This window comes from Grampus griseus, assembly GCF_964374135.1.
Source record: "Grampus griseus genome assembly, chromosome: 11".
In the NCBI taxonomy this organism is placed as follows: domain Eukaryota; kingdom Metazoa; phylum Chordata; class Mammalia; order Artiodactyla; family Delphinidae; genus Grampus; species Grampus griseus.
The window spans coordinates 25,190,993-25,767,708 of NC_139005.1; the positions used below are offsets into that span (position 1 = coordinate 25,190,993).

The 576,716-nt window shown below is 39.9% G+C and overlaps 6 protein-coding genes, 1 long non-coding RNA gene and 2 pseudogenes across 14 annotated transcripts; 3 read left to right on the forward strand and 6 right to left on the reverse strand.

Annotated features, from left to right (window-relative positions):
- Window positions 1-2,581: 2,581 nt before the first annotated feature.
- Window positions 2,582-3,016, forward strand: LOC309830297 (small ribosomal subunit protein eS26-like). The gene has a single exon (XM_082666763.1). The coding sequence runs from the start codon at window positions 2,585-2,587 to the stop codon at window positions 2,867-2,869; it is 285 nt and encodes a 94-aa protein (XP_082522889.1). The 5' UTR covers window positions 2,582-2,584; the 3' UTR covers window positions 2,870-3,016.
- An 84,793-nt stretch (window positions 3,017-87,809) lies between these two features.
- SINHCAF (SIN3-HDAC complex associated factor) lies at window positions 87,810-117,221 on the reverse strand. Its single transcript, XM_082666766.1, has 6 exons — window positions 117,103-117,221; window positions 102,784-102,931; window positions 101,385-101,484; window positions 99,645-99,771; window positions 93,342-93,492; window positions 87,810-89,904 (listed from the first exon to the last, which is right to left on the reverse strand). The coding sequence occupies exons 2-6, from the start codon at window positions 102,909-102,911 to the stop codon at window positions 89,745-89,747; spliced, it is 666 nt and encodes a 221-aa protein (XP_082522892.1). The 5' UTR covers window positions 102,912-102,931; window positions 117,103-117,221; the 3' UTR covers window positions 87,810-89,744.
- A 46,765-nt stretch (window positions 117,222-163,986) lies between these two features.
- Window positions 163,987-375,725, reverse strand: DENND5B (DENN domain containing 5B; the record flags this gene model as incomplete). 4 transcript variants are annotated; one of them, XM_082665158.1, is made up of 22 exons in its annotated part: window positions 163,987-168,979; window positions 170,547-170,721; window positions 172,728-172,854; window positions 173,068-173,150; window positions 176,861-177,048; window positions 177,888-178,006; window positions 179,867-180,012; window positions 182,700-182,821; window positions 184,607-184,735; window positions 200,097-200,178; window positions 206,983-207,061; window positions 207,934-208,086; window positions 209,368-209,499; window positions 214,300-214,393; window positions 224,607-224,757; window positions 229,319-229,550; window positions 232,223-232,759; window positions 238,802-238,989; window positions 265,646-266,312; window positions 273,837-273,946; window positions 276,805-276,870; window positions 375,599-375,725. In XM_082665158.1, the coding sequence occupies 22 exons, from the start codon at window positions 375,723-375,725 to the stop codon at window positions 168,796-168,798; spliced, it is 3,891 nt and encodes a 1,296-aa protein (XP_082521284.1). In that variant the 3' UTR covers window positions 163,987-168,795. The 4 variants fall into 4 exon arrangements, with proteins under 4 accessions (XP_082521284.1, XP_082521285.1, XP_082521286.1 ...); XM_082665160.1 differs by lacking the exon at window positions 163,987-168,979 and adding an exon at window positions 169,515-169,805; XM_082665159.1 differs by lacking the exon at window positions 276,805-276,870.
- On the reverse strand, window positions 186,096-187,640 carry LOC309829266 (glucose-6-phosphate 1-dehydrogenase-like; annotated as a pseudogene). Its single transcript has one exon. The product of its transcript is annotated as a glucose-6-phosphate 1-dehydrogenase-like (transcript).
- A 14,725-nt stretch (window positions 375,726-390,450) lies between the features above and the next one.
- On the reverse strand, window positions 390,451-418,120 carry LOC309829703. Its single transcript, XR_014297426.1, has 3 exons — window positions 418,090-418,120; window positions 415,069-415,169; window positions 390,451-390,469 (listed from the first exon to the last, which is right to left on the reverse strand). It is a non-coding gene; the product is annotated as an uncharacterized lncRNA (long non-coding RNA).
- Window positions 418,121-432,128: 14,008 nt separating this feature from the next.
- Window positions 432,129-437,937, forward strand: ETFBKMT (electron transfer flavoprotein subunit beta lysine methyltransferase; the record flags this gene model as incomplete). 3 transcript variants are annotated; one of them, XM_082665542.1, is made up of 4 exons in its annotated part: window positions 432,129-432,245; window positions 433,784-434,176; window positions 436,370-436,500; window positions 437,264-437,937. In XM_082665542.1, the coding sequence occupies 3 exons, from the start codon at window positions 433,851-433,853 to the stop codon at window positions 437,605-437,607; spliced, it is 801 nt and encodes a 266-aa protein (XP_082521668.1). In that variant the 3' UTR covers window positions 437,608-437,937. The 3 variants fall into 3 exon arrangements, with proteins under 3 accessions (XP_082521668.1, XP_082521669.1, XP_082521667.1); XM_082665543.1 differs by lacking the exons at window positions 432,129-432,245; window positions 433,784-434,176 and adding an exon at window positions 432,346-432,375; XM_082665541.1 differs by lacking the exon at window positions 432,129-432,245 and having other exon boundaries at window positions 433,716-434,176.
- Window positions 437,938-440,614: 2,677 nt separating this feature from the next.
- AMN1 (antagonist of mitotic exit network 1 homolog) lies at window positions 440,615-505,437 on the reverse strand. Its single transcript, XM_082666469.1, has 7 exons — window positions 505,301-505,437; window positions 466,622-466,754; window positions 462,947-463,091; window positions 460,553-460,770; window positions 459,808-459,864; window positions 454,606-454,717; window positions 440,615-442,258 (listed from the first exon to the last, which is right to left on the reverse strand). The coding sequence occupies exons 1-7, from the start codon at window positions 505,336-505,338 to the stop codon at window positions 442,185-442,187; spliced, it is 777 nt and encodes a 258-aa protein (XP_082522595.1). The 5' UTR covers window positions 505,339-505,437; the 3' UTR covers window positions 440,615-442,184.
- On the reverse strand, window positions 492,180-492,622 carry LOC309830044 (small ribosomal subunit protein uS8-like). Its single transcript, XM_082666334.1, has one exon. It carries the CDS (start codon window positions 492,599-492,601, stop codon window positions 492,209-492,211), a length of 393 nt encoding a protein of 130 aa, XP_082522460.1. The 5' UTR covers window positions 492,602-492,622; the 3' UTR covers window positions 492,180-492,208.
- Window positions 505,438-505,545: 108 nt separating the features above from the next.
- On the forward strand, window positions 505,546-515,192 carry LOC309829870 (ferritin light chain-like; annotated as a pseudogene). Its single transcript has 2 exons — window positions 505,546-505,658; window positions 514,703-515,192. The product of its transcript is annotated as a ferritin light chain-like (transcript).
- The last annotated feature ends 61,524 nt before the right edge of the window (window positions 515,193-576,716 follow it).

Sequence of the window (576,716 nt, forward strand, 5' to 3'; positions counted from 1 at the left end):
ATAAGCATGAAGATGTAAAATAGGACATCAAAATCACAAAATGTGCAGAAGGGGAATATAAAAATGTAGATCTTCTAGAATGTGTTTGAACTTGTATGGCTATTGATTTAAAGCAAGTAGATAGGGACTTCCCTGGTGGAGCAGTAGTTAGGAATCCACCTGCCAATGCAGGGGACATGGGTTCGAGCCCTGGTCCAGGAAGATCCCATATTCCGAGGAGCAACTAGGCCTGTGCATCACAACTACTGAGCCTGTGCTCTAGAGCCAGCAAGCCACAACTACTGAGCCCACATGCCTAGAGCCCATGCTCCACAACAAGAGAAGCCACCACAATGAGAAGCCTGTGCACCACAATGAAAAGTAGCCCCTGCTCGCTGCAACTAAGGAAAGCCCATGCACAACAATGAAGACCCAATGCAGCCAAAAATAAATAAATAAATTTTAAAAGGACTATTAAAAAAATAAAGCAAGTGGATATAGTTATGGATCAACATACTTGAAATCCAGAATAACCATAAATCAAAAACATACAATAGATTCAAAAAAACCAAAGAGAAAGGAAATCAAGAATACTATAAAAGAAAATCATCAAACCACAAAAGGAAGAACAAAAAGAAGAAGAAAGAAACTAAGAATAACTACAAAAACAACTGGAAAACAAGGCTTAAAATGGGAAAAAGTACATACCTATCAATAATTACTTAATGTTCTGATTAAAAGACATAGAGTGGCAGATTGGATTTAAAAAAAAAACAATAATATGCTGCTTATAGGAGACTCACTTTAGGGCAAAAGACACACATAGATTGAAGGTGAGGGGATGGAAAAAGATATTTCATGCAAATAGAAATGACAAGAAAGCAAAGGTAGCAATATTCATATCAAAAAAATAGACTCTAAAACAAAGTCCATAAAGAAAGAAAAGAAGGGCATTATATAAAGGGACAAATACAAGAAGGGGATATTATACTCATTAACATATATGCACCCAATGTAGAAGGACCTAAATAGAAAAAACTGATACTAACAGACATAAAGGGAGAAATTGACAGGAATACAATAATAGTAGGAGACTTTAATACCCCACTGACATCAATAGACAGATAATCCAGATAATCAATAAGGCAACAGAGGTCCTAAATGACACAGTAGACCAGTTGGACTAAATTAATATCTACAGGATACTATATTCAAAAATAAAAATAAAAACCAGAACACACATTCTTTTCAAGCACGCAGAGAACATTCTCTAGGATAGACCACATACTAGGTCACAAGACAAGCCTTAACAAATTTAAGAGGATAGAAATTATTTCACGCATATTTCTGACCTCAATGGTATGAAACTAGAAATCAACACAGAAAGAAAATGGGAAAAGAATGAACACAGGGAGACTAAACAACATGCTACTAAAAAACAATGGGTCAATAATGAAATCAAAGAAGAAATCAGAAAATACCTTGAGACAAATGAAAATGAAAGCACAGTCTCACAAAATCTATAGGATGCAGCAAAAGCAGTTCTACAAAGGAAGTTCATAATGATACAGGCCTCCCTCAAGAAACAAGAAAATCTCAAACAAACAACCTAACCTACCCTCCATAAGAAACAGAAAAAGAAGACAAAACAAAGCCCAAAGTCAGCAGAAGGAAGGAAATAATAAAAATCAGAGAGGAAATAAATAAAATAGAGATTTAAAAAAAACCAACAATAGAAAACATCAGAAAAACCAAGAGCTGGTTTTTCGAAAGGATAAACAAGATAGATAAACAACTAGACAGACTCACCAAGAAAAGAGAGAGGACCCAAATAAACAGAATAAGAAATGAAGGAGGAGAAATAACAACTGATACTGCAGAAATACAAAAACAACAACAACAAAAACTCATAAAAGAATACTATGAACAGTTAGTTATATGTCAGTGAATTGGACAACTTAGAAGAAATGGACAAGTTTCTAGAAACATACAGCCTGACAAAACTAAGTCAAGAAGAAACAGATAATTTGAAAAGACTTATCACTACAAGTGAAATAGAATCTGTAATAAAACTCCCTGCAAACAAAAGTCCAGGATCAGATGGTTTCACAGGGGAATTCTACCAAACATACAAAGAAAAACTTATACCCATACTTCTCAAACCATTCCAAAATATTGAAGAGGAGGGAACAGTCCCAAATTCATTCTATGAAGCCACCATCTACCCTAAACCAAAACCAAAGAAACTGCAAATAAAAGAAAATTACGGTCCAATATCTTTGATAAATATAGATGCAAAAATCCACAACAAAATATCAGCAAACTGAATCCAACAATATATTAAAAGGATTGTACACCATGATCAAGTTGGATTCATTCCAGTTTCACAAGGATGGTTCAAAATAAGCAAATCAATCAATGTGCTACACCACATTGACAAAAGGAAAGATAAGAAAAACATGATCATCTCAATAGATGCAGAAAAAGTCATTTGACAAAATTCGGCATCCATTAATGATTAAACAAAAAAAAACCTCTCACCAAAGTGGATATAGAGGGAACATATTAAAAGCCATTTATGCTCTTTCACCTCCTTGCTTCCAAGATGACCAAGAAAAGAAGGAACAATGGTCATGCCAAAAAGGGACGCGGCCACGTGCAGCCTATTCGCTGTACCAACAGTGCCCGTTGTGTGCCCAAGGATAAGGCCATTAAGAAGTTCATCATTCGGAACATCGTAGAGGCTGCAGCTGTCAGGGACATTTCCGAAGTGAGTGTTTTCGACACCTATGTGCTTCCTAAGCTGTATATGAAACTGCATTACTGCATGAGTTGTGCCATTCACAGCAAGGTAGTCAGGAATCGTTCTCGGGAAGCCCAGAAGGACTGAAAAACTCCACCCTGATTTAGACCTGCTGGTGCTGCCCCACGACCTCCACCAAAGCCCATGTAAGGAGCTAAGTCCTTAAAGACTAAAGAAATACTGTTCCCTGGAAAGACAATAAAGTGGAAATTATACTTTAAAAAAAAAAGAAAAGCCATTTACAACAAACCCACAGCCACATAATACTCAATGGTGAAAAGCTGAAAGCCTTCCTGCTAAATTCAGGAACATGGCAAGGATCCCACTTACACCACTTCTATTTCACATAGTATTGGAAGTCCTAGCCACAGCAATCAAACAAGAAAACGAAATAAATGGTATCCAAATTGGAAGGGAAAGGTAAAACTGCCCCTATTTGCAGATAACATAATACTTTATGTAGAGAACCCTAAAGTCTTCATACAAAAACTATTAGAATAAATGAATCTAGCAAGATACAAGATTAATATACAGAAATCTGTTGCATTTCTTTACACTAACAATGAAATATCAGAAAGAGAAAGTAAAAAAAAATACTGTTTAAAATCATATAAAAAAAAATACTTAGGAATAAACTTAACCAAGGAGATGAAATACATATATACTGAAAACTGTAAAACACTGATAAAAGAAATTGAAGATGATTTAAAGAAATGGAGAGATATACCATGCTCTTCAATTGGAAGAATAAATATCATTAAAATGACCACACTACCCAAAGCATAATGCAATCCCTATCAAAATACCCATGACATTTGTCACAGAACTAGAACAAATAATACTAAAATTTTTATGACATAGAAGACACAGGATTGAGCCCTGAACCAAGATGATGGAGTAGAAGGATGTGCTCTCACTCCCTCTTGTGAGAACACCAGAATCACAACTAACTGCTGAACAATCATCAACAGGAAGACACTGGAACTCACCAAAAAATGTACTCCACATCCAAAGACAAAGGAGAAGCCACAATGAGACGGGAGGAGGGGCACAATCACAATAAAATCAAATCCCATAACTGCTGGGTGGGTGACTCACAAACTGGAGAACACTCATACCACAGAAGTCCACCCACTGGAATGAAGAGTCTGAGCCCCACGTCAGGCTTCCAACCTGGGGGTCCGGCAACAGCAGGAGGAACTCCTAGAGAATCAGACTTTGAAGGCTAGCGGGATTTGATTGCAAGACACTGACAGAACTGGGGGAAACAGAGACTCCACTCTTGGAGGGCACACACAAAGTAGTGTGCGCATCGGGACCCAGGGGAAGGAACTAAACCAGATCAACCTGCTAGTGTCAGAGGGTCTCCTGCAGAGGCGGGGGGGGGGGGGGTGGCTGTGGCTTACCGTGAGGACAAGGACACTGGCAGCAGAGGTTCTGGGAAGTACTTCTTGGAGTGAGCCCTCCCAGAGTCTGCCATTAGCCTCACCAAAGAGCCCAGGTAGGCTCCAGTGTGGGGTCACCTCAGGCCAAACAACCAACAGGGAGGGAACCCAGCCCCACCCATCAGCCATCAAGTGGATTAAAGTTTTACTGAGCTCTGCCCAGCAGAGCAACAGCCAGCTCTACCCACCACCAGTCCCTCCCATCAGGAAGCTTGCACAAGCCTCTTAGATAGCCTCATCCACCAGAGGGCAGGCAGCAGAAGCAAGAATAATGACAATCCTGCAACCTGTGGAAGAAAAACCACTTTCACAGAAAGATAGACAAGATGAAAAGGCAGAGGGCTATGTATCAGATGAAGGAACAAGATAAAAGGCCAGAAAAACAACTAAATGAAGTGGAGATGGCAACCTTCCAGAAAAAGAATTCAGAATAATGATAGTGAAGATGATCCAGACCTCGGAAAAAGAATGAAGGCAAAGATCGAGAAGATGCAATAAATGTTTAACAAAGACCTAGAAGAATTAAAGAACAAACAAACAGAGATGAACAATACAATAACTGAAATGAAAACTCCACTACAAGGAACCAATAGCAGAATAACTGAGGTAGAAGAATGAATAAGTGACTGGAAGACAGAATGGTGGAATTCACTGCTGCATAACAGAATAAAGAAAAAAGAATGAAAAGAAATGAAGACAGCCTAAAAGACCTCTGGGACAACATTAAATGCAACAACATTCGCATTATAGGGGTCCCAGAAGGAGAAGAGAGAGAGAAAGGACCCAAGAAAATATTTGAAGAGATTATAGTCAAAAACTTCCCTAACATGGGAAAGGAAATAGCCACACAAGTGCAGGAAGCACAGAGAGTCCCATACAGGATAAACGCAAGGAGAAACATGCCGAGACACATAGTAATAAATTGGCAAAAATTAAAGACAAAGAAAAATGATTGAAAGCAGCAAGGGAAAAATGACAAATAACATACAAGGGAACTCCCATAAGGTTAACAGCTGATTTCTCAGCAGAAACTCTACAAGCCAGAAGAGAGTGGCATGATATCCTTAAAGTGATGAAAGGGAAGAACCTACAACCAAGATTACTCTACCTGGCAAGGATCTCATTCAGATTCGATGGAGAAGGAGGCAAGGATATACAATGGAGAAAAGACATTCTATTCAATAAGTGGTGCTGGGAAAACTGGACAGCTACATGTAAATGAATGAAATTAGAACACTCCCTAACACCATACACAAAAATAAACTCAAAATGGATTAGGGACCTAAATGTAAGACTGGACGCTATAAAACTCTCAGTGGAAAACATAGGAAGAACACTCATTGACATAAATCAGAGCAAGATCTTTTTTGATCCACCTCCTAGAGTAATGGAAATAAAAACAAAAATAAACAAATAGGACCTAATAAAACTTAAAAGCTTTTGCACAGCAAAGGAAACAATAAACAAGACAAAACGACAACCCTCAGAATGGGAGAAAATATTTGCAAATGAATCAACAGACAAAAGATTAATCTCCAAAATATATAAACAGCTCATGCAGCTCAATATTAAGAAAACAAACAACTCAATCCAAAAATGGGCAGAAGACCTAAATAGACATTTCTCCAAAGAGGACATACAAATGGCCAAGAAGCACATGAAAAGCTGCTCAACATCACTAATTATTAGAGAAATGCAAATCAAAACTACAATGAGATATCACCTCACATCAGTCAGAATAGGCATTATCAGAAAATCTACAAAGAACAAATGCTGGAGAGGGTATGGAGAAAAGGGAACCCTCTTGCACTGTTGGTGGGAATGTAAATTGATAGAGTCACTATGGAGAACAGTATGGAGGTTCCTTAGAAAACTAAAAATAAAATTACCATATGATACAGCAATCCCACTACTGGGCATATACCCAGAGAAAACCATAATTCAAAAAGACACATGCACCCCAATGTTAATTGCAGCACTATTTACAATATCCAGGTCATGGAAGCAACCTAAATGCCCATCGCCAGACAAATGGAAGAAGAAGAAGTGGTACATATATACAGTGGAATATTACTCAGACATAAAAAGGACCAAAATTGGGTCATTTGTTGAGACGTGGATGGATCTAGAGTCTGTCATACAGAGTGATTAAGTCAGAAAGCAAAAAACAAACATCATATACTAACGCATATATGTGGAACCTAGAAAATGGTACAGAAGAACGGGTTTGCAAGGCAGAAATTGAGAAACAGAAGTAGAGAAAAAAACGTATGGACACCAAGCAAGGAAAGTGGCGGGGAGGTGGGGGTGGGGGGTGATGAATTGGGTGATTGGGATTGACATGTATACACTGATGTGTATAAAATTGATGACTAATAAGAACCTGCTGTATTAAAAAAAAGAAAATAGGGCTTCCCGGGTGGCGCAGTGGTTGAGAATCTGCCTGCTAATGCAGGGGACACGGGTTCGAGCCCTGGTCTGGGAGGATCCCACATGCCGCGGCGCGACTAGGCCCGTGAGCCACAACTACTGAGCCTGCGCGTCTGGAGTCTGTGCTCCACAACAAGAGAGGCCGTGATAGTGAGAGGCCCGCGCACCGCGATGAAGAGTGGCTCCCGCTTGCTACAACTAGAGAAAGCCCTCGCACAGAAACGAAGACCCAATACAGAAAAAATAAATAAATAAACTCCTACCCCCAACATCTTCAAAAAAAAAAAAAAATAGAAAGTTTCGGAAAAAAAGAAAAAGAAAATAAACTGACATCTATGTTGATAAAAGAAAACAAATGTCAAAAAAAAAAAAAAAGGAGGGCAACCTGACTTTTCCATAAACCTATCACAAACTGTACCATGTGAGATGTACAAAACAAATTGCTCCTGATACCATGTTTCTTCTCCTTTTGGCTTCTTAGTGTTGTGACAATACCAGGGAGATAGACACTAGTGTGACTTTCAGAATCCTATGCAATTTTATTGGCCTCATGTTATCTATATAGATGTTGCTATCACAGAAATAGGTGATATTTAATTAAACCTTAAAGCAAAGTGGAAAAATAAATTAGTAGTATACTCATTTATTTAGATATATGGATCTAATCTGGATGTATATCTAAAAGAGTTGAGGCTATTGCCTCTAAAGAGTGGGTCAGAAATTGCTTTTTTCATTACAAGCCTTCTAGTATATGTATATATATTTTAAACTATGTATGCACATTATTTTAGTTCAATAAACAACGTTAAAACATTAGCATATAATTTTGGGGTGTCCGCAGTGTCTCAAAGCTTATCCATGGCAGGTAAATAAAGAAATCCATTTTGAAGCGCTCTCTGGGCCACGATGAAAAAAAAAAAAAAAAAGAAGAAGAAGACACAGGATTGCCAAAGCCATCCTGAGGAAAAAGAACAAAGCAGGAGTCATAACCCTCCCAAGCTTCAGACTATACTACAAAGCTACAGTAATCGAAACAGTGTAGTTTTGGCACAAAAACAGACATTTAGATCAATGAAAGAGAACAGAGAGCCCTGAAATAACCTTACACACCTACAGTCAGTTAATCTACAACAAAGGAGGTAAGAATATAATGGAAAAGAGACAGTCTCTTTAGCAAATCGTGTTGGGAAAGCTGGCCAGATACATGTAAATCAATGAAATTAGAACAGTCTCTCACACCATATACGAAAACAAACTCAAAATGGTTTAAAGACCTAAATATAAGACATGACACCATAAAACTCCTAGAAGAGAACATAGCCAAAACATTCTCGGACATAAATTGTAGCAACATGTTCTCAGATCAGTCTCCCAAGCAAAAGAAATAAAAGCAAAAATAAACAAATGGGTCCTAATCAAACTTAAAACCTTTTTCTACAAATAACAAATGCTGAAGGGGGTGTGGAGAAAAGGGAACCCTCCTTCACTGTTGGTGAGAATGTAAACCGGTGCAGCCACTATGGAAAAAAGCATGGAGCTTCCTCAAAAAACTAAGAATAGTGCACGCTTCCACAGCACATATACTAAAATTGCAACAATACAGAGAAGATTAGCATGGCCCCTGCACAAGGATGACATGCAAATTCGTGAAGCATTCCACATTTTTAAATGTAAAATAGATAGCTGGTGGAAAGCAGCCACATAGCACAGGGAGATCAGCTCGGTGCTTTGTGACCACCTAGAGGGGTGGGATAGGGAGGGTGGGAGGGAGACAGAAGAGGGAGGAGATATGGGGATATATGTATATGTATAGCTGATTCACTTTGTTATAAAGCAGAAATTAACACACCATTGTAAAGCAATTATACTCCAATAAAGATGTTAAAAGAAAAACAAACCTAAGAATAGAATTGCCATATGATCCAGCAATACCGTTCCTGAGCGTATACCCAGACAAAACTCTAATTGAAAAGGTACATGCACCCGTATGTTCATAGCAGTACTATTTACTACAGCCAAGACAGGGAAACAACCAAAATACCCGTGGACAGATTAAAAGAATAAAAATGTGGTACATATAAATGTGGGGGTATACACACACACACACACACACACACACACACACACACACACACACACATACATACACACACATGCACACATATATATATTAGCATGGAATATTACTCAGACATAAAGAAAGAATTAAATAATGCCATTTTCAGCAACATGGACTGACCAAGAGATCATCATACTAAGTGAAGTAAGTCAGAAAGAGAAAGACAAATACCATATGGTATCACTTATATGTGGAATCTAAAATGTGACACAAATGAACACATCTACTAAACATAAACAGACTCACAGATATAGAGAACAGGATTGTGATTGATAAGGGAGAGGGGAGGTAGGGAAGGGATGGATAGGAAGTTTGAGATTAGCAGATGCAAGCTATTATAAATAGGATGGAAAACAACAAGGTCCTACTGTATAGCACAGGGAACTATATTCAATATCCTGTGATAAACCATAATGGAAAAGAATATGAAAAAGAATATATATATATATATCACCTCACACTGGTCAGAATGGCTGTCATCAAAAAATCTACAATCGGGCTTCCCTGGTGGCACAGTGGTTGAGAGTCCGCCTGCCAATGCAGGGGACACCAGTTCGTGCCCCGGTCCGGGAAGATCCCACATGCCGTGGAGCAGCTGAGCCTGTGAGCCATGGCCACTGAGCCTGCGCATCCAGAGCCTGTGATCCACAACGGAAGAGGCCACAACAGTGAGAGGCCCACGTATCACAAAAAAAAAAAAAAAAATCTACAAACAATAAATGCTGGAGGTTCCTTTAAAAACTAAAAATAGAGCTACCATATGATCCAGCAATTCCACTCCTGGGCATATATGCAGAAAAGTTGATAACTGTAATTCAAAGAGATACATGCACCCCAACGTTCATAGCATAACTATTTACAATAGCCAAGACATGGAATCAACCCAAGTGCTTAAGAAGATGTGGTATAGGAGCTTCCCTGGTAGTGCAGTGGTTGAGAGTCTGCCTGCTGATACAGGGGACACGGGTTCGTGCCCCGGTCTGGGAAGATCCCACATGCCGCGGAGCGGCTGGACCCATGAGCCATGGCCACTGAGCCTGCACGTCCGGAGCCTGTGCTCCACAAAGGGAGAGGCCACAACAGTGAGAGGCCCGCATAACGCAAAAAAAAAAAAAAGAAGAAGAAGATGTGGTGTATATATATATATATATATATATATATATATATACACATACATATATACACATACACACATAATGTGGTATGTATATAGATATATATAATGGAATATTACTCAGCCACAAAAAAGAATCAAATATTGCCATTTGTAGCAATGTGGATGGATGTAGAGAATATTATACTTAGTGAAGTCAGACAGAGAAAGACAAATATCATATGCTATCATATGCTGTCACATATGCTATTCCACTATATGTAGAATCTTAAAAAATGATACAAGCGAACTTATTTACAAAACAGAAACAGACTCACAGAGATAGAAAACAAATTTGTGGTTGCCAAAGGGGAAGGGAGTGGGGAAGGGATAAATTAAGAAGTATAGGATTAAGAGATACAAACTACTGTACATAAAATAGATAAGCAACAAGGATTTACTGTAAAGCACAGGGGACTATATTCAATATCTTGTAATAACCTATAATGGAGAATAATCTGAAAAAGTATATAGATGTATATAACTGAAAAAAAGAAAGAATGTCATATGAGGACAGAGACATTGATTGAAACCATGGAGGTACAAATTAAAGAACAGCAAGGATTGCTGACAGCCACCAGAAACTAGGGAGAGACAAAGGAATCTTCCCCAGAGCCTTTGGAGCAACCATGGCCTTGCTGACACCTTGATTTTGATTTCACACTTCTGGTCTCCAGAACTGTGAGAGAATAAATTTCTTTTGTCCTAAGCCAACTAGTTTGTGGTACTGTAATTTGTTACAGCAGCCCTAGGAAACTAATACATATGGTATGTGAATTATATCCTAATAAAGGTGTTCTGTTCTGTTTTGTTTTGTCTTTTAAGGGCTCTGGGTTTAGTTTGCCATAAGTGGAAATTTATATACTCTTGTGGCAGAGAGCATTGGACGTCTAGAATACAAAAGATGGCCCTAACCATGTAGATTTCTCCCAGGGGGACATGAACTTTTGTTTTATTGCATATGGAACTGTCTTGGCTGCCGGGCAGTATAATTCAGTCATTCCTAGGTCTTTTATTCTTCCTTATCTGAGAAACCTTCTCCCACCTCCATTTAATTCTGTAACTGGGTCACAAACAAAGAAATCTTGTTCTCTCCATTTCGTTACTTCATTTATTTTCTCAGTTTATCATAGATTCTCAGATTTCCTAAGAACAGAATGGACTAGAAGACAGTCTAAGATACTCTGCATTCTCCTACACATGAAAATTTCCCCCAAGTAATGTTTATTATCCAAAATTGGACACTGTCTTATTTGTACCCTTGGGATTTTAATTTACAGAGATGACTGAGTGATAACATGGAGAGGTCAGTGCATTGAAAGAAGATTTGTGTTACCTGCATTTTCTGAGAGGAGGGGGGTCACCACATGGTAAGCACCAGGTTTGATAAGAAGGTAGAAGCAGGAGCAAGGGGAAGGCACAGGCTGGAGCCTTAAGTGGGGTTTCTGCAGGAAAGGCAAGGTAGAGCAGAGTAAACAGTTTAGGATTGGCTACTTTGATTAATTTCACTGGGCTTTTGGTTACACGGGTGGTCTCTAGTTGCTGTGGGAAAATTTAGGGCAGGGGAAATGTTGGCTTGGTACATGAGAGTTAGATAAGAATGTGTGTAAGTTCCAGACAAGCTGAAATTTGGGAGAAAGGTAAACACTTTGGCTGTGATTAATGGATATAGGATAAACATATAGAATCTAAGAAAACACAGTAAGAACAGATATCCAATTACTTTTTACCTTGGACTGAGTCCCTTATCTACTCAAGTACATTGCCTGAGAGGTTAATGACTAAATAATATTCCCTGATTGTTTGGAGCCTTAGCCCTGGGAACTAAACTTTTGTTCCAACTTTACCCAGTCATTAAATGTCCTAAATCCTGCATCCCTCCTAACTGCCAGTATGTCCTAACGTATCTGTTCATGTCACTCTATCATCAATGAAAGATCAAAACAAAATTTTAGTAGCTCCCTACTGCCCTCAAGATAAAATGTTCTGAACTTACAGTATATGAAAAAGAATAGATACATGTATATATATATATATATATATATATTCAGTTATATATATATATATAACTGAATCACTTTGTTGTACAACTGAAACTAACACAACATTGTGAATCAACTATACTCCAATATAAAATAAAAAGTTTGAAAATATAAAAATAAAAACGGTATGTAGGTATGTAGTTTAATAAAGTTATGTAGTTTAATAATAGTTTAATAACTTTATTAAACTACATACCTTTAATAAAGGTATGTAGTTTAATAAAGTTTCCTAAGTACTCTTGAGTTTCATAAAAAAGATAAAATGTTCTTTATAAATTATTTAAAATTTATTTTTCAATAGCTAATGCAATACAGCCACTCTACAGGAGGAAAAATCTCCCTTTACTCTTATCCTCTGTTCCCTTCCCCCAAGGCAACCAGTGTTAACTATTTCTTATGTATCTTTCCAAAGAATTTTACACACATACAACAAATACACATATATATTCTCCCCAAACCACCATTTTTTAGCCAAATATTTGCATACAAACACTGCTGCACCTTGCATTTTTCTCTATATTAATGGTCTTATTCATATATCATCTTGCACATTTGTGAGTGTATCTGGAGGGGAAGTCTCTTGAAGTAGAATTACTGAATTGTGCTTTTGATAGGTGTCTCCAAATTACCATCCATAGAAGCAGTAGCATTTGCATCCCCATCAGCAATGAACTCATCCTCATCAATATGTGCAGCATTTGCCACCTGAGCCCAGCTCACATTCCACAGACCTGTCAGTGAGTTCTGTGACTTCCAACTGTCAATATCTACATCCTTATGCCTGAGGGTTCACCCTCCCCCAACCACAACTGCAGATGGTTCCCTGTAGGATTGCAGAGTTGGGGAGATGAAGAAGGGTCAAAAGCATAGAAAATTACTCTCCCTCTCCCACCTCCTCGACTGAAAAACGTGCACAGCCTAAAAGTTGAGTTATGTTTTATTTGGCGGACAAAACTGAGGACTTCAAGCCTAGGACACAACATCTCCGATCACTCTGAGAGACTGCTCTGAAGAAGTGAGGGAGAAGCCAGGATATATAAGAGTTTTTGCAACAAAGACCAGGTAGACAAAACATCAAAAGATTACAGTTAATTAAAGTAAACCAGATATCTCAAGTTAAGGAATTTAGTGCTTTTCTATGTATGGGAAGATGCAAGAGTCTGGGCTCACTGAAATCATTCCTTTGATATGCACCTGAGCTATCTGGGACAAGTATCCTGTGTTTTCTCATCCTGAGTCTCCTCGGGGTGCAATGTCAAGGGTGGCTGCAGCACCTGAGTGCTAGACAGTGGACATCCTATTTCTCTGAGGGAACTCAGGGGCAGCTGTAATGTGATGACTTGCTTTATTTACTGATATGGCAGGCAATATTTTTCATTCACACACCCCTCCACACACACACACAAGGGTCAGCCTTCACCCATGACTTTTCAGCTCGTTCTTCCCTTGGGTGGGACAATTCTGAGGTTGGTATGTTGCACTATCTCTCAGAGATTTTCCACAAGATAGCTAGCTTAATAATGTACTTTTCGGGATTTCCCTCGTGGGTCAGTTGTTTAGAATCTGCCTGCCAACGCAGGGGACACGGGTTCAAGCCCTGGTCCAGGAAGATCTCACATGCTTCAGAGCAACTAAGCCCATGTGCCATGACTGCTGAGCCTGCGTGCGGCAACTACTGAAGCCTGTGCACCTAGAGCCCATGCTCTGCAACAAGAGAAGCCACTGCAATGAGAAGACCACACACAGCAACGAAGAGTAACCCCTGCTCGGTGCAACTAGAGAAAGCCCACATGCAGCAATAAAGACCCAATGCAGCCCAAATTAAATAAATAAATAATTTTTTAAAAATGTACCTTTCATTAGCTGCCTCACTTTTTCTATGTCACTTCCCTACTTCCCTTTCCAGTGTCCCCTCCCAGCTGCCCAACTGGAAGTGCTTTCCTTGTATTCTTTTTGTTTGGAATTAAAATCAAGCAAAAGTGGGGTGAGCAAGCTCTACCTCCACAAAGATAATTGAGCTACTTCTTGTTATGTGGTCCGAATGTCCCTACATCTGTTGCACACTCATCACAATGTTGATATTTTTCAGTCTCTTGGAAACTAACCTCTTTGAAACCATGCAGCTTTAATTAAAGCTTTATTTAAAACAGATGTCTGTGCCAGAATAAATTCACTAAATTACCTGTTTCAAAAATAATAATATTTACCTTAATCTCAGGAGGAATCCTGAGAGAATGTATGTTCTCTTCCTGTAGGTTGGCAGTGAAATTATTCTTAGGCCATGGAAAAGAAAGGGAAATAAACAACATGTTGATTTTAATAGGAAAGAGAAAAAAAAGATGCAGACTTTTAAAACCTTCCTAATAGTTTTTTCAAAACGCCTAACAGCTAACAAGTTAAACAACATGGTGGGGGGAGTGGGGAGCAGAGAATAAATAAACTTCACTTAAATGCTTCTTCCCTGATGTAATTTTCTTCTAAGAAAGAGATTTACGTTCAGACACAGGTAGATAAGAACAGTAGCTAAGTGTAAGTTATATTCTTAGAACTTTAGATTTACTACCTCTAAAAGGGAATAATAAGAAGATTAGCTCAAGATGGCAGAGTAGAAAGATGTGAGCTCACCCCTTCTTACAAAAACACCAAAATCACAACTAACTGCTGAACAACCATTGACAAAAAAATACTGGAACCTACCAAAAAAAGATAACCTACATCCAAAGACAAAGAAGAAGCCACAATGAGATGGTAGGAGGGGCACAACTGCAATAAAATCAAATCCCTTACCAGCCAGGTGGGCAACCCACAAACTGGAAAACAATTATACCACAGAAGTTATTCCACAGGAGTGAAAGCTCTGAGCACCACATCAGGCTTCCCAACCTGGGGGAGGAAAAGTCTCCAGAGAATCTGGCTTTGAAGGCCAGTGGGGTTTGATCACAGGACATCCACAAGACTGGGAGAAACAGAAACTCCACTCTTGGACGATGCACACAAAGTTTCATGTACACGAGGATCCACAGGACAAAAGAAGTGAACCCATAAGAAACTGGGCCAGAACTACCTGCTAGTATTGGAGGGTCTACTGCAGAGGCAGGGGATGGCCATGACACAGTGTAGGGACAAAGACACTGGCAGCAGCAGTTCTGGGAAGTACTCATTGGTGTGAGTCCTCCCAGAGGCCACCATCAACCCCACCCTACAGCCTGTAGGCTCCATTGCTGGGTCACCTCAGGCCAAAAAACAGACAGGGTGAGAATACAGTCCCACGCATCAGCAGACAAGTGGATTAAAGTTTTACTGAGCATGGTCCTGACCACCAGAGGGACAAGACCCAGCTCCACCCACCACCAGTCCCTCCCCTCAGGAAACTTGCACAAGCCTCTTAGAGAGCCTCATAGACCAGAGGCAGAGAGCAGAAACAAGAAGGACAATCCTGCAGCCTTCAGAAAGAAAACCACAATCACAGAAAGTTAGACAAAATGAAATGGCAGAGGAATATGTCCCAGATGAAGGAACAAGGTAAAACCCCAGAAAAACAACTAAGTGAAGTGGAAATAGGCAACCTTCAAGAAAAAGAATTCAGAATAATGATAGTGAAGATGATCCAGGATCTTGGGAAAAGAATGGAGGCAAGGATTGAGAAGATGCAAGAAATGTTTAACAAAGACGTAGAAGAACTAAAGAACAAACAGAGATGAACAATACAATAACTGAAATGAAAAATACACTAAAAGGAATCAAGAGCAGAATAACTGGGCTTCTCTGGTGGTGCAGTGGTTAAGAATCCACCTGCCAAGGCAGGGGACACGGGTTCGAGCCCTGGTCCGGGAAGATCTCACATGCCGCGGAGCAACTAAGCCTGTGCACCACAACTACTGAGCCTGCGCTCTAGAGCTCACGGGTCACAACTACTGAGCCCGTGTGCCACAACTACTGAGCCTGCGTGCCTAGAGCCCATGCTCTGCAACAAGAGAAGCCACCACCATGAGAAGCCCGCGCACTGCAACAAAGAGCAGCCCCTGCTCCCTGCAACTAGAGAAACCCACACACAGCAATGAAGACCCAATGCAGCCAAAAATAAAACAAAAAATAAATAAATTTTTTAAAAAACAAAAAAACAGCAAACGATTAAAAAAAAAAAGAGCAGAATAACTGAGACAGAAGAACAGATAACTGACCTGGAAGACAGAATGGTGGAAATCACTGCCATGGAACAGAATAAAGAAAAAAGAAAGAAAAAAAGTGAAGACAGTCTAAGAGACCTGTGGGACAACATTAAACACACCAACATTCATATTATAGGGGTTCCAGAAGGATAAGAGAGAAAAAGGACCTCAGAAAATATTTGAAGAGATAACAGCTGAAAACTTCCCTAACATGAGAAAGGCAACAGTCACCCAAGTCCAGGAAGCACAGACAGTCCCAGGCAGGATAAACCCAAGGAGGAATATGGCTGAGACACATAGTAATCAAGCTGACAAAAATTAAAGACAAAAAAAAAATATTAAAAGCAACAAGTGAAAAACAACAAATAACATAAAATGGAACTCCCACAAGGCTATCAGCTGATTTCTCAGCAGAAACTATTCAGGCCAAAAGGATATGGAACAATATATTTAAAGTGATGAAAGGGACTTCCCTGGTGCGTCAGTGGTTAAGAATCCGCCTGCCAGTGCAGGGAACATGGGTTTGAGCCCTGGTTTGGGAAGAAGTCACATGCTGCAGAGCAACTAAGCCTGTGCGCCACAACTACTGAGCCTGCGCTCCAGAGCCTGTAAGCCACAACTACTGGGCCCATGTGCTGCAACTACTGAAGCCCATGCTCTGCAACAAGAGAAGCCACTGAAATGAGAACACCACACACTGCAACAAAGAGTAACCCCTGCTCACCACAACTAGAGAAAGCACAGGTGCAGCAACAAAGACCCAATGCAGCCAATAAATAAATAGATAAATAAATAAAGTGATGAAAGGGAAGAAGCTACAACAAAGAGTACTCCACCCAGCAAGGCTCTCATTCAGATTTGATGGAGAAATCAAGAGCTTTACAGACAGACAAGCAAAAGCTAAGAGAATTCAGCATCACCAAATTCAGCTCTGCAACAAATACTAAAGGAACTTCTCTAGGCAGGAAATAGACCAGCAACGTAGAATGACCTTTTACATATATAGACTGCTATATCGAAAACTCATGGGAACAGCAAACCCAAAAACTACAATTGATACACACACACAAAATAAAAAGCAACCCAAACACAACACTAAAGATGACCATCAAACTGCAAGAGAAGAGAACAAAAGAGAAAGGGAATAAAAAAGACCTACAGAAACAAACCCAAAACAATTAAGAAAATGGCAATAGGAGCATACATATTGATAATTACTAAATGTAAATGGATTAAATGCTCCAGCCAAAAGACATAGACTGGCTGAATGGATACAAAAACAAGACTCATATATATGCTGTCTATAAGAGACTCACTTCAGACCTAGGGACACATACAGACTGAAAGTGAAGGAATGGAAAAAAGATATTCCATGCAAATGGAAATCAAAAGAAAGCTGAAGTAGCAATTCTCATATCAGACAAAATAAACTTTAAAATAAAGACTACTAAAAGAGAAAAAGAAGGACACTACAAAATGATCAAGGGATCAATCCAAGAAGAAGACATAACAATTGTAAATATTTATGCACCCAACATAGGAGCACCTCAGTAAATAAGGCAAATACTAACAGCCATAAAAGGGGAAATTGACAGTAACACATTCATAGTAGGGACTTTAACACCCCACTTTCACCAATGGACAGGTCATCCAAACTGGAAATAAATAAAGAAACACAAGCTTTAAATGATACATTAAACACGATGGACTTAATTGATACTTATAGGACATTCCATCCAAAAACAACAGAATACACTTTCTTCTCAAGTGCTCATGGAACATTCTTCAGGATAGATCATATCTTGGGTAACAAATCAAGCCTTGGTAAATTTAAGAAAATTGAAATTTTATCAAGTATCTTTTCCAACCACAATGCTATGAGACTAGATATCAATTACAGGAAAAAAAATCTGTAAAAAATACAAACACATGGAGGCTAAACAATACACTACTTAATAACCAAGAGATCGCAGAAGAAATCAAAGAGGAAATCAAAACATACCGAGAAACAAATGACAATGTAAACACAAAGACCCAAAATCTATGGGATGCAGCAAAAGCATTTCTAAGGAGAGATTTATAGCAATACAATCCTGCCTCAAGAAACTAGAAACATCTCAAATAAACAACCTAACCTTACACATAAAGCAATTAGAGAAAAAAGAACCAAAAAACCCGAAAGTTAGCAGAAGGAAAGAAGTCATAAAGATCAGAGCAGAAATAAACGAAAAAGAAATGAAGGAAACAATAACAAAGATCAATAAAACTAAAAGCTGGTTCTTTGACAAGATAAACAAAATTGATAAACCATTAGCCAGATTCATCAAGAAAAAAAGGGAGAAGACTCAAATCAATAGAATTAGAAATGAAAAAGGAGAAGTAACAACTGACACTGCAGAAATACAAAGGATCATGAGAGATTACTTCAAGCAACAATATGCCAATAAAATGAACAACCTGGAAGAAATGGACAAATTCTTAGAAAGGGACAAGCTTCCATGACTGAACCAGGAAGAAGCAGGAAATATAAACAGACCAATCACAAACACTGAAATTGAGACTGTGATTAAAAATCTTCCAACAAACAAAAACCCAGGACCAGATGTTTTCACAGTGAATTCTATCAAACATTTAGAGAAGAGCTAACACCTATCCTTTACAAACTCTTCGAAAATTTGGCAGAGGGAGGAGCAATCCCAAAATCATTCTATGAGGTCACCATCACCCTGACACCAAAACCAGACAAAGATGTCACAAAGAAAGAAAACTACAGGCCAATATCACTGATGAACATAGATGCAAAAATCTTCAACAAAATACTAGCAAGCAGAATCCAACAACACATTAAAAGGATCATACACCATGATCAAGTGGAGTTTATCCCAGGATGGAAGGATTCTTCAATATATGCAAATCAATGTGATAAACCATATTAACAAATTGAAGGAGTAAAACCATATGATCATCTCCATAGATGCAGAAAAATTTTTCAGCAAAATTCAGCACCCATTTATGATAAAAACCCTCAACAAAGTAGGCATAGAGGGAACTTACCTCAACATAATAAAGGCCATATATGACAAACCCACAGCCAACATCTTTCTCAATGGTGAAAAACTGAAACCATTTCCACTAAGATCAGGAACAAGACAAGGTTGTCCACTCTCACAACTATTATTCAACATAGTTTTGGAAGTTTTAGCCACATCAATCAGAGAAGAAAAAGAAATAAAAGCAATGTAAATTGGAAAAGAAGAAGTAAAGCTGTCACTATTTGCAGATGACATGATACTATACATAGAGAATCCTAAAGACGCTCCCAGAAAACTACTAGAGCTAATCAATGAATTTGGTAAAGTAACAGAATACAAAATTAATGCACAGATATCTCTTGCATTCCTATACAAGAAAAATCTGAAAGAGAAATTAAGGAAACACTCCCAATTACCATTGCAACAAAAAGAATAAAATTCCTAGGAATAAACCTACCTAGGGAGACAAAAGACCTGTATGCAGAAAACTATAAGACACTGATGAAAGAAATTAAAGATGATACAAGTATGTGGAGAGATATACCATGTTCTTGGATTGGAAGAATCAACATTGGGAAAATGACTAGTCTACCCAAAGCAATCTACAGATTCAATGCAATCCCTATCAAACTACCAAGGGCATTTCTCACAGAACTAGAACAAAACATTTCACAATTTGTATGGAAATACAAAAGACTCTGAATAGCCAAAGCAATCTTGAGAAAGAAAAACGGAGCTGGAGGAAGCAGGCTCCTGGACTTCAGACTATACTACAAAGCTACAGTAATCAAGAAAGTACAGTACTTGCACAAAAACAGAAACAGATCAATGGAACAGGATAGAAAGCCCAGAGATAAACCCACGCACATATGGTCACCTTATTTTTTATAAAGGATGCAAGAATATACAATGGAGGAAAGACAGCCTCTTCAATAAGTGGTGCTGGGAAAACTAGACAACTACAGGTAAAAGAATGAAATTAGAACACTCCCTAACACCATACACAAAAATAAACTCAAAATGGATTAAAGACCTAAATGTAAGGCCAGAAACTATCAAACTCTTAGAGGAAAATATAGGCAGAACACTCTATGACATAAATCACAGCAAGATCCTTTTGGACCCACCTCCTAGAGAAATGGAAATAAAAAGAAAAATAAACAAATGGGACCTAATGAAACTTATAAGCTTTTGCACAGCAAAGGAAACCATAAACAAGACCAAAAGACAACCCTCAGAATGGGAGAAAATATTTGCAAATGAAGCAACAGACAGAGAATTAACCTCCAAAATTTACAAGCAGCTCATGCAACTCAATATCAAAAAAACAAACAACCCAATCCAAAAATGGGCAGAAGACCTAAACAGACATTTCTTCTAAGAAGATATACAGATTGCCAACAAACACATGAAAGAATCCTCAACATCACTAGTCATTAGAGAAATGCAAATCAAAACTACAATGAGGTATCACTTCACACCAGTCAGAACTGCCATCATCAAAAAATCTACAAACAATAAATGCTGGAGAGGGAGAATGGCCATTATCAAAAAATCTACAAAGAATAAATGCTGGAGAAAAGGGAACCCTCTTGCACTGTTGTTGGGAATGTAAATTGATACCGCCACTATGGAGAACAGTATGGAGGTTCCTTAAAAAACTAAAAACAGAACTACCATACGACCCAGCAATCCCACTACTGTGCATATACCCTGAGAAAACCATAATTCAAAAAGAGTCAAGTACCACAATGTTCATTGCAGCTCTATTTAGAGTAGCCAGGTCATGGAAACAACCTAAGTGTCCATTGACAGATGAATGGATAGAGAAGATGTGGCACATATATACAATGGAATATTACTCAACCATAAAAAGAAACGAAATTGAGTTATTTGTAGGGAGGTGGATGGACTTAGAGTCTGTCATACAGAGTGAAGTAAGTCAGAAAGAGAAAAACAAATACTGTATGCTAACACATATATATGGAATCTAAGAAAAAAAAATGTCATGAAGAACCTAGGGGTAAGACGGGAATAAAGACACAGACCTACTAGAGAATGCACTTGAGGATATGGGGAGGGGGAAGGGTAAGCTGTGACAAAGTGAGAGAGAGGCATGGACATATATACACTGCCAAACGTAAAATAGATAGCTAGTGGGAAGCAGCCGCATAGCACAGGGAGATCAGCTCAGTGCTTTTTGGCCACCTAGAGGGGTGGGATAGGGAGGGTGTGAGGGAGGGAGACGCAAGAGGGAAGAGATATGGGAACATATGTATATGTATAACTGATTCACTATGTTATAAATTAGAAACTAACACACCATTGTAAAAAGAAATTATACTCCAATAAAGGTGTTTTTTTTAAAAAAAGTGAAAGTGAGGGAGGAGACTGAAAAAAAAAAGATGTGGCACATATATGCAATGGAATATTACTCAGCCATAGAAAGAAACGAAATTGAGTTATTTGTAGTGAGGTGGATGGACCTAGAGTCTGTCATACAGAGTGAAGTAAGTCAGAAAGAGAAAGACAAATACCATATGCTAACACATATATATGGAATCTAAAGAAAAAAACAGAAGGTTCTAAAGAACGTAGGGGCAGAACAGGAATAAAGACACAGACATAGATAATGGACTTGAGGACATGAGGAGGGGGAAGAGTAAGCTGGGAAGAAGTGAGAGAGTGGCATGGACATATGTGCACTACCAAATGCAAAATAGATAGCTAGTGGGAAGCAGCTGCATAGCACAGGGAGATCAGCTTGGTGCTTTTTGACCACCTAGAGGGGTGGGATGGGGAGTGTGGGAGGGAGACACAAGAGGGAGGAGATATGAGGATATATGTATATGTATAGCTGATTCACTTTGTTATAAAGCAGAAACTAACAGAGCATTGTAAAGCAATTATACTCCAATAAAGATGTTAAAAATAAATAAATAAAATAAAGACTGTTATATGAGACAAAGAAGAACACTACGTAATGATGGACGGATGAATCCAAGAAGAAGATATAACAATTTTTAATATATATGCACCCAACATAGGAGCACCTCAATATATAAGGCAAATACTAACAGCCATAAACAGAGAAATCAACAGTAACACAATAATAGTGGGGGACTTTAACACCTCACTTTCATCAATGCACAGATCATCCAGACAGGAAATCAATGAGGAACACAGGCCTTAAATGACACATTAGACCAAATATTTATAGAGCATTCCATCCAAAAGCAGCAAAATACACATTCTTCTCATGTGCACATGGAACATTTTCCAGGATTGACCACGTGCTGGGCCAGTAAGCGAGCCTCAGTAAATTTAAGAAAATTGAAATCATATCAAGTATCTTTTCTGACCCCAATGCAATGAAATTAGAAATCAACCATGAGGAAAAAAACTGTAAAAAACACAAACACATGGAGGCTACATAAATCAAAAAGGAAATAAAAAAATACTTAGAGACAAAAGAAAACAAATGCACAATAATCCAAAACCTATATGATGCAGCAAAAGCAGTTCTGGGGATTCCCTGGTTATGCAGTGGTTGAGAATCCGCCTGCCAATGCAGGGGACATGGGTTCGAGCCCTGGTCTGGGAAGATCCCACATGCCGTGGAGCAACTGGGCCCGTGAGCCACAATTACTGAGCCTGTGCGTCTGGAGCCTGTGCTCCGCAACAACAGAGGCCGCGATAGTGAGAGGCCCATGCACCGCGATGAAGAGTGGCCCCTGCTTGCCACAACTAGAGAAAGCCCTCGCACAGAAACGAAGACCCAACACAGCCATAAATAAATAAATAAATAAAAAGCAGTTCTAAGAGGGAAGTTTATAGCAATACACTCTTACCTCAGGAAACAAGAAAAATCTCAAATAAACAACCTAACCTTACACCTAAAGCAACTAGAGAAAGAAAAACAAACAAAACCTAAAGTTAGTAGAAGGAAAGAAATCATAAAGATCAGAGCAGAAATAAATGAAATAGAGACAAAGAAAACGATAGCAGAGGTCAATGAAACTAAAATCTGGTTTTTTGAAAAGATAAACAAAATTGATAAACCTTTAGCCAGACTCATCAAGAAAAAAGGGAAAGGACTCAAATCAATACAATTAGAAATGAAAAAGAAGTTACAATTGACACCACAGAAATACAAAGGATCATAAGAGACTACTACAAGCAACTGTATGCCAATAAAATGGACAACGTAAAAGAAATGGACAAATTCTTAGAAAGGTACAATCTCCCAAGACTAAGCCAGGAAGAAATAGAAAATATGAACGGACCAATCACAAGTACTGAAATTGACACTGTGATTTTAAAACTCTCAACAAAGTCCAGAGGGCTTCACAGGTGAATTTAATCAAACATTTTGAGAAGAGCTAACACCTATCCTTCTGAAACTCTTCCAAAAAATTGCAGAGGAAGGAAAACAAACTCATTTTACAAGGCCACCATCACCCTGATACCAAAACCAGACAAAGATGTCACAAAGAAAGAAAATTACAGGCCAATATCACTGATGAATATAGATGCAAAAATCCTCAACAAAATACTAGCAATCTGAATCCAACAATATATTAAAAGGATTAAGTGGGATTTAATCCAGGGATGCAAGGATTTTTCAATATCCAGAAATCAATCAGTGTGATACACCACATCAAAAAATTGAAGAATAAAAACCCTATGATCATCTCAATAGATGCAGAAAAAGCTTTTAACAAAATTCAACACCCATTTATGGTTAAAAAAAAAAACTCTTCAGAAAGTGGGCATAGAGGAAACATACCTCAACATAATAAAGGCCATATATGACAAACCTACAGCTAACATCATACTCAAGAGCGAAAAGCTGAAAGCATTTCCTCTAAGGCCAAGAACAAGACAAGGATGTCCACTCTCGCCACTTTTATTCGACATAGTTTTGGAAGTTCTAGCTATGGCAATCAAAGAAAAAGAAATAAAAGGAATCCAAATTGGAAAATAAAAAGTTAAACAGTCACTGTTTTCAGATGACATGATACTATACATAGAAAATCCTAAAGACACTACCAGAAAGCTACTAGAGCTCATCCATGAATTTGGTGAAGTTGCAGGTTACAAAATAAATACACAGATTTTTGTTGCATTTCTATACATGAACACAATGAAAGATCACAAAGAGAAATTAAAGAAACAATCCCATTTACCACTGCATTAAAAAGAATAAAATACCTAGGAATAAACCTACCTAAGGAGACAAAAGACCTGTACCCCCAAAACTATAAGATGCTGATGAAATAAATTGAAGATGACACAAACAGATGGAAAAATATACCATGTTCTTGGATTGGAAGAATAAATATTGTCAAAATGACTATATTACCCAAGGCAATCTACAGATTCAATGCAATCCCTATCAAATTACCAATGACATTTTTCACAGAACTAGAACAAAAAATCTTAAAATTTGTATGGAGATACAAAAGACCCCGAATAGCCAAAGCAATCTTGAGAAAGACAAAAGGAGCTGGAGGAATCAGGCTGCCTGACTTCACTCTACTACAAAGCTATAGTCATCCAAACAGTATGGTCCTGGCACAAAAACAGAAATATACATCAATGGAACAGTATAAAAAGCCCAGAAATAAACCCACACACCTATGGTCAATTTGTCTAAGACAAAGGAGGCAAGAGTATACAGTGGAGGAAAGACAGTCTCTTCAATAAATAATGCTGGGAATACTGGACATCTACATGTGAAAAAAAATGATATTAGAAAATTCTTTAACACCACACACAAAAATAAACTCAAAATGTATTAAAGACCTAAATGTGAGACTGGACACTACAAAACTCTTAGAGGAAAACATAGGCAGAACACTCTGACATAAATTGCAGCAATATCTTTTTTGATCCATCTCCCAGAGTAATGGAAATAAAAATTAACAAATGGGACCTAATTTAACTCAGAAGCTTTTGCACAGCAAAGGAAACTATAAACAAAACAAAAGACAACTCACACAATGGGAGAAAATATTTGCAAATTATGTGACCAACAAAGGATTAGTCTCCAAAATTTACAAACAGCTCATGTGGCTTAATATCATCAAAACAAACACCCAATCACAAAATGGGCAGAAGACCTAAATAGACATTTCTCCAAAGAAGAGGCACGTGAAAAGATGTTCAACATCGCTAATTATTAGAGAAATGCAAATCAAAACCACAATGACGTATCACCTCACACCAGTCAGAATGGCTATCATCAAAAAATCCACAAACAATAAATGCTGGAGAGCGTGTGGAGAGAAGGGAACCCTCCTACACTGTTGGTGGGAATGTAAATTGATACAGACACTATGGAAAACAGTATGGAGGTTCCTTGAAAAACTAAAAATAGAGCTACCATATGATCCTTCAATCCCACTCCTGGGCATATATCCAGAGAAAAACACCGTCCGAAGGGATACATGCACCCCAATATTCATTGCAGCACTATTTACAATAGCCAAGATATAGAAGCAACCTAAATGTCCATCGACAGAGGAGTGGATAAAGAAGATGTGGTACATATATACAATATAATATTATTCAGCCATTAAAAAGAATGAAATAACGCCATTTACAGCAACATGGATGGACCTAGAGATTGTAAGTCTCTAGGTGAAGTAAGACATACTGAGTGAAGTAAGTCAGAGAAAGAGAAATATCGTATGATGTTGCTTATATGTGGAATCTAAAAAAAAAAAAAAAAGATACAAATGAGCTTGTTTGCAGGACAGAAGCAGACTCACAGACTTGGAGAATGAACTTGTGGTTGCCAGGGGGGAAAGGTTGGGGGGGGATAGTTAGGGAGTTTGGGATTGACATGTACACACTGCTAAATTAAAAATGGATGACCAGGGCTTCCCTGGTGGTGCAGTGGTTAAGAATCCGCCTGCCAATGCAGGGGAGCCCTGATCCGGGAAGGTACCACATGCTGCAGAGCAACTAAGCCCGTGCGCCACAACTACTGAGCCTGTGAGACACAAATACTGAAGCCCGGGCACCTGGAGCCCGTTCATTCTCCACAACAAGAGAAGACACCGCAATGAGATGCCTGCGCACCATAACGAAGAGTAGCCACCGCTCACCGCAACTAGAGAAAGCCCGCGCACAGCAACAAAGAGCCAACACAGCCAAAAAAAAATTTTTTTAAGTTTTTTTTAATGGATGACCAGCGGGGGACCTGCTGTGTAGCACAGGGAACTCTGCTCAATATTATGTAACAACCTAAATGGGAAAAGAATTTGAAAAAGAATAGATACATGTAGATGTGAAACTGAATCACTTTGCTGTACACCTGAAACTAACACAACGTTGTTAATCAACAATACGCCGTTATAGGGCTTCCCTGGTGGCGCGGTGGTTGAGAGTCTGCCTGCCGATGCAGGGGACACGGGTTCGTGCCCCGGTCCGGGAAGATCCCACATGCCGCAGAGCGGCTAGGCCTGTGAGCTATGGCCGCTGAGCCTGTGCGTCCGGAGCCTGTGCTCCGCAACGGGAGAGGCCACAAACAGTGAGAGGCCCGCGTACCGCAAAAAAAAAAAAAAAAAAAAAAAAAAAATACGCCGTTATAAAATAAAAAGTTAAAAAAAAAAAAAGACATAACAACAAGCATTGGTGAGGATGTGAAGAAATTAGAAGCCTCATACATTGCTACTGGGAATGTAAAATGGTGCAGCTGCCTTGAAATAATTTCACAGTTCCTCTAAATTTAAACATAGAGTTATCATATGACCCAGAAATTCCATTCCTGAGTATATACCCAAGAGAGATGAAAACGTATGTCACACACACAAAAAAAGTATACACAAATGTTTATAGCAGCCTTATTTACAATAGAAAAAGTAAAATATTGTATACCTATGCAATGGAATACTATTTAGCAATAAAAAGAAATGAAGTATTGATATATGCTACAACATGGATGAGCCTTGAAAACATCATGTTAAGTGAAATAAACCAGTCACAAAAGACCACAATTCTATGTAATCATTTTTATGAAATGTCGAGAATAGGCAAATCTATAGACAAAAAGTAGATTTGTGGTTGCCAGTGGCTGAGGGAATTGGGGGTAATAGGGAGTGGCTACTTATAGGTACAGTGTTTCTTTTAGGGATGATGACAAAGTTCTAAAACTGATTGTTGTGATAGCTGTACAACTGAGTGAATATACTAAAAGCCATTGAATTGTTTAGTTTAAATGGGTTAATTGTATGCTATGTGAATTATAATCAAAATAAAGCTGTCATTTTAAAAAAGAAGAGTATATTCTATATCAGTGTAGAAAGTGGAGGGAACAAGCTTGACGTAAGAGAGGCCATGAGAATAATAGTATGTTTTTTTCTGATGAGAAAATAAATAAAAATAAATAAAATGGAATAATAATTCACATGCTTGTTTTGATGATTAAATGAACGAATAGATGTAAAGTATTAGCACCTTCCCTGGCACATAATAAAGGCTCCATAATTGGTAGTTATTCCTATGAAAACAGTTTTTGCTCGTATGGCATTGTGTGCTCTAGAAGACTAGAAGAACACATCCCATGAGAGTTCTTGACCCGGAGAACAGCCTAGGGAAGGGCACTACATAAAGTGTTCATTAGACAGAAACCCCACATCTCAGCAGAGTGCAAATCAAGAAGACAGCATAGTCTCCTTTCCCATACTTTGCATTGCTCAGGCAGTCCAGACTTCTATAAATGTATAGAAGGAGGCATCACAGGAGTTGCTACATATAAGAATAGACAGAACCTCTTGCAATACTGGAATAGGCATATTCTCCCCTCTGAGACCATTGCTTTTGCTACTCCTACCTACCACTTGCAATATTAATGTTACCAATTCCAAAAACAACTTTTAGAGATGCAGCAACACCGCCTCCTCTTCAAAGCAAACTGTGCTTTCTTTCTTTGTCTGTTTGTTTGTCAAAGCAAAATTTGGAGGTGAGAGGTAGAGGGTAGGAAATGGGAGTTAGTAGAGAGAGTATGTACTATATATATCATGGCATCTCTAATGATATAGCAGAAAGAGCTGGACTAAGAACCATGGAGGCACAGATCTAATTCTGGCTCTTTCAATGAGAGAGTTTGTGAACTTGGGCAGACTTACTTAGTTTGTCTGTGAACAGCCATATAATAAATTACATGCAAGTGCTGTCAACTCTACCTCCAAGGTATATCTCAATTCTATCCACTTCTTTCTATATATTCTATCACGTAAGCCAGGCCACTATCATCTCCTATCTAAGATATAGCAACAGCCTCCTCTGGATTTCTTGTTTCCCTGCTGACCCCACTACAGTTTATCCGAGACCCTGAAGCAGAGGAATATTTGAGAATTTTTAATCTTAGGAAAAAAATCCATACTTATAATAGCCCTCATGATATTAATCACCCCCTGCCAAAACCTCTCTTACCTTATTGTGCTGGCAGACTCTAAGGTGGCCCCCATGGTGTCTGCCTGGTATTCATGCCTTGTGTAATCTACTCCCCTTGAGTAGATGGGACCTGGACATGTTTTTACTCAACAGGATACAGCAAAGATGATGGAGTGTCACTTCACTAATAACGTTTCATAAGCTTGTAACCCATCTTTCTAGGAGACTCTCTCCTTTGCTGGATTTGAGGAAGCAAGCAACCATGTAGGGAAGGTCTTCAAGGCAAGGAACTGAGGGCAGCCTTCAGCTGACAGCTAGCAAGAAATGGAGGCCCTCAGTCCAACAGCCTAAAAGGAACTGAGTTATATCCACAACTTCATTAGCTTGGAAGTAAATCCTCAGACGAGCCTTGGATGAGAACCCAGCCCTTGCCAATACCTTGACTGCAGCTTTGCAGAAGATCCAGTAAAGCTGTGCCTGGATTCCTGATTCACAGAAATGGTGTCATTTTAAGCTGATAAACTTGTAATATTGTTAATGCAGCAATACCTAATTCTTTTTTTTTTTTTTTTTTTTTTTGCGTTACGCGGGCCTCTCACTGTTATGGCCTCTCCCGTTGCAGAGCACAGGCTCGGGACGCACAGGTCCAGCGGCCATGGCTCACGGGCCCAGCTGCTCCGCGGCATGTGGGATCTTCCCGGACCGGGGCACGAACCCGTGTCCCCTGCATCGGCCAACAGACTCTCAACCACTGCACCACCAGGGAAGCCCATCAACACCTAATTCTTATCTTCCACCACACTCTTCATCATCCTCTATAATCTACGTACACTGGGCCTTCTTGCTGCTGCCCCTGTATGTCAAGATTATTCCCTCCTAAGGGCCCTTACACTTGCCACGCTCTCTGCCTAGAAGGCTCCTAACCCAACTCTTCACTTAGTTGACTTTATCTTGTCATTCAGGTCTTAGCTCTAGTGTTCATTCTTATCTACCTAAGTAGCCACCCTGACATGAGCACATCATACAATTTTAGTTTTCTGCATAATGCTTTTTACTACCAGTAAAAATTTGCTTATTCAGTTTCTTTACCCTAGAATGTAAGCTATTTGAGATCAAGGACCTTGTCTATCTTGTATGCCTAGAACCTAAAACAGTGCCTGGCAACATTCCTTCAAAACTTGTTATCATTAAATGATCATTGGGCAATATTTAAGTTCCATCCAGCGCCAAAATGATCTCAGGTCCATAAAAGGGCATATGCAAAGATGTTCATTGTGACAGTATTTGTGGCACAGTGAGTGGGAGATAATCTGGGTGTCCATCACTGGGAGAGTTAATAAGTAAACTGTGCTAGATGCACACGTGGAGAGCTATGTAGCAATTAGAAGCAACAGATCAGATGTGCACCTTGAAACACGGCTGGACTGAAAGCATAGCCCTCAAGACTAAGATGTATAAGATGCACGTTTTTTATAAACAAAAACACAGGTGCGCACAAAAATACGTATTTGTAAGAACAATACAAATAGAACCACATTAAATGGATTATAATGCTTTCCTATAGGAGGGGAAGTAGATGCAAGTGGGAAATGAGGTTAAGAGGGAATAAATAAAACAAGAGAAGGACCTTACACAGACTAACGATGAGAATGTGCTGGAATTGGGCTGTATGATAATTTAGTCTTCTGCACCTGAGAACCTAAATTAAGGTCAAACAAAATTGTGTGGTTCAGAGATCATCGGAGACATCATAGGGTGTCACCAGCCTAAAGATAGGAAGTTTTGGGTTAAATACTATAAGGTGACCAACACTAGAAGGCTCACTCATGAACCCCACTATTCCCTCCTTCTCCTTATGGAATCAGGCATCTGGGTGCTTCCAAATTTTCTCTCACCTTTCTCTCAAATAGTCTCCACCTCTCTTGGGTCTCCATCATGATTAGACTTAGGTTCAATTGTCACAACACTGCTGCTTCACAGGTGATGCCATGCTCTTTCAACAGAAATTATATAACATCTGATTATCTCTTTTTGTGTGATACAGAGATGTTAATGATCAATGTGCAGTCTTTATGTCAAGGTCTCTTTAGTCTTTGATTATCTGAGGCTAATTTTCTAGTATATTCCTCAGGAAGAGTTCATGGGAACAATATTCACTGAGTTTTTAAATGTTTGTAATGGTTTGTCTATAACTTTCTGGAGTTGAAAGTCAGCTCAGAAGAATATAAATCCTTAGCTCACATTTTCTTAACACACAATGAATTTTCAAACCTCTGTTTTATAGCTTATAACTTTTCTCCACCTGGAATGTCCTTCCCACTTGTCACCTGTCAAACTCTATTCAGCCACCTGGGCCCAGTGGTGGCTTTCTACTACTAGGAAAGTGTTCCTATCTCCTCCAGACAGAATTAAGTTCTATTTTCAATAATGCAACTTTATGGGGACTTTGTGGTCCAGTGGTTAAGAATCTGCCTTCCAATGCAGGGGACACAGGTTCAATCCCTGGTCCGGGAACTAAGATCCCACATGCCATGGGGCAACTAAGCCCACGCACCACAACTAGAGAGCCCACGTGCACAACTACTGAGCCCACATGCTCTGGAGCCCACGTGCCACAACTAGAGAGAAGCCCATGTGCTACAACTAGAGAGAAGCCCATGCGCTGCAACTAGAGAAACCCATGCACTGCAGCAAAGTGCCCGAGCACCGCAACAAAAGATCCTGCATGCCGCAACTAAGACCCAACGCAGCCAAATAAGTAAATAAATAAAATTTTTTGAAAATAGTGCAACTTTGGGCTTCCCTGGTGGCGCAGTGGTTGCGAGTCCGCCTGCCGATGCAGGGGACACAGGTTCGTGCCCCAGTCCGGGAAGATCCCACATGCCGCGGAGCTGCTAGGCCCGTGAGCCATGGCCACTGAGCCTGCGCGTCTGGAGCCTGTGCTCCACAAAAAAAAATAATAATAAATTAAAAAATAAATAAATAAATAAAAATAGTGCAACTTTATACATTTCTCTAGTACATCACTTAACACATTATATATAGCTACAACTTATTAAGCACTGTGTGCTGGGCACAGTTGAGCCATATAGTGGATTAATTACATGTAGTGCACCATATGTGCACACGTGTGTGCTTGCTTTGGAATTTTAAATTGCCTGATGTTTTTGTTTGCCTAGTTTTCTAGGCAAACAAAAGAAACGTGTGTTTTACTTTTTCTTTGGTGATGTCATTTAATTTTCAATCACTATATCATCCCTAAACTTTCACCCAGCTGTCTCTATCTCAGTACATGTCAACACTTCAGGTACCTTAGGATTCATTTTCCTGGAGACACCTCCCTCAAAGCTTTCTAAGCTGCTCCCATCTGGGCTGCAGTCTCTCAGGTGCTGCTATCGAAGGTTTACCTTCACCGTCACCTGGGAATTCTCTTTGCCTCTTTTTTGGGGGTGGATTTCCTATTTCCTGGATCTTATATTATTCCTTTTCTTCAGTTACTTTCCTGTAACTCAGCTATTGGAGATTAAAACTTACTCTGTCCTCACATGTGATTGATAGAGTGCCAACTTTATAATTCCAAACTGATAGTTTTTTCTCTCAGAATATTAAAGACATTGTTCTACTGTCTTCCAGTTTTCAGTGTTGCTGTTGAGTAGCCAATGCCATTATGATTTTGAATCCTTTATGGGTGACTTTTTTCAACCTGGAAGCTTTTCCCAACCTCTTTTTATCCCAAGGTTCTGAAATTTCAAGGTGAGGTGGCCTGGTGCACTCAGTGGGCCCCATCAATCAGAAACTCAACTTTGAGAAATTTTTAAAAATTATTTCTCCAATAACTTCCTCCTCTCTACTTGTTTGTTTCTCTCTCCATGGAACTCCTATCACTCAGATATTGTGTCTCTTGGGCTGATTTTCTAATTTTCATATATTTGCTTTCCTATTTTCCATCTCTGTCTTTTTGTTCTATTTTCTGAGATATTTCCTCACCTTTAATTTACAATCCTACTTTAAAAAAAAACTTTTCAGTCATTTTTACATTTTTTAAAGTGCAATTATGAAAAAATACTACCACCTAGTACAGTGCCTGACACATGATAATAGGTGCTGAGTACATAGTTTTCGAAAAATGAACGGATTTCAACTCCCAAACTGCCACTTGGAGTTAAGGGATCAAAACAGCTGACAATAGCTTTTTTCCATCTTCTTGCTTCCTCCCACTCTGGGGTTGGTTGGCCTGAGCACTCTCCTTTGTGCCCCAGAAAACTGAGGAAATCAAGGACTTTGTGCTCACAGACAGGTGAAAGGATGCCAGATCTGTCAAGATTAAGAAAAATAAGGATAATCTGAAGTTTAAAGTTTGATACAGCAAATACTTTTATACCTTGGTCACCACAGACAAAGGCAGAGAAACTGGAAATCTGTCCCTGCCCCAGGTTTGACAATGAAGGAGCTGAAATGAACAAGGCGTGCTGTTTTGAACTGTATTTAAATCTTTTGAATTTAAAAAAAAAAAAAAAGCAGCTGACAATAGGCTTCATGAATTTCCCATTGCCCTCTTTTTCTTAGAAATAATTACTACCAGTTTAGTTTTAAAAGTACTTTTGAGTTAATAACATGCTTTTCCATGTTGTTTATATAGGCTAATTTTTTCTAAGAAGCCAATAAATTTAAAAGAAGCAATTATTCAAATAAGTTTATTTGCACGGTAAAACTAATAAACAAACTGATAACTGCTCTGCTAAAATATGGTAAAAAGCAAGTGAAAAAATAAAGTAGCAGTAACTGTGTGCTCATTTCATGTACTAAATCATTTAATACTCATGACAACCCTATGAGTTAGTTACTGTTGTTATGCCCATTTTATAGAAAGGGAAAGTAAGACACAGAGAAGTTGAATAACATCTGCAAAGTCATACAACTATTTTGTGACATCTGATTCTTTAAATGTCTATCTATTGATTTTTTAATTTCTATCTGATTTTTATTTTCAAGATCTTTTTATTCACTAAATATAGCTTTTTCAAAACATCTCATTCTTTCTTCGTGAATGCTATAGCTTCTTTTATTAGAGTGGGACCATGATTTGTAAGACTTAATTTTTTTGATTCCTCTATTGTCTCAGTTTCCTCCAAATTCTTTTCTCTTTGCTTTTATCTCTACTTTTTCATGCTGAAGACTTTCCTCAAATGTCTGGCAATTCTTATTCATTTATGGGTAAGTGTGAGGCACTAAAACCCAATAAGAAGACCTGTGAGGGGAAATAGGAAGTATTGACTTGTCGACTCCATTGTAGAATGATGGGCAGGGGCCAAGGCATGTGCTAGGGGACACCTCCTCCCAAATGTGGCAGCATCTCTAGGTCTTTTTTCCTGGAGTGGTCATTTTCCCCAGGGAGAAATTCTCCCTCTAGTTCCTTATCTTGGTGAGTGTCAACCTGGCTGCTAGCATTCTGGGAGCCAAGTTAGCGAAAGAGGCTTTAGAATCTTACTTTGCAAGATATTGATTTCCACTTAATCCCCCTGCTTTCCTCAGAGCTCCCTGCCTTTCTGCTATACCTGAACCTGGTGTCCCTAATTCAATGCCCTTGCATTTTCTGTTGGGGCATTGGCAGGCGGATTCTTAACCACTGCGCCACCAGGGAAGTCCCATGTATCTTTTTTAATACCTAAGTATCATCTGGTTGGAGATTCAGGAAGGAGGAGAGGTAAATGTAAGTATCCAATCTTCTGGGTTGAGCAAGAAGCCTGTCCTTTGAACCTCTCTGTTATGCTGCCTCTGTATATAGCCTGCATATCTATCCTCCACATAGATTACGATTTTTCTTGAAGGCAGAGACCTGAAAATAAAAAAATTCTGGGCTTCCCTGGTGGCGCAGTAGTTGGGAATCCGCCTGCCAATGCAGGGGACACAGGTTTAAGCCCTGGTCTGGGAGGATCCCACATGCCGCGGAGCAACTAAGCCCGTGAGCCACAACTACAGAGCCTACACTCTAGAGCCTGCACGCCACAACTATTGAAGCCCATGCGCCACAACTACTGAAGCCCACATGCCTAGAGCTCGTGCTCTGCAACAAGAGAAGCCACTGTAATAAGAAGCCCGTGCACCACAACGAAGAGTAGCCCCCGCTCGCCACAACTAGAGAAAGCCCACGTGCAGCAATGAAGACCCAACACAGCCAAAAATAAAATAAATAAATTTTTAAAAATATATATATTTTTTAAAAAATTTCCTACAATCTTAGGAAAAGATTAAATATTCTGTAGCTATGGCAATAAGGAACCACCAGAACCAGTTCTAAACTGGTTTAATGAATCAATGGCAACTTGCCTAAGTGAACAAACTTCTGAAAGTTAGCCAGAAACAGCCCTGTGCTATTGAAAGCCAGCCAGTCCACACCATTCTCATCTAAACAAGCAGGTTTTCACAGCTAGCATCAGCCCACTCCTGCCCCTTGGAAGTCCACTAATCCCTCAACACCACACTTCCCAAACCCTGTATAAAATCAACTCCTTGCTTTGCTGGAAAAGACTGTGCTTCAGTAAGTATTACATTTGGCTTTTTGTTTAGATATTAAACGGTAGTCTTTTCCTTTGGCAGATCTCGACAACTACCACCATGCCTGGCTCATGAGAGTACTCTGTGGGCAGATAAGGGAACGTGCCAAGGCCAGCTATGTCCAGAATAAAAAGGTCTGAGCTGTTTGCCCTAGTGACCCCTGTGGCAAGGCTAGAGCAGGTACAAAATTCATTCAACATTCATGCGTCAGTGCCAATTTAAGGGTACCTGAGATGTAAGGGATATAAGTATCTGCATTCAGAAGCAAGTGTGTTTCCTGCCACCTTTGATACTGTGAAGTTCGCTGTGTACAGCCTGAACAATGGGTAGGACCAGCTAATGAAAGGGGTTTGTTTGTTTCATTTTGTTTTACTCTACATTTTCAACTGTTTTCTTCATCCTAGGGAGAATCTTCCCTCAACAGAGATCACATTTACAGTAGCAAAACTGCTTCTAAGAGATATACAAGAAAATATCCTATATGGAAGTTAATTTATTGTAGGGTTGAAGGTTTTCCAAATAACACTTACCACTGGAGAACATGTGCCCTTTGGAACTGAACTCTTCTAGGAATCAGAATTCACTGGCCACTAGGATCCCTGACAAGATGGAGCAGAAGTTTCTTCCAGGAATGAAAATCAGGGCTGCAAGCTTACAGTAGCAGAAAGGAGACATCAGTTACCAGCTCAAGAACCTGGGCTCCCCAGGGCCCCAGCACCAGGCTCCATTGCTGGGGAGGAGTGGGGAGGGTCAGAAGTCGCTCCTGCCATCGCTTCTGCCACCGTAGCCCTTTGGACGCCTTTTCCCAGACGTCCCTTCCTGCTCTGCCTTTGTTGGAGCCACAGGTCCTCTCTCTCTGGGGTGGTGGCTCTTCCCCGGGGAGGCAACCAGAGCCCTGGGTCCCCTGGACCCCATGCCTCCCGACCCTGACAGCCCCGTGCCTTCGCTCCAGGCTCCCAGCCTCTCCCGCCACGGCTCTGGCACAGGGATGGCACTTCTCCAGGGATGTAGCTTTGCACCTGGCTGTCTGATCTTCTACCAATTAACAGGTTTCGGAAGACTTGGTAGTTCTAGAAACTGCTGATCTGACCTCCAGTGGAGGAAGTCTGCATGGTTGTTGGGAGGCGCTCTGCCCCCTCTTGAGGTCCCTGAAGCCCCAGGCCTTGGGTGTTGGTTTGCCTGAGAAGGTGAACGCGCTTCTCAGAAGGCGCTCCTGCCACCTTAGGTATCAGTGAAGGAAGTTCAGTGGAGGAAGTACAGGTTCCTTTGAGGAAAATGGGATCCCCTCTTCCTCTGTCCTTTGACAGACTTTCAGACGTGGAAGGGAAGGACCCGTGGGGTCAATCACCATCTATGTGGGGATGATTCCCAAAGCTTTCTCAGCTCAAATCTCTCACCTGACTCCAGATTCATAAATCCAAATGCCTATTAAACAGCTGCCACAGGGGCCCTCAAACCCAATATGTCCGACCTTGACTTCGGCACACACTCAACACTGCTCTTCTGGGTAATTTTCTTTTGGGGGGATGGATAGGAAGCCTGCCAGTAATCCTCAACTTCTCTTGATTAGCTGTCCCCACCCCTAACACACACACACACACAGAGTAAATCTCCAAAACCTGTCTCTTTAATATCATTCATTCCATTCATTGTTTTTTACTTACCTACTCACATAACGAGAGCTTATATCATCAACACCTCTCATCTAGTTTATGGCAACACTCTCAAACTGGCCTTTTTACCTTCATTCTTACCCCATCCTCCATTGCAACTATTTAAATGGCTCACCGTTGTTCTTTTCAAAAGGCCCAAAGTTCATGAGAAAATTCACAGGACATTTTGGAGAGGGGCCCTCTGTACCCTTACTGCTTTTTTTTTTTTTTTTTTTTGCGGTACGCAGGCCTGTCACTGTTGTGGCCTCTCCTGTTGTGGAGCACAGGCCCCGGACGCGCAGGCTCAGCAGCCATGGCTCACGGGCCCAGCCGCTCCACGGCATGTGGCATCTTCCCGGACCGGGGCACGAACCCGCATCCCCTGCATCGGCAGGCGGACTCTCAACCACTGCGCCACCAGGGAAGCCCCTCTTACTGCTTCTTATTCTCCTGATAGAATGCTGTCCTCCAGCCATGCTGAACAGTGATTCCCTGGACTGGCTAAGATCTCCCTCATTTGGGAGACTTTGCACACATTGGACCCCTGGCCTGAAGACTTTCCCCTCCTCTTTTTTTGTCTGGCTCACTCATAATCAAGCTTAAGTCTCAGGTGAGGCATCCCTACCTCCACAATGTCTTCTTGGTTCTTCAAGAAGGGTTCCACTTCCTACACTGTTAGTGGGAATGTAAATTGGTGCAGCCACCATGAAAAACGGTATGACTGTTCCTCAAAAAATTAAAAATAGCATTTTCATATGATCCTACAATCCTACTCCTGGGCATAAATCTGGACAAAACTATAATTTGAAAAGACACATGTACCCTTATGTTCATGGCAGCACTATTTACAATATCCAAGATATGGAAACAATGTACAGATCCATCAACAGATGAATGGATAAAGAGGATATGGTACATAAATTATAATGGAATACTACTCAGCCATAAAAAAGAATAAAATAATGCCATTTGCAGCAACATGGATGGACCCAGAGATTATCATATTAAATGAAGTAAGTCAGAAAGAGAAAGACAAATACCATATGATACAACTTATATGTGGAATCTAAAATATGACACAAATGAACTTATCTAGGAAACAAAAACAGATTTGCAGACATAGAGTTCAGACTTGTGGTTGCCAAAAGGAGGGGGTGGAGAGGGATGGATTTGGAGTTTGAAATTAGCAGATGCAAATTATTACATATAAAATGGATAAACAACAAGGTCATACTATATATCACAGGAGCCTATATTATATATCCTGTGGTAAACCATAATGGAAAAGACTATGAAAATAGAACGTGTATATATAGTGATTTTTAGACATATAAAATATATAAACAGTTTAGTGATTTAGTTTTACATATTATATATGTATAATACTAAATATATATATGTAATATATAATATTTATATGTAATTATAATATATTATATTTACATATAATATTATACATATTTGTATAATGTATAATTATATATTATATACAATATTTTATGTAATATAATTTTATATATTATATAAATACATATTTATATATTAATATAATATATATTTATATGTATTATATATTTAGATGGTATTTTATATATTTTATTATATATAAATATATAAGATATAATATTAAATATATAAAATTTATAATATAAATATATAAATATTATTTTGTATATATAAATATATGTTTAATATACTATATTAATATATTATATTTACATATTACATATTACCTATAGATAATATGTATTATGTAAATATAATATATTAATATAATTAATAATATATGTAATATATATTATAATGTATAATATACTATGTAATAATATATATTACAATATAGTATATAATAATATATATTATAAATATAATGTATTATATAATGTATATATTATAATATGTAATAATATTATATATTATTATCTGATATATTATGTATTACATAATGATATATAAATTATATAATAATATTATATTATACTTTAATATAATATTAATATATTATATATAATATAAATTGTATATATTACATTGTATATATTATATATGTATGGTATGTAATTTATTGATATTAATATAATATAACATATAATATACATACAATATAATAATATATATTTCATTTATTACTATATATTATATATTATTATGTAATATTATAATATTATTATATTATAAAAATATTGTTATATTATAATTTTTTCCATCATGTTTTTTTTCATTTTTGAATATTATTTTATTTAGTTTTTTATACAGGCTGTGATAACATTCAGTTGTAATTCTAGCACGTGAGTTACATGGAGGAGCAGTCCTGATGAGCAGGCCTCTCTTCAGCAGCTGCATTAAATAATGAAAAAGAATAATTTCTGGATAAAGAAAGACTTCTCTTAGAAATTTGGCAAATCTTACTCCTGTCATATTTTGCAACATACATTATTTATCTTTTGAAAGAAGGGACCAAACACATCTTATTGGGTAAGATTTTTCATGGCTGATTTTTCTGGACTCAGTGATCTTCATTTTATCCCAGGTGACTTTAGACACACAAATCACTGCCCCTATCCCAAGTGTTGCTCCTGCGCAAAGAAACACTGCCTAGACCTCTGAAGAGTGGAAGCTGGAGATATTTGCAAGGGTTTCCTGGCCTATTAGTTAGCTTTTGCTGCATCCCAAAGCACTCCAAATGTCAGTGGCTTAAAATAACAACAAGTTATTCAGCTCACAATTCTGTGGGTCAGCAGTTTGGTCTCCGTGGACAGTCATTCTGTGCTCCTGTTCATGCATTTGTAGTCAGCTGCTGGATATGCCGTCAGTTGGATGGTCCTAAGTGGCCTCACTTTCATGTCTGACCGGTGGCTGGCTCTTGGCTGGGGCACCTTGGTCCTTCTCCATGTGATCTCTCATCTTCACCAGGCTAGCCCAGGCTTGTTCACATGGTAGCAGTGTTCAGAACTCACACAGTGTCACTTCTGTCACATCCTTTTTGTCAAAGAAAGTCATGAGGCTGGCCCAGATTCAACGAGGGGAGGAAATAGATACTGCTTCTTGGTGGGAGATGAATTGTGACCATTTTTGCAATCTGTTATAACTAAAGTCACTATTCCTGCCCTAGTAACCCACTACTCCCCATACCAGTTTCCCCTGGACCCCCTCCTGGCTTTGACAGGCTCCAGGCATGAGGCCCCCTTAGTCACTGATCCTTTGTGATCATATACTTCCTTGTATCAGTCATGTTCTGGGTCACTCTTCTGATTCCATATGTATTCAGTCTTGGAAAATCCTCACAGTTTCTGATCCTCTGAGCACTGTTGAGATGGCTGTGTTCACCTACAGCTAGTGTAACCATATGACCTATCATCTCAATTGGGACCTCTGAGGATGAAATGGGGCACCTTGGATAATTGTGCTAGTTCAGCAAGCATAAACTGAGATGTCCTTACTTAATGCTCCAGTGGTTAGAAGCACAGGCTCTTGGACCCACCTTGCTTGGGTTTGAATACCAGCTGTGACAATTATTTTCAACTTACTTAGACTCTTACTAACAGTTTCTTCACCTATTAAATGAAGTTTATAATAGTACTTACTTTACAGGGGTTTTTATGAGGTTTAAATGAGTTAATGTATATAAAATAATTAGCCATTATTATTATATTATTTCTAAGCTCTGCAGAGGATAAGGGGATTGCCTCTTTCATTTAATATTATGTGTGCATATACTAAACTTATTTCAAAATCTTTGTATCTATAAGTTTTATTGGATATTTATAATTTCATTGATTAAAGCTTCCATAATTTACTTAAACATTCTTCTACTATTAAATATTCAATTTATTTCCAGCTTTTTCCTATTATAAATGATAAAACAACAAATTCCATTGTGGATAAATATTTTTATGATAAATTATTTTCTTATATTAGTTCTAGAAGTAATAATGTTATATTAAAGAGTATGAATATTTTAAAGATCTTGGCATATATTTTCATACTGTTTTCCCAAAGGATTATGTTAATTAACACTTTCATGAGAAATATCAGGAAATACTAACTTTAATACAACCTCACTAGCACTGAGTATTATCATTGAAAAATAAAATTTCCCTATTTGTTGTACACTTTTTTTAAACATAAGTGTAACAAACTTGTTTTCTGACTTCCCAGTCGCCCTCCTCTCCAAATCAAAAGCAAAAAATTAGAAGCAAGGTGAAGAATATTGAAAAAGATAATTGGACATGTTTTCTGATAGCTTGAGGGTGAGAGGAAAGACAAAAATGTAGAAATACAAGAAAAAAATCCTAGACATCTGGGATTATTTAACAAACGTGTCTTCAACCTTCAATAGTCCATGATAACATTGTTTGTTGTAGGATATAACAATTAATGTTCATTATAATAACACTAGATGATCAAGAAAAATCCAGAATGTACTGGATAAAACTTGTTTTAGAGTGATTTCCATTAAAAGTAAAAAGAAAACTTTTATGCTGAAAGGGGACATCTATTGCTTGGCTTTATTTTATTTTTAGGCCTTGAGTTACTGTGAAGAGTCATATGGCTTTGCTAAAGGTGAAGTGAGAAAATAGGGAGTCTGTGAGCTCCATATTCAGGAATAAAAAAGGAGGATAAAAGGTCCTGGACCAGGACAGAAAGCTTTTTTAAAATCCCAGGACTTCTGCCATTTCCCCATATTGGTTATTATTTGTTATCCTCTTTCCGTTTTCCTTGAAAACAAAAGGGCCTCTCTCTGCATATCATCTTCCCAAGCAGCAAGGAAGTGGGATGAGGCAGCTTATTTTGCTCCACACTTCTTCAGACATGCTCAGAGTGAAGAGAAGGGTAGAATGGCTGGCTATGTACCCAAGGAGAGAAACTATGTCCTATTTCCTTAGCTCTGCAGCAAAGAAAGAAAGAACTCAAGCAAACATCTCAGTCTGGAGAAAAGGCCAAGATCCTCTAAATTTATCAAGCAGCAAAATCACCTGGTAGGCTTGTTAAAACACAGATGGCGATCACCAGCCTATGATTTATAGTAGGGCTGGATGGGGTTGAGAATTAATAGTCCTAACAAGTTCCCAGGTGATGCTGGTGATATTGACCCAGGGACCAGACTTTGACCATCTCTGCAGGCGGAGTTCCCAGTTCTGACGAATCATCAGAATCACCTGGGAGGTTAAAAATAAAAATAAAAACAGATTCCCAGGAGGCTCATGCCAGAACCTACCAATGAGACTCTTCAGGACTGGGACCATGTCTGTTTGTTTACTTGATAAAGCTCCCCATTAGATCTTGGTGGGCAGCAGGCGTGGTGTTCCACAGCTCCAGGATACCTAGCAGTATGCTAAGCTCTCAGTCAGGGTTTAATAAAGCCCTAACTGATGGACTGACTTTGACGCAGAGAGCACTTTCAGCAGTTAAGTGTGAATCCTTTAGTATGCTAATTTTATTTGATTCATGATGATGATATCTTTGGAGAATATCTGTATTGGCCTCTTAGCCACATAAAAATGAGCACTTCTGTAAAGGAAGTTCTCACAATTCTAATAGATAAATAAAAGTGCTGTGACACAGCCCTGTAAATCATCGGAATATTTCCATGACAACAGTTTTTTAAAGGCCCAAATGGAGCTGTTGTGACATTCTCTCAGGTTTATCCCTTAGGAATAGTTGTCTTTTATCAGAATATCCTAACACTGTAACCAAATTGGTAGCCCATACACTATTCAAAATTCAATAGGTTAGATTTTTCCCAGGCACCACTACTTTCTTTCCCAATATCCTCTATAGGCTGGTGTTTACAATATATTTTTCTTGGTAATCATCTAAATATTCAGCAGAAGTTGAAAGCAGAACAATGATTGCTCCCATTGTTTTAGTCTTTTATAAATAAGAAGCAGGGTTAGCACATCAATGATCTTCTCCAACCATAAACTAGGGATTGGATAATGTGGATGTAAACTGTAATTTCATCTTTTTTTTAATCCATTGTTTTTTTTAATTTTACTGAAGTATAGTTGATTTACAATGCTGTGTTAATTTCTGCTGTTCGGCAAAGTGATTCAGTTTTATATATATATATATATATATATATTCTTTTCCATTATGGTTTATCACAGGATATTGAATATAGTTCCCTGTTCTATACAATAGGACCTTGTTGTCTTCATCTTTTCTTCATTTATGTGATGCCTATCTTGGTTCTGGGTCAGATTTCTTGCTAATGAACTTCTAAATTTTGTCCAACCAATTTAGCTGAAGTAGACCATCAGGCTTTGGTTTGTTACAGATTGACACAAGTGTAGAAAAAGGTGGCTTGTGAGCTTAACTGAATTGTGGTTCATTGGGAGAAGTTGGTTACTGTATAATTTGTAGATTGAGTATTGAACTCATTTCTGAAATTAGATAATAGTGAGTTATTAGTGACACAAATGGAAAAACACGCCCCATATTCATTAATAATATGCAAAACAGAATTTTATCATTCTACATGTGATGACAAAGAACACAAAAGCAATGTGAAAATTAACTTAATTGGAAATATTGTAAAATTATTTTCAACATCATACGTTAAATTAAGGAATTGCTGAAATTAATAGGCAAAGCCAGGGTAGTAAGCCTGGGTTAGAATTTGTGCATATGCTTTACAAATTGCTTATTTTCTAGTACCGTCACAATACTTAATAGTGGTACATTTAATAGGAAGACAGTTCAAGTTGAAGTACGTGACAGTTAAGTAGATGATTTCAGGGAAGACTACAGGTAGTTTAAAAACTTCTCAAAATAATATATCTTTTGTATCCGGAAAGCTAAAAATACATTCCCCAGTATCTAGTACTTTCCCCAGCGCATAGTTGGCAGTGAATAAGTATTCACGGAAGGAAGGGAGGGAGAAAGGAAGGAAAAAATACAGGAGAAAAGCTTTAAATCTATTTTCTCTTATCTCCTTGGCACTGAAGGAGTCTGGGTACTATACTCAGCTGTGATTCTTATCCTCAAATTAGTTAATTTCACCTTCTAAATATCTTTTGCCAGGCAAATCCTCTTCCAAGAAGTCCAGATGCCAGCTGTTACTTGACACCTCCATCTCAGGCAGTGTAGCCAACAAGTTAAGAATACAGACACTGGTGTGATATATATATATATATATATATATATACGCACACACACACACACACACACAATGGAATCATTCAGCCATAAAAAAAAGGAAATCCTGCCATTTGTGACAACATAGATGGACTTTGGGTCCATCATAGATGGACTTATGCTAAGTGAAGTAAGTCAGACAGAGAAAATAAATATCACTTATATGTGGAATCTAAAAAACAAAATAAAAAAACAGAGGGTTGGGCTTCCCTGGTGGCGCAGTGGTTGAGAGTCCGCCTGCCGATGCAGGGGACACGGGTTCGTGCCCCGGTCCGGGAAGATCCCACATGCCGCGGAGCGGCTGGGCCCGTGAGCCATGGCCGCTGAGCCTGCGCATCTGGAGCCTGTGCTCCGCAATGGGCGAGGCCATAACAGTGAGAGGCCCGCGTACCAAAAAAACAAAAAAAAAAACCAGAGGGTTTTTTTGCCAGAGGTGGGGAATGGGGGGTGGTACGTGAAATGGGTGAAGGGGGTCAAAAGGTACAAACTTCCAGTTATAAAATAAATAAGTCCTGGGGATGTCATGTACAGCATGATGACTATAGTTAACAATATTGTATTGTATATTTGAATGTTACTAAGAGAGATCTTAAAATTCTCATCACAAGAAAAAAATTTGTAACTATGTATGGTGATGGAAGTTAACTAGATTTATTGTGGTGATCATTCCACAATACATACATATAACTTTACATGCCAATTTTTTAAAAAAGCAGCATTAAAAGAAAGAATACAGATGCTGAAGCCAGACAGCCTACGTTCAAATTTCTATACCCTACGACTTTATAGCTGTGTGACCCCGGGCAAGTTACTTGACTACTTGGCACTTCATCTGTGCAATGGAGACAGTAATAACATATTTATCTTAAGGTGTCTTGTAAGGACTAAACAAATTAAGATGTGTAGAGCATTTAGAATAGTGCCTACATGCCTGTGGTAGGCAGCTTCTGACATACCTCCCAATAATCCCCATCGCTTGGTATTCAACCCATGTGGTAATTCCTTCCTGTTGAGTGTGCTGGACCTAATGACTTGCTTCTAGAAGCAAACAGAATATGGCCACATGATGAACTTCTGTGATTAAGTTACAAAAGACTGCCTTCTGTCTTGCTAGACTCTCTCTTCTGGCACGCTCTCTGATGAAGTCAGCTCCCATCTTATGAGATGCTCTGTGGAGAGGCCCAGGCAGCAAGGAACTGAGGGAGGCCTCTAGCTAGGAGTTTGTGAGGAAATAAAGCCTCAGTCCAACAACCTGCAAGGTAATGAACACTGCCGGCAACCACCAGAGCCCTGGGAAGAGGATACTTCCCAGTTGAGTCCTGAGACACCTGTAGCTGTGTGAGAGTCCCAGAGCCAGAAGACCCAGCTAAGCCACACCAGATTCCTGACCCACAGATACTGCGAGAAGATAAATATTGTTTTAAGCCCTATATTTGGGGGTCATTTGTTATGCAGCAATAGATAACTAATACAATACTCAAGCACTCTATAAATGTAAGCTAACAATAGACGTTTCAAATTGTATATCTCCTCCCCCAGTATGCACTCGTCAGTAAATGGGACTACTATTCATCCACATCAGTCAAACCAAAAGCCTTCCCCCAAATTATCCTTGATTCTTCTTTTTCTCAACTCCTCCTCCCCTAAAACAAACTAGCTTCATAAATATCTGAGCAAGAGTATTTCAGGAGTAGAAAGTTAAACGGTCTTAAGACAAAAATCAGCTTGTGTTATTTTAAAACAAGGGAGTGGGGAGATGAGAAAACCTGTGTGGCTAGAGCTGCCAGCAAGGGAGAGAATGATATAAAACAATAAAACAGAATTAGAGAGGAAAGCAAGGGACCACCTCACCTAGGGCATTGAAGGCCATAAAGGAGCTTGGGTTTTTATTTCAAGTGTAATAGGAAGGAAACAGAGGACATTAAGCAGAGTTATGGCATAGTCTTACCATTTTAGTCCTAGTCTTAGTCCTAGTAAAACCCTTTGGCTGCTCTGTGGAATAATGATTCTAAGACAGGAGTAAAGCAGAAAGACAAATTAGGGAAATGCTCTTAGTGTTCTAGGTGAGGGATACAAAACTTTAGACTATGTTGTGAAAGCACTGATGATGAAAAGAAGTGGATGGACAAGAATGTATTTTGGAGGTAGGGCCAATAGAATTTACCGAACAGGTGGATGAAGAAAAGAGAGGCACTGAGGATGGCTCATAGGTGTTTAGCTTGAGCCACAGGGGAAGATGTGGCAGGAAAATGTCTAAAGTTAGAAATCAAGATTTCCCCTTTGAACATGTAAGCCTGAGATGTCACCCTGCAATGGAGGTCACTGGGTACTGGGGCTGAATTGCTCTTGGATCTGGTTGAGAAAGGCCTCTGGTAAAGAGAAGTATTTTAAAAAAAAAAAACATGAATAACAAAAAATAAGAATTGGAGGACTTCCCCGGTGGTGCAGTGGTTAAGAATCCTTCTGCCAATGCAGGGCACGTGGGTTTGATCCCTGGTCTGGGAAGATCCCACATGCCGTGGAGCAACTAAGCCCCTGCGTCACAACTACTGAGCCTGTGCTCTGGAGCCCGCGAGTCACAACTACCGAGCCCGTGTACCACAACTACTGAGCCTGTGCTCTAGAGCCCACATGCCACAACTACTGAAGCCCGCACGCCTAAAGCCTGTGCTCCGCAACAAGAGAAGCCACGGCAAAGAGAAGCCTGTGCACCACAACGAAGAGTAGCCCCCACTCGCCACAACTAGAGAAAGCCCACACGCAGCAATGAAGACCCAACGCAGCCTAAAGAGAGAGAGGGAGAGAGAGAGAGAGAGAGAGAGGGAGGGAGAGAGAGACGGAGGGAGGGAGAGAGGGAGAGAGGGAGGAAGGGAGAGAGGAAGGAAGGAAGGAAGGAAGGAAGGAAGGAAGGAAGGAAGGAAGGAAGGAAGAATTGGAGCCTAAACGTTTTAAACAAAAAGTGGAATTTCGAGCCCTACTCAGCTAATATGGTGTGATTCTGGGGTGGACGGTGGGGCTGGGGACTGGGAGGCAGTCCTGTCATTCTCTGTTTACAGCCAATGTACTCTCAGCTGTTTCCATCCTGCAGCTGTGCTCACCACCTGGCCTCTATTATTTCAGGACTCTATTGTCCCCATTACAATCAGTGAGCCCATTTCTGTAACAGCATCTCCTACCAGCAGCCCAGAGCTTCTCCCCAAGGACCTGCTTTATTTCTAAGGTAAACAAGAGTGTCCTCTAGGTTCCCACAGAACGTAATGGCTGGTGGGTTTTCTGGCCTATGTAGTATATTCAGTCTAGCATGCCCACGTCTCTGTACATTTTGATTTCTTCTTTCACTATTTGCCATAGCAGTGCTTCCAGTTCTACCTTATTTAATGTAAGCTAATACATGCTTTATCCTGAGCATCTAAGAGGCGAACTTGCAGTGTATTAGTGCCATCTCCTGGCGTCCTTGCCAAGGTGTAAGCCCTGTACCACGAGAGAACACTCACACAAAACAACCTCCCTTTTCCAATGTTATATTCTGTGCCCCTTGATTCAGCACCCTCAGAATCCAGCCCCACACATACACTCCCAATTTCTGAGGGTACACAATGACCAGGTCCTACAACCACTTCACTTCAGAGTATAGTCCATTTTTCCCTTTGTAGGCCCAGTACTTCTCTGGCCGAGTTATGTTGGCACTTGACCCCAGTTACGGGTCTGATGGCCGCAAGAGGAGACAGAGATACATCCTGAGCAGGGCACAAGATTTTTTGCATCATCTGCAAATAAACAAGGGGCACTAGCCTTTAAAAGGAAGGAGTGTATCACTTCTGCAGGTCTAGAGGGTCCAAAGTAATCATGGAATCTTTAGTGCACAACCCAGCTGTCCCCACCCAACACCTCAGACTCTCACTCCTTCCAAATCAGGGCCCTGACCTAGAAATAGCAGACCAGCTTGAGCTGAGAATTCAACATTCTCTGGAATCCTGTTACTCTTAAAGATGTCTTCAGTTTACTGCTCCCAGGCTGCAGGAGATGGGAATCAATTTATGTAAAGCCAAGGCAGTACTCTGGCTTCACATTTCACAGTATATTGGTGAGTAATCGTCCTCGGCCTTTCATTGCCTCTCTCCAAAGCAGCCATGACCATCTAATTGCAAACAACAGTTATCTAATTCCAAAATACTTATACTTACTTAATTCCCCCCGAAACTCTCAAACCCCTGAGACGTTGCACCTGCCGGCACATTTCTTCCCATCAGTATCCCATCTCAGTTTACCACTTGTAAAAGTTTTAGCAATAGCACTGGAACCGCATGCCTGGGACTATTAATGCTCCCCCTACTACCAGCAATAGGGTCTTTATCACAGCCAGCCAGGGCCAGCAACAAAATCCCATTTTAGGACCACAATGAGAACCAGCTGTCATTGGTTGGGTTTCCCAGGAAACAGACTGAGACACTGAGGTTTCTGTGCAGACGTTACTGGAGAGCCCTGGCAGACATAGCCCCTGTGAGTGGTGAGGGAAGAAAGACTGGGCAGAGAAGAAAGTTTGAACTGCAATGAGGTTGCAGCCGAGGTCTCAGCAGATTCCCATGGGGAGTTCTGAAGCTGGGATGGCCCTTCTGTGATATCCCAAATTGAGGCAAAGTCGACAAGTCTTTGTCTCCCACATGAAAAATTCATTAGGTGTGCCCTGTCCCCAGGGAGGGAGCATAACCTTGGGCAAAGTGTCTTTCTTTTGTTGAGAGCAGGTCCTAGCTGGGAAGCATCAGGCAACAACTCCTCCAGCAAGTGGAAGAATAAGAAGTTCTGCAGCCCTGCAGGGGAATCTGGGCGCACACCACAGCATCCACAATGCTCTGTGACCCTGGGCATAGCACTTCACTTGCTGAAACTGTTTTCTGATCTGCAAAATAGGGGAATGATACCTACTTCACAGGATATCCAAAAGATCAAGTGAAAAAACAAGTACAAGCAATTTGGGACTGTTAACAAGGTTATTCTTTTCAGTCTGAATTTTGTGGCAATCTCACCACGATCTATGTCCCACACTCACTTCTCATCTCAAGAGTAGTCAGTATTTTACTTTTCTAGCAAGATTTATCTTTAAAGTCAATCGTATTGTTTCTCCAAAAAGTCGCAGCTATGGGGTTAAGACATGGATAATTAATTATGTGCGTACTTGGATTATTTTTCATCATAAATTTCTAAACTAGATCCTATAATAATAATAAAAATCTATTAGTCTATAATCTGGGACTCGATAGAGAATAAAAATAAAAAATTTTAAAATTTGAAACTGCTCGCAAAAAATTTGACCAGTTCAAAGGAGATTCTGAAATGAATTATGCTATTTTAAATAATTTTCACTAGAGGGGGCTAGTTACAAATAAATACTTTTACACAGCTTCAATTGCTGAGTTTAAATATATTTCAGACATGTATACAAATCGTGCATCTAAAGCTGCCTGATCGATATGGGTATATTTTTAAAACTCAGATAATATCAGTTGAAGATAGAAGATTAGACCTTAAAATTCTAAAGGGAGCATAAAAATCTTCTCTTTCCAAACATTTTGGAACATTCAAAATATTTGTACAGTAATTCTAGAGCATTCACAGATATGATGTCACTTTTTGTGTTTAGGAAGAGAAAATCAACTCTGTGATCTGTAACTCCCGATCCAACTTACCTATAAAATGATTGTTTGGAATATGAAATGTAAGAGTGTAGTTTATACAGATAATAATTAGAAATACGTTAATTTAGAGTTACTTTTAAACGATTTTGTAATGAATGGAGCTGCAACATGATGAGCTATACGGAACTTAGAGTACCTTGATTTGATTTCACTTATTAAAACAAGGGAACAGGGCTTCCCTGGTGGCGCAGTGGTTGAGAGTCCGCCTGCCGATGCAGGGGGCGTGGGTTCGTGCCCCGGTCCGGGAAGATCCCACATGCCGCAGAGCGGCTGGGCCCGTGAGCCATGGCCGCTGAGCCTACGCGTCCGGAGCCTGTGCTCCGCAACGGGAGAGGCCACAACAGAAAGAGGCCCGCATACCGCAAAAAAAAAAAAAAAAAAAGGCAACAATTTGAGAATAGAAGACACTATCAATACCATGTTTAAACATGATTCATCCTATCGATTTAGTGACCTCTATAATGCATTAGCTACAGAAAACCCTTGTTTTCAAAATGGAACTGGGGGTGAGGGGTTGGAGAGGAACTAGTTTGCAAATTTTGCTGTATGGAACTTTGTATTATTGCTGTTTTTCTGGATTACCCTAAACAGAATTATATGTGGTGCCTCTTCTCCTCTCTTCCTCCTCCTTTTATTTATTTATTTATTAGTTAGTTAGTTGAGCTGGGTCTTAGCTGAGGCAGGTGGGCTCCTTAGTTGCAGTATGTATGTGGGATCTAGTTCCCTGTGAAGGGATCGAACCCAGGCCACTTGCATTGGGAGTGCAGAGTCTTTTCCCCTGTACCACCAGGGAAGTCCTCTCTCCTTCTTTTTTTAAAACTTCATTGACTTTTAAACTCTGAAACTTTTCTACTCTTTCTCAACTTTCATTTCTTGACTTGGTAAAGACTAAGACAAAATAATCTAGAAGCAAGCAGGAAATAAGAGTTCATTGCAACGTGGTGCAAAGCAGAGCCTTTGGCTCTAAACTCAGGTCGACCATGATCTGAACTCAATTACACCAGTTACGAGCTGCGTGATCTGGATAAATTCCATAACCTCTGGAAGCTTCCCCATTTTCAACTGTAAAATGGAGGCAATATAAGAAGATTCTTGCAAGGGAAGCATGTAAAGCACTCAACATAGTGCCTTTGGTACACTCTGGCTATTGTGATGGTGAGAGAGACTTTGTGATGGGCAGGAATGGCAGAATCCCAGGCTGTGTTCATGGACCAAACTCCTGAAAATCAAACCAAGAATTTTGGATCAGGAAGAGACCCCAGAGGTCATCAAACCAAACCCTCTTTTTTTTTTTTAATGATGAAAACCAGGACCAGAGAGGCTACGTGTCTTTCAAAAGTTCCCACGATAACATGCTCACAATATGAAAAGCCATAGTGATAGAGCTGAGGTCTCCTCACTTCTGGTTCCATCGTTGTATCAGGGGCTATGAGTCCACAGCCTAAACCTCCTCTAGGAATAGGGCGCTGGGCTAGGGCTCAGGACCTCGTAGAATGCCAGAGGAGGGTGGAACTTTCCTCAGGAAGTATAAAGACGTTAGCAGCTCTCTCTAGCTCCTGGATGAGGCCAGCCCATCACTTCTTTACATGGTGATTTCTTTGGGGCTCATCTCCTTATTCTCCACTTTGGGTTGTATGGTAGGAACTGATCAGGGGCTCGGTGGCAGGATGGGGCTCAGAAGCAAGGACACAGAAGCTGTGTACTTAAGGGTGGAGGTATTTTGTAGACTTTGCTAGCTGCTTCCTTAGTAGGGCAGTAATCTTTGCCAGTCCTAAAACTATGGTACAGCCATACAGAAAAGGAAGCAGCGCACATATTAATGCTCTAGGCTGTGCCTCAATCTAAAGGGGTGTAGAGTTTGTGTGATCCACCACAGGCCTGCACAGGTCACTGTGGTGACTGGCTACAGTGGATCTGGAGCAAAATTCCTGGCCAGCAATAAGCAACGTTCGTCCTCTGGCATGACCGCTGTGGAGGCTGAAGTGCTCAACAGCTGGGGTCATGGCTGCTCTTCTCCCAGACGACAATGACCACGTGGCCTCCTTCTTCTCATGGGTTTTTGTTCTTCACCTGTACCTTTCCCCTGACTTCGGATGTGCTGCTTATTTTCTGCTCTAGGCACATTAAACAGCTGTTTCCGTTACGTTTCTGCCTTTGAATCATGGATCCAAGATATTAGCTGTAGCACAAATTAGCTGATGCCAAAAATATCCCTTTTCCTGAGTCTTTCACTTCACACATTTCACTCAGTGGTAATGACTTAAAACTTTTATTCTCAAAACCAGTTGGTTTAATGTGAGATCTGAGGGAGAAGTATCAAATAAGTGAACTAAATGTCTCAAATTCAATGATTTCTATTGGCTTTTCTTAAATTCTTCTATGGCATAATTTTGAAAAATTATTTTTAGGGAGGAGGAGAACAAAAAAGAGTTATTCCACTTTTTAAAATGTAAATGAAGAGAGGCACTAGTGATTTGCTTAGTCAAGGCTTCATTTTTTTTTTTTTTTTTTTTTTTTTTGCGGTACACGGGCCTCTCACTGTTGTGGCCTCTCGCTTTGCGGAGCACAGGCTCCGGACGCGCAGGCTCAGCCGCCACGGCTCACGGGCCCAGCCACTCTGCGGCATGTGGGATCCTCCCGGACCAAGGCACGAACCCGCGTTCCCTGCATCGGCAGGCAGACCCTCAACCACTGCGTCACCAGGGAAGCCGAGGGCTTCATTTTTTAAGTAAAATAATATTGAGTCAAAGAAGAAAACAAATATAACATCAAACTATTTGCAAAATAATGAAAATGAAAGTAATACATATAAAACTTAGTTTAGGAGTTGTAACCAAATATACTCAATGGTAAATAACCTTAAACTTTAAATGCTTTCCTTCTTAAAAAATTTTTTTTCCAACTATTCAACTCATAAAATTAGAATACCTAAAATTAACCTAAGAAAAAGGAAAATAGAGATAAATTAAAAAATAAAACAGTAAAACTGATAAAGCCAATAGCATGTGTTTGGAGGGAAGAATACAAACAAAACTAAACATCTTCCTGTCAAATTCAATACACACACACACAAAGGAGAAAAAAACAAATAAAGAAATGAGCAATATACTGGAAATTTCTTGTTATAAAATAACAAACTTCAGTATATGCAGATAAATGAAAATCTCAATAAATTGGATGATTAATAGAAAACTTGTAATGGCCAGAGCTGACTTGAAAGAAAACCTGAAACTTATAACTGAAGAAAATATTCAGTTATCAAAGGAATGCCTACAGAAGCTTTCCAAGCTCAGTTAGTTTTGCAGTTGAATTATTTCAAACTTTGCAGAGTTTGACAAAGATACATAAACATATGAAAAGTAATTTATTTGCCAAACTTAGTCTGTGCAGCGGAACTCATTCATACCCTGGGTGTGAGTTCCTGCCCTCTTTCTTCATTGACTCCGGGAAGTCTACAACTTTCACCCAGGCTGCTAAAACACTTGATTGGACTTTTCATTTCTTTGGTTCTTAGAAAGTTAAAATGTTTTTTATGCCCAGCTCCACAGACTCCTGATTTTGATGAAATTTTGCCTTCTTTCATATTCTTATGTGAAGAGCCACCCAACTTTTTAAACAGTTTTGAATGGCATCTGATTGCATTCTAGAAAACTCTGTGCCTTTGAGAGACCATGAGGTCATACTACTAAGGTCATTTTCCTAACTAGCCCTTCCAGTTATTAAAACATTATAAACCACAATAATTAAAACAGAGTGATATCGACACAAGAAGAGTTTTTCAGTGAAACAGAGAACGCAGAAACAGGCACTAGATCTTAAAAAAACGGAAGTTATAATAATCAATGATCAACAGAAAAGAGGAAAATTGTTCTATTTATGCATAAATCCTTTTAAAATTAGCTAGCTCTTTGGTGATAACAAAAAAACAATTATAAATTCCAAATGAACAAAAGATCCAAATATAAAACAAAAGCAAAAACTATAACATAAATGTTTATGTTTTTTAATAGAATAGGACTTTCTAGGTTTAAACACTAAAGAAGATATCCATTTGACTGCATAAAAATTTTAAATATCTATATATCACTAAACATAAAACCAACAAGAATAACCAGTTGAAAATGTGACAAACATAAAATGGTTAATATACTTTATATATAGAGTTCATACAAATTGCTACGAAAAATAATAAGACCTCAACAGAAGATTGATCAAATTATATATAAAGAGGTTTCCCAGAAGAGGAAATATAAATAGAAAAGAAACATGAAAAAATTAACCTAGCACAACACCAAGAGTGAAACTTAATGTGGACAATCAACTTTGGGTGGTTATGAAGTATCAATATAAGTTCATCAGTTGTAAAAAAAAACACCACTCTGGTGGGATTTTTTGATAATTGTGGAGGTTATGCATGTGTGGGTGCAGGGAGTACACAAGAAATCTCTGTACCTTTCTCTCAATTTTGCTGTGAACCTAAAACTGCTCAAAAAAAACTGTCTTTGAAAAAAGACTATAAGAAAAAATACTAACCTCACTAGAGATCAAGTAAAAGCAAATTTTTTCCAATGGAAAAATACCTACTTTTTCTATGAAATTAACAAAGATTACAAAACTGAATATTCAGTGGTGATGAAGGTACCATAATATAAGTACTCTCATATACTTCTGATGGGAGTTGATCAATATAACATTTCTGGAAAGCCATTTAATACTATCAAACATGTTTAAATATTCTACCTCTTAATCCAGTTTTTCTGTATATTACTAATCTATTGCTGCATAACAAAGTACCCCCAAATTTAGCAGCTTATAGGACAATAACTTTTTTTTACTGAAATGTATTTGACACATTGTAAAATTTAAGCATGTTAATTTGATACATTTACATATTGTAATGTGATTGCCATTGCAGCAATAATGAACACATCCATCACATGACATAATTATCATTTCTTTTTAGTGCTTGGAGTAATTAAGTTCTAGCCTCTTAGCAAGGTTGATGATTATAATACAATATTGTCTGTATTCACTCTAGACAATACATTTATTATCTCACATAGTTTTTGCAGGTCAGGAATCTGGGAGTGGCTCGGGCTAGATGGTTCTGGGTCAGAGTTTTTCAAGCTGTTTTGTCGTATGAAGGCTTGCCTGGGGCTGGAAGATTGGCTTCCAGGACAACTCATTCACATAGCAGTTGGCAGGAGCCTCAGTTCCTCAACACGTGGACCTCTTCATAGAGATGCTGAAGCATCTTCACAATGTGTCAGCTGTCCTTTGCCAGAGCGAGTGCTCCAAACAGAGAGAACAAGGAAGAACCCATGATGACTTTTGTGACTTAGCCTCAAAAGTCACACTTCATCATTTGCAATATTCTATTGGTTAAACAAAAAAGCTCTATGTATTTAGTGTGGGGTTGGGAATGGGGAGGACTTAGACAAGGGCAAGAATACCAGAAGAGGGGTCTCACTGGGGGTCATGCTGGAGGCTGGTCACCAGAGTCTACTTGTTGGAATCTAGTTTAATCAAATAATTTGAAATGCAGACAAAATTTTATACATTAAGATATTCATTGAAATGATATTTATAATAGTAACAATTTGGAAACAATATTCAACAATTAAGCTGGTTAAGTAAACTATGGCATATCTATGCAATAGAATATGATATTCAATCATATGTTCATGAAATGTTTTAAATTATTTTGGAAAATGCTTATGCCCTGGTGTTATACGATAAAAATGGTGTATAATATTGAGCATTTAGGGAAATCCCTGGCAGTGGTTAGAACTCGGCGCTTTCATTGCCATGGGTCTGGGTTCGATCCCTGGTCAGGGAACTAAGATCCCACAAGCCATGCAGCATGGCCAAAAAAAAAAAAAAAAAATTGAACACTTATAATGTGCTAGGGACTGTTCTAAGTGCTTTGCATGTATTAATTCACTTAATTCTCACAATAACCCTATTGAGTAGATCACTAATATTATTCCATATTATAGTTAAGGAAACTGAGTTACAGTGAAAATAAGTACCAGATTACACAATTAGAAAGTGGAGGATCCAGAATTCAAACCTAAATATTCTGGCAATGTTAACCACTATACTATATTGCCTCTTATATAGTACCATAGTATTATATAAAATATATATAATTTTCATATTTCTCTGTATATTTATATGTATAGAAAAAAGATGAGAAGAAAACACACTAAAATATTAATGATTACTACCTCTAGATGATGGAATTGTGAATGATTATTCAGTTTATTTTTCATACTTTTCTCCATTTTCAAATTTTTCTAAAATGGGTACACATTATGCAGATCATCAGAAATAATCCTTTCAAGGAACGATACATACTGTTAGGGACTGTGTCTAGATTCCAGTGACAAGAAAGCAAAATTTAAAAATTCATTCATCTAGGGGCTTCCCTGGTAGCGCAGTGGTTGAGAGTCCGCCTGCCGATGCAGGGGACACGGGTTCATGCCCTGGTCCGGGAAGATCCCACATGCCGCGGAGCGGCTGGGCTCATGAGCCATGGCCGCTGAGCCTGCGCGTCCGGAGCCTGTGCTCCACAACAGGAGAGGCCGCAACAGTGAGAGGCCCGTGTATTGCAAAAAAAAAAAAAAAAAATTCATTCATCTAGGAAAAGCATTACCAAAGTTATTTCACTTTCAGTCCACCACACTGCAAAACCATTTTGTGGAAGGTGAAATATGTTAGACTTTGTGCATGTATTATGTACACAAGTATAAAAAGAATGACAACACATTTTTTAGAGTGTTTTGTAGAGTTTACAAAGCTCATTCACATAGTTATTCATTTGATAAACCAGCGTGATTCAGCAATTAACACCCTTTCCAGCTATTTATATCACTCTTGAGATGTTTGAAAAAGGCTCTTTGTTAATTGGTACTGAACACAGCCAAATTCTTCCAGGGTATGTGGTTTTGTACAACATTCACTGAGGAAAGCAACCAATTGTATGTGTGCACACCCCAGGCAGAATTTGTTTAAGAAAACTGAGATATGTTTTGGGTTTTTTTTTTTTTTTTTTTTTTGCGGTACGCGGGCCTCTCACTGTTGTGGCCTCTCCCGTTGCCGAGCACAGGTTCCGGACGCGCAGACTCAACGGCCATGGCTCACGGGTCCAGCCGCTCCGTGGCATGTGGGATATTCCCGGACCGGTGCGCGAACCCGTGTCCCCTGCATCGGCAGGCAGACTCTCAACCACTGCACCACCAGGGAAGCCCCGAGGTATGTTTGAGTTTGAATGTTTTCCTTCTCTGACTAGTGGTTATCATTTTAACTGTGTTCTTTTTAAAGCTTTATTACACAGCCATGAAAATACCAATTTTAAACCTGCTGATGGGAAGCAAGTAATCTGCTCATTCTTTAAAGGTACATGTATTCTTTCAGGTCAATAGGGTCACACTGCAATATCCTGAGCGTTTGCGCTCAGTTGAATTAGAAAGTTTATGGTTGAATTTGCCTCGCTAAGTAGCTTAGCTACTCAGTTGTCCTCAGTGGGACTTTGCTGAAGGGTATATTTTCATTATTTCCTGCTAATTTTAAAGCGTGGCGTGTTGTACTGCAAAAACTAAGTAATTCTTCCATGAGAGGAAAACAACTACCATAGCACCTGTTACATACCTTCCACTTTACTTATTTAAAAAAACATTAAAAGGTATTGCCAGGTGAGTAAACTGTTTTATTTTGAATCTAAATGACCAAACATCTTTTAAAGGGTATGTAATCAAGGAAAAGAAGGAAATTTGGATATTTTTCCAAGGGTTAAAAGGATGGTTACATGCATGGGGGTAAAGGAAAGAGGCAGTGATTTAGACTGCAGATCTAATGTCTTCAAAACAATGGGCACAGTTGACAAGGTGTCTGGTTGGTGTAATGGAAAAACCAATAATTCAGGTTTCAAATGAGATTTTGTTTTTATGCTTGAATTATCTTATTTTTAAGATAAGTTTGTCTTATTTAACTACATAATCACCAGCTTTACCCTTTGTGCTAAAAAGTGACCAGGCAGATATGTCACCTCAGGCAAGGGAAACAAAAGCAAAAATAAACAAATGGGACTACATCAAACTTTTGCACAGAGAAGGAAACTATCAACAAAATAAAAAAACAGCCTACTGGAGGGGAGAAATATTAGCAAATGATGTATCTGATAAGGGGTTAATAATCAAAATATAAAGAACTTCGGGGCTTCCCTGGTAGCACAGTGTTTGTTTAAGAATCTGCCTGCCAATGCAGGGGACATGGGTTCGAGCCCTGGTCCAGGAAGATCCCACATGCCACAGAACAACTAGGCCCGTGCGCCACAACTACTGAGCCTGTGCTCTAGAGGCCGCGAGCCACAACTGTTGAGCCAGCATGCCACAACTACTGAAGCCTGCGTGCCTAGAGCCTGTGCGCAGCAACAAGAGAAGCCACCGCAATGAGAAGCCTGCGCACTGCAATGAAGAGTAGCCCCCGCTCACTGCAACTAGAGAATGCCCAGGCACAGGAACGAAGACCCAGTGCAACCATAAGTTAATTAATTAGTTAATTTTAAAAAAGAAATAATGTTTGGCACATAGGTGACCATTTTATATATATATATATATATATATGTATATAAAGAACTTATATAATTCAGTAGCAAAAAAATAATCTGACTAAAAAATGGGCAGAGGATCTGAATAGACATTTTTCCAAAGAAGACATACAAGTGGCCAACAGGTACATGTAAAGGTACACAACATCACTAATTATCAGAGAAATGCAAATCAAAACCACAAAGGGATATCACCTCACACATGTTAGGACAGCTATTATCAAAAAGACGAGGAGGGCTTCCCTGGTGGCGCAGTGGTTGAGAGTCCACCTGCCGATGCTAGCGGACATGGGTTCGTGCCCTGGTCCGGGAAGATCCCACATGCCGCGGAGCGGCTGGGCCCGTGAGCCATGGCCACTGAGCCTGTGAGTCTGGAGCCTGTGCTCCGCAACAGGAGAGGCCACAACAGTGACAGGCCCGCGTACAGCAAAAAAAAAAAAAAAAAAAAAAAAAAAAGACGAGGAATAACAAATGTTGGTGAGGGTGTGGAGAAAAAGGAACCCTCGTGCACCGTTGGTAGGAATGTAAATTGGTCCACCACTATGAAAACTGTATGGAGATTCCTCAAAAAAATAAAAATAGAACTACCATATGATCCAGCAATTCCACTTCTGGGTATTTTTCTGAAGAAAACAAAAACACTAATTTGAAAAAATATATGCACACCTATGTTTATAGCAGCATTATTCATAATAACCAAGATATGGAAGCAACCTAAGTGTCCAACAGTAGATTAACAAATAAAGAAGTTGTGATATATATACAATGGAATATTACTCAGCCATAGAAAATGAATGAAATCTTACCATTTGCCAAAATATGGATGGACCTGGAGGGTATTATGCTAAGTTAAATAAGTCAAAGACAAATACCATATGATTTCATTTATATGTGGAATTCTTTAATGAACAAACATAACAAACAGAAACAGACTCATTGAGGGACTTCCCTGGTGGTCCAGTGGTTAAGAATCTGTCTTGCAATGCAGAGGATGCCGGTTCAATCCCTCGTAGGGAAACTAAGATCCCATATGCCACAGGGCAACTGAGAGCATGCACTGCACCTAGAGAGCCCGTGCACCTCAACTAGAGAGAAGCCCTTGTGCCGCAGCAAAAGATTCCGCATGTCACAACTAAGACCCGACTAAGCCAATAAATAAATAATAAAAAAAAAAAAAGGAAAGAGACGTTGATACAGGGAACAAACAGGTGGTTGCCAGAGGGGAGGAGGGTTGAGGTGTGCAAAATAGGTGAAAGAGATTAAGAGATACAAACTTCCAATTATAAAATAAATTAGTCATGGGTATATACTGTACAGCACAGTGAACATAGCCAGTAACATTGTAATAATTTTGTGTGGTGATACGTGGTAGCTAGACTTGCTGTGGTGATCATTTTCTAAAGTATAAAATTCACTATGTTGTATAGCTGAAACTAGTATAATACTGTAAGTCAACTATACTTCAATTTTAAAAGGTGACCAGGTATGATAGTATGGCAGGGAAAGCCTCATATACCCCAGAATACGTCCAGTTGGGCTCCATTGGTGTGATCCTCTGACTAGCTGCAAAAAAAAACTGTCATGTGCTTCATCTTACCTTCAAACCATTGTAGTATATGGGGGGGGGGGGGGAAATGTCTATGAATTCTTTGCAGCAACTTCCATCAAAATGTAGAATCTTTTTCCCCACATCCTGAACATGGACTGGCCTTGTGACTTGCTTTGGACCATGGGACGCAAAAAAATGAGGGGCAAGCAGAAGCTTGAAAAGCAATTATGCACTGGGGCTGGTCCTCTATTGTTGCCTTGGGAAATAAGCTACTAAATAGGGCTGAGGTTTCCCCTCCATTTCAATAACCACTGAGCTCAACCTTTCTGATAAAACTATTGGTTTAATTAAAATCCTGTTTTTGATAGGAGATATTTATATTTACTTGACAAGAAACTATGCAAGGAGATTTATGAAAGTCATGAAAATGAATACATTCCTGTCTACGTCCTGCAGGAAAATTAATAAGGCAATAGCCTTAAAAATACACAATAGGGTCCTCACTTAACATAATAGGTTTCAGTGTAGCAGTTATTGATAAGTCAGTTGTCTGGATATTAGAATATATATCCATGTATCTATCACAGTGTTTGGCACATTGCTGGTGCTCAAGAAATAGTTCTTGAATAAATGAATGAATGAAGGCATGAATGAACAAATGGGAAGCGTAAATGGCTGTTATATTCTCTGACTTGGAACAGCAAAGAAACTTGATGTGCCTTGTGATGATTCATTTTATGTGTCAAATTGGCTAAGCCATTGCACCTATTTATTCAATTAAACACTAATCTAAGTGAAGGTATTTTTTTAGATATGGTTAACATTTACAATTAGTTGACTTTAAGTAACGGAGATTATCCTTGATAATCTGGGTGGGCCTCATCCAATCAGTTAAAAGGCCTTAAGAGCAAAACTAAGAGAGAGAGGGACTTCCCTGGTGGTGCAATGGTTAAGAATCCGCCTACCAATGCAGGGGACACAGGTTCCATCCCTGGTCCAGAAAGAGCCCACATGCCACAGAGCAACTAAGCCCATGTGCCACAACTATGAGCCTGCACTCTATAGCCCACGAGCCACAACTACTGAAGCCCACGTGCCTAGAGCCTGTGCTCTGCAACAAAGAAAACCACCCCAATGAGAAGCCCGCGTACCGCAACAAAGAGTAACCCCTGCTCGCTGCAGCTAGAGAAAGCCCATGTGCAGAAACGAAGACCCAACACAGCCAAAAATAAATAAATAAATAAATTTATATTAAAAAAAAATACTAAGAGAGAGAGAGAGCAAGAGGTCAACAACTGTTGAATCTATATGAATATATATATATGTGTGTATATAGAATTGTGTTACACTATCATTGCAACTTTTTGAAAAATTTTCAACTTTTTGAAAATTTTTTTCAAAATCAAAACAATTTTTAAAGGCTAGAGGAAGGTAAATGGAGTAAAAATGTTCAAAGTCCCCATATTGTCTGGGAATAATAAAAGTACTTATTTATATAATTTTAATTAATCAAGGATTCATGTTTAATCTCTTGAGTAATCACTGAAAGAGTAGTAGTAACTAACAAGCTAATGCTAGAGGTGGGGGGAGTAGGGGCAGCAATGTCCCTTTCTTTTTCCAAAAGAAAGCAGAGAAAAGAGGGAATAAGCAACATAGCACACACAGGATAAAACAGAAAACAAATGGTAAGATGAAAGATTTAAATCCAAATATATAGTAATTACATTAAATGTAAACAGACTAAAAGAGAATGGTTGTCAGACTGGATTTTAAAATGATTCTGTTTTCATAATGAAAGTAAGACTTTTTCACTCTGTTGACATTTGCACTGATGGTGGAAAAAACAATGGTGGGGAAAACTGCTGGCACCTTAACCCAAGTCAAGGCAGTGACACTAACCTGTACTAATAGCCATTGTTCTCTTCTCTGCCAGGTACCGGCAAAAAAAAAAAAAGTCAGTTTTACTTAAGAATGACCTTGATGAAGCATTAAACATTACTAATTTTATGAATCTAATTCTCAAAGACAGTTCTTCATACAGAAGGAGTCTTAGCAGTCTTCTCCTCCTGTCCTGTTTTCATACAAATCACCTCTTCAGGATTCTAATAAGTGATCAATTAGTTTGGGCTTGAATGCTTCAAGGGATAGGGAATGTGTTCCTTATTACAGAGTTTATTGAAAGGCCATCAGTTCCTATTGTCTTGTCCCTGACCAGCCTCTAGTTCCCCCAGAGAACAGATGCTCACCTCTCTGCAAAGCAAACTGCATCTTTGACAGTGCTAGTAGCTAAAGGCAACATTTCACCAACATTCTAAATACCTTTGGTTAACAAAGCTGAAGATTCCCTAAGAGTTATAAACCAGATAATACTGAAAGAGCCAGGAGGGTACCGTGTTAAAAATAATCAAACCCACGGGCTTCCCTGGTGGCGCAGTGGTTGAGAGTCCGCCTGCCGATGCAGGGGACACGGGTTCATGCCCCAGTCCGGGAAGATCCCACATGCCGCGGAGCGGCTGGGCCCGTGAGCCATGGCTGCTGAGCCTGCGCGTCCGGAGTCTGTGCTCCGCAACGGGAGAAGCCACAGCAGTGAGAGGCCCGCGTTCCGCAAAAATAAAACAATAATCAAACCCAGTTTTGTGTGTGTGTATATTTCATTTAACCTTATAATAACCACATAAAAATTAATAAACTACTATGGCTCACTCCACAATTTATACATACACATATATTTTAACACACTCTCTAAATTTATTTTCAGAAACTATAATGTGCACAACAATAATGCTAGGAATTGTAGAAAATACAATGTGATATACAACAATAACTGCCCTTAAGAAGCTTAGAGTGCTGTGTCTTTTCTGTAGACTCATGGTAAATTTTACTCGCCCATCGCTCTTTTTTACTTTTGATAAATTTATTTATTTTTGGCTGAGTTGGGTCTTTGTTGCTGCGGGAGAGCTTTCTCTAGTTGCAGCGACCAGGGGCTACTCTTCCGTTCGGTGCACAGGCTTCTCATTGAGGTGGCTTCTCTTGTTGCGGAGCACCGGCTCAGGGGGGGTCTAGAGCGCAGGCTCAGTAGTTGTGGTGCACAGGCTTAGTTGCTCCCTGGCATGTGGGATCTTCCCGGACCAGGGCTGGAACCCGTGTCCCCTGCATTGGCAGGTGGATTCTTAACCACTGCGCCACCGGGGAAGTCCTCGCCCATCGCTCTTTGACTAAGAAATAAGCTGACTTTGCTTCTCTAATCAGTAACCACCATGGCAAGGAAGAACTAGCACCTTATAGAAAAAACATTCAAACAAAAAAGAGGCAAGAATAAAACAGATGACACTCCGTTTAGATTGACACGATGGGAAAATGCCAGCCATGATTAATATTAGTCACAAAGACTCAAGGAGCCAGAATGTACCTGACAGTATTCAGGGTTATATTTTTGGAAAGATATTTTTGACAAAGTTGCATTTTCTTACATTCCAACTAGTTACCAAGGATGTTCAGGGCAAAAACCTGCCTGACCAAGTTCTCTGGTGAATCTTACTTGTAAAGTGTGTTCCACCATCACAAAGGAACAGACTTTAATGCCTACATTCATGGCAGTCAAGCAGTGGACTTTGCATTGCTCCTTTTGTGTTGGATTTACCAAAAAGCACAAAAGATTTCTAAAATCTCTGGTAGCTGCTCCATCCATCAGTATCCAGTAGGTGCTTCCAGTCTGGATAATAATGGGAATCATGACACAGAAAATATTTTTTAAGTGACTTCAAATATATTGGTCTGTAATTTTTTTTTGGTAGTGTCTTTGTCTGGTTTTGGTATCATGGTGATGGTGGCTTCATAGAATGAATTTGTAAGTATTCCCTCCTCTTCAAAATTTTGGAATCATTTGAGAAGGATAGGTGTAAGTTCTTTGTATGTTTGGCAGTGAAGCCATCTGCTCCTGGACTTTGGTTTGCAAGGAGTTTTTTAAATTACAGTTTCTATTTCACTTCTAGTGATCGGTTTGTTCAAACTATCTGTTTCCAATAAATGCTGGAGAGGGTGTGGAGAAAAGGGAACCCTCTTGCACTGTTGGTGGGAATGTAAATTGATACAGCCACTATGGAGAACAGTATGGAGGTTCCTTAAAAAACTAAAAATAGAACTACCATACGACCCAGCAATCCCACTACTGGGCATATACCCTGAGAAAACCATAATTCAGAAAGAGTCATGTACCAAAATGTTCATTGCAACTCTATTCACAATAGCCAGGACATGAAAGCAACGTAAGTGTCCATCATCGGATGAATGGATAAATAAGATATGGCACGTATATACAATGGAATATTACTCAGCCATAAAAAGAAACGAAATTGAGATATTTGTAGTGAGGTGGATGGACCTAGAGTCTGTCATGCAGAGTGAAGTAAGTCAGAAAGAGAAAAACAAATACCGTATGCTAACACATATATATGGAATCTAAGAAAAAAAAAAAGGTCATGAAGAACCTAGGGGTAAGATGGGAATAAAGACACAGACCTACTAGAGAATGGATTTGAGGATATGGAGAGGGGGAAGGGTAAGCTGTGACAAAGTGAGAGAAAGGCATGGACATATATAACACTACCAAACATAAAATAGATTGCTAGTGGGAAGCAGCCACATAGCACAGGGAGATCAGCTCAGAGGTTTGTGACCACCTAGAGGGGTGGGATAGGGAGGGTGGGAGGGAGGGAGACGCAAGAGGGAAGAGATATGGGAACATATGTATATGTATAACTGATTCACTTTGTTATAAAGCAGAAACTAACACACCATTGTAAAGCAATTATACTGCAATAAAGATGTTAAAAAAATTATCTGTTTCAACTTGATTTAACTTTGGCAGGATGTATGCTTCTAGAAACTTGTTCATTTCTTCTACGTTGTCCAATTTGTTGGCATATGACTGTACTATTCTCCTATGGTTTTTTTGTATTTCTGTGGTATCTGTTGTTATTTCTCCTCTTTCAATTCTTATTTTGTTTATTTGGGTCCTCTCTCTTCTCCTCTTGGTGACACTGGCTAGAGGTTTGTCAATTTTGTTTATCCTTTCAAGAAACCACCTCTTGGTTTTACTGATCTTTTCTATTGTTTTTTTGATCTCTATTTTATTTATTTCCTCTCTGATCTTTATTATTTCCTCCCTTCTGCTGACTTTCAATTTTGTTTTTTCTTCTTTTTCTAATTCTTTCAAGTGGTAGATTAGGTTCTTTAGCTGAGTTTTTCTTTTTTCTTGAGGAAGGCCTATATCACTATTAACTTCCTTTTTAGAACTGCTTTTGCTGCATCTCATAGACTTTGTAAGATTGTGTTTTCATTTTGTTGTCTTGAGGTATTTTCTTTATTTTTTTAATCTATTTTCTTTGAGGTATTTTCTGACTTCTTCTTTGATTTCATTGTTGACCCACTGTTCTTTTAGTACAATGTTGTTTAGTCTCCATCTGTTTGTTATTTTCCCCTTTTTCTTCCTGTGGTTAATTTCTAGTTTCATACTGTTGTGGTCAGAAAAGATGCTTGAAATAATTTCTACCTTCTCATATTTATTGAGGCTTGTTTTGTGACTTAGAATGTGATCTATCCTAGAGAATGGTCCATGTGGGCTTAAAAGAATGTGTATTCTGTGTTTTTTTGGATGTAATGTCCTGTAGATATCAATTATGTTCAACTGCTCTATTGTGTCATTTAGGATCTCTCTTGCCTTATTGATTTTCTGTCTGAAAGATCTGTCCATTGATGTCAGTGGGGTGTCAAATTCTCCTACTATTATTGTATTCCTGTGAATTTCTCCCCTTATGTATGTTAGTATTTGTTTTACATATTTAGGTACTCCTATATTGGGTGAATATATGTTTTTCTTAATGGGATTTGTTTATTTATTTTTTTGGCTGCATTGGATGTTCATTGCTGTGCATGGGCTTTCTTTAGTTGTGGCAAGCAGGGGCTACTCTTCATTGTGGTGCACAGGCTTCTCATTGTGGTGGCTTCTATCGTTGCGGAGCATGGGCTCTAGGTGTGCGGGCTTCAGTAGTTGTGGCATGCAGGCTCAGTAGTTGTGGCTCACGGGCTCTAGAGCGCAGGCTCAACAGTTGTGGCACACAAGCTTTGTTGCTCCGCAGCATGTGGGATCTTTCTGGACCAGGGATTGAACCCATTTCCCCTGCATAGGCAGGCAGATTCTTAACCACTGAGCCACCAGGGAAGTCCCATGAATACATGTTAATGAGTGTAATATCCCCTTCTTGTATTGGTCCCCTTATTATTGTATAATTATATATAATTGGTCCCCTTCTTTGTCTTTCTTTATGGACTTTGTTGTAGAGTCTATTTTGTTTAGTATGAGTATTGCTACACCCCTTTTCTTGTCCTTTCCATTTGCATGAAATATCTATTTCCATCCCTCGTTTTCAATCTATGTGTGTCTTTTGCCCTAAAGTGAGTCTCCTGCAGGCAGCATGTTGTAGGTTCTCGGGTTTTTTTCCAATCTGCCACTCTGTGTCTTTTGATCTGAGCATTTAGTCCACTGACATTTAATGTAATTACTGATAAGTATGCACTTACTGCCATTTTAAATCTTGTTTTCCAGGTGATTTTGTAGTTCTTCTTTGTTCATTTCTTCTCTTTGTTTTTCCTTTCATGGTTTACTGGTTTTCTTTTGTATTATGTTTGAGTTACTTTCTTTTTGGTTTTTGTGAATCTACTGTATGTTTTTGATGTCATTACCCTGGTTTTCAAGTATGTTAACCTGTAACTACATGTACTTGCTTTAGACTAATAGTCATATAAGTTCACATTCTAAAGATCTACACTTTTTTACTCCTCTCCCCCACATTTTGTGATTTTGATGTCCTACTTTACATCTTCATTTTCATCCTTTTGCTGTTAATTGTAGTTATAATCCCTTTCACAAAATTTTTTATTGTCTTTTAATCTATGTGCTGCACACAAAAACCATAGAACTAATAAATGAATTCAGCAAGGTAGCAGGATACAAGATCAATACACAGAAATCTGTTGCATTTCTTTACACTAACAATGAAATATCAGAAAGAGAAAGTAAAAAAAATTTCATTTAAGATTGCATTTTAAAAAATGCCTAGGGGCTTCCCTGGTGGCGCAGTGGTTGAGAGTCCGCCTGCCGATGCAGGAGCACGGGTTCGTGCCCTGGTCCGGGAAGATCCCACATGCCGCGGAGTGGCTGGGCCCATGAGCTATGGCTGCTGAGCCTGCATGTCCGGAGCCTGTTCTCCGCAATGGGAGAGGCCACAGCAGTGAGAGGCCCACGTACCAAAAAAAAAAAAAAAAAAAACACCTAGGAATAAACTTAACCAAGAAAGTGAAAGACCTATTCACTGAAAATGATAAAACATTGATAAAGGAAATTGAAGATGATTCAAAGAAATGGAAAGATATACCATGCTCTTCAATTGGAAGAATTAGGATCATTAAAATAACCATACCACTAAAAGCAATCTACAGATTTAATCTAAGTTTTAAGATTTAATTTAATAGATTCCTATCAAATTACCCATGACATTTTTCACAAACTAGAACAAATAATCCTAAAATTTGTATGGAAACACAAAAGACCCAGAATTTCCAAAACAATCCTGAGGAAAAAGAACAAAGCTGGAGGTATAACTCTTCCAGACTTCTAACCATGCTACAAAGCTACAGTAATCAAAACAGCATGGTATTGGCACAAAAGCAGACATATAGATCAATGGAACAGAATAGAGACCCCAGAAATAAACCTACACACCCACAGTCAATCTACAACAAAGGAGGAAAGAATATACAATGCAGAAAAGACAGTTTCTTTAGCCAGTGGTGTTGGGAAAGCAGGACAGCTACATGTAAATCAGTGATATAAGAATACTCACTCACATCATATACAAAAACAAACTAAAAATGGTTTAAAGAACTAAATATAAGACATGACACCATAAAACTCCTAGAAGATAGCATAGCCAAAACATTCTCCAACATAAATTGTAGCAATATTTTCTTAGATCAGTCTCCCAAAGCAAAAGAAATAAAAGCAAAAATAAATAAATGGAACCTAATTAAGCTTAAAAGCTTGTGCAAGCAAAGGAAACCATAAACGAAACAAAAAGACAACCCTCAGTATGGGAGAAAATATTTGCAAATGATGTGACCAACAGGGGTTAATATCCAAAATATACAAACAGCTCATACAACTCAATATCAAAAAAACCCAATCAAAAAATGGGCAGAAGACCTAAGTAGACATTTCTTCAAAGAAGACACAGAGATGGCTAATAGGCATATGCAAAGAAGCTCAACATTGCTAATTATTAGAGAAATGCAAATCAAAACCACAATTACATATCACCTCACACTGGTCAGAATGGCTATCATCAAAATGTCTACAAATAATAAATGGAGGGGGTGTGGAGAAAATGGAACCCTCCTACACTGTTATGAGAATGTAAATTGCTGTCACTATGGAAAACAGTATGGAGGTTCCTTAAATAACTAAAACTAGAGCTACCATATGATCCAGCAATCCCATTTCTGGGCTTATATCTGGAAAAGATGAAAACTCTAATTTGAAAAGATACATGCACCCCAATGTTCATAACAGAACTATTTACAATAACCAAGGCACAGAAACAATTCAAGTGCCCATCAACAGAGAATTGGCTTTAGAAGATTATATATATATATATATAATATTGCCTTTTGCAATATCATGGATAAACCTAGGAATATCATACTACATGAAGTAAGTCAGACAGAGAAAGACAAATATTATATGATATCACTTATATGTGGAATTTTTAAAACAATACAAATGAATCTATATACAAAACAGAAACAGATGCACAGACATAGAAAACAAACTTATGGTTACCAAAGGGGAAGTGGGGGAGGGATAAATTAGGAGTTTGGGATTAATAGATACAAACTACTATACATAGGGAATTCCCTGGTGATCCAGTGGTTAGGACTTGGCACTTTCACTGCCATGGCCTGGGTTCAGTCCCTGGTCAGGGAACTAAGATCCCACAAGCCATACAACATGGCCAAAGGGGGGGAAAAAAAAACTACTCTATATAAAATAGGTATGCAACAAGGATTTACTGTATAGCACAGGGAACTCTATTCAATGTTTTTTAATAACCTATCATGAAAAATAATCTGAGATATATGTATATATATCTGAATCACATGAAACTAACACAATATTGTAAATTGACTATAATTCAATTTTTAAAAGTCTTCAAATAAATGGTCAATGAGTTTGGGAATGACATAGAAAAATCTAGCCAATCTAATCTCTTATAAAAATATAAAAGTTGAGGAAGCCCAAACTTTAATTGGGCAAACTAATGAAGATAGTAGTTCTGGAAAATCTTCTGGGGAATTGAAAAAAAAAATGCCTAGCCTAGCAAATATCGGATTTAAGCTACAGATTTAAGAATCTTCTTAAAACAATCCTCAACATAGTACTAGCAAACCAAATCCAACAATACTTTAAAAGGATCAATACACCATGATCAAGTGGGATTTATCCCAGAGATGCAAGGATTTTTCAATATCTGCAAATCAATCAGTATGATACACCACATCAACAAATTGAAGAATAAAATCCATATGGAGATAGATGCAGAAAAACTTTTAACAAAATTCAACACCCATTTATGATTTAAAAAAAAAACTCTCCAGAAAGTGGGCATAGAGGGAACATACCTCAACATAATAAAGGCCATATATGACAAACCTACAGCTAACATCAAACTCAATGATGAAAAGCTGAAAACATTTCCTCTAAGATCAAGAACAAGACAAGGATGTCCACTCTCGCCGCTTTTATTCAACATAGTTTTGGAAATCCTAGCTATGGCAATCAGAGAAGAAAGAGAAATAAAGGGAATCCAAATTGGAAAAGAAGAAGTAAAACTGTCATTGTTTGCAGATGACACGGTACTATACATAGAAAATACTAAAGATGCTACCAGAAAACTACTAGAGTTCATCAATGAATTTGGTAAAGTTGAAGATACAAAATTAATACACAGAAATCTGCTGCATTTCTATACACTAACAAAAAAAGTTCAGAAAGAGAAATTCAAGAAACAATCCCATTTACCATCATATGAAAAAGAATAGAATACCTAAGAATAAACCTACGTAAGGAGACAAAAGACCTGTACTCTGAAAACTATAAGATGCTGATGAAAGAAATCAAAGATGACACAAACAGATGGAAAGATATAACAGGTTCTTGGATTGGAACAATCAATATTGTCAAAATGACTATACTACCCAAGGCAATCTACAGATACAATGCAATCCCTATCAAATTACCAATGGCATTTTTCACAGAACTAGAACAAAAAATCTTAAAATTTGTATGGAGACACACAAAAGACCCCGAATAGCCAAAGCAATCTTGAGAAAGACAAAAGGAGCTGGAGGGATCAGGCTGCCTGATTTCACTCTACTACAAAGCTATAGTCATCCAAACAGTATGGTACTAGCACAAAAACAGAAATATAGATCAATGGAACAGGATAGAAAGCCCAGAAATAAACCCAAGCACCTATGGACAATTAATCTATGACAAAGGAGGCAAGGATATACAATGGAGAAAAGACAGTCTCTTTAATAAATGGTGCTGGGAAAATTGGACAGCTACATGTGAAAAAATGAAATTAGAACATTCTTTAACACTATACACAAAAATAAACTCAAAATGGATTAAAGACCTAAATGTAAGACTGCATACTCTGAAACTCTTAGAGGAAAATATAGGCAGAACATTCTCTGACATAAATTGCAGCAAAATCTTTTTTGATCCATCTCCTAGAGTAGTAGAAATAAAAACAAAAATAAACAAGTGAGAACTAATTAAACCCCAAAACTTTTAGCCAAGGAAACCATAAACAAAACAAAAAGACAACCCACAGAATGGGAGAAAATATTTACAAACAATGTTACCAACAAGGGATTAGTCTCCAAAATTTACAAACAGCTCATGCAGCTCAATATCAAAAAAACAAACAACCCAATCAAAAAATGGACAGAAGATCTAAATAGACATTTCTCCAAAGAAGACATACTGATGGCCAAGAGGCACATGAAAAGATGCTCAACATCACTAATTATTAGAGAAATGCGAATCAAGACTACAATGAAATATCACCTCACACCAGTCAGAATGGCCAACATCAAAAAGTCTACAAACAATACTGGAGAAAAGGGAACCTTCCTACACTGTTGGTGGGAATGTAAATTGGTACAGCCACTATGGAGAACGGTATGGAAGTTCCATAAGAAACTAAAAATAGAGCTACCATATGATTCAGCAATCCCACTCCGGGGCATATATCTGGAGAAAAACATGGTCTGAAAGGACACATGCACCCCAGTGTTCACTGCAGTGCTGTTTACAATAGCCAAGACATGGCAGCAACCTAAATCTCCATCAAACAGATGAATGGATAAAGAAGATGTGGTACATATATACAATAGAATATTACTCAGCCATTTAATAAATGAAATAATGCCATTGTGGCAACATGGTTGGACCTGGAGGTTATCATACTAAGTAAGTCAGACAGAGAAAGACAAATATCATATGATATCACTTATATGCAGAATCTAAAAGAATGATACAAATGAACTTATTTACAAAGCAGAAACAGACTCACAAACTTAGAGAATGAACTTATGGTTTCCGGGGGGAGGGGTGGGGGTGATGGATAGATAGATTGGGAATTTGGGATCGACATGTACACACTGCTATATTTAAAATAGATAACCAACGAGGACCTACTGTATAGTACAGGGAACCCTGCTCAATACTCTGTAATAATCTAAATGGGAAAAGAATTTGAAAAAGGATAGATACATATATATGTATAACTGAATCACTCCTGTACACTTGAAACTAACACAACATTGTTAATCAACTATACTCCAAATTAAATTTTTTAAAAAAGAATCTCCTTGGGCTTCCCTGGTGGCGCAGTGGTTGAGGGTCCGCCTGCCGATGCAGGGGACACGGGTTCGTGCAGCGGTCCGGGAAGATCCCACGTGCCGCGGAGCAGCTGGGCCCGTGGGCCATGACCGCTGAGCCTGCACGTCCAGAGCCTGTGCTCCGCAACGGGAGAGGCCACAACAGTGAGAGGCCCGTGTACCGAAAAAAAAAAAAAAAAAAAAAAAAAGAATTTTCTAAATGCTGACAGAGAATTCTTACGAGGCAGGGGTGGAACAGGTGAGTGGTTCAAAGAATATGCCATATAACATTATTTAAATATTAAATAAAAATATCTGTCCTCATAATCTATTATCTTCACGCCATGCACATCTTATCTTCTTCTCTTTAAGTTTTTGCCAAATACTAGTCAATATTTGTTTAAATTTTTCTCTTCACAGAACAGCAATGATAAAACTTTTATTTAAAAAAATTAGTGTATATGCAATCTTATATTTATATGCCAATAGAAAAGGATGGTGGAAACCAAATCAAGAATAAATGAGAAAATAGTGGTGACCAAAACTAAAAACTAATTTTAAAATCAGTTATGTAATGCTAGTAATATTAAACATTTATTGAGGGCTTGCTGTGTGCTAGGCATTGACTAGGATTTATCATGTACTATCACACTTAAGTGTTATAACAAATCTGAGCGTGTCAGTTGGGTTTTCTGGGAAGCAGATGGAGTTAGGAATGAAAAAGGTTTATTGGGGGACGACGCCTGTGGAAGATAAAAGCATGGAAAATCAGGATTGGCACAGGGTCTTCAGACCACACTGCAGATCTGACACGTTAAAGAGTCAGCAGGCTGGGACGGGTGAGCCTCAGACCGCGCTGCAGTCTGACAAAGTCTTAGCCATCAGAAACTCCGGAGCAATGTTTCCCTTTAGAGGAGTCTCATCTTGGGCTGCAATGACTACGCCCGTACCCCACTGAGCTCAACCACTGGCCGGGGGCTGCCCCAGATCATGATCTACCTCAGAAATCTGAGCTAGATCCTGAAGGTGCTAACACTCCTTAGAGCTCAAGAGCAAGTCTTTTTTTTTTCTTTGCGGTACGCGCGGGCCTCTCACTGTTGTGGCCTCTCCTGTTGCGGAGCACAGGCTCCGGACGCGCAGGCTCAGTGGTCATGGCCCACGGGCCCAGCTGCTCCGCGGCACGTGGGATCTTCCCGGACCGGGACAAGAACCCGTGTCCCCTGCATCGGCAGGCAGACTCTCAACCACTGCGCCACCAGGGAAGCCCACAAGTCCTTTCTTGAAGACAGATCTGATTGCTGTACCTCATGGCTGTCACAAAGAGGTGGGTTTTATTATGATTCTCGTTTTTTAGAAAGGAAAACGAAGCACAGAGGTTATATAAATTTCCCAAAGTTACACAACTAGTAAAGAGCTAGTAAATGTCCCCTATTTTCCTTGTGGCCGATAAGTAAACATTTCTTTATAATTTATTGGAGTTTTTAGAAATGTTCAACTTTCATCAGTGCATCTTAAAAGGCTTTTTTAAAATATTAAGTGTTTTACATTGTTTTTAAACCTGCTAAGTATACAAAAAGACTATAATGTAAAAGTTTTCGTTTTAAAAAGCAAAATCATGTGGAAGAATAAGTTCCAGAAATATTTAGTCTTATTTTTCTTTTCTCCCCAATCAAAAGGTGGTGTTGTTTTTAACAATTAAATCTCTGGGCAGCAGTAGTCAAAGGTGCTAAGTCTCATTGTGGATGAAGAGTTTACAACATAGTTTTAAACACCTGAAAACTGGAATTGCAGGAAAGTGCTCGGAGCCCCATAATTACAGTAGCACTCCCTGGTGCTGCCATAACAATTTTATTGCCAACACACTGGTCTTTTTTACCTCCTTCACCAGGGGGATATGAAGGCCCAGGGGAAACTATCAAGCAGCAGGCAGTCTAGCAGTTATAGGTACCATTTGCCTAATGACATTTTCTAAAACGATTTCTTTATTAACTGGAGCACTTTCTCCTTCCCCTTCAATTTTCATGTTTTTCTGACTCTGAGGAAAACCCAGCTTTTGGGCAAGCCAGAGAGTCAAGGTGGCCCAAGTCTTCAGAATTCCTACATCTTAGCCGATTCTTTGATCATAATCTATTATGGGAACGAAGGGAATTGTGGAAAAACCAGAGAATACTAGCAGGCAGAAAGAGGAAGAAAACTGCCACACAGAGCTCTCTAACATGGTAGTGTAAACCCTTCCAGTCTCTCACTCTCTAGTGTATTTTGGTTTTCTTTTTGTTGTTTTTTCAAAATATAGAATCATTCCTTAAATATTATTTTATAACTTTTTTCTTTACTCAAGATCATGAACATCTTTTCACATTAATAAATTAATTTCTACAAATTTATGGCTCTAGTCCAATTCACTCAAAGAACACCCCATAGTTGAACATTTAACATTTTTCTTTTCCTTCTTTTTCTTTATATAAAAGCTAGGAATTTAGTGAATACCCTTGCAGCCAAATTTTTTGCTAATTTTTTGAGATAAAATTCACAAAACAAAATTTACCATTTTAACTATTTTAAAGTGTACAATTCAGAAGTTTTTAGTATAGTCACAAGGTTGTGCAAGTATCTAATTCTAAAACATTTCCATCACCTCAAAAAGAAATCCCATGCTCTTAACAATCACTCCCAGTTGCCGCCCCCAACCCCCTGGCAACTACTGATCTACTTTCTGTTGCTATGTGTTTACCTATCCTGGACATTTTATATAAATGGAATTATACAACGTGTGACTTTTTGGGTCTGGCTTCTTTCACTTATCAAAATGTTTTCAAGATTCATCCATGTTGTAGCATGTATCAATACTTCATTCCTGTTTTTTAAAATTTATTTATTTATTTTTGGCTGTGTTGGGTCTTCATTGCTGCACGTGGGCTTTTCTCTAGTTGCAGTGAGCAGGGGCTACTCTTCACTGCGGTGCACGGGCTTCTCATTGCGGTGGCCTCTCCCGTTGTGGAGCACGGGCTCTAGGCATGCAGGCTTCAGTATTGCAATACGTGGGCTCAGTAGTAGTGGCTCGTGGGTTCTAGAGCGCAGGCTCAGTAGTTGTGGCGCACAGGCTTAGTTGCTCCGCGGCATGTAGGATCTTCCCAGATCAGGGCTTGAACCCATGTCCTCTGCATTGGCAGGTGGATTCTTAACCACCGTGCCACCAGGGAAGTCCCTTCATTCCTTTTTATGACTGAATAATGTTCAATCATATGAATACACCACATTTTATTTATCCATTTATCAGATGATGGACATTTAGGTTGTTTCTACCTTTTGACATATTACGAATAGTGATGCTATGAATATTTTTGTACAAGTTTTTGCATATGTTTTCAGTTCTCTCGGGTTTATACCTAGAAGTGGAATTGCTGGGTTAGGTGGTAACTCTATGTTTAACTTTTTGAGGAGCCACCCATCTGTTTTCCACAGTGGCTGTGCCATTTTACATCCCCGCCAGCAGTGTGTAAAGGTTCTAATTTCTCCATATCTTCCCCAATAGTTGTTATGTTCCTTTTTAAAAATTAGTAGTATCACTATCTTGGTAGGTATGAAATGGTATTTCATTGTGGTTTTGATTTACATTTCCCTAATGACTATTGAAGTTGAACATTTTTCATGTGCTTACTGGTTGTTTATATATCTTCTTTGAAGAAGGTCTATTCAAATCCTTTGCGCATTTTTTAATTGGGCTGTTTATCTTTTTATTGTTGGTTGTAAGGGTTCTTTATATATTCTGGATACTATGCCCTTATCAGATATGTTACTTGCAAATACTTTCTCCCATTCCATGAGTTGTCTTTTCACTTTCTTGACTGTGTCATTTAATGCACAAAAGTTTTTAATTTTGATGAAGTCCAATTTATCTATTATTTTCTTCAGTTGCTTGGGCTTTTGGTGTCATATTTAAGAAACTGTTACCAAGTCCAAGGCCATGAGGATTTATACCTATGTTTCCTTCTAAGAGTTTTATAGTTTTAGCTGTTACATTTAGGTCTTTGATCCATTTTGAATTAATTTTTTTATATGGTATGAGGTAAGGGTTGAAATTCATTCTTTCGTGTAGCTAAATCTTACATACAATCTTAGTCACTTACATTGGATAGATTCCTAGACATACAATGCTTTAGTTTTGAACACAGAATTTGGATTTCTAATTCCAGTGATCGTTCCATCATCAATGAAGATAAAAGAAGCAAGAGTGCACTCTCGAATAAAACATTATGTTAATTTTCTTTATGAGCAAAGGACTAAAATCAACAACAAGAAATTATTGGATCACTGCCTAACTCATTTTCTATTTCTATTTGTCTGCTACCTCTACTATCTTAATTACTTTTGTTTGGTGCTTGTCAGAACCATCACTGTGAGAATTCATTTGGGACCTTAACTTCTAGATCACTATGGGCAAGTTTCATCTCTTTTTAAAGACGGTACATGAGGAGATGGCATGGAGGAGTGAGTGGATACACAAGGCTCTTCACAAACATGAGAACCTGCAGAAACCATTTATGACTATCAACCCTTGTTCATCTAAGAAAATAGACTTTCTTTTATCCTCTAATCTTCCAAATGTGAATTACTCCTCTTTCCCTAAACTTTCTTTCCTTGGAGCTACAAAATAGAAAGAATGGAAGCTCCCATCTCTTCTCCCTGCCAGTATTTCATCAGTGCTGATAAAGCTGTAAAGAAAAAAACTCCTTAAGTCTTCCACCGTCTACAGACTTAGAAAACTGCTTGTGTAGCAGTGGAACATAAACCACAACTGGGAAAGAGCAGGACCTAGACACCAGGATCTGGAGTGGAAGACAAAAGACGAAGGCTATTATTGTACGGGGGCTGGGAATGGAGAGCTGGATTTATAAGTGATTTTTTTTTTTTTTTTAGTTTGTTTAAAAAAATGTTCCATTATCTTTACAACAAGAATACATGTTTTTAAAGCCAGAAATTTTGGCTTCTTAACTATGGTTATTTGTTCTCGGGTAAAGAAGGTCATGGTTAATGCGCCCATTGCATCCTACATAACGTGATTATAATAGCCACTGTCAAGGAAAATTGTGTGAACTTATTCATCTAATATGCATTAAATTTTAATCAATAAAAGAAGAGACCTGTATCTAACCAAGTAGTAACTGAGTTCTCCCACAATGTGAAAAAAATAAATAACTAAAATGTGGGGTTTGAAGATATTTGAGGTCTAAAATCTCTCTCCCTCAGATGAGTTAAAAATTAAGCAGCTTGGTTCTCCAAGCTGCCTGGCACAGCTAATACTGGGAGTATGCACTACAGTAAGAGTCAAGTGGGCAGTATTTTCTGTAGAGCATACTTTGCAGTTTCACTTTATATTCTATAAGTCCCAAGCAATGCTGCTTTTCTGAGCTCTTTGGTGGTGGACTACAAAATGGTAAAAGCACTTAAAAAATCATTTGCCAACATCTCCTAAAACTGAACATACACATCTCCTAGTATATAACCAACAGAAATGCATCTATATGTTCACCAGAAGACATGTACTAAAATGCTCATTGAAGCTACCCAAATATCTATGAAATGTATGGTACATTCACATGATGAAATATTATATAGTAAGGAGAATGAATGATCTAAAACTATGTGCAACAATATAGCTGAATCTCACAGAGCTAGCAAAAAAAAAAAAAAAAAGCCAGACAGAAAAGAGTACATGCTAAAGTGAGAGAGTGGCATGGACATATATACACTACCAAGTGTAAAGTAGATAGCTAGTGGGAAGCAGCCGCATAGCACAGGAAGATCAGCTAGGTGCTTTGTGACCACCTGGATGGGTGGGATAGGGAGGGTGGGAGGGAGGGAGACGCGAGAGGGAGGAGATATGGGAACATATGTATATGTATAACTGATTCACTTTGTTATAAAGCAGAAACTAACACACCACTGTAAAGCAATTATACTCCAATAAAGATGTAAAAAAAGAAAAGAGTACATGCTATATAATTACATTTATATAAAGTTAAAAAACAGGTAAAATTAATCTATATTGTTAGAAGTCAGGGGAAAGTAGTGACTAGGAAGGGACATGGGAGGTAGGAATAGGAGGGCCTTCTAGAAAACTGGCAATGTTGTGTTTCTTACATTGGATGCAAGTTACATAGGTGTGCTCAGTTACTGAAATTCATCCAGCTGTACATTTACCATAGTGCCCTAGCCTTTTGTGTTACACTTCAATGAAAAGTTTGAAAGTAAATGTACCCAGGGAAGCTTAAATTTTAGTGGCTGAATTGTTTCTTTTATCTTTAATACTTTTCAAATTATTTTTACTTTCTCATATTTCTACTTAAATCTACAAAAATTCTACAGAATTTTTGGTATTGGCATCAAAATTTTTTCTTACTATTGGTCTTTCTGAGCCTCTATTTTCTCATCTGTAAAATGAAGACAACACTAGAGTTTATTAAAAACTCTAGTTTTAAAAGTAGAGTAGCTGTTAAAAGCCAATGTGATTTTTAAAGTGTTTGTTAGCACAGTGCCTGGCACAAAATGCTCAATAAATGGTCACTTAATACCTTCCCCTAAACCAGTGGGGCTGTTCCGTGTGCTAACGTGGCACCAGGGCTTACCCCTGTCTAAGCATTTCTTACTATTTTCCAAGACTATGAGACACTTGAGAGCAGGGGTAGTGTGTAGTCCATTATAATTTTCTCAGTGCCTCGTTCAGCAGCTAGTGTGGAATAAGAACTCAAAATTAACTAAATAGGGCTTCCCTGGTGGCGCAGTGGTTGAGAGTCCGCCTGCCGATGCAGGGGACACGGCTTCGTGCCCCAGTCCGGGAAGATCCCACGTGCCGCGGAGCGGCTGGGCCCGTGAGCCATGGCCACTGAGCCTGTGCGTCCGGAGCCTGTGCTCCGCAACGGGAGAGGCCACAGCGGTGAGAGGCCCGCGTACCACAAAAATAAATAAATAAATGAATGAATTAACTAAATAGATGATTGAATAAATAAATTTCTGACACTTTGCAACATCTATTATTTTATTGCTAAATTATGGAATCACATTCGTTTTCCCCGAAACAAGTTTTCTTAGTTTCCACCATCCACTAATAATTTCTCTCAAAATGTTCTGACTTGATTCTCTTCCAAAAGAACCTCTTTCTACTACTTCCTCATATTCTTCATTACCTGTCATGTTGGGTAGCTGTGCAGCTTCATTTTACAACTGCTAAATCTAAATAACTGATTTTCTACCCTCCACTCTCAACCTCCCTTAAAAAGCCTTGCACAGGGCTTCCCTGGTGGCGCAGTGGTTGAGAGTCCGCCTGCCGATGCAGGGAACACGGGTTCGTGCCCCGGTCCGGGAAGATCCCACATGCCGCGGAGCGGCTGGGCCCGTGAGCCATGGCCGCTGAGCCTGCGCGTCCGGAGCCTGTGCTCTGCAACGGGGGAGGCCACAACAGTGAGAGGCCCGCGAACCGCAAAAAAAAAAAAAAAAAAAGGCTTGCACATAATTTTATCTCTCTTGGCCCATTTCAGTGCCTTCAGTTGTTTGGCAAATGTAGAGACTAATAAGGCAGTGCGGTCATTTCTATTTTCTATGGAGTTTCAATATGATTAAGAAAAAATAATTGGGGGCTAGGAATTGTGGGTATCCAGTTGAATGGGAGGCAAAGGAAGAAACTAGAAATCCCCAGGCTTTTTTTTTCTTTCCACCAATGACAAGGCACACTTAATAACTTTACTCCCGAGGGAGGATATGCCATTCTGAAAAACACTCCACTCTTGGTGATAAAGGCAGGGGAGAGGAAATATTACACCGCGGGAGAGGAAACCGTTTGATAAGCATGTAATATAAACCAGCTCTGGCAACTGTCATTCCTCCTTCCCCATCAAATTTAGGAAAGGTCCATAAACCATTTTCTCTAATATTTCACCAAAATAATCTCTTGGACTTGAAAATAAACAGTTCCTACCCCTAACCCTCCATCACTATGTGGCAACTAGAGCAATGAACTTCAAATATTTTAAAAGTAAACTTCTTATTGACATGTAATACACATACAGAGAAGTATGCAACTCTCTCCAAACCTTTCTGATCTCTCTCCAATTAGTGAAAAAATAAAATGAGTATATACTCCTAATACGTTTCTTCCATACATATATATATATGCACATGTAACACTGTGCTAATATTATGTACCTTAAAAAACATAAGAACATAGAAGGAAAATAGATCTTAAAAGTTATCACAAGAAAAAAAATCTGTAACAATATGTCAGTGATGGATGTTAACTATAGACTTACTGTGGTGATCATTTCACAATGTATACACATAACAAATCATTGTTGTACACCTGAAACTAATACAATGTTATATGTCAACTATACTTCAATAAAAAAGGAGGAGACAAAAAGAATGAGAAAAAATAGATAGAAATTATTTTGTATACCCCAAAGGACCAGCCTTGCACACTACTTGGAAACCACACCTGTACAGACAGTGGGAGCACGCTGCCTTAACAACCAGATCAATCAGAGGCTCTAGGGAGGGCTTGGTAACTTCTGGTCTCAGTTGTATGGCAACAGCTTAATCTCCAAATGTACACTGGACAGACATTCAGGCTGTCCTAATCCTTTAGGACTATGGCCACAGTATCTGCGATATTCAAGAATTGACTCCCCAGTAGCATGTGTTTATCACAATGGCAGTCTTCTGGGATAGGGAATTTGGAGAAGGAAAACACAAGTATACTTTCTTTCTCCTTTGTGATAATTTAAAATTAACTGCAGAAAGCAGTAAAGTTTGGCTTTTAGTTCTTAACAAAGATTAAACTTATCTTTGTCAAAAGGAAATAGAAATAGATTCTCCAGACATTTTAAATATGTTTCTAAGACTTACATTTAAGCTAAAATAACCATTTGGCTGACTGTGGATTCAACAAGGGATTAGCTCCAGTTTTAGCTCCGCAACTAATGAGCTAGGTGATCATTAGGTAAGTTTCTCCATCTGTAAATGAGCGCGCTAAACTGGATGAGCCTAAAACATTCTCAGAGTATTTTGTGTGACTAACACCACCTTGTGGACATTCATATAGTACCATATGATAAGGGAAGCTTCGTAGCCAAGATAAAAAAGCTGCAGGTTAAAACAGTAGCAAAGGGCTTAGTTTTTCCTGGTAGTTCTAGATGTCAGCCTCCTCAATAATGAAATGGTTTAAGTTCTTCAGAAGAAAATGAAAATTAGAATTTTTAATTATGACAGATTCCTTATTTTAACAATTGACAGACTGATATCACCAGGATGCTCTAGAAACGGCCAAAGATATCCCCACTGCATCCCTCATCACTGGTTTATTTGAGAAAGAAGGAAAACATTACAAAGGAGTTTAAGAAGCAGAATCTCAAGCTGCTAAAGCCAAAAGCATCCCTGAATTCGTGCACTCCACTACCGTTATCTTCAGTGCTAGCATAACGCGGGAGTGGGGGGAGGCCGGAGAGGGGGAGGGGTGGAAGGGACAGCATTTCTGTTGGATGTGAATGGTGCGCCGTTGGAGTTGTTCCAGGAGGCTAGGTTGGCCGAAGCAGGCAACTGGCCTGGCTTAAACTGGAGATTTAGGCCTTGAGGCTAAGAGGTATGTTGTACTATTTCAGCACGTTTTATGAATTGGTTCCACCGTACTGTTACAGCTCAGCCAAACTTTACCCTTCAAAAATCATCCTGAGGGGCTTCCCTGGTGGCGCAGTGGTTGAGAGTCCGCCTGCCGATGCAGGGCACACGGGTTCGTGCCCCGGTCCAGGAAGATCCCACATGCCGCGGAGCGGCTGGGCCCGTGAGCCATGGACACTGAGCCTGCGCATCCGGAGCCTGTGCTCTGCAACGGGAGAGGCCACAACAGTGAGAGGTCCGCGTACCGCAAAAAAAACAAAACAAACAAACAAACAAAAACAACTCATCCTGAGAGCCTATCTTGGCCACTCCCTGGATCTCAGCACACTTTTGTAGAGCGTAATTATATTTGGTATCGCTTCATGCCCTCTATACAATTTCCCAATCCTGGGATTCATGTGCTGCCATAAGCGTAATCATCTGGTAGTGAATACATTTTCTTCTTTAAGCACTGAAACTTAAGAAAGCTTTAGGGTTTTTGGTTTTTGTTTTTTGTTTTTGTTTTTGGAGGGGGTAGGTGTCGATGTGAACTGTTGACGACCTTTGCTGTGTTCACCATAACTACAGGTAATAAAAAAGTTTTCATTCCTCCTGTATCCCGTATTTAGACCCCAGTGCTAAAAAGAACAAATGATGGCACAAACCTTCACTGTGCACCTACTCATTTTATTATTACTACAACTCGGGTTGCTATTATTTCCTCCACTTTACAGAGAAGGAAAAGACCTCAGAGAAAATTTATCAGAGATCATAAAGCCATTAAATACCAAAACCAAGATTTGAATTCAAGTCTTCTAACTTTAATTCCATTGTTTATTCATCTATGCCACAGTGATATTAACTAATAAGCTCACATGCTAAACATAAACCCTACTCCCATCCGTCACACCTTTACTTCTGAATGGGAACCACAAGGAAATCAAGAAAATAAAAGTCAAATGCAAGTAAATGGCAAGAATAAGCAAAAGAACCTTAGTGAGCTAGGATTCTCAAAGGACTTAAGGATTACATGATTTCTCAAGCATCGAAGGACTATTTAGAACCCTTAGTAGGGTCTTGGACATAGGTGCTCCATGAACACTTGAATGAAAGGGTGTTTAAAAAGTTTCACAGTATCAGCCCACAGATTATTCATTTACAAAAGGAAAAACGTGCTTTAAAATGGAAAGATCTGGTAGTCACCATCTTAACCAAGTGATCATCTTAACATCGCCAACAGTGGGGCAACTTGACATCGTGCGCCTCTACTGATGCACTAAGAGATGCCCCACACAACCAGAAAGTGTAATCTAAATCTACTAAGAAAACAACCAGAAAAAATCCAAGATTTAGGACATTATACAACCGATTCTGATACTTGAGAAAGTTCAATGTCATGAAAAAATAAAGGCAGGGAGGACTATTACTGATTAAATTAAAAGGAGAGACATTAACCAAATGTGCATATAAATTGTGACTAGATCCTGGATGAGGAATGAAGTTTTAAAAGACACATTGGGACAACAGGGGCAATTATTCCATACAGATCTATCAAATTAGATATTACTGGGCTATTCGTCTCAGGTGCGGCAACGGCACACCTAAGGATGTAGAATATCCTTATTCCTAAGAGATGAATGCTTACGTATTCAGGGATGAAGTGTCATATTGCCATAACTTACTTTCAAATGATTCAGCAAAGCAGATAAAGTACTGGTGGTAAAATTTAACAGTTGGTGGATCTAGGGAGAGGTTATACTATTGTTCTATCCCTTCAACTTTTCTGCATATTTAAAAATGTTCAAAGTCAAAATATTTTTTAAATTCTTGAAATTCATCAAGACCATTAGCATAAATTCAACTCTTCTATGATCATGACTTGTGAAAATACAAAGTTGTAATCAGTCAGTTAATAAATATTTATTGTGCTCCTACTTTATACTAAAAACCACTGTACTAGACTCTGGGAACTATTGTAGTAAAAAGTAGACATGGTTCCTGCTTTCATGGAACCTACTTAGCATACAATTCTGTGTGTGTGTGTGTGTGTGTGTGTGTGTGTGTGTATGTGTGTGTGTTGGGGAGGGTAGTGGTTGCTCTGGAAGCCTTCCCCAAGTGGTGCCTAAGCTGAAACCTGATGGATAAGTAGGTGTTGCCTAGCTATAGGATAGTGGGGAAGTGGGTCAGAGGGAACAAACAGTATGTGTAAAGGTACTAATGATGGAGTTGGTCAATCTGGAGAGTGACAGGAATGTTTATTCCTATGGCTTCCCCCAGCCCCCCACCCTTTTTTACATAGCCTGTCTCCTGGTTCCATTGACCACTCCCGACCCCCAACCCTTCAGACCTAGGGGTAGTAACAGCACCCTAACATTACTAGCCCCAATGTTACCAGTCCTGAGAACTGCACTTTCCCTTAGAGTTTCCCTACACCATATGCATAGCTTTGTAAAGTTCCTTTATTAAACTTTCCTCAAATTATCCAATGCCAGTAAGCCATCTATTTCCTGCTGGCACCCTGATTAATAAAAAGTTCTGGAGAGAGACTTGGGAGATGTCTGCATATTTTAGATAGTATTTGGGACCGTGGGAAAGGAGATGCTCTGGGAAGAGGGTTGAAGGTGAACCCTGGGCCAATGAGCATCTGAAGTAGGAAACCTGGGAACAGCAGTGTTACCAGCCAAGAATGCTTCAAAAAAAGAAACTATCAATTGTATCAAGTGCTATTGAGAGGCTGGATGAGTAAAATGAGGGCTTTGGAATTCCCCATGAGAAAGCCATCAGTGACCCTTGGAGTGTTGGGGGCAAAATCAACACTGGAGTGGATTGTAAAGGTGATTGGAAGCAAAGAACAGACCTGTTAACTTCAAAAAAAAAATAACTGTTCAGGTTCCTATTTTAGCTCTACCCGTGACTTGCTGAAGAATCTTGAGACCTCTGTCTTAATTCCTGAGAGGTAAGTATAAACATAAAACAACCACTCTCCTTGCAGTTACAAAAAAACAATACCTGGACAATGATAAAGTTAATGTAAGCTACGGAAGTGTAGAGAATTGAAGTTCTCAAACAGAGTAAATTATTTCCCCCACTTTCAGACACTGAGACAAAGGGCAGGCTTTGCCAAAAATCTTTTTGGTCTCTCTAAACTGAAAGATTAAGCTCTTTTACACTGAAGCCTGCAACTAAGCATGTCTAAGAAGCCCGTACTCGACATACAATAACAAGCAGTTTCTAACCAGGGTGCAAGATATTTGAAACCTAAAGCATTCTCATGACCACAATAAGTAACCAAACTCCATAGCCCGAGAAATTGTTAGAACCCTCAGATCCCTTTCTGTGAGAACATGAGCCTGTGAAATTATCTAACTTTGATCCAATTGGGCTTTCTCCTCCCTTCCCAGTCCACTGAACATCACACAAAAATGACTGCCAGGGCAGCATAATGCTAAATCTGGGCGATTGGGAAACTGCTCTAGGGACGGTCAATCAAGAGGCTCCCTCGGTATCCTCCATTCTTTACTACAGAGCAAGCAGTTAGTTCTGGCTACCTTCATTTATTTTTAGAAGATTCCATTGTTTCAACTAAACCTCCTAGAGACTATTTTCTCCACAAAAAGACAGTATATAATATGTACTTTCAACATCAAAATTAACAACATTTGATTAACTGATTTAGACAAAGTTCAACCTCTTCACAAGGGTGAAACTTGCCCCTCGTTTTCATCCTTCGGAAGAGACCCAGGTGACCACTCAAAATGCAGGTTAAGAAGGCACCATTGCTATAGCAGGGACAGGGTCCAGTTTGAAGAGCACAGGCTTTGGAATCAGGAAAGCTGCTTTTATTTAAGTTATATGGCCCCCCTTGCACCCCTTCACTGACTACCTGTAAACAGGTTGTTTTGTTTTTTCACTTTGCAAGGTTGTTTGAACAGTGTTTACAGGTGCCAAGCCCACCACAGTAGGTATTTCATAACAGGAGAACTATTTTTCTTTTTACTTGCTACACCCAAATGCTTGTATTTTAGGACAAAGAGGCCCAATTTCAAGTGGTTCACGTAAGAAAAAGAAGAGGCGCTATGGCAGACAAAACTCTATGGTCCCCACACACCACCTCTTGTGTTCACTGTGTAACTTGAATGTGGACAAGACGACTGTCTTGTTAGGTGACTGGCTCTGGAGACCTGCTGGCTGGGTACAGTGAGTGCCATGTTGGGAGACCCCAAGTGGTAAGGAACTAAGGGGGCCCTCCAGCCAGTAGTTTGGGCTCTCCATCCTACAGCCACAGGGAATGAATTCTGCCAACAACCCAAGTGAATTTGGGGTGAATTATTCCCAAGTCACCTCATGAGAATGCAACCGAGTTGACACCTGTTGCAGCCTTGTGAGACCCTGAGCAAAGGACCCAGCCACACTGCACCTAGATGGAAACTGAGATCAATTTCTCTTAAGCCACTACATTTTTGGTAATTTTATTAAACAGCAATAGATCATGTAGGTGCTGTCATCTTTCCACTACTTAGGTTAACTTAGTAGCTTCACAGTAACTAGATTAGGTGCTGGCAACATCACCTAGACTATCCCAAAGCTAATTTAATTGTAGTATAAGAAGTTTGACCCACAGGATCTACCTTTCCCAGGTAATAAACTGTTTTTAAAACTTTGATATATGGGAGTTCCCTGGTGGCCTAGTGGTTAGGATTCCAGGCTTTCACTGCCGTGGCCCAGGTTCAATCCTTGGTTGGGGAACTGAGATCCCGAAAGCCGCACGGCACAGAAAAAAACCTTTGGTATGAATTATACCTCTTTGGATTCATCATAAATCTGCAAAGTAAACAATTCTGGTAAGTAACAGAAGTTTAGAGACTCACAAAAGTCAAGTGACTCAAATGGCTAATAAGGGGGTAGAGCCAGGAATCAGAGAACCCAGGTCTGACCCCAATCCCAAAAATCTACCTTTCTCTATAACCACCTTTTATAGTTTCTCTAAAGTCTCAATGATGCTTCCCACTATGTCCATAGACAATACTAATAAAACCATATTACAGACATTGAAACACTGGAGACCTTTTGTCCTTCACTGTTAAAATCATCTTATCCACTAGGTTAATTATTGTGCACATCAGTTAAAATGTCTTTTAGAAAACAAAAATGTCTTTTACATTTGCAGCCAGTTAAGCCGACTGTGCTCTTTTCCCCGTGGGGGCCCGGTGCGCAACGGCTGCAAACAGCAGCCTCCTCAGTAGTGTATGCAGCCTGTTGCCTGTATGGGTTGCCCTAAGGGACCTTGGAGACAGCCCTTTCCAGCAGACATTAATGACTGACATGCTGTCCCCAGTCTAGGCTCCAGACAGGTATGCGTGGTGCCTTTGGAAAGCCCCAGGGCACAGTGGCCAGGGTCCACATTGGCCAGGTCATAATGTCCATCCACACCAAGCTGCAGAACAAGGAGCATGTGATTGAGGCCCTCCGCAGGGCCAAGTTCAAGTTCCCTGGCCGCCAGAAGATCCACATCTCCAAGAAGTGGGGATTCACTAAGTTTAATGCAGATGAATTTGAAAACACGGTGGCAGAAAAGCAGCTCATCCCAGATGGCTGTGGGGTCGAGTACATCCCTAATCGTGGCCCCCTGGACAAATGGCACGCCCTGCACTCGTGAGAGCCTTGGCGCTGCCCCCTCCCTACCCATGCCCACCAATAAACCCTACTTTCTTGTCCCTGTCAACAACAACAACAAAAAATGTCTTTTACAGTCAGTCTCCGACTTAATGATGGTTCAACTTAGGATTTTTTGATTTAACAATCACGCAAAAGCGATATGCATTCAGTAGAAATCAGACTTCAACTGTGATCTTTTTCCCAGGCTAGCAATATGCGGTATATGACACTCTTGTGATGCAGCGGCAGGAGGGAGCCACAGTGAGCCACAGACCCCAGTCAGCCACGCGATCAGGAGGGTAAACTACCAGTACATTTAGCCATTCTTGCTTTCTCTTTCAGTACAGTATTCAATGAATTACATGAGATAGTCAACACTTTAATGAAAAATAGGTTTTGTGTTAGATGATCTTGCCAACTGTAAGCTAATGTAAATGTTCTGAGCATGTTTAAGGTAGACTAGGCTAAGCTATGATGTATTAAATGCATTTTTGACTTACAATATTTTCAACTTACTTTGGGTTTATTGGGACGTAACCCCATGGTAAGTGGAGGAAGATCTGTATTTTAAAGTCTGTATTTCTCAGTAAAGAGGACTTCTTTCCTTCATGGCTTGTTATAATACTAAGGGCTTACATTGAGTATCTGTGAGGGTCAAAAACATTAGTTACTCTTACTTAAGAACACCTTTCAGACAAAGCCACAAAACAGCTTCTTTTATTTTCTAGTAAGACTAAATTTATTCAATACCCTAGTAAAAGTTTTGATTATAAGTATCCAACAGTATAAAAAGTACAAAACAGATTTGTAGATTTCTAATATATTAATACAAAGTGCATGACTACATACAGTACATCCTACAGGCAAAGAGAGGTGGAAGGGGAAAAAGAAGACTGTGGTTGAGGTCTAGTAATAAATAAATAAATACAGAAGTAGAGATGATCCATATTATAGTATATTCTACCACCAATACTGCAGCCAAAATGTACAAAAAAAGAGAGAGAGAGAAAAAAACCATTTCAAAATAACTCAGGAGGAAGATGATAATGGCTGGGATTCTTGTAATACACCTCAAAGTCTGTGGGAGAGCTGACCCAACTCACTATGTAGTCTGTGCATATGGTGGCTTGTAGTTTTTTCCAGAGGAAGAAATATAAAACTTTAAGTTTAGATTAAGAACTATAAAACTATAGGGTACCCATAAAAATTGGCTCACTCCTTCTTGTTATTTATACTATCCAATCTTTAAAATCCAGTTTTAAAAATAAGCACTGAGTCATGTTATTACAAGGTAGGCAAAGGATCCTCCCGCATTATGAACAGTCTGAACTGGTGATATATTCTTCCTGAACTTTTAGAAAAGAGGCAATAGATAGTACTTTGGTTTGGGTTCAAGTAAAAGGCTTTTAATGAAGGTTTTACAATTGAAGAGCTCCACGTTTAGGATGTATCATCTAACACCTCAATGTTCAGAAAGCCTGACTAAAAGAAACCAAACCAAAACCAACCCACTCAGCATGAACACACACCTCTTTTCTTTTAGTAGAATTTTACTTTAATATAGAATGAAAAACAAAAAACAAAAACCCAAAACCCAAAACCCTAATAGGTTAAAACAAGTCAAACAACCATTCTACACAGATAAAACCTTCACAAAGGTCAACCGAAGTAATCCAGAGCTAAAACTGAATTGTGCAGATTTTCATTGAAGTCACCAGTCATGTAACATAAACAAATTATTTACACACTTGCAAGCCCTCTAAGAAATGTGCCCCAAGAAGCATTAACCTTTGTTTTTTTCATGTGCCATCCTGAAGACTTGCACATTTTATTTTTCAGATCATTTAACATTTTAATAGAGTGCATTCTCTACCAAGGGGTAATGCTTTGGTACTATTCATATAGGATTGCCTATCCTAAAGATTTGACATTTCCCCAAGAGGAACTTTGATTCTGCTTTAGAAGTTTCATATAAATTAAAAACTTTATCAAATATCAATATGGAGGGAGGTGACACAGGATGCAACATATACAGTCAAGTTACCTCTGTATATTTAGAAATTACTCCTTCAAGATATTCGCACTAGAGAGCTTAGTCCGTCCCGCTTAATATTCAGTAGTACAGGTTTGAATCATCAGAACCTTGGCAACACCGTAATATTTCAAAGTTATTAACAACTACCTCTAGGAGCAAGTCTGTGTTTACTGAGTTATGACAAATTTATTATAACGAAGGAAAACAAGTGTAGCCAGCCATCTTAAAAAATGCCCCAACCACTGCTTCTCAATATAGAAAGACTAAAACTACATACGTTTATCATACAACAAATCCCATCTCTGTCCCCTGAAATTCCCCTAATTTCATTCATTAGAAGGGGATTTTTTAAAAAAAGCCTTAAAGAGCACTTTACAGCAGCATTCAGCTTTCCTATGAAATACTCAGCATCTTAAATATTATGTACACTTCTTTTTTTCCTTTTAGTAAGCTAGATACTGGCTTCAGACTTTGTGGAACTGGAGGGAAAATAACCCACTCAAAACTATTCTAGAAATCATCTTTTGGCAGAATAACAGGTATCCAAGTTAAAAATAGGAGGGTCATTTTGTTGGTGTTTTCCAAAATTTAACTCATTTTTTGTTCCCCTTCTACATCAACCTCAGTCACCACTCCTGAGTGGAGATGGGCAGAGGCTCTGGCCCCTGAGCCTCCGGCTTCTCAGCAGCTGCCTTCTTATTGCTGCAGCAAGGCTTGAATAGATGTGTGTCGATGAGGACTTCCCCAAAACGGCCTTTATAGATAATGCCACAGCATATTTTCTGTCTAAAAGAAAAAAATGGAGGGACAACAAAATATATTAAATAAGGCAGAAAAATAGGAATACAAAAAAAGGAAACATCTACTCATCATTATAACTAGTACAGCATGATCAAAGGTTTTACTTCCACAATCTCATCACATTCCTAATGAATGGGCTCCTAGAGTGACCCCAATCTGCTAGGTAATGGGAATTACCCAGGCGCCTTAAATCCCGCACTGGAATCGTATCAAATATTAAGAGGGAAGAAGGCAATCTGAGAGACAGCAGTCAGTTTCAGAGGCTGCTCCTAAAGTTATAAACGGTTTCCTCCAAAAATCACCAAATCTTAAAGAAAACAGCCACCATAAACAGGCTGATACAGCTGGTGGTTTTATTTTAATACTGAGCAGACAAAAAATATATACACATATTATCAAATATACATAAAGGCATACAAAAATGACAACACAACAAATCATCCATGGATCACACACTCTAAAAAAACCTATTATTTCCTATGAAGTCCCCCGTAGGCCCCTCTCCAATCCCACTCCACCCAATCTCATTCTCTCCTCCTTAATTTCAGGTTTACCACTCTGTTTTTTCTTTATAGACAACGTTTGCATCTCTAAACATATTGCTTGTTATCTCATATATAAAATATATAAAATAAAAAATATATATAGAAATGCGCATATATGGACTCACACTGTACGCTACAATTTTTTTGCTCAACAGTGACTGAGGTTCATACATATTGTTAGAGCTTTATTTCATTTTAACTTATGTACCGTATTCCACCATGTGAATATACCACAATTTACCCACTCTCCTTCTGATGGGACAATTTTTGCTATTACAAACATGCTGTACATACTGGTGCACAGGTCTGAAGGTGTTTTCCTAGGTTACGTTGCTGGGCTATAGGAATGGGAACGTGTTCAACTTTACTCGAAAATGCAAATTATTTATCAATGTGGTTCCCTTCTATTCCTATTTTGCTAAAGGTTTTATTTTAAACCTTGAAGCAAAGTTCAAATTTATCAAACATCTTCAATATACCACTAATACAATAAGCATTTTCTCCCTCCTTTAGGAAACTGTCAAATTATATTAGTTGGCTTTCTAATGCTTCAAACAATCTCACATCCCTAGAATAAATCTAATCTAGTTATGATATATTGTTTATAACATATCAAAGTTATGTTAGCCTCATAGAATGCTTGGAGCCTATGCCCTCTTTTATCCATAATCTGGAAAAGCCAGTGCAAGATTAGAATCATTTGTTTCTGGAATGTTTGGTAGAATTTGTCTATCTAGGCCTGGGATTTTTTGAGGGAAGACTTCTGACCACTGAATCCATTCCTTTATTATGAGACAATTCAGGTTTTCTACTTTTTCCTGAGACAGTTTTGGTGAAGTGTCTTTTTCTACTAATGTATCCACTTCACCTATATGTTCAAATTTATTGTCATGAAGCCGTTTCTAATATCCTATTGTCTTCTAAACTTCTGCTTTTTCTATAGCTGAATCTCCCTTTTCTTATCCAAGATGCTTATGGGTACCATCTCTTTTTCTTGACCTGCTTTATCTCTAGTAACTTTTTTGGTTATGTTTTTCAAGAACCAACTCTTAGCTTTACTGATACTATCCATTCATATTGATTTTCTACTCCATTTATTTCTACTCCTATCTTTAGGATTTCCTTGCTTTTATTTTTTTTTTATATTGAGCTTCATTAATCTTTAAATTGGATACATGTAACTTCATTTATTTTAAATCTTTCTTTTGTAAGAAGCATTAAAGGCAACTTTTCTTCTACCTCTTTAACTTCATACCACATGTTTTGATTTGTGGTATTTTTCAGTTTTTTTTTTAGTTATAAGGATTTTCTAATTTATACTTTCTTCTTGAACCCATGGTTTCTTTTTTTTTTTTTCATGGTTTCTTAATTTACAAATATATGGAGGTTTTCATCATTTTATTTTGCTAGATTGATTGATTGATTTATGGATGCGTTGGGTCTTCATTGCTGCACGCAGGCTTTCTCTAGTTGCAGCGAACAGGGGCTGCTCTTCGTTGCGGCACGCAGGCTTCTCATTGCGGTGGCTTCTCTTGTTGCGGAGCACGGGCTCTAGGCACACAGGCTTCAGTAGTTGTGGCTTGCGGGCTCAGTAGTTGTGGTGCACGGGCTAACTTGCTCCACAGCACGTGGGATCTTCCTGGACCAGGGATCGAACCCATGTCCCCTGCATTGGCAGGTGGATTCTTAACCACTACGCCACCAGGGAAGTCCTGCTAGGTATATTTTAAAACTCTCCATCCTTCTCTTCTTCTCTGGAGGTTTTACATTCTTATTTTTATTCTTTTAGTGGTTATACAGTTAATTAATTGAACTCTAAAGTTATTCAATACATTTACTGTCAACAATACAAAGATATTAGGACATTTTAACTCCCATCACTTGTATTACTTTGACTTATATGTTACTGTTGTCATTTAATTCTTTTTTTAAAAATTCCCATCTATTATCATTTTAAGCCTTCAGTGTTTGTTTAAATTTACCTATAGGCAACAAATATTTATTTATCCTTCTCAGAATTTCAATCTTGGATCTCTTCTTTCTGCCTATAGAATTTTTGTTATTGAGTCAGTTTGGCAGCAAACTCAATTTTCTTTTTCTAGTCAAAAAGTCCTATGCCCTCATTTACGAAAGATATTTTTGCTACATATATATAATTTTAAGTTGAGAGCTATTATCTCTTGGGCCATTGAAGGTATTAATCTATTGTTTTATGGCTTCCGTTGTTCATGCTGCCAATTCAGCTTGTAGGTTTGCTGTTCCTTTGAAAATAATGTCTTTATTCTCTCACTACTTAAAATCTGTTTTGCCTCCCATGTTCCATAGTTTCCCTATGATGTACCTGTGGGTGAATCTTCTTCACCCATAAGATAATTGCTTATTACCTTGCTTTTAACTTGTTAGTCTCCCCAAATCTGTGAACTAGAAAATCCTTAACCACTTTCTCTTTAAATATTCTCTCTTTCTTAGTCTATTATCTCTTTTTTGACTTTGGGGTCCCTCATTCACTCAGCATTTGGCCTCTGATTATTCCTTATTAACTTGTCTACTTGTTGATGCCATTTTTAAAGACATAAAAAATATATATACTTCTAGCCCTTTTACTTTTTATCAGTGGGAGAGTTGGTCAGAATGAATACCTAGTATACTCCATCATAGGAAATTTAGATTTCTTAACATGATTTCTACTTTAAATCAATTTTAATAGAAAAAACACACAAAATCCACACTCTCAGCTCCATTCTTGCCTAATCCACCTCCAAACACATACGCTACCAGCTGTGTGCCAAATGCCACTTAATTGCTAAGGAAGTGGGAAACCGTTGCCTATAATTAAGAAGGTTTGCTGGTTAGAGAGTTATTTTCTGTTGCTTTTACCTTTTCCAGTATGTGAGATCTAAAAAGGAAAACACTGGCGTTCTGTTAGAGCCAGAAGCCATCTCTGTATCTGAGCCATCATCTGACTGGTTACTATAACAAGGAGATTGAGCTGGAGAGGCACTTGAGGTGGTACTGTGAGCATCAGAATCTGAAATAAAGTGAAAACAAATTATAATTTCACTATATGCAGCTGCAACTAAGCCTCAGCATAAAATACAGTGAATGAGATTAAAAAAAAAGAAAAAATTTATTTTCTATGCACTACTGACATTTGAAGATATTTGTACTAAAGTGTATCTAAAAGAAAATGAGCTTCCAATAAGATGAAGAGCTGACACACTTTTCTCTATTCTCCTGCTAATAAGTACAACTAAAAATAGATACGGACACAACACATAAAACAAAACTAAACACTCTGAAAGTTGGCAACAGCTAGTGAGCTCAAGACTTAAGGAAGGAAGCGGGGGTGAGCTCCCTAGCTTTTATGGGTTTTCTTTTTGTCTCCTAAATCCCAGTCTTGCAGCTGAAGAAGCCAACAACTCAGAAATGCCAATGGGTGCAGATATAGACACACACACACACACACACACACACACATACACACACACAGAGCCAACAGAAGCCTGCCCTCTCTAGCCAAAGGACCAGGAAAGGGGCAGCTTAGCGAGAGAGGAATCCTTTCGGAGACAATAACCGCCCCCCTTTTTTTTTTTTGCGGTACGCGGGCCTCTCACCGTTGTGGCCTCTCCTGTTGCGAAGCACAGGCTCCGGACATGCAGGCTCAGCGGCCATGGCTCACGGGCCCAGCCGCTCCGCGGCATGTGGGATCCTCCCGGACCGGAGCACAAACCCGTGTCCCCAGCATCGGCAGGCGGACTCTCAACCACTGCGCCACCAGGGAAGCCCAACAATAACCCCTTTACTCCAGCCAAACACCACAGAAAAAAAAAGGGTCCCCACCCCCACCCACTGGAGCAAAGGCCAAGTGGGGAGCCTAGGTTTCCATCCTCCCAAGACTGTTAGGAGGCCCCCCAACACCTGCACCAGGGTGATGTCAGTGGAAGCCCTCTGAAGAGTCGGGGCCTTCACTGTGGCCCACCGGGAACAGGAGCACCCTCACCACGTGGGAGCCTGAATTCCCAGCCCACTCCCACCCAGCCGCAGTCAGGAGCTCCTCCTCCCTCAGATACCAAAGGAGGCTGGAAAGGAGGTTAAAAGTCAGGGGGAACCTGACTTTCAACACCACTTGGCAGTAACAAGGTGGTGCCCCCCCCCATTTCCCCTTCTGGAAAAAAAAAAAGCCAGTTAAAACAGAAGTAATAAAACTCCAAGTCTCACAACACAATTTAAAAACGTCTAGGTTTCAATAAAAAATCGTTATCATATCCAGAACCAGGAAGATCTCAAATTGAATGAAAAGTCAAGCATCTATTAAACACCAAGATGACAGAGACGTTAGCATGATCTGACAAAGATTTTAAAGCAGCTATGACAAAAATGCTTCAATAAGCCATTATGAACAAGTCTGAAATAAATGAAAACATAGCCTCAGCAAGTAGGCCTCAGTTAAAAAAAGCAGCTATAAAGAACCAAGAAACTGAAATCCGAACTGAAAAAATACAATAAGTGAAATAAAAAGCTGAGTAGACAGGCTCAACAGCAGAATGGAGGGGAAAGAGGAAACAATCAGTGAACTGGAAGAAAGAACAACAGAAATCACCCAACCTGTACAATACAAAGAAAACAAATGAAAGAGCCTTAGAGACCTGTGGAACTACAACAGAAAACATACATTCATGTGACTGCAGTCCCGGAAGAAGAGGAGAAAGAGGGCGGAGGTGAAAAACTACTCAAATATAACAGCTGAAAACGTGCCAAACTTGGCAAGAGACATAAACCTATAGATACAAGAAGCTGAGCAAACCCCAAACAGGATATACCCAAAGAAATCAATGCCAAGACACATTATAATTAAACTTCTGAACACTAAAGAAAAAGAAAAAAATCTTGAAAGCATCCAAAGAAAAATGATACCTGACCCATAAAGGGAAAACAATAGATCCTGACTTAATAAGGAGTAAAGGCAATTCATCAGATACAAGCTAAACATGATTTAGTGTTTTTGCCCTCAGAAGACTTCATATAAATTTACAAGCCAGAAAATAAATCTTTTGGTTGACAGTCACTGAGCTATAAAGCTATCATACTGCTATTCTCAGCAACAGCAACATCAGACAGGGGTTGAGCCTACCACACCTCTTACCTTTGGCTAAAGACTCACCACACGCCCCCCAGGACAGGTGGATAGAATAATCCTCCAATTCATAGAACTAATCAAACATTTATTAAGTATCCACTAGACATCAAACCCTGTGTCATATCCTACATGGGAAGAAACAGACTAAAGAAAACTTTTTTGAATAGCGCTCACAAAGCATTTTCTATTAACAAAAGTTTATATACAATAGCAGAAAATTAAGTATCTAAAACAAAGAAGGCACCAATTGGTGTTTTTAATATGTTCATTTACTTCCAATATATGAATAGCTTAACTTCATGAAAAAACAACCAAACAGAATTCTCAAGAGTAGCAGGCTTTACATAAAAAAGAATGAAATAATGCCATGTGCAACAAGATGGATGCAACTAGAGATTATCATACTAAGTGAAGTAAGTCAGAAAGAGAAAGACAAATACCATGTGAAATCACTTATATGTGGAATCTAAAATATGACACAAATGAACCTATCTATGAAACAGAAACAGAATCACGGACATAGAGAATAGACTGGTTGTTGCCAAGGGGGATGGGGCTGAGGGAGAGAGGAAGTAGGAGGGTGGGGTTAGCATCTATAAGCTTTAACATATAGAATGGATAAACAACAAGGTTCTACTGTATAGCACAGAGGACTATATTCAATATCCTATGATAAACCATAATGGAAAAGAATATTAAAAAAAGAATGTAAAAAAATAAATTAAAAAAAAGGAGTAGCAGGCTTTAAAGGAATAAGTCTACAGGAATATTTAAAAGACTTCCCTGGGACTTCCCTTGTGGTCCAGTGAGTAAGACTCCGCGCTCCCAACGCAAGGGGCCCAGGTTCGATCCCTGGTTGGGGAACTAGATCCTGCGTGCGTGCCACAACTAAGAAGTCCACATACCACAAATGAGAAGCCTGCATGCCACAAATAAGAGTCCGCGTGCTGCAACTAAGAAGTCGTCCACATGCCGCAACTAAGAAGTCCGCATGCTGCAATTAAAGATCCCACACGTCGCAACTAAGACCCAGTGCAAACTAACTAACTAAATAAATAAACAGCACATACACTGCTAGGGTGTGTGTTTAGAAAAAAAAACAAAAGACTTCCCTAATAATTAACAGCAATAGCAGTCATCTCTATGCTGCTCTAGTGATAGTCATCACTATCCCAGGGAGTGTTTAATATCTATGAACCATTTGAAATTGCAGTTATTTGACCATGTCTACCTATAAAAATGGCAATTTTATATGGTTCAATCTAACACCTGGGACACTAGGATACAATTATATATAGAATCGCAGTTAGGGAAAAAAAAACTCTCTTCTAGAATGTAAATCAGGAAATTCTTCAAAGAACTGAAATTTTTGAAGTCTTAAACATTAGGGAGGTAGGATTTGGAAAGGCACAAAAGACTAGTTAGATAGCTTGGGGTAGGTGGGGATGATGAGTAAAATTGGAAGCAGAATACGCTATGCACACGAAGGGAACTGACCCTTTCCCTAAAATGGTACATCCAAAGACATGCTAGGGGTTTTCCATTTTATTCTACAGCAACCAGAATCATTGCAGGTTTTAGGAAGAAGAATGACAAAAAGAATGGCTAACATTTATATGGGAATTTATTTCGCTTTGTTTTGTTTTACAAAACCCCTTTTACTTGATTATCCTCACTTCTGATTAAGAAATTGTGGTTAAATGTTAAGCAACACCAGGGTCACATATTTGTTCAAGAACTGTAACTCAAATCCAGATCTTCAAGCCCTAAGTCCAATGCCTTTCCAGTACACCACAAAGGAAAGAATGTCCCAGGAAGAGGAATACAGGGCAGGTACATGCAAGATGCATGGAAGCAAATATATAACCAGAGACAGGGAAACCATTTAGTGGGTGATGTATAAAAATTCAAATATCTCAAAACTGTTATGGTGCACACAGCTGCTAGCAATTCACAATGCACCTGGGAAAATCATGTTTCACTCTGAGTTTCCAAAATCCAGTTATTTTCAGTTTCCAACCCCTCCACAGCACAGCTTTATCACAAAAATCTGAAATTACACTGGACATATTCCCTTAGGTAAGGCAAAAGTTAGTCAGATACTTTCCCTATAATTAAAGGGAGATGCTAAGAATATACAACGAATATCAATTTCTCTACCCCTCAAGTTATAGAAGAAAATTACTATTTTCTAAATGTTCACTAAAACATTTAAAGAGAATAAAGGGTAGAGTCAGTCTTTCTTACCCCCTTGGTGATAGCTGGTTAAGAAACAAACATGTATAATTAAAATATACACATATTTGATGTTGCCTAAATATTTTACTATAGATGTATTAAAATATTTTAGCCAAAGATTAAATATATTAACAGAATAACTATGGACTGGTAACACCAACTTACCTGAGAGCAGAGTTAGTAGCAGATCTGGAAAGACTCTGGAGTCCTGTGGCATGAGTTACACTATCCCAGAGAGCAGAATGATATTGTAGAAACAGCACAGGGCTTTGCAATTAGACAAACCCCAGGTCAAATTTATCTCTACCACTTACTAAGTGACCTCGGGTCAAGGTGAAATCACTACTTTGTACTTCCTATCCTAATCTCTAAAATAGAAATCATTGGGATAATTATGTATGTAAAGTGCTTGGTACATATACCAAAATGCTCGAGAGATGATAGTTCTCCTTCCTCTCATTCTATCTGATCAGTAACTTGTCTTTTTCCATTTTTCTAAAACAAGCACTGATTGATAAAACTTTGTCTAACAAGGTCCTACAGATTTTTTTTTTTAGCTGCACTGCACGGGATGCGGCATCTTAGTTCCCCAACCAGGGATGGAACTCGTGCCCCCTGCGGTGGAACCTCAGAGTCCTAACCACTGGACTGCCAGGGAATTCCCCAGTTTTGTTTTGTTTTTTAATCCTGAAAATTCCAATACAGGTCCACCTACAATTCTGAAAATGTTCTCAAAACAAAAGTTTATTCCTAACCCTTTTGGTCACAAAATCTGGCCTGACCTGGACTATAATTAGGTAAGCAAACCTGACTAGCTTATTTACAGTTAGTTTATTCCACCTATATGAATATGCCTACATTTTTCACACAGAAACACTAATGTGTTTGATTCAATAGTGCTGCCTCAGACCCCCCTGGGTGTAATAAATAACATAATAACATTATATGCAGTGGATTTCCTTTTCAAAATCTGAAATCTAGGGTTTCCTTAGTGGCGCAGTGGTTGAGTCCGCCTGCCGATGCAGGGGACACAGGCTCGTGCCCCGGTCCGGGAAGATCCCACATGCCGCGGAGCGGCTATGCCCGTGAGCCATGGCCGCTGAGCCTGCGCGTCCGGAGCCTGTGCTCCGCAACGGGAGAGGCCACAACAGTGAGAGGCCCGTGTACCACAAAAAAAAAAAAAAAAAAAAAAAAAAAAAATCTGAAATCTAAATTCCTAAATACAGAAGTACCACAAAAGGTCCCCTGCCCCCAATGACTTCCAATAAAAGTAGACGAGCTTAATATTAATTTATCATTCCCTTCCCATCCTCTCACCCCACACAACACACCAAGCCCCCTTAAACCTAAAGGTCTTGAGGCTGGCTTTTACTGCAATATCTGAGTTATGATTTCCAAAAGTACGCTCCAGAGAACCTGGGCTTTAGTCTCAGATTGTCCACTAATTATTTATATACCTTTCTACATATCTCCAGGCCTCAAACTCCTTAAGAATAAAAATCAAGTAAACAAACTTGAAAAGTTCATCCTCTAGAAAATTAAGATGTCAATAAAGAGATCAGAATGCTCTGTGTTCTTAGCACAATCTGAAGAAGTGGCTGGTGAAAGTACTTTTAAGACACCAAAATCAAAGATAAAGTTCTAAGATTTCATAGAAATAAAATATCTCTCCCAAGTCAACATTGCCTCCCACTCTTTTTTTAAAAAGCAATAAAAGAAAATATGGTCCATACATGCCATGTGCCACCCCAGACAAAAATAAAAACAATTATTCTTAAATCCTCATGTTTCAATATCAAACTTACTGTGACGTTTAAATTCCTTCTGCAGTTTACTGATCTGGTTGCTTTTTATCCTGTTTCCAGATAGAGTTTTCACTTTCTTTGGTTTCAGGGTAGTCTTTAGACTGGGTCCTGCCCTTGCATCTACCACCTGGAAGAAAATACTGAATATTTAATACCATTTTAAAAATGACACCTCTGTATTCCCTTGGTTCAGACGAATGCTTATTTGAAGGAGCCAAATTTGAATTTCCTACTCAGTGTTTGAGAGCTCATGTGCACTTTTAATCAACACATGGTATTAAAGAATAATTTATCTAGTGGTTTTTTTCCTTTGAAGTAAGTAATAGCAGGAGTCTGCTGGGCAAAAAATTTACATAGATTTTATATATGGTGAAAATGACCCAAGTAGGTTAAGAAAAACCAAACCTAACAACAATTAACATTTCTATAGGATGATGTTCCGCAGTTTACAAAAAGTTTTCATATACTTTTGATTTTAACTTCACCACAAAGCAGTAAGCAGTAATTTGTTACTCCAGTTTTAGGGTAAAGAAAAACAAGAGATATTCAACTATGTATTTTGCCTTATTTCACTAAGCTAGTAAATGGGCAAGGGTGGGTGGGGAAGGGGCCCAGATGCAAATCAGGGTTTTCAGACCTATGCTTTATGCTCTTTTTACTACACACCCTTAATCCCTGAGGTCAGCCACGTGAGGGCAATGGCATGTTCTTCCACAGCCTAGCGTGGCCACTGGTCTAGCCCCATATGGTCTCATTTCTCATGCCTTCACTCACATTGGCTATTTGCAGATTTCTACCCTTATGTAAAAGGTTGACATCACCTTCAAAATCACAATTTGGATCTTCTCCAGGTAAGCTATTAATTAAAGAAAAACTCACATTTTTATAGGTTAACAGACCCACAGAAACCTATTATAATAATGAAACATTGTCACCAAAGGACAGTGTAAGGCTAGTGTAAGAAAAAAGGTAAAGAACAAATATTTTTTGCCCGCTTAAAAACAAACATTTTGTATAAATGTCATAAATCTTCTGAAAGCTAGCATACAGAAAAATTAAATAAGACCTAACGGTGTCGTTCTGGTTATTGAAAATATTTTCTAAAGAATTCTAGTGACGTTATAAAGTGAAATGCAAATAGAAAACACATTTACATTCCAGTTTGATCTCAACTAGATTTAATATAGATTAACAATAGCTTCTACGTGAGTGATTACTATGCATTATACTTTATATACATCATCTCATTCAGTTCTTACAACAGTTCTGTGAGACAGCTATTATCTTTGCACTTTATAAATAAATGTCACTTGCCCAAAGTTCACAACTAGTAAGTGGTAAAGGCAGGCTTTAAATCCAGTTCTGATTATAAACCAATGTGCTCATTAGTACCAACATGAATTAGGACATACATAATCCTAGGAGATGAAAAAAAGGATCCATGTCTAATTAACTCTAGGAATTTCTGGGTTAAACCTAAAAATATGTGAAATGTACACTGTGGATCTCCAAAAATGGGTATATTTGATACAACCTTAGAGAAATGCCATACCAAGCTATTTTGCTCCCCAAAATGCCAAAATGTTAAGTGATCATATCTGAGCAGCAACTAGTGCTTTTCTTTATTCTTTTCAGACTTTTCTACCCTAGGAACATATTATTTCCTAAATTAGGGGGAAAAATTAATGTTACTTTAAATATAACAGCGGTATAATTGAGAAAGACGAAAGATGAACTCACATGATTCCAGTTTTTTTTTGATCCTGCTGGCAGTTTCTTCCATCTTTTCACAAGCAGGACACAGGCATTACAGATGTCTCCTGAACGAGTCTCATGTAACCTGATAAGAAAACAATCAAACCTTTATTAGTCTCCTTTACATTAAAGAACTCATGCAAGTACATTTCTTTTAGAAAAAACACTATTTATAGTTTATAGATGTCATTTCTAATTGTCTGGAGTGATCCAGTTCCATTGTTTCTGTAGAATATTTCAGAAATATAATTAACTTCTAGATCCAATGAATCAATTCCATGTGCTACAATTTGGTCATTTTAAAATAAAGACTGTTTTTTAAAACAATAGCAAAATTTAAGACCTAGAGAAGATCCTGGTCACCATGGTTTTAAACAATGCTGTCCAATTAATCTTTCTTGAAATGTGTAGATACTTCATAAGCAATAAAACACGACCCTTTAAGTAAAATAATGTGCCGTGATATTCTAGTTTCACAACAAACAAAACCAGAGAGGCACTGTAATTTTTTTTTTAATGAATATATCTGCATGGGGGAAAGAAATCTATAGTTACCAAGCTATTTTTTAATTGTCTCTCTGAGGAATTTTTCATTTACTATACTTTTCCTGTATTATAAATACACAGAAAAATACTAGTAACATTTATTATATATACAATTGGAAATAAAGACATTAGGAGAAAAATGTAATTTCAAAAGGCAAGGTTGGTTAGTGGAGACTCTTTGACAACCTTCAAAATTAAGTACAAAGTCTAGGATTAACAATAAATAATCCACAAAATGTTTTGATAAGAAAGAACAGTGGTGAAATTAATTTCTAACATGGGAAATGGCTCAACATTAAGTATTTTATTTCATCCAAGTATTTGTTGGAAAGTAATTTCCATTTTATTAAGCAGAGGTTTATTGTCAAAAGATAAATAAAGAACGAAATTATAAAATAAAAGCTAACATAGCCTGACAGGTTTCAGGGCAGTACATTAAGTCCTGCTAGTATCCTCAGCAGATTGGGTTAAAATATATTTCTATAATTTAGAAAAACAATACAAAGGACAGAAAACTAGTGGAGGACAATTACTGTAAGAGAGAATAAGGGTAATTTTTTAAAAAAAATCTCTTTGTACATCCTGAAGTTAACAAAAGGGTTTGTTTGATTATAACTTCTAAAGGGCTTCACAATTAATTTGGTAGTTCCTCATAATCTAGAAAAAGGAAGGCTGTCAGTATTGTTTGATTTAAGAGCAAGTGCCTTGAAATAACCTAGATTAGAATATGAGTGATTTTAATTATTAGCACACTGTTCCAATCCCTTTGCTTAGAAATACTTCTGTATACTGTGATCTTTTTCACTCCAAAAATGGTACAAACATCACATGATCTTACCCAAAACAGCTCTGGAAGTCCTTTTCATAGCGTTTACTGTCAGTGAATCGAGAACTGGAGGATTTAGCTCTGCAAATACAGCAGCCCTCTATACTTCGGTACATCTTTGGCTTGTGAAAACCAAACATCTTTTCTTCTGGGCAATAGTCTGTAAAGCCAAGGGAATTGATGACACAGCTTTGTTGAGGGCTATAACAAGAAACCATTAAAAGCGAACTCTCTGCTCCACCCTACCCCAGCAATGCGGTATTACATGACCAAGAGAGGAGGGCACTGGTGAAAACCTCTTGGACCCACCTCAATTCTAGGCACACGAGCATAGCAAGTGTCTAAAACACACAAAGTAGCTCAGGTATTTAACAAGGCTTCTACTACCTCCTTCTCCCCTCCTGGCAAACACTCATTCTAAAATTGCAGGAAGGGTACTTCCCTGGTGGTGCAGTGGTTAAGGGTCCACCTGCCAATGCGGGGGACACCGGTTCGATCCCTGGTAGGGGAGGATCCCACATGCTGCGGGGCAGCTGGGCCCGTGCGCCACAACTACTGAGGCTGCGCTCTAGAGCCCACAAGCCACAACTACCGAAGCCCACACGTCTGGAGCCCGTGCTCCACGGCGGGAGGGGTCACCGCAATGAGAAGCCCACACGCCACAACGAGGAGTAGCCCCTACTCGCCGCAACTGGAGAGAGCCCGCACGCAGCAGACAAGACCCAACGCAGCCAAAAAAGGATAAATTAATTAATTAATTAATTTTTAAAAATAAATAAAATAAAATTGCAGGAAGGAGGCATTTTCTAAAATTCAAGATTTTAAGTAGAGAATACAACAAACTCTCCCCACTATCCTGTGAAGTAATGGAATCATACACAATGGAGGACACATCCTAAAATTTAAGCTAAGGCACCCCTTTTTATTTTGCATCTCTGCATTAATGTGATTCCCCCCTCTTGGAAAGTTTTGAGCATTTACTACAGGACCACTATTTGATACTAAGCACAGAAGTAGCTCAATATGCATCAACCTACACTACTTTGCCCTATGGGAAATCAGAGGGGATTTCTTCTGTGATAAATGGGAAGTTCTAAGGCAAGTTGTTCCTGAATTGAAACTACTGAAAGGAGGACGTAAAATACACAAAACTCCAGGGTTATAATTTAAGAATAATAATTTTATAAATCATTAAGATAAATTAAGAATGAGCTCATGTTGCCTGCCCAGTGGTCTGCCCCTCACAGCTGTTACAGAGGTTTTTGAAGTTTTTCAATGAGGTGCTGTGCCTTAGAACAGTAATAGTGGGAGGCATACGTTCAAAAACGTAAACTGTGATTTCCATGATCAAAAAAATCTCAACATCAAGCAAGGAAGGCAGATGCAGCTCCAGGGCCGGATGCAACAAAAATGTAGCTGGCAGTAAACAAGTACCTTGTAAGTAATTTAGAATATCCAAACCAAGGACCAACTTCACCAGAACATCTGGACTAAGAGAGGTGATGAAACGGTAATGAACAGAAACTAAACCCCAAGGGACAAATCCAGAGCAGGGTGTATGTGTGTGTGTAAAGGTCCAAATACAAATTATCACAAAACCATCATATAAAGCATCAAGAAGAGAAAATTATTAATACCAGCTAGATTTGTGCCCACAGTTTTAGGAGTTATAACTACAGAACACCACCCTTTTAAAAGTTCTTTTAGAAATATACTCAAATATACAAGTAAAACAAAAATTTTGGTGTTTGTCTTTGGATGACCTCTTGCCTAACCTCATTCCATTCCATTTCTGGTTAGCCATACCAGAGCAAGTATATGAAAGTGATTCAGAAAAATAACCAAATATCCAGGATGTCATGTGTGTGTGTGTGTGTGTGTCTGTGTGTGTGTGTTTGAGATGCAGGGATTCTGAAATATAAACAAATGATTTATAACTTGTTTTTAAGAAAATATTTTATCAGTAAATAACTAAAGACTTAAGTTTTCCTTTTAAACAGGGGCCACTGTTCATTAAGTGTTCTTTGATGTTTTTGTTGGTGAGGGAGGCAAGCAAAAAGGGAGGTGCAATGGGGCAGAAGGACACTGATGCATTTCAATAATTAAGCCTAAACTAACAGTTACTTTAAGAATTGTTAAAACAAGAAAATAAAATACTCCTAGTTGATTAAGTTAATTATTTTCATTAAATGAGATTTTTTGAAAGGAAAAAAATGAGGAAGGTGCTCTGTATATAGTAGGAAAAGGCACAGACCTGTGAAATGAGGTAGATTTCTTTTTCCATCTAACAAACCCATATGATGAATGAAAAGAAAATTGCCTCCTGAGAAAATGGCCATGTGCTGCTTTGGGAAAAACCACGTCAAATGACACAGGTTTATAGAAACTTATTAAAATAAGTACTCAGAAAGTAGAAGCTATTGCTTTAATTTGTATATTTCTGTTTTGAGGCAAAAATGTAACATAACTTTCTAGTCCTTACACCAAACTGTGGGCTCTCCAAACTCCCCCAACACCTTCCATTACCATCAAGGTCAAAAGTCCAGAGTTCCTCTTGCAGTCACCAGCTTCATCAATAGCTCTAGGAAACTTCAACCTCTCTTCTCAGCAAGGATAAAGGAAGTATACAGCAAGGAAGGCCAGTTCATTCCATTAACACACAGACCAAATCCTATTACAACAGACAGACTCCTATCTCTACCCTCACAATCCCCTTCTCTCCACAAATAAACATGCCATCAAAACTATACAAAAATCAGATCATCTCCAATATATGAACTACCTTCCCTGAGGCTGGATTTGACCAAGAAGCCAGAGTTTGTGCCAGTTATCATGGGGGCAAGCTGCTAAGAAATACTAGGGCTACCGCTAGGTACTGAGGCTTTCCTTTTCATCAGCAGCTACTGTGAATCAACTGTTCATCTTCAGTATGATTTTTGTTGTTGTTGGGGATCTCCACAAAACTTACCCAATAGTACCAGTGAAACAATCCATTCTTCAGCTTGAGGATATTCTTCTTAGACATCAGAAAAAATACAATAGCCTGATGTCTTCTGATTGATAATCTTTTACGTAGCTCTGCAACCTTTTTTTCCTGACAAAATTCTTCTGCCTAAACATCTGAGTGGGGTCTAAATCCTAGGGTTCACCCTCTTCCAAGCAGTGCTAAATGCAGTAAGCAGGCAGGCACTTGTCCTAATGCAGCACACAAGTAGCGCATGAGCCTTTTAATGGATGATTACTTAATAAACCTATTAAACCTTTTCTGAGCTTATTCCTGCACTTGAGAGGTACCTGGGAATCTGCAGCAAATACGCAGGCGTTTCATTTTGGGCTCTGTTTACAGCAACCCAGTTAAGCAGTGGTTGGTGTTTAGCCATTTTGAGCTTTGGGGAGCAGAGATTAACTGAAAATATTTTCACAAAATCTACAGACCCACTAATGTTTTAAAAAACAAAAAACCTTACCTAATCTCTGAGAAAAAACTAACGACACAAACTGGCTCTGAAACCAAGTTACTTTGTATATTTGAGAGGGTAGTGGGTGAGCATGGCACATTTGATTTTAAACTTGGAATTTCTGTTATCTCAACAAACCGGGTGGTTCTTTAGAATACTTCTTTCCTATAAAAATACTGAATCACTATGTTGTATACCCGAAACTAACATAATATTGTGAATCAACTTCAATTTTAAAAAAAGAGTATTTCTTTCCTAATTCCACATTTGTGCAATATTAAATGATCCCTCCAGAACAATCTATTTTATCTGTTCAAATTATTTGTGATTTTTGCATCTATTCTTATAGGTGTCACATCATTCAGCAGTGTTTTAATAGAAGGAAGCTAATACCATCTGCTTCCTAATTGATGAATAGTTACAGATGAGAGTGTACCCCGTACAATCTCACCCTTAAGCATGTATTTGCAGAAGGCAGAAGAAAATGTACCTTTGAGATAAAGGCAAAAATCAGAAAGAAGTAAAATGCTGATTAAAAACCGTCATTTGCCTTCTAAAATTAGATAGTAGTGATAGCTGCAAAACTCTAAATACACTAAAAGCCATTGAATTGTACACTTTAAAGAGTGAATTTTATGGTACATAAATTATATCTCAATAAGCTTGTTTTTAAAAATAAAAATAGACTGGGTTGGGAATTCTCTTATTGTCTTTATTCATCTTTGTAACCTCAGCACCTAGAATAGTGCCAATCATGTGGTATGTACTCAATAAATGTGTTGATTAAACTTTTTTAAAAAGCTGTCATTTGTATAGCACTTCATGTTTTATAAAGCACTTTCATTGACATTAGTTCTTTATCTACTGTCAGCCAAAAAGCCACAAGTTTTTTTCAATACTGTAACAGTTACAGACAAATCAACCATGCTGAAATTACTGTTCTGTCCAATTTAATTCAATCGCCCCAAATTAAAAAGATTAAAGTTAATAGCTAAGTCAGCAAAAGCCATAAGAGAAATAACTATAATTACATGAACAAATAGCATACATAGACAACAATGTGAATTTTTTAAATGCAACAATCAATTCTAAACATTTGTTTTGATTGATTTACTGGGGTTTCTTCCACTTTAAAACTTCCAAAAAGTTGATCGTAAAAATTCAGTGATCGGGCTTCCCTGGCGTCACAGTGGTTAAGAAGCCACCTGCCAATGCAGGGGACACGTGTTCGAGCCCTGGTCCGGGAAGATCCCACATGCCGTGGAGCAACTAAGCCGGTGCACCACAGCTACTGAGCCTGCACTCTAGAACCCGTGAGCCACAACTATTGAGCCTGCGTGCTACAACTACTGAAGCCCATGTGCCACAACTACTGAAGCCCACACGCCTAGAGCCCGTGCTCCACAATAAGAGAAACCACCACAATGAGAAGCCCACGCTCCGCAACGAAGAGTAGACCCCACTCGCCGCAACTAGAGAAAGCCCACGCGCAGCAACAAAGACCCAACGCAGCCAAAAATAAAATAAATAAATTTATCTTTAAAAAGAATTCAATCATCAACTTAATGAAAGGATGGGAAATGCAACCTTAGTGTTGGACAAGGAAAGGCTGAAGTAACCACTGTTTATCAAGATACAAAAGAGCCAATTCTAATCTGATCTAATGAGATTATGAAGCCAAGGAGCAGGGATGATGTCTTACTACACTTAATTCGGCACACATAAGGTAAGTTTACTAAGTACAATACAATATAAATGGGAAAGAAATCTTCACAGCCAATAGTGAAGGGATGCTATTTAAGAAAAGTTTTCTGAAAAATAGCTTGAAGGCGATGTCTTACAATTTTTAATAATACCAAATACCTGATTTTAAGTTCCAACTAAGAAACAGTATGAAGAATCGTGAAATGCAAATTTTAGAGCTTCTAGTACCCTTTTTAATATGGAATTAGGAGACAGTGAGGTGAAGAACTTAATTCTGCAGAGTATTTTCTTGTCTTTCAAATCTTATAAGGGTGTGATTTTAACATTTAGGAAAATGGAGAGGGTCCTTATTATGATAAATGTAACATGTATTAGGCTCACCTTAGTTGTTATATATGCTTTGAAGGACACCAATAGTTTCTCCAATGTAATAACTTCCCCAATTTTACTTTCTAGACTCCTTCTGGGTAGTAAAGTCTTTCTTATATTCAAAAGTACCTTTCAAAACTCAAAATGCCACTGGATGGACTAGATAGATAGAAGAAAACAGAGAGAAGTAAGTATGCCAACGATGATAAATCAGCTTTACAGTTAACTTCACAACTTGTCCATGCCATCTTGAGAAGTGAAATTCTGATGCACAAATTAGGGGTGCAACCTCCCAAATTAAAACATTCCTCAATTAAAGTTATCTTAGTTTTCAACAGACCAAAACCCTATAGCTTCTAATCATCACTTTTTCTCTCTAAAATCCAAATGACCTAGACCTTTAAAAAAAAAATACATAAGAAATTGGAAGCAACCTAAATGTCCATGGATTCTCAGACTGGTTTACGTATGGTGTCTTCATAATACAGAATACCCTTTCAGCCCTTCAAAAGATGGCAGTAGTTCTACGACATGTGCAGGGAGGGAACTTTTATCCAAGGTATCTTGTTATACAGTATAATCCCATAGTATGTTTTTAATGAGAACCTAAATACACAAACTGGCTTTTTAAAATAGATTTTTAAAAACTAGTAAACAGCAGTTGCCTCTGAAGGGTGCAAGAATGAAGGAGGCTTACTTTCACTTTACTCCCTTCTATACTGATTTTTTTTTAATCAAGTGCACCACACCCCAAAACCTTAGTTATCATCACATATCTTAACTAAAGAGGAATCTGAAAACTCCCAGAGAGTTTAAATAAACTTCCTCAAAGACATACGGACAAAGAGACACACATTAGGAAATATATTCCACAGGAGAGAGTACAGAATAGACTAGTAAAATCAGAACAGACAGAACAGAATGGGAAGGAAACTGCAGAGAAGAGACAAGCAAAAGATTTGTAAAGTGGGAAGGAAGCAGTGGTGAACAAAGACAAAAGGAACCAAGCAACCAAAGACAACTTTGAAGTGAAGGAGATGTATTCTTTAGACCTGAACTTTAAACGGCAGGATGATGGGAAATGAAGAGAAATACGAAAAAACACTCATGATCAAAAGCTATGGGCAACCTTGAGTTTGTGGAACTAGTAATGCTACCCTCGACACCATTTTAGTCAACAGTACGCTATCTTTAATCACATATAAGTACAGGATCCAGTAAACACTAACAGTGTAACTGGAGCAACACTTCACAAAGGGTCAAACAGGACTGAGTGTTTTGTGTTCTACTACTGCTAGGCCACTTGGATGCAGTATTCCCCTACAAGGAGACATGTTTCGGCAGGGCTTAAGGAAAGCCATGGAGCAATTAAACACTACTATTTCCTCTCACCTGCTTCTAGTAGAGACCAACCTACATCCCAACACCAAAGGTTCTGAATTTACTGATTCACTTTTTTAAGTGAAATTTAACAATTTAAACCTGCCTGGAGGAAAACCGAAAAAGAGGTGATGGATCCCCACTTGTTCGCCAATAGCTTCTCCAAACATGTACCCAGCCTGAGAAATTACATGGTAAAATATTTATACAGTGGTGCCTATGGAATCCACGTTAGCAGAATCTAGAACTCCTCCTACGGGAAAGCGGTCAAACTCAGAAATAAGTGTTCAGCTGAAGTAGCACAGGTTAAAAATAAAAATCACAAATCCAGGTCTGAGTTTTAGATAGTATAAAAAAATCCCATTTTGACAGTGTTATAAAAAAATCTGGGTATCCCAATACCAGATTAAGAGAGATTCCAGTGGATGGGAAAGTTAAAGGTTGGGAACATAGTATTTATTTGCTTTTAAGAGATGATTATCAGTAAGACATGCAACTATTGTGACTGTGGTGAAGAAGGCGCCATGAGTCAAGTTGGAGTCTATTTCTGCTTTTGTCTCTACAAGTAAATACGAAGTCACTTAGAATTTTACTTCTCCCTTTGTAATATTAGGGTGAAATCACTTAGAATTTTAACTTCTCCCTTCGTAATATTAGGGTGAAACCTCACTTCTACTTTCCAGGGACGCTGTGAAGCAAGAGTAGAAGATAACAGTGTATGTACATCATTTATTTCCTTAAATTTATAAGACTTGCACATTATAGAAATATGAACTCTATCTGTCCCAAGGCACGCACAACAAATTAAAATGAAGGTAGAATCTTGATTTCTGAAGGTTTTCTTTTAAGACCAGGTTTGTGGGAAAAGAGACACTTAGCATTTTCAGAGAGACTTTTAAGTTCATGAAACTAGACCATATTCCTTTCAGTGAAGCTTGTTCTCCCATTTTCAAGTTTGACAAAAATGTGAAGAAAGCACACACCTGGTCTAACCCAAACCTCAGGAAAGTTCCTTAAGCTCTCTGAAGCACCAATACAAGAACTGGCAGTCCTAACCTTTAAATGCCCCAAATTGATTATATAGTCTTCTCTTCCAAACACGCTCTTCCTGTGTTTACCTATCTTGGTTATCATCCATACAGTCACATATAAAATCTGCAAGTCAACTAGGCTCTCTCTTCTCATCCTCTGCATGGTCCCCACCATGTCCACGATGAAATCCTTAGAAAAATCTGCTTCTTCCTTCACTTCTCTCGTTCATGTCCCTTCCATCCCTATTGCCTGTTTGTCCCTCATTATGGTGTTCGAACACCTGTCAGAGCCTCATAACCGACTTCCTTGCACCCTTCAAACAGGTGGTATCTTCCTAAAGTTCAAATGTTAATATCCCTTCCAAGGTACCAACACTGGCTTCAGGATACATCCAAACTCCTTGGCAAGAAATTCAAAGCTTTTCAGGATCTAGTCCTGGCTACCAGCTGCTCCCAGCTTAGAATTCTGATATTCCAGGAGTGTCAAACCAACTTTAATAACTAGCCGCATCTCTACTTAGGCTCCTATTTTTGTCCAAGATGGTTTCTCCTCCATCCCCTTAACCTGAGAAATTTTTTAAGGATTATATCTTTTTACAAAACCTTTCCATAGCTAACAAACACACCTGAACTTGTTTAGTATGTTATTTCCTCTACTCAATGATAAACCGTTACAGGGCAGAAACTAAATGTATTATTTCCTCTACTCAATGATAAACTGTTACAGGGCAGAAAGTCTTACATTACAACCAGGTGCTGAATGTACAAAGTATACAAAACTGGGTGGAACTTGCTAAGAAGAGTGGGGTGGCCAAAATAGTGTTGAACAGTGTTTTTAAGGGCATGAAATAGGAATGGTGTCCATAATAAAAACATGTATTAAAAAACTGATGCTTTGAATGGTGTCATTTTTCTTTAACATTTAGTCTGTTGACTTTTGTGGGAAAAAATTGTGAGCTTTAAAGATTTCCAGGAAATGTAAACCAAATGAATTACTTTAATTAGAAAAGATTAATAGTAAACAAGTCAATGCTTTCATAACAACTGGTAGAAGAAATATTTCTTGCTGATTTCAAGCAGGCACGTGGAGAGGAAGGGAAGATTAGGAGAATACTGTGCGGAGAAATGAATCGCAAAATGAGAGCTATTTAAACTCAGCATACATTAACACCAACCAAATTTAAAAAAACATTAATCCAAACAAACTTATAGTACGTGAAAACAACTAAATATGAAGCTAGAAATGAATTAGTTTTGTTCAACTGCAACTTTTGTACTTGAATATATAATAGCAAGTGTGCCTGTGACTTCCATATTTCTAGTACAAAAAGAAAACTTCGCTCCCTTGAAAATACACTCCCCCTTCTTATGCATTAGCTGCATTTCCAGATCATTTCCATAATACAGAAAACCTTAGTTGCAGATTCAATTAAAAGAGAAACTGACAAAAAAGAGAGAAAGAAACTGGAGAACCAAAAGACAATAAAATATTTTCACTTTATAACAGGACACTCTTGTGGACAAGAGAAATCAGGAAGAAAGAAAATAGCATATTCTAGATTTCCACAGGACTTTTTGATGTAAAGTGGTTGAATCAGAATTGGATTGGCAACCAGGAGTTGAAGGCAGTGTACTCCCAGAACCAGTTCCTGAAGGTGGGGGAGAGGCCAAAGACATTCATTCTTTCCACTCATCATTTACTGAATTACTTCCTCCAGCAAGGAAACTGATCCAGGCCTCAGTTTTGTCTTCTGTAAAATGTCTACTTCCCAAAGTTGTCAGGACAATAGTCAGTATTTACCAAGCACATGATTTGCTTATTTATATGCCCAAGAACCAGGTATTATTATTATTATTGCTATTCTGCAGGTGACAAAATTTGACTACAAAATGACTTACATCTTTAAGATGATCAAGTCTTTGGAACCTAGGCATTTCAACCCCAGAGGCTTTTGAACAACTAACCTAGTGCCTCAACAAATGTGTTCCCCTCATTCTTAGCCAATTATATTCCCAACACTGCTTAGGGAAAAAAAGAAAACATAATACTTTTAAAGCAACCTACTATGTGCCTGGCACAGTAAATTAATTTGTCCTTACAACAGCTTATGAAGTTGGTTTAGATTTCAAATAAGCTTAAGCTTTCCCCAGTGAAAAACTTATTTTACATGGAAAATCATTCTCAAATTGCTTTTTTGACATAAATCTGCCTGAATTTGAGCCTCATGAGCCAGGGTTTCCCAGGGCCTGATTACAACTCTGGGAAAAAATTGATCATCCAGGTTCCAGATATACAGAATTAACAGTACTGTGCAACAGCAGCGTTGAGGCCCACAAAGGTTCTAGAATATACTATGTATTGAACTTTTCAACTCCAATCTCTTGCAAAAGTAATGCAAAAAGGGAAGACAGCAGAGACCTTGTCTGTGTCTTTCCCACTCTCAACTCATTTACCTTTATAAACCAAATTTCTACTGCACATTTCATCTTATATTTAAAAAAAAAACCCTTAAGATATTTTATTTGAAATTTCCCAGAATATTGAAATTCTAGCTGTAACTCGGCTATAAAATACTAATTAAGAAAAACAAATCAAAGAATTTCACAGTGTATTTGCAAAGCTCTTCATACTCATTTTATTTATTTTTATGCTGCAAACATTTTAATGATTATTGTTGAACATACATATTGGAAACTTTTTTACTTCAAACTGCAACAAGTTAAATAAATGTTTATAATATACAAAGAAAATACAACCAAAAGTAAAACTTGCTTTAAGTGTGCCTTGCCTCATATGCATTTTAAATACCTGACCCAGAGAAACAACTGCCCAAAGCCAAAAAGTTATTAAATCCAAAGTTTCTCATTCTCTCGACAAGATCTTTCTATTCACTTAAAAAATGTACTGTTACTAATACTGGTAGCCTTTAAGTATTTGTAATTTAGTCAACCAAAACCTGGGGAAAACGTTTATTTAATAACAAAACAATGACAGCACAAAACTGATTTTAATTTGTATGGACGTTTTGGTTTGTGTGGGCATGGCATCTCAGGATATTATTATTTTTCGGTAATGACCACTTTTAGATTCTAGCCCTTAAACATGGTCAAAATGCAGGAGAAATCGGGAAAGAAGCAACAGACGTGGTGCTGCTTATCGGATGTCTAGACTGCAGGCAAACCCCAAATACCAAAGAAGCATCCATGTGTCAAACCAGCATAATTTCTGAGCTATGCCTGGGGCCACATACCAAAAAAAAAAAAAAAAGTTAGCTTGGAAAGAAAATCTAAGAGGGGTAACCAGAAGGTCAACCCCAGTTCACAGGAACTATGAAGCAGCTAGCGGGGATCGCTAGCCATCACCTTGTGTCAACCCCTGAGCAGCTTCCTCCCCAGCCCCCAGAGAAAATCTCCAAGAAAGGCCTAACTCCTACGTGCTAGCTTCTTCAAGGTCGTCCAAAGATAACGCCCGGAACATTGAGCCAAGCATACCTTTAGGGCCAAGGAAGATTCCCCCTTCCCCAAACCACTATATAAATACTTTAAATGCCATCGGGCTTTTCTCCAAGTCCACCAGAAATAAACTCCCAGAATTTAATTTAGATTCAGCAACTAATAAACGTGTTCGGTTTTGCAACGTAAGTTATTAAAGGGCTTTTCAAGTCCGGCAAACTCCAGTTCAAAAACAGGTGCTTTCAGAGTACTTTTAATGACAAGGTCAAATTCATTTTTTTAATTATTCGGAGGAAAGGAGGTGGTGTAGTTTTCTTAAGCTTCCTTAGGACAACGTGAGAGAGGAGTGAGGGGGGAAGGACGGCTGGGGAGAAACTGTCTCGCCCCGGGTTGATGTTTGACTGAACAGTAATTCCTGGTCTTCCGGGTGCCTGGAGTAATCGTAATCGAACGTTAGAGCGAGAAAACAAAAACAAAGAAACCTAGTAGGGTCAGAGTTACGAGAACAAACTCTGCACCGCCCTACCACCCCCAAGAAGTCACCCCCCCCAACCAAACCAGCCCTCGCCCCAGCCGGCCCCCCTCCCACACGTAAACACACAAAGACGAGAGCTGCACGCACGATTCACCCACAGTCCTCACTTCCCTTTGTAGGACAACCGGAGCCCCGAACTTCCCCGCGGTGGTTTTTCGGTGTCGTCGGGGCTGGGCCCCCTGCACTTGCGGGCCGCGGCTCGGCTGTGGGGGAGGGGTGCTCGCCGCGCTCGCCGGTTTCCCCGAAAGCAGCAAAATGCCTCCCCGTCCCGCCCCGGTTCTCCGCGGTCGCCCCAGGCTGCGCTTCCCCCCACCCCACCCCGGGCACGCGGCGACGGCCGAGACAGAAGCACCCAGGCAGCAAAGAGAACCGCTCCCCGGCGGATCGGTGGGTAAACACAGCAACTGGGGTCGGAAGGAAAAGTTCCCGCAGAGAGCTGCCCGCCGGGGCGGGGCGGGGGTTGCGGCGGCGGCGGCTGGAGGGAAGCGCGTCTCTCGCCGCCGCCTCCCTCACCTGCGCCGGAACAACGGGCCCCGCGCCCGCCCGCCCACCCGGCCGGCCCGGCGCCTCCCGCAGGCCGCGCCTCCCGCACGCCGCGCTGCCGGGGCTTGTTCCTCCTCATGGCTTTGCCCTGACGTAATTCAAACATGGCAACAGTTCGACTTCAAAGGCGGATCCACAGACCTCCCAGACGCAGGCTTCGGCCCCGGGGAGCGGGCCGAGCCCTCGCGGCCGCGCTCTCCCGGGCCCTCGGCCGTCGCGGCACCCGGCGCCGGGGCTCCAGCGCCGGGCCCCGACTGCCGCCCCTCGGCCGCCCGCCGCGCGTTAGCACGCCGCCTCCCCCGCGCACCGGCACCGCACCGCGCACAAGTAGCGCCGCCAAAGTTTCCCCGCGAGGGCCCGAAAGACAAAAAGCCCCTCCCGAAACTCGTCCGAACTTAGGGGGGGCCCAGCCCGCCCGGCGGCCGCCCTGAGTGCCGGCCGGGCCCGCACCGGCACATGCAGCTCTTTGTTTTCTGTCCAGCCGGGCGCTGCCTACGTGCAGCCTCAGGGACGTGGGATTGTATCTCAGGGGGAGACACTTCACGACCGCCCAGGAGAAGGGTCCGGACCCTGCGCCCTGGGACTCCGGGGCTAGTCCCAACGTCCTCCCCTAGCAGCAGGCCCATTTAATCGAAGTTTTGCAATGTCCTTGATAAGAAACGCCCGGATTCCCCGCCCCGCACCGGCCGAGAGTTGGCGACTTTCACTCTGCTTTTTAAACTGGCAAGACGCCATCATCAGCAAGTCACATTGTCCTGCCGGCCGGCCCCGACAGCGCCCGCATCTCCCGGCTGACCGCGAGCCGGACGCTCAGCCGGACCCCCGACCAAACCCGGGTCGCAGCCCCAGCACGTGGTCTGTCACGCTCGGCACAGAAAGCAGTGCCCTCCGCAGTTGCCGCACTCCTCCGGCTCAGTCAACGCCGCTGCCTCCATCCCGGAGTCAACTCGGCTCCGACTGGCCATCTTAAGCCGCGCACGGTCGCCCTAGAGAGCGCCGCGGCGCCCACATCTACGCTACAGGTGAATAAATTGCGAACCAAAGTTGAGGCTCCACAGACACCCCGGACGCCCGCGCTGACTGGGCGCGGCCCGGGGAGAGGCGTCTGCTAGCCGGGGCCGCTTCCGAGCAGCCGCGTGTTGCTCATTGTCGCATCCGCATCCCTCCAGAGTTGGGCGGACAATGCCACCCGCGTGCACTCGGGCCACGCCGGCACCGACCCGAAAGGCCGATTTAAACGCCCTCCGCCCGACAGCTCGCAAGTAGGCGGCAACTTAGTTTTCGAGCGAGGGGCGTTCATTGTCCACCCTCATCACAACACGCGCGGGGGCCGCAAGAAACTAAAGCACGAGGTCCAACAACGGCGGCCGGCCACTCCCGGGCGCGCGCCCACGCGGGTGCACCGACCCGGGGCCCCTCCGCAATCGCCAGCAACTCCTTTTCGCTCGGGCCTTTCAGCCACCGAACTCCTTGTCGCCTGCGAACACTGCGGCTGAGAAAAGTCATTGTCACCTTCAACGTGGATCCCTCACCTCAGGCGATTCCTCACTCCTTTCCAGGCTCCACTCACTTCCCCCACCTCAAGACTTTCGGTTTGCCTCAGATACCCTCCCCAACTGAAAAGCACTCACTAAACATGCAGATACAAAAGAATCTGAGGTCTGAAGATCACGAAAACAGCGCTCCCAGCAATGCCATCTCCAAGACAAAACTTCCTGTGTGTATATAAATGTGTGCGTGTGTGTCTGTGTAAGGAAGGGGGAGGTGGTGAGGTTAGGTGAAAAGAGAAAAAGAGCCACTCTCAAATCAATGCCTCGTGAGACAGTTTTGCACCACAGTAATGGTTCGAGTCACTCACCTGCCAAAAGCAGACGTTCCACGCGCAAAAACGTTCCCGAGGTGCGGAGTGCACGCCAAGCCAAGCCCACCTCCCAATCGCTCCCTCCTCCTCAACTGCCTTGTCTAGAAAGATTGTCTCCTGCAGTTCTGCAGTTGCTACCGCTGGCGCGGAAGGTGTAGATTCCGCTTTCCCTCTGCGCACGCGCGGCTCCTGGTACAAAATTCTCCTGAATCGAACTTATTTGCATACGGGCGCGCGCGCGTCGATGGCTGGGAGGGGAGAAGGCCCGGCGGGCGCGCGCGCTCCCGAGGCCTCTATTGTCCTTTTAAGGGGAGAAGCGCCGCGGCGCGGGAAACGCGGCGGCCAGAGAGAAATGGAGGCGGGGACTGCTTACTACAGTGACGTCACGTAAACAAACGCCCCCTGGCTGGAGGCGGCGGCCAACGGGGAGTGGCGGGATGGGAAAGGCGGAAAGGTTAGCAACCCAGGGAGAACGCTAGACTGCGTGAAGTGCTTTCCACTCTGAAGCTTTTCAGGCGCACCGTTTCGCGTTGAAAAATAGTTTTGAAAGCTGTTTTTGCAAAATGTTCACACCTGTGCCCGGTTTCTGGCCTGAAGTGACAGGGGAGGTGGTCTTGCAAGCATCCACACTGAGTTTATACGTTTCTCACATTTGCTAAATTTTGTTTGAAAATGGGTTTTTGAATCATTTTTCTTTTTTAATTTTCTGGGGCCAGAAGAGGTTTGTCTTTAATGAGTCTTTTAGTAAAGTCCCATTTTGACACTCTATCCATTCACTAACTCCTGTCTGCCCTCCTCAAACAGTAACCCAACCCATAACAATCCAATTTTCTTCTCCACTTTGGCCTTAAGATTTCAAGTCTGAGTTGAACGGTTGTTAATTTCCGTGGGAACAGTGTCGCTTTCCTAAAAGACTAGTTAGTGGAAAGCCAGTAATCTAGGGACGTGCATACCATCTCCAGCTGCTGGTAAAGTGTGTTCCACTCACCCAGAAATAATACTACCAAATGGTGGTCTTGGGAATTGAAAAAGTAGCCATGCTTCTTGCCTCAGGAGGGGAAAAAAACTGAAAAACTGAAATAAATCTTCTCAAATTGGTAAGTGAAAAATGAAAAATGACTGTGATACACCTTTATTCCCAGAACACTTCTAACACCAACAGGCTGAGACCCTGACTTAATGATAGAGGGACATGGGGAGAGAGGAAGGATGTTTTTCCCAGAAACTTGATATTGGTCCCAGGATACAAAAGTGTGGACATCAACCATAAAACTTAATCATCTGCTGACAAGTTTCACTGCTTTCACTGTAGTGTCAACAATATGGATTTAAATAGATACTTCTGAAATGCTAATTTAATAGGACAGCCAATTCCTAGTACATACAAGACAAATCCACTTCTGAATTCTTCAACTAATGCTTCTTTTTTCTTTAAGCTCTGTAGCATACTACTTCTGTAACTGTATATGAAAGCAATATATTAAATACCTGCAAAGGAGAAAAAAACTGACACCTCTCACTAAAATGTGAGCTCCCTAAGGGCAAGAATTTAATGTTGTAGTCATTTTTGTACTCTAGTGCCTAAAAACAGTGCACAGTACATAATAAACTCTGACTAATTGCTTGTAAGTAATAAATCAGTGGACATTTTCAAATTTATTATAGACTTATCTCACATAAAAACAGTTTTAGTTTAGAATTTTTGTGTTCAACTTAAAATGAGTTTGGAAGTTACAGTGATCACCTTGATTGATATAATGCCTGTCCTTTTCATAAGTAAAGCAGAATAGGCTTAATAACCATTTCTGGGGCTTGGTGGCAAAATGGACTCTAAGCATAAACTTCTACCTTCTTCTTTCTGAAGAGGATTTTTTAAGTTTGGCCCTGGTTGTCTCAAGTACTTATATGGTTTATGACAGATACTCCAAAAATAATTTCACATTAGTATATGCTTCTGAAAGTATGGAAATTGCAAGTATAGTAATATTTTTCAAACTTCAATTATTACTTATAGGATATATCTATATATTTTATTTAAATATAAAATATATATTTATATAAAATATAAATACACACCTTGAATGCCTTTCCTCTTGAAAGTTTATGTAAAGAATATATATTGTAAGCCATTGTTTTATAATAACTTTAAACAGAGTATAATATAAAAATATTGAATCACTATCTTATACACCTGACATTAATATATTGTAAATCAACTATATACTTCAATACAAAAAAAAAGAAAATATATTGTAATCCAGGGATGAAATAGGTCCAAATGTGCAAAGAATGCAGGAATTACAGTATTTTGGATATACTGTGCTACTGAGCTAATACCATACAGTAAGACTTCCTCTACTCTCAAAGTAGGGGTCAAGAAGCAATCTGGGTAATTTTTGTAGGAAAGGTAGCAACGAAATCCTTAAAGAGAAATTTGAGTTCCTTAGAATCTTAAAAAAAAAAAAAAAAAAAAAGCACCTGCTATTTTTGAACAACCAGGTGCATTCCACAGGTTCTTTTGTTCATTTCATTGCTTGAGCGTGTTGTTATATCTCGTTCTATCCACGGCCAATAGCTTCATTTATGAGCTACTTTAAAATACTATTTCCTGAATAGCCTAAGTGACTTTTTCATAAGGAAGTAAGGAAGGGAGGGAGGGAGGAAGGAATTTATAATATGTAAATTTGGATTATAGGAGATTGAATTACACCATGTTAGGAAAATATTCAGATTTTTTAATGACTATAGTGCTATTTTGAAGTCATACTGAGTTATCAAAAATATTGAAATTGAAAATGTAGTAAAAATTGAAATTGAAAATAAGTTACCAGATACTCTGGTTAAGCCCACTACCTTGCTTATAATTTGTTGTCCCTGCTGTAGAATTATGCCTGTTGCTCAAATGTTTTCGTTCACTTAGCAAACACTTAATGATCATAACTTCCAGATAGTAAAACCATTTCAGAAGTAGGGAGGCTCAAGCCCCTCTTACCTCATCTAATTTATTTCTATATAATTCTATTTTACTTGCTACTTTTTCTTCTGTAGCTTTTGTTGTCTTCTTTTGAGGATTAACTATTGTCAGCAATTTTACAATTTATTATAATCTTGGAATGGAGGAAAAATTATATATAAAGGACTGAAAAGGACAATTCATGCTTGGTAATGAAGGATATTATCAGCAATTTAGAAAGGTTTGTAATGACAACTCAAACTAATGATTGTTTTTTAAATGAAGGCTGATACCCTCATCAGAGACTGGTACAAACCACATCAAAACATTTTTGTTGAGCCCAGGAAAGAGCTGATTATTATTAGTAAACATTGGGTTTGGTTCCTTAGCAGGTAATAGCTATAAGACTAAACGTTTTCCTCACGCCTAAACAAGCACAGTATTTTGTTACTTATTTGTGTAAATCCTTTTGAAATTCAACTAGCAAGTGGTTCAGAGCAAGTCAGATAATTTTAAACTATAAGTATGGAATTGGTTATGTGATCTAAGCAATCCTCCAGCAACTGTTGACAGCTGCCAGAAAAAGGTATCTATTACTTAATCAAAATTAACTTTTCAAATTTCTGAACTTAAAGACTTAAAGAATTGTCACAAATTTACTCTTAGAAAGAGCAACCTCTGAATTTATAGAAATTTTAAGTCTTATGGCATTTGAATAGCATACTTTAAAAAATAAAATTATCGGTAACAAAAGTAATTTTATTTTAAGAAGGACATTGACAAACTAGAATGAGTTCACAGGAGAGGAAATCAGGATGATGAAAGAGTCTGGAAACCACAGCATAAATGCAATAATTGAAGGAAGGGTTATGTTTTGGTTGAGCAAGAGAGCAATCTTTGACTATCTGAAGGACCATCATTAGAAAAGCCAGGGACTTCCCTGGTGGCACAGTGGTTGAGAATCCGCCTGCCAATGCAGGGGACACGGATTCGAGCCCTGGTTAGGGAAGATCCCACATACCGCAGAGCAAGTAAGCCTGTGCGGCACAACTACTGAGTCTGCGCTCTAAAGCCCGAGAGCCACAACTACTGAGACGGTGTGCCACAACTACTGAAGCCCGCACATACTGAAGCCTGCACGCCTAGAGCCGGTGCTCCGCAACAAGACAAGCCACCGCAATGAGACGTATCGAAGAGTAGCCCCCACTCACCGAAATTAGAGAAAGCCCAAGAGCAGCAACGAAGACCCAGCGGAGCCAAAGAAAAAGGAAAAGAAAAGCCAATGGGCTTATTTTTTTACACTTAAGAACGAAAATTAGCCTTGAAAATCACAAGAATGTCTTGCTAAATATCAGAAATATTTCTAAACATATGAATAGTCCAAGGATGGTCCAGGATACTTCAGAAGGCAACTCCCCATCATTAATGATGGCATTCACAAAAATAAAACCAAGACTTTTATTTCAATGAGTTACATTATTTACAATGGAAACTTTGCTATCTGTAAACTCCTATTGAACTCTGTGAATCTATCAGTATGATTCCATGGGATAAATGAGTGGTATCAACAATAGGAGCCTTAAGGAAACTTCCCTGGTGGTCCAGTAGATAAGACTCCGAGCTCCCAATGCAGGGGGTCCAGGTTGAATCCCTGGCTGGGAAACTAGATCCCACATGCATGCCGCAACTAAGAATCCACATGCCGCGACTGAAGATCCTGCATGCTGCAACGAAGTTCCCACATGCCACAACTAAGACCCGGCACAGCCAAAATAAATAAATAAATATTAAAAACAATAGGAGCCTTAAGTTCAGGAAAGGGATTTTTCTATCACTGTGGCTGGAGAGGTTAGGAATGTTGTTTTGGAGAGTATGAGATTTGAGTTTAGACATGAATTTATTCATTCAGTCATTCAACAAATACTTATTGAGTATCTACTAATTGCCAGGCTCTAACAATAAAATGAGGAGCAATGCAGAAACAGTTCCTCATGGAATGCAGTAGGCAGGCATTCCAAATAACCAAACAAATATAATTACAAACTGTGAGAAATAAAAGGGAAAAGGAACTTGAGCCTAACCATGTATAGCAAGGGGATCTGATGTAATCTGGAGGTAAGAGAAAGCATCTTTGAAGAGGTGAAGCTGAATTATCAGCAGGATTAGATGAAGGATTGGAGGGTGAAAAGAATGTTGAACCAATGGCAACTTCAGGAACAAAGTTCTTAGAGACAGCCAGGTACTTGGGGTGGTGGGGAAAGACATGACTAGAAGCATCATGACTTTGAATAAAAGTCACACATGAATCTTGTTCGAGTGAAAAGATCATGTCAGGTATTGGAATCTAAGAGAAATCAGAATGTAAACCCTCCGGATTTGGTACCTACACTGAGTTGGAAGTAGTTGCACCACAAAAGTGCAGAGACTCTAGAGACAAACCCCTATGATTAGATTACAGTTGGTATAATCAATATATATTTCTTCTGCAAAAGTTTATTTTTCTAAATGTCAATAAGAAATTGATCCCCCAGCCATAGAATCCACTTCCTGGAACAACCCTTTTTCTAATTATTCAAATCATTACTGAAGGCAAGCATAGTACATCACCAACAGTTAAACAAGTGAAGAAGCAGACACAATACAGAAAAGTAAAAGAAACATGCTGGGTTGCCATTTCTAAGAACTTTGGGAATAAAATATCTAGGAATCTAGAAAAATTTAATATTTTGCTCACAGTTAATTTTTTTAACTTTTTAAATATATATTTTGAAGAATTTGAATTTTTGTACTTGAATTTTAAAAACTAGAATGCAATCTTATAACTTAGGTCAACAAATAAGAGATATTGGTTTCAAGGTTTCAGATGATATAAGCATTAATAGTTTATCTAGATATATTGTTAATTTGGCAGTGCTTTAGTGTTCCAGAAATGGAAATGCAAGGCAGAGCAGTTGAAACAGAGGTAATGAATGTACCATATTGCATCTGTGGCAATGGTTAGAGAAGATGGTATCAGAGGAGAGTAAAACATTGCATACTGTTTTGCTAGCAGGCAAGGTCTAGTATATGAATATAATTTAAATTTCTTTACAGGAATAGAATTAAAACATATCCTCAAGCTTGTTGAAAATAGGGAAGGGTGTTAGTACTCAGTTGTTGACAACTAAAACACTACTGTAATGCCAATAATGTAATCTATACTTAGATTAATAATTTACAAAATAAGACTTTGTGGAAGGGAATCCCAGATCTTTGAAACTACTTCTGAAAAAATGCATTCTTTTTTGAGGCCTCTCACTGTTGTGGCCTCTCCCGCCGCGAGCACAGGCTCCGGACACGCAGGCTCAGCGGCCATGGCTCACGGGCCCAGCCGCTCCGCGGCATGTGGGATCCTCCCGGACCGGGGCACGAACCCGCGTCTCCTGCATTGGCAAGTGGACTCTCAACCACTGCGCCACCAGGGAAGCCCCAAAATGCATTCTTTGAAATTTTACCTCTGACACTTCTTCAAAGCAGAACAGTTGCCAGTAGCACTAGAATAAATTTCATATTTTTAAAATAAACTTACTTATTTTTATTTATTTACTTTTGGCTGCGTTGGGTCTTCGTTGACGTACGCAGGCTTTCTCTAGTTGCGGTGAGCGGGGGCTACTTTCGTTGCATTGCAAGGGCTTCTCATTGCGGTGGCTTCTCTTGTTGCGGAGCACGGCTCTATGTGCGTGAGCTTCGGTAGTTGTGGCACGCACGCTCAGTAGTTGTGGCTCGTGGGCTCAGTAGTTGTGGCCCGTGGGCTCTAGAGCGCAGGCTCAGTAGTTGTGGCACACAGGCTTAGTTGCTCCATGGCATGTGGGATCTTCCCGGATCAGGGCTCGAACCCATGTCCCCTGCATTGGCAGGCGAATTCTTAACCACTGCACCACCAGGGTAGCCTCCATATTTTAAATAATTAGGTATTTTTGTCCAAATTCTTGATTTGGAAAACTGAATATAAACAAAACATATTCCTGTTAACTTTTACCATAATTGATGCAATATAATCAAAAGATAAAATTTATAAACTTTTCCCTATGTTTGTCATATCATGAATATTATTTTTTAAAAATGTTGCAATTAAATGTTGGAATTTAAAACGTATATCAAATAATTTTTTAATGCTGGAGTGAGGGAACTCAAAAGACTTGAAAGATTAATAAATTTAACTACATAAAAGTTAAAAATTTGTACATGGGTAAAAATATGATAATATCAATGAAAAAAGTCAAACTGAAAAAATGTTGCAAAATAAAGATAATTTCTTAATAGAGTAAGAATATAAAAAAGTTAATTCACCCAAAAATATATAAATGGAAATAAACATGTGGAAAGATGCCGAACTTTAGTCATACTTATAATAAGATTTTTATTTATAAATTTTATAACTTTATTAATAATTTTAATGTAAGGAAAATCAACCGCTTTTATCTAGATTTGATTATAAATAAATTTGTTTGATAATATCCAGGGTTGATGAACATGTAGGAAAACAGAAACTCTCATATTCTTTTATTGGGAGTATAAATTATTCATTCCATTAAGATACCAATTTAACATTATCTATTGAAATGTGAAAATTTTGTTTGCTTCCACTCTGGGAATTTCCCCTAAGATATATTTATACAAAGCACAAAGGTCCGTCCAAAGATACTCATTCCAGCATTATTCATAATGGAAATAATGCAAATGCTCATCAATAGGTAACTGATTGAAGAAATGATGAAATACATAAAATGGAATCTTATGCTGCTATTTCAAAGAATAGGGTTGCCTTATATATACTGACATAGGAAGATATTAGCACTCTAAAGTGGATAAAAAGCAGTTTCCTGAACAGTAGGTAAATTATGTTTTCATTTGAGGGGCCAAAAGGAATATATATATATAATGTGGTTGTACATACATAAAAAGTGATTTTTAAGTAGACATAGCACAGTCTTAATCACAGTTATCTCTGAGGAAGATAGAATTGAGAAAGAAAGTGGGAGGGGTATTTTTTTTTTTTTTTTTTTTGCGGAACGCGGGCCTCTCACTGTTGTGGCCTCTCCCGTTTGCGGAGCACAGGCTCCAGACGCGCAGGCTCAGCGGCCACGGCTCACGGGCCCAGCCACTCCGCGGCATGTGGGATCTTCCCGGACCGGGGCACGAACCCGTATCCCCTGCATCGGCAGGCGGACTCTCAACCACTGCGCCACCAGGGAAGCCCGGGAGGAGTAATTTTTATATTATATAATTTTTTCCTCTTCGAGCTTTTATGAACATCAATTACTTCTAAAATATTTTAAGGTAGAAAGACACCTATTAAAACGCATGTAGCCCATTAAGAATACAAGCAACATTACAAAAGAAAAAGTGTCTGTATTAGTTTAATGAATGAATTACTAAGGTAACTGTTAGCTTCTTGAACCAAAGATCCATATCTGGTTTGGCTTCAAAAGTTCCAAAAATGTTTTGTATGGTACGTGTATATAAATAGCCATAAAACCGTGCAGCCCATAAAAGCTCTTCTTTCTTTCTTCTACCGAGAATTACTTTCCCTCTCATCTCTGAATGTTTAAATCTTATCCATCCTTCAAGCCCTGACTCAAATGCCAGCTCAGGTTCAGACATAATTATCATTTTTTGATTGTCAGCTCTAGATCTAGCATTATTCTCTGTGCTTCCATGTGTTTTTATCTCTCTTCATTGTTTAAAGTCTTCACAATACTTCTGTGACAGATGTGAGTCTTTCTCACAGTTATGAAGCTTATTCGGTGCCTCATGTGTCATGGTAAGAGGTGGAGGTGAAAGAGGAAACCACGTCTCTCATGTCCAAATTCTGGATTCATTCCACTTTAGTCCTCCATGGACTTGGCCCCGATTCCTCAAACAGCAAGTACTATTTTCCTCCTCTGAACTCTTCTAGCACTTTGTCAGTATATCTTAAGGCACACATCAATTTCTGCTTTATATTTCAGTTACTCTGATGTCTCTATATGACGAGAGCTAAATCTAATAGTTTCAACCTGTGGAGGGCATGAAAATCACCAATGAACTTTTTTTTCAATTTTTTTTAATGTGCTAAAATACACATAACAAACTTTATTATCTTAACCATTTTAAATATACAGTTCAGTGGTATTAAATACATTCATAATGTGCAACCTTCACCACCATCCATCTCCATAACTCTTTTCATCTTGTAAAACTGAAAGTACAGTAAAACTATACCCCTTAAACAGTAACTCTCCATTCTTCCTTCCCCACAGCTCCTGGCAACCACCATTCTATATACTTCCTGTCTGTGATTTTGACTGCTGTAAGTATCTCATATAAGTGGAATCATTCAGTATTTGTCTTTTTGTGACTGGCTTATCTCACTTAGCATAATGTGCTTAAGGTTCATTCACGTTGTAGCATGTGTCAGAATATTCTTCTTTTTAAGGCTGAATGATATTCCGTTATACGTATATACCACATGTTGCTTATCCATTCATCCATCAGTGGACACTTGGGTTGCTTCCACGTTTTAGCAATTGTGAATCATGCTGCCATGAACATGTACATACAAATAGCTCTTCAAGACCCTCTTTTCAATTTTTTGGGGTATATATCCAGAAGTAGAATTGTTGAATCATATGTTAATTCTATTTTTAATTTCTTTTAGAAAACACCACACTGTTTTCCACAGGAGTTACACCATTTTGCATCCCCACCAACAGTGCACAAATGTTCTCCACATCCTCACCAACAATTGTTATTTTCTGCCTTTTTGATAGTAGCTATCCTAACATGTATGAGGTGGTATCTCATTGTAGGTTTTTTTTTTTTTTTTTTTTTTGGTACGTGGGCCTCTCACTGCTGTGGCCTCTCCCGTTGCGGAACACAGGCTCCGGACGTGCAAGCTCAGTGGCCATGGCTCACGGGCCCAGCCGCTCCGCGGCATGTGGGATCTTCCCGAACCGGGGCACGAATCTGTGTCCCCTGCATCGGCAGGCGGACTCTCAACCACTGCGCCACCAGGGAAGCCCCTCATTGTAGTTTTGATTTGCATTTCCCTGAAGATTGGTGATGCTGAGCATCTTTTCATATGCTTATTGGCCATTTGTATAGCTTTTTTTTTTAATAAATTTATTTATTTTATTTATTTATTTTTGGCTGCTTTGGGTCTTCATTGCTGCACGCGAGCTTTCTCTAGTTCTGGCGAGCGGGGGCTTCTCTTGTTGCAGAGCAAGGGCTCTAGATGTGTGGTCTTCAGTAGTTGTGGCACATGGGCTCCAGAGCGCAGGCTCAATAGTTGTGGTGCACGGGCTTACTTGCTCCGCAGCATGTGGGATCTTCCTGGACCAGGGCTCGAGCCCCTGTCCCCTGCATTGGCAGGCGGATTCTTTAACCACTGTGCCACCAGGGAAGCCCCATTTGTATATCTTCTTTGGAAAAATGTCTATTTAAGTTCTTTGCCCATTTTTGAATCAGGTTGTTTTGTTGTTGAGTTTTAGTAGTTCTCTTTATATACTGAATATTAATCCCTTATATATGGTATGCAAATATTTTCTCCCATTCTTTGGGTTGCTTTTTACTTTGTTGATATTTTCTTTTGATGCAGAAAATGCTTTAATTTTTATGAAGTGCAATTTAGCTATTTTTTCTTTTGTTGCCTGTGCTTTTGGTGTCCTAACCAAGAATTCACTGCTAAATCCAGTGTCATGAAGGTTTTGCCCTATGTTTCATCTAAGAGGTTTTTTTGGTGGCCATTTTTGTTTAGGGGGCTGCATGCAGCTTGCAGGATCTTAGTTCCCCAGCCAGGTATTGAACCCAGGCCACGGCAGTGAAAGTGCCGAGTCCTAACCACTGGACCAACAGGGAATTCTCTCATCTAAGAGTTTTATAGTTTTAGGTATTACGTTTTAGATATTACAGTCTTTGATCCCTTTTGAGTTAATTTTTGTATATGGTGTTAAGTAAGTTCCAGCTTCATTCTTTTGCTTGTGGAAAACTGTGGGTGCAGTTTTCCCAGCACCATTTGTTGCAAAGATTGTCCTTTCCCTATTGAATGGTCTTGGCACTCTTGTCAAAAGTCATTTAACCATATATGCATGGGTTTATTTCTGGGCTCTCAGTTCTATTTCATTGGTCTATATGTCTCTCTTTATGTCAGTACCACACTGTTTTGACTACTGTAGTTTTGTAGTAAGTTCTGAAATCAGGAAGTATGAGTCCTCCAGCTTTGTTTTTTTTCAAGATTATTTGGCTATTCAGGACCCCTTATGATTTCACATAAATTTGGGGATGGGATTTTCTACTTCAGAAAAAAACATCATTGGGATTTTTATAGGGATTGCATTGAATTTGTAGATCACTTTGGGTAGAATTGACATCTTAACAATATTAAGTCTTCCAATCCATAAACATGGGATACATTTCAATTTATTTATATCTTCTTTAATTTCTTTCAACAACGTTTTGCAGTTTTCATTGTACAAGTTTTCCTTCACTGGTTAATTCCTAAGTACTTTATTCTTTTTGATGCTATTGTAAATGGAATCATTTTCATAATTTCCTTTTCAGATTGTTTATTGTTAGTGTATAGAAATGCAGCTGATTTTTGTGGGTTAATTTTGTATCCTGCTATTTTGCTGAATTCATTTATTAGTACTAACAGTTCTTTTTGTGAAATCTTTAGGGTTTTCTTCATATAAGGTCATATCATCTGTGATGATATTCAAGACATGCTACCCCATAATACGGCATCTTGATATGTTGGATATTTTAAGCTAAAGAAGTTTGAGAAAATGGCAGAAACAGGAAAATCATTTTGACCTTCCCCCCAACCCTTTTCCCCTGAAGCAAGTCCTGTTGTTTCATCAACAAGTTTCATCTCATGTGAGAGATGCCCTGCCTTTACCCAGAGAAAAGGAGCATCCTTATCTCCAAAAATAAAGGGTCACCAAGGAAAGTCCAATCAAACAGGCCTTGATAAGTTTCCCTCAGTTTACTACCCTTCCCTCATATTCTGACCTATCATTTTTTTTCACAACTGTCTACACTTTATCAAATCTGGCATAAAAATATTTAGGTTTTAACTGTTTTTTCAGGTCTTTATTTCCTTATGAAAGCTCTCATGTCATGTAAAACAAATAAATCTGTATGCTTTTCTCCTGTTAATCTGTCTTTGTCCATTTACTGTTCAGACGCAGCCAGGGATAAGAGTGTTCAGGAAAATCTTTTCCTTCCTTACATCTGCAAACAGAGATAATTTTACTTCTTCCTTTCCAATTTGGATGTCTTTTATTTAGTTTTCTTGCCTATTTGATCTGGATAGAACCTCCAGTGCTATGTTGAATGGAAGTGGCATAAGTGCGCATTTTTGTGTTGTTCCTAATCTTAGAGAGAAAGCTTTCAATCTTTCATCATTGAGTATGATGTTCACTGTGGGTTTTTTCACACATGGATTTTATTATGTTGAGGCAGTTTCCTCCTACTCCTAGTTTGTTGAGTGTTTTTAATCATACAAGAGTGTTGAATTTTACCAAATGCTTTTTCTGCATCAATTGAGATAATCATATAAGTGGTTTTTTTTTTTTTGGTGTTTTTCTTTTGGGCGGGGGGGTTGGTATGTTGAACCATTCTTGCATTCCAGGAATAAATCCCACTTGGTCATGGTACTTTTAATATGCTACTGAATTTGTTTTGCTAGAATTTTGTTGAGAATTTTTGCATCAACATTCATAAGGAAAGTTGGTCTGTAGTTTACTTTTCTTTCAGTGTCTTTGTCTGATTTTGGTATCAACAGAAGTGTTAAATTTTAAAATGTATTAGGCACAAACCAATGGAATCAGCATTTCTGCAGTTGATGCCTGCATTTTTTTTTTTTTTTTTTTGCTGTACGCGGGCCTCTCACTGTTGTGGCCTCTCCCGCTGCAGAGCACAGGCTCCAGACGCACAGGCTCAGCGGCCATGGCTCATGTGCCCAGCCGCTCCGTGGCGTGTGGGATCTTCCCGGACCGGGGCACGAACCCGCGTCCCCTGCATCGGCAGGCGGACTCCCAACCACTGTGCCACCAGGGAAGCCCTTGATGCCTGCATATTTAAAAAAAAAAAAAAAAAAAAAGGCTTCCCTGGTGGCGTGGTTGAGAATCTGCCTGCCAATGCAGAGGACACGAGTTTGAGCCCTGGTCTGGGAAGATCCCACATGCTGCGGAGCAACTGGACCCGTGAGCCATAGCTACTGAGCCTGCGCTCCGCAACAAGAGAGGCCGCGACAGTGCGAGGCCCGTGCACCGTGATGAAGAGTGGCCCCCACTCGCCGCAACTAGAGAAAGCCCTTGCACAGAAATGAAGACCCAACACAGCCAAATAAATAAATAAATTTATAAAAAAAAAAACCCTGCACATCCACAGGATCATCCACACCTGATTTGTCTGTGAATTTCCATAGTGCCTTGTGAAAAGCAGTTGCCTAAGAATACTTGTTAAGCTACTCATAATCATTAATAATTTTTGTAAATTCAAATGTAGAATCAGAGATACCTCTATAGGAAGAAAAGCCCAAGTGATTGGGTGATACAAACACTGTGAGGATCAAGTGGCGTAAGCTCTAGGGAAGTAGTGGACAATGAGGTTAAGGGGTAAAACAATTGGTGCACAAAGGTGTGCTCAAACACACCTGAAGTATTAAGAAGGAAATAGCCATAAGGAATAAGGAGAACAGGCTTCTTAGGTCATTCCCTCAGCCTACATGCTGCCCTTTTATGATGGCTATGTTCTTTGAAAGGTATCCTTATTTTATCCAGATCACACTTGCATAAAAATGTTTATGCTATATTGGAAGAATAAAGAGTTTGCCTTCGTTGCTCTCCTGGTCCCACGGATCTGTCTCTTGCTTCAACAATATTTGGACAGAAAAGGCCCAGGGACACCCTTTCTTCTAGCCTCCTATCACCCTCCACCCTCTTTTCCAGTCACAACCTTCAGAATCAACCACTCAGCCATCCTCAACCTCTGGGACCAGCCAACAGTATGGAGCTTAGCTCCTTACTGCTGATCAACCATGAACTCCCAGATTCATCAGAAGTGTGAGTATCTCTTGAGAATGCAAAGCCTACACGGCGGCTGAGCCCTCTTCCAAGACAAGCAGAAGCACTCCCAAGATGAGTGGGGAAACCCAGGACACTAGGAAAGCCACCATCTCATGAACCAGCTTTTTGGATCTGTATGCCCTGGGTTCTGCCCATGCAGACCCCCATCTCTGTGACTTCCTGGACAGCCACTTCCTAGATGAAAAGGTGAAACTCATCAAGAAACGGCCACCACCTAACTAAGCTCCACAGGCTGCAGGCCCCCACACTGGGCTGGGCGAGAATCTCTTCAAAAGGGCTTACCCTCAAGCACGTCTAGGAACCTCCAGAACAGAGCCTGGTGGCCTGTGAGGAGCCCCTCTGGCATCCGCCTTGTGTCAGGCCTTTGGCCTGAAGATTCTCTCTGCAACCACTAGGCAACTTTTTAAAAAAATTTTATTTTATTGAAGTACAGTAGATTTACAATGTTGTGTTAATTTCTGATGTACAGCAAAGTGATTCAGTTATACATATATATACATTCTTTTTCATATTCTTTTCCATTATGATTTATCACAGGATACTGAATATAGTTCCCTATGCTATACAAGTAGGACCTTGTTGTTTACCCATTCTATATATAATAGTTTGCATCTGCTAACCCCAAACTTCTAATCCATCCCTCCCCCACCTCCCCTCCCCATTGACAACCACAAGTCTGTTCTCTATGTCTGTGAGTCTGTTTCTTTTTCACAGGTAAGTTCATTTGTGTCATATTTTAGATTTTACATATGTGATATCATATGGTATTTGTCTTTCTCTTTCTGACTTACTTCACTTAGTATGATAATCTCTAGGTCCATCCATGTTGCTGCAAATGGCATTATTTCATTCTTTTTAATGGCTGAGTAGTATTCCATTGTATATATGTACCACATCTTCTTTATCCACTTATCTGTTGATGGACATTTAGGTTCTCTCCATGTCTTGGCTATTATAAATAGTGCTGCTATGAATATTGGGGTGCATGTATTTCTTCGAGTTATAGTTTTGTCTGGATATATGCCCAGGAGTGGGATTGCTGGATCACATGGCAACTCTATTTTTAATTTTTTGAGGAACCTCCATACTGTTTTCCATAGTGGCTGCACCAATTTACATTCCTACCAACAGTGTGGGAGGGTCCCTTTTTCTCCACACCCTCTCAGCATTTGTTATTTGTAGATTTTTAAATGATGGCCACTCTGACCCGTGTGAGGTGGTACCTCACTGTAGTTTTGATTTGCATTTCTCTAATGATTAGCAATGTTGAGCGTCTTTTCATGTGCTCTAGGCAGCTTTTTAACCACCCTGGAGCCCTCTCCCAAGCAGTGGGCCAAGTGGAAATAATAAATATTTTTACAGAAAAAAATGTTTGCCTTGACTCTTCCAAATTCCCTTGAAATTGTAAGAAAGCAAAAGAGGACTAGATCATTCTGGCAGTGCTTTGAAAAAAGGTGAATTTATCTGGGGCGGGGAAGGGGACTTAAAGGTATCACAGCAAGAATGTGGTTGAACAGGACTGTCTACATATGCAGTGTAAAATATGGTGTTCCTTACCTAAGGAATTATCTATTAAGGTAGCCAAATTGTGTTGATATCTCTGCCTGTTAGCTGGATACTTTTACAATAACAAAAAAAAATTTGTGTGTATGTGTAATATTAACTGACACTTCACTCCTCTCAATGTTTTATATTAACTATCTGTATAAGAATTTAGAAATCTTGTTGGAATTTGTTGTAATTAGATTTTACCTCAAATGGACTTCTCTTATTATGTAGGAATGATAGAGCTAACCCACAAGTAGTAGAGTATAAACTTGAGTTGTTTTTCATAATATTCACAATAATAATCGTTAATTAATATCTTTATGGACATTTGCTATTTGGTAAGGATGCACAATGTTATAAAATATACTTCCTATCCTTAATGGGCTTCCAGCCTCACAAGGGAGACATAACAGTTGCATAAAAAGTAATTACCCAGGGCTTCCCTGGTGGCGCAGTGGTTGAGAGTCTGCCTGCCGAGGCAGGGGACATGGGTTCGTGCCCCGGTCCGGGAAGATCCCACATGCCGCGGAGCGGCTGGGCCCGTGAGCCATGGCCGCTGAGCCTGCGCGCCCGGAGCCTGTGCTCCGCAACGGGAGAGGCCGCAACAGTGAGAGGCCCGCATACCGCAAAAAAAAACAAAAACAAAAACAAAAAACAAAAGTAATTACCCAAATACTCAAAATAATACAAGCTCTGTATTAAATAAAACATACTCCCCATTACTGCTGTATGAGTTCACATGGTCTGTGCCCTTACGGAGCTTGTAAGGATCCCAGATAGGTAAATAGATAATTTCAGCATAACATGATAAAGTATGCACAAGGTACTAAGGAAACACAAAGTTGGAATATTTAGCACAGCCTGGTGTTCAGAGAAGGCTTGGAGAAAATGCTGCTTGAGTGGATCTGGAAGGATGAATGTGAGGTTGACAGGTGAACAAACATGGACAGTGCTTCCCAAGTTGCAGTAACAGCATAAACAGAAGCTTTTAAGTGGGAAAATGCATGCCATATTGAAGGAACATGGAGAATTATTACAGTGTCAAGTGCGTGATTGGGATTAATGGGGGATAAGTTTGGTCAGGTCATGAAGGGCCTGTGAGCCATGTTAATAAAGAGCTTGGACTTAAGCTGTAAGAAATGGGAGCCATTAAAAGCATTTAAACAGGGAAATGACATAATTAGATTCATGTTTTTATTTTTTTTATTTAATTTTATTTTTTTTAATTAATTTATTTTATTTTTGGCTGCGTTGGGTCTTCAGTTGCTGCATGCGGGCTTTCCCTAGTTGCGGCGAGCGGGGGCTACTCTTCATTGCAGTGCACTGGCTTCTCACTGCGGTGGCTTCTCTTGTGGCGGAGCACAGGCTCTAGGCACGCAGGCTTCAGTAGTTGTGGTGCACAGGCTCAGTAGTTGTGGCACATGGGCTTAGTTGCTCCGCTGCATGTGGGATCTTCCTGGACCAGGGCTCGAACCCGTGTCCTCTGCACTGGCAGGCGGATTCTTAACCACTGCACCACGAGGGAAGTCCCAGATTCATGTTTTTAACTATCTAATTCTAGGTTCAGTGCGGACAGATTAAAAGGGAATCAGATTGGAGGCAGGCTGATCACTTAAGATTATAGTGCTATAGTTTAGGCAATATATCATTAAGGGTGGGGCTCCCCTGGTGGCGCAGTGGTTAAGAATCTGCCTGCCAATGCAGGGAACACAGGCCCAAGCCCTGGTCAGGGAAGATCCCACATGTCACAGAGCAACTAAGCCTGTGCACCACAACTACTGAGCCTGCGCTCTAGAGCCCGTGATCCACAGCTACTGAGCCTGTGTGCCACCACTACTGCAGCTCATGTGCCTAGAGCCTGTGCTCTGCAATAAAGAGAAGCCACCGCAGTGAGAAGCCCGCACACTGCAACAAAGAGTAGCCCCCCTCACCGCAACTAGAGAAAGCCCGCGCACAGCAAAGAAGACCCAACACAGCCAAAAAAAAATTTTTTTAGCTTAAAAAATATATATCATTAAGGTCCATAATTGGATATAAATGAACTAACTGAAGAGGACAGATTGAGAGATTTCAAGGAGGGAAATAAGATGGACTTGGTTTTTACTAAATGTACATGAAGGAGAGGATGGAGTCTAGAATAAGTGTTTTTTTTCTAATTTGGATAATGGTCACATGAAGTGAGATTGAGAAAACTGGTAAATCAACATGTTTAGAGGAATAGATGAACAGATCTGATTTGAGGAAGGGAAGGAGAGAGCAGAAGCTATAGAGGAATGAAAGTTCAAGGGAAGTTTTTTGTTTATATGTTTTGTTATGTTTCAGTGTGTGAATAACTTGATCATGCTTGTAGGCTGAGACCCAGCATTGCATTTTATGCTGCATAGTAGGTACTCAATAAATATTTGTTGAAAGAAATGAAAAGAATGAGTTGAGAAGGAAGACATTGGAGATAAAGAGAGAGTATGTCTGATAAAGCAAGGTCCTGGGAAAAGAATACAGAGAAGACTCAAGGACAGAAGTAGATGAGTTGGTCTGGAGCAATAGAAGGATATCTCATCCTCTGAGACCCATGGGAAGGAGGTAGCCATGGTGGAAAATGAAGCCACATTTCTAGGAGTGGGAGAAGCTCAGATATCTGTTGCTTGATGACCTTGATTTTGTCAGTGAAATGGAAGTAAGTTTAGTCAGTTTAAAATGGAAAGTCCCGTCCTTGAGTGGATTGAGAAGAATCGTGAGGGAACCGTTGCTGAGTGGAATGGGAGAGAGTGCTTTCAAAGGATAAATGAAAGTGTTGTCAAGGGGGTGTAGGGGTTTAGCTGAGATTGGACATCATGAATTTGCAGTGGTGCTGATCTGTACTTGCCTAAGTCCTAGAAGGACTCAGGAGTTCTAGAGACAATGGCTTTCTGGATAGGTGGGAGAGAAGACATGAATACAAAGAAGTAGAGGGCGTTGCAGAGAGTGCTTTAAACAATTAACCATGCTGGTTGGAGTTAAGGAAGTAAGAAAGATGGGACAGTGTGGTAGGCTGAATAATGGACCCCATAGATATTCTAATCCACAGAACCTATGAATGTTACCTTGTATGGCAAAAGGGAGGTTGTAGATGAAATTAAATTAAGAATTTTGAGATGGGGAGATTATCCTGGATTATCTGGGTGGGGCCTAAATGTCATCACTAGTGTCCTTATGAGAGGGAAGCAGAAGGAAATTTTACTATAAGAGAGAGAGAAAGCCATTTGACAACGACAAGTGTAGAGATTGAAGTGATGTACTTTGAAGATGGATGAAGGGGCCACAAGCCAAGGAATACAGGTGCCTGCTAGAAACTGAAAAAGGCAAGTTAATAGATTCCCCCTCAGAAGAAACCAACTCTGCTGACATCTTGACCTTAGCCTACTGAAACTGATTGTTGACTTCTGAGTTCCAGAACTGTAAGAGAATAAATATGTGTTGTTTTCAGCTACTACGTTTGTGATAATTTGTTACAGTAGAAATAAGAAACTAATACAAGCAGCGAAAGACTTGTCAGAAAAGCTAGACCTTGGAGGAATGGTAGGACATGTATAAACAAAGACAAGGGAATGGGGAAATGGGTGATAAAAAATGCAGATAGCGAGAAGCTGACAATGCCCACAGCATACTCAGGAACTGGAGACTAGAAGGAAAAGAGTGCTGGAAAATGAGGCTGAATCAGTGGAGTCCGCCAAGTGCTGAGGGCATAGACTGCCTCCTTAATGAGCTGAACTAGTTGAGCCAGTTGCCTGCAGGCCTGGGGGAGCAACCAATGAAAGATAAACTTAAAGTTGATGTATAGGACTTTCCTGGTGGCGCAGTGGTTAAGAATCCACCTGCCAAGTCAGGGGACATGGGTTTCATCCCTGGTCCAGGAAGATCCCACATGACGCAGAGCAACTAAGCCCGTGTGCCACAACTACTGAGCCTGCGCTCTAGAGCCCGTGAGCCACAACTATGGAGCCCGCATGCCACAACTACTGAAGCCTACGTGCCTGGAGCCCGTGCTCCACAACAAGAGAAGCCACCGCAGTGAGAAGCCTGCGCACCGCAACAAAGAGTAGCCCCTGCTCGCCGCAACTAGAGAAAGCCCACGAGCAGCAACAAAGACCGAATGCAGCCAAAAAAAAAAAAAAAAAAGATGTATAAGATTTAAGATTTTGGAGCAAAGAAACACTTCAAATAGGAAGACTAGTTAAGTTTCCAATAGTACGATTATTAGATAAGGGCCTTCGTTAGGGATAGTGGCGCTGTATATCTCTCAGAGTTCTCCAGAGAAACAGAGCCTATATATTACATATGTATATATAAAGAGATTTATTTTAAGGAATTGGCTTAATCATTGTGGGGGCTGACAAGACTGAAATGTGTAGGGAAGACAGCGGGTTGGAGACTTAGAACTCAGGCAGGAGTTGAGACTGCCGTCTTAAGGCAAAATTACTTCCTCTCTGGGAAACTTCAATTTTTGCTCCTAAAGTCTTTTGTGGGAACCCACTCAGAATCCTATATTGGTATAAAGATTATTTTAAGGTGAAGATACTTGAAATTCAACAGATAGAGAAAAAAATCCTTCTCAGAGCTCCCCTTATCTGACTAAAAGCAGCAACTTCTGGGAAATTAGGCTGCCATAAATTCCTCTTCAAGGCAGATCTATTCCCAGAAGAGAAAATGTGAAAAAGAGCTACCCCTTCTACAGAGGAGGGTTTTTTTATGGCCCTGAAGGAGTCGGAAAGACTACTCATACCTGTACAGACAAACATTATCACCAACTTTCTTATCTCCTGTTTGTTCTGAAAACCCATTTATCTTTACAAAGATAAATGTTTTCCTGTAAGTGCCTTTCTCCATCTTCCGTTCACCTAGTATTAAGATGATATATAAGCCCCAAATTCTAACCATTCCTTTGAGTTCTCACAGAGTTCTGCTGCTATATGCATATTGCATAAATAAACTCCATTTTCTCTTCCTGTTAATCAGTCTTTTGTCACTTTAATTTGCAGCTCCCATTCGCTCAACCTAAGAGAGTAGAGAAAAAGCTTTTCCTCCCCTATGCTTTCAACTGGTTGTATGAGGTCGACCCACATTAACAAGATAATCTCCTTTACTTAAAGTCAATTGATTGAAGATATTAACCACATCTATAAAATACCTTCAAAGTAACCCACACTTAGATTAGTGTTTGATTAAATAATTGGGTAGTATAGCCTAGCCAAGTTGACATATAAAACAAACCACCACACAAAGGAAAGAAAGGATGGATAATGTCCCCCCCCACCCCGACCCAAAAACAAAAAATTGAGAAAACACTAGGAGGATTTGGTGATTGGCTGGAATGTGGGGGTAAAGAGAAAGGAGGTCCAAGGTTTTAGCCCTGGACACAATGGTTTGCAACTATCCTTCTCACATCTGTCCTACCCTTAACAGCGAGTACTCTGTTTTTACCCTTTAACTTCAATCTCACTCTTGTCCTACCCTGAACAATGGCATATACGTTTCTAACAACTGATTGGGGTTAGGGACACAGTGTGTGGCAAGGTAACAAAGTTCTGTATAGGGATCACGCATGACCTTGGCCCTTTAGGGGTAATGCTTTAGGTAAAAGTAATCCCAATGGAAGTATTACCATGGCTGTTATAGAAAGAGCATTCTGTTACCTAAGAATTGAAAAATCAGTCAGACAGGAGAAGAAAAAAAGAGCAAGAAATGATGTGAGAAATTTTTCTGAAATAATTCTCTCGAATTGCCACTTTCCTCTGGGCAGTGACATACTAACTGGTTAATGTACCTGCTTTCATCGAAATTTAAGCAATTAGTGTAACCTTGAGCACGGTTTACAAGCTTTCTGCATTTGACATAAGATTCATTTATCTGGGTTGGTGTTTTCCTGAGTTTCATTTCTATTTTCGGGTCTGGGTTTCTTTCTAAGTGACACACGGGTACTACTTGTAAATTATAAGCTTGGCGTTCTGGCAACTCTAATAACGAAATTCTGAAGCGTGGAGATTAAAAGCCCTGCCTGGCCAGGTTTTAAATTGAGTCTGGATGCACTTCACTTACTCTGTTAGACTGGTAACTTGTTGCCAACAGAAACCTAAAGAAGCACATTCTGCAATTAATATGTTAACTATCATTAATGGCTTTGTTTTCTCCAGACAAGCCAACAGCATAGGCATTAGTCTTTAGTCTTGATAAACTGGTTCTGAGAAATGAAAATCACATGAGTTCGGGAAAGAGAATACAACCAAGCAGTGAATCTAGCAGCAAAATGCTTTTTACCCTCCAGGGTGAATTATAAAACCTCCAATTTAGAAGTCAATATGGCAGACTTTATTTAATGTGTCAGAAATGACAAAGCTTTATAACCTCCAGTCCAAATCTGACTAAGCCAGCAGACCACTTTCTGCAGCCCCCAGGGCACCCAAACTCCTGCACACCCACCTCCCACTTCTCCAGACCAGCACTTCCTCCACTCTGGAGCAACTGTTCTCGAAACCTCACTTGATTCCTTGTACTTTCCTCAGGGCGTCTACAAGCCCACCTTCCTACATTTCAGCTACAGACCAATGGCTGTAACACAAAGCACCAGGAACTTTACCGACATTATCTGGTCTGTCACTTTATCTCTTTACTTCACACTGCTGCTGTGAACTAAGCATTATTATGAGACCCATTTTATCGCTGAGCAAAATGAGCTTGAGAGAAATGAAAATCTCACATCTTATAAGTTACAGAAATGGGATTGTACCCTGGTTCTTCCGAATCCAAATAGTGCACCTATCATTTTACCTTCTTAGTTTATATAGGATAATTTTCTGAAAAATGGATGGCTTTTCTCAGTTTGTCTATCGCTAAGTGTGTGTGGGGTGTCCTACAGCTTAACGACATGGTGGACATTTCCCAAAACCTTTGCTTACTTAGCATAACCAAGAAAGAATCGATCTGGGCTTCTGAACTGTCCTTACAGCTTCTAAAGGACACAGTCCATCTTCCATTTTTAATCTCTTTGGTGTGATGGAAGAGCAATGGGCCATTCAATAAATGGAGCACTACAGTTGGGGGATGCAGGGGAGGCACGGTAGCCTCCATCGCCTCCTGGTAGGAGGTAGGGTCATTGGTTCACAAGGCCCTGAGCTCTGGGATAATACCGTGAACTGCCAATTCCCTTCCACCACCACAAATAATGCATCACACAGCAATGTGGCAGTACCTTTTTCAAGAGATTTCATATCCCTTATCTCATCCCAACTTCAAACACCATTCTCAGAAAATTAAGTTGTGGGAAAACTTTATTCTACCCTCCACTTTTTGTGCTGAAACAAGAGTAACAATATAAGCCTCCTCCAGGTTAATTGCAGTTAATACATGCATGGTTCCAGTCTGATTGTCCACAGGAACCAGATTACTTCTCAGTCTCATTGTAACTTGTGAGGACATGAGCTGAATTCTGTGGAATGACGGTTAGCTGTGAAAGATACCCACATGATGTGTTCAGGCCAGTCACGAGGCATTTTCAGAGCTGAACGTCAAATCTGTGCTTTTCTGCTTCTACTCTGGCTCCCTGCCCCTTGTTCTTGGAGGCTGACAGCTGGGGAGTGTTGGCAGAATATCTGTGATTATTTCATCATCTATATGAACCTCAAGAGCAATGAAACTACATGTGTAAAGATCCAACTAGAGCTTTGCTTGAAATTTTGGGTTTAGACTACCCAGGATCTGCCATTTATTAGCTCTGTAACCTTGCAAATCTCTTAACTGCTCCTGGTCTCAGTTTCTTCTTTTCCAAATGGGGATACTGAAAACTACCTCACAGAATTCCTATAAAATAGATAACTAATAAGAACCTGCTATGTAGCACAGGGAACTCTACTCAGTACTCCGTAATGGCCTATGTAGGAAAAGAATCTAAAAAAAAAGAAAAAAGAGTGGATATATGTATATGTATAACTGATTCATTTTGCTATACACCTGAAACTAACACAACATTCTAAATCAACTATACTCTGATAAAAATTTAGAAAAAAAGGGCTTCCCTGGTGGCGCAGTGGTTGTGAGTCCACCTGCCCATGCAGGGGACACGGGTTCCTGCCCCGGTCCGGGAGGATCCCACATGCCGCAGAGCGGCTGGGCCTGTGAGCCATGGCCACTGGGCCTGCGCGTCCGGAGCCGGTGCTCTGCAACGGGAGAGGCCACAGCAGTGAGGGGCCCGCATACCGCAAAAAAAAAAAAAAATTTAGAAAAAAAGAAGAAAGGAGGGAAGTCCCTGACAGTCCAGTGGTTAGGGCTCCGCACTCTCACTGCTGAGGGCCAGAGTTCGATCCCTGGTTGGGGAACTAAGATCCCACAAGCCGTGTGGTGCAGCCAAAAAAACCCTCAAAAAACAAAACAAAACAAAAACCAAGATGAAAGGAGGTAACATCTGTGAAATCAGGATGCTCATTAAAGGTAACTCCTATACTTAAGTTAATTATTATTAGTTCTTACTAAAGGATACTTTGGGGCAAGGATAAATTTTACTAGGTGTTCCAATCACACCACATAGGCTACACTGGGACAAAAAATGTCTCATCAGTATAGTATCTAAGAAAGATGAAAATTCTTCCCAAAGAACTAAACTATAAAATCAAAACACAGCAGAATGAACACAAAGATGTACTGTCACCTTTAAAGACTCTGAAGAAAGTGAAAAATATTCATGGAAATGAAGCATTCTTAGGTCAACCAGAAGGAACGGAATGAGGAGGGAAGGTCATCAACAAAAGCAGAGCAAAGCTGGAGGCAGGCGTTACCCTGTCCGGAGGAGAGTGCATCCTCTCAAGCTACTTCCTCGTTTCCATCTAGTAACTCCTCTGGTCTTTATCCTCCTGGTTGGTTGGAATGATTTCCATTTGCATTCCAATATGCTCTAGTATCTTTCATATTTAAATCCTACCCCTCTTGACCCCCCATTTCCTCTTTGGTCACTGTACCATTTCTCTGCTCCAATGGTTAGGACTCCGAGATATTAGAGGATTTTGTTGTTGATATCATTGTTATTTGGCCATGCAGCTTGTGGGATCTTAGTTCCCTGATCAGGGATTGAACTTGGTAGTGGAAACGCAGAGTCCTAACCACTGGACTGCCAGGGAATTCCCTAAATAGAGGTTTTGAAAGCACTGTCTACACTTCTTCCTGACTCCACTGCCCACCTCCCATTGACCCTTCCACCCATTCCATCTAGCTTATGCCCCCACCACTCCATTGAGGAAGCTCTTGATGAGGCCACCAAATTCAGTCAACACCTTTCAGTCCTCATCCTACTGGACTTCTCAGCAGTTGATACATGTGACGAGTGGCTCCTCATAACACTCTCCTTTTGGAATCTGTGACACTGCCTTCTCTTGGTTCTTCTGCCACCTGCCGGGTTGTGCCTTCTCAGTCCCCTTTGTTAACACATTGGCTTGTACCCAACACCTCAGTGCAAGGAGTTCCTGTCCGTCCCCAGGCTCTCCTCTTCTCTTGTTCTATACTCTGTTCTTAGGCAGTCTCAACCATTCTGATTGCTTTTTTACAGTGATTCACAGATTTCTACCACCAGCCCAGATCTTTCCTATATCATGAGACTCACATATCCAACTAGTATTTACTATCTTCACCTGGAAGTCCTCCAGGAATCTTAGACGGAACATGTTAAAACTGAAATCCCTCTTTGATCTTGCTTGCCTGTTTCCTTGTGACATCCTTCTTCATTATTTCTCAGTTCAGTTAATGGCACTACCAACCACCAAAAGTTCAAGCCAGTAACCTGAAAGTCATTCTCAGTGCTTCCCTCTTGTCACCTACCATATCCACACCAGGCCCACGCCATCAATTCTACCGTCAGCAAGTGTCTCCAATGCAGACGTCTCTGTCATCACCCAGCCCAAGCCATCATCCTCTCTCATCTCAACTATTGCAAACAGCCTCCTAATTGGTCTCTCTTTCCTCTCTGTCCTTCTTCAATCACTTCTCTTTCTTAAAAGGTGCCTTGGAACATTAAATAAAATTCTTCAGTGGCTTTCCATTGCAGTTGGGATAGACTCTAGAATCCTTACATTGGGCCTCTGCCCATCTCTCTAGGCTCTTCTCAAGCCACTCTCTGCCCACCCTAGTTATTCTTCAGCCATGCCTCTCTTTCATTTCTCGTCAAGCTCTTTCTGGCCACAGGGCCTTTGCATACACTGTTTCCTTCACGTGGATTCTCCTGCCGTCTCCTGCCTTGCCTTACCACCCCCTCCCCCATACCGTTGTCTGGCTAACTTCTACTCACTTTCACATCTTAGTAGTCTCTCTTCAGAGAGGCCTTTCTTGACCTTCCGATCTAAAATAGGTTCCTCATAATTCTTATAACTTTTCCTTCACATTTACTACCATTTGTAATTATACGTTTAGTACTATATTTATTCATTAAATATCTTTTTTCTCCATAGACTGAAAGCTCCATGGGAGGGGAAATCACATGTCTTTTGTGTATCAGTATATACTCATTCTTACTGAAGTGCCTGGGACACCATATGCTCTTAATAAGTATTTGTTGAATAATGAATAAATTAATATACGTCTGACAGGCATGTTCTATTGTAAAAACAGATATTGGAGCTTGATGCTAGTAAACAGTTAAGTCATACAGCTCGGGTCAATGCCTCTTGCTAGGATTCTAGGCTTGTCAACCAATCTTTTGATAACTTACCTTTTCATTTCTAATTCAAATATCTTCAGGTCCCTCCCACAGGGTCATAACTGAGTCCAGCTGAGCTTTAACACCAACATTTCTGATTTGGTGGCTCCCCTGTAGAGCCACATACCTCAGCCCCCAAAGTGTCCCCGAGTATTTCTCAGGGTCCCCTTCTCTTCTCCAGCCAACCCCTCTGCTCCTCTGGGGGGACGTTATCCTTCCCAAGGGGCTCTCCCCAGGGCTTTCCCAAATGGCACAGCCCTCAAGGATCCACTTAATGCTCTGTCTTTTGTCTTCTCTATGCTACATGTTTCTCCTGGGACTCTTTTCCTTTCAAGTGATAGATCCCAACTCAAACTAGTTTGAGCACAGAGAAGGTCTGATTAGTTCTCATGACCCTGGAAGAGCCAGGGCTGAGCCTGGAGGAAGCTGGGAGAAGGAACCTCCAAGCTCTGGTTCTCTGCACTTCTTCTCATCTCCTCTCCTCTGGTGGTTTCATTTGCTCGTACTGCAGACAAGTTCTCTCCACTTATTTGGGGACACAGCACAGCAGGTCTAGGGTTTCATGCCCAAGTCCCGCATCCCAGGGGGAAGAGCTTTCCCCCACCAACTCTACTTAGAGAAATCTGAGGGAAGGGTTTTAGTTGACTGGCCACATGCTCTTCTTGGGTGACATCTCCGTCCTGTGTGGCCAGGGGTGTGGAATCCCAGGTTTGGGCTGGTGGAAAAGTCTCCCTGGAGACAGGAGGAGGGAGGTACCCTAGCAGGAGAAGGAATAAGAGTGTGGAAGGCAACATCAGAGTGTCCACTATGCTGTGTTTCAGGCAGAAATAGTGAGGCTGCCTGTTCCAGGCTGAACTGTATTCTCCAAAAGACATGTTGAAGCCCTAAATCCCGGCACCTCAGATGTGAGGTGGTCATTGTAGTTGTGATTACAGTTGACCCTTGAACAGAGGAGGTGGCGGGGGGAGGTAGGAGCACTGACTTTCCACTGAAAATCTGCGTATAACTTTTCAGTTTGCCTTCCGTATGCTTGGTTCCACATCTGTGGATTCAGTCAACTGCAGATCATATAGTACTGTGGTAGTGTAAGTGAATCCATGCAGTTCGAACCCGTGTTGTTTAAGGTGCAACTGTAGTTAAGATGGTATCACACTGCAGTAGTGTGAGTCATTAATCTAACTTGTGTCCTTATAAGAAAGGTTATTCACAACACATTAAAAAATGATGAGGGAGATTTTATTCAGGGTACCATCATGGTAGGTGTAGGGACCACTCCAATGGGGTTTTGCAGTTTGGAAGAGAGCTTGGGCTCGACTTTGAACACAACAAGGAAAAGTGAAAATTTATAGCCAGAGAGCAGGGTTGGGGGGGGGGGCGGTCATTGGATGGAAAATCACTAAGAGGAAACAGCAGGGTTAAGGGGGGATTTCTTGCTTAAGGAAACTAACAGGATTCTTGCTGAAGTCAGGCCAGGGTGATCAGACATTACCTGGGGGATGGAACAGGATGACAAACTAAACCACATATCGAGTGTGATCCGCTATCAACGGTGGGGCGTTCTGGCTAAAACTGGGTGATACAAAGAATGACACAGAACTCCAAAAGTCGAGGTCTCGTTGAGAAGAGAGTTCAGAGGAGCCTGACTAGAGTTTGGTCAAGGGGAAAATCTTTATCAAGGAGAACCCCTTGCAGAGATGGAGGCAGAGATTGGAGTGATGTGTCCACAAGCCAAGGAATGCCAAGGATTGCCAGCTGTCACCAGATGCTAGGAAAGAGGCAGGGAACAGATTCTCCCACAGTGCCTCAGAAGGAACCAACGCTGCTGATGCCTTGATTTCAAAATTCTAGCCTCCAGAGTTGTGAGAGAATACATTCCTGTTGTTTTAAGTTTGTGGTACTTTGTTACAGAAGCCCTAGAAAACTGATATACAGCCCCTTTCCCGACTCTGAATGGCTTTTTGTCTACTGGGCTCAGAATCACATACAGAGAAATTGATGCCATTCCCACTGTATCTGCTCCACTCTGCCCATTTCTCCCCATCCACCTTGCAACCATGGTCCCCCTATGCACTCACCCAGTGTGCCCTTTTTGGTTAACACAGGAACACACTGCTATGGGTCTCTCTTACTGACCAGGAGAGAGGTCTTTGATTAGGCTGACTCAGTAACTGTTAAGTTGTGCCATTGTATTTCTCATTGGAAATGAATAATTTGGCATTCTATTTTATACACTCCTGTCTTTGGGCTTTGTTAGTGAATTAGTTATCTACATCCTTTTAACTTGGGGCTGCTAATTAGCAAAAGTGAAAGACAAACCTCTTGGGCCTGTCTGGAGGAGCTATCAGAAGGCCAGGTGATACCTGTCTCCATGATACTACCTTGTTCCTTTCCATTGAAATGTCTTCATGGATAAAATGGACTCTGCTTCTAGCACCCTTTCCTGACCATGGACACCACCCTCAATCCTAATTGAGGATTAGAACTAAATGTGGTTGTTTTTCCACTTTATCTCCAAAAGCTGCTCTGATTTTATCTCTAATTTATTCTTGTCCTATAAAAAGTAAAATGCTCCCAACTGATTAACTCTACTGTAATTTAGTGGTTGCATCAAATTCCCAAGAGTATTTGTCCTCGGGCATAATTTTTACACGACTAAGTAGGTATGAGTGTCTGTGTGCGTGCGTCGTTGCTTGTCTTCCAATGAGATGCTTTTACAACGTGATAACCTTGTGCCATATGTTGGGCAAATATCTTGGCTGTAATTCACAGGCAACTGACACATTAATAGATCCTCTGCCATTCTCATTGTGGAGACTCTGTGCTAGTGGCCTTTGTCTACCATGGATATGACAGAGGGGCAGGATTAGCTCACTGATGCTCGGAACACAGTTGACAAGCGATTTCATGAAAACAAAGCCAAACAAACAAGGCAGCTTCCACAGGCACCTGGCTGAAAAAATTACAGTTGATTGAATCCTCTATTACAGTGATAGAAAAGGAGGTAAAATATGCCTTTCCTAATGAGTTTCTTTACAATCATTAACTGTTTAAGACTTGCTCTTCCAGGAAAGCAGCAACTTTGCAAGACACCTTCTACTGGACCTGGGCCCCAGAGGTATTGTTCACACTTCTGGCAAGCAGAGTCACTGGACAACATTGCTTCCAAGCCAGTGCTGGCAAAGAACCCAACACTCTCTTCCCCTTGGCCTGCCCTGGCTACTGAGTGGCCACAGGGAGATGGACTCAGTGCGGGAGAAATTAAATGTGCCCAGAAGGAAAAAAACTGAATTAAAGTAACAGTCTAAAAAGGACCATGAAAATAGACAAAATAAGTACAGATTCCATGTGAAAGAAGAAAAAAAAAATAGCACCAAGGTTTACTAATAAACTTGGCATAAATAAATACTGTACCATCGGCTTTAACATTATTTATGGATCTTTCATTGGCTATGAGTTGGCATTACCAGCAAGCATGAGGCACTCAAATGCAAAAGTACACAGGAAAAGCCATTTTCACTTTGTAAAAATGAGCACATACAAGATTACAACAGTGCCCGGTGAAATGGTGAAAAGTCTGCATAGTGGGATTTTAATGGTCACACCTGTCCAAACAGAAATCCCCATCAACCTGCCATTGTGCTCACCTCCACTGAGAATGTCCACCAACAGTGTCCCTCAACAAAGACAGCAATGTCAGTTCCAGACGAATAGGGTTAAAATACACTGGGATTTAAATATTACCTGGGCTGAGAGGAGTAACTAAGGTTAGCTTTTACCCATTAGTACACTGTGGTTGGCCAGAGAATTAGCTACTCCTCTTGGTAGTTATGGGATTGATGTTTGAGTTCTGTGTTGTATCAGGGTGCCCACCCCAAACAGGAAGTGACCAAGGGTCAGAGAGAATAGAATAAACAAAGCATGTGAAATAGCAAAAGAGGTTCAGAGAGGCAGCGTGCATGGTAAGAATACTCACTTGACAAAGCTCCAGAAAACTGTTATTACTGCCACTTCCTAAACTGTACAAATTTTCAGCAAACTACCTACATTTTTTGGGTCTCAGTTTCCTCATCTGTAAAACTGGGGTCATAATACCACTGTCATAGGACCATTGTCAAAATTAAACTAGATATATGTGTAAACACAAACGTATGAGACACAGTATGCCCTTGAAAATACAAACTTCCCAACTACTTCGCTACAGGATAAGCTGAAATTGTGAAGGGGAGCAGGGTAGGGCGACCAATGGAGCATGGAAGGAGCTTCTGAAGTGCGGCCAAAGTCGGAGGCCACTGCTTTAACTGATTAATACTAGACTTCTTTCATGTAACTATTATAATCAGTGCTAGACCTCAACAGGGGCTTTTGGCAAACTTTTTCTGTAAAGGGTCAGATAGTAAACATTTTAAGCTTTGCAGCTCATGCTCTGTCTCAACTACTCATCCCAGCAGAGCAGAAAGACTGTACTCCTACAAAAAAGAATGAGTTTAACAGTGTTCCAATGAAACTTTATTTTTGGACACTTATATTTGAATTTCATGTAATTTTCACCTGTCATGAAATACTATTCTCCTTTTTTAAAAATAAATTTATTTTATTTATTTTTGGCTGCGTTGGGTCTTCGTTGCTGCACGTGGGCTTTCTCTAGTTGCAGCGAGCGGGGGGGGCTACTCTCCATTGCGGTGCATGGGCTTCTCATTGTGGTGACTTGTCTTGTTGCAGAGCACGGGCTCTAGGCGTGCAGGCTTCAGTAGTTGTGGCACACGGGCTCTGTAGTTGTGGCACACAGACTTAGTTGCTCTGCGGCATGTGGGATCCTCCCAGACCAGGGATCGAACCTGTGTCCCTTGCATTGGCAGGCAGATTCTTAATCACTGTGCCACCCGAGAAGTCCCACTATTCTCCTTTCGATTTGATTTTTTCCAGCTATTTAAAACTATGAAAACAATTCTTAGCTCATGGGTCATACAAATCCAGGTGACAGGGCTGGATTTGGCCTGTGGGCTGAAGTTTGCTAACCCCCGTTCTGGACACTGGATTATTTTCTTTATATTCGTTATCTCCTTTAATTCACATACCAATCTGATGAGCTAATGTTAGGAAGGGCACTTATTTTATGGAAAAGAAAATTGACCTTGGGATCAGCTGGGTGACCTTGGCAATTTTCTTAACGTTTCTCTACCTCAGCTTCCTCATCTACCTTGTAAGCTTGGTACAGAATTAAATGAGTTCTGACACATAAAGCACTCAGAACAGTGCCTAACACATGGTAAGCGCCTCATAAATATTAACTGTTACTTCCTCAAGCACTAAAAACTCTTCTCCAACATGGTATTTAATGACGACATAACATTCCATGTAGATTTTCATGATTTACTTACCAAAGTCTCTAATGTTGGACTTTTAATTTGTCCTTTATTTTGTTTCCTCAAAAGGAACTCATAATTACTTTGTAGAAAAAATTTGAAGTGGAGATAAGGGGACTTCCCTGGCGGTCAAGTGGCTAAGACTCTGTGCTCCCAATGCAGGGGGCCCGCGCTCAATCCCTAGTTGGGGAACTAAGATCCCACAAACAGCAACTAAGCCTGCGCGCTGAAACTACTGAGCCCACATGTTCTAGAGTCCTCGCGCTGCAACTAGAGAAGCCGGTGTGCCGCAACAAAGACCCAGCACAGCCAAAATACATACATAAATAAAGTGGAAATAAGAAAAATAAAAAATGCTCGTAATTCCATTATGCAGAGATTATAACTGCTATTATAATGTTATGATGTATCTTTTTCCAGGTTTATTTTTATCTTCAAACAAAGCTGGAGGAATTCCCTGGTGGTCCAGTGGTTAGGACTCCGTGCTTTCACTGCCAAGGGCCCGGGTTAGATCCCTGGTTGGGGAACTAAGATCTCACAAGCCTCACAGCCAATAAATAAACAAACAAACAAACAAACAAAGCTGGGGTTACACTGTACATACTGTTTTATAACATGAATTTTCACTTATCATGATAGCAAAGGGCTTCATGACCTCTAAGATCCTGATCTTGAACTCCTGGACTCTGATTTCTATTATCCTAGTTTAACATGTGCCTTCCCACTTCTCACACCTATTCCCATAAGGGAGACTGGGCTGACCATCTGGTCTTCTTGGCGTTATACTTCTTACTGAGAAACTACAAATTGGCAGCTGGTTTTACACATCAGTCTCTTAGGAGTTTAGTTACTGTTAGCTCCCACTGTGAGCCTGAGTGATTACCTCCAAAATAGCAAAATAGGGAGTTTGGGGATCTTCAAAGCCGAGAACCTTGGGCATTATGACCTAAATAAAGTCACGCAGTCCTGTCTGAGCAGACAGTCAAACCCTGTCAGCCTCCTTCCCTGACATCTTTATTTTGTTTTCTTTAAGTGCCTTACCCATGATTATACATGATGACTAGTATTTATCATTTTAAATGGCAAACAACTCTAAGCGGCTCTGGTGGAGAGCAAGTTCAAACATAGTTGCTAGAGACTAGCTGAAAGTAGATGCCCCTTTGGAGTATTATTTGAAATGCTCATTTTATACAAAAATGCCAAATTACCTCTCCCACTGTTAAAGTATCTTGTTATACTTCTCCTTCCTGTTTATGTTATCAAGGAAGTAAGTATGTAGACTTCAGAACTCAAATTTTTATCTGTTTTTGACTAAACCTAGGTTTACCACACTATGGTAATTCTTCACATTGTTGAGAGAAAGTTGAATTGTTACCGTGAATTTTCTGTGGATATAGAAGCTCCTACAGTTGATTTAAATATCTAAAACTCTCAACACAATGTGTCTTCTGATCACGCATGAAGTCAGGCACTGGCACACACTAGACCATGAAGTGGACTGACTTGAAAAGACTACTGACTTGCTATCTTACCCCCTGTGTCTACTCTGGGCAACAAGAAGAAAGTTGGCTGCGTTTAATTTTTGAAGTCATGTGTTTATTGATCTGGGAAGTGAGTCTGTATGCCTGCTGCTGATGGCAGAGTGTAGGCAGCGTGCGAGCCACTGTGTCTTGTGTGCTCTGAGCGATGTGGGCTCTTCCCTTTCACCTGTGATGGGGCCAAAGCAGAGGCACAGAGGCCTGAATACAAACAAGAAAAACACCTTACCACCTGGGCGTCTGCGGCAGGTTCAGGCACATCCTTTCCTCAGGCATTTGAGCAGCTGTTTCTACAGCATTGCCCCTAACGGCAGATGGAAGAGTCAGATTAAAAACCAGTGAAACAGTGGTCCCCTAACCTCTTAACCTTCTCCGACTCCATCTCCTGACAAAAAAACAAACAAAAAACCTAAAGAGGCACTTTGTCGGCTAGACATCAACCGTCTTCTTTAGCTTTATATATTTCTAAGGAAAAATTACAAGGATTGTTAAAGTCATTTTAAAACACACAAGAAGCAACTATTGAACACTTACTACTACAATGCCATGCATTGTCATATTCGTGGTTTTTTTAAATTAATCTCAGAACAGGGGAAACAGCTTATTAGCCGACCACCCCCGCCAGAGGATGAGGCCTATAGGTGGCCGGTAACACGAGCAGGGTAAATATCATGAATGGCAGAACTCAGATTTGAAAGCAGATCTGCACCCTCAAACCCATGTCCTTCCCACTATCACACTACCACACACCTAGAGCAGAACCTTCTTAGCCACAGAGAGCAGCTAGCAGAAAGCCACTGCAGGAGGAAGGGCCCAGGGGAGAACTGCTGGGAGTGCCAGTGGGGCAGGGGACAGAAGCACATGCCATGCGTGCAGTGTTATTTAGAAGCTTTCGTTCTTCAGTAGACAGAGGTGTGTTCATACCCAGGCATGTCTCTCAAACATTCATTCATCCACCTTGGGCTCAGTAGGGATGCTGGCAGATTGGCAGCGGGGGTTCGTGGTACAGCCAGCACAGGGTAACAGGGGGTCCCCCCCGGGAAGACAATCTAGCCAAGGGCGGGAGCCCAAAGGACAGTGTGATACCTGCGCCGAGGCGGGTGCTGGGCTCCAGGAACCGTATTGAGAGCTCAGGGTTAGGTCTGAGATAGTGAGTGACCCGTGGGTTGGATCACCAGAAAATGAAAGCAGCAGGAGTACTTTGGGCTAGTGGGTTTTTTGTTTCGTTTTGTTTTGTTTCGCTTTTTGCAGGGACTCCCCACGACGTGCTGGAACAAACAGTGTGACAGTTGGGTTGGCTGGAGGAACTGGGCGGCTCTCCCCGCCCCCACCTGCCATTCAGAAACCCCGGAAAAGTGTAGCCTGAGGGTGTGTGTGAAGAAGCAAGGAGTGACTCCAGTCTCCCCGCGAGGAGAGGGCAGTGCACCCACAGCGGCCGGGTGTGTGCGCCCGGCTCAGCGCGGGGGGTGGCGGGGGCGGCAGGCTTGGCTCTGGCTGCCTGAGCTTCTTGGAGCTGCAGCTCTGCTTGGGGGCGATTGCTGCCATACTGTAGGTGTGCCAAGGTGTGGCCAGAGCAGGGCGGGATTCAGTCTTGAGAAGGTGAAAGGGACTTTTTCTTTTTTTGTTTTTAAATAAATTAATTTATTTTTGGCTGCGTTGGGTCTTCATTACTGCGCGCGGACTTTCTCTAGTTGCGGTGAGCGGGGGCTACTCTTCGTTGTGGTGCGCTGGCTTCTCATTGCAGTGGCTTCTCTTGTTGCGGAGCACGGGCTCCAGACCCACAGGCTCAGTAGTTGTGGCGCACGGGCTTAGTTGCTCTGCCGCATGTGGGATCTTCCTGGACCAGGGCTCGAACCCGGGTCCCCTGCGCTGGCAGGTGGATTCTTAACCACTGCGCCACCAGGGAAGTCCCTGGGCTTTTTCTTTATTTTCCCCAAAGAGCCTGCAGTCTGGGGGCAGAGATCTGGACAAATCCCTAATTCTACTACTAAGGGCTAAGCACTGAGCATGACTGGTGGAAATCGGAAGTCAGGAGGACCCTGAAGTTGGTGTGGAGGAGGGGCAGGGGTCCAGAGGTGGTACTGGTTATCTATTTATGCGTAACAAATTAACAAAAAGGTGGAGCTGCTTAAACCAACAGACGGTGATTATCTCACAGTTTCTTTGGGTCAGAAATCAAGGTGTGGCTTAGCTGGGCGCCTCCAGGCTGAAGGGCTTTTATGGGGTGGCAGTTTTGCCACTAGCCGAGGCTGCGCTCCCATCTGAACGCTCAACTCTGGTGGAGGACCTGGTTCCGAGCTCGCTCCTGCGGTTGCTGCCAGGAGTCAGTTCCTCACAGGCTGCTGGCTGGAGGCCTCCCCTCTGTTCCTGGTCACGTGGCCCCATCCCCGGGTGTTCACAACAGGGGAGCTGGCTTCCTGCAGAGCAGGTGAGTGGGGGGAGGGCCCCCAGAAAGGAGCCACAGTCTTTGCGGAGCTGATGTCACTCCTGCCATACTCTCTCTGTTCTCCAGAATCACATCAGGAAACACACTCAAGGGCGTGATCCCCAGGAGGCGGGGATCAGCGGGGCCATCTTAAAGGGGACGGGGCGGGAGGGAGTGTCTGGCGGGTTGGGCTGCGGCTCTGTGGCTGTGCAGAGAGCGGCTCCCGTGGGTGGAGACGTGTGCTAGAGAGACCAGTAGGGCCCAGAGGGCGTAAGACCTTTTTAACCCAGATTTGTGAAGGTGGACTTTACCCTGGAGGGATGGAGAGCTTCAAGCTGGAGGCTAAAAGTTAAGATCTGACCTTAGAAAGATGACTGTGCTGTGGGGAGAACGGATTGGAGGGAGTAAGAGAGAAAGAGGAAGGCCATTGGGGGATTTTGAACTAAGGTAGTGACTGAAGGAGTCTAGAGATACGAAGGAGTTGGACTGACGGTCGCCACCTTCTAGAACACAAGTTCAGCAGAGTCTCTGGTATCCCCAAACTTCTGGCTTGAATAACTTGGGAGAGCCTTTCTCTGAGATATGAAACACAGAGGACAAACATGGCTAGGAACTCAATATTTGAGAAATAGTGGGTCTGAGGTGCTTCGTGGGACATCCGAGAGTAGATGCTCTGTAGGCAGTTGAAATGAGGGCATCTGCAGAGGTTCCCACAGAAATAGTGAGAGATGCAGATTAGAGAACAGTAAGCACCCAGGCGCCGATCGTGAGAGTGGATGATAGGGCCACCAGAGCTTCCAGGACACCCTGAGCAGCAACAGTGCTTTGAAAGACAGTACAAGAGAGGCCAATTGTCATGCACGAAAGAAAGCCCAAAATATGCTGCCAGGGAGGAAAACCAGGAGTCACGGGAACCAGAGAGAACATGGGGTAGTAAGAGTGTCAAGTAAGGACTGCAGAGCCCAGTGAGCTGAAGCCTGGAGCAGGTGGGGAGAGAGGTGAAAAGGAATGTTTTCCAGAAATGCAAAGTATTGTTTAATATTTTAGAAGTTAAAGCTGCCATTTCCAAATTCCATTAAAAGACAAACAAAATAGATAAGCATTTAGACATCAGTTCCCCAAAGTTGCTCTTTGTAGCGGCAACTTGAAAAAAATCACCCAGGAGGCTTTTCAAAAATACCAGTTCCAGGGTATGTCCCAACCCTATAAAATTGGTCTCCCAAAAGGGAGGCAGGGGCAACTGAAATTTTTTTAAAAGCAGCTAAGTGATTTTTGAAGTGTGACAGCTTTGAAATCACTTACTTAAACCTCTAAGAACTACTGGTTCCTATTTGGCTTAAGCCCTTTCAGAAGAATTAGTGACAGAAAAACTCAGTTTGCTGAGCTGTGAGACTGGTTGTTAAATTTGAGGCTTTAATAGGAAATTTAAAGCAATCAAGAAAATAAACTCCCCCACGAAGTTAAAAAAACAACAACTAAAAAACACATCTTGTATGTTTATTATCAAGAAAATGCTAATGACGGCAATTAGGACTATAAATTTATTTGAGAGTAAATGAGAGCTAGGTTAGTAAATAAAATTGTAAACATTTCTAAAATAGTTATCCTCCTTGGTGTGCTTTGTAAAAGAACCCAGGGGATACCTGAAGAGTTGGGGACCAGTTCCTGGCTCTGACTGAGTGGGAAGTCCTCATTGTTTCATAAACCAAGAAAAGCCCCCCAGCTCACAGTTGCCTCTTCTCTGGGAAAAGCCCGAAGCTCTCTTCTCAGCACTCCTGGAGCAGCCTGGGCTGCACCGCGGCCTCCACTTCCTTACTGCCTGCCTTTGCCCCTTGGCAGTTTACCTGGGAGCCTCAAAAGTCCTTTAAAAGCCCTTTCCGGGTCCTCGGGGACCCCTGGCCTTGTAAGCTCCACAACCAAACAGCAGTCTGTCCCATACAAAGTCTCCAGAGTCCCCCTCGGGCCCCTCCAGGCTGGCAGCGGACCCCCAAGGACTTAACCTCCCTTCCTCTGGAAATATGTTTCAAAGTTCACCGCTCACCCCTCCCCTTTCTCCAGGACTTTAAGTTGAGATAGTTTTCCCATTTCTACTTTCTCTTGCTGTCCTTAATGAAAAACCTTATACTGGTTTTTCATTTGTTTTATACCATTAACTCCTCATCAGGAAATGAAAGTAACAAACAGAGGGAGGCTAGCCTCCCTGGTTCACGGGAAGCCTCTCTATAAAGGCTCAGATGTTTACATCTTCAGGACAAATTGCTCCAAACAATAGGTGCCCTTAGGTTTCCCCTCACTGGGCAGAATGTGCCTAATTTCACTGGTCTCCTACGCCACACAGGATTTCTCTGGGCTCCTTAGAATGTTTCTTTAAAATTAGTTGAATCTCAAACTTATCAGTCCACAAAGAAATGCAAATAAAATATTATTTTTGTTCTATCAAGATGGCAAAAAAATGAAGTTTGATAATACCCAGTTTGAGCCAGCGTGCTGGGAAGCTGACTCATTCTTGCACCGCTGGAGGGGTTCAGAATCGAGAGCCTTAAATGTGGGCGTACCCTTCACAGTAATCCCACTTTTAGGAAAATATCCTAAGGAAATAATCAAGAGATGCAGTCAAGGATTTAGGAACAAAGAATATGCATGGCAAAGCCATAATTGAGAAAAACCGGAAAGGACTTACGTGCCTCCCAGGTGGGGCTATTTCCACAAATCCTCCTGCATCTCTATGGTGGATGGGGCGCATCCAGCCATGCGGTCGTCCAGGTGGCAAATGTTTATTAGGTACCTACTTTGCATTAGGCACTTGCCTGGGTAAACAGAACAGGAAAGTTCCTAGCCGCCCCCGCCGGAAGATGCACTCATTAAATTCATACTCTCGTAAAACAAGTCTAAGATCGTTCACATTATGCTTTTTGAGGGGAAGCAGGTTACACACTCTGTCACCCCCGACTCTCTCACCCCCTGCCATAAGCAGTTACCAAATCCGAATATTTTTTCCTTCAGTGGCTCTCCCTAGACGACCTCTTCATTCCTTTTCAAAAGCAGATCCTAAGGCTCGGAGGTAACCTGATAATAGCGGAAAGAACACCCACATGGAAGTCTTCCGATTGGTTTCTAATTCCAGGAAGTTGCCGACTTTGGGCAAATCACATCACCTCGGGACTGTTTCTAATCAGAATAAAGAAAGAAAGGGCTGGACCCATCTTTCAGGTTCTCTGAGTCCAGTAATTTCTGACTCTGTGACAGAAACATCCGTAGATGAGGGAGTCTTACGCCGCGGCTAGAGGGAGGGGAAGGTGTTGAACCCCTTGAGGATCTGCGCATCTCTGTCTGGGGAGTTCCAGGACAGAGAAAAGGCAAGGGGCCGTGTAGCTAGAAGGAGGGCAACAGTACAGAAGCTGACGGGCCTGTGGCTGGTGGGGAGGCCGGGCTGTGGCACAGGCTCAGCCCCAGGCCAGCTCCCTGCACGCTGCCCTCCTTCCCCTGGGCCGACTCCAGGCCCACCGCGTTGGTAAGCAGGCAACACCCTTCTTTCGAGTTGCTATTTCATAGTAATAAATAACAGCGAATAATTACTGGGTGCTTCCAGGTGCAAAACAGTGTGTAGTCGATTTAGTTACCTCACAACAAAAGTATGAGGTTCATGCTGCTGTTCCTGTTCTTAGCGCAAAACACAGGCTTAGGAAGGTTACAGAACTTAACAGGAAGTCGCTCGGCTAGTCGCCAGGTCCAGGGCTCTTCACCTGCATACTGGCCAGTCTTCCTCTTTTCCTGAAAAGGCAGTGGGACAGTTTCCCATTTTACCCCCTCTTTCCTGCTGCAGAAGACAGGAACTCGGGTCATTATGGTGGTAAGGGTTTATTAATTACCAACTGGGAGACTGAAATAAATAAACGGGGTTGCCGAAGTTTATGGATGGTCTTAGAATCTACTGGGGCCTCGTGTTTCCATTTAGAGGCCCCTTCCTCCAGCCCTCGTCCTCCACAGCGCCCTTCCCTGTCAGATCAGGGTGAAGGGTCAGCTCTGAAGGGGCAGTCAGGAAGGAACAATCGTCGTCCTTTCCTCAAAGGGAGAGAGAAATTTGCCACTCGGAGCTCAGATCTTGACACCCAGTTTGGACTTTGATCCTTGCAGCTAAGATCTGCTCTGAGAAATTTCCTGGGACCTGTTGAGGTTTGCTGCTACAAAGCAATAAGGAGTTTCGACATTAAGGTCTACTTAATTCAGGAATCTAAAAAGGCGGTTTAGTGTCAGGGTCCAATGAGCTCCTTGAAATTGTACAGGTGTGTATGTGTACAGGTGCGTTTTTCTGGGGAGAGTGTTCATAGCTCTCATTGGATTCTCAGAGGGGCTTACAGCTGCCCATAGGTTAAGAATTCCAAGTGACAAGCGGGTGTTGCTAAGGTGGGGGGACAGTGGGCAAATCTGGTGGGAGTGGAAAAGGGAGAAGGGAAGGTGGGGGAGGGGTATTCAGGTAAGACTTCACAAAGAGGCAGGATTCTGGGATTGGGGGCTGGGGGAGCTAACATTTCTTGTGCTCTTACTGTGTGCCAGGCATTGTTCTAGACTAAAATTTACAAGGATTAGTTCATTCTTATAACAACCTTATGAGGTAAATAAGATTATTGTTCTGGCTTTGTAGATTCATTCATTTAATAAATATTTACTGAGCACTATGTATCAGGCACTGTTCCCAGAGCTGGGGCTACAGCAGTTAACAAAACCGTCAAAAATGCCTCCTTACATTCCTGTGGGGAGACAGATGAGGAAACCAGGTTCCCAGAGACTTAAGTGACAAAACAAGGGTCTTCAGATAGTTAAGCAGTAGAGATTTGAACCCAGGCAGTATGGCACCAGAAGCTGTTTTTTTTTTTTTAAGGAATGTATAATAACCTTAAACAATTGAAAACTTAAGTTTTCTGTGCAACAAAAAATACCAAAAATTAAAAGGAAAGAGAAAATATTGATATCGTATAGAGCGAAGAATAGCTCAAAATGATTTTTTTTTTTTGGTTTCTGCTTTATAACAAAGTGAATCAGTTATACATATACATATGTTCCCATATCTCTTCCCTCTTGCGTCTCCCTCCCTCCCACCCTCCCTATCCCACCCATCCAGGTGGTCACAAAGCACCGAGCTGATCTGGTTCCCACTATCAAAAATGTTTTTAAACTATAAATCAAAGCCAAAACAGACATTAAAAATGAATGGGCAAAGATTACTAAAATAACTCAGAAGAGGAAATATACACGATCAGTAATGTTAAATACTGGCTTCCTGAATTAACATGGAAACATTCTGTTTATTGCTTGCACAGTAAGGAAGAGCTTTCCCTTGACGGTCTTAGTAACCTGTCAGAGGGCAAAGGGCGGAGCCTGGATATTTACTAAGGTTTTGGAGACTGGTCTAAGGCAGACCCTTGCATGGGGAAAGGGGGCTTGGTTAGGTTTGGGTAGGACCATGATCTAATAGTTTGGGATTAACTGACACAGCCATGCAAGGGTTTTAAGGAAAGGAGTTTAAAGAATCACAACAGCATGCCAGGTAGAAACCTAGAAGCAAAAATGCAAGTTGGCTTTCTTTGAAGGAGTGTATAACTGTGACTGCAGTCGTGTGCCTGCAGTTCTTCATGCTAGGCACTTGTTGGGTTTATCTAGATTTACCTGACCTGCTTCCGATCTTTAGCATAGATGTCTTTAGTGCTTGTGGATAAACAGGTGATGGTACACCTGTTTAGAAGCCCATAGAATGAGGTAGAAGGGAATGATTGGTAAATCAAGTTATTGGGTTTTCCCTTTTTTTTAAACCCCATTTTAATTACAGTGTATGTATTCTCAACTTTTCAGTTAGATTTTAAAAAATCCTTGAGGTGTTATTGACAATCAACAAATTTCACTTACTTAAACTATGCAATTTTGTTAAGTTTTGACATGAGTATGTACTCGTGAAATTATCACCACAATTAAAATTATGAATATATCTGTTACTTCCAAAGTCTCCTTGGGCCTCTGTCAAACTCCCCTCGGCCCCCATTTCCAAGCAGCAACTGATTTGTCATCTGTCACTATAGATTATTTGCATTTTTGGTTTGATTTTATACAAACGGAATCCTATAGTATGCATTCATTTTTTGCCTGGCTTTCTTTACTCAGAATAATTGTTTTTAGATGCATTTATGTTGCTTCATATATTAATAGCTTACTCTTTTTTATTGCTGAATAGTATTCCATTGTATGGCTATATCACAAATTATTTATCCACTCATCTGTCTGTCGATGCCAATTGGGTTGATTCCAGTTTTTGGCTATTACAAATAAAACTGTGATTAACATTCATGTGTAAGTATTTGTGTAGACATATACATATGCTTTTATTTCCCTTCAGTATTTAATTACCTAAAGAATGGCTGGATCATGTGGTAGGTATATGTCAAAGTTATTATTATTATTATTTTTTGGCCACAGCTTGCAGGATCTTACTTCCACAACCAGGGATCGAACCTGTACCCCCTGCAGTGGAAGTGCGGACTCAACCACTGGACCGCCAGAGAAGTCCCACAAAGAGTGTACATTTGGGCAGAGACTACTTAATCTGGGGCCTGGTAGATTTGTTCTCGTCTCCTTTCAGGCCAAAGGCCTTTGCCACAAATATGTTCCACTAGATCCTTGGTTAGGCCAAGAAGCATACAAGCTTGATTTCTTTCTTCGTATTTATTGGAGCCGGAGGTACTGGAGCAGCACTGTATATCTTGTATCTGGCATTGCTCAGTCATTTGGAACAGAAAGAATATCCCAGAACCCAGAAGAAATTGAATCCCAGTGATCAATATATGTTCTACTCAGTGAATGTGGATTACAGCAAACTGAAGAAAGAAGGTCCAGACTTCTAAATGAAATGTTTGACTATAAAGCTGCTTAGAATGAAGGTGTTCCAGAAGTTATCTGTAAAATTTTCTAATTAACCAGGAAATATTTCCCCTCTACATACATGAAATCACGTTGGTGTATTGTGTTGGCATTTACACTGATTAATAAATGTCTGAAACTTGAAAAAACAAAAGCATACATACATTCTTTTTTTTTTTTTTTTTTTGCGGTACGCGGGCCTCTCACTGTTGTGGCCTCTCCCGTTGCAGAGCACAGGCTCCGGACACGCAGGCTCAGCGGCCATGGCTCACGGGCCCAGCCGCTCCGCAGCATGTGGGATATTCCTGGACCGGGACACGAACCTGTGTTCCCTGCATCGGCAGGCGGACTCTCAACCACTGCGCCACCAGGGAAGCCCCTTAATTTTTGTTAAGTCTAATTTATCAATTTTTAAAATATTTATTTATTATTTTTTTTAGTTTTTGGCTGCATTGGGTCTTATTTGCAGCACACGGGATCTTCATTGTGGCATGCTGGATCTTTCCTTGTGGCGCTTGGGCTTCTCTGTATTTGTGGTGCACAGACTTTTCTCTAGTTGTGGCCTATAGGTTTTCTCTCTCTAGTTGTGATGCGCGGGCTCCAGAGCGTGTGGGCTCTGTAGTTTGTGGCATGTGGGCTCTAGCTGAGGCACACGGGCTCAGTAGTTGTGGCGGCTGGGCTTAGTTGCCCTGCAGCATGTGGGATCTTAGTTCCCCGACCAGGGATTGAACCGGCGTCCCCTGCATTGAAAGGCAGATTGTTTACCACTGGACCGCCAGGGAAGTCTCGATCAATGTTTTTTAAGGACTGTATCTTTTTTCATATCTAAGAAATCTTTGCCTAACCCAAGGTCATTTACCATGTGTTTTCTTTCAAAGTTTTTTAATTTTAGGATTTTCATTTATATCTATGATCCATTTTGAGTTGATTTTTGTATATGGTGGGAGGTGTGGATCAAACTTCATTTCTTTTACATGTAGCTATTCAATTGTTCCAGGACCATTCACTGAAAAGACTATCCTCTTTGTCGCTTAATAACCCTTGAACTTTGTTGAGCAATTGACCATATATGTTTGGGTCTATTACCATACTTTTTGTTCTGTTCAATTGATCTATTTGTCTGACTTTACCTCAATTTCCCCACACTGTATTTATTAATCACTGTAGCTTTAATGTAAGTATTGAAATCAGGTAATATAAGTCCCCCGAGTTTGTTTATCTTTTTCCAAGTTATTTAGGCTCTTCTAGGGCTTTTGCATTTCTACATTAATTTTAGGATAAATTTGTTAAGTTCTACGAAAAAGACTGCTGGGAGTTTGAATGGGATTGCATTGACTCTATAGATCAATTTGGGGAGAACTGACATCTTAATAACATTGAATCTTCTGACCTAGGACCACACTATATTTCTCCATGTATTTAGGACTTCTTTAGTTTCCCTCAGTAGTTTTCAGTGAGCAAGTCTTACACATTTTTTGTCAAACTTATCCCCAAGTATTTCAGATTTGCACTGCAATGCTATTGCATATAGAAATACACCTGATTTTTGTAGATTGACTCTATATCCTGCAACCTTGATACGCTCACTTATTAGCATCAGTAACTTTTTAGTAAATTCCATAGGATTTTCTACATGGACCATCATGTCATCTGTGAATACAGTTTTACTTTCTTTTCAAACTTTACGCCTTTTTTTTCTTGTCTTATTGCACTGACTAGAAACTATACTACAATGTTGAACAGAAGTATTAAGAGTGGATATCCATGCCTTGTTCTTGATCTTATGGGGGAAGCACTCAGCATTTCCCCATAAAGGATGATGTTAGCTGTAGGTTTTTTGCAGATGACTTTCAGTATTTTCTGATCCATGAACACAGTATATCTGAGGTGAGGAAGTCCACTGAGTTTTTGGGTTTTTTTTTCTAAACCATGAATGAACATTAGAATTTGTCAAAAATTTTTTGTGTATATTGGGATGAGCATATAAATTTTTATTTTTTAATCTGTAACTGTGGTGAATTATATTCCTTGACTGAATGCTAAACCAACCTTGCTCTCCTTGATAGACCCCAATTAGTCATGACATATCATTTTTATCACTGGATTTGAATTACTAACACTTTGTTAAGAATTTTTACATCTACATTCATGAGAGTTCTTGGTCTGTATTTTTCTTTTCTTGTAATTTCTTTGTCTGATATAGGTATCAGGGTAATGCTGGCTCATGGGATGAGTTGGGAAGTATTACCTCGTTGTGGGCTGAATTGTGTCCTCTCAGAATTCATATGTTGAAGTCCTAACCCCCAGTACCTCAGAATGTGACTGTATTTGGAGGTAGGGTATTTAAAGAGCTAAGTTAAAAAGAAGTCATTAGGGTTGGCCCTCATCCAATATGACTGGTGTCCTTGTAAGAAGAAGAAATTAGGACCCAGACATGCACTGAGAGAAGACCATATAAAGACAGAGGTAAGACGACCATCTATAAGCCAAGGGAAAGGCCTCAGAAGAAACAAATCCAGCTGACACCTTCATCTCAGACTTCTAGCCTTCAGAATAGTGAGAAAATAGCTTTCTGTGGTTTAAGCCAACCAGTCTTTGTTACAGCAGCTCTAGCAAACTAACACATACCTCATCCATTTTCTGGAAGACTTTGATTAGAATTTTCATTATTTCTTCCTTAAATTTTTGATAGAATTCACCAGTGGACGGCTTCCCTGGCACCCTCTCCAGTGGTTTCCCAGCAAGTTCTGGGCTATGCCACCTCTCCATGGATGTTTCCCTGGTGCCTGACAGCAGATTCCAAACAAGTGGCACTGGTGCAGCATCTCAGTAAACTTCTTTACCATCCAGTGGGCCATGGCTGTGCCCTCTTAATATTAAAATTCTGACTCTCAGCCTAAGGGGGAGGGGGCTTTTTTAGGTTTGCCTTGCCTCAGCCCTACGGTTAGTGGCTGCTTCCTATGTATGCTATTCTTGTATCCTTTAGAGTTCTTTTCATTGCTTAATAGCAAATAGTCCATAATTCCAATTTCTTATTACAGTAGTCTGTGATGGTTAATTTTATGTGTCAACTTGGCTGGGCCATGGAGCCCAGATATTTATCAAACATTATTCTGGATGTTTCTGTGAAGGTGTTTTTTGGATAAGACTAACCATTTACATTGGTGGACTTTGAGTAAAGCAGATTACCCTCCATAATGTATCCTATCAGTTGAAGGCCTTAATAGAGCAAGAAGGCATTCTGCCAGTCAAACCCCTTTGAACTCGAACTACAACTCTTTCCCTGGGTCTCCAGCCCACCAGCCTACCCTGCAGATTTTGGATTCACCAAGGCTCTACAATTGTGTGAGCCAATTCCTTAAAATAAATCTCTCTATATATACATATACATATACATACACACACACATCCTGTTGGTTCTGTTTCTCTGGAGAATTCTAACATAGTTCTATACATTAAACTACCCCTTTTCAAATTGCTGTGTGATTTCTGTTTCTTGATTTGGACCCCGACAAACACACCATTACTTTCCCCTGAACTCCGAATCCATATGTGCAACTGTCTATCAGCATCTTTACTTGGATGTCTATCAGGCATGCCAAACTTACTGCCAAAAGTAAGCTCTTGATGTTCCTCCTGTAAACTTGTTTCTCTTACGCTTTTTCCAATTTCTGCTAAAGACAACTCCATTTTCAGTGAGGCTTTCCCTGGCTAACCCATTTACAATTGCAGTCCATCTCTAAGCAGTCCCAACTATACTTTCAATCCTTCTTCTTTGCTTGTTGTTATTATCTAACTACTATATGTATTACCTATTTGTCATGTTTATTGTGTAACTCCTCCATTAGAATATAAATTCCATGATAGCAGGAATCTGATGTATGTGTATGTTTAAACTGCTTTATGTCCTTAACCTAAAGTAATGCTTAACATATAGTGGGTAATCAATGAATCTCTGCCTTTCATTTTTGCTACGGACTAAAAATCTAGTTATTTTTGAGTGTTTTGTTTAAATACTACCCTTTCCCAAGTTCATAAATACATTCTACATTTTCTTCAAAAATGTTTGTTTTGCCTTTTACATTTAGGTTGTTAAGCCAAGAATTAATTGATCTTTCTGTATGGTGTGAGGTAGGGTTCTTTTTTTTTTTTTTAACCCCTTTTAGATAACCAGTTGCCCAGCAGGCTATATTTCTACTACATAATGGTTTTATGTAGTTTTTTCTCTCATAATGGTTTTATCCCTTTACTTTCTGGAGTCACTTGCCCTGTGAACTGCTCGGTATTAAGGTTCTATAAAAATGAAGCAAAACAAAGTATCAACCCCACAGTTTTATTTGTAAAGAATGAAGCATGAAAAGTCATATTTAAATGTACTCCAAAACCTGAAAAACCCACATCAGTTTCTCTGATACATATGTTAAAGTGCTTGATATCACAATACTCTTTAAATTTTAAGTATGCTCAGATGAGAAAAAAAATCCAGTTCTGATGCATTTTGTTAACAATACAAAGAAAACAATATAATTTAAATGCAGAAATGCTCATTTAAAAAAAAAGATACACAGGGTACATTTATACATGGTTCAAGTGTAACACAGAGAATTCTTTTTATAAGTTTAACACCCTCATTTGATTGACAACAGGAACTCTTACCATACCTCTCTACTTTTAATAAGATCTGTCTAGTGTTTGGAATAAAGGCTGGGCCACATGTAAATACATTTAGGTAATTGGGTCAAGCGTGATTCCCTCCCACATAACCCAAGGATACCCTGGATTCCTTCAAATGAGGAGACTGTTTTTGACGATTTTTTTTCACTCTGGTATTAACTGCTCAATGTGATAACTTTCTGGAGCCAATCTTTATTTTGTCCTTGAGAGGACAATCATGTCTAGTAAGATGTGATAGGATGAGGTTCTCCTTGGATTACTCTGATCTCACTCCATCGGTACCCTCTTCAAAAAGCTTGGAAATCAGTTTGATTCAAGAGATTTATAAATGTATTTTAACAGGAATAAGAGACCTAGTAGCTTATTATTTGTTTCTGCCTCCTTTTACACTAAAAGGTAATGTAACAAATACTTATATAAGAAACATGGACTTCAAATGACACGGATGACTTGGAAATAGGATTGATTCACTTTAAAAAAGTAGAGATGATCTCAAGACTCCATTCTCAATCAGTGAAGGTGTGTTAATACTGAAATGTAAATAGCTACGGTTCAGACTGTCCTTTTGAATGGTGAAAAAGATAGACTAGTTTCTGTAAACCTCACAGAGAAAATACTCACAGTTCTCAAAATGAAAATCTACTGAAAAAATCATAATTCTTAGCAGAAAGAAGCTATTTCATCATTAAGAGTTACACTTCCAATGCTGTCAAATAAATATTTCCCTGGGGAATCTGAGGTCCTTGTCTGTTGCCTCATGTTTCAAAATATCTCAGAGGTGTCACCATTTACTACACATGAACTGTTATGTATAGCCTCTATCCCTCTTTTACTTACATTTACATACTACAGTGCTTTATTGCCAAAAAAAGGAAATACGAGCAATTCAGTATTTCCCCTGTATCATTCATATAGTGTGACAGAAATTCATTAAAATGATTTCTTAAAAAACCATGTTAAAGTAAATACCATAGTGTTACAAAAGGTACAAAATGTGTGAAATATTTAAAATAAATTTTAGAGGGAAATCATAAACTTTTGCAAGCTTTAGGTTCTTCTATCAAATTCTTGCCCCCAGTGGGAAAGAGGATGGATAAGGTTGGGAGGCCTTCCTTTTGTTCTCAGCAGCCCATTTTTCTCCACTGAGAACCCTACTTTATACTACTCCACACTGAGCCTCAGTCATTATTAAGGCGCTGGTAAGCCCCCAGACAGGGCACAGCTTCAGGGTCTCACACATAATACCAATGTCGGTGTAATGCTACTATGTCACCAAGGTTGATATTAGGAGTTTCAGGACATTTGAAAAACACTTGGAAGATAAATGTTTCAAGAGATAATATTTTTGGCAAGTTAATTTTAAAACAATTTCTTCTTAACTATTATTATGTGAAAATACTAATTATGATTCCAGGCATTACTTTTAATTTATTTTGAGAAAAAAAAGGTCAATTACAAAATTGATTTTTATGTACTTTAACTTTGAAGTGTGATGATAAAGCAATATACTAATTTAAAGTATTAACAGGAAAAAAAAATAAAGTGTTAACAGAGCAGAAAGTATACTTCTGAATGACCTTCAGAAGTTAGCTTAGAAGGCTATGTACATTTATTCTAAGGATTCTGCTACTGTCCCGCTCAAAATATTTTGATATTGGCTCAAAGGTAGTTATAAGCCATGTAAGAACTAAGTCTTATTTCTTTAGAATTGTGTTTCTTATGTGACCCCAAACTTTACTTTTCATTCATCAACTTGTAACCTAAGGACTTTTTGTTGTTTCAAATTTTAAATTTCTTTTGAAAGGCCACCATTTCCCATCACTGGCAGTATTCAAAAGAATGGGCTGTAGGTCATTCAGGCAGCTCATAAGGAGGTCCCCCAGGTGTCTGGAGCACTGGCTTTATCACTGGCATACATATATGGACTCCCAAGGTGACCACTCTAAAGGGCCTAGCATTCTAGAGGATGTGTCAGTTCTGGTGTGATTCCTTCTTTTGAAATTGGTCATCTCACTACTATAGTCAGACAATAGAAAGTGGGATGAAACTTTAGGTATAACTCTTTTGGGAGGTATTAATTTTTAAAGTATTGGTATTATTCACAGGTCCAAAATCCAATTTTGCTCCTAGTTTTTTTTTTTTTTTTTGGCTGCGCTGTGAGGCTTGTGAGATCTTAGTTCCCTGACCAGGGATCAAACCCGGGCCCTTGGCAGTGAGAGTCCTAACCACTGGACCGCCAGAGAATTCCTGCTCCTACTTTTTAAAATAGGTGTAATTCTCTATAACTTAAGGACAATTTGTTACAATGAATATTAATCCCTGTGCTACCTGTATAGGTGGATGAATAAACCAAGGGTAGAAAGACTATTAATATGAATGCCTTGGAGGCCAGTCTCATGCAGCCTGGTGTAATAAAAAACATGAATTCTAGACTGTGTTGTCACAGGTGTGCGGGTAAGTATTTAATCTCTCTGACCCTTGAGTGTTCCCATCTGTAAAATGAGAAGGCTAGACTAGATGACTCAATTCTAGCCTGCTAACCTAAGCCATCTCTCTGTTTGCCCAGAATGTGTCAGAAGCATGGCCTTTGGAAAAGGTAACAATGACAAAATCCGGGATTGGATCACGCTATGGTTTCTCATCACTGAAACAGTAAGTGCCTAGTGTGCAACAGGTTCTGGATGTCTCCCATAACAGACTTTCCATGTCCCTGGAACAGCCACACCACTGTGGACAAACTTCAGCTGTAGGCAAACAAATTCCTGGTCTACCCAGGTCACCCAGAACCATCTTCTCAAACCCTTTCCATGGGTTTCTAAATGCTGCCTTCAACCCTCCCTACCCTCCTCAAGTACCCAGTCCCGTATTAAAAGGGCGTGTGCCTTGGCTGAACACAGTGTTTGATAAAGGGAGTGAGGCACTCGTTTCATTAGTTTCTTCTTCCAGGAAAAAAGGTAAACAACGCTATTGGCTAAAGCCTGGACCCTCAGATTTCACAAGGGTCCTGAGAGGCCATGGCTTTGCTTCTCAGCCACAACTGGGAACAAAATCTGGAGCTCTGCTGAGGCAATTTCCCTGCTAACAACATGCAAATGCCTAATTAGACTTAAAGGACTGACCGTAAGATGAAGACTTAAGGTAACGAGCTAATACCAAATTTATTTAACTTCCTTAAAAAATACCAAACTGGAAAGTGACAATGTTTGGTCTCCTAAAATTGTTGCCTCTTGTTTCGCTTCCATTTTGTCAGTACTGGCCCGTACCTTCTCTGGGCCAGTTGTTTTACATTTTCACCCCTGCTTACAAAAGAACATAAAGCTTGCCCTGAAACACCCAGAAAGGGTTCATTCTTTCTCTCTTCTTCTGTTATTTGCATTATCATGGTCAACAAATACTTTCACAAAAACATTCCAAGCCACACAGGGCCCTCCTCCTTCTTAAACATTCTTTCCATTTCCTGAGGGGGGATGTGCACCGGGAGAGGGGAGGCGGGTGATTGGAACCAAACAAAGACCGTGTTTGTGTTTATCTTTAAGAGGTAAGGGACCACTGCAGGGTTGAGATGGCCAAATTAAAAGTACAGAATCAAATTGCCGTTTGCAGTTCTTAAGACCATGAGGCCAACACTCTGAAATTCACATCTCCCCAAAGTACCTCAAATAACAAGAATAAAAATGCCAAGAATGAAGTTAGTCTAGGCTAATCTTTCCAAAGTGTAAAGAAGTTATAATCCCACAAGTTAACACACTTCTCAGGGCTTTGTGTGTTCTCTTTCCAGTTTAGCCAAGCTCCTGGGGTACAGTATTTAAAATATTTGAATCATATCTTGTGCTGACGGAAAAAATTTTTCCAAAAGACTGGAAAAGTGGCTCAATTCAAATGTATGAAACCATGTGAAACTTAAAAGCTGTAAGTGAGGGCTACTATCCCCTACAGTAGGTAAAGCTGTTTACATTCACAATACAAAGGATCAGACACCAGGATGGCTGGTTACGACATAACAATGCATTCTGAGTTCCTTTGTTATACCGGGAGGGAAAAAAAAGCCCCACTGGGTTGCACTGTATTTACATGTTTACTGGCTTCTTCCTGACTAGCACCACTCTTTCTCCTCCCCCCACCCCCCACCTCCCAATACTTTTAAGCTACTTATTTTAAGTCACAGGAATATTCAATCTAAGAAAAGTTATCTTATTAGAGTAATATAATTTCTCAAAGAAGAGAGCGTATTTACACACATCTAACACATGAAAATACTCTATTTTATACTAAATTCCAGGTTCAAATGAACTACAATACAGCACTTTACCTTGTCTGTAGTGTCAGCATTGTTCAAATTGGGGGATACGGTGTGTTGCCCCCTGCAGTGACTCACTACCTCATCAGACAAGTCCAAATCGGTCCCCGTCGTTGGGGAAGGCTCAGGAACAAGGGGTCTGGACTGCGAGTTTCTAGCTAATTGGGTTACACATCCACTCCTTTGATGAGTGAGCCTTCTAAGACTATAGTGAAGTCCTGGATGGTCTGCAGAATGCGGATGAGGGAGTTGACGGTCATGCGATCTCGCAGGAGGGCACTCTCCTCATACATTCGGGTGATGGCAGGACACTCAGCTAACAGCGGAATCCACTGTGGGAGCAGGCGATCCCTACAGACCCAAACAGAAACAAGTCCTGAGCACTGCTGCCCTCGCGGGAGAACAAGGCACACACTGGAGCTTTTGACGACGGGAAGGTGTGGGTGTGGGACTGGATGGGGAAAAATCTAGCCAAGCTCTGAGGTCACCAAAGACAAAACCAAAGTCAACTAGCTGGATAATGACCAGTTAAAAAGATAAGGTAACGAGACAGTGTAAGCTAACGAGGCAACCCATCAGGTTCTAAAAGTGGGTCTGCGCAAGTTGGCCATAAGGACTTAGATGTATTAAAGAAATTCTCTATTCTGATTCTACCACTTTAAAAAAAGGCAGAATGCCATTTTGTATTCTTTTTTTACAGGGATGTTAATCAGACATCTGTGGCAAGGCATGCCAAAGTATATTGACCTTTTGTGAAGAAAGTTTCCATTTAATTGTAGGGACTAGCGCTTTTTTTTTTTTTTAAATTTACACAACATTACAAGGTAAGGAACAAAATCAAAGCAGAAAAACATGAAGTAGATTTTATAAACCAAAAGAGGGGTTGCGCTGGTCTAATAAATCAGAACAGTAAAGAGATAAAAGGAGGTAAGGATCATACTCAAAAGGAACTTTAAAAAACACAGCTGAAATTGGGCAGCTTTTATTAAGAAGAAATACAGAACTTAGCTCAGTAAACCAGTTGTTTCAGGAGGACAGGATCTCAATCTTCAGTGTTTCCTGATTAAACTGACATGAGCTATCTGTCGCTAAGTAGCTAAGACATCCTCACTGAGCACCTCTCGCTAAGCTTTCATGACAAGGCAGCTGGGCCGTCCTGCACCTCTTGCTGGGGCTTCTAGGGGTTTAGAAGAAAACAAATGTTGCACAGATAAAACATCTTCTAAAGATCTATGTGGTTCATTTCTTAGAATTCTGAGAGCCGTTTTAAAATTAATGGAGTGTACAGCTCCTAAGCGTCATTTAAAAAAAAGAAAGGGGTAGGAAATTGTCTTAAGGAGAAGACTTTCCATAGTAAGAATTACTTAGATAGTAAGAATTCCACAATGTATTAAAATTAAAGCAACATGGTAGCATATACACACTATACAAGCTCTATACAGGAAATATATATGTGTGAATGTGCTGGCGTGTCTAATTATCTACCAATCTACCTATTACTTACCCACCCACCTCTGGTGCAGTACTGCGTAACGGTTCAGAGCTTTGGGCTCTGGAGGGCAACTAGGTGTAAATCTTGGCTCTGCCTCTTTCCAGCTGTGTGACCTTGGGAAAGGTTGTTAACTTACCCGTGCCTCTTCTACTTTCTTTTTCTCATCTATACAGTGGGGATATCGCTTGCTACTTCATGCAGTGGTGGTAGTGAAGTAACAGGAGGGTTAAATAAGATAATGTACGTGAAGTACTGAACATACTGCCCGACACATAGCAAGCACCCAATAAACAGCGAGTCTCATAAAATTTGGTACAAAAGAAACCCACGGGAGAGCTTTGGAAGGGGCGTGATCTGGTATAATCTTTTCTAAATTCTTGCTCAACATGTGACAAAGACAGGGAAAGTCAAGAACTGGCTTAATACCGTGTTCCAAGGCAAACTAAAATCTGGAATTTGCCGTCCTTCCCAATGTTCCTGGGTGCAGTATTAATAGCATTTACATAGTGGCAGAAGGTTTTGCAGGATGATTTCTGAATGAGGACATCATCTTCATTGTCTAGAATCTGGTCAGTTGTTTCAAAATAAGCAACTGCTCTCTCTGGAGAAGGAAGTCAGAGTCATATCACAATACACATAATACTTCAAATAAAAAAAGATGAATCACTTGGTTTATTCTGGAAATACTAATGACACTTTGCATTATAGCCAGTCCTAAAACCAAAACCATTACTTTATCCTGGTTTCACAATAAATTCTAGAGGCCCATGTTTCACGCTAGAACAATATGCTCCCAGGAGTTTATTTTCTAATCTAGACTGCATTCCAGATGGTTGGAAAGTTTACTCTCTTTAGAATACCTTCAAGAAATGGCAGTTGACAGCAAAGAAAAAAAACCCCATGAACTTGTCTGTTAAGACTGGAGCCTTCTAAGAGTAAGTAGCAAAGACATGGTAGCCATTGAGGTGGCGCCCTTTGTTCTAGTTATAGAATGGCTGGCTAACACTGCGCAACAAACTCCTTGAAATGGAACTGCTTCAGTAAATCTGAGGAAGAGGGACTTCCCTGGTGGTGCAGTGGTTAAGAATCTGCCTGCCAATGCAGGGGACACGGGTTCAAGCCCTGGTCCGGGAAGATCCCACATGCCATGGAGCAACTGAGCCCGTGCACCACAACTACTGGGCCTGCGCTCTAGAGCCCGTGAGCCACAACTACTGAGCCCGCGTGCTACAACTACTGAAGCCCGTGTGCCTAGAGCCCGTGCTCCGCAACAAAGAGAAGCCACGGCAATGAGAAGCCCGCGAACCGCAACGAAGAGTAGCCCCCGTGCGCCACAACTACAGAAAGCCTGTGTGCAGCAACAAAGACCCAACACAGCCAAAAGTAAATAAATTTATTTTTAAAAAAAATCTGAGGAAGAGTTATGTATATACATATCAGAAGCAGGAGCAGTAAGAGTCTATGCATCCCAAAAGAAAAAAAAACAACCCACTCTAGGGGGCCTAGCTCTGTCAACTTTCCTTTCTTTGTCTAAAAGTTATTGGATAAAATCAACTACTTCATCCAGGCCTTATTTATAAACATGAAATGATTAATCTCCCTGTTAAAGAAACTGGGAATTGTAGAAGAACCTGCATAGCAAAATAAAGAATACAAAGTTTAGCGAGCTAGAGCAGTACATTCCAGTAGAACTTTCCATGATGATGAAAATATTCTACATCTGCAAGGTCCAATTCTACAGCCACTAGTAGGGCTGGTGTGACTGAGGGAGTGAATGTTAAACTTAATTTAAATTAAGCCAATTTAAATAGCCACACGTGACTACTGGTTACCATACTGGACAGCAGGGAACTAGAGTGATCCTTTTAAAACATAGATTATATGATGTCACTCCTTAGCTCCAGGCCTTCCAGGGACTTCCCATACCATTCAGTACAAAGAACAATGTGCTTCCAGAGGCCTAGAAGGCCCTCCACAACCGGCTCTGGCAGTAAACACCCTCTCCTCCCAATCCCAGCCCCTCTCCCTCACTCCGCTCTGGTCCCACCAACATCCCTGCTGCTCCATGCAAGGCCAAGCACAGCCCCACCCTGCTCTGCCGGGGGCCCTTCTTTCAGCCTCCAGTGCCCTCTTCCCCGTATTCACAAGGCTCACTTCCTTGAAGTCTTTGCTTAATGTTACCTTGTCAACGAAGTCTATAAGGACCCCAATTAAAAGAGTGCCCCCACTCCATTTCCTTTCACCTTGCTCTATTTTTTTCCGGATCAGCGATGACCTTCCAATATATCAGATGAATTGCATATCTGTTATGTTTTTGTGTATGGTTTGCCCCTACCAGATTATAAATTTGTCAACCATAGGAATTTCTGTGTTTTGTCTACTTTTATCTTTATGTATATCTTGAGCATCTAGAATACTGCTTAGAATACTGTGGACATTTATATATATTTGTTGACTGAATGAAAAGCACAGATACTGCTTATTTGATATTTACTTTTAAAAACATACACCCTTATCACTAACTCTTATTCACTCCAATTCCTGAGTTTGAGTTTTCTAAGAAACATTTTGATGACCTTATAACAACACACACCAGCTTTAATTTACCTATGAAGTCCCAGATGAAGACGTTCTTGTGAAAGATGCGAGCAGATTTGAAGCCATGGTGGAAAACTTGCTCAAGTGCTGCAACTAAGCCACTCTCTCCACACAGCAACACAGTGAGGCTTCCTCTCTGTGGAGCGCAACACACAGTGCCGGAGAATAAGCTCTTGCTCGATGTTTAAGAAAAATACTAGAGGAACAAGTGCTGAGAGTAGCAATGAAGCATTTTTTGTGGCTATTAGAAAGCTTACAAATGAAAATTAAAGCACCTTTTATTGCCTTATGTATCATGTATAAAGCAGCTTTAAAATCCTACCATATTAAGTTTTATAGCCCATCATACCTCTTTTTCAGGTTTGTGAAAATGTTTCACGATATTGTTCACAGCTTCTCCAATTCCTTCTTGGATCTGTCCAGCACTGGGTTCTAAAAAATAATCAATAATGGCTGAATTCTCATGCAAGGGAAATAAACCAAAGTACTATAGGACATCAACTGTGCCTGCCTGTGGTGGAAACACTTCACCAGAGCAGGCTGGCTTGTCAGGGTTCCGTGAAACTTGCCTTGGCCAGTTTGGCCAAGGGAGAGGCATATTGGCACAATGGAGTAGAAACCAAGAGACCCCCAAGATTCAAATCCCAGCCTTACCACTTGCAATCCATAACCTTGGTCAAATTATCTAACTTCCTCTGAGTTTGAGTTTCTTCAATCTATAACAGGGAAAACACACACCTCTTGGGTCACAGGGAAAAGTGAATGAGATATTACATGTAAATCATCTGGCATGGTGCCTGTCACAAAGTGCTACTAGTCCTCAGATCTAAGGAGAGAGGTGGGAAAGACCCACAGCATCATTCCTCAGGTACCCCTTATCCCACCTACCTCCGAGTCCTTAGTAGGCACAGACTAAGGCTTCTGGAGCTCTGAATGTCTAATTTGGATCGTGTGCTTTGCTGTTGTCTTAAAAGTAAAGGGTATATGTTTAAAGATGCCAGGTACATGGGGACACCCTGCCTCGAAGCCCAGAACTGTTTCTTTCTGGCCACTTAGTCCATCTGGGCACTGCTTCATTCTCTCAGCCAGTACTTGCTGACCTAGGCCCCCTTCCTGAGGGAGAGCTTGGTGGGTTTCTTGAATGGAATCTAAAGCACCTTTGCCTCCCAAACCCCAAGAATGATTAAAAAAAAAAAAAAAGGAGAAAAAGACGGAAAAGAAAAAAAGGTGGTAAACAGGTTTCATCCATGGATAGAACTAAGTAACAAGAGAAAAATTAAATAATTGGTCTTTTCTTGTAGTGATTAACTCTTAAATCAAACTCACGTATCACACTATAAATGACATGCTATACAGTCTAGAATTTAAGACTCTTTAAATTCATACTGCTGGAGGATTTCTTGCATAAGACATTTTCCAGGTAAGACTCAAGTAAGTTTTCTCTATACCAATGCAAAAAAATTGTTAAAATGGAAACCTCTTATAATTGAAGGACTGATACTGTGTCATCTCCAGCTCCTAGTAATCTTTTTACTTGTACCTTTCTCTTTTAAACATGAAGATCTATGTTGCAAGCTTTTATTCATTTCGAATGAACCCTGTGCTGATCAGCATTACTTTGAAACCAATTTAAAATGTTTAGTTCTCTAAATATCACCTTGCACACACTGTGAAAAAAACACCACAGTACCCATCTCTGAGTTTCACATTATTTAAAATTTTCTGCTTACTGAGAAAGAAAATATGACTGGAAGTGGGGGATAAGGCCTCTCAAAACATTAATACCCCATAAAATTGGACTGATTCACAAGTTGTAATAATTTGGAAGGACTGAACTGAAATCCACTTTTTGATTTTAAATCAGCATAGCTGAGGTATTACATACAATAAATTCACCAATTTTAAGTGTGTAATTTGATGAGTTTTGACAGATGTATAGACATATAACCATCACCACAAACATAATATAGAAAATTTCCATCAACCCAAAAAGTTCCCCGTTCCCCTTTTCAGTCAATCCCCTTCCCCAGCTCATAACCCCTGTCAATTGCTGATCTGCTTTTCATCGTTATTATATTGGCTTTTCCAGAATTTAATACAAATGGAATCATATAGTGTGTGGTCCTTTGTGTCTGGTTTCTCTCACCTGGCATAATAGTTTTGATTCATCCGTGATGCTAGATATATCCACAGTATTGCTGAATAGTATCCCATTGACTAGATCTACCACTATCTGCTTCTCCACTCACCAGCTGGTGGATACTGGGGTTGTTTCCATTTTGGTTATTATGAATAAAGCTGCTAGCAGCATTTGAGTACAAGTCTTGGTGTAGATATATGTATTCATTTCTTTTGGGTATATATCTAGAGTGGGACTGCTGGGTCAAGTGTATGGTTAGTATGTGTATATCTTTAAAAGAAATTGCCAAATGGTTTTTCCTTTTGCATTCCCACTGGCAATATATGAGTATTCCACTGTTCTCTACCCTTATTTTAGCTATTCTAGTGTGTGTGTGTGTGTTAAGTTTACTTCTGAAGGTAGAGAAGAATTATGAATACAGGGAATCATTTGAGAAAGAATAATTTTACATTTTAGACTGTATCGTTCTAATAGCTAATATATTACTATGTACTAAGAAATGGATATGGAATAATAATAGCTAAGGAAGCTGCTTTGTTAGTTAACTAAGGACCTCTTATTCTACTCATGGTTACTGTCTATAAACTGAAATAAAACCACTTCACTGATAAACTTCTGTGATATTTCACTAAATCATACTGCCTCTTTATTAGTTTTCTGTGGTTCTGGTACTAGGTTACCACAAATTTGGTAACGTAAAAAAGCAGAAATTTATTCTCCCACAATTCCAAAGGCAGAAGTCAAGGTGTGGACAGGGCTGAACTTCCTCTGGAGGCTCAGTGGAAGAAGCTGCTCCTTGCCTCTTCAAGCTCTGGTGGCTCTGGCATTCCTTGGCTTGTGGCCGCATCACTTCTATTTCTGTCTCCATCTTTCTATTGTCTTCTCCTCTGTGTGTGTCTAATTTCCTTTTGCCTCCCTCTTAGAAGAATACATGTGATTGCATTTAGGGCCTACCTGGGTAATCCAGGATAATCTCCCCATCTCAAGTTCCTTAACTTAATTATATTTGCCAAGACGCTTTTTCTAAATAAAGTAACATTTACAGATCCCAGGGATTAAAATCTGATACCCCTGGGAGACATTATTCAGCCTATTAAAGACCACATTAATATAAATTAGAAGTTTATTGTACTATTCAAAATGGCATATGAACATAGTATCCTATCCACAGAATTCACTTTTTTATAGTATTTTGTTTTATCACTTCTACAGGAAGTTGGGGGTGGGGTAGGGAGAGGAATTTTTAGAATTCCTCTTAGAAAAAGGGGCTCTGGATAACTAGATGTGGGAGTACTGTAACATGTAACTGTCCTTATTCCTCCTTTAAGTTTCAGGCAAGATATTATTTATTCATACTTCCAAAGCTTAATTAAAACAGAAGCAGGCAGTTTTTGTTGGATTTTAGCATCTAAATTCTTCAGGGGCTTTTAATTATTTGTTAATGTCCTGCTTTATTTTTCCTCCTTTTTTCTCTCCCCATTCTTTTTTTTTTTTAAATTAATTTATTTTATTTTATTGGCCTCATTGGGTCTTTGTTGCTGCGCGTGGGCTTTCTCTACTTGTGGTGAGTGGGGGCTACTCTTTGTTGCAGTGCGCAGGCTTCTCATTGTGGTGGCTTCTCTTGTTGCAGAGCACGGGCTTCAGTAGTTGTGGTGCATGAGCTTCAGTAGTTGTGGCACGTGGGCTCAGTAGTTGTGGCTTGCAGGCTCTAGAGTGTAGGCTAGGTAGCTGTGGCGCACGGTCTTAGTTGCTCCGCGGCATGTGGGATCTTCCCTAGCCAGGGCTCAAACCCGTGTCCCCTGCATTGTCAGGTGGATTCTTAACCACTGCACCACCAGGGAAGCCCTCTCTCCCCACTCTTAAAGCCTTTCTCTCAAATTAATTTTCCTCAGCTTTTTTCTTTTCAATCTCCTTACCGTAATTCATTAATACAACAGTTTTCTATGAAATGGCTACATGATGCCTGCAACATGACGCACTGGAAAATAAAAAAACTACTTACTGGTAGTTTTTCCTGTCAGTGAAGTGATGCTTAGTCTCCTGGCCATGGTGGGTGATTTCTGCTGGGGTGGAGTCCGACACTGCTTCACTAGATCCTCATCTGCTGCTGATGTCATCAATTCTCCAATGAGAATTCTCTCCAGGCTTCCATCATCAATGCCTTTCCCCAGCCACCGCCCGCATGGGAACCTGGTAGGACAGAAACAAACTTCAGAATCACCAATATCTTACTAGCTTTAATTAGAATTTTTAAATGGCACCATGGGTGAAGCCCATCATTTTAGTGCCTGTGGGTTGCTTTTTTCATTATGAAAAATTTCAAACACATAAAAAAGTAGAAAAGATAAGAGACACCCTATTTCTCATGACTTAAACATAACATTTTGCCATATGCTTCATTTTTATTTTTTGTTAAAAGTATTTTAAAGTAAATTACAAACAACAGGACATTTTACTCCCAAGCACTTTAGTATGAGTCTCTGAAAACTAAAGATATTCTCTCTTATATAAAGAGAATAAATCGTTATCATCAAATTAAAATAATTCTTTAATATTTTCTCATACCTCGTCTGTATTAAAATTCTGGGGTTAGTTTCAACAACAATATCTTCAAACTAGATGCTAATGTGGGAGTTAAGTTACAGGAGAAAAGAGGGGAATGTTCTCAAAGAAGAGTGCTGGCTTTGCCCAGGAGCATCTGAAAGACCCTTTCCTCTTACTGACATTATTTTAAGCTTCTTTTTTGTTTCCTTTTTTTTTTTTTTAATCAGACTTCCACCAATCATTTTCAACACTTGTGGACTAAGCATTAGCAGCAAACACAATCAGTTTCTTAAAAGTATTTTGGGGACAATTTTGTATTTGGAACAAAATAACACAATTTTGTTATGACATAAACAAAACCACCCAAAAAACTAAACCAAAATTCAGAAGGCAGCGGGAAAGCTTTGGAATGAAAATAATTCTCAAACCTTTTCTTGTCTAAAGAGTCTTAAAAGAAGTCTGAGCTCCCAAGGACATTTACTTACCTGTATGTATGTCCTGTGATTTCGTTTCTGACCATGACACAATCCACTAGCCATTTGGCTAACAGTCCTGAGTTATCGTGACCAATCTGAACAGTAGTCAGCTTCCCCAGGTTCTGGCACTGCAGGGACAGGACCACAGGTTACTCAGTACCTGATCCCTTCCTGCTACCCCTCAGCTTTAGCAGTGGTGCCATGGTTCCATCCAATTTAACAACTGCGGAGGACCCACTCTGCATAATGTGTTCTGCTGTGCACTACAGAAAATATTCACACCTAATAGATCCCTTCTAATGAGACAGGAGACATAGGATCATTAACTATCAAATGAGAGGGACTGCACAATGCCCTAGAGTAGAGATGTAAACAGGTACTTGAAGAACACTGGGGAAAGAACGATGATTTCTAATTGGAGAACCCAGAAACACTGCAGTCAGTGATTTGTGCCTATGAAGGATGAGAAGAATCTCAAGAAGTGGGAAAAGGATGTTGTTTAGAGTTAGTTGCAGAGAGGTCAGAGAAACAATTATAGATACAAAAAAATCACCAACATGACTAGTTTTCTGCTTCTAATAAAATACTAAGGCAGAACTGACTTCAAACCTCACCTAGAAGTCTTTGAAGCTGCTGTTAAAAAGAAAAAAAAAAACAAAAACATAGTTATCAGTGTCCTTCCTGACCCTTTGTGGACAAGTACAAAAGAAAGCAATGATAATAGGAATGGTGAAAATAAATGTCAGCTAAATTCTGACTTTTAAATTCTGATAAAAGATCATAGACCCCAGACATAGACCCCAGATCTGGGGTCTACCCCTGACATAGATCCCAGATCATAGACATCAGAACTATGAGTTCTCAAAGTCCTTGACGTCTTTGAATCACAGCGATCTAGGTGAGGGAGGATGGCATCTTGAATTAGTTGTGGCAGCAGAGATGGAAAGAAGTAGGCAGATGTGGGAGTCTAGAAACAGCAATGATGGGACTTATAATGCAGTTTATGTTCGGTACTTGGTAGTCGAAGAAAAGCCAAGGATTTTAATCTTTTATATACAGATGGCTGTGACCCCACTAGATAGATAGTGTCAAAATAAGCTCTTGGGCAGTGTTATGACTCTGAGTGGAAACTGCTATTCCTAGACTCCAAGGAACATGAGAACAGGACATTTCAATTAGCACCATTTCCCTCCTGAAACAAGAACAGCTGTTTGTCTTCTTCCTGCATGCCAGGATCAACCAGCATGTGGGCTCAAAAGTATGAGAATACTTCACCAGGTAAGACCTGAAAACTACCATAGCGAAAGGTTTATTTTTGCAAAATCACTTTATAAACATCACCACGTGGTCTAAAAACCAAAAGCATGGATAGCAGCTCCCCTGTTCCTTTGTCTAGGTTCAGGCAGGGTGAATTTACAGTTTGGAAGAGAACCACTGTGGGGAAAGCATTTACTTGAATGTTCTCTACTTGCCAGGTTCCGTGCTAGGCACTGGGAATTATGGAATAGGACCTGGCAAAGCCCCAAAGCGCACCATTATAAGTGGAAAAATAGAACTTAACAATTAAAATAACAATAAAAATAGAAAAATTCACGTGTTCAAGACAACTTTAGGTATATAATCCCAAAAATGATCCTGTGTACTTAATTACTCCTTTATATTATTTGACTCGAGGAAAAATGAAAAAGTGAAACTGGCATCGTTGTGTAGAACTATGTATGACACTTTGTGCTAAGAAAGGTATTAGCTGGGCTTCCCTGGTGGCGTAGTGGTTGAGAGTCCGCCTGCTGATGCAGGGGACATGGGTTCGTGCAGCGGTCTGGGAAGATCCCACATGTCGCGGAGCGGCTGGGCCCGTGAGCCATGGCCGCTGAGCCTGCGCGTCTGGAGCCTGTGCTCCGCAGCGGGAGAGGCCACAACAGTGAGAGGGCCGCGTAATGGGAAAAAAAAAAAAAAAAAAAAGAAAGAAAGGTTTTAGCTGAACTTACTTCAAAAGTCATTTCGAGGAGATTTTTGGGAATCTGCATTACTCCCGTGTCTCCCAGTTCTCCTGATACACAGATCCAAGGGTTCGATGTGATGATCGCATTGCTCAGCTTTTTGATGGGAATGATCACTGACCTATACGGAATCACTGAAAGAAAAATGCTGAAATTAATACGAAATTACAATACAATTCTCCTGATAACAAAACAAATATACATTAAGAACTCGGCTGGCTTTCACAGATAATTTGCTTTTTAATGATCTATCAAGATGTACTTAAACAAAAAGATAGATCATAACCTCCTCCAGTCTAGAAAGATGAGGTCTGGTTTATAAGCCAAAAGTCCCAATATTTGTGGTTTCCACACATATACAACACCATGTGTACATGACATGCTTACCATTACCACTACATTTATAAACAATGTCAGGCATTAGCACCAGAATCTCTGAGGACATAAACAGTGACTGTGCTATATAATATTTTCATTGTTTTAATGTTTTTTATTAATTTTGTTCCAGAATCGAGTATAAATGAGCACAGTTACTAGTATGGTTTCATATAAAAAAAGGTGGTAGATGACTTCTTGGATAGCATCCTCTTGTTGCTGATTTTCTTGGCCAACCCTTAAAAGCACTGCACTTCAGAACTTTCCCATCCCAGTTTTACAGTCCAATATGCAAAGCCAAGAATAATAAACAACAGCACCTCCATTCTGGACATAATATGAAGTCTATAAACTACAACTTGGAAAGGTGACTCACGTACAAGAGGTGCCCCAGGGAAAGAATCAGGATATGGAAAGGGATCTGTAAGAAATCTTTCGCCTCTGAGGGCTCTTCAAAAGGCACACCACTAGATGTCACTGTCCTATCACCATCCTTTGCTCAAATGTGGAAACCACCCAGGCATTACACATACCTCCATTTCCTTTAAAAAATGGGGATGGCTCAAACACATTAGCATATTTTTATCCCTCAGAGCCATACTTTTTTTTTGTTTTTAAAGCAGGGTAGAATCAATATTTTGGTTGGTATTCTCAGGATTTCTGTTCATTCAGCCACAAGAGAGCTAACAGAAAGCCCTCCTTGAAAGAACTACATGTAGAATTAAAAACATTTATTGGATAAGAGGCTCAGATACAGCCTCACAATAGGAGCTCATGCTTCAATGTGCTCTTAGATGAGCGAAATGAATGGGATAAATGGTTCATTTCCCTAACTTTACATAGACGACCTTCTGTTGGGTGAATAACCTCCCTTTTTGCCCTTTTATTTTCGCTGAAGGAAAGGAAAATGTCAGAGGGAAGGCCATACTTTCATGGTTTAGTAATCATGAGACTCAAATGATTTTCGAAACTGAAAGCAGAAGAGGTTAGTGCAAGATGTTATTTTAGGCCCCAGAGGCTACTTTCATTTCTTTCACTGACAGGATTAGAAAAGCTACCGAAAAAGGCCTGTTTAAGGTCAGCAGTTCTGTGGCTGCAAAGGGCTCACAGATGCACAACAATGATTTCATAAAGTAGAAAAAGAGCAATATTATTAAACTCAGCATATTTATTTCATGAAGTATTTCGATTCCTCTAATTGAAAGAGCTCCTCAGATGAAGAGAAATCTGCATATATGGGGAGGAACTTAGGATCCTAACTCTTCTCTTTCAAAACTGTATATAACACCTTAGTTTCTAGTAAACTAATAGTAGCTTGAAAGATAATACAGGTTGGCCCAATAACCATTCCAACTCCATTTCCCCCTTGTCTGCCTCTACCAGAGACTTTGAAGGCCAAAACCTACACAACTGTGCCCAGTGAAATATTGGTGATATTTATTGAGATTTCTTAGAAAACTATGTTTTTCTAGCACAGATTCTAACCCCTCTTCCTTGGCACTCCTTCCCTCTTTGGGCTGGAGGGTGGACTGAGAACAGCCATCGCTGGAGGCGATCAGCATGCACTGATAACTGTCAAAGAGCCTGGGTCCGTGATAGCACTGTGGACTGCCTACCCCAAGACTTATCACTGTGTAAGAAAATTAAAACAACCGAGTTCTTTAAACCACTATTTTCCAAGCTTCTGATACTTGCAGCTGAATAAAACTGCTGATACAAGTAAAAATTCTCCAAAGTAGGGAAGGGGATGCACTGCAACAGAATAAATGCTGTAATTCAATTTATCAAAAACACATCTCCAATCATCATTTCCTTCCTCTATAGACCTACAACACCCAGCAAGATCCTGAAGTCTTTCTGAATCTTCAAAGTTTAATGATGTTCAGTTATATAAGTTTATTATCATATACTGATTCTTTGAATTTATGTGTTTCAGGTAAGATACTGGAATATTTGTTTAATAAAACATTTTTCTTTACATCCATCCCAATTCCTACTGCAGACTGGGTTTCCTGGGAAGCAGACTCTGAGTCAGAAATTAGCATGCAGAATGTGAGGAAGAAAGCAGGATGGGCTGAGGCAGAAGCTGAGCTCTGATGCTGTGAGTGCTCAGCTGGTCCCACAGTGAGTTCTGGGACAGCCCACATGGATCAGGCAGGGATGCTGGCCAGCTCTGGTAGGAGGGATAGCTTCAGGCAAGGTAGTTTTCTTTGGTGAGATACTCCCCACAGGAGCTGACAGCTGAGGGTGGTCTTCCAGCAGCATCTCCGGCTGCTGGGGCACAACCTTCATTCATAAATGGAGATGGGGTAGGGCGGGGGTGGTGGTGGATGTCACAGTGTGTGACTCAGTGTGCTGTGATATGTCTCGTTTTAAAAACTATAAACCCTTATTCCATTAGTCATCTGAGCAACTCTTCACTTAACAGTCAATTCTCCAGACTTACTGATAGTGGTGAACACACTGGTGAAGCAGAAATAGTCCACAGCATTGAGGGAAAGAAGATGGTAAAGAAACTGCTCTCTTTCTTCTTCACAACGTAGAAAAGCATAACGTTTATAAAGCTTCCTAGGAAAGGGTAAGACAAGCACAAAATAATAGTATAGTATATTTTTCATTATGTCTTCCACTAAAAATAAACATCTCCACTTAGACAAACTATGGGTAGAAACTTTAATCTAGAAAGAACAGACAATTCACAAAAATGAACACATATACAGTTAATAACAAATTTAAATCTATTTAGTAATTAAAGAAATAACCTGCCATGAATCCATTTTGTCTCTTAAAGTAATAAAGATTTAAAAGTGATGACCACTGCTGATGGGGGGTAGGGGGTGGCAGTGAATAATAGAAAGTGGAACTGAAAATTTCAGAAAAGCAATTTGTTGGTAATAATTATTTTGAACCAATCATATTCTTTGACTCATTAATTTTACTTTAAGGGCTCAGTCCTAGGGATATAATATGAAATGTGGGCAAAGATTTACTCACAAATGTCCACTTGAATATTATTTGTAAAAGTAAAAATATATCATTGTATACCCATTAAAAATAAAGTTTAGGAAGAGTTTTAACAAAAACAAAACTACTACTCCCCAAAATAATAACTTTTCATTAAGCACTTACACTTAAGCATTTTCCAAGTATTTTAAAATTATTAATATATTTAATTCTCGTGACCACGAGAGGTAAGTCTATTAGCATTCTCCCTTTATAGATGAGGAAAACAGAGATACAGTGAAGTTAAGTATTTTGTCTAAGGCTATTCAAATAGTGAATAGTAAAGGTAGTATTTGAACACAGGCATTCAGATTTCAGAGGCTAAATCCTTATGATATAGAAAATGTTATGGTATAATATTAAGCCAAAAAAGATGCTGAATTGCAAATATAGTATAATCTTAACTAAGAGAACATGTACAGAAGTACAGAAGAAAACATGTGAAATACTTAGTAGTCACCTTTATGTAGTAAGATTTTAAATGATTATCATTTTCTTCTTTGTACTTTGGCCACAAAGGGCAAGTGACTTATGGGTGGGGATAAGGTGTGGGGAGAGTAATCAGTTTTAAGAGAACAAGGTCAGGTTCACAGACTGTACTTCACATCACGCACTCTTTATCAAACCTATTCTTTGGACATTAAGACTCATCCTAAAATGCTCCAGAGAGTAACTTAACCCAACAGTGATATGTACAAATGCAAAATCACAAAAAGAATTGGGTTTTGGTGGCATTCCAACACTGTCACGTTTGAGGTCTCTGTTGAATTCTTTGCATACCTTTGGTCTAGAGAACTCAAAGTCCTCAAACTTCAAATTAGTTCTACTATACATATTAGCTGGATGACGCATTTCATCCAACGTTTCTTGATGGGGTAAAGGGAAACTATCAAAACAGTTAACTATTAACTAATATGCACTTGACTGGTTTTCTGGCTCTAAACTACTAAATGTAAGTATTAGCAAGACTCTCAGAGAAGCCCTTTCCTGTGGACCTTTTTATTTTTTTACCACTCCTGGTTTTGTTGTGATCTTTACAATATGATATACGGTTTACATAAATTCCACCCATCTTTTGGATGTTACTCTCAGCTGTGGGACTATCAGCTTTTGTTCTGAACAGAGTAGCACAATCTGCCCCTTGGCTCTGAAATCTGTACCCTCCCAGATATAATCAAATAGGAGGTCATGACACACAGTTTCTGAAGCATGTGCCTGTTAGAAAGGAAGAGTTCATGTGCAGAGGAGTCAGCAACTCAGGCTGAAGAAACCAGCGTGGCAGCCTATGCAATGTATTTTGTAAGCACACAGGTCACAGAAACAGAAATGCCTCAAGAGGCCATCTCTTACTTTGTGAGCAGTTGGTTAGAGAGCAACTGCTTGAGATGCTGAGACAAGAGCTTCTTTTCTAGAGACAATCTTATCCATGCTCGAGCTCGTCCGACATCAGTCTTGATCTCACTCATGTTTTGAATATGCCTAAAGAATAGTAAAACAGCAAAGATGTAAATCCTAAGGCTAACCTTGAACTGGAAAAGAACTGAAGAGTTACGGCACCTTGCACAGAAAAGTTATTTTGTACTTAGAGGAAGAAACAGGCAACACACAATTTATGTTGATTAAACTTCAAGTGTTCCACCTGAATCACGAAATTAGTCCAACATCAGAATTACCATTACAACACGAGCACACAGGCAGTATCCTAAGATAAAGCATTTAACACTCATTCACTCTTTCAGGTTTTATTTATTCTTGTTTCAGGCTCATAGATACCTATAAACTGGCACTTGGTTATTCCTGACACTCAGAAAAATAAAAGCAATAGAACAGGCTGAATATTCAAGTTCTTATTCAGAATAATTGTTCTACAGTTGAAGTATCTGCTACAACTTTAATCCACTGAATCATTTTTCAAATTGCCCTGACAACATATGGAAAATATGAAATCGCATTTTCTATGGCATTAGAATACAAGCTGTACTATACTAATAAATTCAAAATTCTTAAAAATTTGAGAGACTTAGGAAATTGTGTGGCCACAAACAAACTGTGTGGTCAACCCCCAAATGAATGTTACATATATGTATATATTAGTATTCTGTGTAGAAGTTGATGCCATACCCAGCAGGACTGAATTTATCTAATGATTCTCCTCCTAAGGAGAAAGAAGGATTGAGCAGGAAGGACAAGCCTAAGGGACAGGATAATTATAGAACCACTACAATGACTCACGGAAAAGTCTTTGTGATTGTGACCCACCATCCCTTCCTTTGATTTTTTTTTTTTTTAATGTACAGAATGACTCATCTCAGCTGTAATAAATATTGCAACAAACCCTTTTCTCTGATGATTCCAAGCATTCAGAGTAAGGAATATCCTCCCAGTAAAACACACACATTCTCTTTCCCCCCCCCAGTTTTATTGAGGTATAATTGACACACGGCACTGTATAAGTTTAAGGTGTACAACATAATGACTTGACTTATACAGATCATGAGGCCTATCACTGCCCCTCCCTGTGGCTCCTAACTCCAGGCCTCTGGAAGAAGCCAGGATAGATGAAGAGCCACTCTCCTTCCTTCCACTGGGGCTCAGTCTTGTGGACAGAAGCTGGCTCAGTGGTGGCTGGTGATGGTCACAGCACGACTCTCCGAGGCTTGGTGGTTGAGGAATGCAGCTGGGCCCAAGGCAGCAGTGGCACAGGGTGGCCTAGGCCCGGGGCTGGTAATGTGAGGCTGACGTTTATGGTCCCGAAGTCCTCCTGCAGTGGGGTCAGACAGTGGGAAGGACAGAGAGACAGGGCCAAGGTGGGTGGGAGTGGGGACCAGGTGCTCAGGGCTCAGAGCTTGTGGGAGTTCACCCCTTGTAGGTCCCCTTGTATGGGAAGCCCACTCTCTTCATCAGCTCATCTGCCGCTGTGGGGCCTCAGCTGCTGGAGATGTAGGGGATGGGCTGGGGCTACTCCCATTCGATCTGGGGCAGCAGTGGTGTGAAGATGCACCAGGCCTGCTGGAGCTCATCACTGCACATAAAGTGCGTCTGGCTCCCAAAGAAGATGTCCAGGATGAGGCGCTCATATGCATCTGGGAGCTTCATGTTCTTGTATCTGCTGCCATAGGTCAGGTTCAGCATCGACTCCTCATGGTTGAAGAACATGCTGGGCTTCTTGGTCATCATCTTGATGTACACAGCCTCGTTGGGCTGCAGGCGGATCACCAGCTCGCTGTGCTTGCACTGCTGCTGGAAGATGTCACCGGCCACGTCTCGGAACTGCAGAGGCACCTCAGCTTTGTGCTCATTCAGGGCTTTGCCGTAGCGCAAGATAAAGGGCACCTGTCCCACCTCTCATTCCCCACGTAGAGGATGACAGCTGCAAAGGTGGCGGTGGTGGAGCCGCGGGGCACCATGGGGTTGTCCAGGTATGCTTTGGTGGCCTTACCTTCTCCGTTGGGGTTCCCCATGTACTGGCCCAGGACCACACTGTTCGCCTGTACCTTTGAGATACATTTCAACATCCTGACCTTCTCATCACGGACGTCATCTGAGTCGGTGGAGACGGGCTTCTCCACGGCCACCAGACACACCATCTGCAGGATGTGATTTTCCATCACGTCTCAGATGATCCCAAAGTCATTGAAGTAGCCCCAGCAGCCCTCAGTGCCAAAGGACTCCTTGAAGGTGAGAATGACGTAGGACATGTTGTCACACTTCCAGATGGGGCTGAAGATCCTGTTGGCAAACCTCAGAACCGTGAGGTTCTGGGTCATCTCCTTGCCCATGCAGTGGTCGATGCGGCAGATTTGGTCCTCACGAAACAGGGAGGAAATGTGGTTGGAACTCTGCAGGTCCCTCCCAAAGGGCTTCTCCATGACGATACAGTTCCAGCCTATCTGGCTCATGCAGGTCTTGTGGATGTTCTTGGTGACAGCCTCATAGGCTTTGGGGGGCAAGGCCAGGCAGAAGAGGCGGTTGGCTTATGTTCCCTGGTGGAGGGTGTTCATGTGGCTGTTGAGGCGCTCATAGGAGGCCGCGTCATCATAATGGCCAGTCACATAGGAGTTGCGGGCAAAGAACTCCTCCAGCTTGGGCTTCTCCTCTGGGGTAGCTTTGATGAATAGCTCGCTCCACTTGCGTGTATTGGCCACTGTGAGGTGGGAGATACCATGATGAAGGTATCTTCTGGCAGAAGGCCACCCCAGAACAGCCACCAGATGGTGGCGTAGATCTTCCTCTTGGCCAGGTTGCTGGCTGCGCCCATGATGATGAAGATATGTGTATCAAACTGGTGGAAGGAATCACTTTGGTACAGCTCTTCCCGTAGTATCCCACACACCTGGGTCTGGTTCAGAGCCACCTGCTCTGCCATGATGCTCTCTGCGCTGGTTGCCGGGCCACGGGTCACCTGTGGTCCCCAGCGCAGCTGTTCCATGTCCTGGATGCCTCGTGAGTGCCCGTGCATCTCCATGCTGTTCGCGCAGGTCCACATCCCTGACCCACCCCGCCCCTGCAATTTGGCTTTCTCGCCAGTCCTGGGCGGAAGGGCTCCACTTCTGCAGTGTGGTCACGCCCCTCGACTCCATTTGTAGGCAGGCCTTCTGCAGCCCCACCCCCTCACCTCCTCGCCCCCTGGCCATTGGTCACCTGCTCAGGTCAAACCAGCCCCATTAGGCAGCCTCGTTGTGGCTCCTCCCCCAGCAGGGGCAGGGTGGCTCGGCTGGCTGCTCGGGCTTCCCGTCTGGGGCAGCCTGTCTTGCGTCTGATCAAACACTCTTGATAAAATGTAAAGCATTATCACATCACACAAGTGAGGCTTAAAGAGATGGCTTAAAAACAAGTCAGAATGAGGAAATAAAAGAAAATTCTGTTGCCGTTTCGTTAACCAACCTCACCTCTAAGAATTTTTTTCAGAAATTATGACAGACAATTTATCTTTAAAGGGCTAATACCATTACACACGGTCGTGAACGGAGAAAGCTGGTGTCAGGCAAGTCCCGCTTAGACCCTGGTTCTGGTGGTGGCGGCAGTGGTAGGATGACCCACACGGGCACCTCCAAAATGAGCCTAGGAAAGAGCACTGGCTGTTCCTCAACTACTGACATTGCCCAAATGATGACACAGTTGACTAAAAGCAACAAGGGGGAAATGCTCAGGTATTTACCACTTAAAGTTCCACAGTATGTACAAGGTCCCCCCATGAGCGCAGTGCCAGGTTAGAGCTCACATGATCCAGGAATACCAAGTTGATCAAAGTGTATCCACCAGAAATGAATCTATATGAGGTTTGGTAAGTACGTATGTTGTATAATCTTTCCCTAAGTGTTCTTCCTACTCTAAAACAGTAAAGTCTACTGAAATTAGTTTCATGCTGGTCTTAAGTATCTGGAGACATGACAGGTGAAGAATGTCAAAATGGGAAATAATTATCTGAAAAACAATGTTATGTTAAAGGAAAACGGGAAGGACTGGAATACATAAAGTGAAACCTCTTTTATTTAGGTGGCTATCAGCACTCCCATCATAAAAATGTTTGCACTAATTTTTGTTTATTTGTTTTTTTGTGTTCTTTTTGTCAGGAAGCATGGGAATCAGGAGATGAGGCCACCAGATTCTTCTCCTCAAGCCCCTTGTTCACTGGCACCAGGGAAATTACCTGCCTAAAAAATTGCCTCCTAATGTAATTCCTTTGTCCCAGAATATTCAAAAGCTCACGGGATATAGCCTGAACTGCTCAGGCCTGCATTCAAGGCCCATTACCCCTTGGCCTCAACATATTTTCCTATTAAAAAATTCTATTCCAAGCAGTTAACTTATAAGACTCTGTATTTTATTACCTGAAGTACTTACTCTCTTCTAGCTTCCTTATTTGATTCTATTCATGTTTGAAATCCCAGCTTCTTCTAGAAAGCTTTCCTTGACCATGACAGCCTTCAGTGACCTCTCTAATTTACGGAATTCTATAGTCTGATTTGCATTTATTGTGCATTACTACTTTTATCATTTTCTCTTGGTATATATTTTTCTCAGCTTGACAAAAGCTCCCTGAGAATGAGGAACCCAATACTTCTTACTAGCCTTGAATCCTTCTTTGCTCCCTCTAGGGCCTAGTGTATATAAAAAGCTAAAAAAATTCTGTTGCTCTGTAAATCTATATCTAATTTTATGCTTTAAAACAATTTATATGTGTTGTGTTATTCAACTTTAAATCTATTAAAATTTTTTCTGTGTAGTTATACCATTTGAATCTTTTTTTTTTTTTTGCAGTACGCGGGCCTCTCACTGTTGAGGCCTCTCCCATTGCAGAGCACAGGCTCCGGACGCACAGGCTCAGCGGCCATGCTCACGGGCCCAGCTGCTCCGCAGCATGTGGGATCCTCCTGGACCAGGGCACGAACCCATGTCCCCTGCATCGGCAGGCGGACTCTCAACCACTGCGCCACCAGGGAAGCCCCCATTTGAATCTTTTTAATTGGAATAATTTATTATAGGTAATTACAATGATACTCAGCATAATATTATACAAGTATTACTTATAAAATAGATCCTGGGGACTTCCCTGGTGGTGCAGTGGTTGGGAGTCCGCCTGCCGATGCAGGGGACACGGGTTTGATCCCTGGTCTGGGAGGATCCCACATGCCGTGGAGCAACTGGGCCCGTGTGCCACAACTACTGAGCCTGTACTCTACAGCCCACAAGCCACAACTACTGAGGCCACGTGCCACAACTACTGAGCCCATGCGCCTCAACTATTGAGGCGCACGTGCTCTAGGGCCCGCATGCTGCAACTACTGAGCCCACATGCTGCAACTACTGAAGCCCGTGTGCCTAGAGCCCATGCTCCGCAATAAGAGAAGCCACTGCAATGAGAAGCCCACGCACTGCAATGAAGAGTAGACCCCACTTGGCGCAACTAGAGAAAGCCCGTGCACAGCAACGAAGACCCAATGCAGCCAAAAATAAAAATTAAAATAAAACAGATCCTGTTAATTCACAGAAAAGCAAACATGGTGTGGTTTAAATAGCTTATTTATTTGATTTGTTTCCAACCCTGGTACAAAGCTTTCTAATTTTTATGTATTCTGTCTTATCTGATTGTCACAATAACTAGTGAGAGGGAGACCATCATTATTTCACTTCAAAAATGAGAAAACTGAGATTCATCGAGACTAAGTGACCCACCCAAGGTCACAGAAATAGTACATATTCTAGAGATGCCACCCATTTTTTTACCAATCATTTCTTCCTGGTACTCACATTCTTGGAGAAGCTCTCCTTCTACAGACCCAGAAGAACCAGAAGCAACAACTTCAGGTACCACCATGACGATGCTCCTTATCCTTCAGCTAGAACTGAATGGATAAGCAGCATCTATCTGCCTGATCTAAGCTGAGCCAATCAGATTTTCTCTCAGAAACTGGAAATTAGTACACTGAAAAACCAAGTTAGTTTTTGTTGAATGCTTAAATAAGGGACGTTAAGGCCAGGGCTTGGGAGAGCATGTTCACAGTAAAGCAGAAAAGGAGGGAAAGGGACAGAGGGGAGGAAAAGCAGCAGAAGTGGAGGGAAAAGCAGGGACAATTTGCTTCTTCTGAGATGGAGAGTAACCTTGGACAAAACTGTTTCCAATCCAGCCACAGTTCTTGTGCTTGGATTCTGGAAAATACCCTCATGTATCTCCCATAAATCCTCCTTTCTGCTGAAGCTAGTTTGAACGGGCTTCTGTTCCCTAAAACTGAATGATTCCTGAGAGTGGCAGCAACTAAATTTGAATCCACATTTCCTGAGTCCAAAACTGGTGCTTATTTCACTGTATCACCAATGAAACACAATAATATTTATTAGAGAGATTAAGGAATTAGCCAATTTTAGTGTGAGCCCACATTCTGTATAGTCATAAAAATTCCTCAAATATTCCTTCTGAGGGTAACAAAATCAATCGTGACTATTTAACTTTAGTGTAGAATAAAGCCAGATGCTCACAGCTCATATGCAGACATTAGTTATAAAAAGATAAAGTGAGTAGCCAATTTACCCCCAAGTAATTTATTCCCATCGTAAACCAGATATTTCTAGGGTTTACTCAGATATCCTGCTCATTTGTTTACATATTCAGAATATCTATACTTGGATTATAGTACTCACAATCTCCTCAATCATGTAATGTTCTACTATGCCCCTCATTATTAATTGCATTTTGTCATTAAGAATAAAAGTTGGGGAACTTCCCTGGTGGCGCAGTGGTTAGGAATCCGCCTGCCAATTCTGGGGACACGGGTTCGAGCCCTGGTCTGGGAAGATCCCACATGCCGCGGAGCAACTAAGCCTGTGTGCCACAACTACTGAGCCTGCACTCTAGAGCCCGAGAGCCACAACTACTGAGCCCGTGTGTCTAGAACCTGTGCTCCGCAACAAGAGAAACCACTGCAATGAGAAGCCCATGCACCACAATGAAGAGTAGCCCCTGCTCACGGCAACTAGAGAAAGCCCGTGCTAGTTTGAATGGCTAGATGATATATGCACAGCTACTCTGGAAAGAAATTGGTAATAATGGTAACGGCATGGTAATACTCCTCTTTTATAAGTAGACAACAACTTGTACAATTATTAATATTTACTGTCCCAAGCCTTTCTCTTTGGAAGAAAAGAATCATTCTATAACTGACAGTATGGTGATACTTGGCATCTATGAAGGTCCTGGGGAGTTGTCAGAGATAACAGGGGATAGCCTGTAGACATGTCTGGACTCATGCCAGCTGCTAAGCAATCTGGTACCAAGACACTTGACAACTATGAGGACTCAAAGTCTCTACACTGCCAGTGGCTTTGCTTCAAGAGAGAAATGTGGGAAACAGGAGGTACTGCCAGGGAATGTGCCCCACAGAATGCGTGAACTCAGATATCTTTGCTACCTAATCTTTAAAAAACAAGTTTTTAAGTGCCCATAGTGAAAGAAACCGAAGTTTAGAAATATTACTTGGGTGTTTCTCTTTAAGGAAAAGCATCTACATCAACTATCGCGCTAGCAACTAGGGATTACAATGAAGTACTTGCCAAGAACTTGGAAACAGAAATAAGCCCGTGCACTGAGAGTTAAAGTAAACGTATCAAGAATAAGAACAACAATACATATAAAGTTATCTTAAAGAGGCAGAATGAAGCAGAGAAAAGGGAGAGAGAACCATGGGCAGTGTTTCTGCAGGGCCTTTCTGAGATGACATCAGTCCCCTTAGTATGAGGATCAATGGCATGGAGCTGGGTGATCAGGCATCCATATCTCTGCTCCTGAGGACAGCAAGTAGACTTCTGATTTTGATCTAGCTTCCAGGCAGAGCCTATCTTTATCAATGAAAGAATATCCAGTCCTGGGGCTTCCCTGGTGGCGCAGTGGTTGAGAGTCCGCCTGCTGATGCCGCGGGGCGGCTGGGCCCGTGAGCCATGGCCGCTGAGCCTTGCGCGTCCGGAGACTGTGCTCAGCAACGACGGGAGAGGCCACAAGAGTGAGAGGCCCGCGTACCGCAAAAAAAAAAAAAAAAAAAAAAAAAGAATATCAAGTCCTCTGGTTAAGGAAATAATAAATTGGTTTAACTGGCTTCCTGTGACCATGCCCTTACCTGGTCATAGATGACTAGACAAGAGTGGACAGATGACCCAAGTTCAGCCTATTATTATTATTTTTTGTATGATCAAGCAATTCCATTTTTGGGTACACACCCAAAAGAACTAAAAGCAGGAACTCAAACACATATTTGTACACTCACATTCACAGCAGCACTATTCAAAACAGCCAAAAGGTGGAAACAACCCAAATGCCCGTCGATGAATGAGTGGAATAACAAAATGTGGTATATACATACACCGGAATACTATTCAGCCTTAAAATGTAAGGAAGTTCTGATACATGCTGTAACACGGATGAACCACAAAAATACTATGCTAAGTGAAACGAACTAGACACAAAAAGCATGATTCCACTTATATGAGGTACCTAGAATAGTCAAATTCACAGTGACAGGAAATAGAACAGTGGTTACCAGGGGCTTGAGGAGCTATTGTTTAATGGGTACAGAGTTTCAGTTTACAATGACAATAAGTTCTGGAGATGGATAGAGGTAACGGTTGTACTACTGCAAATGTACTTAATGCCACTGACTATACACATAAAAATGGTTAAAATGGTAAATTTTATGAGATATATATTTTACCCCATTTTTTAAAAAAGCCATAGAAAAATGTTAGTGGTAGAATCTAGGTTGTGGGTATATGGATGCATTCATTATAAAATCTTTTGACTTGGCTGTATGTTTAAAATTTTTAATAATAAAATCTTAGGCAAAAACCCTAGGAAGTCAGCTTGTCTTTTCTCGGCAATGCCTTTCTACTATACTAGACACCTTTTGAAAGCAATCAACCAGTTAAGTTTTATTAAAAGTATCTATCATTTGGCTAAAACATCACTTTAGGGTACCCAGGGGTCTCTTTCAGGCAAAGTCTGAAAATTAAAAGCCAAAGTAACCCTTAAGTGAGAAGTCATAGGAGATCAACTTTTTGTTGAGTATCCTGAACAAATATAGACTATTCAAGGTTATACTAAATTATATTTAGGGTGATGTGCACCCACACACTACTGCCAACTTGTTTGTGCCTAGTCACACCTGGCATTTTTTCTGATGACAAGGCGAAGGCTGAGAACTTGAATCTAGTTAGAAAGAGACATGAACTGTGTCAGGAAACCTTAGTTCTAGTTCCACTTCTGCTGTTAGTTGGCTATATATATGGTCTGAGACTTTATCTGCCTGCGCCTGAGTTTCCACATATATAAAAGGAAGAAGCTAAGCAATATGACTTCTCAAGTTTCTTCTATATTCTAAATTTTAAATTGATTAGTAAAAAGTACCTCAGCAATCACCACCTTTCTAAATCTTCAAAACTGTAACCAATATAATTCAGTAACACTTTGGCTATAAGGAGATATATATATATATATATACATATATATATATATATATATGTATATATATACACACGTATATATGTTAGATAAACACACACACACATACACATGAACACACACACACATTCTCTTACCCACACTCAAAGAGATTAAAATATGGCAAATCCTTCATTTAATAAATATTAATTGAGCACCAATTATGTGCCACTCTGTTAACACTAACTTGCAATTCAACAGTTTCACATGTCAGATAGATTCCCTTCTCTCATGAAGTTCATAAGTACCATTAGAAAAACAAACAAGCAAATAAGTGCTATTATGCAAAGAATTAAAATAAGGGAATTTGAGAGCCTGCATGCGGCAACTAAGGAGACTGTGAGCCACAACTAAGGAGCCTGACTGCCACAACTAAGGAGCCCAGCTGCTGCAACTAAGACCCAGAGCAACCAAATAAATAAATAGTTTTTTAAAAAATAGGGGAATTTGAAAGAGAGTGACTGGATTGCTGCTGTACACCAGGTGGTCAGGGATGGCTAGTGGAAGGAAGCGACATTTGAACCAAGATGCAAATGACAAGAAGGAGCCTTAGCTGTGGAGATTCTATGGGGGTAGGACTCAGGGAAAAGCTATCAGGTGAAGGGAATGGGTAAAGAAGGCCCCAGGGCAGGAAACAAGTTTGGCATGCTGGAGGAAACAAAAGAGAGAGAGTGATAGGAAATAATACTGCAGTCAGACAGGCGTCAGATCAAGTAGGGCCCTGCCAGTCAGGGTAAGTGATTTGCACTTTATTCTAGGATCACCATATTAGCAGTGAAGAGGATGAATTACAGTAGGGCAAGCACTGAAATATGCGGACCATGATGTAATCCAGGAGAGAAATTTTAGGGGCTTAGACTAGAGAGGTCACAGCTCACTGATCTAACATTCAAAGGAAGAGGTGAGCAGCAGCTGTACCAAGAATTATACCCCTGGATAATGAGCTATCTACTCTGGGACTTCCCTGGGGGTCCAGTGGCTAAGACTCTGTGCTCCCAATGCAGGGGGCCCGGGTTCAATCCTTGGTTAGGGAACTAGATCCCACATGCCAGAACAAAGACTTTGCATGTCACAACTAAAAATCCCACGTGCCGCAACTAAAGATCCCATATGACACAACGAAGATCACTGGTGCCTCAACTAAGACCTGACACAGCCAAAAAAATTTAAAAAAAACAACAACAGGGACTTCCCTGGTGGCGCAGTGGTTAAGAATCTGCCTGCCAATGGAGGGGACATGGGTTTGAGCCCTGGTCCAGAAAGATCCCATATGCCGCGGAGCAACTAAGCCCGTGCGGCACAACTACTGAGCCTGCGCTCTAGACCCTGCGAGCCACAACTACTGAGCCCGCATGCCACAACTACTGAAGCTCACATGCCTAGAGCCTGTGCTCCACAACAAGAGAAGCCATCGCAATGAGAAGCTCGCGCATTGCAACGAAGAGGAGCCCCTGCTCGCCGCAACTAGTGAAAGCCCGTGCGCAGCAATGAAGACCCAACGCAGCCCAAAACAAATAAATAAATTAAAGTAAATAAATTAAAAAATAAAACAAAAAAACAACCCCCAGAAAACAGTATTTTAAAAAAATAAGCTATCTACTCCATAGCTATAATAATAACAGCCCTTAGACATTTACTTTGTACCAGGCCTGGTTTAAAAAAAAAATACGCGGGCTTCCCTGGTGGCGCAGTGGTTGAGAATCTGCCTGCCAATGCAGGGGACATGGGTTCGAGCCTGGTTTGGGAAGATCCCACATGCCGCGGAGCAACTAGGCCCGTGAGCCACAACTACTGAGCCTGCGCGTCTGGAGCCTGTGCTCTGCAACAAGAGAGGCCGCAACAGTGAGAGGCCCATGCACCGTGATGAAGAGTGGCCCCCGCTCGCTGCAACTAGTGAAAGCTCTCGCACAGAAACGAAGACCCAACACACCCAAAAGTAAATAAATAAATAAATTTACTAAAAAACAAACAAACCAAAAAAACGCACACACACACATTTTTTGGAAATAATTTGATTTACAAAAATGTTCTATAAGTAGTACACCGTATGCTAACACATATATATGGAATCTAAGAAAAAAAAAAAGGTCATAAAGAACCTAGGGGTAAGACAGGAATAAAGACACAGACTTACTGAGAGAACAGACTTGAGGATATGGGGAGGGGGAAGGGTAAGCTGTGACAAAGTGAGAGAGTGGCATGGACATATATACACTACCAAATGTAAAACAGATAGCTAGTGGGAAGCAGCTGCATAGCACAAGGAGATCAGCTCGGTGCTTTGTGACCACCTAGAGGGGTGGGATAGGGAGGGTGGGAGGGAGGGAGATGCAAGAGGGAAGAGATATGGGAACATATGTGTATGTGTAACTGATTCACTTTGTTATAAAGCAGAAACTAACACACCACTGTAAAGCAATTATACTCCAATAAAGATGTTAAAAATAATAATTAAAAAAATTAAAATAAAAGTAGTACAGAGTTCCTGTATACACAGCTTCCCTTAATGTTAACATCTTACATAACCAAACTAAGACATTCACATTGGTACAACACTATTAACTGAACTACAGACTGATTTCACCAGTTTTTCCACTTATGTTCTTTTTCTGTTCTAGGATCTAATCCAGCAACCCTATTGCACTTGGTTGTCACCTCCTTAGTCTCCTCCAATCCATGATATTTCCTCAGCCTTTTCATGTCTTTATGACTTTGATACTTTTGAAAAGTACTAGTCAACTATTTTGTAGAATGACCCCCAATTTGGATTTTTCTCACGTTTTCTCATAGTTATATTGAGTTTATGCATTTATGGTAGGAACACTGCACAAGTGATGTTCTCTTCTTGGTGTATCATATCGGGGGTACATTACTAGTTTTGTCTTATTACTAGTGATGTTAACCTTGATCACTTGCTTAAAGAGATGTCTGCTGGGTTTCTCCACTGTAAACTTACTATTTTTTCCTCTGTAATTAATAAATTCCTGGGGGAGGATACTTTGAGACTATGCAGATATTCTGGTTTCACCTTAGACCCTTCAACCACTCATTTTTCTGTTTCATTCTTCTACGTTTATTAATTGGAATGCTTCTGTAAAAAAGAGCTGTCCCATTGCTTTCATCTATTTATTTAATTAGAATAGGCTCTTGGATATTTATTTTATGGGTTATGCTCTATTACTACTGTTATCTATTTTGTTGCTCAAATTGTTTCAGCTTTGGCCATTTGGAGCTCTTTCAGCCTGGCTCCTATGTCTTTTTTTTTTTTTTTTTTCCTATTTTTTGGCCATGCCATGTGGCATGTGGGATCTTAGTTTCCCGACCAGGCATCGAACCCACTCCCCCTGCAATGGAAGCTCAGTGTCTTAACCACTAGACCGCCAGGGATGTCCCTCCTATGTCTTTATTACCTGATCCTATACTTTCTGAGCACTTCCTTACTTTCTGGCCTTACCAAAGATGCACTAAGTTCATCCTATATTTTCCCTTCCTTAGTCCTGGAATCAACCACTTCTCTAGAGAGCCATGGTTCCTTTCATTGGAGAATGGTATTTGGAAACCAATATGTGGGCACTAGTTGTGCTCATTGTTACTGGGGTATTACTACTTTGAGGCCCTCTCAGTGGAAAGAGCTTGGAATTATACCAGTTGATTGCCAACGGTAGGAAACTGGGAGAGATGTTGATGCGAAAGGAGTGATGGAACTGTTCTGTATCATGATTGTGTGTTTATGAAAACATATAGAACTACACACCAAAAGAGGATGAATTTTACTGTATATAAATTTAACCAAAACCCAAAACAAAAACCACTAGGATGTGGAGGGAACCGCAAACGGAATACAAGCTAACAAATAACCCTAACACTATTAAAAATGAATAATACAACCACACTGAAGGGACTGGAGAAAAAAAGAACTAAACTAAGTTTTGGAAAACAGTATTTTGACTGGATACTGAAAGGCTATTGACAAAGAAAACTGGAGCTGTGCACAGCACTAAACTTAGCTAGTAACCTTGCTCCTTACAGGGGCTGGGGTAGCAATTCCGAAAATACAGGTTGCACAAATAAGTGAATATGTTGCAGATAACGAGAGTCAGGTGTCTCATAGTTGGAGAAAAAAATTACGAATAAGGGAGAAGGCTAGAATGGTCCCCGTGGTACTGAACTGGAAGCAGAGATATCATTATGAATTTATGGTCTTAAAAAAATTAACTGTGTGTAAAAATACATATACACACATATAAATAAATATAGAAACAGAAATAAATATAGATGTATGTGTATTCGTGAGTTCATAAACATAGATTTATTTCCAGGCCTATTTTGAGTGCTTTACACTTATTAACTCACTGAATATTTACACCAAAATTTTAAGAGAAACACTATTATTTTACAGGTGAGATAACTGGGACTATAAGGAACTACCCTTGGCTACGGAGCCTAATGAGTGGCAGAGCTAAAATAGCAACCTTTATAGGCTGGTTCCATAGCCTGAGGTCTTAACCAGCACGCTAGACTGCCTCTTATAAAGTGAAGGGAGTTTACTGAAGCCGGACATCCCTCCCCACAAAAAACCAACAACATGAAGCAGATGAAAGTAAATAAGCAGGAAACTGGAAGGAGCGGGGCAGCCTTATGTGACGCCACCATCTCCTAATTAGGTTTCAGAAGTTTGGCCCTGAGGTCACCACTGCAAAGCTTTTGACAATCATGCCCTTAAAGTGATGGCTACTGTGAAATCACTGCAGAACAGATGGTTTTATGCTTCCATTAAGAGAGCTGGAGTGCATTTTCCCCTCAAAGTTACAACTATTCATCTCATGCTGACCATCAAAAGGAATCATAAGCTACATGAGGACAACTACATTACATCTATCAAGGAATAAGGGCATTTAAGATACAAACATAGGAACTGATTCAGATAACAAAATCCAACATTTACTGAACTCTCAGGAGGACCCGAGTACTTCTTGAAACTTTTTAGTGTAATGGACTAACTAGTTTAATTCTTATGAGCTAGACAACTCTTCTTATCTCTATTTGAGAGAAGGAAAAACTGAGGCAAAGAGAAGTTACAAAAAGTGCCTAGGATCACACAGCTAGTGTGAAGCCAGGATATGTCACCACTGTACTATGATGCCACTCATAAAAGTTATGCTTTTCACTTGTAAGCCTCTGACAAATCAAATAAACATCAATAGTTAATATTAAAGCATACCACAAAGGAAAAATTTCAAGCGTTATAAATGTTATAACATTCACTTTAGACCCACATATTTTAAAAGCTGACTAAAATGTACCCAAAGTGTTTAAAAGAAAAAAGCCTCTGCCTTCCTCATTCAATAAATCTATTTTAGGTATGTTGATGCCTTCTAATGATTTCTAAAGCCAGTAACTGCATGTGATAATTCTCAGATTTGCATTTGCTTCAAAGAAAATCTACCTGTCAGCGATTTTTCTGCTAAGTAACCTGTCATTATTTGCAGATTTTTTGATTTATATTTGGGGGCAGAAGGAATTCAAGGAGATTAAAAAAAAAAAGAACCAAAGAAATTGTAAAATAATTTACAATTTAAAATAGGGCTATTTTAAAATTTTTAAATTAAATTTACAATTTAAATTTACAATTTAAAATAGGGCTATTTTAAAATTCTTCTCACTTGCATTTTGCCTTTGGATTTAATGTCAGGAAAACACATAATAGTATAAAAGTAAAATAAATAAGATTATAAAAAAGGTTTTCTTCAGAATACATAAGCAAAAAATACCATAGCCACAGTTATTTGAGCAATTTAAATGAAAGCCATAAATATTTCAAAGTTATCACCATATGCTAGCACATATATCAAATACCTCATGTCTTGGATAAGAGAGACCCTGAGTGTTGGCAACATAACTCCTGAGTCAGATTTTCTTCTTTCTGGTCCAAGGGCAACTATGTAGAAAAATATCAGCAAAGTATTAGAAAAATAACAGTTAAGACTTAAAAAAACTACATGGTTCACATTCCATAAATAAATACTTTGAAATTATTTTGATGTGAACAAATTTTAAAGACAACAGAAAAGCTCAAATTTGTTTACCTGAATGTTCCTACTTTATTAATACAGTAAACTAGTTATTTTCTTTCTAGTTAATATGGGGCTGTATTTGAAAATTTTAAATGAATCATAAAAGCCCACTTAGCAAATAAGACAATGTGTGCACATTTTGGCCAGAAGGGTCAGTCACTTTCTAAAGTTATCATTCTAATAGGTCCAAATAATTACAGGAAAGTAATGTCTGTAAATTAACCTACTAAGTAGGTGAACTATCTCTGGGCTTGTGAACTACAATCATACAAGTCCCCTTTTGAAAGAGGGTTTAAAAAGAAAAACCTAAGAGTTTGGATTCTTTAGTCTGATATAAGTTTCTACTTCAAAGTTCAGAATCCAAACTACAGTATGTTTATCATGCAAAGTGAGTAATCTTAACGGACAGTTAGAAGTATAATGTCTATGAGCCATTCTCCTATGAAGTCTGAAGAGCTAACATTTATAAAAGGAAAGATTATTCTCTTATATAGCAATGGCTAAACAATCAATTATTGGTTAATATGTTGTAGTTGGAGTGCTCAATCTCACTTTAAATGAGATGCTGTGGAGTTTTGTCCCCTTTCTTTATTTCCATTTTCCCACCTGTAAATGAAAAGTAAATTGCAACATCACACTTGGCAAATGCATTGATAAAATCAGAATTTAGAATGTGAGTTTTCGTTGTATATTAAACTTGCATTTTCTCAGTTTTTAGATCCATTCTACTTCGGGGGGCTAGAATACAATATCAGAACACATAAATATACATGAAGCTGGCACTGAAGGAAGATAGGGGACATTTTGGTGGATTAGGATCTGCAAGTTTTTGGCACTTGGTGAAAGAAGCTGGGCTGATACTTGGCAGGTATGAGTACTGATGGCGTTGCCAAGACAAAGAGAATGCGGCCAGACCAACCCAAAGGCAGTCCTTTTGAGGGCCTTCCCTACCAAGCAGGTAACAAATAGGGCATTTGTCTTGGCAGTTTGGGGAGGGAGTTTTCAATGGGTCACTGAAAACACTGGTTCATCTTGATACCCAAGAGGTAACAGACACCGAAGACATTGTTCCACAGACTTGCAGGGAATGTGCTGGTTGTCTTCCTGTCTGAGACTATCATCACTTAAGTGTGCTAATTAATGAAAGCACATCCCTCTTTTGGGGGAGAAAGTGAAATACCTCAGAGAATGCCTCTACACTCCAGATGATTAGACAGCATGAAAGATGGCCACACACGTAATAAGAAATGGGTCGAGGGACTTCCCTGGTGGGGCAGTGGTTAAGAATCCGCCTGCCAATGCAGGGGACACGGGTATGATCCCTGGTCCGGGAAGATCTCATACGCTGCAGAGCAACTAAGCCTGTGCGCCACAACTAGTGAGCTTGCGCTCTAGGGCCCGTGAGCCACAACGGCTGAGCCCATGTGCCCACAACAACTGAAGCCCGCACACATAGAGCCTGTGCTCCGCAACAAGAGAAGCCATAGCAATGAGAAGCGCACACACAGCAATGAAGAGTAGAGAAAGCCCGCGCATAGCAATGATGACCCAACAGACCAAAAACAGATAAATAAATGAATTAATTTTAAAAAAATGAAATAGGTTGAGAAGAGAAAAAGAAAAGATCATGAGGCAGGAGAAAGGAGCTGAGACCATAATCTGACAACTTGGCCAGAAGAAGACATAAAATACAAGGAATCATGCCTCAGGGAGCAGAGAACAGGTGAGAGACTTAATAAAAGAGGAGTCTGACATTTAAAGAAGTGGTAGCAACCACAATGAGAGCACTCACAGGCCTAACCATGTTCTGGGAATCCTGTTTTGGAATCCTGTATTCTAGCCACCCTTCACTGATCAATATTCCTTAAACATGTGATATACTTTTTCATGTCTCCATGCAATTCGTTAAAGTCTCTGGTTCATCCTTTAGTGATTCTGTATCTTTCTCCTTGTTTATAGCCTATTTATCACTTCAGATTGAGAGGAGTATAGCTTCATGGTTAAGAACATGGCTTTCTCAAGCCCTACAGAGAACTTAATAGCTCGCTGACCTTGTGTTGGTCGTTTAACCCCTCTATGGTCTGTTTCTTCATCTGCAAATTGGGGACAGTCACAATACCTACCATATTCAAATAGATGTAAAGCACTTATAATAGTGCCTGGCATAAAGTAAGTTCTCAAAAAAAAAAAAAGGAAAGAAATTTAGCTTTAATTTTGCCTCTGTGTGAAATCTTTCCTGAATATTCTCTTTCCCCTAGGAACACTGTTGGATAAGTCATTCCCTCTCTCTCATGGGACTTGTAAAACTGAACCTCTATCACAAACTTACCACAATTTAACACTTCTGTTACTCCTATTAAATTATACACCTCTTGAGGCTTGGTCATATCCTGTTCTGAGAATATCCAGAGGGCCCCTCAAAATGCACAGCAAATACTCACTAGGAAGATGAGATTATTTAGGGCCAGATAGCAGAACCTTAAATGACAAGTTAGAAATTTACAGAAATCCTAGGGAGGGGAAAGAAATTTTGAAAAGAAGTGATATGCTTCTCAGTGCTTTTTAGTTAGTTAACTAGAGTGATAGTGTGATGGTATAAGGGCTATAAGGGAGATGAGCTAGAAGTTGTTCCAAAGGCCAGCCTGTGGATGAACTAAGACAGTGTCAGCCAATGAGAATGAAGAGGAGAAATATGCAGTGGACTTAAATGACTGGATTAAGGGTAAGCAGGACTCAAGAGTCACAAACAATATTAAGTATGAATATAAACTGTATTAATATATACTATCCCATAGTTAAAACTTTCCTTAACATTTTTTAACCGTAATTTTGCAAATGAAGAAACTGAGGCTCAAAGAGGTTAAGAAACCTGCCCAATCATATCCATTAATTAAAAGGGGCAGAGTGTTCTGATGTCACGTCCAGTGGGCTGTTACATTAAGGATGACTTTCTGGCTTATAGTTTGACCGACAAGAGGGTACTGATGTCATTAAGTGAAATGGAGAGAAGAAGGGAGAAAGCCTGACTGGGACAGGAGGGAGAGGTGCTAAGATAATGAGTTTGTTTCAGGATGTGTTGAGTTTGAGGTCCCAGTGGGCTATGGACGTCTAGGAACTAGGGATGGAGATAGAGATTTATGAAAAATCTGCTAATGGGATAGTTGGATGATAACATCGGATTAACTGTCAACAAAAAAATGCTGAAGTCCTAATGCCCAGTACCTCTATCATAAATGCCTGTTGTTTAAGCCACCCAGTTTATGGTCCTGTATAATGGTAGCCCCAGGAAATTAATACAGTATTTTATTAGTAACTTTGGAGGAAAGTTTAGAAGCCTGTGAACAAAAATCCAGATTAGGAATAAAGGAGTAAGGCCATACTTTTTATCTAGAGATCTAAAATCTAAGAAGTTTCCATGAAGTCTACTCTAGCCAGAAGAGAAATTTATGAACTATTTAAAAATGTGTATTTCTATTAGTGTGTGTATATATATGTGTGTATATATATATATATATATATATTTTTTTTTTTTTGCCACACTGCATGACTTGCAGGATCTCAGTTCCCCAACCAGGGATTGAACCTGGGCCACAGCAGGGAAAGCCCTGAATCCTAACCATTAGGCCACCAGGGACTCTCTCTATTAGTATTTCTTAATTCACTATACTCAAATGCAATAGGCTACTTTCTCCTTCAATATAAACACTCATGGATTTAATACTTAGCCATAGGAATTCCTTTGTATTCTGCCTGAATCAATGTTACTGCATAGACAGCAAGTTTGTAGAGCGCAGATTGCATATATTATTTTTATAGAGCCATTTATAGTCTACAGGCAGGTAAGTAACTAAAGAAAACTTTGATGAAGATAAAGACGTTTAAAGAGTGACTCCAAATTCTTGGCTAGATCCAGAATAACTGTTTAAAATGGTATTTCCACTCCCTTCTGCACCCTACCCCACCCCCTATGTCTAAGCTGGTCAACATTCTTAAGGGTAGAAACTTTGGGGTGATATGTCAACAACAGTCCTCTTTCTAGAATCAATTGCATTCTGAGATCTTTTCTCTAAAATGGGACTTTTAACTACTAGGTACAGTGACTTGGTCAAAATTTGACTAGGTCAAAATTAAGACAGTTTTAAAAGACATGGAGGAAACTTAAATGTACGTTACTAAGTGAAAGAAGCCAATCTGAAAAGGCCTCATACTATATGACTTCAACTATATGACATTCTGGATAAGGCAAGACTATGGAGACAGTTAAAAAGATCAGTGGTTGACAGGGGTTAGAGGAGAGGGAGGGATAAATAGGAGGAACACACCATTATTAGGACAGTGAAGGTACTCTATATGATACCACAATGGTAGGTCCATGTCATTAACATGTATTTGTCTAAACCCACAGTCTGCACAACACACCAAGAGTGAATCCTAATGTAAATAAACTATGGGCTTAGGGTGACTATATGTCAATGTATGTTCATCAACTGTAAGCAACGTACTACTCTGGTGGAGGATGATGATAACGAGGGAGGCTATGCATGTGTAGGGGCAGAGGCTACAGGGGAAATCTCTGAACCATCTCTTGAATATTGCCATGAATCTAAACCTGCTATAAAAATAAAATCTATTAAAAAAATTTCAAGACAGTCTACCCTGCTATGGTCCTCTTACTAAGAGATCTTTTCCATTCTTCTGCAACCCTTAAAATGTCTGATTCCTGTTTAGTGCTGCTTCTGAAAGAACAGTAATGACCATCACCTAATCTCATCCTGGCTCGATGCTAATAAGAGCTGTCTTCAAACCCACTGTGAATCTCTAAGGACTTGGAGGATCTTTCCTTAATATGAAGATGCAGACTGTTTACTGCCATTAATTAGGAAGCTAAGTAGTTGGCAAACAAAAAGTATTTTTTTGGGAAAAAAACAAATACCCAGATTTAAAATCATTAAAGTCAGTAACTGCTAATTTCTAAATAATTAGAACACACTGTTTCTCAACAATGAATGATTTTACTTTTAAACTGATTTTTTCGAATACATTTCACACTGTCATCTTTTTAAGTCCTAACTTTGTGGGCTGAATTATCAGAAGTGTTAGAGCAATATTTATCAAACCCACCCCTTCAAACAGACAATAAATTTGATTTCAAAAGCTACACAGCTTACATTAATCCTACTTAGGATCAGTACAATATTTAGCTTATGTTCGTTCTTAGATCTCCAGCCCTTCATTGACACCTGGCAGTGCAGCACAGGGACTGCATGAGGCTTTGACACATTCCATATTTCTGAGCCTTGACTTCAGAGTTTTACTGGTGTCATTACTGACTGACTGAAAGGCCCTGCAAACAGCTGAGTCTCTGGTCTCTAGCTCAACCACCCACAATTTGACCATTCAAAGCCATGAACTTGCTGGTGTTGCCTGGTAGCTGCTCACTTTAACAGCTGGACATTCTCACATGCCTGTTCAGCACAAGAGTCAAATGCTTCCACCTCCCTGCTTAACTGAGCTTGGCTTTGCAACATTTCATCCTACAAATGGTTATTTCTTCCTAGGAATTTATTTATTCTAATTAGGGTAAACTACCTTGGTTATGGCCTTACATCTGAACAGCTAAATCTTCTATGAACGTGGGTGAACGTTAGAGATAGTTTCAGGGAATATGCCAATGCACTTTTACTTTGTCAATAGAAAAATGGACAACGGAGATAGATGGACACTAGAGAACGCTTTTAAACTCGATCTAAATCTTTATAAATACAGTTACATCCTGGGACATCAGAATCTTGACATTCTGTTTAGAGGGGCTCCAGGGCAATGTTGTATCAAATTCACATTCCTAGCTGTTTTATTGGATACATTGAAAAACTAGGTTTCCAACGATAAACACCACATTTAGGGTAGTATTGCCCTCTAGGGGCAGTGAGGGGAATGGAAATAGGGTGGTTCAATCATATTTGCAATGCTTTATTTCTTACGCTGGTGGTTGGCTTATGAGTTATTAAAAAAATAAAACTTTTTTTCCCACATTTTTCTATGTCTAAAGTAATCAATAATTTTAGAAAATGTTCCCAAATAGCTGACTCAGTATAAAACATTTTACTTCTACTGGCTTTCCACTGTTACTTCTACTTTTTGTGAAATAGATGGTTATTTTACCATTATTAGCTAATGACTCACGATACTGTAACATGAGGTGTCTTGTTATAAACTGAAGAAGAAATCTGATTTCTGAATACTTTTGAAACATATATACATGTTTTCTCCTCTGAAAGATTATTAACGATGTGAATAAACTTTTATTTAAGGAAAAAACCAGTATACACCGTACCCTAATACTGCTGAGAGTAAGGTATACTACTTGTATGATCTTTGAGTACAACTCATTAGACGTTTTCAAATGTTTTCTGATTGGATCAACACTACAGCCTTGGCATGCCTAATATTAGTTTCCCTATCTTGTGGATGAGGAAGCTGAAGATCAGAAAGGTCAAGGGACTTTTCCCAGGTCTCATAGCTAGTACGTAATATTGCTCCTTCTACTTTACCCCAAGATGGGATGAGCGTCAGCTTGAGAGAGGTGGAGACAAAGCCACAGGTGCTGATTTTTCACATGGTTCACTGCTGCCAGTGCTGTAGAAACAATCAAGCCAATGAATTCTCACCTGGTGATTCTGCAAGGTGCTCTTGTTTCTCTTCTCTGTCCTGAAACTGAATTAAATGTGACCACAAAGCTGACTTCCCCTGAAAGTACAAGGCATATAAAGTTTTTCATTTTATAAGAAATGATTCATCAAAAAATAACTTATCAAAACTATTCACACTGAAATGCCTATTTTTTGAAGCTGGGAGACCCAAGCTCATCCATTCCTAGCTGTGTGACATTCTGAGCACCCCACTCCATGTGTAGTGAGGGTCGTCCTTTGCCTCACTGACAAGACTGGCAACAGCCTGGGGAAGGGCAGCTAAGCAAAGGGCGGAAGGGCAGGCAAGGAAATTCCTGACTTCAGCTCAGTTGTTACTTAGTTGTATGTAACTAGGGCTGTCTACATTGGCCACACAAGCAAGCACAGAATTAAAGGCTCCAGCAGCACAGAATGTACTTCTGTATGCAAAATATGTTTGGACGTATGCAGTAGCAATGAGGGAAGAAAACTGGGGCAAGAGGAGAAAGAGAAGAGGGGACAAAGAGAGGAAGATGAACAGAAAAAAAAAAACAGAAAGGGAAATGAGGGACAAAAGCAAAGAAATCATCTGTGTTTCTGCCTTGAATAACCAGATAACTTAAAATGGCAAAGAACTGTTAATTCTGGCGAATAGATTTTTTTCTTGGACAGCGATGAAAGCAGATACTTAATGGAATCTACAGGGGATACAGCCTCCACAGTGAATGTGTTGTTTTATCTTTTCCTGTTTACCAGAAAAGAGCCCCAAACTGCCTGCTAATCATGGGTTATATTTTCTTTTTCTGGAATTAAAATGCCTGTGGCGTATTTCTAGTCATCCTGTGACAAAGGGACATAACCTTGAATTTTTATAATATCTTTTTCTTTTTGTTACTTTTCTTAACAGAGCTCCTAACTCGCCCTGTCACCAGGGCCTCCTGAGACTGTTACCTGCTTGACCTGCAAGCCATGGCTCCATATCCTTTCCAGCAGGTCACAGAGGCTGGCGATCAGGGTGTTCTCCTCCAAGCCGGTTATGTTTGCTTCCCCATGGCCCAGTTCCACTGCTTCGTGTCCCATCTTTTCCACCAACATGCGTTTTGTCTGAAAACATCACATGTGGTCACAAGTGTTAACCCCAGCAGTGAGCCCAAAAGCCATCAAGTCAATTCCTGGATCAGGAGATCTGGGTTCCCCTTCATTATACTTCTAACTGCAGATTTTGAATCACCTTGGGAAAAGTGTCTTAATCTCTGTGGTCAACTAACAAGTAATATTATGTATACTTTTACTATTTTGTCAGAGAAAGAGTCACTAAAGAGAGACTCTGATGCTATTTTAAAGTATCCTCATGTAAATGCTTATGTACAACAATTTTCAGATTACTTGCTTGAATAACATTGGGGGATTACACCAGGCCTAGAAAATACACTGTAGAATCTGAAACCCCAACCTGCCACAACTCACACTTCATCTTAGCATACTAAAGGTATTCACACTTAGTTTTGATTGCATTTAGGCAAAACCCACGATACAAACAGGCAGCTCTAAATTTTTTCAGAGCTGTCTAATTTGTGAGTGAAGCAGACCTCTTTTTTTCCTTCCTCTTTTTCTCTTTCATCTCTTCTCTGCTATGAGTATGTACCAGAAAATGGAAAGGAAATGGAAGTCAGTTTCAAGTAAGTTAAGTTACAGCAGACTTAGCTGCCCTCATAAAATGTAAAGTGAGAGAGAATCTAGTTCCTCTAGGCAAGGACCTTGTCTGTGTGATTCAGCATTGTAAGCTGATGCTAAAATAGTGCATTTACTGAATACAGAGAAGGTACTCAAGAAATGACTGTCAAATAAATGAATGAAGTTATTGGCTAAAATGATGTTCTGAGTTTTGTCAATTTGTATTGCTACCTCTGATAAACACAGATGTCTGAGAGGAGACTCATGTGTAATATACACAAACCTACAACACAGCTAAGGTCTTCTTCTTTATGGATATACGCACACACATATGAGCACAGATAAGGTTCTACACAGGTGCACACAGAGACACGTATAAACACATACAAAAAAATGTGTTGCCTTTCACATAAGATGACGACATCCCTGACACAACTTCTGACTGGTTTAATATCTGTCATGTTGGAGAGGAAGATAGCAATGGCTGAAAGGTGAGAAAAACCATGCAGGGCTCCCATGTCACTGATTCTGTGGGTAACAGAACCCATCGAGGTTCATGCCCTCAGTAAAGAGCACATGAGGTTTATGCCCCAGTAAAAGTGTCCTTCTAGGGAATATACAGGCTCAAGTGGGGGTTGGCTCAGCTCATCTTAGCTTCATACATGGATTGAACATGAATGTACACTGTCCTGCACAGTGAGTAATACATACCTTCATTCTACATTCTTTTAATAAGCCTTCTACAAATTTCCAGTTGGTTTGTGCAATCACTGCAGGAGAGAGGTCTGACAATTTGGGTTGCCTCAGGTTTTTTCCTAAACTTCGTGCCTCTTGCATGTATTTCTAAAAATTAAAGAGTATTTTTAATGCATAAACATCAGATATTCTTCTGACCTACTTAACCTTACAAACAAGTGCGGGAACAACAAGATGCAAAAAAAGGCCATAAGTGTATACGTGCAACAGCAGTTCAAGGTTTAGCACACTGAAAGGCAGAAGGTATTCCCACCCCCTCTACTGTTACCCCGTGAAAAGGAGAGTGACAGAAGCCACACCAAGTAAAAGCTCATTCAAAATGAGATGGAGTTTCATCTAGTTCAGTCTTTTTATTGGGAATACCCAGGGGTGTGATTAGTCAGGATCATGGCTGGGATGGAAACATTTGCATGTCTGAATAACAAATCCAAGGCTCTCCAGGAACCCAGTGATTCTCAGATCACTGGTTTCCTCCACTCATCTCCCCAGAAAACAAGAGCCTTGACATGCTTCTAACCTCTTGGGCAGTGCTGTCCAACCCAACCCTTTGCTCTAATCAAGTCACAACAGTAAAATCAGGAGCTCTGGAAAATGGCTGCAACCAATTTTATGACCTCAGGCATATCTGCTTATTCATAAAATGGGCATAAAACAAGCCCACCTGCCTCACAGAAAGCTATGAGATCACTCTGAAAAGTATGTGCTCCAAATGCAGGAGGAGGCCTCTTGTTTCCAAGACATTTTGCTACATCCCTCCTTTGCCTTGTTCCACAGTCAAAAGAAAGTAGAAATATCATTTTAGGAGACATCGATGGCTCAGAGAGGACCACAGAAACTCAGACCACTGCTCTTGAGCTTTGATTAATGAACTTCCAGGGGAAAAAAAAAAAAAAAATCACTACACATAATTAGCACAGGACAGCTGTTGTCTCTCTTCTTTCTGTGGTACCTGCAAAAGCTCATCAGATACCTTATGTTTGTCAGGACCACAGGGCAGAATCTCCAAAAAGTCTAAGTATCTTCTTAGGTCCATATTTAGAGAATAATTGCTCTAAATTATACAGTAAAACCAGCAGTTTATTGGAGAGAGAGAGATTGCAAGCCAGCACATCCTCCCACAGATACATATGTGAAGTCTATCTTTTCTATCTTAAGGGGAAATTTGATATTATAAGAAAAAGATGTGTAAAATCCTTTGCATTCTTTAAATAAAAGAGAGTTTGCACATTTAATACATTCCCCCTTGGAAGAAAAATAACCTGCTAAATCTAGTACAATTCGTTAAAAATCTCATCAACTAGGGATTCAACGAATCCATTTACCTTCTACTTCTACCAGCCCTCCTGACGAAAGGCAGCATTAACAAAATAATCTCTTTTCCAGTGTAATTATTTTAAGAACAGATTAAAAACTGAAATGAACTCTGCAAGAATTTAGTTTCTATAACAGCTGTGTATACTTCTTTCTGCTTCAAATCTTTTTTAGAGGGTCAAAGAAAGAGGAAAAATTGACAATGAAAGTCAATTATCACCACTAGGGAAATTAACTGTAACAAGGTCTAGCAAAACATCCTGAAGGTTAATGTTCACATAAATAAAATCAAGAAATGAAAAGTTTCAGAAAAACAAACCTGAGATATAAGACAGGGATCATATATGAGATTATAATACCTGCATTTCCTATCATTTCAGGTTGTACTAATGTTAACTGGAATATTACAAATTAGAGATAAATAGTTGGTAAAAACAAATGTTAACTGTTAAATGTTAAAAGAGTTCTGTTTCTCTCCCAGCCTCAATTCCTCCGTCTTTAGGACTTGTGCAAATGCAGAGAGACCCACTACAACACTCAATTCTCAAGAAGGGTTAAATCTTAAACTTGGCTTAGGAAGAAATACACTGGCTACAAGGAAAGAAGTGAGGTACATGGTCAGGCAAGAGGCTAGGAAGAAGCCACAGGCATTTTTCTTTTCTCTGAAAAATATGCATAATTAGATTTTTTAAAGTCAGTAATTGGATTAAAAATTAAGCACTGTTTAAAGTTTATGTTCTATTTTATAAATGACAGCAAGCTAGAATGGGGCTGTCCTTTAGTGGCCATATTCACCAATCACCCTGCACATGCAGGGCAGATGTAGTATTAGCCAACAGTGAATTCCACAGGGCCACGTGCAAACTCTCCTTCTGAGCACCTTTGCTGAAGCCACAAAATAAGCAACGTTCCACAGACATGCACAGAATGGATACAGGGGTGGCTCAAGGCCCTTCCTCACAGCAAGCAGTGAGGCTGCCCCTGTATACTACAAAAATAGAGCAGTGCCTTTACAGTAAACAAGTGATGATAAGAATGTAATTTTCTTTGGGGTCGCTGGAAGAAAAGGTGTACTTTAAGATAAAAAACTGAGAAGAAAGAGAAATCTTTCACAAGGACTGGTTTTATAATAAAGTCGATTTCCCGACAGAGGGAAGTCACCCCAGGTTTCTGCTGAGATTTTTACGATGCTCTTCGTCGTTGTTGCCTAAGCCAAAAGCAAACCAGTAGGAGCTACCTAGGAAAATATATCCTATTATTCAGTAAACACTGAAATAACTGCTCTTTAGTACAGGCTTTCCCTGAATTTTCTAATAACCACACTGTGCCTCTAACCAGCATGGAGCTTGTGAAGAGCAGACCACTGTAAAGTTAAGTAAATTTATATTAATATGTCGTTACGGGAAAAAATACAACCAGGAGTCCTAAGTAACTCTGGCCCTCAGGTGAGTAGCTGTTCAGTGCAACTCAGTGTGCAGGGTTACTGGGAAGAGCACTGGCTTGGAGTAAGGAGGCCTGGCCTGTGGGCCTAGGCCTGACTTTGTGTGTCCATTTGACTTTAGGCAAGCCTCTCAGACTTCAGTTAAATCATGTCAAGTTGGACAAAGTTACCTCAAATGTTCCTCTTAGCACTAAGATTCTATATTGATGATCTGATTTTCTGACCATATAAAATACAGACCAGGAATAAGGAAGGTAAATTAAAACACTGTGGAGGGGCTTCCCTGGTGGCTCAGTGGTTAAGAGACCGCCTGCCGATGCAGGGGACATGGGTTTGAGCCCCGGTCCGGGAAGATTCCACATGCCGCGGAGTGGCTGGGCCCGTGAGCCATGGCCGCTGAACCTGTGCTCCGCAATGGGAGAGGCCACAACGGTGAGAGGCCCGTGTACCACAAAAGAAAAAAACAAAAAACACTGTGGAGATAAAACTCGGCAAAAGAAAAGCTGTTTGAAAATGAATCACTTCTGCACTTTTGCAAAATGCTTAAATAAAATTTGAATATTTAATGTATTTCCCCTTTGGAAGAAAAACAATTGTGTTAAATCTAGTCCCCCCTTTCCCCCTCAAAAACACCACTGATAGGGAATTTAAATAATCAGTTTTATCTGCCAATGGTATAGAATTACTCTTGTTAGCGCACACCACCATGAAAAGGTACCAATCACAAAAGGAAGTGGAGAGCTAACAGTTCACGTCACAAGGTGATGTGAGGCATTCTAGAGCTATGTGCACTCATACACGTGGATGATTCGAGGAACACCAAAGACAAGGTTCAGGAACATCTGCAAAGCACTTTCAGGCATAGAACATACCAGGCAGCACTCAGAGAAGGATTTTTTAGGAAGCCGTGCAGGAGGAGGTGGACCCTGATCCCACTCCCAGAATGCCATGGAGTTCTGACAGACCACAAGTTCCCCGGAAGGCTAAGAGGATGGAGAAGTGCCAATGACAGAAAAGCAAAAAAAGAAAAGGACAGGGAGAAAGAGACAGCAAAACAAGCATGCATATGATAAAGTCACAGCAGAAGGGAAGGGAGAGAAGAAATACAGCAGCACAAAAGAAAAGCAGTAGACAGGCTATGCGTCAGTTCTTAAGAAAATGTTTAAAATCATATATATATACATGAACACATCAACAAAGAGCAATATATATATTTGGAATGCTGTTTTCTGCTTTATTTCTTTTTTTTTTTTTAAATTTATTTATTTATTTATTTTTGGCTGTGTTGGGTCTTCATTTCTGTGCGAGGGCTTTCTCTAGTTGCGGCGAGCGGGGGCCACTCTTCATCGCGGTGCGCGGGCCTCTGGCTGTCGCGGCCTCTTTTGTTGCGGAGCACAGGCTCCAGACGCGCAGGCTCAGTAGCTGTGGCGCACGGGCTTAGTTGCTCCGCGGCATGTGGGATCTTCCCAGACCAGGGCTCGAACCCGTGTCCCCTGCATTGGCAGGCGGACTCTCAACCACTGCGCCACCAGGGAAGCCCTTTCTGCTTTATTTCTACCCATCTGAGTTTAGAAAATAGTTAACGGATCTTCTGACTGTATTTTCTTTTGATCACAAGAAAAAATAAAAACTTACTTATCATTATCATTATTCAAATGTGTAATTACCGTTTTGTTTTCAAGTAGTACAAATAAAGCATAAAGATCTCAATTTAAAATAATTTAAAAACACTCCTAAAAATGGTGTCAGCAAGCCAAGGACAAAGCACAGGCAAATGTATCTTTACTTACTAAGTTTAAATTATGCTTGAAACTTAGAAAGTCTACGCTTCTTATAGCTTTTTTTCCCTGTGGGAGACACACTGACCAAAAATGTATCCTAAGCTTAGCCTTTACTTGATGTGGTACACAGGGCGACTTGTTTTACAGCCTTATTTTAGATGTATTAAAATTACAAAAAATGGAAAAAAAGGTGCTTTCAGCTATGTCAGTATAAAAGGATTACTATTTTAAAATAAAATTGAACCGATTCTTTTAGAAGAACACAAAAGAACCTACACAATGACACCTGCTGGGCTAAGTAAGCCTAGTTCACAGTTCTTGCATCAAGGCATCCCGGGAGGGCAGCCCACATACCTCCCTCAAGTCGTTGTCCAGCCCAACGTGCTCGGAATGTTGGCGAAGGCGGTCTTTCCGGCGCTGTGCAGTGGCACTCCGACTTACCCAGCGACTGAAAGAACAGAAGGGGTAGGTTAAAAGAAACAACGCAACAAAAAAAAATGTGATCACTTGTCTTTAAAATAGAAAGAATGTACTGTTGAAAACCAAAGACCAACAATACTTATTTTTCAATCAATTCTTTTTAAAAATATATAGCAGCTTTATTGAGATGTCATTTAGATACATACAATTCACCCATTTAAAGTAACCAATTCAATGGTTTTTAGTATATTCATAGAGATATGCAATCATCACCACAATCAATGCTTTGTTGAAACCAAGGTTAAAAAATGCACAGTAGCTGTAATGATCTTCTCTTTTCCACCTTATCTGCCCAACAGAACCCCAAACCTGGATAGGCACTACCCTCTCACTTCCTTTTAAAATATCCATGCAAATTAGTTATTGATCTCCCTCATGACTACCATGAACCACTTTACCTGCCCTTTATCAACTTTCCCTCACTCGCCATTCCCAAACCTCTCACTTTATCCTCAAGAGCCTCCACTCAACTGATGACCCAGCCTTGCCTCCCTCTTCCTACTCTCTACTTCAATGACGCACACACGCAAACCCCTCATCTTTCTTCTAATCCCAAAGTATAATGTATATTGGCCACAACTATTGCTTCCACCAGGATCCCTGACCAGTTCTCTCTTGCCTCCTCCAATCTGCTCCATTAGAAACCTCCTGTGCCATATCTCCAATTTTTCTCTCTCAACTGAGTATTGCCCTTCAGCTTACAAGTATGCTGACATGCGATAGTTACATTTAAAACTGTTTCCTCACTCTTCTCATGTAAACATTCTTAAGAAAAGTTTAGATGTAAGGCCTCTACTTATTTATCTTTGGATATTTTGTTCATCTCAAATCAGCTTCTTCCCCTGAAAATGCTCTTGAAGCCATTTATAGCCCTCACTGCCAATCCAATGGCTATTCTTCAATTCTTAGCTTACTTAAACTCTCTGCTGATCATCCTTTCTACCTTAAAACTCCAGTTGTCTTCAACTACCTCAGTGCTTCCAATAGGATAAGCTCTCTCACCTTTGAGCCTCTGAAGATGAAGTTTTCTCCCAACTTCTATTCATCTCTCAGACAGCTTTAGATGCTACACAGGAAGTCTTCTATGGTTCTTCCAAATCTAAATTAGCTACCCCTCTTATACTCTCCAATTGTAGCATTTATCACAGTGTGTTATAATTACTTATCTCTATTTTCTATACAATCCTCTCTACTATAAACGCTTGAAGGGTTGGTATCATGTCTTTCAGCCATTTTATTTGCAGAGTCAACTACATCACCTGCCCCTTCTATAAATATACCCTAAATAAATGTAATCAGAGACACAGTCTAATATTTAGGTTTATAGACGTTCATCACAGCATATATGCAATAACCAATTCTGTGTTTCCATTATTCTAAGACTCACATTTTGGTTTTTAAATGTTCCTGAAACTAGGATGAATCTACTATTTCATATACATGTTTAAAGTATAATTTTTCCAAAAAGCTTTTGAATTAATAGCAGATCTTACAACCAACAGTTACTTAGAATCAAGTAAATGTGCTCAAAGCAACCCAAATGTTCAACAGTAGGAGGTGCTATATAATGAAACATCATATAGTCATTTAAAAAAATTAAGTTACTAGGAATATCAATAATATGGGAGAGTACTCATGATACAATAATGAATGAAAAAGCAGGATACAACACTGTGTAAGCATTTTCTACTTTTGTAAAAAACAAAACAAGTATGGACATGCACACATATCAGGATCCATGCAATGGAAGGGCATAAAACCAAATGTTAACATCTCATGGTGATGGCATTATAGGTGGTTTTATTTTTATTTACAATTAATTTTTTATTGAGGTATAGTTGATATACAATATTATACAAGTTTCAGGTATACAACAAAGTGATTCACAATTTTTATTATTTTTTTTAGTTAAAAAATTTTATTTATTTAGTTTAGCTTGCATCGGGTCTTAGTTGTGGCATGCGGGATCTTTCGTCGTGGTGTGCGTGCTTCTCTCTAGTTGTGGCGCGCGGGCTTAGTTCCCCTGCGGCACGTGGGATCTTAGTTCCCGGACCAGGAATCGAACCAATGTCCCCTGAATTGGAAGGCAGATTCTTAGCCACTGGACCACCAGGGAAGTCCCAAAGTGAGTCACAATTTTTAAAGGTCATATCATATTCCATTTACAGTTATTATAAAATATTGGGTACATTTCCTGTGTTGTACAGTATTATCCTTGTAGCACATTTATTTTGTGCATAGTAGTTTGTACTTCTTAATTCCCTCCTCCTATCTTGTCCCTCCCTGCTTTGCTCTCCCCACTGGTAACCACTAGTTTGTTCTCTGTATCTGTGAATCTGTTTCTGTTTTGTTATGTTCACTAATTTGTTTTATTTTTTAGATTCCACATATAAGTGATATCATTATTTGTCTTTCTCTGACTTATTTCACTTAGCATAATACCCTCCATGTCCATCCATGTTGTTGCAAATTGCCATTCTTTTTTTTTTTTGTGTGGTATGCGGGCCTCTCACTGTTGTGGCCTCTCCCGCCATGGAGCACAGGCTCCAGACACGCAGGCTCAGTGGCCATGGCTCACGGGTCCAGCTGCTCCGTGGCATGTGGGATCTTCCCAGACCGGGGCACGACCCCGTGTCCCCTGCATAGGCAGGTGGACTCTCAACCACTGCACCACCAGGGAAGCCCTTTCATTCTTTTTTATGGCTGAGTAATATTCCATTGTATGTGTGTGTGTGTGTGTGTGTGTGTGTGTGTGTGTGTGTGTGTGTGTACACACACACATCACATCTTCTGTATCCTCATCTGTTGATGGACACTTAGGTTGCTTTCATATCTTGGCAATTATAAATAATGCTGCTATGAACATTTATTTATTTTTATAGTTGTGCGCCACAACTAGAGAGAAGCATGCACGCCACAACAAAAGATCCCGCATGCCACAACTAAGACCCGATGCAAACAAAAATAAATAAATTGGGGTGCATGTATCTTTTCGAATTCGTGTTTTCTGTTTTTTCAGGTAAATACCCAGAAGTGGAAATGCTATAAAATATAGCAGTAGAACGATAAAATAGTTCTATTTTTAGTTTTTTAAGAAACCTCCATACTGTTTTCCTTAGTGACCTCACTGATTACGTTCCCACCAATAGTGCATGAGGGTTCCATTTTCTCCACATCCTCACCAACGTTTGTTATTTGTGGTCCTCTTGATAACAGCCATTTTGACAGGTGTGAACTGATACCTCTCTGGTTTTAATTTGCACTTCTTTGATGATTAATGATGTTGAGCATCTTTCCTGTGCCTGTTGGCCATCTGTGTATGTCTTCTTTGGAAAAATGTCTATTCAGGTCTTCTGCCCATTTTTTTTTTTTTTTGCGGTACGCGGGCCTCTCACCGCTGTGGCCTCTCCCGCTGTGGAGCACAGGCTCCGGACACGCAGGCCCAGCGGCCACGGCCCACGGGCCCAGCCGCTCCGCAGCACGTGGGATCCCCCCGTACCGGGGCACGAACCCGCGTTCCCTGCATCAGCAGGCGGACTCTCAACCACTGCGCCACCAGGGAAGCCCTGCCCATTTTTTAATTGCGTTGTTTGTTTTTTTGATGTTGAGTTGTATGAGCTGTTTATTTGTGTTGGATATTAATTCCTTATTGGTCATATCATTTGCAAATATTTTCTCCCATTCAGTAGCTTGTCTTTTGGTTTTGTTGATGGTTTCCTTTGCTATGCAAAAGTTTTTAAGTTTAATTAGGTCTTATTTATTTATTTTCGCTTTTATTTCCTTTGCTCTAGGAGACAGATCTAAAAAATATTGCTATTTATGTCAAAGAGTGTTCTGCCTATGTTTCCTTCATATATCAAACTATTTAAAAAGATTTCTCAGGTCTTGGCTTATCATCCCCATGACTGTATTCATTGTACTATTCTAGAAATATTTACTGTTGAGTATATCCCTGACAGCACAGAGCTATACACGAGTTAAGAAATGAATTTATACTTTTGCCATTCAGCGAAAGTCATATTGCATTACTGACAATCCACAATTTAAAATTTTCTTATTAATGAAGTATCCAATTTACAAAAAGCTTAAAATGAGAATGCTGCTTCTTTTGTTGCTTTTTAAATAACTTATGCATGGCTTTGGTTTCAAACTGACGAATCATCTCGTTTCAGTCTGCTATTTAGAGGAACACTGAATAATTATTATAAAAATGGTAGCAAAGGAAGGTAACCCCTCTTAAAATAGTGTTTGTTTGTTTTTTTCTAAAGAATAGGTTTATAGCAGGAAAAAAAGGTACAAAGATCTAGTGACAGATCTTTGAAGTAGAATCCTTGGAAATGTCCCTAAAGCAAAAGATCAATAAAAGACTGTAAAAAGGATACAAAGAGAATTGGGTGACTGAAAAGGAAGATCCAGAAAAAAAGCGTATCAAGACACTGACAAAGATTCTCTGCTTGACCAAACTTTAGTCAGACTCCTAACCCTTCCTAAGCCCATTTGTGCACTTCTTTGTAAAATTCACTTTTAGCAAGAACCTAGCTAAGTCAGTTTAGCAGAAACCATCTCCCCTCTCATTATATGATCATTCTGGATATCTGATCAGGTCCTGAATTCTCCACCATCCCCCAGGTGATGTCTAATCACCTAGGCCTGCCTTCCACAAGAATCCTGGTAGGTCAGTTTAGTCAGAATCCCCCATACCCATGATGTTTCCTCTTAGTAATTTTCTATCCGCTGACCTCCACTCTGCTCCTTGGTGATAAATTCCCACTTGTCCATGCAGTATTCAGAGAAGCCTCTAATCTCCCTCTCCACTGCAAGACCCCATTGCGGTGGTCCCTACACCTTGAATAAAGGTGCCCCTCCGCCTTGAATAAAGTCTGTCTTACCATCTTCAACAAGTGTCATGAATATTTTTTTAACAGCTCTGAAGCAAAATATAAATACCAGCTGATGAACTTATATAATAAATAAAGAGGAAGGGTAAAATATAAGTAACACAATGTACAAAGACCTGGAGGCCTTGGAAACAGCCTTGTAGCAAAAAACAGTCAGTGTAAGATAGTAAAATTTGTTCAGGGATTTAAAAAATTAGGGTTACTGGGCAAGGTGGTTCAAATAAATAGCAAAAATATGAAATAGATTATAAACACCAGCTGATAAACTTATATAATGAATAAAGGAAGGAGCAGAATACACATGGATGAACATTTCTCCTGGCAGGCAAAGTGGAAAAGCACAGAAGATAAGGATAAATATTAATTTACAGGATATAACTAGCATCTCACTCTGTGAGACAAAACGCCCAGTTTAATTTTATTTTCAAAACAGGGAAATGAGCATCTACTTAAGAAAATTACTATGAAGTCCACATATTCCTGGTCTTGTTAAGTAATTAATTTATTCTTTGCATAATTAAACCTCATTTCTAAGCATAATTTTACCAAAGATGACCACATTTGCTGAAATGCTAAAGACTGCTTATTTGCTTTTGCTTTGTAAGTAGTGTATGAAATTCTTACAGTTGATCAACCATTTGTACAGGCACGGTTATAAATCCCTTTACCCTGTAATTAGTTCTGACATCTATTCTCTTTCAGACTACAATCTAGCTGAAAATGTAATGCTTGGGGCTCTGTGTGGAAATGGGGAGATTATATATAAGATTAAAAGCAATAAAATATGGCATGTGAAAATTGAAATCTTCCCTTCTAAGCACTCCTTACTTCCTTTCCCTTCCTTTATTTTTCTTCACAAACCTTATCGCTTTCTGACAGGTTACTTATTTTACATATTAAGTTTTTTTGTTTGCGTCCTCATGTTGAAAGCAGGGATTTTTGTTATTTTGTTCACTGCTAAACTCCCAATGAACAGGACAGTGTCTCATATATAGTAGGGGGGTCCCATAAATATTTGCCAAATGAATGAATGAGCACTCTAATGCTATCAAAAGGAAATAAAAACCATTTAAATTAATAGTCTACTCATATCAAATTGATTCAAAAAATTAGGATAATTTATAAACATAAGAAAAAAATGAATAAACTGATGACTAGTCATTCACTTCTGAAAAATAGAACACTGTATCCAGTACAATCATCTGTAAAGTCTGAATCCCCATAATGGTCAACATCTCTTAGCACATTTTAAGTTCAGTGTTTATAAAAGCAGGGATAGCTCTTCACTAGAAGGTGAAACCCTGTAAATTAACTAAGGTAAGTAAGGTAAAATTTTCAGTCATTAGCTATTTACCTCCATCTTGTAAGCAGCATATTAAATTCTCTCTACAGCCTTCCTACCCAAGACTTTAGCATAAACGCTTGCATTTCTACAGGAGGGGCCGCCTTTCTAGTGAATCATCCTCCTTTACTGTCTTCATTAAAGTTCAAACAACCTATTTAAATAAAAGAGTTCAATCAAATAAAGCTTTTAAAAAATCCACAATTCTTTCACTTTACTGCATAGTGATCCTTTTCCAAATATGTAAAAGAATGCTGGTACTGAAGATTTTCCAGACCTTTCCACAGTTTTTATGAATGAGACACCATGAACGTGGTGCCAGGAATAAGGAGACCTGGGTTCTAATCCTAACCCTGCCATTAACCCAAAAGTGTACTCTTACCAACATATAACGATGACACTACTTCGGGGTTAGGCTATTTGATCTCAATCTTTTCTTCATGAAGCAAGATGGCGCCTGAGAATGTATCTTGCTTCCCAAATTATTATCCTATCTTCTTTTGGGTCCATCCCTCTTTTTTTTTTTTTTTTTTTTCCGGTATGTGGGCCTCTCACTGTTGTGGCCTCTCCTGTTGCGGAGCACAGGCTCCGGACGCTCAGGCTCAGCGGCCATGGCTCACGGGCCCAGCCGCTCTGTGGCATGTGGGACCCTCCCGGACCAGGGCACGAGCCCGTGTCCCCTTCATCGGCAGGCGGACTCTCAACCACTGCGCCACCAGGGAAGCCCCGGGTCCACCCCTCTTAACAGAGCCCAGTGTGAGGTAGAAGTGAGGCATCTGAGGGCTCTTTCATTCTGAAAGATCATTAGGCTGGTATGACAGGCTGTTGCTAAACTCCCTTACGTTCCATATTTTAGGCTATTCAAAATTTCTTGGGGGCTACCAAAGCAAAACATCCAATTCCAGAAGTAACAAAAGGCACACGTCACCTTTATATTAGAGTAACAGAGCCAGGCAGTATATGTAGTATAATGGTTAAGTGCTTGGGCCCCTGAATCAGCAGACCTAGGTTTGAATCCTAGTTTCACCACTTCCTACTATGTGACCTTGAAGCAAGCTGTTGACTGTCTCTGAGACTCAATCATAAAATGGGTAAAGCAATATAGGCTTTATATGTAGGGATATGCTTGTAATAAGGATCAATGAGCAATGTACTTAATGCAGTCAGAAGAGACGCCAGTGCAGACTGGCTTAATAATATTAGCTATTATCAGCAGCATCTCCACAACCAACACTCTCTTGGAATGGAGAAGGCTCCACTGGCAGGGAAGATAATGCTTTCTGAAAGCAGAAAAAATGGGTTACAAGGAAGGATAATTACTTTAAGTGAAGCAGTGATGAAAATTTCCAAATTTTTTGACTGAGATCTCAAAAGGGGCAGATATTTATAATGATACACACAAGCACACCTCATTTTATTGCACTTCAAAGATACTGCATTTTTTACAGATTGAAAGTTTGTGGCAACCCTGTGTTGTCAGATGACAGCTAGCGTTTTTTAGCAATAAAGTATTTTAAGATATGTATATGTAAAAAAAAATAGACATAATGTTATTCTACACTTAATAGACAACAGCATAGCGTAAACATAACTTTTATATGCACTGGGAAACCAAAAACTTCTTGCTTTATTGCTATATTCACTTTACGGTGGTGGTCTGGAAACAAAACCATAATATCTCTGAGGTATGCCAGTACTAGACTCTGAAAGCAAAGGAAATAGCAATGTATATAGTACTGTAACTGTTTTCCTTAATTCATATACACCATCTTTTTTCCTTTGATGTGTTTGCTATCACTGTAGTTTTCTCACGTGTAGACCTAAATGAATCAGTAATTTTGACACATTTCAGAAACACATTTAAAGGAACATCTTTAGCTGGGAAAATGGTAAGGGTTTCATTCCTTTAGGTTATTAAAAATAGGACAGTAACTATACAAACACAAGATATACAAATATTACCACATATATATGCAGCCCAAGAAACTCCAAGTAGCACAATACTTAGCTTAGTATGTGTTTAATAAATTAAACCAAGCATTACCATCACATATGATAAAGATAATTTACTAAGTTTTCTTTTTTCCTGACCAATAAAATCATGACAATCATTACGGGAAATAAAGAGGTTAAGTACCAAAACTTCCCCAACATGTAGCTCAGCAGATCATATGTTAGACAGAAACAGCATACTTTAAAGCCATCTTTCAAGAACTTGCATATTATTATTTAGATTGGGCCATTTAGGTTAAAAGGCATAATTCCACCTGTCTTATTCCCCTCACTGATTCTCTACTTGCCTTCTGGCTCAACGCCACTTCCATTTTATACACCCAATCTCTACCACAGTCTTCTATCTCATTTGTTGGCCACTGCCTGGCTCCTCCCTTTCCTTCTCTGAGCCTCTTTAATAAAATCACAGATGTTATAGAATGTTATTAAATGAGAAAAGGGGCAAGTGATTCCAAGCTGTCCAAGGATCCTAAGCTGGTTAGTGGTCAGGAATGAACTAAATTCCAGAACTGCTGATTTCCAATTCAAAGGCTTCTTTCCAACTTACCATATTCCCCATTAATACTCTCCTTTGAGTTCTTTTCTTGTAAAATCCTTCTTTATTACATTCCTGTGTTCAGCTAAAATCAAGAATTCCCCTAAATCCAAATAACTTCTCAATTCTAACCATATTCAGATATTTTCTGAGTGGAATCATCTACCATAAAAAATGATATGGTTTACCTTTATTTTTGGTTGTTTTGTAATTTCTGCACTTGATACTTAAAAGTACAGAATGGTGTCATGGGTTGAATTGTGTCTCGCTAAAAGATAAGTTGAAGTCTTTTTTTAAAAATTAATTAATTAATTAATTAATTAATTTTGGCTGCATTGGATCTTCATTCCTGCATGCGGGCTTTCTCTAGTTGCGGCGAGAGGGAGCTACTCTTCATCGAGGTGTGCGGGCTTCTCATTGTGGTGGTTTCTCTTGTTGCGGAGCACGGGCTCTAGGCACACGGGCTTCAGCAGCTGTGGCACGTGGGCTCAGTAGTTGTGGCTCATGAGCTCTAGAGCACAGGCTCAGTAGTTGTGGTGCATGGGCTCTGTACTTGTGGCACACGGGGGCTTAGTTGCCCTGCGGCATGTGGGATCTTCCCGGACCAGGGCTTGAACCAGTGTCCACTGCATTGGCAGGCGGATTCTTAAGCACTGAGCCACCAGGGAAGCCCCAAGATATGCTGAAGTCTTAATTCCAACACCTGTGGATATCACCTTATTTGGAAAGAGGATCTTTGCACATGTAATCAAGTTAAGATGAGGGCATTTAGGGTGGGCCCTAATCCAACATAACTGTTGTCCTTATAAGAGGAGAGTGGACACAGAGGGATGGCAGCCTTGTGAAGAGGAGGCAGAGACTGAGTTATGCTCCTGTAAGACAAACAATGCCTGGGGCTACCAGAAGTGGGAAGGGGCAAGGAAGGGTCCTTTCCTACAGGCTTTGGAGGCAGCATGGTGCTGCCAATACCTTGATTTTGGACTTCTAGCTTCCAGAACTATGAAAGAATAAATTTCTCTTGTTTTAAGCCACCAAGTTTATAGTACTTTGTTACAGCAGTCCTAGGAAACTAATACAGACAGTGAAGGCATAACTTTTCTAATTCCATTAGACAGTATTAGCATTATATTTAAAACACAGTCATTTAAAATGAAACTATTCCCAAGTGCACATTACTTCAACAAGAGAAAAATATCTAGGCTTTGGATTTTCTTACATGATGGAATTAAAAGTCAAATACTCATTGAGTGTCAATTCATATTTCAAGCAGATTAATTTGGTCTTTGAAAAAGTAATGACTGATAAAATGTTTAACAGTTAAGCATTCCCCATTAGAGCACTGCGCCCTTCATTCACTCCTTCAACCAACTACTCAAGTGAAGAACATGCTTACTTGTTATTAGCTGGTCCTGTTGCCAAGACATCAGACTGTAACTTTGGAAAGAACCCTTGCTCATATTTGCCTTGACCAATTTTCATGTCAAGTAGATGTGGGTGGATTGCAGTGTGATCCATTTTCATCAGTCGCTGCTCAATTGACTGGGCTATAAATTAAATTCATAACATATTAGAGACATTTCACTGGCTAAACCTTAAAAAATAATGCTTCCTCCATTCATGCAGTGACAAGAAACTCGACCTTTCTGATAGTCTGAAATAGATTTTTACAAAAGCTCTTCAGAAATCACGTACAATGTTAAGTATAAAAAGGTTAGTTTTAAGTAAATACTAGATAATTCATTTTCATACTATTTTCTGCATTTGTCAAAAGCAGGGCAGCGGGGTTAAAAAAAAATCTATAATTTAGTATTGAAACAGTTTCCCTTAAGTGGGAAATTCAATATTCTTAATGAAAATATGGTTCTAAGTACAACATTAAAGAAAATGATGACAAATAAAATATTTTCCTTGAGCTGAAAGATAAAGGGAAGAAAAAAGCAAGCACTGTAGCCTTATGTTACTTTATTTCTTTGTGCAAAGATCCATTAAATATTCATGCTTCTCCATTTGTAAAAACAAGGAACTGTGTAAAGTTTATCACCTCACTTTTAGCAACACATTCTCATTAGTAGGAGTCATTTAGGAGTGTTTATTAGATCAAAAGGCATAATGCAGAGAAAAATAAAATAAGCAGGCATTTAGAAAATGTCCAGGGGATAAGAAGCTGCCTTTTGAAGAATAAAATAGGCCAGAGTTAAAAAATAGGAATTACTCAACATTTCTATTTTAAAACCACATAAAGTTGAGAGATGTTTCAAAGGCCCAGGAAACAGTGAACTATTTCTCTGGTAAAAAATCTGATCTTAAATGCCTTTATCAACTGAATTTTCAAGAAAAAATATAATACTTGTGAAGCAAGATTAGGTCTCCCATCCCTTGACTAGAGATTACTGCAAGGAGAACAAGCAGTAAGTGTGGTTGTGTGATAAACAGAACACACCATGGGAACTGCCAATCTTGGGATTTGAGAGAAGTAAACAGGTATTTTTACAAATATTTCATAGAATCAGTTTATTTTGCCCCACTCAATACCAGCTGATTGAGTATTGCTGGTTCTTCCCCATATATACTCTAGAAAAATTTCTGTTTTGGATGGGGAGGGGTCTGTCCATGACACAATTCACTCTTGTCAAATGGAGCTGCTTAAGACCATCTTATGTGAGATGGATGCCTCCCAGCCAGTTGTTTGCATTTGCAACATTAAGGCATGTGTGCAGAAGGCATTATTACCCTAAACTTCAAAATGTTAGATATCTGTTTTAAGCTTCCCTAATTTTTCTTTATAACTCATATGAATTTATCCACAACTTTTTGAATTTCATTTTATTTTTAATGTGTAACTTGTAACTTCTCGTGAAACATAGTCCATATGTTCTAGGCTGGGCAAAAGGATGTCATGTTTTAATGTGAAATGATATTTAATTTTCAATGATGCCCCCTGACTCTCCACAACCGTATCTATACTCTTAATGCTTCCTAATATTTATAAAACACAATTAACAGATGGTTAGAGAAATAATGCTTAGATTCATGGCATGGAATTCTCTGAAGTCCCTGACGATTTTATGTTCCATGAAATAGTACAGAATTCCATCTCTGCCAAAAAGTGCTTCTGTTCTCACAAAAGGAAAAAAGGAAAAGTAGCTTCAGTTTTTCCATTGGATTTAAAATGACAGAAAAAAATCCATCTGATATTGAGTTATTCTCCTTTAGTTCGGAAGCTCTGTAAAAACAAAAATCATGATTCACAATGAATTACTCTAGGGTTTATAAGATTGCCATAGGGAGCATAACACAATGCTACTTTTCAGTGATTGTATCATCAGTGAATACTGAACATTCAGAAATTATTAAATGCCTGCTTCGAGAGATCATGGGGCTGTTGTTAGACTTTCAAGGGTTTGTGCCAAAACTCATTTCCTGTGATCAGTAAGGAATAAGAAAACTCTGCGTTACTAGCAACTTGGTGTCTTTCTGCACAGAAATCATGAGGTTCTGGTGCCACAATATCAGCAGCAGATAGCCTCTGCCTAAAGAGTTCACCTGCAAATCAAAATTCTTTTTAGTTAGAGGCAAAACAGAAACAAAAGCAACACAACAAAGGACAGAAAAAAGAAAACAAGATACACAATAAAATCCAATGTCAACCAAAAAATCCTAGTTTCTGTTGTGGGTGAGGGTGGGGAGGAGACAATTTTACCTGATAAAAGAAATAACTGCACCATCTGTGAGACATAGTTACAGCTGACTGCCTCCTTTTACTTTTTTAAAAAATAAATTTATTTATTCATTTTTATTTTTATCTTTGGCTGCGTTGGGTCTTCGTTGCTGCGCCCGGGCTTTCTCTAGTTGCAGCGAGTGGGGGCTACTCTTCATTATGGTGCATGGGCTTCTCATTGCAGTGGCTTCTCTTGTTGTGGAGCATGGGCTCTAGGCATGTGGGCTTCAGTAGTTGTGGCACGTGGGCTTCAGTAGTTGTGGCACACGGGCTCAGTAGTTGTGGCTCACGGCCTCTAGAGCGCAGGCTCAGTAGTTGTGGTGCACAGGCTTAGTTGCTCCGCGGCATGTGGGATCTTCCTGGACCAGGGTTCAAACCCGTGTCCCCTGCATTGGCAGGTGGATTCTTAACTACTGCGCCACAAGGGAAGCCCTCCTTTTACTTTTTAAGAAAGTCTTTGATAAATTATGTTCCTGGGAGACTATTCCTAAATTAGCCTAATCTCTTTTTCATATATATTAAACCTGTAATGGTACGTTTTTGTTGTGTTGTTCTTAAAGCTTTTTTAATATAAAAGCAGTAAAGAAGTGTTTTGGGTACATATTGTCTGTTTGTCAATGCTTTTTTCATAGCATCATAAAATAAAAGGACTTCATGTGGGAGGGAGGGAGACGCAAGAGGGAAGAGATATGGGAACATATGTATATGTATAACTGATTCACTTTGTTATAAAGCAGAAACTAACACACCATTGTAAAGCAATTATACCCCAATAAAGATGTTAAAAAATAAATAAATAAAATAAAAGGACTTCATATATAAGCTATAATGGTACATTTTCAACAGTTTATATAATTTCTGCAATGACAGTAGGAGTATAAAACTCTGAGAGGCTGACAGAAAATCTATTTTAATTGAAAAGATTTTCTAGAAGCACACAAATATAGCAATCAGCACTTAACTTCATTTAAAAAATTCTGTCAGGAAGGGAAGAATAAAATTTGCTCAACAAGGCATTACACTATTTACATGGCTATTAAAGCACTGAAAGTCATACTATTCTCTGAATAGGCACAGACAATTTCATTCACTCTACTCCCTCAGCTTCTAGAAACACAGAAACAATTGTCACTTCCTAAAGGGGCTCCAAGGATCTATCCTCATAGGTGGGATACAACAGAAGGATGTTTCAGCGAGTCATCAGAAACCTCTAAGGCTACACAAGAGACATCATTTATATACTTCTTTCCTTAAAATATGCTACAACTACAGCATCACCACTCCTGTAACTTTGATCTATTTAAAATAAAGTGAGAAAGGCAAGCAACAGAGGCAGAGCAAAGAAAATCCACATTTGCTGCCCCTTTTTGCTCCGGAAAAAAAAATTGCTCTCAAATAACTTCTACACGAAGGGGAAGAAATAAAAGGAAGGGGCACTCAAGTGATAGATATCACTTTATTTGGCAAAGAAAGAGTTAGGAACCAGGTATAAATGTATAAAGTTGTGTGGACTGGTACATTTTACATGTTCATTTATTGAATGAACAGCTAATGTGGTAGTGAGGCTCCAGGGGCTAGAATCAGTCAAACTCTGGTCCAAATCAGGGCTCTACCAACCACAAGCTATGCAATCACAGCAAGTTACTTAACCTCTCAGTTTTCTCAACTGTAAGATGACGACAGCAATAAAACAGACAATAAAATGTGTCTATACCCCCTCATTATTAAGATCAAATGTCAAAATGCATGTAAAACAGCTGGCATTATGTCCCTCACATAGTATGTACTCAGTAAACACTGACTATTAATATGATTATTTATTTAACGGACTATATCACACTGCCAGACAAGATTGGCCAAGACTCATAATTCTCTGAGAGAAAAAACTAATGTCAGGGTTGGGAACCTCTAATTTGAATACAAGAATCTAGAGTTTAATTTCAGTAAATGAAGCAATTTTAATTAATGGCACCACTGAAGTAAATATACTGTTTTAGTTATGTAAATTAGGCAGCAACTCAAATTTACTATTTCAAATTAATACTTATCTTTCCTTGGATGAAGAGAGAATAGGTAAAAAGCAAAAAGGCAAAATAAGCAGCAAGACAGAAATTAACAGTTTCACAGCAACCTTATAGTTGTATTCCATTCAATTTGTTATTGTTTTTCATCTTCTGAGGGAAGAGGAATGTCAAGCAGGAACAGGACAGACATTAGCTCACAAAACAGAAGGAAACAAAACGATAGAAAGCATCTCTTGATACAGTACAAGGGTTAACCAAGAAGTCTAACATTGAAAATTAATTCTGTGGTTTATAAGGCCAACGATGTGTAAAAAGATATGATCGTGGATTTTAAGTTAATTTTAAAAGGCATAACAAATGTACCTGCTTCTTTTAAAGTGCTGCATTTCTGATATATAGATGTCCTCAAGGTGGGTGCCCTTACATTATACAGTCTTATCTTCTCAATCCGAGAGTCAAAGACTCGAAGCAAAGGATCTTTCTCTTCCCACTGAGACATAATTTTGTTATCAATAAAGGTGGCAAACATCTGTGTTTCAATGAAGCGTGAAAGAAATGGCAGGTAAGGTTCAGGCTGGTCAGACAGAAAGGAAGCCTGTAATGAGATAATTAGGCAATTATTAGTGCAAAGAGACCATCTCAATACTACATGATAAATCCAAAAATTATCTGTTGCTAAGATCATTCCTTTTCACAACCTTATAACACAAAACTGATGCTTGAAATTTAAAAATCCTTAAAACTCCACTTTTTCTTCCTATCTTCTAAAGTCATAGAATTTAGGTCACTTAGTTCTTCAGCACTGATCCCACCTTTCAAAATTGATTTACGTTCTGGTCCTCATGACCATTATGCAGAAAAAAGGGCATCATTAATGAAAGATGGTGGATCAGTTGCTACATGATCATCAATCATTCTCTTCACTTACCATTAAATTTGACCCCTTTCCCCAGTGAGCTGTAATTTCTTCTGCTCTCTATTCCTAGCCTGTGCCAAATACCTCCAAGTCATAAGGCATCGAGGTGACTAACTGATACAATAAGATATACATAAGCAATAACCTTAAAAAATCCAACAACGTGGAATTTGTCATTATGGGTAAAATCTTTGGTTCAGGGGGATGTTTTCCTAGGACCCCCAGTTAAAAACTGATGGATGAGTATTAGTTAAAGATCAAACTCCATCCAGACCTGTGCTGAAAGAATAGTTTGGGCCTTAACAACTAAAAAAAGCACTGCCTGAAAAACCATCCAAAGCAAGCCAAGCCTTTGGAAAACATGTACAACCAGCCACATGGTCCTGTTACCAGCCTTTCTGCTTGCATGGAACGGTTCAGTAAATTGTAATCAGTTTCTAATTCAAAGGGTTCATTTTTTTCCTTTGGCTCTTCAGGTCCATGTGTGTAGAGGAATTCTAGCCACAATGTGACACTAGCTAAAATTTGGAAGTGGATTACTATTTCAGCTGTGGGGTTACTTTTGCTTTTCATTCTTTTGATTAGGTGCAATGTGGCAAAAGCCAGAAGGGGAAAGGTGGAAGGATAAGTTCTGACCTAAGGTTACTCTCCTTAATACTCACTAGCTTCCTCCTAGCATATTTATTTAGGAAATAAATTCTGAAATTTAGGATAGCTTTGAAAAACTTCCTTACAGAAATCCACTTATTCAATTTAAGTGCCTCCATAGTTCAGATGGAGTTACACAAATCCGAATCACCAAAGAAAGGTTCACAGTCATCTCCAGAAACAGTTCACCTCTTCAAAAGATATTTTACAGATAAATAGCAATTTTACTTTTCACAGAGCAAACAGCCTTTTTTTCCTAAATGGACCAAATGTCTGGCTTTTGATATTTAGATCCTTGTGGGCTACATCACTTAAGGCAGGAAAGACTTGGCTTGCAGGACTACTATGTGATAGTCCTGTAAATTTTCCTAGTGAAAATGAGATGATTACAAGCCTTCTGGAATCCAACATGAAACTTTCATTTCTCTAGGGGTTATATAAAAAGAATTCCATTTATAGTTTGAAGCTACATAAAGATGAAGAAGGAAGAAAGCACCAGTGCTCGATTTAGATAAGAATTTGAATTGCTCCAAGGATAAATCATGAGTATACACAGATTAGTTCCAAGCTGGCTAGGAAAAAATGTGGAAAAATGGTTAAGCTTAATGAGAATGGAAACTAAGAGCAAGAACATATTTGGAGAGGTGAAAGCTTCTTAATTTATTAAAGAAGTTTTCTCAAACATAAAGTGCATCAGAAATTAACTGTTAAATGTAACTGTTAAAAATAACTCATCTAAAAAAATCTGATGAAATCAGAAAATAATCTTTTATACCACCCACCTTTACAAAATTTTTTATTAATTCTTATTTGTCAGATGCTCCAAGATTGTAGATTAGCCTCTTAGAACATATTAGCCCCTTTGAGAGGTCTTTCATGATACAAAGGTACTATTTAGCAAAAAGCCATAATTCATTCTAATAGCAATATCATGCCTTGGCAATCACAGAGGAAAGGGACTGAACTATACCCTAGTGACCTGAAAGAGTTAATGCACACCCCTAAGTGCTTTTGTCTGGAAGAAAAAAAAAATTGGTGGATATGTCCAGAAAAACCGGCAGAAGAATACTCTATAGTAAACCTTAGAAAGAAGCTTCAATTTCAGCAGGACAATCAAAAGTTAGTGTCGTTTTCTGTCTTCCCTTTCCAAAATCTTAGGAACAGAGGGTTAAAGTCATAAAAACTCATTTTTCTCATAAAACCTCCCTTTTTCTCTCTTTTGATCCTAAGATGAGATAAAAATTTACCTTCTGAAAGTAAACTGTTACCTTTACATGGGGAAGTTGTGACTTCATTGCAGGATGAAGACAAAATATAAGAATAAGGATTTATTAGAAAAGGAATAGGCCTCATTTAACTAGACTTGATCCTAAAATATGAGTAAATAAAATGCGTACAAGGTGAGACAGTATTAACAGATTTGAAAAACATGGAATTTAAGTTTCATTTCAAACATCTTCAAAGTATAGAAAAGTTAAAAATAAGGTTAAAGGCAATTAAATACATAATTCAATGAGCAGCTTAATGAGCTAGTTGATTTATACTTTCCAGTGAAATTATTTTATATAGTATAAAATACTGGTAAAAAAGAGTTCTTAAATGGAAAGGAGAGGCGGAAAAATCTGTATTTTAAAAAAGTTAACAAAATCAGTAATGTATAGCCCACTAAAAACCATGAAAAGGGAAACTCTGCTTCTTTTTACTTTGTCAAAGTTCTGCATCTGTTCCCGGTTGGTCAGCCAAGATTCCATGTCCTGAGCAGTCTGAATCACAAACGCTTCATAATCTGCAAACATCTGCGTAAAGCGGTTAGCAAAGACCTCTCGGAGCTGTACGTTGAGCTGGTAGTCCCTTAGTTCTGCCTCTTCACACTGCAGTTTTAAATCTTTTTCTTTTTCACTCAAAGAGGCAGAGAGGTCCATTTTTTCCATGGTCACACCAGTCCGCTCGGCTAGAGCCTGGAGGCGGGCTATGGTTTCGTTGCCCTTCAGTAACTCATACATGCTAATGTTATTAGCAGAGACGTTGCCATTCTTCTTGTCATTGACCAAGTCTTTCAGAACCAGATTCTTTAGCTTGGTGGCACTCTCACTACAATGTAGGCTGCCCTCAGGAGGGATCCCAAATTGAAGAAGAATTTCAGAGAGTTCCTGGATAAAATCTATTTTATTGGGGAACTGTGGAAATTCTTCAGGCAACTCAATAAAATGGTTGTCAATATCCACAAAACACAAATTAGCCTGAAAGAGGAAAAAGAAATACAAAGGTTTTTAAATTGGAGATTGGGATTGACATATACACACTATTATACATAAAAGATAACTAATAACAACCTGCTGTATAGCACAGGGAACTCTATTTGGTGCTCTGTAATGACCTATATGGAAATGGAGTCTAGAAGAGAGTGGATATATGTATATGTATGGTTGATTCACTTTGCTGTACAGCAGAAACTAACACAACATTGTAAGTCCACTATACTTCAATTAAAAAATTAATTTAAAAAACTTTTACTTAATAAAATGCTAAAAGTATCAATTAAAAAATACAAAGGTTTTATAGTAATTTTATGTTCTAAAATATTCTTGCCAACTATTATAAACAAAATCAACTATTATAAAGAAAAGGTTGCACTGCCTTTTATGTTAACCTTCTCAGGGTTAAGAATATTTTACTCTTTAAAAATAAATCTCTGTTGCCAGCATTTTTCCCTATGTGAGGGAATATATAAGTATATATTTAATACATATGAATCATTTCCCCTGGGTCTCATCAGTTTATTATAATCCGGATATAACTCTGTAATACATGGCATCGAACAGACTTTCCTTAGACAGGTAAAAGCACACAGACTCATAGTACCTTACAAATTAGGCACTGGGGAAAATAAAATGCTTACTGAGCTTGAACTTTCTATGCCATTCCACTGCTCTAACACCGTTTATAATGTAGAATTCGCAATAACTGCTAAAATTTAGCAGCTGTAGTATCCCAAAATGGAATGAAACTGGCAAAGGGCAATCCAGTCCACAGAAACCCCACAAGTTTTCACTTTATCTAAACTTAGCTTCAACCTCTTATATGGCAAAACCATTCCAGAAGCCACTGGACGAAGAGCAGGAGGCAGAGAGCAGTGGAGGCAAGTGCCTAGAGAAAGGTAAGTGACCAACCCTTGGGTAACTCAGACTTGACTTGAACATTTTTGAGTTGAGGAAAAGAGGAGACAGAAATAAGAGGAAATGTTTTTGAGTTTGTTTACACTTTGGATTTTGAATTAAAAGACTTCTAAATATCTTTCAGATATAGAAAATTCAAGGGGCTAAGTACCTGCCTAAAATTTGCATTGTCCCTCAGGTACTTGATGACAGTATATACAAAAACAGTATTTTACCTTTACTGTCCATACCCTCTTGATCAGAACAAGGTTGTCAGAGTAAAGGAAAACTAAGCTCCTAAACTAGGGAGGAGGAGGGGGGCAAGGTAGTCCATCACATAAAACTGATCCTGACTGGATTAGCAGCTGGACACAAGGCATGGGGTGAAGTCAATAAACAGAATAGGAAGCCTCACCTCATGCTTCCCCATCTCCCCGCCCCTCAACAATGCCCCCAGGTCAGCAAGGAGAGAATTCATACTGTCTTCTGATCCTGAATGCCAAGGTAAGATGAAAAGAGGAGAGCAAACAATTAGGCTTCTGTTATTCTCTCCTTTTTTTTTTTTTAGTGTCAAATTTAAAAAAAATAATTAATTAATTTTTGGCCGCATTGGGTCTTCATTGCGGTGCCCGGGCTTTCTCTAGTTGCGGTGAGTGGGGAGGCTACTCTTCATTGCAGTGTGCGGGCTTCTCACTGTGGTGGCTTCTCTTGTTGTGGAGCACGGGCTCTAGGCGTGCGGGCCTCAGTAGTTGTGGCTTACGGGCTCTAGAGCACAGGCTCAGTAGTTGTGGTGCATGGGCTCTGTAGTTGTGGCACACGGGGGCTTTGTTGCCCTGCGGCATGTGGGATCTTCCTGGACTAGGGCTTGAACCTGTGTCCCCTGCAATGTCAGGCAGATTCCTAACCACTGCGCCACCAGGGAAGTCTCTGTTATTTCTGTTTGATCCCTGTTCTTCATATTAGATACTGATGAGCAAGAAGTATAGCAAAATTCCAAATTAAGATTGATAAAAACTCAAGATTTTCCACCATCCAAAAACAGAATCAACAGTGATTCTTCAAGCCTAAAATAACCTTTGAATCCAACCCTTTAATTCTGCAGATGAAGAAACTGAGGCCCAAGAAGGTAGGTGACTTCCTGACACCTGTTCCAGGTACACACCCTCAAACAGCCTGGTAGCTTAAGGGATTTTTTTCTTCTCCATTATGCCTCATCTCCAATGTCAATAGTTTTCTCTATATAGAGTAAGAGCTGAAGTCACATCTTACTGAAGACAGTAGTGCTATTACAGCTTTATTTAAATCCACATCTTTATATATGTTTCTACAGTCTGTAGAAAGTAGGATATACTGTAAGCCTTAAAGGGAGAAACTAGGTCACCATAATTCAAATGGATGATTCAATGTCTTTAAAAACGGAAGAAAAAATTCACTAACTTGCTAATCTAAATGTTAACCAGCAACCTCTCACCACTTACATTTTGTACTGTATCCTTCATTAATGCCTTCCTGCTATCCTTTTCTATACCTCTCCTGCCCCTGTGAAAAGAGAAAAATGATACATTTGGGGAAATTTTAAAGCTTGTTATGCTCATGTAATCACTGCTGAGCCAAAAATGTGCGGCAAGGTGGATGTTCCAGCACCACAGCTACGGGCCTGTCTTCATGTTCCCGCAAGTCCCTCTCACCCTCCTATGCTGACTTACAGGAGCCTGAATTGGGGCTTTGATTATTACAAAGTAGAAATAGGGAATGTAAACTTGTGTTATAAAAATTTATTGAAGAAAAACCAAAAAGCCCTTTTTCTAAAACAGATAAGAACTCCATACAATAGAGTATTCTAAGTCAGTTTCTCACTTTTAATACCATTAAATTAAAAAAAAATTTTAAGAACTCAAGAATAAAAAATATACTCAACATCTCAATCTTATGATGTTTTAGAACTATTTCTTTTTTAAAAAATATTTAATTATTTATTTGGCTGCACCGGGTCTTAGTTGCGGCCCGCGGAATCCTCGCTGCCTCGTGCGAGAACTTCGTTGTGACATGCAGGCGCTTTTAGCTGTGGCATGCATGTGGGATCTAGTTCCCCCACCAGGGATTGAACCCAGGCTCCCTGCATTGGGAGTGCGGAGTCTTAACCACTGGACCAACAGGGAAGTCCCTAGAACTAAATATTTCTATATTTTTACTGATTAACACTGCCCAGAAGCCTTCATCTGTAATTACTTCCAATTAAAAACAACAAACATTCCCTCAAAAGTAGGCAACAAAGACTTGAAGCTTAATGATCTCTTCTGCCATGAAGGCTTCCCATGTTCCTATCCTAAAGGCATCTTGATTTCCTCTGTATATATTCTTAGTTCTTTCATTCCTCTTATTCGTTTTTTTTTAGCCTGTGTTATTGATATTTGTAAATGTCTTACTTTGGAAATCAGAAATCACCTCTTAAAGGTGACATTTTTCTCTAGATGTCTCCCCGTATATTGTACACTAGTAGTGTATGATACAACTGTTTGATGAATGAATGAATAAGGCTTAAGGACATTGTCATTTTGTGGAACCTTAAAAATATAGGCAAGAGGAAGAAGTATCCAGGGATGTGAGTCCAGGACAGCCCTCTTCATGTTTGGTAAGAGTCCTGGTTTCTCAATAGCTGAAGTTAAGCTGGTATAAGGGTAAGCCAGAGGGGCACATTTAACATTTTCATAAAATTTTAGGGCAAGATATGACAAAAAGAAAGTAGAAAAGCAATGCTGTTTCAGTTTTTCCCTAGATTTTTTTGTCTACCGTTCAGTGTAAAGATGAGCAAGAATGGTAGAAAATGAGGTACAGTCTATGCAACTAATCCCCAGTGCCACATCCTTCCACCATCACTCTCCCCCGCTCCCCCGACCAAAACTATATAACAAATCGCTACCTGTGCCTGTCATTTTGGAATCATGGGGCAAGTGAGTGGGTAGTTAATTATAACTCTATGTAGTTACATTAGTTAGCTAACAACTAAAATCATGTCTTCTTAAAATAATCATTCTGTAAACTTATTTTCACAACTATTCTAAGAAGCCCTCTCACTATTTTTAGCTATTAGTATATTTTACAGTTTTCAAAGCAAGGGAGGGTATTACCAGTCACTTTTTTAAAATGACTATTTTTATACCCACTTCCTCCTCCAAATTCTGTGGAGTAGATTCTTTCATCTCATTGTAAAATGAAACCAGAGCAAAGTGATATGCTATTAGCCTTTTATTATAAAACAGTAATGCTCTAATGAATACTTTCTATACAGAAGCAGTGTTATTTTCACAGCTGATTCAGGTTATTTCTTATTATTCTACTCTATGAATACATGAGTATGTATATTTATTAAATAGTGTTGGTTTAGTGAATGAAAAATTAGAAAATCACGGACATTACTGTAACAGCTTTCAGAATTTTTAAGTTTGTTTATTTTTAGAGTCAGAGTATACACACAGGCATAGAGACAGAAAGATTTCCTGACAAATACATCAAGGTGGCATTTAAAATTGCTCAACAATTATTACTCATGCAAAAATGGAAAGATAATATTTATGTGTCTAAAAATATATCATTTAATTAACATGCAAAGAGACCAGTTACTCAACAAGAAGCTAAAACATGTCACTGTTTAAGTCTTTAAAACAAAATGCATGGGCTTCCCTGGTGGCGCAGTGGTTGAGAGACCGCCTGCCGATGCAGGGGACGCGGGTTCGTGCCCCGGTCCGGGAGGATCCCACGTGCCGCGGAGTGGCTGGGCCCGTGGGCCATGGCCGCTGAGCCTGCGCGTCCGGAGCCTGTGCTCCGCAGCGGGAGAGGCCACAGCAGTGAGAGGCCCGCGTACCGCCAAAAAAAAGAGAAAGAAAACAAAATGCATTTGGCTAGTCTATTTCTTTTTCCTTAAAAATTTAAAGGACTTACTTCTTTGAACTAACAAGATACTTAGATTAATTTAATAAAAGAGAAAATGAGAGTTCAGATATTAGAAAAAAGAGGTATAAGAGAGAGGGAGAAGCAGAGAACGTGCACAAGCTCAAAAAAGAGCAAAACAGTTTGCATGTGTATTTTATATGATCTGAATCAAGCTATTTGCCCCTGAACAAAAATGTTAATTTTCGTAGGGAAACATTCATTAGAATAAAGTAAGCAGTGGATGATTACAAGAATCATTACTGGGTATAACGTCCGTGGCTTAGTGTGTTATTTTAAATTCATTTATTAAAATGAGAATCTCTATGGGTAATAAGAACAAAAAGGAGTGAAGCACAGCATGAAAGATTTTATTAAGAAAGGTGCTAATTAAATAGCGAATAATATAATGTAATTAACCATTTTATGTTTTTTAATAGGCCATGGCACTCTCATCAATATTTCAATTCAAAGGCTTTACATTTCAATTCTGAGTACCATTAACAACAGCTAAAAATTAGATTCAAAATGCTTTCAAGAATTCCTGTTTATTTTCTTCTGAAACAACATTTGAAAATATAGCACACAGAAAGCACAGTAATCTTAAGGTAGCACAGTAATCTTAAGGTAGACTAAAAGCTAAGGGTTAGAATTTTTATCTCAACCAGAGAGCTAAGCTAACATTCAGAAAAAGCTGATAACTGGCCTTACGTCTGAAAACAGACTGCTAAAGTATTTAATATTTCCATGATCCCTAGCTTGCTGAAAGATGTTACTTTTCATTTGGTAGAGGTCAAGAATCAAATTCACCTCAATTAATACAATAATTTGAAGGATGTTAAAATTGGGCTGTACCACTTAAAAACAAAATTTATAACAGGAATAGGGAAAAAGAAATAAAATGTTATTAAAATAATAAAGCTCCTAGATAATACTACTACTGCTCCATCTTCACAAATTTACAGCTGTGAAAATTTGCCACTGTCCTGTTTTGATCCATGTTTAATTAATGACTATGTCATATAATAATCATCAGGAATCAGGATCTGCATTCTATGGCTGAGCCTCTGCCCTAGACCTACTTGGAAGATGCAGAATAGCCAGAGACTCAGTTCAGACAAAGACAATGCTATCTAACAAAAGTGGGCTTGACCTAAATCAACAACAGCAAGTGCTTCATCGTTCACTGTAAGTTTTTACCTCTTGAGGAAGTTCTAGCTTAGAACGGTCAGTTCCTTCTTTTGACTGAAGGCCCATCAGATAAGGGACAGGAGCATCAAGAAAATGTAGCAGAGAAGCAGGGAGGATGGGCACATAAACATGCTGCCACTGAAATGGGAACAGAAGTGTGGTGATGCCTTCCGCCACAGTCATCAGGCGTTGATAATCTGTACAGAACAGCAACAACAAAAATGGTAGGGAAGATTACAAGTCAAAACATAATCACTGCATTAAGCTTGAAAATATGAATTTCCAGAAAAAATTCGTGTGCTAATAAATAAGTAAAATGTTTCTTCATGACCATGCAGAAAAGAGGTCAGCTCTATTCCACCATAATTAAAGAGTTAAATGGTTTCATTGAATGGTTTTAAGGGGGTATGAGTGGGTGGGAAACATCATTAAGCTTTTTGCTTCTGAAAACACTGGTATGTGTATTGACGTTCCCTCAAAATGCAAAGCAAATAAGAACTAATAAAATTGCTCTTGGCACTTCTCCCATTGAAAATGTGTAAGAATATTGCTACTGATCACTTTTTATATACATGTATATCTATGCAATCCTCAATTCAGAGGCTCTGTTTTTCTTGTATAAATGATCATGGCTATAGCCTATAGGTATCCTTATTATATTTATTTTAGCCTTCATTTTGTGGGTACAAGAAGTCAACAGATATATGCATTCATAGTCACACTTCCTACATTAACCTCCAACTCAAATCTAGGGACAAAGTGAAAGCTACCAGAAAATTAGAGGTTGGTTTTTTTGTTGTGTTTTGTTTACATGAACTAATTTATCAAAACTAAAAACTGTCCACAGTATTAAAGTGCCTTCTCACCCCACCCCCAGTTTTATTGAAATATAATTGACATATAACATTTGGTGTACAACATGATGATTTGATATATATATAAACAGCAAAATAAATTACCACAATAAGTTTAGTTAACATTCATCAACTCACATAGCTACAAATAAAGTGCCCTCTAAAACCACTCTGCCATGGATGCTATACATACATATGTCTATATCCCTATTTAAACCTTCAGAGGCAGGGCTTCCCTGGTGGCGCAGTGGTTGAGAGTCCGCCTGCCGATGCTACGCATACCGCAAAAAAAAAAAAAAAAAAAACCTTCAGAGGCAGACGTGTTTCAGAATTCAGATTTTCTCTTTTTTAATTTAGAAAGGTAATATTGTGCATACCACACATACTTGAAATATCCAGGGCAGCACCCTATAATCAAATACATTAATGTTTCTGCAGCAAACTATATGAGTGTCCCAATATACTCAAAGAACTTAAATAGGGTCACTTTGGTTCAGATCTGATTTTGCCGATAAATGAGTTTCCAAAAAAAGTTTGGTTTTCAGAATGGATACTGTGGAATTGTAATAATTCTCTCACAGGATTTATTGTGCACAAATACAGTAAAATCTGGGGGAGTAAGACTCTGGGGAAGTCTTTTTAAAAAGGTTAAGGGAAATGATCCGATGCTACTTGGTTCATATCAAACTCAAAGAACACCCAACCACGCAAAAGCAGGATGTTTTCCATTAAAATTTTTTCTTGTGTTGTTTTATAATCTGTAAATGACTATCTTTAATAGTCTACAATGGGATTTTGGTCATGAATCATCAGCTATCCATAGCCTACATGTATTTATAATTTTCCTTATTTGATTCATTATAAAATTTTAGGTGAAAACCTGTTTACAGGAATACTTCTAAAAAACAAATAGCAGGGCTTCCCTGGTGGCGCAGTGGTTGGGAGTCTGCCTGCCGATGCAGGGGACACAGGTTTGTGCCCTGGTTCGGGAGGATCCCACATGCCGCGGAGCGGCTGGGCCCGTGAGCCATGGCCGCTGAGCCTGCGCGTCCAGAGCCTGTGCTCCGCAGCGGGGGAGGCCACAACAGTGAGAGGCCCGCGTACCGCAAAAAAAAAAAAAACCAAATACCAGGCAGCTTGAGGGAAGAGGGTGTTTGGTATTTTGTGGGTTGCACAGTGACCTTGCTTGGAGTGGATGGTCCCGTGAGACCGTTTATGCTCTACAGAGCAACATGGCTCAGCTATGAGCATCCAATCAGTCTACAGTGACAGGGAGGCTGAGCTGAGAGCTAGATCAGCTCCTGGGTGTCAGGGGCTTTTTAATTTCTTTCTCATTTAAAAGCCAGACACAGGTGAAAGGTTCAGGGTTTTAAACAGTCAGATCCTGTGCCAGTTATCTATTGATCTATTTACTGAGCTCCAAATCACTCCATAGGTGGTCTATGAAAATGGACTGGACCGTAAGCATGTTCTCTTTTATAGTGAACACACCAGAAAACTTTGCCAGAGAGGACAGCAGAGAGACACTGCAGGAGGAAGCGCTTCTCCTCCCTGGTTTTGGAGTGTAGTGGGCAAGGTGCAGTGTTTTGTGTGTTCTTGCTCCTTCTGCATGGCTGATCACTGGTGTGGATATGTGAGGACATCTGGTGTCCCACTTCCCCGGCCACACGCCCAGAGTGGGCAGCCTCAGTGACTGGGCCCTCCTAATGCGGACACGGCACACTCATATCTCACACAGCCACCTGGCGCCCTGACAACTTCTGTGTGCCTGCCCACCAGCCACAGCTCACTTGGACCTGGGAGGTTTGTCTTGTCTTCTGCTTGCCTGGTGACTGAGGATCAGCTCTGGCCCAGGCAACCCACTGACCTCCACCATCCAATGAGCTGCCACCACACTTTCTTCAGTGAGATATGAACCTCAGCCTTGGGAAGTGGGTCCCCTTCCAAGTTTGTCCTTCCTAGGGTACCCTTTAGAGTTTTCTTCATGTCTTTATAGTTTCCTATTATAGTTTAACAATTCTTCTTATTACATTCCTCTATTTAAATTACTGTGTGGTTTAATCTGTCTCGTGATTGGACCTATCCTGAAAGGCAGAGGGTTTTAAGCCGTCATATCAAATCCTTAGCAGCTTGGCTACTTTATTTGCTGTTGATGGAAAATGTTCAATCTCAAAGGAAACACAGATTCTTTAAGGAATGGAAACCAGCATCTTGGGCTATTTTCTTGCTTTGATTATGGTAAACTTTCACTTGGGAAGTAAAAATAAATTATATGTTTTCCCCTCTTCTAGTAGACATGAAAGACTGATACACATGGTTTATTTTTCCTTCACCACAATTCCACCAACTTGTGGGTGTTCTATGTCTATTCTTTTTTCCAGTTCTGCTTTCTCAAGATTGGTTTAAATGCCATACACATTTTAATAATGCAGTTACTTAGCAGAAACAAGACAATTCTTTTTAACTGAATCAAGAAATAAAAGGTAGTTTTCTTCTTTAAGCATGTTTTTAAAAATTTAAATAATTTGGAAAATTATTTTTTCTTTGATACTCAAAGTGAGGAATGTGTAATAAGTTTCCACATTTAAGACATGCCTCAGCACGGCATATGAGGCTCTTCATAACTTGGCCCTTTCCTGCCTCATTTCTTACCACCACATATACAGTCACATTATCTGCTTAAAATTCATTTACTGAACATGAAATATTTTCACAGGTCCCTGTGCCTCTGTACACCCCTTCCCTCTACCCAGAATATCTCTTCCCCTTGCAGTACCTGGCTAAGTTCCACTTTTTCCTTAGGCAATGGCTCCTTTGGAAAGCATTCTCTGAATATTTATCGTCAAGAGAGTCCCTTCCACATGCTTCCACAGTACCCCACCTCTATTTCCATCACACTAATTATTCCTCTCACTAAAACTATTAAAATTCAATTATAATTATCTGTTCATATATCTCTCCACTATTCCCTGCTAACCTTCACCTGCTGGAGAGCAATGACTATATTTTTAATCTCAGAATTTCTAGCACTTGGTACGGGACCTACTACATAGTGAGTGATCAATGAATGTGTACTAAGAAATTAATATGTTAACATCTAGGACATGTAAAATGAAATAAAACTATTGGACATTATGCTTGCCTATGTTATACAATAAAACATACTGCCAAAAATTTGCCTAGCAGTGGCACAGGCAAAGACTCTGAGATGGCCTGGCCTCCACTGTCTCATCCCCGGGTCTCGGCCCCTGTCCACCAGCATCACTGTGGAGAATAAGGTCAGCCCCCTAGGGACAGTCCAGCGGCCTGGGGCTGGAGCTGAGGTTGGGGGCACAGGACCCATGTTGCAGGCTGAGGAGATGGCTGAGTGACACAGAGCAGGTCCAGCGCTGCCTGGTGGTGCAATGCCCCATGAAAAGGCCATGATTATTGGGGTTTACATACTGCGAAGCACTGCCAGTGGAGGTGTGAGGATGGTGGTGTACAGAACACCTCTGGTGAACATCCTCATGCAGCTGAAAGATTATACATTTACTGACTCGAGGCAGTGACTGGTTACTAACTGAGCCAGGCTGGCTTTGAGGGCTTGGACCCATGCATAATTCAGCTTATCTTCCTCGTTCACAAAGATATCACAAAAGGCAGAATACAAATTCAAATGAACATTAAAAAAAAAATCACCCTCGATGATGGCTGAAAAGTGAGCTACATTTTGCTTTAATCAGATTGACAAAGATTAAAAAGAAAATCACAGCAAAGGTGTGGAGAAAAGGGTATTCTCATACATTGCCTTATAAAGGCAGCATAAATTGCTAGAGCTTTGTACTTGGCAGTATCTATCAAAAGCTTAAAAAATATACAGATCATCTGACCCAGCAATTCTAGTAATTTATCACACAAATATACAAAAACATATGTACATGGACGCGATGTATAAAGTGTCATTTATAACAATAAACTATTTATAACACCCTAAGTAACTAACAAAAGGGTTAGATTTATGGCCAGTTATATAATGAAATATACTGAAGCTATTAAAAGTATATCTATATTATCAACATGGAAAACCAAAGTGTGTTTGGCAGCAGCAGGAAGCAGCTAAGTACTAAAAACCTGCTGAAACTCCACTGCTGGGTATATGCCCAAAAGAACTGAAAGCAGAGTGCTGAAGATATATTTGTACATCTGTGTTTATAGTACCATTATTCGCAGTAGCCAAAAGGTGGAAACTATCCAGGCATCCATCGATGGATGAATGGATAAACAAAATGTGGTATATACATACAATGGAAAGTTATTCAGCCTTAAAAAGGGAGGAAATCCTGACACATGCTACAACATGGATGAACCTTAAGGACATTATGTTAAGTGAAATAAGCCAGTCAAAGAAAGACAAATATTGTATAATTCCACTTACATGAGGTATCTAAAGTAGTCAATTCATACAAACAAACGAAGAATGGTGGTTGTCAGGAAGGGGCTAAGAGGAGTGCAAAATGCAGAGTTATTGTTTAATGCGTATAGAGTTTCAGCTTTGCAAGATGAAAAAAGCTCTGGAGATTGGTTGCACAACAATGGGAATATACTTAATGCTACTGAACTTTTCACTAAGCAATAGTTAAGATGGTAAATTTATGGGGTTTTTTTCTTATCACAATTTTTTTTTAAAGGAGCTTTTATTTTATTATTTTTTAATTAATTAATTAATTTATTTTTGGCTGTGTTGGGTCTTCGTTTCTGTGCGAGGGCTTTCTCTAGTTGTGGCAAGCGGGGACCACTCTTCATCGCGGTGTGCAGGCCTCTCAGTATCGCGGCCTCTCTTGTTGCGGAGCACAGGCTCCAGACGCGCAGGCTCAGTAATTGTGGCTCACGGGCTTAGTTGCTCCGCGGCATGTGGGATCTTCCCAGACCAGGGCTCGAACCCGTGTCCCCTGCATTGGCAGGCGGATCCTTAACCACAGCGCCACCAGGGAAGCCCCTCTTATCACAATTTTTAAAACTTGCTGAATATAATCTATATGGAAATAATCTGTGGGAAGTAGAATCCCCCCAAAATGGATCTATGAGAATAAATAATTTGAATCTGACTTGAAAAGGATTTATTTGATATGAGATGACTTTTTAAAAAAGTATACATATGTTTCAAAGTCAAATAGGCTTGCAAAATAGGCAATGAACTATATATTCATTGAGAATTGTTTTCTAAATTAAAAGGTCTTGTTTAATTCATAATTTTAAATAAAATATAGCTTCCTATAAATATATATATCTATACATTCATAAAAATATAATTTCCTAACACTCATGAGGATATGTGAAAAGTAGTATCTTATTGCTTCAATGAAGGTTAAAACAAAGTATTTATGCACATACTATGTACTTAGATCATTTAACGTAGGTTAGATATAATTGGTAATTGTTGGTAAAAGAGAAAAAAGATCTGGATTATTTTCCTATTTTACATTACTAGTAGTTACATTAATATGCCTAGCAGTTGTTACATTCTGTAATAACTGTCACACCCAATCTGTTCATTTTAATTTTAGTTCAGTGATCTTTTTTAAACATTTCTATTTACGGCAGTGTTGTAGACTAGGACTCCAAAACTAGTCTACAAATGGTAAATAAAATAGCTATATAACATCCAATACATGACTATGAATTTGCCAAAAAAATAAGGGAAGTTGGGGCTTCCCTGGTGGCGCAGTGGTTAAGAATCTGCCTGCCAATGCAGGGGACACGGGTTCGAGCCCTGGTCTGGGAAGATCCCACATGCCGCGTAGCAACTAAGCCTGTGCACCACTACTGAGCCTGCATTCTAGAGCCTGCAAGCCACAACTACTGAATCCCGCATGCCTAGAGCCTGTGCTCCGCAGCAAGAGAAGCTACCACAATGAGAAGCCCGTGCACCGCAACGAAGAGTAGCCCCCGCTTGCCTCAACTACAGAAAGCCCGTGTGCAGCAATGAAGACCCAATGCAGTTAAAAATAAATAAATAAAATAAATAAATTTAAAAAAAAATAAAAATAAGGGAAGTCATTGGAGGCTGGGAACAAAATGTGAGCAAGAGTCCAGTGTGGTAAAACTCAAACATCTGGCTGTCTTTGGAGTGTTTACTGATCTAAGGTGGCCTAGAGCTTTGGTTTTACCTCTGTGCATGTTGAGGGACAAAGTCCAAGAAGGGCTGGAATTAAGATGGTAGATCCTCTTGCAAAAAGCTAGACCTAAAAGGGCAAAAACCTGTAGAAAGGAAAAAAACAAAACCAAAATCTGTATTGCCAAGGAAAGTAGTCTGTCCTGGCCCTGGCCGAGGCCCAGGGAGGAAGGGGGAAAAAAGCCTCCCTGTGAATTCCTACCTACTGGCTGGTTTTCAAGGATGTTTGGGGGCTCTCATGTTATCTGTATGGCCCAAAGAAAGATTAAGAGTGAGAATTTTAACTTAAAGTAAACCTGTGTTGCCAGTGAATTCAAGTGCCTGGTGAAAGAAAATACAAACCCTTCCTGGAGGAATAAACCCTCAATCCTCAACTCATGAGATATTGAATTTATCTGAGAAGGAATATAAAATGTGTATGTTTAATACGTTTAAGGAAATTAAAGGAAGAATTAGGAGTAAGACTATTTATAGGACCACTGAAATTAAAATGTCAAAGGAAGGGTTAACTATGGATTAAACATGGATAAAAAGAGAATTTATAAGGTGGGAGATAAATCAACCAGAATACAGCACAGAGACAAAGAGATAGAAAAAGAGGTTGAGAGATATGGAAGACTGAGCAAGACAGAGTAACACGTTTAATTAAAGTTCAGGAGGATAAAAAAGAAAAAAGACAGATGCAAGTAAAATTTAGAAAGATGGTTAAGAATTTTCCAACACGTGAAAAATATTAACCCTAGAATTCAGGAAACACAATGAATCACAAGCAGGACAAATAAAGAAACCCTCATTTAGATAAATCACGGTCAAAATACAGGACACCAAAGACAAACAGAAAATCATATATATAGCCAGAATGAAAATAGATTTCTGGCCAAGGAATGACAATTAGAGTGATTGTGATAAATGACTTCTCAATGGCTACAATGGAAACCAAAAGACAGTAGAATATAATGTGCAAAGAGGGAGAGGAAAAACAAACTTTCAACATAGAATTTAATATCCAATGAAACCATCTTTCAAAAACAAGGACAAATTTAAAACACTGTCAGATGAACGAAATCTAATAGACAATGCCACCTCATTTAAGGAACTTGTAAGGATACACTTTAGGAATAAGGAGACTAATCCCAGAAGAAATACCTAAGATACAAAATCGAATGTGAATCTTTTTTAAAATGGCAATTATGAGTAATTTTAAGCAAAATCAAGTACATAAAATATACCTAATTTGAGGGATTATCAAAATTTTGAACAACTATAACAAGTAAGCCATGATGGGGGTGATAGGAGTCAAAGCATTTTTAGAGTACCTGTATTTTAAAGATTTCGATTAACATAACACTGAGTGTTCATGTTAAAATCTCAAAGTTTGCCATTAATAAAGAGAAACAGAGCATATAACACCTACAATAATTAAATTAAAAAAAAACTGCAATGAGAAAAAACGTTTCAATTATTTCAAAAGAAGGCAAAAAAGAAAAAAAAAGAGGGAGAAAGGCAAATGGTCAAAATAAATGAAAATTTAAAAATTCTTAGAATTGAATAATGAAAATACCAGATACTAAGACTTGTGGGATGCAACTAACTTAACACTCAAATACTTAAGATGCTAATACTGGGGGTGGGATGGGTCCAAAGGAAGTAAAAAACAAAACCAGAAATTAATAAAACAGAAAACAAAGATAAAAAAGAGAGTACAAACAAAGGTAAAAGTTTAAAAAGAATAACATAGTGGGGGACCTTCAAGACGGAGGAGGAGTAAGACGCGGAGATCACCTTCCTCTCCACAAATACATCAGAAATACATCTACATGTGGAACAACTCCTACAGAACACCTACTGAACGCTGGCAGAAGACCTCAGACCTCCCAAAAGGCAAGAAACTCCCCACATACCTGGGTAGGGCAAAAGAAAAAAGAAAAAACAGAGACAAAACAATAGGGACGGAATCTGCACCAGTGGGAGGGAGCTGTGAAGGAGGAAAGGTTTCCACACACTAGGAAGCCCCTTCGTGAGATGGGGGTGGGATGGGCAGTTGGGGGGAAGCTTCGGAACCACAGAAGAGAGCGCAGCAACAGGGTGCAGAGGGCAAAGCAGAGAAATTGCCGCACAGAGGATCGGTGCCGACCAGCACTCACCAGCCTGAGACACTTGTCTGCTCACCCACCAGGACAGGTGGGCATTGGGGGCTGAGGCTCGGGCTTTGGTGGTCAGATCGCAGGGAGAGGACTGGGGTTGGCTGCATGAACAAAGCCTGAAGGGGGGCTAGTGCACCACAGCTAGCCAGGAGGGAATCCAGGAAAAAGTCTGGACCTGCCGAAGAGGCAAGAGACCATTGTTTCGGGGTGCGCTAGGAAAGGGGATTCCTTCCCTGTGTGCCCATAGAAGGCAGAGAACTGCCTAAGCAAGCTCCAGAGAAGGGCGCAAGCTGCACCTATCAGTTCAGACCCAAAGACGGGCATGAAATGCTAATGCTGCTGCCGCTGCCACCAAGAATCCTGTGTGCAAGCACAGGTCACTACCCACAACCCCTCCCAACCCCCCCAGAGCCTGTGCAGCACGCCACTGTCAGGGTCCCGAGATTTAGGGACAACTTGCCCAGGAGAATACACAGAGTGCCTCAGGCTGTTGCAATGTCATGCCGGCCTCTGCCACCATAGGCCACCCCGCATTCCAATTATGACTACTATACCTCTCCCTCTCCCCAGCCTGAGATGGCAAGAGAGCCCTAATCAGCCGCTGCTTTAACCCCCTCCAGTCTGGGTGGGGAACAGATGCCTGAGGGCGACCTACATGCAGAGGCGGGGCCAAAACCAAAGCTGAACCTCAGGAGCCATGCAAATAAAGAAGAGAAAGGGAAATTTCTACGTGCAGCCTCAGAAGCAGCGGATGAAATCCCCACAATCAACTTGATGAATCCTGCATCTGTGGAATACCTGAATAGACAACAAATGTTCCCAAAATTGAGGTGGTAGATTTGGGGAGCAACTGTAGACTTGGGGTTTGCTGTCTGTGACTGATTTGTTTCTGATTTTTATGTTTATCTTAGTTTAGTTATTAGTGCTTGTTATCATTGGTGGATTTCTTTATCGGTTTGGTTGCTCTCTTCTTCTTTTATTTAAAAATTTTTTTTATTTTATTATTTTTTCTTCTTTTAATTTTTCTTTTTATTTTTTTTAATTTTTTTTTTTTCTTTTCTTCCTTTTCTTCTGAGCCGTGTGCTGACACGGTCTTGGTGCTCCAGCTGGGTGTCGGACATGAGCCTCCGAGGTGGGAGAGCCAAGTTCAGGACATTGGACCACCACAGACCTCGTGGCCCCACGTATTATCAATCAGCGAGAGCTCTCCCAGAGATCTCTGGCTCAACACTAAGACCCAGCTCAACCCAATGACCAGTGCTGGACGCCCCATGCCAAACAACTAGCAAGACAGGAACACAACCCCACCCATTAGCAGAGAGGCTGCCTAAAATCATACTAAGTTCACAGACACCCCAAAACATAACAATGGATGCAGCCCTGCCCGTCAGAAAGATAAGATCCAGTCCCACCCAGCAGAACACAGGCACCAGTCTCCTCCACCAGGAAGCCTACACAACCCACTGAACCAACCTCACCCACTGGGGGCAGACAAGAAAAACAATGGGAACTAAGAACACGCAGCCTGCAAAAAGGAGACCCCAAACACAGTAAGTTAAACAAAATGAGAAGACAGAGAAATATGCAGAGATGAAGGAGAAAGGTAAAAAACCACCAGACCAAACAAATGAAGAGGAAATAGGCAGTCTACCTGAAAAAGAATTCAGAGTAATGATAGTAAAGATGATCCAAAATCTTGGAAATAGAATGGAGAAAATACAAGAAACATTTAACAAGGACCTAGAAGAACTAAAGAGCAAACAAACAATGATGACAACACAATAAATGAAATTAAAAGTTCTCTAGAAGGAACCAATAGCAGAATAACTGAGGCAGAAGAACAGATAAGTGACCTGGAAGATAAAATAGTGGAAATAACTGTCACAGAGCAGAATAAAGAAAAAAGAATGAAAAGGCTTGAGGACAGTCTCAGAGACTTCTGGGACAACATTAAACGCACCAACATTCGAATTATAGGGGTCCCAGAAGAAGAAGAGAAAAAAAAAGGGTCTGAAAAAATATGTGAAGAGACTATAGTTGAAAACTTGCCTAACATGGGAAGGAAATAGTAAGTCAAATCTAGGAAGTGCAGAGAGTCCCATACAGGATAAATCCAAGGAGAAACACGTCAAGACACATATTAATGAAACTATCAAAAATTAAATACAAAGAAAAAATATTAAAAGCAGCAAGGGAAAAGCAACAAATAACATACAAGGAAACCCTCATAAGATTAACAGCTGATCTTTCAGCAGAAACTCTGCAAGCCAGAAGGCAGTGGTAGGATACTTTTAAAGTGATGAAAGGGAAAAACCTACAGCCAAGATTACTCTACCCAGCAAGGATCTCATTCAGATTCAATGGAAAATTAAAACCTTTACAGACAAGCAAGAGTTAAGAGAATTCAGCACCACCAAACCAGCTTTACAACAAATGCTAAAGGAACTTCTCTAGGCAGGAAACACAAGAGAAGGAAAAGACATACAAAAACAAACCCAAAACAATTAAGAAAATGGTAATAGGAACATACATCTCGACAATTACCTTAAATGTAAATGGATTAAATGCTCCAACCAAAAGACAAAGACTGGCTGAACGGATACAAAAACAAGACCCATATATATGCTGTCTACAAGAGACCCACTTCAGACATAGGGACACATACAGACTGAAAGTGAGGGGATGGAAAAAGATATTCCATGCAAATGGAAATCAAAAGAAAGCTGGAGTAGCAATTCTCATATCAGACAAAATAGACTTTATTTTTTATTTTCTTATTTTTAAAATTTATTTATAATTTATTTACTTTTGGCTTCTTTGGGTCTTTGTTGCTGCTGCACATGGGCTTTCTTTAGTTGCCGCGAGTGGGGGCTACTCATTGTTGAGGCAGACGAGCTTCTCTTTGCGGTGGCCTCTACTGTTGCAGAGCATGGGCTCTAGGCGTGTAGGCTTCAGTAGTTGTGGCACACAGGCTCAGTAGTTGTGGCTCACGGGCTCTAGATCACCGGCTCAGTAGTTGTAGGCACACTGGCTTAGTTGCTCTGCGGCATGTGGGATCTTCCCAGACCAGGGCTTGAAACCGTATCCCCTGCACTGGCAGGCAGATTCTTAACCACTGTGCTACCAGGGAAGTCCCAAACTGGACTTTAAAATAAGGACTATTACAAGACACAGAGAAGGACACCACTTAATGATCAAGGGATCAATCCAAGAAGAAGATATAACAATTGTAAATATTTATGCCCCCAACATAGGAGCACCTCAACACATAAGGCAAAGGCTAACAGCCGTCAAAGGGGAAACTGACAGTAACACAATCATAGTAGGGGACTTTAACACCCACTTTCACCAATGGACAGATCATCCAAAATGAAAATAAATAAGGAAACACAAGCTTTAAATGACACATTAAACAAGATGGACATACATGATACTTATAGGACACTCCATCCAAAAACAAAAGAATACACTTTCTTCTCAACTGCTCATGGAACATTCTCCAGGATAGATCATATCTTGGGTCACAAATCAAGCCTCAGTAAATTTAAGAAAATTGAAATCATATTACGTATCTTCTGACCAAAATGCTATGAGACTAGATATCAATTACAGGAAAAAGACTAAAAAATACAAACACATGGAGGCTAAACAATATGCTACTAAAAAACCAAGAGATCGCTGAAGAAATCAAAGAGGAAATCAAAAAGTACCTAGAAACAAATGACAATGAAAACGTGACAACCCAAAACCTATGGGATGCAGCAAAAGCAGTTCTAAGAGGGAAGTTTATAGCAATACAATCCTATCTCAAGAAACTAGAAACATCTCAAATAAATAACCTAACCTTACACCTAAAGTAATCAGACAAAGAAGAACAAAAAAACCCCAACGTTAGAAGAAGAAAGAAATCATAAAAAACAGGTCCGAAATAAATGAAAAAGAAATAAAGGAAACAATAGCAAAGGTCACTTAAACCAAAAGCTGGCTCTTTGAGAAGATAAACAAAACTGATAAACTATTAGCCAGACTCATCAAGAAAAAAAGGCAGAAGACTTAAATCAACAGAATTAGAAATGAAAAAGGAGAAGTAACAACTGACACTGCAGAAATACAAAGGATCATGAGAGATTACTACAAGCAACTCTATGCCAATAAAATGGACAACCTGGAAGAAATGGAAAATATGAACAGACCAATCATAAGCAATGAAATTGAAACTGTGATTAAAAATTTTCCAACAAACAAAAGCCCAGGACCAGATGGCTTCACAGGTGAATTCTATCAAACATTTAGAGGAGAGCTAACACCTATCCTTCTCAAACCCTTCCAAAATATAGCAGAGGGAGGAAAACTCCCAAACTCATTCTATGAGGCCACCATCACCCTGTTACCAAAATGACACAAAGATGTCACAAAAAAAGAAAACTACATGACAATATCACTGATGAACACAGATGCAAAAATCCTCAACAAAATACTAGCAAACAGAATCCAACAGCACATTAAAAGGATCATACACCATGATCAAGTGAGATTTATCCCAGGGATGCAAGGATTCTTCAACATACGCAAATCAATCAATGTGATAGACCATATTAACAAACTGAAGAATAAAAACCATATGATCATCTCAATAGATGCAGAAAAAGCTTTTGACAAAATTCAACACACATTTATGATAAAAACTCTCCAGAAAGTGGGCATAGAGGGAACCTATCTCAACATAATAAAGGCCATATATGACAAACCCACAGCAAACATTTATCTCAATGGCGAAAAAATGAAAGGATTTCCTCTAAGATCAGGAACAAGACAAGGATGTCCACTCTCACCATTATTATTCAACATAGTTTTGGAAGTCCTAGCCACAGCAATCAGGGAAGAAAAAGAAATAAAAGGAATACAAATTGGAAAAGAAGAAGTAAAACTGTCACTGTTTGCCGATGACATGATACTATACATAGAGAAGCCTAAAAATGCCACCAGAAAACTACTAGAGCTAATCAATGAATTTGGTAAAGCTGCAGGATACAAAATTAATGCACAGAAATCTCTTGCATTCCTATACACTAATGATGAAAAATCTCTAAGAGAAATAAAGGAAACACTCGCATTTACCACTGCAACAAAAAGAATAAAATACCTAGGAATAAACCTACCTAAGGAGACAAAAGACCTGTATGCAGAAAACTATAAGACACTGATGAAGAAATTAAAAACAACACAAACAGATGGAGCGATATATCACGTTCCTGGACTGGAAGAATCAACATTGTGAAAATGACTACACTACCCAAAGCAATCTACAGATTCAATGCAATCCCCATCAAACTACCAATGACATTTTTCACAGAACTATAACAAAAAATTTCACAGTGTGTTTGGGAACACAAATGACCCCAAATAGCCAAAAAAATCTTGAGAAAGAAAAACGCAGCCAGAGGAATCTGGCTCCCTGACCTCAGACTATACTACAAAGCTACAGTAATCAAGACAGTATGGTACTGCAACAAAAACAGAAATATAGATCAATGGAACAGGATAGAAAGCCCAGAGATAAACCCACGCACCTATGGTCACCTTATCTCTGATAAATGAGGCAAGAATATACAATGGAGAAAAGACAGCCTCTTCAATAAGTGGTGCTGGTAAAACTGAACAGCTACATGTAAAAGAATGAAATTAGAACACTTTCGAACACCATACACAAAAATAAACTCAAAATGGATTAAAGACCTAAATGTAAGGCCAGACACTTAGAGGAAACTCTAAGAGGAAAACTCTTAGAGGAAAACATAGGCAGAACACTCTATGACATAAATCACAGCAAGATCCTTTTTGACCTACCTCCTAGAGAGGTAATGGAAATAAAAATAAACAAATGGGACCTAATGAAACTTAAAAGCTTTTGTACAGCAAAGAAAACCATAAACAACACAAAAAGACAACCCTCAGAAAAGAGAAAAAATTTGCAAACGAAGTAACTGACAAAGGACTAATCTCCAATATACAAGTAGCTCATGCAGCTCAACATCAAAAAAACAAACAATCCAATCCAAAAATGCGCAGAAGACCTAAATAGACATTTCTCCAAAGAAGATATATAGACTGCCAACAAACACATGAAAGGATGCTCAACATCACTAATCATTAGAGAAATGCAAATCAAAACCACAGTGTATCACCTCACACCAATCAGAATGGCCATCATCAAAAAATCTACAAACAATAAATGCTGGAGAGGGTGTGGAGAAAAGGGAACCCTCTTGCACTGTTGGCAGGAATGTAAATTGATACAGCCACTACGGAGAACAGTATGGAGGTTCCTTAAAAAACTAAAAATAGAACTACCATATGACCCAGCAATACCACTACTGGGCATATACCCTGAGAAAACCATGATTCAAAAGGAGTCATATACCACATTGTTCACTGCAGCACTATTTACAACAGCCAGGACATGGAAGCAACTTAAGTGTCCATTGACAGATGAATGGAGAAAGAAGATGTGGCACATATATACGATGGAATATTACTCAGCCATAAAAAGAAACGAAACTGAGTTATTTGTAGTGAGGTGGATGGACCTAGAGTCTGTCATACAGAGTGAAGTGAATCAGAAAGAGAAAAACAAATACCGTATGCTAACCTATATATATGGATCCCATATATATGGACCACCTAGAGGGGTAGGATAGGTAGGGTGGGAAGGAGACGCAAGAGGGAGGGGATATGGGGATATATGTATAGCTGATTCGCTTTGTTATACAGCAGAAACTAACACAACATTGTAAAGCAGTTATACTCCAATAAAGATGTTAAAAAAAAAAAAGAGTAACATAATTGACACACTTTATGGAAAAACAACCAAGGGAAAAAGAGAGAAGGCATAAATAAATAGTATTAGGGATGAAAACGGGGACAAAACTACAGACACAGCAGATATTAAGAAGATAAAGAAATATTAAGACTTTATGTCAATAAACTGAAAGCTAAGAAAATTATTCCTAGAGAAAACAGAAATGAACAAAAATTGATTCAAGAAGAAATAGAGGCACTTCTAGGTTGGTGAACACACTGAGGTGCCAGGAGGATGATGTGCCTGAGGGACACGGAAGCTCTGTGTCCTTCCCCCCCCCATACATTCTGCTATACATGTCTTCCATTTGGGTGTTCCTGAGTTGTATCCTTTATAGTAAACGGTGACAGTAAGTAAAGTGCTTTCCTGAGTTCTGTGAGTCGTTCTAGTGGGTTTGTGGGAAAATCTCCCCCCCCCGAAAGTGGGGTCGTGGGAAATCCTGAATTCGTAGTTGGCTGGGCAGAAATGTGGGTAGCCTGGGCACCCTATTTGTGGCTGGTGCCTGAAGTGAGGGTAGTCTTGCAGGATCAAACCCTTAAACCTGTGGAATCTGATGTTAACTCCAGGTTGTTCGTGTCAGAAGTGAACTAAATTGCTGGTATCAGATCTGATGGATGTCAGGGAGGAAAGTAGCTCTCATTTAGTGTCATAAAATGTGGAATTCAGTAGAATGACACAGGCTCACAGAAGCATGTAGTTTAGGAAGTGAAAGGATGAGCAACAGGGCAGGGTATGAGGAACCTTTGACTCCTGGGTGGCCACATGATCAATCATGGTGTAGGGCAGCAGCTATGCTGAGATAAATGACTGAAGGTAAAAGTTATCGATGGAATTTATTGATGGACCTAACTCCTGGGGAATTGTTTCAACGGATGCATAAAGAAATACAAACCAATAAGAGAAAAGTGAAATATACAATCCCTTGATTATTATTAGTTATAATAGCTAAAATGAAATTAAAAGAGAGTGCTGGGTCAGATTTTGATGCTGGGCCAACTAGCTTCAAAGCTGCCCCCCAAAATGAAAAGTTATTCAGGGACAACAAAGAGCACCTCAAGACTGCTGGTCACCAAAGTTCATGTGTGGGGTTGGGAAGGGCAAAACCAAGAAACTACTGAGACCACGGGGCTCAGTGTGAAGGAGCTGTCTCACTTTGGAGGTTGGCATCACCAGCTTCCTGAAGAAGCTTTACTAAAAAGGACAGAGAGAAATTTAGGAGCAGTATATTCATTTTTATTTTTTAAGATTTATTATTTTATTTATTTTAATTTTGGCTGCGTTGGGTCTTAGTTGTGGCACGCAGCATCTTCCTTGAGGCATGTGGGATCTTTTGTTGCGGCACATGGGCTCTTTGTTGTGGTGTATGGGCTTCTCTCTAGTTGTGGCGTGCGGGTTTTCTCTTCTCTAGTTGTGGTGTGCAGGCTCCAGGGACAGTGGACTCTGTAGTTGTGGCACACGGGTTCCAGAGCATGTGGGCTCTGTAGTTTGCAACACGCGGGCTCTCTAGTTGAGGCACGCAAGCTCAGTAATTGTGGCACGCGGGCTTAGTTGCCCCACAGCATGTGGGATCTTAGTTCCCTGACCAGGGATCAAACCTGTGTCCCCTGGATTATAAGGTGGATTCTTTACCACTGGACAACCAGAGAAGTCCCTGGAGCAGTATATTCATTTTTAAATGCTGCAGAGTGGAAGGGTTGGTGCAGGACCCAGAGCTAACTATGGGACAACTACAGATGGCTATCCATGATACAGACACAGAGCAGGTTACTCCTGAGGGAGCAGCCAGCCTGGTGCACTGGATAAAAACTGCTGTAAAGTGTTTATTCAAAGAAGGGGGACTACCTGACTCCCCTTAAAAATGTCAAGTGGAACACCCCAGATGAATTCACCCCTTATTATTCATATGTAAGCCATGTGGGATTGGTGTTATAACTAGTATATTCACAACTGAAAATGTCCATTACTCAGGTCATGGTAAATACTGTGGGCCCCTTCTGCATTAGCAGCCCATGTAACCTTAGAGTCAGAGAAGCCTGTCTCAGCTTCCCCTCATGAATCTTAGCAGATGCTAATAAAAACACTATATTAATTTAAAAGAAAATGTGGAGAGGCAGAGGAAAGAGTCAAGGGACTCATCCCAGCATGGTGGAAATTTTTAAACAATTATTAAGAAACTGAGTGAATAAAGCAAATGTTGATAGAAGGGGGAAAGAGGAAAAAGAAAGAAGGGTGTCAAGAGACTCATCCCAGCAGGATGGAAATCTGTGGATGGTTATTAAGAAATGCGACGAATGCAGGGGACACAGGTTCAAGCCCTGGTCCGGGAAGATCTCACATGCCGTGGAGCAACTAAGCCTGTGCGCCACAACTAGTGAGCCTGAGCTCTAGAGCCCGCGAGCCACAACTACTGAAGCCCACGTGCCTAGAGCCCGTGCTCCGCAACAAGAGAAGCCACTGCAATGAGAAGCCCGCGCACCGCAACAAAGAGTAGCCCCCACTCACCGCAACTAGAGAAAGCCCGTGCAGTAACGAAGACCCAACGCGGTCAAAAATGAAGGGAGGGAGGGAGGGAGGAAGGAAGAAATATATAAATAAATTTTTTAAAATCTTAAAAATAGAAAGATTAAAAAAAAAGAAATGGGATGAATAAAATGGACATTGACATTGATGGGGTTGAAATAAAGGTCTTAATACAGTACTATCTGAGACTGGGTGGATCAAAGGGACCCCTGCTGGACCCCCTACATAAAGGGCTCTAAGCAAGTTGAGTTTGTTTACCCTAGTTTGGAGAAATGTAAGACACGGGAAAGCAATGATTATAATGAGAAACCAGACCTGACATAACCTGGGGCAATAGTCAGGCAGATTAATCTTGGCTCAAACCCCCTGCTGGCTAAAATGGTCAGGGAGTGGAGAAGTTTCTAGGAGTCCTTTACTGGGATGGGACCTCATGCACTGTGATACCAAAACCCTTTGGTGAAGTCTTAACGCAGGCTACAATTAGATTGAGAGAATATGAAAAAAGTTAAGGTTGACTGATGAAGGTGGAAGTTTGGGTGAAAACTGGAATGTTTAAACAGGCTTACCTGAATGGTTTATGGGAATGGATACTATGTCTAAATGGGGAACACCTCCCCCCAAAGTAAAACAGATGGCATGTCACTCGCTCTCCAATCCAAGCAATATTAATTAGACATCATGCTACATGGGAATAAGACTGCTGGAGCCCACACAGTGTTATAGACAAGAAGCTGGAGCCTGGCAGACAAACTCTGTACAGGAGCCTTACATAGAGCGCAGACTGGGGCTTACGGCAAAAGCCTGTGAGCACCTCCCAGTGACAACTACTGGGATGACAAACTGGAGCATTTCCATTTGAGAGGCAATTACTAGCCTGCTGTTGAACGTTAGTCTAAACTGCCCCTACGACTGGAAGACAAAATAATCTTGAAACCCAAGATACCCATGATGTCTTGGGTAATGTCAGAAAAACACTCTAATGAGGAAGGCAGTGCACAGAAGAGTTCCATAATTAAATGGAGATTGTTTATAGAGGATCTCGTTATGAGGAGAAGGCAAGGAGGAGATACAATGAGGAGCCTCTTTTCCCAGAGGACTGACTCTGGAACTGAGTGAGGAGTTGCGAGATTCTGTTGTCACTTGGACAGTATAAATATCTCTCAACTGACCAACAAAGAGATGCTTGGTTTATGTATGACAGTTCCAAGGTGAATGGCCACCACTCTGATCAAAGAAGGTAAACACAGATGGGCTCAGTGGGCTGACTTACATGCTGTTTTCCTAGCAGTGATGGAAGAACTGAACAATGGTAAAGCCCACATGCTTGGGTTTTTACTGACCCATGGGCAACGGAAAACTGGACTATTAAAAGGATGCCTGTATAAGGTGCAGCCATATGGAAATCCCTCTGGGAATTTATGGGCCACTTTAAAGTAGAACATGTTAATGCCCATCAGAAGAACCCACTTTCAGGTTTGGGAGGTGATGTAACCACCAAGTGGACCTTTTGGTACACTCCCTTCACGTGGCCACCTGGGGGACTGCAGCAATGCAGAGATGGGCTGAATCTAGACATAATCCTCTTATACCCTCTGAGGCACAAATTGCCAACAAGAACTGTTTTGTCTGCCAACAGGAGAGACAGAGGATGCAGATGGCTGTGGGGAAGACTCCCCGGGGGGGAAGGCCCTACTACACACAGCCAGCAAGCAGACTACACTGGATTAATGCCAGCAGCCCTGGTGGGGGGGGCTATAAATGGGTCCTACCAGGAATAGACACTTCAGACTGGGCTTTGCATATGAGGCAGTAGATGCTTAAAATACTATTAGAGGATTGGAACAGAAGATACTCTACCAATGTGGGCCGTCAAGTTACACATCTTCAGGCTATGGGACACAACACGCTTCACAGCACACAGTGTCCAACAGTGGGTGAAAAGATACCACATCAAATGGATATATGATGTTGCTTATCACCCTCACAGTAATGGTTTAATTGAGAATTAGAACAGGCAGTTGAAACATCTGCTGTCTAAAATGTGTGAGATAAAAGCATAAAGGGCTGACTTTCATGCGTTCACAAGTGTGTGCTCACATTCAACATAAGGGGGCCTAAGGGAGAGTCCCCACTAGATAGATACCTCTGTTCTTCTGGTGGATCTGGGGAAAAGGGGATAGAGATGGATGCTGGTATGACTACAATTCTTCCTAAGGAGTAAGGATGCTGGTATGACAATATACTTTTTATTTTCTTCCCCACATCATCTCAGCTTTGTTTTTCCTACCTGATGCCGGACCAGGACTACAGCTACAAGTGCCAGAAGCAGGGATGAAACTCTATTTTTAAACCTTTATGTCAGAATTCCTAAGAGCCTGCTGGGGTGGGCTGTGCCTTCACCCCATCTGGCAAAATGGGGGTTAACAGTGAATGCAGCTATAATGCCTGGAGGTAAAAACAGCCCACTAGTTCTGTACCTATGTAACCTTACCCTAATATGAATGGTAGTGAACTGAGGCGGAGGTACTTGCTAGACTACTATTGCTGCCTGCAATCTAAACCAGCGCTGTGGCTGAACCTAATGTCCCTTCCAAAGGTGGAAAAGTTTGGGTATAAATGGAAAGAAGGAGGAATAGTAGTTAAGGGTAAAGGAGTAAATAAATGAGTTATGGTAGGTAATAAGAGAAATCCAATATTACATTAACACCCTGAAAGAGGCTCGGGGCAAGAGATGACATTGTCTCTTAGCTCAGTTATACCGGATGCCTTGAAAGGGGGAAGCCGTATATTGCTGCAGTTGGAACCTGAGAAGATGTATTGTACTGGAACCCTGCAAACCTCAGTGGCCTTGCTCTGGGAGACATTTTCATGCAGTAGGATGATAGACTGAACTAAGCAGTAATGCCAAAGGGACAGGTACTATGCCAGCATCTTAACAGTGAAGCATTAAAAGCATTCTTTTTAACATCAGGAAAAAGACAAGGATGCCTGTTATTATCAATTCCATTCTATACTGTACTGAAAAGCCTAGTTAGTACTAAAAGGCAAGCAAAAGAAATAAAGGTGACAAAGACTGGAAAAGAAGAAATAAAACCATCATTATTTGCACATTATCACCTACTTTGCTATTATAAAACTACCTAAAGACATTAAAGAAAGCCCTTATAAATGGAGAGATTACATCATTTTCATGGAGGGGAGACTCAACATTCTAAATACGTTAATTGTCTCAAAACTACATTCAATGAAATTTCAGTAAAAAGAAGGTGGTGAAGAGAACTGTCCTATAAGATACCAAGACTTACTTTAAAGCTATAGTAATTACAACAGCGTGATTTACTACAGGGACAGAAAAACTAGCAGAATAAACTGAATGCCCAGAAATACATAGAGGAACTTCACATACAGGAACTATACATGACTGAAGTGGCACTGCAGATCAGAGGGAGGAAGAATGGTCTATCTAATAACTAGTATAGAATAACTAATTACAGATATTTCTAAAATATTAAATTTGATCTCTTCCTCATAACATAAACAAAAATCAATTTCTTAGAGATGCTAAATATAACTTAAAAACATTTAGGAAAAAAATGTAGACTATTTTTACAAACTCAGAATAGAGAAGCATTTCTTAAATAGAACAGAAAGTTAAGTCATAAGAAAGATTTGTAAATGAGAATTTATGATTAAGAGTATCTTAATTCATCAAAAGATCCCTAAAAGAAAATTAACAGCCACGAACTGGAAGGAGACATGTGCTTCTCATATAACTGACCAAGGATTAGCTTCTTGAATATATAATGAAAACTTATTAAGAAAAATGTCTTAATATTAAGTTTTTGTTTATCACAAAGTAAAACTAGTATTATAAAAATATTGGCCAAAGCTGTTAAAATTCTAATGCTTTTTGGATACAGGTCATGGGAACCCAGTTTCTGCCATCAAAATATCAAGTTTGACTTTATGATTTATCAACTCCATAACCAATAAGCTATAATGTTTAGTTGAGCATGACTAGCAATTTGTGTTTACAAGGCTCCCAACTTCTTCAAGAAAACTTCAAGCAGCTTCTACTTTCTGACAAGGTTAATTCATGTACAACTTACAAAGGGAGGGGAAGGGAGAGGAGTACTGTGAAGGCTCCCAGGCAGGCAGTGCAGCGTGGGCTGTGGGTAACTGCTTATTTCCATCGTGAAGAGTCAAAGAAGGTAATAAGCAAGGATCCAAAAATGTTCCTGAGATCTTAATTATTGGTATCAGAAGTTGGACCCTGGTTTTAAATTCCCCTTTTATTCCTCCACTATTCCTCTGAAAAGATGATCAGACTCCAATCTTCCCACTCTCTTGCTCCAAGTATTTCTAGGCCGCAGAAGAAAAGTACTCTTTTCTGATCTGGGGTTCTAGAAAAGAGCCTTTACCTCTTGGGTTCATTCCCTGCTTAAAATTTCTAGCCAGTTACCACTGCAAAGTGACTGTGATGTACACACTCTCTAAATAACAGACTGGATAGATTTTTTTAAAATTTATTTACTTTTATTTATCTTTGGCTGTATTAGGTCTTCGTTGCTGTGTGTGGACTTTCTCTAGTTGTGGTGATCGAGGGCTACGCTTCATTGTGGTGTGCGAGCTTCTCACTGCGGTGGCCTCTCTTGTTGCGGAGCACAGGATCTAGGCACGCGGGCTTCAGTAGTTGTGGCACACGGGCTTAGTTGCTCTGCGGCATGTGGGATTTTCCCGGACCAGGGCTCGAACGCGTGTCCTCTGCATTGGCAGGTGGATTCTTAACCACTGCGTCACTGGAGAAGTCCCCAGACTGGATAGATTTAAATGGGCTGTGGGGGACTTCCCTGGTGGTCCAGTTGTAAAGAATCCGCCTTCCAATGCAGGGGGGACTCAGGTTCGATCCATGCTGCAGGGCAACTGAGCCCGCACACCACAACTACTGAGCCCAGGCGCCTCAACTAGAGAGCTGCGTGCTGCAAACTACAGAGCCCATGCACCACAACTACAGAGCCTACGCACCCTGGAGCCCACATGCCACAACTAGAGAGAGAAAAACCGCATGCCACAACTAGAAAGAAGCCCACGTGCCGCAACTAGAGAGGAGCCCATGTGCGCAACGAAGATCTCACATGCTGCAACTAAGACCAACGCAGCCAACAAACAAACAAACAAACAGGGCCCAGGAATGTGTGCAGCAGCATTTTTTTAAAAATAAAGAAAAAAAAGGGCTGTGGACAAGAATTTCAAATCAGTCTAGAAGGACATTTTCATCACTGAAATCCATCTACTTTTATTCTTTTTGGGTTTTCATGGTAATTGTTCAAGACTTGCAATGTTTTTAAATTTTATGGCATTAGTGAACAAGAAATGAAGTGTCAGATGTTATTAAAACCCCTTAACACAGTCAGGAGAAATGAAGAATGGCACCAGAGTACAAATCAATATAACAACACTTAATTCATTCCCTTCTTTCTCTAATGGGAGAGACAGTTGCCATTGTTAAAATTTGCATTTACACAGATAATCTACAATTATTTAACATGGTACCTTTACAAAAGACCCTCAGAGGTGAGTTTATAATTTTAAAATAAATACTGAGACAGATAAGGAAAGGTTAAGTCCAGTGTCCAATACAGCTAACATATGGGTAAGTGTTCTGGATAAAGACCGATCCAAGCCCATTCTCAGCTCCACCACGTTACCTAATAGCTGTGTGATCTTGGGTAAGTTACTAAGCTTCCCTGAGCGTCAATTTCCTCCTTCATAAAAGCATGTGCAGTACTAACTCATTGTTGAGAGGATTAAATGCAGGGGGCAAAAAGACCAAAATGTACAAGGCACTTTAATAGTACAATTCCTAATATAGAGTGATTTCTGTGAATGATTAGAAAATTACTTTATGAGCCTTCTTTTTGTATGACACTTTAAAAATATATGTATGATGAGAGTTCTACAATCTCAAGATTCACTCTTGTGTTCAGCATAAAAGACCAAGTTACCAAAAAATACTCATTTGAGTACAAAAACATGCTCATAAATATTCAGTCTTCTTAATTTGAAACTGAAATTAATACGTAGATATTAATTAACTATAACTTTTCAACAGACTCCATAAACTAAATGCGACAAGCTAATCTAGCTGAGAAGAAAGATGAGAGCTCAAGACAGACCACGAGCACAGAGACATAAAGTGCTATTTAAAACAGGAAGTGTGATAACTAAGGGCTTTTTTCTTTAAGAAGCATGACATTCAGTATAAGAGAACATTTATTAAGTTCTCAACCCTGAAACAAATGCCTTGACTATTTAATTTAACAAAGTTATACTTTGAATGCAATAATATGTCAGATCCTCACAACTTAAGATGTGCATAATTTTATAGAGGATTATGTAGGGCTAATAAAACTGATAATAATTACAACAACATGGGCTATCATTTAGTCAGCACAGGTTTCTTACTTTCTCACAATAAATCAGTGAGAGAAGAAGGAAAAAACCTGTTATCCCCATAAAGATGAACTGATTGACACTCAGGAAGATTATGTAACTTGTCCAAGGTTACAGATAGTAAGTGACAGAACAGAGATTTGAACCCATGATTGTTATCACTTCAAAAACCAATATTCTTTCTGCCCCAAACTGCTTCTCTAGGCAGAACATTAGGAAACGGAACTAAATGACTGGGAAGATCTCTTGAAAATCTAGGATTTAAATTCTTTTTACTAATAAGCTAATATACCTGAGGGTATTAAGCTTCAAGCCCCTGCCCCAACAAGCAACTCTCCAACCCCTATCCCCTTCAGGGAAAAAAGCAAGACAGGAAGACGCAGAAAAGAAGAAAGAATTACTTAACATTAAATCTTTCAGATACAAAAGGGTGATCTGTGGTAATGACCAGCACTAAGAAAGTGAGAGCACGAGGACAGGAAAGAATTTAGATTAGTCATTAGAGAAGAACTTCCTGACAACAAAAATTGAGTCACTGGAACACATTATCAGAGAACGTTATGTAGGATAAACTGAAGAAAATACAACCTCATGAAGGGCTGTCAACACACAAACAGTGTCAACATACACACAAGATGGGGAAGTACAAATATAGCCTACTTGGCTCAGCCTCATTTATAATTTAAAATAGAAAAGAAAAAAAGGAAACTGGTAAAATAAGCTTGACAGCAACAGTCAGGAGACTGCACTACAATTCCGTCAGCCTAAGTACAAGTTAGCAAAATGCTAACCCAATATTTGTGCCACATTTTTCAAAAGACCCATCAAGGCACAGGTACCATTTTATATTTTCCTTCAATTCACTATCCATTAAAACACAGCATCTCGGGCTTCCCTGGTGGCACAGTGGTTGAGAGTCTGCCTGCCGATGCAGGGGACACAGGTTCGTGCCCCGGTCCGGGAAGATCCCACATGCCACAGAGCGGCTGGGCCCGTGAGCCATGGCCGCTGAGCCTGTGCGTCCGGAGCCTGTGCTCTGCAACAGGAGAGGCCACAACAGTGAGAGGCCCGTGTACCGCAAAAAAACAAAAACAAACAAACAAAAAACCCACAGCATCTCTATTTCCTCTGCAAATTCACGTTCAGACTAGAACCAGTGCTCTAGTCTAGGCTCAAAGTTAGTCATCACAGATGCACTGGTAAAATAAAACCCAAATTCTGCTAGTTTTGTAAGTATGTTTTGGGAGAATTTTGAATGAAAAATATCACAAAGATAACTTCCTTTGGGATTAAAAACAAAACAAAAAAACCCCACATAATTTTGGTGGAATTATTAGACCTAGGAGAATCGTGTCTGTTCCACACGCCTGTACCCCTTTCTCTCACTACATGAAATCAACCCATCCAAAGTTGATCGCCTTAGGAAACCGCAGGGTCAACGATTTCGTTTAACCCTTTCCAATGTCAGCTGAGTCTTGATGTGAACTTTTACTATCCTGTAAAAAAATGAGAAGTCTACATGTTCCCGGTAGTAAGAGGATTCTCTCACTTTCATTATAAAAAGAAATATGTTTCTTTTATGATGATTATGTTTATTATCAGGGAAAAAAAGGGCTACTTCCATTAAAAAACAAATACACTCAAGTCAGCCAAGTTAATGCTTTTATATTCCTTCCCTTTTTTTCTCTACAGCCACTGCCATCCAAAAGAGAAGTAACCTCTCAGCCTCTGGTCCTACCTAAAACCCTCTCCTTTCCACGAGACAGAAGAGACTTCGGACCATTAATTATTTGGTTCTAGTAATATACCCCAGTAGTTGAGAGCATAAGTACTTGCTTTTGGGAGACCTAAAAGCTAGGGCAGACCTACCTTGTGAGTAGAGAAGGATCTGCATCTCTAAAAGAACACAGGTAAACACCTGTACCAAGTTCTCCAGGCCCAGGAGCTCGAAGACCTCTCGGAGCGGGTAATCGGAGAGAGGAAGTTCACTGGGGCCCGGCCTCTGACAGATGACGGGTTCATAAACACCATAAAATTTCAGTGATCTCCCTGGAGGAGGAAGGGGCACCTCATAGAGAATATTATGGATGTAGCTCTCAAGCGGCAAGGGTGGTGGCTGCTGTGAGGTAACTGCCTTGTAAAGCTGAATAAGGAATTTCTTGCAGGCCTGCATGAAAGGCAGCGGTGTGATCAAACATATACTTTTTGAAACATACAGGGTGTCTCTGCTGATGTCATAAGAGTTGTATCGCTGGAGTTTCAAAAGGGAAGTTGTATCTCCCTCGTCAATACTGCTTGCCAGTGAGTCCATGCTGCAGGAGGATGACGCGTACAAGCTGCTGTAATGCTCTGCGTTGTGCATCTGGTAGAGCGTCTGCATTGCTGTGCAGATTTGCTTACTTGTAACTTCTTCATAAAAAGTGAGAACAAAACCGTAGGTACGAGAACCATCTTCCCGGGTAATTATAAATGAGTGGAACTGAGGGTCTTTATTGTCAGTTTGTGTTCTGAAAGATAGTCCTTTAGGCATGCACAACTGTGGAGGAAGGAGAAGAAAAGCATCAGAAGGCAGTACACAAACAACTTCAAACCAGAAAAAAATGTTTGTGAAGCTCCATCTGAGCTTGTGACCTTCAGTAAGTCATGTAACTTCTCTGAGCCTCGGTTTCTTTATCTACAACATTTGCTGCATCAGTGACTTGAAGACAAAATATGCAAGGGCACTTCACAAATATTTAGTATTTAAGGACTATTTTTAGAGTAATGTTGATAATGTCTCAGAGGAATACAGACAGGTGAAGGCTCATTTGATAAATGGAAAAAAAGTTAAACATAGAATAATAAAAACAACAGTATCATTTTTGTATCATTTTGAACAATATTATCCTTAGGAAAATAAGCTTTGAAAATTAAATGATTTTTTATTTACTGAAGCAGAAGGGCAGAAACAAGACATTTTAGATTATTTCCAGCAGAGACCATGTCCCAGGTCTTGGGAACTACCCAGGATTGAGTCAAACTTGGGAATAAAATTACATGAGGAATTAAAGATGCTATATTTAAGATACTTACAAAGCACAAGAAAATAAAATCAAGTCTTTAAAACATTTTAAACAAATTACAGAAAATGTGAAATACACTAAGGAAAACAGGACTTGTAATTCAACTATCCTAAAATAATGATCATTATTAACTTTTCTATTATTCCTTTCTACTTTTGTATTACAATATACTTTCTGCATAGAAATAATTTTACCATACATTATGACATTTTTTTTCAGATTTAATAGTCGATCTGGTGTAAAACTTAGAAGTTCTCCCAAATCCCCACATCACCAAAAAGATGTAATTCACTTAAGAGTTACATGTCCTTCATCCAAACTGTGAACAAACACTTATTAAGTGCCTTTCTGAGCTAGGCCCTGTGATGGTGATACAATGGTGAGAAAGACACAGTTCCTGCTCCTCTGAAGCTTCCAGTCCAGTAAGGAGGACAGATGATTAAAAAATTATTAAAAAAAAATTATAAAGTATTGGAAGTGCTACGATAGGGTAAATATAGGCTGCTAGGAAAAAACACAGCAGGAGGACATAAATGAGAAAAGAGGAAGCCACCAGGGGAAAAAATGAAGGAAGCCCAAGCGGAGACCTGAGGATAAGTATAGGTGTGTATAGGTGTTAGTGAGATGAAGAGAAGGCAGAGAGGGCACGTGCAAAAGCCCAGAAGACAGAATGTGAGGTTCTGGGGAACTGAAACCTGCTCTTCAGCTCACTTACTCTGCTGGGGGCCTTCAGACAATCCCAGTCCTCGGCCTGGAACCACCCTAACTCACATCCAGTAGAGCAAAGGGGCTACCCTGCCAAACCCTACTCAAACTGCAGATCTGTAAGCAAAACGATGATTTTGTTGTTTTAAATCAAGAGACTATAGCCCTGAGGTCAAATCCAATCTGCCACTTGTTTTTGAAAATAAAATTTTATTGGAACACAATCACGCTCCTCCATTTAAGCACTGTCTACACAGCTGCTTTTGCACTACAACAGCAGAGCTGAATAACTGCAACAGAGACTGCATGGCCCACAACGCTCAACTATTTACCATCTGGCCCTTTGTGGAAAAAAAACCCCTGCCAGCCTATGTTTTAAGCCACTTAAGTAACATTGGGATGGTTTGTTATAGAGCTATATATACCCAAAACACTCCCTTACTTCCTGTAAGTGTCCATATAAATACTACCTTAAAGAGGACTTCCTTTATTTTTCCATAAAAAATAGTGTTTTCATCCTATAAATGCCGTTAAAATGTCACTTCTCCTCTAAAAAGTCTCTGTTGAATGAAGTAGTTAAAATCTTGCACCATAGTATACATATGTATACTGTATAATGACACACAGTAGTTTCTCAAATTTTGTTTCATCTCTAGATTGAAAACTACTCAAGGACTCGTAATAGCCTTAACGATTCAAGAGTACCACACATGGAACAATACACTATTTGGGGCCGTAGTAAATGGTGACTGATAAAGATAAAAAGCAAAAATTGTGAAGCTCAGCTAAGTATCCCAGTGAAAATGTCTTTATATTTCATATCACTGAATATAAGAAGTGGAAAGAGCTACGGTAGCTTTACTTAATTATTATTATATATGTATGTTGACAAAAATTAAATTACTGTGTACATTTGCGCAAAATAAGATATAGATTTAGGTAACACACATGAATACCTCGATCTGTTGGGGGAAATTTTGCTTATTCCTAATCTTGGGAATAAAAGGCCATGGCAGAATATTTTCATAAAGAGGCCTTCATAATTAAAGCTGCTTTCACCATAACAAGTCAATGAGATCTTCTACTGATTATGAATGAAAACTCATCTGACACATTTACTATAGTCAATAAAGATTGTAGGAAGGATGACCTGAATCAGTCTTGCTCCAGGCTAAGCTCAAACCTGCATAGCATAGTGCATGGCACACAGAAGTATTTGTTGACTGACTGAATGAATAAATGAATGAACAAGAAAACAATCAAAAACAACAGCTCGGGGTACAGGATCAGATTTAGTTCATCTCTTCATTCAATCTGTAGCTCTCTTTTTACATCAAATAGGCACACAGAAACACAGTGATCTCCAAAGTCAACATAAAGACTTCATTTAATTGACAGGGTTTCCTGACATCATAAACTACAAAATTCCAGCTCAAACTGTTTTTGAACAGCTGCCAAATATTCCCTGAAGGATCTGTAGTTTTCGTCAGCATGCATTCAAACATCTACAGGAAGAGCCTGCCAAAAGTTGTGCTCAAAATGAAGAATGACTTTCTATGTTACAGATAACAGATGTAAGAATTATTAAATTCTCTTTCTACGTATCAACAAAACTAAGAATTATATTTCTAATCTTGGAACCATAAATTGGAAAATGCTATTGCTTTTTCATTTTTAAAAGTGAGAATCATATGATTTGTCAAGTTTATTTTTCATAATCCTAAACTGTAAGTCAAGATTTGCTCACCATGGCATTCAACAACATCTTTTAGCCCCTGATATTGCTGTCTACCAACAATATCCCTCCCCACCCTACTCTCCCACAACAACTAAAAATTTAGAGTTGTCACTGCTGACCAGATTGTCGCTGGCAATCAGATTACTCTAGCCAAATTGGGCTCACAATGCTGTGTACCTCTCCTGGTTTGAGTGACCAAATGTCCTTATTATCTCTCTGGACTCTTTTAGGCAGTGTGGCTAGAATTTTAACAATTCTTTTTTCCATTTTCTATAGTTCTATTAATCCCGCTCCTTCTCTCTCACTATACAAATAAAACTCTCAATGAGTCAGCTTGTCCTTCCTTTCTTGCTTCCTTCTTTCCCTCTCTCTTTCCTTTCTTCATTTAATAAACATTTATTTCATGTCATGTATTGCATTAGATCTTGATAACTCAAAACACAAATATGAAAATCACCCCTTACTTCTGGGAGCTTCTAGCCTAATAGGAAAGAAAGACATATAAACCAGCAGTTACAAAATAATGTAACCAATACTGCTACAGAGTGTGTTCAAAGTATTATAGGAATAGAGAAGACAGAGCACCTAACCATTCCTGCTTAAGAGATGGTTTTGCAGTGGAGGTGACACCTGAACAAAGACAGGGAATGGAAGTACTGTAAGCAAGCATATAGACCTTCATTTATTCAATGATTAGAACCTCTACTATGTGCAAAGCTAGGGATATAGCAATGAATAAAAGAGAGTGTTCCTGTCCTAATGGTACTTACTTTATAGCAGGAGACAGGGAGTAGACAACCAGCTACATAATTAATTAATTGCAACTGTAACAGTGCTACAAAAAGGTACAAGGTGCCAAGAGAACCTAAGGGGACCTGGCTGAATGCTGGAAGGGTGATGGAAGGTGGTGGTTAGAGATGGCTTCTCTGAGGAAATCATGTTTACAATGAAATCTGAAGGGTCAATACGAAGAATTCACTAGGGGAAGGAGAAGTGGAAGAGCCTTCCAAAGAGAGGTGAAAGCAGAAGCAGAAGCTGTAGTGTGAAGAACAGAAAGGACAGGGGCAGGAGGCCAGTTAGACAGCTATTGCAGGAATCCAGGTAAGAGAGCTTGCTGGTTTGCACTAAGGCGGGTATGTAGAAGCGCAGAGAAGTAGATGATAACTGATTGCATATGGGAGAGGGTGAGAAAGTGGGAACTTTCATGCATGATGCTAGATTTTTGGCTTAGGCACTTAGGTAGATGGTTGTACCATTCACTGACCAAGATTGGTGGGAAGACTGTGAATTCAGTTTTGGGCATGCTGAGTTTGAGATGCCGGTGAAATATTCTAGCTGTGATGTTAAGAAAACAAGTGGGCTCCCCCAGTAGTGGCTGGATTAAAGCCCCCATTCCTTTGATTTTATTGTGAGACATGAACTTAAAGCTGGGTCAAAATGACGGCTTATTTTCATTCCAATGTCAGATCTATTAATGTAACTAAGGGTTATCCATTTCAAATTCAAGTGCTTCCTGAGTCTGTCAAAAGTACATAGTGCTCTTTTTCCTTGCATTTTGCAAGACGGATCTCTAAATAGGTATTTTCCAGCCAACCCTTTACCCTTTACTCTTCGCTCATCATTCCACTCCACGCTTCTTTGTGATCAAATAGTAAATTGTAAACTTAGAGCTTTACAGATTATAAAGAGCTATATAATAGTCATTACTCTTTAGTTACCTGAAATATCATATATCAGATGTTTCATTTAGGACATATATACAAAAAAGAATCTTTATATTTCGTAAAACTTGCTTTAAAAAGTATTAACGTATTTTCTTCCTAACAGTTCCTAGGTTCTCTACATTCTTAAGGATAAGCTCCATCTAATTAGAACATTACATAGACGGTCATGGATGCCAATATGCAGATTTCCTTAAAGAGATCTGAAATGGGGGCGGTGGGGTGTGGGGGGAAGACAGGGGAACTTCAGCTCCATTTGCAATGTTTTGTTTCATTTAAGAGGAAAGGTATGACTCTGAAGCAAATCTGTCAAATGTTGACATGTTAGTTCTGGGTGATGGGTATATGACTTGTTTTGTTCTCTCTGTTTTATGATACTTCCATTTTTTTCCCCACAAAAATCTGGGAATCCACAACCAAAAGAGAATAAAAGCAATTAATTCAGAAGCAATTTCAAATGTCACATAACTATTTTCTGTTATAAATGCACTGCACTCTTATACATGGAATTTTTTTTTTATTTAGCAAGTTTCATTGCTTTGGGGTACTTAATTTGTATGAAATTCATGACCCTTATCCAAAGCTCCACTTTGTTAGCAGAATGAGTGATATTACAGAAGGCAATAATTTATTGGAGTGGGGTTTTGCTAAAGGCAAGAACAAAGCTTTATACCTTTAGGTAGGAATAAATTATAGCTTCATACAAATGTACTTACTAATAAATCAAAGAGGAAATTAAGGGAAGTAAATCTATGACCCAAATGCAGACTAGTTTAATGCGATGCTTTTCAGAGATTTTCAAGGAGTACCAGCAAATCCCTTTAGATTTGCAGCAATAAACAAAATGTTGTATGGTGCTTAAGCGTCGAAACACAAGCCTACGTGTCTATTCTTCAGAGGGAAATGTTTTCTGCTTCCGTAAAATAACTCAGAGAGAAGAGGTAAAGAAAATATCAAAGACAGATCAAGGAAGCTGATAATTGCTTTAGAGATGAATGTTATGCAGATAGAGGTAAAGGCTAACACAGATATCTCACTGTTAATCCATCCAAATGATTAAAAGTAATAAAACACATCAAGTGTGGCATTTTGTTCCAAATGACTGTGGATTCATATTGTAGTAAGAAACTAGTTTTGGACACCATTCTGATTTCTCACAGAATAATTTATACTTTGAAATATATTACTAATTTAAGAAGATTAAGTGTTGTAATCTATTTACATTCTAATCCATTTTTCCACTGCTTCATGTAGGCACTCTTTTCTTTAATATCTTTCCAATAATTTGCTGGCATAAGCAGCTGATAAATTATTTTCTGTCATTGCTGTTTGCTCCCTATTTTAATCAGAAGCTTGTCTGTGCTCCTCCAAGTCTCATAAATATAACTAACAGTTGTGTTCCTCTTAATACCTATAGCACTGTCTTCACCAAAGATGAGGCTAGGCCCCACAGTAACAACTTCCAGCAAAATGGCAACTCATTATTTTGGTATAGGGTAACAGTCAAGAGAAATAAGTACACTGTGCTCTGTAAAGAATCAAAGTCGAACTGCCAAGTGCCTTAGACATCTGTCCTTAGAAAAAGTACCATGCTATTCCATCCTTGGAATAAGTCCAGACTGGAATGGGTTTACTGTGATAAGAGAAATACTGCAAAGGATCCAATGTGACCCATATCATTTTGGGGCATGTCAAAACCAAGTTACATAGCTTTTCTTTGGGGGAGGCAGCATGCAGGTGGGAAAAAAGTGAGCTAGAGAGTAAAAATGATCTGGATTTAACCTCTGAGACTCCCTGTATAACTCTGGGCAAGTAAACTTAACCTCTGTAAAATATGAATAAGAATCCTCACTGGGTACATGTAAGCATGTATGTGAAAGTAACATTCATGACGTATCTAGCAGGCATCTACTACTAAATATTAATTTTCTTCCCTTACAGTATCACATCATAATGGGGTCTTTTGGCTCCACCTTTAAAATACTCAAAAAGAACCACAACTATGTGTCTCACTCCACCTTCCCTTTTTTCTTTTCTGGCCGCGCTGCATGGCATGCGGGATCTTAGTTCCCCGACCAGGGATGGAACCCACGCCCCCTGTGTGGAGTCTTAACCACTGGACCGTCAGGGAAGTCCCTGTCCACTTTTAATCACTTCTGTGCCTATCACGCCTGATTTACTCACTTTGGGGGCCCCTGATTTTTATAATCACAGAGATCATGGAGGAACAAAATATCATGCAGGCCTCTAAGAAGGACCCTTCCTAAATGACCTGAAAATTATGACCTACTGTATTTTTAAGAACCTCTAAAGGGACTTACAATCACCACTGGTAACTCATTACATTAATTTAAATTCCTTATAAACAAATTCCTACTAATGTCTAAATGATGCATTGAAGTTCCTTTCCTACCTTACTTTGTGAATATGATAAATTAAAGACCCATCATAAAACATTCCTTGAAATATGAAAACTGTAATCATGCTCCTTCCATGAGGCTCCACTTCAGGCCAAGAAAATGATATCACTGTTACCAAAGTATCTATGTATTAAGTAATACAAATTCACCACACAGCTTAATAGCCGGAAAAGAAAATGGGCTTTGAGGGTCTGTTATACACACTTATTAGCTATGGGGACCTTAGGCAAGTTACTTAACCTCTCTGAGCTTCATTTTCTACATCTGTAAAATGAGGATACTATATCTTAAAGAATTTTTTATTTAAAGGGTTAAATTAAATGAAATAATGTAGACATTCAAAATATAGTCACTATTGTCATCTTAAAATAAAAAGAAGGCTGAAGAGGAAAAAAAAAACAAACAAACACATACCATGTTTACTGCATCTTGATCGAAAGGGTTCCATTCTATATTCTGAGGATAGTGGGCCAGAACTTTGGATTTGAATGTTCTTCTCAAAGGACTCTGGTCAAAATTTTCACCTACAACAGATAATTAGTAATTAGTTAATATCTAGAATTTTTTCAAAAGCATGTCATAGTTTTATTTTTATTTTGTATATATACTGACTGATAATGTTGAAATCTGATTCAATTTCTACCTCTAATAGTCTCAGTTGTAAATTTTTCAATGGACAACTGAAAAGGAACTGTTAATAAGAGATCTGCATTTAAAAGTTCAGAATCTGAATTTTAAAATCCTGGCTACACAACTGATACTAAAAATCAAGACATGCTAAAATAATCCTTGCTGTAACCTAATTACTGTCCTCATTTCAACATGTGGTGACCAAAAAAAAAAAAAAAAAAAATCTATTTGGAAACATTTAACTCACTAAAGAAACATCTCAAATTAAGCTAATTATACTTCTTAAGATCCTGAAATTTTGTACATGGATAGACTTAATGCTGCAGTGCCCAAAGGAGGCAACTTTGCTTGAGTTCCCACAAAAATCTCTGGTAAATTTGACTGCATCTCCATGCTTTTACAAGTAACATTATTAATAGAATCAGAAACATCATTACTGAGTTGTCTGGTTTAGCAGACAGAACACATTAAGCACACTAACCTCTGAAAAGAAACAAGCTATTCTAAGCCAATTTTATCACCTGTTAAAATTCTGGAAAGGTAAAAAGACTATCCTTTGATTATTATATATAAGAAAATTCAGTAATAATTGTTAGCTCTTTATGTCCTTGACTAAATTAACACCCATGGGACCTGTTACCTCCAAATGCCTTACTTTCACAAAATATTTTCATATGGATGGATCTCAAATTCTCAGTGTCAGAAAGTTGAGATTAAGGAATTAGAAGACCTTGGGAGCAATACCATTCTGTCTCCTGTGTTCTTTCTACTTGTTAAGTTCTAAGTAAGTACAAAACACAAGCTGATGTATCAAGATAAATGCCACCTACCAGTATCTGTACAAATAAAAATATCATAAAGCAATTCATGAGTCATATTCGGACACCTAGTTAGACTCAGTTTCCAACTCTGGTAAAAATATAAAAGACATATACTAAAACACCTTTCAGTGCAAAACTTATCAGATCACAGAAGGAGGGAAAAGCCACACTATAAAATCTTGTTGGAGACTGCAATATAAAATACACAGGAGCGTTTTTGAATAAAGGCACATAATTTAAATAGATTTACTGCAACAACTAACCGTTTACTTCTAATTTCAGCCCTTGGCTAATGATCATTTTCCTTTGGATTCCTCTTACTTATTTAGGCAAGCACTTCATCTCTATGTCTTTCTACCTCATATTTCCATCTTCTAAGAGATAGAGAGCTTTCACTTCTAGAAGAGAAACTGTCAAATGCACCCCTAAGGAAAGTTTATCAATTTCTGCACCATGCCTCTAGGGTATGGGAAAGTCAATGGAAAATGTGAAACCATCCATGGGTCACTACTCTGAAGAAAGGAGTGAGGGCTAACGGTTGATTTCAGAAAGGGTAAATGGTACCTTTAAGCTGGTACTAGATTTTCATGCAAATGCTAAGAATTTTTAGATTATTTACTTCTTCATTAAAAAAAGAAAGGTTACTTTTCACTTCAAGTCAGAGAAAAAGAAAAACAAAAATTCTCTCCTGGTTCTAAGGTTTATGCTGCTGACTGTGCTAGTGACACAGCAACGGGATATCCTCAGATAATACCCAGCCATCAAGAAACCCTCTCCTTCGCCCACCCTCAAATACCAAAAATGCTTATTTTATCATTCACAAATGTAAATAAAATATGAAATACCCCAGGAGCAGAAGAAACAGCATATAATGCAGGATATAACTCCTTGCAACTTACCTTTTAATGAATTCCTGCCTCAGTTTGGTTAAAATAGTAACATTATCTTCATTCATATATCAAGTTACTAATGCGTCAGGAAATAAATCAGAAAAGTCATGATACTGCCATTTTCAATATAATTGTCCTGTTAAGGAAGGAACACCACACCCTCTTGAAGCACAATGAATCAACCAGAAGAGAAAGAAGGAAAACCACCTCCAGGGAAGAAGAATTTCACAAAAACAAAAACCCACGAAACAGAAATACAAATCTAACAAAAGAAAAACAGAACCACCACCACCACCATCACTTCTTATGAGACTGCTTTAGAAGGGGGTAAGATCATTGCTATATACACAGCTGTCTTGGCAAATATTATTTTGAAGAAAATTTGGAGAAAATCTGAGTGATAATTCTGATAACACTGTTAAGGATTCAGAAGTGAGTAAATGCAGCTATTCCTACTAGTACCAGTCAAAGAAGAGAATCTTGGAGATGCCTTTTGGAGGTGTGAGACAGAGCAGCAACCTAACCTTTGCACTTTGAACCCATAAACCTCTAACAGAATTTATTGCTAGGACTTAGCAGGAAAAATGAATCAGTCTAAGAATTTGGATTCCCAGGAAATGGAAATTACATAAGTATGCTTTACTTAACTTAAAATCCACCTTTTAAACATTATCCTGAAATAAACAAGGATTATAAATTTGTGCAAATATTAATATTCCCCCATGACAACTACAAGTGGACTTAATTTCAAGTAATATTGCCAAGTAACCTCCTACTGACCTTAAGCTACAATGAAGACTTTTCTCCTAAGAAAATAGGACATATCTGCCAAGAGAGCTTAAACACTAATGAATAAATAATTTCTTCAAGGCTTGAAGCAAATGAGGTCTTTACAAAAATTAAGATGCAAATGAAAGAACAGAAATACAAAATAATACCTTTTTTTTGCCTAAACAAAAGTGAATAAAGAAGCAATTTGATGGGCTTGGGATGAATTAAAATAATAATTTCTAACACCTCAACTTTTATTTTTATTTTTACCTGAAGTCGTATTTGCAGCACCTTGGCTCTTGCCATGACGATCTGCTTCTAGCCATTGGTACAAAACTACATAATGTAACAGAAACAAAAAAGCTTTATGAACAAAGAAACACAAACAAAAAAGCAAAAATGACTGTGAAGAATGGAAAATGAGAATTAAAAAATTAAACAAAAGCAATTAAACATGAGACATTAACATCAACGGAACACAGCTTAACACTAATAGTACGTAGCTTATAAGCTATTAGTAATAAGAAAGGAAAGAAAATAGGTAATTGTATTTTAATGTAATAAGCGAAATGCTATTGAAACATCTGTAACAGTTATTCATATGGGAAAAAGTACACACTTTTCTTAATGCTAATTTAAAGAGAAATATCAGGAGAAAGCCAATGTTTCTATAGTCAGATATAATAAAATATGGTAGTAAGACTAAATGACCAACTATGGAAATTGCACCCCAATTTCTGCAAACCTATCAGAATGGCTGAAGTCCAAAAAACTGACTATACCAAATGCTGACAAGTATGCAAAGAGACAGAACTCTCGTAAATTGGTGGTGGTAATGCAAAAAGGTACAGCCACTTAGGAAAGACAGTCTGCAGTTTCTTACAAGGCTAAACATAGTCCTACTATGTGATCCTATAACCCCAGCCTAATCAGTAGAGAAACATAATACAAATTTCAAGAGGAGCAACCTACAATATACCTGACGAATACTTGTCAAAACTGTCAAGGTCATCAAAAACAAGTAAGGTCTGAGAAACTGTCATAGCCGAGAGGAGCCTAAGGAGACAAGACAACTGAATGTAATGTAGTATACTGGATGGGTTCCTCCAACAGAGAAAGGACATTAAGTAAACAAAAGGAAATCTGAATGGAGTATAGACTTTAGTTAACAATAATGTATCATATTGATCCATTAACTGCAACACAAGCATCATACTACCCTAGGATGTTAATGACAGGGAAAACTGTGCATGGAGGGAGGTGTGGTGGGGTGTATATGGGAACTCTCTTATTATCTTCTCCATTTTTCTGTAAATCTAAAACTGTTCCAAAAATCAAGTCTGTTTTTAAAAATTACATTCCAATATTTAATGTAAGGACAAAAACATATATTATATCCAATCTTATAAGTAGTCTACCTTTTGTAAAGGCTAACACAGATATCTCACTGTTAATCCATCCAAATGATTAAAAGTAATAAAACACATCAAGTGTGGCATTTTGTTCCAAATGACTGTGGATTCATATTGTAGTAAGAAACTAGTTTTGGACACCATTTTGATTTCTCACAGAATAATTTATACTTTGAAATATATTACTAATTTAAGAAGATTAAGTGTTGTAATCTATTTACATTCTTATCCATTTTTCCACTGCTTCATTTAGGCACTCTTTTCTAAAATATCTTTCCATTAATTTGCTGGCATAAGCAGCTGATAAATTATTTTCTGTCATTGCTGTTTGCTCCCTATTTTAATCAGAAGCTTGTCTGTGCTCCTCCAAGTCTCATAAATATAACTAACAGTTGTGTTCCTCTTAATACCTATAGCACTGTCTTCACCAAAGATGAGGCTAGGCCCCACAGTAACAACTTCCAGCAAAATGGCAACTCTCATTATTTTGGTACAGGGTAACAGTTAAGAGAAATAAGCTATGCAAACACAAGCTCAAGTTTGCTCGCTACAGAGATTCCATTAGTCAACTATCCTCTTATGTACCATTGACTAAGAAGTATCAAGTCTTGGGGAAAATTTACTACAATGAGGACACAGGGTATTAAAAAATTCACACTAGAGCTCTGTAAGGGTGCTTTGAAGCTTTGAAGGGTGTGTAAACTTCTGTATGTCTTAGAGATGTCAGAGTCTTTCCTTTAAAGAGCCAAATAATGATGACTGTAGGGTCCGAATAGCCAGGGAACATTCCTATCCACATCTCAAAGGTCTGAACGATCCCAAGAGAGTAGCACAGGCTAAGCTTCTACTTTGGGATGCTATTTATCTATCCACAGATATTGTGAGAGTTCTAGATCCCAAACAAGGTTTGCAGAAATTTTCTATGCTCTCCCTCCACAAAACAACAATAACAGGGCTGGGAAAGCTACCTATGGAACTCCTGAACTGAAGGAATAAAGGAACTGACTCATTATAAATGGCTAAGAGCCCCCTGAAATCACGACGGAAGTTATTTGGATCTTTAGGGACAGCCAGAACCGTGAATGGACATCCATCTATCATCAGGGATAGATGACCCAAAATAGACCTCTGAACAGGCCCCCAAAATACACCCAGTGTGCAAAGCCCTTGGTTGAGAGTGCCCCAGTGGGCACACAAGTCAGTGCACTCCTCCAGGTTACTGCATACTCCTGGGAGGCAATATTGTTACAACTGGGACTAACATGAAAGAAGTGGAGAAGCAGACCTCACTCATTGAATATATACTACAAGCTTCCTCTTTCTGGGTCAGGGGAATAACAACTACTAATTAGAGTAGTAGCAGGGTAGGGTAGTATTAGACTACTTACTCCAAGTGACACAAATATCTCCCCATTTAGAAAAGCAAGCATAAATTTTACAAATGACGCTGAATATCCCTCTTACAGAAATGAGACACAAAGTAGGGAAACTAATCCATTCAACGGTCTGATAATTCTACAGAGCTCTTATCTAAAGCCTATTCTGCCCTGTTTAAGGTGTAAACTCTTGGCTGTGTTCAGAGTATCACTGCCATTATATTTACCAATTACTTCATATAGCCTTTGTTTCCGGTTTTACTGGACAAAAAGAAAAAATATGAAAGCTATTCCAGATCATTTTACTCTGGCCAGTTATACGGAGAATGGTACATAAGCAAAAATAATTTTAACAGATTTGAGATTCAATTATTTTATTACTGCCTCCAGATTACAAAAATCCAATTAATTATGGCCTAAATAATTCAGAGAATTTCCAGTGAAATAAGTGCATCTGCTTCATGCAAAGCTATAATGTGAATCACCATTAGACCAAATTTGGATTTCAAAGTCTACTTTATAGCACATATATTTAAAAAGATAATGTGTAACTATAAAAGAAATGTAACTAGGGAATTCCCTGGTGGTCCAGTGGCTTGTGCTCCGGGCTGTCACTGCGGAGGGCCTGGGTTCGATCCCTGGTCAGGGAACTGAGATCCCACAAGCCACATCACGTGGCCAAAAAAAAAAAAAAAAAAAAAAGATGTAACTAATATTTTTACTTAACATACTAGAATGTATATGGGCAGGTCTAGAAGGACTGAGATCTAAAACTTTCTTAACTCTCATAAAGTTTCTGAAATATGTCATATTACAAAGAATCTAATCCTCTTCTTACTTTGTAGATGATGTTAGAATACCAAAAATACACCTCTTCTCCCTGTGGCTGGGAGCACGAGATCTGGCCTTTTGGTAGCTCCATGCTTCCTCTCAATTGGCACTGGGAGTCAGGGACCCTGCCCCCAGCTCCAAGTCACTGGTGAGGATTTCTATAGTCTGTGCATGAGTTTGCAAGTAGAGGGATATCTGTGAACCTTGAAGCTATTTCTCAGGCTGAGAGACCCTGTTACATATTTCTTCACTCATCTCCTCTCTGAACCTTCCCACTCCTAGGGCCCCAGTGAGTTCCCTCCCTTGTTGTCCATTTCCACCAGTCTATTTCTGAACAGGGTATTTCTCCACAAAACAAGGCCAAGTCTCCCAATACTTCCCTATGCTCCTGTCCCTGAGGGATATCACTGAAGCCTAGGTGCTTTAAAGAAAGTTTGCTGATAGGAATAATGAAAACAGAAGGGAAGTTGAAACAGGTAATCTCTTCTGCCCTGTCCCTTTTTCACTGTGTTCCTTTTCTCTCTAAAGGTAAAGTTAAAACACACACACACACACACACACACACACACACACACACGGACAGAATACTCACAGTCAGTAATTTTTCCTCAGTATTTTGATAAAGGTGAGAGGAGGAAATGGAGATACTATGGATGCTGCCTAAGAAGTCCATGCTGAGGCAAAGAAAAAGGGATGATATGGTGGTGAGGTAACTCTTCTCCTTCCCATGTCTAACCCTACAGGTCTCCAAATGTCTATCTCCAAAGACCCAGCCTGAATTACTATGAGCAGGAGTTGGGAGAGGGAATACTAGGCAGCAATGGGTCCTACAAGAGACTGACCAGGGAAAGAGAAATGGGGGTGGGTGAGGAGAGGTGGGCACCTTCACGGTGGTAACTAAAATAAAGGGGCACTCCTTTCACAGAAAGACATTTCCTGCACATGTGCTGTCTCTACACCACAGTAAGCTGTCCCCTTCAAAGCACATGCCCCAGGAGGCTGCATATTCACCATTCATTCTGATAATTCTCCAACTATTTAGACATCTCTGAGCAGGCGACGTATAAGCAGAGACCTGATGAAGTAGTAGCCATCACATAGTTAACGCACAGAGCTTACTATAGGCAGGTGTTATTCTAAGTGCTCTACATATATTAACCCATTTCATCAGCATAATTACTCTATGAAGTAGGTCCCATTATTGTTCTCATTTTACAGATGTAGAAACTGAGGCACAAAAAGGTTAAATAACTTGCTCAGGTCAGATAACGAGGAAATTCAAACCTAAGCAGTCTGACTCCAGAGTCTGTGCTCTTAATTCTATGTACGAGGTCATCTCAGGAAAAGTATTTCAGGCAAGGGAAATAGCAAGTGGACAGTCCCTGTGGTACAAGTGAGCTTGTCCCAGCTGAGATTCAGCAAGACCAGGACACCGATGCATCTGAGTGAGGTGGTGGAAAATGAAGTCAGAGAGATAGCCAGGAGCCAGATAAAACAGGACCTTGTAGGCTGTGGTGTGGACTTTTGATTTTATACTAAGTACCATGGGAAGTAACTGGAGTGTCTTAAACAGAGAAGTGACTTTGTTTTAAAAAGATCACCCTGGCAGCTGAGAGAACAGACTGTAGTGGTCAAGGGTAGATGCAAAGAGATCAGCTAGGAGCTTCTGCAACAGTCCAGGCAAGAGATGATGGCAGTACAGATTAGAGAGAGAGTGCTAGGGTGGTGAGAAGTGATAAGATTCTGAATACATTCTGAAGGCATAAAGTATTATATATGATTTGCTGATGGATTAGATATGAGAGAAACGAATAGTCAAGAAGGATATGGTGATACCATGGATTTTGGTCTAAGCACCTGGATGAATAGGGTAGCTATTTACTGAAACAAGGAACAATGGAGAAGACAGGGATTTTACTGTGGAGAGGAGGGCTGTCAGGGAGCTGGAACGAAGAATTCAGTTTTGGATATGTTAACTCTGAGATGCCTATTAGATATCCAAGAGAAGTTTTTGAATAAGCATTTAGATATACGAATTTTTTTATTTTTATTTATTTGTTTATTTATTTATCTTTGGCTGTGTTGGGTCCTCATTGCTGCACATGGTCTTTCTTTAGTTGCGATGAGCGGGGGCTACTCTTTGTTGCAGTGTGCGGGCTTCTCATTGCGGTGGCTTCTCTTGTTGCAGAGCATGGGCTCTAGGCGCGCGGGCTTCCGTAGTTGTGGTGTGTGGGCTCAGTAGTTGTGGCTCACGGGCTCTAGAGCACAGGCTCAGTAGACGTGACACACGGGCTTAGCTGCTCCGCAGCATGTGGGATCTTCCCAGACCAGGGCTCGAACCCGTGTCCCCTGCATTGGCAGGCGGATTCTTAACCACTGTGCCACCAGGGAAGCCCCTAGATATACGAATTTAAATTCAGGGGAAGAGTTAGAAACATAAAAAGGACGGTATTTAACATCACAGGGCTGGGTAAGATCACTTAGGAAATGACTGTAGATGAAGAGAGGAAGCCTGGGGTCAGACCTAGGGAACTCAAGCAACACTGAGAGGCTGGGAAGAGGACGAGGAACTGGCAAAAAGGTAAATGAGAAAAAGCCGTCAGTAAGGTAAGAGAAAACCAGAAGCATCATGCAAGCCAAGTTAAAGAAAATGTTTTAACAAGGACGGTGCTGACAACAGGAAGTCACTGCGACCTTGACAAAGAGATTTCTGTGTGGTGTGGGGGAGAAAACCTGTCTGGCGTTGTTCCAAGGAAGACTGCAAAGAGAGGAAGTCGAAGCAGAGAGCACAGTCAACTCTTCTGAGGAGTTCTGCTGGAAAGATGATAAAGGGATAATATTGGAGGAGAATGTGGGGTTGAGGGAAGGGTTTCAGGTTTTGTTTTGTTAAAGACAGGAGGATGTTAACTCATTCAGGCAACATTTCCAGTGTGCCTACACTATGCCAGACACAGTGACTGATGCTCTAGGCCTGATCAGGAGAGTCCAATCCTCTGAGGATCTCTCACTCTCCTACCTTGCCTTCCTAATTCTACACAGAGAGCTGGTTTGCCTATTCCATACTACGTTATGGCTGATACAGGGTGTACTCCCCAGGCAACCACACTTCCTATCCCCAGCATACAGCTTACCTACTTTACCCTTGTAAGCCTTTATGAAACAGAACAGGACCCTCTGAAGCCCTCCCAGGTACAAATCCTTTCCATGTCACCCATTTCTTGTTTGCAGGAAATAGGCGTCATTCAGCCTCCTTGACCTTCCCTGAGTCCCAAAGGGCAGATTCAAACAGTTGCTTATCAGGGAAGGGAGGGAATGCCGAAACAAAGGAGGAGCAGTCAAGAAAGGGTGGTGTAGCCACAGGGCAGGGTCCTGGTTCCATCACAGGAATATACTTAACAAAATACCTTTGAGTTCTTCTGCAGGAACTAAGGCCCCCACCCAGATGGAGGATGGTAACTTCAGGCTGAGCACAAGAGTCCTGGAACACCGCCCTGTTACCTTACCATCAACCAATCAGAAGAAAGTCTGCACAGAGTGGAAGAGAACAAAGACTCTGACACCCTCCTCAAATAATTCTCCCTTTAAAAATTTCACGGTAGAGCAGAGTCTTTGGAGTTGGTTTTCAGACATGAGTCCGCTTTCTCCCCAGGTTGCTGGCCTCCTGAATAAAGCAACCTTTCCATTCCTACCAGCACTTGTCTCTCAAGTATTGGCTTTCAAGCATCAAGCAGCCAAACCTGAGTTTGATAACATTTATACAGGACACTGAATCCACGAGGGGATGCGCTCTCACCACTTTATCTTTTCTCCCTCTGGCACTCCTTGAGACAGTCCCAAACCATTCTCACTTGAATAAGCCATGCCAATTATCTTAGCACCAGTGAACAGCTATTACTGGTCCTGGATTTATGACAGACAGCAGGTGCTCACCAACATCCATGTTCTCCTCTCCTTCCCAATATCTTTGCATCTGGGTGGGGGCCAAAAGACTATTTCTTACCAATGAAATGGGAGCAGAAGTGATGGGTGTCACCTCCAGCTTGAGACACACAACCTGTCTTTCTTCTGCTACTCATCAGCTAAATGCAAATGGAAATGGGGCCTTAAAGACGGGAAGGCCACACATGGAAGAAACCTGGCTCATTGAATGCCTCTGCAAAACAGAGCCCCTTCCCACGTTGGCCTACATTAGATTAAACAATGAATGAGAAATAAGCTTCTATTGTTTTGAGCCGCTGATAGTCTAGGGTTGTTATTACAACAGTTAGCTATTTTTGTATTTCTGGATTAGCGTGAATTTTGTGTTAGTTTTGACCTTCTGACTATAATCAGAAGCAATTCCTGACTATACTGCACCTTCTCTTCCTTGGTAATGCTCTACATTGCCTGCTACTGTGCTCAAATGCATGATGAGTATAGTTCTTCAAATATGGGATAGAATTTGCCCACTTTCTATGGATGCTCTCTACCTTTCACAGAAGAAGCCATATACCCACCACTAAGCTACTAATCAAGACCACAGGTTTTAACTCACGATGGGCCTATTAGCCTTTCTAAATCTACAACCTCTAGATCCAGCTGGTGATCTTGCAGATGGAGGCTGCTGGTCACAAAGGGAATCAAGCAAAAGAAGCTGGAGGGATCTCTGAAAATTCATAGACACTACTGAAAAATGTTCGTCGATAAAGAAACCTGAATTCTGGTAATCCTAAAAGTTTATTTTGATTAAGATCTTAATAAAAGTGTATCAACATCCATCCAGTAAGTTGTGAATTTCTAAGAGACTCATAATATATTTCCTTCTTGATTACATCAAATTTAAAGAGCCATACTTTATTTAGTTAACATTAAATATAAATACCCTTCAATTACTGAAGTTTATTCACTGGGAACCAAAGGAGTACACAATACAGATATTCTGTTTCAAACTCAGCTGGAGGTACCCCAATTTAATTCTGTCCCTAACCACCTGGAGTTAGTGCAGGCATTATCCATTAGAGGGCATGGCGCCCAATAAGACTGCCCTGATTTCAGAGATTCCGCAGGCCACCTGCACTTCTCACAGACTGGCAATACATTTGGAAGTTCCCACAAGCCCCTCTAGTTTGACAATTTATAACTCACAGAACTCAGAAAAATGCTATACTTATGATTATAATTTTATTACAAGGGATACAAATCAGAAGGACCAGACAAATGAAGATACACACAGGTTGAGGTCTGAGAAGGACTGCAGAACTTTCATGCTCTCTCCTTGTGGAATCAGGGTGTGTTACACACCACCTCACCCCCTCAACAATGTGTTCATCAACCAGGAAGCTCCACTGAGCTTTGGTGTCTAAAGTTTGGGGCTTGACTGGGAGCCTGAACCAAGATGGCAGAGTAGAAGGACGTGCTTTCCCTCCCTCTTGTGAGAACACCAGAATCACAACTAGCTGCTGGACAATCATCGACAGGAAGACATTGGAACTCACCAAAAAAGATACCCCACATCCAAAGACAAAGGAGAAGCCACAATGAGATGGGAGGAGGGGCGCAATCACAGCAAAATCAAATCCCATAACTGCTGGGTGGGTGACTCACAGACTGGAGAAAAATTATACCACAGAAGTCCACCCACCAGAGTGAAGGTTCTGAGCCCCACGTCAGGCTTCCCAACCTGGGGGTCCGGCAACGGGAGGAGGAATTCCTAGAGAATCAGGCTTTGAAGGCTAGTGGGATTTGATTGCAGGACTTTGACAGGACTGGGGGAAACAGAGACTCCACTCTTGGAGGGCACACACAAAGTAGTGTGCACATCGGGACCCAGGGGAAGGAGCAGTGAACCCAGGGGAGACTGAACCAGACCTACCTGCTAGTGTTGGAGGGTTTCCTGCGGAGGCAGGGGGTGGCTGGGGCTCACCGTGGGGATAGAGACACTGGCAGCAGAAGTTCTGAGAAGTACTCCTTGGCGTGAGCCACCCAGAGTCCGCCATTAGCCCCACCAAAGAGCCCAGGTAGGCTCCAGTGTTCGGTTGCCTCAGGCCAAACAACCAACACAGAGGGAACCCAGCCCTACCCATCAGCAGTCAAGCGGATTAAAGTTTTACAGCTCTGCCCACCAGAGCAATGCCAGCTCTATCCACCACCAGTTCCTCCCATCAGAAAACCTGCACAAGCCTCGTAGATAGCCTCATCCACCAGAGGAGGGACAGCAGAAGCAAGAAGAACTACAATCCTGCAGCCTGTGGGAAAAAATCACATTCACAGAAAGATAGACAAGATGAAAAGGCAGAGGGCTATGTACCAGATGAAGAAACAGGATAAAACCCCAGAAAAACAACTAAATGAAGTGGAGATACACAACCTTCCAGAAAAAGAATTCAGAATAACGATAGTGAAGATGATCCAGGACCTCGGAAAAACAATGGAGGCAAAGATCGAGAAGATGCAAGAAATGTTTAACAAAGACCTAGAAGAATTAAAGAACAAACAAACAGAGATGAACAATACAATAACAAACGAAAACTACACTAGAAGGAATCAATAGCAGAATAACTGAGGCAGAAGAATAAGTGACCTGGAATACAGAATGGTGGAATTCACTGCTGTGGAACAGAATTAAAAAAAAGAATGAAAAGAAATGAAGACAGCCTATGAGACCTCTGGGACAACATTAAACACAACAACATTCGCATTATAGGGGTCCCAGAAGGAGAAGAGAGAGAGAAAGGACCCAAGAAAATATTTGAAGAGATTATAGTCGAAAACTTCCTTAACATGGGAAAGGAAAGAGCCACCCACGTCCAGGAAGCACAGCGAGCCCCACACAGGATAAACCCAAGGAGAAACACACTGAGACATAGAGTAATCAAATTGGCAAAAATTAGGGACAAAGAAAAATTATTGAAAGCAGCAAGGGAAAAACGACAAATAACATACAAGGGAACTCCCTTAAGGTTAACAGCTGATTTCTCAGCAGAAACTCTACAAGCCAGAAGGGAGTGGCATGATATACTTAAAGTGATGAAAGGGAAGAACGTACAACCAAGATTACTCTACCCAGCAAGGATCTCATTCAGATTTGATGGAGAAATCAAAAGCTTTACAGACAAGCAAAAGCTAAGAGAATTCAGCACCACCAAACCAGCTCTACAACAAATGCTAAAGGAACTTCTCTAAGTGGGAAACACAAGAGAAGAAAAGGACCTACAAAAACAAACCCAAAACAATTCAGAAAATGGTCATAGGAACATACACACCAATAACTACCTTAAACGTGAATGGATTAAGTGCTCCAACCAAAAGACACAGGCTTGCTGAATGGATACAAAAACAAGACCCATATATATGCTGTCTACAAGAGACCCACTTCAGACCTAGGGACACATACAGACTGAAAGTGAGGGGCTGGAAAAAGATATTCCATGCAAATGGAAATCGAAAGCTGGAGTCGCAATACTCATATCAGATAAAATAGACTTTAAAATAAAGAATGTTACAAGAGACAAGGAAGGATACTACATAATGATCAAGGGATGAATCCAAGAAGAAGATATAACAATTATAAATATATATGCACCCAACATAGGAGCACCTCAATACATAAGGCAAACAGCTGTAAAAGAGGAAATCGACAGTAACACAGTGATAGTGGGGGACTTTAACACCACATTTACTCCAATGGACAGATCATCCAAAATGAAAATAAATAAGGAAACAGAAGCTTTAAATGACACAATAGACCAGATAGATTTAATTGATATTTATAGGACATTCCAACCAAAAACAGCAGATTACACTTTCTTCTCAAGTGTGCACAGAACATTCTCCAGGATATATCACATCTTGGGTCACAAATCAAGCCTCAGTAAATTTAAGAAAATTGAAATCTTATCAAGCATCTTTTCTGACCACAACGCTATGAGATTAGAAATGAATTACAGGGGAAAAAACGTAAAAAACACAAACACATGGAGGCTAAACAATACGTTACTAAATAACCAAGAGATCACTGAAGAAATCAAAGAGGAAATCAGAAAACACCCAGAAACAAATGACAATGAAAACACGACGATCCAAAACCTATGGGATGCAGCAAAAGCAGTTCTAAGAGGGAAGTTTATAGCTATACAAGCCTACCTCAAGAAACAAGAAAAATCTCAAATAAATAATCTAACCTTACACCTAAAGGAACTAGAGAAAGAAGAACAAACTAAACCCAAAGTTAGCAGAAGGAAAGAAATCATAAAGATCAGAGCAGAAATAAATGAAATAGCAACAAAGAAAACAATAGCAAAGATCAATAAAACTAAAAGCTGGTTCTTTGAGAAAATAAACAAAATTGATAAACCATTAGTCAGACTCATTAAGAAAGACGGAGAGGACTCAAATCAATAAAATTAGAAAGGAAAAAGAAGTTACAACAGACACCGCAGAAATACAAAGCATCCGAAGAGACTACTACCAGCAACTCTATGCCAATAAAATAGACAACCTGGAAGAAATGGACAAATACTTAGAAAGGTATAACCTTCCAAGACTGAACCAGGAAGAAATAGAAAATATGAACAGACCAATCACAAGTAATGAAATTGAAACTGTGATTAAAAATCTTCCAACAAACAAAAGTCCAGGACCAGATGGCATCACAGGTGAATTCTATCAAACATTTAGAAAAGAGCTAACACCCATCCTTCTCAAACTCTTCCAAAATATTGCAGAGGAAGGAACACTCCCAAATTCATTCTATGAGGCCACCATCAACCTGATACCCAAACCAGACAAAGATACTACAAAAAAAGAAAATTACAGATCAATATCACTCATGAATATAGATGAAAAATCCTCAACAAAATACTAGCAAACAGAATCCAACAACACATGAAAAGGATCATACACCGTGATCAAGTGGGATTTATCCCAGGGAGGCAAGGATTCTTCAATATATGCAAATCAATAAATGTGATACACCATATTAACAAAATGAAGAAGAAAAACCATATGATCATCTCAATAGATGCAGAAAAAGCTTCCGACAAAATTCAACACAAATTTATGATAAAAACTCTCCAGAAAGTGGGCATAGAGGGAACCTATCTCAACATAATAAAGACCGTATATGACAAACCCACAGCAAACATCATTCTCAATGGTGAAAAACTGAAAGCATTTCCTCTAAGATCAGGAAGAAGACAAGGATGTCCAGTCTCACCACTATTATTCAACATAGTTTTGGAAGTTTTAGCCTCAGCAATCAGAGAAGAAAAAGAAATAAAATTAATACAAATTGGAAAAGAAGTAAAACTGTCACTGTTTGCCGATGACATGATACTATACATAGAGAAGCCTAAAGATGACACCAGAAAACTACTAGAGCTAATCAATGAATTTGGTAAAGTTGCAGGATACAAAATTAATGCACAGAAATCTCATGCATTCCTATACACTAATGATGAAAAATCTCTAAGAGAAATAAAGGAAACACTCGCATTTACCACTGCAACAAAAAGAATAAAATACCTAGGAATAAACCTACCTAAGGAGACAAAAGACCTGTATGCAGAAAACTATAAGACACTGATGAAGAAATTAAAAACAATACAAACAGATGGAGCGATATATCATGTTCCTGGACTGGAAGAATCAACATCAACATTGTGAAAATGACTACACTACCCAAAGCAATCTACAGATTCAATGCAATCCCCATCAAACTACCCATGACATTTTTCACAGAACTATAACAAAAAATTTCACAGTGTGTTTGGGAACACAAATGACCCCGAATAGCCAAAAAATCTTGAGAAAGAAAAACGCAGCTGGAGGAATCTGGCTCCCTGACTTCAGACTATACTACAAAGCTACAGTAATCAAGACAGTATGGTATTGGCACAAAAACAGAAACATAGATCAATGGAACAAGATAGAAAGCCCAGAGATAAACCCACGTACCTATGGTCAACTTATCTATGACAAAGAAGGCAAGGACATACAATGGAGAAAAGACAGTCTCTTCAATAAGTGGTGCTGGGAAAACTGGACAGCTACATGTAAAAGAATGAAATTAGAACACTCCCTAACACCATACACAAAAATAAACTCAAAATGGATTAAAGACCTAAATGTAAGGCCAGACACTATAAAACTCTCAGAGGAAATCATAGGAAGAACACTCTTTGACATAAATCACAGCAAGATCTTTTTTGATCCACCTCCTAAAGTAATGGAAATAAAAGAAAAAGAAACAAATGAGACCTAATGAAACTTAAAAGCTTTTGCATAGCAAAGGAAACCATAAACAAGATGAAAAGACAACTCTCAAAATGGGAGAAAATATTTGCAAACGAATCAACAAAGGATTAATCTCCAAAATATATAAACAGCTCATACAGCTCCATATTAAAAAAACAAACAACCCAATCCAAAAATGAGCAGAAGACCTAAATAGACATTTCTCCAAAGAAGACATACAGATGGCCAAGAAGCACATGAAAAGCTGCTCAACATCACTAATTATTAGAGAAATGCAAATCAAAACTACAATGAGGTATCACGTCACACCAGTTAGAATGGGCTTCCTCAGAAAATCTACAAACAACAAATGCTGGAGAGGGTGTGGAGAAAAGGGAACCCTCTTGCACTGTTGGTGGGAATGTAAACTGATACAGCCACTATGGAGAACAGTATGGAGGTTCCTTAAAAAACGAAAAACAGGGGCTTCCCTGGTGGCGCAGTGGTTGAGAATCTGCCTGCTAATTCAGGGGACATGGGTTCGAGCCCTAGTCTGGGGGGATCCCACATGCCACGGAGCAACTAGGCCCGTGAGCCACAAGTACTGAGCCTGCACATCTGAAGCCTGTGCTCCCCAATAAGAGAAGCCGCGATAGTGAGAGGCCTGCACACTGCGATGAAGAGTAGCCCCCGCTTGCCACAACTAGAGAAAGCCCTTGCACAGAAACGAAGACCCAACACTGCAAAAATAAATTAATTAATTAAAAAAAAAAAGAATAAAGTCTAAAAAAAAAAGAAACGAAAAATAGAATTACCATATGACCCAGCAATCCCACTACTGGGCATATACCAGAGGAAACCACAATTCAAAAAGACACATGCACCCCAATGTTCATTGTGGCACTATTTACAAGAGCCAGGTCATGGAAGCAACCTAAATGCCCATCAACAGATGAATGGATAAAGAAGATATGGTATATATATACAATGGAATATTACTCAGCCATAATAAGGAACGAAATTGGGTCATATGCTGAGATGTGGATGGATCTAGAGACTGTCATACAGAGTGAAGTAAGTCAGAAAGAGAAAAACAAATACCGTATATTAACACATATATGTGGAACCTAGAAAAATGGTACAGATGAACCAGTTTTCAGGGCAGAAACTGAGACACAGATGTAGAGAACAAACGTATGGACACCAAGGAGGGAAAGCCACGGTGGGGTGGGGGTGGGGGTGTGATGAATTGCTCGATTGGGATTGACATGTATACACTGATGTGTATAAAACTGATGACAAGTAAGAGCCTGCTGTATTAAAAAAAAAAAAAAGAAAAAAGAAAAAAACCTGAGCCTAGGGGATTAGGGGAGGGATGGAGTGGGAGGTTGGGGTTAGCAGATGTAAGCTATTATATATGGAATGGATAAACCACAAGGTCCTACTGTATAGCACAGGGAACTGTATTCAGTATCCTATGATAAACCATAATGCTAAAGAATATTAAAAAAAATGTATATATATGTATAACTGAATCACTTTGTTGTACAGCAGAAATTAACACAACATTGTATATCAACTATACTTCAATAAAAAATTAATTAGTATTAAAAAAATAAAAATAAAGTTTGGGGCTCCATTACATACGCACAACTGATAAAATCATTAACCATGTTATCGAAACTCAATCTCTAATCTCCTCCCCTCTCCTAAGTTGGTTCAATGTCCTTCTGTAACCAACCTCTACCTGAAGCTATCTAGGAGTCCCATCATTAGTTGCCTCATTAGGATAATATTCCTATTACCAGGATATCCCCAGGGTTCTAGAAGTTCTGTGCCAGGAACTCAGGACAAAGACCAGATAAATTCTTACTAGGCACTGTGCATCCTACCACCAAGCATAGAACACAACAGTACATTATTTACTTGCAAAAATAACCTTAACAATGAAGCCAGGATCTATAGTCCTCTGCTAATGATGAAAAAACAAACCGTTTTGCTCCTAATCCATGCTTGTCATACTATCCCTTTTGTAATAAAATATGAAACAAGAAAAAAGCTTTAAAAAGCCATTGAAGTAGTATAACTGACATCATGAAACTCTCTAAGAGGAAAGGGTTTATTATTATAATTATTATAAATAATATAAAAGGGTTTATTTATTATTTGTTATAAATAATAATTATAGCCAAGAAAACAAGGTTCTAGGGACTTCCCTGGTGCCCCAGTGGTTAAGAATCCGCCTGCCAATGCAGGGGACACAGGTTCGATCCCTGGTCCAGGAAGATCCCACATGCCATGGAGCAACTAAGCCCGTGTGCCACAAATACTGAGCCTGTGCTCCAGAGCCTGTGAGCCACAACTACTGAGCCCACGTGCTGCAACTACTGAAGCCAGCGCGCCTAGAGCCCATGCTCCGCAACAAGAGAAGCCACCGCAATGAGAAGCCCATGCACCTCAACGAAGAGTAGCTCCCACTCGCCGCAACTAGAGAAAGCCCACGCGCAGCAACAAAGACCCAACAGCCAAAAATCAATAAAAAAATAAAATTTTAAAAAAAAAAGAAAACAAGGTTCCAGTTCTAGATGAATATCCTGGAGTCTAGTAGCCTAGGGCAAATCACAATTTCTTTGAGCAAAAATTTCCTCATACATAATATACAGATTATTTTATTACTATAATAACACATTATTAGTATGCAGTATTATTAGATATCTATCTTCTGTGAGAATCATTTACCCAATGTATTTCTGGGAAAGCATGTTAATGTTATTCTTCATGTTGCATTTTATCATACAAAATAAAACAAATCTTCTCCTATTGCTAAAGAACTTATTCTCTGCTAAAGAGCCTCCAAGAGAGCCACCCTTTGCCTTTAGGAACAAAAGAAAGTCACCTACCATTAAAATATTATAGCTGACAAGTAATACTACAGAGCTAGAGTTCTGAGATGTTCAAATGGAAGCTTTTCTGCTGCTTGAATCAAAGAAGCAGCTATTTGCACAGAGCTAACGTAGACCTTTCCCTCCACTTACATTCGTTACTTTTTGCTGCCAATACTCTCACCAAAAAAAAAAAAAAAAATTATAAGGTGTTCAGACACACGTGTAACCCAGTTTAGTTTGCACAGGAATATCAATTAACTTACACAGGAATACCACTTTATTCCCCCTACCCTCTTCAAAAAAAAAAAAAAATTCCTGCATAAGAATTCAACCATGTTCTCTGAAGAAAAGAAATTATTTCTTTTGTTTCATTAGTAAAACATTTGTTTTACTAATGCTACTGCCCCATGGTGTATGAAACTATTCTAACATGAGCAAAATCACGCAAAATAAATATTAGTAACAGGATTCACTGGGAAAGAGAATCTTCCTATAAGAATCAAAAAGAAGCAGTATTATTCCAAGAATTACCTGAAGTTGCTGGTAGCTAGAATGGTCCATTGATGTGACAGCCTCTGAGTCTCTGTGCATCAGTGTGCACTTTCACCAAAGGCCTTCCAGGTCCTCCTCTAATATGCTGAATGTGAGATAGAACACTCAGGCTTTAAAATGAACTAACGAGACTCTAGGTTTTAAAATGGTATTAAGGTTGAGCACAGACCCAGGACATCACGGTCCACATACATGGGGAAGGAGGGGGGCATGGGGGGAACATGACCTGTAAGATGACCAAGATCTTCCCATTTCTACAAGAGACTGTGATTCCTAAAGCTACTGTCTAGCATATTAAGAAAGAAGAAGGTCACCTTTGGTGGGGGAAAAACCACTTTTTTAAGGTTTCAAAATTAACATGAAACAAAACCCACCAAGAAGGATAAAAATGGGAGGGGGAGTAGAATTTTCCTCTTCTCTATGGGAAAAACAAACTCCTCCTTCCCCTCTCCACCAGAAAAACACAGAAGAAAACCCTCAAGGTGATCTTTAGCCCTGAGTTTCAATTCACAATTCCCACTTCTCATCAAGAATCTCCACTCATCTCAGCAGTACCAGCAGCCTCAACTTCAACACTTTCAAAGCTAACTCCTCTTCTCCCTCAAAGATTTTCCTCTGTTAATAGTGCCATAACCCATGTAGTTATCAAATATTACTATTTACTATTCATCTCTGAAGAGAGTTAATTTAACACTAAAAATAACTCTATCAAAAAGGTATCACGGGCTTCCCTGGTGGCGCAGTGGTTAAGAATCTGCCTGCCGATACAGGGAACATGGGTTCAAGCCCTGATCTGGGAAGATCCCACATGCTGCGGAGCAGCTAAGCCCGTGCACCTCAACGACTGAGTCTGCACTCTTTTTTTTTTTTTTTTTTTTTGCAGTACGCGGGCCTCTCACTGCTGTGGCCTCTCGCGTTGTGGAGCACAGGCTCCGGATGTGCAGGCTCAGCAGCCATGGCTCACGGGCCCAGCCGCTCCGCGGCATGTGGGATCCTCCCGGACCGGGGCACGAACCTGTTTCCCCTGCATCGGCAGGCGTACTCTCAATCACTGTGCCACCAGGGAAGCCCTGAGCCTGCACTCTAGAGCCCACAAGCCACAACTGCTGAGCCCACGTGCGACAACTACTGAAGCCCGTGCACCTAGAGCCCGTGCTCCGCAACAAGAGAAGCCACCACAATAAGAAGCCTGCGCACTGCAAGGAATAGTCCCCGCTCGCCGCAACTAGAGAAAGCCCGCGCACAGCAACGAAGACCCAATGCAGCCAAATATAAAATAAATAAAATAAAATTTTAAAAATAGTTAAAAAAAAAAAAAAAGAAGGTATCACATCCACTACTTGTATTCTAGCACTCAGAGCACTACCTGGTATGTAGCTGGGACATCTGACTCACTGGGAGCCATTCTAGATTTAGAGTCTAGATTTCTCCCCCTTCCCTCACCTGGACCCGGCTCCTTTCCTTCCATATTCAAATAGCCATTAAATTTATAATTTATGCCTCTTTAATATCCCTCCCAATCATCCTTTCCTTTCTATTTTCACTGCCACTTTGTTAATTCTGAATCTCAGGCCAGCCTCAGAATACTTAGACAGCTTCCTAACTTACAGTCTCCCTGCCATACATTGTACATTGTACTCCCCTTCTAATCATCTCTCTCCTCTTGTTCTCTCTCTCTCTCTCTCACTTACTCACTCACTCAACAAATATTTATGGAGCTCTATGAGCCAAGGCACTATTCTAGCTTTGGGGATGTAACAGCACAGCAGACTGTATTTTCCAAAGATGTCCACAACAATATCTCCTGTTCTACATGCTCTTCTGAAACTCCATTAGAAGGTGGAGTCCATGTCCCCTGCCTTTAAAGCTAGAAGGGCCTTATGACTGCCTCAAACGTAAGAGTACCAGAGAAATGAGGCTATGGCTTCTAAGGCTAAGTCATAAAAAAATGCCATGCATTTCCACCTCGTTCTCTTGGGACACATGCCCTTAAAACACAGCCACATGCTGTGAGAAGGAGAGAAACTGAGGGCCCAGCCAACAGTGAGCAACAGCCCACCAGCCCTGAAGTGAGCCAACTGCAACTGTGTCCTCTGGCCCGAGTCAGGCCACTCAGCTGATGCAGCATGGAGCACAGACAAGTGGGCCTCATGGTGGGCTGCCCAAATTGCAGATCTGTGAGCAAAACTAATGACTGTCATTTTAAGCAGATAGTTTTCAGGTGGTTTGGTTTGTTATGCAACAATAAGTAACTGGAACAAACAGTGAACAAAAAGGCAAAAAAAATCCTTGTCCTCATGGAGTTTGTATTTTAGGAGGAGATAAACAAAAATAATAAATATAAATTATACGGTATGTTGAAAGACAAAAAAGTGCAATGGAAAGTTAAAGAAAAATAAGAGGAGAGCAGTACACAGCACCAGTTGCAATATTAAATAGGGAGGTCAGGTGGTCTCATTAAGATGATGATGTCTGAGCAGAGACTTAAAGAAGTGAATAAACCTTATCTCTCAGGAAAATCAAAGTGAACTAAGACACCAATCTCATAAGTTCAGATCCCTGTCACCCACAGTCCAGATTCCTCAGATGGCACTTGAGGACCACCGTGATCTAGACCTAGTCTACATGTGCAGCTCTGGCTTCCGAACTCCCCACTCCCAATACACCTGCACTTGAGCTCAATGACTTGCAGTTCCCTTTAAGGACCATCATCTTGTGTCCGGAATGTCTTCCCTCATATTAGTTTTCTATTGCCACCTTAATAAATTATGACAAACTTGACAACTTAAAACAATACCTACACTTATTATCAGTTTCTGTGGATCAGAAGTCTGGGCATAGTGTGGCCCAAAGGGTTCCTTTGCTCTGGGTCTCACAATACTGGAGTCGTCCTGTTGTCAGGGCTGCATTCCTTTCTGAGCTCTGGGGAAGAATCATTTCCAAGCTCACCCCAGTTGTTGGCAGAGTTCAGTTCCACTCGGTTATAGGGCTAAGGTCCCCATTCCCTTACTGCCTGTCAGCTGGGCTGCCCTTAGCACCTAAGGCCTCACTCTGGTCCTTGCATTTGGCCCCTGCTGGGCTCCTACAGGTCTTTAAGCACAAAAAAAGTAAAGAGTTTCTTCCATAACACAGTATAAAACTACAAATTAGAACAGATCATTTTTATGGTCCAACATCTTTTAAATTCCATGAGCTTAATTTTTAAATGAATCACTACTGTACAAACATTGTACTAAATACCTATTAGTTGATGTGTTAAAATAAAAACTCACTGATATTAAGGTTCAGAACACAGCATTTCTCTTCTTTTCTTGGTTGGCACATAACTATAATGCCCTTTTTTTTTTTTTTAAAGGAAATAGAACCGTTTAGTTTTTGGAACTCCATTCCTGTAACTACTCTGCATATTGCTATCCACTGTCCAATTCTATCTCCTCCTTTCGACTTTAATCTCTTCAACACATTATTCATCCTTACTTCCTCAACACCTACTTAATACTATGCCTGGTACATATGTTCTTTAATGTTTGTTGCATAAATGGATAAATGAATGAAAATTGTTCTCACGTCTGAATCATATACTCTAGAATTTGTAAGACTTATTTAAAGAATTGGTAGCTGTGAAAATGAGTCATTTCAAAACTTTGACTATATAAACTGAAATGTAATTTAAGTAAAGGAATAAAATTAGCCCATTTTCTTTAGAACATTTTATTTCTTTTCCAATTTGTGCTGACTTGTACATTAAAAGTTGACACCTACCTTATTTCAAACATAAGAACATAAGGATATTATTACTGTATCATATGTCCATGGTGGTATCACATAACCAGAAGTTTATTATTCTTTGCTTTGAATCCAGGACTACATGGCTAACTTTTTTTTTCAAAGTAAACTTTAGTTTTTGGAATGGTTTTAGATTTACAGAAAAATTGGGAAGATAGTATAGAGTTCCAATATACCCTCCAACTAGTTTCCCCTCATCTGTAAACATTACATTACCATTAATGAAGCAATATTGATACATTATTATTAATTAAAGTCTATACTTTATTCATTTCCACAGTTTTTATCTAAGGTCCTTTTTTTGTTCCAGAATCCCATACACACATTACATTTAGTCATGTCTCTAAGCTCTTCTTGGCTGGGACGATTTCTCAGACTTTCCTTGTTTTAGATGACACTGACAGTTTTGAAGAGTACTTGTCAGGTATTTTGTAGAAAGTCCCTCAAATGGGATTTGTCTGATGTTTTCCTAATAATTAGACTGAGGTTAAGGATTTTGGGAAAAAGATCATGGAGGTAAAGTGCCGTTTTCATCACATGATATCAGGAATATACATCAATAGGACTTATCACTGTTGATGATCACCTTGATCACCGGACTGAGACAATGTTTCTCCATTGTAAAATTCCTCTATTTTCTCCATTTTCCAACTATAATCTTTAGAAGGAAATCACTATAACCAGTGCACACTTAGAGTGGAGCATTGTGCTCCATGTCCTTGAGGGAAGAGTAGCTACATAAATTATTTGGAATTCTAGTGCAAGGGAGATGTGTCTCTCCCCTCCTTAATTTATTTGATCATTTATTTACATCTGTATGAACTCATGGATATTTTATATTTTGGGTCATAATCCAATGTACTTTTATTTTGTTGTTCACACGGCCACTGGGAACTCTTTCATTTGTCTCTTGGGGCCCACTGACATACTCTCATCTATGTGTTGTGTTTTGGTTTTGGTTTTGGCACTTCCTTAATTTCTGGCACTATAAGATGCTCCAGGCTCATCTTGAATACGTCCTGCTCCATTTCCAGAGTTAGCCATTTCTTCAAGGATCCCTCAATCCTTTAACTGGAGAATGGTATTACAAACAAGATCTGGGCACTAGGTGTGCTCATTCCTACTGGGGTATCACTGCTTCTAGGCCCTTCAGAAGTTTTTAACTACTAAACTGTTTTTAACTACTACTTAAATAGGAGAAGGGTTACAATACTAGTTTATAAATACATTTTTAAACTTCTTTATAACAATATCTTATGAAGTATTTGTTCTTTGTAATATTTTCAGCAGTTGCCTAATATTTTCATATTAGGATTGCACCTTTCCCCTCCACTCTACCAGCCTACCTTTACATAGTCGTCAATTCTCAGCCTGGAGGGGCAATGGGAGATACAGTTTTCAGCATCTTTGTTGAAATCTTTGGAGAAAAGATGCCAAGAATGTTTTTATAAACTTATTAACTGCTGATTTTATACAAATGTACAAATAGTTTTGTACAAATGTAGCTGCAAAATAGGTCAAACTCTTAATGCAAATAACTTTATCCTACCCTTCCCTCATCTGAAAAGATTTTAGGAAACTCATCCATCCCAGACGCAGACAAGAACTGAGTATATTCAAGACAAGATCTGAGTATACTCAAGAACTAAGTATATCCATATTTCTGTGGAATTCTCGTATTTCTCAGAATATTTTATTTTGGATGGTCTTAAATCTTTCAAATACTAAACAATTTACGTAGTATAATATAGGAGGGCATTTTAAAGAAAAATATATATTTCCTATTCTCTAGGAGTCTCTTTTCACCATGCCCTTTCAGCAACACGTAAGGTAAATTACTTTTACAGCTTATTCATTTTATCCCATTTTCTTGCCTATACTGTACCTTCATTATTAAATTTCTCATAAACTCTATGATTCAAGTTGTCCAAACCAAAGAGTTTTATAGGACTTAACCAAGCCTGCGTGCCACAACTACTGAAGGCCACGTGCCTAGAGCCCATGCTCCGCAACAAGAGAAGCCACCACAATGAGAATCCCGTGCACTGCAACTAAGAGTAGCCCCCAGCTCTCCACAACTAGAGAAAGCCTGCACGTGCAGCAACAAAGACCCAATGCAGCCAAAAAAAAAAAAAAAAAAAAAAAAAAAGCTTTACAGAGGCCTTCGAGTAGTTTCTACTCTAATATCTTATTTATTTCTTAAAAAGTTTTCCCATTACATTTCAAATATCTTTACAAAGAGATTTATCAATTTGACAAATGCAATGTCACCTTATTTTATTTTTGGCTTAATTCATAACTGTCACAAAGCTCTGCGTAATTATTTTCACAGTTAGTAACTTTATGCATTTGTTTTACATTGCCACTTTGTGAATGTAAAATGGATCATGTAACTTCGTTTATTCACAGAATTGTCATGTTTGGTCATTTAGATGTAAACTATAAATTTTTGAAACAAGTGGGAATTTGAATATTAACTAGATAATATTTTTAAAATGATATTATTTAAAAATTTTAGGTTTGATAATTGTACTAGAGTAATGTAAAAACAAAGAGGCTTTGTTACCTGAAAATTGGGTTTGTCTCTTGGTGGGTATCAAGCCAAAAGACATAATCAGGCCAAAGACTGAGGAAAGGAAGGATTTCTTACAGCAAATAAAGAGAACACCAGGGATCTTTCCCAAAGTACTGTCTCCTGAACAGCAAAATTGGGGAAGTTTTAAGCTAAAGATACATGCATATTTGCGAAGGGGATTGGGCAGTTTACAGGTCTACAGAGTCCAAGCTTTAGCTGACTGAAGTCAGGAGGGTCAGAAAAGTTCAACATCATCATCCTTTGGGTTCCAACTGATCTCGTGGTTGAGCACTTCAGGTTAACCTATACCACTGACACAGAACTGGGAGTCTTTACAACTGATCTTTGCAACAACAGCAAAGTTACTTCTTTTGCCTGATAACAGTTTGTTTCTGCATTTTTTTGTTCCCTTAAGATCATTTCTGGGACTTCCCTGGTGGTCCAGTGGGTAAGACTCCGTGCTCCCAATGCAGGGGGCCCAGGTTCGATCCCTGGTAGGGGAACTAAATCCTGCATGCATGCCACAACTAAGAGTTCGCATGCCGCAACTAAGAAGTTCACGTGCTGCAACAAAGATCACACACGCCACAACTAAGACCTGGTGAAGCCTAAATAAATAAAGTTTTCTTTTTTTAAAAAAGATCATTTCTGAGACCTGTTCAAGGACAAGCATTGGGCCAGACTTAGATCACAAAATGGTTTAGGCCAAAATTGGCTTCTCTTATATCAAGAAAGCAATGGCTGGTTCTCTTTCTCCGGGAACCACCTACCCTAACTGCTTACAGCCTTATTTTTCAGAGATAGCTGCTGAAATATTTCAAATAAAATCACATGATGTTTGGGATTTGCTTAAAACATAATACAGGGGCATGAAGAGGAAACAATGCTGACCATGAGTTGATAATTCTTGAATCTGTATAATGGGTATATGGGGGTTCATTGTACTACTCTATCTACCTACATATGTTCAAAATTCTCCATATGAAAAATTTTTTAAAATCATTAATGCTAAAAGAAAATAGGTCATTCATGAAAAACTTAGTAAATGTAAGGGCAGAAAGTAAATATTTCAACATCTCTCTGAAAGATAATGACTCACTCTCCTCCTTTTGTAAGACAACCACAATGTATTATGCCTAAAAAATAAACAGTAATTCCCTAATATCAAACATCTAGCCATTATTCAAATTTCCAATTATTTCATAAATGTAATAATTATTTTTAACAGTTTGTATCAGGACCCAAATAAAGTCCATATATTGTGATTTGTTGATATGCCCTTTAAGTCTCTCTCTCTCTCTTTTTTTTTTTTTTGCGGTACGCAGGCCTCTCACCACTGTGGCTTCTCCCGCTGCAGAGCACAGGCTCTGGACGTGCAGGCTCAGCGGCCATGGCTCACAGGCCCAGCCGCTCCGTGGCATGTGGGATCCTCCCGGACCAGGGCATGAACCCGTGTCCCCTGCATCGGCAGGCGGATTCCCAACCACTGCGCCACCAGGAAAGCCCCCTTTAAGTCTCTTTTAATCTTAGGGTTTCTACTCCACATCTTTTTTTCCCCCCTTGGGGTTTCTTTGTTGATAGAGTTTCCCACAGTTTGAATTTTGTCGACTGCATTCCCATTCTATGGTTTAACCTGGTCCTGTCTTCTAACTGGTAATCTAGAGCTGCACTGTTCAATAAAGTAGCCACTAACATGTGGCTATTTAAATTTTAATTAATTAAAAATAAATAAAATTTAAAATTCAGTTCCTTAGTTGCATAAGACACATTTCTAGTAGCTATCACATTGGACAGACCAAGACTCACCCAAGTCAAGGCCAGGGATTGACTCTCTCCTCTCTTGAAAAAGGCTGAGGAAAACAGAATGGAAGTAAATAGAAATAAACATTCCTCTCGCACACAAAGTGTTTTCTGTAATAAAGAGGGTTCAATATTCTCATAATGTGGGGAATAAATCTTAGTTTTCTGTTTCTGGAGCATAAATATAGAATGACTAAGCTATATGTGACCTTGGGTAAACTACTGATTCTGTGTTTTCCAGAAAGAAAAATGGCAATGATGAGTAAAGTTATATCATAAAAAATGTAGGGCTTCCCTGGTGGTGCAGTGGTTGGGAGTCCGCCTGCCGATGCAGGGGACACGGGTTCATGCCCCGGTCCGGGGGGATCCCACATGCCGCGGAGCGGCTGGGCCCGTGAGCCATGGCTGTTGAGCCTGCACGTCCGGAGCCTGTGCTCCGCAATGGGAGAGGCCACAACAGTGAGAGGCCCGCATACCACAAAAACAAAACAAAACAAACAAACAAAAAAAGGAATAAAACTGCTGGACTTCCCTGGTGGCTCAGTGGTTGAGAATCCACCTGCCAATTCAGGGGACATGGGTTTGAGCCCTGGTCTGGGAGGATCCCACATGCTGCAGAGCAACTAAGCCCGTGTGGCCAACTATTGAGCCTGCGCTCTAGAGCCCATGAGCCACAACCACTGAGCCCTTGTGCCGTAACTACTAAAGCCCACGTGCCTTTGCTCTGCAACAAGAGAAGCCACCACAATGAGAAGCCCACACACCCCAACGAAGAGTAGACCCCGCTCACCACAACTAGACAAAGCCCACGTGGGGCAACAAAGACCCAACACAGACAAAAATTAATTAATTAAAAAAGAAGATAAAGTTAATCTTTCTTTAAAAAAGAATAAAACTGTTAGTAAAAGAATGAAATTAGAACACTCCCTAACACCATACACAAAAATAAACTCAAAATGGATTAAAGACCTAAATGTAAGGCCAGACACTATAAAACTCTTAGAGGAAAACATAGGCAGAACACTCTGTGACATAAATCACAGCAAGATCCTTTTTGACCCACCTCCTAGAGAAATGGAAATAAAACCAAAAATAAACAAATGGGACCTAACGAAACTTAAAAGCTTTTGCACAGCAAAGGAAACTATAAACAAGACAAAAAGACAACCCTTAGAATGGGAGAAAATATTTGCAAATGAAGCAACTGACAAAGGATTAATCTCCAAAATACACAGGCAGCTCATGAAGCTCACTATCAAAAAAACAAACAACCCAATCCAAAAATGGGCAGAAGACCTAAGTAGACATTTCTCCAAAGAAGATAAAAAGACTGCCAACAAACACATGAAAGGATGCTCAACATCACTAATCGTTAGAGAAATGCAAATCAAACTACAGTGAGGCAACACCTCACACCAGTCAGAATGGCCATCATCAAAAAATCTACAAACAATAAATGCTGGAGAAAAGGGAACCCTCTTGTACTGTTGGTGGGAGTGTAAATTGATACAGCCACTATGGAGAACAGTATGGAGGTTCCTTAAAAAACTAAAAATAGAACTACCATACTACCCAGCAATCCCACTACTGGGTATATACCCTGAGAAAAACATAATTCAAAAAGAGTCATGTACCACAATGTTCACTGCAGCACTATTTACAATAGCCAGGACATGGAAGCAACCTAAGTGTTCATCGACAGATGAATGGATAAAGAAGATGTGGCACATATATACAATGGAATATTACTCAGCCATAGAAAGAAACAAAATTGAGTTATTTGTAGTGAGGTGGATGGACCTAGAGTCTGTCATACAGAGTGAAGTCAGTCAGAAAGAGAAAAACAAATATTGTATGCTAACACACATATATGGAATCTGAAGAAAAAAAAGGTTCCGAAGAACCTAGGGACAGGACAGGAATAAAGACACAGACGTAGAGAATGGAGTTGAGGACATGGGGAAGGGGAAGGGGAAGTTGGGACGAAGTGAGAGAGTGGCAATGACATATGTACACTACCAAATGTAAAATAGATAGCTAGTAGGAAGCAGCCGCATAGCACAGAGAGATCAGCTCAGGGCTTTGTGTCCACATAGAGGGGTAGGATAGGGAGGGTGGGAGGAAGGTGCAAGAGGGAGGGGATATGGAGATATATGTATACATATAGCTGATTCACTTTGCTATACACCAAACTAACTCACCATTGTAAAGCAACTATATTCCAATAAAGACATTAAAAAAGAAAAAAAAGGAATAAAACTGCTAGAAACTTCCATGCGTAAGGGTTTTTGTGCGGATATAAGCCTTCAACTCCTTTGGATAAATAACAAGGAGTGTGACTAATGAATCATATGGTAAGGTATGTTTAGTTTTGTAAGAAACTGTCAAAATGACTTCTAAAGTAGCTATACCATTTTGCATTCCCACTGGCAATGAAGGAGAATTGTCAAGTGTTTACTTTTAACATTTATTAATTTATTTAGATATATTTATGTTGTCATGCTTGTCAACAGTGGCTCTGTTATCATTACAGTTACTTTTTGAGTTATTTGACACATGGCTACATTGACTATAAAGGGTTATGTATAACTTCGTTACATATGTAACTAGACAAAATTATACACTGCCTACAGAAAACAATACTCTCTCTACTTTAATAAATAAACCAATGAGCTGTAACAATGAACCTCACATATTATTTTGAACTCTGAGAGTAACTAGGGATATGGACATCTCAGGAATGACTTTTACATAAGTAGCAGTAAAAATGATCTAATCTGTAGATTAGATAATGAGCTTTCTTAGAAGTGTCAAGAATCAGAAATTCTTACACTCACAATAGGAAGAGTTCTTAGAGATCAAACAGGGAATCACTTCCAAAGCCCTGACTGGTAATTTCTCCAGCTCAAGTAGTACAACCATTCACCCAGTGGCTGAAGGTGTATAGCTGGAATTATCCTTGACTCCTCTTTCCCTCTTATTCCCCACATCTAATCCATTGCTTCATCCTACTGATTTAACCTTCTATTTTTCTTAAATCTATCCAACTCTCTCCATCCCCACTGCCACTTCTCTAGTCCAATCCAATGTCGCCTCTCACCCGAATTATTACAAACATCATCACGTCCTGCTGCCAGGCTTACCACCCATCTCCCCCACTCCATAATGCAGCCCAAGAAATCTTTCTAAATATAGATCCGAGGTTACTCCCCTTCAGAACCCTTCAATAGTGCTTCATTATCCTAACTTTAAATCTCAAATTGCCTAACACTGCTTCAAAATTTTTCATAATCTGACTGCTTATATCTTAACCCTTTCTGCAAGATTTTCCATATCCTTTGTATTCTATACTCCAGCCGTGAGGAAATTACTAGCTGCTCACCATATGTACCTCGCTCCCTCAAATTAGCCGACTTTCACACATGCTGTATGTCTGCCACAAATACTTCTTCCAGTATTGCCCCCACTCCCCATCCCACCTGTAAATTCTTGGCCGCCCTTCAGATCTAAGCTTATAGTCATTTCTTCTGGAAAAGACTGCAGCTCTATGAGGGTAAGAGCTGTTCTCCACTGAATCCCCAGAGCCTACACAGTGCCTAGTATAACATGAATTCAAGGACCATTCACTAAGTAAATGAATAATTATGAACACAGGCTAGTGGAAAGAACATGAGTTGTTACTGACATTATGTAAAGATTTTTATCTTGTTTGTACAAATTTTAGAATAATAGTTTTGTAGTAGTATGAAGGTCATTTAGTAAGAATTTAAGACTTGCAATTATAATTATACCGAAATTATAAATTAAAATTATCGTTACTATCATTGTAAAAGTATTTGTTTCTTTCACAATATTATGTAGAAATAGCTGAGAAATAACTAGGGAAGATGCATTATGGATTTTGTGCTCCTGCATGACCATTCCAGATACTTATAATTTTGTAGATATACTTGTATAGTGGATAAATTTAATTGTCATAAATGTTTGTTAAATTGTACTTCTGTGAGAGAATATAAGAAGTCAAATTCTTTTAGGATGAATTCTTTCCTTCAACTTTTTTATTGTAGTAAGATACACATAAAATTTACCATCTTAACCATTCTTAAGTATACAATTCCGTGGTATTAAATACATTTATAATATGCAACCATCACCACCACTCATCTCTATAATTCTTCTCATCTAGTAAATTGAAACTCTATGCCCGTTAAACAATAACTCCTCATTCCCTCCGCCTCCTCAGGCCCTGGCAACCACCATTCTACTATCTCTATGATTTTGATTACTCTAAGCACCTCATATGAATAGAATCATAGAGTGTCTTCTCATGCCTGGCTTATTTCACTTAGTATAATGTTCTCAAAGTGTATTCATGATGCAGCATACTGAAGAATTTCCTTCCTTTTGAGAGCTGAGTTATATTCCACTGTATAGTATAAGCCAAATTTTACTTACCCATTTATCCACTGGTGGACACCTGGCTTGCTTCCTTGTTATAGCCATTGTGAATCATGCTGTTACGAACCTGATACATATATCTCTTTGAGACTCTGGCTTTCAATTCTTCTGGGTATATACCCACAGAGGTGGAATTACTGGATTATATGATGATTCTATTTTTAATTTTTTGAGGAACTACCATACTGTTTTCCATAGCAAGTGTACCATTCTACATTCTAACCAACAGTGCACAAGGGTCCAATTTCTCTACATGCTCACCAACATTTGCTGTTTTCTGGTTTTTTGATAGCAGCCATCCTCATGGGTGAGGGGTACTTTTAGGATAAGTTTTAAAGGCCTTTCCATTTTGCATGAATGAATGAACAAAAATCCAACAAACTCAAACTTCATTCAATTACATATAAATAATCAGTAGTTTGTCATTTAGAAAAACTATGTTACATGGACATACTTTTTTCAGTAAGATTAAACTTATTTTTTCACTAGGAACACAGTATTACTGGTAGTTAACAGACTGTTCACAATTCACCAACCAACAAATATATCCAGTTCTTTCTATGAGCTTAACCAAACTTATTAGGAATACAGAAAAATTATTAGTAATGGTTCTTCCCTCAGTGCTTATAGAAGAAATTCCTGGGAAGGCAATAATTCAAGTTGGCGAAGAGAGACAATTATATCACAAAAGAGAGGCTATACAGTATATTTTTACAGAATTTAAATATATGGTCTTTTTTTTTTTGGTCACACCGTGTGGTTTGTGGGATCTTACTTCCCCAGCCAGGGATCGAACCCATGCCCCCTGCATGGAAGTGCGGAGTCCTAACCAATGGACCACCGGGGAATTCCCTAAATATACGTATTAAAGCCACTCTCTCAGAAAAATAATTCTTATGCTTACGATTATTTTTCACGGATATATATAGGTGTGAAAACTAGGTGTACAGGTTATACTTACTTCCTTTGTTCCTGAACTTGCTCCTTTTGATGACAGTGACTAAAATATATCATTTATTTATATTCATTTCCTCCAATGATGTACAACATATTTTCTGTGTTAGCATATCTCACTGCATCCTACTCAACCTAAAGGAGGTTAAGTCCAAACCATGGAGAAGCTTTGGCCTGTTATTTATTTTTTCCACTTCTTCATTAATTTGCTCTTTCATGATGGGTGATTTTAATCACTTTTCAGTTCTTTGGTTGCAGAAAAATACATTATTTGTATGTTCCTTCAAGACCCTTGATAAAATGACTACCATTACCCACCTGCCTACTCAAGAGCTGGCTACTGACTTGTATGTTATTTAAGTTCTATCATTTGTCTCTTGTACTGCCCAGCTTTAAGGCTATTTCTTTTCTTTTTTTTTTTTTTTAAGTATTTATTTATTTATTTGGCTGAGCCGGGTCTCAGTTGTGGCATGTGGGATCTAATTACCCAACCAGGGGTCGAACCAGGCCCCCTGCATTGGGATCGCAGAGTCCTAGCCACTGGACCACCAGGGAAGTTCCTCTTTTCCTTTTTGTAATTAAAAAATATTTCAAACATAGAGAAAAGTAGAACAGAAATAATGAACACCTGTGTGGGTATATTCCACCTGAATTCAACAAATGTTAACAAGTTGCGGTATCTGCTTCACAATTTTTTAAAACAGAAATAAAACGTTAGAGATGGAATAAAAGTCCCCTTTGTGCCCCTCCCTGGCCCCTTTAGGCCTGGAGCTTAGAACACCAGCCTGTCCTCACTTGGCCCATCCTCTTTCAGGATGCAGCTTAAATTATAAACTACCCTACTGTAGCCCACAGTGATTCCTGTTTTCCCTAAACCCAACCCACTTTATTTCCAATATAGGCAGATCTTTATTTTTTCTGTGAGTTCCCTCCAGCCTGAACTTACAATGGCCTGTGAGTAGGTAACGCCCTGACTACGCTGCTCTGTGTCTTAATTTAGTACTCCTGTTGCTTCCTTGGTCTTGAGACATAAGGTAAATTATCTCAGTGGAGGTGAAGGGCCATGAAATGTACAGTATAGTGCTGAGTGAGAAGTACACAGTTGGTAAAAGGAAGGATCTCTCTCTAACCACACAAGCTGCAGTTTAATAGTCTATTTCATTAACGGTTATATTCAGGGGTTGGTCTATAAGAGAATTCATTTCCCTTAGGAACAGTGTTATAAGGTGGTTAAGTCTCCCTATCTCCCCAGCCCTAAACTAGCAGGGGTAAAACACCTCACGACCCAGGCCAGGAAAGGTCAGAGCGCAGAGAAGATCAGGAGCTCTCAAACCCACAGCGGATGAAGGACTAGGGGGGTGAAGAATAGAGGCCGGGAGTCAGATGAGACACTGTGTCTTTCGTCTCATACTCTCCGTATTTGCCGTTTCTCCCCCCTTTCCCATCCGATACTTCTGCTCCTCAGCTAATTACTCCCCCTCTTCCCCTCAACTCGGCCCTGAATGCTAGGGTGAGAAAGCAACCTCAGCTAATTACTTCTGCTCCTCAGCTAATTACTTCTGCTCCTCAGCTAATTACTCCCCCTCTTCCCCTCAACTCGGCCCTGAATGCTAGGGTGAGAAGCCCGGGTTCCCAAGAGAGGATCTGTGGGCAGGCTCTGCACAAAAGGAAGAAGAAGAGAGCCTGGTGCACCGAAGCCTGGGAAGTCAGAGACCTCTTGGCTTCGGGGTTCTTTCCTTACATAGTTCACCTTGCTTTCTCATCTAGTCTGCAAGTCTGTCAACCAGAGACCGCTCTATAAACACATAAAATCTGATTCAAATATTTTAGAAAATAACTGCAAAAATGAGTAATTCATACCATACTAGACCTGAATAATCTTTAAAAGATTATACAGTCCACCTATGCCCCTGTCCCACCTGAAGCAAGCAAATCTTTCAAGTGACTTTTAATCAGCTTTTAGTACTGTATACTACCTTACCTTTTCAACCTAATTTAAAATCACCTGAATTCCATACTCACCGCATCCTACTCAACTAGCATGGATGGTTTGCAATTTTTTTCTTTTTTTTATCCATTTTGCTTCATGCTGTGCTAATTTAACCTCATCTTGGTAAACAAGAAAATGGTCCGCATTTGACAGACTCTACTTGCAGCAACTGCAGCTGGCCTGTGTGCAAACCAATTTTGTTCATTCTTCATCCTGGCAGGGAGCTCTGCCCTAGAATTGTTTTGGGACTAATCAGCATTAAACCTGTGTCAGAAAGGTTGCTGAAAGCAGCCCTAGAGCAAGGCCGCAGTAACAAGGCTGAGCAGGAAAGGGATTAGGACAAATGCAGCAGCTGTGTAAAAATCTGTGACGAGTTCTGCTTTTAACAGAAAAACCGGGGCTCAGCTTCTCTCCTGTGCCTTGGCACTTCTGTGGAAATGACTTGGAAAGAGGTTATGGAGAGAAAAGAGATGCACCAAATCCACTCTATTTCTTCCTTTCTGGGATGATAGGTGCTTGGTGATGAGCCAGAAAATCTTACTTCAGATGGCAGCATACAGGAAAGAAACAGTAAATGCATCCTCTGCTAGTCTCTGTAGCTGAAAACACTGCATGGCTGTTCTCTGGGTATCTAGTGAGTTAGATGGCATGGTTTTCTACAGGATGAACTGAGATACAAGAAACAGGAGACATGCCTAACAAGATCCAAGGTAGATATAAACCAACTCTAACTTGGCCTAAAAACTTTAAGAATAAATTCCTCAACATCGGGCTTCCCTGGTGGCGCAGTGGTTGAGAGTCCGCCTGCCGACGCAGGGCACATGGGTTCGTGCCCCGGTCTGGGAAGATCCCACATGCCGCGGAGCAGCTGGGCCCGTGAGCCATGGCCGCTGAGCCTGCGTGTCCAGAGCCTGTGCTCCGCAACGGGAGAGGCCACAACAGTGAGAGGCCTGCGTACCGCAAAAAAAAAAAAAAAATTCCTCAACATCAAATGATCAAATATTGGAGTATTATTTTTTCTACTAACCTGCTGGATTCAGTCTACACCTTTCAGTGTATCACATTCATTTTGTACCAGAATATGAATGAGAATCTAGTGTACTCAGTCAATCTTTCAATCCCTTAAGCTAGATAAACACTGCTTAATAACTTCACAAATACCCACCAAAGAAGGCCACTAAGCTTCCCATCTACCACCAGATCTGTGAGGCTGGTACAGAAGCCAAAAAAGAACAGACCATTTTTGTGTGATCACAGGAATTTTTGTATATATGGTTGCTTTTTGCGTGTCTGCTCACATAATTCTCATTAAATAACTAGGAAATCAGTAACTGCAACAGATGTGCATGTAAAGATTGAGGGTTTTTTTTATTACAGCTTTACTGAGATATGTTCATAACCCTAATATTCACCCTTTTAAAGTATACAACTGAGTGGTTTGGGGTATATTCATAGAGTTGTACAACCATCACCATTATCTAATTTTAGAACATTTCATCACTTCAAAAAAACTCTGTACCCATTAGTAGACAGAGTTTTTGATACAACAGCCATCCCTGTTAGCTATGAATGTTTGTTACCTATGAGGGAATTTCTTGGCCTTTGTCAATTGGAACATGGCAAAAAAAAAAAAACTCCAGAGTGTTTAGACAACACTTAAAAAGTTTCAAAAAGTGTTTTTCAAATAAACTTTTTCTCTAGTCCAGTCTTACCCATGCACCAGTTTTGGAACATATCTTGCAGAAATAATTTATTTGCAGAAGAGTGAATAAACATTACCTAACAATGGATTTAAAAATGCACTGTGACCTCACTGCAAAAGCCAGTTTCCTGCAGATACTCTGTGTTGACACTCTTATTAATAAAATTAATTAATTAATAAAAATACGGTCTTACAGAGCTTTTCAACCTTGTTTCCCAAATATATGAAAACCATTTTGCATTTCTGTAGTTTCCACACCTATTATGAGTTAAAATGAAACACTTTCTTTTTTTTTTTTTTTTTTTTTTTTGTGATACGAGGGCCTCTCACTGCTGTGGCCTCTCCCGTTGCGGAGCACAGGCTCCGGACGCGCAGGCTCAGCAGCCATGGCTCACGGGCCCAGCCGCTCCGCGGCATGTGGGATCTTCCTGGACCGGGGCACGAACCCGTGTCCCCTGCATCGGCAGGCGGACTCTCAACCACTGCGCCACCAGGGAAGTCCATAATGAAACACTTTCTAATCAAACAGCTAGCATAAGTTAGGCAAGTAACTGAACTGAAATAAATTTAGTCAGCAATGAAAAAAATAAAAATATAATGTGAGCCATACATATAATTAAAAATTTTCTAGTAGCTACGTTCTTAAAATAGGAAAAATAGGAAAAATTAATTGTAATGATATATTTTACTTAACCCAATGTATTCAAAATATTGCTTTAACTTGTAATCAATATACAAAAACGTCTTACTGAGATACCAAGGCTTTTTGAAATCTGGTGAGTATTTTACACCTACAGCACATCTCATTTTGCAACAGTCAAGTTTCAAGTGCTCAATAGCCATGTGTGGCTAAGTGGCTCCCACACTCAGCAGCACAGCCTTAGATTACTGAAGTTAGTTTCTCTTTCAATTCATCATAAAGGAGTGCCTTAGTTTAGGTACTCATCATCTCTGGCCCAGAATATACCAGTGGACCCTAACTGGCCTCCTTGTCAATCTGGCCTCCATATTGCTGCCAAAATGATCTTCTTAATATGCTATTATGCTAGTCTGATCATTACAATCCTCTGCATAAAATCCTTCAGTGTCCCTTTAATGCTGAATAAAAATCCAAATTCCTTCTGCCTTTACAAATATTTTCACTCAGTTTAATACATTCTCCCCTCAATCCCTGCTAATTTAGCAAACATCTGCTCCTAGTTCAGTGACACAATCTCAGGGAAACGTTCCCCATTTCCTGCCAGGGAACATTAGGTGCACTCCTCTAAACCCCCTTTTTCAGCATCTATCACATTGTGCAGTGGAGTCAAATTTTACAAGGGTTTGGCTCTAATGTGATCATGTAAGGCTAAAATCAGAGTCAAATTACCTCTGGAAACTTCCTAGGATACCATGGCCTTATTGGGAATTGAAATTTGCTGTACTCTGCAGTCCTAAATGCACCTTCCTCTAGGAGTAAGGCAGATCTCCATTTCACAGATGAGGGAAATATCAAATAAGTTATGACTGGTATTAAACTTTAATTAGTAGGGTTGCTAACATTATTCTTGATGTATCCCATAATCATCAGCACTACTTTTCCAACATTTTGTTAAAAAAAAAATCACTGGGCTTCTACTATCTAAGGAGGTTATTTTCTCTTTAATCTTCTTGCTTCTATTCTATCCCATTCTAATCATTAAGATGGATATTGGAATGATCGATTCTTCTGGGCAGAGTATTTCTTTGTATTTCTTTTTCCTCACAGATGTCTCCTCCTTCCCCCATCCCTCCACCCCTTTTTAGGTCAAGGGAGGTGGTAGCTAAGTCTTGAGACTATTGTAGGTGTGTGAGGAAGAGTACAGCAAAATTTTAAAAACATCTTTAAATCTCTAATGACTTACTACATCTGTTCAGTCCTTACCTGACCCCAGTAAAACAATGACAAAAGTATCTAAATATCTTTCCATTTTTAGGAGAAGAGGGAGCAGGGCCTGCAAGTAACCTGCAACTTCAAGTTTACTGCAGATAGCCTTGGCCCTCAGGACAACCTGTGGGTCAGTCATTCTGAGGCATAGAAAAGGACGGGAAGAGGCTAATGAATGCCCACAATCCCTGCTCCCCGGAAAAGCGCTGTTCTCAGATCTAGAATGGGTCTGTGAAACTCCCAAGCCTTGGGATAGAGGGGACCAAGGCGGTAGATTCCCTGAGACTGCTTACCATCCTCAGAAGAGAGAAGGTAAGATAAAATTGAACTAACCTTGCAGTTTTAGAGGACTTACGAGGCTGGCAGGAGGCAAGAAGGAGATTGCTTAGGCCATGCTGCTGCTGACCAGACGCTGGCACTTCAGTGGGAAGGCAGTGGTCCCAGCATATCTCTTAAACCATTCCACCAAAGGAGTGTTTTTTTTTTTTTTTTTTTTTTTTGCGGTACGCGGGCCCTCTCACTGCTGTGGCCTCTCGCGTTGCAGAACGCAGGCTCAGCAGCCATGGCCCACGGGCCCAGCCGCTCCGCAGCATGTGGGATCCTCCCGGACCGGGGCACGAACCCGTGTCCCCTGCATCGGCAGGCGGACCCCCAACCACTGCGCCACCAGGGAAGCCCAGAAGTGTCCTTTTTGAGTTAATGTTTGGACATCTTATTAGTCTTTTTTGCCATAATTTTATTGTTCTTCATTTCCCTGACATAAACCCTTCCTTTAAAAAGTATATGAGGAGACGTACAACACTGTGAATGTACTAAATGCCAATAAATTGTACACTTTTAAATGGTCAATGGTTAACTTTATGTTATGGGAATTTTACCTCAATTTTTGAAAATGAAAATCAAGTATATGATAAGAAAAATACTGCAGGATTACCAAGGCCATCCTACTTTCCTTCACTGTGTGTATATGACACACTTGGCCCTATAATGTTGCCCAGGATTAGATCTTGAATCCTAAGACTGCTGTGATGGGCTCAGAGAGAAGAGATTATAATGTCAGAATACTTAGTGCCCAGGATGTGATTAAGCTCATTTTGTTCATCAGCAAAGTGGCATCAGAACGTTCTTTCTAGCATATTAAAGAACATGAATCCTAATTAACATCTTTAATAGCTCAGTAAGCCTCCTTGTTATACACCACTGAGCCTTTTTTTATCATCTCCAATTTTGAATCATATCTTAGAAACGTTGGTAGCAGAATATATGCAGTAAGGGATAAACAAATGCATGAAATTAAAAAAAAGAATTGGAAAGATACTTAGAAATATAGGAATAACTTACAAATTATATTTTTAATGAAATCACCTTTTATTAGGAAATTCTAAACATCTACTCCACTGTAATAAAATATCACAAAAAATGGCCACCAAAAATTCTTCCCTGCCCTGTATGTGTGCATGCTGCCTCTTCTATCAAAAGAAGGGTTCTATTTTCCTCCCCTTGAATCTGGGCTGGTTCTGTGACTTGCTTTAACCAGCAGAATGTGACAGAAGTGTCGCTGTGCCAGTTCCAGACCTAGCACTTAAGAGTCTTGACAGCTCCTGTTTTTTCTCTCTTAGAATCAAACCACCACATAAAGAGACATGGGCTAAACTACTTAATAATAATGAGATGGCATGGAGAAGCAGAAGAGGCCCACCTGGCCACTAGACATTTCAGCCACCTAAGTCAAGTGAGAGAAGCCATCCTGGACATCTAGCCAAATTAGCGACCCAAGTAGGCACTGGGTGAAACAGAAGACCTGCCTAGCTGACCCAGAGGATTGTGAGAAACAGTAAATAACTGCTGATTTAAGCCACTATGGAATACAGCATACACTGTTACACAGCAATAGATAACCGAAAAATCCACATACCCCCTAACCAATTTTCTTCTACAACCCTAGATTTAAAATTGGAATTGAATTTCTGCCGATAATAAATTGACCTATTACTTAGATGCCCAAAGAATCTTGAAACCTCTAGACTGAATATTTTACTAATTTTCAAAACCAAAAGTCCTTATATCTGACAAAGGATTCATCACCAGAATATTTAAAGAATTCCTATAATCAATAATTTTTTTTAAAAAGACAACCCATTTTTAAAAAATGGACAAAAGATCTGAACAAGAGAATAAATTTAATATATACAAAAAGTCAATAAGCCAATGAAAAGATACTCAACATCATTAGTTGTCAGGTAAAATACAAATTAAAACCACAATGAGACACCACCTCAAACCTACTAGAATGATCAAAATTTAAAAGACTTACCATACCAATACCAAGTATTGGTGAGGATCTTGACCACTTGGAACTCATACATTGTTGGTGGGACTATAAAATGGCAAAGCCATTTTAAAAAACTGTTGGTGAGTTTTATACCTAACCCATACACCTACAATTCTACTCCTAAGAAGCATATATCCGCAAAATTATTTGCACAAGACTGTCAGCTTTACTCATAATAGCAAAAAAACTGGAAACAACTCAAATGTCCACCAACAAGCAGAAGGATATACAAATTGTAGTATATTCATTCAATGGAACACAACTCAGTAGTAAAAAGCAATAAACTGCTGATGTACACAACAACATGGATGAATCTCAGTGACACTTTGTTAAGCAAAAGAAGCCCAACAAAAGATTCCAGATGATGTTTAAGAACTAACCTATGGTTCTGTCAGCGGGAACCACCAACTTCCAGTAATTTGTAAAAAATGACCAACACAAAGGCAAATGAGAGGTACCTGCTACATGTTCTCTAGGCCTTTTAGAAAACATGGAGTTGTTCCTTTGGCCACATACATGTGAATCTGTAAGAAAAGTGATACTCTAGATATGGGGTACAGTTCAAAAAGGAATACCCCACAACTGTTAATATAGCAAAACAGGAATAAGTCCATCTAAAGAAAGCAGAGGAAGTACACAGCAAGTAAGTTTTTTGGAAGTTAGACAAAGAGGAAAATTATTTTTATAGCTATCTATCTAAGTTTGGAATAAATAAATGGAGCATCATTAATTAAGCCCTGTTGACATAAGAATAAATTAACAATATAATTTAATAACCTTGACATTTGGACCAAAGTACTTTTGGCTTGTAAACTTTCTGTAAAACAAGAAATAATTCCTCAAATGGGTGACTGGTTTTTTTAAGGACTCAAGAGATCTTCCAGCCTTTTAATAAATATTTATTGAATAGCTTATATGAATAAGATACTCTGCAAAGTGCTATGAAAGCAGCAAAGATTAAAAAAAAAAATCCAGACTTCTGCAGTACTATTTCATAGTAATATCTCATAGAACTTATTCATTATAATATGAAGATTCATTATATACCATATGGAGGGGTGTAATGACTATTCCACCCATCAGATTCAACAAACGTTATGGTACTATCAGCAATCTGATGCTAGATTAATTGGCACACCATCCATAACGCTAATAATGAAGCAGACAATTGGGGCTATTCAAAATCTATCAAGATTTCTGGATCCATCAAGATTTCTGGATTACAAGCATACCATTAAAAATTTTTTTATTGTAATAAGATACAGTATCTGCTCTCCACCAAACTTAAAAATTAAACGGGGAGATAAAAAGTCATTTATTTCTCCTTAAGACCATGAGACCTATAATAGCTTATAAGACAATAACTGATAAAGAATATTAACGTTATGGAAGACTGAAACAAGAGATTACAGGGCTTAAATTAGGATGAATTTAAGTTTGTACAGATAAACCAACTGCACATTTCATACAAAAATTTATTTTTTTACACCCCTCAAATAAGTCATTAAACTTCTTTTCCAGTGACCTCATGAAATAATACATTCTATTTTTTTAAAGGCTTAATAATTAGAAAATAGTTCAACATACAATCTGCTTTCCTATAATTTATACTCTCTAGTCCCAGTTCAGTTCTCTAGAGCTACTGAGGTCCACATTCTCTTCTGTATGACTAGGCCTCAAATTTTCAAATTTGGTTGATATATTCACTAATCTCCTCTTCTAAGGAAGCACACCCTATTCATTTTATCATTCCTCAAGAAATAAAAAAGAAACATCACCATCCTATTCTCTATTCCCTGGATTCAGTAATTAAAAAAATTAAAAACCTGAGCACCTTTGGTCTGCCAGGCATTAATACTCTATATTGTATGTACTGGAGATATAGCAGTGAATAACAGACATAGTCTCAGTCTCACTGAATTAACTTTTTAGGGGATTTGCTCAAGTTAGTCAATATGTATCTTAAAATCTATCACCCTAGTTCAAGACAACATAAGTACAGTGGAACTATTCCGAACATAACATCACATACAACTAGTGCAACCTAGGAATCATACTGAACTGGTCATATTATTGAGTTATATTGAGCTTGCAGTCAATTTTTTTTTTTTAATTAATGTATTTATTTGGCCATGCTGGGTCTTTAGTTGCAGCACAAGGGATCTTTGTTGCGGTGTGCAGGATCTTTAGTTGCGGCATGCGGAATCTTAGTTGTGGCATGTGGGATCTAGTTCCTTGACCAGGGATCGAACCTGGGCCCCCTGCATTGGGAGCATGGAGTCTTAACCACTGGACCACCAGGAAAGTCCCAGTCAATTCTTTTTTTTTTAAAGTGAATTAAGTGATTACATGCCAAGAATATACTAGGAACTATGAATGTAACAACAAGAGAGTATACCTCTGCCCTCAAAGACTATGAAATCCCATAAGGAAGACAAACAAGTAGACGATTATAAGCAGTGAATTAAGTTATAAAAGAGGTCTATATAGAGTGCTAGGAGAAACCAGTGGAAGAGTACTTAACTTGCAGTATACAGAAGCAGCTGTCCTAAGCAATTTCTCCTTAACCAATAGCTTGGATTGAACTAACACTGTTTCTTCTGTAAAAACATAACGGCTGATGTCCACAGTAGGCCAAAAGTGCTCATAGCCAGTAGCACTTCCACATCTTGTACTTGAATTTGTTTGCCACAGCCATTCCCAACATGTTTATCCAGTTTCACATGATACTGAATTCATAATTTAATTATTAAGTAAATTATGAAATATGATTGTGAAAAGACTCATAATTTCTATGAAAATGAAGCTGAATACGTACATAGGCAAGCTGCTAAAAAAATAATAAGGCGGCCTGTGAGAGTAGGTGCTTTGGCACTAGTCTCCCGGCTAGCGGCGTGCAGAAATCTCGAGCTGGTGGAACCCCCTCGTAACCTGGAGCCCAGAAGGCCGCGAAGACAGTACAATTTCCTCAGCGGCGGACCACTGTGGTAAGAATGTCTTCCCCCCCTCATTTGAATCGCCCTCCCATGGGAATCCCAGCCCTCCCACCAGGGATCCCACCCCCACAGTTTCCTGGCTTTCCACCACGTGTACCTCCAGGGACTCCAATGATTCCTGTACCAATGAGCATTATGGCTCCTGCTCCAACTGTCTTAGTACCCACTGTGTCCATGGTTGGAAAACATTTGGGAGCACGGAAGGATCATCCAGGCTTGAAGGCTAAAGAAAATGATGAAAACTGTGGTCCCACTACTACAGTTTTCGTTGGCAACATCTCTGAAAAAGCCTCAGACATGCTTATAAGACAGCTCCTTGCTAAATGTGGCTTGGTTTTGAGCTGGAAGAGAGTACAAGGCACATCTGGAAAACTTCAAGCCTTTGGATTCTGTGAGTATAAGGAGCCTGAATCAACCCTCCGTGCACTCAGGTTATTGCATGACCTGCAGATTGGAGAGAAGAAGCTACTTGTTAAAGTTGATGCAAAGACAAAGGCACAATTGGATGAATGGAAAGCAAAGAAGAAAGCTTCTAATGGGAATGCCAGGCCAGAAACCGTCACTAATGATGACAAAGAAGCCTTAGATGAAGACACAAAGAGAAGAGATCAGATGATCAAAGGGGCCATTGAAGTTTTAATACGGGAATACTCCAGTGAGCTCAATGCCCCCTCGCAAGAATCTGACTCTCACCCCAGGAAGAAGAAGAAGGAAAAGAAGGAGGACATTTTTCGCAGATTTCCAGTGGCCCCACTGATCCCTTATCCACTCATCACTAAGCAGGATATAAATGCTATAGAAATGGAAGAAGACAAAAGAGACCTGATATCCTGAGAGATCAGCAAATTCAGAGACACACAAGAAACTGGAAGAAGAGAAAGGCAAAAAGGAAAAAGAAAGACAGGAAATTGAGAAAGAACAGAGAGAAAGAGAGAGGGAGTGTGAAAGGGAACGAGAAAGGCGAGAACGGGAACGAGAAAGGGAAAGAGAACGCGAACGAGAAAAGGAGAAGGAACGGGAGCGAGAACGAGAATGGGATAGGGATCGTGACCGGACAAAAGAGAGAGATCGAGATCGGGACCGAGAGAGAGATCGGGACCGTGATCGAGAAAGGAGTTCAGATCAGAATAAGGATCGCAGTCGATCAAGAGAAAAGAGCAGAGATCGTGAAAGGGAACGGGAGAGGTAAAGAGAGAGAGAGAGAGAGAGAACGGGAACAAGGAAGAGAACGAGAGCGAGAAAGGGAACGGGAGCGCGCGAGAGAAAAAGACAAGAAGCGGGACCGAGAAGAGGATGAAGAAGATGCATATGAACGAAGAAAACTTGAAAGAAAGCTCCGAGAGAAAGAGGCTGCTTATCAAGAGCACCTTAAGAATTGGAAAATCAGAGAACGAAAGAAAACCCAGGAGTATGAGAAAGAGGCTGAAAGAGAAGAAGAAAGAAGAAGAGAAATGGCAAAAGAAGCTAAACGACTAAAAGAATTCTTAGAAGATTATGATGATGATAGAGATGATCCCAAATATTATAGAGGAAGCGCTCTTCAGAAAAGGTTGCGTGATAGGGAAAAGGAAATGGAAGCAGATGAATGGGATAGGAAGAGAGAGAAGGAAGAGCTAGAGGAAATCAGGCAGCGCCTTTTGGCCGAAGGGCACCTGGATCCAGATGCAGAGCTCCAGAGGATGGAACAAGAGGCTGAGATGCACAGACAACCACAAATAAAGCAAGAACCAGAATCAGAGGAAGAGGAAGAAGAAAAGCAAGAAAAAGAAGAAAAACGAGAGGAACTCATGGAAGAGGAAGAAGAGCCAGAGCAAAAGTCCTGTCTCAAACCAACTCTGAGGTCCATCAGTTCTGCCCCATCTGTTTCCTCTGCCAGTGGCAATGCAACTCCCAACACTCCTGGAGATGAGTCTCCCTGTGGTATTATTATCCCTTATGAAAATTCACCAGATCAACAACAACCTGAGGAGCATAGGCCAAAAATAAGACTGAGTCTTAAACTGGGTGCTTCCAATAGTCCTGGTCAGCCTAATTCTGTGAAGAGAAAGAAACTACCTGTAGATAGTGTCTTTAACAAATTTGAGAATGAAGACAGTGATGATGTACCCCGAAAAAGGAAACTGGTTCCCTTGGATTACGGTGAAGACAATAAAAATGCTGCCAAAGGCACTGTGAACACTGAAAAAAAAAGCGCAAACACATTAAGAGTCTCATTGAAAAAATCCCTACAGCAATGGGCTTCCCTGGTGGCGCAGTGGTTGAGAGTCCGCCTGCCGATGCAGGGGACATGGGTTCGTGCCCCGGTCCGGGAAGATCCCACATGCCGCGGAGCGGCTGGGCCCGTGAGCCACGGCCGCTGAGCCTGCGCGTCCGGAGCCTGTGCTCCGCAACGGGAGAGGCCACAACAGTGAGAGGCCCGCGTACCGGGAAAAAAAAAAAAAAAAAAAATCCCTACAGCCAAACCTGAGCTCTTTGCTTATCCCCTGGATTGGTCTATTGTGGATTCTATGTTGATGGAACGACAAATTAGACCATGGATTAATAAAAAAAATCATAGAATACATAGGTGGAGAAGAAGCTACATGAGTTGATTTTGTTTGTTCTAAGGTTATGGCTCATAGTTCACCTCAGAGCATTTTAGATGATGTTGCCATGGTACTTGATGAAGAAGCAGAAGTTTTTATAGTCAAGATGTGGAGATTACTGATATATGAAACAGAAGCCAAGAAAATTGGTCTTGTGAAGTAAAATTCTTTTTACATTTAGAGTTCCATTTCAGATTTCTTCTTTCCCACCCTTCAAAGAACTTTAAATTTTTTTTTGTCTTCACAGACATTTGTGAGATCTGTAATTTTTTTTTTAATGTAGAAAATGTGAATTTTTTTTGTCCTCTAATTTGTTAATGCCATGTGTACTCCCTTGGCTGTAAAGACATCTGAATCCTACCATGGTTCTCTTTATACTCACCAGGTACAGATTACTGGTATGTTTTATAAGCCGCAGCTACTGTACACAGCCTATCTGATATAATTTTGTTCTGCTGATTTGTTCCTTGTAAATATTAAAATGACTCCCCCCAAATAATAATAATAATAAGCTGTCTAATTAGATACAGAAATACTAAAGAGTGGAATGGAAAATCATAAAAATCTAGAAGGATTTTGCACTCAGATTTCTTTGAAATGGCTTTAAATTCTCACTCTACTGTAAAGAAACGGAAACTAAAAATCATAGATGATTCATTATATGCGGGCTTTATAATAAGAGACATCATAGAAAATTATAGTCAGCAGATCCTTATTCAAAGGAAAAGCCTTGGTCCTAAAACAAACATTTATGAAATACACATAGTATGTTTTAAGAGAAAATGTTTAAAATATTCATGTAACTTTTCTTTATAGTTCTTCAGTCTTTTTGATTAATTGGTACAAACGACAGTGGAAAAAACTTCAAGTGTAACAGTCCCAAAAAGAGAAACAAGGACGCCAAGAGGGATTTCAGGATGCTGCTGTGTAAGGGATGATTAAAGATTAAACTTTAGGTCTGAAAAGGTGAAAGCTGAAAGGGGCTATGACCCAAGCCAACAAAATCAGCAACAGCATGAACAAAGTAGACCTGGATTTGTTTACCGAGCCCAGAAATGCTGGATAAAGGCAGCCTCTAACAGGCAGTTTTTTATTGGTAAAAAAATCACCCCCACTAGAAAATAAACTCCATGAAAAGCAAGGACCTTGCCTGTTTTTGCTCACTGATCTACCCCTCTTACTAAGTGAGGACTGGAACGCCTGGAATGAAGTAAGCCCTCAATAATTCTTTATTTAAGGTTGGATGAATCAATCAAATGCGCTAACCACAACACACTGACATTTACAAAAGAAGGAATATCCTTCAAATTCGAGCAATGTTAAGCTTAAGAGAAGCAGAGGACAGTGTGACTTGACTCATCAAAAAATAAACTTAAGAGACCCAAGCATCCCTAAAATTTTCTAGTGTCCTTTCTCACTCCCTTCTTCTGGAGACCCTACTCTATAGTTTTACTGATTCTTCACCATTTCTCTTTGACCCTGTTCTGTTAGGCTGAAGTGCTCCCTTCCCTTTTCCTTTCTTTATCTATTAAAATTCTATGCCTCAAAAGAAGATCTACAAACGGCTGATAAGCACATGAAAAGATGCTCAGCATCATTAGTCATTTGGGAAATGCAAATCAAAACCACAATGCAATGTCACTTCACATTCACTAGGATTAGGCTAAAATTTAAAAAAAAAAAAAAAACCCTAGGGAATTCCCTGGAGGCCCAGTGGTTAGGACTCCACACTCTGCACTCTCACTTCTGAAGACCCTGGTCAGTCCCTAGTCAGGGAACTAAAATCCCACAAGCTGCGTGGGGCAGCCAAAAAAAACCAAAAAACAGAAGACAGGAACACGTGTTGGCTAGGATGTGGAGAAATTGGAATCCTCATATACTGCTGGTAGGAATGTAAAACGGTACCTTAGAAAATATTCTGACAGTTCCTCAACCCAGCAATTCCACTCCCAATTTCAATACCCAAAACTATTGAAAATATGTCCCCCCAAAATCCTGTACGTGAATATTCACAGCAGCATTATTCGTAATAGTCAAAAAGTAGAAACACTCAGATACCCATCGACTGATGAATGGAAAAATAAAATATAATACTTCCAGTACAATGGAATATTTGGCAATACAAAGGAATGAAGTACTAATATGTACCATAACATGGATGAACTTTGAAAATATTATGCTGAGATAAGTCAGACACATATTGTATGATTTCATTTATATGGATTGTGCAGAATAGGCAAATCTATATAGACAGAAAGTAGATTTGTAGTTGCCAGGAGCTGAAAGGAAGGAAGAATAGGGAGTCAACACAGATATGGGGTTTCTTTTTAGGATAATGAAAATGTTCTAAAGTTGATCTGTGCTTATGGTTTCATAACCCTGTGAATATACTAAAAGCCACTGAATTGTTTGCTTTAAATGGTATGTTTGGTATGTGTACGGGACGTGAATTACATCTCAATTAAACTGTGTTAAAAGCTCTATGAGTACTTTAAGGGCAAGTTCAAATATGATCCTCCCCCATTTCTTACCTTTCCTAGCAAAAATTAATAATTTCCTCTACACTGTCAAAATAGTTGTTATTATAGTTTGTTAGTTATATGTTACCTATATTAGAGCACAAGCTTCTGAACAGTAAAAAGTTTTTACTCTTCTTTGCATCCACTTTCCCAAGACCTAAGGCAGTGCGTTACATAGAGCAGATACTCAATGTATCTTTAGTGTACTACAGAATTAATTACCCTCAAAGAGTAACATAGGCAAATAATGAGTGAAATTAAACATATTGAGTCAAATTTACCTGTTAAAAAGTCAAAAATGGTTAAGTGTTATTCTAGGATTCATCTCTTCAAGTGATAGCATGGATGGGGTGGGAAGTTCTGATGGCAGAAGAAAATGGACTAGATAGGTATACTCTGCACCTAAACCAGAAAATACTGTCAAATCCTATGATTTTCTTGTCTGAAGTTTACCAATGCCCCACGGCTACATATTCTGGTGTTCCTGAGTTTTACCATCTTTCTTTCCCTTGAAATAGCCACTTGCTCAAATAATGCACGAGTTGCAGTGTTTTACAATAATTTACACAAGGTAGTATTCCTGGGAAAGATTTACAGTCTTTTTGAATCAGTCTCTCCACAGATTAGAGCACACTAAAGAGACACCACCAAATGCAATGTGTGGTATCCTGGATTGGGCAGAGGAACAGAAAGAGAAGAGCAGTGGAAAAATTAGTGAAATCCAAATAGAGTCTGTAGTTTAGTTAGCAGTATTATGCCATGGTTAATTTCTTAGTTTTGATAAATGTACCATGGTTATGTGGAACGTTAACATCTGGAGAGGTGGATAAAAGGTATACAGGAACTCTGTAGTGTCTTAGAAACTCTTCTGCAAATCTAAAGTTATTTCAGGGACTTCCCTGGTGGCGCAGTGGTTAAGAATCCATCTGCCAATGCAAGGGACACGGGTTCAAGCCCTGGTCAGGGAAGATCCCACATGCCGCGGAGCACCTAAGCCCATGCGCCACAACTACTGAGTCTGCGCTCTAGAGCCCGTGAGCCACAACAACTGAGCCCATGTGCCACAACTACTGAAGCCCAGGCACCTAGAGCCTGTGTTCCACAACAAGAGAAGCCACCACAATGAGAAGCTGACACACAGCAATGAAGACCCAACACAGCCAAAAATAAATAAATAAATATATTAAATAAATAAAGTTATTTCAAAGTAAAGTGTTTTGCTTATTATTTTTTTTAAAGCAGACTCTCTACTGTGGAGTAACGTAAAATTAGATATACTCATCTAAAGTTCGTTCACGTTTATTCAACAAATGTTGTGTACCTGCTATGAACATAAGATCATGGGATGAATATGTGAACAAAAAACAAAGATTTCTGCCTTGTGGTGCTTGTATTTCAAGTAGGAGAAGCAGACAATAAATAATAACTTTAATAAGTAAGTTATGTGGTGTGTGAGAAGGTAATAAACGCTACGGAAAAACACAACAGTAAAGCAGTGTTGGGAGATCGGAAGTGGGGGAGGGAAGGAAAGATGGATTTTTTAAAATAGTGGTGTGGAAAGGCCTCACTGAGAAGAGGACATCTGAGCAAGACATGAGGGGGAGCAGGCCAAAGGATACCTGGAGGAAGAGCATTCCAGGCAACGGGGCAGCTAGAGCAAAGGTTCCAAGACTGGAGCGCGCCCAGCTTGTTCAGGAAGCGGTACCACAATCAGTGAGAAGGCAGCACAGAGTGAGGGGTGAGTGGGAGGGGAGAAGGTGAGGCAGGTTTCAGGAACCAGACCACAGGAGAGCTTTGGCTTTTCCTCTGAACAGAATGGGGACCACTGGAGACTGCACAGAGTACTGTGCCCCAACTTAATGTTTTAAAAGAATCGCTCTGGCAGTTGTATTAAAAATACTCTTTACTCAACATCACCTATGTGGTATTCTCGCCAAAAAATGTTTAGCCTGAACCTAACCATGAGAAAACAATAAGGTAATTCCAGAATATGGGACATTCTACAAAGCAACAGCCCTGAACTCTTTAAAACAGTCAGTGTCATGAAAAACAAAAAAAAGGGTGAGGGGAACTATTTTAAATTAAAAGAGCCGTAACGACCAAGCAAAATGAACCTCGACTGAAATCCTTAAAAGGGGTGTATATTAGTTTTCTATGGCTGCTATAACAATATCACAAACTGTGTGACATAAAACAGAAATGTAATGCCTCACAGCTCTGAAGGCCAGATATCAGAAATCAGTATCACTGGCTGAAAGCAAGGTGTTGGCAGGGCTGTGCTGCTTCTGGAGGCTCTAGAGGAAAATCTGCTCCTGGATTCTGGTGGCTGCTGGCATTCCTTGGTTTGTTGGCTGTATCACTGCAATATTTACCTCTGTCTTTACATCCCTTCCTCCTGTGTATGCGTGTGTGTGTGTGTGTGTGTGTGTGTGTGTGTGTGTGTGTGAAATCTCTCTCTGCCTCCCTCTTATAGGGACACATGTGAAAAGCATTTAGAGTCCACCAGGATAATCCAGGATAGGATAATCTCTCCATCTCAAAATTGTGAATTTAATCACATCTGCAAAAATACTTTTTCCAAGTAAGGTAACATTTAGGTTCCAGGAATTAGGATCTGATATTTTAGAGGGCTATTATTCAGCCTACTACAGAAGGGAAAGGTATAAAAGATGTTTCTTAGACATTAGATGATACTGAATTAACATTAATTTTCTTAGATGTGATAATAGGATTGCAGTTACAGGATAATATCCTTGTTCTTAGGGGTTATATATTGAAAGAATCAGAGATGAACTTTCATAAAACGTGTAACTTTCTTTCAAATTGTATAGCAAAAACAAATACACATATATAGAGAGAGAACACTCACTAGATAACTTACAAATGTAGCAAAATGTTAACAACAGGTGAATCTAGCAGGAAGGGTTTATGGGTTTTTATTATACTATTCTTTCAACTCTTCTATAGATTTGATATTTTTCAAAATAAGAATGTGCAGGAAAAAAAATTTTAAGTATACACTAGAGGGGGCAAAGGAAGCAGCAGAAGACTGTAGAAGCTGTAATCTAAGCAAAAGATGATAGTAACTCTAACCAGGGTGGTAGCAGTGGAGTTGGTGAGATGTGGCTGGAGTCTGGATGTATTTTGAAGGTTGAGGCAGTAATTACTGATAGACTAAACAGAGTGTGAAGTGTGAGAGAAAGAGAGGAATCAGGAATGACTCCAAGGCTTTGAGACTGACCTACCATCAACTGAGAAGGGGAAGAATACTTTTTATAGGAAATAACAGAATTCCAGTTTTGGACATACTACTTCTGAGATACTAATTCAAAACGGAGATGTTAAGAAAGCAGTTAGATAAAAGTCTGGATTTCAGGAGAAAACTCTAAGCTAGAGATATAAATTTAACATTTAATCAGTAGAGTGCTAATATAAGATTATACTGAAGTCATGATATTGGACTAGATCACCAAAGGAGACAGTTACAGCAACCTATAAAATCACAAAGTGGTACACATCAGGGCAGAAAAGAACCAAAGAAAATTTTATAACCTCAGTCATCCTAAGATTGGATGGAGCTATCAGCATTTCTTTAAGGAAACTGATCCACTGAAGGAAGCCCAGACTACTTAAATGTCTTGAAAGATTTTCTGGTTCCCCCAAATTTTACAATATATACTGCTATATAGCATTCCAAGTCCTACAAAAAGAATTAAAACATCCATCACTCAAGAGAATACCTTTTAAAAAAATGCCCAACACAAAATGATGACAATTTTTATTAAGAATCTCTTATATTACATTTTTAAAACACAAAGTATATACAAATATATAAAGTATATAAAACAGGGATAGCTATATTTGCCTTATCAGTAGTCATTGCTTTGAATTCTGCACCCTCCAAAAAATCCATTTAGCACAACTGCCCTTCCTCTATTTTCTTTAAAAATATTTATTTATATATTTGGTTGCACCGGGTCTTAGATACAGCAGGCAGCTCCTTAGTTGTGGCACATGGGCTTCTTAGTTGTGGCATGCCAACTCTTAGTTGCAGCATGCATGTGGGATCTAGTTCCCTGACCAGGGATTGAACCTGGGCCCCTGCATTGAGATCACGGAGTCTTTTATCCACTGTGCCACCAGGGAAGTCCCGCCCCTCCTCTATTTTATTATTGCTTCCAAAGAGACAATCTAGAACTTTTGTGTTATGCAAACTAAACACTATAGCACTGTAGTTCAATTTTAATGAAATTTAATACAATGAGACATTAACTAAATGGAAACAGACTAGTAACATATCTAAGGAGGAGCAAGTTTTGTTTTTTTTCCCCCGGTAGAAGGAACCTTGTTTTTTAATTTAATTTAATTTAATTTTGTTTTTTAACTTAGGAGGTGCAACAGTTTAAAAACAATATGTGGATTTTCGTTTCAGGATATTCGTGAAAAATCTCACACTGTATACAACATTTTGAATGTACATACATTTTTCTAGAAAGAAGGTTCAAACATTTTATTACATTTTCAATGGGATCCATGATCTCAACATAGTTTAAACTTTCAGGCTTGAAAATTAACATTGCTAGAGATCTGAAAATCGAAGCACAAACTGAATGTGTCAAAATTAAAAATTTATTGGATTTTAAAAATAGAATACACACTTTCACATCTTTAAAAGCAAGTACACTGATGATAAGGGAAATCTGTCAAGTTCAAGTCATGTTTAGACACCATGAAAATTTTCTTATGAAAACATGCTCCAAAGAAATTCCTTAACAGAACAAGTACATTTACTTCTGAAAACTTTAAACCTTAAAGGAACAGACGCCTAAGACCTTACATTTAAATTCCTGTTCTCAATTACCAGTGAGATTAGCTAATTCCCCCTGCTTCTAATAATCAGCCAAGATTTATCTCCCATTTTACTTCAGGCATCTAAAAAAGGCTTTTAAATTAGAGAAATAGGTAAAACCGAGGAAGGTCCTCAGTAAAATGCGTAAAACATGAAAGAGAAGAAGAGGCAGAAACAGCCTTAATCATTATTTTCAACTTGGTTCAGTTTATTCAGTATTCAAAGAAATTCATACTTTCTTGTTAAAAAGTGTGTAACTACTTTTTTTTTTTTTTTTTTTTGCAGTACGCAGGCCTCTCACTGTTGTGGCCTCTCCCGTTGCGGAGCACAGGCTCCGGACGCGCAGGCCCAGTGGCCATGGCTCACAGGCCCAGCCGCTCAGCGGCATGTGGGATCTTCCCGGACTGGGGCACGAACTCGTGTCCCCTGCATCGGCAGGTGGACTCTCAACCACTGTGCCACCAGGGAAGCCCTAAAGTGTGTAACTACTTTTAACATTAAACATAAAAGCTGACTTAAAGTCTCCTCAATTATTTACACAATACCTAACATTTATATTCTAACTAAGTGGTAAGAATTGTTCTTAGCACTTTATTTGTATTAGCTCACTTAATCCATGTATGTGTATACATATCTTTTATTTTGTTTTGTCCTTTGCTGAGGCTTGAACTCCCTGGGCTGACAAAAAATACCTGTATCACATCCTAATTATACCCAAAGGTTCACTTTGGGGTTTGATTCAGAAGTGTGACTTCCCCAAGAAGAGCCTTCCAAGTCCTGAATCCTGGCATCAGAGCTGTCACTGGTCTGGACTAAAGGTCTAGTGTGGCTCTGTTCAACCTGGGATTACATTCTTTCCAGGATGAATATAAGAATCTCTTTCAGTTCAAAACTCAAATATCGAATGGACCCCGCAACTGCCTTGATCTCTCCAACAGAAAATGACTTCCTATGCCCATTTCCCTCATCATAATAAACAATCTAGACCTAGCCTAAAAATAAATCAAAGCAGAAAGATACTTCTAAGCTACCCATTTGGGGACCATGAAGGTCTTCACTCTGACCTGAAAGAGAATTACTTTACTCAGGTTATATTTATAAAAGACTGAATAATAATGAAAAGTGCATATTTTACAACAGTCAGTGAAAGAACAGGATAAAAGGATATATAAGGTAGGAGAAAAACTATATAAAATCACATTAAAAACAGAAAGGAAATACAATGAAATATTAACAATCGCTGTGGCTGGGGTTTACACTTCTAAAATATTTTTTTTTTATTTTCTAGTTTTTGTTATTAACTTAGCATTAATTTGTGCTTTTTAAATATTTATTCTCAAATTATAAACTATATATATGACCTATAAAATAACTAATCTAGATAGTTAGCTTTATATTAGAGTATATTTGTTTATCCCATATCAAAATGTTATTTCCTAAACAGGTTGTCATCCTATAACTATTTTCTGATCGTTTTCCCGAAACCTTACCAAAACAAAGCTCTCTTATAATCTTTCTCCATTTTGTTTTCAACTCCTCCCTCAAAAATACATATTTAGTGGGAATCAGGATTTTCTGCTCAGAGTGTAAAATCACTCTAGATTTAAAAGCAACATTGGGCTTCCATGGTGGTGCAGTGGTTAAGAATCCACCTGCCAATGCAAGGGACACGGGTGTGAGTCCTGGTCCGGGAAGATCCCACAGGCCATGGAGCAACTAAGCCTGCGAGCCACAACTACTGAGCCCACGTGCCACAACTACTGAAGCCTGTGCACCTAGAGCCTGTGCTCCGCAATGAGAAGCCACCGCAATGAGAAGCCCACGCACCGCAGTGAAGAGTAGCCCCCGCTAGCCACAACTAGAGAAAGCCCACGCACAGCAACGAAGACCCAGTGCAGCCAAAAATAAATAAATAAGTTTATTTAAAAAAAATTTTTTAAACCTTGTTTATACAAAATAAATAAATAAATAAAAATAATAAAAGCAACATTATAACCCCACATCTAAAAGCCCCTGGAATAGCAGAAAACATTGTTGAATGTGTATTTCCTGTACACTAATTTAAGTATCTTTGTCCTATTAAAAAAAATGGCGATATCTGATTGATACATTCAACAACAGCAACCAAAATCTATGTTGAGTTCACAGTTTGCAAAGTGAATTTCCAAAAATATCACATTAACACATTCAAGTTTAGTTGGCAGAGACACATCTGCAATGTTTAACAGAAACAAACAGCCTAAGATTGGCACATGGAGAATGGCAGCTCTGAGTTTATCTCCTTCCAGCAAATGTGCTTCATTAGCCATTGTGCTTTTTTCCTTCAAAGACTCTCTCAGGTCACTGCCACATTGCTTCCTATTAGGCAAGTTAGTACTGAGAAATGGTGCCTAAAGCTAAACAGATATAGATATGTATATATATCATTAGTCTGTGATCCTGGCAAATTCACATTTAGTTTTGTTTGTGTTTTACTTTTCTTTGTTTAAAATACATTTTCAAACTTTCACCTAAGGACAGAGAATAAGGGAAAAGTATAATTAACCTCTATGTACCCATCATCCAGCTTCAACAATTACCAATATTTTGTTATTCTTGTTTTATCTATTCCCCCCCAACTTTTTTAAGGGAGGGAGTGGAATACTTTAAAACAAATCTTGGACATGATCAGAAGAAAGTCTCTTGCTATCAAACTTAAAAGTTGTAAAGACACTTGTCTTCTTTCACTTAAACCTAATAGTATTAAAAATATTTAAAATGGAAACTTCCCTGGCAGTCCAGGGGTTAAGACTCCATGCTTCCACTGCAAGGAGTGCGGGTCTGATCCCTGGTCGGGGAATTAAGATCTCACATGTGGGATGTGGTCCCACAAGGTGTGGCCAAAAAATATATTTTTTGGTGTGGCCAAAAAAATATTTATTTAAAATGTTAAGATTTTAAACAATGTCTACTACAGCTTAAGTTAGAATTAGTCTTTTGGAGCTAGAAGAAAAAGATATCATCTATTTCCTTGCTATTCAAATTGTGATATTTGGGCCAGCAGCATTGCTACTACCCAGGAGCTTGTTCAAAATGCAGAACCTCAGGCCCAGCCCAGACCTCCTGAACCAGACTCTGCCTCCCAGTGACTGACATGCTCATTCAGCTCCGCGAAGCGCGGCTGAACCAACTCTGCTCAGTTGAGAAAACTGAGGCCGAGAGAGGTCAAGTGAGTCTCCCAACAGGAGTAAAACCCAGGATATCTGACTCTGAGACCAGGTTTTTTCCTTACATGACACGCTGTCTCTCAACAAACCTGCCTCCCATCACAAGACCTGAGGCTTTCATATCCTTCTGGAAACTAATTCAATAAACAGGTAAGTGAATTTCCCATAGGATAATTTTTTTAAATTCATGAGAGCCTGATATTTTCCCAAATAATATATAATATGCTGGAGCAGAATCTGTAAATTAATCAAACCTTTTCCTTCTTTGGGTAAAAGGATGGACCTTTTCAGCAAGAGTGCCCTCAAGGGGACCAATTTAATTAATTTATGGCTAGGTATTTTTTCAATGGTGAGTACTATAGTTTCCTTACACAGAGAATATATTACTGCGTGCAAATGAAAACTTGGGCCTTTCAGCATAGGATCAATAAGCACAGTACTGAAAGCCAAACTCATTTTCTAATTATGGCTTCAGTAAGAAAGTTCAGAAATGAGTTAAAATGTACCATCTACTCACATCAGCAGTGATAACCAAGTCTCCTTGTTACACTAAAAAGGCATTGTCTTTTTTTCTTAATTGTAAGAGAAGAAATTATAATTTTTAAAGTTGTGAATAAAACCTAAGATTTTAAAAATTATTTTAAAAGGTAAATGTTACTTTAATTATGGTACCTATCTATTTTTTTTAATTTATTTTTATTTTGGCTGCGTTGGTTCTTTGTTGCTGCGTGCGGGCTTTCTCTAGTTGTGGCGAGCAGGGGCTCTTCTTCATTGTGGTGCGCGGGCTTCTCATTGTGGTGGCTTCTCTTGTTGCAGAGCACAGGCTCTAGGCACACAGGCTTCAGTAGTTGTGTCATGTGGGCTCAGTAGTTGTGGCTCACGGGCTCTAGAGCACAGGCTCTGTAGTTGTGGTGCAAGGAGTTAGTTGCTCCACAGCATGTTGGAGCTTCCCAGACCAGGGCCCAAACCCGTGTCCCCTGCATCTTTAGGTGGATTCTTAACCACTGTACCACGAGGGAAGTCCCTATGTATTTTTTTAGAAAAAGAAATTTCTGTCACATGGGTTTCTGGAAGAGGACACTCAATTTTCAAAAGAGAACTTTACAACACCTGGAAATTCCAGAGGCTTTTGCAGGACACTAGTAAGAAAGCTATTTCCTATAGAATAAAGAGATTCTGAAATTTTCACTGGAGTGTCTTTTCTTAACAAAATAAATAATGGAGGATTTTTTAAAAATGTCAAAACCAGTAATATTTCTTCAAGAATACTGGTAGAGGGCTTCCCTGGTGGCGCAGTGGTTGAGAGTCCTCCTGCCGATGCAGGGGACACAGGTTCGTGCCCCGGTCTGGGAAGGTCCCACATGCCGCGGAGCGGCTGGGCCTGTGAGCCATGGCCGCTGAGCCTGCGTATCCGAAGCCTGTGCTCCGCAACGGGAGAAGCCACAACAGTGAGAGGTCCGCGTACCGCAAAAAAAGAATACTGGTAGAGTAAACCAGTACAGCCCTTATGGAGGGCAGTTTGGCAATATGCATTAAAAAATAAAATATATATGCCACTGGATCCAGTAGCTTCCCCCTTAGGAATATGACCTAAAGAAATAATTTAAAATGTGTGCAAAGGTTTTCCTACTAGGAAGTTTTGTGCAATACTGTTTATAAATAAAAAATTCAAAATAACCCAAGAACTTATCGGAAGACAATATGTAAATAAATAAGTGCATCATAAAGTACATGATATTCTATTCTTAAAAGGATAATGCAGCTCTAAAATGAAATCACCTCCAAAATATATTATTCAGTTTGAAAAGATTAAGATAGTGTTTTATATAATGAAATCATATTATGATTATGAAAATATAATAAATAAAACATTTAAGTCATATATTAAAGTTACTATTAAATAAACAAATAAATTACTTATTATATGTTGTATCTTCACCTATAGAGAGAAGTATGATGTCCAATAAAATATATCAGTAGTTACCTCTCAACAGTTGGGCTGCTGTTCATTTTTACTTCCTTTATATTTCCCTGTACTGCTTGAATTTTCTATAAAATCATGTATAATATATTTACAATCAGTTTAAAAATACAATTATATGCATTTTGTTTAAAAGGCAAAAAGTAGAAGTACAAATTCAAGGCTTAGAGTGAATAAGGAAGCTTAACAATGGAAAAAAAATAATAAAAGCAAAAAGCCCTCCCCACCTGCCTACTACACTTCAGGTCTTTTGGAGAATAGGGAAGAGGAGAAATGAGTAAAAGAGCTGAAGGGTGGCAACAGTGAGCAACCTGTTACACCACAGAGAAGCTCACCACTTTAACCACAGCAGAAGCATAGCACGGGAAGGTGCTCTTAAGTCTACCACCCCCCTCCCCCCGAAACAAAACCAGCCACACAGACTAGTCTCAGCAGCTCACTATCATGATAATCTAGCTTTGGCCATCCTCAGACACTGAGCCCATTCTGAAGTTACATGGAAGTATATCACAGAGTTTTACTGTTATTTTCAGTAATTCCTCATAGAGGGCAGTTCTAAATTTCTTCATATATGATGTATCAATATGGGTCAAAACTTCCCTGTCCCTCCTTTTTTTCTTTTTCCTGGGCTTGGAACAAAAAGCAATTGCAATGATATCACTTCACAAAGATTACTGCAGTGAGGGGACTTCCCTGGTGGGCCAGTGGTTAAGACTCTGTGCTCCCAATGCAGGGGGTCCAGGTTCCATCCCTGGTCAGGGAACTAGATCCCACATGCATGCCGCAATTAAGAGTCCACATGCCACAACTAAAAGATCCTGCATGCCACAACGAAGATGCCACAACTGAGACCCAGTGCAGCCAAATAAATAATTGAATAAATATTACAAAAAAGATTACCGCAGTAAAGCTGAAGAACAGCAAAATAAGAAAACCAAACCTTTGATCTATGGAGACTTATAGATGTCCAAGGTCAAACAGAAACTATTCTCTAGAACTTCTAAATTTTAGATGCAAGATCCAAATAACTCCCTACCCTAGTCTTTTAGTTTGTACCCAAGTATCACAAGCTTTTATTTTCAAGGTTTATTCTGACTTCGCAAATAAAATTGGGCATTTTACTAAAACTTCTTTGAACTCATTACTCCATGAATAAAACAAGAAAAATACCCATACTGATGTAGAGAAACACATTTTGCACAGTACTCTAAATCAACTCCCCTTTGTTTCCCTCCCGTAAAGGACTGGCTTAATTACAGTAGTAAAGCCCAAAAAACCAATCAATCTAATCAATCTAAGAATTGACTACGCATCCATTTGGCAATTGAAGGTTTATTTTAGTATTTGAAACTCTGTGGTTGTTCAAACTAGAAACCTCATGAATATAGTTTGATATTGATTTCTATTAACAAATGCAACTGACACAATTTCATCCCTCATTAGGAGTGATTTAAGACTCTTAACTGCCAACTTAATCAGCATTGTTGAAGCATTATCTGTGTGGAGAAAAAAAAGTATACTTGTCCTTCCAAATATCAGTCATTCAATCACCAGATACACCTTCATTCAGTGGTAAATACGTTATTTAGAACAGAAGTTTTATTAACAGGTGAAAAATGAAAAGCAAATTTTCTACCATCCTAGTACTGACAGATAATCCTTATTACTGAGGGAAGGGAAAATAATCAGTCTCTAACCTATTTTAGTTGAACCCTTCCATTAGTAGAGGAAATGAACTGATGGCACATCAAGCTACTCTCCATAAATTACTTTTCCTCAACAAATTCAGAGACAAGCTCAAGAACTGGGACACAGAATGGAAGAGAGAAGAAAGAAGGACATGGTCTCCTAAGCCACATTATAGTTCAGAATCGGCTCCATTCAACTAATTGAAACTATCAGTAAGAATTTTCCATCAGCTAGATCAGCTACTTTCTATCATTCATTATGATACACTGCTTAAACACACCAAGTTGCCAAATCACAAATATTTTGGCATTATCTCAAGCAAGGAATAAAATCACAAGAAAAAAATTTAAACCCTACTATGTCCAGCAGCTAGTCATTTTCAAAATTTATAATATTAATATATCAATTATACCAGTGAAGATATTCTGCCTATATTTTGTTTCATTGTTCAGCTTAATGAAAGTGTGATGGAAAAGTAAGCATTTATTACTATCTGTTTAGCAATTATATACTTGAAGTTCAATCAAAGATTTTAGAACATCACTGAAACAGTTAAAGGAACACAATCAAAAGATGTTAATCCACCAGGAAAAGGGTGAGCTGTATCTTCACTCTGACCTTGAGCTTACTACCAAAGGAAAAATTTTAAGAATTTTCTAAGAGAAGGAAAAAGAGGGAAAAGAAAAGAGATACTCTGAGTGCAGCCACTATCCTTTACTATTCTATCCTTTAAAAAAAATACTCACGGGACTTCCCTGGTGGCACAGTGGTTAAGAATCTGCCTCCCATGCAGGGGACACGGGTTCGAGCCCTGGTCCAGGAAGATCCCACATGCCACGGAGCAACTAAGCCCATGAGTCACAACTACTGAACCTGCGCTCTAGAGCCCGCAAGCTACAACTACTGAGCCTGCGTGCCACAACTACTGAAGCCCACACACCTAAAGCCCGTGCTCCACAACTACTGAAGCCTGCACGCCTAGTGCCTGTGCTCCGGAACAAGAGAAGGCACCGCAATGAGAAGCCCGCGCACTGCAACGAAGAGTAGCCCCCGCTCGCCGCAACTAGAGAAAGCCTGCGCACAGCAACGAGGACCCAATGCAGCCAAAAATAAATAAAAATTTTAAATATATATATTAAAAAAATACTCACAATTTTTCCCTAAAAATGTTTTAAATGTGCTTACTAGATACAGAATTAATGCTAGCGTGTCCATGAGCTCTCGTTGGCACTTTTCCTCTTCTCTATCTACAGTTCTCTCCTTGGGTAATGTTATCCAGGCTCAAGGATTTAAATACATGCATAATTTATAATTCCAGCTCAGCCTTTTCTAACTTGAAACTCATACATTTAACCACATACTTGACCAAGATATCTAATAAGCATTTCAAACTCAGCATGTCCAAAAATAAATTCCTGATCTGCACTGCCATCCCTCCAACCAATGCAACCCACAGTCTTCCCCATTTAAGCTGACATCAACTCCATTTTTCAAGTTGCTCAAGTCAAAACCTTTGGAACTGTTCTTGATTCCTATCCTTCTCTCACATCCCATGATTTGGTAATGAAATCCTATTGCTTCAATCTTCCAAATATATCTAGAAACTAACCATATCTCACCATATGTTCTGAGCTGCCACCATCTCTTGCCTAGATTACTGCAGGCTTCCTCACAGATCTTCCTGCTTCTACCCTAATACCCCTACAGTTTCGTCTTTATACAGCTGCCAGAATGATCCTTTTAAAACTAAGTCAGAGGTCTCTCCTCTACTCAAACCCTGCCATGGCTGCCCATCTCTCTTAGAGTTAAAACCAAAGCCCTTTCAATGATACAAATCCCTTCATGATCTGACCTCATGTGCGACCCTTCTGCCCTCCCCTCCTGTTATTCTTCCCACTGTTCATTTCTCCAGGCCCCTTAAGGTTCCCTGAAGTCACAAGACAACCACCAGAACCCCACTGAGGGCCTTTGCTTTTCCTGTTCTCTTAGCCTGGAAGGCATTTATCCCAAATATTCACTCGGTTAACTCCCTTACTTCCTTCAAGTCTTTGTTCAAAGATCACTTCTCAGTGAGGCCTACCCTGTCCACTCTACTTAATATAGCAGAAGGAAGGAAAGAAGGGAAGCAGGGAGGAAGAAATTCACCCTCAGTGAACTCATCTCACCTTGCAAAGACTGTGGAAGAAAGTACTAGTACTAGAGGGAGTATATTCCCATGAGAAAATGGAACAGGAGATTAGCTGGAACCCTTCATCAAGACCCTAGTCATGTTTAGAGACTTGAAGAACTCTATGTGCAAAGGACAAAGAAAAGAGGAGTTCTGCTACCAAAAAGGATCTATACACAGAGGCCCTATCTGAGTCACAAATATATATCTGGTATACACTAATGTAAGAGGCTCATGGGGAAAACAAACAAACACAATTTAAAGCATAGCAAACCATTTCCTTACCTACACATGGCAAAAGAGAAACAGCAAGGAAATATATCTCAATGCCAGGTACATGCAAATAAATTAAATAATTTCTGCTCCGTATACCTGTAACAGTTTGTCTCTTACCTGAGATGCTCAGCTTTAGAAACAAAAAACAAAAAAAACCTCATCATCATTTTGAAATCTGACTAGCCAACATCTAACTTCCTGAATTCATAGTTTCAGTTTTCAAAAAGGACACCTAAAGCTCCAATCAGTTTAGCATAACATGAAGTGCCAAACAGAAAAACTTGTCATTTCAAGGACAAGTGAATAATCAACAATTTATTCAAACATGTATTGAGTACCTAATATTTGTCAGGCCTGTGATAGGAGCTGATATGGCCTTGAGTGTAGTGACTATAGTCAAAATGAGGAACAAATATCAAACACATGAGCATTTGCTTTTATTTTAAGCATATTTATCAATTATATTGATAATGAGTACACATTCTGGCACTGTACTAGATGCTCAGGGGTTATAAAGGTGAATAATAGATTATATTTATTGTTAATTGTATGCCAGACACTGCATATTATCTCATTTATTAATCCAACAATTTTATGAGTTAAACATCCTTGTTTTAGAGATGATAAACTAAAGCTTAGAAAATTTAAGAGGCAAAATTAGCAAGTCTCAGAGCTGGGGTTTAATCTCAGGCACTTTAAACTCCAGGACTCATGTACTTAACTGTTATGCTAAACTGCTTCCCTCAAGTAGCTTCAAGTCTGGAGAGCAGAAAGATAAGCTTAGAAATAATGTTAATACATGTGGCCAGCGCCATCTCATTAGTGCCCAAAAGTCTACCCGGTAAATAAAAATGGCAAATTAAGTACCTACAGTAAAGAATTTACACATTTTATACTACAGAATTACTCCCTAAAGGACAAATTTAATTTTTTAAAATTTATTTATTTTTATTTATTTTTGGCTGTGTTGGGTCTTCGATACTGCACGCGGGCTTTCTCTAGTTGCAGCGAGTGGGGGCTACTCTTCATTGAGGTGCGCGGGCTTCTCATTGCGGTGGCTTCTATTGTTGTGGAGCACGGACTCTAGGTGTGTGGGCTTCAGTAGTTGTGACACGTGGGCTCAGTAGTTGTGGCGCACGGAGTTAGTTGCTCCATGGCATGTGGGATCTTCCCAGAGCAAGGCTTGAACCCGTGTCCCCGGCACTGGCAGGCGGATTCTTAACTGCTGCGCCACCAGGGAACCCCAACAAATTTAATTTTAAAGAAATAAATAGCTTATAGTTGTATATGATTTACATAATGACAGCAATTTTACAAGAGAAGTAAAATGAATGACAATAATAGATAAAAGCAACTAAGTCCTTTCTACTCTAAAAAGGCCGATTTGCAATAACTTCAATTTACTTCAGTGACAAGACCTCCAATTCTGTCCAACTCATCTCTTCCTAACACATGGGAACAAAATCAGGTGACTTTAATATAGCACAAAACTGAAAGCCACTTTAAGTATTCACCTAGAAACTTTTTTTCACAGATTCTAAATACTTATGTAGAAAAGGTTTCCTTCTGCCTCTAAGTAAAACTTCTTTTTACACGTTAGCTACACAAAGCTTCCTAAGACAGATGGGTAGCCTGCGAGGCCTTCAATTCCTTTGTTTAAAAGGTGGCAAATGGGTCCTATTGACCAATAAAGCCAGCCAGGTTTCTGAGAAGCACTGACCCCAATAAAGCCATTATGTTTCTTCATCTTGCAAGACCAGAGCAGACAAAGAAGCCAAAGCTAAAAGAAGAGAAACCAAAGGAAGATCAGACAAACATTAAAATCTGTATCATACAAATTTGTGACACAAACAGCCCCTACTTTTTTTTAACACTGCCTTCACAATGTTAACCTACAAAAATGAAAAGACTGACCCCACTCTGATTTTAAAATCTTAATCTATCACTCAACTAGGTAAAATCTCAGCAGTTGGTATGAATAAAAACTGCTAACCTCTTTAAAAATATATACAAGGGTTTTCTTCCCATGTAAAACAGGGAGCTAACAGAAGAAAGTCATATTTGACCATTGAAGACATTCCTAAATAGTGGAAAAGTTTCTTCTTAAAAAAAGAAGTAGGAAAAAAAAAAAAAGAAGTAGGTATGTATAGAAATCCCTGAAGAAGCTATCAAAATTCTGTTAGAAATAATAAATTCAGTAAAGTTGTAGGATATGAAATCAATACATAAAAATCTGTTGCAATTCTGTACACTAATAACAAACTATCAGAGAGGGAAATAAAGAAAACAATACCGTTTACAACTGCATCAAAAAGAATAAATATTTAGGAATAAATTTAACCAAGGAAGAGAAAGACTTGGATATCAAAAACTTTAAGACATTAGTGAAAAAAAAATTGATGACACAAATAAATGGAAAAATATTCCACGCTCATGGACTGGAAGAATCAAGATTGTTCAAATGTGATTACTACCCAACGCAATCTACAAATTCAGTGCAATCCCTATCAAAACTCCAATGACATTTTTCAAAGAAACAACAAATAATCCCAAAATTTGTAAGGAACCACAAAAAAACCTGAGAAAGAAAGAACAAAGAGAAAGAAGAAGAGAAAGAAGAACAAAGAGGGAAAGAATCTTGAGAAAGAAGAACAAAGCTGGAGGCATCACACTCCCTGATTTCAAACTATATTACAAAGCTATAGTAATTAAAATAGTATGTGACTGGCACAAAAACAGACACATAGATCAATGAAACAGAGTAGAGCATGCAGAAACAAACCCACACATAAATGGCCAATTAATTTACAACAAAGGAGCCAAGAACATACAATGGGGAAAGGACAGTCTCTTCAACAAATCATGATGGGAAAACTGGACAGCCACATGCAAAAGAATGAAATTCAACCACTATCTTACACCATACACAAAAATTAACTCAAATGGATTAAAGACTTGAATGTTAGATCTGAAACCATAAATCTCCCAAAAGAAAATACAGGCAGTAAGCTCCTTGACATAGGTCTTGGTGATGATTTTTTGAATCTTACACCAAGAGAAAAAGCAACAAAAATAAATAAGTGGGACTATATCATACTAAAAAGCTTCTGCACAGGAAAGGAAACCACCAACAAAATGAAAAGGCAAGCTACTGAATGGGAGAAAATATTTGCAAATCATGTATCTGGTAAGGGGTTAATAGCCAAAATATATAAAGAACTCTTACAGTAGCCCAAAAAAAACCAAAACCAAAACAAAACCCCAAACAATCCAATTTAAAAATGGGGAGAAGATCTGAATTGACATTTTCCCAAAGACACACAGATGGCCAGCAGGTACATGAAAAGATGCTCAACATCATTAATCATCAGGGAAACACAAACGAAAACCACAATGAAATATCACCTCACACCTGTCAGAATGGTTATCATCAAAAAGAACATAAATAACAAGTACTGGAAAGGATGTGAAGAAAAGGGAACCCTTGGGGATTCCCTGGTGGTCCAGTGGTAAGGACTGTGCACTCTCACTGCCAAGGGTCTGGGTTCGATTGCTGGTCAGGGAACTAAAATCTCATAAGCCACGCGGCGGGGCCGGAAAAAAAGGGAACCCACGTGCACTGCTGGTAGGAATTTAAATTGGTACAGGTACTATGGAAAACAGTATGGAGGCTCCTCAAAAAAGTAAAAATAGAACTACAATATGATACAGCAATTCCACTTCTGGGTATTTATCTGAAGAAAATTAAAACACTAACTTGAAAAAATATATGCACCACAATATTAATTGCGGCATTGTTTACAATAGCCAACATATGGAAACAACCAAAGTGTCCATCAATGGATAAATGGATAAAGAAATTGTGAGATATATATATACATAATGGGATATTATTCAGCCATAAGAAAAGAATGAAATCTTGCCATTTATGACAACATGGATGGACCTCGAGGGCATTATGCTAAGTGAAATACGTCAGAGAAAGACAAATACCGTATGATCTCTTTTATATGCAGAATCTAAAAACTATACATATATATATGTATAGTTTTATATATATATAAAACCAAGTTCATAGAAACAGAGAACAGATTGGTGGTTGCCAGAGGTGGGAGGTGGAGTTAGAGAAATTGATGAAGGGAGTCCAAAAGTAAAAAGAAAAAATAAAATTGAAAACAATAACAAAAAAATAATGAAAAAGAAGCACTGGGTAAGGGGGCTCTTTAAGCTTCTCACAAGGCATCCCTCTTAAGACAACAGCATCGCCTCCAAAGTGCCAGGATGTCCCTCCATTAAAGCCCAAATCAAGGGAGTTTGAGATCAAACAGACAAACAAACAACAGCAACCAAAAAAAAGAAAAAAAAAAAAGAAGTAGGAATAGCTAGATGAGTGAAAAAAGTATTTTCATGAGCTTAGAGAGTAATTTATAAGACCAATTTTCAGAACTTTTTTTGGAATGTTAACTAATAATTCTAGTATCAATGATCTGGGGTAAAAGAAGTTAAACAACCTACTGAATGGGAGAAAATATTTGCAAATGATATGACTGATAAGGGGTTAATATCCAAAATATATAAACAGCTCATACTACCCAATATCAAAAAGACCCAAACAACCCAATTAAAAAATGGGCAGAAGCTCTGAATGGACATTTTTCCAAAGACATATTGATAGCCAAAAGGCACATGAAAAGATGCTTAACATCACTAATCATCAGGGAAATGCAAATCAAAACCACAATGAGATATCACCTCACACCTGTCAGACAGGCTATCGTCAAAAAGACAAGAAATAACAAGGATGTAGAGAAAAGGGGAATCCTTGTGCACTGTTGGTGGGAATGTAAACTGATGCAGCCACTGTGGAAAACAGTATGGAGGTTCCTCAAAATATTAGAAATAGGACTATTGTATGATCCAGCAATTCCACTTCTGAGTATATAGTTGAAAAAAATGAAAACACTAATTCAGAAAGATACATGGACTCCAATGTTCATAGCAGCATTGTTTACAAGAGGCAAGATATGGAAGCAACCTAAGTGTCCATCAACAGATGAATGGATAAAGAAGATGTCACACACACACACACACACACACACACACACACACACACACACACACACACACACACTATGGAATATTACTCAGCCATAATAAAGAATGAAATCCTGCCGTTTGCAACAACAATATAGATGGACCTAGAGAGTATTATGTTTAGTGAAATAAGTCAAAGAAAGACAATCTACGTTCTCTCATATGTGGAAATCTAAAAACTAAAACAAATATATATAGCAAAACAGAAAGAGACAGACACAGAGAACTAACTAGCAGTTACCAGTGGGGAGAGGGGAGGGGGAGGGACAAGTTAGGGGTATGGGATTAAGAGATACAAGCTACTATGTATAAAATAGATAAACAAAAAAAAAAAAAAAAAAAAAAAAAAATAGATAAACAACAAAGATATAGTGTACAGCACAGGGAAATACAGCCATTACTTAAATGGAGTATAATCTATAAAAATATTGAATCACTATGTTGTATACCTGAAATTAATATTATTAATCAACTATAATTCAATAAAGAAAGCTAATCTTAAAATATAAAAGGATTCCTTGTGCTCTCTCTTGATCTACATTCTGAATGATTTCAAGAGATCTCTAAGAAATAAGAAACATGCAAATGTCTTTTACAAACAAATTTTTTTAAGTTTACTAATCATATGCTCTTTAAATCAAAAATAAAATTTCTTTTATGAAAATGAAGGGTACTCTTTAAAGATCAAAAGAGATTCATAATTCAGACATGCTTAGAGTATCATACGTACTTTTAAGCATAATGAACTGTAGTGGTTACTTTATTCAAATCTGGCATTATTTAATTTGTTTCACAGTTTATTTTTCAAGAGAATTTGAGTATACACAAACTTTTCCTTGAGTGTCTATTCTTTATTGATTACATCCACAACAACAAAGAAAGAAAACAAGGGCAACCCACTGCCACCCCAGATTGGCTACCAAAACTGAGAATATGTGAGACTCTAATGGAAACAAGGCAGGGACTGTTAGAGCCCATGAATATTTCAGAAGAATAATGAAAAAGGGTGCCAGATGGGTTCGCTTGCAGCTGGCTAACTACTAAATTTCTGACCAAAGCCAAATGCTTCCTTACATAATCTATCAAGCACTTTTCAGTTCCCTTCTACTACCACGCTTTTCGTTCTTTTTTTTCATTTTCCTTTGTCTTTTCTTTTTTAAAGAGCAATACCACCATCATTTCTCTTTCAAAGTGGGACTGTTTTTTGTTTTTAATTTTTAAAGAAAAGAAAAGAACACCTGTGCGCCCTGTACTGCTGAGGCCAAAGCATGAGTCTAGCTAGGTGTTACTGCTGAAGCAAAAATGGACAAAGGAAGTGCTACAAAAGCCTAACCACTCTTTCGTAAACAAAGTAGTTTAAAATAAACACTAACTGCCAAGCGTTATCAAACATAAGCACAAATCAACTCTGCTTAGCTGACAGAGGGGAAAGCTCATCCTTCCCAGAGCACACTGGTCCCCGCCTACCTCTCCAGACTCATCTTCCAACACTGTACCCTATATTCCAGAGACAAAAGCAGCTGAGTTCACTCAAGTTCTTTTAACAATAAAAATTAAAATTACAAATAACACGTAAGCGCCTACTATGCACCAGGCATAGTAGGATTTGATCAACAAATCCCAAGAGGAGCTAGAGTACTATTATCATTAGGTAAAGGGAATTTAAGTAACTTGCCCAAAGCAGTCAGCTTCAGAGCCTACACTCAAACTCTGCTGCTGCCTCTCTGAAAGAGCAGATCGGTATTATTTCTTTCAAATACAGATTGCTTCAAATCCTGCCCACTAGTACAGCTTTGACATACTCTATTTAAAATCACTGCTGAAGGTTTTAAGTCCTAAATCAGAGATTTAAAAGCTTTAATATTGCCAAAATCATCGTGGTAGCCAGCCCGCAAGATGGCTCAATGACCCCTGCCTCCTGACATCCACAACCCTGAGGAACTCCCTCTCACAGTGAAATAGGGTTGGACTGTGGGTCGAACAGCATACGGCAGAAATGATGGTATGCCACTTCTGAGATAAGGTTATAAAAAACCCACAGATTCCATCATGGGCCCTCTCTCCATCTGTTTGTCTGTGTCTGTCTGTATGTCTCTCTCATCATTTGCTCTGAAGGAAGCCAGCAGTCACGTAATTAGGACAAAGAGGCAGCCTACAGAGAGGCCCAAGTGGTGAGAAACAGAGGCCTGCTAACAGCCACACAAACGAGTGTAAAAGCAGATTCTTCAGCCACAGCTGGGCAGGGCCCTGGGGTGACTGCAGTCCCTGCCAACAGCTTGACTGCAACCTTAAAAGAGACTCTGAGCCAGAAGCACCCAGCTAAGCTGCTCCTGGATTCCTGACCCTCAGAAAGTATGCAAGATAATACACATTTCTGTTCAGCACTAAATTTTAGGATAATTTGTTCCTTAGCAATAGTTAACTAATACAAGCAAGAGGCCCTATTGACAGCTTACTTATAACAAGATGTTAAAAGAAAGGGCCTTTTATTTTACAGCTCAGGGAATATAGACAATATTTCATAATAACTATAAGTGAAGCATAATCTTTAAAAATTGTGATTCACTATGTTGTACACCTGAAAGTTATACAGTATTGTAACTCAACTATATCTCAATAAAAAAAGTAGAAAAAGACCAGCAAAAAAAAAAATCTAAATTTCTAAACTAGAATAACATTGATGCTTTTAATAATTAGTTACATCTTGGGAATTCCCTGGTGGTCCAGTGGTTAGGACTCTGCACTTCCACTGCAGGGGGCGCGGGTTCAACCCCTGGTCGGGAAACTAAGATCCCCCATGCCACGTGGCATGGCCCCAAAAAAAAAAAAAATTAGTCACATCTTTAAAATTATGTCAATTTAACTTTCAAAATGTTAAAAGCACACACAAGATTTACTTCTTGACTTAATTATTGCATTTGGTTAATGAAACATTTCATATTGTTTATTCATTACGTAAATTGTTTGTACCTGGGACCTGAAGATTAAATAGAAAACCAAAACTCATTTCATTAAAGTGTACATAAAAGAGTACTTATCTTTAGAGAAACATTCTAAAAGATTATGGTTGAAATGACAAAATCTGGCATTCGTTTCAAAATAATTCTGTAGTGGTAGGTAGGAGTAAGGAGGGAGGAGGGTGAAGATAAAATAATATGGCAGTAAGCTGATAATTAGTTAATGGGCACAAGTGGATCCATTATATGTATGCTTCAAACTTTCCATACTAATGAGGGGGGTTTTTTGTTGTTTTTTTGGGGTTTTTTCTAAGCAGACAAAACAAAACAAAACATACTCTACACTGGCTAATTTCCTACTTTTTTTTAAAACAAATTTATTTATTTACTTTTGGCTGTGTTGGGTCTTGGTTGCTGCACACAGGCTTCCTCTAGTTGTGGCAAGCGGGTGCTACTCTTGGTTGTGGTGCACGGGCTTCTCATTGTGGTGGCTTCTCTTGTTGTGAGCATGGGCTCTGGGCATGCAGGCTTCAGTAGTTGTGGTACGTGGGCTCGGTAGTTGTGGCACGCAGGCTCTAGAGCGCAGGCTCAGTGGTTGTGGCGCACGGGCTTAGTTGCTCTGCGGCATGTGGGATCCTCCTGGACCAGGGCTCAAACCCGTGTCCCCTTCATTGTCAGGTGGATTCTTAACCACTGCGCCCCCAGGGAAGTCACTAATTTCCTACTTAACTACCATAATCCATCAAAACTTCCACTTAACATACCAAGACTCCATGAAATCCAGGTGATGTCACATAATTTATAGAAATGTATCTTACCAAAGAAAAAGGTTAATTAAACCAAAACATGTGTTCTGTACTTCTTTAGATAATAAAGTTTGTTTGTTTGTTTGGGCCATGTGGCGTGGTTTATGGGATCTCAGTTCCCCAACCAGGGATTGAACCCAGGCCCTTGGCAGTGAAAGCACTGAGTCCTAGCCACTGGACGGCCAGGGAATTCCCGATAATAAAGTTTTTTAAAATTTTTTTTGAATTTATTTTATTTATTTATTTATTTTGGCTGCATCGGGTCTTAGCTGCAGCACGTGGGCTCTTCGCTGTGGCACACGGGCTTCTCGCTAGTTGTGGCACTGGGCTCCAGAGCACAAGGGCTCTTTGTTGCGGCGCTCAGGCTCTCTAGTTGTGGCACACGGGCTCCCGAGAGCCTGGGCTCTGTAGTTATGGTTCGCAGGCTCCAGAGCACTCAGGCTCAGTAGTTGCGGCGCACAGGCTTAGTTGCCCTGCGGCATGTGGGATCTTAGTTCCCTGACTAGGGATCGAGCCCACGTCCTAGGCAATGAAAGCGCAGAGTCTTCACCACTGGACTGCCGGGGAATCCCCTGTGGCAATTTCTTAAAATAAGACAACAGTGAAGTCTGCCACATCGATTGACTCTTCCTTTCATGAACGACTTCTCTGTAGCATTCAATGCTGTTTGACAGCATTTTACCCACGGTGGGAATACTTTCAAAATTGGAGTCAATTCTCTCAAACGCTGCTGCTTTATCAACTAACTCAGTTTATGTAATATTCTAACTCTTTGCTGTCATTTCAACAATCTTCACAGCATCTTCACCAGGAGTAGATTCCATCTCCAGAAAACACTTTCTTTGCTCACCCATAAGAAGGAACTCCTCATCCATTCACGTTTAATCGTGAGATTGCAGAAATTCAGTCACATCTTCAATCTTCTGCATTTACAACTTGGCTGACTGGTGTAAAAAAGCTGACAGCTTTCTGCCTGTCTCAGTTTTTGACATGCCTTAATAACTAAGCTTAATCATTTCTAGTTTTTGATTTAAAGCAAGAGACATGCGGCTCTTCCTTTCACTTGAACACTTAAAGGCCACTGTAGGGTTATTAACTGACCTAATTTCAATATTGCTGTGTCTCAGGAAACAGGGAGGCCGGAGGAGAGGGAGACGGGGGAACAGTAGATCTGCAGAGCAGTCAGAATACACACATAGGAGGCGGAGTCAAGATGTCAGCGTGGGAAGATGCGGAGTTAGTGTCTCCCCACAACTAGGGGGCCTGCCGGCCGGTGGTGACAAACTCTAACACTCAAGGAGATGGGAGGAACCCCAAAGTGAACTGGTAGGACGTAGGGGGACTGAGAGGGGAGGAGAAGTGGAGGCCAGACAGGATCGGCGCCCCTGAGGCTGGGGAGATCAGGAGAGGCAGGCAGGAGGGGCCCTACCAGACCGGAAGAGGAGAGGAGAGGAGGGCATGTGCCCTGCCCACTCGAGCCCAGGAAGCCTGCTGGGCTCCCAGGTATGGGCCCCTGCACTCTGAGACCAGGGGTGGGGGGCACGCCTGGGCCCCTTCTGTTCCTTGACCCTAAACCCCACCCCCCACGGACCCCAGGGCCTTTTCCTGCCCTGTGGGTCCTAAGCACAGGCCCTGCCCACCGCCCAAACCTCACCCTTGCTTAGGCCCCACCCTCCACAGCCAAGGCCTTTTCCCCATCTTTTTTTTGTTTCTTTCCTTTTCCCTCCTCCTCTTTTTTACTATTGTGTTACTAATGTACCTTCCGATTGTTTATCCATCTATATTTTTATTTTTATATTCTTTCTAACATATCTGTTACTTTCCTAGTCTAATTTTATTTTTTACTTTGTTATTGTGCGCTTTTTTTTTTTTCCACCCCACACAGCTTGCAGGATTTTGGTTCATGAGCCAGGGGTTGGGCTAAAGCTCCTGCGGTGGGAGCTCCAAAGCACTGGACTAACAGAGAACCTCAAGGAATATTCAACAGAGTGAGGTCTCAGGGAGTTCCTCATATCAGCACCAAAACCCAGCTCTACCCAAGAGCCTACAAACTCCACTGTTGGACGCCTCAGGCCAAACAACCAGTAAGACAGGAACACAATCCCACTCATGAAAAAAAAAAAGAGATAGCAAAAAAATATGTCACAGATGAAGGAGCAAGGTAAAAACCTACAAGACCAAATAAATGAAGAGGAAATAGGCAATCTACCTGAAAAAGAATTCAGAGTAATGATAGTAAAGATGATCCAGAATCTCAGACATAGAATGGAGGCACGGATTGAGAAAATACAAGAAATGTTTAAAAAAGATCTAGAAGAACAAAAGAACAAACAAACAGAGATGAACAACACAATAACTGAAATGAAAAATACACTGGAAAGGGCTTCCCTGGTGGTGCAGTTGTTGAGAGTCCGCCTGCCGATGCAGGGGACGCAGGTTCGTTCCCCCGTCCGGGAAGATCCCACATGCCGCGGAGTAGCTGGGCCCGTGAGCCATGGCTGCTGAGCCTGTGCGTCCGGAGCCTGTGCCTCACAACAGGAGAGGCCACAACAGTGAGAGGCCCGTGTAACGCAAAAAAAAAAAAAAGAAAAAAAATACACTAGAAGGCATCAATTAACAGAATAACTGAGGCAGAAGAACGAATAACTGAGCCGGAAAACAAAATGGTGGAAATAACTGCTGAGGAATAAAGAAAAGAAGAATGAAAAGAATTGAAAACAATCTCAGAGACCTCTGGGACAACACTACATGCATCAACATTCGAATTATAGGGGTCCCAAAAGAAGAAGAGAAAAAGAAAGGGTCTGAGAAAATATTTTCAGAGATTATAGTCAAAAACTTCCCTACCATGGGAAAGGAAATAGTCAATCAAGTCCAGGAAGCACAGAGAGTCTCATACAGGATAAACCCTAGGAAAAACACACCAAGACACATATTAATCAAACTAACAAAAATTAAATTCAAAGAAAAAGTATTAAAAGCAGCAAGGGAAAAACAAAAACTAACATAGAAAGGAATCCCCATAAGGTTATCAGCTGATTTTTCAGAGGAAACGCTGCAGCCCAGAAGGGAGTGGCAGGATATACTTAAAGTGATGAAAGAGTAAAACCTACAACCAAGATTACTCTACCCAGCAAGGACCTCATTCAGATTCGATGGAGAACTCAAAAGCTTTTCAGACAAGCAAAAGCTAAGAGAACTCAGCACCACCAAACCAGCTTTACAACAAATGCTAAAGAAACTTCTCTAGGTGGGAAACACAAAAGAAAAAGATCCACAAAAACAAACCCAAAATAATTAAGAAAATGGCAATAGGAACATACATATTGATAATAACCTTGAATGTAAACAGATTAAATATCCCAACCAAAAGACAGACTGGCTGAATGGATACAAAAACAAGACCCATATATATGCTGTCTACAAGAGACCCACTTCAGACCTAGGGACACATACAGACTGAAAGTGAAGGGATGGAAAAAGATATTCCATGCAAATGAAAATCAAAAGAAAGCTGGAGTAGCAATACTCGTATCAGATAAAATAGACTTTAAAATAAAGGCTGTTACAAGAGATAAGGAGGGACACTACATAATGATCAAAGGATCAATCCAAGAAGAAGATATAGCAATTATTTTAAATGATTACGCACCCAACACAGGAGCACAATACATAAGGCAAATGCTAACAACCATGAAAGGAGAGATCAACAACCATGAAAGGAGAGATCAACATTAACACAATAACAGTAGAGGACTTTAACACGCCATTTACACCAATGAACCGATCATCCAAACAGAAAATAAATATGGAAACACAACCTTTAAATGACACAATAGATCAGATAGATTTAACTGATATTTATAGAACATTCCACCCAAAAGTGGCAGAATACACTTTCTTCTCAAGTGCACATGGAACATTCTCCAGGATAGATCACATCTTGGGTCACAAATCAAGCCTCGGAAAACTGAAATTGTATCATCTTTTCTGACCACAACGCTTTGAGATTGGAAATCAATTATAGGAAAAAAAAGTGTAAAAAAACCACAAATACATGCAGGCTAAACAGTGTGCTACTAAATAAACAAGAGACCACTGAAGAAATCAAAGAAGAAATAAAAAAATACATAGAAACAAATGATAATGAAAACACAACGACCCAAAACCTATGGGACACAGCAAAAGCAGTTGTAAGAGGGAAGTTTACAGCAATTCAATCTCACCTCAAGAAACAAGAAAAATCTCAAATAAACTATCTAATCCTACACTTAAAACAACTAGAGAAAGAAGAACAAGAAAACCCAAAGTCGGTAGAAAGAAAGAAATCATAAAGATCAGAGCAGAAATAAATGAAACAGAAACGAAGAAAACAATAGCAAAGATCAATAAAACTAAAAGCTGGTTCTTTGAGAAGATAAACAAAACTGATAAACCCTTAGCCAGACTCATCAAGAAAAAAAGGGACAGGATGCAAGTCAATAAAATTAGAAATGAAAAAGGAGAAATTGCAACTGCAGAAATACAAAGGATTATAAGAGACTACTACAAACAACTATATGCCAATGAAATGGACAACCACGAAGAAATGGACAAATTCTTGGAAAGGTGCAGTTTTCCAAGACTGAACCAGGAAGAATTAGAAAATATAAACAGACCTATAACAAGTAATGAAATTGAAACCGTAATTAAAAATCTTCCAGGCTTCCCTGGTGGTCCAGTGGTTGAGAGTCCGCCTGCCGATGCAGGGGACACGGGTTCGTGCCCCAGTCCAGGAAGATCCCACATGCCGCGGAGTGGCTGGGCCCGTGAGCCATGACTGCTGAGCCTGCGCGTCCGGAGCCTGTGCTCCGCAACGGGAGAGGCCACAGCAGTGAGAGGCCCACGTACCACAAAAAAAAAAAAAAAAAAAAATCTTCCACCAAGGACTTCCCTGGTGGCACAGTGGTTAAGAATCCACCTGCCAATGCAGGGGACACAGATTCAATCCCTGGTCTGGGGAGATCCCACACGCTGCGGAGCAACTAAGCCCGTGCGCCATCACTACTGAAACCTGCACACCTAGAGCCTGTGCTCTGCAACAAGAGAAGCCACCGCAATGAGAAGCCCACACACCACAACGAAGAGCAGCCCCCACTCGCTGCAACTAGAGAAAGCCTGCACACAGCAACAAAGACCCAACGTAGCCAAAAATAAATAAAGAAATAAATTTATTAAAAAAAAAATCTTCCAACAAACAAAAGTCCAGGACCAGATGACTTCACATGCGAATTCTATCAAACATTTAGAGAAGAGCTAACACCAATCCTTCTCAAACCCTTCCAAAAAACTGCAGAGGCAGAAACACTCCCAAATTCATACTACGAAGCCACCATCACCCTGATACCAAAACCAGACAAAGATATCACAAAAAAAGAAAATTAAAGACCAATATCACTGATGAACATAGATGCAAAACACCTGAACAAAATACTAGCAAACAGAATCCAACAGCACATTAAAAGAAACATACACCATGATCAAGTGGGATTTATCCGAGGGATGCAAGGATTCTTCAATGTATGCAAATCAATCAATGTGATACACCATATTAATAAATTAAGGGAAAAAAACCATATGATCATCTCAATAGATGCAGAAAAAGCTTTTGACAAAATTCAACACCCATTTATGATAAAAACTCTCCAGAAAATGGGCACAGAGGGAACCTAATTCAACATAATAAAAGCCATATATGACAAACCCACAGCAAGCATCATACTAAATGGTGAAAAACTGAAAGCTTTTCCACTAAGATCAGGAACAGGACAAGGATGTCCACTCTCTCCACTCTTATTCAACATAGTTTAGGAAGTCCCAGCCACAGCAATCAGAAAAGAAAAAGAAATAAAATACAAATTGGAAAAGAAGAAGTAAAACTGTCACTGCTTACCAATGACATGACACTATACATAGAAAATCCTAAAGATGCCACCAGAAAACTACTAGAACTAATCAGTGAATTTGATAAGGTTGCAGGATACAAAATTAATGCACAGAAATCTCTGGCATTCCTATACACAAACAATGAAAAATCAGAAAGAGAAATTAAGGAAACACTCCTATTTACCACTGCAACAAAAAGAATAAAATACCTAGGAATAAACCTGCCTAAGGAGGCGAAAGACTTGTACTCAGAAAACTACAAAACCCTGATGAAAGAAATCAAAGATGACATAAACAGATGGAGAAATATACAATGTTCTTGGATTGGAAGAATCAACATTGTGAAAATGACTATACTACCCAAAGCAATCTACAGATTCAATGCAATCACTATCAAACTACAAATGGCATTCTTCACAGAATTAGGACAAAAAAATTTTACAATTCGTATGGAAACACAAAAGACCCCAAATAGCCAAAGCAATCTTGAGAAAGAAAAACAGAGTTGGAGGAATCAGGATCCCTGACTTCAAACTACACCACAAAGCTACAGTAATCAAGACAGTATGGTACTGGCACAAAAACAGAAATATAGATCAATGGTACAGGATAGAATGCCCAGAGATAAATCCACACACATATGGGCACCTGATTTATGACAAAGGAGGCAAGAATATACAGTGGAGAAAAGACAGCCTCTTCAATAAGTGGTGCTGGGAAAACTAGACAGCTACATGTAAATGAATGAAATTAGAACACTACCTAACACCATACATAAAAATAAACTCCAAATGGATTAAAGACTTAAATTTAATATCAGACACTATAAAACTGTTAGAGGAAAACATAGGAAAAACACTCTTTGACATAAACCACAGCAACATCCTTTTTGACCCACCTCCTAGAGTAATGGAAAAACAAAAATAAACAAATGGGACTTAATAAAACTTAAAAGCTTTTGCACAGCAAAGGAAACCATAAAAAAGACAACCCTCAGAATAGGAGAAAATATTTGCAAATGAAACAACAGACAAAGGATTAATCTCCAAAATATGCAAACAGCTCATGGAGCTCAATATCAAAAAAACAAACAACCCAGTTTAAAAATGGGCAGAAGACCTAAGTAGACATTTCACCAAAGAAGACATACAGATGGCCAAGAGACACATGAAAAGAGGCTTAACATCACTAACTATTAGAGAAATGCAAATCAAAACTACAATGAGGTGTCACCTCACGCCGGTCAGAATGGCCAGTATCAAAAAATCTAGAAACAATAAATGCTGGAACAGGTGTGGTGAAAAGGGAACCCTCCTGCAGTGTTGGTGGGAATGTAAATTAATACAGACACTATGGAGGTTCCTTAAAAAACTAAAAATAGAGGTACCATATGACACAGTAATCCCACTACTGGGCAAATACCCTGAGAAAACCATAATTCAAAAAGAGACATGTACCACAATGCTCATTGCAGCACTACTTATAATAGCCAGGACATGGAACCAACCTATATCTCCATCGAAAGATGACTGGATAAAGAAGATGTGGCACATACATACAATGGAATATTACTCAGCCATAAAAAGAAACAAAACTGAGTTATTTGTAGTGAGGTGGATGGACCTAGAATCTGTCATACAGAGTGAAGTAAGTTAGAAAGAGAAAAACAAATAATGCATATTAAAAAAATGGTACTGATGAGCCTAGTTGCAGGGCAGGAATAAAGAGGGAGACATAGAGAATGGACTTGAGGACTTGGGGTGGGAGGGGGAAGCTGGGGCCAAGTGAGAGTAGCATGGACATATATACACTACCGAATGTAAAATAGGGGGCTGGTGGGAAGCAGCAGCTTGGTGTTTTGCGATGACCTAGTGGGGTGGGACAGGGAGGATGGGAGGGAGGCTCAAGAGGGAGGGGATATGGGGACATGTATATGCATATGGCTGATTCGCTTTGTTGTGCAACAGAAACTAACACAGTATTGTGAAGCAATTATACTCCAATAAAGCTCTATTAAAAATAAAAAAAGAATACACGCATATACTAAGTTCTATCTTATATGGGCTTGGTTCGTGGTGCCCCAAAACAATTACAATAGTAACATCAAAGATCACTTAACACAGATCACCATAACAAATATTACAGTAATAATGAAAAAGTCTGAAATATTTCGAGAATTACCAAATGTGACAAAGAGACACAAAGTGAGCAAAAGCTATTATAAAAATGGCACTGACAGACTTGCTGGACACAAGGTAAAAATGCAAAAAAGTGAAGAGCAATAAAGCAAAGCTCAATAAAACAAGGTATGTCTGTATGTGTAGATAATCTATTCCTAAAATAGATGGGCAACCAACAAAATCTGTAATTCTCATGCATACAACAGCCCAAAGTTGGTCTTGCTTTCATTCAGAATGCGATTTAAGTTTAATGAGTTTATTATCGTTCTTTTTAAGTATAAGCGCTCTGCTTTCCAATAGATAAAACGGGTGGGCTCTTTTACCCATGAGAATAGTTAAGTTCTTCTGTAGGGAAGGAGACCTGAATTTGGAGAAGAACCTTCCTCTGGTTCTAATTCTACAAAAGCAATGCAAACTTTGGCAAGTCATTTAACATCTCTGAACACGACTGCCAACTGCAAACTAGGGTTTGTACCTGACCTGCTATAAGCAATAAAAAATATAATTTGAGCAATACCTTTATCATTAATGTTACTAAATAAAGTGAGGTAAAAGGGCAATAACATGGGTAAGAGAAATACATCAAAGTTCAAAAGTAAGACTATACTCTGGAATTAATAAGAAACGTCATGGAACACAATATATCTCTAGAAGTATACACAAGAAAGTGATAACTATATGGTTGTGTCTGGGGAAAGGAATTGGACAGCTGAGGAAAGGGGACATATTGTTTAACATAGTCTTTTTGTATCTTCTGAAAATGATTCCACGTAAATGTATTACGTATTTAAAAATAATGGATAAGATTAGCTGTCATTTAAAAAAAAGGATGCAATCCTAGGAATTATCTTTTAATGTCTAAAGGAGAATTCCAGCAACATCTTAAATCTCACCAGTGTCTGAGGTTTAATCCAACCAATTATGTTAAAGAGGGTAGTAGCTGATGCTTATTGAGCAATTATATCTCACCAGCCTCTACAGTACCCACTATACAAGCATTTTCAGCCAATTGGTATGCATAGTTCTACAGGAGTACCAGAGGACCTGAACGTTCTAGGTGGGAATGCCTAGAACCCAGTACAAGCACTCGCAGACATTCAGTACTGGTCGGGTAGTTGTCTGCTGTACAAACTCCAAAGAGTTTATGCAGCATATGGTTCACTGCCTCATAGCTGAAGAATACAGACGCATTCTAAATGCTCTACTAAAGCCTGCCACAAAAACTGTGCATTTTAACTACAAACTGAAGCACTGCAGGAGAAAGGTAAATTGCTTACTAATTAATGCCCAACAAATTACCCTAACTCAAAAATAAGTCTCTCAGCTTGTGTCCTGGGCAGTTTCTATATTTTTCTTAATTATGGTATTTTTACACTTCATGTTTAAAAACACAGTTTTAAATTAACATACAAACATTGTTGGCTCCCTTAAAAGAAAAAGAAAGAAAAGGAGGGAGGGAGGGAGAGAAAAGGAGGAGAAAAGAGTTATATCTATAAATAGAAGTAAGTGTGACATAATATAAAGATCATGGAATTCTGGGTCTGAAGGCTTGAATTCAAGTTCTAGCTCCACTACCTGCTCACACACACATCCTTCAACATAGTTAATCACTACTATTATAATAAGATGTGGAGAAAGTGGTTTTGGTCCACCCTGCTACAAAGGAAAATAATGTCATACCAGCACCATCATTACCACAAATTCAAAACCAAACTCACCCACATCCTCTGAAATTTATTTCCTCCTGTGTTCCTTCTATGAATGACATTCTTATATCCTTGTTGCCTGGGCCCAAAGTCGAGTCATGTGCATCTCACCACCCCTTTAACCTCACATACACTAAGGTTGCCAAGTGCAATTCATCCTATGTCTACCCTATTTCCTACATCCATCCTTGCTTCTTTGCTCCCACTGCCACTATCCTAATTCAGGCCTTTCCCCTCTAGTGTGTTCTGGAGAACAATCTCCTAATTGGCTCCCAGTTTAATTCTATTCTACACCCCTCATCCTGGAGCATGCCATTCCCTTGTTAAAAACCTCTGAGGGGCTTTTTTCTGTCTTCAGAGTCTAGCATTCAGCAAGGATGCTTTCCAGCAGCCACTCCCCCACTCTTCCATTGTGAAGCTGCCCTGTAGTTTTCATCCCAAACTGGTCTCTAAACAGTCAGTTTAACCCCATTTTGCTTGGCCACGCTAATGGTTCAAGGATGGCCTTAGGGAAGTGTGACCTAAAGTGGACTGGTCATAGCAAAGACCCAGAATGGGGAGTGGAGGAGGAAAAGTTAAATCTCCTCTAGTGAAGATGTGATATGCAAATGTGAAGCCAGATGGGGACAGACGGAGCATAAAGAACTGCAGTGAGCCTGGGCGAGAGCTCTGCTTAAACTATACCTGATCACCTCCACCCAAAAAAACTGTTATGTGAACCAGCCAAATTCCTTCATTTCTTAGGTTCTGTTTGACCTATAGTCACAAGCATTCTGATAGAAAATTCTAAAAGCTGGATACAACTCATTTCCACTCCATGAAATGCTTAAAGGAGGCTAGTCTATATACCTCTTTTAAATGTGTAAGCTATACATTCAGTTCTAGAAACAAACAGTGGGAGCAGAGATCTGGGCATAAATAAACCCCCTCTGCCCCATGGTTTGCCCCTCTACTTTCTTTTGTCAATGTGCTAATATTCTCAAAAATTGGTTTAAAGAACCACTGCTAGTCTCAGAGTTTGGAGCAACTAAAATTCACCTCAATTCAGCCCTCCTAAAAAACAACTAAACAGAAACAAAAATGCAAATAATACTCTCCAGATAAGAACTCCCTCCTCCCCTCCCTCTCCCTCCCTCTCCCTCTCTCTCTGTCCTTAAAAAAATTTCCTTTGGAGGAAACATTTTGCCTCATTTACTCAAAATTTTCAGAATGCATGGTCATTACTAACAAAACTAATATTCATGGCAAGAAATTGACAGGTTTAAAGAAAATGAGAAAAACACATCTGTCCTTGTAAAGTTTTTCCAATTACAATGACAAACATGCCTTCTTTGGTATCTTAAGGTGTCTCTGGTTGGTTGGTTAAACACATTAAACATATGACTAAGTGTCTTTTAGGAGGAAAGTAATTTACAGAAAGGATCTAAAAGAACCAACAGCCAAAACATTGCAAGACAATCAAAAAATTGTCCCTGTTCTTATTATTCTGCTACATGAAAAGGGAAACTGCAGGCCCTGCTCTCTGAATTCTCTGAGGCCAGTGCCAGCACTGCTCCTGAAATGTTTACACAGCCCCCACGTGGGAGACAGGAAGGGAGCTGTGAGGGACAAGTGTCAGGTCTGCTGCTGCTTCTAGACTCAGCAACCTGAGGGGAGACAACCAGATTTTCCATCAGAGGTTTCTTATGCCATCTAAACGTATTTCCATTCTGCTATGTGACTACGAATAAATTGGATTCCCAGTAAGACGGAGATCAAGACTTTATCTCATTTGTCACTGAACTGTCTCTTGCTTACCAGCTTCTCTTTCCTCTGTCTTTCCATCTCATTTGTGTACCAGTGCTTTCCTCTTTCTTTTCCAAAATGAAAAAAAAATTTTAATATATCATTTTAGTGTTAAACTCCTGAGATTCAAAGCTACTCTTTCTTTTTCCATTTCATTTTAATTACTGATCTTAGAGGATTTTGGTTTTTAAAAGATTGTGTTGTAAGTACTAAGGATTTAATTTTATCTCTCAAAGTAAACACCTGAGGTAGACAACTCCATACTATTTATTCATTCACTCCTTCAACCAACAATTCTTCACAGAGATCATCACAACTGTCTTACTAAATCAACGGCAATGACTTGGACAAAAGAAAATCTTATTGTGTTTCTCAGATTATTGCTCAGCTTATCTAACCACAACACCTCAGTAAAATGGTCACTCTGGCTTCTAACTAGTGACCAGAAACCAGAACTTCTTTTCTTAATTTAAATTCCACCCCTGTGGGATAACAGATACTTGTGTTTTCTTAATACAATCCTCTATTCTTCAGCTTTCGAATTGAGCATATATTATTTTTATAATTTAAAAGCCACATACGTTTTTTAAAAGCACTTATTGTCTTTTATTATTTCAAGCCAATTATTTTACCTATCCTCACTTCTGGTAGGATAGTCAGTAGCAGCAAAGTGCCATGTAAACAAAAGTCCAAAAGCTTCATTATTATAAAGCCTTCGGACAGTGTGTAAAACACACATTCCTCAGAAAGTCCTACTAAAATGTCCAAAACAGAGCAAATGCGTAGTTTTCTGGATAAACTTGAAGATAGTATGCAAAGCAATAATAAAACACATAGACAGTCCGCAAACCTTTATCTGTGACACTAATTTTACCCTCTTTCCAAAAACAAAACAAAAACATTAACTACAAACAAGTAGCAAAACTAAATGCGTTCATCTCCTTTTGTCTGTCTCTAATTTTCTTCCTACTCACTTTTTGTCTAAAAAGTGCTTATTGAAAGATAAGCAGGTTAAAGTATTGATTCTCTCTGAAAATATTCAATTTGTTGCTCTTGCATAACACCCTATGAATACAGATTTTTAACTTCTCATACCTAAAGAAACAACGATAGGGAGCAAACAGTTGGGTTTCTCTTGGGTTCCCTTACCCTGGAAAGCTCGAATTTTAAGTCTCTCCCTAAATAAACACCTTTACTTTGTGACACTTTTCTCCAAAGAAAAAAACATATTTAGTCATATACACAGTCACAAAACTTTAGAGTTCCTATTAGAAAATATATAGATACTTTGGACAGAAAAAAGCAGATTTTTTAAAGAAAAAATATTTACAAAAGTCATGCCCACAATTAAATCTGAATGTTCTCCCCAATTCTAAGAACACCTTTTAAGGAAGCTTAAAGCTTTATGTTTCTGTATGAGGAAACCTGGGTCGACTGGTGAAAAACTCAAAGGCCCATAATCTCACACAAAGCAGCAGGGTCAAAAGGCAGAGGTCAGGGAACAGGGGAACAGGGTGCAAAATAGTTCCCACACTTGAGAGGAGGCTGTATCTCATTATCTCAGAAGACATTCAAAAACTGTTCAGTCATGTTCACTAAAATAATACAACCATTTCCTTTAAGTCCCAAAGCAAATCTGAATTTTATGAAGGAATTCCTTACTTTTAAGAGCAAGGAATTTAAGAAGTTACTTCTTTCTCCTACACTGAAAAAAACACCAATCTCTCACACACATACATCCATGCTTCAGCTGCCCCTCAAAGACTGACTTTCAGATAAAAGCTGTCACCTGATCTATTCAACAGGGTTCACGGGGGCATGGAAATAACTACTAAATATGCATACATGTCAACAGACATTTCACAGCAAGGCCTCTGCCCTCTAATGATTCAACAAAATATGTCTACTTCTTGGCCTTATGGCCACATTCAGAAAAAGCTACATCTTTACTCCTAGTTAGAGAAGATTTCATCCCAGGGAAGAGTGAACATGATTCTGTTAAACTTTTAGCAGGTGTGACATTTGTACAGAAGACCCTGTAATGACTCCTCTAGCACAATTACTGTGGGCACTCCAGGATCTAGGGCATTTGTCTGGATATCTCTGTACCATTTCTCGCACTCTAACCACAAAATCTGTGTTCCATGTAGAAGAGAGGGTAAGAGATAGATCAATGAGATCAGGGAAAGAGGATTTTGGAATAACAGGTGTGGTTTTAAGTTTTTGTCTTCCATCCTCTATACGCGCACACTTTAACTCTCTCTCCACCGGCCCCTTCCACCAGGGACAAGATGGTTTACAAGTGCTTCACAGTAAACGAGGCCTGTCAGTCCTTCACTGTGAGGAATACACAAGATTTTACATTCGAGCCCACAAGGCTTTCATGTATTTATTTAAAATAAAATTGTAACTAGGGCTGCCAATGGAAAAATAAGCACTGCCAGACAGGAGTGAGAACAACTAAACAAAATAACCTATTTTAGCATAAACACCTCAATGGTACGGATGCTTATGGTTTAATAAACTGTGAAATCACAGTCATTGTTCTCATGAACAATGGCACAAAGCAAACGGAATCAAGTACGAAAGCTCATTTTCCTGGAGCTGAGCCAGAATATTTTGAAATTTGGACAAAAGTTCATTAAGACACACTTGAGATTGGAGATGGGGAAACATTTTTAAACAATTTGTTATCTTGTTACCCCAGCCACTTAAGTTTCCTTAAAAGTTAGGGTTAAACTTACAGTGAAGAAAACTAACCTGGAAAGTAAAACAAAACACTGTGGTCCTAGAAGTGAATCATCCATAAGCTTTAAACCTACTAAGCAGTCCTAAATTCCTACTGCCCAAACTATTCTTATTAAAGTCTCATTCTCATGGAATTCCAGTTGATATGCTGGTACTGATTCTTATGACAGGGAGGACTTCCACGTCAGGGAATTGTATGAGAGTACGGGACGCTCACCTCCCCCTAAACAATTCACATTTCATCTGCCTACAGGGAAACAATCTCTCCTTGTTATTTTAGTCCTGGGAGGAAACAAAATGATATAAATTTAATATATAGAAAGAATATTGTTGATCTAGCAGATTGTCCCTGTTTTCCCAAAGGCCTATGAGGGAAGGAAAAGGAAGGAAATTGAAGGGATACTAGAAACAGAAAGTATGGAACCTGAATAGCTGTGGGAAATAAGAAAATCCTCCCTGGACTTTCCTGGTGGCACGGTGGTTAAGAATCCACCTTCCAACGCAGGGGACACGGGTTCAAACCCTGGCATGTGATCCCACATGCTGCGGAGCAACTAAGCCCGTGCGCCACAACTACTGAACCCGTGTGCCTAGAGCCCGTGTGCCTAGAGCCCGTGCTCCAACAAGAGAAGCCTGCATACCACAACAAAGAGTAGCTCCTGCTTACCACAACTAGAGAAAGCCCACGTGCAGCAACAAAGACCCAACACAGCCATAAATTCATTCATTCATGCATGCATTCATTCATGCATGCATTCATTAAAAAAAATTAAATTAGAAACTCCTCCCTGGGAAATCCCTGGTGATCCAGTGGTTAGGACCTGGGGCTTTCACTGCTGGGGCCCAGGTTCGATCTCTGGCCAGGGAACAAAGACCCCACGAGCCGCAGCGCAGCCCAAAAAACAAACAAACCTCCTCCCTGTTTGTGCTGGGGATGAAGGTAACTGGAGGATTCATGAGACCTCAATTTCTTCACTATGAGATGTTAATGACAGTGAAAATTTTTGCCAAAAAATTATTTCCCCTTCTCCACGTTGTTATAGAAAAAAGAACCAAAAGAGCAGGTTGTGGTTTTAAGAGGACTAAGATGAAAATAAGGGTGATCTTTGAAGAAGGGATTAGGGGAAAAAAAAAAGTACAAAAGCCTGGTCTATGAGCAAACTTGTGCCATGCTGACTATTGGAAACTTAATTTAGATATCACTTCTACATGAATGTTTCCTCAAACTATAGAATAATTTTCTGTGTTAAAATTGGGAGTGTGTTGTACTAGAAAAGAGAGAGACAGGGAAGGCAAGAAAACATGATCTTCAAAGCAGAAACCTGGATTCTCTAGGCCAGGGCAGGAGACAATTATGCAAAACAGGTGGATTTACATCACAAGGCCTCTGGGATATAGAAAACAAACTATTTAAAATATCTTTAAACTGGGTTTCACAGTTTAAAACCTAGAGGTCTACAAGCTGTATCTAAGGATTCAGACTACTAGTCCACAGCAGGGTTGAACTTTAAAAATTCTACAACTCTAAAATTATAATTCTACCTCATATTTTTATTGTATTCTATAGTTTAAAAGCTCTTTGCAAATCACTGTCATATTTTATAATTGAGAAAAGTATCTAGAAACAATCTAGATCAATGTTAAGTGTTGAAAAACATACTCCCATGTGTGTCCTTGGACTATGAACAAATTTTTTAAAAAATATACAGGGAAGGGAAGCAAATAGACTACTTTTGCAGTGGTATTCCTAAGAGAACATGAATATATGAAAACTATTCACAGCTCATCAATAACTAGCTTGGCAGTAGTATTAACAAGATAGATTTCCCATCATGTATGGGGCTATTCACAATTGCTGGTATGGTGCATGTAATGCCACCTCTTTCTCTTCCACTCAATAAAAGCACATAGGAATGTAAGTGAGAGTGACATCATTAGAGGGAAGACCTTGAATTCATCCCACTTATTTAAAAATACATACCATTTACAACCTCAGTGTTTCAACTATTATTAATAATTACTTTTGACCCAACTCACAACTGCCAGGCACGGTAATATGTCACCACCCAGCAGTTGAGGACAGCTGGTCTGGAAGACTTGGAGGGGCAGCAGGGCACAGTGGAGGAGGGTCACCGGGATGCAATTCCAGCTTTGGCCTTTATTGTCTCTGTTACTTTGGGCAACAACTCACCAAACCTCAGCCTCCTCGCCGGTAAAGTGATGATAGTAATACCTTCGAGTTATCGTGAGGATTAAAGACAATGTTTATAAACCAACCACAGTTCATGGCCCAATAAATGTTAACTATTTTCACAGCTTCATCATATAAAGGTGATTTCCTGGAACTACTTCTGACTTAATAGTGCTAGCACGTTATCTTTGAAAGTTCATTTAAAGAAAGCGTTATTTCAAAATTAAACTTTCTGTACCAGTGATGTATACAAGTTTTATACATTTTATATATAAGAAATATATTTTTATATACATCATATATATGTATAACTTGTATACATTTTATACAAGTTAAAAGGCATTAACTTAAGAAATCCACTAATTAAAATAGTCACAATATTTAATTTAGAATAAAGTTAGTAAAAATCATGGATTCTTGGGAAAGGTACAGGAATGAAGGGGAAAGCAACTGTTTCATGTTCTTCTAGGCTCATGACGTGCTGTCTCAGCAGTGCATAAAATACTTCCATTTTTATTCCCAGAATTCTCAGTTCTTACCCTCCTCACACTAAGACAGATATCCTTGCATTCTGTTTGAAAAGTAATGTAGAAGACAGCCTCATACTGAAAATTTTGGGAATCTCTAGGTTATTAAATGGTGCCATCTTAAAAAGTCAAGCCTTAGGCAGAACAGAACATTATACAAGGTACGATAAAGACAGAGTATAGTATAGGGGCTTCCCTGGTGGCGCAGTGGTTGAGGGTCCGCCTGCCGATGCAGGGGACATGGGTTCGTGCCTCGGTCCGGGAAGGTCCCACATGCCGCGGAGCGGCTGGGCCCGTGAGCCATGGCCGCTGGGCCTGCGCGTCTGGAGCCTGTGCTCCGCCATGGGAGAGGCCACAGCAGTGAGAGGCCCGCGTACGGCGAAAAAAAAAAAAAAAAAGACAGAGTATAAATGGAAAAAAAATACAAAGGATTAAACTTTATAGAAGAGAACTGTCCTGGCTGATCAGGCCCAAAACTGATGTGGATGCCCATGAAGAAGGAAACTGAATGCAATTTCCTAAGGTATTCCTCTAAAGACACAACTGAAGCTACCAGTGCTCGTTTGTACAGACACTTTCTGAAATTTCATAAACACTACCCACCATTTATGTGCTCATAACTTGGCACTAGTTCATAAATAAGTAAGACATGTTGTTTGCTTAAAAAAAAAAAAAAGCATTGCTGGTATCTGCATGCTTGCTTGCATAAAACTAGTGTTTAAAAAAAAAGTTTATTAATTTTATTTATCTATTTATCATACCTTATTTCAAGAGGGAAGGATTAGGCTAATAAATATTATAGACATAAGAAATTTTAGTAGCTTTCCACAAAGCTGACATACACCTTTTAAAAAATTAATCATTCATCCACTCTCTTGGTTTTTTTAATCAATTTCAAGCTTCCCATTTAAAAAAAAAAACTCTAGTCCATTTTAGAGGTTAAAAAACCCACAAAAAAAACAAATATACTAACTTTTATTGTTGGTAACAAAAGGAAAAGTTCTATATTTGTCCATCTCAAGTTATCTCATTCATTTATTCAAACAATCTGAGTCCCCATAATGGGCCAGGCACTATTTTAGTCAAAGGGTATACAATACTAAACAAGAGGGACAAGGTCCTGCCCTCTAGGAGCTGACAATCTAATGGGGAAGATTGACATTAAAAAGTAAAAGCAGGGCTTCCCTGGTGGCACAGTGGTTGAGAATCCGCCTGCCAATGCAGGGGACATGGGTTTGAGTCCTGGTCCGGGAAGATCCCACATGCCGAGGAGCAACTAAGCCCGTGCGCCACAACTACTGAGCCTGCGCTCTAGAGCCCGCGAGCCACAACAACAAGGGAAGCCACCGCAATGAGAAGCCCATGCACTGCATGAAGAGTAGCCCCCGCTCGCCACAACTAGAGAAAGCCCACGTGTAGCAACAAAGACCCAATGCAGCCAAAAATAAACAAACAAACAAATAAATAAAAAGTAAAAGTAAAAGCAAGCAAATGCATTCACAATATATTGTCCGGTACTAATAAGTGCTGTGGTAATAAGTGTGAGGGAAATACAGCAGGGCGACTGCAGGGTGGGGCAGGCCGGGAGAGGAAGGATACTATTTTATACAGGGTGGTCTTGGAAGGCTGCTCTGAGGAGGTAACACTTGTGCAAAGACCTGAACGAGGAGAAGAAGCCATTCTTGCAAAGATGTAGGGCTGCACTGCCCAAAGGGTGGCCACCGCCCACATGTGGCTACTAAACACTTGAAATGTGGCTAGTCCAAATTGAGATGTGCTGAAAGAGTAAAATACACACTGCATTTTGAAGATTTAGTAAGAAAAAAAGAATGTAAAATATCTCATGAATAATTTTTATATTGATTATATGTTGAAATAATCTCCTAGACATATAAATAAAATTAATATCACCTGTCTCTTTTTACCTTTCTAAATGTGGCTACTAGAAAATTTAAAACTACAAACGTGTCTCACATTATATTTACAATGGACGATGCTGGTCTAGGGGAAGAGGATCTAGTGAAAGAACAGAAGATGAATAGGCCATGAGATAAGAAGCTTGCTGGGGCTTCCCTGGTGGTGCAGTGGTTAAGAATCTGCCTGTCAATGCAGGCGACACGGGTTCGAGCCCTGGTCTGGGAAGATCCCACATGCCGCAGAGCAACTAAGCCCGTGCGCCACAACTACTGAGCCTGTGCTCTAGAGCCCACGAGCCACAACTACTGAGCCTGCGCTCTAGAGGCTGTGCTCCGCAACAAGAGAAGCCACCACAGTGAGAAGCCCACGCACCACAACCAAAAGTAGCCCCCACCTGCCTCAACTGGAGAAAGCCCACATGCAGCAATGAAGACCCAACACAGCCAAAATTAATAAATAAAATACATAAATTAAAATTTTAAAAAAAGAAGCAGCTTGCTGTGTTTAAGAACCTGCAAGAAAACCAATGTAGCAGGAAAGAGTGATCCAATCTGAGAAGGTTGGAAAGGCAGGCAGAAAGCAGATCATGAACAGCTTTGCCAACCAGGGTGAACAGACTGAATATTTGTGTCCCTCCCCAAAATTCCTATGGTGAAATTTAACCCCCAATGTGATGAATACCATTGGGGGTAGGGCCTTTGGGATGTGCTTAGGTCATAAGAGTGGAACCTTCATGAATGGGATTCATACATATTCTTATAAGCGATACATCAGACAGCAACCTCACCCCTTTCATGTAAGACAGCCATCTATGAACCAGGAAGTGGGCCCTCACTAGACAGCCGATCTGCCGGCACCTTCATCTCAGACTTCCCAACCTCCAGAACAGTGAGAAATAAATTCCTGCTGTTTATAAGCCACCCAGTATATGGTATTCTGTTATAGCAGCCTGAACAAACTAAGATACCATTAAAGAATTTGAATACAAAGGAATCTATTGAAGAATTTTAAGTGGAAAAAATTATTCTCAGATCCCACTGGCTATTTTGTGGAGAACTGGCAGTACCATCCATAATGCTAGAATATAGACTTCTAGAGATTATATAATGTCGTCATTTCAAACAGGGATCTCTGGGTTTCTAAGAGTCCATGCAGATAACAACTGAGAGCCCATGAACTGATACTAATATTTCAAAAAGCTTACTAAAAATTGCACCTTTCCTGTAAAGGGCACTGCATAGACTAACTTATTTTTTTCCATTCCTTGTGGATGAAATTATAATTACTCCATCAGTCCTCATGTGAAATATGGGGTATATTCAGTCTTCATGTTCTATATCATTTAGGATTAATCTTTTAAAAAACCGATATACTTAGTTTTTCATTCAAAAATAATTTCAGGCCCATAGAAGACAGGAGTGGTAAGTTCAGAAATCAATAATCTCACTTAACCCCTTCGAGACAGATAAAAACACTTGAGACAAGTCCCGCCCATCAGGAAACTTGCACAAGCCTCTTAGATAGCCTTATCCACCAGAGGGCAGACAGCAGAAGCAAGAAGAACTACAATCCTTCAGCCTGTGGAACAAAAACCACATTCACAGAAAGACAGACAAGATGAAAAGGCAGCGAGCTATGTACCAGATGAAGGAACAAGATAAAACCCCAGAAAAACAACTAAATGAAGTGGAGATAGGAAACCTTCCAGAAAAAGAATTCAAAATAATGATAGTGGAGATGATCCAGGACCTTGGCAAAAGAATGGAGGCAAAGATCGAGAAGATGCAAGAAATTTTAACAAAGACCTAGAAAAATTAAAGAACAAACAGAGATGAACAACACAATAACTGAAATGAAAACTACACTAGAAGGAATCAATAGCAGAATAACTGAGGCAGAAGAACGGATAAGTGACCTGGAAGACAGAATGGTGGAATTCACTGCTGTGTAACAGAATAAAGAAAAAAGAATGAAAAGAAATGAAGACGGCCTAAAAGACCTCTGGGACAACATTAAACACAACAACATTCACAATATAGGGGTTCCAGAAGGAGAAGAGAGAGAGAAAGGACCCAAGAAAATATTTGAAGAGATTATGGTCAAAAACTTCCCTAACATGGGAAAGGAAAGAGCCTCCCAAGTCCAGGAAGCACAGCAAGTCCCATACAGGATGAACCCAAGGAGAAACACACCGAGACACATAGTAATCAAATTGGCAAAAATTAAAGACTGGGATTGACATGTATACACTGATGTGTATAGAATGGATGACTAATAAGAACCTGCTGTATAAAAAAATAAATAAAATAAAATTCAAAAAAAACCAAAAAACAAAAAAACACTTGAGGCCCACAGCTGTCCTATGTAACAGGCCCAGGATGGGACTCTCAGCTTCTGACTGTGCATCCAGCTTTAACAACTGTACTGACAGCCACGCAAGCCATGGTTTCACAAGCAACCAACATTCCTCTTCAAAACTATAAACTTACCTAAGAACAAGTAATTTATGCTAAGAAAAGACAGGTATAAAACCCAGTAAGAAGAATGAAAAGGTTTAAGATTTTTTTGAAAGTGGTATTTTTATTTATGCAGTAAATGCCTTATACCTATATAATATCTTATCTTTATAAATATACATTAATAAAAACAAAAGTAGTGCTCACTTAGGCCGCACGTATACTAAAATTGGAACACTACAGAGAAGATTAGCATGGCCCCTGCGCAAGGAGGACACGCAAAGTCGTGAAGCATTCCATATTTTGGTACAGCAGAAACTAACATAACATTGTAAAGCAATTATACTCCAATAAAGATATTTTAAAAATTTAATACCACAAGAAAAGAACAAAAGTAAATCAATTATATATTCTTTTTTTTTTTTTTAATAAATGAAAGATAGAATGCATGCAGTGCCACCTTTAAGAAGAGACAAGCCAAGTCAGGTCTTAAAGATCATAAAGACCAGTCTTCTCCCTCTTAATATCTTTCCTCTACAGAGGAGTTTAAAAAATAATCTCATTTGATTATAAGGTTATCCATGAAGAGTACTGGTAGATTTTATAATCTGTGTGATACAGTATATGTTACTAAGGAGGCAGCAAATGTAGTGGTTATGAGCATGGATGGATCATGTCAGATTTTAATCCAGGTTTCTCACTTCTTATATGAAGTTAGGTAAAGTACTTAAATTCTCTAGCCTGTTTCCTCATCTGGAAAATAGAGAAAATAGTGCCACTTCCTAAGGTTGTTGTCAGGATTAAATGAGGTAATAATCATGAAGTATTATGCCAGTGCTTGGCATGTGGAAAGTACTAAATAAATGTTATTTTATTATTGCTATTTCATTGTAGATTTTTTCAGAACAGTGAGTGTCACCTATATACTCCTCAACCTGGCACACTGTAAGCATTTAACATTGAATAATTAGGGGCTTCCCAGGTGGTGCAGTGGTTGAGAATCTGCCTGCCAATGCAGGGGACACGGATTCAATCCCTGGTCCAGGAAGATCCCACATGCCATGAAGCAACTAAGCCCGTGCACCGCAACTATTGAGCCCGTGCTCTAGAGCCCGTGAGCCACAACTACTGAGCCTGCGTGCCGCAACTACTGAAGCCCGCACGCCTAGAGCCCGTGCTCCACATAGAGAGAAGCCACCGCAATGAGAAGCCCATGCACCGCAATGAAGAGTATCCCCCGCTCACCACAACTAGAGAAAGCCCATGCACAGCAACAAAGGCCCAACGCAGCCGAAAATAAATAAATTCATTTTAAAAAAATTGAATAATTAATCCAAAGCATAATAGTAGTTACAGCTTTACCAAAAACAAAATTTAGGTCACTATTAATCAAAACTGTTAAGGATCTGGACATATAACACTTGTTTCCTAAAGTACTTTTTTTTTAATTGAAGTATAGTCGACTAAAGTACCTTATGTAGGAACCACCTCTACCCTCTAACAAATTATAGAAGAAGAAAATGTTTTCTTCCATATGGAGTTCCATGGAAATTATGACTAACTTCTATTACTCCAAGAGTGTCTGTGACCAGAAGTGGAAATGCAAACAAAAGGATATACTCAGGAATTTCAGAACAGTATGTCTCAACTCCTTAGCAGTGGATATTATGCACTTGCCCTCCTCCAGCCTTCTTCTTCTCTTCCCGTCCCCTTTCTTCCCCTTTCTCTTACTATTTTCTCCTCCTCCAAAGACACTTATGCCCCTTCCTCCTCCCCTCTCCCTATCCATCTTGTCTTCTCTGGTCTTCTGAGCTCCCTATGCTGGAAGGTCCTGCATTAACCAATGCAGCAGGTGCCTGAGCCCTAGGGTTACCACAGGGACTTAGCTGCTCTCACTGCTGGGCCAATTTCACCATGAAGAATTTTATTTCCAGTGGATTTTTTTTAACTTTTTTTTTGTTTTTTTTTAATATTTATTTATTCGGCTGCACCGGGTCTTAGTTGCAGCACGCGGGACCTTTTAGTTGCAGCACGTGGGCTCTTAGTTGTGGCATGTGGGATCTGGTTCCCTGACGAGAGATAGAACCCAGGCCCCCTGCATTGGGAGTGCGTAGTCTTAACCACTGGACCACGAGGGAAGTCCTTCCCAGTGGATTTTTAAAATCAAGTTATCACTATACCACAGCAACCAGACCTTGAATCTTCTTTGGCCCCATTAGAATGGAAATTGATCCTTGTATTATTCCTTCCCCAGCCTCCCAGTTACCAGGTCAGACCTTCCAAACTTCCAAACATAATCTATTGCGGGCCAGGGATGTCCGCAAGGCTAACAACTGAGGCACCACCAATGTAGTCAGATGAAGGAAGCTCCTACCCCACCCACGCCCGTACACCTGGCGGCAGTTTTTAAAAGACTTTAGCACAGACTTGACTACTGACATTCAGTCTGGATTAAGGGCAATCCTGAAATGCTTGCAATTTGAGTAAACCTCATCTTTTTTCTGAGCTTAAATAACTATGGAGCTTTGTGTATTAGAACAAACAGGCTTGGGAATTCCGTGGCAGTCCAGTGGTTAGGACTCACTCAGCGCTCACTGCCGAGACCCCAGATTCCATCCCTGATCAGGGAACTAAGATCCCACAAGCCGCGAGACAAGGCAAAAAAAACCCCCAAAAAACAGGCTTTAGTCTGGTGCCTGCACTGGTCAAATGTGATCTCTAAGACCTTAAACTCTCAGCCTTGGTTTCTTCACTCTAAATGATGTCTAAGATCCTTTCCAGCACTACTGTGGCATGATACTGTCAGTCTCAACTAAATTTTATATTTGAATTTAGACCATGGTCTCCACTGCCTCTAAACTCTTCTGGAAACCAGAGCCAAGACACCAAGGCTAAAAATAAACAGCTGGAGGCACCAAGGAAGATCTCTAAACAAAGGTCTGTGGCAGTGCTCACCCATCAGACTTCCATATCTATCAGCAGTACTGAATCCAAGCTACCATGGGAAAGCTTTAAGAATATTCTGGTCACCACACAATTTGTAGACTCATGTGTAAGTCTTATTAAACACTATGTACTATGTATAAGGTACTATGAAAGAGAGAGGCAAAGGCTTTTCCTTCTTGGGGGTTCGCATATTTATGTTACTTAAATAAAGGTCTAATTACATCCTTCATTTTTCTTTTTTTTTTGTTTGTTTTTTGTTTTTAAATTTATTTATTTATCTATTTTTGGCTGCGTTGGGTCTTCGTTGCTGCTCATGGGCTTTCTCTAGTTGTGGCGAGCAGGGGCTACTCTTCGTGCAGCGCGCAGGCTTCTCATTACGGTGGCTTCTCTTTTTGCCGAGCACAGGCTCTAGGCACACAGGCTTCAGTAGTTGTGGCTCGTGGGCTCTAGAGCACAGGCTCAGTAGTTGTGGCGCACGGGCTTAGTTGCTCCACAGCATGTGGGATCTTCCCGGACCAGGGCTCAAACCCGTGTCCCCTGCACTGGCAAGCAGATTCTTAACCACTGCACCACCAGGGAAGCCCCACATCCTTCACTTTTCCATTGCCTGAAAGATCTGTGCTGTAAATCAAGCCACATAAATTCCTACAGCTAGGTATTGGAGGAAATGAGAGACATAAAAGAAAATTTCAAAATGACACCTTCTTCCCTTCACATCAACTAATTCCAGTGACTTCTATTTACAGCCCCTTTCTTCTTTATGCAATAAAGAATCAGTTTGAAACTTTTTGTTTTCTTTAACATTAAGAGAAATTTAAACATTTCTGCTTTAACATTTAAGGGACAATTTTGTTTACGGATAAAGTACATCTTGAAAACATACAGTGAGTAGGAGAAGCACAACAGCTAAGACATGGTAGAGAAAGGACAATAGGCAATACTGCTGTAACAGTATACATATAGAGAGAGATATCTCCGTAAAATTTCTAGGTCTTCCATTTTAAAATATTTTAAATTTATATATATTTAAATTATCTTCTGCTGTTAAAAGACCTATTTGAGATGAAAGAAGTCTTTTCCATTGTTGGTAAAGCAGCACCTTACTGGAGGAGTGTAAAGGTCTCATTTCTCATAAAGTCTCAGTCTATTTAATTGTTACTTCATCATATGGTTTGTGTCCTTCATTTGATAACAATGTCCCACCACCTGCACAGTGTGAGTTCTAGGAATATGCATATGTTAAGAAAAAGTCTATAAAGCAATTGGTAGAATTTACGTTTAATAGAAGTCAATTAAGATCTTCTACAGGCAGGGTGACAACTTGCTAAGAAACAGTGTGATAAAAATGGATCAGCTCCAGAAAAGTAAAATAGAAACTTAACTATCATTAACTTTGAAATTAATGCAGCAAAACAGAAACAACCTTCTGACTAATTTGCCTAACTCACTGGCCTTGTTTCCTGATCCTTAAATGTAACTCTGTGGAAACAGTTAAGAAGACTGTTAGCTGGAACATGATACTACATTCTCTTGTTTCCTCTCCTCTCACTGGTCACATTTCTTTTTTTTTTTTTTTGGCGGGGCGGGGGGGCCTCTCACTGCTGTGGCCTCTCCCGTTGTGGAGCACAGGCTCCGGACACGCAGGCTCAGCGGCCATGGCTCACGGGCCCAGCCGCTCCGCGGTATGTGGGATCTTCGCGGACCAGGGCACGAACCCGTGTCCCCTGCATCGGCAGGTGGACTCTCAGCCACTGCGCCACCAGGGAAGCCCTTCACTGGTCACATTTCTTAACCTCCTTGGTTGTTTTCCCCTCACCTCTGAATGTTGGAATGTCTCCAGGACTCAATCCTCTTTTCTATCTACACCCACTCCCTGGGTGATGTCACCCAATTTCATGGCTTTCGATTCATATCTAAAAATAAATTCAGACCCCTGAAATATGTCCTGCCTACTTGGTATCTCCATTTGAATGTCTAACGGGAACCTCAAACTTAACATGTCCAAAGCTAAACTAATCTTCTCCAGCCAGCTTCTCCATCAGTCTTCCAATTTTAGTAAATAAAGGTGCTTATAATTGCTTAGGCAGAAAACCCTGGAGTCATCTCTGATCACTTTCTTTGAGTATGAATACCATACTCAATTCATCAGCAAGTCCTGCTGACTCTCCCTTCAAAATATATCCAGCTTCTAACCACTTCACGGCTACTGCCCTGGTCCAAGACACCAACAACTCTCACCTCCAACAGTGAAAAAGAGCCTCCTAACTGGTCCATCTCTATCCTTGCCCCTGATATACTCCAGTCAACATGGTAGCCACAGCCATCTTTTCAGAAGGTACATCAGATCTCATTACACTGCTCAAAACCCAGTGAGATGGTTTTCCACCTCAGAGTAGAAGTCTGTCTATGAGGCCCTACAGAATCTCCCCTACCCCTTCTCAATGATCATATCTACTAACCTCCCTCTTACTCAGTATCAACCACACTGGCCTCCTTGCTGTTACCTGCAAAACTAGGCATCCTTCCACCTCAGGTCTTTGCACGTGCTGTTTCCTCTGCCTACAATGCTGTTCCCTGAGACAATCCACATGGCTTGCTTCCTCACCTCCTTTAGGGTTCTGTTCAAATATCACCTTATCAGTGAGGCCTTCCCTAACCATCTTATTTAAAATCGTTACGACCCCACAAGTCTCACCATTCTGCTGGCACTGCCCTACCATCATTTCCCTGCTTTATTTTTCCTCATAGCACTTATTAACCTCTGACAAACTATATATTTTTATTATTTCGTCATGCTAGAATGTAAGTTCTATGATGGCAGGAATTTTTTGACTGCTTTGATTACAGCTGAGCCCAGGGCCTAGAACACAATCTACACCTAAAGGCTTTCAAAACTATTTGCTGAATGAACGAATGAAAATATTATCAGACAAAATTGTTACCTCAAAACACCAAGTATTATGAGGGGCAGAAATCTCAAACAACACCCACACTCACTCAATAGTACTGCAAAAGGAGAAGCCAGTTTGTGCCTTAAAAAAAAGCATTAAAAGTTTTTTTACTGTTTAATTTTGTTAAAGCCATTTGCACTATGCCTAAAGAGTCCCAGGCCACACTTACAGGTGTTGTTTTAGCTTTACTAGGCATACAGACTTGATGAAGAAAAAAATACAGGCTTTTTCCAGTCATCAGTCGCCACTGACAGAAGGTCTCCAAGAGCCTCAGTGCCACAAATGCTTAGGGAGATGTTTAGGGGAAAAGGGATTCTAGAAACATAAAATAATCCCTTCACCAATCCCAAAAGAGGAATCTCTCCAAATTCCTCTGCAAACATTTTTTTCTAACTCCATAACCCTTAACAAAGCCATTCTTAATATGTACATGAAATCTTAACTGAAGAAACAACATGAATATATAATTACACATAGAGAAGACCTGGTACTCCTCTCTCTTTTCAAAAAATAAAATTAAGTAAAACTAGACATAGTTTTTGTTGAAAATGTTTTGCTGCGAAATCGACTTAAGATATTCACTTAGGTTAAGAGGTCACTTGGGTATTGTATCTTAAGGCTGAACAGTTTTGTTTACTATTGTTTATTATTTAATACATTCTTCCCAGTCCGCCCCTCCAAAAAGGAAAAGAAAAGAAAAATACACACTGGTGCAATCAAGAATGCTATGTCCAAAAGAAGCTGCTCTGAAAGGCTATGACCTAAGTGTTTAACACTGACACAGATAAAGTTCAAGCGGTAGATGTCACTTATCTCACCCATTAAAAAAAAAAAAAAATCCAGATTCAGATCCCAAGAAGGCAAGCAGAAAGACACAGGCATGAAAAATGAAATCAGCCTTTTCTCCCCGGCCTCCTCCAGACACTGTGCACTCACCCCCGGCTCCTCCACCACCATCCTTTAATAGCCCCCCTTCCCAGCGTCGGTTCCCCAGCTCAGTCCTGCACTGCGCCACCAACTGAGTCAAGAGGACGGGCCAATGCCCCTCCAGGAAAACCCAGGCGGCAACACTCGGTGCACCCAACTGAGGGGAAATATCCAACTACTTAAACTCGGAACAGTATAAGCGGTGTCAACAAAGCGTCGTGCCGGGACCCGAGCGTTCAAAGATCGTCGCCAGCTCCGGTGACACTGCCAAACCGACAGGATTCCAAAAGGTGACTCGACGGTCATCGCAGAACCCGAGGCGTGAGGCGGCGCAGACCGGGAACAGTCAGGGATGAAGTACAACCAGCCTCCCGCCCGGTGCTCGCCCCACGGGCCACCGCCACCTGGGTGGGCGCGAACGCCGCGGCCTCCAACTCCCCTCCCCGAGGGGGCCGGGGCGCCACGTCACGTGCCGAGGCTGAAACTTCGCAGCCGGGGCGGAGGGTGGAGGGTAGGGGGCGGGAGCCGCAGGAGCACAGAGAGGCCTGGAGTTAATGCGCCCGGTGACTCACCAGCCGCCTCCGCGGGCAGCTGCGGGCGAGGGGGCCGGCGCGCCGGGCTGGGGCCGTGCCCTCGGGGCCGACCCCGACACTGCCCCCGCACCCGTTATTCCTAACCCCGCGCCCGTCAGGCAAAAGCCCCCGGCGGGCGCCCGCGGGCTCAGCAGCGCACCCTGCACGCGGAATAAATAACAATGTCATTAATCGCCGCCCGAGAGCCCTGCCGGCCAGAGAGCGGGCGCCGCCGGGAGCTGACTTTGTCTGGAGCCCGCACGCCGCCTCCCAAGCGTCCCCGCAGCACCCCCCGCGTCCCTAAAGGGACCCCCGCGCCACCGCAGCCCGGCCTTACCCGCCAGCTCGTCGGGCTCCAGGCCGCTGTCCGCGTCGATCCCGCACAGCACGAAGTAGTGCGCGAAACGGCAAGCGGCCGGGGAGGAGCCCGAGCCCGGGCCAGGCGCCGCGCCGCTCCCGCTCATCCCGGCTGCGCTGCTCCTGCTGCCGCCGCCGCCGCCACCGCCGCCTCCCGAGAGGGCTCGCGGCCGAGACTGCCGCTCGGGCTTTGGTCTCCGCGCGCCCGCCCTAGGGCGACCCGGGCGCGCCCATGGCCGCGCAGCCGCCGCTCGTCACCGCAGCTTGGCTCCTCGCTCAGCGCCGGGGAAGGGGCCGCGAGCTCGCGCGCAATCGGTCTGGATCCCGGTGCGGGGTGGGGGAGGGGCGCGCGGGGGGGGGAGTGTCGCCGTGAGAGGCCCGCGCCGCCGCAGCTGCACTCGCGAGCTGGGAGCCACGGCGTCTGGCGCCCGCGGGTCAGCTGAGCCGGCGCTCGGGCTGTGGGAGCGCGGGGGCGCGGAGGACCGGCGCGTGGGGCGGGGGCGCGGAGAGGAGGGCGCGCTCGCGAGGGGCGGGAGCGCGCGTTTCGGCCGTGTGTGTGCGCGCGCGTGCAGCGGGCTCGGAGGGAGAGCCCAGGGCTGGCGGGATTCGTGCCCGCCCGCCGGCGGGGGCTGCGACGCGGGGGCGACCCCACACACGCGGCTCCTGGCCTCCACCTGCCCGCAAGAGGCAAAGCCGCAGAGCAGGATTATGCTTTCTAAACGGGATGCTACCTATCCTGATTTTTTAAAAAAAGAAATGCAGCTTTGGGAAAGGTTAACGGCGCTCTGAAATCATTTCCCACAACGATCTGGACCATCATGTTTTAAACTGTGACAAGTGCAGATGCCAATCTCATTTTAAGATCCTAGTCTTTGAATCCTTCTCCCAGCCCTCAGCCCCATTCACAAGCCATCCTTCCTCACTGAATTGGTGCCAGCTCAATGGTGAAGGGGGCAGGGGGGGAACAATACTCAATATCCACAAAGCTTTGAGACTTCTAAAAGGACTTCAATTACCAACTTCCCCTCCTCGACCCACTCCGTAATTTATCCTGACATTTTCCAGGTCAGTGTAAAGTAGCCAAGGCGCTCCAGTTCCTCAGCTCTGTACTCATTTGATATTATCAGCTCTCCCAGCAGGTACAATCAGCGGCTGATAAAGCAACAGGAATTAGACCCTGAACTCTGCTCTTCGCAAGACTATGGCTCTCTTACCCTGCACTTTCCTCTGACTTCACATTATTCAGAACGAGCTCACCAGTCAGTTCTTCCTCTCTTGAAAGGTGAAAAACTGAATCCATCCCACTCCACAGTGTCATCCCTTCCACACCACTCCGTACTCTCTTCCTTCGGGATTTGGGGATAAGGGAGCGGGGCGGGGGGGGGGGGGGCGTGTGGGTGTGCATCGTGAACAACGCTGCTAGACACAAAAGCAAACCTTCCAGGGAGGTGGACTGAGAGGACGAACCTCAATTATTTGACTGAATAATGTTCTTCCTGGAAGATATGTATGCATGCATACCATCAATTACTGTAGCTTGTACCCTCACTTTCTCTCCAAGTTTGAAGGGTAAGAAGAATCAAAAAATCAGAATGAGCCACAGCCTGGGAAACGCACCATTAGCTCCTGTTGCACCCTGCACTTTTCCCTCAAAACGCTTATAATGACTTTTTCTGTGTCTGTCTGCTCATCTGGGTTGTAAGCTCCACACAGCAGGAGTCACCATCCTGCTATTCCTATTTCTAGTATCTATCAGAACCCTGGTCCACGTAGTCCTTCAATTTATGTTTATAGAATGAATGAAAGAAGGGTGGTTATCTAGGTAGTAACAAGTTGTTGATGCTACTAGGAAAATACAGAAACTGTAATATCTGTGACATATTTATGAACATATGCTAATTTGCTATTATACAATGATTGCTGTTTCTCATATACAGAGTACTGAAATATGTAAAACAATTTCACTAATGGTGGGGGGAGGGAATGACAGGTTGTGTATGTTTCTCCTGTCTTTGCTGGTAGATCCTTACAGATTGTTTGTTAGATTCTAGACTAATAAAACAAAGCACAATAGAAAACTAATTTACTGTTTGCACTAGCCAAGGGATATGTCACTTTTTGTTCATTTGAAAAGTAACTGACTTATGAGTTTGTAATGCAGGGCTTACAAACTCATAAGTCAGTTACTTTTCAAATGTTATGCATTCAATTATGATATATAAATTTCATCAAAATAGACAAAATCTCTAAAATCGCCCCTAAGGCTTTCAAGAGAATTGTCACACATTACAAGATTAAACTCTAATTTGAAGATAACTGGATATGTTCTAATTATCACTTCAGAATGACAATGTGTAGGTATATTCTGCATTAAGCTGCAATTAAACAAAGCTGAGGGCTTCCCTGGTGGCACAGTGGTTGGGAGTCCGCCTGCCGATGCGGGGGACGCGGGTTCATGCCCCGGTCCGGGAGGATCCCACATGCCGCGGAGCGGCTGGGCCCGTGAGCCGTGGCCGCTCGGCCTGTGCGTCCGGAGCCTGTGCCCCGTGGCGGGAGGGGCCACAGCAGTGAGGGGCCCGCGAACCAAAAAACAAAAAAGAAAAAAGCTGAAAGGATAACCAAGAATTAACTATATATCATTGCATACATGTTTTCCTCCAAAATAATGACATAGAAATAAATTAGCTAAGTGAACAAAAATGACTTAAATTTTACAAAATATTTAAGTTGTGTTGAGGGGAGAGATCATATCCCTATTCCCATGCTAAGACAACCTCTGTCGGTACCGTCCTTCATTTCCACCATGTCATCCACACATACTCACAACCAAGAGAGATGGGATTGCTAAAGTAACTATTCAGAGTCCCAGATGTTCATTGGACCACATTTTACTAGTAGTCAGAGTCACCACATGATATGCCACCAGGTTAGCCGTGCTCAGTCAATTCCTCATTCCTGTGCTTCCTGCAGGCAGCAGACCCTGGCATGGCTGAGCCTCTCCAAGCATAAGTGATGCCCTCCATTGGAGTTTTTACCAGAGAGTCCTTCAGAGACAGCAGATCATTGATCAAATACTTAGAGCATGGACTTGCATTCTGCTTGTACATATGCTGCCTGACTGGGAACCTGCAATGGAGAAAACAATCCCAGCTTTAACCTCTACATAGCACAAAACATGCCAAATAATCACAATTCCAACAAAAGATTTTCTTTTGTGAGTGACGTTTTCTTGAGTGACATTTTCTTCTGCCAGGGTTTTAGCTTTCTGGGAAAATCTTATCACAATGAAAAGTTATTTGGAAAATCAATAACCATATTCCCTCATCATTAGTTTCAGAAAAAGTGTCAGTTTATGCCAATAAGAGTTTGGTAGCAAAACAGCCATCTCGCGATTTTGCATAAATCTGTTTCTACTGTATACAATGGGTCCAAGTTTATAAAAAATCTCTTTTATGTAAGTCATTATGCTAATGCTTTGAGAATATGAAACTAAATAAAACACAATCCCTCTTCTTCAGGAGTCTAGAGTCTAGCAGGAAGGAAAATATTTTTCAAAAATAATTAAAATACTGGGCTTCCCTGGTAGCGCAGTGGTTGAGAGTCCGCCTGCCGATGAAGGGGACACGGGTTCGTACCCCGTTCCGGGAAGATCCCACATGCCTCGGAGCGGCTGGGCCCGTGAGCCATGGCCGCTGAGCGTGCGCGTCCAGAACCTGTGCTCCGCAACGGGAGAGGCCACAGCAGTGAGAGGCCCACGTACCGCAAAAAATTAATAATAATAATTAAAATACCAAAAAGAGATAATAAAAAGTAAAATGTTGTATATTCCACAGGACAAGTTCAAAAAGTGATGTAGGATTTAGTGAGCAGAGGTCAAATCTTATTAAGGAATCCACTAGGACATCAAGAAAGTGGTAATATTTGAGGTGGCCTTATAAGAGGAATAGGAGTTCATCAGGTAGAGATGGGAAGGAAGACGTTCCAGGCACAGAGGAAATGACTGGGGTATAAAAGTGCATAGAGGACAATAGTTCAGTTGGAGCCAGAGCATGAAGAGCCTTCAATGCCAGGCAAATGGGGGTGACTCACTTTCTTAAAGTCTTACTGATACCTGAGAGCTAGTCTTAGCTAATGATTTCTTTTAATAAATTTATGTATTTATTTATTTTTGGCTGTGTTGGGTCTTCGTTGCTGTGTGTGGGCTTTCTCTCTAGTTGCAGTGAACAGGGCCTACTCTTCATTGTGGTGCGCAGGCTTCTCTTGTTGTGGAACTCAGGATCTAGGGGCTTCAGTATTTGTGGCTCTCAGGTTTAGCTGCTCTGCCGCATGTGGGATCTTCCCGGACCAGGGCTCGAAGCCATGTCCCCTGCATTAGCAGGTGGATTTTTAACCACTGTGCCACCAGGGAAGTCCCTAGTCTTAGCTAGTTTTGAGTGAGTTTAACACAGAATATTTGAAATCAGCTAAGCCAGCCCTCTCACTTTACAAATAAAAATGTCTAAGTTCCACAGAATTTTCGTGACTTACCCAAACACACATTGTTAGTGGCAGGACAGGAACAAAGCCTAAAAGACTGGATTGTAGGATATCTTAAGGCCCTTTCAGCTCTGATGTTGATAAGTCTATGACATCTCCTTACTTGAGTTGACTAATCTTTCCCCTCTGTGCTGCTTATGACTTCTTTTCAGAGATCCACTTCGGAATTTGATTATTTTTTTCTTTTGAAATGAACATTTTTCAAACATACAGAAAGACTAGGATAATGAGCACATATATACCCATCACCTAGTTTTAATATTAACATTTTGCCATTTTGTTTCATCTGTTTTTTACTGAAGTATTTGAAAGTAATAAGGCATAACATTTGTCAACATTTTGAGTATGTCTGTACTATCTAAAATTTCACATGGGGACTTCCCTGGTGGCGCAGTGCTTAAGAATCCGCCTGCAAATGCAGGGGACATGGGTTTGATCCCTGGTCTGGGAAGATCCCACATGCCGCGGAGCAATTAAACCGGAGCACCACAACTACTGAGCCTGCGTTCTAGAGCCCGCGAGCCACAACTACTGAAGACCACACGTCTAGAGCCCATGCTCCGCAACAAGAGAAGCCACCACAATGAGGAGCCCATGCACCACAACAAAGAGTAGACCCCCACTCACTACAACTAGAGAAAGCCCACGCACAGCAATGAAGACCAACGCAGCCAAAAATAAATAAAATTTTTTTAAAAAAATCCTAATTAAAAAAAATAGGGAGACGCAAGAGGGAGGAGATATGGTGATATATGTATAGCCGATTCACTTCATTATAAAGCACAAACTAACACACCATTGTAAAGCAATTATACTCCAATAAAGATGTTAAAAAAAAAAGTTTCACATGAATGTTTCCTTACTTTCTCAATGAAATCTCTAGACCTTCTTTTCTCCCTTTACCTCATATAAAATACCAAACATTAGTTCCTATTCATCATCTAGTCCTATTCTTTCTCTTTTTTCCAATAATACTATAGTAGATTTATGTGTAATTATTTTCTCAGGACCGCCTCCTTCTTCTGAGAACCCTGTTCCTTTCATTCCAACCAAATTGCTCTCTTAGGAGCTATCGATACAATGATGTGATACAACATCTCACAGACACACACACATACACACACACACACACACACACACACACACACACGCACGCACATCTCTCCCTCCTCTCAAAACAATTGATTGGTCTAGAAGAAGCCTTGTGGCCCAAGCTGGGCCAATAAGCAATTTCTCATTGGTCTTGGACTTGAAACCTAGAGAGTTGAGGTGGTCTCTCTGCAGGTGGCCAGCATTGTAAGCTGAGAAACTCAGGAGATACCAGTGGTCATGTTTCTGTTATGGGAAGAAAGATAATCTGCAGCAAGAGAGAAGAATGAGGATGACGCTCAGGACAGAGGACACAAATGGAGCAAGCATCCTCTAATGTTATCATGAATTTGACTTTTTTTTGCCTAAGGTAATTTAAATTGGGATTCTGCCCCTTGCAGCCAAAAGAGCATATATGTAAGTGTGATTTGGCCTGGAGAATATTGATAGGAAGGATTAAGCAAAACCTTCTGGCTACCCCAGGCTAAAAGGTATAAATACCTCTCTACACATCCACCCAACCCCAATTGAAAAGACGTGAAGAGAAGCTGTAACTCTGTATATGTTTTCAAGATTTTTTATAACTATAAATACATAAACCTATAAAAACTAATTGTACCTTATCTACTTCTTGAAACAATAGCAGACTATATTTAAAATATCATAAACTTATTTTTTCAATTGTTGATAGATTACATTTTGTGTTCAGAAATCTTCCCCCAAGCCAGACCCTGGCACGGCACACAGAAGGGAACATTTGAGACTGCAGAACATCTACATTTACCCTAGTATTGTTGCCCCACATAAGCTCCAGGTGGAAAGAAAATAGCTGAATCTTCAATGCTTACAACCTTTAATTAGATTAGCTCCAACCAGCAGAGAAATGAGGACCATGAATGTCAGACTTTGCTATCCATCATTCAAGAGAATAGTAAGCAAGGGGCAAAGGAGGGGCCATGAGTGTTACCGTAGTAGAAGTCCCTCCTTATGGAAAAGAGGCAAGAGGAAAGGAAGTTCCTCCCTAAGGAGTGTTTGTTTAATCAGAATCCATTCCCCTCCCTTCATTGTTTAGCCTTGATGTTGTTTGGGTGGGATTGGCCTTACTGCTAGCTCTAGGGTGAGGCTTTGTGAACCTATGTCCCTTTAAGGGTTAATGATTTGAAGATGGACAATTGTCCTAAGCTGGTCTACTTAGTGTGAGGTTCAGAACTTTCATTTGATAACTGGAGGAAGGAACACCCTCTTCTCGTCTTGGATGTAAATGAGGAAGTATACAGAATTGCTGGTAGCCCTACCAGGAAAGCCAGGCCAAGGATGAAGGCAACATACAGAACAGGGCAGAGACTAGAGGAACTCTGAAAAGCAGATTATATCATGAACTCCGGATCAAATCACACAAGAAGCCAGGTCAATATCTGGGATTTGTCAGTTAATGTGAGCCAATACATTCCTTTTATTGTTTCAGCCAGTTTGAGTTATTTTCTTTTACTAGCAACTAAAAGTATGCCCCCCAAATAAGGGGATCGATCTGTAAGTTCCCTCCCAGTTAAAAATAAAATTATACATATTCTAAATCTAAAAGGAAAGAATATATAATTCCATATTCTGGAAAAAGCCCCAGTGCTATCTCTTCTCAAGGAGGTAACAACAATATGCCACTAGAATCTCAGGCAGCTAGGGCAGGCTCCACCTGAGAATCAGGGACCATAGGATGAGGAAGAAATCTTAACAGTCTGCTGTAAAGGACAGTTTCCTTGGTTGGATGGGTTCCTTCTCTAAACCAAGATTGAGAATATAAGAGTAGTGATTAAAATACAGATTTTCCATCAAAATTTAGAACACTCCTACCTTTTGTTTCATCAATTCTGCTTCTCAGAATCTCTCCTACAAAAATACACAAGCAAAGGATATGTGTGCAGTGATATGACCTGAAACATTGTTCATGGTATTAAAAAAATGGAGACAATCTTATTTCTACCGAAAGGAAATGGTTATATAAATTATGGTATATCTATGTGGTGTAATGTAAGAAAGAAGGATGCACGGATAGAAAAAAAATTATCTACTATATGGTTGAATATATAAAATATATCAAATCAAGAAAGAAAAATATAGAGTATGATCCTGTGTTAAAAAGAAACTCTATACTTATGTTTGTGCTTAGAAAATATGAAAAGCTTCCACTTTTTATTTTTCATATCTCAAATATGAAATTTATAAATTGTTAAAAAATTTTACAACAGGCATCTGTTGCAGTTTTGTAATTCAAAACCTTTCCTTTTTAAGTGTGTATGTGTATTTTTCTGTGAGAAAAGATTGTCAACATTGTGAATCATGATTATTTTCATAAATAACTCAAACTTGTAACTCTTTTATTGACTTATTCTTAAGATCAATTTGAATGACTATAGATATATTCATATATGCATATATACACATGCATGCATAAAGGAGTATGAATGTTGACAATTCATTCATTATTCAACAATTCTTATTGAGTGCCTACTGTATGCCAGGCAGTGTTCTAGTGATATGTCAATGCGTCCTATAGATATACAGTGTTGCACATAATGAGATCCAAAATAGTCTCAAGAATATAAGTAACTATAAATGTCGAAATGTAGCAAAGTATAATGTTTATGTGTGTATAATCTTCAATCATCAAAACCACTTAATTTGGCTATTCAGTGATGAACTCGATTTCGTGTTATCAATGTGTGACCTTCTTCAGTTTCAACTATAAACCTCACAGCTGAAAGCACTGAATTGAAGAGCCAGCTAAATAAAACTACGGATCTTGATTTGGGCGTGTTTTGGACCCAACATCTTTAGACCCTTACCACATGCCAGAACGTAAACCTGAGTTCTCAGTGCCAGACTTCATATACAATTTTTCTAATACTTCCTTTAAATCACAGAAATCTCACTCATCAATTCTCTCCCACCCTGAATTCAGAGGCACTTGTAATTAGTCCCACACAATTTAGTCTTGCAATATTAACTAATTCAGATATATAAATCTTTTCTTTCCAACTTGTGCAGCTGAGAGCTTATGGAGGTCAAGAACTGTTTTCTCTTTCCTCACATCCACACATCACAGTTTATTCTTTCAGAAAACTGTAAATGCATCCCTCAGCTTCCTCAACAAAGAGTGTACATTTAAACTAAAAATAGAACACAGATCCTCTGTGTTTTTCAGTCATAATCAATATGACTATTCGTGAGGCAATTATTTTAAGCTTAGCAATTTAGACATAATCCCATCATTGAATTAGGCTTGAAATCTTAGGAGGAAATTGCAGCATGTTTATTCATCTTAGTTGCTTCTAAGCAACTGTTATCCTCCAAGCTTAGAACCCCCTCCATGATTTCTAGGGAGCAATTTTAGATTACATAATACTTTTTGGAATACATTCTGGAAAGTACCTATTCTGTTTTAGGAAAACTATAGCCTCTCTCTCTCTCTCTCACTTTTTTAAAAGAATTCTCCTATGACTATTTCCTTGAACTTCAGACTCCAGCGATAAGTAAAGGTAACAAGAAAGATGCCGGGAGAAAAGCCAATTTAATTGTGCTATCCTGAATAATTGTTTCTGACTTCCAGCTTGCCCATTGTGATTTTTTTGGCAGGAAAGAAATTAATATCAGACTCCAACAACCTTCAAACAAGTAAAAATTATAATCTGGTTGGTGCCTATTTAAAGTAACAGAATCCAAGGCAACACAAGAGGCTTAATTTTAGATATGCATGTTATTAACTAAGAGTAGGAAAGAGCATTATCTAGTAGTGAAGAACCAAGAGCATGAAACAACCATTTTAAATTTATACTCCCATTTCTTCAAGGTTTGAGATGGATAACATAACTTCAACTTTCTGTATTAAGCTGTCCTGTCCTTAAATTTAGTTAAAAGTTAAGTTTGCTTAACTTTTTATCACTTTACAAAATTGCTATCTAGGCTTATAAAACACCAAACTCCTTGTCTTAGTTCAGGCTGCAATTATCATAGACTGGGAGGTTTAAATAATAAAAATTTATTTTTCACAGTTCTGAAGGCTGAGAAATCCAAGATCAAAGTGCCAGCAGATTGGGTGTCTGGGGAGAGCCCTCTTCCTGGTTTGCAGACGGCCGTCTTCAAGTTGCGTCTTCACGTGTGGTGAGGGGGTGGTGGTGGCAGGAGTATCTTATTCAGGGTGTAAAAATAATTTATAGCTAGAAATGTTAAAATATTGTGGAACCACCTTTTCAACATCGTTGGGTAAAAAGTGAGTTCTGGAGACGCCTCTAAGGCAAAATATGCCCAGATTACAATAATGAACTAAGTTAAAACAGAATTTAAAAATTTTCACCTAAAACAAGTAAATTACTGAAAAATGAAAAACTTGCATGGTTAACATCTGAATTTAGACACTAAAATGTCTGTCTTGTCTAGTGATGTATTACTAGGCAGTAGCTACACAAAGGTAGCAATTAATGTGGCAACAGTTGAACATTAAGACCAAATTAGGGGGAATTATTTACTCTCATTGCTATAATTGGAAGTGTACAGGAGGCACCCAGAAGCTGTGATAAAGGAAATTATGGATAAATACACACTACTTTTTATATTCATCTTGAAATGTACAATTTTACAGAATCCTTTAAAGAAAAAAGACCCTAAAGCAAGTGAAATATAGAAAACAATTTACAGTCTTGTATCCTGTGTCCTTTTTTTGAACAGCAACAGTCTCTAAACATTGGATAAATATTGAACTCTTTTCTTAAACTTTTGTTCTGGAAATTTCCAAACACACAAAGTAGAAAGAAAGAATGGAATAATGAGTCCCCATGTATTGATTACCTGGATTCAACATTTATCGATATGTGGTCTATCTTGTTTCATTTATAACCCCACTGTCTCCTCACCCCCACTGCACTAGATTATTGGAAATCAACTGTCAGATATAATATCATCTCACCAGAAAATACTGTAGTATGTATATCTAAGAGATTGACTCTTTTTTTAAAGGCACAATCATAATAATATACAGTAAGTAATATTAAAATTCTTACTGATAGTCACCTAGTTTAGATAATAGTAGTAATACAAAATTTTTTTTCAGATTGAAGTTGCAGGAATTTGAATTTTGAGTTTAAGTATTTCCACGTATTGTTTTATTGTGTTGAAATTATGTTAAAATGAATATCTGTTATAAGTCACATTCCCATATGTGATAGGTTGGTTGGTTGGGTGGTTGATTTTATCCGAGGAGTAGAAATGAAGCAAGTTGATTATTTACAGGACAAGAAACAGCAAAACGGAAACCCAACGTCTCTGCTTTTTTTTTTTTTTTTTTTTTGCGGTACGCGGGCTTCTCACCGTTGTGGCCTCTCCCGTTGCGGAGCACAGGCTCCGGACGTGCAGGCTCAGCGGCCATGGCTCACGGGCCCAGCGGCTCCGCGGCACGTGGGATCTTCGCGGACCGGGGCACAAATCCGTGTCCGCTGCATCTGCAGGCGGACTCTCAACCACTGCACCACGAGGGAAGCCCACGTCTCTGCTTTTGAAAACAATTTCTCTGAACCCGGAATGAGAGGAGAAGTATTTTAACATCCACCTTCCCAGCACCACAGCTCACTTTCAGCTGGCTTTACACTGCTATAGTTGCACTCTGTTAAAATGTTAAAATTCCTCTTAAAATGTGAGAACTTACCTTAGCGCCTCCTCCTCCTCCTCCCCCAACCCGCCCACTGGCTTCTCCTGCCCTGAGTGGAGCAGGCCTGGGCTCTGGTTGGCAACTCTGCCGGCACCCTAGTGGACATGGTTGATGCCCACCTGGTCCCCCTCACCCTCTGCAATCCCACAGAAAACCTGCCGTTGCTACTCCTGGGAACTGCAGCCTCCACAGGGTACCACGCTGGTTGTTACCTATATTAAATGTCACTTTTTACCTAAATCCCTTTATTATTTCCTCCTGTTTGGGAGTTCAGGTGAATTTAGTTTAGGGCGACTGAGCTAAGCCAGGATTTCAGAGTCAGACCTGGTTCAGATCAGGATCTATCTCCTGCGTTCTAGGCAAACTCTGAATTATAATGTCTTCACCTGTAAAATGGAGACAGTAATATCTAACTCATTGGATTGGAGGGAGTATTAAAGGAGGCGATCTTTCAATGTCCAAACGTCTAAATTTCTGACGTAGAACTTGATTTTCGGTACCAAACCTCCTCCTCACACAGTTCTCCCCATTTCGGTTCATGGCATCACCATCCACATTTGCTTAGGCCCCAAACCAGAAGCCATTCTTGACTCTTTTCTTCCTCTTACTACTAACATCTAAACCCCCAGGAATGGAGTCTACCTTCAAACCACTTTGTACTACCTCCATTGCTATTATTCTAGTTCAGCAGCAGTCCTCAACCTTTTTGGTCTCAGGGTCCCTTCACACTCTTGGAAACTAGTATTGTGGACTCCCAAGACCTTTGTTTATGTGAGTTATATTAATACTTATCATTAGTATTAGAAATCTGAGCTGAAACAATTTAAAATATTTATTTGCCCATTAAAAAATAAGTCCATATCATGTTAATATAAATAATATATTTTTCTAAGTAGACATATCTCCTCACAAAATTTAGAGAGAATAGTGGCATTGCTTTACTTTTTTGCCAATCTCTTTAATGTCTGACTTTAAAAAAAAAAAAGGTTGCATTTTCACATCTACTTCTGCGTTCAATCTGCTGCAATATCACATGTCACTACCCTCTGGAAAATTCTTTTATTTATTTATTTTTGGCAGTATTGGGTGTTCATTGCTGCATGCAGGCTTTCTCTGGTTGCGGTGCGCGGGCTTCTCGTTGCGGTGGCTTCTCTTGTTGCAGAGCACGGGCTCTAGGTGCACCGGCTTCAGTAGTTGTGGTGTGTGGGCTCAGTAGTTGTGGCTCAAGGGCTCTAGAACACAGCCTCAGTAGTTGTGGCACATGGGCTTAGTTGCTCCATGGCATGTGGGATCTTCCCGGACCAGGGATCGAACCTGTGTCCCCTTCATTGGGGACTGTGCCACCAGGGAAGCCCATCGTCTGGAAAATTCTACTGTATACTCATGAAAGAAGGAGAATAAGAAAGGCAAGTAATGTCTTAGTGTTATTATGAAAATACTTTTGACCCTGCAGACCCACTAGAATGTCTCAGAGGGATCTCCAGGTCTCCCCAGACAACACTTTTTAACATTTAAAAATATGGAGCTATACTTACCATAAACTTCACTTACCATACTTTTTAAGATCAACAGGGGATTCACTGGTGGTCCAGTGGTTGAGAATCTCGCTTCCAATGCTGGGAGCCTGGGTTCGATCCCCAGTCGGGGAACTAAGATCCTATAAGCTGTGTGGCACAGCCAAAAAGAAAAAACGAAAAGATCGACAGTTCAATAGTTTTCAGCATGTTTACAAAGTTGTGCAATAATCACCATTATCTAATTCCAGACATTTTTATCACTCCATTAGCAGTCTTTACCCATTGCCCCTCATACCAGCCCGTGATAACCACTAATCTACTTTCTTTTTCTATGGATTTGCCAATTCTGGGTGCTTGATAAAAGTTAAATTGAACTTTAGTTGGTCTTTTCTGTCTGGCTTCTTTTACTTAGCATAATATTTTCAAAGTTCATATGTAGCATGTATCAGTACTTCATTTGTTCATATAGCTTAATAATATTCCATTACATGAATGTACTACATTTTATTTATTCATCAATTGGGTTGTTTCCACTTTTTGGCCATTATCAATAATGTTGCTATGAACATTAATGTGCAAGTTTTTGTGTGGATATGTATTTTCAGTTCTCTTGGGTATATACCAAGGAGTAGAACTGCTAGGTCATAGAGCAACTCTATGTTTAACTGTTTGAGGAAACACTAAGCTGACAAGACCACACTTTGAGAATCGCTTCCCTAGTCTGAGCTATCCTCACCTACTGCCTGGGCCATTGCCTAATTTCCCTGATCTTGCCTGGTGCTCCTACAGTTTTTACTCCACGCAGATGCCAGAGCCATCCTTTTCAGAGACCACATTAGAGAATATCACTCCATTCTGTAAAACTCTCCAATAGTTCCCCATTCTACATAGAATAAAATCCAAACTCCTCCAGGGCCCAGACATAATCTAGTCCCGGCCTACCTCTCTGACTGCATCTCCTCACCATCTCCAGAACGTGCTTCCTTCTAATCATTCAGATCTCTACCTGAAAGCAACTTCCTTAGAAGGTGTTTACTTATTTGTTTAATTGTTAATTTTCACCACTATATCCAGTTCCTAGAACTGTCACATGGTAGACAGTCAATAAATATTTTGGAATGAGCACATTAATAAAAGGCAAAGGCATCTGGTGTTCCAGTTATCTATTGCTGCATAACAAACTATCCCCAAACTTAGTGATTTAAAACAACTGTTCAATTTGGCTAGGCTCAGCTATGTGATTTTTCTATTGATCTTGCCAGTGGTCACTTGGGTATCTGCAATCAGCTGGCATATTGACTGGGGGCTGGGCTCAGTGGGGCCTCCTTCTGCCTGGCCACATGACCTCTTCATTTGTCTCTACAACAAGGTAATTGGATTTCTTCCACGGCAGCCCAGGGCTCCCAACGGCAAAAAGTGGAAGCTACTGCCCTTTCAAGTCGTAATCTTGGACCTAGCACAGCATCACTTCTGCCATATTCTATTGGTTAATAGTGTCAACAAGGCTAGCCCAGATTCAAGGGACTACATAGGGTCTTCAATACCAGGAGGAGTGTTTCATGGGGTTGGGCGGGCGAACCAGTGAAATTGACAAGCACACCATGCAAAGGCACAGTACATTTAACCTTTCATTATTATGACCATCTGGTAGCTGGAGAGCAAGTAAATCCTCTTAAAAGGGTTTGGCTGTATTGCAAATTACAGTATCTTTCCTAATGTAGAGTTGTATGAATAAGAACAAGAGAAAGCTTATGAATTATTTTGAGTACAGGAGTCTTTGCTGCAATTTGATTGAAAAGAATACACCTAGATATGGAAATATTTTATTAGATTTATTAGATCTTTGTAGCTTTATTTGTTAACATGGAATTCTAAGGGAATCCTTACCCAGGCTGCACAGTACAGTAGTAAAAGACTCTGGAGTCTGGCTACATGGGTCTGAGTCCTGGTCAGATGCTTATTGCTGGTGATCTTGCACAAGTTTCTTAACCTTTTCCAGCTTCAGTCTCCTCATCTGTAAAACAATACCTGCATTATGGGTTTTTGAGAATTAAGTTAGTTATTACCTGTAAAGTACAGGATAATGCCACATAATGCCTGGTAGATAAGCATTTGTTAAATAAAACTCCAATTTCAGGAAAAAAGAATACTGAAATGTTAATTCTAAGAATACCAGCAGTTACGTTAATCAACCAGTAGATAAGTTTGTTTTTTTTTTTAACTCGCCAAAAGGCAATCGCCCTAAATCAAAGTAATCTAAACACTTCCCTCCTCCAGGTTTTCTCCAGTCATTAACTATTCAAACACAACTAGTGGTCATGACAACTAATCAGATACCTCTTTTTTAAAATTTGTTTTTGCAATTATTTAATCAGACTTTTTTAAGACTTTGACCTTTATTGCAGTTTCTTTCACCTTCCTTAATAAGTTTTAAAAGGCCTTCAAAAAAAAGACACAGTAATGACTGGCAAGTTAAACATTGGAGAGCGTTGCCCATTCAAAGGTTGGATTTGGCTGTGAAGGGCTGGAGGTCACCTACAGCTATGACTGTCATAGTCCCAGGCGGGCTGGTTGGTCCCTAGTCTCCCAGACCCAGGTTAAATTCGGGGCCACTTCAGGAACTTCACATGCAGTTTGATTAGCATAGACTATTCCAGACTCCGCAGCCTCTTTCTTCACATACAACACATGGAGTCCCCAGGCAAACAGGAGCCGTGAGACTGGAGGTAAACTAGGTTCTCACTAGAGCATTCTAGGATAAATTCCCACACTAAATTACCACTGACAATCTTAGAAACTCTGGATAAGATGGAGTCATTATGAAAAAGATTAAATAAAATATCATCTTATGTTTACATGTCATAGTAGCTTTTTAAAGCGTTTTCAGTCTCATATCATGAACAGCCTTAGGAACGTAGCAAGGGTAATATAATAATTATTGATTCCGTGACAATCAGCATACCGAAGATGACAGGTCATAACAGAAAGTTAATTATAAATAAGTATATCTGTGGATCCTCTGACCTGGCAGCTTATCTGAATGAGTGAACTACAGGAAGAACTGTGTTCTCCCTATATCTTTCCTGCACTTCTTCAGTACATGTACCTGCCAAGTACTGAGCACTGACAATTAAAGCTTTAATTATCTTCTTTTCTTCTCATTTTCATTTTTCATGAAGCTGTAACAATAAAGAGGAAAATGGAAGTCATGCAGAATCTTACCACCTCAAGGCAATTATTTTCATTTCTACATATTTCCTTCCAGACTTTGTCCAGATGTGTGTTGGTTTTTACATAATTATCATCATAGTGCACATGCTTTTTTAAAAAAATTAATTATTTTATTTTTGGCTGAGTTGGGTCTTCATTGCTGCGCACGGGTTTATCTCTAGTTGTGATGAGCAGGGGCTACTCTTCTTTGCAGTGTGCGGGCTTCTCACTGTGGTGGCTTCTCTTGTTGCGGAGCGTGGGCTCTAGGCACGTGGGTTTCAGTAGTTGTGGCACATGGGCTCAGTAGTTGTGGCTCACGGGCTCAGTAGTTGTAGTGCACAGGCGTAGTTGTGGCGCACAGGCTTAGTTGCTCCGCGGCATGTGGGATCTTCCTGGACCAGGCCTTGAACCTGTGTCCCCTGCATTAGCAGGCGGATTCTTAACCACTGCCTCACCAGGGAAGCCCCTGCATGTGCTTTTGAATTTTACATTTTCTCTTTTTATAGCAACACTTGTTCACGTTGTTTCATAATCTTCTCAATTATTATGGCTTTTTATTCCTGTTAGTTGGTGTGTGACAGTTGACTTAGTCATTTAGCCATTGGTAGACATGTAGATTGTTTCCACTGTTTTGGGGTTTTTTTCTACAAAAGTCATAATGAACTTCTGTGTTTTTATACCGTCTTTCTCATTATTTCCATGTGATACATTCCTTAGAAGATTATGGGTTGTGGCAGACTGTATGTTCTAAAGATGGCCACAAAATATCTCCCAACCCCATTGCTCTTCTGCAACGAGAACTTGACACTGTCCTTAGACCTCCACAGGCTCTGTGACTGCTTTGACCATCGAATATGGCAATAGTGCCATAGTGCACCTGTTTCGGGTACAGCCCTTAATTGGCCTAGTAACATCTATTTCCTGCTCCTAATAAGTGCAACTTTCTTGAGATCACCATGCTATGAGAAGCCCAAGCCACATAAAGAAGCTCTGGGGTCTGAAGCCCCAGGTGGACAACAAGAAAAGCCCAGGAGCATCAAGACATCAGATCCATGAGCAAACACGCCACCTCAGAAGTGTAGGGGCAGACCTGACGGCCCCACGTGAAGGCAGGCGGACAGACTGCCCAGGGGAGTCCTCCTCAAACTCCTTACCTGTAAAACCGCATGCAAATAAATGGTTGTATTAAGCCCTACATTTTGTGATAGTTAGCTAGTAATATGTATTTGAAACATAGGTCAAAGATAAAAAAAAATTTTCCTAAATGCTGGCAAAAGCATTTCTAACAGGATCGAAACAGTTTATACCAGAGGTCCCCAACCTTTTCGGCACCAGGGACCAGCTTCACAGAAGACAGTCTTTCCACAGACCGTGGGGGGCGGGGGGGTCAGGGCATGGGGATGGTTCAGGCGGCAATGCTCCTCTGAGGCTAAGAGAGCCTCACGTCTTATTCCCCCCACTTTAAGCTCTGCTCATCTTCAAGCAAAACTAATACTTACCATTCACCTACTTTGAATTTAAACACATGATGCTCTTTGAACTCACGTGAAGAAAGGAACCAGAGAGGACGGAGTGTGTGGGGACACCTGCCCAGTACATTAAAGATAAACACATGCTTGAATCATACATTCATTCCAAAACCTATTATGTGTTAGGCATATTGATTCTGCCAGTTAGGACTGAGTATACAGTGACAGAAACTAACTCAGACTGGGCTCAGATGAATGGGAATTTATCAGCACACAGAATTGAGGACTGGTTTCAGGAAAGGCCTAACTCAGGGCTCAAAGAGCGCGAAGAAGAAACAGATTTCTCTGTTGGCTGACTCTTCTCTCCTCTGTGTGCTGGTTCTGTTCTCAGGCTCTGAGTCGCTGGTTGAAGCAGTAGCTCCAGCCTCACAGCCTCTTAGGTTCAAGTGCAACGAAAGGGAGAGAGAGAGAGCTCCAGAGAGCTGCAGCACAAGTCCCGGGATTCAACGGCTGGACCATCTGAGGTCTTGCGCCCATTTCTGAACCAGTTGTGGTGGCCTGGGGATGAGGATGTACTGACTGGCTTAAGCTGGGCCCCAAGTTCTATGCCCGGTGCTGAGTCAGCGTCACTGGGAGCACAGGGACTAGAAGTGGGGGAGGGGGTACTCTGCCCAAGATATGCTACGAGCGACACATTCTCCCCCCTTGCAGGAATTCTCTGCAGACAGTAGGGCATCACTGAGAGCAGTATTGGTTCACAACCTCATTTGACTAAATACTCAGCTCACCCCCACCCCTCTATTTAATCAATGCCTCCCTCTAAAAGTGTTATCTTTACGCCCGCGGTCCACACTGCTTCAGCCTTCCTTTAATGCGCTGGATGCGAGGATATTTCTAAATATTTGGTCACGTCTCCTTTGAGATGCCACAGACTACCCTTCTCTATAGGAGGAAGCAGCCTCTAGGGGAAGGAAGGAGGCCAACAGATGAAAGGTTACTTCTTTCCTTCCACCCCTAGGAAGATTCATAATTAGAACCTTCCTAGATGTAAAGAAAAAGGGCCAGAGCCAGCTTTCCAAAAGCGGAGGGACAGGTATTTTCCCAAAGGAGGGAGGTGGATCAGACAAGTCAGTAAAGTTCCCGCCCGTTACAGGATCCTCTGATTCACACCCTCTCTCAGAACAGGCAGGGTTTGGTTTTGTTTTCAAGAAGGGGAGAGGGCATTGGTTCCTGACAGGCAGGGAGCAGGGGAGAAAAGTCCCTTCGGGAAAGAGGAAGGGGCGGGGCTGGGAGGGTGGCGGGACCCACTGCGCCCACTTCCCAGCTGCAAGCGTCAGGCTGCTGCTTCTCACACCCCGCTTGGATTCTGAGCATTTTCATAAATCCGCAGAATTAGCTCAGATCGTCAGCTTGTACTTGACAGCTTTATTCCTTCGGCTCTTGCAAGGGAAAGTAAATCAAAGCTTGACTGCTCAGAACGTGGCAGGAGCGTGTAATAAAGACGTTCCGCAAGGTGGGGGGCAGGCGTGGGCAGCCTCTCAGGGTCTACCCCAGATCCAGGCCGCCTCCAGGGCACGTCGCAAATTGTAGGAATTACAATTACACCCTCTCCACGGTGGACTATAAGAGCAGCCCTCAAGCCGTGTCAACGGAGAAGGAAAGGCTACGCAAGGAGAGGACAGAATGAGAGGGAGATTTTCCAGGTGCAGGGTGCCCTGGCTGGAAAGCCCTGACACGCCAGCCAAACGCTGGAACCCATACAGGCGAAGTGAAGAAAGCAGTACAGCTTACTTCGGGGGGTGGGGGTGGGGGGCAGGGCAGAGGGTGCTCTGCAGGGGGCGTGGGCGGAACAGCATTTCAGCGCTGAGACTCCCCAAAGCACCAGCAGAGAGCTGGGCCCTCAACACGGGTTCAACTAAAGCACGGTTTCAGCCTTTGTGCTGATGTTGCCTCATTTCACGTTTTATTTCTTATTGATCCACTTGTAGGTCAGAAGCAATGCAAGAGCCACACAAGTTACACAACGCGTATGTTCTAAACAGTCCAGTCTGCCGAGGGCTTTGCAAATAAACCTGCTCTTCCCTGGCCCTTCTGCCTTACAGACCTCAGCCTCTGTGTAAGGATCCAGGATCTCTCAGGTCATATTAAAGCCCAAATTTCATCCTTTATCTGAAACACAGCACTTTGAGAAATGGGAAACATGTAATTTGCAACCTGACAACGCTGAATTTTACCTGAGCCCTGGGATCCTGGAACACGTTGGTGAGGATTAAGAAATCCCCCAACAGTCTTTGCTTAATGCCAAGACTGGTCCTTTCTCATCTGACTTAAGATGCCCCCTGTTCACCTGTGACAAGGCCAGACACAGACCCTCATGATCCCCTTTCTTTGCCTCATAAATGATTAGCTGAACTGCTTGTCCCCATTGATCAATGCAACAAAACACTGTTAACCAAACTTTGGTTAAGCTCTCTCCTTCCTCCAGGCCCTTGAACTTTGGCCCACCCTCAGCTTCTGAGAATAGGCTGACCTCAGGGTCAAACGTTCTCTGATCTACCATCCGCTCGTGCCACTCTTTCATCCCACTTTCCCGAGCCCAGCTCTTTCCAGGCTTGTTTACTCCTCTCTATAACGAGGAAAATTTTTTTGCCTAACTCTGAGATGTTTGCAGATCTATGGTCACAGCTCTCTCTCACAGCAGTAGTTCCTCTCACCCCTTGCAATAATTCTTTTGAATACAAGTATCACCTTACTAAGTCTGGAATATATATGTTTTGGACAAACCAGAAATGAAAGACAACCCATCAGCTTCCTTTATGAGCATATGCTGATAGTAGAAGTTTTTTTTAATAATTGTTTGATTCTTCAGTCTCCTAAATGGGTTTCCAGAGTGCACTGACCATTGTGACCTCTGACAAATAATGAATAGGGTAGATTAGTCTAAGTTAAATGCCTATCATGTGTTAGGCACTGTTGTGTTTACATGTTATCTCATTTAATTTCCCCAGTTTCCAGAAGAGATAGGTACTAATTTTACTTTCTTTTACAAAAGAGGAAACAGGCACAGAGAAGTTAAATAACTTATCCAAGGTCACACAGCCAGTGAATGGCAGAGCTGGGATGCAAAGTCAGGTCGGTCCAAGGCCACAGTTCAGGCATTTAGCCATCATGCCATGGGCTTTCCTGGGGATGACTTCCTGGGATGCTCCTTCTAACAGCTGGCACCCCTGTGGATAGGAAGCATGTGAAAAAAAGAAAGAAAGAAAGAAAAAGAATCCCGACAGCTGTCAGCTGGGAACCGGCTTGGCCTCCACAGCTGGGAACTGGTTTTACACCTACCAATCCTAAACCGTTTCGCAGACTAGCACTGTCTCCTGAGATCACTCTGTGGGGTGAGACAGAGACCACTCTGCAACTGTGCCTTTAGCACAAGCCAAAACAGCTGAGAGAACCACAGAAACGAGCAGACAACCACCCCCCATCCCCTGCCCCCGCCCCCACCCCGCCTTCCTGGTTAACATGAGCAATTACCACTTCTTTACGGGTGACAGCGTTAGCTAGATGCCGTTCCTGTCACCTCTTCGATGAAAATCATTAAGATACTCAATCACCAAATCATTAAGATACCCTCACTTTCTTTTTTTTTTGATACCCCCACTTTCTGACAGCACCCAATCCGGAGCAATCCTCACTCTGCTGAACGCTTCCCAAAATCATCTAACAGAAACCCCAATCCTATTATAAGCCCTCCCAATTCTCTCTTGTCTAGATGCGGCACCGTTCCACGGTGTTTACAGTCGCCCTTGCTTTGTTTGACTACAGGTGGGAACCTGGCGGGCTGTGCGCCACCTGGTGGTTGTATCATGTAATCGCAGGAGCTTTGGGAAGTTCCTCAAAGCCCACTCCCTTTCCCCTCTCTGCTTTGCAGACCTCCTCCTTCCCTCTTCTTAACCTCTCCCCCAGCTCTCTTCCCCCATCCCCCAGTGTCCCTCTGGAAAAGGCTTTATTTCCTTTGGGATAGTGTGAATTGTTTACCATACTGAAGAGGTCTCTCTAACTTAGTTATCTTCAACTCAATTTCACCAGCTGCGGAATCTCAAGCCTCAGCCTTTACAGTCCCTGTGCTTTCTCAATACACCTGAAAAGGGAGGAAGGGGGTCAGCAGAGGCCTCTGTGGGTACAGTTAGGCTCTCTCTATGGGAATAGGAACTCCAGAAGCATCTCTACCACAGCTCCTCTTCCCAAAGTTTGCACCCTTGAAATGAAGGATAAAACTGTTCAGTTAAATTATTCTTCTTACTAATATTCCCAAACACGAATCACAAAAAGACACACACACACACACACACACACACACACACACACACACACACACACACACTCTTGGGACTTCCCTGGTGGCGCAGTGGTTGAGAGTCCGCCTGCCGATGTAGGGGACACGGGTTCGTGCCCCGGTCTGGGAAGATCCCACATGCCGCGGAGCGGCTGGGCCCGTGAGCCATGGCCGCTGAGCCTGCGCGTCCGGAGCCTGTGCTCCACAACGGGAGAGGCCACAACGGTAAGAGGCCCGTGTACCGCAAAAAAAAAAAAAAAAAAAGAATCTGCCTGCAGACGCAGGGCACATGGGTTTGAGCCCTGGTCCGGGAGGATCGCACATGCCACGTAGCAACTAAACCTGTGCGCCACAACTACTGAGCCTGAGCTCTAGAGCCCACGAGCCAAAACTACTGAGCCTGCGTGCCACAACTACTGAGCCCACACGCCTAGAGCCCACGCTCTGCAACGAAGACACCGCAATGAGAAGTCCGCGCACCAGAACGAAGAGTAGCCCCTGCTCGCCGCAACCAGAGAAAGCCGGTGGGCAGCAACAAAGACCCAACGCAGCCATAAAAAAATAAATAAATAATTAAAAAAATAAAAACCTCTGGATTAGTGCAGAATATTGTCTCTAAATTTAAAAGTTTATTTTTGTTGTGACTTTCTTTTATTACCTATAATAAAACATGTCCTACGTAACAACCCATGGCTGTGGCCCAGATGAAATAATGACAGCAGCACATTTCTGGAACTTTTTTTGGTTACATGAATATAAGATGGTGATGTGGAAACTCAAATGGACATGATGATATTACTGCAGCAGGCTAAAGGCGATGACTGCTCTACATGGCAACGCGGTAATGAAAATGGATGGCATCGTCACGTACTAACTTCCGTTATAATTACACCACAGGACGTTTCTTAAATTATGTGATTGGAGCACATTAATACAGTTTTCTATGACACTGCTTTACCTACTTCCTAAAGCAATCCTCTCCTATGGTAAAAATCAATGTGAATTTTTTCAGATTTGTATTTTTTCTAGATATTTTCAGGTTATTTTAGAAAACACAAAACCTGTATTACTTAATGAAATGATAGGTTTTTTTAGTATATGATGTGATATTTTCTAATAGTACTGCAATGACTGACAGTTCATGTCTATACATCACTTTTAAAGTTCCACAAATAATTCACTGAGAAATAAATTCTCATGTAAAAATTAAAATTCAGAAAAATACAGAGTAAATGTTAAAAGTCACCCATCAGTCCCAACCCCTCCCCCAAATCTCACTCCCCTTCCCTACAATAACCACTATTACCACTTTTGTGTGCTCCCTTCCAGATCTTTTTTTTTGCATTTACACTCACATATACGCACATATTTTGCAGATAACAATAGTAAATGTTTCTTCCATATTGATGCGTTTCAGATACACTATTTAATTCTTGTAGGGGAGGCAATATTTTACCTCTACCCTCTTAGAGTTTTCATCTGGGCGTGAGAATTAAATTGACATGAGGCAGATTAACCAGAGAAAAGCATACAAATTTATTTAGTATAAGTTTTATGTGACATGAGAGCCTTCATAAGGAAATAAAGACCCCAAGCAGTGGCAAACCTAAATGCCTTTACACTAGATTGAACAATGACAGGCGATTGTGGAAAAGCAACTAAAGGAAACGGGGAAGCTAAAGAAAGCTAAGAGTTATTTTAACAAGGTCTGTTTGCAAAGAAGTCTCTTGCCCTCAACTTCCCACCCTTGATGATACGGTTGTTGGACGTCTCCCATAGGGCAGTTTATCTCCTGCTTTCAGGAAGAAAAGGGGGCCAGTCAGAGCATCTGCTGTGTACCTTTAGCTCGAAATCATCCTCAAGCCAAAGTGGCCTGTTTTGGGGTGGCATATTTGGCCACCCTTCATCTTCACAACAACCTTTGAGGCTCATACCATCAGTTATCCATTTACAGATAAGGTGCCGGAATCACAGAGGAGGTAGCTGTTCAAGTTGCACCACTGGTGAATAATGAAGCCAGATTTTGAACTCAGGCTCTCTGGGTTCTGTCCCAAACTCTCAATCACGACCCTGTATCGCCTGCCAGTGGCCAGTTCAGTGTCACCCCAGATGCTTTTCAGTCTGCTAACCACAGGAGCTGAGTGGGCTACATGCTCGTGCTATGTGGCTCTTCAGTGGTGGCTGATGAGACTGCAATGGTGGTCACCCCGGTAACATTGTGCACCTGAACCTGGGCTGTTGCAAAGCTTTGCTGTGGTCTAAACACAATAGGAACACAGTAGAAAGTGCTAGTAACTTGAAGCAACAAATGGAGTAGATCTAAGCTTTTATGCACTGTCAAAAACTAGGGTGGGTTTCTCCAAACTGCAAGATTTACTTAACTGTCTTTGTCAGTTGGGTAAAATTAAATTTGGGAATATTTCTTCAAAATCACTTTCTTGCCACATTGCTGACCCCCAGTGTAGTTCCCCAAATACTGCTCCAATTTATCAAGAGTGAAAAAGTAGGTTTTTCCTTGGATCTCATTTTACGCTGCTGTCTTTGTTTCATCTATGTAATGAAGATAATTCTGGCCCTATTCCTTCAGAAAATTGAGGATTGTATTGGAGGACATATAAGTGAAAGCACTTTATAAGCTGCAAAGTGCTCCTCATGCCTGTCTCTGACAGTGCCCCATGCCTTCCTCTCTGGGCTGTAAAAGTGGATGAATCAGCTCTTAGCATCAATCATTAAGAAACAATTAATGAAAGTGCTCAGATATGATTAATGCTTTCTAAATAACATTCAACCAACACAGACTCTACCTCCATAACCTCTTGTTACGAATATCTGGTTCAAATGTTATAGTGGTAGAATGTTATTCTTCACCACTAATATAAGCACATTCCCTCCTAGGGAATATAAAGCAATGAAATAAAAACTGCATTAGGTGCCTTGCACTAGTAGGCATTCAAATATCTATTCAAAGAATAAAAAAGAAACACTGGTCCCAGTCCAGCCCTATGAAAAGCTGACCACTGAAATTTATCGCACTTTCCATATGCATCCATTTTTCTCATCTTAAGATGGAGAAAATAAAGTCCGCCATCATCTTTGTCTCTCAGAGGTGTCATGAGATTGAGATCATATATGAAGTACAATATATAAATTTAAGCTATTGCTTTTTTCTTTTCCATTGTGGTTTATTACAAGATATTGAATATAGTTTCCTGTGCTACACAGTAGGTCCTTGTTTATCTATTTTGTATATAGTAGTTTGTATCTGTTAATCCCAAACCCCTAATTTATCCCCCCTCCTTTCTCCTTTGGTAACTATAAGTTTGTTTTCTATGTCTGTGAGTCTGTTTCTGTTTTGTAAATACGTTCATTTGTATCATATTTTAGATTCCACATATAAGTGATATCAAATATTTGTCTTTCTTTGACTTCATTCACATAATATAATAATCTCGAGGTCCATCCATGTTGCTGCAAATGGTATTATTTCATTCTTTTTTATGGCTGAGTAATATTCCATTGTATCTATGTACCACATCTTCTTTATCCATTCCTCTGTTGATGGACATTTAGGTTGCTTCCATGTCTTGGCAATTGTAAACAGTGTTGCTGTGAACACTGGGGTGCATGTATCTTTTCAAATTAGGGTTTTCTCTGAATATATGCCCAGGAGTGAGATTGCTAGATTATATGGTAACTCTATTTTTAAGTTTTTGAGGAACCTCATACTGTTTTCCATAGTGGCTGCACCAATTTACATTCCCACCAACAGCGTAGGAGGGTTCCTTTTCCTAAGATATTATTTATATATGTATTTTCCATTAAGGCCCACATAGGTAAGGTGAGTTATCATCAGTGTGTTACACAGGGCATCGATGGAAATGGGAGCTGGCAGAGCTCAGGTCTTGGAGTTAAGCAGCGGGACCAAGGCCAGGTAGGCAGTAGGTAAGGCAGGGAAGTGTGTGTGGGAAGCCTGAGAAGGAACAGCTGGAGGGAAGCAGCATTCAGAGCTCAGGAGGTCTCACCAAGTGAATGGGAACTAGTCAGTGCTGGGAAGAGGGTAAAAGGCAAAGGACTCATCAAAGGTCGGCCACAGCAGGCAGGAGACTGGCAATCAGTGAGCGTGAGCTAGTCCTGGTACGGGAGTTGGTTGCACTTGCCCTGATTTACCACGTCTGTGTCAGAATTCCATTGAGCTTTGCTCCGTAAGGTTTTGCTGACATGTGGAGCTGAAGGTTGAAGTCAAGAGAGAAGCGGTCACCATCCAATCAGCCCATGTTGCTTGTAGCTGTTGCCATGTTATAGGTGTGTGTTCATGGCCCCATCTGCTGCTAACAGTGAGTCATTCTTGCAAATAAAATAAATATCAATACATTTACATGCATCATATACCTTATACAAATCCTGCGAGTGGTGTTACAAAAAATAACACATTTGGGAAGCAAAACAAATGCTTAGGTTGGCAATTTCTTCACATGATTCTGGTAGTGCTGTTAACCTTGCTGGGAGATATGACTGTTACCTTATTCAAATACTATCTACTAATGTTCACCCACGTTTATTCAGTGTTTGGATATCTGCCATAGACTGTAGTTCTCTGTAATACCACTAAACGTAATATTTATTAATTATTAAATAAATTTGTTTCCTATATCCATAATTGTGAATAAAGAGTAGGAATAATGTTGGCAGTATTTTAAGAAAAACTTATGGTTTCAGGAATTCTTGGGAATTCTGATATCTCATCCCTAAATCCCAAAGATTAATATCTGTCAGGAATTTGGAAACATTAATGTTCTTTGTTGTGTTTGGGGTGGGATTAAGGCTTTGCAAATGTGGAGAAGCAAGACCCTACAAATGGCTGTAGGTTCTAAGTGTAACATGGTGTGAAGTCTAAAGGTGGGAATGGTAGGGTGAGGCGGAGTGTGGTCATTGTTCTTCCATCTATGGAGGGTGGCTTATAATTAGAATATTCTTCCAGGTTAAGTGAAATCTTATGTAGATTAAGATGCTTGTGTAGGTTATATAGGTGATAAATTCACAGGGATGCAGAAGTTTTATTTAATTTCTCCCTGTTACTAGAAATTTTACAGAATCCCAGAAGGTGGGATTGAAAGGGAAAGATGAACTTGATATTTACAGAAAGGTCCTTTGTTAGAAATAAAGATTCATGATCATGGCAGAGCTGATTATATGTGTCCACCAAACCATTTCATTTTCTTTTTGAGCTCAGAGGAAGACTACATTTCCCAGCATCCCTTACATAAAACTTTCTCACGTTCTTTCAGTCTGGCTGTCTCTCCATCTGCGCTGCTGGAAGTGAAGACTCCAAGATGGCAGAAACACGTGATAGGAGAAGCGCCAATCCCTGAATTTGCTGCTTAGAGAACAGCTGTCCTGGAAAATGCTCTGACCAGGAACATCAGCATGAATGAAAAACAAATTGTTATACTGTTCAGCCACTGAGAGCTCAGGGTTTCGTTTGTTACCCGGTATAGCCTAGCCTATCTTAACACTGTGCTGTGATCTTCCTTACTCTTCACTGGAGCGAAGGAACAGCATGTGGGACGTACAGTGTGGTAAGTGACTATAAAATAAGGCACATTCATACTGTAGTCTGTGCGGGACATTACAGGAAAATGCATTCCCCACATGTGGAAATGATGTGTCCCCTGAGACATCAGCAAACAAAACCCACATCTAATGGATTTGGCTACTATCAGTTGAAACAACTCAATAACTAAGAGCTTTTTCCATCAAACCGTGTGCCTCCATCAGTGCTCCTCTGCCCTACTTGTTCATTATGATGTAATAAGTTGCAGTGTATTGTTCTTTGTACCATAGTCTCTTGGGAATGTGGTAGTATAAGACTCCATCTTTGTGCCCTGCCAAAGTTCACTTTTGGACCAGACCCTGACTGTGAGGTCCCCACCAGCTTTCTGCTTCCCAGGAAGACCTTCTTTAGCAGCCGGCAAGGCTTACCAGCCAAAACTTCTCACACAGCCCAGTTGTCTTTTAAATAGTTTAGAGTAACTTAGGCCTTAAAGTAAGCAGATTGTCAGCAATAGGAAACAGCTGAAAGGGGAAAGCATACTGGACAACATTAGTGCAAGAGAAGGGGGGCCTATAGCCATCACGCAGCAACACTAGGTGTCTTCCTGGGAGTGGAGCCCTGGGAACTGAGAGGGGCTGCATGACTGCCATTTTCTTGACTCGGGGTTTGATTTAGTCTAGAATCTGACTCCTGTCTTGACACCAATAGCACTTACGCAGATAAATGTAAGTGCGACAGTTTATCAAATTTAAATAAAGATCTAAGGTCAGATTCTTACTTAGATTTGGTGTTTCAGGGTTCAAAGAGATAAGATAATCTACTCCAGCAGACAAAGCTACTGGGGACTTGTCAGAACTGGAATAATTCTACAGGCTCTTGAGAGAATGGAGAAGTGAGAATCAGTTACCTTCAAGACTGCATTTAAAAGCATTTATACAAGGGATGTCAGTGACAGCAAAATCATTTGCTGAAACACATTCTGAATCTCTGGCAGTCTCTCAGTTACAAATACTAATTTGTAAAAGTCCCAACTGAATGAATGCTTTAAACAGCAGTTTGTTTTTTCCTTTTTTTTTTTTTTTTCCCGGTACGCGGGCCTCTCACTGTGGTGGCCTCTCCCGTTGCGGAGCACAGGTTCCAGACGCGCAGGCTCAGCGGCCATGGCTCACGGGCCCAGCCGTTCCGCGGCATGTGGGATCTTAGCGGACCGGGGCACGAACCCGTGTCCCCTGCATCAGCAGGCGGACTCTCAACCACTACGCCACCAGGGAAGCCTTTTTTTTTTTTTTTTTCCTTCTTAAACCACACTGGAAACGCCCTCCCTCACTTACAGCTCCCCGACCAAGGCAGTTATGAATGAGCTGATGGTGCCTCCTGGTGGCCACCATGGAGAATCACCTGGCACAGGTGCTTCCTTGATTTGTACTGGCCACCTCTTTACTCTTGTACCGATGTGCAGCATTTCTGAAAATCAAAAGTTAAAAAGTTGGATTTATGTGGTCTATATGAACTTATGTGTTATGGGAGTTTTCATTGCTAGAGAACTAAAACGGAAAATCAAATCTTTAATTGTATTTCACACTCTTCAAATATATATTTCTAATACTGGGCACATAGTCTTTAATTTTCTTCTTTTCCTTCACAGCTTGACCAGTGGACATTCAACTGAGACTTAGGAGGTGTTCCTTTGAGAACCATCTCTGTTTCAATTGTTTTCTATTAATGTGGTCTTTATTTTTTAATTTTCTCTGATTTTTTAATTAAAATAAGAGAAAACAGAGTAAGGTATTAAATCATATGGGCTAACTGCCAAAGATGACATCCTGTAAAGTTGGCTGGCAGAAACCTCAAACAAGGGCCCAACTCCAACATTTTGCTGGGTACCGTTGTTTACCATGTAAAAGTGAAGGTTTGAAATGTGCAGTGGTTGAAAATCAGTGACTGTTATATTTTATTTTTCTTTTTGGGGATTCTATCCTGCTTTTTTTTTCTTTAAATGGAGTTAACTGCATTCCAGACAGCTTTTTCTTCCACATGTATACATATCATTTTAAGGAAAATATTTCGTCCTCTTCTGCCTCTTTTTAATTCCCGGTACAGGTGCAAAACCACTGCTAATAGTGGTTAGGAAAAAAAGCCATATAAGTCCTGAATGAAACAAGACTTTCTAAAAACTTAGGAGTGTCGACCTCTAAAGCCTTTCAAGTACCCAGATGTTTCTTTTCATCTTGTCAGAAATTTCCATGTTCGTTTTCATCCATTTAAAAATCTACCCTGGGGACTTCCCTGGTGGTACAGTAGATAAGACTCCATGCTCCCAATGCAGGGGGCCTGGGCTCGATCCCTGGTCAGGGAACTAGATCCCACATGCATCCTGCAACTAAGAGTTCGCATGCCACAACTAAGGAGCCCACGTGCTGCAACTAAGGAGCCCTGGAGCTGCAGCTAAGGAGCCCGCCTGCTGCAACTAAGACCTGGTACAACCAAATAAATAAATTAAATAAATAAATATTTTTAAAAATCTACCCTATTTTTCTTAAAGTGTCAACTTTCAAGATAAATAAAAAGCTGATTATATTTTAAATCGTTTTTTGTTTTTTCTATTATTACAATAGAACGGTTTTAAATTTGTTTTTAAACTGCAAACATGAAAGTCTTAAGTGATAGCATGGCTTAAAGAGTCTTTTGTTTGAGGGCCTGGGAACTAAACGTCATCTATTACATCTATTACAATGTTTCTGTATAAAGATATACATATTCTAACTCCTGAAACAATGAACAGATGAGGACTTCCTGTGCTAATTTATAAAAATTCTAGCTGATTTGACTCATGCAGAGATATACTTATTGGCATTTTAAATAATAATAATTATTATAAATATTTATTGAATGTTTTCTGTCTTCTAGGCGCTGCTTTAAGAAGCTTATAAGCATTGACTCATTTAATCCTCATCACGACCCTATGACAGTTACCTCTCATTATCTTGTTTTATATATAGACAAGGATGCTGAAGCACAGAGAGGTTAAGTCACTTAATCGAGCTCACAGAGGTATTAAGTGGGGGAACAGTTTGCCTTTAGAGCCACTGTACTCTGCTCTTTTACAGAGTTTATTTTGTCACATAGGCAGTTAACTACTGAGATTCATATTCAAGCTCCTTGAAGGGAGGCAGCAAGCCTTACTCATTTTTGTTTCTCCCACAGCGTCCACCCCTAGCAGATTCTCAAAAGAGAGTTGTTGACAACTGAGCTAGTTGGGGATACCGCTCTCTAGTGGTTACTATTGTCCATCATACACAAGGTTTCTGTGTTCTTAATATGCCCCCGAGGGACATACTTTAGCAAATGTGAAAAACCTCAGTGCTGTAAATGTTGATTTAATCCAAAGAGCTGACGAGTAGCTTGGGATGCTGGCCTAGGTGAGTCCTTCTAGCCTCCACTGGGAGTTGACTGGGAGGGACACAGCCCACAGCCCTTAGCAGTATGTGACCGGGTCAGGGGGCACCTTATACCCGATGCACCTTCTTTGCTCTGGTCCCACCCATTCAACCTTCATGTCTCTGTTGTAAAACCTTGGGTTCTACCTGCTGATCACTGCCAAATATGGTGAGGCCAGGACACTGTGTGTGATGTGAGCTCTTATGGAAGTCACCTAAGTAAACAGAGAGGGCATAGTTCCTGGGTTTCCCTTTTGAAGTGTTTTGCCACACGATCGGGTGGGAGTAAGGGTGGTGGGAGATGCTTCTGGATGCTGTCTCTAGTGCGTGGGGCCCGCTGTTTCCTCCCCAGCACTGGTACAGACGTTAAAGGCATTATGTGTTGAAGCCAGAAGCTGTCCAAGCAGCTTACTGACAGACAGCAATTTGGGTACAACTGGAGACTATACTGGAAGAAGCAACGAAGAGAGAAGAGAGTGCACAGGACGCGATGCAGATGAAGTCTTAAGCCAGATGGACATGGATCAGAATCCAGTTTCTTGCCACTGCCAGGCCCAGGTGAATTTATGCAAGTTACTTAAGCTCTTTGGCCTCAGTTTCCCTATGTTGTATTAAAACTGAGATTAGTAATCTAGTTCACAAGGTTGTTAGGAGAAGTAAATGAGATATTGTGAGTAAAGAGCCTGCCATACAGTCACACATGATACATATTGTTTGACTTTCCCCTGAATTCCCTTCCTGTACTTCTGGCATATGAAAAAATGATGAGGTAGAAATAGGCTGAGTCCAGAAGGGGAAAATAGACTAAGCTTTCCTGGACTACATTTTTATGTGGATAAAGATTTTTGCAACTGCAAATACAGGCAGCCCTTAGTACCCTTGAGATATTCGTGATATTTTCCTCTGATGTTCTTGTAGCTCCTGAGGATTGCTGTGGGCTGAGGGTGAGAGACTGACTTTGTGAAATGCTGCCCATCCCCCCTCTCAGAATCAGGCAGGACTCTGGTGAGTTTCAGATGTTGCAGAGAAAACTGAACCATAGCACGGATGATATTAAAGTTTGTTTCCATTCTAACAGTCTATGAGTCTAGAACTGAGCATCAGTTTCCTCTTATGGATAGGTTGCTGTGCAGATTAAATGAAATACTTTATGTAAAGGATGTGAAATGTAGAACTCAGGTGATACGGTCATGACTGCATCATCACTATTAACAATGGCTAATTACTGACTGGGACATCTAAATCTGTCTGCTGGAGCCAGGGAAAGTTGGTGAGGATTGCCAGGCTACCTTTTCATCTGTTTAAAATGCATAATTAAAATACAGAGTAGTTTGAACTTGGTGATGAGAAAGCTTTTCTTTCACCCTCCCAATACTCCTTACTGTGTCTGCTTTGTTTTCAGAGGCTGTTAACATGCTGACAGCTACTGAACTGCTGTTTACATTTTGTTACTCCTCTGATCACACACCTACCATGACTCCCAGTTGAAATTCCTAATGGAATCCAAGTCTGGCAATTGAGCTGTCCACCAGCCGGCCCCACCCTATCTTTCTAATTTTCTCTCCCATTTCCTGGAGCCCCTGAACATCCTCTCTAGTCAGACTGGGCTCTTTATTCTCTCCAGAATGAACTTGTAAATTCTGGCCTTTCAGAAATGCTGTGCCTGAAATATCTTTCTCCTTTCTCATCAGCAAGTCTAAATCCTTAAAGGCTAAGGGACTACAGCCTGATCTTTACATGCCCAGCTCTGCCTGAGTTCGTCATCCCAGCCCTGCTGCAAATTATTTATGAGACTTTGAGCACATGACCTACCCTCCCTGCGCCTCCGTCTTTACCTGTAAAACAGAAGTCACAGGAGCGCCCACATTCTAGACCCATTTTGAAGCTTAAAAGACAATTTATGTAAAGCACTTAGAACAGTATCTAGTGGGTAGTATGTAGCCAAGAAATGTGAGCTGCCATTGCTCATGCTGCTTTCCTGGACCTGAGCCTTTTGTGATCGCCCAGTGTCACAATGACTCCTTTTTCTAAGTTCACGTATTGTCTCTGCTACTCCTTTGCCACATATTTGTTCATTCCACAAATATTGGTTGGATGCCTACCATGTGCCACACAATGTTCTCAACGCTGAAAACAAAGCGAAGGCCTTGGTTTCATGGAGCTTGCATTCTAGTGGGGAGACGGGCAGTGGACGATTAAGTAAGTGAGATGTATGGTAGGTCAGGTGGTAATAAATGCGACAGAAAAAAATTAGGCGAGGGATTGGGAATGATGGTGCGGGCATGGCGTTGTTATTTTATATCGGTTGGTCAAGGAGACTCCTTAGAAAGATCATCTGTGAGCAGAGCATGGAAGGAAGGGAGAGCTTAGATATCTGGGGAAAGAGCGAACAGCAGCTAGTGGGAGGACCAGCAAGAAGGCCAGGTGACCAAATCCTCAGAGGGCAGGTGGGGAGAGGGCTGGGGATGAGAGGAGAGCTCTAGTGGGGGCCTTGAAAGCCAAGAAGGACTTTGGCTTTTCATTAGAAGAAAAGCAGTTTGTACATTTGTGGCTTTTTTTCCCCCTGGGTACTGTCTCTATCAATTAACTCCCATATGCTCAGCTTCTCCCTGTCTATTGTTTTTTTACTTTTCCGCAATGTAAAACAAACTTAGGCGTAGTTATGAATTTAGGAATTTCATCCTCTGGTTTGTATCCCCTCATCTGGAGATTGCGTCCTCTCCTCACCTTCGATTTCCACAGCAAGGTCCTCGAAAAGGTGTGGTCATGTGCTTCCCCGTCTTCCCCGTGGCTCTGCTGAAACGGCCCAGGTCAAGGTCACCATTAGACACTTTCAAACATTTATCTTCCTTGGCCTCTCTGCAGCATTTGAAACTGTTAACTCTCCTTCCCCTTAGTTTCTAGGACACAGCTCTTTCTGACTTTCTTCCCACCTTTCTTTCTTTCCTTTTCCATCCCTGTATCAGTAGGGATGGGTTTGGCTGCTCAGTGATATCAATCAAGAATCCAGGCTCTTTCCTTTGGACATGGTTTAGTGGTACCTCCCTCTGTGGACACAAGGTGGCGCTGAAACCCCTGGTAGGTAATATTTGTACCTACCACCAGGACAGTGTCCCATACATTTCATGCCATTTTACCACTGAGGCCTTTCCTGACTTTCCATATAAAATGTTACTGTACCTCAACCCATTTTCCCTATTCCCCTTATTCTGCTTTTTCTTCTTAGGGATTATCAATAGCTGACATATGCCTTTATTTCTTTATTATCTTTCTCATCCATGAAAAAGTAGACTCCATGAAGTCAAGGATTTTCTTCTCATCTGTATCCCCACAGCCTTGGCACCTGGTAGGCAATCAGTCCCCGCTTGCTGAAGGAACCAAAGAATCTCATTTGTCAGCACTGGGTCACAAGTCCACCCTTAGACCCACATGGAAAGGGGGAGAAGATTGCCACGATTGGCTGGGACCAGCCACAAGGGAGAATGGCTACTCGGTAACCAACCAACAGAGCCATACTACCTTGGCCAGTTTTTTATTTCCCTACCTTTTCATTTAGTGTTAGCATGCCTCAGGATTCGTTCCTTGGCAGTTTTTTATTTACACCACATTCTTCTTGGGTGATTCCATCCCTTCCTTGCTGTCACTTACAGACTGGTGCTGCCCACATATATGTTTCTAACTCAGCTTTCTCTCTGGGGCCCCAGACCAGTCCTAGGGTGACCAGCTGTCCTGCTCTGCCTGGGACTCTCCTGGCTTTAGCACTGTAAGTCCCATGTTCCAGAAAAGCTCTCAGTCCTGGGCACCCGGGAGGATTGATCACCTTGCAGACTGTCTACACAACATCCAAACCAGAACTCTCTTGAACTCCAGAAGTATATCAACTGCCTCTAGAGCTTCCCTTAATCCCAGAGTCCCTTACTTACCTCAAACTCAAGGTGAACCCAACTGGAATTTATGTATTCCACCCCAAATCCTCTTCTTGTACTTCTCTAATCAGGGGAGTATTGCCACTAATTACATATAGTTTTTCAAGTCAGAAAACTAGGTGTTATCATCAAAGGAAAAAGTCCACAGTGCATTTGCCTTAGTTCTCTGCAAAATTTCTAGATTTTACCAAAAATCTGAAAAGGCCCCTTAGAGTGTGGTGCTCAGGTAGAAAAACAGCTGACTGCCACATTTCTGAGTATAATGTCTCTGCATCTCTTGAATCTGTACTTCCTCTCCATTCCTGCTACAACTTTAATTAAGATCATCCTTTTTGCTGGGGACTAAGCAACTGTCATCCTGCCTTGTTTCTTTGAGTAGTCATACACCTTCCCTTTCCACAATCCATTCTGCATACCTTAAAAGTCTCATCTTAGTTCTTGATGCTTAAAATCATCAATGGTTCTCTTTCATGAGTCCCTCCGCCAACCTACCTCTTCCTCCTTTTTCCAAAAATTTCCCCCTTTACTCTCTTGATCTGGCCACACTGAACTACTTCAGTTTCCAGAACACATCCTGTACTCTCACCCCTCCATCTTTCTCCTCCTGACTCCTTTGACTTGAAGTTCCCCTTTCCCATTCCAGCCTAGTGAACTACTAGTGATCTGTCATGCTACACAGTGGTTATGAATATGGGTGGTTAAAGCTCATTATGCCTGGTTAGGGCTGCTCAGCTTTACCACTTCAGAGCTGTGTGACCTTCTTGCCAGAACTGGGAAGTTTAGCCAAGTCCCTGAACTTCACCAAAGCTCAGTTTCCTCATCTGTAACTTGGGGGTAATGTTTGTACCTACCACATAGGGCTGTAGAGGGGATTAAATGAGATAGTAATCTGTTAATAATGTTAACTACTATTATACAAGAATTAATGTCGGCTTCTCTTAAAAGCATTTACTGAACCCTCTCCTTCCCCGGCCCTGAGTTTGCATTAGGAGGACCTCCTCTGAGTGCTTGCAGCACCCTATGCTCAGTGCTAGTGTTGATCAAACTGTAATACAATTAGTCCTTCTACTAATTTTCTCCAGGAGACAATATGTTTCCTGAGGACCTTGACTCATTTATCATTGACTTTTAAGGACTACCTTATGGCCTGGACACACTTCCCTGAAGATAAGAACAGTGTTTGATACTTCTTTGTATCTTCCATAGGCCCTGGATACACTATACTCTCCACGCACGGCTTTATCTACATCTACTGTCCATTTTGCTTGGTGGGAAATATGTTCCCTGACAACTCCTAAGAGTCAGTTGGTTCCAAGTCCAAATTCAGTCATTTTCTTTCTTAGGCCATCTGAATCAGGAGGCAGGGTCTCATAGTACAGACAAGCTGGTAGAACCCAACCCTCTAGAACAGAGCTGGCACCCCTCTGTGGCCTGAAGAAAAGGTGACTACCAAGAAGGTGGGTCGTGAGCTGAGGGAATTTGTCTATTTTAGAGAAATTAAGATATTTCCAGATAGAGACTTCCCTGGTGGTCCAGTGGGTAAGACTCCATGCTCCCAATGCAGGGGGCCCGGGTTCGATCCCTGGTCAGGGAACTAGATCCCACATGCGTGCTACAACTAAGAGTCCGCATGCTGCAGCTAAGAAGTCCACATGCTGCAACTAAGAGTCCGCATGCCGCAACTAAAAGCCCACATGCCGCAACTAAGAAGCCCGTGTGCCGCAATGAAGATCCGCGTGCTGCAAAGAAGATCCAGCGTGCCACAACCAAGACCCAGTGCAGCCAAAAAAAAGAGGTATTTCCAGATAAACAAAAACCAAGAGAATTTGTTAATAGCAGACAAAGAGTAAAAGAAGTCTTTCGGGTTGAAATGAAAGGACACTAGAAATGTTTTTTGGTTTGTAACACTTTTTTCTTATCCTATCTGATTTAAAAGGCAACTATAGAAAGCAATAATTACAAATTTATGTTAATGGGCATAGAATGAAGATGTAATATGTATGGCATTAATGGCACGAAAGAGGGGGAAGAAATGAAGTTATATAAGAGCAAAGTTTTTGTATACTATTGGAATTAAGTTGGTATTAATCTGAGCTACGTTTTTATAAGTTAATATATTAATTGTAATCCCAGAGCAACCACTAAGAAAATAACTAAAAATATATATACCAAAACAAACAACAAGGGAATTAAAATAGTACATCAGAAAAGATCTACTTACACAAAGGAAGGCAGTAATGGAGAATAAAAGACCAAAAAAGACATGAGACATATAAAAAACAAGTAGCAAAATGGCAGAAGTAAGTCCTTCCTTAACAGTATACACTTAAATGGATTAAAACACCAATTAAAAGGCAGAGATTGGCAGAATGGATTTTTAAAAAACCATGGTCTAACTATATACTGTCCACAAGAGATTCATTTTAGATTTAAAGACATAAACAGGTTGAACATAAAAGAATGGAAAAAGATATTCCATGAAAAGAGTAAGCAAAAGAGAGCTAGAGTGGCTATAACAATATTAGGTAAACAGACAATTAAGACAAAAATACTGAATGGTTATGAAAGACAAAGAAAGAAAGTATATGATGACAAAAGGGCCAATCCATTGAGAATATATTATAATTATAAACACATACACCCTAACAATGAAGCCCCAAAATACAGGAAGCAAAAATTGACAGAACTGGAAGAAGTAGAAAATTTAGTAAGTGGAGACTTTGATAATAGCTTCAATAATAGCTAGAACAACTAGACAGAAGATCAACAAAGAAATAGAAGACAAACTACACTACAAAACCAACTAGACCTAACGGGCATCTATAGACATTACACCCAATAACAGTAGAATACACATTCTTCTCAAGTGCACATGGAACATTCTCCAGGATGGACAGTATGCTGGGTGAAAAAAACTTGTCTCAATGATTTCAAAAGTACTTAAATCATACGAATTGTGTTCTCTAATCATAATGGAATGAAATTAAAAATCAGCAACAGATGAAACTTGGGAAATTCACAAATATGTGGAAATTAAACAACACAGAAAGAAAACTGTAAAATTCATATTTCTGCAATTTTCTCATTCTCTGAACACCAACTAGGTGCCCAGTTACTTCTATTCTGACACCATCTATTTGGAGTTAGCATCAGACCCCACAGGTCCAGGGGCTCAATCCCACAGACTGCCCTCACTGCAGACACCAGTCACAAGGACCCGGTCCTCAGGCTACCAACACTTCTGCCCAACTTGGCTGCAAAGTCAGGGGTTCCCACAATCCCTTTCTCAGTTTCAATAAGCCACTACAACTCACAGAAATCAAGAAAGGGCTTTACTTACTGTTACCCGTTTCTTACAACTCAGGAAGAGTCAAATGGAAGAATGCATAGAAGAAGGTACTGGGGAGAGAGGAAGGGCAGAGCTTTCATGCCCTCTCCAGGTGCACCACCCTCCCCCAATCTCGATGCGTCCACCGACCCAGAAGATCTCTGAACCCCATCGTTTAGGGACTTTTATGGAGGTCCCATTATGTAGGCACGATAGACTAAATCACTGGCCATTGGTGATTGAACTCCATCTCCAGTCTGTCTTTGCTCCCGTGAGTTCTGGGGATGGGGCTGAAAGTTCCAGCCCTCTAGTCATAAGAGTGGTTCCTCTGTTGACCAGCCCCCATTCTGAAGCTGTCTAAAGGTCTACCAAGGGTCTTCCCTGGTGGTCCAGTGGTTAAGACTTCGTCTTCCAATGCAGGGGGTGTGGGTTGATCCCTGGTCGGGGAGCTAAGGTCCCCTATGCTTCGTGGTCAAAAAACCAAAACATAAAACAGAAGCAATATTGCAACAAATTCAATAAAGACTTTAAAAATGGTCCACATCAAAAAAAAATCTTTAAAAAACTGCATTAAAAATAATAATAAAAAGTAAAGGTCTACCAAGAGTCACCTCATCAACCTAAACTCAGGGATGGTTGAAAAGGGCTTGTTATGAGGAATGAAAGATGCTCCTATCGCAGGAAATTCCAAGGGTTTTAGAAGCTTTGTGCCAGGAACTGGGGACAAAGACCATATATATATTTAAAAATATACCACAGGTCTGGGGATCCTAACAGTTAAGAGATGCAGCACATGACTAGAGCCCATTCAGTCATTAATAATTAGTCCGGTCCAGGATCCATATTGTATGAAAATGTCTCCAGGGTGAGGCCCCTCAGGTTTGCAGCCTTCCACCCCATCTCATCAGATTCTAAAAGCAGGAGTGCTGTCAGCAATATCTGCTTTTACCCTTTTAGGCTCCTGATAAATTGAGCTGAGAGACAATGTCATCTCTTGCTCTGAGCCTCTTTTGAGGTATTAATGTAATATTGGATTTCCCTTATTTCATAACTCTTTTATTTGTTCCTCTACCCTCAGCTACTATTCCTCCTTCTCTCTACCTATACCCAAACTTTTCCACCTTTGGAAGGGACATTAGGTTTGGCCACTGTGCTGGTTTAGACTGCAGGCAGCAATACTAGTCTAGCAAGTACCTCTGCCCCAGCGCACCCTGAGTCACATAGGGAAGGGTTATAAGATTAGTGGGCTATTTCTAACACCAGGCAATACAGTTGCATTCACTGTTAACCCCAACTTTTTTCAGATAGGGTGAAGGTACAACATGTACCAGGAACAAAGACCAAACACACATATCTTACTATATCAGAGTCTTCAATAAGCCTTTGTGGGAAATCTTTCATAAGACTTCAGAGGATATCTCTGGAATGATCCATCCATCCAAACCATACTCCTGGGAAAACTGTAAAGAAGGAAAATTGAAATGAGCCAAAACCTTTATGCCCTTTTAAAACTCTACAGATGGATTTAATTCAGTCTCTTTCTCATGGGATTCTAAATGTGTTCTTACTACTCCGTCTCTGTTTTCTGCTTGGGTTGAAGTCTTCTCTTATTGTAAAGTAACTTCTATGACAGTAGCAAAATTTTTTTTAGTATTTATGTCTCCCACTTGAAGAAAACTCACCTAATTTGTCTGATTAAGGAACCCAATTCACTGAAATTGTAGTTAAGGAACTCTCTAGGGCCCTGTCACACGTAAGCTTTGCTGCCTTATCACCAATAGTCCTCAGAGAAAATTAAATGAATAAATGGTAATTTATGAAACTACCAGAGCAACTCTGGCTACTACAGCCAAAGGCTCTAATGGCCTTTCGGGTCACTCCAGCAGGAACTCATAGACAATCCCCACATCTGCTGCTCGCTGAATACTCCATGTGTCTGTGGATCTCACCCTCATCCTTGACTCTGTTCTTGTACAGTCCAATATGGCAAAAGGTGATAGAGGGTGAATGCAGAATATCCCAGTTTATAAAATGGGTCCAGCAGCTTTTCCAAAAGGTAAACTATAGGAACCTCTGCATGACCTTCATCCCAGAGACTTTGGCTTATTGAAAATCATACCAATATAAGACTGTCTTGAGCATCACTGGGATGTTACCAGAAATAGAAACATCATGAAGGAGACCATCTTCCCAAGAGCCTCAGACTACACAGCAGGTGGCTATCTATGAGCAGTTTCTACCCAAGACCTGGGAATCAGGATGCAGGCATACCTGGAGTAAGTGACTGCCAAACTCTTCTTGGTCTCTTTCTCTTCCTTTGCTTGGCTATCTTTTCTCTCTCTGTTAGTTTAAACCTCTTATTGCTAAAGTGAAATTCATAAAGTTTCTTCCCTTAATCTTTGTTACTTTGGGAAAATGAGAAAGATGAGCAAAGAGAGTGTTACACAGACCCGTTAATCTAGAATCTTATTTCTCTAGAGACTCAGGGGCCAGCAGCTTGGGTTCTCGGTGAGGACCCTCTTCCTGTTTACACACAGCCATCTTCCTTTTTTTTTTTTTTTTTGTGGTACGCGGGCCTCTCACTGTTGTGGCCTCTCCCGTTGCGGAGCACAGGCTCCGGACGCGCAAGCTCAGTGTCCATGGCTCACGGGTCCAGCTGCTCCGCGGCGCGGACTGGGGCACGAACCCGTGTCCCCTACATCGGCAGGCGGACTCTCAACCACTGAGCCACTAGGGAAGCCCCTGCACACAACCATCTTCTTGCTGTATCTTCACATGGTGCTGAGCAGAAAGAGAACAAGTTCCTTCCTGTCTCTTCTTATAAGGGCACTAACCCCACCATGAGTGCTCTACCCATATGACATAATTACCTCCCAAAGGCCCCATCTCCAAATTCCATCACATTGGAGATTAAGGTTTCAACATCTGAATTTGGGGGGATGTAAACATGCGGTCCATGACAGCCAGTATTAACAGGACTGAGAGGCACTGTTCAAGGTCTTCTGATAAATCTCATGCTAATACTTGTCTCCACAGTCATTTGCTATATTCTCCTCTGTGCAACCACTCACTTGTCAAGTGACTGGAGTTACAAAGGCAAAAGTCATGGGAAGCTTGGGTGCCTGTTCTTTGCAGAGTCTGGGATAGCAATCGTCAGGAGTAACATAGATCTAGTGAACTGAACAAACCAAGATGTGGTAAGACCTAGATATGAGACTCAGTATCCATGTCGACCAAAATTAGGGACTGCAAGACCCTGAAAGACTAGAAAATTTCCACTGAGAACCTGGCAGGTGTTTGTCCCAATGGCTCTTCTGCCCAACCCTCTTGCACAGGACTTTAGCTCCTATCAGCTTTCCCAGCACTGTAAGCAAAATCCAGATGGCTAGATATGGCTGCTAATCTTCAAGAACAATTCTTCTCTATGCCCAGAACGATCTGAATTTTGACAGACCCCTCTTGCTGAAGTCCCGTAAAACAGCCTACTCGGGCTTCCCTGGTGGCGCAGTGGTTGAGAGTCCGCCTGCCGATGCAGGGCACACGGGTTCGTGCCCCGGTCCGGGAAGATCCCACATGCCGCGGAGCGGCTGGGCCCGTGAGCCATGGCCGCTGAGCCTGCGCGTCTGGAGCCTGTGCTCCGCAACGGGAGAGGCCACAACAGTGAGAGGCCCGTGTACCGCAAAAATAAATAAATAAAAATTAACAAAAAACAGTCTACTCTTTTCCCCTAAACTGACTGCACCTCTTGAGATTTCTCATGCCAGGTATTCTCAAATAAAGGCTCATGCTTAGATTCTGTGGTTCATTTTTTTCTACATAAACAATAATTAAACTTTCCAAAATGCCTGAGGGATGCCTAGGGTCCTTTCAGAATCACCACCTGAAAGTCTGATTATGGCAAAGTTGAAGAAACAGCAGTTTATCAAGCCCTGGAGGAGATAATTCAGAAGTTAACACCAAAGCTGTCACAGGGAGGAGACCCACACGTGTATGGAGACTAACTTACTTTCTCTTTTCCCACCACAATCCATTGATCTATGCCCACAGCTGTGCTCGCTTAACAGGAACTATGGCAGATGCCACATAAGCAAAACCGCAGAACCAGCCAGAGCTAGAAAGGCCCAAGATGGGGACAGTCAACTGCCCTGAACCGGCTCCAGCCTGACCATGAGGGCAGCGCCTGCACAGAAGAGCCCCAAAGTGTCTAAAAGTTGCCTTTGCCCCTTACCATGCTAGGACCTCCGCCCAAAGGTGGGACTTGCACGTTGCCAGGCACAATTAGTCCGTGTGCAAGGGAGCTCAAGGGACTGCACATGTTCCAGCTGTTTCTGGAACTTTCCGCCCCTTTCCCAGAATTCTGGTGGTGCACCCACCTCTTACCTCTTAAGTTTCCTGCTCTCCCCAACCCCCCAGCAGGGAGAAGGGGTCTTCAGAGCAGGAGCTCTCCCTTGCCCACTCCTTGATCAACAAATAGTTTCTCCTCTGCTTTGCCAAACCTGGTCTCGTTCAATTGGCACCGTCGGCACTGGGCAAGGAAAGGACCCAGTCGGAGTCCACCCAATCCGAGACGGTCGTGACAAAGTCGAATGAATCAAAGAATGAAGAAATCCAAAAGCTGGAAAGCAGAATGGAACGGTTTATAAATTGTGTTTGAGGGCCATCGTCTGCCAAACTTTTGGGCTGCTAGTCATTTGTGTCCCTTTTAAAATAGATTCCTGGGTTCCACCCCAAACCTACTAAATCAGCACCTCCAGGCGAAGACCTGAGAACTAGCATTGAATCCAGTGTCTTAGGTGGTTCTTATCATCAGGGCAGTTTGGAATACGTTGTTGTAGCACTGTGTTTGTAAACAGAACTGGTCCTTGGAGCTTTTAAAATGACAGCTCCCAGATTCCGCTCTGAATATGTGCACCTAAACTAGTAGTGAGGGATATACGTGTGTGATTTTTTTTTTTTTTTTTTTGCGGTACGCGGGCCTCTCACTGTGGTGGCCTCTCCCGTTGCGGAGCACAGGCTCCAGACGCGCAGGCTCAGCGGCCATGGCTCACGGGCCCAGCCGCTCCGAGGCATGTGGGATCTTCCCGGACCAGGGCACGAACCCGTGTCCCCTGCATCGGCAGGCGGACTCTCAACCACTGCGCCACCAGGGAAGCCCCACGTGTGTGATTTTAAAACTCTTCTCAGGTGGGGCTTGGCACTGCCTTCCCTGGGAACTCGACAGGAATGCAGACTCTCCGACACCACCAGGACCTGAACCAGAATCTGACCTTTAACAAGATTCCTAGGTGACTGGTCTGCATATTAAGGTTTGAAAAGCACTGCCCTGGGGTACTTGGAGGTGCAGGTATTCTAATTCTGATTCCTAACGTTTATGTAAGACAAGTGCAGCGCCCTCCGGAGGGGAGGCACCGAGGTACCTGTGAAGAGGAGCCCACGTGCCTTCTTGGGCTCTGGGTAATATTTCATTTGAAACAGTTTTTGCTGATGAGAAAATTGGAAACAGACGAAGGTGAAGTGATGTTGTAGAAAGAAAACTGAAGTAGGAGTAAGCAAGATTTGAGGTTCAGAGTTTAGGGGTTACAATATGACTTGAAGGAATGTTGGGGGACGTGTTTGGAAACTATTTGCAAATGGTTTCTTCTTAGGGTGTTTGCTTATTTGAGGCTACTGGGAGAAAGGGTTCATGGCCAAAGACACCCAGGCTATCCTTGGGGTTCCCCGCTGCTCTCTGGTAAACTGCGTCATCTCCCCAGATCTCCATTTTGACTTTTGTAAACAACGAACTTCGGCAAGGGACAAGTCCCTTTCACCTTTAAGATTGAGAAACTGGGAACAAGGGACCTTTTTTCCTGTACTGAAAATTAAAATCAAGTTTATTTTTAAAGTTTCATTTGTAATATTACCTTTATTTATAACAAAAATGACTGGCCTTAGAGTTCAACTCTCTTGTTTGCTGTCCCACAACTTTTCTGTATGATTTCATATCAGTAATATAGTTGAGGAATTTCTAGCTACTTTTTGATCTCCAGGAAAAACGAATGAACCTGTAGTTTTCTGAGTGTTTCCTCTGGGCCAATAATAAATTCTTCATGTAAGTTTCATGATTCTCTAGTGAAGTAAATGTATTATGTGGAAATAAACAAAGGGCACCCAGATGAGAATGAACAGAGGTATTTATTGGGAGTTTGCTCTAGCAAGGGAATCAGCCAGCATCTCTTACTTTGGGCAGAGACCCACAGGGGCATGAGAGTCCCCAGGTGAGCAGTGATTGGAGATTGCTGGCACCGGAAGCAGGAGGTGGGCTGACTAGAGTAGGGCATCTTATGCTTTTGGTCTGAGGAGCATTTTGCCTTTCTCCAGTAGCTCCTGAGTTGGAAGTGGGGCAAATATTAAGGAAGCTGGCAGTCATTGACCTCATCTGATCATTCTGGACTAATAGCTGCAGAGGTTGTGATTTGGCTTCTGGGACTGCTTGCTGCCAAGGTTGTGGCTCAGAGTCTATTGTCATACAGACTGGTCATTGTTCATTTGTATATTCAGTCTCTTAATATGAAACTGTTGGAAAAAAGATAGCATTTTGTTTGTTTCTAAGAATAGCTCCTGTCACAAGCCACATTTAAAATATATTTTGAAGCAGAGAAAATATAGAGCTAGTCTATCTTAGACAACTTTCGTTTTTAAAAGACATAAGAACCATGTCTATTGAAGACCAAGTTTCTTTCTTTTTTTTTGTAATATAAAGCTTTTTAAATTGAAGTATAGTTGATTCACAATGCCATATTACCTTCTAGTATATAGCAAAATGACTCAGCCATATGTATATATATGAATATATATATTGTTTTTCACAGTCTTTTATACTATAGGTTATTATAAGATATTGAATATAGTTTCCTGTGCTACACAGTAGGACCTTTTATTTATCTATTTATATATGAAGACCAAGTTTCTGATCAAATATTACCTTAATTACCTCTCTGCAATCTGATCCGCTTGATCAGTAGGTAAGTGTAGGGCGAAAAAACAACTAAACTAATTCTGGCTAAACTAAGCCAGATCCCAGTTACTACAGTTCCTCTCTCTGTTAATGATGCATGTAGGTGAACCAGATTCCCAAAGTTAGAACTTAATTATAAGCCTTCTTATATGGTTAACTAATTCTTTAATTGATCAGCCAATTATTTAATTAAAGGATAATTATCCTCCAAAGGGCAAAATTATTACTCCCATACAGATATTATGAAACGAACGTGTGTAAAATATTTTTAAAAACTCATTAATGAGGAAGCTGGTGTCAAAGAAAAACCATCATGGAGGCCACAGTTTGAATATACCCTAAGCAATCACACCTAGCCCCATAACCAAAGCTTCAACTGTCCTGATCTCCCCCAGATGCTGACTCTGACCTTAAACAAAACTTAAGCTTTCTTCACATCAGCATGCCCTTACAGCTTCCTAGCCCATTAGCTCTAAACAGGTAAGCTTGTGCGATGCTACACTCCCTGCAAGAATGTAAGTTTCTATTAACCAATCGCGATAGAAAACAACATCCTTCCTCATTTAACTGAGCTGTAGCTGCTGAAAGTGAGTGTCTTACCCCTTCTGGTTTTCAAGTCTCCCAGTTTGTGAAGTTTTTCTTGCTCAATAAAATATTCATATCAAGTAAAGCTCTCTGAATTTTTTTTTTTTTGGCCGCACCTCACTGGCTTGTGGGATCTTAGTACCATGAGCAGATGTCGAGCCCAGCCCCGGCAGTGAAAGCGCTGAGTCCTAACCACTGGACCGGCAGGGAATTCCCTCTGAATTTTCTTTTGACACAGGTAAGCTGTTACAACCAGTTCAAAGAGGACTCCAACAGATTCATTCATAGAGCAGGAGAATTGAAATGAATCTGCAGATGGAGGCAAAACTAGCTTCTTTTTCTGTAGAGCAGGAGAGAAGGAAACTGGACAGGACAAGATTTACATGACTATGGTTGGGATTTATTTAGGATTGCTATAAGCTGTCTACAATTTACAAAGTTGTAAAATAGTTCCCAGAGAATCAGACTCGGATGACTGAGAGAGGCTGTAGGCTAAACAATGCATAGTTTTCCATTAAAACAAAATTTTCCCTACTACTGTTAGAAATTCTAACCTCAGAGATTCTTATAGTTTAATACCTCTATTCCCAGCCTAATTTTTCTTTATTAAATAAGGTAATAGTTTATGAAAGCTTGTGCAAATGGTAGTCATTACACTTTAAGAATTCTGAGCATATCAAATAAAAACCCAAGGATAATTTCCAATTAGTTACCTAAATTTTATTAAAAGTTCTTACATTTTTTTTTCTCCCCAAGCTATAAAAGCCTGATGATGTTCAAAAGTAGCAACAGCACTATGGGCATAAAATAATTTGAAAAAATTTAAACAAAGTTTTAGGGAACTAAAGCACTATGGCAAATTCTAACTACCATGACTATCAATGTAATATTAGTTCATAATGGGAAAAATGGGCTGTGAGTTGAATATCATTCCTAGTGAATTAAGCTAGGATATCTTTTCTCTTCCACTAAAGAAAGATTTCAAAATCCAAGTCAGAGAGAATGTTCTTTGGGTTATTATTAAGGGATAACAACCTTGAATCCAATCTAATTTGTTTATTTCTTAGAGTAAATCATTAATTAATTCATTCAACAAATATTCATTGATACCCTAATATGGGCTCCACCTTGCACTAATGGGCAGGAAATAAAGCAATAAATAAAATGGACAAAATCCCAGCCTTCAATAAGCGTGTGGAGGGAACTTCCCTGGTGGTGCAGTGGCTGAGAATCCGCCTGCCAACGCAGGGGACACGGGTACAAGCCCTGGTCTGGGAAGATCCCACATACCGCGGAGCAACTGAGCCCGTGTGCCACAACTGCTGAGCCTGCACTTTAGAGCCCGTGAGCCACAACTACTGAGCCCTTGTGCCACAGCTACTGAAGCCCACATACCTAGAGCCCATGCACTGCAACAAAGAGTAGCCCCCGCTTGCCACAACTAGGGAAGGCCCGCGCATAGCAATGAAAACCCAACACAGCCCTAAAATAAATAAGTAAATTTATATATAAAAAAAAAAAGCATGTGGAAATAAGTCATAGGAGAATGCAAGTTAAAAACCACAACGAGATCCCACCCCACAGCCAGCAGAATGGCTAAAATTGAGATGGCTGACACCACAGTCCATGATGTGCAGCTCTTACACACAGCTGGTAGGAATCTTAAAATGTTATAATCATTTTGGAAAACTGTTCAATAGTTTCTTATAAAGTTAAACATACACCTACCCTATAGTCCAGCAATTCCTCTCTTAGTTATTTACCCCAAAGACATGAAAACATATGCCCACAAGAAGAGTTCTACAAGAATGTTCATAGATGCTTTATAGCTTTATCAATAATGGCCTCAAACTGGAAACAACACAAATGTCAATAATCAGAAAAAGAGGTAAACAAACTGAATTATGTTCACACAGTGGAATGCTACTGAACAAGAAAAAGGAGCGAAGGACCACCGCAAGCAACAACGTGACTGAATCTCAAAAACATGCTGAGCAAAAGAAGCCAGATACAAAAGGGTACAAACTGTGTAACTCCATTTATATGAAACTCCAGAGCAAGGAAAGCTAACCTATGGTGATAGACATCAACACAGTGAGTGGGTGGATGTGTGAGACTGACTGAGAAGGGGCAGAAGGGAACTTCCCGGGGCAACGGGAATGTTCTCTTTTGATAGGTGTGTGTTACATGGTTACGTGCATTACATTTACCAAAATTCTCATCAGATGGTTCACTTGAGATTTGTGTCTTCAGCCTATGTGAATTAGACCTCAATTAGAAAAAAGGGAAAAAGGAAACAAATTTCTGTCCTCACGGCAAGTCCCTGTCCTCGTGGGAGTTCAACAAGCCAAATAAGTGATGAATGTCTATGGAGAAAAACAAAACTGGGGGGTTTCCCTTGTGGCGCAGCGGTTGAGAGCCTGCCTGCCAGTGCAGGGGACACGGGTTCGAGCCCTGGTCTGGGAGGATCCCACATGCCGCAGAGCCACTAGGCCCGTGAGCCACAACTACTGAGCCTGCGCGTCTGGAGCCTGTGCTCCGCAGCAAGAGAGGCCGCGATAGTGAGAGGTCCACGCACTGCGATGAAGAGTGGCCCCCGCTTGCCGCAGCTAGAGAAAGCCCTCGCACAGAAACGAAGACCCTACACAGCCAAAAATAAATATTAAAAAATAATAATAATAAATTAAAAAAAAACAAAGATGGGAAATTGTTTGCAATTTTAAATAGGGTGGTCAGACCTCATGGAGATGGTAGCATTTGAGCAAAGACTTAGAGGAGTTGAGGGGTAAAAATCCTCAGCAAAGTACTAGACAACCAAATTCAGCAGCACATTAAAAGGATTATACACCATGACTAAGTGGGATTCACCTCTGGAAGGCAAGGATGATTCAAATACAAAAGTTGATCAGTGTAATACACCACATTAACATAGTGAAGGGGAAAACCACGCCATCCTCTCTTTGATGCAGAAAAAGCATTTGACAAAAATCAAGGATATGAGGGGTTAGTTGTGCACACGTCTAAGACAAGACCAACCCAGGCTGTTGGTGGAGCAAGTGTGAAGACCCTGAAGCAGGAAACAGCAAGGTGTGTTTGCAAAACATCAAGACTGTAGGCGGAGGGAACTCCCGGGCATCCGGTGGTTAGGACTCCGTGCTCTCACTGAGGAGGGCCCGGGTTCAGTCCCTGGTGGGGAGAAAAAGATCCCACAAGCCTCGCAGGACAGCAAAAGCAAAACAAAAGTTGGTCGAGTGTATTTGAAAAGTCGTCGAAAGGGGAAGGCAGTAGGAGTGGATGTCAGAGAAGGGGCTGGGCTGGATGTGACGGGAATGGGCAACGGGGTGATGTCGGAGGGTTCCAGTGGAGCATCGACAGGACCTAACTTCCTTTTAAAAGGATCACTTTGGCTTTTTTGTTGCAAATAGACCACAGGGAGCAAGGGCAGAAATCAAGGGGTTGGTTAGGAGACCATCACGATAATCCAGGCTAGAGGTGATAGTGGCTTGTACTAGAGGGAAGTGCTGCAGGTGGTGAAGAGAGGCCAGATTCTGGGTATATTTTGAAGGTAGAGCCTACGGGTTTCCTGGGGGGTTAGTTGTGGAGTGTGGTGTGTATGTGTGTGTGTGTGTGTGTGTGTGTGTGTGTGAGAGAGAGAGAGAGAGAGAGAGAGAGAGAGAGAGAGAGAGAAGGAGACAGCCAGAGATGGAGAATGTGTCATGGGTGATACCAAATCTTTCCTAAATTTTAGGCCTTAACTCGTTTTTTCCTTTTTTTTTTTTTAAAGAATCAATTTTATTTATTTTTGGCTGCGTTGGGTCTTCGTTGGTGCGCGTGGGCTTTCTCTAGTTGAGGCAAGTGGGGGCTACTCTTCGTTGCAGTGCACGGGCTTCTCATGCGGTGGCTTCTGTTGTGGAGCACGGGCTCTAGGCTCACAAGCTTCAGTAGTTGTGGTGCGCGGGCTCTAGAGCGCAGGCTCAGTAGTTGTGGTGCTCGGGGCTTAGTTGCTCCGTGGCATGTGGGATCTTCCCGGACCAGGGATTGAACCCGTGTCTCCTGCATTGGCTGGCAAATTCTTAACCACTGTGCCACCAGGGGAGCCCCAGGCCTTAACTTTTATCAGTGAGAAGTATTCCTGCCACATCCTACGACTAAACAAGTATACCAGTGTGTGGTCAAATTGTGGGTGAGAATCTTTGCTCTTTATTATTTTTTTATTTTTACCACTTTAGCTCAGACGCACCTAAATTACCACTAGATGGCACTATAGCTTTAGTTGGCTGAGGATTTCACTTCTCAGTGGGCGCGCAATCCTTTCTACAACAAACTGGTCTTAAAGGGCCAGATGCCGGAATTTTTAGGCATGACTTAGTGACCGGTGTTTAAAAGGTAGCCTAGGGGGCTTCTCTGGTGGCGCAGCGGTTGAGAGTCTGCCTGCCGATCCAAGGCACACGGGTTCGTGCCCCTGTCCGGGAAGGTTCCAGATGCCGCGGAGCGGCTGGGCCCGTGAGCCATGGCCGCTGAGCCTGTGCGTCCGGAGCCTGTGCTCCGCAACGGGAGAGGCCACGACAGTGAGAGGCCTGCGTACCGCAAAAAAAAGAACATGTAGATTATGACCTGATGAATGAAGGGGCACAAGACACCCATCCAGGGTCAGGCTGCCTCAGCATCCGAGCTCCCATTTAGGAAAGTAAAGCCCCACAGGTCATTTTGATTGAAGATGCAATTTCAGCACACCCACTCAAAGGAAGTAGAATCACAAGATTTATTATTACTTACAGACCCCAGAAGCAAGAGGGTGCAATGAGCTGGGGGAAGGGAGAGCCGGGCGAGCAGGAGATGGAGAGCAGGGTAGCAAGCACCTATTACTCATGAGGTAGTTGGGCAGAGGTCACTAACTTTCAGCAGGCTTAACCCAAAGTGGTTATTTTAAAAGGTGCCCCGGGAAACACAAAGCGGGTACTTACTGTGGGTATCCTCGACTCAAGTTTTTTTCTAAATGCTCAGACTCTAGGTGTGAGTGGTGTTTTTATACTGTAAAACGACTAGGCCGCAACTCAGAAAAATGAAATTGTTTTCCTCAACACATGGAAGGAACTGGGATTCTCATTCACTGATGATGGGAATGGAAAATGACAACCCTTTTGGAGAAGGTTTGCAGTTAATCACACCACCATGTGATCGAGCCATTTCACTCCTAAGTATTTGCCCAATGGAAAAGAAAGCATATGTCCATACAAAGACATGTGCACAAATATTCAAAGCAGCTTTATTTGTAATAGCAAAGAAACAACCCCCCCCAGATATTCATCAATAGATAAAAGGATAAACACATTTTATATATACATACAATGGAAAACTACTTAGCAATGAAAAGGAGTGAACAATTGATGCATGAAACAACAGATGAATCTCAAAATAATCATGTTGAGTGAAAGCAAAGACAAAAGAGAACATACTGTATAACTGCATTTATATAAAAATCTAGAAAATGCAAACTAATCTATAGTGACAGAAAGCAGATCAGCAGCTACCTGGGGATGGAGGGGATGTGGAGGACAGGAGGGAGAGATAACACAGGGCCCTGAATACGTTCAGTCTCTTGATTTTGGTGACAATTTCACGAGGGTATACACATAGCAAAACACCAAATTGTAAACTTTAAATATGTGAAGTTTATTGTACGTAAGTTATACCTCAATAAAGCTGTTAAAAATAACATTTGGAAATGAGACACTGATATATAATATTTGTTAATTTCCTCCTTTATTTGCTTTCTCTTTCATTTAACAGAATTTATTGAGTGTCTTAACTGTGGCAGAAGGTAAAAGAGGAATGAGATGGTCTGCCTCTAAGCCCAGTAGAGGAGGCAGGCAGTGACAGTTCTGCATGGCGCTCTTGCTGGATATTGTAAGGAACGGCAGCAAGAAACGGAGGAGAGCTTAATCAAGCTTTATTTGGGTACGTTCCCGGGCGAGGTTCACTGGTTCGAGAGAAAGGGGCCAGAGAAGTCGCGCCCGGGTGAGGGTTTGGGCAGAATTTATAGGGGAAGAAGGGAAAGGGGTGTGGTGAATCCGGGAGGGCGCACAGAGTATTCCTTATTTGGTGGTCTTTTCGGCTATCGTGGCAGTATCTAGTGCCGGTTGCATCAGTCTTGGGACCGTTAGTCCCGCCCCTCGAAAGGCGGGAAGGCTGGGCCGGGTGGAAAGTCCCCAGGTCAGTTCCTGGAACTGGGTGGTCCAGAAAGTCCCCAGGTCAGTTCCTGGAACTGGGTGGTCCGGAAAGTTTCGGTCTGATGCAACCTGTGAGTCTGATTGCGTTCCCCTGCCTCGGGCCAGTTGGCCTTACAGATATATCTATAGGAAGCTAAGAAAATGTCAAGATCAGTGTGTGTGTAGGGGCCATTTCTGAGGGCCTTAACTCTGAGCTGCGTTCTGAAGGGTAAGGAGGTGGTTAGGGTCAGTGAGGAGAGGGTGTATGTGTGGTGGCCCCAGCAACTTTGTCTTAAGCAAGGCATGGAGTGAGAGGACAAGGGCTTGCCACAAGAAAGCAAAGTGTAGAGGAGGGGAGGGTTCTGAAACAAGGCAGGATGGGTAAGTAGGGACTGATTACCAAGAGCTTCGGAAGCTGTGATCAGGAATTCGGCTCTGATATTGAAGGCATGGGGAGCCAGAGAGGCTTTCAAGCAAGGAAGAATGAGATCAGATAGCACGGTCATTCAGGTCAAGTTGATAAAGAAAAAATGATATCTTTCCCTTAGATTGTCTCTCATTATGGTTAAGCAAGCACATTTAATTGCTCTCCAAGTCCTGCTAATGGCTTTTCCTGAGTCACGTTCAGATGTGTCCAATTCTTTCCATGCCCTCATCAGTGCTTGCTTGGGTTACCACCACATTCTTCAAGGGATGTCTCCTTCAATCCAACCTCTCTCTTTGATACCAGCAGCTTAAAACGGTTTTCTAAAACTCAAATCTGATCCCCTCACTCTTCGCTGAAAACCTGATCTTCAGCCTCCAGTCTGCGTCTTACCAGCACTAACTCCATAGTTCCAATAATGATAATCACAGCGTTTACGATATGCCAGGAACTGTGCTAAGCACTTTACTTTTTATCCCATTAAATCCTCCCAATACATTATTATTATCATCATTATTATTTTACAGAGGAGAACACTGATACTTAGTGTAGGGGAGGAAAAACTTTCCTTTACCCTCTTTTTTTTTTTTTTTATAATATACTATTTCTTTTTAATGATGAGAATTTTTAAGATCTACTCATTCTCTTAGCAACTTTCAAGTATAAAATACAGTATTAACCATAATCACCATTCTGTACATTCGTTTCTCAGAACTTATTCATCTTACAAGTGGAAGTTTGTGCTCTTTAACCAATATCACCGCTTTGCCCCCACACCCCTGGTAACCACCATTTTAATCTCTGTTCCTATGACTTAAGCATTTTTAGATTCCACATATAAATGAGATCATGCAGTATTTCTCTTTCTCTGTCTTTTTTCATTTAATTTAGTGCCCTCAAGTTCCATTCATATTATCACAAATGGCAGGATGTCCTTCTTCACATGGCTGAATAGTATTCAGTTGTGTGTGTGTGTGTGTGTGTGTGTGTATATATATATAAAATCACCTTCTTTATCCATTCATCCACTGACAGACACTTAGGTTGTTTCCATATCTTGGGTGTTGTGAATAATGCTGCAGTGAACATGGTGATGCAGATATCTCCTTGAGATCCTGTTTTTATTTTCCTTGGATATATACCCAGAAGTGGGATTGCTAGATCATATGGTAGTTCTATTTTTAATTTTTGAGGAACCTTCATACTGTTTTCCATAGTGGCTGTACCAATATTTACATCCTCACCAACAATGCCCAAGGGTTCTCTTTTTCCCATATCCTTGCCAGTACTTGTTATTTCTTGTCTTTTTGACGGCAGCCATTCTAATTGATGTGAGGTGATATCTCACAGTGGTTTTTTTTTTTTTAACATCTTTATTGGAGTATAATTGCTTTACAATGGTATGTTAGTTTCAGCTTCACAACAAAATGAATCAGTTATATATATACATATATTCCCATATCTCTTCCCGCTTGCGTCTCCCTCCCTCCCACCCTCCCTATCCCACCCCTCCAGGCGGTCACAAAGCACCGAGCTGATCTCCCTGTGCTATGCGGCTGCTTCCCACTAGCTATCTACCTTACGTTTGGTATGTTCAGTGTCTGGGATCTGCAAGTTAAACTGACAAAAGACAGATTAACAGGAGAAAAAAAACAGAGTTTACACATGCAGTGCATAGGCACATGAGAATTCAGTGATGAATAACTCATAGGGGGTGGTTAAAATTTTGTGTTTATATACCTAACTTAGTAGGTGTTGATGAAAAATTAATTAATAGTCAATCTAAAGAAGAAATAGAGTTTTTTTCCGAGCCAACCTGAGGATTATAACCCTGGAGACAGTCTTTCAGAAAACTCTGAGGGCTGCTCCCCTAGTTGGAAGTCGAAAGCACATTTATATACATTTTTGAGACAAAGGATCGTTCATCAAAGTGACACACTGACATTTTACATAACGTTAACCAGAGATACAAAGTCCAGACCTACATGTAGGAAGGGAGCAGCAGGTCACATGACCCCTTACAGGATTAAGAAAAGAATGTTATCTTCTAAGGAGTTACATTGCTGGCGTCAGAAGAAGGGGAAAAAATGATCTTTATGGTTGAGCAGACATTCCTGCCTTTGAGGAGATCTGGTTAATGTATAATGTAGATGCATATTGCACATTAGGAAGAGCCCTGTCAGGAAGGGCATCTGCTATGCTTAAATTCTCTTGTCCTGCCTTAGAAAACATATATTTTATTTCATCATAGGTGATGGGGAAGGAGAGAAAGGGCACTTATGGGAGTGACTTTTTGTAAAGATAAATGTTTTTTTAGGAGAGTAGATAGGAGATATGATAGCCTTGAGACAATGTCTGTTTGGGTGTGGTGCCCACTTCTCAAGTCCAAGAAGATTAAAGTTGTTCTCAAGGAGGAGTTTTATGACAGTTGAGTTCTTTTGGGAGAGTCAGCTTTAGGCAGATAAGAGATTTCAGAAACTCAAAATAATTCTTGTGCCACAATGGCATATCCTAATCCCCTTCATTAGGAAGGTTTAATAATGTGCCCAAGGACATACAACTAATAAGTATAATTAAATAACTTGTTCAAAAAACGCTTAAAAACAAATTTGAGTATGGGGATAAATTATTTTTACTTGCACTTGCAAGAGTGTCCAGTTATTAGAGAATTGGCTCGTGTACAAAAATGTAGGCACATATTTAAAGGCAAAAATCACAAGGTCAGATGATAGCTCAATTGTTATCAGACAGTTGATGGGTCTGCTTTGTTGCATTTGGGTCAATTTTGATAAAAGCGAGACAGTTCTTTCAATTAAAAAGAACAAAAGGGCGGGACTTCCCTGGCAGTCCAGTGGTTAGGACCAGGCAGCTCCCAATGCAGGGGGCACCGGTTGCGGAACTAAGATCATCTCGCATGAAAAGTGGCGTGACCAAAAACAAAAAACAAAAACACCACCAAACAATAGAAAAGAAAATCCACGTTTGTTTCTCAGGGCTTACAGTCTGTTTCTCTTGGCTTATCTGGTTTATCTTATCTTGTAGGAATGTAAGGCCTTTTTTTGGACTATGGAATGAAAGTTTCAGAAAAAACCATTTCAGCTGCACTATAGAGAATGGGATAGAGGAAGGCAGGATTGCAGAGAGACCAGTAGCAGGAATTCAAGCAAGCAATCATAAGGCAGAGGCAGGAGGGATGGAGAGAAGCAGATCGATTTTAAAACTATCACTGGGATAGAATACAGAAGCTGGTTAAAAACAATAATCCTTGATTTCCCTGGTGGCGCAGTGGTTAAGAATCTGCCTGCCAATACAGGGGACACGGGTTCGAGCCCTGGTCCGCGAAGATCACACATGCCGCAGAGCAACTAAGCGTGTGCGCCACAACTACTGAGCCTGCGAGCCACAACTACTGAAGCGCCCCGTGCCTAGAGCCCCTGCTCTGCAACAAGAGAAACCACCGCAATGAGAAGCCCGCGCACGGCAACAAAGAGTAGCCCCCCGCTCGCCGCAACGAGAGAAAGCCCATGCGCAGCAACAAGACCCAAGGCAGCCAAAAATAATGTGGCTTGATTGCTCATCCATTAAAAAAAAAAATCCTTAGACAAATTGATTTTTCAACCGGGGGTGGGGAGTGGGGAGTGGGGGGTGGGCGGCATGCGGGATCTTAGTTCTCTGACCAAGGATGCAACCGCGCCTCCTGCAGTGCAAGCGTGTAGTCTTAACCACTGGACTGCCAGAGAAGTCCTTAGACAAACTGATCTTGAACATCTATTAAGAATTATTACTAGCAAGAGAATCAGTGAGTGTTATTGAAAGGAGAAGTTACAGTTGAAAAACAAAAAGGATTGTACGTGTAGGAAAATTATTATAAAAGGGATGACATATTATGATTTAATTCCAGTTGAATATAAGCGTCATTAAGGGCTTGTGCTGTCTATTTTGCTCACCGCTCTATGCCCAGTGCCTAGAAGTGTGATTGACACGAAGCAGATGATCCACGGCTTCAGAGTGGATTTTTTAGAAATCAGTATTTGACATTCCCTTATTTCCCAAATGAGGTCAGGGCGCCGGCTGATTTCGCACTTCCTGTCCCTTTAAGAAGCCCAGGTAAGGGAGAGAAAGTGCTGCCGGGAAGGAGGGCGGAGCAGGAGGGCGGGGCGGGGACGCAGGGCGGGGGTGGGGGTGCTGGGTGTTGGGGCCCGGTTCTGGGGGGGAGGTGGGACCCAGCGTGCAGTTGTAAAGAAGGCGCGAAAAGAGGCGCAAAGGCGAGTGACAGACCTGCCCTGTGCTTAGCTTCCCGGGACGGTGTTAGCACAGCCAGGTAAGGAGAAAAGGAGGACTGTGCCTGCCCCTTTAAGACTGACTCCCGTCCTCCTTCGAGGGAAGTTACGTGATAACACTTTGTAACTTGCCCCTTTAAACCTGTCTTCTCACCGTACCAGTTAATCCAGGTACCAAGTGTCCACCGCATAATCACATATTCATAACGGATGCTTCATTGGTGCTGGCGTGGGCGGGGCATCATCGGTCTGCATGACAGGGTGTCCAAAATCAATCATCTTGTATTTGCTCTGCTGTCTTTTCAAACCTTAGGCTCGTGAGATTCAAGGGCTGACCCAATCCTTCCCTACACGATTAGTCCAATGAGGTCAGGCCGTTAGAGACCCGTAGATTACAAGGAATAAACGTGGGCTGCACCCACTTAAGGTCTGTCCTTGGTTCACAGACAGACATTTTGCCCCTCCTCGTGTCTTGGTATTTTAACTAACTGCCCACGTTTAAAAGTGGGAGTTTATGGGTAAATAGCTGGATTGTTTTGAGAAATTGAAAGATCTGGCCACGTGTCCCCTGGCTGGGGACTGTTTTGAAATAGTTTCCAGTTTGCCACAGCCCTTCTGTGATCTAACAACCAGCCTGCATCACTCATTTATCACCAGTCTGGCCCTGGGTAGGCATTTGAGTTTGGGGCCCCTACTCTAAGTACTTGGGTGGATGTAAGACTATTTATATATTTATGCAGAACAGATCAGAGGTCCCAAACAACTGGGTGTATAATTTGTGCTTAAACTGCTCTTCCTCATTCTTATTTTTATCAAGGTGTCTTTCTATTAAGTCCAGGTTTGGTAAAGATGACTCATCAGAGGTATTTACAGAAAGAGATTTGGAAGTTGGTATTCTTTTATTACAATTAAATCCATAGTTTTTTGTTTGTTTTGTTTTTGTTTGTTTTTAGGAAAACACCTGAATCTTGATTACATTGATGTTTTATGCTAGGACTATCTTTATTGAGCAGTCAGTATAATTCGTATATCTCTAACCACAGTTACAATTTGGCAATCTGCACAATCTTGGCTAGACTTCATCAAGGCAAGAACTGTGTTTGCCCTGATAATTGCTCTATTCCATCACTAGAATCTAAGCTTCCTGAAGATGGGGACTTTGGTAATTTTGTTCACAGTTGCCAAGCACAGTGCCTGCTTAAAGGGAAGTGATTTATTAAATGAATGAAAGAACTTTAAAGGTATACCTTATTTTATGTAAAAGGCGTGTTCCTGAGGATTCTCTCAAAATCAGATGCTTGTATATTTGTTGTTATAAGTTACTACAAAGGATTCTGTTGTGGAAAGGCATCTTTTAGAAGATTGGATTTTCCTAAATTAATGCACCAACGCTTTCACCTAAAATGAACTTGCACTTGTGCAGCATCTGCTACAGAGCTAACACTAACATTTTCTTACTATGCAATAGGATTTGGAAGTGTTGGTGAGCCTTGGAGTTTTCAGTATTATTTATGTTTTTAGAGGTCCAGAGATTCCAGTTGAGATCAGTTTGGCAGCCAGACCCTTATTCTTTCCCCAGGAAGGAGGAGGAGGAGCAGCTGTTATTAAGAGCAGCACCAACAAACCTGTGCTTTGGGACAGGACCGATGGCCTTGAGCCCAGGTTGGAGAGCGTTTACATCATTTGCCATGAACCGCTGTGGTGTCCTTCGGAAGGCTGTGAGAAGCAGCGGTTTTCCTTTGTTTCCCTGGGGCCACTGCCCCTGGAGGGAAACCGGAAGCTTTTTGGACCCTGAGATGAAAGCTTTCCTGGAGGAGAACACTGAAGTCACCAACCGTGGTAGCCTCACCCCTGAAATCCAGTTGCGGCTTTTGACCCCCAGATGCAAGTTCTGGTGGGAGAGAGCTGACCTGTGGCCCCACAGTGATCCTTACTGGGCAGTCTACTGGCCAGGAGGCCAAGCCCTGTCTAGGTACGGCCGTAAGTGAAGTGGGAACCTTTAGGGCTCCGCATATCCTTACTCTTTTCAGCCCCTTCCAATGCCTTGTTCTCCCTGCTCCTCACAGAAAACCAGAGTAAAACCCTAAATTCTTTTCTTAATTTAGAGCAGTTTAGGAAAAGTTTTGGGTTGCTTTGTTGCATAGCTTTACCTTCTGCTCCAAGCTTATCAAGGTGTTTCCCGATATATAGCTCTCTCCCCAAGAGAAATCCTAGGTCAGCTATCAAGACCCTAGGTAGCTGGTCATGATCCAGAAATCTCACACTGTTCTCAGGTTCATGGTTCATGATGCATGGTCCGTGCAGAGTTCCTCAGTGGAGCTTAAAGCCCCAGTCCTTCAGGTCGCCTGGTTTAATCCTGTAAATATTGCTCCTTAAACCTTACACTTCCTCCATCACTGCCTCTTCCCAGGCTCCCAAAGGATGAGGGATGTGAGTGATTGGGACATTACTCAGGTGAACTCTGGAGTTGCACCTGCATTAAAATTATTTTTTAAAAAATATTTATTTGGCTGCGCTCGGTCTTAGTTGTGGCATACGGGCTCTTAGTTGCGGCACTGCCTCTGCATTTTTAAGGTTCCCCCTTTCTAACTCCCCGTACTGCAAAGGTCTTCTTTAGGACATTTTCTCACACATTCACACAGTGCTTTTTATTAAAACAGCCACTGAAACAAAGGCAAGAACTTATAGCATTTTAATCTAGTCTTTGCTCTTAGACTGGTAAATGATTTAATCTTTTTATGCCTTGAGGTTACAAAACTGAAAGGAAAAGGATAAGGACTTCTCTTTCACAGGAATGGTATGGTCTAGCAGAATTCAGGTTGTATATAGTTTTAAATGCAAAATAAATAAATGCAAACATAGAGCTTTTGGAGAATCCTAAGTTCTGGAAAGCTTTCCAATATCTAACAAGTCCAATATTCTGGCTGTTGTGTTGCCAAATTTTCAAGCTTTATTTACTTATATCATTAAAAAGAATACATTTTAAGTGATATCTATGCAAGTTGTTGTTTATCAACTCCAAATATAAGTGCCATCGAATTCCTTAAGAGACTTGTCTGAATCAGAGGTCACAAATAGGTGATCCACAGATGCATTTTCTTTGGCCTTTACTTGTAAACTTAAAAAAAAAAATCAGTTGCTAACATTTAAAACTTGAGGGATTGCATGTAAAAATTTATTTCGATTTGAAAAAAAAGAATCTCTGGGGAATTCCCAGGTCCACTGGTTAGGACTCGGTGCTTTCACTGCCTGGCCTGAGTTCAATCCCTGGTCGGGGAACTAAGACGGCACAAGCCACGAGGCAAGGCAAAAAAAAAAAAAAAAAAAAAGAATATCTGATAACACTGGATTTAAATCTCTGATAACACCCCATTTCTGTGGGGCAACAATTAGCTTAAGATGGGTAACAGCTGCCCCTTTAGACAGGGTACTACATCCCCACCTTGCCGTAGTTCCTTAGTCTTTTTTTGGCTTGCTGGATCTTAGTTCCCTGATGGGCCCTCAGCAGTGAAAGCGTTGAATGCTATCCACTGGACCGCCAGGGAATTCCCTCTGCTCTTCTTTATTATTACAATACTAAGGTCAAGTGTCAGTTGACATTTATTATTTCAGTGTTTTCCCATTCATCTTCACTTGCTTGGTAATTACTTAGCCCAGGTCCAAATTCTTTGGTTGAACTGGACTTTGATTGTACCTTACCAGAGAGGTCATTATAAAACAGTTCAAGCAGTAGGTAAAACCACTCTCTGTTGAACAATGAAAAGGAGACTGTGAATTTTGCATCTAGCTTACTGAGTCCTGACTTTAGCAGTATTTTGTCAGTCTGTGTTTTTGGTGCTTAGTAGTTTCTGGATCACAGTAAGTGCTCACTACTTCTAAAAAGTTGACTTGAAGAGCATGATTAGTCAGTTGTATGGAACTGCTCTTCACACCTGCCAAAGAGAAAGACCAAAATGACTAGGTCCTCTCTCTGCCACCTCTGCCCAGCTCTTAAGATTGACATTTTATCTCATTCTGGTCAGGCCAAACTTGCCAATGTTGGACCAAATTCTTCTGCTAAGTTTCACTATTTCTTTGTCCAGTCAATCCAAAGAAAAATTTTTGTACACCTCTTATTGACCTTCTTCTATCTTAGATAATGTTTTCCCTTTTCTTTCTAATTTAGGTATCTTTTGGATAATCCTGACGTTGTCAGAGGAAAATCTGTGTTAGATATTGGGAGTGGATGTGGAGCTACAGCTATCGCTGCTAAGATGAGTGGAGCTTTAACGATCTTGGCCAATGACATAGACCCTAGTAAGAATTTCACATTTTAAAATAGTTGAAGCTCATCTTTTTTTCTTCCAGGATAAATATCTACAGATGCCTCAACCCATCATAGCCTAGCCCATTTCCATGTGAATCTTATAATCTGATATTGTGAACTTACTCAGTGGGACATTATCTGTGGGAATCCTGTGAGGCCTGAGTTGATGGTGCATTTTTCACAGGAGGACTTCTATTTGTGTCTGGCAGATATACCAAAGTGATACCAACCTGGGAGCACTTAACTGTTGGTCATTGCTGGGCTAGGCATTTCCTGAAATATGTAGGTAGTGTTTATTTGACCAAAACCCAAGTGAAGATAGGCCAGTGTCTTTGAGGGAGATTTTATTCCATTCGAACCCAAGTTGAGACAGGTAAGGTTTAATTTTATCTGATTTTCTTCTAGTCTTCCCTTTCACTGAGGATCTAGCCCTTGAGGAGCTTTATTGTGTATGGGGTCTCAGGTCCAACTTGTCATCCTGCTGCACAAGGCTTGTAGATCAGCAAATGTTCCTTAAAACCTCAACATTTCCAGGTGTTTGGTATTGTTTTATTTTCAGGATATTCATATATTTGAGAATTGCAGGAAATAGCTTATATTGGCATACACTTTAGGCTTCTTTACCTAAAAAAACAACTTTCAACAGAATGGGAAAAAAAACATATTGTTGGAGATTTTCTAGATTATTTAAATTAATTAATAGGGAATTAAAACAACTTAGCATATACCAATTCACTATGTGCTTTTTTAAAGTTGCAGGAATGGCTATTACACTAAACTGTGAGTTGAACCAACTGAATCCTTTTCCCATTTTAACCAAAAACATGCTGGATTTGGAACAAGATAAGTGGGACCTTGTTGTGCTTGGAGATATGTTCTATGATGAAGACCTTGCAGACAGTCTACATCAATGGCTGAAAAATTGCTTTTGGGTCTACAGAACTCGAGTACTGATTGGTGACCCTGGGCGACCCCAGTTCAGTGGACATAGCATTCAGCATCAACTGCACAAAGTAGCAGAATATTCACTTCCAGAGCCCACTAGGCAGGAGAACAACGGACTGACAACAAGCACGGTGTGGGAATTTCAGCCTTGAGCTGTTGAAGTACCTCCAATATGGATATAGCTATGTTTGGGTTTAACCCTAAAGACTGTCCAGTTCAAAGAAGGAAATTTGTGTTAAATGGCAAATCTTGTTTCCAAAATATGAAGGTTGAAGTTTTGTCACCCTTTGTCATGTAACTTGTTCTGCAGTAAGCCAAATATAGAAATCTCTATCTGTAATTTTTTTCTAGTTTTACTGCTATAGGAATATAATTATAGAAGGCAATATCCACATGTAATTCAAGTAGCTGAGAGGAATTAGATATTTTAGCAGAGTCTCTTTCTATAGTTGAGGACAACTGTGATGTATCTTTGAATTAAACAAAATAAAAAATACAGAAGAATACTATATTTAAAAAAAATTGTCTGTTAAGATCAGAGATGCAGTTGGTATGGTACAGAATACAGTAAGTCCCCTACATACGAACCTTCAAGTTGTGAACTTTCGAAGATATTAAAGCGCCCCTGTATGCCAGCTGTTGTACTGTACTACCGTACTTTTCAAGGTACTCTACTGTAAGATTAAAAATGTTTTATTTTGTGTATGTTTTTTATGATTATTTGTGTGAAAAGTATTATAAACCTATTACAGTAGAGTACTGTATAGTTGATTGTGTTAGTTGGGTACCTAGGCTAACTTTGTTGGACCTACGAACCCACTCTCGTAATGGAACTCGTTCATATGTAGGGGACTTACTGTACATGGGCTTCGGAGTGAGGCCACTCTGTCACTTTCTAGTTGGGATTTTGGGCTAGTTAAGCTCTCTGAGCTTCCATTTCTTCACCTATAAAATAGTAATAAAATTTAATAAACTGCACCTCAAAGGGTTATTATAATAAAGTATAAAGTGTGTAATATAGGATAAGTACATAATAGGGCATCAATTAAGAAACACAGATAAAGATTTTAGAATTTCCTACATACTCAGTACTGTGATAGCCTCTTTATGGTTTACTAAGGTCAGTTAGAAATTGGTTATGCCACCACTACATGCCCCAGCTTGTCAGGATCTTATATATCAATAAGAACATTAGGACATAAATGAAAAACAATGTGAAGAATGTGTATAGTATACACTATGTAAAAAAGATGTATGTATATACCTACATATGAATGTATGTGTAAAGAATGCGTATTTACTTGTAGTAGATATAGAATATCCCTGGAAAGAAACTGGTAACAGTGGTTGTCTTCTGAGAGGGTACCAGGTGGCTGGTGGATGAGGGTGGTAGGGAGACCTAGTTCTTACTTTTGGGTCTTGTAATTTCGTACCGATTACCTGTATTATATTTCCTATTCTCCAATTTAAAACAAAACGTGACCACGATATATGTTACAGGTATAAAACGCAGCCTTGCGAATGTACCGTTGACGCTTGTACAACCTGGGCGTTAGGGGTGCTGACTACCCCACCCACCCCCTGGAGTTGAAAATCTATGTATAACTTTACAGTCCGCATCCAAGTTTCTGCATCCGGGGATGGATCGTGTAGTACTGTAGTATTTATTGAAACAAACCAAACAAAAACACATATAAGTGCAGTTCAAACCCGTGTTGTTCAAGGGTCAGCTGTACTCTCGTGTTCTCATATACTAATTAGGAATTGTTTATGACACTTGCATTTTATGTTTTCTAACAATACACACCGCCAGTGGGATTAGGATACCAGGGAGACATGATCAGAGCTACAGTCATTCAAAAGAAATGTAGAGAAAGCAGTTAAGGGCAGGTTGTTGCTTAGGCAGGAAAACAGTATCATTAGGTGGGAGTTTTGGAGCTGGGTCACAGAGGATCTTGTGATCCTTGAACTCTGGAAGTCAGAGTTTATTACAACCCAATGAATCAACTCTTGTTGTATCCAATTTCCATTGGTCTACTGGGGCTTAATTATAAACTCAAAATTTTGATTCAGCATTGGTTAAAATCAATGGAAATGATAGGCTACAGTGGCATTGGATGGCATTTGAGAGGAAAGAGTTTTGTTGACATATTCTTTGAAAATTCAGGATAGTCTGCTGGGTATTGTCCTTCTCAGCAAGATAAGACAGAGAAAATTAAAGGAAATTATACTCTGGAGCACTGTTGGAAATCAGCTTGAAGAGGCCAAGAGTAGATTTAATTTTAAATATCTACATGGGACTTCCCCGGTGGTCCAGTGGTTGACAATCTGCCTTCCAATCCCTGGTTGAGGAACTAGGATCCCATATGCCGCAGGGCAGCTAAGCCCACGCATCACAACTAGAGAGAAGCCCAAGAGCCACAATGAAAAGCCTGAGCGCCGCAACAAAAGATCCCGCGTGCCGCAACTAAGACCCAACACAGCCAGAAATAAATATCTACAACACTGTTTCTGTTATCCTTTCTTAAGTATTTATGAGGAGGGTACAAGAAGGTCTTTGAGACGTCCAAATATTGCTTAAAATATTTTTAAATTGCCCATATATATAACAGTGATCCTTGAAATGACTTCATAGCATAACAAACATGTTTGTATTAAGACTGTTCACGTTTAAAGAGATTGATATAGTTGAATTAATTTCTACCATATTTATAACTGTTCCCTATTCGTTGCCTTTGTTGTTTCTTTTTTGTGTTCTACTTTTTCTGCCTTTTCTGGTTTTATCTTTTTTTTGTGTGCTGCGTCACATGGCTTGTGGGATCTTAGTTCCCTGACTAGGAATCACACCCCAGGCCCTCGGCGGTGAGAGCACAGAGTCCTTAACCACTGGATCACCAGGGAATTCCCCCTTTTCTGGTTTTAATTGAGGATTTTATGTGATTCCATCTTCTCTCCTCCCTTAGGATGTCAGTTATATTTATTAAAAAAATTTTTTTAGCAGTTGCCCTAGAGTTTGCAGTGTATATTTACAACTAATACAAGTCCATTTTGAAATAAACACTGTACTGCTTCATGATTTTCAGTTTGTTCAGCTTTTACCTTGTGAGGACAGGAGTGATGACATCTAATCTCTGTACGTCACAGACCAGAAACTTGAAGTGTGGGTATTACTTTTATTTATTTTCTTGTCTATTCATTCAACAAATATTTGGGTGCTTATTATGTACCAGACACTGTTCTAGGTATTGGAGATACAGCAGTGAAAAAAAGAGAAATAATTTGTCTTCATGAAGCTTATATACTAGGGTCGGGAGACAGATAACAAATAAAAAATAAAACATGTCAGATGGTGACAGGTGGAAAGGGGAAAAATAGAGTCTAGAGTGACAGGTAAGGGTGACAGGGATAGGTAGGATAGGGATGGGAGATCCAAATTTTAAACAGAGTGCCGAGAAACAGCTAAGGTAAATAGCAGTATAAAAAAAGAAGGTCAAGCTGCAAGCTGCTTTAGGATGATGAGTCCTTTATAGACCCTACAAACCTGATACCTTAGATCTTGAAACTAGTTTCCCCCAAAGCGGAAAAAGCTATTGACTTGGTTAGGTGTTCCATATTAAATCTTACTGAATTTGTCTTCAGAAAAATTTCATAGATGGAACAGGCCTTACCCATTTTACACATATATACATATGTACCACCTTTGCAGTGGCAATATATGTTATCTACGCTATAAACATATCACATTTATAAAGTAGTTAGTAGTAAGGACAAGGAGTGGAGTTGAATATGTAAACCCTTCCTTCTAAACATATACAAGAAATCTACCATACCACACTTTCCCTGTTATTCACTATATCACAGTTAAAATAGGAAATCTTTAAGAAAAGTCCCACTGAGACAGGCTCATGGCACAGGGAATATGCTGAATTTGGGGGTAGTTTAAGCACAGTATACGTCAGAGAATTTTGTGATTATAGAGAGTAATACATTTCATTTGAAAACTAAGACCTGTGTGTTTATTTCACAATGTGAAACCAGTAGAGCTTCAGGATACAACCTCTGTGATGACATTTCGTGTTTACTCATTCTTACACATTCTTGACTGCAGTCTTTAAGGATGAAGGTTTGTAGATGAATAGCATGTATCTGGGAAAAGTAGCCATACTCAGTAACATTCACATGCTGAATGGCTAAGGTATATGATGTCCTGGATTATGACATTAGACTATTATATTTCTTTGTTTCATTGAAATAATAAATTCTGTGAAGAAGTTACAGGCCTGATGTTCAGCTTTGCTTTCTGGCCAGTGGACATTTAAATAATTTGGAAGGTAGCAGCCAAAAAATAGCTAGGTAGGTAATTAATGCTTTTAGAAATACCTTTACTTAGAATTCTCCTAATGTTTATCCATATTGGTAAATTTCTCTTACAGCAGCTCAAATATCTAGGTGGGAGAAGGAAATTTCCAGGGAAAACAGGTAATTTAAAACTTTGCTATTAAAGAAACAAACACAATACCCTCCCCAAATACATCAGAGGGCATGCTAGGATTGTCATTTCAAGAACAATCACTCCTCAAACAAACTTAGAAATAACAGCACTATTAAAATGTTTAAGAGCCTGGTTAACTTCAAAGCATAAATCATATTATTGGAAAGCCAATCTCTAGATCGTTGTTTCCTGGGAAAGTTGTATGAAGATCATAGCTTTGATAAGCTTCAATAAGCATCAATAGACAGTCCACGTCACTTGCTTTAGTTTGTTTGGGCCTACTAATTGCTCCAAGACTTCTCGTGAATGATCTACAAAAGAAAACAATGACAACATATTAATTCACAGTAATCAAAGATATTGAATGTGTCCTCATGTATAAACTGGGGATGACGATAACTATTATATCTCATAGGGTTATTTAAAGGATTAAATGAGATGATATATAAAGCATACTATAAGCTAAAAATACATTTAATTAGTGGTAACCATCACTGTTATTAGCTGCAGTAAACATATCATAGTAATACTTCTAAAAAACAGGTATTTACTGTTTTCTCTGTAATTTCATCTTAATTTCACCAACCAGAGAGTAATAGGGTTAAAGTTTCTCAGGGTCCTGGCAGGAAGTAGATGACACACTAAACTGGGGTGCTTGAACAGGTTTTAACTACAAAGGAGTGATTAAAGAAAACATGATTAAAGAAAGCCAACAGGTATGGTAAAACACCTTGGGAAGCTGCAACATGCCCATGAGGGTTAGGGGACAGAGTAGTTACTAAAACAGGACAACTTGACCTGTAGTTGAACATTTTTCCATGTCATATAATATTTATAAAACATGATTTTAAATAGATAACTATTACATGAATTCCTTGTAATTTAACCAATCTGTATGACTGGACATTTAGATGGTTTTCAATTATTCACAATATATAGCAGTGATTTTAATATAGTTTACATATCTTTTGCAAAGTCAGTTTTATAGTATCTTTTAATGCTTTTAATGTTTTAATGCAAAAATACTGCTAAAATTTTATTACTTTAAAAATTATTCAGGAGTTTAATAAACTTGTTCCATAGATACAACCTATGTTGTGTGTATAACATATCTCTAACCTAGTCTTGGGAAATTTCTAGTTTAGTCGTTCTCAGACTTAAAGATTTCGTAGACCACTAGGAAAAAAAGCAGGCCCAACACATGGTTACTAAGTTTTATTTTAAGTAAAACAAAAATAAGCCAAAACATTAAAGATTTAGTGCAAGAAAGAGAACTAGAGAGTGTTTGGAAACAAGAAGTTATAGTTGTGAAAACAAAGGTTTACTTCAGCAGCTAATTTTTTTAGAAGCAGCTAAAAATATAACAAATGCAGTTTTCATTGTCATAAAAAATATCAGTTATTATAGAGGAAGTCTGTTGTTACAGGAGATCTAGATTAAGGACAGGTTTCAAATAGGTTGAAAGTAAAAGGATGGAGAAAGATACATCATGCAGACAGCAACTGTCACAAAGCTGTAGTGGTTATACTAATAGAAAAGGGAGGAACACTTTCCACCTTATTCTATGAGGTCAGTATTACCTTGACACCAAAGCCAGACAAAAACATCACATACACAGAAAACAACAGACCAATATTTCTTATGAACATGTACTCAAAAATCCTCAATAAAACACAAGCGAACCCAATCTAGCAACACAGAAAGGGTTACATGCCATGATCAACTGGGATTTACCCCAGGAATGCAAGGTTAGTTTAACATCTGGAAATCAATTAATGTAGTACACTGTATTAGTTTCCTCTTGCTGCTGTAACAAATAACCACAACCTTAATGGCTTAAAACAACACAAATTTATTACTGTACAGTTTTGAAGGTCAGAATTTCAAAATGGGCCTTCCTGGGCTAAAAGCAGGTATTAGGAGCTTAGCGTTCTTTTTGGAGGCTCTAGGGGAGAATCCACCTCCCTGACTCTTCCAGCTTCTAAAGGCTGCCACAGTCCTTGAATTCCTCCATGTTCAAAGTAAGCAACATTGGACAAAGTCTTTCTTATGCTGCCATCTCTATGGTTCTCCTTCTGTCTCCCTCTTCTACTTTTCAAGACCCTTATGATTACATTGGGCCCACCTGGGTAATCCAGGATAATCTCCCTATTTTAAGGTCAATATACTTGTAGGTTCTGAGCATTAGAACATGGACATCTTTGGGTGGGGTCATATTTCTGCCTATGGCACCCATATTAATAGAATAAAGGACAAAAACGACATGATCATTTCAACAGACACAGAAAAGGCATTTGATAAAATCCAACATTCATGATAAAAACATTCAACAAACCAGAAACAGAAAGGAACTTCCTCAACCTGATAAAGGGCATCTATGAAAAACCCACCACTAACATCATCCTTAATGGTGACAGACTAAATAATTTCCCCCTAAGATCAGGAACAAAGATAAGGATTTCCCTGGGGCTTCCCTGGTGGCACAGTGGTTAAGAGTCCACCTGCCGATGCAGGGGACATGGGTTTGCGTCCCGGTCCGGGAAGATCCCACATGCCGCGGAGCGGCTGGGCCCGTGAGCCATGGCCGCTGAGCCTGCGCGTCCGGAGCCTGTGTTCCGCAATGGAAGAGGCCACAACAGTGAGAGGCCCGCGTACCGCCAAAAAAAAAAAAAAAAAAAAAAAGATAAGGATTTCTCCTTTTGCCACTTTTATGCAACACTGCACTGGAGGTTCTAGCCATGGAAATTAGGGAAGAAAAAGAAAAGGCATTCATGTTGGAGAGGAAAAAGTAAAACTCTTTATTTGTAGTTAGGTAATACGGTACTAAGGAATCCACTAAAAATTAGAACTAATAAATGAGTTCAGCAAGGTTGCAGGGCACAAGATCAATATACAAAAATCAATTTATTTCTACACAATGAACAATCCAAAAATTAAAAGCAGCTCTTTGCCCTTTTCCTGTTTGCCCATTTGGATTCCCCTCTAACCTTAAAAGAAACTAATTATAGGAATGAGATCACTAAGCAATTGAAACTAACTCCTGACTTATGCTCTCCTGAACGCACATCATGCCTTGTCTAACCTGTTGATTCTTTTCCTAGATAAAAAGAAGTAAGAATGAAGAATTAAGCAGTTAAAAAAGTGACTTGCTTTCTACCCCCAACAGCTCCCTTAGCAATCCTACAGGCAGACCATGCAGGCAAGGTTTTCTTCTCTCTGAAGAAAGAGTCAGCCAGTCTGCACTCAATGGAGAATGATGCAAAACCCAACCTCATGCCTCAATGATTCAATGAGATTCTTTCCCCCATTTTTCCATTTAAAAACTCTCATGGCTGAGCAGAATCTTCGGAGTTGGTCTCTGGACATGAGTTTACCATCTCCCCAGATTGCCATCTTTTCTTTTTCTTTCTTCTTCTTATTTTTGGTCACATCGTGTGGCTTGCAGGATCTTAGTTCCCCGAGCAGAGATTGAACCCGGATCCTTGGCAGTGAAAGCACAGAGTCCTAACCACAGGACCACCAGGGAATCACCCTGTCTTTTCTGAATAAAGCACCTTTTTTTTTCTTTTCTTAATGGTGATATCTTTTTATTTTTTCTATTATTTATTTTTGGCTGCGTTGGGTCTTTGTTGCTGCAGGCGGGCTTTCTCTAGTTGCGGTGAGAGGGGGCTACTCTTCCTTGGGGTGTGCGGGCTTTTCATAGAGGTGGCTTCTCTTTGTTGCAGAGCACAGGCTCTAGGTGCATGGGCTTCAGCAGTTGTGGCTCGCGGACCCTAGAGCACAGGCTCAGTAGTTGTGGCGCACGGGCTTAGTTGCTCCACGGCATGTGGGATCTTCCCGGACCAGGGCTCGAACCCATGTCCTCTGCATTGGCAGGCAGATTCTTCTTTTTTTTTTTTTTTTGCGGTACGTGGGCCTCTCACTGTTGTGGCGCACAGGCTCCGGACGCGCAGGCTCAGCGGCCATGGCTCACGGGCCCAGCCACTCCGCGGCATGTGGGATCTTCCTGGACCGGGGCACGAACCCGTGTCCCCTGCATCGGCAGGCGGACTCTCAACCACTACGCCACCAGGGAAGCCCGGCAGGCAGATTCTTAGCCACTGTGCCACCAGGGAAGTCCCAAAGCACCTTTCTTTTCTACTGACACTTGCCTCTTGAATTATTGGCATATTAGTGGCAAGCAGCCAAACCTGGGTTCCGTTACAAAATGAAATTAAGAAAATAATTTCATCTACATTACCATCAAAAAGAATAAAATAGGGCTTCCCTGGTGGCGCAGTGGTTGGGAGTCCACCTGCTGATGCAGGCGACACGGGTTCGTGCCCTGGCCCGGGAAGATCCCACATGCAGCGGAGTGGCTGGGCCCGTGAGCCACGGCCGCTGAGCCTGCATGTCCGGAGCCTGTGCTCCACAACGGGAGAGGCCACAACAGTGGGAGGCCCGCGTACCGAAAAATAAAATAAAATAAAATAAAATAAAATACTTAGGAATACGTTTAACAAAAGAAATGAAAAACTTATACTCTGAAAACTACAAAACATTGTTGAAAGAAATCAAAGAAGATCTAATAAATGGAAAGATGTCCATGTTCATAGATCAGAAGACTTAGTATTAAGATGGCAGTACTCCCCAAACTGACTGCAGATTCAATGCAATCCCTAGCAAAATTCCAGCAAACTTTTTAAAAAGAAATTGACAAAATGATTCTAACATTTACATAGGAATTCAAGGGACCCAGAAGAGCCAACACAGTTTTGAAAAAGAACAAAATTGGAAACGTGTACTTCCCAATTTCACTTTAGCTGGTGTTTCTAAGACTATTTTGGCATTTTTACTAGTTATGAATATATTATCAAATATTATATGTAAATATTTGTTTTCTGACTATATTTGTCACTCTTCTGTAGGAATTTATTATTGTACATAAATAGAAAAACACTTTTCCCTCTAGTTGTTAAGCATACAGTATATTTTTATGTAATTTTAAAAACTGGATGCTAGAGGGCAGTATTACATTACTCAAAGTCTCCTCAGGCAGCTTTTCTTTTCCCCATAAAAGTATACAGTATTTAGAGCAGTGAGTCAATAGTAGGAATATTCGATGCCTGTAAGTTTATTATGCTATAGGGAGAAACTGTGGGGTCTCTAAGTATTTCACATCTCTTGCCAGAATACTCTGTAGAAATTGTGGAGGAGGAAAAATAATTTTCTCTTTACCCTTCTGAGTTCTTGGCTGAGATCCCCTGTGACCAAAGACAGATACAAGAGAAAAACAAACAGAAGTTTATCAACAAGTATACTTCATGTATACATGGGAGATACCCAGGAAAAATGAGTGAACTCCCTGAGAGGGCCCAAGCCACCACCTTAAATACCACCTTCAGCTAAAGACAAAAGAAAGATTTTGGTGTTGTGGAGAGACCGGTTATGGGAAGTTACCAGGAAAAGCACAGTAAACAAGGGTAATGAAACCGGGCAGGACCCTGCTGGGCCCTCCTGGGTACAAGCGCCTCCATGTCTCCCACTTCCTGTTTTCAGAATAAGCTTTCGTCTCCTAGGCCTTCCCCAAGTTCCAAAGAGCAGACTCAAACAGTTAATGATTAGAGAAGTAGAAAATGTAGAAACAAAGAAAGCAGGCAAGCAAGAAAAGTAATAATAGCTTGAACAATGGAGTCACACCTAGTTCCTCCTGAAGGGATAGAGATAACAATCTGACATATCTTTGAGTTGTTCTGCAGAAACTAGGACCCGCCCCCCCAACCAGGTGAAGGATGTTGACTACATGCTGACCACCAGCACACAGACCCCAGACTGACTGGAACCAGGAGATTGATGATTAAGATTCCCAGAACATCACCCTGTTATTTCACCACCAACCAATCAGAAAAATGTCCACGAGCTGATCACACACCCTGTGACCCTCATCCCTAACGTTGCCTTCAAAACCCTTGACTGAAAGCCATCAGGGAGTTCCAGTCTTGTGAGCATCAGCTGTCCTTTCTCCTTGCTTGCACCCTGCACCACAACCCGGTGTCAGTAGATTGGCTTTGCTGCACATGGAGCAAGGAGACCTGATTTTGGTTTGGTAACAGTAAGATTCACTATACAGATTTAAGTCAGTGCCTTCTCCACTGAATATGATTCTGATTTAGAGTCACCCTTCCCTTCTTAGTACAGAGAGGGAGACACTTTACAAATGGAGATTTCCTTTATAAATGTATATTTTCCTTACAAAAGGGTGACTTCTACTGCTTTCAGAGCTCCTCCAGTGTCTGCGAAAAATTAGCTTAAAATAATCCTTATGCTAAAGAGGCATATTTTGGGGTGGCTTATTCTGCCACTCACCAAAACACAGACTCTCAGGACTGAAAGACTCTAAAGGTCGTTTATACCAATCACACTACTGATGCTTGATGTCACTCTCCTACTTCCTTCCCTTTTCTACTAATAGTGAAACCACTTGACACCAAAGGCTTAGGAAATTGCTCTACTGGGGAAAGAAGTAGAAACTGTGGATTAGGTGATTTAGGTTTTTACTTCCAGTTCTACTATTAACTATTTCTAAGATTTGGGGCAAGCCACCTAAATTCATTGTATCTCTGTTCCCTTATTTTTAAAACAAGGGAGTTGTGTAGACGACTTCTAAGGAACCTTTTACCATCTTTCTAAAAATCTCTGACTAATGTAGTTGGAGACCACTTTTTGAAAGAGGTTCATTACGGGAGGTTTTGGAGCCCCAAGAAAAAGAAGAAACTGGGAAATATAAGTTAACAAACTAAGTTTTTCAAATGATCAAGGAAAATGTAATTTAGACATTTTTATAGAATACACAGTGAAAAAAGTGAGGCTGGACACGTTTTTACAAACAATGATCAAGGTTCTAATGCGTCACTACAGTGTATGGCATAAAGAAGTTTCGTAATTCTGGATTAGTAATGTATGAATAAATAATGATAAGGAAAGAGAATAATATAGGATTTAGAAAATAAAATATATGAAATTTAAAAAGTAGTTGTCCTTGAAGCAAGGAATCAGCTTTAATTACAGGGAAACTCTGAAGCAAACCACTTGTCTCTTTGTGGTAAATCTTGACATATTTATTATCCAGGAATCTAAGTAAAGAACTTGCTTGTAAAGTAATCAAGCTGATCCTTGAATCAAACAAATCCTCTGATATCACTAAAATTTGAGTCGATTAAATCAAAGTGGCAGATTTCCTGTTGGGTTTTCCTGCCTTTCAATGTAAACATAAGGACTCTAGTGCTAATTGCTTTATTGCCCTTCTAAAACCTAAACTTAGATGCCTGTGATTACTGTGAAACACGTCTAGATAATGATAGAAACTGAAATGCATGTCCATTGTAGGAGATTAATAAAACTGTGTGAGTTGAAATTACTGAAAATCATTGCAGACATAATTTAAATTAAAATAATTTAATACATTTAAAAATTATTTTGTTTCCATAATGTCTGTGATCTACAGTATTTTAAATAGCAGCTTAGGTTTTTGGTCTCTTCTGCAGAAATAAAATCAGAGTGCTTCTAACAGTTTCAAGACTTAATTTATAATGTGGAGTTTTGCTTACAGTCTGATTGTAATGTTAAGAAATTTTATAAAAACTTACAGTGGAGAAGATAAACCTATTAATTCAGGGAATCTGATGAGTAACTACAGTTGACACTGCCAATTTGGGGGTCAGGTTGCTTTGAGGATAACATAACACTAGAATTGCACAAACATATGATATACATACATTCTTTTTATAGAATATGTATCATTATTGTCTTATCTAGTCAGATGTGAGCAATCACATGAATACGTAAGAGGAAACATATAAGGTGTCATGAAAGAAGAAAGAACATTTATTTATCAGGCAAAAAAAAAGCATTTGTCTTCTCTGGAAAAAAGAGAAATTAACAAATAAATATAAGGTGAGGGCTTCCCTGGTGGTGCAGTGGTTGAGAGTCCGCCTGCCGATGCAGGGGACACGGGTTCGTGCCCTGGTCCGGGAAGGTCCCACATGCCGCGGAGCGGCTGAGCCCGTGAGCCATGGCCGCTGAGCCTGCGCGTCCGGAGCCTGTGCTCCGCAACGGGAGAGGCCACAACAGTGAGAGGCCCGCGTACCGCAAAAACAAAAACAAAAACAAAAAAAAACCATATATATATATATATATATATATATATGGTGAATATATTAGCCCACTTTATTTTCATTCAATGATGGTAGCAAAAGACCTTCCCCCTTACTGCCTAAAAGAAGTATAGATCAAGTTATCGCCAGAGGTTGTCTGCAAAAATATGGGCTAGGCGTGGTGGTGGAAACTCAGCAGGGCCTAGAGATGAGAGTACCTTTATGGCGCAAACTGCGCTGCATGGCCCAACAAATATTTGTTTACCAAACATTTGCTTTTTCATCTTTCATGTGAATTGCCTTCCTCCCTTTTGAAGTCCCAAACCTCTACCCCCAACATCTTCTTTAGCTGCTGAAAATGTTATTTAAGGTGAGGGTTTCAGCCATTTTGGTGAGTTACTCAGTTCTCCTGGGTCTCTTCCATGTATACATGTTATTAAACTTTTGTTTGATTTTCGCCTCTTAATCTGCCTCCTATCAATTTAATTCTTAGACCAGCCGGAAGAACCTAAAAGGGTAGAGGAAAACGTCTAACTCCCTGGCACTTAGATAAAAAAAGTTAAGTTTCTTAGCAATAGTATTTCTCAGAGCCTTTGAGAAATTAATATTCATTATAGTGGCATGTTGCATTTCCCAAACATTTGGACATATAAACATATTTTGTTTTATGCTTTATCCCTTGATGTCTTCTAGAACACCATACCATATAACTGTAGTTAGTGAGATCAAGGGATTGTGGGGCAGATCAAGGAAAAAGATACGACCACAAGGTGGCAGTAGCACACAACGAGCTTTAATTGGGCAGCACTTTGATAGGTTTGCATGGAAGGGGAGTCCCTCACAACAGAACTTCCCCTTACTCAGAAAGGGAGTAAGGTAAGGGAATTCCCAGAAGACTGAGCTGAGGAGGGGGTTATGTAGCTGTTGCTCAGCAGCAAGACAGTTGGTAAATTCAGTATTCTGAGCCATTATGTGGAAAGATTTAGTGGGATTAAGTTTTCCTAGTATCTATAATCATACCAGGTAGGCATTTCTCTTGAATTCACCAACTGATAATACATCTTTGGTTTCCAGTGATCTCAGTAATTAAATAATTTATCTCAAAAGCCTTCTGCTTTAAAAATCAGACTAATGACTGCAACATATTTCCCAGACTTCAAAATTCATATTTGTTAGTCATTTCTATATTGATACAGGCACCTTTAAGCATTTTATTATTGGCCTTGTTGTACTCAAATTTTAAGTTTTTGGTTGTATCTTCTAAAGATTTCATTACCTATAGGGTCTCTGATGATTGTTTTAAGCAGTTTGCCTAAGGATAAGTTTTTCTGGTTGACTGTGTGTATAGTTTGTCTTCACTTCTATTGAAAGTAGAGGGAAAATGCCAATTAACTATTTCCAAATTGTAACCAGAAAGATAATCAAGATAAAATTAGCAAAGGCTGAGTTTATAACATGTTATGTAGCCAAGTTATCCTGAGACAAATATAACAGAACATTAACTATTTCAGCTAAGGTTCCAGGATTAGAGGTACCAGCTACTCTCTCATTCCAAAATGAGATACCAGACTTGTACATGATTTGCAAATGCTTGGCTGAAAACTCATTTTGGAATCCGTGGTGCCTCATCCATTCAAAGATATAAAAGTGTTAAAGTGGGAAGCGACGGAAAACTGGACATTGAAGAAAGGATTTTTTTAAAGACAGTTATGATTTGAGTTGTCGAAAGAGGGTTGCAGGTGCTTGCTCTTGCCTTCAAGCCTAGTGAGAGGGGGCTCTAAGGAGATCAGTTGGAGAATCTGATTTGTCCCTTGGAGCTTGGGAGACACATTACACTAATATCAGACCTGAGAAAACTAAAAAGCAAAAGGCTATGGTAAGAGTCCATGTGGCTAAAGAGAGGACTGAAGTTGGGAAATAACCTGCACTCTTACTGTCTAAAGTATTGTGTTTCCTGTGGACAGATGTGGGCTGGCATGGGTTGCCTTGTAGTTTGCTCATGAAAGCAACTTGGATGGTCTAGGAAACCTCAACAGAAAGAGACTGAAGGTGTACCGCCAGCTGCCTGGGTGCAGAGGAAGAAAATGCTAGCTACTAGCCAGAAGAGACACATTTGCTTGAATCGAGAGAACTGTAGATGTAGAAGATATATGCAGTGATGAGAGGAGTGGCGGAAAGTGGACCCTGAAGAAGATCAGAAGTGCCCCACTTTTGAGAGAGCACGGATCAGGATGAGCTCCCCACAGGCCCTCAGTGCTGCCGCTAGATCACAGCCGTAGTAGTCAAGTTAGACTTTCCTTTCCCGTCCCTTCCCTTCTGCTCACTGCAGTCCCACCCTGTACTGACACTGGTGGGGTCAGAAACCATGGTGGGCAAGCTGGGAAAGGAAGAAGAGAAGCGCGAGGTGGTAAAACAGAGTAACCACGTCCCCTTACCCACAGCAGCGCTTCCACCTACAGCAAACTTGAGCTGACTGGAGGAGCAAAAAGCTTTAATTTGAACTTGTTTGGAGTATTACGTGGGTCTAAGACGTTTTAATTGCTGAAATGAGAGGGTTTCAGTGATATGAAATGACAAGACTTTTAACTACCTGAGAATGATAAGAAAAGTCAGTGGCACATGTCGGAGATTTTCATTTGGCTTTGGGAAATATTAGGCCCTTTGGATTAAACCTGTAATTAATACAGTGTGAGGAAGATGGAATCACTTTGTGAGTACCACTCTCTTGTTCAATGTATTGATTAAACGTACATATAGCTCAGTGAGTAGATTTACATACTTTTACTTGGTATTCTGAAAAGACCTATCATCCAAAATTGCTGTTATTACATTTCACATACTGTGGTCTCCTCCACCTTACAATAATAGCCTACTTGTTAGAATATAATTTTCTGCCTTGTTTGATGACCAGAGAGCCTCTGCCTGCCTTCCCATAACCCCCAGAATAGTGTTCACATGTACCAATTCCCCGTACTCAGTCACATGAATTTTTCTTGTTCTAAATTATTTTCTTAAAATTATGATTACTAATTTTTAATAGGTAAAATCATTCACAAAATTCAAAAGGACAAACGGGTATATGGTGAAAGCTTTTTCCTAGTTTTGTTTCTCCACAACCTTCCCTAGAGGTACCCACTGGTAACAGTTTCTAACGTCACTTTTGGCTTTAGTGTTGAGAGATGTCTGCCAAAAATAAGATTTAGTCTTCATTATAGATGTCACTGATAACCAAATACAACCCATTACAGGCTTAGTTTAGATTGGCAGTCCAAACACAAGAAAAACCAGAAGATGTCAAAAGTACTTCTAGGGCTTCCCTAGTGGTGCAGTGGTTGACAGTCCACCTGCCAATGCAGGGGACACGGGTTCGTGCCCCGGTCCGGGAAGATCCCACATGCCGCGGAGCGGCTGGGCCCGTGAGCCACGGCCGCTGAGCCTGCGCGTCCGGAGCCTGTGCTCCACAACGGGAGAGGCCACAGCAGTGAGAGGCCCCGTACCGCAAAACAAAAACAAAAACAAACAAACAAAAAGGACTTCTAGGATAGTAACTATTAGACTGTAATTAGGAAAAAGAGCTGGAAGGGCTGGGCATAAGTACTGACTCACACATAAGATCCCGGTTATACTGTGGTATGGGACTCACTGTAGGGGTGATGTGAAAGGGGTATTATGGCTCTTATACAAGCCAAAAGGGCTGTGACTACTTTAGTGAAGTACCACATTAGCCAACTGATTCTGAATCTCAATGGCTACAGCTTGATGAGATTACAGTTAACAGGTCATTTATGGGGCTTCCCTGGTGGCGCAGTGGTTAAGAATCCGCCTGCCAATGCAGGGAACACGGGTTTGAGCCCTGGTCCAGGAAGATCCCACATGCCGCGGAGCAACTATGCCCATGCACCACAACTACTGAGCCTGTGCTCTAGAGCCCACGAGCCACAACTACTGAGCCTGCATGCCACAACTAATGAAGCCTGCGCGCCTAGAGCCCGTGCTCCACAACAAGAGAAGTCACCACAATGAGAAGCCCACACACCGCAATCAAGAGTAGCCCCCGCTCGCCACAACTAAAGAAAGCGTGTGCACATCAACAAAGACCCAACACAGACAAAAATAAATAAATAAGTAAATAAAATAAATTAGGGAAAAAAAAGCAGGTCATTTAGCATATTTGAAAGATGTAATATTATATACTTGACTTCATAAAGCATAATGTTTAATATCATGACCACTACCACTGCCACCATCATCCTCCTCAAGGCAGTTAACATTTACTGAGCATTTGCCATCACCACCATCACCATCATCATCATGACTTAACATTTACTGAGCCCTCACTATGTGCTAGGCACCATATGCAGTGTTGTCAGATAATCATCATGACCAAGTTTATGAGGTAGATACTGTCATTATACCCACTTAATGTGAGGAAACTGAATAATGGAATGGGTTAAGTAATTTACTCAAGGTCACACAGTTATTAAAAGGTGAAACCAAGATTTGAACCCAAGCAGCCTCATACTAACCTGTTACCAGGGGGCATCCATGGAAGAGTAATATACATATCTGAGGACAGCAAGTAAGGACAGCTTCTACAGCCTCATCAGTCAGATTCACACAATATCCCATATGAATCTCCTATTTAAAAATAAAGAAAGTATAATCAAAAGAAAAAATAGGACAATAATAACCGTGTGAAAAAGCTTGGGAAATACTGTACTCTGATAACAAAAAACCCAAATATCAACTTGCAAGAAAAACTCTAGAAAGGACCAGTGAAATTCTGTAGTAATTTGGAAGGTATAGTACCTTTAAGAGTTAAATGCCCAACCACTTTATAAGGCAATTTGGCAGTATCTATTAAAACTGACAGTAAGTATGCCCCAGAACCCAGCAATTCCAACTGCAGATGTCCACTATATAGAGAGAAACTCTTGTACATGTGCGTAAGGAAACAACTTATAAATATGCCAATTGCAATATTATCTGTAATAGTAAAGAAGTGGAGACTGGGTAAATAAATGGTGGTTCATTAATATATTGTAATAAGATAAAACAGTTACAATGAAAAATATCTATTTGTATTAATAGACATAAATCTTAAACATAATGTTAGTTCAGACACTTTAGAAAACACTATGGTAGCATCTTATAAAGCTAAACATGTACTCAACTATATGACCCAGCAATTTCATTCTAGGTATTTACCCCCTCAAAATGAAACCATATGTCTACACAAAGACTTGTATGCAAATGTCCATAGCAGTATTTATAATAGTCCAAAATTGGAACAACCTGGATGTCCATCAAATGGTGAATGTATGAACAAACTGTGTCATATTCCAGACTATGGAATACTACTCAGAAAAAAAAAGGAATGAAATATTAACACGTGCAACAACATGGGTGAATCTCAAAAACATTATGCCAAGTGAAAGAAGTAAAAGAAAAAAGTAAAAAACCAAAAGACAATTTACTGCATGATTCCATTCATATAAAAGTATAGAAAAGGCAAAACTATACTGACAAAATCAGTGGTTGCTTGGGAGAGGGCCACAGCAGGGCACTGACTGCAAAGGGATGGGAGATAACCTCTTAGGGTGATGGAAATATTCTATACTTAACTGTGGTCGTGGTTACAAGGCTGTATAACAATTACCAAAATTCATCACACTGTACACTTAAAATAGGTGAGTTTTATTGTATGTAAATTAAACCTCAATAAAGCTTGAAAAAATTTTAAAACATAATTTTGAATAAAAAAGCAAATTGTAAAACAACACACACACTATGAAACTATTATGTACTATTTAAAAACATATAAAACAATACAATATCTTATTTATGGATATATATACACATACACACACATATGCATAGAGAGAGAGATGAAGCATCCAACTATGGAAGGAAAGATGCACAGAAGAGTGGTTACCTCTGAAGGAAGAAAGGGGGAATAAATAAGGGGAGGGAGCTTTAGATGTAACATATAATAATTTTTTAAAAAAGAACTGGAACAAATGCAGAATATGTTAAAATTCAAGGGGTTGGTCCACAAGTCTGTTATATTACTCTCTATACTTTTTCATATATTTGAAACATTATCTATCTTTTGTTTAATGTTCTAATTCAGAACCCTTTTGCATTGCTGGTGAGAATGTAAAAGGATACAGTTGCTATGGAAACAGTATGGCAGTTTCTCAAACAATTATACATAGAATTAGCATATGATCTAGCTATTTCACTTCTAGGGATATACCCAAAAGAATTGAAAGCAGGGACCCAAACAGATATCTGTACACCTATGTTCATAGCAGCAGTATTCACAATGGCCAAAAGGTGGAAACATATCAATGGATGAATGGGTTAAAAAAAAAATGTGATTATAATGGGCAAATTCATAAAGACAGAAGATAGAACAGAGGTTGCCAGAGGCTGGGGGAGAAGATAATGAGGAGTTATTGTTTAAAGGGTAGAGTTTCAATTTGGGATGATGAAAAAGTTCTGGAGATAGTTAATGGTGATGGCTGCACAATGATGTGAATGTACTTAATTCTACTGAACTGTACACTAAAAATGGCTAAAACAGCTATTTTTATGTATATTTGCCCACATTAAAAAAACTTAACAATTCTGGAAATAAGATTCATGTGGTAATTGATATGTATACTTATGGTAATATCAGCTTTTCAGGAGAAAAGAAATACTATGTTGGTGTACATATTATAATTAATCATATCTTAGAAATAAAGGAAACTTGAATATATTGAAAACTCATAAAAATTGAGGCAGAAAGCATTGTATATTATACATTGGCAAAGGCATCCTATGATATGAATTGGCAAAGGCTACAGACAATGAAATACAACTGAGAACAAGAGATGGAAGGAACAGTGTTCAAGTCAGGTTTCATTTAAAATATATTAAGGCATTAAAAAAAAGAAAATATTCAACTCTGGCAAATTGGGGTCCTAGCAAAAACTGTGAATTCACAACATAACCTTTATGGGAAACAATTCAGCAATCTGAATTTGGGACCATTAAAAAAAGGATTCATACTTATTGATCCACTTGTTTCATTATGGAGAGTTCATTATAGCAATGGAAGAAAAAAGTGATATGTCCCAACATATGAATATTTCCAGTAGCTAAAAGCTGTAAATAATCTGAATTACCAACATTAGAAAAATGATTAAAGGAAAGTGATACATAACATGGACAGATTTTGTTCTCTGATATGCCAGTGCCTAGACACAGCAGATACTCAATAAATATTTGTTTAATAAATGAATAATTTTATACAGCAAATTAAACTTTTAATCATGAAGACTACAGAAAACTATAAAATGACTGTAATATGAAGTTAAGAATATGATGACATTTATTAGGTGCTACCATATGTCTGGAACTGCAGTCAAACCTGGGGATAAAATGACAACAAAGTGATGAACAAAATGGTCCATGCTCGCTGAGAACTCAGATCAACAGAGATTTCAGAGGCAATCCTGACATTCAACAAACGCTGTAGCATACGTTTGTACTAAATGTCAATCTTTAGGAGAGGTCCTTAGACTTTTAATCAAATTTATTTTCAAATTATAAACTATTTAGCAACATTGGTAATTTAATTTTCCAGAATTGAACAAATTAAAAGCAACAGATTAAAACAAGGTATCTAATAAATAGCAGGCATACATGTTACCCAAAAGAGAAGAATCAGTTAAAAAGATGAAGACATCTGTATTTCAGTTTCAGTCAGAAATTGTGGTCAGAAAGATGCTATGAGCCAAAGGTTAAAATATATTCCTTTAAGGAAGGAATTAAGTTCTAACAAATTTCAGAAAGATTTCCATTAAAATGTTTTGGCACTTAACAGAAATAAGCTTTGGAAAACTGAAAAAGTGAAAAATTCAATGACACTACAATGACCAACACATTGGTTACCGATTTTTTCCTAAGTCTGCTTAGGTTGGTGCTCCTAATTTTATAAAGCTGAAGTAAATATGTAGGTATATTTCCTACCACTGCATAACAACTAATTTCCTGGTGGTTTTATTAGGAAGTGATAAACTAGGTTAACTGTTTGAGAACTTTGTTAAAAATGATGGTGACTAACACACCACTATAAAGCAACTATACTCCAATAAAGATGTTAAAAAAAAATGATGGTGATTATAGGATAATGTAAAAATTGAATAACCTGATGAATATAAGGCAGTAGCATGGAGGCTAGAATGTAGTAAGTGCTCAACAAATGTTAGTATTTAAACAGTAAAAATTATGGCAGTTATTGTCCCTACAGTTAGAATGCAATTTGGAATTTGGAACTTCATATTTTAAAGAAAGGAATTTCTTAATTAAAAGATTTGTAAAAATATATATGCTATTTTATACACACACATACACATACATACATAAATACAAGCAGAATGCAAATATATAAATATCACCAAAAAAACTATTTGAGCATTAAATCAAGCAGAAATATTTTGGCAAAAACATGCCACCACCATTCTATTATAATAGTGATTACTAACTTTTATAGTTCATTTATAGCCAGCTTACTTCCAAAAAGGATTTGCTGTGATTTATTGTTGAAAAGCACAGCTATATTAATTATGAGTAAAAACAAAATAAAACATTGTAAACTGAAAAAGGAAAAAAACAAAATCTTGGGACAAAAGTCTTCTTCATATTTAGAAATAGGTTACAGGTATCACATCAGTCATTGGATACAAAGGCTGAACACTAATTTAAGATCTTTTTAAACAGCTGCACAGTGTGGCTTCTGGAGAGGAAAAACCTTTTCTCTATCCTCTTATGTTTGTCTTTGGAAGCCTTCGAATTAAACTGACAGTAAGATTAGCAAGAGAAAAGATGAAGTTTATTCACAAGATCACAAAGAAAGTGGCTCAAAGAAATGGCTAGAATTTAGAGTTTATATACCATCTTAATAGGGGAAGGGGAGGGGGAGAAAGGACACTCAGAAAAACAAGTGACTTTTTAGGGAAGACAAAATGACCTTTAGGAGAATAGATGGGACTTAACGATAATCTTATGACAATGTTTATTTAATGCAATTTGTCATCTGACTTCCCCATGTATGGGAAGCCTACCTTAAAGGGGGTGTTAGGCAGTTGAATTCTTTTGGAATGGTCTGCTTTTAGGCAGATGGGGGAAGGTGGGGTTTAAGACAAAGTCTCTTTTTTTTTTTTAACCCTTGTTGTTTCTCAGACATCTTCAGATCAAAATAATTTTTATGCCACAGTGGTATAGTCTGTATCCCTTCATGGATTCAGAAAAAGATGATGGCAAGAGAAAAAATATGATGTCAAGAAAAAAACACTGGCAAGAGAATAAGTAGTCCTGGTAGAAATATCAGCCAGACATGAAAATTCTAAAGAATGTCATTTTACATTGATAAATTTTCAGTATTTTCATCCATAATAAGACTATCTTTAAATGTATTAGAAGCTAAAATTTCTGGAGAATAAGAACTTTTATTGGAAGTAAAATGGGATTTACTATAAAGTATACTTTATCTCCTAACTTTAACCAGTTTTTCTTCACTCTGGGAATAAAGAGGTGGAGGCAAAAAAAAAAAAAAAAGTCCATTTTAATATCTAATTGAGAATAAGGCACTGGTTGTCTTCTAGGTTTAAAAAAGAATTTTCTGAGGATAATGTGAATTCAGATAATCATCATCTTTACAGATATTTTAAAATTACCTCTAATTTCTTGGCACAAGGTCCACTAACAAGCGCAACCACACCACTGTCAGATACCTGAGCAAAGGAAAAGAGGAACATAGCACGTAAATGGAGATGATGGAAGCAAACGTTTATAAAAATGATTAATTATTTAGATATAGTTTTATTTCCTCCCGTTTGGCAAAGGTGTCTTAGCCACACATACCTTCCACCCTTACTGAAAATAATTGGGGGGGGGTGCCAAATTATACTGTAATTATTTAACTATCAAAGCATGAAGCCAACAATTTTAGTGGACTTCCCTGGTGGTGCGGTGGTTAAGAATCCGCCTGCCAATGCAGGGGACACGGGTTCGAGCCCTGGTCCGGGAAGATCCCACATGTTGTGGAGCAACTAAGCCCGTGCGCCACAACTACTGAGCCTGCACTCTAGAGCCCGCGAGCCACAACTACTGAAGCCCACACACCACAACTAGTGAAGCCCGCACACCTTAGAGCCCATGCTCCACAACAAGAGAAGCCACCGCAATGAGAAGCCCCTGCACTGTAACGAAGAGTAGCCCCCACTCTCCGCAACTAGAGAAAGCCCGCTCGCAGCAACGAAGACCCAACATAACCAGAAATAAATAAATACATAAATAAAAAAATAAATAAAAAAAATTTTTAGCAAACAACAAAAAGAATTAATTATGTTCTGATGAGTTATGGAAATACTCTGGGCAAATACATACAGTCCCTACCTTTCAAGTCTGTATTTCATTTACCTGAGTAGCTGAAAAATCAACACACTGCAAAAATGGGCAGTTTTCTCCTAATGCCTGCAAGGACACATCAGTAATACCTAAGCAGCCACCTAAATCAATGATCTTTAGCAGCCGGCAATTGAATGCAAGAGCAAGGACTCCTTCATCAGTGAGATTGCAGCATCTTTTCAAACAAGCTTCGTGCAGGTAAGAACAAGATGAAGCCACAGCTTTTATTCCTGAGGGAAAACATAATTCTGTATCAATGAGCTATATATGTTTATATACGAGAAATATAACTGATTTTCATTTCATCAATCACCAGTACTGATACATCCAATTGCACGTTAGCCTTTTTCAAAGTATGCATGTGGGGATATACTTTATTTCCAGTGATGTTGTCATTATTTAAAACTCTTTTGGAATGTTTCAAGAATTCTCTACATAATCTGTGGTATATTCTTCAGAATATCTGCAATTAATGACAAGACTTTTTTGTTTATGATTAGACTTGCTTTTAGGAAATAGCCAAAAGTCATTCAGAACCAAAATAGGTAATTAAATAGTAGATGATTCTCCTTTTTGTTAAAAGTTTTAAATAAAGTTAATTTTCTCGTGGACTCTGAAAAGAAATCAAAAGTTAAATGGCCCAAATGTCTTAAGTAATAGTTTTCATGCTTATCCTTAGGAATCATACCTGTATCTCTGTGTTCTCTCTTCCCTCTTTGATTCTGCCCTTTGCTACCAACATGCACCTTCTTTGTTAGCCTGGACCAATCTTACATTTTATCAACGGTCAAGAAAACAGAAGCCCTTAAGTCCAATTCAACTGATGTAAAAGCACTTTGGTGACAGGTACGTGATAATGTGCCACATAAATAGAAACGTACTTCAGGAATCCTGGGCCCTTTAGTCATGGACAAACATTATAGCACTGTTAAAAGACACTTTCATGGGCAAAATACACAAAAGGGAAGATGGTAAATTCGTGTGTAGGTCATTTTTATTGTTTTCCATATCTTAAGAAAGAACTCTTATTTTATTCATTAGTGTCCAGCATGAAAGTTCTTTTTAGTGAATCAATATTTGTGTAAACATTTTAAAACGTATGCTTCTTTGCAGTATTATGAATATCCTAACTTGCTAACCAAGCTGATTGTAAAATAGAGCCAACTACCCACAAGATTTTTCAGAAACCTAGGTAGCCAAATAACTCTTTCTTTCTTATACTGAAGAAAAAGATAAAAATCCTCTATTGAAAAAAAATGGTAAAAATCCATTAATTCATGTAACAGTCACACTGAAAAATGCAGTTTGTCTGGCTATAAAAAACTGTAACTGGAGAGGCCCGCATACCGCAAAAAAACAAAAAAAAAAACTGTAACTGGACAAGGCCGGTACCAAGTTCAGCTGCTTGCTGCTCGAAAGGCCAATACTCCAGAGACAAGTATTGGTGGAAAAGGAAAAGTTTGCTGTATTCAGGAGGCCAGCAACCTGGGAAGCTGGTGGACTACTGTCCTAAGACCATCTCCAAGTTGCCGGATGGGAGACAAAGGTTTTATAGGCAGTGTGAGGGAGGGAGCTGCAGGGTACATGAGCAGTTTGTACACAATTTTCAGATTGGCTTGCATCAAGGTGAAGTTTCAAGCAACACCAATCTTCTGGTTTCAACCAGTCTGGGGTCTACGTGCTGATGGTCAGCAGTTTTCATCTCGTGGGGGTATGCTTCCTGTAAAAACAACTTAGGAGTGTGTGTTAGACCTTTATATCTTTCAGGGAACTGGGAGCTTGGTGATTTTGCTATTTGACTGGCTTATAGTATAAATTGTTGCCATCTTCCACGCCAATGTCTTTGAAGTTGGTATCTGGAATTAAGCAAGCAGGATTAGTTCTTTCCTAGTCAATCAGTCATTGTCTAACATAGTTTTATGGCAGCAGAAGTGGAAAATATATGATTAGTTTTGTGCTGTTCAAAATGGGGCAGCTTATGCTCTGGCTACAAAACTATGCAGTGAACAGGCTGATAGGAGAGTGCCTAGTAAATTTAATCTGATGATGATTTAACTTTCTGTTGTACTATTACAAGAAAGCCTTAACAAAGTATGAACTGGTCATTTCTTGTTTCACTATACTAGGTAAAATATTTAAAATATAGAGGTATCTATCCATGTTTATTCTAAACATGTTTAAACTTCAAGGTAGTGACTTAGTGTATTTCCCAACTTTCAGCACTGATTATAAGCAAGAATTCTAATTTGGATTCTTTAGCTTAGTTTGAATATTTTATTGATAAATATAGTTCCTATTTCTTTGACATACTTATACTCTCTTTTAACATATTTTCCCCTTCTCTGCTCCAAACTTATGCCAGATGGTGAACAGTACTCAACCAATTCATTGTGTTAATAAACATACCTTTTGAAGTTATGGAAATTCTGTTTTCTTTTGAGGAATTTAAAATTAATTTCTTCAATTTTCTGCAGTTACATAGGTGCAGGAGAGCAGTATCTGAAATATCACAGCTTCGTAGATCTAGAGTTTGGACTTCAGGATGTAAAATCTATAATAAATACACGTTTTTGAGAAATTAATATTTCCTATAAATATAGATGTTTATTCCATATTCAGTGTTTTGATGGTCATAAAAAAACAGCAGGTGGAAAATACAGCAAAGAATACAGAAACATATCTGTGTGAAGACAGATACATAGAGCAGGAAAAAACCAACCTACTTCCAACTGGAGGTGCAGCTTCTAGTGTCCCCAAAGTCTTACTGGGACACAGAGCACTGTTGAGACAGCTGGTACAGAGTAAGGACCCACTAGACCTGCAAGCAGAACCAAGGTGGTGGGGGGAGCTTATCCTCTTCCAGTGGTTCCTATTATTAGAGATTCTAACTCTGTGTCTCTTTGCTCAGCAAGTACGAGTCTTTAGGCACTTATATACCAAATGCTTATCTAGAATATTTACCTCCTTCATTTTTATTTTTGGGAGCTAGTACAAACAAACCCAGTATTACTGAATGTTTACTTGAGGGCAACAGATAGCAGATCAATTTCAAAGCATTCTGAGCTCTTTTTCTGGGGGTATTTTCCTTCTCTTTTGCTTTATTTTTATGAAAATAGAAATGGCTTACACTTTTCTGAACATGAAAGTAATGTACTGTTATTATAAAACATTCAGACAGCACAGAAAAATTACAGAAATGATACAAATAACTATTTCTATTTATTGAGCACTTACCGGGAAGGGTACTAAGTGTTACATAAAATATGTCATTTAATATTCTCTCTCTCTCTCTCTCTTACATACACATACACACACACACACACACATACACACACACACACCACCCTAAGAGATTGGTCATAGCTATTTTATAAAAGAGAAAATTGAGTCACCCAGAGCTTAAGTAGCAACACAAAGTACACAGCTAAAAAAGGAGCAGAGAGAGCTAGGACTGGAAGCCAGGTCTTCCTAATTCCAAAGGCCATGCGTTTAACTAGTTATAGCTAAAATTACCCATAATGTCAACACCCAGTGACAAACATAATATTAGTTTTGATGCTTTTTGAGTTTTTAAAAAAATATTTGAAGAAAAATGGGATCAGATCACATATATTTATAAATGGGCACTTTTAATAAAAATAATAATTGTGGTTGCATACTATTTCATTTTATGCATGCACTGTAACTTATTAAATGCATCCTACACTGGCAAACACTTAAGCTGAACATTCAGACTGATTTTAAGAGGCAATATAGTACAGTGTATAAGAGCATGTACCCTGGAGGCAGGCTGCCTGAGTTCCAACCCTGTAATTGTGATCAAGCTCTGCTTTCTTTTTGTGCCTCACTATCCTCATTAAGAGGAGGATGATATTTGTGAGAAATAAAGGTGCCTTGCTTATAATATATGCTATATATAACTGTTAGCTATTTTATTATTACGAAAATGTTATGGTGAGCATTCTTGTGTGCTTTTTAAATTATTATTTTCTTGAGATTAACACCAGTAAATGGTAATTATGTGAGGTGATGGCGATGTTAACTAACCTACCGTGGTAACCATTTCATAATATATAAGTGTATCAAGTCATCACGTGTGTTGTACACCTTAAACTTACACAAGGTTATATGTCACTTATATCTCAATAAAGCTGGAAAAAAATAACAGAAGTGAAATTTTTGAGTCAATGGTAAGCAAATTTTTAGGACTTTTGATAGAATGCCAAACTGTCCTCCTAAAAGGTTTTTTTAAATCAATTTACACTCTCACAGCAGGGGATAAAAGTGATTGCTCCCCACACTATTGCCAGCACCAGGTATTACTATTTTTTAAGTCTCTGCTAAACTGAAAGACAAACTGTGACTTTGATTACTAATAAGGTTAAATATCCTCTTACGTATTATTGCTGATTTATATTTTTTCCTTGGAGTATTTCCTGATTCTTCTGTTTTATTATTTGTTTGTTTTGATTTTTCTTAGTGGTTTGCAGGCATGATTTACATTGGCAAGATTAAAAAAAATAGAATTTCATACATACTGCAAATATTTTTCCTAGTTTGTTACTTTATTTTTTTCTTCTTGCCATAAAGAAGTTTATATTTTTATGTATTTAAATCTATCAATCTTTTTCTTCTTGTTTTCTAACTTGGTGTCATGTTTAAAAAGGCCTTCTCCACCCAGAGACTACAAAAAGATTTAGGAAATTTTTCAAAAACAGCCATCCCCAGATGTGTGCAACTTTTAAAAAAATGTTAGATCTGGTCTTTTAAATAATTTCATAAGCAGGACTTTCATAAGGATGGGGATTAGACGGAAACACCAAGGAAAATAACGCTTTTGATTTTTCTATCTCATTTACCCCCTTAGCCCTTTTTTATTCAGGTAAAATTAGGTTTAAATGAATGTTCAGGATTGTCATAAAACAAAAATTTAAGTCACTGAAATACAGGTTAAAGGGATGTGGGGAAGTGAAGAAAACCACGTTTTCTGTAGCGTCAATGTTTCATCTGTGAGCCACACATACATTATATACATCCACAGAACCATCAACAATAAGAGCTGGATTCTACCTCCAAAGAGCAAAGCAGACTACAACACTAAAATGTCTATGTTCAAATGCAAGCTAACAGGAAGAAAATAAAGCATTAAAGGCACATCAAGTTAATGTAGAGGAAACACTATGGCACACTGAAGCACAATTCCAATGTGAAGTCACCATTGTAGACATATGGGGAGTGCTACCATCAGAGCTTGCTTCCTTTTGATCACAGGCTTTGGGCAGAGTATGTAGTAAAGTCAGCAATAAGTAGTTCCAGTCTCTGTAGGCAGTGAGTGATGATAGCTGCAAACCCATTTTACAGTTAAGACAACTGTGGTTCAATGTCAGAAAGAGTATCAAGGCTAGAATTTTAATTCAAGTTGGAGGCCTTTACTACACTTATTCCCTTACAGAATAGTTAATTTTAGCTTAGTTAGTGAAGGGGAGTAAGTATAAATTAGCTGGAGTGAGGTACCCAAGAAGAATGAGAAGAGTTTAGAAGAGTGATTTTTAACTGACTGCTAACCATGAATGGACAAAGTCAATAGGCTACGATCATTTTTTAAATGGAATAAGACATACTAGAATAAAATAGAAAATATCCAAGTGTACTGTACAGAGTACTGTTACACAGAGGTGTGGCTTGTGCACTAGCGTCACAATGTAACATATATATTTCTTACTGTGGGTCTTTTTTTTGCCATTTGTTTATTCACCCTGCATTTTAATTTTTTTCCAGCTTTATTAAGGTGAACTCAATCAAAGAGTTTAAACTTCTTGAAAATATGGAGTTCATGGATGCTGGTACCATGAAGACAAGAGAAACACCTGAAAGAATAGTGGGAGAAGATTTTTTAGAAACTATTACACATGGACATTCTGGTTATCTGGAGAAAAAAAGAACCCCAACACTTTATTATATTTTAAAATTATTACTAATCCTACTATAAACCACTGTTCCATAAATGTGAAACCACAGCTAAACAGTAAAATATAATAGCCTGCTTTACAGGCTATACATGCTCTTTGTATATGCTCTTACCTCACTTATATTCGAATCTGTTATCTGCCCCTGCACGCTCATTATTTTGATCAGTCTATCTTTTATGTTGGGTGGCAAAGGCTTAATGTCTGTGATATATCTAGAAATATTCTTCATGAAGCACCAAAGGCATCTGAAATACAAATACAATATAGTAAATTACACTGTACAGGTACTGATTCCTAATATTTGTTTGTTTTTTTTAAAATAGATCTTTATTGGAGAATAATTGCTTCACAATACTGTGTTAGTTTCTGTTGTACACCAAAGTGAATCAGCTATATGCATACACATGTCCCCACATCCCCTCCCTCTTGAGCCTCCCTCCCATCCTCCCTATCCCACCCCTCTAGGTCATCGCAAAGCACCGAGATGATCTCCCTGTGCTATGCAGCTGCTTCCCACTAGCTGTTTTACATTTGGTAGTGTATATATGTTGATGCTACTCTCACTTCATCCCAGCTTCCCCCTTCCATCCTGTGTCCTCAAGTCCACTCTCTATGTCTACATCTTTATTCCTGCCCTGCAACTAGGTTCATCAGTACCATTTTTTTTTTTAGATTCCATATATATGCGTTAGCATATGGTATCTGTTTTTCTCTTTCTGACTTATTTCACTCTGTATGACAGACTCTAGGTCCATCCACCTCACTATAAATAACTCAATTTCGTTCCTTTTTATGACTGAGTAATATTCCATTGTGTATATGTGCCACATCTTCTTTGTGATAATTCATCTGTTGATGGGCATTTAGGGTGATTCCATGTCCTGGCTATTGTAAATAGTTTTGCAATGAACATTGTGGTACATGTCTCTTATTGAATTATAGTTTTCTCAGGGTATATGCCCAATAGTGGGATTGCTGGGTTACATGGTAGTTCTATTTTTATTTTTTTAAGGAACCTCCAAATGCTATTTGTTAGTGCTTAGTCCTTTCATAAACAGGGTGTACACTTTTTTTTTTTTTTTCGGTATGCAGGCCTCTCACTGTTGTGGCCTCTCCCGTTGCAGAGCACAGGCTCCGGACACACAGGCTCAGCAGCCACAGCTCACGGGCCCAGCTGCTCCGCGGCATGTGGGATCTTCCCGGACCGGGGCACGAACCCGTGTCCCCCGCATCGGCAGGCAGACTCTCAACCACTGCGCCACTAGGGAAGCCCCAGGGTGTACATTTTATATGAATATTTACAACTTAAGCTTGGTAAGATGCAAAAGCCTAGTCTGTGCTCAGTTATGGGCAAGTTTCTTTTCCTCTACAACTTTTTCTCAGCATACCTCATTTACTAAAATGCATCCTGATAACAAGATATTTTTCTTAAGTCAGTCTCTCCAATTCCTAAGACACAGTTTCCACCAAGTTTTTAGTCACATATTTCTAAGTAAACATTAAATTAGGGCCTACAAATTGACAAATTTTATTTGTTAATGCAACAATCTTGCTTTCACTATTTTTCTTAAAAATTATGCAGGTATTAGAATCACTCAAGAAAGAACTGTAACCACAAAGATTCCACAAATAGTGCAAATCACAGAGATAATAAACTTAGTGCCAGTATTGCATACACACAGTTATCAAAGCAGGCAACAACCGAGACCTACATGACCAACATACCTCAAATGTGGCCTGAGATTCCAACTATCTGAGACACTCGTATGTTAGACAAATAATACAAACCTTATTTTTATTTATTTATTTTTTTGTGGTACGCGGGCCTCTCACTGTTGTGGCCTCTCCCGTTGTGGAGCACAGGCTCCGGATGCGCAGGCTCAGCGGCCACGGCTCACGGGCCCAGCTGCTCCGCGGCATGTGGGATCTTCCCAGACTGGGGCACAAACCCGTGTCCCCCGCATCGGCAGGCGGACTCTCAACCACTGCGCCACCAGGGAAGTCCAATACAAACCTTATTTAATTTCTGCCTACAAATACTCCCTCATATATACACTTTTACATTCATGAATAAATATGATCATACACTTGAATTTTTTTAGTGCAATCTTTATTTTTTCTTCTTTTGGTTGCCTCTGCCTTTCCCTCTCCTTTCCTTCCCCCTTCCATTATTTAGTTCCTCACCCTATTCCGTGTATGTTCCCTCTTATTTTTTCTCTGTGCTTGTACACACACACGTTTACTCACACATGTATGTATGTACTCAAACATACATTTAAAGGGTTAGGTTGGGGGTGGGGAGAGATCACTGTTTCCTAGAATGGCATCACTGTATACTCACTTTTCTACACCCTCTTTCATTCAATAATACCTTAGGAAATTCTTTAAAGCATCAAGTGTGGTTTTAAGTTTCCTTTAACGCCGATATAATATTTCACAGTGTGGATGACTTTAGTCATCCCCTATTGATGAGAATTCCACTGTTTCAAGGATATGTTAACATATGGTGTCAGATTGTTTTCTTCATATTTCCATCAGCAGTGTTGGAGGGTTCCCTTTCCTCTACATCCCTAAGCAGTAGGTATTATTGTTCATTTTATTTATTTTTCCATTATGTCCATTTCCCAGTCTCATCCCCCACCACTCCAGGAAACCATTCTAATGTCTAATATGTATCCTTTTGTTGTATGTACCGTCAACATGATTGTTATATGGATGTATTTCTAATTTATGTATGTGGTATTTGTCATAGATTTGCTTAGTCTTTCACTCAGCACTGTTTTTGTTTTGTTTTTTTTTTGTTATTTATTTATTATTATTTTTGGCTGTGTTGGGTCTTCATTGCTGTGCGTGGGCTTTCTCTAGTTGCAGCGAGTGGGGGCTACTCTTCGTTGTGGTGCATGCATTTCTCATTGTGGTGGTTTCTCTTGTTGCAGAGCACGGGCTTTAGGTGCATGGGCTTCAGTAGTTGTGGCTCACGGGCTTAGTTGCTCCGCAGCATGTGGGATCTTCCTGGACCAGGGCTCGAACCCATGCCCCCTGCACTGGCAGGTGGATTCTTATCCACTGCCCCACCAGGGAAATCCCTTAGCACTATTTTTAAGATCTACTTACTCTTAAATGTTGGAAGATCTCATGGGTGAAAAGTGGTATCTCATTACTTTAATTTGTGTTTCTTTAATTACTAGTAAATTTAATATCTTTTCATAAACATGCTGGCTATCTAGATTTTCTTTTCTCAGGATTGCCTATTCATATCCTTTGTCTATTTTGCTGTTTTTTACTTAAATTTGTAAGAGTTATTTTGTGGCCAAATACATGACTGATTTTGTATATGCTCTATAAATATTCAGAGAATGTATACTCTCTGAGAAATGTAATGTTCTCTTTCTGTGTATTATATATGTGTGTCTAAATATCTCTCTCTGTGTATGTATACACAAATATGTGTATATGATTATTTATTGATTAGTACACAAATATATTGTGTATATGATTATTTATTGATGAGTATCATTTAATTCTTCTATGTTCTTATTTTTTCTACTAAATCTGTAGAATTCTTAGTTTGCAATACTTGTATTTTGAAATCAACTTTTCTTTTTTTTCTACAAGTTTTTGCTAGTTTATGTACATCACCATTTTATAATGAAAATTTTCAAAAATACAGAAAAATAAAATAGAATGATATAAATCATGTACCCAAAACCAAGAATTTAAAAATTTATTTTATCATTTTGTGTCAGGTATCTTTCATAAGATATAAAACACTTCAGATAAAATTAAAACCTCCTTTGTCTGCCTATTCAGGTTTACTTTCTTTATCTCCCTTTGCAGAAACAACTACTACCATGAAGTTGTTCTTTTTTTAAAAATTTTTATTGGAGTATAACTGATTTAGAATGTTGTGTTAGTTTCAGGTGTACAGCAAAGTGAATCAGTTATACATATACATATATCCATTCTTTTTTAGATTATTTTCCCACATAGGCCATTAGAGTATTGAGTAGAGTTCCCTGTGCTATATAGTAGGTCCTTATTAGTTATCTGTTTTATATACAGTCGTGTGTATATGTCAATCCAAACCTCCCATTTATCTCTCCCCCTCTCCCTATCCCCTGGTAACCATAAGTTTGTTTTCTATGAGTGTAACTCTATTTTTCTCTTGTAGATAAGTTCATTTGTACCCTATTTTTAGATTCCACATATAAGTGATACATTTGTCTTCCTCTGTCTGACTTACTTCATTTAGTATGACAATCTCTAGGTCCATCCACGTTGCTGCAAATGGCATTATTTCATTCTTTTTTATGGCTGAGTAATATTCCATTATATATATGTACCACAACTTCTTTATCCATTCCTCTGTCGATGGACATTCAGGTTGTTGCCATGTCCTGGCTATTGTAAATAGTGCTGCAATGAATATTGGGGTGTATGTATCTTTTTGAATTATGGTTTTCTCTGGATATATGCCCAGGCGTGGAATTGCTGGGCCCTATGGTAGTTCTATTTTTAGTTTTATAAGGAACATCCATACTGCTCTCCATAGAGGTTGTACCAATTTACATGGCCACCAACAGTGTAGGAGGGTTCCCTTTTCTCCACACCATCTCCAGCATTTACTGTTTGTAGTTTGTTTTTTTTTTAATTTATTTTTGGCTGCATCAGGTCTTAGTTGCAGCGTGCAAGATCTTCATTGAGGCATGCAGGATCTTTCGTTGCAGTGCGCAGTCTTCTCTCTAGTTGTGGCATGCGGGTTTTCTCTTCTCTAGTTGTGGCACACTGGCTCCAGGGCATGTTGGCTCTGTAGCTGTGGTGCACGGGTTCCAGAGCACATGGGCTCTGCAGTTTGTGGCACGTGGGCTCTCTAGTTGAGGCGTGCAAGCTCAGTAGTTGTGGTGTGCGGGCTTAGATGCCCCGCGGCATGTGGGACCTTAGTTCCCTGACCAGTGATTGAACCCGCATACTCTGCATTGTAAGGCAGATTCTTTACCACTGGACCACCAGGGAAGTGCCTGTTTGTAGATTTTTTGATGATGGCCATTCTGACTGGTATGCGGTGATACCTATTGTAGTTTTGATTTGCATTTCTCTAATAATTAGTGATGTTGAACATTTTTTCATGTGCTTTTTGGCCACCTGTATGTCTTCTTTGGAGAAATGTCTATGTAGATCTTCTGCCAATTTTTTGATTGGGTTGGTTTTTTTGACATTGAGCTGCATGAGCTGTTTGTATATTTTGGAGATTAATCCCTTGTCGGTTGCTTTGTTTGCAAATATTTTCTCCCATTCTGAGGGTTGTCTTTTCATTTTGTTTATGGTTTCCTTTGCTGTGAAAAAGGTTTTAAGTTTAATTAGGTCCCAATCATTTATTTTTGTTTTTATTTTCATTAATCTAGGAGGTGGATCGAAAAAGATCTTGTTGTGATTTATGTCAACGAGTGTCCTGCCTATGTTTTCCTCTAAGAGTTTTATAGTATCCGGCCTTATGTTTAGGTCTTTAATCCATTTCAAAACATTATATTAACAATATAATTAATTATTAATAATATAATTATGATATTAATACTACTAATAAGATTAAATCCATTATATAACATTTCAGATAAAATTAAAGCCTCTGTCAACCTATTCAGGTTGATTCTCTTTATCTCCCTTTGCAGAAACAACTACTACCATGAAGTTTTAAAAATAGTTTCTGTCCATGATTTTATTATACTTCTAATACTAAAGTATATATGCATAAAGAGCATATAGTATTCTTTCTGTACTTATAAAATATCGTGTATTAAGTTTCCTACCATGACTAAATTTGACAATTGTCCTTGTAATTGTGATAGTTTTCCTTTTTATAAGACTATGGTGTTGGTTGCAAATTCATGATCATTTTATCTTCTCATGGAACATTCCTTTTACCCTCAAGTAATGTCTCTATCTATATTAATGTTTTTCACTTCAGTAAAACCATTCAGTCTGGTTTTACTATTGCTCCACCATCTTTCTTTGGCTTCTTTTGCTAACATCTTTGCAAGATTCATCTGCATTGTTGTAGATAGCTATAGTTTGTTCATGCCCATTTTCACTGCTGCATAATATTCCACTGTACAATTTATTTTTCTATTTGACTGTTGATGTACAGTGTGGTGGTTTATAATTTTTTACTATTAGGAATATTAATATGAATATTTGGGGACATGTCTCTTGGTACACATGTGCCTATGTTTCAATCAAGTTTATACCTGCGAGTGGAACTGCTGACTCATATGGTATGCATATGTTTAGCTTAATGCCCAACAGTTTTCCAAAGTGTTTGTACTGATTCAAAATCCTACCATCAGTCAATGAAAGTTTCTGGAATCCATATCCTTGTCAACACTTGGCATTGTCAGTCTCTTTAATTTTTGCCAGTATAGTGAGGGTATAGTAACAATGCATTGTGGCTTTAAATTTCAATCCCAGATTATTAATTTGAGCACATTTTCATTCCTTTACTGTATTGATACATTTGGATAGTCTCTTGGAGTTTCTGTTCAAGTATCATGTCCAGTTTTCTTTTGGGTTGACTGTTTTACTTAGTGGTACGTAGGAGTTCCTCTTATATTACAGACATGAGCCTTCTGTTGATTATGTATGTTGCAATTATAGACTCCCATTCTGTGGTTTGCCTTTTCATTCTCTTAATCATGTTTTATGTTGTAAAGAAGTACATTTGATGAGGTCCAATATGTGTTTTCTTTATAGCAAGTATTTTTTTGTGTCCTGTTTATGAACTCTTTCACTGTTCTACATTCATGAAAATAGTCTCCTATGCTTATTTCTAGAAAAAATTCATTCATTGTTTTACCTTTCACTTTTTGACTTAAAAACCCTCTTGTAATTGATTTTTTTCAATTGTCAAGAACTGTGCAGAGTCTGAGAGTTTACCCTACTTACTTGTTTATGAGTTAGCTTTATTACCATTTCATGAATGCTAGCAGAAGACATGAGATCCCTGGGTCAGAGAAAAAGGACTTTATTACTAATGACAAGAGCAGTAGCCAGAGCTTCATGTTTCTGCTGGTTCCCCATGCCCTCCAAGTCCTGCAAATATAATGTAGGTAGGTCAAGATAGATGTTTGCCCATGCAGTGGGTTGTATTACAAGAGAAGAACACTGAGCTTGGGGGAATTCACCATTTTTATATCAAACTGAAGCAAGACTGCTCTTTTTGGAAGGAGAAAATACTTCATCCCTCAAGTCTGTCTGCTACAAACACAACCTTGAGAAATGTCCTAGGTAATCAAGGTCCCGCATTCTTGGTATACCCAGCAAAAATGTGCAGGTCCACAGCACTGCCTCTCCCAACAATCTACCCCAACATGTTCTTGGCTGAATTCAAATATTCATGTAAGTATGCCACTCTGTCAGCCATTTTAATTAATTTGACCAGCAGAGGCTAAAACCAAATCCGTTCAATTTGTCACTTAAAGCATTTAATTAAAGCTATTATCAATAGTACTCCAAGTAGCAGGATAAGGCCAACCTTCAGTAATGATGACCTCAAAAGTGTCTGCAGGCAGCCATAAAAAGAAACGAAACTGAGTTATCTGTAGTGAGGTGGATGGACTCTGTCTGCCATACAGAGTGAAGTAAGTCAGAAAGAGAAAAACAAATACCATATGCTAACACATATATATGGAATTAAAAAAAAATGGTTCTGAAGAACCTAGGGGCAAGACAGGAATAAAGACGCAGATATAGAGAATGGACTCGAGGACACAGGGAGGGGGAAGGGTAAGCTGGGACGAAGTGAGACAGTGACATGGACATATATATACTACCAAATGTAAAATAGCTAGTGGGAAGCAGTCACATGGCACAGGGAGATCAGCTCGGTGCTTTTGACCACCTAGAGGGGTGGGATAGGGAGAGTGGGAAGGAGACGCAAGAGGGAGGAGATATGGGGATATATGTATATGTATAGCTGATTCACTTTGTTATAAAGCACCACTGTAAAGCAATTATACTCCAATAAAGAAGTTAAAAAAAAAAACCTTAAAAAAAAAAAAAAAGTGCCTGCAGGGTCCCAGACTCAGCTAACTGTGAAAAAGTATGGAATGGGGTGGGGGTGGGGGGAACTAGTAGGTCTTATTTTAAGACAGGATGTGGTCAAAATCCAATCTATCATCCATTATGAAACATGCAAAGGAATTTAGGTGGTTATTTCAATGACTACCTTTTTCTTTCTTAGGGCTTTTAATTTTTAAAAAATCCGTCTGTTATTTTATCTATATCCTTCCCTTAAGGATAACTGCTCCTTTGTTTTTGAACATTTCCAATATCTTTGTTTTAAAATATTTTTCAAAATTCTATTGTCTGTAGTTCTTAAAGTGTCAATTCTCCTATTTTCTGTTGAGTCTCTTTCATGCGATTTTTTTCTTTAGATACTTTATAAATTTTGACCGTTAACGCTTCTTTGCACAAGTAGTTTTGCATGAGAGTCCTGTATTCTTTGCGTTGTGAAAGCAAACCTCGCAGAGGAGGTTTCAGTTTTCCTCTTCTTAAGGACCCTGTCTTTATCTTGTTGAACTGCAATAACAAAATACCATAGACCAGGTAGCTTAAAAACAAAAGAACTTTAATTTTTACAGTTCTGGATGCTGGAAGTCCAAGATCAAAGTGCCAGCATGGTTGGGTAAGGGCTCTCTTCCTCATTCACAGCTGGGACCTTCTTTATGTGTCGTCACATGGTGGAAGGGACTAGGGATTTCTCTGGAGATTCTTTTGTAAAGGCACTAATCCCATTCATAAGGCTCCACCCTCGTGATTTAAACACCTCCCAAAGGCCCCAGCTACTACCAGCATACCTTTAGGGATAGGATTGCAACATAAGAATTTCAGAGGTACAAAAACATTCAGACCATAGCAGACCTCATAAATATTCACAAATTCCAAAGCATAGTTAACTGTTATGTATCCATCTTGAGGATATTAACAGTGAAAATTCAAACCATACACCTGCATATAATAAATGCACAAGATACTTGTTTTTATTTATTTATTTATTTATTTATTTTTGCGGTACATGGACCTCTCACTGTTGTGGCCTCTCCCGTTGCGGAGCACAGTCTCCGGATGCGCAGGCCCAGCCGCTCCGCAGCATGTGGGATCCTCCCGGACCGGGGCACGAACCCGTGTCCCCTGCATCGGCAGGCAGACTCTCAACTACTGCGCCACCAGGGAAGCCCAAGATACTAGTTTTTAAACAGGAATTCTATTTTTGGCTGGGACTTTATATCCTTGCCATTGATGTGGGCTGCTCTTGGAAGAGTGTGACCTCAAGCTAGGTGGCTCTGCAACAGAGGTAGATTCTGATGGAGCTGAGTAATGGAAGCTATCTGCCCACCCTCCTCCCACAGGAGGGCAGAAAGTCCTTCCCTGAAGGATGAGCTGGGTGGCACATCTCCATGGATTTCACTCCCGTTTTCCAAAACTATGCATTATTTAGGTTGTTTACACATTTTAAGTAATTCATACTGGATGGACTACAAGAAATAAGAAGGGTAACGAGTTTAGACTCTCTCAGCTCTCATTATCCTCAACTCTGTTATGATATTGAAATCAGATGCTCTACCATCAACAGAAAGTTATGTCATTTATTCTAAAAGTTAAAAGCTTAACTAAAAAAGATCATTTGGGGAGTAACTGCTTTATTAAGATATAACTGATATAACGGTGGTTTTTAGTGAATCCACAGAGTTGTGCATCCATCATCATTATCTAATTCCAGAAGATTTTCAATACACTAAAAAGAAATCTTGTACCAATTGTGCCAATCCTCCCCACCTTCCACAGCCTAGGGAACTACCAGAAGCTCCACAGAAATCCCTAGCCCCTTCTACCATGTGAGGACACAACGAGACAGGGTGCTATTTTCTGTATCTCTAGATTAGCCTATCTGCACATTTCATATAAATGGAATCATAAAATATGTGGTATTTTATTACTGGCTTCCTTCACTTAGCATAGCATTTTCAAGTTCATCTACGTTGTAACATGTATCAGCACTTCATTCCTTTTTACCGTCTTTTGTTTATCCATGCATCAGCTTATGGGTATTTGGGTTGTCTCTACTTTTGGGCTATTATGGATAATGCTGCTATAAACATTTGTGTATGAGTTTTTGGATGGACATATGTTTTCATTTCTTTTGGGGACATATCTAAGAGCTCAGTTGCTGGGTCACATAAAACTGTTGGATCATATGGCAACTCTATGTGTAAACATTTGAGGAACTACTGAACTATTTTCCAAAGTGGCTACACCATTTTATGTTCCTACCAGCAGTGTAAGAGGGTTCCAATTTCTCAACATCCTTTTCAGTATTTGATTTTTTCTTTAATCTTTATTTTAAAATTAATTAATTAATTATTTTTTGCTGCACCAGGTCTTAGTTGCGGCACGTAGGATCTTCATCATGGGATGCAGGCTCTTAGTTGTGGCATGTGGACTCTTAGTGGCGGCATGCACATAGGATCTAGTTCCCTGACCAGGGACTGAACCCGGGCCCCCTACATTGGGAGCGTGGAGTCTTGACCACTGGACCGCCAGGGAAGTCCCTAATCTGTCTTTTTTTAATATAGCCATCCCAGTGGCTATGAAGTAATAGCTCATTGTGGGTTTTTTTAAATGGTTTTATTTATTTATTTTTTTTGCGGCACGCAGGCCTCTCGCTGTTGTGCCTCTGCCGTTGTGGAGTACAGGCTCCAGACGCGCAGGCTCAGTGGCCATGGCTCATGGGCCCAGCCGCTCTGCGGCATGTGGGATCCTCCCGGACCAGGGCACGATCCTGCGGCCCCTGCATCGGCAGGTGGACTCTCAACCACTGCGCCACCAGGGAAGCCCCTCATTGTGGTTTTGATTTGCATTTCACTGCTGGCTGATGATGTTGAGCATCTGTGCATGTGCTTGTCAGCCATCTGTATATCTCCTTTATAGAAACATCTGTTTAGATACTGCTCCCACTTTTAAGTTGGGTTTTGCTATTTATAGGATTCTTAGTTGAGGTTTTTCTTTCAGCACTTTAAATATGTCAATCCATTACCTTCTGCCTCCATTGTTTCTGATAAGAAGTCCACTGTTAATCTAATTAGGCTTCCTTTATACATGAGTAATTTTTCTCTTGCTGCTTACAGGATTTTCTTCTGGTCTTTGGCCTCAGCAGTTTTACTATGATATTTGTGTTTAGATCTCTTTGTATTTATCCTACAAATTCATCGAGTTAATTTCAATTCAGAGTTTATTGGATGTGTAGATTAATATTTCTCATTAAATCTGGCTTTTAGCTATTATTTCTTCCAAGAATTTTTTTCCGCTCCTTTCTCTCCTTTTGTTCTGGTATTCCCATCACATGTATGTTGACATACTTATCCCATACTTCTCTGAGGTTCTGTTCCATTTTCTTCATCCTATTTTCTTTCCACTCTTCAGATTGCATACTATTATTTATCTTCAAGTTCATAATTCTTTCTTCTGCCAGTTCAAATCTACTACTGAGTCCCTCTAGTGATTTTTAAATTTCAGTTATTGTACTTTTTCAATTCCAGAATTTCCGTTTGGTTCTTTTTTATACATAATTTCTATCTCTATATAAATATTCTCTATTATATCTACTGTATGAGACATTGTCATCATGCCTTTCTTTACTTCTTTTATTTTCCTTTCTTTGAAATTGAGGTGAAATTTGCATAATATAAAATTGATCATTTGAAGTGTACAATTCAGTGGCATTTTGTATATTCATGTTGTGTAACCACCACCTCTATACTTATAAAATATTTTCATTAGCCCAAAAGAAAACTTACACTTATTAAGGAGTCAATTTCCATTCCTCTTTTTCCCCAGTACCTGGCAACTACCAATATGCTTTCTTTCACTGTGGAATTTTCTGTTTCAGGTATTTCATATAAATTAATTCATATAAATGTGAACTTTTGTGTCTGGCTTCTTCCACTTAGCATAATGTTTCTGACGTTCATCCATGCTCATGTATCAGCACTTTATTCCTTTTTATGGCTGAATGATATTTCATTTTATGGATATACCTCATTTTGTTTATTGATTCATTGGTGATGGACATTTTGGTTGCTTCTACATTTTGGCTGTTGTGAACAGTGTTGCTATGAATTTGTGTACAAGTATTTGTTTGAGTACCCAGTTTCAATTCTGTCGGGTACATACCTAGGAGTGGAATTGCCGGGTAATATGGTAATTCTATGTTTAACTTTTTGAGGAACTGCCAAGCTGTTTCTCCCTTGACTTCTGTAAGTATGGTATCCTTTAGTTCTTTGAACACATTTATAGTAGTTTCTTTAAGTCTTTGCTAAGTCCAACATCTGGGTCCTCTCAAAGGCAGTTTCTGGGTAAATACAATAAAAGCTGTTACCACTGTCTTAGACCAGGGGTCAGAAAACTATGGCTAATGGGCCAAATTTGGCCTGTTATTTGCTTTTGTGTATAAAGCTTCCTTGGAACACAGCCATGTCTGTTGATTTATGTACTGTCTATGGCTGCTTTCACACACTATAATGGCAGAGCTGAGACTGTATGGCCTGCAAGTCTGAAAATATTCACTGTCTAGACTTACAGCAGTTTGCCAATATCTACCTTAGATAATGGTAATACTATTAAGATTAAAGCTTATATTCTTACTGACTCTTAGACTATTGCCAATTGCCTAGTCACCTGGTCTGCCATTTGCAAGACCACAGATTGGTAGATTAAAGATCAAGTCCTCTTTAGGACTGTGAATTGTAGAAACAAATTATAGCTGATATACATGGCAATGGCTCATTCCCTAATGGAATGGGCTGGGTTCATGCTGTTAATTAAGTATGCCCCACCCAGATCCCTGTCACTGCTACTGGGAATCCATCATCACACTGAACATGGCAACACATCCACCATCATGGCCGAGGAAAGTAAGGATTATCTGTGTCTGATGTTAAAGCTACCACTGCATGCCAGTCTTGTGCCTCCTTTCAAAAGTTTGCCTGTTGGGCTTCCCTGCTGGTGTGGTGGTTAAGAATCTGCCTGCCAATGCAGGGGACATGGGTTCAAGCCCTGGTCCAGGAAGATCCAACATGCTGCGGAGCAACTAAGCCCGTGTGCCACAATTACTGAGCCCGCACTCTAGGGCCCATGAGCCACAACTACTGAACCCACACGCCACAACTACTGAAGCCCATAAGCCTAGAGCCCATGCTCCGCAACAAGAGAAGCCACCGCAATGAGAAGCCTCCGCACCTCAACGAAGAGTAGCCCCCACTTGCTGCAACTAGAGAAAGCCCGCGCACAGCAATGAAGACCCAACACAGTCAAAAATAAATAAATAAAATAAAATTTAAAAAAAGTTTACCTGTTTGTTTTCTAATGAAATAGGCCACAATACATAGAGTGTTGTCCCCTCTCACTCCTGACAAGCTGACTATATTGAGCCTTTGACCACTTGCCTTGGGTCCTCCATTGATGCCTTACTGTTGTCGATATGTTTTCAGGTTATGGTGTCACTGTTCCAGTCTGATCAACCAACTCAAGCCATGTTGGCCATAACATAAAATGTGTTATGTTTTTGGCCTTTCAGGTCATATTCAGTTGGACGGTATGATGTCTCTTATTGCAAAGGTTCACTCAACACTGGACCAACAGTCAAGGTATTCAATGGACATTTCATATCCCTTATTATCCTCAAGCTGCTGGTTCCAACAAGAGGTAAATGGATTTTTTAAGAAGTCAACTAAAGAGATTTCTGACTCTACCTCCTTCACTTTCTCCTGATCCACACATCTTAATTAAATGCAAGCATCCACTGAAAGAGTTCACATCCCCTTGGCCACCTTCTAGATAATGATCAGGATAAAAGGGGTGGAGGGTTTTCTTGACCAATTCTGAAATTTTAGAATTCTATTCTGACATTTCCTGAGCATGATGCATCTTTCTTTTCCCTAACAGTTACCCCAAGCCAGCCTGGTTGGTACAGCTGGGTGGCAGCCTGGCCAAAAAGGAGCTTATAGAATTCAAACTTAATCTTGGTTTAGTCACCCATATTCTCCTTTTGGATTGAACTGGTTCTAGATCAGAGTCGGCAAACTATAACCCATGGGCCGAGCCTGGTCTGCTGCCTGCTTTTGTAAATAAAGTTTTACTGAATCACAGTCATGACTGTTTCTTTATTATGTATTGTCTATGGCTGCTTTTGCTCTACAAAGGCAGAGTTGAGTAATTGTGACAGAAGCCTACAAAACTGAAAATATTTCTCTTCAGCTCTTTACAGAAAAAGTTTGCCAACCTCTATCCTATGAAGCTAATGACCATTTGGTTGAGTAAACTGCTCACCAAGTTCCCCTGCAGTAGCCCATGCCCATGAAGGTGGGAAATATGATGGATTCCTATAAATTTTGGAAAAATATCCTTGTCGGACTACCCTGGTGGTCCAGTGGTTAAGACTCCACACTCCCAATGCAGGGGGCCCGGGTTCAATCTCTGGTCAGGGAACTAAGATCTTGCATGTTGCACAGCGTGGCCCCCCAAAACATAAATTAGGGGGACCCTCAAGATGGTGGAGGAGTCAGACTTGGAGATCACCTTCCTCCCCACAAATACATCAAAAATACACCTACATGTGGAAAAACTCCTACAGAACACTTACTGAACGCTGGCAGAAGACCTCAGACTTCCCCCAAAGCAAGAAAATACCCACGTACCTGGGTAGGGCAAAAGAAAAAACAGAGATAAAAGAATAGGGACGCGGGCTTCCCTGGTGGCGCAGTGGTTGAGAGTCCGCCTGCTGATGCAGGGGACACGGGTTCATGCCCCGGTCCGGAAAGATCCCACATGCCGCGGAGCAGCTGGGCCTGTGAGCCACGGCCGCTGAGCCTGCGCATCCGGAGCCTGTGCTCCGCAACGGGAGAGGCCACAACAGTGAGATGCCCACATACCGCGCAAAAAAAAAAAATAGAATAGGGATGGGACCTGCACCTCTGGGAGGGAGCTGTGAAGGAAGAAAAGTTTCCACATACTAGGAAGCCCCTTCACTGGCGGAGATGGGGTGTGGGGGGGTGGGAAGCTTCGGAGCCATGGAGGAGAGCGCAGCAACAGGGGTGCAGAGGGCAAAGTGGAGAGATTCCCGCACAGAGTATCAGTGCCAACCAGCACTCACCAGCCTGTGAGGCTTGTCTGCTCACCCGTCGGGGCGGGTGGGCACTGGGAGCTGAGGCTTGGGCTTCGCAGTTCAGATCCCAGGGAGAGGACTGGAGTTGGCTGCATGAACACAGCCTGAATGGGGCTAATGAGCCACAGCTAGGCAGGAGGGAGTCAGGGAAAAAGTGTGGACCTGCCTAAGAGGCAAGAAACCATTGTTTTGGGGTGCACGAGGAGAGGGGATTCCTTACCTGTCTGCCCACAGAAGGCAGAGCACCGCCTAAATGAGCTCCAGAGACTGGTGTGAGCCACGGCTATCAGCTCAGACACCAGAGATGGGCAGGAAACACTAACGCTGCTGCAGCCACCAAGGATCCTGTGTGCAAGCGCAGGTCACTAACCATACCCACAGGGAGCCTGTGCAACCCACCACTACCAGGGTCCCATGATCCAGGGACAACTTCCCTGGGAGAACACACATGGTGCGCCTCAGCCTGTTGCAATGTCACACCGGCCTCTGCCACCGCTGGCTCACCCCGTATTCCAATTATAACTACTGCACCCATCCCTCCTCCTGGCATGAGTGAGCCAGAGCCCCTAATCAGCCGATGCTTTAACCGCATCTTGTCTGGGCAGGAACAGAAGCCTGAGGGCAACCTACAGGAAGAGGTGGCGGCAAAACCAAAGGTGAACCCCAGGAGCTGTGCAAACAAAGAAGAGAAAGGGAAATTTCTCCGTGCAGCCTCAGGAGCAGTGGATTAAATCCCCACAATCAACTTGAGGTACCCTGCATCTGTGGAATACCTGAATAGACAACAAATCAACCCAAAATTGAGGAGGTGGACTTTGGGAACAACTGTGGACTTGGGGTTTGCTGCCTGCAACTGACTTCTTTCTGATTTTTATGTTTATTGTAGTATGGTTTTTAGTGCTTGTTATCATTGGTAGACTTGTTTATTGGTTTCGTTGCTCTCTTTTTTTAAAGTATTTTATTTTAATAATTAAAAATATTTTTTATTTTAATAGTTTTATTTTACTTATTTTTTTTTCTTTCTTTTTTTTCTCCCTTTTCGTCTGAGCTAGTTGGCTGACAGGGTCTTGGTGCTCCGGCCTGGTGTCAGGCCTGAGCCTCTGAGGTGGAAGAGCTGAGTTCAGGACACTGGTCCACCAGAGACCTCATGGCCCCATGTAATATCAATTGGCGAGAGCTCTCCAAGCAATCTCTATCTCAATGCTAAGACCCAGCTCCCCTCAATGGCCAGCAAGCTCCAGTGCTGGACACCGCATGCCAAAGAACTAGCAAGACAGGAACACAACCCCACCCATTAGTAGAGAGGCTGCCTAAAATCATAGTAAGTTCACAAACATCCCAAAACACACCACTGGACTCAGCCCTGCCCAACTGAAAGACAAGATCCAGCCCCACCCACCAGAACACAGGCACCAGTCCCGTACACCAGGAAGCCTACACAAGCAACTAAACCAACCTTACCCACTCGGGGCAGACACCAAAAACAATGGAAACTATGAACCTGCAGGCTGTGAAAAGGACATGCCAAACACAATAAGTTAAACAAAATGAGAAGACAGAGAAATATGCAGAGATGAAGAAGCAAGGTAAAAACCCACCAGACCAAACAAATGAACAGGAAATAGGCAGTCTACCTGAAAAAAAATTCAGAGTAATGATAGTAAAGATAATCCAAAATCTTGGAAATAGACTGGAGAAAAAAAGAGGAAACGTTTAACAAGAACCTAGAAGAACTAAAGAGTAAATACACAATGATGAACAACACAATACATGAAATTAAAAACTCTCTAGAAGGAATCAATAGCAGAATAACTGAGGCAGAAGAACAGATAAGTGACCTCGAAGATAAAATAGTGGAAATAACTACCACAGAGCAGAATAAAGAAAAAAGAATGAAGTGAATTGAGGACAGTCTCAGAGACCTCTGGGACAACATTAAACGCACCAACATTCATATTACAGGGGTCCCAGAAGAAGAAGAGAAAAAGAAAGAGTCTGAGAAAACATTTGAAGACATTATAGTTGAAAACTTCCCTAACATGGGAATGGAAATAGTCAAGCCCAGGAAGCACAGAGAGTCCCATACAGGATAAATCCAAGGAGAAACACACCAAGACACCTATTAATCAAACTATCAAAAATTAAATACAAAGAAAAAATATTAAAAGCAGCAGGATAAAGCAAGAAATAACATACAAGGGAACCACCCCCCCATAAGGTTAACCACTAATCTTTCAGCAGAAACTCTGCAAGCCCGAAGGGAGTGGCAGGACATATTTAAAATGATGAAAGGGAAAAACCTACAACCAAGATTACTCTACCCAGCAAGGATCTCATTCAGATTCAATGAAGATATTAAAACCTTTACAGACAAGCAAAACTTAAGAGCATTCAGCACCACCAAACCAGCTTTACAACAAATACTAAAGGAACTTCTCTAGGCAGGAAACACAAGAGAAGGAAAAGACCTAGAAACACAAACCGAAAACAATTAAGAAAATGCTAATAGGAACATACATATCAACAATTACCTTAAATGTAAATGGGTTAAATGCTCCAACCAAAAGACACAGACTGGCTGAATGGATACAAAAACAAGACCCATATATATGCTGTCTAAAAGAGACTGACTTCAGACCTAGGGACACATACAGACTGAAAGTGAGGGAATGGAAAAAGATATTCCATGCAAATGGAAATCAAAAGAGAGCTGGAGTAGCAATTCTCATATCAGACAAAATAGACTTAAAGACTATCACAAGAGACAAAGAAGGACACTACATAATGATCAAGGATCAATCCAAGAAGAAGATATAACAATTGTAAATATTTATGCACCCAACACAGGAGTACATAAGGCACATACTAACAGCCATAAACGGGGAAATCGACAGTAACACATTCATAGTAGGGGACTTTAATACCCCACTTTCACCAATGGACAGATCATCCAAAATGAAAATAAATAAGGAAACACAAACTTTAAATGACACATTAAACAAGATGGACTTAATTGATATTTATAGGACATTCCATCCAAAAACAACAGAATACACTTTCTTCTCAAGTGCTCATGGAACATTCTCCAGGATAGATCATATCTTGGGTCACAAATCAAGCCTTGGCAAATTTAATAAACTTGAAATTGTATCAAGTATCTCTTCCAACCACAACACTATAAGACTAGATATCAATTACAAGAAAAAAACTGTAAAAAATACAAACACATGGAGGCTAAACAATACGCTACTAAATAACCAAGATCACTGAAGAAATCAAAGAGGAAATCAAAAAATACCTAGAAACAAATGACAGTGAAAACACGATGAGTCAAAATCTACAGGATGCAACAAAAGCAGTTCTAAGAGGGAAGTTTATAGCAATACACTCCTACCTAAAGAAACAAGAAAAATCTCAAATAAAGAACCTAACCTTACACCTAAAACAATTAGAGAAAGAAAAACAAAAAAACCCTAAAGTTAGCAGAAGGAAAGAAATCAAAAAGATCAGATCAGAAATAAATGAAAAAGAAATGAAGAAAACTATAGCAAAGATCAATAAAACTAAAAGCTGATTCTTTGAGAAGATAAACAAAATTGATAAACCATTAGCCAGACTCACCAAAAAAAAAGGGAGAAGACTCAAATCAACAAAATTAGAAATGAAAAAGGAGAAGTAACAACTGGCACTGTAGAAATCCAAAGAATCATGAGGGATTACTACAAGCAACTAAATAACAATAAAATGGACAACCTGGAAGAAATGGACAAATTCTTAGAAAAGCACAACCTTCCAAGAATGAACCAGGAAGAAATAGAAAATATAAACAGACCAATCACAAGCACTGAAATTGAAACTGTGATTAAAAATCTTCCAACAGGGCTTCCCTGGTGGCACAGTGGTTGAGAGTCTGCCTGCCGACGCAGGAGACACGGGTTCGTGCCCCGGTCCGGGAAGATCCCACGTGCCGCGGAGCGGCTGGGCCCGTGAGCCATGGCGGCTGAGCCTGCGCGTCCAGAGCCTGTGCTCCGCAACGGGAGAGGCCATAACAGTGAGAGGCCCGCGTACCGCAAAAAAAAAAAAAAAAAATCTTCCAACAAACAAAAGCCCAGGACCAGATGGCTTCACAAGCGAATTCTATCAAACATTTGGAGAAGAGCTCACACCTTTCCTTCTCAAACTCTTCCAGAATACAGCAGAGGGAGGAACACTCTCAAACTCATTCTACAAGGCCACCATCACCCTCATACCAAAACCAGACAAAGATGTCACAAAAAAAGAAAACTACAGACCAATATCACTGATGAACATAGATGCAAAAATCCTCAACAAAATACTAGCAAAGAGAATCCAACAGCACACTAAAAGGATCATACACCATGATCAAGTGGGGTTTATCCCAGGAATGCAAGGATTCTTCAATATATGCACGTCAATCAATGTGATACACCATATTAACAAACTAAAGGATAGAAACCATATGATAATCTCAATAGATGCAGAAAAAGCTTTTTATAAAATTCAACACCCATTTATGATAAAAACTCTCCAGAAAGTAGGCATAGAGAGCACTTACCTCAACGTAATAAAGGCCATATATGACAAACCTAAAGCCAACATTGTTCTCAATGGTGAAAAACTGAAACCATTTCCTCTAAAATCAGGAACAAGACAAGGTTGCCCACTCTCACCACTATTATTCAACATAGTTTTGGAAGTTTTAGCCACAGCAATCAGAGAAGAAAGAGAAGTAAAAGGAATCAAAATTGGAAAAGAAGTAAAACTGTCATTGTTTACAGATGACATGATACTATTCATAGAGAATCCTAAAGAGGCTACCAGAAAACTACTAGAGCTAATCAATGAATCTGGTATAGTAGCAGAATACAAAATTAATGCAGAGAAACCTCTTGCATTCCTATACACTAATGATGAAAAACCTGAAAGAGAAATTAAGGAAACACTCCCATTTACCATTGCAACAAAAAGAATAAAATACCTAGGAATAAACCTACCTAAGGAGACAAAAGACCTGTATGCAGAAAACTATAAGACACTGATGAAAGAAATTAAAGATGATATAAACAGACGGAAAGATATACCATGTTCTTGGATTGGAAGAATCAACACTGTGATAATGACTATTCTACCCAAAGCAATCTACAGATTCAACACAATCCCTATCAAACTACCAATGGGATTTTTCACAGAACTAGAACAAAAAATTGCACAATTTGTATGGAAACACAAAAGACCCCGAATAGCAAAAACAATCTTGACAACGAAAAACGGAGCTGAAGGACTCAGGCTCCCTGGCTTCAAAGTATATTACAAATCTAGAGTAATCAAGACAGTATGGTACTGGCACAAAAACAGAAATATCAATCAATGGAACAGGATAGAAAGCCCAGAGATAAACCCGTGCACATATGGTCACCTTATCTTTGATAAAGGCAGCAAGAGTACACAATGGAGAAAAGACAGCCTCTTCAATAAGTGGTGCTGGGAAAACTGGACAGCTACATGTAAAAGAATGAAATTAGAACACTCCCTAACACCATACACAAAAATAAACTCGAAATGGATTAAAGACCTAAATGCCAGACAGTATAAAACTCTCAGTGGAAAACATAGGCAGAACATTCTTTGACATAAATCACAGCAAGATCTTGTTTGATCCACCTCCTAGAGTAATGTAAATAAAACCAAAAAGAAACAAATGGGACCTAATGAAACTTCAAAGCTTTTGCACAGCAAAGGAAACCATAAACAAGACGAAAAGACAGTCCTCAGAATGGGAGAAAATATTTGCAAATGAAGCAATGGACAAAGGATTAATCTCCAAAATATACAAGCAGCTCATGCAGCTCAATATCAAAACAATGAACAACCCAATCCAAAAATGGGCAGAAGATCTAAATAGACATTTCTCCAATGAAGATATACAGATTGCCAACAAACACATGAAAGGATGCTCAACCTCACTAATCATTAGAGAAACGTAAATCAAAACTACAATGAGGTATCACCTCACACAGGTAGAATGGTCGTCATCAAAAAATCTACAAACAATAAATGCTGGAAACGGTGTGGAGAAAAGCGAACCCTCTTGCACTGTTGGTGGGAATGTAAATTGATACAGCCACTATTGAGAACAGTATGGAGGTTCCTTAAAAAACTAAAAATAGAACTACCATATGACCCAGCAATCCCACTACTGGGCATATACCCTGAGAAAACCATAATTGAAAAAGAGTCATGTACCACAATGTTCATTGCAGCACTATTTACAATAGCCAGGACATGGAAGCAACCTAAGTGTCCACTGACAGATGAATAGATAAAGAAGATGTGGCACATATATACAATGGAATATTACTCAGCCATGAAAAGAAAGGAAATTGAGTTATTTGTAGTGAGGTGGATGGACCTAGAGTGTGTCATACAGAGTGAAGTAAGTCAGAAAGAGAAAAACAAATACCATATGCTAACACATATATGTGGAATCTAAAAAAAAAAAAAATGGTTCTGAAGAACCTAGGGGCAGGACAGGAATAAAGCAGATGTAGAGAATGGACTTGAGGACATGGAGAGGGGGAAGGGTACGCTGGGATGAAGTGAGAGAGTAGCACTGACATATATACACTACCAAATGTAAAACAGATAGTTAGTGGGAAGCAGCTTCATTGCACGGGGGGAGATCAGCTCGGTGATTTGTGACCACGTAGAGGGGTGGGAGGGAGACGCAAGAGGGAGGGGTATGGGGATATATGTATACATATAGCTCTTTCACTTTGTTATACAGCAGAAACTAACACAACATTGTAAAGCAATTATACTCCAATAAAGATATTTTTAAAAAGTAACAAAAAAATAAATTAAAAAAATAACAAAAATAAAAATCCCCTTGTCCCTCCTGCAGTTGACCACTGTGAGTAGCAGATGATCGGAAAAAAGTGAAATCATTTACACTGGTATGGGGCACACCAATTTTATGATCATAAGGGATGGCAATAACTCCAGAACCTGGGGAGGGAACACTTTAGACCCTGGGAAGTAAGTACTTAAGGAAGGGGAGGAACTAATGCTTCCTTCCACCTCTAGATCCAGCATTGCACCTTGGCAAAACAATTATATGGTCCACCTGAGGCAAGCAGCCGCTGCAGCTGACAATCTGACCTACTGTTGGATTTCTCATCATTGTCTTTGTGCTATGATAACTGAATAATTCATGTAAATATGGAAGGCCTTGAACTATTCTGCTTTGCCTAGCCTCTCTTCATAAGGGTATAAAAACATGGACCAGCACAACTTGTTTCAATATGACAAATACAAATGCATGTTTTCCTTGATGTCCAAGTGATCTTGAGCTACGTGTTAACAATCAAGGCTGCAACTACTCAGTGACACTTTCCCATGTGATATATGCAAAACAATGTCATGGTGATCCAAATCAAGTTTAACAATAAATCCAAACTAGAGTGACCTGTGTCTCTTGGTTTTATATGCTTGTCTATAGAGAACAGGCCACGGAATATCTCTCAGTTGGGTTTCTTTCTTGGCCCATCTATTATATATGTCCCTGTAATTACAGATAACAGCACCAAAGATTAGCAGGTAAACTTAAATTTCCTTGTGCAGGCCATAATGGAGAATATCCTGGGCTTACACTACATCTTGGATTTCTGAAATAAAACCTACTGGTCTCCCCTGGGATTTAGTCACAGTTGCCTGACTCTGGGACTCTGGAGTCATAGCTGAAGTCAATATTGCCAGTTGGCCTCATCCTCCTTTTGGGAGCGATATTAATAGCTTTAGTTGATTGCTGTATGACACAAATTGAATATATTTGGTCTTAGCCTCTGCTGATTAAATGAATCAGTGTGATGAAGAAGCGTCATACTCATGTGACAATTTGTCAGAAGCCAAGGTGGTAGGACCAAAAGGTGAAATGTTGGGAAAGGCAGTTCTCTACAGGTTTTTCATGGCCTTACCTTTCTTGCTGGGAATGACAAGATTATAAGGCCCTGACACTCTATCTGGGCCACTCTCAGGGTTGTGTTTACAATGAGCAACACTGTGAGATAATGTCTCCCTCCAGAACAAAGAGGTTGCTTACTGCTTGCTATAAAATGCAGAGTCCCCAAATTCAGAGTCTGTCTCCTGTAACACAACCTGCCCTTTGTGTAGGTATCCAGCTTGGCCTTCTGTGTTGCTGGCGTGTGTCTTGGAGGTCAAGGGGAAGTGACATAAACATGCTAATGCTCATGCTGCTTGTTGTGCAATGAATAATAAAGTCCTTAGGGTCTCTGACCCAAGACCCAAGCCTTTAGTCTTCTACCAGCATTCGCAAAACAAGACCAAGCTAAAAACATTTTAGCTTGAAGAAGAGAAAAATCAAATTCCACAATCACTCCTCTTACATTTTCCTTTATACAGATTTCAGCTATATTTTAAATGTTTTCTTCTTTCCATGATAATACCCTTTTTTCTCCCCCACCCTCTTTTTTTTTTTTTTTTTTTGCGGTACGCGGGCCTCTCACTGTTGCAGAGCACAGGCTCCGGACGCGCAGGCTCAGCGGCCATGGCTCATGGGCCCAGCCGCTCTGTGGCATGTGGGATCTTCCCAGACCGGGGCATGAACCCATGTCCCCTGCATCAGCAGGCAGACTCTCAACCACTGCGCCACCAGGGAAGCCCCCCCCACCTCCCTCTTCCTCTCAGTCTTTTTCATTTTGTTCTTGGTCTCTTCTCTGAGCTCAGGCTGTGCAATGTGTTCCACAGAATAAAGGGTTTCCTCGTTCTGTTCCAGTTCCCTACAGCAGCACTAGCAGAGAGCCGGGACAGAAACAAATTAAATATTTCTTAATATGCTGCTATGAGAACTATTAAATGGCTCACAAAGACCATCCAAAAAGCCTGTTGGTCAAACAAAGCAAGTTTATTAAATTTGCTGCAGTGAGGGTTTAACAGGGTTTTGATAGTGTCTTAATAGGGGAAAGGTAGGGAAGAGTACATTCAGGATTTGGGGGTGAAAGCTCAAGTAGTTTAAGAGGGTTCTCCCCCTCCAAGATGGGGAATGGGATAGGATTAGGCAAAATTTGTGATGTAATGGTTTAAGAATGATGGACATGGGGTCTTGAAGTAAGCCTCATGAATAATCTATCCTGATAAATATAATGTTCACCCTAACAATCAAAATGTTCACCTTAATAACCAAATGTTTATTTAGATAAACTGACTGCAGAAATTTCCTGGAGCAAAAAGTTATATTGACATAAGCAATCTTAGTTCTCAATCCCAAAGGTTAACATAGGTGGTCTCAGTTCTCAAGCCAAAAATGAAAAGTGGTCAGCTAAAACTAAACAAATCTTCAAAAGCTGTAAAAAAAAAAAAAAGGGTATGGGTGTGGGAGGAGAAATAGATATCTCACCCAATATGAACTGCTCTAAATTTTATAGATAAAAGAAACAACTTATTAATATTTAGCCAATCAATTATACAGTAAATTAATCTAACAAAGAAATGAATTCAGGCAAAATGGCCTGCTTCTAATGTAAGTGTTGCATAAAATTTGGTCTTTGGTCTCCTTTTCTTCTCTCTATATCCTCTTCCTCAAACTTAACCATGGCTTCACCTACTATCTATAAGTTTACTCCTAATCTTAGACTTACTCCTTGATATCTCTTTCAAATTAAAAATTATATTTTTCCAAGGAAGACACACAGATGACCAATACATGAAAAGATGCTCAATATCACTAATCATCAGAAAAATGCAAATCAAAATCACAATGAGATGTCACCTCACACCTGTCAGAATGGCTATTATCAAAAAGACAACAAATAACAAGTGTTGGCAAGGATGTGGAGAAATGGGAATCTTTGTGCATTGTTGGTGGGAATGTAAATAGGTGTAGGTGCTATGGAAAACAGTATAAAGGTTCCTCAGAAAATTAAAAATAGAACTACCATATGATCCAGCAATTCCACTTTTGGGTATTTATCCAAAGAATATGAAAACACTAATTTGAAAAGATATCTGCACTCCCATGTTCACTGCAACGTTATTTACAGTAGCCAAAATATGGAAATAACCCAAGTGTCCATCAATGGATGAATGTATAAAGAAGATGTGGTATATATACTGTGGAATATTATTCAGCCATAAAAAAGAATGAAATCTTGCCATTTGCAACAACATGGATGGACCTAGAGAGCATTATGCTAAGTGAAATAAGTCAGACAGAGAAAGACAGATACCATATGACTTCTCTTATATGTGAAGTCTAAGAACAAAAACGAAAAAACCCCAAACAAAAGTTCATAGTTACAGAAAACAGATTGGTGGTTCTCGGAGGTGGCGGGTGGGAGAAATGGGTTAATTGTTCGGGTTTTTTTAGTTTAAATAAATTGAATTAAAAAAATTTTGTTTGTTTGTTTGTTTTTGTCCTCTGAGGCATTTTATTTGCACGTATGTATTACATCCCTAGAAAAAGAATCCAAGGATTTTCCCTCCTGTATGTTTTCGTCTTGCTTCTTCATGGTCCATGACACCAGCTGAGGTTGTCAGTACAATGAAACCAAACTGATGGGACGGGAACAGGTTATTCTGCCATTTTTCTAGATCTTTGAGTTGCACATCAAACCTGGGGCTGATCACTCCACACTTATTTATCCTGCCTGTGAGGTTCACAACAATTTTCCCAGCCCTGTGATCATCGATGATTTCAAATTCGCCAACGTAACCATGCTTCATCATCACAGTGAGAAACATGATGATGACTTTGGAGCATGGCCTAATAAGAACCTGGCATTTGCCTCTCTTTTCGGCATTGTTGATACTCTTGAGAGCATCAGCCAGGACATTCATGTGTACCATTATGGTGGCATGGAAAGATGGTGGAAAGAAAAGTTGAATTAAAAATGTTTTAAATTATATTCCTAACTGCCTATTTCAACTGGATGTTCTGATTAATTTTCCTGAAAAGATACTTACTCCTCCACAATTATCTAACGATATCACCATCCTCCTGGTCAATGAAGCTAAAAACTTTACAGTAATTTTTAATTTTTGCCTTTCCTTGCTCCCCTTATTCAAAATTGTTCACCATATCACAGATCCAAAGGATTCTCCAAGGCAGTGCTACTCAAAGTGCTGGTCCAGTGAAGAGGTTAAGAACTTATGCAAGGATGTAAACCAAGCAGTTTTCCGTCACGGAGAAGTCCCATTCCTGTGGACTTAACAGTGCACTTAGTAAAACAGTTGACTGCTATTCTGAACCAAGCTTGTTACCAAAGTAACAGAAACCCAAGGTAACCCAGAAACAGCTTGCTGAACAACTGCCAGCCTGACCATATCTCATCCCAAGAAAGGTTAGAAAATATTATCCTAAATGTGGACCTTTACATGGGAGACAACACTTTAGTATGACAATGAAGGTCATATGGTCATCTTTTTGCTTTAATTCCAATTTTTGGATAATTTTTCTTAATATATTCTTGTTTCCTCTTTTTTCACTAAGCACTATGTTTTCAAGTTCCATCCATGTGAATATATACACATTTACTCTTTACTTTTCTAATAGCTGAATAACATTCCATGGCACCTCTCCCAGTGATGGACATTCCAATTTTCTTTTACCAGAATGAATTCTGCAAGAACATCTTCACATATGTCTCCTAGTTTGGGCTCTCCTTACTCTTTTCCAAAATTTTAAAACAGTTTCCTGTCTTCTTATTCTTAACTGCTCCCTAATTCAACTCTCCCTCTGCTCCCAGCAGTTCCAAAACCTTTGATAGCTTCCCATGTTACAGAATTAAACACTTATTTCATTGTGGTGGCCAAGGTTCTGATCCTAATTATCTGGCTTTATGTCTTACTATTACACTATTCATATTGTATTCTCCAGCCAAGTAGAAATACTATTTTCTGGTCTTCTCATGTATTTCTAACTTTCCTGTTCATCAAGCCTTTGTTCTTATTATTATACTCTTTTTTTAAAATTAAATTTATTTATTTATTTTTGGCTGCATTGGGTCTTCGTTGCTGCACGTGGGCTTTCTCTAGTTGTGGCGAGCAGGGGCTACTCTTCGTTGCGGTGTGCAGGCTTCTCATTGCGGTGGCTTCTCTTGTTGCAGAGCATGGGCTCTAGGTGCATAGGCTTCAGTAGTCGTGGCATGCAGGCTCAGTAGTTGTGGCTTGTGGGCTCTACAGCACAGGCTCAATAGTTGTGGCGCAGAGGCTTAGTTGCTCCACAGCATATGAGATCTTCCCGGACCAGGGATCGAACTCGTGTCCCCTGCATTGGCAGGCAGATTCTCAACCACTGTGCCACCAGGGAAATTCCTGTACTCCCACTTGAACGCATTTCCTCCCATTTGTAAATCCAGCTTTTGTGGTATTATTATACTTAGATTATATTTATTCATATACTTGTCTTGTGCTAGTCCCATAAGACTATACCTCTTTTATGCTAGTTATTTCCAACAATCATCAGCATAGTGCTTCATATGCCACATGTCCTCTTTATATACATGCTTAACTGAATAGTAACTCCTAAAAATAAGGAACTGTGGGTACAAAGAGACAAAAGACTTGATTCTGGCCCCAGGAGTTCATAGGATCATTTGCATGGAACCCTCACGGAGCCTTAGAATAGAGATTGGAACTAAGAGTAGGAATTAAGCTAGGCCTTAGGAAAAAAGGTCAGGTCTTAGGTAACATATTCCTTGTTACAGTGCTTTCCATGGTAGGAATGATATAACATTAATAACTAACATAAATGAATACTTACTATGTGCCAAGCACTGTTTTATGGAATTTACATGTACTGGCTTTTAATCTTCACAGCAGTTCAGTAAGGTAGGTAATAATATCATCATCTTCCATTTACAGAGGAGAAAACTGAATCCCAGATAAGTTGAAACATTTGCTCAAGGTTGTATAACTAGTAAATGGTAGGTGTATGTATAGAACCCATGTAGTCTGTTTTCCTAACTTGCACCCTTAACTTACTCTGTCTTTACTAACAGAAAGGATATTCTGTTTGGATGAGGTGTAAAAGTTTCACCAAGAACTAAAGTAAAGATACTTTTCTCAGGACTCTACACAAGTCTGAGAATCAACAAAGGAGAATCAACAGATTTCCCTTTTATGAAAATTGACTGTGGACCGAGGGCCAGAAGTTTATGAGATATAATGCAAATGTCAAATCCTACTGTTTTAGAAGGCACTCAGTAGATTATAGTGATTGTTCTCCTTAGCCGTAACTTTTTTACATGGGAATAATAATGGACTGAAAGCTCCTGGAGAGAAGCAATTGCCATTATAACTGCAATTTTCAGCACAATTTCTGGTGTGAAATAACTAATAATAACAATAACTAACGTTTAGTAGTGTTTATTATTTGCTAGTGTTAAAGTAAAATAAAATGGAGACCAAGCTTGAAAATCCTCCAAGCAAACAAAACCAGTTAGGCTGCATAAGTTAAACTTAATCTATTGATAGCTTATTTCATGAACTTAAGCAAAAGGTAACATTATTTCTTGTATATGCCTCTGATAACAATAAGCAGAACTTAAATCATCTTCTAAAATAGTATAAGATAAACACTTTTAACCAGTCTCCTGTCATCTGTAAACTCCCACTGTAACAACCAATCATCGTAAATGTTAAACAACTTCCTCATTCTCACTTTAAAAACCATCCTGTAACTACATGCCTCTGAGCTTCTAACCACTTTCAGTTTGAAGTCTCTCTGTTCACAAATAGCTTATTTGTCACTCAATAAAATATTCGTATCAAATAAATCTCTCTGAATTTTCTTTTGACAGTTTTTGGTGTCAGAAGTGGGACCTACAGAAGATCCCTGATTAGTCAAGAGGCTGGTGAGTAAACAAGTGCCAGTACTCATGGAGCCCATTATGCTCACTGTTTTCTCACTGACCAAGAAGTTTCACAGTACACCTCTCTTGAATCCAAGCTTCACTCCCTTTCGTGTTGAGCTCTCCAATTTTATTGAGCAACTATTGTTGAAACTTTTTGATAAGTCACCCTATTCTGTTCAAAAAGGGGCGGGAGTGTAATTCCCTGTGTTTCAGAACAGCTGTTCAAAAACAGGACCCCTCAGAGTTAAGATGTCCTGGAGAATCTAAGGTGAAGATGGGTTCCACCTGGTCCAAATCACAGACCAGGATCTTGTGCCTTTTGGAAAAATGGGTGAACTTTATGAAGGATGACTGGAATTGCAGTGGCCACTTTGGGGAACCTTTAATTTAGATAAGATAGTCCACCTTAGGGACACCCTTAAAAAGAGAATGTTCCAAATTTCTCAGAAATGATGGTAGGCAAAAGCTTCTAAAAGACAAAATGACTCCAAAAACAGCTTCTCTAAAAGAATCCTTACAGCACACAGAAAAAAATTTACCAAAAAAATTTTGGTAGAAAGCTCTAGCCATCAGCAGGTAACCTTAATTTATTACATCTGCCAGAAATAATTTGGATCCAGCTATTCTTTTGAGTTTTATATTACTGTACCTGACACATGGTTAAAATTTAAAAATGAAAGTTATACAATCTCTGTTTGTGTCTGTCTATATATTTATGTATACACGAATTCATGTATGGTCTGTGATATTTTTTAAAGAGCTCTATTTAATCTGCTTAAAGGAAAATAAGCACTTATATAAATTAAGTGCTCTTAAAACTCTCAGAAATATAGAAACTAATCCAAATGCTTTTCAAGTTGGTGTGATCTGGAATGATATTTGGTAAATAAAAGCTACTTTAAATGTGTTGGTTTAATAAAATAGGGTTGTCAACATTAAATATAATGCAAATATACAAACATTTCTACCGAGGTTTACTAGTAAAATAAGCTCGTGCTATCTCTATATTATAAAATTTGGCAGCAAGAAAAACAATATAAGATGATGATTAGCTGTTTAATGTTTAATCCAAGCATATTTACTAAAAACAAGTAAATTAAATAGATATAAGATAAAAGTTTATACTAAGTTAACTTAAATGATGGATATTCATTATCTATTATATCCTATCTAAATCATTTCCAAATAAGATAATATACTGAAACATTAATTGCTAAACATAAATTTATCATAAGTTTTTGGCTTCTTAATTTTTACAGATAAAAGCTACTTGGGGTTATAATAAACATGTCTTTTGCCAGATTAAAAAACCGTACTATCGAAAATATGAACAGGTCAATTATGAATGTGAATGAAGTTGAATCAGCAACTTAAAAACCTCCCAAAAGTTCAGGACCAGATGGCTTTACAGGTGAATTCTACCAAACATTTAGAAAAAAGTTAGCACCTGTCCTTCTCAAATTATTCCAAAAAATTGCAGAATGAGGAATGCTTCCAAACTCATTCTGTGAAGCCAGCATCACTCTGATACTCAAACCAGACAAAGATATCACAAAAAAAAGAAAATTACAGGCCAATATCACTGATGAACATAAACACAAAAATCCTCAACAAAATATTAGCAAGCTGGGCTTCCCTGGTGGCTCAGTGTTGAGAGTCCGCCTGCCGATGCAGGGGACACGGGTTTGTGCCCCGGTCCAGGAGGATCCCACATGCCGCGGAGCAGCTGGGCCCGTGAGCCATGGCCGCTGAGCCTGCGTGTCCAGAGCCTGTGCTCCACAATGGGAGAGGCCACAACAGTGAGAGGCCCGTGTACCACAAAAAAAAAAAAAAAATTAGCAAGCTGAATTCAGCAGTACATGAAAAGGGTCATACACTATGATCAATGCGGATTTAACTCAGGGATGGGATTGAACCAATCTCATCCTTGAATGTTTCAATATCCACAAAGCAATTAATGTGATACGCCACATTAACAAATTGAAGAAGAAAATCATATCATCTCAATAGATGCAGAAAAAGCTTCTGACAAAATCCAACAACGATTTATGACAAAAAACTCTCAACAAAGTGGGTACAGAGGAAATATACCTCAACATAATAAAGGCCATATATGACAAGCCCACATCTAACATCATACTCAACAGTGAAAAGCTGAAGGCATCTCCTCTAAGATAAGAAACAAGACAAGGATGCTCACTCTTACCACTTCTATAGTATTGGAAGTCCTAGCCACAGCAATCAGACAAGAAAAAGAAATTAAAGGAATCCAAATCAGAAAGGAAGAAGTAAAACCATCACTGTTTGCAGATGACATGATACTACACATAGAAAATCCAAAAGACACTGTCCAAAATCCTACCATAATTCATCAATGAATTCAGTAAGGTTGCAAGATACAAATAAATATACAGAAATCTGTTGCATTTCTGTATACTAACAATGAACTATCAGACAGAGAAATTAAGAAAACAATCCCATTTACAACTGCATCAAAAAGAATAAAATACCTAGGAATAAATATAACTAAGGGGGTAAAAGATCTGTACTCAGAAAACTATAAGGCACTGATGAAAGAAATTGGAGACGATACAAATAGATGGAAAGATACACTGTGTTCATGAATTGAAAGAATTAAAAATGTTAAAATGACCATACTACTCAAGGCAATCCCTATCAAAATACCAATGGCATTCTTCACAGAACTAGAAAAAATAATCTTAAATTTTGTATGGAAACACAAAAGACCCTCCAATATCCAAAATAATCTTGAGTAAGAAGGTCACAGATGGAGGTATCATGCTTCCTGATTTCAAACTACACTACAAAGCTACAGAAATCAGAAGAGTATGATACTGGCACAAAAACAGAAGTATAGATTAATGGAACAGAATAGACAGCCCAGAAATATACATTTCTGGTCAATTAATCTATGACAAAGGAAGCAACAATATACAATGGGGAAAAGACAGTCTCTCCAGTAAGTGTTCCTGGGAAAACTGGAAGCTACATGTAAAGGAATGAAATTAGAACATTTTCTCACACCATACATAAAAATCAACTCAAAATGGATTAGAGGGGCTTCCCTGGTAGCACAGTGGTTAAGAATCTGCCTGCCAATGCAGGGGACACAGTTTCGAGCCCTGGTCCAGGAAGATCCCACATGCTGTGAAGCAACTAAGCCTGTGCACCACAACTACTGAGCCTGTGCTCTAGAGCCTGTCCACCTAGAGCCTGTGCTCTGCAACAAGAGAAGCCACCGCAATGAGAAGCTCGTGGCACCACAATGAAGAGTAGCCCCAACTCACCGCAATTAGAGAAAGCCCGTGCCCAGCAACGAAGACCCAATGCAACAACAACAAAAAATGGATTAGCGACTTGAACGTAAGACCTGAAACCATAAAATTCCTGGAAGAAAACATAGGCAGTATGCTCTCTGACATTGGTCTTAGCAATATTTTAGGGTACGTCTCCTCAGGCAAGGAAAACAAAAGCAAAAATAAACAAGTGGGACTATATACATTAAAAAAAAAAGTACTAAAAAGCTTTTGCACAGCAAAGGAAACAATCAACAAAACAAAAAGGCCATCTACTGAATATAAAGATATTTGCAAACAGTATATCTGATATGGGGTTAATATCCAAAATATACAAAGAACTCATACAATTCAACATTAAAAAAAACAAACAACTTGATTAAAAAATGAGCAGTGGAACTGAATAGATATTTTTCCAAAGAAGACACACAGACAGCCAACAGGTACATGAAAAGATGTTCAATATCACTAATCATCAGGGAAATGCAAATCAAAACCACAGAGATATCACTTCACACCTGTCAGAATGGCTATTATCAAAAAACAACAAATAACAAGTGTAGGCAAGGACGTGGAGAAAAGGGAACCCTTGTGCACTATTGGTGAGAATGTAAATTGGTGCAGCCACTATGCAAAACAGTATGGAGATTCCTTAAGAAATTAAAAATAGAACTACCATATGATCCAGCAATTCCACTGCTGGGTAATTATCCACAGAAAACAAAAACACTAATTCAAAAAGATATATGCACCCCTATGTTTACTGCAGCATTACTTACAATAGCCAAGACATGGACGCGACCTAAGCACCCATCAACAGATGAATGGATAAAGAAGACGTGATATATATTTTAAAATGGAATATTACTCAGCCATTAAAAAGAATGAAATCTAGCCATTTGCAACAATATGGATGGACCTACAGGGCATTATCCTAAGTGAAGTAAGTCAGACAGAGAAAGACAAATACTGTATGATTTCACTTATATGTGGAATCTAAAAAACAAAACTGAACAAACAAAACAGAAATAGTTACAGATACAGAGAACAAAGAGCTGGTTGCCAGAGGGGAGGGGATGGGGGGCAGAAAAAACATAGGTGAGGAAGATTAAGAGGTACAAAACTTCCAGCAGCAAAATAAATGAGTCATGGGTATGAAATGTACAGTGTGGCGAATATAGTCAACAACTATATAATATCTTTATATGGTGACACTGTAACTAGATTTATCATGGTTATCATTTTGAAATGTATAGAAATACTGAATCACTATGTTGTGTAACAGTAACTAACATAGTGTTGTAGACTAATTATACTTCAAAAACAAACAGCAAACAAATTCATAGAAAAAGAGATCAGATTTGTGGTTACCAGAGGCAGGGGGAATTGGATGAAGGCAGTCAAAAGCTACAAACTTCCAGTTATAAGATAAATAAGTACTAGGGATATAATGCACAACATGATAAATATAATTAACCCTGCTGTATGTTACATATGAAAGCTGTTATGAGAATAATTTCTAAGAGTTATCATAAGAAAAAACCCCTTTTTTCTATTTCTTTAATTTTGTATCTGTATAAAACAATAGATGTTCACTAAACTTATTGTGTATGTAAGTCATTATGCTGTATATTTCAGACTTACACAGTGCTGTATGTCAATTATAGCTCCACAAAACTGTAAGAAAAAATTGTACTGTGAGAAAACGTCTCTAAAAAATATAATTTTTTGTAATTATGTATTCATGAATTTGCTAATCTACTATAGGATGCTGCTATTATGACAGTTCACAACTGCATGCTTCCTAGTTTTCACTGGAAAATAAATGTTAATAAAGGTTAAAATTTATAATCAATATATAAAAAAATACTAGAAACAAGAAAGAAAGAAAACAACTTTGTACACAAAGTATGAGAGGAAAATGGGATGTAATTTTAGAAGAAGAGCATGCAAAGAATATAGGTTGTATTTTTGTTATGGAAAAAAGAAAGTAATTTTGTACAGCAATTTTGTAAAGTAAAATTACTGTTCATTCCAGAATGAGAAAGAGAAAAGGAATAACACAAACTCTAAATGGATATAGAAAGTGCTTGTTTAGAAATTTTATGTTGGAAGGTCAAAGTTAGCTAAAATTATTTATAAGGGTTTTAAAAAATGAGCTCAATAATAAACTGAAACAAACTAGAACGTTTTTACCCTCTGTGTTAAAAGCACAAAGTTTCTTTAATTATTGGTCTGCTCTTAATAAGATACAGTAAGTCCCCTACATATGAACCCTCAAGTTGCAAACTTTCAAAGATGCGAACGTGCATTTGCATGTGCAATCACATAAGTTAGTTCACGTGTCTGGCATACATAGTCACATGTGTGCATCCTCTACAAGGGTTGTGTTTTTGCGTACTTCACTGTACAGTACTGTATAGAGTACAGTAGTACAGTATCTTTATTTCAAGCCCAGGATGTCCGGAAGTAAGCGTAAAAGCAGCAGTATACAGCCGATTGTGTTAGTTGGGTGCCTAGGCTAACTCTGTTGGACTTATGAACAAATTGGACTTACAAACGTGTTCTCGGAACAGAACTTGTTTGTATGTAGGAGACTTACTGTATTATAAAAGGTTTTTCTTTACCTTTTGTATAAACTGTCTAGGAACTAAAGATTCTGTGTCTTAGCAAAATAATTTCCTGTGCTTCATGTTACCTAACTACTTAGGAAAACTGAATCTTTACAACATTACAATAGGTAAGGTTTTTTTGGTTTTGTTTTGTCTTTTAGAACTATGTGACTTTCTGTATTTGCTTTTGAAATCTTTTAGTTGTCACTTTGGCTGAATAGGTAACTAAGTTTTGCTTCACAGTAAAGCATTTACAATCAACTACAGGCCAAAATGCTTTGTCTTTATGGAGATTCATGGAAAGGACCCTGACAAGTACTCTGGAATACAGGTTTCTGATAACTTTAAGCTCATACCACTAAACTGAGTAAGAACTTCTAGAACTCTAATGGAGAAGCTGCTTAACTCATAAAACTGCTAACCCAAGATCAAGCAAAACAAGGATTAATTACATGGGACCAAATGAACTGATGAAAATAATTATAACTTTTATGACTTTGTTTGAAACACTGTCAGTTCTTCAATGCTTGTTTTCCAGATTTAAAGAACGCTTTTTTCCCTCTCCTTCTAAGCTATCTAAACTTAAAACAATTTGGTAAAGTATACTTTTTTTTTTTTTTTTTTGCGGTACGTGGGCCTCTCACTGTTGTGGCCTCTCCCGTTGCGGAGCACAGGCTCCGGACGCGCAGGCTCAGCGGCCATGGCTCACGGGTCCAGCTGCTCCGTGGCATGTGGGACCTTCCCGGACCGGGGCATGAACCCGTGTCCCCTGCATCGGCAGGCGGACTCTCCACCACTGCACCACCAGGGAAGCCCAAAGTATACTTTTAAAAGCAAAAATGAAACATTTACTTTTTCTCCTTACCCGATCCCTTCAGAATTAAAACAAACAAATTACAAAAAAAAAAAAAAACAACCCTTACTGAGTATTCTTATTTTCATGGCAATATAGATCTTTGAATAAATTCAATAAGAACCTGTTCTCTTTGTAACAGGACACAACTGGACAAGTCCTTGGCTTGCCTTCTTAGCATAAAGAGGCTTTTAAAGATCTAACCTGAGTTTACTTATTAAGACAGTTTTAAGGATCTAAAGTTGACTTTATGGAGCCAGTAAAGCCCCTTGGATATTACCAAAGCTTTGACTGGAGTATCGTATTTGAGAATGTGCATAAAATCACTGTTCCTGCTGCACTTATGTAAATAACAAGCCAAGTTTAAAAAGACTAGACTTATTTTACAAACAAATTACTTATGATTATCTTTGGTAAAAATGAGGTGACTACAGAGAGAAAAATTATGTTTAAACAGAAAACTTTGGCATATTCATAATCAAATTCGAGTCCTGTTTATTGTCTTTGAGGTTTTGTATCTAACTGTAAACTGGACTGGGTCCTGAACTCTTCTAGTTTTCTCCAATATCTGGCTATGACTCTCCAAACTAATATTTTCAATTTTCTCCTACCCTTCTGACTTGAAATAAAAACTAAAACTGTCCTTTTCCTCAAACCCTACAAGCTAAAGCTATCAGTCTTGATATAGACTTCAGAGAAGTCACAACAGATCACGTATAGACAAGACAACCTTCATACCTACTTCTATGTAGGCCACTCAGAGCTCAGCAGAACACCTGATGACATCATCAAAGACATTCAAACTGCAAACCAGGAAAATCTGTCAGTTTGAAACTGCCACCTTCATTCCACCTTCATCTAAAAATCCGAGCTCAATTCCCAAAATTTTCTCGACGGGCTGCTCTCTAGACTCAACAACTACATTTATAATTTGTTCCAACTAATCTTTAATCTTTGCCTTTTTTTGTTTCCATAGAAATGCTTCTTATTGAATACTTGATTGCTCACACCATATAGAAGCCTACTTAGATGGAAGCTTACCTATAGCACTGCCTCCTAAAATAAGACATCCTCATGTTCATCCCATCCTAAGTAATCATGACATAGTTCAGTACTATAAGGCACTAATGCAATATTGAAAGGCTTATTTCCACAGGTCCATAAAGCTTTCTGTGATCTGCTTCCAAAGAAGACAATGTGCCCCATATATTAGAACCCAGAGACTCAGTTTATTGGAAAAGACACCAACAAAAGACTGCACTTAAACTTCATTGGGAGAGACCTTATCCTCTGCAAAATCTCTACAGTTACAGCAAGAATTTGTAAATTCTTTAGCCAGAGTTATTTTAGACAACTGCATAGCCTTAGACACCCTAACCACCCAAGACAGAAGTGCATGTACTGTAACTGGTAAAAAAAAAAATGTTGTTTCTATGTTAATATATCAAAAAGATCTTAAAGATCAGATGCCAGTCTTTAATCAAATAGGCAACGCTTCTTCCCTTGATTATTTAGTTGGTTAAATCATGGCTCCTGGGACTCTCTTTTCTGGGGAATCTTTCAATCCTTGACTACTATTCCCCTCATAGTCATTATATTAACCTCCCTAGTGCCTTGTATCCTCTCAAGAGTTTAAATGTCTTTCAGCGACTACTCACACATCATATGTTATCCATCAGGATTAGACAACTGGAAGAACTCAATGATCCCACTGACCGTATTCAGGGTGACTATGTAACTGCCGGTAACAGCAACTACATGACCATCCATGCCAAGGACTACATCAAAGGGGTAGTGAGAGTAACACCATATTGGTTCACACTCTCAGCTTGTCGAGAGAAAGACCAAAAGTCGGAGACTTTTTAAATAAAATAAATGGAGACCAGGCTTGAAAATCCCCCAAGCTGACCAAGGCAGTTAGACCGCATAAGCGAAACCAAATCTAGTTTATATCATGAACATAAGTGACACTTAACAGGTTATTCCTTGTAAATGCCTCTAATAATCAACGTAAATTGTCTTCTTAAAATAGCGTAAGATAATCACTTTTAACCAATCCCCTGCTGTCTGTAAACTCCCAACGTAATAACCATTGTAAAGGTTAAACAACTTCCCCGCGCTCACTTTATAAGCCATCCTGTAACTACATGCCTCTGTGCTTCTGGTTTCTCCCTCAATAAAATATTCATATCAAGTAAAAAAATTTATTTTAATTAATTAATCCTTTTAATTAGGAGGTTAATCCTTTTAATACTAGGTGTTAGTCTAGCTGTTAAGTAATAAGGAGGTTAATCCTTTTAATACTAGGTAGCCTTCTAAGGATTTAAATATGTTAAGTTTATTGCTCACTACAACGCCATGAGATAGGTACTGTTATTATACTAATTTTGTAGATCAAGAACTAGGGCCCAGAGAGGTGAAATTACTCTCCTATAGTCACACAACTGGAGAATAATAGCAAAACCGGGAGCTGAACCCAGCAAGCACAATCAAGGATTTGAGCGCTATGTCAAAGAATCAATATTTATCTCTGTTACAGTAACTGGGTGGAACTTTGCTGAAGGCTTTTGAGAGCCCCATCCAGTGTTTTGTTTTTTGTTTTGTTTTGTTTTACCAAGGCTTTCAGCTCCCGTCAGAGACAGGCCGCTGCCAGGAACCGCCCGGGCGTGGAGCTGTCAAGGCTGACTGATAGGACATCTATCGGGGGCCAGAGGGGCAAGCCTGCCGGGCAGCCCCCTGGTACGACGGTCCTCAGCGAGAAGACAAAATCATCTACCCAGGTCTAGAAACACCCGCGGGGCCTCCTCGGAGGGAGGCAAGAAGGGGGCGGGGAAGGGAAGCCGCGCGGGGCGGCGGGCGCGGGCGGCGCCGGGGCGGGGCGACAGGGAGGCGGGCCGGGGCGGACTCACAGATCCAGGAGCTGACTGACGCGCTGCTGGCTCGGCATCGCGGCCGCCCTCGGAAGCCTCTTCCGCGGTCCCGGGGCCGTCGAAATCCAGCCAGAGACCGTCTGTCAACTCCAGCCCCGACAAGACGCGTAGGCCCTTGTGACGTCGCCCGCCTCTTCCGGTGACCAGGCGCGGGCGCGCTGGCGACTGCCGAGCCCCTTTGGGGCGGAGCCCGGCGCCGTGCGCCGGAGCGGCGGCGGGATAAAATGCAAACGAACGTTACTCTCAGAGAAGCGCTGCGGCAGTTGTCGTTCTGCAGACCTGCGGCCGGACTCCGGCGCTTTCCCGAGTCGGTCAGCCCCGCGCGCGACCTAGCCCGGTAACCCTGGAGCCGCGCGTGGCTGCGAGGTCGCTGCTCTTACTACAGGGGTGCGTTTGATGCTGGGCCGAGCATCTGGCGATCAGGGACCCCCTTGGATACAGACTCCGTGACCGTCAAACAGAGAGTTTTAGCGGATCCGAGAGTGATTGCCGTTTACCGAGCACTTTGTGTAAGAAAGCACGCACTGAGTGCTTTCAGTAATTAACCATATTCTTTTTAATCCTGTGAAGTCGGAATTATTTAGCTTATTTTACAGATGAGGACATTACGTGCCTACAAAAAATCTCAGTAAGCATTTCATCACGGAGACAGGGGCTTGTGTTTAAATCAGAAGGATTTCTAAAGAAGAGGGACCTTTCCCCAGGTGGAATTGTCTCTCCTTGGTTATGCTGCAGAGTACTTGCTACTTTTTGGTGCTTTTTCATTCTTCCTTGTAGATTAACTTGTTGTTTATATGTCTTCCTTTTGTAAGCTTTTGAAAGTTGGAACCCAGTCTTGTTCATCTCTTCAGGATGCTTGCTTATTCAATCAGCACGCATTTACCAAGCACTGAAGGAGGGCAGGGATTGTGCTGGGTGCTGAGGCTTCAGTGGTGAACCCTTGAACCAGACAAGTAAAAAGACAATCAGAACAACTGTTAAATACTAAGATGGAGTTAGTTCTGCCGGAACACCCATGGAAGGGTGGGGGGAGCAGGTTGAGAGAAAAACGTGGCCTGTTAGGGACTGCAAATAGTTCAGGATGGCTACAGTGGAGAGTGGTGAGGTGCGTGTAGAGGAGGGAACAGGCAAACTTCTTCTATAAGGGGGCAGAAAATAAATATTTTCGGTTTTGTGGGACATCCCTTGTTGCTGAACCGAACTGGGCTCCGCGTGTCCTACCTGAAGCCAAGCTGATCTACTGACAACTGGGTTGTGGTGAGGGAAAGTACAGGGCGCCAAGCAAGATGAACAGGCAGCTGATGATCAAAAGACCGGAACTCAGGCTTTCAGGCAAGAGTTTTTAAAGGCAACACTACAGGTGAGGGTGGCAGGGTGCATGATCAGCTCACGGACATTTTTCTGATTGGTTGGTAGTGAGGTAACAGGGTGATGTTTGGGGAATATTAATTATCATCCTTTGGTTCTATCCAGTCTGGGAGTCTGTGTGCTTGTGGTCAACGTGTGTTCAACATCCTCTACCTGGTTGGGGATCTTAGTTTCTGCAGAACAACTCAAAGATATGCATCAGATTGTTATCTATATCCCTTCAGGAGAGCTAGGAGTTCTGTGGCTATTGTTCTAATCATTAACTGCTTGAGTCTGCTCTGGAACTCATGGAAGGCCAAGCAAGAAGCAGGGGATATGAGAAGTTTGTACCCAGGAAGGCCTCACAGGGTCCTGCTTTGTTTCAGTCCCACTTTTCTTTGATACTCCTCAATCCTGAGGGGAACAAGGGTGGGACAAGAAAAGGAATAAGTTTTGGACAAGAGAGGTTAATCATAAACTTGGCAGGGAAACTCGGTTTTAGGAGGACTGGGTTTCATCCTTGACCTTAGGAGGTCACAGCTGCTCACCTTGTAGCTCAAAAGCAGCCATAGACCATATGAATGGCAGGGGTGGGGGAGGTGTTTTCCAATAAAACTTCATGGATGCTGAGGTTTGAATTTCATGTACTTGTCAGTGTTATGAAATATCATTCATCTTCTGATTTTTTTCAACCATTTAAAAATGTAAAAACCTTACATTGAAAACTACAAAAACAGGCAGCGGCCTGGGTTGGATGGCTGTGGTGGCTTGCCTTCCGATCTAGAAAGCTAAAATGGGGGCATGATGCCCTGTGTTACGTTAAACAGTTTAGGCTTTGTCTGAAGTACTTTGTGCAGAGTCATAGATAGGCTTTAAGCAAGGACAGTACATGCATAGGAAGGATGAGTTTTTGAAAGAACTCTAGCTGTTAAGTAGTAAACGAATTGTAGCGGTCACAGATGGAGACTTGGAGACTAGAAAGGTGTCTTTTGTTAATAGCTTAAACTAAAGTAATAGCAGCAGACTGGATAGACAGATTCAAGAGGTAATGGAAATAGAGCCAATAGGATTTAGAGATTGGTTGGAGTGGAGGGAAAAGAGAAGAGTCAAGGCTAATTTCTAGGCTTTGGGTTTGGAGAATTGGGTGACATATGGTGATGCCATTTTAATGAGCTGAGAGGATTACAGGGGTTTTTTGAAAACAAGGGGAGATTAAATTTTGGACATATGAATTTTGCAGTGTCTATGGAAGATATAGCCTTGGGGCTATAGGTCTGGAAATGATGCCGTTTTGCTTTTAAAGGTGAGATTGAATAGCAGCAATAGTACATGCATTTACTTATGAATTCAGTACTTTGGGGGAAGAATCGTCTGCTGCTCTGGGAGTCATTTGGACCTTGGAAGACCTTGACAGATCAGATAAGGGCAGACTTCATGGTCCTTCCTATCTGTTTGTTGAGTGCTGCCCAGCTTGAATGCTACACAGCTATCCATCTAGTTCTTCCTGCTGATTACCTGATTCTTCAACACCAGAAAAGTGCAGGTCACTGCCCCAGTATTATGAGGTGTTAAACTTTGGGTGCCTGAGTTCTTCTAGATAGTCAAAAGAAAATGTCACAGCTGCTTTTTTTATGTTTTTTTCTTTTTTTGGCGGTACGCGGGCCTCTCACTGTTGTGGCCTCCCCCGTTGCAGAGCACAGGCTCCGGACGCGAAGGCTCAGCGGCCATGGCTCACGGGCCCAGCCGCTCTGCGGCATGTAGGATCTTCCTGGACCGGGGCACGAACCTGTGTCCCCTGCATCGGCAGGCGGACTCCCAACCACTGCGCCACCAGGGAAGCCCCCTGTTTTTTTCTTTTTAAGAAAATGTCAATTATATAAAAAGGTAAGATAACAAAGTCCTAGTTATTTCTAGCCAAGTAGTTTAAAGGTCAAAGAGTTGTAAACCCTCATGATATCACGATTCTTAGAAGTGTTTTTACAATGATTTCCTGCAGATTTTAGGGCCTACAATTTACAAACTAGCCTCTCAGGTTCTTAGCATAACTGTGTCAAGAATTTGAGTTTCTTGCCACTGAATAATATAGGTCTCATGTATGTTGTGGTTGCCCTAATGTACTCATCTCATTCCTACCTTATTTTTTGGCAGCAGTGTGGTTTGGGGACTGACTTCATCTTCAGTGGTGGCTCCAGATTAAGGCTAATCAGTGATTACTATAGTAATTGATTCAAAGGTTAGCAGGCCTAGATTAATCAAGAAACCACAATATTCCCTCAGCCACCAAGATGGGTTCAAGAATGGGCATGTGGACATGTGACTCATTCGTGGCCAATAAGAAGCAGGAAAAGTTCTGGAGCTTTCTGGGAAAGAAGTTTCCTCATATTTATTTGTATGATGCTTTGTGAAGCAACACTCTGTTCTCTCATCATTGTCATTTTGAATGAAGTTAAACAGGAAAACAGAGTAAGAGAATCACAGGAAGACAGCCGGAGACCTGATTGAATCGTGCATGAACACCACCCCTCCTCTTTACTATCAGATGCCAAAAATAAAACAAGGAGTTTGATATCCTTTATTCAAGGGGAAACAATTATGGATTGGGGGAATACAGTACTTCACAAACAGTGGAGCACTCTTCCTGAGGGATGTTTGGGCAACAGTGTATTTTACACAGTGTTTGAAGCAGCAATGAGGAAATGGCATGATTGATTGGCTAGGAGGTCAGGGATTTCCTTATAAGGCTAGCAGGTCAGTCAGGGAATAAGGAAAGAGTATTTGGCTTAAGTTGATTGGCTGGGCTTGCATATCTGAAAACAAGGAAATCATCACAGTTTCTTGGCAGTTGGGGATTGGCTGGCTGGATACTGTGCTTCTGATCAAGCAGAGCATTTATAGGAACATGAAAATTATCTAAGTTTGGGTTTGTTGACATGCCATCCTGGACAGGAGCAGCCTCATCTTGGACCTAGAAATTTATTTCAACACTACTTTCTGTTATATAATTCAGTTAATCCCTTTTGTTGTTGATAAAATTGGTTGACTTGAGTTTTCTGCTTCTTGCTGCCTCAAACAGCCTAACAGTTACATATTCATAGCAGGAGTCACCAGCATATAGACAGAAATTGAAGGTATAGGAATAGATGAGCTCACTCAACAGTTGTATATAGAGTTGTATATAGAGAACAATCAGTCCTTGGAGAGAGAGCTGAGGAATAGCAATTGGCTGGCAATTGACACTGAGAAGGAATAGCCAAAGAGGAAGGGAAGAAATAGGTACTACAGAAGATAAACATCACCAAAATTGTCACATGGTACAGAGAGGTCAACTAAGATAACACTTGAAGGTGATTTAGCAGCAAGGAGGTCACTGAGGGTCACTGAGGTGGTGGTGGAGGATGTAGCCTGATTGTAATGAGAGGAATGAATGAGAGGTGAGGGAATGAACGCGTAAGTACAGTAAGTCCCCTACATATGAATGAGTTCCATTCCGAGAGTGTGTTCGTAAGTCCAATTCGTTTGTAAGTCCAACAGTTAGCCTAGGTACCCAACTAACACAATCGGCTATATAGTACTGCACTGTAATAGGTTTATAATACATTTTGCACAAATAATACATAAAAAACAAACACAAAAAAATAAAACATTTTTAATCTTACCGTACGGTACCTTGAAAAATACAGTAGTACCAGTTATATCACTGCTGCTTTTACTCTTGCTTCCAGACATCGTGGGCTTTAAATAAAGATACTGTACTACTGTACTCTATACAGTACTGTACAGTAAAGTACACAAAACCACTACCAGTTGTAGAGGATGCACGCATGTGACAATGTACGCAAGACATGTGAACTAACTTGCGTGATTGGACGTGTGAACGAACGTTCGCATCTTTGAAAGCTTGCAACTTGAAGTTTTGAGTACTGTATCCCAACTCTCACTCAAATAAATACTTGTTCAAATGAATTGCTGCTTCTATTTAGATTCATGCTGAGAAGAAAAGTAGATTGTGTAAGGCTATATAGCTCTACTTCAAAGAAGGTAAAATGGGGCAATTCAGAACTATTATTTATGGACCTATTTACCCAGATGTCAAACATGATAAATACTTTCATGAGTTCACGTAATCATCAGTCTGAAGTATCATGCTATTTTATAAAGTGAGAACTTCCCCAAATAAAAAGGTGTGTCAGACTCCAAAGGCCATGCTCTTTCTACTCTGTTTGGGCGCTCAGGAGAGAGGTTTATGGTACATCCAGGACCAGCAATATAAAAGTGATTAAGAATTTCAAGACGGTGATAGCAGAGCATTAAACCAGGGGTGGGGCCTGTGCAGCTGCACAAGTGCCCCCCCCCCCCATGAGGCTGGCTCTTGGTGCATCTGACCTCAGGACTTCCCAAGAGAATCAGTTACTACTACTGTATTCAGGAACTCTGTCAAAATAAAATTCAGAGACAAATAGTGAACACAGGGAAACATTTTTACTAGCAGTGCAAGGGAACTAGGCCTTTAGAAATAGTGGCTCATCCAATAGAATGAGAGGAAATTGTAGTTCAGATGATATGGCAGATATTTATAGTTCAGATACAGCAGCTGACAATTCAGATTGGATAAGAACAAGATGTTCCTGTCTTTTGGGAAGAAAAACAGGATGTTCTTGTTTTTGTGGCTTATCTCAGGAGGCAAAGCTTTTAGGATTTCCTGTTAGTCAAGGCTTTTAGGAGGTTCCTATTATTCATTGTTTATCTTGGAATGCAAGGTTATTAGGAATGGAAGTCTCTTCTGGTGCATGGTCAGTGATTTGTGGACAGGCTGGGCAAAGGGCAAGATGTCATTTTTCCTTTCTTGCCTCTTTGTTTGCTGTGTCCACTTTACTGTAGTTACCTCTAGCTCAGAACCTTCTCCATTTCCTTCCCTAGATACCATATAAAGAAAACTTTATTATAGTTTGTTCCTCTGGGCAGGTTATATAAGAATAATAAACAATATTACTTTCCTTAAATCATGTTATTCATTCCTAGTGTGTGTATACAAATATATAATAAGTATATATATATAAAATGATTAAGTATATCTCTTATGCTATATATAAGTGAATATTGGGTCAATAATAAGAACGTGTGTGCACATAAGCAGACGGCAATAAATTGTTCAAATCATCTTTACATGTCATATCTCAAAATATAAGAATAGGCCATGAGTTAGATTCTTCACTCTTAAGCCATACTGATTATATCTGGATTCAAAACAGCAATTGCGGACTTCCCTGGTGGCGCAGTGGTTAAGAATCCGCCTGCCAAGGCAGGAGACACGGGTTCGAGCCAGGAAGATCCCACATGCCGTGGAGCAACTAAGCCCATGCACCACAGCTACTGAGCCTGCGCTCTAGAGCCCGCGAGCCACAACTACTGAGCCCATGTGCCACAACTACTGAAGCCTGCATGCCTAGAGACCGTGCTCTGCAACAAGAGAAGCCACTGCAACGAGAAGCTCACGCACCACAATGAAGAGTAGCTCCCGCTCACCGCAACTAGAGAAAGCCCACACGCAGCAACGAAGACCCACCACAGCCATAAATAAATAAATAAATTTTAAAAAAACAGCAATTGCTCCTCTAATATTAATTTTCAATTCAGTATAACATGCACATCATCATCTATTACTAACCCAAAGTCATTTCAGTTGGCTCTTGTTAAAGTGAGCAGGTTAGGCCCAAGATGGAATCATTTATGTAAAGCCCCCACATTTGCAAACCAGAGTTTAGCTTAGTTTCTATCCTCTGCTCTCCCAACGGAAGACCTAGGCCAACCAGTCAACGCTTGCCTGCTCAGTAGAAGTTAACCTGACGTGGCTCCAAGATTTCCCTTTGCTCCATATAATGGAAGTAACACTGCCATTGGTTAAAACCAATCAGCAAATGCCCCGTGTCACTTCCTTATACCTCCTTGCTTTGGTCTGTAAACATTTCTTGCCTTGTATGGCTCTTTTGAGCTCCTTTCTATCTGCTAGATTAGATGCTGTCCCATTTATGAATTGCTGAATAAAAGCCTACTTGATCAGTAAATTATCTCTGGAAAATTTTCTTTTAACAGTATCGATGAAGACTATGAATATTTATTGAGTGGTTAGAATGATGACTTGCACACAGTAAGCATTTTACAAGTTCTAACTCATATAATCCTCAAAGTAACCCTGATTGGTAGGTATCGTTATCATTATCACCCATTTTCCAAATGAGGAAACAGAGGTCCAAAGAGAGTAAGAAACATGTCCAAGTCCACATGGCTTATCAGTGGTAAAGCTGGTATTTGAAACCAAGCAATCAGGCTGTACAGCTGGATTCTTAAGCATGTAGTCATGAGCTATGTGCAAAAGAATCAAACTGGACTGCTTTCTCACACCATATATTTGAATAACTCAAAATGGATTAAAGGCTTAAATGTAGTCCTAAACCATAAAAATCCTGGAAGAAAACATAGGCAGTATGCTCTTTGACATTGGTTTTAGCAATATTTGGGGGGGTATGTCTCCTCAGGCAAGGGAAACAAAAGCAAAATAAACAAGTGGGACTATATACATCAAGCTAAAAAGCTTTTCACAGCAAAGGAAACTATCAACAAAACAAAAAGGCCATCTACTGAATATAAAGATACTTGCAAACAGTATATCTGATAAGGGGTTAATATCCAAAATATACAAAGAGCTCATACAACTCAACAACAACAACAAAAAATCAGATTAAAAAATGAGCAGAGGACCTGAATAGATATTTATCCAAAGAAGACACACAGATAGCCAACAGATGCATGAAAAGATGCTCAACATCACTAATCATCAGGGAAATACAAATCAAAATCACAGTGAGCTATCACCTGACACATGTCAGAATGGCTATTATCAAAAAGACAAGTAACAAGTGTTGGTGAGAATGTGGAGAAAAGGCAACCCTCATGCAGTGCTGTTGGGAATGTAGATTGGTGCAGCCACTATGGAAAACAGTATGGAGATTCCTCAAAACATTAAAAATGGAATTAGTATATGATCCAACAATTCCACTCCTGGATATTTATCCATAGAAAACAAAAACACTAATTCAAAAAAATACACACCACTATGTTCACTGCAGTGTTATTTACAATAGCCAGGATATGGAAGCAACCTAAGTGCTTATCAATAGATGAATGGATAAAGAATATGTGGTATAAAAAATAATGAAATCTTGTCATTTGGAACAACATAGATGGACTTAGAGGATATTGTGCTAAGTGAAATTAATTAAATCAGAGAAAGACAAATACTATATAATTTCACTTATATGTGGAATCTGAAAACCAAAATAAGTGAGCAAACATAACAAAACAGAGATAGAGTCATAGATACAGAGAACAAACAGGTGGTTGCCAGAGGGGAGGACTTGTGGGGAGGAGAAGAGAAATAGGTGAGGGAGATTAAGAGGTGCAAGTTTCTAGTTATAAAATAAATGAGTCATGGGTATGAGTTGTACACTGTGGGGAATATAGTCAATAATTGTGTAATATCTTTGTATGGTGACAGATGGTAACTATATTTATCATAGCGATCATTTTGAAATGTATAGAAATATCTAATCACTATGTTGTGTAATAGAAACTAACATATCGTTGTAGGTCAATTATATTTCATACACAAACAAACTCATAGAAAAAGAGATCAGATTTGTGGTTACCAGAGGCAGTGAGTGTGGAGGGGAAAGTGAATGAAGGCAGTCTTCCAGTTATAAGATAAATAAGTACTAGGGGTGTAATGTACAACTTGATAAATATAATTATCACTGATGAATATTATATATGAAAATTAAGTCGCAATGCGCTTGGGGTCCCACGGATCTGTCTCTTGCTTCAACAGTGTCTGGACTGAACAGACCCAGGGGCGCCTCCATGCTCCAGCCTCTGCAACCATCCTCCAACCTTTTTTCCAGTTGCAACCTTCAGAATCAGCCACTGGCACCAGCCAACACCATTTTTTGGCCTCAAATCCTTACAAACATGACCTCCCAGATTCGTCAGAATTAATGTGCACGTGTGGGCCTCCCACACCTACCTCTCTCTGGGCTTCTATTTCCACCATGACTATGTGGCCCTGGAGGGCGTGGGGCACTATATCCACAAACTGGCCAAGGAGAATCGCAAGGACACCGCAGGACCATCTCTTGAAAATGCAAAACCATCGTGGCAGCCACACCCTCTTCCAGGATGTGCAGAAGTCACCTCAAGATGAGAGGGGTAAACCCAGGATGTTATGGAAGTTGCTATACTCATGGCAAACAACCTGAACCAGGCCCTTTTGGATCTGCATGCCCTGGGTTCTGCCTGTGCAGACCCCCACCTCTGTGACTTCCTGGAGAGCCACTTCCTAGATGAGGAGGTGAAACTCATCTAGAAACTGGGCAACCACCTGACCAACATCTGCAGGCTGGCTGGTCCCCAGGCTGGGCTGGGTGAGTATCGCTTCGAAAGGCTTAAAAGGCTTAACCGCAAGCATGACTAGGAGCCTCTGAAGCCCAGAAACATTTGAGGAGCCCCTCTGGTGTCAGGGCTTCTACCTGAAGTCCCACTCTGCAGCCTCTAGGCAGCTTTTTAACCACCCTGGAACCCTCTCCCAAGCCTTGGACCAAATGAAAACAGTAAAGCGTTTTGCAGAAAAAGAAAAAAGAGAAAAAGAAAGCTAAGTGAGTAAATGCTAAGATTTTCTTCATCACAAGGAAAAACATTTTTTCTGTTTAATTTCATATCTCAAGAGATGTTGGATGTTCACTAAACTTTTTGTGGTAATCATTTCATGAGGTAAGTCAAATTATTTTGCTGTATACCTTAAACTTATACATGCTGTATGTCAATTATATCTCAATAAAATTGGAAGAAAAGTAATAAAGTCCTTTACTATTGTGTTATTGTCAAGTTATCCCTTTATGTTTGTTAATATTTGCTTTATGTATTTAGGTGCTCCTATGTTGGGTGCAAAAATATTTACAATTATTATAAATATAATGTTATATTTATTGTTGGATTGATTGCTTTATTCTGTAATATCCTTCTTTGTCTCTTGTTAGTCTTTTTTTAAAAAATAAATTTATTTATTTATTTATTATTTATTATAAACATTATTTTTGCCTGCATTGGATCTTTGTTGCTGTGTGTGGGCTTTCTCTAGTTGCCGCAAGTGGGGGCTACTCTTTGTTGCAGTGCGCGGGCTTCTCTTTGCAGCGGCTTCTCTTGTTGTGGAACACGGGCTCTAGGCGCACGGGCTTCAGTAGTTGTGGTGCGCAGGTTCAGTAGTTATGGCGCGTGGGCATAGTTGCTCCGTGGCATCCTAAACCGGGATTGAACCCTTGTCCCCTGCATTGGTAGGTGGATTCTTAACCACTGCGCCACCAGGGAAGTCCTACAGTCTTTTTTTAAAGTCTATTTTGTCTGATATAAGTATTTTTAACCCAGGTCTTCTTTTCATTTCCATTTGCATGTAATATCTTTTCCATTCCCTCAGTTTCAGTCTGTGTGTATATTTAGATCTGAAGTGAGTCTCTTGATGGTAGCATATATATAGGTCTTGGTTTTGTAACCATTCAGCCACTCTATGTCTTTTGGTTGGAGCATTTAGTCCATTAACATTTAAAGTAATTATTGATAGGTATGTACTTATTGCCATTTTGCTTCTTGTTTTCTGGTTGTTTTTATAGTTCTTTTTTTCCCTTTCTTCTTTTGCACTCTTCCTTTGTGATTTGATGATTATCCTTAGTGTTATGTTTGGATTCCTTTCTCTTTTTATGAGTGTGTATCTATTGTAGGTTTTTGGTTTGTGGTTACCATGAGGTTTATATATAATTACCTGTATACATATACTTGATTATTTTAAGCTGATGATCTCAAGTTTGAATGCATTCTAACAACCTTGCAGTTTTACTCTGTTCCCACTGTTTAACTTTTTTCTTCTTTTTTTCTTTTTCTTTTTTCATCCCTTTTTTCTTTTTCTTTTATCTTTTCAACCAACGTTTAATACTTTTGACATCATATTTTACATCTTGTTGTTTTGTATATCCCTTAAATACTTAGTGTGAGTATAGATGCTTTTACTACTTTTGTTTTTAAACCTTCCTACTAGCTTTACAAGTGGTTGATCTGTTAACTTTACTGTATGTTTGCCTTTACCAATGAGATTTTTCTTTTCGTAGTTTTCACATGTCTTGCTGTGGTCTTTTATGTTCTGCTTAGAGAAGTCCCTTTAACATTTCTTATAAAGCCAATTTATTGATGCTGAACTTTTAGCTTTTGCTTGTCTGTAAACTCTTTATCTCTCCTTCAAATCTGAATGATAGCCTTGCCAGGTAGAGTATTCTTGGTTATAGGTTTTTTTCCTTTAATTCACTTTGAATATCATGCTACTCCCTTCTGGCCGGCAAAGCTTCTGCTTGAAAAGTCAGCTGACAGTCTTATGGGGGTGCCCTTGGCCCACTGATGAGAGAGGCTGGGTCTTGGGGGTGAGGGGGTCCAGGACTGACTGATGCCTTCCCACTAGTGGGCAGGTAACCCCTGGTGCTAATAGGCTAGAGGGAAGATTCTAAATTGGTGCTTGTCAACACCATTGTCTTCATGGCAGAATGAACTTAGAAGAATGGCCGCCACCAGTTTCTGTCTCCAGGGGTGATTCCCAGTTGCCTCCTGCCTCTCCCAGAGGCTCTCCAAGATCAGCAAGTGGGTCTGACCCAGGCTTCTTTCAAATTACTGCCTCCGTGCTAGACCTTAGAGCATGTGATATTTTGCATGCTCCCTTTAAGAGTGTAGTCTCTGTTTCCTACAGCCCTCTGCCTCTTCCATAAGCAAGCCTCACTGGACTTCAAAGCCACATGTTCTGGGGGCTCATCTTCCTGGTATAAGACCCCTGGGCTGGGAAGCCTAATGTGGAACTCAGACCCCTCACTCCTTGGGGAGAATCTCTGAAATTGTGATTATCCTCCTGTTTGTGAGTGGCCTACCTAGGGGTATGAGTCTGGACGATATTGTGTCTCCACTCCTCCTACCCATCTCACTGTGGTTGCTTGTTTATATTTTAGTTGTGGAAAATCATTTCTGCTAGTCTTCAGGTCATTCTCATAGATAGTTGCTCTATAAATAGTTTTAATTTTTGTATGCCCATGGGAGGAGGTGAGCTCAGGCTCTCCCTACTCTGCCGTCTTCACCACATCTATGATTTCCGAGCAGGAAAATGGCAAAGATGGGCGTAGAAAGTAGCCAATCCCTTGTCTGGTACCTTTTTAAAACCTGATCTTTAGGTTATAACTTGGAAGGGGGCTAAGGGCAAATAGAATAAAGATAAGCCAAATAAACCACTACTTTATTATCCTACCGTATGCAGGTTATTTCCCAGTAGGAGTGTCCTTAATTCAAGGTAATGTGAAAATAACATGCGTTCTTTTTATTTAGTTTCTTTTTATATCTCAACTTATGTCTTACTCCAAATTGGAAACAATAGTGCCCATGATCATGAGTTCTTGGGCATTGTTAAAATTTTCCATTAGCTCGATCCTTGATTTACTTTGTTTCTAGGCTATAGATCCATGTCTTTCAAATTCTCATGAGTTTGAGGCATACAGTGTATGACTCCAGATCCAAGGCAGGAAACAGCTGGGCAAATTCAAACAGGATAAGCAAGGAGGTGTTAATAAAGGGGCTGCTTACAAAGGTTTGGGCACAGTTAAGGGCAGGGGTGATAATGTTTCAATACCTTAGGACTAGCAATAGCAGGAAGCCCTTACCTCTCCTAGTCCTGAAAGGGCAGGGAGGGAAAGTTACCAAAACCTGGAGAGAATGGCCATACCCACCTAAAAGGAGCTATGGCCTTTGGGTCAGTTAGGGTAAACAGCCTGTGGCAACCCAGCCAGGAGGGAGCTGGAAGACTAAATACTCTAACCCATTCTCTACCTCTCCTTTTGATCTGCTGATGCGGTCATGTCCTCAACCCAACCAGAAATCAGAGGTCAAGGGATCCTAGTTTATGCAATCCATAAAGGTCGGCTTGTTAGAGCCCAGAGTAGAGAAGGATAGAGTGGAAAATATCCAATTCATAAACAGACCACTGAATTTTTTTTTTTTTTTTTTTTTTGCGGTACGCAGGCCTCTCACTGTTGTGGCCTCTCCCGTTGCGGAGCACAGGCTCCGGACGTGCAGGTTCAGTGGCCATGGCTCACGGGCCCAGCCACTCCACAGCACGTGGGATCTTCCCGGACCGGGGCACGAACCCACGTCCCCTGCATCAGCAGGCGGACTCTCAACCACTGCGCCACCAGGGAAGCCCTGATTTTTACATAATGTAATTAAATATCATTAACATTTTGAAAATTAAGAATAATCGCTTAGTAATGCCAACATAATAATGATCAGTTTTGTAACAGTGACAGGGATGGCAATTGTCCTTCATCAGGATGCTGACCCACTGCAAAGACAACCTTGTCTTTTTCTAGGTAGTGTCACCAGTTATTTTTATTTTTACAAAATTATATGATTCCTAACTCACATTTATTGGTCATTTAAATGGGACTTTTAAAATCCATTAATTACATTCATTCAAACAGATATTTAATACCTACTATGTGCCAGGGAGCATGTATCAGTAAACAAACATGTCCTCTTGGAGTATAGATTTTAGTGTGAGAGATAGAAAACAAGCACACAAACAAACAACATGTGGAGATAAGATAAGGACTATAAAGAACAAGATAGGATCAGGGAGAGACAGGGTGTCGGGAGAGGCCAAGAGACGAGAGAAGGATTACTTTTGCTCGGATGGTCAAGGGAGGCATCTCTGAGGCTGTGACATTTTTGCTGAAACCTATTAAAAGATAACTTGAAGCTTATTAAAAATTTTGAGAGTTTATTTGAGCAAAAACTGCTTAGAATTGGGCAGTGCCAAACTAGAAGTGGTTAAGAGTGCTCTGCTAATAGGATTTGGGAGGAAAGACTTACACAGAGAAAGCAAAGAAGGAAATTATTTGGTTGGCTATGGCTTAAAGCTTAGTTGGCTCTTTGTTATTGGTTAAGTGTTTTGATATCATAACTTTGAGGCGTTTACAGGCTTAGATTTTGGTTTGCTTACATAGGATGCCATGGCATTAGAGCCAACCCCAATCTAATTGTTTCCCTATTTAATTGTTTTATACTTCAGACCTGAACTATAAAAAGGAGATAACCATGCAGAGATCTGGGGACAGAGGGAAGAGAAAGACTCTCGTGAAAGGAAAGTAAAAATGGAGTCAGCATTGCTAAGAGAGCTCTCTAAAATGGAGCCAGGAGACCATTAAGGAAGTATGGCTTATGCACATCTCAGTCTGGATGGAATCTGACCTTTTGACCTGATGAAGTAATCCAGAACACCTGCCAGAAACCCAAGATACTTATTGGATCCTAACCCTAAAATAACTCGTGATAGTCTATCTAATTATTGGACTCCTATCCTAAAACAACTTGTAATTCCTAAGGACAAATATTTTCTGACTCATATCAGAGTGAATCACAATTCTTGCCAGGCAACTTTTAACAGCCTTGTCTTTTTGTCTTTATAAGCTCCTGACCCTTTCTCTTCCTCAGAACTCTCCTTTTGGTTCACCTGAATCTGTGTCTCTCGAATTGCAGTTCTTAAGACCCCAAATAAACTCCTTTCTTATTTGGAGCCTCCTGCATTATTTTTTTGGTTGACATTCTGACGCAAAAAATACACTTAGTAAAGTTTGAAGGACTGAAAGAGGTCAGTGTGGAGCGGGGAATAGTAGGAGATAAGATTGGAAAAGTCAGAAGCCAGACCAGGTAAAACCTTGATGACCAAAGAACTGAATTTGAATGTTATTCAAAATGAAATGGAAAATAAACAAGCAGTTACATCAGTTTCATTCTTCACGGCAAAGGTAGGAAACTGCAGAATACTGAAAGTAAAGCATTAAAATTCAGATGCATGTCCTCTACCTTTCAGCTTAAAGCTGTAGATGATCCACATTTTATGTTGTATGTGACTGAAATATGTTATTAAAAAGTATTTTAAAGAGTATTTTAGGGACTTCCCTGACAGCGCAGTGGTTAAGAATCTGCCTGCCAAATCAGGGGACACGGGTTTGAGCCCTGGTCTGGGAAGATCCCACATGCCGCAGAGCAACTAAGCCCATGTGCCACAACTACTGAGCCCATGTGCCACAACTACTGAAACCCCTGCGCCTAGAGCCCATGCTACACAATAAGAGAAGCCAGCACAATGAGAAGCATGTGCACCGCAACAAAGAGTAGCCCCTGCTTGCTGCAACTACAGAAAGCCTGTGCACAGCAGTGAAGACACAATGCAGTGAAAAATAAATAAATTCAAAAAAATTTAAAAAGATTATTTCAGTTATCACTGTTAGGAAAAGCAACCGTCAAAATTCCTCCACTCTATGTGCCTGTTAATTTTGAAAACAGCAAAAGGAAACATGTTCTTTACAGATATTAATGTCAAAAGTTAAACATTTTCAAAGTCTAACTAGAATGGATAACCAGTGTTTCCTACTACCTGCATGGGGTTCACTATGTACTATTTTTGTGAGACTTATCACAGAAGGATCACAGACCACTTTAGACTATACACGTAGCAGGTCACCACCTACCTTTGTGTAGTTAGATGTGTGTGGAATACCTGTATCTATTAGTGGCAGTTTTTTACTGTAATGGAGGAAGAAAAGCAGTATCACTGTATATGGGCCGTCAACCCCAATCAACTACTCTTCCCACTGCATTCATCTGTCCTCATGGCTAATTTTTTTTAATATATGCATATATATTTATTTATTTGGTTGTGCTGGGTCTTAGTTGTGGCACACGAGTTCCTTAGTTGTGGCATGCGAACACTTAGTTACGGCTTGCATGTGGGATCTAGTTCCCTGACCAGGTATCAAATCCCGGGCCCCCTGCATTGGGAGTGCAGAGTCTTCTCCACTGCACCACAAGGGAAGTCCCCATGGCTAACTTTTAATAAGTACATTTTTGCATTATGTACATTTTTAATCAGCCTGTCCTGTTTAGATTGTATACATCATTATATCTGACATTTTTGTAACCACTGTGCAATCAATAAGATTCCTATAAGAATTCTGCTTTCTAAAGACAAAAATACCATGCTGAGAGGGGTGACTTATATCCCACATTAGTGGGTAGACACTATTTATAGGATCTTTATTATTTATTCATTTATTTATTTTTGGCTGTGTTGGGTCTTCATTGCTGCGTGCAGGCTTTCTCTAGTTGTGGCGAGCAGGGGCTACTCTTCGTTGCGGTGCGTGGGCTTCTCATTGTGGTGGCTTCTCTTGTTGCAGAGCACAGGCTCTAGGCATGGGGGTTTCAGTAGTTGTGGCACGTAGGCTCAGTAGTTGTGGCTCATGGGCTCTAGAGCCCAGGCTCAGTAGTTGTGGCGCACGGGCTTAGTTGCTCCGCGGCATGTGGGATATTCCAGGACCAGGGCTTGAACCCGTGTCCCCTGCATTGGCAGATGGATTCTTAACCACTGTACCACCAGGGAAGTCCCTATAGGATCTTTAAAACAAGTACATTTGTAATGAACTAAGATGAATAAAGGTACAGCTAAAAACTGTCCAAAAAAAAAGATGCAATGAAAACCACTAAAAGTTTAAAGAAGGGGATTGTTACCATTTGGGTTGCAGTGTGAAGAATGGAGGAAGCTGTGGGGAGTGAATCACAGCATGTCTTGAACAGAGCTGAGCCTGGTAGTGGTTTCCCCAAAGGCTACACCTCTCCAGAGCCCCCACCTAGAATCCTCAACCCCCTTACAAACAGGTGGAAGGTGCCCTCCAGGGAAAAAGAACAGTGGTGGTGGTGGTGGCAGTGGTGCTGCTGGAGATGGTGGTAGCGGTGATGGTGTTACCAAACACAAGTCCATGTGCCTGACACACAGTGAGGCCAAATAATACTGAAATGACAGAGTTTAGAGCAGAGAAAAGTTTATTGCAGGGCCACACATGGAGCTCATGCATTAGAAAAACCTTGAACTCCCCAAAGGCTTTCAGCAAAGCCTATTTAAAGGTCAGGTGAGGGAGGGGCATGGTTAGTTGTTGCAGACTTCTTGGTGTTGGAGCCTTTGTTCTGGCAGCTGTCCACTTAGGGCAAGTCATGATGTTCCTGTAAACCTCCAACAAGATAAATGTTAATCTCTGTTCTGCAACTTTTTATCTCTATATGAATGAACTCTTAAAGGTCAAGAGCCTTGCGAATAAGCTATCCTATGTATTTCAGGCTATAGGCAACATTCTTTTACAAAAGGTGCAGAGCCAGCATGACTAAGCACAGGCAACAGAGCACAAAGGTTAAAGTAAAATGGAACAGATCTAATATGGAGTCAGATTTGTTCTTCCTTATTACAATGGCATCAGGAAGCATGTGTATCTACAGGACCTCAGTGCCTGGGGCTCTGAAGCCTTTGACCCTGGGTTGCTGTCATGGCAGTGATAACACTTGGAATCTCTTCATCATAGACCCCTAAATCTCAGAACCATGGGGCCTGCATGGTTGGGCTCTGACCTCAGAGTCTGAACCCTTATTTTGGCCCAAGATTAGTGTGATATTGTGATTTATAACAAGAAATATATATTTATTTGTTCTTTGTCCTGTTTCTGGCAAAGAGCTCCTAAAACGCTTGTACTTTCCTAAGCAATAAGAGCAAGGGAAGCATCTTTTGTTACAGTATTTGGTCTTTGTTCCTGAAACAGCTTCAGAGGAACATCTTGTTCTAACAGGGAAGAACAAATCTGACACCATATTAGATCTGTTCCTTTTGCTTTAACCTTACTTTAAACTGACACCATATTAGATCTGTTCCTTTTGCTTTAACCTTACTTTAACCTTTGTGCTCTGTTGCCTGTGCTTAGTCATGCTGGCTCTGCACCTTTTGTAAAAGAATGTTGCCTATAGCTTGAAATATACAGGATAACCTGACCGTGACCTGAACAGAGAATAACATCTGTCTTGCTGGATGTTTACAGGAACATGGTGACCTCACCAACATGGACAGTTGCAAGAACAAAGGATCCAATACCAAGAAGTTTGCAACAACTAACCATGGCCCTCTCTCAACTTGGCTTTAGAAGGGCTTTGCTGAAAGCCTTCGGGAATTTCGGGCTTTTAAGGCCTGAGCCACCCATCTCCCTGCATGGCCCTGCAATAAACCTTTCTCTGCTCCAAACTCTGAACTTCAGTATTGTTTGGCCTCACTGTGAGTTAGGCACAGGGACTTGAGTTCAGTAACATTGTTATTCATAAAAAGCCCCTTTCAACTACACCTGAGTTTATGTTAATGAGTTGAAAAGCTCCTAAGGATGGGAGCTGGTTGCCAAGGGAACCAGCTAGTGATTAGATGGTTGGAACTTTCAGCCCCTGCCCCCCAACCTCTGGGGAGGGGAGAGGGGCCTGGGACTGAATCAATCACCAATAAAACTTGCTCTATATATCTCTTCCATTGGCTGTTCCTGAGTTATATCCTTTCATAATAAACAGGTAGTACATAAAGTATTTTCCAGAGTTCTATGAGCTACTTTAGCAAGTATAATTGAACCCAGGGAGGGGAACCTCCAATTTATAGCTAGAAGGTCAGAAGCCCAGGTGACAACCTGGACTTGCAATTGGCATCTGGTGGGAAGGCAGCCTTGTGGGACTGAATCCTTAACCTATGGAATCTGATGCTATCTCCAGGTGAATAGTGTCAGAATTGAGTTTAATTGTAGGACAGCCAGCTGGAATTGCAGAACTGCTTGATGTGTGGAAAACCTACACAGCTGGGGTCAGAAGTGAAGAAGTGTAGTAGTGTAGTATTTGTCGTGGTCCAAGTGTGGGTTGGAAAAGAATTTCCAGACACAAGGCAGAAAATAAAGAAGACAGAATTTATTAAAGGGAAGGGTCACTGCCCGAACAGCGGGCTGACTTCCTGATAATCCAGGAGAGCCGACCCCAAGCAACGGTTACTGGTCTGTTTTTATAGCCAGGGAACAAAGGAACATGTGAGTCACCTGCTGATTGGGCAGGGTATGCATACTTCCAGTGTGCAGAGCAGGAGAAGAACAGGACAAATACCTTTCCTTATATGGGATGGGAAGGGAGCAGGGCATGCTGCTTGGGAGGGTTCGGGGATATTGTAATGGTCACTATGTGACAGAGTGTTAAGAGTCTGGTAACTCTCTGTCCCTGCGATGTTGGCCTTTGAGTTTATCTTGTTTTTTGTCCTTGGAGTACCACAGTATTGAGAGTAGAGGAGAAAAACACAGAAGTGAGTGTGTTAGACTGAGTCACTTGACTCCTAAGGTAATTCAATTTCTTCACTTGTAAAATGGCAATAGTAATATAGTACCATACCTAAAACCCATGAGGACAGTATGTCTCAGAATTCAAAACTTTCAGGATTTTAGAAAGATGTCATGGTACATATACCAGATATTATGAGACACCCCCATGGGGGTCTAGGGCATAATCAAAACATTAACATTTCTGCATTGAAAGGTATCAAAATTATGGTGGACAGACTCTTAAGATGGCCCCACAATCCCCATCTCCTGGTGGTATGTGATCTTGTCCCTTCAAGTGTTACGCAGGACCTGTTGCTTCTGACTGAAAGAATAAGGCAAAGGTAATAGGATGTATATGATTAGACATATGTGATTATGTTATATAGGATTGCAGCACTCATCTTGCTGGAGTCTCGTCTCAGCCTCCCCTCGCCCCACTTCTTACCGGCTTTGAGGAAGCATGTGGCCACATTAGGGGACCCCATACAACCAGGATGTAGGCAATCTCTGGCTGACAGGCAGAAAAAGAAAAACAAAAAAACACCCGAACTGAAGCCCTCAGTTCTACTAACTCAAGGTATGCATTCTGCCAATAACACAAGTAAGCTTGGAAGTGGATCCTTCCCCATTTGAATTCAGAAGAGACTGCAGTCCCAGCTGACACCTTGATTGAAGCCTGGTGAGACCCTAAGCGGAGGACCCAGCTAAGCCACACTCAGACTCCTGACCAACAGAAACTTAGAGACAGTTAACATGTGTTGGTTTAAATCACTAACTTTGTAGTAATATCATTACACAGCAATAGAAAACTAATAAAGGTATGGCTATTCATGCTTTTCCCTGATCTTTAAAATTAATAAATAAAAGATATAAAAAATTATAAATAATTGAAATAGCCTCACATCTGTTTGAGACAAATTTTGCCACCAACAGAGTTTGGGCAGCAAATATAGGAAAAGTCTGTTGGTTTTCAGAGGTTTTTTGTTTCCGAATTACAGATTAGGGATTGTGAGCTTGAGGTATATACATTTGCAGGGTTGCTGTTGGATGAAAAAAGATACCATGTGTAATGGGCTTGGAATAGGATTTACCACTCAGGAGTACTCCATAAATATTGGCTACTCTTATGATTAGAATCAGAGCTCCTGCGGCAGGTCAGCCTGTCTGCTCTGTTATTCCTTGCCAAGTCACTTTTCCTCTCAGGTTCCCCATCTCTAACAGGAGGGCCTCTCAGAGGAGTCCAAAAAGGGTCAGAAACACCTACGTGTGGAGCCCCTGTTCTGGGGAGCCTCTGGGCTGGGTGCTCAGTGAGCTGTAATGTGAATTGCTCTTGAATGAAGAGGCCTAGGGTCTGCTTGTGGCCTTACTGCAGAAGAGATGCACAACCCTGGGGAAATGGCTTCTTGATGAGTCTCAGTTTTTCTGTCTGTCAAATGGAGCTGGTTGGGCCTTCCCACCTAATTATTTGTATGACAAGATATACTCACTGTGGACTGAGGGATTATTTTTGTCTTGAGTATTATTTGAGGGGAAGAACAGGTGCAAGGGTTTGTCTGGCCTCTCCTCATATATACAAAGGAAACAGAAATGTTCCTGACCCTAATTCTAAGCCCCACCCCTACCCCCACAGAGACCACAGAGGAGGGGCTCCTCTCTTCTTGCCTAGTCTTCTGTGCAACTGGAGTGGGGATTGCAGTTCTCCACCCGCCCAGACCACCAGACCCACCTCTGCATTCCTCATATCTCACACAGAAAAGATCTGTGTCAGTACCCCTCTCCCACTTCCCCCACTAGACTGTGGGTTCATATGGGCAGCCCAATGCCCTGCACGTACCTTGGCAAAAGTAGAGTCAGTGAAAATAGGAAGAGTGGGGAGTTTACCAGGTGAACAGGAGGGTGAGACAACACTTCCCACCTGGACACGCACTGATGACAGCCCCAGGGATGGGCAGAGTAGTCAAAGTTGGATATATTTTGAAGATTGAACCAATAGACTTGCTGAAGGACTGGAAGTAAGGGAAAGAGAGAAATAAAGGTGTTGTTCATTAATTTTCAACTAATAATTACTGGTTATTGACTAGATACCAGGTACTACCTAAGATGCTTCAGGTACAGTGGCAAAGAAGAGAAGGACCATGATCTCAAGGAGCTTTCATTCTAATTGATGGAGACAAGCAATAAACAAAATATTACAGAAACTAAGTGCTAAGAGGAAAACAAAAGAGGGCGATGTAATAGATTATGAGGTAGGATAGATGTGGCTGAAAACTCAATTCAGAATGCTTTAACTTTAAGGGTTTTATCTCACATGAAAAGTCAAAGTAGGATGGTTCCAGGGCTGGTTACTCAGTGGCTCAATGGCATTGTGACTCCAGCTCAGCATCTCTGTGATTCTCTTGAGTTTTCCTCTCATGCTTGTAAGATGGTTCTGTGGGTCTAAGCAATATATTCTCATGCTAAGGTGTCTGGAGGCAGGGAAAATGGAACTGTGTTTTCTCACGTCCCATTGTAAGAGCACAAAGTATTTGCCTAGAAGAACCCCCAGCAGTACCCTTGTATTATAGCACATACCATGACTAAACTAATCATTGCCAAGGGAAATGAGACATCACCTTTGGCTTAGATCAGTCGTGCTTTATCTCTTGGGTTGGGGATGGGCCTGACTGCCCCTGTAGCTTATGGCTACCTGATACTTGAACAAAATCAGGGTTCTGTTAAAAGAGAAGAGGAGGGCACTGGGAATTAGTGTAAGCAACAAACACTGTCATCCACAGAGAGTCAGGGAATAATTAAAAGGGGCAGTAACTTGGTCTCCCTAGAGATGGTAATGTTTTACTTGAGACTTGTCAAGAAGTTGTCAGTCTTATGAAACCTGGAGACTAGCATTCACGTGTAAAGAGGAAATGCTCTGCTTATGGCTGCAGGGTTTCTTTTGAGGGGGATAAAGATGTTCCAACATTGACTGTGGTGATGGTTGCACAACTCTGAAAATATTAAAATCTATTAAATTATATACTTTACAAGGATATGACTAGATCTGATAGGTTTTTTTTTTTTTTTTTTTTTTTGCGGTACGTGGGCCTCTCACTGCTGTGGCCTCTCCCGTTGCAGAGCACAGGCTCCGGATGCGCAGGCTCAGCGGCCATGGCTCACGGGCCCAGCCGCTCCGCAGCATGTGGGATCCTCCCGGACCGGGGCTCGAACCCACGTCTCCTGCATCGGCAGGCGGACTCTCAACCACTGCGCCACCAGGGAAGCCCCTGATAGGCATTTTTAACAGATCAATTTGGAGCCATAAATTTGGGAAGAGTATCTGCAGAACAAATAACTGAAGAAGACTAGTATCTAGAGTATTAAAAGTACTCCTACAAATCAATATGATAAAAGAAAAAGAACACAATTAGAAAATTTGCAAAATACTTGATTAAGCAGTTCTCCAAAAGAGGAAATGCAGATAGTCAATAAAGATATGAAAAATGTTTAATCTCATTAATTAACCAGGGAAATACGTATTAAAACTGCAATAACGGGGGCAGAGTCAAGATGGTGTACTAGGAGGACGCGGAATTAGCATCTCCTCACAACTAGGGCATCTACCAGGCAGCTGTGAGGGACCATGGACACCTAAGGGAACGGGAGGAAACCCCAGTGACCGGGTAGGATGTGAGGTGTGGCAGGAGTGAAGGGGGAGGAGAAGTGGAGGTGGGACGGGACCGGCACCCCTGAGGGGCGGCTGGGGGAGGGGAAGGGATCTCACGCCAGAAGGGGGGAAATTGGGGAACCATTGGGAGGACAGAAGATCAAAAGGGAGAGTGGCCAGGTTTCCCCTGACCATTTGGAGCCCCAGGAACCTGCTGAGATCCCAGGCCTGATCCTCTGCCCACCTAGGCCCCCTCCAGCCGGGCGGGTCCTGAGGGAGTGGGAGGGAGGGAAGGGGGAGCAAAAGTAAAGGCTGGACCTCCGGGACCAGCACCCCTGAGGGATGGCTGGGGGAGGGGAGGAGTCCCTACACCCAGCGGGACCCACCCACGGTTAGCGGTCCAGTGGGGAAGGCAGAGACCCTGGGAGAGATGGTGGGGGAGGGGTGCGAAGGAACGGAACAGAGCGGGGCCAGCACCTTCCCTGTCCACTTAGGCACCGGGGAGCGTGTTGAGCTCCCAGGCCTAATTCTCTGACCTCGGAGCCTCCCTTCTGCCTCACAGAGCCCAAGGCCCCCAATACACCCCCACCCAGGCCTCTACCTCTACACTCGGAGACCCCCTCCAACAGAGCTGGGCCTAAACCACACCCACACACCCTCACGCAGGGCCCTAGCTCCAAACTCTTGAACTCCACACTCCAGGTGCCCTCCTTTCCACATGCTGCCTCTCCCCTTCTGCACAGGTCCTAAGCAGAGGCCCCACCCCACGCTTGAACGTTGCCCTGCCTAGGCCCTGCCCCATGCTCAAACATCACCACTCCACCCACCTAGGTCCCCCGCCACACCTAAACCCCGCCCCTGCCTAAGTTCCGCCACCCAACTAAACTCCGCCCCCATAGCCAAGGGTTTTTTTTTTCTTCTTTCTTCCTCTGTTACATCGGGGTTCTGTTTTACCTTGTTGATTCATTATTGTTGATTCTTTTATATTTCTATTTCTCCTAAGGAAGCTTTTATTTTTCTAATTCTATTTTATTCTTTATACTTTGTTAGTGATCGCTCCTTTTGGCTTGTTGCCTCGCCCCCTTTTTTTTCTTTTTTCTGCTGTGGTTTTATTTTACCTTGTTGCAGTGGTTTCAATTATACTTTTATTTTTCCTAAAAAATTTTTATCTTTCTAATTTTATTTTGTTATTTATCCTTTGATATTGTACTGCTCCTTTTTTTCTTTCTTTCTTCCTTTTTTTATAACATTAAATTGACCATCTTAATCATTTTTATTAAAATAATATTAAAAATTTATTTACTTATTTATTTTTGGCTGCGTTGGGTCTTCGTTGCTGCATGTAAGCTTTCTCTACTTGCGGTGAGCAGGGGCTACTCTTCATTGCAGTGCACAGGCTTCTCATTGCGGTGGCTTCTCTTGTTGTGGAGCATGGGCTCTAGGCGCGTGGGCTTCAGTAGTTGTGGCACGTGGGCTCAGTAGTTGTGGCTCACAGACTCTAGAGCACAGGCTCAGTAATTGTGGCACACAGCCTTAGTTATTCCGTGGCATGTGGGATCTTCCCTGACCAGGGCTCAAACCTGTGTCCCCTGCATTGGCAGATGGATTCTTAACCACTGAGCCACCAGGGAAGCCCTTTTTATTTTTTTACCATGCCACAAAGCTTGTGGGATCTTGGTTCCCAGGCCGGAGGTCAGGCCTGAGCTCCTGTAGTGGGAGCTCTGGGTCCAAACCACTGAACTAACAGAGAACCCCAAACCCCAGGGAATATTAATCAGAGTGAGGCCTCCCAGAGGTCCTCATCTCAGCCCCAAGACCCAGCTCTATCTAACTGCCTGCAAACTCCAGGGCTGGACGACTCAGGCCAAACAACCAGTAAGACAAGAATACAGCACCACCCATCAAAAAAAAAAAAGAAAGAAACGACAAAAAAATATCTTACTGACGAAGGAGCAAGGTAAAAACCTACAGGACCAAATAAATGAAGACAAAATAGGCAAACTACCTGAAAATGAATTCAGAGTAATGATAGTAAAGATGATCCAAAATCTTGGAAACAGAAAGGAGAAAATACAAGAAACATTTAACAAGGATCTAGAAGAACTGAAGAGCAAACAAACAGTGATGAACAACACAATTACTCAAATTAAAAATACTCTAGAAGGAATCAATAACAGAATAACTGAGGCAGAAAAATGGATAAGTGAGCTGGAAGATAAAATGGTGGAAATAAATGCCAGGGAACAAAATAAAGAAAAAAGAATGAAAAGAATTGAGGACAGTCTCAGAGACCTCTGGAATAACATTAAACATACCAACATTCGAATTATAGGGGTCCCACAAGAAGAGAAAAAGAAAGGGTCTGAGAAAATATTTGAAGACATTATAGTCGAAAACTTCCCTAACATGGGAAAGGAAATAGTCACTCAAGTGACACAGAGAGTACCATACAGGATAAACCCAAAGAGAAAAACACTAAAACACATATTAATCAAACTATCAAAAATTAAATACAAAGAAAAAATATTAAAAGCAGGAAGGGAAAAGCAGCAAAGAACATACAACAGAATATCCACAAGGTTAACAGCTGATTTTTCAGCAGAAACTCTGCAAGCCAGAAGAGAGTGGCAGGGCAAATTTAAAGTGATGGAAGGGAAAAAACTACAACCAAGATTACTCTATCCAGTAAGGATCTCATTCAAATTCCACAGAGAAATTAAAGCCTTTACAGACAAGCAAAAGTTAAGAGAATTCAGCACCACCAAACCAGCTCTACAACAAATGCTAGAGGAACTTCCCTAGGCAGGAAATACAAGAGAAGGAAAAGACCTGCAAAAACAAAACCAAAACAATTAAGAAAATCGTCATAGGAACATACATATCAATAATTACCTTAAATGTAAATGGATTAAATGTTCCAACCAAAAGACATAGACTGGCTGAATGGATACAAAAACAAGACACGGGGACTCCCTGGTGGCACAGTGGTTAAGAGTCTGCCTGCCAACACAGGGGACACAGGTTCGGCCCTGGTCCGGGAAGATCCCACATGCTGTGGAGCAGCTAAGCCCGTGTGCCACAATTAGTGAACCCTGCAGGCCTAGAGCCTGTGCTTCACAACAACAGAAGCCACTGCAATGAGAAGCCCACACACCACAACGAAGAGTAGCCGCCACTCGCTGCAACTAGAGAAAGCCCACACACAGCAACAAACACCGAATAGAGCCAAAAATAAATAAATAAATAAAACAAGACCCGTACATATGCTGTCTACAAGAGACCCACTTCAGACCTAGAGACACATACAGACTGATAGTGAGGGGATGGAAAAAGATACTCCATGCAAATAGAAATAAAAAAAAAGCTGGCGTAGCAATTCTCATATCAGACTAAATAGACTTTAAAATAAAGACTATTACAAGAGATAAAGAAGGACACTAATAATGATCAAGGGATCAATCCAAGAATAAGATATAACAATTGGAAATATTTGCGCACCCAACATAGGAGCACCTCAATACATAAGGCAAAGGCTAACAGCCATAAAAGGGGAAATCGACAGTAACATAATCATAGTAGGGGATATTAACACCCAACTTTCACCAATGGACAGATCATCCAAAATGAAAATAAATAAGGAAGCACAAGCTTTAAACGACACATTAAACAAGATGGACTTAACTGATATTTATAGGACTTTCCATCCAAAAACAACAGAATACACTTTCTTCTCAAGTGTTCATAGAACATTCTGCAGGATAGATCATATCATGGGTCACAAATCAAGCCTTGGTAAGTTTAAGAAACTTGAAATCATATCAAGTATCTTTTCCGACCACAATGCTATGAGACTAGATATTAATTACAGGAAAAAATGTAAAAAGTACAAACACATGGAGGCTAAACAATATGCTACTAAAAAAACAGGAGATGACTGAAGAAATCAAAGAGGAAACCAAAAAATACCTAGAAACAAATGACAGTGAAAACATGATGAGCCAAAACCTATGGGATGCAGCAAAAGCAGTTCTAAGAGGGAAGTTTATAGCAATACAATCCTACCTCAAGAAACAAGAAACATCTCAAATAAACAACCTAACCTTACACCAAAAGCAATTAGAGAAAGAAGAACAAGAAAACCCCAAAGTTAGCAAAAGGAAAGAAATCATAAAGATCAGATCAGAAAGAAATGAAAAAGAAATGAAGGAAACAATAGCAAAGATCAATAAAACTAAATGATTGTTCTTTGAGAAGATAAACAAAATTGAAAAACCATTAGCCAGACTCACCAAGAAAAAAAGGGAGAAGACTCAAATCAATAGAATTGTAAATGAAAAAGGAGAAGTAACAACTGACACAGCAGAAATACAAAGAATCGTGAGAGATTACTACAAGCAATTCTATGCCAATAAAATGGACAACCTGGAAGAAATGCACAAATTCTTAGAAAAGCACAACCTTCCAAGACTGAACCAGGAAGAAGTAGAAAATATAAACAGACAAATCACAAGCACTGAAATTGAAACTGTGGTTAAAAATCTTCCAACAAATAAAAGCCCAGGACCAGATGGCTTCACAAGCGAATTCTATCAAATATTTAGAGAAGAGCTAACACCTATCCTTCTCACACTTTTCCAAAATATAGCAGAGGGAGGAACACTCTCAAACTCATTCTATGAGGCCACCATCACACTGATAGCAAAACCAGACAAAGATGTCACAAAAAAGAAAACTGCAGGCCAATATATCTGACGAACATAGATGCAAAAATCCTCAACAAAATACAAACAAACAGAATCAAACAGCACCTTAAAAGAATCATACACCATGATCAAGTGGGGTTTATCCCAGGAATGCAAGGATTCTTCCATATACGCACGTCAATCAATGTGATACACCATATTAACAAATTGAAGGATAAGAACCATATAGTAATCTCAGTAGATGGAGGAAAAGCTTTCGACAAAATTCAACACCGATTCATGATAAAAATTCTCCAGAAAGTAGGCATAGGGGGCACTTACCTCAACATAATAAAGGCCATATATGACAAACCCACAGCCAACATTGTTCTCAATGGTGAAAAACTGAAACCATTTCCTCTAGGATCAGAAACAAGACAAGGTTGCCCACTCTCACCACTATTATTCAACATAGTTTTGGAAGTTTTAGCCACAGCAATCAGAGAAGAAAGAGAAGTAAAAGGAATCAAAATTGGAAAAGAAGTAAAACTGTCACTGTTTACAGATGACATGATACTATTCATAGAGAATCCTAAAGAGGCTACCAGAAAACTACTAGAGCTAATCAATGAATCTGGTATAGTAGCAGAATACAAAATTAATGCAGAGAAACCTCTTGCATTCCTATACACTAATGATGAAAAATCTGTAAGAGAAATTAAGGAAACACTCCCATTTACCATTGCAACAAAAAGAATAAAATACCTAGGAATAAACCTACCTAAGGAGACAAAAGACCTGTAAGCAGAAAACTATAAGACACTGATGAAAGAAATTAAAGATGAAACAAACAGATGCTTGTTCTTGGACTAGAAGAATACCCTGTTCTTGGACTGGAAGAAACAACATTGTGAAAAAGACTATTCTACCCAAAGCAATCTACAGATTCAATGCAATCCCTATCAAATTACCAATGGCATTTTTCACAAAACTAGAAGAAAATACTGCACAATTTGTATGGAAACACAAAAGACCTCGAATAGCCAAAACAATATGAAGAAAGAAAAACAGAGCTGGAGGAATCAGGCTCCTGGACTTTAGACTGTGCTACAAAGCTACAGTAATCAAGACAGGATGGTACTGGCACAAAAACAGAAATATAGACCAATGGAACAGGATAGAGAGCCCAGAGATAAACCCACACACCTATGGTCATCTTATCTTTGATAAAGGAGGCAAGAGTATACAATGGAGAAAAGACAGCCTCTTCAATAAGTGGTGCTGGGAAAACTGGACAGCTACATGTAAAAGAATGATATTAGAACACTCCCTAACACCATACACAAAAATAAACTCAAAATGGATTAAGGACCTAAATATAAGGCCAGACACTATAAAACTCCTAGAGGAAAACATAGGAAGAACACTCTTTGGCATAAATCACAGCAAGATCCTTTTGACCCACCTCCTAGAGAAATGGAAATAAAAACAAAAATAGGGCTTCCCTGGTGGTGCAGTGGTTGAGAATCTGCCTGCCAATGCAGGGGACATGGGTTCGTGCCCCGGTCCGGGAGGATCCCACATGCCGTGGAGCGGCTGGGCCCGTGAGCCATGGCCACAGGGCCTGCGTGTCCGGATCCTGTGCTCCGCAATGGGAGAGGCCACAACAGTGAGAGGCCCACATACCACAAAACAAACAAACAAACAAACAAACAAACAAAATAAACAAATGGGACCTAATGAAACTTAAAAGCTTTTGCACAGCAAAGGAAACCATAAACAAGATGAAAAGACAATGCTCAAGATGGGAGAAAATATTTGCAAATGAAACAATGAACAAAGGATTAATCTCCAAAACATACAAGCAGCTCATGCAGCTCAATATCAAAAAAACAAACAGCCCAGTCCAAAAATGGGCAGAAGACCTAAATAGACATTTCTCCAAAAAGGATATACAGATTGCCAACAAACACATGAAGGATGCTCAACATCACTAATCGTTAGAGAAATGTAAATCAAAACTACAATGAGGTATCACCTCACACCAGTCTGAATGACCTTCATCAAAAAATCTACAAACAATAAATGCTGGAGAGGGTGTGGAGAAAAGCGAACCCTCTTGCACTGTTGGTGGGAATGTAAATTGATGCAGCCACTATGGAGAGCAGTATGGCGGTTCCTTAAAAAACTAAAAATAGAACTACCATATGACCCAGCAATCCCACTACTGGGCATATACCCTGAGAAAACCATAATTGAAAACGAGTCATGTACCACAATGTTCACTGCAGCACTATTTACAATAACACGACATGGAAGCAACCTAAGTGCCCATTGACAGATGAATGGATAAAGAAGATTTGGCACATATATACAATGGAATTTCTTTTTTTTTCTTTCTTTTTTCTTTTTGCATTACTCAGGCCTCTCACTGTTGTGGCCACTCCCATTGCGGAACACAGGCTCCAGACGCTCAGGCTTAGCGGCCATGGCTCATGGGCCCAGCCGCTCCATGGCATGTGGGATCTTCCTGGACCAGGGCACGAACCCGTGTCCCCTGCATCGGCAGGCGGACTCTCAACCACTGCGCCACCAGGGAAGCCCTACAATGGACTATTACTCAGCCATGAAAAGAAACGAAATTGAGTTATTTGTAGTGAGGTGGATGGACCTAGAGTCTGTCATGTAGTGTGAAGTCAGAAAGAGAAAAACAAATGCCATATGCTAACACATATATATGGAATCTAAAAAAAAAAAAATGGTTCTGATGAACCTAGGGGTAGGACAGCAATAAAGACACAGACATAGAGAATGGAGTTGAGGACACATGGAGGGGGGAAGGCTAAGCTGGGATGAACTGAGAGAGTAGCATTGACATATATACACTACCAAATGTAAAATAGAGAGCTAGTGGGAAGCAGCTGCATGGCACAGGGAGATCAGCTTGGTGCTTTGTGACCACCTAGAGGGGTGGGATAAGGAGGGTGGGAGGGTGACGCAAGAGGGAAGGGATATGAGGATATATGTATGTGTATAGCTGATTCACTTTGTTATACAGCAGAAACTAACACACCATTGTAAAGCAATTATACTCCAATAAAGGTGTTAAAAAAAAAAAAAAAGGGCTTGCTTGTAGCCTTTGCTCTAACCAGAGAAAAGTTTCTGCTCACACTTAGGATGCAGAAGTTAATTCAGAAGTATATTTGTATCTTAAATGCTCTGGTGAACTGTGAATTATATAGAAGTGCAGGGTTAGCCTCCCCAAGGAAAATGGCTCCCGGTTAAAAACCTATGTGTGATTTTTCAGACCCGACCATAGGCAATTACAAAGGCTCTACCTGGAAGGCCTCACGGGTGGGGGGAAAGCTGCCCTCCCCACAAGGGATTTGGTGCAGGGCCAGTGCATGGCAGTCTGTGAAGGGAGATGCAGCCAAGGACTCAGGTCCCCCTTGGCAGGTCACGCTCTTCGCATATTTGCATTCCTGGCCCAGGTGCCTTCATTCCTAAGTCTCTCTTTCTCTCTCTCTTTTTTTTTAATTGAAATATAGTTGATTATCTGAGGTCTTGAGGTCTTTTTCAGGAGGCTCTACTAAGACCTGCTTATTGTGAAGGGAGGGTTGGGGGAGATTTGAAGGCACTTTTCCCCACTCTGACTCTGTACCCAGTACTTTTCCACTCCTCACCCTTCCCCCACCTTCCTCCCCAACACATGCTCCTCAGGGTCCCTAAAACTGCTGGAGCCTTTTGTTCTGGGTCCCTCAGCAGTGAGCCGACCCTCACATCTGTGCTGATCCATCTGACCCTCCACCTGTGTGCCTTCCCATGGGGGAAAAATGGACCAGGGGGAGTTGGCACCTGCTCTAGTCTCAGCCTCCTGCTTTACCATCATAGGAAGTGATTAAAGGCTTGCTGCTTTAATCGGCTACTCTGACACCTGGCAGCCTAGCTATCTCCCAACTCAGCAGAGCCCCTGACATCCCCCTTGGTAAGACTTCCAACGCTCAATGGTCTCACCATCAATTAGGCAAGTTAAGCATACTAAGCAATCTAAACATTGCCCGATCTCCACATTGCCAATTTCCATGGGACAAGGAATATCTTTGTGATAACCAGACAACAAATCTCTGCCCATTTTGTCTCTCTATATGAAATTCTCAGCATCACTTAACCTGCAAAGGGGCAAGAAGAGGAACTTAAATTTACTGAGTGTCTACTCTCTCTGTCACTCCTTTCACATATATCATCTTGTTTCATCCTCATAACAACTCCTTGTAGTGGGGGCCATCATTGCTATTCTACAAATGAGAAAACAGAGTAACTTCCCCAGACTCAAACACCTGGCAAGCAGTGGTACCAGGATGCTCGCTGGGACCCATCTGCAGTGCTCTGTCCACCACCCATAAGGGCAGCGGTAGCTTGGTTAGCTGTGGAATCTGCCCTTGCCTGGCTCTTGGGGAAGATGCCCAGAAGCACTCCAGTAGTGGGGCTGCCTGTACCTTCGGGTCGTCTTTCACACCCAGGAAGAGGTTGTCCTTCAGCCCTTTCTGGCAGTGCTCACACGTGCAGTCAAAGTAGTACTGCTTCTTCAGCTGCTTCCTGCATTCTTAGCTGACATTAAGGAAGTCGATATAGGACACGGTCAGCTCCTCTCCTTCTGAGATCTTGCCCAGGGCCTGGAGCTCAATTCTGGAGCAGGGTAAAGGAGAAGAGTCCATCAAATCCGGGGTGGGATATACGCTCTTCAAAGTTTCAAGAAGTTGAGTCTCAAAGACAACGACCTCCACTAACACTGAGAAAACTCCAAAGGGGGAGATGTGATGTAAAGGACAGTTTTCTGGATAGTTCTGCTCTACTCATTATAACAATCAAATATGCTCCATTCAGCTAATTGCTCTGGAATCAGCTCAAATATACTCCCAGTAGAGGGCTGGGCTCCGTCATAAAAGCATACAAAGCTTCCACGCCTGCAATTCTCCCTGTGCATTAAGCTACTGATTGTCTATAACAAAGGAAGAGAGAAATAATAAGGCACACACACCAAACAAGAGAAGACTTGATAGTCATTTCTGGTTAGTTTGGAGACTGCTTCTCTCAGAAACATGCACATTCAGTTACCCGGAAGCTTGGCCCATTCTGTGTCTAATTATAAGCCCCCTCTTACCTTAACCTTTGGTCCAATAGTTCAGACCTAATTTATGTGAGGAGACTTATGCCTGGAGATCTCTGAGGCAAATAAAGGCCAGCTCTTTACTAGCCACTCCCCGCCCAAAAAAAAACAACTGCAATAACATAACTGTATAAGCCACTAGCTTGGTAAAAGTGGGAAAAAATGTGACATTACCAAAACATTGACAATATCAATGCAAACTCACCCTCTACTAGTTGTCAGAGTATTAAATTGGTGTAACTATTTTGGAAAAATGAGGATGCGTACCTTCATGTTTATTAGACAGTCCAATATCTATAGTCTCCTAGATAAAGATCTTAGAGAAACTTGCACATAAGTACCCGGAGACATGTATCAGAATGTTCATTGTAGCACTGTTAATAACTGAAAACATCCCAAAGTCCATAACTAGTATAATCTAATGGTATTAATTATGGTATGTTATATTATAAAATTTTATACAGAGCTACAGCTATATCCATCAGGATGGATGGAGCTTATGAACATAATATTGAGAAAAAAGAAGCAAGTCACAAAAGAACATATACAGCTGGATTCCATTTATATAATTTCAAGATTGATAAAACTAAACTATATTGTACATATATATATATATATATATGGTAAAACTAAAGTAAAGCAACAGAATGATCCAAAACACAAATAAATAAGTACTGTGGTTATTTCAACAGGAGGGAAGAGATATGAGTAGGAAGTAGCCTTATGAAACACAGAAGTTCCATTTCTATGAAGCACAAAAGTTTTTAATTATGATGAAGCTCAATTTATATATATTTTTCCTTTGGTTGCTTATACTTTGGGTGTCATATTTTAATCCACAGACACAAAGATTTATCCCTATATTTTCTTCAAAGAGTTTTACAGTTTTAGCTCATACATTCAGATCTTTGGTACATCTTAAGTTAATTTTTGTATATAGTGTGAGAGAGTTTAACATAATTCTTTTGAATATAGTGTTCAATTTCTAAAGCTGTGTGTAGACACATGGACATTCACTTTATAACGTATTGTATATACTCTTCTGTATGTAGACTATATTTCATAGATTTAAAAGTATAAATAAGAAATAATCACTTTGGATACTGTATGCGGAGAGCAAGTTGTAGTGGAACAAGAGACAAATCAGGAACACCATTTGGAATGTCTCATGGGTTTTTGGCTGAAGCAAAAGGGTGGATGGTGGTGCCATAACTGAGACAGCAATGAACGCAGAAAGAGCAAGGTTTGGGGGGAAGAAACAAAATTATCTTTAGGATATGTTAATTTTGAGTAGCTTTTTCAATACCTAAGCAGAGAAGTCAAAAAACAATTGGAGAGACTTCCCTGGCCGTCCAGTGGTTAAGACTCCGTGCTTCCACTGCAGGGGGACATGGGTTCGATCTCTGGTCTGGGAACTAAGATCCTGCATGCCGCATGATGCGGCCAAATAAGTAAATAAATAAAAGCGCTTAAAAAAAAAAGTCAAACAATTGAATAAATGAATCTGGAGTTTAGTGAGGGAAGCAGGGCTATAGGAATCTATACCATATTGTTGTCATAAAGCCATGGGACTGGTTGAGATTACATAGAGAAAGAATATAGACAAAAGGAGACTAAGAAGGAACAGCCAGTGATGAAGAATTTTGGAGACTGTGGCTTAGAGAAAAAAATGTGGCAGAGAGAGAAAAATGTTTCAAAGAAAAAAGAATGGTCAAATATTGCTAAGAGATTAACTATGATTTGGACAGAGACTTAATCATTAGATTTGACAAAATAAAAATGTTTGGCGACTTTGATAAGAGATATTTCATTGGTGATGCAGATAAAAGCCTGATTGGCTTTACACGACACACTGGGGAGTTGGACAAGTGGCCAACCTTTGGTTTATTCATGTTTTTTACAGTTTCTTTTACATAAGACCTGGAGGCATATTATGGACCACCTGTTCTTCTTTATAAAGCAATGCATGTATTGGCATTAAAGTGCACCTTGCATTGTTACATGTATTTAGCTGGTGTAGCATCAGAACTGAATCCAGCATACTCCTCCAGTCTATGTTATAGCCTACAAAATACTGATAATCTAAATAAAAATATTTTCTCCTGAAGCAATGGATTTTAGTAATGAGCAGAACAAAAATTACTTTAGCACTTCTTCATATACCACATATATGCCATGAACTGATTCGTTTTCTAGTGGTTAGTGGCTTCATCCAGCTCTAAACAATACTTGGTAGCATATACACAGGGCCATAATTCCTCTTTCACATTGTATGGCATTGACATTACACAATGATAAATAATACGACAATAGCATTTTGCCAATAGCTTGTTTTACTCTGAGTGTATTTTCAATAACTTTGCAGCTGATTTTTACAAACCTTTCAAGAACAGTAAGAACTGCCGGTTTTAGTGTATAAGGAATGCAACTTTGTATAAAATATCTGCAGTTTTGGCCTCTTTCTGACTTTAGCAAAAGAATTATTTAATTTTGTACCATATTTTTTGTTTTAGTAACGAAAAATTTAATTGGGTTACCAGAAGCCACAGTGTTTTGTTAGAAATTGAAATGAAAGCATTAACTTCATGCTGAAACTTGACCAAGTTTCTCAGAAGATAACACAGTGAGAAAAAAAAGTAGCTGGATTGTGAGTTTTTAGATATCCACTCTCATACTTGTGTTTATATATTTTCTGTTTCACTTGTTTCTATGAAATTATCATATTTGCCTCTTGATTTACCTAAAAATGGAAGTCCTATCCATTTTTTTACATTTATGACATTCTGAACTTTAATGTTTACATTACTATTTTTATCATTATGTTTTTGTTTTAGTAAAACACTTTCAAAATCTTTGATAACATTTTTTTTTAAACACTGAAGTCCACACAACAGTAACCACACGAAAAGTTAAAGTCTTGTGAAAATATTTTAAACCAAGATGAGTTGCACCTAGTAATTGAATGTTAGTGGAGACAAACTGCCAAACACAGTTTTTAAAGTGCATCTTGTACCTTCAAAAATGAAATTATCACAAAAGATATAGTGGGACTTAAGATTTGAAGACAGCAGTGTAGTTAGAAATTTTCCTTTTTGGGGCAGTATCACTCAGAAGTGACAAGCAGACTGAGCAGAAGAAATTATGAGACAAATCCCTAAATTACAAAAAGTAGAAGGACTGAGTATGGGAGGATGTTAAGAGTGCATATTTTAGAAAGATCTTGTTAGATTTAGGGTTTGGGATTGGATATGGGTCAGGGTTAGGATTAGGTAGCTAAATATATTGCGTAAAGGTTAAGGACATAACTTAAATCTCTTGTTAGAGCCTAAATCTTTCATTTCAGAGGTAGGAATGAGATTCACAGGCTGTTTGGAGGAGCTTCTCTAGACCCCATACAGTTCCAAAAAGCAGAGAAAGTGTAGCAACATACGTATCACACGGACAAGTTGTTTTTGCAGAAAACAGTCTGCATCTGTGACAGTCAGGGAGAAGAGAGACTCTACATTGCAAACATCCCTGTAATGGCCAACCTCCATTGGCTGGGGAGAAGTCAAGGTCAAACAGACTCACACACAGAATGCTGGGTCATAATCCAAATTCCTGACGGCTTGAAAAACAGTAGAGAGCCAGAGTAGCAGGAAGCTGCCTGGGTGGTCAGGAAGCCAGAAAGTACAGTGTTGGCCTAAGGAAGTATTCCTATAGCAATACAACTGTAGTGGGTACCAAACTTTGGAATGGCAGCTGTATGGACAAACTGAACCTGGAACACTCTAAGCCCAAACTCCAAGAAGGATTGAGTGGTCCTGGTTAATGACAGAAACAGAAACAAACCTTGTCTGAAGGAGAGCTATTCAAGTTTGGTTCAGAGACTCCCACATATTATGATCAAGCAATGAACTCACAAACAGGACTACCAAACACACAAGAAGGCAATAACCATGAGTGAGAGTCAGCAGAAACAAGAAACAGCAGATTTAAATTTCCCAAAGATTTCAAGTATTGGAGTTATAATTACATACATATAACATAAAACACATATATGGGAAGTGTGTTAAATAAAGCATGCAATTTAAAAAGTGAACATTCAACTAAAAACACTCAGGAATGGGGTTTCCCTGGTGGCACAGTGGTTGAGAGTCCACCTGCCGATGCAGGGGATGCGGATTCGTGCCCTGGTCTGGGAGGATCCCACATGCCGTGGAGCGGCTGGGCCCGTGAGCCATGGCCACTGAGCCTGCACGTCCGGAGCCTGTGCTCCGCAACGGGAGAGGCCACGACAGTGAGAGGCCCGCGTACCACAAACAAACAAACAAACAAACAAACAAAACCACTCAGGAATGAACAGAAATGTTTTGGAAACAATCCAAAGAAATCAGAAATAAAAAATATAATTATTGGCAGCAAAAAAAAAAAAACCCTCAGTGGAGAGATTAACTAGATTAGATAACTCAAGTGAGAATTTGTGAACCAAAAGATATATCTGAAGAACTGCAGGAAAGAGAAACAACAACAACAAAAAAGGAAAATATGAAAGAAAGATTAAAGGACATGGAAGATAGAATGATATGATCTAACAATTGATAGAGTTCCAAATAGAAAGAAAAGTGAGAAAGGAATAGAGGTAATATATAAAGAGATAATGGCTGTGAACTTTCCAGAAATGATGAGAAACATAAATCCAGATCCTGAAAGCAAAGAAGAAAAAAAAAATGGAATAGGAAAAAAATAATTCAAGAAAAAACTGCAGAAATGAAAGGAGACTTGAGTCTGAAAATGTACAAGGACACATATTAATTTAAAAAATGATTCCACATGGTCAACACCAATATATGTCCTCATAACATTATTAGATTTCAAAAATAAAGTATTCTTTGAAAGTTAAAGAAAATAAGTTACTTATAATTAGGAAAACTTAGGCTGACTTTGTATTTGATCACAACGTTCACTCCTAGAAGACATTGTAGATATAGCAATACAGACAAAATCCTCAAGGAAAGAGGTGTGGCCCAGGAATTCTATACCCAGTCAAACTGTTGCTTAGGTATAAAGGCAAACAATTTTGAAAACACAAGATTTTAGGGGTATTGTTTCCATGAACTCATTTGAATAATCTGCCAGTGGACACGTTTTATCAAAGAGATGACTAGAAAGAATAAGGTAGATAGCATAAGGACTGCAGATAAATAAGACTAAAACTAAAACAAATGTGGGGGTAATTGTTATTGAACAGAAAGATAATATTAAGAAAGATAATATAATTAACTAAAATTGGGAAGTTGTGGAGAGAAAGGGGAGAAGGAAGAGGAAAGCTACTAATTTAATTATTGTTCAGAATAGGACATTTATAACGTCTAAAGAAAGAAGATTAGACATTACATAAAAATACAAACATTCATAATCATCAGAAGACTGCACATAAAACCATGCAAAATCTCACACAAGAAATTACTTTTTAACCTTGAAAACATGAATCATAACACAAAATAACACAACATAACCATGACTAAATATATCTTTCATATCAATAATTATGATAATTATAAATGAGTTAAACTCATTAAAAGGGGAAAAGTCAAATTGGATACAAAACAAAAATAATTTAACACTGTAAAGAATGAGAAACTTAAAACCATCAAAAGAAAAGGAAATGAAAAGAAAAAAATGATAAGTGGGCAAACCTGAATAGGCTAATGCAAAAAAAAGTGGTCATGATCTTCATTTCAAATATGACTGAGTTTGGGACAAAAAGCATTAAGTAAGAAGAAGGGCACTTCATATGCTAAAGGGCCCAACTTAGAGAGAGAGCGTTTACAGATATCTATGTACAGATAACATGGCATCAATTTAAACATAGCCCTTAAAGTAAAAGTTAAGGTCTACACAGAGAAGTAAACAGAAGCACATTAGTGGCAGGATACTTTAATTCATCCCCTCAGTCCATGACAAATGAAGCACATTAAAAAAAAAAGAAGGATATAGTGGGCTTAAATAACATAATTAATAAGGTAAAATTAATTTATAGATATCAAATTCTGTGATTCTGAAAATAGAGAATATACCTCCTATTTATATTCCCAATTAAAAAGGAAACCTCAATAAATTCTAAAAAAGATAAAACAGTACAGACAGCTTTCTCTAGTAGCAATGCAATAAAACTAGAAGGCGTAACAAGAAAACAAAACCTTCCACCCATCTGGAAGTAAAATATCTTAGGTTGAACAGTTCTTGAACCCAAGGGAAAAATCCACATAGAATTACAACTATTTAGAAAATAGTGATAATGAAAACATTACATATCAAAACATATGTGATATTGCTAAAGCAGTGTTCAGAGGAAACATTATACTTTAAATACTTTTATAGTATGCCATACTAGCAGATATATTGACCTGGATTTGCTCAGAACAGCTAGGGATTGTACTAGGGGATTCCAAAAACCTACTACATATATAAACATACTAGTTAATGTAGAAATCACTAGCAGCAAAATTACAATCCAAGAATCAATGGAGGATCTGTCTCCTAAGGCAAAAGAAATAAAAGCAAAAATAAACAAATGGGACCTAATTAAATTTAAAAGCTTTTGCAACAGCAAAGGAAACCATGGACATAACAAAAAGACAACCTATGGAATGGGAGAAAATATTTGCAAATGATATGACTGATAAGGTGTTAATATTCAAAATACATAAACAGCTCATACTACTCAATAACAAAAAAACAAACAACACAATCAAAAAGTGAGCAGAAGAACTGAATAAATATTTTTCCAAGGAAGACAGACAGATGGTCAGGAAGCACATGAAAAGATGCTCAACCCACTAATTATTAGAGAAATGCAAGTCAAAACAACAATGAGGTAATACTTCACACCTGTCAAAAAGTCTACAAATAACAAATGTTGGTGAGTATATGGAGAAAAGGAAGCCCTTGTACCTGCTAGGAATGAAATTGCTGCAGCCTCTATGGAAAACAGTATGGAGGTTCCTCAAAAAACTAAAAATAGGAAATTCCCTGGCAGTCCAGTGGTTAGGACTCAGCACTTTCATTGCTGGGGCCCAGGTTCAATCCATGGTTGGGGAACTAGGATCCCAGAAGCCACATGGTGCAGCCAAAAAAAAAAAAAAAAAAAAACCTAAAAATAGAACTACCATATGATCCAGAAAATATACAAAAACACTAATTTGAAAAGATATATGCACCTCAATGTTCATAGCAGCACTATTTACAATAGCCAAGATATGGAAGCAAACCAAATGCCCATCAATAGACTATTGGATTATGAAGATGTGCTATGTATATATGTATACAATGGAATATTACTCAGCCATAAAAAAGAATGAAATATTGCTATTTGCAATATGGATGGACTTGGAGGGTATTATGCTAAGTGAAATAACTCAGACAGAGAAAGACAAATACTATGTGATATCACTTATGTGTGGAATCTAAAAAAATAATACAAATGAATGTATATGCAAAATGGAAACAGACTCACAGACATAGAAAACAAACTAGTGGTTACCAAAGGGGAGAAGGAAGTGGAGAGGGGCAAATTAGGGGAATGGGATTAAGAGATACAAACTACTATGTATAAGATGGTAAGGAGCAAGAATATATTGTATAGCACAGGGAATTAGAGCCATTATCCTGTAATAACTTTTTTTTTTTTTTTTTTTTACGGTATGTGGGCCTCTCACTGTTGTGGCCTCTCCCGTTGCAGAGCACAGGCTCTGGATGCGCAGGCTCAGTGGTCATGGCTCACGGGCCCAGCCGCTCCGCAGCATGTGGGATCTTCCCGGACCGGGGCACGAACCCGCGTCCCCTGCATTGGCAGGCGGACTCTCAACCACTGCGCCACAAGAGAAGCCCTTGTAATAACTTTTAATGGTGTATAATCTGGAAAAATACTGAATCACTACGCTGTACACCTGAAACTAATATAAATAATATAGTAAACCAACTATACTTCAACTTAGAGAAAAGTCAATGTAATTCTAGGAATCAAAGTGTCTTTCAAATTCTTCTGGTATCAAGGCAAAATGGTGAGTCTACAAAGCAACATTTCATTAAGGGAGACTATTACAATAGGCAGATACTCAAAACTGAAGCCAGAAACATCTCTGAGAAGGAGTGCCCAAGCATAGCTTTATATGTAGAGACCATGGGACAGGTGGCTGTGGAAAGAAGAAGTGGTGTATTAAAATTGGTAAGGAAAGTCCTGAACTTAACAAACTATGTCAAATATTGCAAAAACAGGAAGATCAAGGCAGGAAATATTAGTCAGTGGTTAGGCACATGGGGTGGAGTTTGGGTCTTAGATAGAGCAAACAAATTACAGTGTAGAAAGTTTGCATAAAGTTCAGGGCCTAACCGTCTTTTAACAGACTAAAGTTATGTCAAGCTAAGTTTGACCAGCCTTTTCACTGGCTGTCAGTGCCTTCTTAAATGATTTCGGTTTTTAAGCAGATATAAATTGCATATATTCCAAGTTATGCTGACACAAACATATCCTAGAATCTTGCTCTACAAATATTCCAAACTAGGTCTTATTCACAGGTGAATAAATCACAAAGCATCTAGAAAATTTCACTATATCAACTAATAAGAAAGAATGAAAACAAATGAGGTATCCAAATGAAGTTCAACAAAGATCAGAAAATTAATCTAAGAAAATAGAAAGAGGAGATTAAAAAGATAAAAGTAGAAATTACTTAATTATAAAGCAAACAAACAAAAATGGTAGAATTAAATAACCCAAGAGCTGGTTGCTTGAAAAAGTAAACTTTTGGCTAAGTTAATTAAGAAAAAAAGCAAAAATATACTTGGTGCAAAAATTTGGAAATTCTAGATAAAATGGATACTTTTTATTTTTTAATTAATTTACTTATTAATATTTATTTATTTCATTTATTTATTTGGTTGATCAAGGTTGTAGTTGCGTCACACAGGATCTTTAGTTGAGGTATGCGGGATCTTTTGTTGCGGCATGCAAACTCTTAGCTGCGGCATGTGGGATCTAGTTTCCTGACTAAGGATCGAACCCGGGCCCCTGGCATTGGGAGCATGGAGTCTTAGCCTCTGGGACACAAGGGAAGTCCCAAAATAGATTCTTTTTAAAGAAACTATCATTTACCAAAACTGATCTCAAAATAAAGTCTAAACGAATTAATTACCATAAAAGAAAGCACAAAAAAAGTGCCAGGTGCTTTTCATAGGTGGTTATGCTGCACCTTTCAGGAGCACATAATGTCAAAATTATTTAAGCTATCCCATCATATAAAGAAAGAAACCTTCCAAATTCTTTACACAAAGCAAGAATAATTTCAAAACTAAATCTGACAAAGCCTATAGGGGAAAAAACCTGGTCATTAATCTCACTTGTAAATATTGATGAAATAATACTAAATAAAATATTAAGAAAGGGAATCCTGCAATATCTTAAAGAAATAACATGACAAAATCGGGTTTATTTCAGGAGTACAAGGATGATTAAATATTAGGACATATATTTTATGAATAGATCTGAGAAAGATCAATTCTACAGACTTTGAAAAGCATTTGATAAAAACACTTAACATCTATTTTTGAATCAAAATGTCATGAAAAGAATAAGAATATGGGGCTTCTCTGGTGGCGCAGTGGTTGAGAGTCCGCCTGCCGATGCAGGGGATGCGGGTTCGTGCCCTGGTCCGGGAAGATCCCTCATGCTGCGGAGCGGCTGGGCCCGTGAGCCATGGCCGCTGAGCCTGCGTGTCTGGAGCCTGTGCTCTGCAACGGGAGAAGCCACAGCAGTGAGAGGCCCACGTACCGCAAAAAAAAAAAAAAAAAAAAAAGAATAAGAATATGGCTGAGTAATATTCCATTGTATATATGTGCCACATCTTCTTTATCCATTCATGTGTCGATGGACACTTAGGTTTCTTCCATGTCCTGGTTATTGTAACTAGAGCTGCAGTGAACATTGTGGTACATGACTCTTTCTGAATTACGGTTTTCTCAGGGTATATGCCCAGTAGTGGGATTGCTGGGTCGTATGGTAGTTCTGTTTTTAGTTTTTTAAGGAACCTCCATACTGTTCTCCATAGTGGCTGCATCAATTTACATTCCCACCAACAGTGCAAGAAGGTTCCCTTTTCTCTACACCATCTCCAGCATTTATTGTTTGTAGATTTTTTGATGATGGCCATTCTGACTGCTGTGAGGTGATACCTCATTGTAGTTTTGGTTTGCATTTTTCTAATGATTAGTGATGTTGAGCATCCTTTCATGTGTTTGTTGGCAATCTGTATATCCTTTTTGGAGAAATGTCTATTTAGGTCTTCTGCCCATTTTTGGATTGGGTTGTTTGTTCTTTTGATATTGAGCTGCATGAGCTGCTTGTAAATTTTGAAGATTAATCCTTTGTCAGTTGCTTTATTTGCAAATAAACATATTTTCTCCCATTCTGATGGTTGTCTTTTCATCTTGTTTATGGTTTCCTTTGCTGTGCAAAAGCTTTTAAGTTTCATTAGGTCCCATTTGTTTACTTTTCTTTTTATTTCTATTTCTCTAGGAGGGGGTCAAAAAGGATCTTGCTGTGATTTATGTCATAGAGTGTTCTGCCTGTGTTTTCCTCTAAGAGTTTTATAGTGTCTGGCCTTAAATTTAGGTCTTTAATCCATTTTGAGTTTATTTTTGTGTATGGTGTTAGGGAGTGTTCTAATTTCATTCTTTTACATGTAACTGTCCAGTGAGGTGGATGGACCTAGAGTCTGTCATACAGAGTGAAGTAAGTCAGAAAGAGAAAAACAAATACTGTATGCTAACACATATATATGGAATCTAAAAAAAAAAAAAGGTTCTGAAGAACCTAGAGGCAGGATAGGAATAAAGATGCAGACGTAGAGGATGGACTTGAGGACACGGGGAGGGCGAAGGGTAAGCTGGGACGAAGTGAGAGAGTGACATGGACATATATACACTACCAAATGTAAAATAGATAGCTAGTGGGAAGCAGCCACATAGCACAGAGAGATCAGCTCTGTGCTTTGTGACCACCTAGCGGGGTGGGATAGGGAGGGTGGGAGGGAGACGCAAGAGGAAGGAGATATGGGGATATATGTATATGTATAGCTGATTCACTTTGTTATAAAGCAGAAACTAACACACCATTGTAAAGCAATTATACTCCAATAAAGATGTTTAAAAAAAAAGAGAATAAGAATATAGAACACTTCCTTAACATGAATCTATTTTAACCCCCAAGCCAGCTTATGTTCAATAGGAAAATATTAGAGTCACTCTCATTAACAAAAGTTTTAAAAAATGATGACTACTATTTCCACTAGCATTTTCTATCTAATGTGATTATCTTTATAATTTGAAGAAAAATTAGAAGTATAAAAATACTGGACACAAGGATACGTGCTCCTGTCACTTCTATTCAACATTGCACTGAAGGTTCTAGCCAGGGCAATTAGGCAAGAAAATGAAATAAATGACATTTGGATTGGAAAATAACTAGTAAAATTATCTCTTTTTGCAGGTAACAATCTTATTTAAAGAAAATTCTGAAGAATTTACAAATCCATTAGGGCTAATAAATGAGTTCAGCAATGTTGTGGAGATATAATATCAATATACAAAAGTAGTTGTATTTTTTTTAAATTCTTGTTTTTATTACTTTATTTTTGGCTGCACTGGGTCTTCGTTGCTGCGTGCGGGCTTTCTCTAGTTGCAGTGAGTAGGGACAACTCTTCGTTGTGGTGTGCAGTCTTCTCATTGCAGTGGCTTCTCTTGTTGTGGAGCAGGGGCTCTAGGCACGTGAGCTCAGTGGTTGTGGCTCACAGGCTGTAGAGTGCAGGCTCAGTAGCTGTGGCACATGGGCTTAGTTGCTCCGCGGCATGTGGGATCTTCCTGGACCAGGGCTTGAACCTGTGTCCCCTACACTGGCAGGCGGATTCTTAACCACTGTGCCACCAGGGAAGTCCCCAAAATAGTTGTATTTCCATACACTAGTAATAACAATCCAAAAATGAAATTAAGGAAACAATTTCATTTACAATAACATAAAAAAGAATAAAATACTTAAATTTAACCAAAAAAAAGTGGATGGCTTATACTCAAAAAACAAAACACCACTGAAAGAAATTAAAGAAAACTTGAAATTGAAAAGGTATCTGTGTTCATGGATTGGAAGACCTAATATTGATGATATTCACTCAAATTAATCTACGAAAATTCCAATAGCCTTTTTTGCAGAAATGGAAAATCTGGCCCTTAAATTTGAAAAGAACTGCAGGGGGCCCTGAATGACCAAAATGACCAAACAAAAGAAGTCAAAAGTTGGAGGACTCGGGCTTCCCTGGTGGCGCAGTGGTTGAGAGTCCGCCTGCCAATGCAGGGGACACGGGTTCGTGCCCGGGTCCTGGAAGAGCCCACATGCCGTGGTAGCGGTTAGGCCTGTGAGCCATGGCCGCTGAGCCTGCGCGTCCGGAGCCTGTGCTCCGCAACGGGAGAGGCCACAGCAGTGAGAGGCCTGCGTACCGCAAAAAAAAAAAAAAAAAGTTGGAGGACTCACAGTTCTGCATTTCAAACCTTATTTCAAAGCTGCTGTAATCAAACTGTGTGGTACTGGCATAAATGGAATGAATTGAGAAAACCCATACACTTATGATCAATTCATTTGCGATAAAGGTGTCAAGACAATTCAATAGGGGGAAGAATAGTCTTTAGCAAACAGTTCTGGGACAACTGGATTATCTACAAACAAAAGAACGATTTGGAACCCAAGTACCACACACTATATACAAAAATTAACTGAAAATGGATCAAGACCTAAATATGAGGTAAAACTCTTGTTAATTCCCTGGTGGTCCAGTGATTAGGACTTGGCACTTTCACTGTTATGGGCCTGGGTCAAGGAACTAAGATCCTCCAAGCCAAGTGGCACAGTCAAAAAAAATATATATCTATATCTATATCTATATATATATATATATATATATAACTCTTATAAAACATAGATATAAATCTCTGTGACCTTGCATTAAGCAATGGTTTCTTAGATATGACACCAGGAGCACAAGCCACAAAAAAAAAAAAAAAGATAGATTGGACTTCATTAAAATTAAAATTTTTTGTGCTTCAAAGGTCACTATCCAGAAACTGAAAAGACAACCTATGGAATGGGATAAAGTATTTCCAAGTCATATATCTGATAAGGGATAAGTATCTTGAATATATAAAGAACTCTAACAACCTAACAATAAAAGACAACCCAACTTAAAAAATGGGCAAAGTATTTGAATAGGCATTTCTCCAAATACAAAGGGGCAATAAGCATGTGAAGATAAGCTCATCACCACTAATAATCAGGGAGATGCAAATCAAACCAAAATGAGGGGGCTTCCCTGTTGGCACAGTGGTTAAAAATCTGCCTGCCAATGCAGGGGACATGGGTTTGAGCCCTGGTCCAGGAAGATCCCACATGCTGCACAGCGACTAAACCTGTGTGCCACAGCTACTGAGCCTGCACTCTAGAGCCCGTGAGCCACAACTACTGAGCCCACATGCTGCAACTACTGAAGCCCACACACCTAAAGCCCATGCTCCACAACAACAGAAGCCACTGCAATGAGAAGCCTGCCAATGCAATGAAGAGTAGCCCCAGCTCGCTGCAACTAGAGAAATCCTTCACGCAGCAACAAAGACACAGTGCAGCCAAAAATTAAAATTAAAAAAAAAAATAATGAACCTTGCTAATGTGGATGAGTCTTGAAAATATTATGCTAAGTGAAAGAAGCCAAACAGGCACATATTTTATGATTCCATTTATATGAAATGTCCAGAATAGGCAAATTCATAGACAGAAAGTAGATTAGTGGTTGCCAGAGGTTAAGGGGAGGGAGGAATGGGAAATGCCTGTTAATGGCTATGGGGTTTATTTTGGGGTGACAAAAATCTTCTGGGGGGCTTCCCTGGTGGCGCAGTGGTTGAGAGTCTGCCTGCCGATGCAGGGGACGCAGGTTCGTGCCCCGGTCCGGGAAGATCCCACATGCCGCGGAGTGGCTAGGCCCGTGAGCCATGGCCGCTGAGCCTGCGCGTCCGGAGCCTGTGCTCCACAACGGGAGAGGCCACAACAATGAGAGGCCCGCGTACCGGTAAAAAAAAAAAAAAAAAATCTTCTGGAATTAGATAGTGGTGATAGCTGTATAACTTTGTGAATATCCTAAAAATCACTAACTTACACACTTTAAAATCATAAATTTTATTGTATTTTAATTATATCTCAAAAATATTGCCAAACTTTAAGTTATTGTATAGTAGTCAACTTTTCAAAAAAGGAAAAAAATAATTTTGAGGGAAAGGAAGTGGTAAATTTATAAATTATTTGCAGATGATATGATTATATACCCAGAAAATCTAAGAGGAAAACACAAAATCTTACAGATTATCAGACAATTGAGGTGGGTTAGTATGAAATTAATATTCAGAAATCACTCATTTTCATACATATAAACAACAAGCTATTCAAAAAGCTCTACTTACAATAGCAAAAGCAAGATTGAATTCCTGGGAATAATGTAACAGAAAATGTGCAGTAAACAAAGAAAACTTTTAACTAACTACCAAGGGAAACAAAAGAAGATTTGAATAAATGCAAAGGCATAGGCTAGGATAACTTAACATCATAAAACGTAAAATTCTTTCTAAATTAATCTATAAAACCCACCCCTATTTTAAGAAAAAAATTTTAAGAGACGGACTAATTCTAAAGTTTATACACAGGGACTTCCCTGGTGGTCCAGTGGTTAAGAAGCCGCCTTCCAATGCAGGGTACGTGGGTTCCATCCCTGGTTGGGGAACTAAGATCCCACATGCCGCAGGGCAACTAAGCCTGTGTGCCGCAACTACTGAGCCCGTGCGCTCTGGAGCCTGTGTGTCACAACTAGAGAGAAGCCCGCTCGTGGCAACGAAAAGCTCCTGCATGCCGGAACCAAGACCTGATGCAGCCCCCGCAAAAAAGAAAAGTTTATATAGAAAAAGTTAAATGAGAACATGTCCGTGTGCCACAACTACTGAGTCTACACGCCACAGCTACTGGGTCCCCGTGCTGAAACTACTGAAGCCCTCGCACCCAGAGCCCATGCTCCACAACAAGAGAAGCCACCGTAATGAGAAGCCTGTGCACCGCAATGAAGAGTAGTCCCCGTTCACTGCAACTAGAGAAAGCCCGTGCAGCAACGAAGACCCAACTCAGCCAAAAATAAAAGGTTAGAAGTCTGACACAGGCCCCACTAGGCTAACATCAGGGTTTTGGAAAGGCTGTGTTTCTTCTGGAGGCTCTGGGGAAAAATAAATATTTCCTTTCTTTTATCAGCTTCTAGGGGATGCCCACATTCCTTGGCTTATGGCTCCCTTCCTCCTATAAAGCCAGCAACATAGCATTCCTCTGACCTTGTTTCTGTTGTCACATCTCTTTCTCAGATCCTTCCTTCTGCCACTCTCTTTCACTTATAAGGAATTTTATGATCATATTGGGTCCACCCGGAGAATCCAGGATACTTTTCTCACCTGGAGGTCCTTAATCCTGGCTGCAAAGTCCCTTCTGCCATGTAAGGTGATATATTCATAAATTCAAGAGATTAGGACATCAACATTTTAGGGGACCACTATTTTGCCTACAACACATGGAATTGATGAATATATCAGTTAAGACTGCACTTGACTGCTTAAAACAGTAAAGGATCTCTTTGTCTCATGTACCAGGAAGTCTGGGAAAGGGGAGGTCCAAGACTGGTATGGTAGCTCAATAATGCCATCAAGGAAACCATCCCCTTGTGTCTTGCACTTTATCATACTTAGCAATGATTGCCAAGCCTCAGGCATCACACATGTGTTCTGGGGAAGAATAATGAAGAAGAAGGGGCAGTGCCAGAAAAATTCAGCTTATATTTTATTAGCCAGAACTGAATCATGAGATCACCTCTAACGGAAAGGAAATCTGAGAAGGTAAGTTTTTTATTTTCCCGCTTCTCTAAAAAAGGAAGGAAAATTGAAATAAAAGTTGAAATGAGTGATATATATACTAACCTACAGAAGTACTGCAACAACCAAGTGAACTTAACAAAGAGCTTTATCTCGTTATTGAAGAGCAGGTAGCAGGTATTGGAATTTTCATGGACTATTTGCTACAAGTGTTACTCAATACTGGTTGGTCCTATGTTCAAAATTGATAAAAAGACTCACAGATCAAGACATGTTCCCGGCACCTACACCAGTTTACTTAGCTTTGAAAGATACACAGTAACAATGCACAAAGCCAAATAGCAGAGGCCTTCTGACATCTGGCAACAGGTTAGGTGCAGCTTCTACTCTCCTCCACTCCTCAGGGTTCAGTCCCAAGAATGAGGTAGAGCCCGGTGCAGACAACTTCACCTTAGGGCAGCCACCCTTCCTCTTCCCTTGCCTGTGTGTGTCCTATGCTTGCTGCATGGTCTCTCTAGGAGTGAGTGCCAAGTCACATGCCTCCCAGTGCAGCTGCAACCCATCAGTCAGAGATTTCACAGTGAGTGCTTCTGTAAACCAGGTGTAATCTGACCCACTAACATTCCACATTTATCTTACATCACTACATTCTGGAGAGCAGAGTGGCAAGAAGGCAAATCTAAGGTTATGTCCACAGGGTCGCTGGGTCTGATCTAAGAATTCAGACCAGCTGAAAAAACTTGCCTTGCAAGCACCAGGTACCTAATAAATATTGTCCCATTCTTCCTCCTGAATTCAGAATCAATTGAGATATGAGTCAGACAGATGAAGGTCAAAATATCATCTTAATAAAGCTGACTGTAAGATGTGGCCAAGTGGGCACACTCACACTTTCCCCAGACTTACGCACTACTCACTGGCACAGTTGAAAAACACAGGCTTCCCGGTAGAACAATAGAGGTTCATGGGGCTTCCCTGGTGGTGCAGTGGTTAAGAGTCCGCCTGCCGATGCAGGGGACATGGGTTTGTGACCCGGTCCGGGAAGATCCCACATGCCGCGGAGCGGCTGGGCCCGCGAGCCATGGCCGCTGACCCTGCGTGTCCGGAGCCTGTGCTCCGCAATGGGAGAGGCCACAACAGTGAGAGGCCCACGTACTGCAAAAACAAAACAAAACAAAACAAAACAAAAACTATAGTACAGTATCACAACCAGGATATTGACATTGATACAGGCAAGATTCAGTGTTTCCATCCCCACAAGGATCCTTCATGTTGCCTTTTTATAGCCACAGCCATTTCTCTACTCTCTAGGAAGGTTCATTTTCAGTATGCTCTGCTCTTTTCATAAATGACAGGTTTCCTCTGATGTATTTTCCTTTCTTTCATACAAAGCAAATAAAGACAACTTTTTACTTTTTTTTTTTCCAACCAGTAAGACTATCTTTAAGCACCTAAAACCTGTTGCCTCTAGGTTTCTGTTAACACTTCTGTTATTTGAGAGAATTAGAATCATAGCACAGTTCTTTGGGAAAGGGGGTGGGTAGAACAATAAGTTCATTCATAAAATGTTCTTCAGACATTCTTTACTTTTTGAATATCATGATCAAGGACTTCCCTCATGGCACAGTGGTTAAGAATCCTCCTGCCAATGCAGGGGACACTGGTTTGAGCCCTGGTCCAGGAAGATCCCACATGTCACGGGGCAACTAAGCTCATGTGCCACAACTAGGGAGCTTACACTCTAGAGCCCGGGAACCACAACTACTGAGCCCGCATGCCACAACTACTGAAGCCCACGCGCCAAGAGCCCGTGCTCCACAACAAGAGAAGGCACTGCAATTAGAAGCCCATGCACCGCAACGAGAGTATCCCCCGCTCGCCACAACTAGAGAAAGCCCATGCACAGCAACAAAGACCCAACACAGCCAATAAATAAATAAATAAATAAATATCATGATCAATATAGTTTTCATTTTTTCTTTGTTTAACACAAAGCCATAATATTTCTGGGGCAGCTTTTATTTTTAAGATGTCTATGGCCATTAACTGTCTCCCTCCTGCTGAACTTTTCAATAAACCAAATAACTAGTGTGCTTCTGATCATATCAGAAACTAAAACACAATTAGAAATGTATTTGTTCTTTGATGACACTTCATGACATACTCAGCTTCTCAGGACATCTCTAGCTTGGTTTACATAATAGAATTTCTGGCATCATTTCAGAACATTCTCAGAAATGTCCTCACTTCGCATGTCTTACTGCCTTGTCCCTCCACTTCTCCTGGTTTTCCAGTCCCCTCCTGGCCTCACTCTCTTCCCTCGCTCAGAGACCCTGTCAGCCATCATCATTTCCTGCATTGGCAGAGTTTGCACATTCTTACTCTTCTGTTTCACTTGTGCTCTAACCTCACATGGCAATCTACCTTCTCCATTCCTATCAGGAGGCAACTTGGTAAAGAACATACAGCATCAGGTTTTACATCTGACAAATTCACATCTTAATTTTGCTATTTTATCTGCTGTGGATACTTACTAACTTTTGCTCACCATCATCCAACCCCTTTTCTTTGTTTCTTTTCTTCCAGTTCTGTTGAGATATAATTGGCATACAGCACTCTGTAAGTTTAAGGTGTACAGCATAATGATTTGACTTATATACATCATGAAATGATTACCACACTAAGTACATCAATCATTTCATACAAAGTTAAAGAAATAGAAAAAAAAATTTTCCTCGTGATGAGAAGTCTTAGAATGTACTCTCCTAACAACTTCCTTTCTTTTTTAAATTTTATTGGAGTATAGTTGATTTACAATGTTGTGTTAGTTTCAGGTGTACAGTAAAGTGATTCAGTTATACATATGCATATATTCATTCTTTTTGAGATTCTTTTCTCATAGAGGTTATCACAGAATATTGAGTAGAGTTCCCTGTGCTATACAGTGGGTCCTTGTTGGTTATCTATCTTGCATACAGTAGTGGGTGTATGTTAATCCCAAACTCCTGATTTATTCCCTCCCCGCCCCTCACCTTTCCCCTTTGGTAACCATAAATTTGTTTTCAATATCTGTAAGTCTGTTTCTGTTTTGTAAATAAGTTCATTTTTGTCATTTTTTTAAAAATTAGATTCCATATATGAATGATATCGTACATTTGTCTTTCTCTGTCTGACTTACTTCACTTAGTATGATAATCTCTAGGTCCATCCATGTGGCTGCAAAGGGCATTATTTCATTCTTTTTTACGGCTAAGTAATATTCCATTGTATATATGTACCACCTCTTCTTTATCTATTCCTCTGTCAATGGACATTTAGGTTGCTTCCATGTCTTGGCTATTGTAAATAGTGCTGCAATGAACATTGGGGTGCATATATTTTTTGAATCTCCAGATATATGCCCAGGAGTGGAATTGCTGAGTCATATGGTAGTTCTATTTTTAGCTTTTTAAGGAACCTCCATACTGTTTTCCATAGTGGCTGTATCAAGTTACATTCCCAGCAACAGTGCAAGAAGATTCCCTTTTCTCCACACCCTCTCCAGCATTGATTGTTTGTAGATTTTTTGATGACAGCCATTCTGACCAGTGTGAGGTGATATCTCACAGTAGTTTTGATTTGCATTTCTCTAATAATTAGTGACGTTGAGCATCTTTTCATGTGTTTGTTGACCATCTGTATGTCTTTGGAGAAATGTCTATTTAGATCTTCTGCCCATTTTTTGATTAGGTTGTTTGGTTTATTTTTGATATAGAGCTGCATGAGTTGTTTGTATATTTTGGAGATTAATTCCTGTCAGTCGCTTTGTTTGCAAATATTTTTTCCCATTCTGTGTGTTGTCTTTTCATTTTATTTATGGTTTCCTTTGCTGTGAAGAAGCTTTTAAGTTTAGTTAGGTCCCGTTTGTTTATTTTTATTTTAATTACTCTAGGAGGTGGATCAAAGAAGGTACTGCTGCAATTTATGTCAAAGAGTGTTCTGACTATGTTTTCCTCTAAGAGTTTTATAGTATCCAGCCTTACATTTAGTCTTTGATCCATTTTGAGTTTATTTTTGTGAGTGGTGTTAGAGAATGTTCTAATTTTATTCTTTTACATGTAGCTGTCCAGTTTTCTCAGCACCACTTATTGAAGAGACTGTCTTTCCTCCATTGTATATTCTTGCCTCCTTTGTCACAGATGAATTGACCATAGGTGTGTGTCCTAACAGCTTTTGTATATAACATACAGCAATGTTAATTGTTGTACATTACACCCCTCGTGCTTATGTATATTATAACTGGAAGTTTTTACCTTTTGACCACCTTCTTTCAATTCCCCCTCTCCCACCCCCTGCCCCTGGTAACAGACATGATCTCTTTTTCTACGAGTTTGTTTTGTTTTTTGTTTGTTTTCAAAGTGTAATTAACCTACAACACTATGTTAGTTTGTATTGTACAACACAGTGATTCAATATTTCTATACATTTCAAAATTATCATAATATAACAAAACAGAATCATAGAACAGAGAAGAAACAGGTGGTTGCCAGAGGGCAAGGGTATGGTGCAGGAGAAGAGAAATAGATGAAGGAGATTAAGAGTTCCAAACTTCCAGTTACAAAATAAATGAGTCACAGGGATAAAATGTACAGCTTGGGAATTTAGTCAATAACTATGTAATATCTTAGTATGGTAAGAGATCGCAGCCCCTTTTCTATTGGTGACAGCATCCCAATTCTCCTTTGGTGAATTAACTCTTCCAATCCTGGAGGCACCCCGCTAAGTAAGCATATGACCTTTGCTAGGGCAAACAGTCTCTCTCTCTCTGTCTCTAGAATTGGATTCTGGAGTGGAGTGATCCAAAGACATTAAGTGATTCACACAGGCAGCTATGTCCTAAAGAATCAGTCTATCCATTTCTATTAGTGAGACCTGTGAAAATGCTTTAGTTTCATCCTTTACATATTGATTCATTAGCTTCCTCTTTGTTTTGTCAGCTTGCACACATCCTTTAAAAGAAATTCCTTTTATCTTATATTAGCCAGAGTAATTTTCTGTTGTCTGCAACCATAAAACCCTAACCAACTAGCAGTGGAAGCTTATATTAGTGACTTAAATTCTGTATAATCAAGAAAATTATATTTACATATATGGATGTCATGAAGATTAAATGTGAAAACAAACTTAAGGGGTCTGGCATGCAAACACCACGATAAATCTGTGACCTCTAAACTCAGGTGAACCTCCAACAGAGCTTAGCAATCTTTTTATTTGTTCTGAGCCATCTGCTTCTCCAAAATTCCCTCATCAGGTTTTAACAAACTTTTACAATTTTCTTCAGGCTGTCCTTTCAGCCTCCCCCTCAATCTCAACAGTCTGTCTCAAGTGTAACAGGAGAATGTCAAGGAGACAGAAGTACGAGGTTTGCAGAATCTTGGAAAGTTTTATTGATCTTGTAATTCACGTCGGTGTCATGATTTCCTAAACCCTGCTCGTAAGAAGAACTTTTTGAAATAACATATATAATTAAAGCCATCCCAAATTTACAACATTAATCAGAGTCTCCTTACCATCATCTGCATCCTATAGTAAGTGTTTGTGATTCTTGAAGTGGTTCCTTTGGCACATATGCACCACTCTGTAATATGCAGTGTTAACTGGGTAGATCAATGGAGTGAGGTTGTAATTTGCTCTGCTGCTGAAATTCTTCCTCCTAATTTGATGATGTCAGATGTGAAGGTCATATCTGGTAGCTTATCTTCTTACTGTGGGCTTCTGGTATGCAGTGGAAGTCAGTACTATTCAGTCTTTGAACAACTGTTAGGATCACAATGTTCCTGGTTTGTCCTGACACCAGAGATACTATTTGAAATTTTTTGTGCCTTTTTCTCAGTCAGTCATCAGAACATCAAGCTTACATATGGCTACAAATAATTTATGTAGTAAAGGACATGAATTATGTCTCAGTTACAAAAGAGTCTATAAAGCATTCTCAACATAACAAAAATACAAACATATCAGTATAAAGTACATCAGCCATAAATTTATGCAATACCAATGATAAATAAAGAAGTAGCACTATGCTATGAAGGACCGTTAACTAACTTGAAAAGGTAGTTTCAGGGTATATAGAACCAAGGCTTGTACCTTTCTCATTGATTTCTGGATAAAGAGGCTCCCTTTTAATATTTTTCCTTTCCCTCCCTCCTTCCTTCCTTCCTCTCTGCTTTTTTAAAGCTACATAAATAATCTAGGACTAGCATTGTTTGTTAGACATGGCATTTTCTCAGTCTATGTGTTTCAATTTTTTTTCTACTTAAAATTTTATTTTGTAATCACCCCCCCACACATACTATTGAAGTTTTTCAGTGTTTAGCTATTTTTCTTGGATGAAACATGAGTTTCTTCTTGTTACCCCGATCAGTTTTTTTTTTAATTGTTTATTTTATTTATTTATTTTTGGCTGCATTGGGTCTTCATTGTTGCACGTGGGCTTCCTCTAGTTGCGGCGAGTAGGGGCTACTCTTCGTTGCGGTGTGCAGGTTTCTCATTGCAGTGATTTCTCTTGTCGCGGAGCACGGGCTCTAGGCACGTGGGCTTCAGTAGTTGTGGCACTTTGGCTCAGTAGTTGTGGCTCACGGGCTGTAGAGTGCAGGCTCAGTAGTTGGCGTACAGGCTTAGTTGCTCTGCAGCGTGTGGGATCTGGGATCTTCCCGGACCAGGGCTCGAACCCGTGTCCCGTGCATTGGCAGGCAGATTCTTAACCACTGCGCCACCAGGGAAGTCCCTCCCCCTGATCAGTTTTAAACCTCAGGACCTCAGTAGCAGTGCTGACTGGCTTCTGGGCAGTCTTTTCGACTAGATGGGCTTGAAGTACAGAGATGGTTTCATCATTCTTAGAATGGAGGCTCTGGAGAGTGCAGCATAAGAAGTTCTGAGTGCTCGGTCTCAATGACAGTGATTACACTGACAAAAATAAGGATCAAGTCTTGAATAAGAGAAAACACCTGTCCACCTGACATCTGGTTTTGCTCTTGAGGAAGGGCATATACCAACATGGAAATGTTAAAATATATGGTCTTGTATGCCTACGAACAGCAGGTTGCTCCCTGGTACCCTGCGATTGGGCATTACGGTATTTTTGAGCATGATGAACCCTTGTTTGCAGTACATTTATATGGTAGAATTGTAGGAACAGCAGGAGTAGCTGTAGTAGTAACAGCTGCAGGATGTGGACTCAGTGTCTATGCTAACAGCACACTGTGGGACATAACTCTTAGAATTTGGTCTCATGACAGTGATTGAGGAGAAGTTTAGGTATGAAACCCTGAGCATTCCAGGGAGAACTTGGTCTTAGTTGAGCAATTTTGTCTAGGAGGACAGAATGCAGCAAGGTTCTTGGAGTCTTGGGACAGCCACCAGGAAGCATCTGAAGGAGGTGTTGGCACATAGGAGTTGACATGAAGTTGGGTGCAGCTCTTACTTTTACCATTCTCTGCAGAAACTAATTATTAGGGTGAGCCTTCTGCTCACTCTTTATTGCTTAGGCATGATTTCTTAAAATGTTTCAAATTCTAACCTATGACTAGACAAACCATTTTTATTGCATTTCAAAAAATATTTGAAACATTAGAATCTCCTACTTTTTGTAACATCCCACTCAAAGTTGGCCATAATACTTCTTCTCTTAGCTGATACCCATTTAATCATTCATTTGATAAAGATGTGTTATGTGACATTATTATAAACTTTAGAGAAAGCAATTTTGCTTTTAAAGTGGTTAGTAGTGATAGGTGAGCTATTTGCTACTATATTCAAATTATCCAGCAATAAGGCTTTACTGAACAAAGCAGTATGGGTGTTAGCATAAAAGCATGAACAAATACCCAGATAGCATATGTGAGAATTAACCAGGCAGAGAAAAATGATATATACTAAAAACCCACACATGCGTGAAGAACAATCTAAGAATGTATCAAATCAAAATTGTGTTCAAAGCAAAAATCATGTTTGCATGACGAACAGTAGAGTACCAGTTAAGACAAATGAATACCCTTGATCACAGAACAATGAGAAATTCTTCCAGCAAGAGGGTGTGACTGCCAAATGGGATCATATAAAAAAAGTATGAAGGGAAAACTAATTTTGAGGGTATAACCAGGTGGAACTGAAACTGATTCTTGAAGTTCTGCTTCAGATTATCCAAGAGAGTTGTCCTCCCCTTTTAACCATTTATGATAAGTAAAAGAGTCAAGCATAAAAAATTATTTTGCTGATGGATGTGACTTACTGCAGTACTAAACTTGCAAATTTTCCAATCATTTCCATTATTTATCTCAGACCTTTACTCTTTTTATTCATTTTGGTAAGGACTTATGTGCAAACCATTGTGAAAATTTTAAAATGACAAATATGCCTTAAAAATTTTAAAGAAAGTGGGTTTTTTCCTTAATGAAAGAGTTTTTAACCACTTTCTATTTTCCTTTATTGTATTTTGGATTTCACTAGGTTGGAACAGGCTGGACCATTGTGAGAGCCTGGAGCTTGACGAAGTCGTGGGGCTGGGCAAATGTGGCAAGATTAACAGGCTCCACTATCATTTCAGAGAAACATCTAACCCAGTGGGCAAGGCATGGTTTTCATGGGTTCCCATTCATAATCTGTAGGAAAAGTTACAGTGCTTGAAAATGGAAGACCTTGATTTTAATTGTTGTTGTTGTTTTGGGGTTTTTTTTGGCCAAGCTACACAGCTTGCAGGATCTTAGTTGCCTAACCAGGGATTGAACCCAAGCTCTCAGCAGTGAAAGCACAGAGTCCTAACCACTGGACCACTGGGGAATTCCCTGAATTCTGGTTTTACTATTTAGTAGTGATACTGAACAAGAGACTTTACCTGGGTCTCAATGTCTCTTCCACAAAAGAGATAAAAAACCCTGCTATTACCACATCCTGATTTTTTTCTTAAAGGTCATATGAGCCTCATATCAAATATATGTGAAGCCATTTTTTAAAAACTTTACAGTATTATAAACATATTATTTTAATTTTTGATACTATTATCATTCCTTATTACCCAGAATCTTTATGTTCTTGGCAAAAGCTATGATAGGACTTAAGTCTTGAATACAGATTGAGAAAGGCTAATAGCTAATAGCTAATGCTGAAAAAAAGAAAAACTATGTCTTTGAAAATAATAACACATTTGAAATTAATTTTTGAATCAGAAGATAATGCCTAAATCTATATTACAGGAAAACATTAAATATTTATCTCCTTGAGATTGCAAGGACTTTGTATCTAGCACCCTAGAATAGGACCTATTTTCCCAGCACCAAAAAGCTGACCTATTAGCATTTGCTATTGCAAATGGTTGCCACCAAAACAAATAGTGGAGATTTAATTTATGGACTATGTGAAAGGCAAATCCCTTAGGATATTTACAAATATTTTTTCTGATTATAAATATAACACATTCATTGTAGAAATTTTGGACACTCCATATATGCATAAAGAAGAGAATTATTATAACTTGTAATCACATTTTGCATAGATAGCCCCTGTTAACATTTCTGCATAGTTTTTCCAATTTCCTTCTCCCTCTCATCTGCTTTTTTTTTTTTGGCAGTGCAGCTCAGCTTGAGGAATTTTAGTTCCTGGACCAGGTACTGAACCCTGGCCCTCAGGCAGTGACAGGGCGGAGTCCTAACCACTGGACCGCCAGGGAATTCCCTCCACATTTTTAATTGTAAGCAGTACCATAACATTATATAATTTTTAAAAATTATTTATTTATTTATTTTTGGCTGCGTTGGGTCTTCGTTGCTGCACACGGGCTTTCTCTAGTTGCAGCAAGCGTGGGCTAATCCTCGTTGCGGTGCGTGGCGCTTCTCACTGTTGTGGCCTCTCTTGTTGCAGAGCACGGGCTCTAGGTGCATGGGCTTCAGTAGTTGTGGCACGTGGGCTCAGTAGTTGTGCCTCTCAGGGTCTAGAGCGCAGGCTCAGTAGTTGTGGCACATGTGCTTAGTTGCCCCGCAGTATGTGGGATCTTCCCTTGGACCAGGGCTTGAACATGGGTCCCCTGCATTGGCAGGCGGATTCTTAACCACTGCTCCACCAGGGAAGCCCTGGCAGGGGTATTCTTAACCACTGTGCCAACAGGGAAGTCCTATATAATCTTTCAAAACTCAATTTTCTTTTTGCTTGTAAAATCTAATTTTTTTTAGATCTAAAATCTAAAAACCTTTTAATAAAATATCTGAATTTGTTTCAAAGTTAAATATTTTCCCTCCAAGTATATTTCTAAGGACTCAAGTTCAAAACCTTGCACTACTCTGAACCACTTCTCTTTTTTTCTTATGGGAAATCATCTGAATTGACTTAATTCTGAATCAAATCTGAATTCTATCCTAGTAATTCTTTCCTTTCTATTCCTATTACCATGGCCCTGGCCCAGGTCCCTGTTTCCTCAACACCAAATCACTGAAGTAGGTTTTTGACTGGTCTCCTTCTTTCTAGTCTCTTTTCTCTATCATCTATTTTATAAACCTCTTTAATGTATCATTACCCTGCTCAAAAATACTGACTGACTCTACATTCTGTAGCAGAGGTCCCAAACTGGATCCAGCTCCAAGGCTGGACATAGTCTGCAAATTGTGTTCTGTGTTCAGTGTTCTGAACATTGTTTTTTAATTAGTTGGAATCCTTTAGATGCTTCACTGATTTGTGTTACCTGCCTGGCCTCCAGGTTTCCAAGTATGGCTAAGCAGACTGCGTTGTATTAACTCCAGGGGGACTGTGTGCATAGCACTCCCTGGAGTTGTGCACAACCTGTACAATCAGCACTACTCTACCTGGTGGTCCTGCTAAAGCCTATGGATGTTTGAGGTTCTACACTCTGGTCTATACAACATGAGAAAGAAAACTGATATCTTGTCTAACCCTGTCTACCATAATAGCTAATCAATCCCATCCTGTACCACAGCCTGGAAAAGGCTGACATTCCTAAAAGCCTTGCACGCTAAGATAAGCCATGAAAAACAGGAATATTCTAAAAGCCTTGAATTCCAAGATAAGCCATAAAGTTTTTCTTTATTCAAAAGACAGAAACATCTTGTTTCTCTTTTTATCAAAATGGAGCCAGCTGTTACCCAATCAGAATTGTACACTACCGTGTAACAATCTGAGTTATCGCCTGACCTTGTGGTTTTCTAATAAGATGCAAATGCATCTTATTTTCTTGATTAGGTGTCTCCTTTGCAAATGCAAGTTAAAACTCTAGTCAGTTCTTCAATTTGTCTCTGAGTTTTGCAGATTAAAGTGTAAAAGTCCTTAAATCCTAATTCCAAGTTCTTCTAATGTGGACCCTATGACCCTAGTTTTCTCCTTGCCTAAATATTATACTTGAGACAAACTGGCTTATTTCCCTCTTAAGATAATCTCAATTCTTTGTTGCATTTTTCCTTCCCCTGATCTTTCTACTCTCCTTTTCCTCTCCTCTTAACCCATATTACTTCCATTCTCTAAGGCCTAAATCAATCCTACCTCCTTCACGAAGCCTTATTTTAAGATAATAATGCCTAAAACAAACCTGCATTACTGGAAAACACTAAATATTTATGCTCTCGAGATTGCAAGGACTTTGTATCTAGCACCCTTTAGTTCTCATCCTTTTTTCCCTAACTCTTTCTACCCTTATTGTCTACCTTATTATTTATTTGACACGATGTACCTCCTATATGTGTTTTTATTTTTCTTATTCATTTTTAATTATCTTTCAAGTTAAAATACAAAAATATAGAGGAGCAAAATGAAATGTCGAAACACTTTTAATAAAACAATAAATACAAAAAAAAACCTAGTTGAATATTTGCATTATCTTGGGATGGATAGGGCCCTCTAGTCTGATGCCAAAAGGTATGAACCTTAAATTTAGAAACAATAATTTGACTTCGTAGAAGTGTTTCATTGCTGTATATTTGTTCCATGGAGTAAAACATGAAGTATCTTATTTTGTTAGGTGGCTTTTCAACTTTTAGAAATGTGCCTGTGCTGTTGCGTTGATTTCAGAAGGGGCTAATTTTCTTGTCCATAACATGGGGAAAAAATGGCCAGCCTTTCCGGGCCTTGATTAACAGCAGCACATATCTCTATAAAGCACTGTTGCCATTGTAAAGAGAGTAAAAATGTGTAGAACATTGATACTTATGATAGATTTCACTGCCAAGGGCCTGGGTGCGGCCACAAAAACAAAAACAAAAAACAAACGAACAAAACTGTCAGTAGTACTAGAGCCTTTGGTTTTAGACAGAATCTGAACAGTTCCAGCAAGAATATAATGGAAATTTTATGAATGCAGGGAATGAAACTACTAAACAGTAGATGGGAGTTAATCACTATTCTTCTAGCCTTAGGGCTAAAGAAAAGCTGTTGGACTGGTCATTAATACTTTTGACAAATGAAGAAATCTATGTTATTTTCAAAAAGCCAAAAAAGGAAGATTCCCCCCACCCCAAGGAAAATATAGTAAAATCTGAGTAATTTGTAACAAGTAAAGCACCTTTAAACTGAAACCGTGCACCTCAGATTGGGACTTGAACCTACATGCTGGGACTCAAACCTGGCCAAAACCCTGACTGGGACTCGAACCCACACAGCCGGGACTCGAACCCGGCCAAAACCCACCATCTTCCAACTGAGATCACACAGTTGGTTTCAGGACTTAATGAAGCTCAAGTTCTTAATGTCTCACTGCAGAAAGAATTCAGTGAGAGACAAAGCGATAGGTAAGAAGTGGATTTATTTAGAGAGAAACACACTCTACAGACAGATTGTGGGCCATCTCAGAAGGTGAGAAAGCCACCAGGATATGGAGGTTGTCAGTTTTTATAGGGACGGGTAACTTCATGGCTAATGAGTGAGAGGAGTATCCCAGCTATTTCAGGAAGGGGCGGGGATTTCCAAGAATTGACCACTGCCCACTTTTTGATCCTTATGGATCCTTGGAACTGTCATGGCGCCTGTGGGTGTGTCATTTAGCTTGCTGATGTGTTACGGTGAGTGTATACTGAGGCTCAAGGTCTAGTGGAAGTCGACTTGTCCGCCATCTTGGACCCATTTGGTTTTAATCTGTTTATGTCATGTCCTCAGGCTATGTTATTCTTTCAAAGGTTGTTCCCTGCCCCCTTCCCTCCTGTTTCAAAACTACTATGAATTGACACTCTGTTCCAATCTGTTGAGTGGGTGAGGTCCAAGTCCAATTTGGGAGGTTCCCTGCTTCCGTAATTTCTATGCACACTCTCTAGACCCTACCCCAGATGCCTCTAAGAGTTTTCATCCTCTGTTATAAACAATTTTCTCAAGCTTATGTAAAATGTAAGTAAAAGCTTCTTTAGTACATTGTGTTCTATTTATTGACCTAGAACATGTAATCTAAGTAGAAAATGGTGAACGTAGTGTGCAAATCCAAGAAAGTGTTGAGAAAGTCCCGTTGCCCTCCCTTCCAGATCAAGAATGTTGGCGTTTAGGGATAGCAACTGGTTGGGGTGAGAGAAGTGGTGAACAGTGCAGCATGATGGAGATTTGTGTTGGGCTAATTCTTTGAGAAAGTAGTCTTTTGCCCACATCAAAGGAGTTATGTGGGAGAGTTCATTAAACTTATGGAGGCACAAATGCCAATCGAAGCCCCCTCTTGTCACTCTTCCCCTTCCAAACAAATTGTCAGCCCCAAGCCCAACTACGTAAAAATTCTGGAGATGGCACTGCTGTAAACCTCTCTGGCAAATATATCTTCACCCTCATTTCCATTCTACCCTCCTTCAGATGGCAGAGGTAAGTGAAGAAAGAAAATAATAACGTTTATTAAGCACTAAATATGTGTCAGATGCTATTGTATCTGCTTTATATTTAATAACACATTTACTCTTCTGAACAATTTATGTTTTATTGGTTTTAATTTTGCAGATGAGGAAACTGAGGTACAGACAAACTAATTAGCCTGCTTAAGGTCACTGTTAAAAAAGCTATGTCAGGAAGGACTGAAATGTGACCTGAGGGCCTCCATCTTAATGCACCCATGCTGGACTTTTGCTGAACACTCTAAATTAAACTGCTGAATAGTTGCTGAGTTGGCAAAAGGAAGGAAGAACGTTGAGAACTGGACTTTTCTGGACTAAGGATGAGATGTGTTCCCTAACTCAATTGTATGTATAGAACAATTTTACCCTCCAATCCAAACTCTTGGTAAACAAGAGTTTACCAAACAACTCTTGGTAAACTTCCCCCTTTTTCCTATAAAATGCTTACCCATTTTCCTCCAGAGGGGAATCTGAGATCCCTGAACTGCAATTCTAAGACCCCAAATAATCTGCCTTTTTGCCCTCTTTATAGCTTGGGGTCCTTTCAGCTAACAGTCACAAAGCTAATAACTAGTAGAGCCAGGATTCTAACCCAGGCAGTGAGGCTTCAGAATCTATATGCTTAGCTACTACTCTAGGAACAAGGGGTGGGGGTAAGTGGTGGGGTGGAGGAGGGGCTCAAAGAAATAATAACAGCTGCCATTTATTGAACAATTTGTACTGAGTACCTTCAATCCTCAGAACCACCTACAAATCTGTAAAATGAGGCTTGGAGAGGTTAATTAATGTAAGAGACCCTGAAGTCCTGAGAATTTCCCACGTGGTCCCTGCGTGTCTCTGCCTGAAGTTGTTCCTCCCATTCCTTCTTGCACAGCATCTTAGCCCCTAACTGTTCCTCCCACTCATTCTGATGGATCCAAATCACCCAAACAATGGCTGCTAATCTGCAACAATTCCCTCCTCCTCTAAGAAGCTTTTCTGACCAACTATTCCCAAAACTAGCTGAATTTTGGCTGACAATCCCCTCCCCGACCCTCGCTAAAATGCTATAAAATTCTTGCTCCTTCTTTCCCCAAGATAGACGATTCCTTAGCCCCTTCAGGAGCCTTCTCAAGCCTGACACTTTAAAAATGAACTCTTACGCTAATGGTGCTCTGGCTGATATTTTTCCACATTAATTTCCCCAACTTCCCCTGGGAAGTAATAGAACTATGATTCAGATCCCGACCATTTATTTGCTACACTATACTGGTAACTTTCAATTTTAAAAGTTACTTGTTGACTTATTTGTTTGCAGTCTGAAATGCCCTTTCTCATAGAAGTGATTTCATGGTCTGAAGCCAGCTCTTTAGGCTGGTATAACCACCCTGATCTGCCGTAAGTGGAGGAAACAAAGCAATAATGAAAGATTGGAACTGAGTGAATGAAAGAAGCCAGTTTTAGCAGAATGACCATATAATTTATTGTCCAACTAGGAGACTTTGGAGAGTGAAAGAGGTGCTATTAATAATTACACTGGGACTATAGGTATAAACTGGGACTCTCCTGGACACACCAGGACATATCTTTTCTCTAGGTTTAGGTCACAACTGAATGACTTTGAGCAAAAGTCATCCTACCTTGCTTGAGCCTCAATTTCTTCATTGTAAAATGGGAGGGTTGACACTAGATCATGGGGTAGTTGTGAGAATGAGAGTGTATAGTGCACACTTGAATTTATAAAGTACCGTAGAAAAATAACTTTTTCATAATAATTATTGCTAGTATACTGACCTGAGGTCTTTGGTATGTTAGAATACTACCACACTGTATATTAATTGTGGATTCATGTTGCTCTCCTCTTTGATACTCTCTTTTCAACTGTGGTGAGAGGCAGAGAAAGCAACCAAACAGTAAGAAGACATAGACACTCCATCCCCGCACCAGGGCACACCAAGTACCTAGAGAATAAATTCTATTTCCTTCCAGAAATCAAATCAAACCAAACCAAAACAAAAAACCACTTTTGAAACTGAATACTGCTAGACCCATTAAACTATAACTTGCTTGTCTAATAAATAGTAAGTTGTAACCTGCCTTCACTGATCAAGTTCGCTTTAATTGTTCTTGCAAACTGCATACCCTTCAAGCTTCACTTAGCTTAGACAATATTATCACAAGACTCCTTTGACCACCCCCTATAGATAACATCTCTGACGTATGGGTCACTACCGTCAACTTAGGTAACAGTTGCCTAAGTTGTTTTTCAGGAACTTGGAGCTAATTCTTGTCTGGTTCAGACTGGTTGAGACCACTGACCATTCAACTGGGCCTGATGAGTGTCCGATGAATGACCTTTTGATGTCAGAAGACCAAAAATCCCACCCCGAGAACATGCTAATGCCGCCATTTTCTGAACATGCATCCTAAGACAAGCCATGAACTCAACTACATTTGTGCAGACCACCAATTACCTCACTTTTCTTACCTCCAACCGTCTTTCCCCATGCCTCACCACCCTACCTCTTTATCCCATAAACACCCCTAAACCCTCTCTTGGTGGAGGTGGATTTGAGACTTGTTCTGCTGTCTCCTTTCTTGGCTGCCTTGTAAATAAATCTATTCTCTGCTGCAAACCTCAACGTCTCTGTGTTCAGTTTGCTGCAAGGCAGTCAATCGAACCTGGGTCAGTGACACTTTGTTTTTATTGAAGTACAAAGTGAATCGATGTTGGTGAGTGAAACATCAAATTTATAAACATAAACCCCAATCACCATGCCAGTCAGAGAAAGGTTCATGGACATTCGGTCACCATGAAGTCCTTAAGCCCAAGTCTCAAGTGAGCCGAGTTTACCTAAACTCTGTACTCAGGTTAGCTTATCCTCTGGCTATTGTTCAAACATCTTCCCCAGATCTTCCTCCAAGGTGGCACTAATCAGACCAATGTGCTTTTCAGCCTTTGTTGACTGTTCACTATTTCTCATTGTAATATCTTCAGGAGGAAGCCCATTTCCACAGTGACCAGTACATGCCTGGGGAATCCATTTTGTGGACTTCACGCACTCCTTTGGTCAGCTTCCAATGTGTCCTTGGCTTACTGGAGATCTGGTAGTCTCAAGTCTGAAATTTAATTTAGTTTTCATTCTCTTATCTCATGTATGAGGGCCAGCTATTCAACTTCCTTCTTCTGTATTGCTGACCAGGGCAATTTTCCCATAGAACTGAAAATCCTCCAAATACCCGCATCTACATGACCTTGTTCTCTATTTTTCCAAGGCTTTTAACCAAATAAAACTATTTTCAATTCTATGTGTGTTTCTTACATACAATTATGATTCATATATTCAACAAATGTCCATTGAGCACCTAGTATAGACAGGCATTGGTCTAGGTCTAGGGATAAAATAGTGAATGAGAAACTAAGTTTTTGCTCTCAAGGAATTTACTTCAACTGGGGAACACAAAAAACTACAAATTATTCGATACTATATCGAAGGTAATAGGTGAAAAAATAGATAGAGCAAGGGGAATAGGCAGTCTGGGGGTGGGGGGCAGAAATACAAAATAGTATATAGGGTGCTCAAGGAAAGCTTTACAATGAAGGTGACATCTGAATAAAGACTCAAAGGAAGTGAGGGAGGAAGTCATATGGAAATGTGATGAAAGAGTATTCCAAACAGAAGAAAGAGTAAGTGCAAATGTCCTGAGGTGGAAGCATGTTTGCATTCAGGGAACAGAAAGGAAGCCAGTATGGCTGGAGCTGAGGGTCCAAGGGGAAGAATATAAGGAAATGAGGTCAGGGAGATTAGGCCTGGGTCTTTGTTTTTAAGATCAGGAGTGAACTAGGATGTCGCTGGAGGTTTTGAGGCAAAGTGACATGATCTGGCTTGCATTATAACAATAGGAAAGATAGATACAGAGAAGTATAGAGATTAGTTGGAAAGTTATTGCACAAATCTGGGCAAGAAATGATGATGATTGGGAACAGAATGGTAACAGTGAAGTGGTACAAAATGGTCAGATTATGGATATATTGCATTTTTAATTTAAAGCCAATAAAATTTGTTAAAGGATTCATGTACAGTTTGAGAAAAAGAGAGACATCAAAGATGACTCCAAGATTTCTGCTGTAAACATGTAAGAGAAAAGTTTTTCTTCACTGAGATGTGTAATGCTCTAGAAGGAATATGTTTGGGAGGAAATCAAGTGTTTGTGTTTAGATAAGTTGAGTTTTTGATGCCAGTCTGACATCCAAGTGGATATGCTGAATAAGCAGGAGTTCAGAGGAGAGGCCAAGGCTTGGAGATATGAATTAGGGAATTAGCTTGCAGGTGATCTTTAAAGCCGTACAACTAGTTAAGCCCAGCTAAGGAGCAAGAGAAGTCAAAGACAGGAAGAGGTTCAAAGTGTGACTTTTGTGGCACACAAGAATTTTGAGTTTGGGGAGATGTAGAGAAATTAGCAAAGGATACTGAGAAGTAGCAACCAATGAGACAGGAGGGGAATTGAGCGAGTGATGTTGTTATCAATCGACAGTGTTGTTATCAATCTGCAGTCCATATGCAAATCTTGCCAATTGTTCTAATAACCTCTGTAACAATCCTTCCTCTTCACACATTTCATTTAGTTTCAGTCCCTGTGTGTCTTCCATCTCCCTTAATCTGGAACAGTTCCTCAGACTTTGTCTTCTGTAGCACTGACATTTTTTTTTTTAGCATTGACATTTTTGAAGCACAAAGACCAACAGGTTTTAGAGTAGATTTGGAGTTTCTTGATGTTTCCTCATTTTTAGGTTTCCTCCATTTTAGGCAGGACAATACATAAGAGATATGTATACAAATGAGAAACTCAATGTTGGTTGAATCACTAATAAAGAAAGTAATTCATTGATTTCTTAAAGGAAGATGTCAAGTCAGAAACTGTGAGGGGTCTGAGAAGGTCACCTACCTGCATAGAGATAGGTAGGGAGGGAGGGAGAGAGAAGGAGAGAGATAGAGAGATTGAGAGAGAGAGAGAGAGAGAGAGAGGGAGAGAGAGGGAGAGAGAGAGGAAGAGAGAGAGAAGGAGGCTAGTAGTAACACCAGGTTTCTGGATCAGAAATCAGAACTTTATTTACTCATAGTGTCAGAATAACACTGAAGCTTGGTCCCTCAGGCTTAGCACCCCTCAGATGACACAGTGAGAGTGGGGTGGCTAAGCCTATATACATGGAGGGATCAAACTGTAGTAGAGGAACACAAATATGGATCTGGGAGTTTACATGGGAAGAGACAACCATTCCTCTTTCCCCTCGTCGAAGAAAGGAGAAAAATCTTTGCCCCTGATGTAAACTAATTTTCCTTAGGAATAGGAGGGGAAGAGTCTTGGATTCTTACCCTTTGGAAGCTGAAGTATCTAAATTGTCTTTATGGAGAAGACAAAACCAGCCTCTCTGAGATTATAACCAGGGTTTTCTCCTCTTTTGACATGTATGTAGGTAGGGAGATAGCTCTCTATCCTTCCCAAGGTCTCCCTAGGGAAGAGAGAAAGTTCCCTATCCTGGAATGAAAGGCTTTGACCCCAGGTAAGATACAGAAGTTTTATTACCCTTTAAATGGCAGCAAATGGCTTGGCAATTCAAGGCTATAAAGAGCAAATGTTCCAGGGGGACATAAAAGCAAACATTCTCATCTTCACAGTAGATCAGTATCAATGCTCAAGAGGCTGGGATTTTGCAGGAACACGGGGAACATTTATTTTCCTGCACAGGACTGTGCAAAATTTCAGAATGGGTAAAATTTGCATTTGGTAACATATAGACATCCTTACTTCACTATTTCTTTCCCATGTAATGCATCTTTTCTTTGACCTTTGGTGCTCTTGTGAAACTCTACCCTATCACTTCAATTTTGAGGCATGAAGCCTCTTCTGCAAATACTCTGTTACAAGACATGTCCGTGTCCCAAATTTAAATGTCCCATATGTTTAGGGCAGTGAACCGTAGCTAGTTGTTAGAAGTAAAGTAAACTAATTCAAAATTATCTATCAATGAATTCTATGCTCTTAATAGTGCAGGAGATTTTTAAAAGAGTACCAATATCTATCACACAGACATGAAGGGATAGAAAGAATGAAGTGGGGTAAAGTTTGTGAAAGCACACTTGTAATTTGTAAAATACCATAAAAATGAATGTCAGTTTGTATAATAATACTTACCAATACTACACTGAAGCCTGGGTAAGGAAGACACTGTATTTCTGTTCATGGCTTGTGTTGACATTTAGGACACAGGCCTTTATTTTCCTGTTTTCTGTCTCATGGTCACAAGATGGCTGCTATACCTTCAGACTCATGTTAACATACACTCCTGGCAGAAAGAAGGATGTGAAGTAAAGAGTGAAGAGGGCAAAATAAGTTTTGTCTTTTTATTCAGGAAGGGACACTCAGAAACTACTACCTTTATCTCAGTGTGTAAAAATGTGTCACATGACCAGCCCAGATGCCAAGGAGGGTGCAAAAGTGTTTTTAATTGGGCACACTGCTACTTCAAATAAAATCAGGGCTGTATTAGGAAGAAGGATTGGGTTGGGGGTAGGGGGTGGATATTGTTTGAGTAGACAACTAGCAATGTTCACCCCATATAGCAATTTTACTTCTAGGAATTTATTCTACAGTTATACTCACTGTTGCAGAACCTGTTTGGGTCCCCAGCTAGATCCCTGGGGATCTCTGCTACCATTTTGGTGTGCCCATTCCCCCAGGGCTGCCCTGAGATGATTAGAGCCACCTGGACCTGAAGTGCCTAGAGTCATGTGCTGCTCCCATACCCCCCACACCACCCCCTGGGTAGCCCCCAGCTGGTGACTGTAGGTTGGGGTACAATGTTCTGATCCCTAGCCTGAGGGCAGAAAGACTCTGCTTGGAGTTTATGCTTCAGAGCTCCCTGTAGGAAGACTGAATCTAGACTCCACCTGAAACCACATTCTTGCTTTACTTCTTCCCCTTCCAAGTCCTGCTTCCCTTGCTTTCTTTGGTTTCTCCTGAGAGTGTTCTCCTAACAAATCCCTTACACGAGAGTCCACCAGAATCTCTGCTTCTAGGGAGACAGACCTAAGACACTCACACATGTGTGAAATGACACAAACAAGATTTTTCATTACTTCATTATCTGTAATAGGGAAAGAGCTCAAAAGCTAAATGTCCATCACTAGGATACTAGTTAAATAAAATACCGTAATATATATATGATTGAATACTTACCATGTAAGCTGTTAAAAAGAATAAGGTAGCTAAAATCACAACACGGTTTCCTCTGGGAAAGAAACTGGGGATTGAGGGACAGGCAGCAAGTAAAGACTTCACTGTACCTTTTGTTCCTTTTGAAGTTGGAGCAATTTGGATATATTGCACATTTTTAAAAATAAAATTAACATTGAAAATTAATGTGGGTTAAAGCCCATAAACTGATACTTAAGAGAAAATTTCCCAGTACCTATATGATTTATTAATGACTACAAAATAGTAGTAACAAAACTATTATTTAGAGAGGGCAGACAGCAGAAGCAAGAAGAACTACAATCCTGCAGCCTGTGGAACAAAAACCACATTCACAGAAAGATAGACAAGATGAAAAAGCAGAGGGCTATGTACCAGATGAAGGAAAAAGATAAAAATGCAGGAAAACAACTAAATGAAGTGGAGATAGGCAATCTTCTAGAAAAAGAACTCACAATAATGATAGTGAAGATGATCCAGGACCTCGGAAAAACAATGGAGGCAAAGATCGAGAAGATGCAAGAAGTGTTTAACAAAGACCTAGAAGAATTAAAGGACAAACAAACAGAGATGAACAATACAATAACTGAAATGAAAACTACACTAAAAGGAATCAATAGCAGAATAACTGAGGCAGAAGAATGGATAAGTGGTCCAGAAGACAGAAGGGTGGAATTCACAGCTGCAGAACAGAATAAAGAAAAAAGAATGAAAAGAAATGAAGACAGCCTAACAGACCTCTGGAACAACATTAAATGCAACAACATTCGCATTATAGGAGTCTCAGAAGGAGAAGAGAGAGAGAAAGGACCCAAGAAAATATTTGAAGAGATTATAGTCGAAAACTTCCCTAACATGGGAAAGGAAATAGCCACCCAAGTCCAGGAAGTGCAGAGTCCCATAAAGGATAAACCCAAGGAGAAACACACCGAGACACGTAATAATCAAATTGGCAAAAATTAAAGACAAAGAAAAATTATTGAAAGCAGCAGGGGGAAAACGAAAAATAACATACATGGGAACTCCCATAAGGTTAACAGCTGATTTCTCAGCAGAAACTCTACAAGCCAGAAGGGTGTGGCATGATATACTTAAAGTGATGACAGGGAAGAACCTAGAACCAAGATTACTCTACCCATCAAGGATCTCATTCAGTTTCGATGGAGAAATCAAAAGCTTTCCAGACAAGC

Coding starts and splice junctions, on each gene's coding strand:
- SINHCAF (XM_082666766.1), bottom strand. CDS start 102,911: ATGTTTGGTTTTCACAAGCCAAAGATGTACCGAAGTATAGAGGGCTGC. Junction 99,772..101,384: donor CAAAAAAAAACTGGAATCAT/GTGAGTTCATCT, acceptor ATTTTCTTCCAG/GTGGTAGATGCAAGGGCAGG. Junction 93,493..99,644: donor GAAGGAATTTAAACGTCACA/GTAAGTTTGATA, acceptor ACTTTATTTCAG/ATTCTGATGCTCACAGTACC.
- LOC309830297 (XM_082666763.1), top strand. CDS start 2,585: ATGACCAAGAAAAGAAGGAACAATGGTCATGCCAAAAAGGGACGCGGC.
- LOC309830044 (XM_082666334.1), bottom strand. CDS start 492,601: ATGGTACACATGAATGTCCTGGCTGATGCTCTCAAGAGTATCAACAAT.
- AMN1 (XM_082666469.1), bottom strand. CDS start 505,338: ATGCCGAGCCAGCAGCGCGTCAGTCAGCTCCTGGATCT. Junction 466,755..505,300: donor GTCAGTCAGCTCCTGGATCT/GTGAGTCCGCCC, acceptor TTTGTATTTCAG/ATGCCTTTGGTGCTTCATGA. Junction 454,718..459,807: donor CTTGTGCCAAGAAATTAGAG/GTAATTTTAAAA, acceptor ATTTTTAAATAG/GAGATTCATATGGGATATTG.